We start from the raw sequence: 576,716 nt of genomic DNA on the forward strand, positions 1-576,716 counted from the left end.
CCAGAAATAAAACCAGGGGCAAAATTAAATTTTTCTAAAATCTCAAAGAGATAAGAACACTCCACCCTGTCAAATGCCTTCTCAGCATCCAACGAGATAACACATTCTGGAATCTTAGCTGAGGGAGAATACATTATATTCATTAATCTGGAAATATTTGAATAGGAATAACAATTTTTAATAAACCCGGTCTGATCATTAGAAATAATGCAAGGAAGAATATTTTCCAACATGCAGGCAAAGATTTTGGAAAAAAGTTTTGAATCCCTTGTAGCTCATGCTCTCTAATCTAGGCTGCATCCTGGTAAATCTTTAGGTTAGGGTTAGGGAGAGATATTCTTTGCAAAGCCTTCTCTAATGGGGGTGACAAATACTCCAATTGTGAATAATCCAAAGTTTTATATGGCTACAAATTTCTGAGCATCTTGTAGGTGGGGCATGATTGGTTCATGTGAGCATTCCCAACAGCTGATTCCCTCTCCATCTCTTCTGCCACTATGACCAACCTTGCATTGGAGCAGATGTGTTCCTGCTTCTATTCCCACTCCAGATCCACAACTTCCTGAGCATTTGGCAACTACCCCTTTGAAGAGCTGCAGCCACAATGGGACACTACATAGACTAATTTGTGGTTCACTGAACTCAACCATGCTCCGCAATCAACATGTACACATGTACAAAAAAGGAGTAATCACTCTACGCACGCACGCACACACACCGATATATTGGATGAGGTATTAAACTAAAGCTTGTCCTATATGCTTAGCTTTTAAAGTTGGTGCCCTGACCAACATGTAATCCTCAAGCAAGATTATAACATTTATAGATGTAATGGATAGTCCATTAAAGTTAAGGAAGTATGCTGCCTTGTCTGAGATGCAAGATGAAATGTTAAACTATATGATGAATTATTAAACGATCATTCTTTTTATTAATTTTTTTGTTGTTAATGCCGTAGACTTTCAGTGTATACATCTTAATATTTTAATATTTAATGTGTTAACTGCTTTCGTAACTTATATCTATGTAAATATACTGTGATGCTGGAGAAAGATGATCTCATCTTACCGTGCTAGCATGAAATGAACAATAAATAAAGGTGAATTGACTTGCAATTTCCACAGAGCTTTTCCTGAAATTACAGTCTCAATGAAATTGAGAGGATACCACTGAAAGTTATATCAAAACTGGCGTGAGATTTAATTAATATTTTTAGCATCGGCACTACTCCAGTTAATTACATTTTAGGGATGGATACAAAATAGAAATAAGATTAATCCTAAACTAGTCAGTATAATGTGCTTGCTGAACAGTTCAAACATCCCAATAAAACTTTATAAAAAAGTTATTGTTTCTTTGTGAAGGGAAGGTCATGCCTCATGAGTCTATTAATTTTTTGAGGAGCTAACAAAGAAATTGATGAGGGTAGGATGTTAGATGTGGTCTTCATGGATTTTACCAAGGCATTTGACAAGGTCCCCTACAAGAGACTCATCCTGAAAGTCACGAGGCCAGGGATCAGTGGAACATTTGCTGTGTGGATAAAAAAAATAGTCTTGTAGGAAGAAGGCAGAGAGTAGTAGTGGGAAGGGAAAAAAATCCTGGAGGTCAGTGTGGTGGTACACCACCAGCCTACTTCAGGGGCCAACCTCTGTACCTGCACAAGTGTACCACCGGCCTACAGCAGGGGGCAACCTCTGTACCTGCAGGAGTGTAAGGGGACAGGACAACACCTGGCCGGCTGTCAATCAGTCGGCCTGAATGGATCAAGCCCCACCCGGACAAGTGTCAATAACCCTCCAGGATATAAACCTGCTCTGAGCTCCCGTGGCCTCACTCAGAGTTGCTGCAGCTACTGCCAGCCTGGCTCTGTGGAAGACATTGTGGATTAAAGCCTGTTGTACAGTCTGATTCTGGCTAACAGCGCACCACAATTTAATCCACAAAATTTTTCCACGGCTGCCACAGAAAAACTCCTGAGCGCAGGGAGCCTCAAAGTCGATACACGCCACCCAGAAGCCCAGACACGCTTCGAGATCTGGCAGCACGTGGTCGAGGCAATCATCGAGGTGCACTCAGGCGGCATCCTGGACTCAGATTGGAAGAGGCTGGTCCTACTCCGGTCAAAGCTGGGTCCCCACGCCTTCCAGGCAACCAAAGGTTTCTCCAAAGGACACTCTTGAGAACTTGTACAAGCCCCCCATGAATGCGGTCTGTGCAAGGTACCTCCTCAACACCTGAACCCAGCAACCTGGGGTGACGGCTGAGTCTTACCTGGGACACCTGCGAGAGTTGGCCCGACCGTGTCTGGCTGAACCCGGGGTAGGCGCAGAGGAGGTCGAGAGGCTGATCCGAGATGCCTTCGTCTGAGGGCTATGCTCGAGGGCCAACCAGCAGAAGCTGCTGGAAGATAGTATCTATGCCTTGACCAAGACAGTGGAAGTGGTCCGAACCCTGGAAGCTGCAGTCCTGCACATCAAAGCCTTTGATTCCAGGTTCCCCCAGGCTCCCTCATGGCCCTCTCACACTGCAGCTGCAGCCCCAGACCGAGATGGGGAGGAGAACGATGCTGCGGCAGGTGCCTGGTGCCCCTGTAAGTACTGTGGGTCCTGGTGTGGGTCAGACCGATGATCTCGCCGAAACTGCCCGGCTAGGAACCAGTACTGTTCCCGATGCCAAAGTGTGTCTCTCAAATCCAGCCAGCAGCACAGCGGCCCTCTATGACCTCCCCACCTCCCCCGTGGACCCTCCACGTGCGCGTGCCATGCGGCGCCATTGTTCCCGCTACAACTTCCACCTTCCCCGACTCTGACGGTGCAGCATCCAGCTCTGTCAGCGACGATCGCAGCGTGTGCTCCAAGCACTCGGAGCAGCACCCGTCCTCGCCGTTCGCCGAGAACTACAGCGATGCTACTTCGGGCTCACAGTGTGATGTCACTTCCGGCAGACGTATTGACGTCACTGCCACGGCCGTGATGACATCACTTCCCCCGGCACAACGAACATGACTGGGGAAGGAGGCCAGCCACGCAGCGGGCCCCCACATGCCGCCTTCATCTTGGACCAGGCAGCGGCCGACATAGAGGGGCCCCAACGATGAGGAGAACAACATGGTCAACACGGGCGATGACCAGGCTGCCCTGCCGATGCTCCCAACACCTCCGGACACCATCGGCTGCCGCACGCCACACCCCACAACCGACGTCAACGTGGTCAACATGGGCAATGACCAGGCCGCACTACCGACGATCCCCAAGCCTCCAGACGCCATAAGTCGCCGCACACAGCTGGAGAATAACGACTCCGACCCCGAGATGGTCCTGGCTGCCACCACGCTGACTAGGGACATCCCTCATGACCTCGGGTGCTCTATGATGGACGTGCAAGTCAACGGGCAGGTAACAAAATGCCTGTTTGACAATGGCAGCACCAAGAACTTCATTCACCCGATCGTGGCCCACTCCCTGAGATTAAAAGTCCACCCCACCACCTGCTCGATCGCCATCACCACCAAGGATAAGATTGTTGGTACCCTCGGGCGCTGCTTGGCCAATATAACTGTGGGAGGGGAAACTTACATGGGGTTCAGTCTCCTGGTCATGCCCAAACTCTGCACCCTAGTCCTCCAGGGCCTAGAGTGTCACCCTTGCCTTCGGAAGGCCCCAACCTCCACTCATGTTACACAGCACGCCAACCTACAAGCCCCGGCCAACTTGTGGCCTCTCTACACTACGCATCGGTGCTCTTCCCACATCTTACACTAGGCTGCAAGCTGATCACCGCCAGAAGTAGGCACTATTAGGCGCAGACAGAGACTTTATCAAGGCGGAGGTGCGGCCATTCCCAGCAGAAGATGTCATAGAGCCCAGTAACAGCCCTTGGAGAGCCCAAGTCCTGGTGGTCAAAGGGGGAAGTTAGCCAAGGATGATTGTGGATTATAGCCAGACTATTAACCGGTACACCCAGCTGGATTCCTAACCCCTGCCGAGGATCGCCGACATGGTCAATGAGATAACCTGCTACTGGGTTTTCTCCATGATTGACCTGAAGTCGGCGTATCACCAAACCACCATCCACCCGAAGGACAAGGTCTACACTGCCTTCGAGGCAGACGGGCACCTGTACCAGTTCCGCTGAGTTCCCTTTGGGGTCACAAACAACGTCTCCATCTTCCAGTGGGAGATGGATCACATGGTAGACTAGCACAAGCTGAAGGCGACGTTCCCGTATCTGGATAATGTCACTATCTGCGGCCATGACCAGCAGGACCACGATGCTAACCTAGAAAAATTCCTCCAGACGGCTGGGGAGCTGAACCTCACTTACAACAAGGAGAAGTGTGTGTTTAGCACCACCCGTCTCGCCAGCCACCCTGTGGTACATCATGGCCCATGGGGTTGTCAGCCCGGATCCAGAAAGGATGTGCCCATTAATGGAGCTACCTCTCCCCCCCACACTAAAGGTCCTCCACAGGTGCCTTGGCCTATTCTATTACTCGCAGTAGGTCCCTCGCTTCTTGGACAAGGTCTGCCCACTGGCCCAAGCTACAACTTTTCCCCTCCCACCCGAGGCGCAGGCAGCCTTCATCTGCATCAGGCAGGACATCACGGACGCCATGATGTAGGCCGTGGATGAGAACTGCTTCTTCCAGGTGGAGAGCGATGCCTCCGAGGTAGCCCTCGCTGCTACACTCAACCAAGGGGGTTGCCCCATCACTTTCTTCTCTAGGACCCTCCACTTCTCCGAGCTAGGGCATTCCGCCATTGAAAAGGAGACCCAGGCGATTGTGGAAGTGGTCCGTCACTGGCGCCACTTCCTGGCCAGCAGGAGATTCACCCTCCTCATGGACCAGCGGGCCATGGCTTTCATGTTTAACACTACCCATAAGAACAAGATCAGGAACGACAAGATCCTGTGCTGGAGAGTCGAGCTGGCAACCTACAGCTAGGACAGCCAGTACTTCCCCAGGAAGTTTAATGACTCCCCCGATGCCCTCTCTCGGACCTGCGTGTCTATGCACGATGACAAGCTGCAGGCATTGCATGAGTCCCTCTGCCATCCGGGCGTCACCAGGTTGTACCACTTCATTAAGTCCCGGAACCTGCCCTATACCATCAGGGACGTCAGGGTGATAACCGAGGCCTGCTGGGTCTGCGTGGAGTGTAAACTCCATTTCTTCCGCTTGCCTCAGGCCCATTGTTGTAAAGGCCACTCGGCCCTTTGAGCATCTCAGCATGAACTTCAAAGGGCCCCTGCCTTCCATGAACTGAAACGTCTACTTCCTCACACTTCCCTTTCGCTATCCACTGCCCGGACACCTCCATGACCACCGTCATCAGGGCCCTGGGGCAGATCTCACCATGTTTGGCTACCCCTCTTTCATGCACAGCAACTGGGGGTGTAGTTTCATGAGTGACGAGCTGCGCCAGTACCTGACGGCGAGGGGCATCACGATTAGCCACATGACGAGTTATAACCCGAGAGACAATGGGAAAGTGGAATGCGAAAATGAGGTGGTCTGGAAGGCAGTCCTCCTGGCTCTCAAGTCGAAAGGGTGGGCCGTTGAGTACTAGCAGGACGCCCTGCCCGAGGCACTCCATGCCATTTGGTCACTGCTATGTACAGCTACTAATGAGACCCCTCATGAACTTATGTTCACATTCCCCAGGAAGTCGGCGACTGGAATGTTCCTCCCAGCATGGCTCACGTCCCTGGGACCGGTGCTCCTGCATAAACACGAACAGACACACAAGGTCGAAGCCCTGGTCGAGCAGGTCTTCCTCCTACACGCGAACCACAACTACACCTATGTTAGGTTCGGCAGTGGCAGGGAGGACACAGTCTCAACCAGGGACCTGGTACCAGCAGGCACACCCACCACTCCACGGCATCCTTCAGCCCAGTATGACCTCCTTGACCACCATGGGCCCGCTTCAGACCTGGGGGATGAACTTGCCCCCCAACCCATCCAATATGACTCGACCCTGGCCCCCTTGGCCACTCCTCTGTGTGGCACCACACCAGTCACACAGACCCCTGCTGCCAGCCCCCCCCTTCCCCTCCATCAGTGACCAGGAGCCAGTCCTACGACGGTCACAGAGACCCCGGCGGCCACCGGATCGTCTCAATCGGTAAATATTGTATTTTGTATAGTGGGTACGATTCCTTGTTACTGCACCCTCCCCGGGACAATCTTAAAGAAATGGGTGAATGTGGTGGTACACCACCGGCTTACTGCAGGGTGCAACCTCTGTACCTGCAGGAGTGTACTGCCGGCCTACAGCAGGGGGCAACCTCTTTACCTGCATGAGTGTAAGGGGACAGGACAACACCTGGCCGTCTGTCAATCAGTCGGCCTGAAGGGATCAAGCCCCACCCGGTCGCATGTCAATCATCCTCTGAGATTAGGCCTCCCGAAGCTCACTCAGAGTTACTGCAGCTACAGCCAGCCTGGCTCTGTGGAAGTCTTTGTGGATTAAAGCCTGTTGTACAGTCTTTACCTTGTGTGTGTCTGATTCTGGCTAATAGCGCACTACAGTCAGTGACCAGTGGAGAGCCACAGAGATCTGTTCTGGGACCCCTGCTCTTTGTGATCTTTATAAATGACCTGGATGAAGAGGCAGAAAGATGGGTCAGTAAGTTTGCGGATGACTCGAAGGTTGGAAGAGTTGTGGATGAAGCTGAAGGTTGTCGAAGGTTACAAGAGGATATAGATAGGATGCAGAGATGGGCAGAAAAACTGCAGATGGATTTCAAGTATGAGGTGATGCATTTTGGAAGGACAAACCAGAAGGCTGAATATAAAGTTAATGGTCAGTTATTTAAGGGTGTGGATTAACAGAGGGACCTTGGGGTGCAAATCCATACTTCCATCAAGGTTGTCACACAAGTTGATAGGATAATTAAGAAGGCCTATGGGATGCTGGGATTCATTAATAGGGGCATTGAATTCAGGAGTAGAGAGGTCATGTAACAACTCTACAAATTTTACAAATCTTTGGTAAGGCCACACTTAGATTATTGTGTTCAGTTCTGGCCACTGGCCCAAGCTACAACTAACCTAGAAAAATAGGAAGGATGTGGAAGCTATGGAGATTTACCAGGATTGGGAAATAACTCTTATGAGGCAAGGTTAGCAGTGCTGGTACTTTTCTATTTGGAGCATAGAAGAATGAGAAAAGACTTGATAGAGGTCTACAAGATTATTATAGACATAGATTGGGTGGACAGCCAGCACCTCTTTCACAGGGCAGGATCAACAAATACCAGAGGACATATGTTCAAATTTAAGGGAAGAAAGTTTATGGAAGACATCAAGGGTACGTTCTTTACACAGGGAGTTGTGGGTGCCTGGAAAGCCTTGCCGGGAACGGTGGTGGAGGCTGAAACATTGAGGGCATTTAACAGACTCTTAGACAAACACATGGATGAAAGTAAAATAGAGGTTTATGGGTTAGCGAAGCTTTAGTTCTTTTATTTAGGAAGCAATAATGGGTCAGCACAACATTGAGGATCGAAGGGCCTGTACTGTGTGGTACTATTCTATGTGCTATGTTCAGTCATGAGTCAATTTGTAGATCTTCCCCTCTCTAGAACTAAGCTTACCAAAATGGATTAGTCAGAAGAGAGGGTGAAGAAGAGAAGATGATATATTTTGTTTTCTGTGGCATTTTGCTGCTTTCAGATTGGCTACTGCTTCACCTATGACATCAGTGAATACATTTCAAAAGTAATTCACTGGCCGCTGTTCATTTTCAGGGTCCCCTGAAGGAATGTGGGACTAACGGAGACCACCACCAAGTTAAAATGGTTAGAGAGATTTGTGTACAAATGACTCCACATTTGCAGTAATTCCTTTTCAAACAGGACTACAGTAAAATCCCAATTATCTGGAATTCAAGCAACCAGAAGCTTCAAGCAACCGGCAAAAATAATCGTGGAATTGAATTAGGCTAAAAATACAAAAGTTTAAAATTGGTGCCCCCCTAGTGGTCAGTTTGCCGATTCACACAATAAGCAATCTCAACCAACCGGCAAATTTACTTATCCGGCATCTACCAATTCCCATTCAGATACCAGCGGTTTTACTGTATGTACATTTTAATAAGAAGGAATGAAATAGCTAAAATGTAATTTTCCTGACAAGTTTACTTTGTAACTAATGCATAAAGATTGTAGCTGAGTGCTGTTCAGTGAATTCCATTGGTGAAATGGTCAACAGATGTCAATTTCACAGAGCAACCTGGTGAGCAGCTTTTGAACATTTGAATTTGACCAGATGTCTGCTCATGGTCCTACACTGCAGGGTCATTAGCTCTGAAGCAGTGGTAATTCCTTTTGAACAATAGTAGATGGAGGTAAAAAAAATATTTTTCAGGCCTTCAGACATATCTGTCTGAACTTTTCACAATCTTCCAAGATGGTATTGGTCTGACCATTTTTAAACACCATCTGTTAAATAATTATAGTATCATGAGAAACAATCAGGCACCAAAAAAGGTCCATGTGGTGCTGCAGTTCCAGGGATGAATGAGCTCAGTCAGCCACATGCTTTGTTAATTACCTAATCAGTCTGAACCAGTTCTATAGATAGTTCATAAACCATGCTTTGTCAGGCTTTATTTGGAGATAAAGGTTAATCATGCAGAAAAGTGCCTATCCGTGGACTTACTTCCCAATATCAAGGGTGGTAAACAAAGAAATGCTTCCTCGTCTCAAGACAATGCAAAATACTAAACAGCCAATTACATTTTTTTTTTAAATATAGTTACTGTTGGAACATAGGACATCTGTCACAACAAGGTCCCACTAAGGCAATGTAATAATGACCAGTAGAGGTGTGGTGATATTAGCTCTGAGAACTTCTGTGATAAAAGTGGCAAGTTACTTTCAAGGTTATGTAATCACATTTATGGTTCAGCAATTTAAACAAATTTATTTTATATTTTAGTTAAGTTCAAAAATAAGTTGGCCCAGCAAAGATTGTCCAGTGGGAGAAATGAAAGCACCATGGCCTAGAAATTCTGGTGATCTATGAAACTGATAGTATCTATTTTTCAGACAACTGATACTCCTAATGTAATTGGGCACCTTGCGTTCTTCCCAAAATTTAGATTAGTTACACCAGAGCATGGCAGGCCCTCACCATTGGCGTAACACATAATCAAACATCGATGGAACATAATTGTACCATGCAACAAAACTCAAAACAGTTTTGAGACAGCCATTGAAGCAGCTCGTGTTTAGTTTAATGTAGTTTTTTAAACCTTCCTCTTCCAGTGTCACTGCAATGGATTCTGTGGTATCCAAAGTTCAAAGTTGAGATTTATTGACAGATCATCATCATTTATTGACATGACATCACATACAACCCTGAGATCATTTTTTTTTTTGTTTTGTTTTGTTCTTTTTTTCTTTTGTTCAGGCAAATCCCTACATTGTGTTCATACCTTGATGAAGGGCTCAAGCCAAATATTGGTTATGTATCTTTATCTTTGCTATATAAATTACACTGTTTGATCTGCTGAGTTTCTCCAGCTTTGTGTTTTTACTTCAGTCATGGTGTCTGCAGACTTTTGTGATTTACTAGATTATTTTTCCTGTGGGTCAGCAAAATTTCTACTTATTGGTAGTGAGAAAAACTGCACTCAAGAAAAAGTACATATACAAAAGAGAGACATGTTAACAAAGACAGAATTGTTAACAAATTGAGTGCAATACAGAAAATAAATATTCAGTAATAAATACCGTGCAAAGTAAGAGACCTTAAATGAGCCCCTGATTGAGTTTGTTGTTGAGGAGTCTGATGGTTGAGGGGTAGCAGCTGTTCCTGAAACTGGCGGTGTGGCAACTACACCTCTTTCCTGATGACAGCCGTGAGAACAGAGCGTGTCCTGGGTTATGTGAATCCTTGATAATTCTGATGCTCTCTGACAGAGTTTTGCCTATGACATACTGGTCTGTGACCACTGCCTTTTGGAGGGCTTTCTGCTCAGAGGTTTTGATGCCCCCCCCCCCCCCCACCGTGAGGCCGTGATGCAACCGGTCCACTACGCATCTCTATAAGTTTTCAATGTAATACCAAACCTACGCAAACTCCCAAGAAAGTAAAGAGGCACTGACATGCTTTCTTAACAATGACATTCGTCTGGTGGGGCCCGGGAAAGGTTGTCCAAGATAGTGACCTCCAGGAACATAAATTTGCTCATTGTCTCCATCCCTGATTCCCCAATGATCACTGGATCATGCACCTCTGGTTTTCCCCTCCTAAAGTCCACTATGAGCTCTTCAGTTTTGGTGACATTGAGTGAGAAGTTGTTATTAGTACGCCATTGCGCCAGGCTTTCAATCTCCCTCCCGTATGCTGACTCATCGCCTCTTTTTATACAACCCACTATTGTGGTATCGTCAGCAAATTTGTCGATGGTGTTATTGTCGTACCAAGTCACACAGTTATAGGTGTGAAGCAAAAAGAGCAGGGGCCTAAGAATGCACCCCTGTGGTGCTGCAGAACTGATGGAGATTGTGGAGGAGATGTTCTTACCAATCCTATTTGTGGTCTGGAGGTGAGGAAACCCAGGATCATCAGGTCCAGCTCCTGGAGTTTACTGATCAATTTTGAGGGGATGATGGTGTTAAATGGTGAACTGTAGTTGATAAAGAGCATCCTGCTCTATGAGTCTTTGCTGTGAATGTGCTTCAGGGCTTTGTGTCAAACTACCTACAATAGACCTGTTGCTGCGGTAAGTAAATTGGAACAGATCCATGTCAATGCTCAGACAGGAGCTGATATGCTTCAACATAGGCCTTTCAATATACTTCATCACTGTGGGTGTGAGTGCCATTGGTCGCTAGTCATTTAGACATTTTACCACCCTCTTCTTGGGCACAGGTATAATTGAGGCCTTTTTGAACAGGGTCGGTACCATGTCCTGTCAGAGTGAGATGTTGAAGACATCCATGAATACATTGGCCATTTGGTCAGCACATGTTTTCAGTACTCGGATGGATACTCCATCTGGACCAGATGCCTTCCTTGGATCACTCTCCTAAAGGTAGCCTGCATGTCATCTTTGGATACTGACGGTAGAGAATTATCAAAGGTGTTAGGGTGAGTGGTGGTTCTTCTTTGTTCTGGTGATCAAATCGGGCATAGAATGCATTGAATTCATCTAGGAGTGAAGTTTTGCTGAGTCCTATCATATCGGGTTTGGTTTTGTTGCAGGTTACGTAACTTAGGCCCTGCCACAGCTGTCAGGTATTCCTTGTGGATTTCATTCTCATCCGCCATCTCCACTTTGCCTGGGATATGGCTTTTTGTAGGTCGTACCTGCTTCTTGCATAGTGTTATGGATCTCCGAACCTGTGATCTGGCTCTCAGCAGGTTCCAGAGTTCATTGTACATCCAGAGCTTCTGGTTGGGGAAAACCATGAATGATTTGGTGGGGACACACTGTTTTGATAAAGTCACTTCAAAAATGGTGCCTTCTTTAAATTGTCTTCCCCACATCTTTCAGCATTGTTGCTGTCCCTGCGTCTCCTTCTCCCTGCTCCCAGAAACTTCTCTTAAAACCCATTTTACCAACCTCCTCAAACTCTCCTTTGTAAGCATCTCCCTGACTGTCTCTGCAATCATCTCCACAGAGGGACATAACACCATCCCCTACTGCCATCCCCTCCAGTTTTTCCTCAGCTCAACCCTCCTCCCTTACCATTAGCTCCACAGAAGGATAAACCCGACTGCCCCTCACCATCCCCCCTCATATTGACTCTCTCCCCACTCTGTGATCTTGTTTCTGATTCACCACTCCCTACATCCCCGTAATCACCTTCTCCTCCTCAGCTCCTTCCTTCTCTGACCTCCATGGAGGTTGTTTTATGTGCTGACCAGTAGACATTTCAGGCACAGTATAAACGTTCAAAGTGCTGAGTTATCGAGTAAAGGCAACTTCATTCTACCAATATCAGGGTTCGATCAGGCAGGAAAAAAAATGTCTTTGAATCTGGTGGTGAGTGATCACCCACTCATGGATCTTCTTCCTGATGGGAAGAGAGTGCAATGAAGTGGACCAAGTATTTTAATATGTTGGCTGCTTTTCTAAGGCAGTGGGTATTCAAAATGGAGTCAATGGAGGAGAGGGGTGTATGTGTGATGGCCTGAGCCAAGTTCATGACTTTCTGCAGGGTGGAGGATTTCCCCAAACTAAACCGTGATGTACCTTGATAGGATGTTTTCAATGATGCATCTGTAAAAGTTATTAAGGGATGCAGGTGACGTGCCAAATTTCTGAGGAAGTAGAGGCACTGCTGTGCTTTCGTGGCCTTCTATTTCCACACAGCTTTAAATATACACAAAAATTGTTCTCTGATTCAACTTGGGTTTGGATATAATTTCAGGAATGTCCAAACCCATTTTCTGTGGACCCATTATATTTGATTGATCAGATAAGTGCACTGTGTGAAATTACCTTGAGAGGAATTTCTAATGTGCTCCAGGAGCGCCATCCAGTGGATGTTTGCGGTATGCGAAAGTCTGCAGGCACTGTGAATGTAGTTCAGCATTGTCTGAATTCTGAGACTTTCTGAGATTTCCTGCTTCTGGCTTATTACTTGAAGAAGGCCTTAGGCCCAAAACGTTGTCAATATATTTTTGTCTCCTATAGACACTGAAAAGACCGGCTGAGTTCTTCCAGTATTTTGGTGTGTTTTTACATATTTGTGGTATTTCTACCTCCTTCTTCGACACCCTCAAAATAATGCCCCCTTCTTTCGCAGAAGAATGTTTGGAGAGGCATCTTTTCGAGAGAGGAATGTAGTAGAGAGTACTAGAAAGAGTGGCGGTGAACTAAATGTGTGGATAATGAGAATTCTAAGAAACTATAGACAGAGATGACAAAAGGGAGGTAGGTTTGAAAGTTCATGAGGAAAAGAAGTATTATGGAATGGTGACCTGTCCTGAAGGGTGATTCCATATGGTGTGTTGATTGACAGGATTTTCTAGTAACTCATCCCATGTAATGGAAGTTGAGTGGAGGTGGCTATTCAGAAGGTGGGACTTCTTATCTCAGCAGCCCTCCAATATCTGTAGAGTCAGCAATGATCTCCAGCAATGCTCAATGTTCAAATGTGCTCTTCTAGCACAAGAAGATGAAGTTCAACTGAAGCCCTCCTATAGTATTCGTCTGGAGATCACACTTAAGATCTGAGGTTGGGTGAAACTAGAACTAGAGGATATGAGTTAAGGGTGAAAAGAGAGATATTTTGGGAGGTTTTAATTGTCAGGAACATTTTCACACAGAGAGTGGTGAGAGTGTGGAATGAGCTACCAGCTGAAGTAGTGAATGCAGGCTCGATTTTCACGGTTAAGAAAAATGTGGATAGTACATGGATGGGTGGGGTATGGAGAGCTTTGGTCCAGGTGCAGGTTAATGGGACAAGGCAGAATAATAGATCGACACAGACGAAATGTCCAAAGGGCCTGTTTCTGTGCTGTCGTTCTATGGTTCTAAGATTAGCTGTCCTTCCAGCGAAACGATCAGATTAAATTTGGACATGCAAGGGACTGAAGATGCTGGAATCTGGAGCAAAACACCATCTGCTGGAGGAACTCATCAGGTTGAGCATCTTCAGTGGGAGGAATAAAATTGTCAGCTTTGGTCCAGAATCATTCATCAAGATCCTTGAAGAAGAGTTCCACCATGATACATTGACAATTCTCTTCTGCCATTGTTTTTTTTTATACATTTTATTTTTTATTTTCAAAGACACACACAAATTCAAACAAACAATACAATCTCTCTCAACAATGGTATATAACATTCAGAGTCTTTTTCACACCACCACCACCTCCTGCCCCTCTCTCCCATACCCAAAACCACAGAAAATAAATTATATAAATTAAACAAACACAAAAAAACACAATTAGTGATAAAGTGACAGACCTTTAAAGGAACCTAAGAAAACCCCAAAGTAACCTAAAATAAAAAAGATAAGGAACAAAATACATGACCACAGTGCAGAGTTAAGGATGCGAATGTTGGGGAGGGCCTTGATAAAATAGTTGTTACAAAGTAAGTAGGAATGGAGAAACTAATGGGACTAAAGCCAGACAAATCACCTGGTCCTGATGATATGCATCCAAGGGTTCTGAAGGAAATGGCAGAAGTTATAGTTGATGCATTGGTGGTCATATACCAAAATTCCTTGGATTCTGGGCAGATCCAGGCAGACTGGAAGACAGCAAATGTCACGCCACTTTTTAAGAAGGTATGTAGGCAGAAGACTGGAAATTGTCGGCCAATTAGCTTGACGTCTGTAGTTGGAAAAATGCTTGAAGCCGTCATTAAAGATGAAATAGTGAAACTTTTGGAACGTAAGGGTTCTATCAGGCAGACGCAACATGGTTTTAGAAAGGGAAAATCTCGTTTGACAAACTTGTTAGGATTCTTTGAGGATATAATGGGTGCGGTGGATAGAGGGGAACAGGTTGATGTTGTATATTTGGATTTCCAGAAAGCGTTTGATAAGGTGCCGCACAAGAGACTTATCAGTAAGTTACAGGAAAGTGGGGTCCGGGGAAGTATATTGGCATGGATCGAAAATTGGTTGTCTGACAGGAGGCAGAGAGTCGGAATAAGTGGGAGTTTTTCAGGTTGGCAAAGAGTGGTAAGTGGGGTGCCACAGGGGTCGGTGCTAGGCCCACAACTGTTCATCATTTACATTGATGACTTGGAGAAGGGGACAAAATGTGGTGTAGCCAAGTTTGCGGATGACACCAAATTGAATGGAAGAACAAATTGTAATGAGGATGTGGAGAGTCTGCAGAGGGATATAGTTAAGCTGAATGAGTGGGCAAAGGTCTGGCAGATGGAGTACAATGTTAGTAAGTGTGAGGTTATCCACTTTGGCAAGAAAAATAAAAGAGCTGAATATTATTTAAATGGTGAAAAACGACAGCATGCTGTTGTGCAGAGGGACTTGGGAGTACTTGTGCATGAATCGCAAAAAGTTAGGTTGCAGGTGCAGCAGGTTATTAAGAAGGCAAATGGAATGTTGGCCTTCATCGCTAGAGGAATTGAATTCAGGAGTAGGGAGGTAATGTTGCAACTGTATAAGGTACTGGTGAGACCGCACCTGGAGTACTGTGTCCAGTTCTGGTCTCCATATTTGAGGAAGGATATACTGGCTTTGGAGACGGTCCTGAGGAGGTTTACTAGGTTGATCCCTGGGATGAAGGGGTTGACTTATGATGAAAGATTAAATCATCTAGGATTGTATTCGCTCGAGTTCAGAAGAATGAGAGGAGATCTTATAGAAACATATAGGATTATGAAGGGTATGGATAGGATAGATGTAGGAAGGTTTTTTGAGCTGGCCGGGGAAACTAAAACGAGAGGACACAGTCTCAAGATTCGGGGGAGTAGATTTAGGACAGAGATGAGGAAAAATAGTTTTTCCCAGAAAGTAATGAATGTTTGGAATTCTCTATCCAGGGAAGTGGTTGAGGCTGCTTCATTAAACATATTTAAAATTAGGTTAGATAAATTTTTACATGATAAAGGAATTAGGGGATATGGGGAGAAGGCAGGTAGGTGGAGTTAGGTTATAAATTAGATCAGCCATGATCTTATTGAATGGCGGAGCAGGCTCGATGGGCCATATTTGGCCTACTCCTGTTCCTACTTCCTATGTTCCTATGTTCCTATGTAAATTGCCTTTCTTTTATTCGGAAGAGGATAATTATATCTGTGTACCAATGTGTTGCAGGTAGGGTTTCCACACCCTAACAAATGTCTTCCTCCCATCATTCAGTTTTGATGTATATGATTTTTTGTTTTGACAGTCATAAAAGTGTAAATGCTGCTGAGTGTTTTCCACATTTTTTTTTAGATCTGGTCTGTCGTGGGCAGGACGTAAACTCGATGAATTTGCCAAGTTCTGACAGAGCCTGATGTATTTCTTTGATGCCCACAGTTAATACTGGTGTGACTCATTCACTGCTGGCTCTTTGGAAGTGAGCACCTCAGCTCAAGACGCAAGCCTGTTACCTACAAAGCATGGCCTTTGTGAGACGCAGAATCACAATGGTGGGCCCATCCATAAACTCACAATTTCATCCCTTCTGATTGTTGAGTACTTGAGGATTTGGAAGCAAACTATTTCAGCTAAATTCAGATGAGCTCACAAATGGTTTGAAGCCTACTTACACCCAGATTTGAAAGAGATGAACATACAATTTTGTGAAGTGAACAAAATATTATTGCCAAGTGCATTCTGATGAATGTGCCAAATGTAAGCAGAGTGCCAACAGCCATTTGATCATGAGTACACCACCTAAATACTCTATCTGACCAAGCATTCCCATGGTTCTAAGATTAAGCATGTGTGATGTTATTCTCCATTTCAACAGTGTTTAGCATGGCCCCTGTTTACAAGGTCAGTTGTGCTTCAGTCAAGATGTGGCATAGAAGCACGGGAGTGATAGTTAGTTGGTAAGGGTTGGGTTTGAAATTGCAGCATTTTTGAGTGGTATGGTGTGAGATGGGAATTGATATATCACAAGTGCAATGGAGAGTCAAAATGCAGGCAATTGGGATACCAGCACTTTGGACATTTGGGCAAGGGGAGAATTGAGGAGAGAAGATTGTGGCCTTTGACTCAGAGAACCCTAGAATTGAAGACTGCAATGGTAATGACATTGCACTCCAAGAGGCATTTCTCCAAGAGAAATGTTTGATTGAATTCCAGAGTGATATAAGGTGATCCTAGAATAGTCATTATTGCACTTTACAGAGTGGAGAGAGTGCAGAGAAGGTTTACCAGAATGTTACCTGGGTTTAAGCATCTAGAGTATAGGGAGAGATTGGACAGATTAGGTCTTTATTCTTTGGAGCGTAGAAGGTTGAGAGGGGATTTGATAGAAGTATTTAAGATTATGAAAGGGATAGACAGAGTGGATGTGGGTAGACTATTTCCGTTAAGAGGAGGAAAGATTAAAACAAGAGGACATGAGTAAAGAATTAAGGGGCAGAGGTTTAGAGGTAACATGAGGGGGAACTTCTTTACTTAGAGAGTGGTAGCCGTGTGGAATGATCTTCCGGGAGAAATAGTGGCGGCGGAGTCAATTGTATTATTTAAGAAAAGGTTGGACAGGTCTATGGATGAGAAGAAGATGGAGGGTTATGGGCATTGTGCAGGGAGGTGGGACTAGAAAGGGGTGTTTGGTTCGGTGTGGACTAGAAGGGCCTAATGGCCTGTTTCCGTGCTGTAATTGTTATGTTACGTTATGTGTATTAAGTCAACGCTTGTATTATTGCCCAAACACATCAATAAGCAACTGAGTTTCTGAATGATCCCGAAAAAAGAATGGAGACATCTTGATTTGTTTCAGATGCTTTAAATTAATACATAAAATAACTGGGAACTCTTGCATTCACTCCATGAAGTGGTTCAGTTGATCATTGTTATTATTAAATGACATCATTTTGCCTGCTTTGAATGTCCCCAAAAGCATTCCTTCCAAATTACTTCAGTGAAAGAGACAAGGATTTGTAGTGGGGCAGAAAAACCTAAATCAGTTCAGCAGAAAGCCAGTTTGAGAAAACACATGCCCATAAAAGTGAATGTTCTTCCCTATTAAAAATGTCACTGCAATGTGATACGTAATTTCATTTGTTTCCAAAACTGATGCCAGATCAGAAAGTAGTTCTGGAACCATTTCGACATTGATTTATTCACAGAACAATTAAAAAATAACATTGCTTGTGACTTGCTTTCTTAAAAAAATAAGGCAGTCCCAGAGATCCACTTCCAGGAGTTAAGCTGCATGGAAGTCATAATATTCATTGCAAAACTAAGCATCTGAACGAAGAATCAGTTCTGAGAAATGGAGGCAAATTCCTGAATGTAGGAGAGTTCGGAACTGTTAACTGGCATAAGTAGTTTCACAAGAAAACTGGTTTCCTTGGACGGAGCATGAAGTTGAATGTTTCTTTGGGGTTTACAATCTCATAGTCTTTGTGATTATTCCCCTCTCTTCACATTTCCCCTTGAGCATTGGCTGCTACTAAACAAAAAACAACAGCTCCCAAGCCTCAAAAAGGTTCTTTTGGCAAAACAAAGCATCCTCAATACGATATATTTAATGGATGTTCATAAAGAACAATGAGACTCACTTTTGGGTCCAGGCAGCAAGTTAAAAATGCAAGAGATTGGATTCTTGTTAGTGGAGGTTGCCTAATGCAAAAGGCATGCACAAAACTAATAAATTCTACAGGCATTTTCCACAAATGCACCAACTCCCACAGTTATCTCGAGTGCACATCTTCACACCCTGCCCCCTGGAAGGATTCTATTCCTTTCTCTCATTTTCTCTGTCGCTTTCATACCTGAACCCAGGATGAAGCATTCCATTACGGAACATCCGAGATATCCTCCGTCATTAAAAAAACGCGGCTTCTCCCTTACTACCCTTATCTGCATCTCCTTGATTTCCTGCATGTCTGCTCTGACCTCCTCCACCCCTAAATGCATCAAGGACTGCCTTCCCCTTGCCCTCACTACCACCCCACCAGACTTTGCTTTGTCACGGCGTTGATTTACCAGAGCTTATAAACAAATAAAGAACACACTCACTTGTTTCTTTCGGCACACCATGAAGTCAACTTTCCTTTACTATTCACTAGACACAACATTGCAATCTTCAACTCCTCAAACAAGACCCAGCCAAACTCTTCTGACCTTCTCATTGGCTCACCACCACATGAGTGATTCTGACCCTCTCATGCAACTGAGATCCATCACCCGGCACAATGCACCTGCGCATGTGCGCTATTACCCCCAGCGCATTGCATCGCTTACGTCATTAGCAGCAAACCGGCACCGCTCCCGACAAAGGTGAGTACGTGACCATGACAGGATCCAACATATTATCCTCCACAATTTCCGCCACCTACAACAAAATCCCATCACCAGGCACATCTTCCCAACTCCTCCCTTCTGTGCCTCCTGTAGGGACTGCCCCTCTGTGAATTCCTCGTCCACCCATTGCTTCCTACTAATCACTCCCTGGGTACATTCCTCTGTGACAACAGCAAATGTTATACTTGTGCACTCACCTCCTCTCTCTCCACCATTCGGGGCACCAAACCTTCTTCCAAATGAAACAATACTTCACTTGTGGAATATAAGCTCCTGAATATAAGAGCCTGAATATAAGCTCTACAGGACTCACCGGGCTGTTGCCTCCTTGTTGTAAGTTTGTACCAAGCATAGACCCTGTTCACCGGTCACTCGTAGAGTCCTTTCAGCACCTTCATGGCTGCGGCGTAAGTGGTCGCATCCTGGACGCTCTGGTAGACTCTCGGGGACACCATAGTCATCAATATTAGTAGTCGATGGCTGTCCTCTATCACGGCACGGTCAGAGAGCTGAAGGTATGTTTCGAAGCATCTCACCCAGTGCTTAAAGTAATTCGAGACAGTAGCTGACTCTGGGTTGATGTCGAGGCATTCCAGCCGTAGCATAAGCTCCATCCCTTCAAAACTTTTTAATTAATAAAATTGTAGAGCGCGTCAAAAGAACCAGAAACTTGTTGATCCAAACCAAGGCTTTTATTAACTAAAAGACTGGAGCATATCACATGTAGGTCGACCAGACCAGAATGACCTGGTCTGGCAAGGAGCAATCCTTTAAGACCTGCCAGTAGGTGTGGCTACGCTCTCAGCCAATCACAGCCATCCTACACTACAATCTGTACATATACACATTGGTGATAGAATCTGTACTATCACACCCTCTCCACTGTTCACACACCTGACCCCAGAATGCACACCAATAGCCACAAAGAGCAGGAGGTACAGCCCGAGGGACAGAGCCTTCATTAGGACAGAAGTCCGCAGGCTACTACAGGAGGTCATCATAGAGCAGAGCACCAGCCCCTGGAGAGCCCAGGTGGTTGTAGTAAAGTCAGGAGAAAAACTGCACATGGTAGTGGATCACAGCCAGGCAATCAACAAATTTACACAACTAGATGCCTACCCACTGCCACATATAGCAGACATGGTCAACAACATTGTGCAGTATAAGGTGTTCTCCACCATAGACCTGAAGGCAGCATACCACCAACTGCCCATTAGAAACAGCGACCGCATTTACACAGCATTTGAGGCAGACAGCAGGCTGTATCAATTTCTGCGACTTTCCTTCAGTGTCACCAATGGAGTGTCCCTGTTTCAGAGAGAAATGGACCGAATAGTAGATGAGTTTCAACTGAAAGCGGTGTTCCCCTACTTAGACAATGTGACAATCTGTGGCCACACTCAGGAGGATCATGACACAAATTTAAAACGCTTCTTCCAGGCAGCCAAGGAAAGGAACCTAATGTACAACAGGGACAAATGCATCTTTAGTGCAATGAGGTTGCCAATCCTGGGCTACATAGTGCAGAATGGGGAAATCAGCCTAGACCCAGCCCATATGTGCCCTCTCCTAGACCTCCCAGTGCCACACATGCTGAAAGCACTAAAAATGTTTGGGACTGTTCGCTTACTACATCCAATGGGTCCCCAACTACACCGACAGGGCCCGCCCACTTATAAAAGCCTCAGTTTTCCCACTGTGCATAGTAGCTGCCAGAGCATTCAGGGACATTAGGGACCATATCGCTAAAGCTACCATGCAGTCCATAGATGAGTCGATCCCGTTTCAAGTATAAATGGGTGCATCCGATGTGACTCTGGCAGCCACCCTAAACCAAGACAGACGACCGGTGGCCTTTTTCTCGCGAACCCTAGAGGGGTCAGAGGTAAGACACTTAGCAGTAGAGAAGGAAGCCCTAGCCAATATGGAAGCAGTAAGGCATTGGCGACATTATCTGGCGTGCAAACACTTTTCCCTCGTCACGGACCAACGGTCTGTGGCTTTTATGTTCGATATCCAGAACTGGGGGAGAATTAAGAACAACAAAATCCTGCGCTTGCGGTTAGAATTGTCTACATTTAACTACGATATTCCATACCACCCCAGGAGACTCAACGAGCCCCCAGACACGCTGGCCAGAGGCACTTGTGCTATCCTTAACCACACGTCCCAGTTGCAGAGCTTGCACAATGAGCTGGGCCACCCGGGGGTCGCTAGACTGTTTCACTTCATTAAAACCCAAAACCTCCCATTTTGGGGAGAGGAAGTGAGGTCAGTGAACAAGAGCTGCCCCATTTGTGAGGAATGCAAACTGCAATTTTACCTATCAGACAAAGCCACCCTGATAAAAGCTACCAAACCTTTTGAGCGCCTCTGCCTCGATTTTAAAGGCCCGCTCTCATCCAATAATAGAAAAGTCTATTTCCTAAACATAATAGATGAATATTCCCGTTTCCCCTTCGCAATCCCGTGTTCTGATGTATCAGCTGCCACTGTTGTAAAATGCCTCCAACCCATCTTCAGCATATTTGGGTACCCGAACTAAATACACACAGACAGGGGTGCTGGATTCAAGGACAGAAGTACAGCAGTACATGCACGAGAGAGGGATTGCTACCAGCCATACTACAAGTTACAATCCCGGGGGAATGAACAAGTCAAAAGGGAAAATCCCACTGTCTGGAAAATGGTCCTCTTGACCTTAAAAGCAAAAGACCTGCCTGTTACTAGATGGCAAGAAGTGTTGCCAGAGGCCCTACACTCTATGCGTTCTTTGTTGTGTACTGCCACTAACATGACCCCACATGACCGTATCTTTTCTTTCACAAGAAAAGCCACGACGGGCACAGTGCTGCCTAAATGGATGATGACACCGGGACCTGTTCTCCTCCTGAAGCACTGCAGACCCCACAAAGCGGACCCGCTGGTGGATCAAGTGGAGTTGAGGCACGCAAACCCTCAGTACGCCTTTGTCACATTCCCAGATGCAGGAGAAAACTCGATGGCCGCCAGGGATCTCGCGCCGGCTGGATGTGTGAACAACGCGGAGGAAACACAGATGTCTACGGATCAACAAGGAGCGCAGCAACAGTCACTAGAACATTCATCCATCGAGTCACCCCAGAAGACTATACCACCCACCCCGGAAATCAGGACCCTGGGTACGCCTGTCCCACAAAATATCACCCCCTAGACTTGATGGCATGACCTACTCCCATACAAAAGGATTCCCAGCCCACACGGCCACGTGGCCATCTAGTACTTCCCACTCCCACACTTCCACCAAGAAAGGCCGAAAGGCAGACCGCACTCCCCATCCCTATACCACTACCAAGGAGGTCCAGAAGGCAATGGAAGCCACGAAAAATTTTGGACATGAACTTACAAACAAGGGAAAGAGGACTGAGGGGGGGTGGGGTGGGGGGGAATAACAATTTTTTTTAAGGGGGGTGTATGTGGTGATATGTAATTACACCATTAGGTCACCAGGGGTCAACCCAGTGACCTTGTATCTAAAGCAGTCCAGAGCTGCAGTCTAGCCTTCCAGGTTCATCTTGCAGAGAGACAAGACCTCTTAGTGTACATATTAGTTTATTAAAGCTGTCTTATACTCGCACTGCTGGTGCAATTATTGTCAGTACAACAGCATCTGCAGACTTTCTTGTTTAATCCAAAACAAATTAGTCATGTAAAGAACAACAGCTTGCCGTTGTTGACTTTTATTGTGGCATTAAGGAAACCTAGGCTCAGTGCATTCCTGTTTGACTGCTGCTTTGTACATTCACATTATCTGAAAAGAAAGCCGCTTAACGATTAGTCTTTGGCTTCATTTCAACAAGCTTTTCTTTATCTGTCAACAGAACAATTGGAGAAGTACCAGAATGACTTTGGCAGTCTGAGGTAGAGATTACCTGGCTGAAGGAGATAAAAGATTTGTGGATGTTCTCCCAATCTTCTTGAAAAAATGAAACAACGCCATCAGCCCTTAGGAAGCCCTGGTCCATGACTGCTCAAACTAGAGAAACCCTTTGGAATGACACTGTATTCCTGATGCATAAATTTCGAGTCCATGCATTAGGAGCACACAAATGGCCACCATAAGCATTGGAAAGAATTCACCACCTAACACATAAGATCCTCTTGGCCAGTAGCTCACTTCTAGGTTTTCTACACCTATCCTATGAGACACACAGATCAATGTCAAATAGCTCAGAATATTGAGTCAGAGCCTCTTGCACAGAACTATACCCTGTGCAAGGTTCAGCAGTGGCATTGGCTTCAAACACTGAAGAAATCCTGAAGTATGACACCTGCATGACCTACCAAACACTTCTGTGCATTGTACTACAATCACGATACCTGCAGACTTTCCTGTTTAACACCTAATGTCATTTTAGGGGCTTAACCATGTTTGGTCCATGAGCAAGATGTCCAAGGATCCATATTCGAGTGAGCTCACTTCCTTAATTTCTCATTGCTAATTTTCACCTACAACCCAACTGTCCACCCTCCTCTACCACCACCACAATGCCCTTGGGCTTCCACCAGCTTCTAACAACCCACCCACAACATGAAGTGACCAAGTCCCCAATCACCTCTTTAACTAAACTTTCAATCAACTCCCAGACACTTCCTGGTCAGTTCCTCCAACCTCTTTCCCCATCTCCTCAACACCTCAACCACTCGGATATCTCTAATTGACACTCCACTCCACGACTGACCAATCCCTAGGAACTAATCATTTCAAGACACCCAGTTCCATTGTGATTCTCCTCCTGCGCACGGCTTGCTGCTTGCATTTATCTCTCCAGCATTTATCTCCCGGTATTCTTTCGCCCTCAATCTCCCCCGTAATCTAACACTATCCAATGCAGAGACTGTGGTTCTTCCCCACAAAGCCTTCATTCGCATTGGCTGCACCAAGCTTCTCAGTACATCCTTTAGCCTGGAATGTGCTAATCTGCAGTATTCCCTCACTGACATTTCATTGTGCTGAAAGATCAAAAGTTTCAGGAAGACCAAAGAGCAACTTACACCAAGTTGATGAATTTTCAGGAGCTCTGGATATCCGTCTCCGTGTGCATTCTCGAGAACAGCCTATAAATCAGAGTCCTCTGACACATGGCTGCACAGGATGAATCATGACAAGTACCCTTGCATCCTTCTCCAGTCCCTCTTTGCAAATTCACAGTTTGCAAAGTCCTGGGCAACTGTCTCCACCAGATACTTATGTGGAACATTTGCTAATTCCTCCACATACTCTCTGCAGCTGAGGCACAGAAAATACTGAAAAATAACATTAATATTTCATTAGATTCTTTAAATAACACTGAATAATAAATGTATTAACATCTTCAAGATCTATCAGTTAATAGTGGTGCAATTACTCCTTTTCATACTTTCAGCTAATGTGTTTCCTTAACATATTTGCAAAAAAAAAGCAAAATTGCTGGTAAACAAACCAAAGTAAAACTGCATATTAGGTCACTCTGCACGTTAAAAGAAAATTTTGAATTTTAGATTTCAAAACTAAACTTCGTTCACAATAAAAACAAACTATACATAGGAAAACCATGCAGAGTCTTTTTACATTCTTTGTGTCATATTTGTGTGTACATTTTGTTACTGTACAATGTAGTGTTAACTGCTTGTTTTACTGCAAGGCATTCTTGCCTCTAATGTGGCCCTGTGGGATTACACCCTCAGCAGTCTCCGCCATATAATGTGAGTATATCTTTAATAATATATTCGAGCTGCATACAGGAGTCATTAAAACTGCTGACCTCAAGGTGCAGTTTAAACTTGTATTAAGCCACAACATCAAAAATAGATCATTATTCATTAATTAGTCATTAATCTCATATGCTATTTGTTTAATTTATATAAATTCCTGCTTGCATTTGCATTCATAATGAAAGTAACAAAACTTCTAAGAATCTATTGACATATTTGAAGGAATAGAGAATAAATCAGTAACATTTCTTTCTGCATCATTGAAAATGTATATCATATGATCATAATATCATATTAGTTCATGTTCAGTAACTAATTAGCAACTTGAGAGCATTTACCCAGCCAATGTCTTTAAGAGGACAGTTATAAACCATACATCTTTTTCGTCAAGTGGGTGATTTCTGTGGACTCAGTGCACTGGGTGTGGCTTGATGAGGGCTACTGGGCAATATTGTTAATGTTGACGTCTCTTCCAAAAATAACAATTATGTCAACCAGCCTGGAAAAGACATTGCAAGCTCCCCAAATCGTGCAGATCAAAAGATGCCCCCAAAACCAACTCAACCCACCTCCAGTCATCGACATCAAGGCTGCTGCAGACTGTTTTGTTGTCGATCGTTATGGAAGAAAAATTTCATTCCCAGCTTTGTATGAGGAGAAGAAAGCGATCTTGGTTTTTGTCAGGGTAAGTGAGGCAGAGGAATGTTGATGGCTCAGGCCTGGTCTGGAGAATGTTTTTGGCTGAGAATCAGCTAAGTCATTGCAGGTTTTCAAAATTAACTTCTTCAGTACTGGAGATTAATTTGGATTGAAAAATGTGGAAAAATACAAAAATAAATACAGTAAAAAAAAAACTGTTATCCAGAATTCAAGCAACCGACAAAATTGCAAGGAAAATAAATAAATAAACAGACTGGTAAATAAACAGAATCAAAATTTAAATAAAAGTTTATATTTGTAAAAGTAAATGTTCTCTGAAGTAACAAATAAACCTTGGATGAAGATGGGAGCAAATATTCAGTCAGCTGAGTCCCTTGGTCGTGCTTTGCCCATAGCAGGCTTTTAAATAAAGTTGTGTTTGAATAAAATGGCATCACCCATGATGAAGAACTGGTTGATGCTGCTCGCTGTTGGGGTGACTTTCTGAAAAGGTCTCCTTATCCATGCTTAGTAAGAGTCTTTATATTTATTAGTATATTAGTAAGGCTTTATCTGGAAACTTGAGGGAGCCTAATGTTATTGATCCTCTTTTGGGCAGATCCGTGGAGAGGGAGATAACTGCAGATGTAGTGATGGTTAAATGTTATTGTTCATCTTTTGGAAGGATTTGTGGAGGGGGTGTGGTGCACTGTTAGCCAGAATCAGACACACACAAGGTAAAGACTGTAAAGCAGGCTTTAATCCAAAAAGACTTCCACAGAGCCAGGCTGGCAGTAGCGTAGCAACTCTGAGTGAGGCCACGGGAGGTCAGAGCAGGCTTATATCTCGGAGGGTGATTGACATTTGACCGGGTGGGGCTTGATCCATTCACGGTGACTGATTGACAGCCGGCCAGGTGTTGTCCTGTCCCCTTACACTCCTGCAGGTACAGAAGTTGTCCCCTGCAGTATGCCGGTGGTGTACCACCACACTCACCCACCCATTTCTTTAAGATTGTCTCGGGGAGGGAGGCAGTAACAAGGAATTGTACCCACTATACAAAATACAATATTTACAGATTAAAACGATCCGGCGACCACCGGGGTCTCTGACCGTCGTAGGACTGGCTCCTGGTCACTGGTCAGAGGGGAAGAGGGGGGGCTGGCGGCAGGGGTCTGTGTGATGGTGTGGTCCCGCACAGAGGGGTGGCCAAGGGGGCCAGGGTCGAGTCGTATTGGATGGGTGGGGGGCAAGTTTGTCCCCCAGGGTTGAAGCGGGCCCCGAATGGTCAAGGAGGTCCTGTGCGCCCCATAGCTGCCTGATATGGGGCGGGGATGTATGCCCGGTCAGTGTCGTCCTGGGCTGAAGGATGTCGTGGAGTGGTGGGTGCGCATGCTGGTGCCATGTCCCTGGTTGAGACTGTGTCCTCCCTGCCACTGCCGAACCTAACATAAGGGTAGTTGAGGTTCGTGTGTAGGAGGACACAGGTGTTGTCACTCTCCAGTTGTGCGCAGCGATTTATGGTGTCTGGAGGCGTGGGGAGCATCGGTAGATCGGCCTGGTCATCGCCTGTGTTGAGCATGTCGATGTCGGTCGTGGGGTGCATCGTGCAGCAGCCGATGGTATCCGGAGATGTGGGGCGTGTCGGGCAGCCTGGTCATCGCCCATGTTGACCACTTCGACGTTGGTCCTGGGGTGCATCGTACGGCAACCGATGGCATCCGGAGGCGTGTGGAGCGTCAGTAGGGCGGTCTGGTCATCGACCATGTTGACCACATTGTTCTCATCGTCGTCGGGGGCCCTCCGTGTCGACCGCTGCCTGGCCCAAGATGGCGATGGCGATGGCACGTGCGGGCCCGCTGCATGGCTGGCCTCCTTCCCCCTTCGTGTTCGTTGCACCAAGGCAAGTGATGTCGTTGCGGCCGGCAGTAGTGATGCCATTACGTCTGCCGGAAGTGTCGTCACACCGTGAGCCGAAAGTGATGTCAATGTAGTTCTCGGCAAGCGGCGCTGGCGAGGGCGGGTGCTGGTCTGGGTGTTTGGAGCACACGCTGCGATCAGCACTGGCGAATCCGAATGCTGAACCGTCAGAGTCGGGGAAGGCGGAAGTTGTAGCGGGGACAATGGCGCCTCCCAGCACGTGAACACGGAGGGGTCCACGGGGGAGGTGGGGAGGTCATAGAGGGCCGCTGTGCTGATGGCTGGTTTTGAGAGGCACACTTTAGCAAAGTGGCCTCTCTTGCCGCATCAGGAACAGTACTGGTTCCTAGCCAGGCAGTTTCAGCGAGATCGTCGGTCTGACCCACACCAGGAGCCACAGTACTTACAGGGGCACCAGGCACCTGCCGCAGCATTGTTTTTCTCCCCAGCTCACTCTAGGGCTGCAGCTGCAGTGTGAGAGGGCAATGAGGGAGCCTGGGGGAACCTGGAATTGAAGGTTTTGATGTACATGGCTGCAGCTTCCAGGGTTCAGACCACTTCCACTGTCTTGGCCAGGACGTAGATACTATCTTCCAGCAGCTTCTGCCAGGTGGCCCTCAAGCGTAGCCCTCGGACCAAGGCATCCCGGATTAGCCTCTCGACCTCCTCTGCGCCTACCCCGGGTTCAGCCAGACATGGTCGGGCCAACTCTCGCAGGTGTCCCAGATAAGACTCAGCCGTCTCCCGGGTTGCTGGGCTCGGGTGTTGAGGAGGTACCTTGCACAGACTGCATTCATGGGGGTCTTGTACAAGTTCTCGAGAGTGTCCATTGTGCTCTTGTGCATGAAGCAGCTTTTGATTGCCTGGAAGGTGTGGGGACCCAGCTTTGACCGGAGTAGGACCAGCCTCTTCTGATCTGAGTCCAGGATGCCGCTGCGTGCGCCTCAATGATTGCCTCAACCACGTACAGCCAGATCTCGAAGCGTGTCTGGGCTTCCAGGTGGCGTGGGTCATCTTTGAGGCTCCCTGTGCTCAGGAGTTTTTCCATGGCAGCTGTGGGAAAATTTTGAGGATTAAATTGTGGTGCGCTGTTAGCCAGAATCAGACACACACTAGGTAAAGACTGTACAACAGGCTTTAATCCACAAAGACTTCCACAGAGCCAGGCTGGTTGTAGCTGCAGCAACTCTGAGTGAAGCCTCGAGAGGCCGGCGCAGGCTTATATCACGGAGAGTGATTGACACGCGACCCGGTGGGGCTTGATCCATTCAGGCCGACTGATTGACAGCCGGCCAGGTGTTGTCCTGTCCCCTTACACTCCTGCAGATACAGAGGTTGCCCCCTGCTGTAGGCCGGCGGTACACTTCTGCAGGTACAGAGGAGTTCATGAGGAGTTGCATTGGTCGCTGTACAGAGGAGCGACCTTATGGAGTTGAGCACCATGGATAGGACTTCTTGCCAGCATGAGCCTGGAAGGCCTTTGGATCGGAGATCCAATTTCATGGCCTTCCATACAGTCGCGTTCTCTTTTTCAACTTCTCTGTTCCCCTGGGGATTGTAGCTAGTTGTCCTGCTTGAAGCAATGCCTCTTATGAGCAGATACTGGTGAAGCTCTTCGCTCATAAATGATGAGCCCCGGTCAACATGGATATAGCTGGAATACCCGATCAGGGTGAAAATAGAGTGAAAGGCCCTGATGACAGTGCTGGTGGTCATGTCTAGGCAGGGGATGACAAATGGAAAACGTGAATACTCATCGATGACATTGAGAAAGTTGGTGGAAGGGAGGGGACCCTTGAAATCGACACTGAGTCGTTCGAAGGGGCAGGATGTCTTTATCAGGTGCGCTTTGTCAGGGTTGTAGAAGTGCACCTTGCATTCAGTGCAGACCTGGCAGGACCTGGTCATTTCCCTGATATCCTCAATGGTGTAGGGCAGGTTGCACCCTTGACGAAATGAGCCCGGGTGGCCAAGCTCATCATGCAGTGACTTCAACTGGCTGGTGTGTGCAGAGGCACAGCTCCCTCTTGACAGGGTGTCTGGAGGTTCATTGAGAGTACCTGGCCTGTATACTATGTCATAATTATAGGTGGAGAGTTCGATGCTCCACCTAGCGATCTTATCATTCTTTATTTTTCCCCTTTTTGCATTTTTTTTAAAAAACTTTATTTATTTGAAAAATTATTAGTAATCATACAAAATACAATCCACAACAAGATTTTTATATATATAAAAAGAAACCCCACCCCTTCAGCCATCTCTCTTAAGGAGAGCCAAAGAAATATATAAATGAATAAAACTGTTCATTGATTTCCTGAGGTTTATAAGTAACTGTTGTGATAGTACAGATTCTATCACCAATGTGTATATGTACAGATGGTCGTGTAGGATGACTGTGATTGGCTGAGAGTGTAGCCACACCTACTGGCAGGTCTTAAAGGATTGCTCCTACCCAGACCAGGTCATTCTGGACTGGTTGACCTACTTGTGATATGCTCCAGTCTTTTAGTTAACAAAAGCCTCGGTTTGGATCAACAAGTCTTTGGTTCTTTCGACGCGCATTACAACTGTTGAATTCTTTTTAACAGCATTAATAACCCTTGAAGTCTGCTCCTTCTTTAACTGCCATACAAGTACTTTATGTGCCTTCTCACCCCACTCATAATACCATTGTTTAGTTTGATTAAGTAAACATTCAAATTAATAGGTCTGTAATGTATTATATTGCAGTTTCAATCTAGTCAAAGCTATTTTCTGATCTTCTGTCACTCCCTTCTGAAATTCCTTCTCCAGTTCATCATTCTGCTTTTCTAATTTAAGACTTTCAGCCATATACCCTTTCTTAACTTTAGTAGCATAGCTAATTATTTGTCCTCTTAAATAAGCCTTTAACGCATCCCATAATACAAAACAACTTTTAACTGAATTAGTATTTTCAGTTAAGAAAAAATCAATCTGTTTCTTAACAAAAGCAACAAACTCAGATTTTTTTCAACAACATTGTATTAAACCTCCATTTATAGGATGAACGTACCACCTCCAAACTTTCATAAGAAAAAAAAAAGAATGATCTGATATAACTCTACTCTTATAGTCTGCGAGCAATACCTTTCCTTGTAAATGTGGCGATATTAAAAAAAAGTTATTCTAAAAAAGGTATCCTGTCGGGAAGAATGAAAAGAAAAATCTTTCTCTGTAGGGTTAATCCTTCTCCAAATATCTACCAAATTTAAGTCTTTCATTAAAGCCCCAATTTGTATTGCCATCTTTGATTTTCTGATACATTTTGGGGATTTATCCATTAATGGATCCAAAACACAGTTAAAATCTCCCCCAACTAGAATATTTTCATTAGCTTGACTTAGTAACAAAAATGCGTCTGAAATAAAACCTTCATCATCTACATTAGGTGCATAGGTATTAAGTGAGGTCCAAAGTTCATTAAAGATTTTACAGTCCACTTTTAAAACCCTCCCACCATTCCCCTCTACAGTCTGTAACTCAAAAGATAAATTCTTATGAACTAAAATCGCTACACCTTTTGCCTTAGAATTAACTGAAGAAAAAAAAATGACCAACCCAATCTCTTTTCAATTTCAAATGCTCTTTTTCAGTTAAATGTGTTTCTTGTAAAAAAGCAATATCAATTTTCATTTTCTTAATATAAGCTAAAACTTGCTTTCGCTTAATTGGATTATTTAATCCTTGAACATTAAAAGTTGCAAATTTCAAACTAGACATTTTAATAAATTAACAATATAGGGACTTAATACAAAACGTCGCTCTCCTACTAATAAACAAAACCTACTCACCCTCCCCTAATATTATAAAAAAAGTTGATATAAAAAGGAATACATTTAATTCCCTCCCCCAAAAAAACAAAAGAAAAAAAAACACCCAAAGGTAGTAATTCCCTAAAAAACTGTGTGTGATACACCCCACCGGTGGCAGATGACTATCAAAGATATCAGTGTCATCCACCTCCCCCCAGCCAGAGATAGAATATATATTATAATGTAATTCAACATCATTGAGATATTCAGCCCTGGGACTCCAGTCCCAAAGATTGGTTTGAATCTTCTACATTGCTAAAACTGTGTGTCAAAGCCTCCTTCTTCCCATCTTTCCCATTCTTCCCATTTTTTTCCATTCTGTCCATTTCCATGTCCATTGGCCCTTATTTTAGGTGACAACGGCGAGATTCTTCCCTGATCACGTAGATCCGGTAATGAATTAGCAAAAACCAATGCATCATGATCATTCTCAAAAAATTGAGACTGATAATTGCCATAAAAGACTTTCAACACAACAGGGTATTGAAAAGCAAATTTATATCCTTTCCGCCACAGCACATCCTTGGCAGAATTAAATTCTCGTCGACATCTAATAATTTTTTGACTCAAATCAGCATAGAAGAAAACTCTATTATTCTATTATTCCGTATCGCCAACTGCAAAATCATTTCTCAATCCTGATAATTCAGGCACCAAATTAAAACTGCTCGTGATGGTTGACCCGGTAACGGTTTCCTCCTTAACGCTCTATGTGCCCTTTCCAATACCAAACCACCCAGAAAGAACTCTTTACCCAACATCTCAGGGATCCAATCCTTAAAAAGTTTTATTGGATCCGCGCCTTCCATATCTTCCAGAAGGCCCACAATTTTTATATTATTTCTCCAGCTTTGATTTTCCAATGAATCAATCTTCTTCAATAGTTCTCTCTTCTGAATTCCCCAATCCACGAACGAATCTTCTACTTTCTCTATTTTTTTCTTTATTAGATATAACTTGCTCTTTACATTCAGAGAAAGCCGTCTCAAACTTTAAAATTTTTTTCCTGTACTACATCTACTGAAGTAAGGCATTTATTAACATCTCTCTTAAGCGTAGATAGATCTTCAGACATTGTAGATTGCATTTGGGTCATTTGATGAGACATATTATCCATATAGTAAGCAATCCCTTCCAGCGCAGTAAAAATAGAGTTCAATTTGGATTCTAGTACCACATCTTGAGACCCACCTTCTACAAGCTCCTCCTCCAGTTGTTCCTGTGAACTAGCTATGAAAGGTAAGTCCTCTTCTTGTTCGATCGGTGTCAGGACTTTTCCCGTGCGGTTGCGGGTCTGGACACCCAATGACGGCACCCTGACCACGTCGGGGCATCGCCTCTCGGGTCCCCCTGCAGCCCACACCCGTTCCAATAAATCTCAGACCCTGGGAGCACCGCACATGCCCGGCAGAGCCAGGGGCAATCTCCAGCGTCTTCCTGTGCGTCCCCAACTCCCCTGATGGCAGCGCAGACCCAAGGGTTCTTTGTTCCATCGGATCACCTGCGTCCCTGACATCGCGAATGCACGGGTCAACGTCAGTCAATTTCTTCAACAAGCCGGCGCCATCTTGCAGGGACAAGACCGGTACCGGCGTAATGTTTAACCTGGCTGGAGTTCTTTGTGGCTTGGAGGTTCCAATCAGCAGATCTGTGGTTCCAGCTGGACAGGTAGGCCTCAGTTCTTCAGCACTTTTAAAAAATAGATTTTTCTGTAGTTGAGTCTTAGGTTTTTTAATATTAGCCGCCATTATAGACAACTAATATACTTAGAAACAGAAATAAAATGTTTATATACTTAGATTAAAGTTTAAAAATGGGTGTTTAAAAAAAACTGACTGGGGAGGATTAGGACCGCACGTCTGCCCTCTACGCCATCTTGCCACGCCCCCCTTTTTGAATTATTAAACATGAATGTTACCGATCGCTGCTCAGTGCGCAGTATAAATTTTCTACCGGCAGGTAATGCCTCCAGTACCTGATGGCCTCTACAATGGCTTGGGCCTCTTTCTTCACTGATGAGTTCCGCAGCTCGTGGCCTTGTAGAGTGTGGGAGAAAAAGGCCTTCCTGCCTGGTTAAGGGTAGTGGCCATAGCTACATCAGAGGCATCGCTTTCCACCTGGAAATGTGCGTTCTTGTCCACCACATGCATGGTGGCCTTTGTGATGTAGCTCTGAATGTATGTGAAAGCTACCTGGGCTTTAGTTGATAATGGGAAGGAGGTGGATTTTAAGAGGGGCCAGACCTTATTCGCATAGTGAGGGACCAACTGGGCGCAGTAGGAGAAGAAGTCCAGGCATCTCCTTAAGGCTTTCATGGTCCTCGAGATCAGGAGGTCAGGCCCAATGACGCCATTCTCCACCACATAGCCCAGGATCACCAGACATTTAGTCTGGAGCATGCACTTACTGGAGTTGTATATGAGGTTCAGGGCCCTGGCCCTATGAAGAAACCTTTGGAGGTTGGCATCATAGTCTTCCAGAGAGTGTCCACAAATCGTAACATTGTCAAGATAAGGGAAGGTGGCCTTCAACCCCTATTCATTGACCATTTTGTCCACCTGTTTCTGGAAGAAAAAGACCCTATCAATGATGCCAAAAGGGACCCTCCAGAACTGATTGAGCCATCTGTCTGCCTCAAATGCTGTGTAGGGGCTGTCCTCGGAACAGATTGGTAATTGATGGTATGCAGCTTTCAGGTCGATAATTAAATAGTCATGATACTGCGCAATTTCGTTTACCATGTCTGAAATTCGAGGGAGGGGGTATGCGTCCAGGAGTGTGAAATGATTATAGTCAATCACTAGCCTGGACTTTTCTTCTCCTTTCACAACTACCACCTGGGCTCTCCATGGGCTGTTGCTAGGCTCAATGATATTTTCTTTGAGCAGCCACTGTGTCTTGACTCTAATAAATTCCCAGTCCCCTGCACTGTATTGCCTGCTCTTTGTGGCTATTGGTTTGTTATTGAGAGTCAAGTTTGGAAACAGTGGGAGGGCATCAATATTTAGGGTGGAGAGTCCGCATGTGGTGCCCGGCTTTTGAGACCTTCCATTCCGCACCGTGATTGGAGGAAGTGGGCCAGAGTACTCTATGGTAACACTTTTAAGGTGATACAGAAAGTCCAGGTCCAGCAACACAGAAGCACACAAATCTTTCAGTACATACAATCGGAACTTACAAAATCCCCCCCCCCTTCCCTTTTACAGTTAGATGTACTATACAATACCCCTGGATTGTTGCAGAGTGCGAATGCGAAGCTGAGAAAATACGATAGTCCATCGGATACACTTTTAAGTTGTACCGCAGAGCCATCATAGAGTTTATAAACCTCTCCGTGGAGCCAGTGTTTACCAAAATTATTCAAATGTCCATTTACCCTCATCTCCATCATTGAATTATTTAATTGGTGAGGTATTTTTCTGATCCAGGACGACTGATGCCAGAACTCCAGAAATCCCATTCCTCCCCATGCCAATGTTGACTCTCTCCTCTTGGCCCGCGGCAGACAAGATGGTGTCGACTAAGAGGCCCCCCTCCATTCTGATCCGAAGGAGGACTAGATGGCATTGACCTCAAGCCACAGCAGGATGGCCACTGTTGTTTCCTGCAATGTTTTACTTCTGGTGGCTGGTCTCCTCATGAGGCGCAGCAAGATGCTGGTGGTGAGCAGGTCAGAGAGGCTAAGGCTAAGGCTGGCACTTTAGGACTCGGACATGGCCCTGCAGACCTTCACCCAGTGCCCTCGCTTACTGCATCATGAGCACATAGAGTCAGTCATGGGTCATCAGGTGCAGGGCTGCTGTGCCCATCCACAAAAGTAGTAACCCTGGTCATACATGGCCACAGCAGTGGGCAGTGGCACTACGGGGGCCACCTGCACCCCAATAACCTGGTCCTCTGAAAAGGCACTGCTTTCGTCTGTGAGGTTGTCAGCTCCCAGATGAGTCTGTTTGAGCACTTTTGCCAGCTCCAAGGTGATGGCCAAGTCTTTCTTCCCCAACACCAGCAGTCGCTGCCTCACGTACCTCGACCTCACTCCAGCACGAGGTGTCCCTGATTTGTTCCTCCTCTCTCATCCAGGCCGTGATTTCTTCATAGTGACATTTTCTGGTCAGGGCCTACAGTTCAAGGACATAATTGTCCAGCGACTCACCCAGACACTGCTGACATTGAGAGTGTCGTGCCTCACCAACACGTCATTCTGGGGCCTCGTGTAGTGAACCTTCAACGTTCCATGTCAGACTCGTAAGTTGTACAGTCTCTGATGACAGCAAACCCCTTAGGGCCGACTCGAGAGAGAAGTGCCGATCTTGTGTGGCCGTCAGGTTGGACTGGAAGCACTCCAGCCAGTAGGCGAATTCCTCTGGGGCCTCAGGGGACAGAGGGTGGACTTGGATCATGCCTGGCTTCAACAGGGCTTCCATCCTGCTTCAAAGTTAAGCTATTAAAATTGTAATGCGATTGATTGCACTCAGAGACAAGTGTGGAGTACAAACCATCTTTTAATAGCTTACAATCAATGGCCGGTAGATACAATAGTCCTCAGGTGAATCTGAGGTAAGGCAGGAAAACCAGGGTTTATATTGGGATAGGTGAGGGTGGAGCCAGCCATCAGAACAATACATTGACAGTGAATTCCAGTTCACTGCAAACAGTTTACATGCAGGATGTGTGGAGTCTTTCACAATGTTTATTGCTTTCCGTCTGCATTGAGTGTTGTAGATTGTCCTTCATGCTAGGAAGAGGTTCCCCAATTGTCTTTTCCACTGACTTCACTATCCTCTGCAGGGTCTTGCTGTCCGAGAGGATGGAGGGTGGGAAATGGACTTTCTTCAGCCTTCGTCGGAAGTAAAGGCTGGGCTTTCTTTGCATGGAGCTGGTATTAAGGGACCAGGAGAGATTCTCTGCCAGGTGCACACCGAGGAACTTAACACTCTTGACGACCTCAATGGTAGAGCCGTCAGTGGTCAGGGGAACATGATCTCCCCAGTCCCTCCTGAAGTTGACAACCATCTCTTGTTTTTTAATCTTCAGATACAGGTTGTTTGCTCTGCACCAGTTCATTAGTGCCTGCACTTCGTCTATGTACGCTGCCTCCTCATTCTTACTGATAAGGCCCACCACTGTTGTGACGTCAACAAACTTGATGATGTGGTTTGATCTGTGTTTGGCTGCACAATTGTGGGACAGCAGAGTGAACAGCAGTGGACTAAGCACACAGCCCTGGGGGGCCCCATGCTCAGTGTGATGGATTTGGAGGTGCTGTTCCAATCCAGACTGCTTGAGGTCTCTCCATCAGGAAGGAGAGAATCCAATTACAGAGGGAGGTGTTTAGTCCCAGCAGGCCCAACGTCCTTATCAGGTACTGGGGTATGATCGCGTTGAATGCCGAAGTGAAGTCAATAAACAGCATTTGAACACACGTCTTTATTTTCCAGATGGGTGAGGGGTAGATGTAGGGCGGTGGTGATAGCATCATCCATGGAGAGGTTAGATCTATGTGCGAACTTCAGGGGTTCCAGTGAGTGGAGCAGCAGGTGCTTGATGTGCCCCATGACAAGGCTCTCGAAGCACTTTATGTTGATGGACATGATTGCGACAGGGTGGTAATCATTGAGGCAGGGCACAAACGACTTCTTTGGCCCAGGGACAAGGGTGGTGACTTTGAAGCACATAGGGCCCTCAGGGAGATGTTAGAGATGTCAATGAGAACATCTGCTAGCTGAGCTGCTCAACCCCTGAGCACTCTGCCAGGAATGTTATCCGGTCCAGCAGCTTTTCTTGGGTTGACTTTGCCTAGTTCTCTCTTAACATCAGCCTCTGTAAGACAGCACCTGATCGTTTGGGGGAAAGGTGGTGTTCTCTGCTGCCACATCGTTCTTCACACTGAACCACATGTAGAAGTTGTTCTGTTCATCTGGGAGCATCACCAGCACATGGTGTAGTCTTGTGGTTAGTGATATCTGCAGATGTAGTGATGGTTAAATGTTAGTGATAACTGCAGATGTAGTAATGGTTAAATGTTAATCATAACTGCAGATGTAGCAATGGTTAAATGTTTTCAAAGAATGTGACTTAAAATAAAGTGAAATTCTTTAAGTTTTAAAAATTCATGGAAGTGAAGTTTATTCAGTATGTGGAGTGTAGTATTTTTGTCTTAAACTGTTCATTCTTATATAACCATATAATAATTACAGTACAGAAACAGGCCATCTCAGCCCCTCTAGTCCACATCAATTTAAGTGATCTCCTCTAGTCCCACCTACCTGTTCCCTGTCCATAATCCTCCAACCCCTCACATCCATGCACCAATCCAACCTTCTCTTAAAATGACAAAATTGACCCTGCTGCAACCACCTCTTCCGGAAGGTCATTCCACTCAGCCACCACCCTCTGAGTGAAGAAGTTCCCAATCATGTTACTTCTAAACTTTTGCCCCCTATCCCTTAACTTATGATCCCTTGTTCCAATCTCACCTACCCTCAAGAGGAAGAGCCTATTCACATCTACTCTATCCACTCCCTCATGATTTTAATTACCTCTATCAAATCCCCCCCTCAACTTTCTACACTCCAATGAATAAAGACCCAGTCTACTCAATCTTTTTTTGTATTCTAGATACTGCAATCCAGACAACATTTTAGTAAATCTTCTCTGCACCCTCTCTACCTTATTGATATCCTTCCTATAATTTGGAGACCAGAACTGCACACACTATTCCAAATTTGGCCTCAGCAATGCCTTGAACAGTCTCATCATCACCTCCCAGCTTCTATATTCTATGCTTTGATTTATAAAGGCCAGCATACCAAAAGCCTTCTTTACTACTCTATCCACATGAGAAACCACTTTCAAAGAATGATGAATCGTTATTCCAAGATCCCTCTGTTCCTCTATATTCTTCAATGCCATCCCGTTACTGCAGATATATTAGGCATTGTCAGAGTGAGTCTCAAGCAATCAGAAAACTTGCTTATATGGCATCTACCAATCCTGTAGATGTCCGATGCCAGGGGTTTTTCTGTACAGCGGTATTCATCATTCACTACAGGGATTTTCCAACAATTTCAGGATTCTGAGGAAAAACTTTACATAAACATATGTAAGTGACCTTGTAGTTTTGCTACTGGCAGTCTTGTTTTCATTTTGCATATGTGATATGAAAACATAGTGATTGAAAGAGTAATTTTTAACTTTTTTAATGATTCAGTACGAAAGACCATAAAATCTGTGCTGCTCAACTACACTCAATTAACCTACCAACCCTGTACGATTTTGGAGGGTGGGACCCAGGGAAAACCAAAGCAGGTCACAGGGAGGACATACAAACCCCTTATAGACAGCACCACATTTGAGTCTGGGTCACTGGCACTGCAATAACGTTATACCATCTACTATGATAAGGAGTAATCACACCATTATTAACTGACTGATCTTGAAGATGTAAATACATTTATTATTCAGTGCTATTAAAGGAACCTAATGAAATCTTGACATTATTTTCCAGCATTTTTTGTGCTATACCTGCAGAGAGTATGTGGAGGATTTAGCAAAAATTCCACAGAAGTATCTGAAGGTGAGATCATTTACTAATTCCTTTTTCTCTCCAAGATGATTGATGATGGGAGTGCTTTATCCTAATACTTCATTTCCACATAGTCCAAAGAAAATATACTTCCAGAAATGAAAGAGGGTGTTTGTCAGTCAGCAGGCTGCCCTTCTCCAACTACTTTTACATCAAAGGATGCAAGAGTCCCTGTTTTTTTTTCTTATTCAGTGGATTTGTGCATTATTTGAAAGGCTGGCATTTATTACCCATCCCCTAATTGACTCTAAACCAATAGTTCTCAACCTTTTCCTTTCCACTCACATACCACTTTAAGTAATCCCTATGTCATCAGTGCTCTGTGATTAGTAAGGGATTGCTTAAGGTGGCATGTGAGTGGGAAGAGAAGGTTGAGAATCACTGCTCTAGACCCAAATGTTACTGAAATATTTTGCTTGAGAAAAATTGTCATTGGCCCATTTCCTTTGGAGTTATGAAACCGTGCACATAATAAGTCAATGAGATATGATTAAGACAGTGGCTTTCAAACTTTTTTGAATTGAGTTGATAATTAAGAACCTATAGCATCTTTGCATATGGAGACAGGTACAGGGCAGAGCTGGTGAGGATGGCAGATTTTATTCATGGAACAGTAGACATTAGGAAAATATGGAATTTTTATTGTTACCATACTGGGACTAGCTTTTTATTCCAAATGAACTTACACTTAAATTTGTCAAATCAGTTTCACACTCATTGACCTTAGCTGATCAATTCATACTAATCCATTAATTTAACTACAAAGAAACCCAATAAGTACTAGGCTGTTCTTGAGTGTAAAAGAGGAAGCATTTTATCAGCTATAAAACTTAAATGAACAATCGCTACATTTGACAATTAGTTCAAGGATGAGGATAATTTAATTTTACACTCATCAATTTCACTTGGAAAAAGTGAAAATGAGTAAGATTTCTTGTTGATTAATATGTGACAGATTTTGAAGGTAATGTGCTTGTTTGGAGCTCAGTGAGGAAATCCAATGTAATCATCCAGCATCTTGACTGTGTTGATTTACTGAGTGAAAGACAAAGTTTCACGTGATAAAATGATGACAGTACATGTCTGATTATCCGAAATCGGATTATCTGAAATACTCAGTTATCAAAACTCTTTTTGGACCTGGAAGTGACATCTGTTCGGCTCTAAAAATTTTTCGGTTCATTGAGGATCTCAGAAAAATCAGAAATCCTCATTTGTCTGAAATATTTCAAAGCCGAAATGAGATCATTTCACCTCCGAAATTTTTTGGATAAATGAGGATATCCGAAACAATCAGAAATCCTCAGTTATCCAAAATGTTTTCAGAGCTGACCTGACGTCATAAGGTTGAAAAAATTTTGGAATTTTGGAAAAACCTCTGAGTAGAATTTTGCATTTGGATTTATCTGATTTTGTTCTGGTTGTTTTTGGTGAGAATTAAACATTATTTCATGCTTTAAAGGCCTTCCCTTGCTGTTTGTTGTTGTTTAAACACTGTTACAAGTGATTTGCTGTGGCTACTGGTCTGTTTTTAAAAAATGACCAGTTATCCAGAAATATTGTTTATCCGAAATAGGCCTGGTTCCAACCATTTTGGATAATCGGAGTTGGACTGCAGTTGAATTTTACCCATCTTGGGTTAGTCAGAATTTAAGAAGTGTACCTCTATTGGTGGCTAATTAAGGCCAGTCAGTAACGTACTGTAATTTAGAACTGGAAAATCTGAACATTGATTTCCAGTCAATAAATGTATCCCAAGCACAGAAGCACTGACTGGGCCAGCAGTTCTGCACTTGTAGTTGGTTTTATGATCCCAGAGTTTTGGAGGAGAATATAAGGAGAGGTTTCTTCTTCTGAATGGAAGAGTAACGGATGCTGGAAATCTAAAATAAAATCTGGAATGCTGAGCAGTTCCAGCGGCTTTGAAAGTTCATCCAGAAAGGAAGTGTGTACATCTAAAGAAAAGTGTGTTACAGCTCTTGCTGACCTAGGCTGTAACAGAACTGATACGATCAGGGTAACCATCAGGTGAAGGGAAAATGTTTGGGTAAAATGAAGGTAGAATCCATGTCTTAATTTATTACCTGGCAAGAAATTCACACATGAGGAAGGAAGACATGGAAATGATCTTAACATGACTCATCGTTATAATGAAAGAGGAGTCTAAAAAAAATCAGGTTTAGAACCTCTAAGTCTCTAGAAAGCAATTAAATTCTGCTTTTTATTCACTTCTTGCAAATAGATTCTCTGACATCTCTGTCAAGTATAAACTGAAATTAATTTTGCTTTTTATTATATTTAGTGTCAATTGTTACGGTGGCTATTAGCATTTTGTTCTGGTAGCTTTCAGATCTGGCAGCATTTGTGATATGTTACATAACAAAAAAAACCCAGAATAAATTGGGGTTTCAAGATGCGTAGCACCTCACATGAAGATTACCCAATTACTTATTTTGTTTTTCAAAGGATGCTGGAGTCAGACTAATAGTTATTGGACAATGCGGCCATGACCACATACAGGTAGGTATAACTCCTGTTGTTATTCAATTCATAATTATTAAAAAGGAAATATTTGCAAAGGATACTATTTGTACATCTGAAGGTATCACATCTACAGGCAGAATTCAAACCTTTGTTGTTAAATACTTTATGGTGAAGAATCACATATTTTATTTGTATGTAAAAGGAAGCCAGATAAATATGCAAAGGGGAGAAATAAGATATGGTGAATGAGCTAAGAAGAAGTAGATGGAAAGAAATTGATTTTCGTCATAAACCCTGCCAGAGAACTATTGGGCTAATTGATCAAAGTTCCTACTAATAAATGGTTGTTGCTCAAAGATTTCCTGTGAGAGAAAAAAAATTAGATGTAATCAATTTTAGCAAAGCTTTCCTTTGATTAATGAAGTCCAATTAAAATTTAATTGGTTTTTATGTTATTTATTCACATTAATCCTTGCAATATAAATTGAGTTTCTACGAGCATAAATAAAATATTAATTGTACTTTATAAAAATTGTATTCTAATTCAGCTGCGAGTTGTGGCAAAACCATAGGTATTGTAGACAATAAACAGCATCCAGGAATGTCATTTTGTAACTGTAGCCTCAAACATGACAGGCACTTTTATTCAGGCTTCAAGGATAAAGAAACAAGTTATTTCCTCATTCTAAAGAAATATTATTTTGCCTGTAGGGTTTTTGCGCACTAACTGGATATACTCATGAAATTTACAGTGATCCAGAGAGAAAAATTTATAAAAGCTTTCAAATGAAACAAGAAGAAACATTCTATCAAGCAGGTAGTGTATTGGTTTAATGAAGTTCTATGACAGGATGTACATCATCAATTCTTCATTAGTATTTGTTCCTGTGTAGGGTCTGATTGGACACACATCACCTGTGAATGAGAGTATTGTTAAGGTTTAACAAGGGTGCCATGGTTAGCATAATGGTTAGCACAACACCATATCAGCACCAACGACCCAGGTTCAAATCCAGCACTGTCTGTAAGGAGTTTGTACTTTCTCCCCATGTCTGCATGGATTTCCTTCCGGCACCCTGGATTCCACCCACCATTGAAACCTGTGGAAGGGTGGGGGTGCAGGTCAATTGTGTGTAATTTGGCAACACAGGCTTGTGTGCTGAAAGGGCCTGTTACTGTAATGTGTGTCTAAATTTAAATAATATTCCAAATGAGGTGGACAACTACAAATGCTAGATATCTGAAATAAGAATGTGAAATGGTGGAAACACTCAGCAGGTTGTCAAGGGGAAAGGAACTTCCTGCTTCATGTTGAAGACTATAGCCCACCTCATGAAATATGTTTTCACTTTTCCTCTGGATACAATGTGAAAGGTGGACCTTAGCTGAATACTTTTCCCACTCAATCCTAAGTCCTAGAGACACACATCAAGGAACAGGTCCTTCAGTCCAACTCACGCATGCTGACCAAGTTGGTATTCTGGACTAGTCCCATTTGCATGCATTTAGTCCATATTCTTTTCCCTTCTTATCCTTATTTCAGGCCAAATGTCATGTGAACATCAGAATCGTACTCCTTGTTATAGTTTCCTCTGGCAGCTCATTCCAGATACAAACTGAGAGCAGATCAACACATCCACCATTCATTGGGCTCTGAATTTTCAAGTTTCCACTCTGTATGATTTAAAAACAGAAAGGACACTCAGGCACTGGACTATTGTAGAAAGCAGCTGATTTCTTTTTAAGCACAAAGAAAATTAAGAAGTGCAAATACATCCAGTTGCCCTAATTATTAACTATTTTTGTTAATATTATATGTTTTGCCAGTAAATGGATCTTTTATCCTCATTTTCTGGTCAAAGTAATCATGAGTTTCTTTCATCAGTCAGAAGTCCCCATGTAAAATCAAGTACATTGACTGGAATCTTTAAGAGTATGTGGAGTGCCATGAAAAACCCAGCATTTGACTTCCAGGGTGACCCAAGACAGCAAGGTGGAGCTTTGATCATAGGACCTGGTGAGCTCAGCTTTATGTGTGAAGGATGCCTTGACTAAAGATTTTTATTAAGTCATAAATTTTTAGTATATTATTTAAGGAGGGAAAAAAAACAGTTTCTATAACAAAAAATTGTCAATTTCTTGCATTTAACAATCTGGTTGTCAATGAAACAGAAAATTCTTATAATATTAGATTCTATATGTAAAAGGCACCCATGCATTGGATATTAAAGTACACTGCAGCTTTGAATTAATGTTCATGTTCAAAATATAAATTCCGTCCCTTCTCTCAAGCAATTATTTTAGCAAAACATGCATTCCAGTTTAATTGTGTTTTGGTGGTTCTAAAATTAATTGGCTATCGCATCCTAGTAACCATGTGAGCTAATACAGAAAAACCCCTGATATCCAGCACCTGTGAGGATTGGTAGATGCTGGTTAAGTGAATTTTCCATTTGCTTGAGACTGCACGCTGCGTGATTGGTGAACTTATGGTGAAGCGGGCCAATTTTAAATTTCCATATTTTTTACCTATTTATTTTCATGATTATTTTTGCTGGTTGCTTGAATTCTGGTGACAAGGGTTTTACTGTATAAATACAGCAGATTCTCACAAAAAGATCATATCGGTTTAGAGATGATGAATGAGGGACAACTACATTGTAGAATTGTTAAACACCTCCTCTGGTACTATGGAATCTATTGTGCCCTTCATAAAAAATGATAAGGCCTCAATTTAATGTCTTGTCCATGTGGTGACATCTTCAACAGTATTTCACTATCGCAGTACTGCTGAAGAAGCCATAAGAATTAGGCCATTCGGTCCATCAAGCCTTCTCCGCCATTCAAGTCATGGCTGATGTATTTTTCCTCTCAGTCACATTCTCTTGCCTTCTCCCACAACCTCTGACAAGAGACACTGCTGCTTCTGGCAAGACTCGAGGAAGGGGACTGTGCATTTACATCAATGAAAACTGGTGCACCAATATCTCTGTTGTGAAGACCTTCTGCTCAGCAGAGATAGAGTATCTCCTGGTGAATTGCAGTCTCTTCTACCTGCTCAAGGAATGCTCAGTCATGCAAATTGCCACAGTCTAGGTTCTGCCTTTGGCTAATGAGGGTGAAGCCATGAAGGACCTTTATGGTGCTATCTGTGAAGCCCAGACGTCCCATCCAACAGTGCCATGATTGTTGGTTCAATCATGCGAACCTGAAAACAGTCTTACCACAGTTTCAACAGTAGGTGAACTTTGCCACCAGAGGAGAGAATACCCTGGATCAGGTGCATACCAATGTCCCTCGTGCGTTCAAGGCTGCACCTCGTCCCCACCTTGGTTACTGGGATCACATATCTGTCCTGCTAACCCTAGTGTACAGACCGCTAGGTCAGTTCACAGGGATATCAGGATGTAGCCATGGTGGGGGACATAGCAGCACTGCAAGACTGCTTTGAGATCACGGACTGGAGCTGATTCAGGGAGGCAGCCACGAGGAGTACACAAGCTCAGTGACTGGCTACATCAGCTACACTGAGATCAAATTCTTAACAACCAGGACTAACCAGAAACCATGGTTGGATGAAGAGATCTGGCCCCTTCTCAGAGCTCGTGATGCTGCCTTCAAGACAGGAGATAGGATGGCACTAAGATCAGCCAAGGCTGAAATGTCCCGTGCAATCTGGAAGGCAAAGTGAGGGGATACGGAGAAGATCCACAGTCAGCTGTGCATCACCAGCGACATGAGGCATATGTTGGAAGGGATCAAGATCATTACAGATCACAAGTCAATCTTGTGAATTAAGGACAATGACACCTCCCTTCCAGACAGACTGAATACCTTTTATGTATGGTTTGATGCGAAGAACAGGATTATGCTAAAGAAAGCTCCATGTCTCCCTAATGACCCCTGCATAGCCACTGCCAAGTTGGGGAGAATCCTTTTCAAGGTGAACCTACACAAGGCGGTTGGACCAGACAACATACCTGGTCAGGTATTGAAGAACTGCACAAACCAATTGACGGAGGTCTTCACAGACATCTTTAACACTTCACTGCAGCAGTCCGTTGTTCTCACAGGATTCAAGACAGGCACCATTATCCCATTTCCCAGAAGGCGACAATAACAGACCTTAATGACTACCGTCCTGTGGAATTGACCTCTACCTTTATGAAATGCTTCAAGTGTCTGGAGATGGAACACAACAAAGCACTCCCAGAGATGCTGAACCAATTTCATTTTGCCTATAGAAGAAACCATTCCACAGATGATGCTATAGCCTTGTCTCTTCACTCCGTCCTGGCCCACTTGGAGAGTGACACCTCATATGCCAGCTGCTGTTAATTTGCTTCAGCTTGGCATTTAATATGAGGATGGTGGAGAAGCTCTCCCCACTGGGACTCAACACCCCTCTCTATAACTGGATCCTGGACATCCTAACATAAAGACCACAATCTGTCCAAGTCAGTAGCAGAATATTGAGCACCATCATGGTGAGCTCTGGCACACCTCAGGGCTGTGTGTTTAGCTCACTTACGCTATTGACCCACGACTGCATCATCAGCTCCAGCTCCAACAGTGTCATCAAGTTTGCAGATGAAACAACAGTAGTTGGTCTCATCAGCAACAACGATGAGTTACACTACAGAGAAGAGATGGAAAATCTCGTGAAATGGTGCAAGAGTAACAATCTGAGTCTCTACATGGACAAGATGAAGGAAATAATCGTGGACTTCAGGAGGACCAGGAATGACGACCTTCCACTACATATCAACAACTGTAGTAGAGAGGATGGAGAGCGCCAAATTCCTTGGAGTTCACTTAACTAGTGACCTATCATGGCACTCAACATCTCCTCACTTGTCAAGGAGGTGCAACAGCAACTGCATTTCCTGAGAAAACTGAAGCAGGCAAGGCTACCGGCCACCATTATGTCAACTTTCTATCGGAGCTCTATCAAGAACATCCTGGCCGGCTGCATCACAGTGTGGTACGGTTGCTGGAGGTCAATTTACAGGACCATAAGAGTGGCAGAGAGGATCACTGGAGTCTCCCTCCCCCCCATTTAAGTGATCCACCAGGATTGTTGTCTAAAGTGTGCGCGCAAAATTATTGAGGACCCCTTCCATCCTGCATGCGACATCTTTCAGGTCATACTGTCGGGGAAGAGTTACAGGAGAATCAGAACCAATGCCACCAGGCTGAGGAACAGCTTCTTCCCTCAGGCAGTGAGAATGCTGAATGACCAAAGGCACTGCTCACACTAAACAACTGAGACTCTAATTTGAATAAAGCAATATTCATTTATTTATTTTTATAGATATAATACTTGTCCTGCATATGTATTATTTGTCTGTATGTGTGTTATGTCTGGTTGTGTGTCTGCATGTTTTTGCACCGAGGACTGGAGAAAGCTGTTTTGTCGGGTTGTACTTGTACAATCAGATGACAATAAACTTGACTTGATCCTTAATAATCAAGAACTGATCAATCTCTGCTTTATATTGGCAACAGCTGACTGTGGCAATGAATTCAACAGATTCACCATCTGGCCGAAGCAAGTTCTCCTCATCTCTGTTCTCCTTTTCTTCTGAGGCTGTCCTCTCTGATCCTAGACTCTCCTACTACTAGAAACATCTTTTCCATGTCCACTCTACCTAACCCTTTCATGGTGCTATCAACTCTGCTATGGGTGACCATGATAAGATGTACTTAGCTGATCGTCAAAACAGACTGATTTACTGACTCTCCATAGCCCAGAGAACTGACCAGATTATACAACCCCTTTGCCCTTCCAAATTGAGATAACTTGATTAGCACAGAACAGAAATCAGTGCTTTTATTTCTTTCTGCTTTTGAATTGTTTTTCAGTTCATTTTTCAGTAATTGAAGATTTACAGCAAAATAGTTCAATTGCAGGGGAGCCTTACTAAATATATCCATGATTTATTCTTATTTCTACAGGAGATAAACTTCACTTTGGACATCTTGATTTAAATAGATTGGATCATGCTCCCATCAACTTGTTGCTGCAGCTGGCTGGAGTTAAAACAGTGGACTTCAACCATGAGGCAGGGATCATTAACATCTGAAAAAATATTGACAGAAAATGAAAACAGAAAACAATTCTTTTCATTACATACTTACAGCCTTTCAATTAACCATATCTCCAGTATTTTTAACTAATAGAAATGGAGTGTATCATCAAAATGTATCATATTCCAAGAGACCTTCTGTTTTTAGAAGTATATCAATTAAATAACTGAACTTATTAGCATTATTTATGTAGATTTTTGAGATTTCTGTTTCAGGCACAAATCACAAATTCAGAATTGAGGCTTAAAATTGTAGAGTCATTACCAAGTAATTAGACTAATCAAACATTTCCTCCCCATTGTCACATTAATTTTCTCTGGATTCTAAACACTTATCTAGACACTAATACAATTTACAGTAGCCAATTAATTTACCAGCATGCACCAAGCCTAGGTCACTGGAGAGGCAGCACATCTACTAGTTGCACCCACTGTGCCACTGCTATACCTTGCATGTATACAAGCCATACCTATTGTAAATAGACATTCTATGCCTCAACTGAAAAGGCTGCCAGGCCAATTAATTAATTACCATAGCTGAAATTATAACGTGCATTGCCCAGGATTTGTAAAACCCCTCTTCATTTGAATCCATTTGGCATATCCCAGAAGCATTCTAACGCTGTCTGCAATAAGGAAAGAAAAACCTGATGTTATCTGGGTTCTTCCAAAGTAGATTGAAGATGTAGGTGTTGAATACGAAATAGGGAATAACTATGACAGATCAGTATTGCAGCAGCAGGAAGCCATTTGGAAAGACAAAAGATAGGAAGCATCTTGCTTCAATAATTGCCCAGTGATACTAAATCTAAGTTAGTTTGTAGATTGTGTACCCTTCAAAACATTTTTCCCTTTCCAAACTTTGGTGGTCTCCAATTGTTACAGAAGATTCACTTTCTGACAGATTTGTCCCTTTGTAGGTCAGGAAACACATGTGATAATAATCCCATACAAGCTTGGCTTTAACAATGCCTGCATACATTAATTATAGAAGTTAAGTACAAATAATTTTCAAAAATGAATTTAATTTCTTTTTTGTTTTTCATATTTGCAATAATGTAAGTCTGATTTTTAAAAAATCCCCATACTGGACCTTTTGAGACATACTGCATGGTAACAGGCCCTTCTAGCCCATAATCCCATACCCCCAATTAATTCACAATTCTGGAAGTGAATCCATGGACACTCAGCAACTCTGAAGGGATTCTCTTTTGTTTGTCTTTCTCTTTTACAAGGGGCATTGGGCAACAATAATGGGTTCTCTCTGACTGCCTTTCATAGGCAGAAGAAAATTTTGTAATATTACATGTTCTTTACTATTATATGCCAATAAAGGAATCTGAATCCCTGTACACTTCTGAACTTGCTATCCATCTAGATATTCCCATGCCTTCTCATAGCCTAAATAGATAATGATAATATCTTGTATTACTACTTGTAATGGCATGCTTTAATCTAACAAGCCATTTCACAGGAACATTGTTGTAAAAGTTGATGAGATATTGGGTCAAGTGATGAAAGTTTGGTTAAAAAGACATTTTTAAATGAGTACCTGAAGGGGAAAAGAGAGCCAGAGACAGGCAGCTTTAAAGAAGATTTCCAGACATGGTAGCTGAAGAAATGTCTATGATTCAGTCATTCACTGGGAATCTCTGGAGTCAGAATTTGTTCATTTTGGTGAGTCAGATGGTTAAAGGGATAGGGAGAGATTAGGCTAACAAGGAATGCAAAAACAAGGATGAGATTTTTAAAATGAAGACATTACTTAACCAGCAGACACATTGAGGACTGGAACTGGGGTACAAAAACACATCAAATCACCTTTCCCACATGTGTTTGATGTACTACTCTGCAGCCACTTGAAAACTAATTGCCCAACGTCAGCTTGTTAAATATCAAGGTCTTTCTCCAGCAGATTTTGGGCATTTCAGTGTTATTTTGTTCTCAGGTCATGTATAGGATGGAATGTCCTGTTCAGAACACTAGATGGTAAAGCCCCTTCATTCAATAATAACCTGCACACATTGCCTGGGTGAATTTTGGACATTTATGTTTCTGGCACAAGCACAATTCCAGAATACTGTCAGAGCAGTTAGAAAATAAACCCGTATTTCCCATAGGCAAAGCTTTATCTTTGTCAGCCAAACTACTTGAGCTCTGCTCTTTTTTTAAATTTTAATTTCACAGAAAACATTAGTCACTAATATCTCCAACTTCAGGCTCCTGGTGGAAGTGACAGGTTAGAAGTATGGGAGGGCTTCACTCGCCGGCCAGGCGCTTTAGCCCAGCTGCGGCAGCACTACAGGTGGGCGATACAGAAAAGTGCTGGAGAAACTCAGCAGGTCACGCAGCATCTATGTCAGTCAAGGGTAGCCATCGTTTCGACCCTGATTTGTTGCTCGTATCGTGGCGAAGGGCTCAGGCGACCCTTGACTTCTCAGAGATGCAGGGTGAGTTTCTCCTGCACACTTGTGGATTGTAATGGACCCCAGCGCCTGCAGACTTTCTTGTTTCGTTCCAGGTGGGCACTTGCGTAAGTGACCCATTCCAGTTTCTGACTCCAGCTCTCTGTTAACACGCTCGACACCACTATAAGAGGTTGCCAACCCTTTAGCAGTTGTTTTCCGGGTGGCCCGTCCATTTCAATGAGCCTCATTGTGTTGGCAGAGTTTGGCCTGTTTTGATTGAGCTCCGAGGAAGGGGAAGGATATTGGCCAAGTTGCACGATTTTTCTAATGCCCAGCCCTTGCGCCGGCCTCCTGGGCCGCACGTCAATCAGCCAGCGCAGCAGGCTGAGGGGGAGGGAGGAGGCGGCGAGCCCGAGCGCTGCAGCAGGGAAAACAGCGGCCGGAGTTGGGGGGCGGGGGGGGGGGGGGGGGAGGGGAGGGAGGGGGGTGGGTGGGAGTTGGGGTGTGGGGGTTGCCTGTCCGGCCACGGCTCTGCATGGGGATCCGCCACCGGTGGCCGGCTGATGTGAAGTGGGAGAGCTGCCCCCGGGCGTCATGAAGAGGAAGAACGAGAAGCGCAGAGGTTGCGTGTCGAAGCGGCGCTCGGTGAGGAACAAGTCGGAGGAGGAGCAGCAGGCGGCGGCGACAGCAGCGGGGAGCGATGTTTACATCAGACTGCAAGGTGAGGCAGCGAGAGAGAGAGAAGCGGCGTCGCGTATTGTTACCGATGCAACTGCAAACCTAAACAAGTTCTCTGGAGAGGCAACTGCTTCATCCATTTTTTTTATTGTCGTTTCTCCTATTCTCAATGATCATTGAAATATCAAGCAACAGTTACTGAGTGGAATGCAAAAGAAATCACGTGATTTCAAAGCTATGCTCCCGTGGCTCTGTGTTGCAGGGATCGAGATGGATCACAAGGCAGTTGAAAATTGTGTCTGCGAGTCATTTGTTTTGTTTATGTTGCCAAGGAAGCGATGATCTTTCTTCCTGAATAAATCTAATGAGACTTAACTCCGGAAGAGTTCCTCCTCTGGGCACCCGGTGCAGTGGATTTTAAACTCAGAGCCACAGTGGGGATTGACATGAAGTGTCTGTCAGTGGTTGCGTGAGCTCGAAGAAGAACTGTGCGCCATTCTGAGCATTCGGCATCTCCGGACTACACAGCATCGTGATGTTTGCTGTGACAATCATCAGTTGTCATCGATGTCATTTTAACCAAGTTTCCTGCCGTCTTGTTCATCCCCCCCTCCCATGAATAGTGATTAGAGGCGTGAGAGAAATGTCGCATTTCTTGTTGGAGCCGAACGATGTTTCAACTGTCGAATCCGCTCCTCAATCCCCAATGTGCCCTCCAGAACGATCAGGGAGGGAAGCGGACTGACTGTGTCCGATAGAGTCGTCCATTCAAAGAATTGCCAAGTTTGAATGTTATTATATTTGCTCTCAGCCCCGCAAGATCGATGATCAACCCGGGTGTTTAAGTTCAACAGCATCTGGGGGGGGTTAAAAATGATTGTGAGGAGGAATCTTAGCCCAATGGTGGATCGCCCCCCTCTGCTAGCCAGAGGAAAACTTCATCTCTCCATCTATCTCGTCAAGTCCTGTTAGAATTTTGTACCTTTCAATGACCTCTCCGTCTTCTCAACTCTTGACTCTAACGGTCAGAAGTATAGGCCCCGTCTGCTGAATTTACTGTTGAAATGTCAGGCCCCTCCAGTGCTTCGTCCCAGGAACAAAGCTTTGCATTTACTTCACTCTATTGGACCCCCTTAGCTTGGGAGACAAAACCAATAGACGATTTCACTAGGGCCCTTGTAGGACAATGTGTTTTAGTCACATCTTTTTTTCAATAATGACTAAGGTAGGATTTACCTTCCTAATTGCTTGCTCTATCTGCACGTTCACTTTTAGTGACTACGCTACCTTTCGATGGCTCTCCATTTTAAAATATCCTGCTTTTCTATAATCCTATTGCAGAAGGGGTGATGTTGAATCTAATCATTGGGGGGAAATCGTTGGATAAGTGTGTCAGTGGGAGAAGATCGTGAGAGGAGAGGTGACAGATGACTTAGAGCAGCAGGGATAATTACAAGGGGTTGACTGCAACATTGAGTCGAGAAAGTATTGGAAAATTCTTAAGGATAGAATTAATCTGCTCCTGGAGAGATCAGGATTGATCAGGGAAAATCAGCATAGTTTGGCCAAGGGCAGATCCTGCCTGACCAATGTAATGGAATTGATGGAGGGAATGATAGAAGTGTGTTGATGAGCAGAGTGCTTTTGTTGTTGCCTACTTGGTCTTTAATGAGGTTCCACATGGGATCAGTGTCCATTGGATCCAGGACAATTTTGCAAATTGGATCTAAAATTGGCTTGGAAGCAGAGGGTTGAGGGTTGTATATTTTTTAATTGGAGGCCTGTGACCATTGGTGCAGCATGAATGTCCACATTGTTTCTAAAATACATTAATGATTTGGATGAGAATGAAGGCCGTTTGAATAATAAGTCTTCAGATGACAACATAAATTGGTGGTGTATAAGGGAACAGAGTTCTCTTCAGGTACAGAAGGATGAATTGATAAGCATGGCCGAGAAATAGCTGATGGAATTTAATAGTTAAAAATTGACAATTGATACATTTGGTATCAATAAGGTTAGGACTTTCACAAAGATCCAAGAGAGTACTAAGGAACAGTGGGAAAGCACATTATTGGTAGGATGGGATTAGACAGGATGTAATGCAGAGGCAGCTCACCATAATGTTTTTTTTAAAAAAAGCAAAACACAAAATGATGATGCTGTGGTTGTAGTCAAAACTCAAAAATACTGGAGGAATTCAATAGTTCATGTAGGTTTATAGGAGGTATATAAGATAACCAATGTTTCAGGCCTGAGTTCTACTTTTGCCTGGGATGGAGCAATTCAGCTAGAGGAGAGACTGAATTTGTTTTCCTTAGAGCAGATTAAGCTGAGGTGAGCCCTGTTTGAGCTATACAAAATTTAGAGGACCATTTATAAGATCAAAGGTAGGAAACTTTTCTCATTTCAGATGTGCCCAAGATCATAGATTTAAGATAAGGGATAAGAGATTTGAATAATTATTTCCACTGGGAAAGTGATTGAAATCTATAGTGTTTTACCTAAGGGAGTGATGAAATAGGTACTCTCACAATATTTAAAATGATTTTTAGATGAGCTTTTGAAATACCTTTGAAGGCTGTGAGCTGAATACTGTAAAATGGGAACGTAGGTTGGTATTTGATAACTGGCGTAAACACAGTGGGCTGAAGGACACATTTCCATAATGTATGACTCTGATTCTTTGACTCTCTTTATCTATATTGTACTATATTGACATCTGCCATGTCTTCAGCATTCATTTAACCTTCTCTGCATTCCCCAAAGCCTCACTGCATCCTCCTCAGCCAGTTTTGTATCATCCGAAAACTCAGATATATTAATTGGAAGGCTGTGAGTAGTGTCACCACTATTAGACACAGCCCCCCAACCTCGAAGTGATCCCTATCTCCATTTTTTGTCCATTATTCAGTTCCCTGGTCTTGGCAGTTTATCACCCTCAATGCCAGTAGCCTTAATTTAATTGTGGAAAAACAAGTTGTTGATGGAAACATTGAACTGCTGGAGAAATTCTTCAAGATCAGGCGGCACCAATGGACAGTCAACATTTCTGCTCAAGAGACTGACTAGTCATGATAAAGTCCTGACCCAAAATATTGATTGACCTTTTCTATCGATGGATGCTGCCTGACCTGCTGAGTTCCTCCAGCGGTTCATTGCTTGCTCAAGGTTTCAGCATCTGCTGTTTTGGTGTTATCAGAGTTGCTAGAGGAACTCAGCAGGTTGAGTGGCATCCGTGTACGGAAATGAAGAGTCATTATTTTGGGTTGAGACCCTTTATCAAGCGTGTTTCCTGAATCCATACCTTCTGGCCATTTCTTGTTTTCTACCAGCACTCTAGGCCTTGCTCTCCCAAACATGACGTCCACGTGGACGTGGACTGCAATTCTGGAATGTTGTTTTGAATCAGCAAAAAGCAATACACCATTAGAGGGTGCTGTATGCATCGTAAATTATGAACCTAGTGTCTATCTTAAATTATTTTATTGAGTCCAGATATCTTGTGCTTAACTCTGAAAGAGTATAATTCTTCCTCATCCTCTTTTCTGCCTGAACATGATACTTTTAATTTCACCATTTGGATATTTCTTTTTTAATCTATTTAATTTGCATCCATTTAATTTAGCATGTTCCCTTACAGATATTTGATTACAAGACAAATACAAATGAAAATGTTCCTGTTAATTTTTCAACTCCAAAAAAAAACACAGCATATGGTGTCATGTGAGGCTCATTCTTATTCTGGCAATAATGTTTTTGAACTCATTATAAACTCTAATCTCAAAGTTCAAAATTCAGATTTATTGTCAGAGTACGTACAAGCCTGAGATTCTTTTTTTTCTGTGGGCCAAGCAGAATTTCTACTTCTCAGTGGTGCCAAAAAACTGTACTCAAGAAAAGATAGGTATACAAAAGAGAGAAATGTAAACAAACTGACTGTGCAGTTCAGAAAAATAATCAATAATAATGGACTAAGTAAATGAGTCTCTGATTGAGTCTGTTGTTTAGGAGTCTGATGAAGAGGTAACAACTGTTCTGGTATAGTGTTGTATGAGTCTTGTGGCACCTCTTTTTCTGATGGCTGTAGTGTGAAAAGAGCATGTTCTGGGTGGTGTGGATCCTTGATGATTGTTGCTGCTCTCTGATGGCAATGTTCCAAGTAGATTTTCTTGATGGTGGGGAGAGTTGTGACTCTGATGTACTGAGTCAACCCTTTTGCAGGGCTTTCCTCTTTGAGAATGCATTTGCAAGGTATATGTTGTGGTTGGTCAGATCATTTCAAATTATAGGTTAAATATAAAATAAACATAGTAATCATTGATCTTCTTTGATTTTAAACTTCTTTTTGATATTAATATGAACTACAGTTTAAAGGTATCCATAATATCTCAAGATGCTGCTTCTTAGGTGTCCACTCTGTGAGAACTGCAGATGCCGTCACAGGTGGGCTAGGGGTGGGAGGGGAGCACTTGATAAGGCAGTTAAATGTTTGACTGAATGGTTGTTTACTCCTTCCGCTGTTTCTGCGTTTCTGCTTGGCCTCCAAATGCTAACATCGGAGAGACTTTGTTATTTTGAGTGACAATTGGGCCAAAGATTCCCACGAGTTAATGAGAATGTTACATTTTTTTTCAAGGATGCTTTGAGGATATACCCGAAATGTCTTCTTTTTTTTTTGTTCTCCTCAAACTCTTCTCGCTGACTAAAGACTGTGCTGGATTATTTTGGTGAATTTTGTCATTAATGTTTACCCTTGCTGAAAGGTAGCTCCTGTGGTATGGGTCTTGATTGCCATGTGTTAATAATGTATGTGGTACAGTTCACCAACTTAACCTTCCTGAAGGATGTTTATATAAGGGCCATCCAAGATCATTACAAAGTAATCAAGATATTAAGCTTTGATGAAAGAATCAACAATGGTTTGAAGCTTGGCATCAATATGTGCATACACACAAGTGTCATGTGCATATTGTAACAAGAGATAAAATTGGAGTGGAGATGCAAACATCAACAGTTCCCCCAATCAATGTTTGGATTAACTCCACTCTTAAATGAGATAAGAGGGATTTCGGGATGAAGTTCCAGAGTTGAAGCAGTACAGCCAGCAGTGGAGCATTTAGATTCAAAAATGTGCAAAAGACCACAACCAGAGGAACAGAAAAGCACGAGAAGCTGTGAGGCTGGATGAGTTTAGAGTGACGGCGAAAGGATTTTAAAATGGAGAATATTGAACATTGGGTGCTTCTGCTCAGAAACTGGAGTAGACAGGGATGTGTGCCATAGAAGTTTGGATGTTTTCATTGGGAGTTGGGTGTTGGTTCGGCATTCAGACTCAAGAGTGGTTGTCTAATTCAAATGAGCTGAAGCAGAGGTGAAGGTGTACATTTTTAAGAAAAGTAGTTGGTAAAAGCAAAGGAATGTGTGCATGGTGGAAAGTTCTCAGTGAAATAGGACTCCAAGTTTGGAAGCAGCCAACTTTATTCTCAGCCAATATCACTGCAGAAATAACCATTGATTACTTCACATTTCAAATGAGGACATTTAAATATTTCCAATGTATTTATACAGTCATCTGCTAATTTCTTTGAACAAGCACCCTTAATATCATGTGGAAGTTGTATTTTAATAATATATTCAGCATGAAGATTTTAGCACCTTCTGCCCATAGCATATGACATTGCAATTTGAGAATCTAAATCAGGTAGTGGAGTATTTATTTATATCACATTTTTTCAAAATTTAAATGAATTACATCTGAAGACATTAACCATTCGACTTGGAGTAATACATCTGATTGTTCTACAGTTACATTGATACACCAGAACACTATTTGTTTTAAACTCCCAGTCCTTGTTCATTTTGACGATTTCATCAATGAGAGATATCCAGACAACACATTTTCAAGCTGCGGAGGAAAGGTATTACTTGTCATGAAGTCACTGCTGAGAATAATTCTGAAACGAGATTACATTTTAACATTTGCTGTTGATGACGTTGATCTGAAAATCAATAGTTTTCTGGAGTTTAAAGTTGATTCCTTTCATCAGACAGAATGCAGTACAAGGTTTATTTGAGGACAAGAAAACAAAATTGCCAAAAATATGATGAGATTCTAAAATAAACCCAAAAGTGAAAGTAGGTAGTCCATGAAATCTGCAGTTGAAGGGTTAAGACTCTGTTTTAGATGTAGCACATCCTCACTGCTCAACATTTCCAATCAGGAGTTACACATTTTGTGGGAAAATTAATGTTAGTAAAATATGTTTTGGAGACGGTGTGCAGGATGCCCATGCTTCTGGACAATTCATTTGCGACCATGACCTAATTCTGCACTAATTGACTGTATGACTCAATTTGTAGCTTTGGTTTCTGTCAATAAGGAAACCACATTGAATTTCACATTCTTAGGTAAAGCTCTTAATGTAAGAGCTTCCCCAATAAAAATAAATGTTGTGCCATGATTGTCCTGGAGCATGTTCATTGGCGAAAATCACTTTAAAGGTAATTTTTATGGCAGTATCTGTGAAAAGAGAAACAGATAGTGTTTCAGGCCCAGGGCCTTTCATCAGGACGGGGGAAACAGAAAGCAATTTTAGGCAGCAAGAATACCTGTGATAGTGTGAGACCAAATGAGTTAAGTCAAGTTACCTTTATTTATTGTTCATACCATGCTCGCACGGTAAATACAAGATAGCGTTTCCTCAGGACCAAAGGTAAAGGTTCCATTATTATGTAACATTAGAATGTAATATACATGAAATTCTTTAACTTTGTCTACCATAAGGTTGCCACTTTCTCCAATGCCCCTCACAGAAATGAGGCCCCAGTGAGAAATGAAGTCGTGACCCTTGGTTTACAAGATCACTGCTCTAACCACTGAGCTATTGGAGCCTCAAGCATATTTGCATAAATATGTTAGAATGGAAGTTAAACATTAAAATATTAAGATGTATACAGTAAAAGTCTATGGTACATTATCCACATATTTTCTGGGAATTCAGGAGTCTGATGGCATGGGAGAAAAAAAAAACTGTTGACCAATCAGGACGTAAGGGCCCGAGTGCTACGGTACCTCCTACCAGATGGCAGAAGGGAGAACAGTTTACATGAGGGGTGTGTGGAGTCCTTCACAATGTTTATTGCCTTTCATCTGCATCAAGTGTTGTAGAAGTCCTTCATGGTAGGAAGAGAGGCCCCAATGATTTTTTCCGCTAACTTCACTATCCTCTGCAAGATCTTGGAGTCCGAGGTGGTACAGCTTCCAAAGCAGGGAGTGATGTTCTCAATACATCCTCTGTAGAATGTAGTGAGGGTGGAGGGTGGGAGATGAACTTTCCTCAGCCTTTACAGGAATAGAGGCACTGCTGGGCTTTCTTGGCTATGGAGCTGATGGTAAGGGGCCAGGTGAGATTCTGCGCCAAGTGCACTGCAAGGAACTTGATACTGTTGATGACCTCAATGGTCGAGCCATCAAATGATCATCAGAGTGTGGTCCCCACAGGCCCTCCTGAAGTTGACAACTATCTCTTTTGTTTCAACGTTCAGATACAGATTGTTGGCTCTGCACCAGTCTGTTAGCGACTGCACCTCATCTCTGTTCGCTGACTCCTCATTCTTACTAATAAAACCCACCACAGTAATGTCATCGAGCTGTGTTTTACTGCACAGTCAGTAGAGTGAACAGCGGTGGACTAAGCACGCAGCCCTGGGGGGCCCATGTGCTCAGTGTGATGACCTTGGAAGTGCTGTTTCCGATCCAGACTGCTTGAGGTCTCTCCGTCAGGAAATCAAGAATCCAATTGCAGAGGGAGGTGTTTAGACCCAGCAAGCCCAACTTCCTTATCAGGTACTGAGGTTGAATGCCAAACTGAAGTCAATAAACAGCATTCGAACATATGAGTCCTTATTTTCCAGGTGGGTGAGATGGAGGGCAGTGGCGATGGCATTGTCCATAGAGCGGTTGGTTCTGTATGCAAATGTCAGAGGGTCCAGTGACAGGGACAACAGGAGCTGTAACAGCTGGAATAGAAGTTAGGATCAGCTTGTTATGCCAATATCCAGGATAATGGAACATACCCAGTAGGCTAGACTAAGCAGACAGAAATGACCATTTCTGATACAAAAACAAAGAAAAAAATGTTACCTAAAGTTGAAAAATTTAAGATAGAGTCCAAAAAATCTGCAATATGAAGATGTGTTGTTCATTAAGTTAGCAGTGGCCCTCACTGTAACAACACAGGACACAGACAGATAGGTCAGGGTGAGAGTGGAAATGGAATTGTGAATTAGGCAGGCAATCAGAAGTTTATGGTCACTGGCATAGTCTAAGAGTGGGTGTTTGCAGAACAATTATCGATCTATGATTGGTTTCTCCAATGTAGTGGAGGCTACTTTGGAGAAAGCAACAAGTCCTCTGAAGTGGAAGAGAACTTTTGCTTCTCATGAAAAGACTGGGTCCCTTGATGGTGAGAACGGAAGAGGCTACATGGGAAAGTGCCATTGGGCATGGATTGGTCGATGCGGACAGAAGCACTGATCAGGGAGACACGAAATACTGAAAAGGGAGTGGAATATGGTGTTTGTTAGCAGAATCTTGTGGGAACTGACAGAAATTGTGAAGCATGATCCATTGAATGTAGAGCCCAGTTGAGTGGAAGATAAGAACCAGAGAATTTTTTTTTGTAATTGAGTCATACAGCACGGTAACAGGCCTTTCCACTCCACAATCTCGTGCCACCCAATTAACCTACAACACCTGTGCGCTTTTGAAAGGAGGGAGGAGAATGTACAAACTCCTTGCAGACAGTGCCAGATTTGAACCTGAGTCACTAACACTGTAGTAACGTTGCCCTAACCACTATGTTAACTGTACCACCCATGTTTACCGAAGTTCTTGCTCAACAAAGAGGCGTAACAGCAGATGTGGGAAAGTAGATGAGATGCAGTCCAGTGCACTGTCCATTACAGTAGAAAGAATTCCATTCAAGAAAATGGAAGACATTTCAGAGACACATGTATAGAATGTCTCATCATTAGTGTAATTGCAAAGGAGATGGAGGAACAAGGAGAATGGAACATTACAGTCGACAGGGAGGGAGGAAGTACGGTCAAGATAACCCAGGAATATATGGTCTTGTAATGGATGTTTGTAGCTTGTCTATTCCCATGAAGTGGAGATGGAAAAATCCAGAAAGGGAACTGTCAGACATGGATCATGTAAAGGTGAGAGCAATGTGTAAATTGACAGAAAGTGTAATTATTTTTTTCAAATCTTCTATAAATGCAGAAAGTAGAACTAATGAAGTCATTGATGCACTGGAGAAGGAGATGAGGGAGTGGACCGAAGGAGGACTGTAAAAAAGACTATTTCACATATCTCATGATAAGACAGATGTAGCTTGGGTCACTGCAAGAGCTCATTACAGGCAGTTCCTGGATTAAAAATGAGTTCCGTTATCTAGGTCTGTCTTTAACTTGAATTTGTATTTAAGTCAGAACAAGTACATACGGTCCTTACTTAGCGTCAGTTAGTCAAATGTGGAAGGGGTGAATGTGTCTTGGATGCAAGTGAGAAAGGACTGGCCCATAGGCGAAAGAATGGAATCAAATTTGGAAGAAATATATTTGTGGGGCAGGAGGAGGTTGAAATAATGAGTGATGTGCATATTTGAAATAAGCATGATTTTTTTTTCACTTGAATGGATTCTAATTATAACAATGTTATAACATGTAGCTATTACTCCTTGTGAATAATAACGTGGCAGCTCTGTTGATGTATTTTTTTAGAAAAAGCATTGCTTTTCATTGAAAATTATTTGTCAGCTTCAGAGGAATCTACTATCGTATTTGGGCATTTTCCCAACAATTTTGCACAGAGTGTTCTTGGTATTTTCATAAACATTTCATGCTTGAAGGAAATGTTATTGATCACCAGGGATCACGTGGGATGTCCTTTCATCAAGCCAATGTTTGTAATGCTTGTTAGAGTTATTTACAGGCTGAGTAATACAGTCTGCGGGCCCTACTCTCATATCTTTTCTTTCTTACCTCTTCCTCCCTAACCCTCTCCCAACCTCCACTTCAAACATCTTCACCGTCACACAATGGCCTTCCTAATCTTATTTCATGCCTACATCATAAGGGAACCCCATCCCCCTGATCACAACCTTTTCTCATTGCTGTCCTGAAAGAGAAGGCACTGAAGCCTGAAGACCAGCAACTCTGGGTTCAAGAATAGCTTCTTTCCAACAGATATAACATAACAATTACAGCACGGAAACAGGCCATTAGGCCCTTCTAGACCGCACTGAACCAAACACTCCTCTCTAGTCCCACCTACCTGCACAATGACCATAATCCTCCACCTTCTTCTCATCCATATACCTGTCCAGCTTTTTCTTAAATAATAAAATTGACTCTGCCGCCACTATTTCTCCCGGAAGCGCATTCCACACCGCTACCACTCTCTGAGTAAAGAAGTTACCTCTAAACCTCTGCCCCTTAACTCTTAACTCATGTCCTCTTGTTTCAATCGCTCCTACTCTTAACGGAAATAGTCTATCCACATCCACTCTGTCTATCCCTTTCATAATCTTAAATACCTCTATCAAATCCCCTCTCAACCTTCTACGCTCCAAAGAATAAAGACCTAATCTGCCCAATCTCTCCCTGTACTCTAGATGCTTAAACCCAGGTATCTTGTTGAGACTCTTGAACCTCCCTCCCCTTGTTACACTGATCGTGGACTGCTCTAAAACCACAAAAAGGATTGTTTGTACTATTGTAACGACTATTTTTAAATTCTTGTCTATGGTAGCTGTGAATTAACCATCTAACTTCTATATTTATTACCCTTTTAATTTAAGGTATACCGTTGTAGTTTTGTTTTCCTTATGAAGAACTTGTTTGGCCGCAGTAAGAATTTCAGTGCACATGTACATAGTTACTAAGCCCACCCCACTGCCAATGATCTTACTCCCCCCACCCGACTCTGATCAACTATGTATCTCTAAACTCCAAGGCCCCAACTTGGCTGTTGTCCATCTTTTCTTCCTTGCTTCTTCCTTCAGCCTTGGTCCACAACTTTCTTGATAATTTTGTTCCTGCACTCTACAGTGGCAGAGCAGTGAAAGGGAGTGGTGGAAGCCATTGAGTAACCACGATGTATTAGGTTTCAGATGCTGCAGAATTCGTTGCAATGGTTTTGAAATCAAAAGGACCCGATTATACTCCTGCTACTGTGCCAGTGAAATGTAGCATGAATATGGGCTAGGCTAATACACAGAATTGAGATGCTTCTTCAATGACAAGTATAAACTGTGCCCTCCTCAAAGAAAAATCGATTAGGCTTGTGAGGCACCACCTTCCCTTCACAAAACCATGCCAACTATCCCTGAGATGATTGTACTTCTCTAACTGCTCATAAATCCTGTTCCTAAGAATCCTCTCCAATAACTTGACTCCCACTGGTGTAAGACTCACTTGTCTATACTTCCCGCCATTCTTCCTTTTACTTTTTTTTAAACAAAGGAACCACATGTGCCATTCTCCAAACCTCCCCTGTGGGCAGGAAGGATGCAAAAATCATTGCCAATGCCCAGAAATCTCTTCCCTTGCCTCCTGTCGTATCCTGGGGTAGACCACATCTGGTCCTGGGGCCTTACCAATCCTAATGATTTTAAGATCCAGCACCTCATCTTTCTTAATCTCAACATGCTCCAGTCTGACCTCACCTTGACAAAGGTCCTTCTCTCTAGTGAACAATGAAGCAAGATATTCATTAAGTTCTCCCCTACCCCCCTCCACCTCCAGACACATGTTGCCTCCTTTATCTTTAAGTGACTCTACCTTTCGTCTCATCATCCTTTCATTTTTCACGTATGCATAGAATGGCTTGGGGTTTTCCTTAATCCTACTTGCCAAGGCCTTTCATGCCCCCTTTTAGGTCTCCTAAATCCTTTTTTAAGTTCCTTCCTGGCTACCTTATGGTTCTCATGAGCCCTTCCTGTTTTTTGCTTCCTAAATCTAATGTATGCTTCCTTCTTCCTCTTAACTAGCCGCCTCACCTATTTTGTCAAACGCGGTTCCTTCTTCCGACCATCTTTTCCCTGTATCAGTGGGACAAACCTATCTAGAACCTCACCCAAGTGGTCCCTAAACATCCTCTACATTACTTCTGTGCTTTTCCCTGGAAACATCTCTTTCCAAATTACTGTTCCTAGTTTCTGACTAATCCCATCATAATTACCTCTTCCCCAATTATACACTTTACTATTTTGTGTGCTCTTATCCTTGTCCATGGCTGTGCTAAAGGTCAGGGAGTTGTGGTCACTTTCACCGAAATGCTCCCCCAGGATCATGAGACAATTGTGCTATTCCAGAACGATATTAATTGATTTGATAGAACATTGTAGATCATTGAAAAGGAAATTGTCATTTTTTTTAAATGGAGGATCTAGTAGAAAACAATCTGGTTAAGTCAATTTTATGTAGGAAAAAAATCTATTTTATTGAAAAGACAAATAGTCCAACACTGTTGTTACAATTTAATAGAGTCATTGATAAATATAGCATGGAGATAAAATTTTTGGCTTCTATGTGTAAATCATGGCACTCATTTTAATACTAATCCTATCTTAACCCACTTACACATAAAAACTAGCCAGATTCTGCCATTCATTCAACCACTAGGGACAATTTACAGTGGCCGATTAACCTACCAACCTGTACATTTTTGGAGTTTGGGAGTAAATCAATGTGCAAAAAAAAATTCATGCTGGAGTTTGTCCAAACTCCATACGCATAACACTGGAGGTGAGGAATGAACCTAGGCCATTGGAGCTGTGAGTCAGCTCTCAATTTGGTGTGCTACTGTGCCACCCAGTAATATTTTACTCAGATTTATTCTATTTGTGCATAAAATGCACCAAAGATAAATTCAAATAACATTAATATCAACCCTGTGCCATAATACTGTATTGGAAATTCTTGCTTTAACGCAAAATGCTTAACATTCTCGGCAAATGCCAATGGAAAAAATATTAACAGTAAATAACTGGCAATGGTATGGTTTTTTTTTCCTTCCAGACTTTATAATAATTAATCTGAAATCCATCAATGCATCCTGCTCCTAGATAATGCAAATATAATTTAAAATGCTTAATATGCATTTCTTAAAAACACTAAAGCAATTTAAAAAATTCCACTGATTACATTATTATCGTCCATTATGTAACTGAGTAATCTGTCTTTATTGAACATGTTAAATGTCCTCCAAGTTCCAGTATAAAATGAAAATAAAGGAAGACCCAATGCAGCAGAAAGATCTGTGGACTGTATTCGCCTCACATCAGTCTTTGAATTCATGCTGAATGCTTCAAGCTTCAGAATACCAGTCACTATTTCATATCTTGAAACACTGTGCCCTTTGATACAAACAACTATAAAATAATAAGGAAAAATTGCTGCTTATATTCTGTCGCTAAGCATGAAAATTGTTTCTATTGGAGACAATTGGACATGTTCCTGAATTTTCTGTTTCAATGTGGGAAAGACTGAAACAACAATTATTTGGATTTCTATATTTGCATTTAATGCACCCCAGAATCTATTATAATGGCACAAGGGAAGGGCAGTTAAAAGCCAAGTCCTCAGGACATGCAGGAGATTGGTGGGGTAATCAAATTTTTAAGAATCTCAATTTATAGTGAACATTTTCATTTTCACTTAGCCAACGTGATTTAGGAAGGGTATGGAACCCAATGTTTCAAGAATTGGGTCTATAGTTTAGATGTGCCAATGTAGAATTTTCCTTGGTTTCTCAGATTGGTAACAAAAACAGCCAGATGAAGCAGGCACGTGTTCGATCTGGCTGATTTTGCCAGCAACATCCCATCACCTCCCACATTCCCTTCACCTCCAACCTATGCTAAACTGGTCCAACAAACCTCTTCTGCAAACAGCGAAATCCAGCATATAAGCTATCATGAGAATCCCTCTATTCTTAGCCCCTGCTTTACATCTATGACTGTATGGCTCAGTAAGACAACAACACCATCTACAAAATTCACTGATGATACCACAGTGGAGGGGCGACAAGTCACTTTATAGGATGGAGATTGAAAACTTGGCTGAATGGTGCACCAACAACAACCTTGCACTCCATGTCACCAAAACTAAGAAGCTGATTGCTGACTTCAAGAAGGGAAAACCAGAGGTGTATGATCCGATGATCTTTGGAGGATCACAGGTGGAGAGGGTGAGCAAATTTAAGTTCTTGGATCTTGCCTGGACCCAACACACTAATGGCATTGTGAAGGAAGCATGTCAGTGTCTCTGCCTCCACAGGAGTTTACTGAGGATTGGTATGACATTAGAAACCCTGGCAAATGTTAACATACGTGCGATGGAAAGTGTGCTGACCAGCTGTATTACTATCTGGTAGAGGGACACCAATACCAAGCGTAAAACCCTGCAAAACGTAGTGGATACAGCCCGGACCTCCCCATCATCAAGAGCATCTACAGGGAACACTACCGGCAGAGAGCAGCAGCAATCATCAAGGATCCACTCCGCCCAGACACACTCTGTTCTCAGGGCTACCATCAGGAAGGAGGAATAGGTGCCACAAGACTGGTTCAGGAAGTTACTACCCCTCCACCATCATACATCTCAACAATAAACTCAATGACAAACTCCTTTAAGGACATACTTTGTTTTTGTTTTCCTCTCCGTATTGCACAGGTAGTTTGTTTGCATTTGTTTACATGTACTTGTTGTATAATTTTTTTGGACTACCAGTAAGTGGTAATTCTGCCTGGCCCACAGGATAAAGAACCTCAGGGTTGTAAGTAATATCATGTATGTACTCTGACAATAAATTTGAAATGGTTTAGCAAACATCTTCTGCAATCAGCAAAAAAGCCATTATGAGACTTCCCTCCCCCTCCATTCAAAGTCACCATTCAATCTTGCAATCTCTTCTGCCACCCCCACCCCATAACCATGGCCATCCCATGAACATCATTACAACCAGCAGTAGTGAAGAGCTTAATTAATATTTCATGAAAGAAATTTCAGTCAAGGGATTCTGGGTGGGAGAGAGTAACAAAAAAAGGAACAAGCATGTTTTGGGCATGAAAAGACTTTGCAGAGCTAAAACCAACTGCTAAAAATCCCTGAAAGGATTTAAATAGGGTGACAAGTAATGTGTTAACAATATAAATAATGCATTTTAATGAACTCATCACACATCATTGCATTATTACTATAGAAATGTTCAGAACTTATTTAGCTGCTTGGCTTTTAATTTTTTTTCTGTGGGAAGTGTCAATTAAAAGTCCTTAGTTGCACAGTGTGTTTTTAATTATTTAATTCAATTGGCATTTAATGCTCTCAGAATAATATTATTTTTCAGGGCTGACACCGAATAGACCCCCTCCTATCTTATCATTTTAATTATCATAAATTTGATATATTATACTTCTAAAATGAAAAAGCTCTAAATGTGCAGGTAAAATTATTTTGAGTAATTGTACTATTTTGTTTTTATTTCAGAATGTAGTTATATAAAGTTTCCGCCAAAATGCCCTATTCGATGTGTCATTATTAATGCAGCCTCATATATTCTCCTCTTCCTCCCACAAGTGGAAGTATCTCTTTATCTACCTGATCCAGACCTACATAAACTATCAGGTCATCAAGTGCTAAAGGAAAAGGAGCCAGTTAAACGATAAATTCTGATAAAATTTTAAATATTTTCTGCATTCCCCTCCTCCCCCAGTGATATCGTATCCTTAAACAATATAGTGACAATGATTGTTCACAGTACTCTGAGGTTCCACACTTGGTTAGCCTGTTAGTGATATTACATCCATCTTATTTGTTGCTCTTCTATTGATTCAGATATATAATTTTAAGAGGTAATGTGGCTTCCTTATTCTTAATGCCAATGTGTAACACAGTATTTAAATTGAGGATTTCTTCCCATTAGTACTCACCATGCCTTTCATTTGCTGCAATCTTCCTTAGTATTAATTATGCCCCATTTCCCACAAATTCTGAACTTCTGATTCACAAGAACAAATTGTTTAGACTAGCTGTTCCAACAAAATCTTGAGGGAATTTCACATCCTCAGTTTTTGTCTGACTTGATATCTTTAACTCTTGGATTTTATTTGGAATTTTGCACCGACTGGCTTTCCTTTTGATACCTGTATGCATGTTCTGACTTTGTCTCGAGACTTCTACATGGTGCATCATCGAAGGTTTTATTTTATAATGACAAGTGTTATTTCTATCACCTTCAATACTTTGTTTGAGCTCCAAAGGATAAAAAAAAATCTTAGCTAAAATCCTTTTAAAATCTGTGCTATCTAAAATTTCAGTTTCAGTGTTTTTCTCTGTTAATATCGGAGTATGATTCCATTATCATTCCTATTGCTGATGTAAAGCTAATTGGTTTGTAGTTTCCTAAACTACTATCATTCATTTTAGAATCTAGAAATTTAGTAAATCATCTGTCTCTTTTAAATCCATTCTTACCTAATAGTCTGTCACAAATTTCTTTGAATTATTACTTTTAACTATTTTCTGTTCACTTTCTATCTAAAATGTATTATGTTCAAAAATAAATAATTTGGTGATCTTCTGATATAGTGTCATGGTATTTTAGTTAAGTTCAGCATGTTGTTGTCTTTGCAATTATTTAATACTTTTTTGCCCTTTGGCTTTCCTAACCTATGAGTTTATTCCTTGTTGTCCTTATCCCTAAGTTTTATAAGTTTTGTGATCCAAGAACACTAACTTTTTTTTAAAAATCTTACATTTGCAGTAGTGCCCAGGTATACAGAGTGATGAATCTGAATACAGGAAAATGATTGAAAGGCTTGATGCTTGGTGCCAAATAACAACCTCTATCTCATTATCAATAAGACGAAGGAGATGATCACTGACTTTAGGAAAAGGGGCCCCTGCTTAGAGCAGATAACTTCAAGTTCTTAAGAATAAATACGACTTGTTGTGAGACAAGCACGTCAATATAATGGGCAATAAAGCACACCAATGCCTCTAATTTCTTAGAAGATTAAGGACATTTTGTATGTGCCATGTCCCTCAACACAGGTGGACATCGAAAGCAATAATTACTGGATGTTCGACAGCATTCTATGGGATCTGCTCTGCTCAAGAATGGAAGAAACTACAAAAGATGCATCTTTGAGCATCATAAAAACTTTCATCTCCTCCATCTATATCTCCAGCTGCCTTGGAAAGTCAGTCAATATATTGAAAGAACCATCAAACCCCAGGCACCCTCTCTTCCCCCATCAGGAAGAAGGGTTAAGAGTGAAAGTATGAAAGGCTCCTGAATGAACCCCATAACAGTGTTATAATGCTCTTTGCCTTTGGTGCTCATTGATCTTCTTTCCCAGTGTAATCCCATACTCTGCAAACTACTCCATGTACAGCTGTACATTATGCTAGAAATAAACTGCTGGTCTGTGCTGAAGAACCTTCTCACTTTGCTGCCTGTTACAAACAAAAGATCTTACAAACACAGTGACCCAAAAAGTTCAGGTGTAAGCTAGAACTCCCATTTGCCAGCTATTTTAACCCATCCCTTTTCCCATAGGGAACTTTCTCTCCTTGGCTTCGCCCATCGTCCGAGCAAGGTCAAACATAAACTTGAGGAATATGTCATTTTCTGTCTTGGTAGCCTACAACCCAATAGAATGAACATTGAATTTTCCAGTATCAGTTAACCCCAACCCAGTCTGCTGTTTTCACTTGCTCGCATCCCTGATGTTCTCTCAACCCATCTTTGCCCAACCTATGCTTTCAGCTCTCCCATCTTCATTGGTGCAGTGTCTAATGACCTCTTCGCCCTCTCCTTCATCTCACTTTTATGCTTGATATCTCCCCTTTCCACCCGTCTTGAAAAAGGGTTCCAGATCGGGAAACAAAAACATGGTCTGTCCATTTCTCTCGGTGGTGGCTGCCTGACCAGCTGGGACCCTCCAGCTTCTCTTTAGTTGCAGGTGTCCTATTGACCTTCGCAGACCCATGAGTGGATCATTCATGGCTCATTCCTCTCGAGTGGTTTTGTCGCCAGCTTCCAACGCTTTGAACTTCAGATTATTTCCCATTGGGAAACATTTTACATTGGTCTGTCGCCATTGACATTTAGTAGGCCGAGGGATGATCGAGAGCAAAACACAACGTGCAGGAGGCACTCAGCTCGGCAAGGCTCTGGACGAGGACTTACTGCTGCCTTCCGCGGAGGCTTCCTGAGTTCCTCAAGCCCGAGTTCCCAGCATGTGCGGTCATTTTTTGGGGTGCTTTGATAGACGAGGCCTGAAAAATAACAGCACGAGATTTGCTTATTAGGGCTGACCACAGGCGTAGAAGCTCGTGTCACCTCTGTCTCAAAAGAAAGCCTTACTCCAGGCTGGACAATAGATTTCTGGACACAAATTGGAGGAGCCGGAAAAAGTGGAGGCTCAGCCTTCATTTTATGAAATATTAAAAGGTGACTTTTTAAAAATCCCTTGCAGACTTTGAACTTGAATGCATCTGGAAAAATGCTGAACCAGAGGGAGGCACTTTATACACCCCCCTCAAATGGGGAAAAAAAGACCAATCTTCCTCTCCAGCCACCTGTCAAACGCCGACAGGCTGCAGCCACCATAAACCCCAAGGACTCTTCGCTCGGCAGCCAAGAGACTTGCTTGGAGTTGGGGCGCAGCCCTGAAGTTCCGCAGTGGCCCGAAGGCAGATCAGATGGGTGACGAAACACGGTTTGCCAAAGGGCTCCGTTCCAATAGGCGCGTTCGTCTCGGGCTGCTCCTCGCGAGTCGCCCAGGCTTGCAATCAAGCGTCAATCAGTTGCCACCTCCCCCACCCGCGCAAAGGGGGGCGGGCGCCCCTCTGATTGACAGGCAGTCCGACTTTTGGACTGGAGTGGCGAGGGGAGGATCTGGCACGCCCGCCGTCCTCCTTGTCCCACGATGTTGGAGTGGTGGTATCAGGGCTGACCTTGGACCAGCCCCCCCGCAGATTGAGTTTGGCTGGCGGGGCGACTCCGCAGCCAGAGCGAGCAGGGACATCGACTCCGATTATACTTTCGTTTCTTCTCCAAGGGAGGGAATGGCGGACGGAGAGGAGCTTCTGAGTGCGGCAGAGTTTCTAAGAGGTGGTGAATGATGGTGCAAGTTTGATGTATTTTCAAATGCTTTGCAAACTCGATGAAACTTTTAAGGGGCGGCGGTTTTAAATTTTAAATGGCTGGACGTTTGGCAACAGCCTATCGCAATGCGCTGTAAGGCGCCTGGACTTGGGGAAAGGGCTTGCTGAGGCCACTCGTGTCTAGTCTTATTTATAGTCTTTCTATTGTGTGTGTGTGTTTCAGACCGGCTGTATTTTGCTGTTCTTCGGCATAAACCCAAAAACACGGCGAATACGCACTATTTCAGCGTTGATGATGAGCTTGTGTATGAAAAGTGAGTTGGACATTTCCCATTTTAATCGATGGAAAACTTTTGAAAATGTTTTCAGGGCACTTTTGCTTCTCTCTCAGGCTGTCAGAGCAACTCTTGATCACTTTTTTTAGAGTGTAAATATGAATGGAAATGTTTGTAAATAACGTGGTGATCATTTCCGTCTGGCTGATAAAAATGAACTCCTGAACGCAAGCTGAACATGTATCGATGCATCTGATTAACATCTTCAAAGTGGTGGGGCACAAGTGCTTAGCGACGATGCCATCAGTATGATCAGGGTTTGCTCCGTTCAATATTTATTCTGCACCTGCCCTAATTTGTTTGTTTTGTAGTTTCTATGCGGATTTTGGACCTCTGAACATGGCCATGCTCTACAGATACTGCTGTAAGATCAACAAAAAAATGAAGGTAGGTAAATATTCTGAAGTCAACAAGTGTTTTTAATACTTGTACCATTTAAGCACAAACTTCAACATTATGATAACAGAAATTCACTCTGATGCGATTCACAAATCACTACATAAAGCTTTGATACCTAAAAGTTCTCTGTTATGCAGCATGTGGATAAGATCAACACGAAATGTATACAGGGCTAGTTTACCATGGACAACTATTGCCTGCTTCAAGGTGGATTGTCGGATTTGTTTTGGAAACTGACATGACCATCTCTACTACAACAATATTATCAAACGATGTAACATCCATTTTTAGTTAATTAAAGCAACACTTCCTCTTCTTGTAACACAATGAGAGTTCACTCTCTAGCCAACGCATGTACAGTGCTTACTGTTGAAAGAAAACTTCCCATAGGAATGGATTTCCTAGATAAGATTAAAAAGTTATGGGGAAAAAGATCTTCAGCTTTCATTTTTGGATATTACATGGGATTTTATTTTAAAATGAGTGATTTTTTTTTGCCCTTCACTCGCTTCTACAATTTAAAGTAGTACATCAAACCAACTTTTATAATGTTCAATTGGTTAAATTTTACTCCAGCATTTCTTTGCAATGTGACTGAAGTAGGTACTGCAGCGTTGGCACCAGGACGAATGTAAGAGGGGACATTAGTGTGTTGCGGGGTGGGGGTGGGTGGGGGCCACAGTGTAAAGCTCATAAACTCGCTCAGCGTGGGGGAGAGGAGCTGTTACGATTATCCACCCCCTCTGATGTAGGTGCCGAGAGTGCTGCTTTTGTGCCATTAGCCGCTAGTGATGCAGTCCGGGGCGGGTGGATGGATTTCTAGGAACGCGACCTCTCCATAATGTGACAGTGTGCACTGAAATGTGTATTGATATGTTTGTATAGTAAAAAAAATTAAAACACATGTCCAAGAGGTTTCCTGTAGACATTTTCGTCTTGTTATTCATCGATCAGTGTGTGCAGTGTTCCAAAAACAAACAAACAAAAAATATTGTCTAAAATATTTGATTTTTTTTTCCTCTGTACAATCTGCAATTTTTCAATGTTGGGATGTTGATTTGAAAGCTCAGGAATGGTAATTAGATATTTTTAAGTTCTGGACTGGTTTTTTATGAATGGTGGGAGGGAAGTGACAATGGCATTGATCTCTTGTCACATTTTATATGGAGTGCAAACACTTGAGGTGACATGAGATAAAGGATAATAACATCTAGTCATGGGTGAATGAAGTATACATGTCAATTTTCCATCTGAAAGCATCCATTGTCTATGGTCTTGTTTCCATAAGCAATTTGGCTATAAATATTAGGAAAACTACAAATACAAATTTGTTCTTGCTGCATTTGTATCCTTGGCAAATATTGATAGGCAGCTTCCATAATTTGGAGTGTTTTTGTGGTACCAGAAATTTTGGATGAGAATTTTATTGTTTCACATAGATCTTTTTGAACAATTTGAAAACTGATTTGTCCATTTCATGGAAATGTATTCTTTAGAGTTGAGAAGAATGGCAAGCTAGATGAAGGAAGGATGTTTCCTTTTGGCAGAGAACTTTAGGATCAGGCAGTATAGTTTCCGAATAAGAAATATATAAGTTTGGGACTGAGATGAGGAATATATGCTTAGAGTGGAGAACCTATCGGAATTCTCTTCTCTTGAAAGTTGTGAAAACGTGTTTGTTGTGTTCATTTAAAAACTGGAAATAAAAGAGATTTAAAACTATGGATGGAAAATTGTGCTTTGATAAAAGTTCAGCCGTGATCTTGATAAATGACAGAGCAATTTCAAAGGGCTGTACAATTTATTTCTGCTCCTATTTCCTAGTGCAACAAGTATAGGGTCTGCAAGCTCTGTTTTACATAATTCAGTTCTAGACTATTCAGTTTTCAAATATTAGGGACCATTTTTAAAATAGGATGGAGAAAAAAAACTCAATTAATATTAGGTGTTGGAGGAGAATCTGGAAAAATAATGCAGTCGGCTGCTTGGTCCACAATTAAAATGATCTAAGAAGTAATAAGAGGCATCCCTTAGAAAGTTGCGAAAACTATAATGATCTATGCAACTTTTTTTTCAAAAAAACGAAACTTTTAACCTTGAATGTCAGAGTGTGTATCGTGACAGTTTCCATATGTTTAGCACTTGTATACAAATAAGTGGATGTTAAAAGTGCTGAATGCAAAATAAAAGGACATGTCAATATGATTTTTATTTTGGAATAAATCATTACAGGGTAGGAAGAAGAGGAAGGGTAAGTGTTAATTTGGGGATGAGTTTGCAAATTGAATTTGATGCAGAAAAAATATTGCATGTAAATGAGTCTACAGGAGGTGGTGAGAGGACTGGAGAAGATGCTGTTGTTTTAACCAGTGTGCCAGTTTGAGTGTATTCAGGAGATCATTAGTATCTCTAGAGAAACGGTGAACATTTGAATCAGGTAGTCTTTCATTGTCATTTCTGCAAAATCCTTTAACCCAAAACATTAACTCCATTTTCCCTCCACAAACTTTGCCTGTGATTTTTGACCATAGCTTGGCATTTTTTTTTGGTTTCAGATTTATAGCATTGGCACGGTTTTGTTTCTGAAATAATATAAGCATTTCTGTTCAGTTAAATCATGCTTATCCTTCTAGTTTTCTTGCACTCCTCATAACAACATCAATTATCTCTCAAATTTCTGCATCAAATTCCAGTTTTTATCCCCCAAATTGTTGCGATTAAGGCTTTCACCCACCCTGTAAACGATGTGTCCCAAAATACAAATTATATCGATGAACACCAAATGGGAATACAAGACCAAATGCAAAAATGGGCAACATTATAAATGTATTGATATTGCATTTAATCAGTTGCAAATCCTGACATCAGCCCTGGGTTTTTCATTGTTGAGATCTGGAGCTGAAGCGAATTCAAACTGATGCTCCAAAATGCTTCTTTCCTGCTCCCTGTATCTTTCCTCAGTGGCTTATGAGCAGTGATGGTCCTTTTCTAAATAGTTATGAATCTCTGAGATTGTTCAGAATCCATTCAAAAATGGGCATTTTTTTGGGAAAGTATAACAAATATGTAGGGGTATGTCTCAGGATATGCATAAGAAATGAGATCAGGAGAAATTCCTTCCCTCAGTTTGTGGAGAATCTGGAATTCTAGAAAGACTAGTTGATAAATATATTCAAGAAGGATGTTGATCTGGAGGGGTGGGGTGTGGAAATGGGGGAGGGAGAAACATCATATATATAGGTAGATTCTTGGAAGAATTCCAAGATATGCTAACAGTCAGTGATGTGTTCTCCTGGTTAATATTGGAAAATAAAATATTTTTTTTAAAACAAGACACTAATGCAAAAAGGATTAAGGACTATAGGATGTTGAAGGGAATAACTGGCCACGATTGCAATGGAGTTGTACAACACAGAAACAGGCCCTTTGCCCTACCATGCTCCAAGCAGACTTTCTGTACTAGTCATCGTTACCAACACTAGGTCTATAGCCCTCTATACATAGATGTTTGAAGTGCTTGTTCAGATCCACCAACCCCTCAGTCAGTGCATTCCAGATTACAACTACCCTCTGGGTGGGGGGAAAAAAAATTCTCTTAAGGATCCACTCTAATCCTCTGCTCCTTAGCTTAAATATATAAAACCTATGCTCCCTATCTTTAGACCTCTCTGCTCGTATCGATGATCCTCGCAGTTTTATATTCTGTGACTACTATGAAAGGTGGAGCAGGTCACAAGAGCCAAACAACTTCATCCTGCTTCTATTTCACAAGTTTACTGTGATGTTCAGGTTGATTTATGTAGCACGAAATATAAAGAGAATTTACCCTGAATTTTAATATGAAGAATTAATTACTGAACCTGCAATAATGCTTCAGAAGGAACATTTTAATTTCCCTTCCCGGAAGTTGCACTTTGATTTTTAGCTCATTTTTCTGTTCAGTTCAGACACCCTGCCCAAAAAAATATTTTAATGATAATATCCTCCGCAGGCTGATTCCTGTATTTTTCATGAAGAATTGTCGTGTGTGGGGGGATCTTCTTTTTTGCAGCCATTTGAGTTCCTGCCAAGCAATGATTCTAAATTTTGTCATTGTTTTGAATTAGTATGGATTTGTAAATCTTCATGTACAGATCTTTGTAATGAGTTAAAATAAAACCACCCTGCTCCATCTTTCTCAATCAGAAGCTAATTGTCTTGCAATAATTCATCTTTGTCAAGAAGGAGAATTTAAAAAATTAAGTATATTGTTAAATGATAACTTGTGAAAAAATCTAAAGGATAAACATCTGGCAGCAATACTAGAATGTATGGGGAAAAATCACTGCATAGAACAGACTTTGATAGGATAGTCATGTATGTGAAAGTGAAGTATGATTTCCACGGATTTTTTTTTTTTAGTACTTCATTTTCAAAGAAAATGCCCAGGATGCTTCTTGTTATTTGAAGAGAAAATAATTTTTTGCAATAAACTGTATTGTAAAATGCCTTTTAGTGAGGAAAGTTAAATATGATTGTCAAGTGGCCTGATTATTTTGAGAGGCCTGTGCATGACAAGTGATTCAACTAACATTTGCCTCTGCCCATATAATGTGAAAAAAAAATTAGAAATTAACCTTTTTAATAAATTCAAGGATGAAAACCTCCAAAGATTGTTTTTGTTCATTTGGAGCTGAAGAATCTTGATTCATATATCAAAAAAGATTTTGGATTAGTGTTGAAATATTAATTTGTCCTGTAATTATTCAGTATGTGTTGACTAAGTCATTGGCCTCACACTCGGCATTAATACCATAGAGCCAGAGAACAATTATAGCACAGAAGCAGGCCACCTCAGCACCCCTAGTCTGTGCTGAACCATTTTTCTTTCCCTAGTCTCACTGACCTGCACCCATCCCATAGCCCTCCATACCTCTCTCAACCATGTACATGTCCAAATTTTTCTTAAATGTTACAATTGAGCCTGCATTTACCACTTCAGCGAGAGGCTCGTTCCACACTCCCACCACTCTCTATGTAAAGAGGTTCCCCTCCTGTTTCCCCTAAACTTTTCCCCTTTCACCCTTAGCTCAATTCCTCTGGTTTGTATCTCATCTACCCTCAGTGGAAAAAGTCTATCTGCATTTACTCTGTCTATCTCCCTCATAATTTTAAATACCTCTATCAAATCTCCCCTCATTCTTCTACTCTCCAGGGAATAAGTCCTAACCTGTTTAACCTTTCCCTGTAACTCAATTCCTGAAGTCCGGGCAACATCCTAGTAAATCTTCTCTGCACTCTTTCCGTCTTATTGATATCTTTCTTGTAGTTAGATGACCAAAACTGCACACATTACTCCAAATTTGACCTCACCAATGCCTTATACAACTTTAACATCTCAACTCCTGTACTCAATACTTTGATTTATGAAGGCCAATATGCCAAAAGCTCTCTTTATAACCCTATCCACTTGTGACACCACTTTCAGTCTTGTGCATCTGTATTTCCATATCCCTGTTCTACCTCACTCCTTGGTTCCCTACCATTTACTGCATTATGTCCTTTCTTAGTTTGTCCTTCTAAAATGCAACACTTCATACTTGTCTGCATTAAACTCCATCTGCCATTTTTCAGTCCTCTGTAAGCTTTGAAAACCTTCTTTGCTGTCCACAACACCTTAGTGTCCTCTGCAAACCTGCCAATCCAATTTACCATATTATTATCAGATCATTGATATAGATGACAAATAACAATGGTCCCAGTACTGATCCCTGAGGCACACCACTAATCACAGGCCTCCAATCTAAGAAGTAGTCTTCCATCACCAGCCATTGTTGAATCTAGTTCACTACTTCACCATGAATACCTAGCGTCTGAACCTTCCTGACTAACCTCCCATGTGGGTTCTTGTCAAAGGCCTTACTAAAGTCCATGTAGACAACATTCACAACCTTTCCTTCATCAAATTTCAAGGTAACCTCCTTTTAAAAACTCTGTAAGATTGGTTAAACATGACCTACCACATGAAAGCCATGTTGATTATCCCTAATCAGTCCCTGGCTATCCAAATAATTGTATATTTGATCTCTTAAAACGCCTTCCAATAATTTGCCTACCACTGACATCAGGCTCGCAGGCCTATAATTTCCAGGATTACTTTTGGAGCCTTTTAAACAGCAGAACAAAAAATGTGAGCTACCCTCCAATCCTCTGGCACCTCACCTGTGGCTAAGCACATTTTAAATATTTCTGTCAGAGCCCCTGCAATTTCTACACTAGCCTCCCTAAAAGTCTGAGGGAATATCTTGTCAGGCCCTGGGGATTTATCCACCCTTATTTGCTTTAAGACAGCAGCACTTCCTCCTCTTTAATCTTTCTAGGTTCCATGACCTCATTGCTTGTTTTCCTTACTTCCCACAACTCTGTGCCCATATCTGAGTGAATACTCATGAGGTGAAAAAAAAAAATCTCCATTAACGTAACTGCTTGTTCCTAAAAGTTTGCATCAATTTTTTTTTGGGGGGGGGAAATGTCTTCAAGCTTTCTGTAACCTTCTGTTGAAGACTTTGATTCCCTTTTAAAATGTGTCTCACAGATTTAAGTTATTGCATATCCAGGTGGCCATTTGTTTAATTCTTTGAGTGTCAATAGCTATATTTTTACAAGACCTCTGAAAAGTTGGATATGTACCTACCTATAGAGGCATGTGTCTTCATATCATTGACCACATCATAGACCAGTAGCTATACTTTCAAAGTGTGGAATATTTTCTTGCTTTGCAGTTACCTGGTCATCATTATTAAAAGATAAGTCTCTTCCTATTTGAGACAAGCCTCAATTGTTATGTCAGTATGTACCAGCATGTTTGAACTAGGAAATGGCCATTCAGCACATTATACTTGTTCCATTGTTCTTAAATGATCTGTTGATCATCTTCATTTAACTCTCTGATTTCCATTCCAGTATTTATTCTTCACTTTGAAATGCATAAGCACTGCACTAAAAGCTGTTCTGGACAATTTTTTCCCCCCCTGCATTCTAACAACTAATCAACAATTTTTTTTTGAAAATGGTAATGAACCAAGGTTTGTTGTAGATTGCAGATTGTCATTACCCTCTGTGTATTTGAGAAAATAGTTTCATTTTATTTATGAATGGCCAAGTTCTAATTCTAAGATTTTGCTACTTTGTTCTAGATTCCTTCACCCAAGGGAATCTAATGAATCTTTTATGCTTGAAGCCCCATGTATGGTAATTCCTCAGCGAGCTAAACATAAGGGAATACAAACCATATTTATGCAACCTGCCCTCCTATTTTTAACTCTTCATGACCGGCATCTGCACTGCACTTACTAAGAAGCTAATTTATTCCTCTTGAAACACTGTGCTTGGAAATGATTAAAAGCCATGGCATTCTGGGTTACATTTATCTTACTGCAAAAATGAGGTCTTAAAGCATAATGAATTTTTAAAATTCAGACCCTTCCAGCCCACTATTCCCCCGCCAATACACCAATACCTGTTTTTGAAGGGTGGGAAGAAACTGGAGCAACCAGAAGGAACCCACGCAGACATGGGGAGAATGGAAGGAGTTTGCACAGACATCGCTGGATTCCAATCTGGATCGCTGGCGCTGTACTTAGCTTGTGTAAGTGCCATGCTAACCGTGCCACCAGGTTCTCCCAAGATCTACCTTGAAACCAGCTGGTGAAGTGACCTTCATCCCAGAAACCTAACTACTGGTTGGAGGAAGGAGAGAGAAAGGGTGAAAGCCGAGCACTAACAATGACAGCTCCTTTTAATGATTTGACTCTTTCTTTACCAAGAAGCTGGGGCTCATCAGTCACCTGCCTCAAAGATCACTTCTACTTGGAACATGTTCACTGGTTTGGTCTTTCTCTATGAAGTTGGATCCTGGCTGAATGATGAAGCTCAATAGGTAGCAGGGATTTTAAAAGCCAATTCAAATATTATAATTTTTTAAAAAAAGTAACTAGAAAATATCTAAACAATTCAAATGCATGTAACTGGGGTCAGTTAAATAAATTTTAAAATTTGCAGTAAACAGAAAAGCTGCAGATACTGTACATAAAAAGTGCTGTAGAAACTCAGCATGTCACACAACATCCATAGTAGGTAGTCAATGGTTTGGACCTGAGCCCTTCAGGTACGCCGAAAATTGCTCTGTACCTGAACTTGTGCCTGCTGGCTTTTTTTTCCCACTAAAATCAAAAGACCTGGGATAATGTCAGGTTAAACAGGTACAAGTTTAGTGCACAGATTTTCCAGTCAAAGTGCGGGAAAAGCATTAGACCTTTCTGTTCAGACACCTGATTCATTGAGGAGACTAACAGCAGAGTGCAATTGTCCCCAGATGTTGATTGTGTGAATAGAGGTTTTGGATTTCTGAACTTCTGCCCAGTTGAATCGTAGTTATACGGGGAACTATTGATTTTTGATCAGAGTATCTGGATCATTTTCAAAATCCTACTTGAAAAGGAGAGAAGGATAAGCGTGTGGCTGAGGTAAAGCCTACCCTGATCACTGTTCTTTCTTATTCCTTTAGTTTTTTTGTAACATCTCTACTGCTATCTTTTTCAAGGATGTGTATTCAAGAGTTTGCTTAATTTATTTCCACATTTAATGCTCCATGCTCAAGGCTGCATGGTTACTGTCAGTCCTTAGTATTTGGCTTGAGTTCATTTAACCAATAAAGATGTACAGGTACACGATCCTTTATCTGGCATCTAAAATCTGGAAAGCTCCAAAATCCGGCAAGTAGGGACTGGCGGCCGGGGGACCGGCAAGTAGGGACTGGCGGCCGGGGGACCGGCAAGTAGGGACTGGCGGCCGGGGGACCGGCAAGTAGGGACTGGCGGCCGGGGGACCGGCAAGTAGGGGCCGGCAAGTAGGGGCCGGCAAGTGGGGGCCGGCAAGTAGGGGCCGGCAAGTGGGGGCCGGCAAGTGGGGGCCGGCAAGTGGGGGCCGGCAAGTGGGGGCCGGCAAGTGGGGGCCGGCAAGTGGGGGCCGGCAAGTGGGGGCCGGCAAGTGGGGGCCGGCAAGTGGGGGCCGGCAAGTGGGGGCCGGCAAGTGGGGGCCGGCAAGTGGGGGCCGGCAAGTGGGGGCCGGCAAGTGGGGGCCGGCAAGTGGGGGCCGGCAAGTGGGGGCCGGCAAGTGGGGGCCGGCAAGTGGGGGCCGGCAAGTGGGGGCCGGCAAGTGGGGGCCGGCAAGTGGGGGCCGGCAAGTGGGGGCCGGCAAGTGGGGGCCGGCAAGTGGGGGCCGGCAAGTGGGGGCCGGCAAGTGGGGGCCGGCAAGTGGGGGCCGGCAAGTGGGGGCCGGCAAGTGGGGGCCGGCAAGTGGGGGCCGGCAAGTGGGGGCCGGCAAGTGGGGGCCGGCAAGTGGGGGCCGGCAAGTGGGGGCCGGCAAGTGGGGGCCGGCAAGTGGGGGCCGGCAAGTGGGGGCCGGCAAGTGGGGGCCGGCAAGTGGGGGCCGGCAAGTGGGGGCCGGCAAGTGGGGGCCGGCAAGTGGGGGCCGGCAAGTGGGGGCCGGCAAGTGGGGGCCGGCAAGTGGGGGCCGGCAAGTGGGGGCCGGCAAGTGGGGGCCGGCAAGTGGGGGCCGGCAAGTGGGGGCCGGCAAGTGGGGGCCGGCAAGTGGGGGCCGGCAAGTGGGGGCCGGCAAGTGGGGGCCGGCAAGTGGGGGCCGGCAAGTGGGGGCCGGCAAGTGGGGGCCGGCAAGTGGGGGCCGGCAAGTGGGGGCCGGCAAGTGGGGGCCGGCAAGTGGGGGCCGGCAAGTGGGGGCCGGCAAGTGGGGGCCGGCAAGTGGGGGCCGGCAAGTGGGGGCCGGCAAGTGGGGGCCGGCAAGTGGGGGCCGGCAAGTGGGGGCCGGCAAGTGGGGGCCGGCAAGTGGGGGCCGGCAAGTGGGGGCCGGCAAGTGGGGGCCGGCAAGTGGGGGCCGGCAAGTGGGGGCCGGCAAGTGGGGGCCGGCAAGTGGGGGCCGGCAAGTGGGGGCCGGCAAGTGGGGGCCGGCAAGTGGGGGCCGGCAAGTGGGGGCCGGCAAGTGGGGGCCGGCAAGTGGGGGCCGGCAAGTGGGGGCCGGCAAGTGGGGGCCGGCAAGTGGGGGCCGGCAAGTGGGGGCCGGCAAGTGGGGGCCGGCAAGTGGGGGCCGGCAAGTGGGGGCCGGCAAGTGGGGGCCGGCAAGTGGGGGCCGGCAAGTGGGGGCCGGCAAGTGGGGGCCGGCAAGTGGGGGCCGGCAAGTGGGGGCCGGCAAGTGGGGGCCGGCAAGTGGGGGCCGGCAAGTGGGGGCCGGCAAGTGGGGGCCGGCAAGTGGGGGCCGGCAAGTGGGGGCCGGCAAGTGGGGGCCGGCAAGTGGGGGCCGGCAAGTGGGGGCCGGCAAGTGGGGGCCGGCAAGTGGGGGCCGGCAAGTGGGGGCCGGCAAGTGGGGGCCGGCAAGTGGGGGCCGGCAAGTGGGGGCCGGCAAGTGGGGGCCGGCAAGTGGGGGCCGGCGGCCGCACAATTCGGGTGGGCTTTCCAAAATTCGGAACACTTTCACCCAAGGGTTCCGGATAAAGGATTGTGTTTTACGTTGTTTTAAACCGTAAGGCTGAAACTCCCTTATTTACCATTGTGATTCCTCAGTCACACTTTAATGTTAATGCTAGAATATGTAGTTAAAGCTGAGTGTATTTGGCTTGAGTTCATTTAACCAATAAAGATGTACAGGTACACGATGCTTTATCTGGCATTTAAAATCACATTCAGAGTACACTGGGAGAGAGGTCTTTTTTTTTTCAAAACTCAAAATTGCGTGGTTTCTAAAGTAAATCCAGGAAATGCTCATGCAGGCCCATATACAATGGTTGTTACAGAATAATTTCCTGTTTATCTCTGTGGTTGGAATATCATTGCTTTATGTGCAAATTATTAAGAAGTTTGTGACATTGATGCGTAGTGCAAGGAGGCAAGTTTAGGTAATGCTTCTAAAACCGGTTTTCAATAATTTGCCTTGTCAAAGAATTGGTTGCATGAAATTAAGGTTTTAAAAACAAGTACAGATTGGGTGCAGAGGAGGTCAGGCTTCATTTCCTTTCAGGATTGTTGTCAACAACTGATACTAAATTTCAAATATTGATATAATTCAGTTATGGATGCTTTCATAACAAGTTATGTATGGGCAGAATATAGAATGCAAAATAAATTAATGGATTTGTGCTCAGTTTTTGGTTTCTGTTGTACTTAATTTGAAGAATGGTTGCTTGAGAAAGTACATAATGTACAAGTTAATGGTTTGCATTTGAAAAGGAATGACAGAAAGGTTGCTGTCTCTAGTTCAAGGTAGTTTAGTCAAACAATCGTCTAAGTTGCCATGATAAAAAGAAATTAAATTACTTTAAGACTCATGCTACATTCGCATAATCTAAGATTTGTCTGAAATATTTATATTTGGCAATTTTTAAAAAAGTCCCATGTAACCCAACCAATGCTCTTGGCCATGTTGATTGTACGATGGGGGAGGGGCATTGTTCCCTTTTCTACTTGTAAATGGCGTATAACTGATAATAATTTGGCAATGCATGGAACAAATTGGTCATCTGATTTTTAATTAATTGGTAGCTTCATTGAAAGGTGAAAGGATATCTAGTGTTTGTATCAGTTATGCCAACTATTTGCAGGGCTTGTTTTGGTACCAGACAATAATGGTCCTCAGTTTTCAAAAAATAAATGCTTGTTACATTAAAGTCTGCCTATTCCCCAGCTCTGTAGTTCACCTTTTAGAAGCCCTTTAATCCTGTCCAAAGTTATTTGTAAAGTGAATTATTTTATTTCTAAAGCTGCTTAATTTTTAAGTTGGTATGGAAATAGATATTTGGAATGAATGCATAATAAAAATTGATTGCTAAATGCCTTCTTTTTAAAAATGGCACAGTCAGCTTTATACAAATTGTAGGTACAATAAACAATATGTTGGTCTTGTAAATTGCCTCTAGCATGCAGATGAATGGTAGAATATAGGGGGAATCTGTAGGCAGTGTAAAACTGGGTCAGGTTTGTAAATGGGTATTTGATTGCTGGCATGGTCTCAGTGGGCTAAAGGGCATGTGCACATGATTCCTAGGTTGAGAAAATGGTTGGCTGGCACTCGTTAGAATTAATGAGAGGAGGTGAGCTTCAAGTATAAATATCTAAGGGGCATTGTCACGGAAGATGAGGAGAGGCTGTTTCCCCTGAAAGAAGAGTCTAGATTTGGCTACCTGATCATAGGGGAAAGAGCCATTTATTTAAAACTAAGATGAGAAAGTTTTCTTTATGCAGAAATTTGTAAATTGTTGGAACTCTCTTCTACCTAGACCTGTAAATGCTCAATCTGTGAAGATGCTAAGGGCTGACATCAATCAATGGATGTTTTGATACAAAAGAAAATGGGGAACAAGGGGCTGGAGCTCAGAATCGGCCATGAACATGTTAAATAAGAAAATAGGGCCAAAGGACTGCATGGCCAACTGGTTCTATTTCTCTAGTTCTGCAATTAGTTGAAGGAATTTATGATTATAAATGATTTCATATTATTTAACTTCTCTCCCAAAACTTGCCTTGGTAACTAAAATTTGTGTGCAAAATAAGTTTTCAATAATGATTTTTTAAAAAGTGTATATTGCACAATAGCATTAAATGCAATAATCATATAACCATATAACCATTTACTCATTGTTTTTTCCTTTTTCTGGATGTATGCTGATGACATTAATATATTTAAAAACATAACGAAAGTGCACAGAATGCAGTGATGGACAGAAGCATTGCAAGGATGGCATGGATGAGAAACTGCATTGTGCAAGCAATCTGTTTGATTTCTAGTTTGCAGCAATTAAATGTCAGCTTGCCTTGCTTCACCACCCACAGTGGAGAGTCTAGATCTAGCTGGAAATGGTGTGAAGTATTGGGAGAGAAGAGCAAAAAGAGGCCGGAAGGAGTAAAGTACATGGATGTTGGCAAGTTTGTAAGTGTGCAGTGCAAGAGAGTCATGTTTCCAATGTTGCAAGACAAATCAACTCTTGATGTATATTAAAAATACATATCTGTTTGAAAATTAGTCAGTTACCATCTTAATGGAAACCCGTGTCTATTATCTTGTTAGACTGCAGTGGCGGTGTCAGATTCAGCATTTGGACACTTGTGAGGGTGCAGGGCATTGAGTTTGCATGAGTTTTCTATTCTAAATCCAGAGTATTAAATTTTGTAAAATTACGGAAAGAATGCCTGACTTTAATCCAAGAATTGAATGCCATGCCCTGATCTGGTTATTCTTAGTGTATGGATAGCACAGTTTTGTTATCTGTCCTTCTACCACAAGCATTTCATCCATCAAGCATCGATCTTCATTACTGCCATTTTTCTCTCACATTCTCTTCATCTCTCTCCCCTGCCATTTCTCCTGGCGAACATTGATGTGAGGCCCATATTTAAACTAGCCATCCAACCCACCAGCCAACATGTGCTGTGTTTGTGGAAACCAGAGCTCATAAAGAAGGATGTGCAAATACAAGCTGCTTTCAAATGACCACAATACCCGACTATAAAGCCGCACATTATACTCCCGTGAGCCTGTTGGGTGGCCATTTGAAATGGGAAAATCCAGCTAGGACGTCTAGTCACCCTACCCTTCTCCAGTAGGTATAATATCCTGCTCGGATTATTCCCTATTACAGCTGAAAGCAGCTCAGGCAAAGCTGCTAGCAGCTTTCAGGTGCCTAGCAGCGGGCAGGCTGCCGACAGCTACCCTCCCCGCTGCCGACAGCTACCCTCCCCGCTGCCGACAGCTACCCTCCCCGCTGCCGACAGCTACCCTCCCCGCTGCCGACAGCTACCCTCCCCGCTGCCGACAGCTACCCTCCCCGCTGCCGACAGCTACCCTCCCCGCTGCCGACAGCTACCCTCCCCGCTGCCGACAGCTACCCTCCCCGCTGCCGACAGCTACCCTCCCCGCTGCCGACAGCTACCCTCCCCGCTGCCGACAGCTACCCTCCCCGCTGCCGACAGCTACCCTCCCCGCTGCCGACAGCTACCCTCCCCGCTGCCGACAGCTACCCTCCCCGCTGCCGACAGCTACCCTCCCCGCTGCCGACAGCTACCCTCCCCGCTGCCGACAGCTACCCTCCCCGCTGCCGACAGCTACCCTCCCCGCTGCCGACAGCTACCCTCCCCGCTGCCGACAGCTACCCTCCCCGCTGCCGACAGCTACCCTCCCCGCTGCCGACAGCTACCCTCCCCGCTGCCGACAGCTACCCTCCCCGCTGCCGACAGCTACCCTCCCCGCTGCCGACAGCTACCCTCCCCGCTGCCGACAGCTACCCTCCCCGCTGCCGACAGCTACCCTCCCCGCTGCCGACAGCTACCCTCCCCGCTGCCGACAGCTACCCTCCCCGCTGCCGACAGCTACCCTCCCCGCTGCCGACAGCTACCCTCCCCGCTGCCGACAGCTACCCTCCCCGCTGCCGACAGCTACCCTCCCCGCTGCCGACAGCTACCCTCCCCGCTGCCGACAGCTACCCTCCCCGCTGCCGACAGCTACCCTCCCCGCTGCCGACAGCTACCCTCCCCGCTGCCGACAGCTACCCTCCCCGCTGCCGACAGCTACCCTCCCCGCTGCCGACAGCTACCCTCCCCGCTGCCGACAGCTACCCTCCCCGCTGCCGACAGCTACCCTCCCCGCTGCCGACAGCTACCCTCCCCGCTGCCGACAGCTACCCTCCCCGCTGCCGACAGCTACCCTCCCCGCTGCCGACAGCTACCCTCCCCGCTGCCGACAGCTACCCTCCCCGCTGCCGACAGCTACCCTCCCCGCTGCCTGACAGTCCCCTGGCATGGGAGTATTGGCAAGCGCGGGACTACGAGGCTTATGAACACACACAAAATTCTGCTAAATTTAAAAGGTGAGAGCTTTCGATAAGTCAGGATTCTCTGGGATGGCCGCCCCAGCCCCGTACTCCCCCGCTGGCCGCTGTCAGGCATCGGGGAGGGGAGCTGTCAGACTGCTATTCCGAGTAGCCGGCTTTCGCTGGTAGATGGCTAGCAGTCAGCTAGCACGTTTAGGCGCCAGAAAGACGTCCATTCTGTGGCCATCTAAACGTGCCAGCTGAGCTCCGCTAGCCATGCCTGCAGGCAGGTAATCTTCATCGGGACACCTAAAAGAGGCTACAGTTAGCACCTGGCATCAGGATCAAACCTGGGTCCTTGGAATTGTGAGACAGCAGTATGAACCACTGGGGCACTATGCTTGCAGGAGATTGATATTGATTATTGACATTGATTGGTTTGAGTCTTTTCTTTTTCTTCTTTGGCTTGGCTTCGCGGACGAAGATTTATGGAGGGGGTAAAAAGTCCACGTCAGCTGCAGGCTCGTTTGTGGCTGACCAGTCCGATGTGGGACAGGCAGACACGATTGCAGCGGTTGCAAGGGAAAATTGGTTGGTTGGGGTTGGGTGTTGGGTTTTTCCTCCTTTGCCTTTTGTCAGTGAGGTGGGCTCTGCGGTCTTCTTCAAAGGAGGCTGCTGCCCGCCAAACTGTGAGGCGCCAAGATGCACGGTTTGAGGCGTTATCAGCCCACTGGCGGTGGTCAATGTGGCAGGCACCAAGAGATTTCTTTAGGCAGTCCTTGTACCTTTTCTTTGGTGCACCTCTGTCACGGTGGCCAGTGGAGAGCTCGCCATATAATACGATCTTGGGAAGGCGATGGTCCTCCATTCTGGAGACGTGACCCATCCAGCGCAGCTGGATCTTCAGCAGCGTGGACTCGATGCTGTCGACCTCTGCCATCTCGAGTACCTCGACGTTAGGGGTGTGAGCGCTCCAATGGATGTTGAGGATGGAGCGGAGACAACGCTGGTGGAAGCGTTCTAGGAGCCGTAGGTGGTGCCTGTAGAGGACCCATGATTCGGAGCCGAACAGGAGTGTAGGTATGACAACGGCTCTGTATACGCTTATCTTTGTGAGGTTTTTCAGTTGGTTGTTTTTCCAGACTCTTTTGTGTAGTCTTCCAAAGGCGCTATTTGCCTTGGCGAGTCTGTTGTCTATCTCATTGTCGATCCTTGCATCTGATGAAATGGTGCAGCCGAGATAGGTAAACTGGTTGACCGTTTTGAGTTTTGTGTGCCCGATGGAGATGTGGGGGGGCTGGTAGTCATGGTGGGGAGCTGGCTGATGGAGGACCTCAGTTTTCTTCAGGCTGACTTCCAGGCCAAACATTTTGGCAGTTTCCGCAAAGCAGGACGTCAAGCGCTGAAGAGCTGGCTCTGAATGGGCAACTAAAGCGGCATCATCTGCAAAGAGTAGTTCACGTACAAGTTTCTCTTGTGTCTTGGTGTGAGCTTGCAGGCGCCTCAGATTGAAGAGACTGCCATCCGTGCGGTACCGGATGTAAACAGCGTCTTCATTGTTGGGGTCTTTCATGGCTTGGTTCAGCATCATGCTGAAGAAGATTGAAAAGAGGGTTGGTGCGAGAACACAGCCTTGCTTCACGCCATTGTTAATGGAGAAGGGTTCAGAGAGCTCATTGCTGTATCTGACCCGACCTTGTTGGTTTTCGTGCAGTTGGATAATCTGCTTTAAAACAGTTAAAATTTTAATAAAGTCACTGAGTTCATTGTTATGAGGAAGCAAAATTAGGTTGTATCTCTCTTATCTGGTTCTGTGTGGTCTGACAACTCCCATGGTCCGGCATGTTTGAATCTGCCGCCGTTAGTACAAACTCCTTACAGAGAGTGCGGGAATTGAACCCCACTCCTGATCACGAGCGCTGTAAAGGTTGAATCTGTTGCTGTTTGTACAAGGTCCTTACAAACAGCGCGGGACTCAAACACTAACTGCTACATTAACCGTGCCGCCCCCACAGTATTTCTTGCTTTAAGATTTGTTCTACTTTTGATATGTTTTCCGGCATTTTCTGTGGTCCGACAATGGCCAGGTCCTAACGTCGCCAAATTAAAGAGATACAACCTGTATTTTTTTTTACCTTAGAAATGGCTTTTATGTCCATGCAATATTTTTTATTTTGTGTTGTAGTCATTTACCTTGGGAAGGAAGAAAATTGTTCACTACACAGGAAGTGATCAGAAGAAACAGGCAAATGCAGCTGTCCTTATTGGGTCCTTTTCAGTAAGTGTTTTGATTCATTTAAAACGTTTATTCATCTCAGAAAAGTTGTGGAATGCATGTTAGGTTTTCTGTGCCTTGCAAATTTAGTTCTAATGTAATAGTTGTATTAACTCAGGCAGTTAAAAGTGTGTTATGAAGGGAATTGTTAATATATCTTAAAAATTAAGTAGTTGTTCTAATGAGGCAAAACATTAATAAATGTGGGATTGTGTCTTTTCCACAAGAAAAGAACAATTATTCAACAAAAAAAGGCCTGTTTGTGAATTAGTTACTATTATTTTTATTAGTTACCATGGGGTGGGGGGAACATTTTTGCTAGCATTCAATAGAATCTTGTACATTTTTAAGATAACAAATTAATTCTTTGTTTTCTGCAGTTTTGGGGTGCTGAACTGTAGTAGGCTCTTCAATGAACACTAGCAACATACCTGAATAAGCATGTTATTTTTGAGGAACTAAAATTATTACTTGATCACATTTACATTCTAGCAAATTCTGTGTGTTGTATCTACATTGACATATATATATATATTTCAAAATGCATTTTAAGATATTTTCGTTTACCAGAAAACAAGATTACATGAAAGGGCAGTACAGTTGAGTTTTAGCCATGATACATTGGCAAATCTTTCTGCTCTGTCTTTTCCTTCTTATAATTTCTTTTAAGGTTTTGAGCTCCAAATGCTAGCAGAACTTTTGTCTGAATTAGAACACCTTTTCATAACTTGAGTGAAATGTAATATTGTCAGAATTCCAATCAATTTGTTTTCATCAAAGACAACCATTGCTTAGGATATGAAAGAATAATTGAAAGAGAAGGGTGAAAATCAGCAATTGTTTTTGTCATCCCTTGATCACACCCCTTCAGCCACTAATCTAGTATGCAGACAGATCTTTGGTGTTGATGAGTGTCAAGCTAAGGGTAATGCAGGGTGGTTCCAGAGCCTGATGGCTGTTGGGGTAAAAAAACTATCCCTGAACCTAGAGGTGTTGGATCTCTGGCTTTTTTCTGTATCTTCTGCCTGAAGATGGTATGACCAGGGAAATGGGTGTCTTTTGTGTTGTTAACTGCCTCCTTGGGCCAACGCCTCACTTGAATGCCTTCAATGGCTGTGATGGATTTGATTATGTCTTCTGCTTCCTGAAGCCTTCTGTGGTCTTGTGCATTCAGATTTCCAAACCAGGCCATGATGTGACCAACATGGGAATGCTGCAAACAATTATTTATATTTTTTCTGAAGATAGAAATTGAAAAATTGAGGAAAGATACATATGGCATGGAAAGAAATATTTAAAATGTATCAAATTTAATTTTAGAAACAAAAATAGAAGATGTCCTTGTAGACTAGAGCAAGATGTCCAGGCTAGACTTCAGCAAGTCATTTTGTAATTTCTCCAGTTTGGGTGGTTATCATTATTTCAGTATTTTTATTGCTCAGTTTATCAATTTACACGTTGATAGAACTACCTGGATTGTCAAACACACAAAAAAAAAGCTTGTATGATGACAAAGTTACTGCCTTATGCAGTTATTTGTCATTTGCTTTTACTCACTTAGATTTTGAATAGATCTTCCAAATACTGTTGGATTTCCATAAAAAACATGGTGATAACTTTGTTTAACTTTTTTTATGCAATGGAATTTCAGAAAGTGAATTAATTTGGTGGTAAAGTTTTATATGGATTTTTATAATAAGTCACACCATAAAGTTTTTCAACTGGGTATATCTTTTCATAAGCTTGACCAGTCCATCTTTTCTTCTGGTAAAGATAGAATCAATGATGCACACAGTAGAACATAATTCATCTCATTGTACTAATATTAACTGAGAAGTGCTGTTAAGACCAATCATTCTTAATAACTTGGACCATCGTTATATACATTCTTCCAGATACATTTTAAATGCGATAAAGGTTTGTGTGTCATCTATTCTTTCAGGCCACCTTAATTCAAGTGTTCTTTAATCTTCTACCAAATAAACAATTCCTGGTTATTAACAGTATTCCACTTCACTCTGACCTCGATTTAAAGCTTTTCCTCATTCTTGTATTCTGTGAATCTGCAAACCTAGATAAATTAACATTGTTTTCTTAATTACGTTGTATGCAGACATTGTCTGACATCATAAATATTTCCAGCATTCTCTATTTTGTCTTGCTGTTCCCTACCAACTCTACTATCTTCGGGGATAAACACTCCTAAGTCCTTCTCTTCTATATTTCCTCATTTTTATGAGGTCATCGTTGGTATTTAACATAACAGACTTGTTCATTTTTCAGTGCAATTACTCCTCCCCTGCCCAAAGCACGTTAAGTGTACTTATCTTAGGTTTTTGTTTTAGTTTTGAGCTCCATTATGAATAATCTCTCTAATCCAATGTCATGGGTGAAAATGTACCTTCCTGAAGGTAGAAACTCACGTGAATAGGGTGGTGAAGAAGGCTTTTAGTATGCTGGCCTTTATCAATTATTGCATGGAATATAGGAGTTGGGAGGTGATGTTGAGATTGTATAAGACGTTGGTGCGGCCTAATTTGGAGTTCTGTGTGCAGTTCTGGTCGCCTAATTATAGGAAGGATATAAACAGAGTGGAGAGAGTGCAGAGAAGGTTTACCAGAATGTTACCTGGGTTTAAGCATCTAGAGTATAGAGAGAGATTGGACAGATTAGGTCTTTATTCTTTGGAGCGTAGAAGGTTGAGAGGGGATTTGATAGAAGTATTTAAGATTATGAAAGGGATAGACAGAGTGGATGTGGATAGACTATTTCTGTTAAGAGGAGGAAAGATTAAAACAAGAGGACATGAGTTAAGAATTAAGGGGCAGAGGTTTAGAGGTAACATGAGGGGGAACTTCTTTACTCAGAGAGTGGTAGCCGTGTGGAATGATCTTCCGGGAGAAATAGTGGCGGCGGAGTCAATTGTATTATTTAAGAAAAGGTTGGACAGGTATATGGATGAGAAGAAGATGGAGGGTTATGGGCATTGTGCAGGGAGGTGGGGCTAGAAAGGGGTGTTTGGATCGGTGTGGACTAGAAGGGCCTAATGGCCTGTTTCCGTGCTGTAATTGTTATATGTTATATATATGTTATTTCTTGTGCTGCGTGCAAAGTTTTAACAGTTTTTTCCATTGAGTACTTAATTGGCATCTTGACTGATCTTAAATAACCTATCTGGAGTCCTGCCTAACTTGATCTTCAGAGGTCGAGTTGAATCCCGTCTTTGTATGCGTGTGAGACAAAAAAATTCCAGAACCTTTTTTGTTCTCTATTGTGCACAACTAACCTATTGTACATAATTACAATGCATAAAATGTATGAATTTATAACCAATATTCTTCCAGATTCTCAGCACTTGTTGCCTTGGACAGCAGGAGCATAATAGTTAATAAAGTACCCAAAAGCTCAGAATAGCCATTGTTAGAAAATATTTATTTAAAATTTAAATCAATTTATTGCAAACCATTTTGATCAATAAAATAATTGCCAAGATATTGCATTGTTGCTGTGCCATCTCTAAGGAAAAGTATCTGTTGGAAACGGAATGTGAATGATTCTTGTGGTGAGGACGGAATCAGGCTTTGTTATGATGACTCTAGGTGTCATCTTGCACGTTAAAACGCAAACATAAATATAGATGCCAAAACCTATTGAAAATAACATTTTTAAATGAAAGAGAGAAATGCAAAATTATCTTTGAACTAGATGAAAAAGTGGCCACAACAATTTTCTATGTGTCATCTTGTTAGAGGATTTGATAATGATACAACCTCTATTGGAGGCTTAAGCTAGTGATCAAGACCAAGATAATTTAAATGAATTTGCTGACAGCTTGAAAAATCAGCAGTAAATTTAAAATTTATAAAGTAATATTGTTGGAATTCATTGTTGGAATCTAAATTTGAAAAAATAGTATTTAAATATGTATGAAAAAGATTAAACATGTCAAAATTAAGCAAAATAGTTTGAAGGAAGGCAAGAAAGAACAATGGTAGCTGACAGGCAGATGGATGGAATGGTGGGCCAGCATTACCTGTTGAAAGTGTAGATTATTATTTAGTGACCTTTACAGTAACTATGGCACAAAAAATAAGAGGATAATTAAAGTATGCAAGAATTACATTAATATTTAATGAAAACATCAGTTTTTTAAAAAAGATTTCCTTGAAAAACTATCTATTTTAGTCTTGAATATATGTAACAACCCAGCATCCACAGAATTCCTATATTCCAGAAAGTACAGAAGAAATTCCTCTGTCTTTATGTCCAGACACTCACCCTGGGAATTAACTTCACAGCATCTCCTCTGCTCAGCTCATCAAAATCTGTTGTTTCAATGAGATCCCATATTACATTTCTAAATGCCAGGTAGGTATATCCGTTCTGTCCAATATTTCCTTGTTGTTCTGTCTCCTTATTCCAAAAAATAAATTGATGAGCCTTTACTGCACTGTGTCTGAGATAAATACGACATACATTCATCCTTTGCAAAAATTAAGATGCTGGAGGAATTCTGGTAGCATCTGTGGAAGCAAATGAATGATCGATGATTCAGGCCGAGACCATGCATTGAGACTGAGATATCCAGTAAAGAAGGGAGGGATGAGGCGAGGGATGATGGGTGGATCCAGGTCACAAGGGACATCTTTCCTGAAAATAAGAATCAAACTGTATGGAGTAATCTAGATATAGTTCCATAAGGCCTGTACAATTTGTTCCCCCAACCCAGTCCAGTCCCTCCCCACCTACATCTGCAATACTTTGCATGCCCTCCATCATAAGGACTGTACAAGTCCTGTAGCAAGAGTTCTTCACTCCTTTATTTCATCTATTTTTTTTTGGGGGGGGGGAAAGGAGGTGGGAGGTGATGGCCTGTATCCTATTTACCCTGATCATACAGCGTAAACTTGTATGAGGGCAGTTGTATCTCATTTAAAAACAATTTAAAAAAATTTCTCACAAGATAATACTCTGGTTTCTTATTCCATTTAGTATTTTGTAAATTGTTTTATTGTTATATGCACTGAATACACTAAAACGATTTATTTTGTTTGCTACCCAGACATGTCAACTGATGCAACAAGTATTGCAATAATAACAAATAAATAAGTCAACAGTGTAAGGGGGAATGTTGCAATAAGTCAAATAGTATAGTTTATAAAAAACCTCTCATTTCTTATTGATGTGAGGTACATTTAAGGATCTGATAAGAGCAGATAAGAAACTGTCCTTGAATGTGGAGATTTGTGTCTTCAAGCACATGCATCTTCTGTCTGAGTGAATGGGAGAGAAGAGATGTGGCCTGGTGTGATAGTTCTCTAATACATGAGCATCCTTTTGGAGATATTGGGAGGTATGGGCATAATGGATGAAGGGGAGGTGGATATGCATAATGCCCTGAGCTGCATCTCACTGTAGTTTCTTACAGGCATGGGATGCATCCAGACAGAATGCTTTCCATGATGTGTCTAAAGGTTGATAAGAGACCTTGGGGACATACCAAATTTCCTCAGCTTTTGGTGTGCTTTTAGTTGTCACATCAATGTGGTTGGACCAGGACAGGTTGCTGGTGATGTGCACTTCAAAGAACTTGAAGTTCTCCACTGTATACTAGGATGTTTGCTCCTCTCCATTTCCGATTTATTGCCAGAGTACATACATGACATCACATACAACCCTGAGATTCTTTATCCTGCAGGCCAGACAGAATCACCATTTATAGGTAGTATATTTTAAAAAAAAACCTGTACTCAACATACAAATGCAAACAAATAAAGAAATGTAATCAAACTGTACAATACAGAAAGAAAGAAAAAGTGCATAAGTAAGAGTCCTTAAATGAGTCCCTGATTGAATATGTCATTGAGGAGTCTGATGGTGGAGGGGTAGCAGCTGTTCCTGAACCTGTTGGTGCAAGTCTTGTGGCCCCTGATGGTAGCAGGGAGAGCAGAGTGTGCGCTGGGATGTGGATCCTTGATGATTGCTGCTGCTCTCCAACTCCATCGTTCCCTATAGATGTTCTTGATGGTGGGGAGGGTTTTACCTGTGATGTCCTGGGCCATGTCCACTACCTTTTGCAGGGTTTTGTGCTCAGGAGTATTGGTGTCCACATACCAGACTGTGATGCAGGCGGTCAGCACACTTTCCGTCACATGTCTGCAGAAATTTTCCAGGGTTTCTGATGTCATACCAAACCTCTGCAAGGTCCTGAGGAAGTAGAGGCACTAACTTGCTTTCCTCATGATGCCATTAGTGTGTTGGGTCAAGGAAAAATCCTTTGAGATGGCAACTCCCAAGAACTTAAATTTGCTCATCCTCCTCACTTCTGAGCCCTCAATAATCACTGGATTGTATACCTCTGGCTTTCCTTTCCTGAAGTTAACAATCAGCACCTTGGTTTTGGTGACATTGAGTGCAAGGTTGTTGTTGGTGCACCATTCAGCCAAGTTTTCAATCTCCCTCCTGTATGCTGACTCATCACTCCCTTTTATACAACCCACTGCTGTGATATTGTCAGCAAATTTATAGATGGTGTTGTCATATCAAGCCATACAGTCATAGGTTTATATTGTGCAAAGCAAGTGGCTAAGAGCGCAGACCTGTGGAGCTCCAGTGCTGATGGAGATTATGGAGATGTTCTTACCAATCCTCACTGATTGTGGTCTGGAGGTGAGGAAATCCAGGATCCAATTACACAGTGAGGTGTTGTGTTCCATGTCGTGGAGTTTGCTGATCAATTTTGAGGGATTGATGGTGTTAAATGCCAAACTGTAGTCCAGAAAGAGTATCCTGATGCATGTATCTTTGCAGTCTAGATGTTAGTGAGATGGAATCCACAGTAGACCTGTTGTTACGATAGACAAATGCTGCTTCTCAGACAGGAGCTGATATGCTTTTACACCAGCCTTTCAAAATACTTCATCACTGTTAATGTGAGTGCCACTGTTTGATAGTCATTTAGGCAGGTTACCACACTCTTCTTGGGCACCTGGATGATTGACACCTGTTTAAAACAGGTGAGTACCACATCTTACTGGAGTGATATGTTGAAGACATCCATGAATAAGTTGGTCAGCACAGATTTTTAATACTTGATCAGGTACTCCATCTGGGCCAGATGCCTTCCTCGGATTCATTCTTCTGAAGGCAAGTTGCATGTCATCTTCTGCTATGAACAGGAGAGGATCATCAGGGGATATGGGAGTAGATGTCATTTAGATGCTGCCACAGCTGTTGGGTATCCTTCATTGTTTCCATTTTTTTGTCCAGAAACTCCATTTTGCCTAGGAGATGGCTTTCTAAAGGACATACCTGGTCCTTCTGTATTGATCTGAATCACTGGTCTGTGATCTGGCTCTCAGCAGGTCCAGATTTCATTGTTCATCCAGGGCCTCTGGTTGGGGAAAACCCTGAACTACTTGGTAGGGATCCACTTGTCGATAGCTGTTTTGATAAAATCTGTCACAGCCTTGGTGTAATCATTCAGATCCTCAGCCAAGTCCTTGACACCATCTAATCCGCTGACTCGAGGAAGTCCTGTAACTGTTCTTCAACATCCTGTGACCCCCTACTAGCTGTCCTGATCTCCCGAGTTCCTGAAGTCATTGATCATCTCCTTCATTCTGTGACGTTAAGAGAAAGATTGTTATTCTGACATCATGTCACTTGACTCTCCTTTTCCTATATATTTTCCTTCACTATACTCCGTTGCTGTATTTCTATCCACTCGCTGACTTGCAGACATTGTGTCCTCCTCAAACTTGATTTACCAATCTAATTTTTAATTATCTTTGTACATTAATCTTTTGCATATTTTTGTTGAATGCTTTTGGAAATTCAAGCACTCTATATTCATTGGCTCTGTGTGTTCAATTCAAGTTGCATCCTCTGATAACTTGTTAAATATAAGCTCCTAGTGATAAAGTCACATAGAAAAGCATTACATGACTATGCTTTGTCAGAGTGCCCTATTGCAACTGGTATAAAAATAGATTCCTGCACTGATGCAGCAATGATGCGTCCAATTGGCCTGTCTTTCCCTTTTTTTTAATGCAGAGGTATTAACTTTGCAGTTCTGCCATCTGGAACCTTTTCAGAATCTGGAGAATTTAGGAAGGTATCAGCTGATTTATCCAAGATCTTTGCGTTTTATTTTGGAACCATAGCATACAGACCCTAGGGATTTGTCAGCCATTCATCACATTTCACTATGTCTCAATCTTTTTCTCTATGCAGAAGTTTTCTTTCTGTTTGAGCTAGATTATGCTTATTTCCTAATAACTTTTTAGGTAAGTTTTTGCTGGTAAGATTTTCCCAGCTTGTGGAGAAGCTATTTTTTATTTTTTAATTCAATAATATTTTCACCATCATTTATCATCCCCTTTCGCCCACACCTCAATGAGTTGTGCACATCATGATGCCCACTCTTCTTCCATTGGCTTTGCCTCCCTGCCCTCCTACAACTAGGATTCTTCACTTGCCACGACAGACCACTTCTGCTCTAAATCTTTCTTCTGGGCACCTTGTTCTGGCCTCCTGCCTTCTCTGGACCATTGTTTCCAACTGCTGTTGAGCTTATCAATTTTCCTTCATGCCAATCTCATCCCCTCGGAACTCCTTGCCCTCCACTCTCCCTGTACAAATCCCAATCCCACCATCAAACCTGCAGACAAGATGGGGCTGTTGTGGTTTGGTGCACTGACTTCTATCTGGCCAAAACCAGATGACAACTCTCAGACACCCCCCTCTTACTTAGTCCTCCAACAGGACCCCAACAAAAGACATCAAACCACTCTCTCACACTATCTCTGAACTCATCATTTCCAATCATCTCCCTTATATGGCCTCCATCCTTACGGTTTCCCAATCTCACACTGCCTGGTTCTACCTCCTACCCAAGATACACAAACCCAATTGTGCTAGCAGACCCATCGTGTCTGCCTGTTCCTTCCCCTGCAAATTGGTATCCACTTGCCATGACTCTGCTTTGTTTTCCCCCTCCCCCCCAACCCAGTCCAGTCCCTCCCCACCTACATTGGCAATACTTTGCATGCCCTCCATCACTTTGAACAACTTCTAGTTCCCTGAACTCGACCACCTTGTCTTTATCATGGGCATCCAATCACTATTCACGTTATACCAAAGCCCTTTGTTTCTTTCTCGTCTGCAGTCCTAACCAGTTCCTTTACAGCACCACCCTCTTGCGGCTGGCAGAACTTTTCCTCGCCCTCAATAACTTCTCCTTTGACTCAGCCCATTTTCTCAAAGTCAAAGGTTAGCCATGAGTACCTGCATGAGCCCAGCTATGTCTGCCTTTTTGTTGGCTATGTGGAGGCATGGTACTTCCTCCAGTAATCGACGACTACTTTGGTGTTGCCTCATGCATGCATGCTGAGCTTGTCGTCTTTATCCATTTTGTTGCCAACTTCCACCCCAACCCCAAATTCACTAGCAACACTCCCTTTTCTCAATTTCTCTATCTCTGGAGAGAATCTCTTGACTGACATTTTCTACAAACCTAACTCCAACAACTACCTTGACTACTCCTCATTACACCCATCCCGTTAGGATTCCAGTCCTTTTTCTTAATTTCTCCATCTCCATTGTACCTATTCCCAGATCAAGGTCTTCCATGCCAGATCATCTGAGATGTTCTCCTTCTTCAAAAAGGTGGCTTCCCTTCAACTACCATTAACTTGGCCCCCACTTGCATATCCTTCATTACCCATACATCCGCCCTGACCACTTCCGCCCTCACACCACAATAAGGACAGGATTCCCCTCATCCTTGCGTATCACACCACCAGCCTATGCATCTAGCAAATAATCCTCTGCTATTTCCGGCACCTCCTATGTGATCCCACCATCAGATACATATTCCCCTCTCCTCCCTGCCTTCCATAGGGACTGGTCCCTTTGTGACTCCCTCATTCATTCCTCCCTTCCCACCAATTGCTGCACTGGCACCTATTCCTGTGACTGCAGGAGGTGCTCCACTTGCATCCACACCTCCTCCCTCACCACCATTCAGGCCCCAAACAGTCCTTCCAAATGAAGTAACATTTCACTTGTGAATCTACAAGAGTCATCAACTGCATCCAGTGCTCTCATTGGGGTGTCCTCTACATCAGAGAGACTGGATGCAGATTGGGAGTTTGTTTCGTTCAGCACCTCGGCTCTGGCGTAATAGTGGTCAACCATTTCATTACCCCACTCTGTTCCCTTACCATCATGTCTGTCCATGGTCTCATGTATTGCCAGACTGAGACCACCTGTAAATTGGAGGAACTCCTCCTATTCAGTCTGGGCACTGTCTGGCAGATGGCATTAATATCAACCCCTGGTTTTCATTAGCCAACCTTCCCTCCCCCAAATCTTTCCCTACGTCTCTCCTTTCCTTTAGCTTGATCTCTCTTTCCCTCTGTCACCTTTTCCACCAGCTGTGGTTTCATAAAGTCAAAAACACTCCCCCCCTCCCCCAATCAACCTCACCTTTCCTCTCTCCTGCCTTTCTCTCCAATTTCTACCTTTGTCTTTTGATCTGTACTCCTCCCCATGCCCATTCTTCCCTCCTCCCAGCCTTTTAATTCGGGTGCCTACGTGATCTTTACCCACACCTTGAAGAAGGACTCAGGACAGAAACGTCAGCTAGAGATCTTTATCTCCTATTGATGATATGAGACCTGCTGGGTTCCTCCGGCACTTCTATGTTCTAAACTAATTTTCTCCCAAACTCTTCACTCTCTTCTGATGTGGAAAATATTCAGCCTGGTAAAGATAAAGGATAGTACCACAGTAATTTTTAATTGGAATACAGTAACAAATAATATGCTACAAGATGAATTATAGGAAATTGGAATCCAGGGACTCTAAAATGGGATTTGATTAGGTACAAATTATTTTTAGTTGAAATTGTAATGTCACTGGAGGAGTCTCAATCATGACTGCTTGAACATGATTAGATGTTGACCTTGCAGACGAACTACTCTCTGGTGGGTCATTACTGCCAGCAGTAATTTGATACATGTGACTTTAGGCAGGTTAAATTCCAGATTTAAAATACTTAATTCAAAGGAGCCATGATGTGACAGAGATTTGCACACCATAGCCAATTGTGTGAAGTTGGATTTCTGGGTCATGCTGGCAGTAGAGGCAACAGTACGTTTGGTGTTGATAATTCATGGCTTGTGTTAGAAAAGCTTTAAAATAACTTCCCTTCAGGAATTTTAGACTTTAATTAACACCTAGATCAGAAAAATAAAAACACTCTAAAGTGTTCATGTATTTTTAACTTTTATTTAATCCTTTATTTGGTGAGTGCATTTTACTCTGCACTCAATCTACCTTTTCATTGCGATAGATGAGTGAGTATATTTGATAGTTGTAACTGCGTGAAAAAAGGAAATTGAGTCATTCTATAAGAATGTTAAACCTCACTTAATTCCTAGATTACATTAGTGTGAAGCTTGACACAATTACAGAGCTTTTGTTTTATTCATTAATATTAAAATAAAGTGGACTGGGAAAAGAATACTTCTGCAGTCTTCTAAACAAACTGATGTTAAGCCAGTTTGCAAATATACATTGTTATATATTCTGAAAGATATGGATGAGGTTTTGATTTGCATGCGAGTTCTGAACAAAAAGGCAATTAAAATTTCCTCTGAAGGATCATGTCTCTGTTATACATGCTGAGGATAAGGATTTGTATTGTATGAATTCAAGACTTCTTTTCATGAGTACTTCATAATTGAAACCGTACCAAAATTGCTTTAATAATATTCTTGAAATGTGCTTAATCTTGTTTCCTTCAGGTAATTTATTTGCAAAAGTCTCCAGAGGAAACGTACAGATTGTTGGTAGGCAGGAATAATGTTTACCATCCCTTCAGGTAACTTACTTTAACTTCCTTTCTTGAGATTGGCATTAAATAGTTGGTTAAACTGATCAGGAATAATCTCATAAATGTTCAAAATGCAAATATAATGGAATGAATTGCCGAACTTCAACATATCGGGAATGATTGTTACTTTGGCTCACTCTTGCCAAGGGAAAAAAAAGTGAATTGTTGGTGCAGTTTCCTTTGGCTCACTGACATTGGATGCTTTTGTTACTAACCTTTTAATTTGCAGTTAGAAAGTTTGGACTTATCTGTATAAACGAAAGGTACTGAAAACAGTTTATACTGTTCATTTTTTTTTGCAGCCAAACAAAATCTAGTTGCTTGTTTTAATCTTTCAAATAATATCCTATCCTATCCAAAGGAAATCGATGCTTACTTTTTTTCTTATTTTAGACTTAAAGACTTTGTTTAAATAGTTCAAAATCAAGTATTGTTTACCTTTTACAGATTGCTGTTAGCCGTGCAAAATTAAGTTTAAAGAGAATCAGCAACTTGATTAATGACAGTGTTCCAGTGTGCCTTTACATTGGGAAACCAATTTGGGTGAAAGAAAGCAGTAACAGCGCAGAGAGGTGTTGATGCCTTATAAATAACCACATTGTGGTGTCCAAAATTCCTAGAACACTACAGCACAGTACAGGCCTCAATGTTGTGCCGACCCATATACTCCTTAAAAAAATAAAATAAACCCTCCTACCCTATAACCCTCTATCTTTCTTCCATGTGCCTGTTCAAGAGTCTTTGAAATTCCCCTAATGTTTCAACCTCCACCACCATCCCTGGCATGGCATTTCAGGCACCCACAACTCTGTGTATTTAAAAAATAAATTACCCCCGATGTCTCCCCTAAACCTCTCTCCCTTCACTTTCTACATATGCCCTCTGGTGTTTGCTATTCCTGCCCTGGGAAAAAGGTGCTGGCTCTCCACCCTATCTATGCCTCTTATAATCTTGTAGACCTCTATTAAGTCTCTCATCCTTCTTCACTCCAAAGAGAAAAATCCCAGCTCTGCTAACCTTGCCTCATAAGACTTATTTTCCAATCTAGGCTACATCCTGGTAAATCTCCTCTGCACTCTTTCCATAGCTTCCACGTCCTTCCTATAATGTGGTGACCAGAACTGAACACAATACTCTGTGTGGTGTCACCAGAGATTTGTAGAGTTGCAACGTGACCTCTCGACTCTCGAACTAATTTCCCCTATTAATGAAGCTCAACATCCCATCAGCCTTCTTAATTACCCTATCAACCTAAGAATAACCTTTGAGGAATGCATGGATTTGGACCCCAAGTACCTTCTGTTCATACACACTTCTAAGTAACTGACCATTAACTTAGCCTTCTGGTTTGTCCTTCCAAAATGCATGCCTCACACTAATCCAGATTGAACTCCATCTGCCACTTTTCTGGCCAACTCTGCATCCTATGTATATCCTTTTGTAACCTAAGGCAACCTTCAGCACCATCCACAACTCCTCCAACCTTTGTATCATCTGCAAACTTACTGAATATCCTTCCGCCTCTTCATCCAGGTCATTTATAAAGATCACAAAGGGAAGGGGTCTCAGAAAAGATCCTTGTGGAACATCACTAGTCACTGACCCCCAGGTCAGTCCACTGATACTTTCTGCTTTCTACAGGCAAGCAAATTCTGAATCCATACACTCAAGGTTCCATGGATCCTATGCATCATGACTTTTTGAACAAGTTTTTCTTGGGAAACCTTGTCAAATGCCTTGCTAAAATCCATATAGATCACATCTATTGCCCTACTCTCATCAATTTCCTTTGTTACCTCCTCAAAAAAACTCAGACTCATGAGGCGTGACCTTCACAAAGCCATGCTGACTATCCTTGAGTTGACTTCTCTTACTTCTACAAATGCTCATATACCCTATCCTTAAGAATTCTCTTGAATAGTTTGCCCACCACTAACGCAAGACTCACTAGTCTATAATTCTCAGAATTCTCCCTACTTATTAAACAAAGGGGCCACATTTGCCATTCTCCAATCCTCTGGCACCTCTCCTGTGGCCGAAGAGGACTCAAAGGTCATAACCACAGCCCCAGCTATCTCTTCCTTCGCTTTTCACAGCAACCTGGGGTAAATTCCATCTGGCCCGGTGAATTTATTAATCAATGTTTTTAAGATCCAACACTTTCTCTTCCTTAATCTCAACATTGCCTAGCACACAAGTTCTATTCCAACCTCACCCTGATCCAGGTCCTTTTCTCTTTTGAATTATGAAGCAAAGTATTAATTTAGGACCTCCCCATTCTTCTCCACATCCAGGCATGTTGCCTCCTTTATTCTTCAGCGGTCCCACCTTCATGATCCTTCTGTTCTTCTCATATGCTTAGAATGCCTTGGGGTTCTCTTTAATCCTACGTGCCAAAGCCTTCTCGTGCCCCCTTTGAGCTCTCCCAAGTCTTTTCTTAAGCTCCTTCCTGGCTAACATATACTTCTCACAAGCCCTTCCTGTTTCCTGCTTCCTATGTCTAATATTTGCTTCCTTCATCCTCTTGACAAGCTGCTTCACCTGTTTCATTAACCATGGTTCCCTTTTCCTACCTTGCTGGGGCCTCATTTCTGTGAGGGGCACTTGATAAAGTGGCGACTCTGTCTTCTTTATGGTAGACAAAAGTTAAAGAATTTCATGTATGTTACATTCTAAATGTAGTATTACATGACAATAATGGAACCTTTACCTTTAGCTTTTCCCTTCCCCTTTTTGATGATTCCAGTCCTAACTTTCAAAAGAAATGAAATTTTAAACATGGTATGTAACTAATAGTGCAACATTTGTCCCTTTTTCCTGAATCTTGATGGGCACCTCCCTCCAATAGCTTCCTGTCAGTGGTTGTCAAGTGAACTGGGTTCCAGTGGTAACTCCTAAATACAGTATATATTGGCGAAAGATGAATCTGAATGTATTTTAAGCTCAAATGCACATATATCACAAGACCAGGCAAAATGAAGAGCAGATCACATTGCCACTGTAATGTATAAAGTTATACAATCATCCTGTCGACAAATTATGACTTGCAACAAATTGGATGGGAAGGTCAGCATACTACACCCAAAATTTGTATTAATTCACATAGCATGAATTTGTGCCAGATTGCAAATTCCTAGCTGAAAAGTAGAGGTAAGAGAAATGTGCTCAGAAGTATTCAAGTGATGAACATTGAACTTTTTTGTTTCAGTGACCATCTGAAATTAGTCATACGTGTTCAGATGTTCTATATGGTGAATTTTGATTTGCATTAGGTTATAAGCAGAAAAAAAATCCAGTAACCTTCCTTAAATATTGAAATCCCAGGCAGTACTCGATTTCTGCTGAAATAGAAGATGCAAATTTTTAAGGCTTCAACTGATCACACAAAATGTGTAAAATTGAAAGAATTATCTCTGCAATGTTTTATCAGATCATATCACAACTGTGATTTGATCAACATTTAATAGATGTGCTAAGACTAGTCAATTAAATGCTAAAGTTCTTGTAAACTAAATGCAAATGTCAGAAGAGAACAGCAGATCTAAGAAAACGTGAGCTGTGTTTAATGATATTTATTGTCTACGTGATCAGCTGGGTGTAAATATTCTAAGATAATGCACAAAAATTGATTTTGTATATTTATTTTACTTTTGAGTTATATAAAATATTTCTTATTGCAGAGATGCTTCATTTGGCACATGCACATATAAGCTAACTGTTCTGGACTGTTTACATGCAGTTAGTAAGGTAAGATGCTGTGGCAATAATTAAGTTTTTCTAGCACACTCTGCTATTCTGTGATTGTCATGTGTAGTTTGTTAGTGCACCTTGATATGAAGATTCTTTTGTTAACCTTGCCTCTGCATATCAGTAAAAATGCAAAATAGAATTGATAGACTACTTGCCTTATTTTTGTACATAAAGTTGTAATGTCCTTATCTGTTCCAAAGTCAGCATGTTGCACCCTTGATTGTTCCAAAGATTTGCCTCGTGTGTCCTCCCAAGAGATTTACTTCAAGTGTTAGCTACGCTCTGCAGGAACTGCTTCTAAATTGACACTGTAGTGTTTGTGCAGACTGACACATTTCAAATTCAATAGATTTCAGGAAGTAGTTAATTAAATTGCTACAGTTCTCGTCATTACTATTGTCTTGATCATGTTAGTTACAGCACATTTTTTAAAACTTTTTTAGGCTGTGCAGTATGATTTCTTCAATTTTAATACTTTTGATGTGGATGAATATGAACATTATGAGGTTAGTGCTTTTTAGTTTGATTAGGAGATATCTTTTTCTGATATTTTGCCTCCTGTTAAATGTGTTTAAATAACTCAACATATTTCAATTTTTTTGCAGAGGGCAGAAAATGGAGATTTTAACTGGATTATCCCCAGCAAGTTCTTGGCTTTTAGTGGACCACATCCAAGGAGCAAAGTAGAAAATGGTAGGTGTTGTATTGCTTAGCTCTGTGGATGGGATGGTTAACTATTAAATGTTTACTTGATATTTGCATGTAATGTTTATCCAGTGATTTTTTTTTTCAAACTTCAAGATGCCATAATATATTTTTTTCTTGTAAGTGCTTAGTGGTTAGTTGAGGTGAATTGCATGGATATTATTAATAACATGTTTAATAAGGAACAGAATAAATTGTTGATGGTTTTGGAGAAAAAGATGGTTCATGGAGCATTATCATTGTCTTGGATCTCTTGGCTGATAAGTGTCAATATTGCAAATACCCTGAAATGTTGATTTAACTAGGTCTAATGCTCTCCAGAGTGACCTTGAATCCATCACGTTTGGCAAACATTCAGCTCATCCGAAACTCCTCTGCTTAATGAATTTACCAATCACCTCATCTTCTTTGACTGATAACATCACGGGACCCCAATTCTTTAATCCCTCAAATTTAAAATCCTTACTTTTTGCCTGCATCTATTCCTTAGTTTTGTTATCTTTGAAACACATTCCCTATTCAGTGTCAAGCTCTTGTTTTAAACTCCAGCTTTTGTACTTTCCCCTCCCCATTCTGGAATATAGTTCCTAAACTTATTTTGCTACAAATTTGTCTTTTACACTCTTTAAAAGCTTCTCTCTTAACTTTGATTCAACATCAACAGGCAAGAAATAAGCCAAATATGTGGCCATTCTACCTGTAGTTGAGATTATATTCTTTTTAAATTAGTTGAATAGTTTTGATCATCTAATCAAGGGGAGTGTGGGTAATCTCTTTCCATTCCAAAACCAGCAAGGTAATTACACTGGTGAATGCTGTTCGGAATTTTGAATGCAACCTATTTCCAACCACCATATCAAAATCTCTTTCAGGTGTGCTTTGTTCCTCTCTTCCTGCATTGGAAAAATAAATCTGTCACTTGAAAGCTCTGTACATCTAGTTGCAAGTCTCCCACTATTTTACTGAATTATGTACTGAAGGCAAATATACTCTTGATTTTTTTCCCCCACTCCCTCTGAGATCATTTAAAAATTAATGTCAACTTAAAATGTCCAATTTAAAAAGTGATTGTCTAACTATACATGATCTTGTGCAGAAAGAAAGCATTGTATCTTTTAAATCAGCTGACCAGGCATTGGTCCTACACATTAACACACTGTGGACTCCCACAACTCCAGCTTCCCCTTTTCGACCAATCAAAGGAAGAACCAGAATACATTCACAAGCTTTCATTTTGTTAGCTTGAAAGCTCTTAAGAATCAGAACAAACTAGTTTCCTTCTCCCTGATAACCACCCAATGGATCACATAGGACTGCCCGTGTGGACAATTGGTCTCCAATGTGGTGTCACCCATTAATGTGAGAAGTAGTAAAAGCTACCATTGACGGTCGCCTGGAGTTTAGAATTTTGTTTTCAATGGGTATGATCTTTTAGAGTTGAACATCCTGCATTTCTCTTCAACCTCATCCCCAATTCTGCAAAAAAAAAACCTCATCTACCTTTCCAAGCTCAGCTATGTCAATGTTCCTCTAGCTGGTCTCTGCTGTTCTACCTTCTCCAAACTCAAATTCAGCAAAAACTTGTTGCTTTACATAGAACACAGAAGCATAGTACAGGCCTTGGACCTTCAATGTTGTGCCGACCTATATATTTCTACAAAAATAAAAAAAAAACCTAAACCCTTCCTACCTCGTAACCCTCTATTTTTCTTTCATCCATGTGCCTAAGAGCCTTTTAAATGCCCATATTGTTTCCGCTTTCATCATCACCCCTGGCAAGGCATTCCAACACCCATAACTCTGTGTATTTTTTTTTAATTGCCCCTGATGTCTCCCATAAACTTTACTCCCTTCACAGATGTCCTCTAGTATTTACAAATGTAGTAATTTGATTGGAAAACTTTATGGAAGGCATTTTAATGAAGGGTTAGTATGTTAGTTGTACAAAATAGTTGGTTTATTTTCAGAAACTATGCATTTATTGGAAGCAAATTTTCCATCATATTCAGTAAAAAAACCAAAAAAATAGGAATAGGCCTACCAGGCCTTCTGCTCCACTTAGTAGAGTCATGGCTAGTCATTCATCCCAGTGCCAAGTTCGTGCTTTCTTCCTGTAGCCCTTGATGCCTTGAGTCTCAAAATCTTTTTAAATATATTCAATTAGCTTTTAAAACATTTTCATGGCAGTGAATTCCACACTTCTCGCGTGTTGAAATTGAGACTCCCTGAATCTAGATTGCTGAGCCAGGGGAACATTCTTCCTGCATTCAACCTATTAAAACCTAGTTTTCACTTTTCTTCAAAGCCCAAGTGAATACAGGACTCGTTGACCATATCTCTCATATGAGGGTCAGTCTGGCGAATCATCTTTGCACAGCCTCTTGCAAGTATAGCTGGTCTAAGGAGGTCAAAGCTGCACATAGTACTCCAGGTGTGGTCTCATTGGGTGCAGTGCATTAGTTGTGGAGGCCATTGACTGAGGCTCCATTACTTGCTGAACAGATCCAGTGGTGGAGGTGCACAAACTTGAGAGGAGTGGCTACCTGCATTGCCAATTCCGGATCCTAATGTTAGGGCTGAAAAAAAAATCTGCTCAGACGCTGACCTTTCTGGAGATGCAGCATTCCAGCAGACTCGTGCAAAATTAACAGGAGGTTGATCAAAAGATAAGCAAACAGGCATCTAATCTCATTTGCCAATCCTCTAAGAAGCAAAGTCTGTAAGTGCTAGCGACTAACGATTAACCATAAGAAAACAAACCTCAACATAGCTCTGAATTTCTTCATCAATGTTTGTCCCAGCCAGGCACTGCTTTTTTATAAATAGACTATTCTTGATTCTGCATGTTTAAAGAACAAAGCAGTGTACTTAAATATTAGTGGGTATCTTCAAGTTAGTTAGCACTTAACATGCAGTGTTCATAGTTTACAAATATAACTTGCATACATTGGCGGGACTACTGAATAATTATAATTATGAGCAGTTCTAGTTGCTGGGTTGTCAGGGCTCACTCTCTGAGATCCATTGCAAATAATATTGTTTCTTTTACCACCCCCCTCCCCCCCCCCCCCCCCCCCACCAAGACGACCAGTCACAATTGTGTTCAAATTTAACAAAAAATATTTTCAACTATTTTACACTGCCTGTCAGTTTTTTTTTGCGGAGGATTAATAAATGCAATGCAAACAATCTAATTCTATTGCATGAAATTCCTGGTTTGTAAAATGAAAGCAATTGGTTGTTATTTTAGAAGTGTACGTTGTAAGATTAAAGACCATAATTCAGGGACCAATCCTCCAGATGCTTTGTATTGTCAGCAATTTTTAGGTGAACATCTCTTGTTATATCTGAAACCACTTTAAAAGTTGGAAATGCTAACCAGTATATCATTTCTTTCTCTTTGTGAATTAGGCTATCCATTGCACGCTCCAGAGGCTTATTTCCAGTATTTCCGAAAACACAATGTCACAACAATTATTCGTTTAAACAAGAAAATGTACGATGCCAAGCGATTCACAGATGCTCGTTTTGAGCACCATGATCTCTTCTTTGTAGATGGGAGTACACCTAGTGATACTATAGTGAAAAGGTTCTTGAATATCTGTGAAAATGCAGAAGGTGTCGTTGCTGTGCACTGTAAAGGTATAGTTCCTCATTATCATTTGCAGTATTGATAATGGTACCTGTATTATCACAGCACACTTAATAAGTACAGGCTGCTGAAGATCTGAAATTAAACCTAAACCAATGGAAGGTCACAGACAGGTCTCTTCATCTTTCAGAGATCTAACTGATTGAATTGTATTTTCTATTCCTTGGTAATTCTAGATAATGTAGATATTGTACTGTAGCCTGGAAATGCAACTTCAGAAATGTTAAATCGTTAGTTAGAAGCAGTTGGTATTGCCTTCAACTCTTTACAGTCTGTAGCCTTTCCACCATCCATCAGGCATGCTAAGGGTGTAAGGTTCTTCTTTCTACTTGCCTGCTTGAGTGTGGCTGCCAAAGCTCAAAATAATCCTGAGCACTACAGGCAATCATTCCTTCATGGCCAATATACACTGTGGTTCTGGGCACACCATCTGTATGCACTCAAACAACACCTTGATTTTTTTTTTGGACAGCATCTCCCCAAAAATATGGTCTCTATGAATTGGAAAGACGAGTTCGCCAATTGCCTAGAAGAACACCTCTAGCTTCCCTCCACCATCTTCTCTGAGAAATGTATTTCTGATTATTACTGGACAACTTTTTTTAAAAAAAAGCTTTGCTTCCAGCAAAGAAAAAAAATGGGGATTATGATGAACAACTTCAAGCTGAACACAAAGATAATTTTAGATTTGCTGCATCACGTAGGAAGTTGGAGAACTCTTTATTAAATTTAGCATATTTAATTACATAATGATTCTGACACATTGTGTTAGTTAAAGTGACATAAACATGTTTTGCTGCTGATTTTCGTTTGTACTCAGCATCTCATGCCTCTCTTTGTTTGTACTCAGCATCTCATGCCTCTCTTCGTTTGTACTCAGCATCTCATGCCTCTCTTCGTTTGTACTCAGCATCTCATGCCTCTCTTCGTTTGTACTCAGCATCTCATGCCTCTCTTCGTTTGTACTCAGCATCTCATGCCTCTCTTCGTTTGTACTCAGCATCTCATGCCTCTCTTCGTTTGTACTCAGCATCTCATGCCTCTCTTCGTTTGTACTCAGCATCTCATGCCTCTCTTCGTTTGTACTCAGCAACTCATGCCTCTCTTCGTTTGTACTCAGCATCTCATGCCTCTCTTCGTTTGTACTTAGCATCTCATGCCTCTCTTCGTTTGTACTCAGCATCTCATGCCTCTCTTCGTTTGTACTCAGCATCTCATGCCTCTCTTCGTTTGTACTCAGCATCTCATGCCTCTCTTCGTTTGTACTCAGCATCTCATGCCTCTCTTCGTTTGTACTCAGCATCTCATGCCTCTCTTCGTTTGTACTCAGCATCTCATGCCTCTCTTCGTTTGTACTCAGCATCTCATGCCTCTCTTCGTTTGTACTCAGCATCTCATGCCTCTCTTCGTTTGTACTCAGCATCTCATGCCTCTCTTCGTTTGTACTCAGCATCTCATGCCTCTCTTCGTTTGTACTCAGCAACTCATGCCTCTCTTCGTTTGTACTCAGCATCTCATGCCTCTCTTCGTTTGTACTCAGCATCTCATGCCTCTCTTCGTTTGTACTCAGCATCTCATGCCTCTCTTCGTTTGTACTCAGCATCTCATGCCTCTCTTCGTTTGTACTCAGCATCTCATGCCTCTCTTCGTTTGTACTCAGCATCTCATGCCTCTCTTCGTTTGTACTCAGCATCTCATGCCTCTCTTCGTTTGTACTCAGCATCTCATGCCTCTCTTCGTTTGTACTCAGCATCTCATGCCTCTCTTCGTTTGTACTCAGCATCTCATGCCTCTCTTCGTTTGTACTCAGCATCTCATGCCTCTCTTCGTTTGTACTCAGCATCTCATGCCTCTCTTCGTTTGTACTCAGCATCTCATGCCTCTCTTCGTTTGTACTCAGCATCTCATGCCTCTCTTCGTTTGTACTCAGCATCTCATGCCTCTCTTCGTTTGTACTCAGCATCTCATGCCTCTCTTCGTTTGTACTCAGCATCTCATGCCTCTCTTCGTTTGTACTCAGCATCTCATGCCTCTCTTCGTTTGTACTCAGCAACTCATGCCTCTCTTCGTTTGTACTCAGCATCTCATGCCTCTCTTCGTTTGTACTTAGCATCTCATGCCTCTCTTCGTTTGTACTCAGCATCTCATGCCTCTCTTCGTTTGTACTCAGCATCTCATGCCTCTCTTCGTTTGTACTCAGCATCTCATGCCTCTCTTCGTTTGTACTCAGCATCTCATGCCTCTCTTCGTTTGTACTCAGCATCTCATGCCTCTCTTCGTTTGTACTCAGCATCTCATGCCTCTCTTCGTTTGTACTCAGCATCTCATGCCTCTCTTCGTTTGTACTCAGCATCTCATGCCTCTCTTCGTTTGTACTCAGCATCTTATGCCTCTCTTCGTTTGTACTCAGCATCTCATGCCTCTCTTCGTTTGTACTCAGCATCTCATGCCTCTCTTCGTTTGTACTCAGCAACTCATGCCTCTCTTCGTTTGTACTCAGCATCTCATGCCTCTCTTCGTTTGTACTCAGCATCTCATGCCTCTCTTCGTTTGTACTCAGCATCTCATGCCTCTCTTCGTTTGTACTCAGCATCTCATGCCTCTCTTCGTTTGTACTCAGCATCTCATGCCTCTCTTCGTTTGTACTCAGCATCTCATGCCTCTCTTCGTTTGTACTCAGCAACTCATGCCTCTCTTCGTTTGTACTCAGCATCTCATGCCTCTCTTCGTTTGTACTTAGCATCTCATGCCTCTCTTCGTTTGTACTCAGCATCTCATGCCTCTCTTCGTTTGTACTCAGCATCTCATGCCTCTCTTCGTTTGTACTCAGCATCTCATGCCTCTCTTCGTTTGTACTCAGCATCTCATGCCTCTCTTCGTTTGTACTCAGCATCTCATGCCTCTCTTCGTTTGTACTCAGCATCTCATGCCTCTCTTTGTTTGTACTCAGCATCTCATGCCTCTCTTCGTTTGTACTCAGCATCTCATGCCTCTCTTCGTTTGTACTCAGCATCTCATGCCTCTCTTCGTTTGTACTCAGCATCTCATGCCTCTCTTCGTTTGTACTCAGCAACTCATGCCTCTCTTCGTTTGTACTCAGCATCTCATGCCTCTCTTCGTTTGTACTCAGCAACTCATGCCTCTCTTCGTTTGTACTCAGCAACTCATGCCTCTCTTCGTTTGTACTCAGCATCTCATGCCTCTCTTCGTTTGTACTTAGCATCTCATGCCTCTCTTCGTTTGTACTCAGCATCTCATGCCTCTCTTCGTTTGTACTCAGCATCTCATGCCTCTCTTCGTTTGTACTCAGCATCTCATGCCTCTCTTCGTTTGTACTCAGCATCTCATGCCTCTCTTCGTTTGTACTCAGCATCTCATGCCTCTCTTCGTTTGTACTCAGCATCTCATGCCTCTCTTCGTTTGTACTCAGCATCTCATGCCTCTCTTCGTTTGTACTCAGCATCTCATGCCTCTCTTCGTTTGTACTCAGCATCTCATGCCTCTCTTCGTTTGTACTCAGCATCTCATGCCTCTCTTCGTTTGTACTCAGCATCTAATGCCTCTCTTCGTTTGTACTCAGCATCTCATGCCTCTCTTCGTTTGTACTCAGCAACTCATGCCTCTCTTCGTTTGTACTCAGCATCTCATGCCTCTCTTCGTTTGTACTCAGCATCTCATGCCTCTCTTCGTTTGTACTCAGCATCTCATGCCTCTCTTCGTTTGTACTCAGCATCTCATGCCTCTCTTCGTTTGTACTCAGCATCTCATGCCTCTCTTCGTTTGTACTCAGCATCTCATGCCTCTCTTCGTTTGTACTCAGCATCTCATGCCTCTCTTCGTTTGTACTCAGCATCTCATGCCTCTCTTCGTTTGTACTCAGCATCTCATGCCTCTCTTCGTTTGTACTCAGCATCTCATGCCTCTCTTCGTTTGTACTCAGCATCTCATGCCTCTCTTCGTTTGTACTCAGCATCTCATGCCTCTCTTCGTTTGTACTCAGCATCTCATGCCTCTCTTCGTTTGTACTCAGCATCTCATGCCTCTCTTCGTTTGTACTCAGCATCTCATGCTTCTCTTCGTTTGTACTCAGCATCTCATGCCTCTCTTCGTTTGTACTCAGCATCTCATGCCTCTCTTCGTTTGTACTCAGCATCTCATGCCTCTCTTCGTTTGTACTCAGCAACTCATGCCTCTCTTCGTTTGTACTCTGCATCTCATGCCTCTCTTCGTTTGTACTCTGCATCTCATGCCTCTCTTCGTTTGTACTCAGCATCTCATGCCTCTCTTCGTTTGTACTCAGCATCTCATGCCTCTCTTCGTTTGTACTCAGCATCTCATGCCTCTCTTCGTTTGTACTCAGCATCTCATGCCTCTCTTCGTTTGTACTCAGCATCTCATGCCTCTCTTCGTTTGTACTCAGCATCTCATGCCTCTCTTCGTTTGTACTCAGCATCTCATGCCTCTCTTCGTTTGTACTCAGCATCTCATGCCTCTCTTCGTTTGTACTCAGCATCTCATGCCTCTCTTCGTTTGTACTCAGCAACTCATGCCTCTCTTCGTTTGTACTCAGCATCTCATGCCTCTCTTCGTTTGTACTCAGCATCTCATGCCTCTCTTCGTTTGTACTCAGCATCTCATGCCTCTCTTCGTTTGTACTCAGCATCTCATGCCTCTCTTCGTTTGTACTCAGCATCTCATGCCTCTCTTCGTTTGTACTCAGCATCTCATGCCTCTCTTCGTTTGTACTCAGCATCTCATGCCTCTCTTCGTTTGTACTCAGCATCTCATGCCTCTCTTCGTTTGTACTCAGCATCTCATGCCTCTCTTCGTTTGTACTCAGCATCTCATGCCTCTCTTCGTTTGTACTCAGCATCTCATGCCTCTCTTCGTTTGTACTCAGCATCTCATGCCTCTCTTCGTTTGTACTCAGCATCTCATGCCTCTCTTCGTTTGTACTCAGCATCTCATGCCTCTCTTCGTTTGTACTCAGCATCTCATGCCTCTCTTCGTTTGTACTCAGCATCTCATGCCTCTCTTCGTTTGTACTCAGCATCTCATGCCTCTCTTCGTTTGTACTCAGCATCTCATGCCTCTCTTCGTTTGTACTCAGCATCTCATGCCTCTCTTCGTTTGTACTCAGCATCTCATGCCTCTCGTGTCAGTGTCCAACAATAGTCGACCAGCATTGATAAATTCCAGTTACCTTGATACCGCTTTTCCATGGTCGCAATGTCTTGGTGAAACCTTTCACTATGTTCGTCACTGACTGCACCGAGGTCAGCAGGGAAGACGTCCAAGTGTGAATACAGAAAATGAATTTTCAATGACACTTTGCACTTCATGGTTTTGTATTCTTGAAGTTGACTTAAAATATGACAGGAAATTACAAAAATTGGTCTTTTTTTAAAAAAGATACATATAGGAATATTTCTAAGGTGATTTTTGTGGTCAGCAGCCCAAAATCAATAAAATGCACCCAAAAGTGATCAGGAAGAAAAATCTTTATTGTCCATTGTTATTGTTTCTCCCTGGAGGAAAATCCTACCTTTAACAACTCTGCAGCTTGGTGAGAGAAGTGTGGCTGTTTCCAACAACAAACTTATTGTTCAGTACTGTAATTTTTTTAGAGTTACAGGAAATAGTCACTTTTCATTAATGACCTGTTAATGTAGTATGTTTTCCAGTAAACAATTTTAGCAAGTTCTGTATATTTAAGGTTTTTAGATATGAGAAATAACTTGATACTTTTTTAAAATATTATAGCTGGATTAGGCCGAACTGGTACTCTTATAGCATGTTATATCATGAAGCACTACAGACTAACAGCAGCAGAAGCCATTGCCTGGATCAGAATATGTAGACCAGGATCAGTTATAGGACCTCAGCAGCACTTTTTAGAAGAGTGAGTAAATGCCATACTTAATAGCAAGCAATGTTAAAGATGTTTCCCCCCCCCCCCCACCCCCCCACCCAAGTCCAGTAGCACTAGTGGACAATATTGCTACCTTAACTGTTGATTATTTTGTGTGTTGTATTTCAGAGTTCTGTGTTATTTTGCTCTTAATTTCCTGAAATCTGGTTGATTTATGTCTACAATTGTTACCTTTTAAATAATTTTTTTTTAAAACTTTTCCAGAATATTGAAGTTAAGGAGATTGTGCATTCAGAATTTGGATGCAAGCTTCAGACTGCAGATATCCAGGAGAGTTTCTGAGTCATGTAATTTGTTGGAGGAAAAGTTAATGCATTTCTAAAATTAGAAAGGAGTTTGAAGTCTCTAATTTGTTTCTTCAAAATTGCTTATGCAAGGGGCTGGCACCATATCACATTAGGATATTCCCAAGAATGGCATTCTTCATTTGGATTGGACTCTCACAGATTTAGAAGATTTCTGCATGATGCATGTTCTTTGGGCAGTGATAGTCAACTTCCTTTGCTTCACCATCTCAATGGTTTTGATCCCTGATACAAGATATTTCCCCAAATCAATCCCTCCTTGTATTGCTTGCCAGCGTTAATTTTATAAGTCCATGTGTAATATTAAAAAAAAACCTCTTGCATAGGTTCTAATACTGAAATCCATAATGTAAATAGCTTTCACCTGTGTTTATCCATCTTAATTTAATGAAGTTTAATGGCCATAGTGTCACGGCAGTATGGAAACTGGCTCACTGAGTCTGCACCGACCATCAAAATGCCCATTTATGCTAATCTCATTTTATTCTCCCTCTGTTCAACATCCATTTTCCCCAGATTCAGACACCCACTATGCTCACCTATGGGAAATTTACAATAGGCAACCAACCTACCATTCTGAACACATTTGGAATGTGGAAGGAAATGGAAGCAAATTCATGGTAGACACAGGAAGAATCTGCAAGCTCCACACAAACTGCATCAGAGGTTGGGATTCAATGCAGAATACTGGAGCTGCAGCAGCTCCTTTTGAGAGTTGTGTCACTGTACTAGTCTGAAGCTCAGGATCTCTATCTGCTTTCATGAATGATAAATAAAGACTCTGAAATGTAATAACATTTCAAATAAAACTGAAAATATGGAAGATATAAAAGTTCTTTAGACTTTAAACATTGTAGCATTCAGCTTTTGGATTATTGTTTAAAGTCCAAGTATTGATATATCACCCAAAACCATTCATGATCACTTGTTTATGGCACACATGGTCTCTTTTTTTCTAACAAGAGGAACATGTACCAATAACATTGTTAAATGATGTGATACTGCTAAAAGTCACTTATAACATGCTAAATTCCCAATCCATCTTGGCAAGACAGGAAACTAAAGAAACGTGACTTGTATCTTAATATGTTTGACAAGGCGAATAAAGAACATGTATTGAGACCCTACAGAAATAACGGTTGAAGAGATAGAATCTGCATAATATAGTGATCTGTGCAGCTGCTTATTGTAAAGTTAGATTTTTATTTTTGTTTGATAAACTTTGACACATTAATACTCATTTAATGTCTCTGTTAGCTGAACTCTTTCTTGTAAAAGAAAACTGCTGGTGTCAAGCTACTTGATGTGAGCAATGCTTTACCAACTGTTTGAATGTTAACAGTGATATTCAGCAAATTGAATATTTTAAATTCTATTAATCAGTGTTTGGCATGTAAAATATTTGCAAATGAATGTAATTTAATGAGGAGCAGAGGAAATTGGAGTTAACACTGTCAAGTGCAAGATGAATGTTCTGGATAGTTTCTAAAATAAAAAGTGCAGAAAGAAATAATTATTTTTTGTCGATCTTGTATTTTCTACCCTTACATTATCTTGTTTGTTTTGCTTGGCAGGAAACAAGCTAACTTGTGGGTCCAGGGTGACCTTTTCCGTGCCAAATTAAAAGAACAGATGAATGGAAAAGAGAAGGTTGGCGTAACAAGGATCCTTTCTGGAGTTGATGATATTACCATTAATGATGATCAGAATAGGATGTGTGATGAACTAGAAAGTCACATGGTATGTAAAATACTGGAACAAGATTTTTCTTATGAACATGTTGATTTAAACTTTCTACATTGTTTTTCTAAAAGTATATTTTGAATAAGACAGTCATATTATTCCCTTCACAATAGCGTGTTGACAATTATCATTCATTTACAATCCAAAAGTAAATACATTTTTTTAAAAAGTAGAGGTTTTAATATAGATTTCCACTCATTGGAGTGTAGTGCCAGCAGAAAATTAAACTGTGGCCCTTCCACATAGTTCCCTTGTGATGGCTGCGCTCATCTTCAATACGTCTCTCAGTGCATAGTGTTGACCTTCAAACGTGCCAGTTTGCAGCTCTGGGACACTAAGCTTCCAGCATACAAGAGGACATCTTTCACTGTGTTAATAGTATCTCAGGAGCAATTAATATTTCCCTCCATATGTTATTCTGGGAACAGGCCTGACTATGCACAGTCCTGTATTGGGATGAATCTCAATAAATATCTCTGCATCTCACCCCACTCCTTAATGCAAAGATGCATTCTCTAAGGGGTTGGAAACCAGTCACTTCCTATGTAGTGGTCCTGAAGGCAGCATACCGTGTGACCACATTCTGATCAAATGTGGAAAAACCTGATGGACAGGAATTTTCTCATGGCCTTATTGCTTGATTGAAAGTTTGGTGATGAGGCATTCTGCAAAATCATGAGAATCTCTCCCAAAATGTGCATAATTTTCTCTAATATATATATATAGCAAAACAGTCAGGATATGTGATTATCATTGTCCACTGTACCAAGCAATTCAACACAATCGCGATATGTCAACATTGTTCATGTTACACACAATAAAAAAATAAATGAAGCTATTAGTCAGGAATCCTCCTTGCTCTTTAGATTATTTGGTTTTAAAATGTTAAATCAAAGGTATTCATGGAAAACATAAACACGAAATACAGTTTGAAGGCTTTTGTCCTAGAGGTACTTTGATTTTCTGGTGTTAGTGACACTACATTATCAATTGTTCTGATATTATTTAATTTCTCTTTGCTCCATAGTACAATGATAATCATTACCCTAATAAAAATGAAATGACTCAAGGTGATAAACTCAGGGTGTTGAAAAGTAGAAGACCAGCCAGAGCTGTAAACACTGGATCATTAAAGTGAGTATCTTTTCAGCATTATTCAGTCAAAACCAATTGTTTACCTCCAGTGACTTGGAGCAAAAGATACTGAGTTTAATTTTGGATGAATTCCCTTCTATCCAGATGAGGGGATGCTGTTCCTGGAGAATGGGACACATCTTAATTTTGGGGACAGTTGATGTACACGTCATGTACTCCTGAAACAAAACAGTACAGAGGGCTGCAGAGAAAACAGATCTTTACTGTTGTAAATCATGCCCAAATGCCAATGTCAAGAGAGTCACAGTTTTGCAGTGTCCCATGCCACTAACTGGTGCAGTCTCCAGATGAATGACAGTTTGGCTGAGCATTTCTTACTGTGAAATCACACTGATGAAAACTGCATTGGGACTTGACCAAAAAAAAACAAACAAACATGGGGCAGAATTTTCTCCCATCAATCAGAGTTGAAAGAAAATAATCTCCACTGGGAAAACTATGAACCTACGACTATAACCGAGATAAGGTTATTGCAGTGGAGTTCTAAAATTTGAAAAAGAAAAGCATGTGCACTATAAATGGTCACTTCTTTGTCTTAAGGTTATGCCCTTTATTTTTAGACTCCTCTGGAAAGAACCACTGACTGTACAGTCCAGAGCATTGTTTTTTTTATAATTTTATTTAATACAAAACTACTTAACAAACTTATCATAACATTTCAAACTTAATCCAAATACATGTGGTATTTTATATATAAGAAAAAAAAGAAAGAAAAACCCCCTCTAAATCTCCCCCAACAAACTTTTTCTTTAAAAAAAAAGAGAAAAAGCAGTTTGCCATCTGTCCATTCTCAAATCAATATCCGACTTCCATGTTATAGCAATACATTTTCTAGCTATAGCCAAGGAAATATGAACAAATTTTACTTGATACATATTCACTTTTAATGTAGGTTTAATTCCTCTAACATTTCCCAGTAAAAATAATTGGATCCTGTAGGAATCTTACTCCAGTTATTTGTTCTAATAAATTACCCAAATCAAGCCAAAAAGGTTTAATAGTGGAACACTGGCAAGTCGAGTGCAAAAAAGGTACCAACTTCTGTCCACATAGTCCAGAGCATTGTTGCTCCCAAAGAGAATTTTGTATTGTTCAACAAAATTACTCCTTCATTCTCCTAATTAGAAATAAATGTATACAACTCAACCTTAGGGTAACTTTGTGGAGATTAAAACTGTCATACTTCACTCGTGACCTTGTTATTTACTTGTACTCCAACCCCTTTAGAATAAAGACCATCGCACTATTTGCCTTCATGAGCACTTCCTGTGCCAGAACGCCAGGATTTAGTGCATGAGTAGATCTAAATCTGATCAACCCACAAAATTTAATGGTCCTTCTCTGTTGATTTTTTTTTAAAAAAAAAGTCTGTTCTTTTGACTGAAATGAGAAACTTCACGGTCCCATTATTTCAACCATCTTGTTCACTCACAATCTTTTGTGTCCTTTGCAACCCTTTTAATCTTTCTCAGAACTTTATTTCCTTCCTTGCGTTACACTGTTAGTAAACTTGTAGACTACATAACTTTATGCTGCCCCTGACTCCCGATTCCTTCCCCCACCCCCCCCCACCCCCCCCACCCCCCCCCACCCCCATGTCTCCTATCAAAGGCTGAGAATTTTCAAACAATTTCTCGTTTGATAGAACTAAGCCTGGTCATATTATGATTTTGTAAGTGCACTATTATCTTAGCCACAAGAGTGGATTCTCGTACTTTCTAAGCAACTGATGTGAGGCTGACGTCCAGTAGGTATCTAATTTTTGATTTATGGTAAACTGCTGCATGTCTACATGTTTGGAACAAAAAGCAGCAGGTGCAAGCAATTGAAAACTGAGTTAAAGCTTTTCCTAACTTGCTGAGCGCTTCCAGCGATTTCTGTTTGAGATGTTTGAGATTTGGTGGCTTAATAGAGAAATGGAACAATGTACAAAACTATGCTGGAGGAACTTAGCAGGTCATGAAACATCCATGGAAACCATTGGACACTCGCTGTTATGGGTCTGAGCCCTTCTGGTTAACCCCCTTTAACTTCAGGTTTGCTGGTCCAAGGGCCCAATGACTAAAAGTACGGGTTTCTTTTAAATGATACAAAATATCATTTGGAATTGCTTATTTATCTGACTTTTGTTGCCATTATTGTTCCTTTTCTGTGAAACATTTAATTGCAGGCAGGTCAGTTGACTTCCAAGACCTTGCAGCTTTTTCCAAATTCTAGCTTCAAAATTTCCTGTTCCAGTCTCTGCTGGAGTTTCTGACATGGTGCAGGAATGAATGAGTTTGGCAGAATCCACCAGATTGACCTTATTAAACCCTCTTTATCTCATGTCACTTCTATTTGAATTCTTTTGCTACTTTCAGATGTTAGTCTTTTTGAATTGGTCCACTTCGAGTGAGGATTGTGGGAAGGATGCACAGTGCAGCATAACAACAAATGCTAATTGTGTAGTAGTGATTTTTTTTCTGTATCTTTTCCACCTCTCAAGTCCTGTTGCCACACAGTCTATTCCATCTATGCAAGCAACAGACTTGAAATGATTTCTATGTTGTCTACATTAACTTTAGTAAGGCCTTTGACAGGGTCCCACATGGGAGGTTAGTCAGCAAGGTTCAGACACTTGGTATTTATGGAGAAGTAGTGAACTGGGTTTCAACATTGACTAGATGTGGAAAGCCAGAGAGTATCGGTGGATGATGCTTCTCAGACTGGAGGCATGTGACTATTGGTGTGCCTCGGGGATTGGTGCTGGGACTATTGTTTATCATTGATCGCAATGATCTGGAGGATGATGTGGTAAATTGGATCAGCAAATCAGCAGATGACACGAAGATTGGAGGTGTTATGGATAGTAAGGAAGGTTTTCAAAGCTTGCAGAGGGATCTGGACCAGCTGGAAAAAATGAGCTGAAAAATAGCAGATGGAATTTAATGCAAACAAGTGTGAGGTGTTGGATTTTGGAAGAAGAAACCAATAAAGTACATACACGTTAAATGTTTGAGCACTGAGAAGTGTGGTAGAACAGAAGGATCTGGAAATACACAGACAGTACATAGTTACCTGAAAGTGGCATCACAGGTAGATAGGTTTGTAAAGCGAGCTTTTGACATATTGGCCTTCATAAATCAAAATATTGAATACTTGGGATGTCATGGTAAAGTTGTACAAGACCTTGGTGAGGCCAAATTTGGAGTATTGTGTGCAGTTTTGGTCATATAACTACAGGGAAGATATCAATAAGATAGAAAAGGTGCAGAGAAGATTTACAAGGATGTTGTCAGGACTTTAAGAACTCGGGTACAGGAAAAGGTTAAACAGATTTGGACTTTATTCCCGGGAGCTTGAAAGAATGAGAGGGGAGATTTGATAGAGGTCTTTAAAATTAATGTAAGTAGGCTTTTTGCACTGAGGTTAAGTGAGATACAAATCAGAGGACATGGGCTAGGGGTGAAAACAGAAGTTTAAGGAAAATTTTTTCAGAGTGGTGAGGGTGTGGAACGAGCAGCCAGCAGACGTGGTGATTGTAGGTTTAATTTTGACATTTAAGAAGAATTTGGACAGGTTCATGGATGAGAGAGGTATGCAGGGCTATGGACTGGGTGCAGGTCAGCGGGGCAAGGCAAAAAATGGTGTGGCATAGATTAGAAGGACCAAAAGGCCTAGTTTTTTTTTTGTTTTTTTTTTTTTTAAATTTTTTTATTTTTCACACCATAAATCACATTAGCCATGATATACACTATTTCTTTTCACACATATACAGTGACTTTTTCTCCCCCCCCCCCTTTCCTCCCAAACCACCCCCCCACCCCCCCCTCTCATCCATTTTAGGTATACAATCTAGGTTGCATTAATCCAGTCAGACAATGTTGTCATTCAACAAAATTACACCAGAAATTCTACTGAGTCCATTCTTTTCTTTCCTTCTCCTTCCATCAACTTAGGTAATGTTTGTCCCCGGTAGGTTTTCGCTATTGTATTTAATGTAAGGCTCCTATACTTGTTCGAATATTTCAATATTATTTCTTAACCAATATGTTATTTTTTTCTAATGGAATACATTTATTCATTTAAATTTGGTAGTTTCTTCCTTTTAATTTGGTTATGTATTCCATTAATATTTAAAGACATATAGTTCAGCGTAGCCCTTTTATATTTTGTTTATCTTCTCTTTCCGTTTTTCCATCATTACCTTTCCTCCTTTTCCATTTCTGTTTTCTTATTTTCAACTCTTCATAAGACAACATTCCTACAACATCTAACATTTTCCTTATTCTCCTATTTCTATCTTATTTATCCCCAATCTCCCCTTCACCTCCTGAGTTGTCCTTTATCCCTTGTCGGACAACCACATCTCCCCTCTCCATTTGGATTTGCGAATCCACTCGCAATCGTCAACTGATTGTGCAGTGACCGCTATTTCCCCCCACCCCGCCTCCCCCAGAAAAGATTTCACTTTTCATATGTCACAAAGGTCCCTCTTTTAATTCCCTCCTTATTCTCTCTATTCCATTACCTTCCCTTATTAATTCTTGTCTATACTATCTATATTTTCCTCTAAGTACAGATACATTCATGTATGCTCATTGTCTCTATTCACTCTTATACCTCTTTACCTGCATACATATCAATCGTGATCATTTTTACTCTCATTACCCGTCTTCATCCCTCAGTCTATTTTTGTCTTTACCCACATACATATCAGTCGTGATCATTTTAACTCTCATTACCCGTCTTCCTCCCTCAGTCTATTTTTGTAATTGTTCTGCAAATTTTCGTGCTTCTTCTGGATCCGAGAATAGTCTGTTTTGCTGTCCTGGAATAAATATTTTCAATACCGCTGGATGCTTTAGTATAAATTTATACCCTTTCTTCCATAAAATCGCCTTTGCTGTATTGAACTCTTTTCTCTTCTTTAGGAGTTCAAAACTTATATCTGGATAAATGAAGATTTTTTGCCCTTTATACTCCAGTGGTTTGTTGCCCTCTTTTACTTTTTCCATTGTCTTCTCCAGTACCTTTTCTCTTGTAGTATATCTTAGGAATTTTACTACAATAGATCTTGGTTTTTGTTGTGGTTGTGGTTTAGAGGCCAATACTCTATGTGCCCTTTCTATTTCCATTTCATGCTGTAGTTCTGGACATCCTAGGGTCTTAGGGATCCACTCTTTTATAAACTCCCTCATATTCTTGCCTTCTTCATCTTCCTTAAGGCCCACTATCTTTATGTTATTTCTTCTGTTATGGTTTTCCATTGTATCTATTTTTTGAGCTAGTAGTTCTTGTGTCTCTTTAGTTTTTTTATTAGATTTCTCCAATTTCTTTTTTAAGTCTTCTACCTCCATTTCTGCTGCTACTGCCCGCTCTTCCATCTTGTCCATTTTTTTTCCCATTTCTGTTAAGGTCATCTCCATTTTAATTATTTTCTCCTCTGTGTTGTTTATTCTTTTTCTTAAATCCTTAAATTCCTGTGTTTGCCATTCTTTAAATGATTCCATGTATCCTCTAATAAGAGCAAGTATATCCTTTACCTTGCCTCTCTTTTCTTCTTCTATTTCACCATACTCTTCCTCTTCTTCTTCCTCTGGGTTGACCATCTGTTGTTTCTTTGTTGCCCTTTCCTCCTCTTCTATCTTGTTTCTATTGTCTTCTGTGGTCTCTTCTTGCTGCAGGTGTTCTGCAGCTGTCGTTGCCGGCTGTGGAGATCGACTCCCCAGCTGGTCCCCCCTCCCGTCGGTGTGTTTTTTTTCATTCGCATCGCGCATGCGCGGTTGCGCACTTTTGTTCGGCTCTGCGAGCCATTTTTGTAGTCCATTATTTACCGACCTGAGGGAGCGGGTTTCTCTCTCCGCAGCGGGCCTCTTCGGACAGGTAAGGCCTTCACCTTTTTCCTCCTTTGTCTTCTCTTCCTCTCTTCTTACCGTTGCTTTCGACTTTTCTTTTTTTGTCGCCATCTTCTTTCCACCTTTATACTCACTTTTCTGTAACTTTTATTTCTGTGCCTTTGTGTTTTCTCTTGTTTTTCCCGACTTTTCTGGAGAGGGCTGGAGTTCACCGTCCGGCCACTACTCCATCACGTGACTCCTCCCCAAAAGGCCTAGTTTTATGCCGTAATACTCTTTAGTTCTATGAATTGGTGTTGCTTAACATAAACATTGGAGACGAAGTTTAAAGGACAGTAAAGCCAAGCTGATGTACCAACCATCTGGAAGACTCAGTTGTGAGTTTGGTTTCTTCAGATAGATTTTGTCTTGCCAAATGAAAAAAGAAATTTCAATTCTAGTAGGAAATTTTATTTGATTGTTTCCCCCCCTCCCCAGCAAATGTCCCTCAGATTAATTCATAAATAATGAACTAATATTGTGGGCTTGTGAATACAGAAAGTAATGGTGTCAGTCAGATACATCTATCACTTGTAATGCAAGGTACTTGCATGAAAGCTTATTCTGACTTCTGCAGAGTGAGCATTGACAATATATTTGTTGCATTTATTTTGAGGAAGACAATAATTTGCAGCTTTTGCTCCACACTAAACTCTTTAAAAATCCAGGTCTTATTCCCATGATGTGAAATTTGTTTTGTCATCTTAGTCTAATTGTCTGGTAAAATATTAATTTGTCTTGAAATTCCAGATGACTTTAGTGTTGGAGCGGCCACTTTGGAGTACTTTCGATTGTTAGTGATTTGAGTCCTGTAACTTGTAATAAAATTACAGCTTTGATATTTTCCAAGTTTAGTAAGATTTGAATTTAAGCCAATGTTTATAATTATGTAATAAAATAAATATTTGTGTAACTGTAGCATGGATTATAAATATTTCAAAATACTTCCTGGACAATTAATTTAAAATGGAGTTGTGGTGCAAGATTTGAAAGTTACATATTTATTTGGTCAAAAGACAAGTATTTTCATTTATTTTAGGAAAAATAGTTCTTGCAAATACTTGATATGAACAATCCAACATTACCTTCCCTTCAGGCCAAATCCTCTAAAATCACACATCATTTTGCAAAATCTTCTTTCCACAAAGTCTGCAATCTCGTCTCGTCTGATTTGACTTGATTTGAGCTCAATTAATTGAAGTACATAATACAACAGAAGGGAGCTTTAGCTTCTGATTGATGCCAGGTTCAGATTTCAAGGTGTTGCATTGTTAAGATCAAGAAACGTGTGTGACCTGTGATTAAATATCAGGCTAAGCTATTTAAACTTGGAGCAGAAGTGTTGAAGGAATTGGTACTTGTGTCTTGTTAAAGATTGATTCCACCAAACAAAGAAATAACTCTCAGATGTTGAAAATAAAACCTTCTCGGCTGAGATCTCACTTACATTGCAGCAGTGGTGAGGAGCTGCAGGTATCCTATTTCTGGGTCATTTGTACATCTATCAATAACATCACACTTGCATCTGAGAGGCTACTGTATAATAGTGCAACTTTAAACCTTGAAGCATATTTTTGACATGTTTGTGATGCACGTTTGTTTTGGATTGTCAGACTACTAAATAGTAAGCTATTGGCAATTTAACCACTTTGAAGGGTAAAACAATTATTCAGAAAAATTGAATAAATTAACAGGCTAACTCTTAGTGCATTATTATTGGGGATGGTTCAATCTCAGACCATGCATTCGTTAGGTTATTGGGTTGCTGTATTAGCTAAACATGAGATTTCATAACACTGGTTTATTTAGCACTCAATACTAGAAGGTCCATTTGAAATTAAGAAAACCCCAGAGTAATTTGGATTTGCAGCAATTCTGAGCTAAAAACATGTCTAACCATTAAATTTGACATTGCTCCTCTGTCATTATTCACCCTTGCAACTGAATGCGATTCATGTATGGAATGATGTACTGCTCTCTGCAGCATTATTTTTAGAAGTTGGCAGGGAAATGTGTCCCAAACCAGGACCTTGTTTACACAGGGACCGGAGTCATGGGCTATCCCATGACATAGTGCACAGAATGGCAAGGCTTGTGGATTAGGTGAAAAACAAGCCTTGCAATTTATAACCCAAATCCTCCCCCCTCCTCCTCCCTCTCCTCCCCCCCGAAAAAGAGAATGACTTTTGAAACAAAAATATAGTACGTTTCACTGTCAACATTGAGGATTTTGTTAGACATAACCATTTCCGAGAAGAGGAAGCTGGAATTGCAAAGTCTTTATTGTGATAATACAGGAAGGTGTGATCTGCATACTAAAATAATTTCTTGCTCATCATTCACAGCAATAATCAGGAATTAATAAGACTGGCTACACACTCTGCTTGTCCTTATGTTTGTGTGCTTATTATCTCAATCACATTGAGAATTTGTGGCATAGATGTATAATGACTTTTACAGAATACACTTGGCTATCTAGTAATCATTTACCACCTTTCCTCCTTTGGCACCTTCAGAGATTTCAGCTGGCTAGGGTGGGCACAGTTTCACCAGCAGGATCCTTAGCTGACAGGCCACTTGTACCTAACTGAAAAATATTTTAATTCTCTTTACTGCCTATGCTGGTAATGTCTAACGGGACAGAATAGATCAAATCAGTCACTATCAGTGTTATATTAGTGTATCCTTTATTGCACATTGGTCAGGATGAATCGTTTGTCTGGCAGCAGCAACTGCATTTAAGCTATTTCTGGACTAAATGTGGGGTAACTTAATTTCTCAATTAAATAGATTTAAATTAAAACAAATCCATTCTAAACATTTTAAAAAAAGTTATACTGCTCTCTTTTTTAAAAACATGTACTACGGACAATCCATCAATGCAAAACATTCCCACTACATGCATACAAACTGTCCCTGTATGTCTGAAAAATTATATTGACTTGTCTCAAAGAAACCCATGTTTTAATTGGCCTTGATCATTTAAAATTCATTTTCTCTATGGAATAAATTTCAGTGCCTTGATTTTGAAACTCTTTCACGATTTCTCCCTCTCTCCCCCCTCTTCTCTCTCCCCTCTTCTCTTTCTACCCCACACCCCCAGCCCTAATCCACAGATCCAAAACTATCTTCCATGTGAAGCAGTGATTTACTTTGACATCTTCTGGTGCAGTACATGATATTTGTGTACATATCTGAAGGAGTCGAAAGTGGGTTGGGTGATCACTTTGTAATTCACTTGATATCAGTCTGCAAGCTCTATCTGGAGCTTTCTGCTGCATGCCACTTTTGAATTCAGCATCCAATTTTCACTTTGTTCAGCACAGCCCCAGTGCAAATTTGAGGTACAACACCTTATTTGAATGTGTTGTAGTTTTCTAAACTAAACAGGGCCATATCTGCTATAAAGTAAAAACACAAAAGCTGAAAACTTAGCAGGTCAAACAAAAGTTCAGTGGGAATCTCTCACTGTTTCCCATCTGTGATCCTTGCTGCTGTTTTACTCATACCCTCTAAGTCATGTACCTGCGATTATAGGCTCAGTGCTCTCTCTTGGCTCAGCCCACTCTGCTCGTCAGCCCTGCATTTTATTTGTATTCTTACTATTCCCCTATGGATGACTGCATTCATTTATCTCCCAGAATCCCTATCCTTTGCTTATCCACCCCTCCTGCCACTCTCCAAACAATGTACAGTAACGTTTTTCTCTTTCTCGGTCTGACAGAGAAAATTTGACATGAATCACTAACTCTGTTTCTCTTTTCACAGAGGCTTCCTGTCTGCTGAGCATTTTTAGCCCTTTGTTTTCATTTCAGATTTCTAGCATCTGCATTGTCTTTTAATTTAGTTAACCTTTCACAGCTTCTAAATAGAACAAATAAATATAATTCTACCCAAGTAATTTAATGCTATTTGAAAAACAAATTTGGAAACATTTCATTTACTAGATAATTTCTTCATTTGTGATTAAAAATGATTGATTGAAGTTACTACTTCCAACTTGCTCAGGACCCTTCGTGAACACAATATTCATTTCATCATCCCTTTAAAATGTTAAGTTACTGACATGATTATTTAACTCTCAGAATATATTGTGCTTCTGTCTGTTTATCAATTTTCTAAACAAAATCATGGAATTGAAGTGAGGTTTTATAAAAGTTCGGTTTTAGTTCCCTGATTAAAACATTTACTTGTTGAATTGCAGGAAAATGCCAGAAAATAGCTTTTTTTTTCTTTAGTTGCAATGAAAGTGCGATAATTCTCTTAAGACCTCCAATAAATTTTTCATTGCGTATTTATTGATTGTGACTCAGTTTAAGATTCTATAGGTTTAATTTCTCATTGTAAGAAAAACAAACTTCGTAAAATTTAACAAAAGAGCTGTTTATGAAAATGGCCGCCTCCCTTATAGGCGAAAAGCTGCTGATGGAGATTCAACCCAAGCAGTGTGATGAAAGCAAATTCTTCAAAGTGTGCCACTTCACTCACAGCTCCAGCGGCTGGGTTCAATCCTGACCTCCAGTGCTAACTGTGTGGAGTTTGGACATTCTCTTTGTGACTGCACGGATTTTCCTCGTGTGCACCAGTTTCCTACCACATCCCAAAGACTTATGGGATGGTAGCTTTATTGCAAGTGAACACCTTTGTGACAAAAGGATAATGTGCTTCAGTTTTGAACAGTTCTGTTGTTGAACACAGACAGCAGATGCTTTTAAAATTGCATACTATAATAACACAAGGACTGGCCAAGCAAACGTTGTTGCATTTCAACACCACCTGAATCGAGATTCCTTTATTACCGCAATCATTTCAGTAACAGTAGACATTATTTGTGTCACCCAGTCTGATTGGGTCATGGGTTAGATGACCCCACATTTTCACTGTGCACAGATCAAGTCATTTTATTGCTGCTGCTTCTACAGTCAATTATTTTGTAATGTTACTTCTGGCACTCAAGCAATATCAGCCATGTGCCCTGACATACCACAGTTGAAATAATTGGCCTTTACACTGTCTTCTGCAGCCATTTTAGTAGCTGGTGGGTGTCTTTCCTTGCTCATCATACCAGCAGTTAATTCCTGTCTAGATGCTTGATAGGTTCTGTTCAGACCCTCTTTTAACATCATCAAGAATACTCTATCATCCCTGCTGTGAATACAGTTGAGGCTTGAAAATCCTTGTATGCCCCATTCTGTTGTACTATGTTTCACGTTTTCTCTTCATTTACCATGCTCCATTGGGCTGGCTGAACAAGAGAATTCTGGATGATCAGAGATATTGAAGCTCTGGTCAAGAAGAAAGAAACGTAGGTCAAAGAAAGAAACGTAGGTCAGGGATTGGGCAGATGGGGGTCGTGAATCCCTTGACTGTGGGGACGTAGTTCACTTCAAAAGGAAATCTGGAGGGCAAAAAGGGATCGTGAGATAGATTTGGCAGAAAAGATGAAAGAGAATCCAGTGAATCTACAAGCATGTTCATATTATAAGATTAACCAGGGAGAGATTAGGGTGTGAAGTCACTGAAAATGGATGAGGTGCTAAGGAAGTATTCCTCATCTGTATTTACTTTGAAAGATGAAGGGAGTAAAGGAAGCTTTTGTCTCTTGAGAGCATGAGATGTGTCTTAAAGAGAAGATACATTACAGAAGAGGAAGTGCTGGAGGACTTAAAAGGCACAAATGTAGACCAATGGTTGGGGCCTGATCTAGGACATTGTGGGAGGCTCGGAAAGAAATTGCAGGCGTTCTTGCAAAGTTATCTGTAGATTGCATGGATGAGGTGTCAGAAGACTGGAGGGTGAAAAATGTGCCTTTATTTAAGAAGAGCTCGAAGGAAAAGCCTGGAAACTACAGACAGGCAAGTCTAACAGCAATACTAGGTAAGTTTTGGAGGGGATTCTGACAGACAGGTCTATCAGCATTTAGAAAGTCTGATTTGGGATGGTGAGCATGGCTTTGCATGGAAAATTGTGCCCCATCTTTTTCTATTTAAATTTTTTTTGTTTATATTATGCAAAATTGAACAGAACAGTTATATGTTGTAATGTACAATACAAAAGAGAAGGAAAAAAGGAGAACCTTATAATTCAAAGCTGACATGTAGGAATCAAGTGACCACAACCTGGAGATGAACAATACAGCATCAAAGCTTCAGAACAACCCTAATTCTTTAGGTTATGATAATAGTCCATGAAACACTGAATTTCATGACTTGTTTATGACCATAAATTCTGATTCTGAAATTGGCCCCCATGTCTTTTGAAGGTTAATATTTGACTCTTTAATGGCATATCATTTTTTTCTAAACCTACACAATGGTTATGTGATATTATGTCTTGTGTATGTGTAGGTGGAGAATTGTTTTTCCATTTAATCAAAATTGCATGACTGGCTAACAATGAAGTAAAAGATAACATTAGGTTTTGAGTAAAACATCATCATCTTGAAATGATCTGAATAAAGCAATTATTCAGAACTTGAGAATCGCCAATAAATGTCTGAAAGATATCTTTCCAAGATTTTTTAAACTAGTCCAAAACATGAACCAAAGAAGCATCAAAAATTTTACATTTGTCACATAGAGGATTTGTATCTGAATAAAAATGAGACATTTAACTTTAGATGTGTTCTCTATGGAGCATTTTAAATGTGCCCCCTTAATGTGATATAGTTTTCTGAAGAGGTGACCAAGAGAGTTGAGGACAGTAGATGTTGTCTGCATGGATTTAACCAGGGTTTTGTCAAAGTACGATAAGATGGGTTGGTCCAAAAGGTTAGATTGCATGGGATCCAGGGCGAGCTTTATCAGTTGGTTTGGCAGTAGAAATCAGAGGTGGTAGTGGAGAGAAATTTTTTGGACTGGAAGCCTGAGAACAATTGTTTGACTGAAAGGTTGCTGCTAGGCCCAGTATTGTTTGACATTTATATTAATAACCTGGATGAGAAGAAAAACGTGGCATGGTTAGTAAGTTTGTGGATACAATTAGTGAAATAGTGATGATTACAACAGGATCTTGATCAATTGGGTCAAGGAATAACAGGAGTAAAACATGAAAGTTTATAGACACCATGATTGAAGTAAAAGCATAATCCTGGAAAAACTCAGCAGGTCAAACAGATACCTTATAATAGCAAAGATAAAGGTACATGATCAACATTTCGGGCTTGAGCCTTCATTAAGGAATAGCAGATGAAGTTTAATTCAGATGTGTTGTATTTTGGTGTCAAACTAGCATAGGGCCCTCAGCACTGGGTAGAACAGAGAGACCTAGTGGTATAGGAACATGATTTCCTCAAAGTGGTGACACAGATAGGATAGTAAAAAAGTCATTTGGTACACTTGCCTTTATTGGTTGGGGCATTGAGTAAAAGACATAACTGTACAGATGTAGTAAAGCCAGGTTTTTAATACTGTATGCAGTTTTGGTCACCTCACTATCGCAAACGTCATTAAACTGGAATGGCTCAAAAAAGGAATTAAAAGGATGTTACTGGGATTGAAGTTCTTGAATTACAAGGAGAGGCTGGATAGTCAAGGACCATTCCCACCCACCCCAAAGGATAGGAGGCTGAGAGATGACATTCTAGCAGTACTCAAAATTATGAGGGGCATAAAAATGGCAAATCGTCATTGTTCTCCCAGGATGGGGAAGCCTAAAACTAAAGGGCATAGGTTTAAGGTTTATTGGGGGTGGGGGGGGGGTATGATTTAATAGGGAACATAGAACTTTACAGCACACTGTTGCGCCAACTATACAAACCTACTCTGATGAGGGACTTTTCACACTGATGTAGGTGTTTATATGGACTAAATACCAGAGGAAGTGGTAGAGATGGGTAAAGTTATGACATTTTAATGATACGTGGATATGAAAGGATTAGAGGGGTATGGGCCAAGCATGGACAAATGAGACTAGCTCAGATGGGCAATTTAGTGATGCCCAACTTAGTAATGCAAAGACGAGGTGGGCTGAAGAGCCTATATAACTGACTCTTTCTTCCCTGGCTCAAAACAGCTGCCTCAAGGAATTGATCATTAGTTTGTCCATGTCTTGTGCCTAATGATGCATTTCAGTCATTTGATGGTCAATTTGTCCATAGTTTACTTTTTGGGTGCATTTTATTGTTATTACTTCTTGGGGCCAGTGCATGAAGGGTTTTTTTTTTGGGCAACCTAAGAACCAGGGGAACAATCCAAACTAGCTTTTTAGTACGAGCAGATTGGGAGTCTGGTATGCCACAAATGTATTTTTTTTCCTGAAACTTAACTCGATGGAGAGAGAATACTAGAGCCCTGGAATTCTGGTTCCTAATAACAAGTTCAGGTTGTCAAATAGAAGGATGTCTGATTATTGAATGTTCCGTACACTCTTCTATCGGAATTACTTCTCACATTTTGCATGCTCCTGCTTGCATTTTTGTTTCAGACTTGTAGCTTTACTGGAGTTATTTTGCCAATGGCATTTTAGTTTGAATCTCCTGCTCTTCCATTTGCATTTTTATTCATCTTTTTTCCCCTTCTAGATGGCTCCTAGCTATGCTGGTATCTACAATGTGTAGCATTGTCATCTGGTGGATGGTTTGTGCCTACCCTTCTCCCATCCTGCTAATCTGTCTAGATGGGTTAGGAAACTAGTAACCTTCAGGAACCAGACAGGTAGCACTGTAAGTGTGCCACTTCCATTTCTTTTAAATGAAAAAAAAAATCACTGGACAATGCCTTTTTGAAGTTTCTTCCATTGCATGCTGAAAATTATCGCCTGTTTCCCAAATTCTGTGAAAGTGTAATTTACATTATGTTTTGTAGCTACTAAAACCTACATTCTCTTTAATTCAAACTATCTTCAGTGGTTAATTTAGTTAAGTCTCTGCCTTGTGGCTTTGTAAGTAAGGTGTCTATGCATGTAATATGTATTTAGTACCCTTTACTATCATTAATTCCATCAGTTACTGTGTATTTTTTTTCTAAACAAATGTTCCATTGTAATGGTTGACTTGCTGCACTAATTCATCCTTTAATTGCATGGTGAAACTGGAGTGCTGTACTGTAATTGCATAAATCGCACAAGTTTTAAATGCAGCAATGGTCATTTATGGCCTCTGAAGGCAATTGCATTAATTAGCTGATGTACTGGAGGTTTTCGGGTAGGCAAGTCTAACCCAGATAATAAAAAGTGTATTTGAAATTAATCACTAACTGCATGCCAATCTGCTGCTTGTTGAGTCATGGTGGGAAGATTTAGTTGACAAAGCTTTTATTTTCCTTATTAGATTGCTTTATTATTGTTCTCTTTTAGGTTTTATAATTGGAATGTGGCACCTTACCAAGGAAAGAAATGGGTACCTAAAACAAAAGGTTGATGGTTTTTTTTTGGAAAGAAAATATTGTTTCTAAGAACTAAAAAGGAGTTTGAAAAAAAACCCAGAAATGTTGGAACAAATTATTATAAATACAGGAGTCTGGGATATTATGTAGGTAATTTAACCAGAGAATGTGTAGCGGTACACTTGGAGGGAGTGGGCAGTTGTTATCTTAAATTATAACTGTGTCACTCATTGCAGGAGTATAATTTTTATTTTGCAAAATAAGTTTATAATGTAAAATTTCTGAACACTTCCAAGAAAAGTCGTTAAGAAACTTTGTATTGATCAACATTTTACCCTGTCACAGATAAACTTTAGTGCTTTAGGGAGAGAATCGCCCAATGAAACTTCATCTCCTTCATTCTGGATAAAAGAGCTCTACACTCCTGCCACACATTACAATATACACCTATGTGCAGACAGAGGGTAGGTACATGGATAATATCAATGCTCATGCAGTGATCATTTTGTTCCCACTGATAAAATTACAGGAGGTCCCCTACTTGCGATAGTCCGAATCTGTACTTTCAGTCTCTGTAGCATTCACCCAAACAAGTGAAATTGATGACCCTGTTGCTTTAGCAACCCCACCAACCTGCAATTAATTTTAGTTCAATGTTTCAAACATTCTTCATGCTCAGTGTACTTTCAGCTGTGTATGTTGATGTTTTTTTTGTGTGTGGAATAAAGATATTCAAAATTTAATTATTAAAAAAAAATGGTAGGTGCAGTATTCTTTCTCGACTTGTAATGGGTTTGGCGGAACGCAGCCCCCATTGTAAGATGAGGAGCATCTGTACATATTTAGTATAATCAATAAGAGCTGGAGATGTTCGGCAGATCAGTTAGTCTGTGCCAGTAGAAACTGAGTTGATATTTGAGCTGCCTTTTCGTCAGAATGGTTGCTCTTAAGAAATTCCGTTTTTATACGCTGCTTAATATCTTCAGCAGTTTTATTTCAGATTTCCAACATCTGCAGCATTATCCTTTTTAATTTTGTGCTCATCTGTCTAAACAATGCTATGGATTACTTGGAAAGAAGCAATTATTTATAGCAGTTACACTATTTAAAGAGGTAATTAGACTTTTTATTCAGGACAGAGATGGTTGTTCCTGAGTTTGAAAGCTGCCAGGCCCCACATGAATGGAATGCCAGCTGTAAGACCCACTTTTGCTAAGCTCACCCATTTATCCACTTGTAATCCCTCTGGGCACTTAAATGAAGTGAATGAGATAAAAGATCAGTTATTCTTTTTCACATTTCACTTTGGATGATTCCACTGCACGAGCTGGAGTGAGGCCATGGGCAGGATAGTTCTGCCAAAGACCCAAGGAAGAGCAAGGCCCACAGATTCTAGCAACTAAGGATATGCAGGGAACCACAGTTCTTGTTATTTCTCCACGACATTGAGGTCAACATTTTCAAAGGCCACAGTGACAGGCTAATCTTTTGTCAAAAATACAGCTGCTTACCCATGCCTAGCTTCGTCTGCCTTTGGGTGGTGGACCACTGCCTTTCAGAGCTTCTTAACTTCCCAATCTAATTAGACATAGGCTATAACTGCTGATAACTAAATTTGCAACTTGCTGTTGCATTAGATACAACCCTAATTCTTTTTCATCAAGAAGGGATTTTCAATTGAAAACATGATAAATAATTTAGCTGTCATTATCTTTGACTGGTGAGGTTTCTTTCAATAGTTTAACAGATAGAATGGAAAATTATTTACAGAACTCGGACCTGCAAGGATTGTGGGGTGACCCTAATATGTAGAAAACAATGTGCTCCAAGTTTGAGTGTGCTTGGGTAAAGAAACAGGAGCATAAAGAAAAAGCTACAGCTTCCTTGTGTAGTACAGCTGTTTGGATAAATTTTTACAGGCAAAATTTCTAGTCAACCATCTTTAAAACAAAACTAAGTTGTGAGAAATAGCTTGGTATAGTTTTCCCATCCAACAATTGTGATTACATAGGAGAATATTATCCAAATGTATGAGCTGAAAAATCATTTCTTTGAAAGTACAATCACGTTTCATCAAGACTAATAGATTGCTTACTTCGGTGTTCATTCTCTTCTTTGTTTAATGAACAGATCATCTCCTTCAGTGATTTCCCCATTTAATTAATAGTCCTCTCTCTGTTTAATAGATCATTGTCCTCTCCCTCTTAACCCTTGAAATAGAAATATTAGGAATCCCAGAATTCTTATAATTAGAATATATAATATTGTTCTTTTTTGTGTGAACAACTTAAAAAATTTATAAAGAGTGTTTTTGGCACATTAACCATCATAAATCAAAGTATTGAGTATAGGAGTTGGAATATTGTGGTAAAGTTGTACAAGATATTGGCAAGGCCAAATTTTGGAGTATTGTGTGGAGTTTTGGTTGCCAAACTACAGGACGATATCAATAACATTGAAATAGTGCAGAATTACTCCAATGTTGCCGGAACTTGAGGAACTGAGTTCCAGGGAAAGGTTAAACAGGTTAGGACTTTATTCCCTGAAGGATTGAAGAATGAGGGGAGATTTGATGGAGGTATACAAAATTATGATGGGTATAGATAGAGTAAATGCATGTAGGCTTTTTCCATGGAGGTTTCCATTGAGATACAAACCAGAGGAAATGGGTTACGGGTGAAAGCGAATTTAGAGGGAACATTAGCGGGAACTTCTTCACACAGAGTGGTGGAGTATGGAATGACTGCCAACTGAAGTGGTGAATGGGGACTCCATTTTAACATTTAAGAAAAATTTGAACAAGTACATGGATGGGGCAGTATGGAGGGATATGAATAGGGTGCAGGCAAGTGGGGACTAGGCAGAACAAATGAGAAGGGCCTGTTTTCTGTGCTGCAATGGTTCTTTTTAAAATTTTAACAAGTGAAATACTGAATAACAAAAAGCTTTTTTTGGTAATGTCTGTAAATTCAATGCTGTTTGAAGTATTACCATTATGCTTGACTTTTTAAATATTTTTTTCCTGAGGAAGAAAAGTTGACCTACCATTGATCAGATTTAAGATGCCTCCAAGATTGTATGATGATGATTTGTGGAAAGTTAAATTTATGTTTATGGGGATGTGGACAAAGAATGCAAAGGTAGTAATAAAGTTCTCTGTGAAAGAAGCCTGGAATGAGATAAAGAGATGTGCATTTGTTTATAAGGGTTTGCTTCAGTTTTAATTAAATCTAATGAAAGGAGTAGTGACATTTTGTTGAGATTGAAGCAAGATCTGCAGGAAGTTAGCCAGAAAAAGAATGAAGGTCAGGCTGTAACGTTGAATTGCTGAAGGTCACTACTGATGCAAGTAGAAGACTGAACATTTTAAATGTCAGGTGAAATGGTTTCAATAGCTTCTGTGTATTACTGAATTTGGGAGGTATGTTAAGTAGATGGGAGCTAGGATTTCAATTATTTTGGTTGCATTTGAGAGTTGTTAAAACTGCACAAGAACAGATGAGCTTGAAACACAAAAGTCTGCATGTGCTGTGATTGTTGTGAAAACCCAAAATTGCAACATCCATAGGAGGTAAAAATATTTAACTGACATTTGCATATCCTGAGCCCTTCAAGGTATAAATAAAAGCAGACAGACACCTAAATTAAAAGACTGGAGAGAAGGAAAGAAATGGCATGGGGAAGAGCATAGACCAACAGATAATAAATGGACACTGATAAGACGGGAGATAATTGATAGGGATGGGGTGAATGAAGAGCTGGAGGAAAGGAGGAGGGGAGTGGGGCTGAGCTGACTGAAACTGGAGATTGATGTTACTGCCATCTGGATGGAGGGTGCCCAGATGGAATAAGAGGTGTTGTTCCTCCAATGTGCGAAAGGTCTAAGTCTGATAGGGCAGGGAACTGAAAACAGGTTGCCACTGGGAGAGCTAGATCCCTGCTGAGACAGACAGAGCCAAAGTGCTCAACAAAGCAATCTTCCTGCCTGTGTCCAGTTTCTTCAATGTAAAGGGACAGCAAATGGGAGCATTGGATGTAGATGACATCTGTAGATTCACAAGTTTTGCTTCATTTGGAAGGACTGTTTGGGCTCTGAATGGTGGTGAAGAAGGTGTGGGTGCAAGTGTAGCACTTCCTTCAGTCATAGGAGTGGATGGGAGGTCATGGAGGGAACAGTCCCTGTGGAAGGCGGTGGGGAACGTATCTGGTGGTGGAAGATAATTATATTGGATGCAGAGGTGGATATGGTGTGGTAGCTGAGGACAAGGGGAATCCTGTCCAGGTTGTGCATGGGGACAGAGGGGTCTAGGGCAGATGTGTGGGTCATCGAGGATGTGTGAGTGAAGGGGAATCCGTTTTTTTTTGGAAGGACTTATTGGCAAAGAGTTTTATGTGCAACATAGTGCCATGCTGGCAGATGGATGTCAAGGAAAATGTGGTGTCAGGCTTCTAAAGATATTAGAGGTTTCAATTTGGAAATTTGAGGTAAAACTGTTGGCATTTGCCTGTAAAATAGAACCTCTTGTTCCAAATGCCATACATTTAAACATCGAATAATTTTCCTAAGCTTTCTGCAGACGCACTTAGCTCGGGAGGTAATGTTGAGATTAGTACTGGTGAACTCTTTCAAATCTATAAATCATTGTCCCACTTCTATACCTTATTTCATTCTTGTCACATTGTACTTTATCTGCTTCTGATTCACTTCAGAATATGCTGTTGGATTTAATTTGTGCAAATCTGTCAAGAACAAAGAAAAGGAGGGGAGAAGGATTACAGAAATAATGTAGTACCGTACGCATTAGTGTACAAGATGACCTCTGAATTTCCATCTAAATTGTAGGTTTTGAATTGGGCTTACTGGATAAGACTACCCCAAGTCTTACTGCCCCATAGTCCTTTACCAACCATCCTGCTGTTACAATATCTTAAAAGCAAATTCCCCAGTGAAGATTTAAATTTTATTTGCAGATTTTAAAATAAATCAGTCAGCTCTTTTGACAGGCCATTTAAAGCCTGTACAGAGCCAATGGCAGTCGGACCCAAAACTTTGCTGTTAAGGTTCAGTTTTAAACAGTGCGAGGGAGCACTGAGACTTTGCTGTTAAATGTTCAGATTTTCTACTTGGCATCGAAGATGATCCCTGTTTTGGGATGACATTTTTAAAGTTCAAACAGTCTTGTATGCAAGCATATACAGTATTCCCTTTTGGAACACTATTGTAACTGCAGAGAACCAAAACATTTGAGTGCAATATCTAGCAGGTCATGACAGCATGGAAATTCCATCTGGAAATATTTGCATTGTGTATCAATTGAGTATACAGCCTCCATAGAAGCTATTATAGAAATGCAAACTGGGTATATGGCCCGTGAAGCTGCATTTTGTAACATGTAGTAGTAAGCATCTATATTTAAATAAATCCCTTAATTCACAAAACTTGCATATCTTACAAATTCCTGTTTGCTCCCCCCTCAGAAGTCTACCTATCCCTCGAACTTCTGATCTACTTAGTTCTTACAACTATAGTATTACATCTGAAATGTTCTTTATGTCTATGGAATTTCTAACTTCTATTGCCAGTTTTGCTCTGTCCATCCAGTTTTTGAACATCTTGAGGCATTTTACTGTCCCAATAATATAAATTTCTTTCTGAACATTTCAACTGCTTCATTTTATCACATTTTCCACGTGCCTAGATATGTCCTTATAACTCCTTCCAAAATTTCTCAAACATTACATCCATTTCAACAATAATATCAGTAATCACTGTTGTAGATCAGTTGTTCCAGTTGGGAGAGAAAAAACCTTTCCAGAACACTTGGAAAGTAGAGTTGTACGGTTTGAGGTGCTGCATAAAATATGGCACAGATATTAGACAAACTGAGACGTTCATGTGAAAAAAATTCATTTGACAAAAATTGGTTTTATAAATATAACTAAATTAACTGACAAGTTGGTTGTCCTTGAGCTCTTCCATTCATATGAGTAAGGGTATAGGTTATTTACTTCTAAATATATAACCAAGAAAGAAGTGGTTTCTGCACTAGTTTATAATTGCAGCCCAGTGAAAATGAAGCTGTTCTGGTCTCTATTGTCGTCTGTTATGACAAGAACAACCTAAATACAGCATTTTTGTTGGGTCTTTACAGCGGAAATTACTTGTTCGTTTCTTTCTACTCTCCGTAAATGCATTTTCATAACACAGTTTACGTAATTTATTGAAAATGGCAGTTTTTGTAGAAAAAAAATGAACTTAATATTTAAATCAGATTTCAAACTATTTTAGTTTACTTTTGTATTGCCTCAACCAATTCCCTGGTAAGTTGAGATGTTTAAGAATTTAGAGTGCTGATATCCTTGCAAATCGAGATGCATGTTTTAAAAAAATGTATGCCGTATGAAGATTTTTGATTCATTCTTGGGACACTTTCAGAAGCTGATTTTGTGTTAAGGGCTGCAAACATTTGTACTTTTTATGAAATGCCTGAACTTTTAATAGAATTGAGTCTAGATAGAGTAGCTATAAATGTACAAATGATGGCTTGCTTCCTTTATCCTCAAATACATCCATCATTTTCACTGCTTTTTAAATCTCCAACATACATCACCATTTTTAACTGCTTGTCAAGTACCATTTGCAGAGATCCAAATCAGTGATTATAAAATTAGAGAGTTTATCATGTTGTCAAACTACATTTGAATCAGTTTCTTTGAAATGATGTTGCATTTTCTACTTCAGATTGGAGGAAAACAAGATGCACACAAGATCATCATCACAGGCATTCAGGTCAATTATCATTTTCTTTGGAGTGCTTTTCATGTCACAATTGACAGCTTTTACATATGAACTGCATTAGTTCATTGAGTTTAAAAAAAAATTACAAAAGAGTTCTGGATTGAAATTCATAACCAAGGTACTATTTTACAGATTTTATGTATAATCCTTAATTGTGTTTTGTCTACTTACTTCTGTTCAGTATGTATGAAGGGATAGGAATGGGTTTTCACTTTTACAAAAAGCCTTCAATAGTAGCGAATGGGTCTTTGCCATATGCCATTTCAGCTACGAAGGGTTTCATAGGAACGCTCTAGTTTCGTAAAGCAGGGTAAACCTGTATTATTTGATAGATGAGCCACTAACATATCAAGTCCATGCAGGACCTCTTTAAACTTGCTTCAGAAGATATGATTTAAGAATTTAAGACATTGAGAATGAATATAAGAAACAGAAGCACGAGTGGGCCAGCTGGCCCCTCAAGCCTGAGCTACTATTCAATAAGATCAGGCTCATCTGATCGTGGACTCTGCTCCACCTGCCTACCTTTCCCCGAGCTCAATTCCTCTACTATGCAACAATCTAATTCTGTCATAAATATATTAAATGAGGCAGCCTTTGTGAGCAGAGAATTCCAGAAATTTATTACCCTCCTCCATCCTAAATTTTACTTCTTGAGGCTGTCCCCCTAGATATAGTCTTGCCTACTAGTGAAATCATCTTTCCTCCCTCTGTCTATCCCTTTAATTTTGTTTCTACAAGATCCCCTCTTATTCTTCTGAATAATGGCAGAATAAATGGTGCAGCCTATTAAGGTTTAGCAGCGCTGGAAAGGCAACATGTATCCTTTACATACAAGATTATAATGCAAAAAATTTCAGAAGGTTGAGCATGTCCATAGGTAAATATTATAATTTGGTCACAGATTTAGAGAGGTGAAACAATAGGCTTCACCTCAACTAGGGTTCTGGAAAAAAATCTTATCAGCATTGCACACATCTGCACATTTCTCAACTCAGTCCAGGATTCGAGCTCAGGCAAGCTGACCGGAGACTGGATGCATTTTGTCTGAGGCGCCTTACGCATATCTAATATGGCAAATGACCTGGATAGAAAAAAAATGGTTTCTTTCTCTTTTATTAGCATCTCAATGAAATGAGGTTTTGAATAAATGTTAATTATTTCAATCAATTTAAACTTAAAAAATACATAAAGGTATTTTTTGGCACTTTCAAGATAATTTAGAGGCTTGGGGTCCACTGGTTGGACCCCAAGCCATTCACAGACACAACTCTCTCCCCACTTCATGAATGGGAGTGGAAATGAGCTTCAATCTCATTTAGGGCCTCAAAAGGTTGGCATGGCAGCGGGTAGTGTATGATTGTGCAACATGCCAAGCAATGATCTAGGATGATGGCTTGCTGCCACTTAAACTTTCACAGGCATAGCATAAGAAGAGTAGCCAACTCGTGTTGAAGGTACAGAAGAGGTAGAAGTGTCAAGTGAATGATGAACAGTTGATAAACGTTGCTCTGTCAGTTGCATTGCATTTTCTTCCATTCTATCGTCATGGGGTGGGGGGGGGGGAAAGAGAGATGCACTTCTGTTCAATGCTAATTTTTGAATTCAAGCACAAACCTGGCTTGTCTTTTGGTGTGGCAGTAATAAGTCAAAAGGCAAAGGAGGAAAAACCCAACACCCAACCCCAACCAACCAATTTTCCCCTGCAACCGCTGCAATCGTGTCTGCCTGTCCCGCATCGGACTTGTCAGCCACAAACGAGCCTGCAGCTGACGTGGACTTTTTACCCCCTCCATAAATCTTCGTCCGCGAAGCCAAGCCAAAGAAAAAAATAAGTCAGTTAGACATTTCAGCTGAGATTTTTTTTAAAAAGTCCAATCAATGATCCTTTTGTCACTTCATTTGAAAATTGGTCTTCCTCCCTGTATCATTTGTGCATAATTTTTGTTTTGTGATTTTAAAAATGTAAGGTGCAAATTTGCTGCTGTTTTTCTCTTGCATTGACTGAAGTTATTTTAAATGCACAATGGTTGTGGGATGGAAAAAAAATCACGGCTTGGCACATTTTCAATAAATTTTAGTTCTGTGAATAGCAACATGATATTGATGCAAAACAGGCTGAAAGTGAAGAGAAACTTTGCACCAGTTACACAATTTAAGCTGCCATTCTTCTCTGCACTTCAAACCTTGCAAAACACCCATAAAACCTTGAGCAGAAAGAACAATTGCAATGTATTATTGCAAAATATCCTAAAACTTGAAATATTTAGGGATCATCTTATTTGAAATGAAGCAGGTTGAAACTGTTAATTAAAATTAACCAAATTAGAAATGGTAATACCTGTATTATGTTTCAAAGCAAAAGATAAATTCTAAAAAAAGATTTTTGCTGTTGTGCACTAAAGATGTATGAATTGAATCCACCCCACACACCCTCCCCCAAACCACACCAAGAGTGAAATCTGCAGATGCTGAAAATGTAACAAAAACAAAACCTGCTAGAAATACTTGGGGAACAACTGTATGGAGAGAAAAATAAAGTTGGTTTCAAATTACAGAGGCTAAGGGAGGATTTGATAAGACAGGAATTACCTTGAAATAAGGCTAGGGTTGCCAGTGATAACAACTAAATTGGGCCAACTGTTTTATTAGGTGACATTTGTAAAATGTATTTATTCATTTTATTTTAATTGCTAATGTCTACAGGATAATACTACAGACTAGCAAACAAAGTTGCAAGCCACCATCTAAATCATGTGCCATTCCTGGAATAGGCCTTGCAAACAAACGGACAACCAGATCCATGGCTACAAACAGTAATTTAAGGAGGTAAGGCAAAATTGTGACTAATATAAACTTAAAAACAGTATTAAATAGTTTCTGGACTACAAATTGTGCAAAGCCATTAAGTGTACAAGTGAGAAGGCTCGTATGGCTGTTAGCTCATGATTGTGCGGTGGTTAAAGATCAAGGCTAGGTTGAGTTGGTGTGTCATGGCTGAGAGGTCTGAACTATTTGAAGATCAGTAGAGCATAGGGACTTCAGCCTTGGGTCCATTTCAATCTTTTTGCCCATTTACACTAATCCAGTGTGCCTGCTTTAAGTGCCTTATCAACTGTCTCAGGGATTGTATATAATGCCACCATTGCGTTCACTAAAAAACAAATCAACTTTAAAACTCCTTCCTCTGATCTTAATCTGTGTGTTGTTTTTGATTACCTATTAGAAAAAGACTGGTGTAAAACTGCAGCAGGTCCTAATGTGTAAGGAGGTAGACAAATCTTCAAGGACACTGGGAAGATGGAGATGAAATTGCAAGTGCTGTGGCTGAGATTTTTGAGTCATTCGTGTGAAGTAGCAGAAGACTGGAGGGTGTCAAATGAAGGGCAACAAGGAAAAGCCTGGGAACTCAAGGCCAGTGAGCCTGACATCTGGGGTTTCAGTTACTAGAATGTATTTGGAGGGAGATGTACATGCACCTGGATGGACAAAGGCCGATTAGGGGATAGTCAACAGTTTTGTAAGTTGGAAGTCTCCTGTCTGATTGGAGTTTTTTTTTTGAAGATGTGACCATGAAGTTTGAGGGCAGAGCTGTGGGTGTTGTGTATATATGGATTTCAGCAAGGCATTTAATAAGGTTCAGCACAGTAAGTTAGCAGTCTGGATAGAAAATTGGCTTCATGGAAGAAAGCAAAGGGTGATGGTAGAAGGTGTTTCTCAGACTGAAGGCCTGTGATGTGACACAGAGTTCAGATCTAGGCCGATTGTTATCTGTATCAATAATTAGATGAAACTAGGAATAATTAGTAAATCTGAGGATGACACTAAAGCATCCGGTATTGTAGATAAGACTGTTGCCAAAAATTTTAGCAGGATCTTGATTGGTTGGACAGATGGGACTTAATGCAGAGAAATGTGAGGTGTTGCATTTTGGAAGGTTTAACATGTGTACAAAGTGAATGGTGGGGATCTTGGAGAATGTTTTGGAGAGATCAAAAAGTGCAGGCACCTTGAAAGTGATGTCACAGGAAAATAGGGTGGTCAAAAGGCTTTTTGACACATTGGCCTTTATCAGTCAGAGTTATGCATGAAGAGGTTGGTGAGGCCCTTTTTGGAATATTGTGTTCAGTTTTGATCACCATGCTGAAGGAAAGAGGTTCTCAAACTGGAGAGGGTGCAGAGAAGATTTAAGAGGATATTTCCAGGATTCAGCTATCAGGGAAGTGCAGAAGGATGAGGGGTGATCTCAGAGGTAAAAATCATGAGGAATAGATGGGGTGAATTAAGACTTGCAGGGAGAAGGGGAAATCAGTAACCAGAGGACAAAGGTGAGGAGGAAACTGAGGGGAAACTTTTATAAAAAAAAAACCACACACTACCTTCTGTGCATTTATGGAACAGGCTGCTGGAGAAGGGTGGTTGGGGCTGGTACTATGACAACATTTTAGAAAAAATTGGATGAATATATGGGCCAAACACAGGCAGTTTGGTTATGCTGGAAATCCAAAATAAAAACAAGAAAGCTGCTCATACTGAACAGGACAGGCTACATCTCTGAGATGAGAATGCTCAAGGATAAAGACACTTGTCAGAACTGGGAAGACAAGATTGTTGAACTACCTCTCAACTTTTATATTCCATGCCTCAACCTATGAAGACAAGTTCTATGTTTTCTTAACCATCCTCTGTGCATGCTGCCAATTTCAGGAAACTATGGATTTTAACATCAAGGCCTGTCTTCAACATTCCATGGTGTCCATAACAGTTTATGGCATGGACATTCAAGTCCACGCTGATTCACTCAAACAACTCCGCAAGATCCCCCCGCCTATTCTCCGCCCATAACCCTCCCAACTCTCTCCCATCCACGTATATATCCAGCCTCCTCTTAAATGAAAGAATTGACTCTGCCTCAACTATTTCCTCTGGAAGATTATTCCATTCAGCCACCACTCTCTGAGTGAAGAAGCATCCTCTAATGTTTCTCCTAAAATTTTGCCTCCTTACCCTCAACTTGTTTCAACTTCCCCCTGCTCTCAGGGGCAAGAGTCTACTCGCATATAGTCTATCTATTCCCTTCTCAACTGTCTACGTTCCAAAGAATAAAGTCCTAACCCATTTTTCTCTGTACTCTAGGTATTTTAAGCCAGGCAACATCCTTGTAAATCTTCTCTGCACCCTCTCCAACTTATCTATATCCTTTTTTTAATTTGGAGACCAGAACTAAACACAATACTCCAAACCTGGCCTCACCAATGCCTAAACAGTCCCAGCATCACTTCCCAGCTCCTATACTCTATGCTACGATTTATGAAGGCGAACATATCAAATGCCTTCTTAACCACCCTGTCAACATGGGAATCCACCTTCAAGGAACGCTGCACCCTAACTCCAAGATCTCTTTGTTCTTGTGCATTCCCAAATGTCCTCCCCTTGACTACATATGTCCTATTTTGATTATTTTTTCCAAAATGAAGCCCCTCACACTTCTCTACATTAAATTTCATCTGCCATTTATGACCTAGCCCCATTGGAATTACATTTGATGTTCTTTTCGTCTATTCTAAATCCTGCTGCATCTTTAGACAACCTTTTACACTATCCTCAAACACCAATTTTCACATTATGCAAAATCTTAATTTCTCCTACATTCACTTCAAGTCACTGATATCACAAACACCACTGACTGGTCAAACTTCCAATCAGAAAAACATCCTTCTACCACCCTCTATCTGCTCTCATCAAGCCAATTTTGATCCATTTATCCAGCTTGACTTGATCCCAAATACCTTTATCACCTAGATTATCCTATCATGTGGGACACAAGCCCATGTAGATTTCATCTATCATCCTGCCCCCAATCATCTTGTTAGCTTCCAATCAGCTCCTGCCTTTCCAAATACAGTATATGAAAATCCTATCCTTTAGGATTTTCTACCACCAACGCAAAGCTCACTACAGGTACACAATCCTCTATCCGGACATCTAAAATCCGGCAAGTGGGCAGGAGAGACCGGCAGTGCGAGTCGGACAGCCGAGAGGTAAGGGGGAGATGGCAGCACGAATTGGGTGGGCTTAAATCTGGCTTTCCGAAATCTGGAACACACTGTCCCCCAAGGGTTCCGGATAAAGGATTGTGTACCTGTTTTTCCCCCCCCCCCCCCCCCCCCGCAGTGTCAGATCTTTAGTGGTGCACACTCTTCTGCAGCCATTGTGTTGAATTAAGTTTTCATAGTGCATCTCTGAGAGTACCAATGAATAGAGAGCACAGCACTGGAGACAGCAGGCTCTGAGGCAATGTCAGAAAATAGGGAGCCTGCTGTTTCCAGTGTTGTACTATTTATTGCAGTAAGTTTTAATTACTCCAGCTTTAATGACCTTACCTTTAAGAGGCTAAGTTGAAATAGTATGTCATTTGTGTTGCTGGTAGCCACTCACACAACTCTGGTTAAAATAAAGTTTATGATCTGAAATGAGCATCACGATCTCACCACTCACCTCCCTTTTCCCCTTCTGCACTATTCTTTTAATAGTCTCTACTCACAGTGCACTTTCATTGTAGCCCAGAGCAAAATAACCTGATCAACTTGAACAGAAATTTAAAGTGGTTTTCAGATAAACTTTGTTTTGAACCATAGCTGAAATACAGATTTTGAGGCTTGTTTGAACAAATTCAAAAATAATTAGATTTTACCAGCCTTGCAAGTGCAAGTAATTGTTATTCAGACATTCAATCCAGCATTGATTGTCTATAAATCCTGATGGTTCAAATTGGAGTGCAGTGGAAAATGCAGCCAAAACCAGATTCCGGATTGCTTCTATATTTCCCCACACCTTTGAATGACAATTTCATTAGAATGAACAGTTGTGACAAGGAGATGATGATTCAAACTGGTTTTGTAAAGCTGAAGAACGTAGATCCTGGAGCAGTGCATCTGGAAAGGGGTCTGGCCATTTTGGACATAGAATTGAAAAAAATTGATTTAAGGCAATTGATGAGTCATTAAATTGGCTCACCGCCAGTGGGCTGATAACCGTGCATCTTGGCGCCTCACAGTTTGGCGGGCAGCAACCTCCTTTGAAGAAGACCGCAGAGCCCACCTCACTGACAAAAGGCAAAGGAGGAAAAACCCAACACCCAACCCCAACCAACCAATTTTCCCCTGCAACCGTGTCTGCCTGTCCCGCATCGGACTTGTCAGCCACAAACGAGCCTGCAGCTGACGTGGACTTTTTACCCCCTCCATAAATCTTCGTCCGCGAAGCCAAGCCAAAGAAATTGGCTGGAAAATTATTACAGCATTTTGCAATGTTTAAAGCAACACATGAATGCATTTTTATATTAAAATATGTAGGGTACAGGATTAAAGATCTTTCAAGACAGATAACATTTTGTACTGAGATTAACACATTTGTTAACAGGATATGGTCACAGGGTTTGGGTGATACCGTTATGACCAGAGTAAATGGTAGAACAGATTGTTGGAGCTAAATGGGCTACTTCTGTAACTATCAGCTAGTTCTTTTGTCGGGCTACAATAATTTTAACTTTTAGCCTGAATGGCTTAAACCATTACAACATCATGGTATATAGGAAGATCACGCTGTTAAGAAAGTCATACGAATTGGAAGTATTTCCATATTTGTCCTTCAAATGAAGTCTTTTTCTTGAATTTGTTTTGATGTATTAAGTTTCACAATCTACTAACTTTTTAATTTTTTTTCCCCCAAGCTCCTCCAGTATTAGTACTAAAATACCACTGCTTCGTTAATATTCATTCTGAAATAATGCCTTGGACATTTCAGAGGATGGAAAATACTAATTCCCCTGTACTGAACTAGGAATTTGTTGGAGATCAACATCACTTCATGCAGAAGGGTTCTGCAAAATGAATAGACTTGAACTCTTACCACCTTGAGAATTCCCCATACAGAATGAAGCAATTGATAGTGATGGCCTGTAATAAGTTATCTGCAAATTACTGTAAAAGAAACATTTTTGATGGCAAATAAGTCCATCAGCACAAAAATTGTACTAGAACTTGGATAGAAGTCAGGCCTTTGCAGTACACAAGTGGCATTCTGCAATTTTGTTTTCAATTTAAATTTGTTTTCCAGATTATGGTAAATGAAGGAAATTTGAAACAAATTTAAAAATCACAGCTACAAAAGTTGCTAATTTGATCCTTTATTGTATCCTCCTTCCAGCAATAAACACATTCCAAATGACCAGATCAGTTCCAAACCAAGAAGTGCATCAAGGCACTAAAGACCAGTTGGAACATTTTTCTTGATTAATTCAAATGTTTAATGTAGAAGGGTCTTTTTACACAATGGTTATTTTAAAAAGAGAAACTGCTTTATCCATGAACATCCAAATTCCTCCTTTTAGAGATCACTGGTTGCTGCAGCTTGGGTCTGGTGAGTTAACTTTGTCAAGTTCTAAAGTTGGACTTTTCAACTCCTATCATTAACCTAAATTTGAATCAACTGTTTTTCAATCTAAAGGGTAAAACTGAAATATTAAATTTTAAATAGGAATTAAAGCTATTAAGTACAAAATCTGGAAAGTCAACTGGCATTGTAATCATCTTACAGCTGGGACAGAATTGATTTGGAACAATAGGAATGCTGTTATCAGTGAGGGAGAGATAATAAGAATTTGACCCAAATTGGGAGACGCGAATAGTATTTTTGTATGCATGAATAAAACTATTTTCAGTCTGGTTTGAATTTTGCAGAGACCTTCTAGAATGGATCGTGGTCAGCTAAAATAGTTTGTGGATTAAAAGAATGTTTATTGTGCTATAACAGCCTGATCAAGTATCAGTTGTGGCAGTTTTTAAAAAAAATCAGCATATTATTACAGCAAAAGCAATACAGTACTAGACATTAGCAGTTGGATGTGTATTTCTTCCATGTTAAATAACTTAACTCTGACTAGTTGACAGTTATTTGTCTGCTTGTGATGGTCTTAACGAATCTTTAGTCCAGTATTTTTAATTTTGCAGCTTTTGGGCAGAGGGTATTTTTAAACTGGAAACTGTCTTTTTTTTCTGGATCAGGTAACATTGAGCTGTTGCAATGTAAAACTAGAACTAAAACCATACCACTTTTGTACAGAATTGTATGTATGTGATATACAAATAAACCTTATCACAGGTAATAGTTTTGATTCATTTAAAGAATGAGTGGGACAATCTTGTCATGAAACTCCTCCTTGAACTCAAGTGGAAGATGTGGTTATTGAATCAAAGCATACTCTCAAAGCTGAGGATTTTCATTCATTAACTTGAGTTGATCAGAATATCTTCACTTTTGAAATGTATTCACTGGAATAATTAAAATCCATTATTACATACCAACTGAATCTTCAAGCACTCAACTTCAAATACTTTTTTCCCCAAATCAGTGAAGCAGTGCAATCAGCTTTGAATTTGCTTCCAATCAAAAACAGGCATTCACTCAAGATCATTATTAGAAATACATTACAGTTTCTCATAGATTACTCTCAAATTGATGAATAAATATCCTGACAGAATGTTGCCTGTTCACTAGTAGTCCAGTAAAGCAAGAACCATAGTTTTACTCTCATAATCTCTATCAGGCACTTAGATCAAATCAGTGGTTCAAATGCACATTGCAGAGTGAATTTAGTGTTTCAACTTTATACATGAAAATAATTATGAAAGTGCCCAAAATATAGGTATCAACTTAAAACTATCCATCCAATCAAATGGTTGTTCCAAGTACTGGAGCCAAAATTTTCACCACCTATTTACCAAATAGTGAAGTAGTCTGAATTATAAAGTTCAACATAGTCATAGAGGTATATCAGCTACAAAGACATCAGATTAAACTATTTTGTAACAGCATTTATGCACACAAAAAAATACCATTAATAATCAGCAGATATGCCTTTTAAAGTCAAACCTCAAAAATTAATTCTCTCATCACATATACTGACTGACCAGACCATTCTAGCATCCATAGTACTTTGCTTAAGTCCTGTTAAATTCTAAACAATAGTATAGGGCAAGGACTGCCTTCCATATTACTCAAGTTGAAAATATTTCTCTGAATACGTTAAATGGCTTTAATTTAGTGCAACTAGACTGAAGCACTTCATCTCACTTGAGGCATAAAACATTGCCGATTAGCAATCAAATGAAACACAGGGTCCCTGAAGAATATACTCGCTTCATGCAAATTCACTTTAAAAACTCGCCGTCTTCCTGATTCTGATAAGTGAAACTACACTGTACGTACATTATTTCTACTTTATATAGGCTGTGCATTTATCCTGCTTTTACTATACTTCTCCTTTGAAGAAGACCGCAGAGCCCACCTTACTGACAAAAGACAAAGGAGGAAAAACCCAACCAACCAATTTTCCCTTGCAACCGCTGCAACCGTGTCTGCCTGTCCCCACAAATGAGCCTGCAGCTGACGTGGACATTACCCCTCCATAAATCTTCGTCCGCGAAGCCAAGCCAAAGAAAAACTATACTTTAGTGTTATTTTAGGTTTTGTATGTTATTTGGTGGGGTTTTTTTGGGGTCGGAATGTTTAAAAAAATTTCCCTATAGAAATCAATGGTAATTGCTTTCTGCCATTTTGGCATACAAAAGGTTCCATAGCAACATTCTAGTTTCATAAAGTGGAGAATACCTGTAAATGTATTTGTACAGACATTGTTTACACAGAACAACAGCAGCAGCTCATGCAAACCCACATTTTGTCACTATTGCAGCTTGTGGATCAGTGACTAAATGTTATCAAATGGCTACCGATAATCAGCATTCATTTAAACATTAAAATTGGAACCATTAATTCTAAATATTTCATTTAAAAAAGATGGAACATTTTGCAGCCTTGTTAAGTTTTAAATTGTCTTGTTACAATCCAATAATGACCTTTAGTTATAGTTTTCTTCTCCTTAACTAACCTGGTTTAAATGTCTCACATTGCCTAGTTAGCCTACACAAAATGTACAAGTTCCATAAAACTGGAATAACCATCTGTAAAAGTCAAAAAACAGAATTTTTATAAAGTGACCAGTGCCAAGTATAAATAAACTTTGCATTTTCCATTCTGGTACAGATTTTTTTTTAAAATTACAGTTTAGAGCATATGTTTATAAATTAAATCCTTAATTGAATGTATAATCTTAAAAAGTTTATCACTACACGATAAAATATTCAAGGAAAAATGGCTTTTCAACAAATCTGCATTTAATCCATCAAACTTTCACAATCATTTACCAAAAAGGCAAACTATGCCATCTTTCCCTTTACACAAATTAGTCAAAACTGCACAAATTTAAACACTTAGCTTCCAAGACCTGACACTTGGGATAAATAAAAATTAAAGCTTTTTTTTGGTTTTGTTTTAAATGTGATCTAATAAGCAACTTTTCAAGTTCAAGGAAATGTGCACAGTGTTCAAAATGGCTTCAAGGATGCAAATGCAGCTATTTCTACTGGGTAGGCACCAAAGTAGGCCATTTCTGTCACATGCCTGCAATAGTTCAAAGTTTACAATTAACCAAATAGTAGCATCATCTTGTCAGAATAAAGGCTGCATTCTCTTACCCGTGTGCTTTTTCAGGAAACCATTACAATTCAAGCAAACCATTCAAAATTTTAATATATAGCATTTTTAAACATCAAATATACCTCTTCAGCAGTTTAAGACATTTGCCAATATTACACAATTGAAGCACAAAGGGAGGTGCTGAAAACTCAGTAGTAATGTCATTCCATCCATCTTTCATCACATACACACTTAACAATATCTATTCACACCCAGTGGTGAACAGAAAAGTCCAACTCCGTAATCATGAACTAAAGTACCATTTCTTGTCGTCAGTGTTACAACTGAAACAAAAACGCCTCATCTTGATGTGCCAAAACTATTTACTTCAATACTGATTCAAGCAAGAGCTGGAAAATCCTCTGGATCATCGGGATTGGGAGCGCTGATCTGTATCTGGAGAAAAAAGGGTTTATTTTAAAAGTTGTCAATGAATTATTAAAACCCCCATACTAGATCAACACATCAAAATGAAAAATGACTGAAAATAAAATTTACACACGCCAATTTAAAGCTAAATAGATGCAGGAGAGTGAGACTGAATGTTTGTGCAGTACTTGATCTCTCTTATTTGGGTCACAGCTACCTAAACTAAGATTTCTCCACAGATGATTAAAAATATTGCATTTGGAGAACTTTTTTCCATGCAATCAGAAATTGCAGCTTGGCAGTGATTTTCATGATATACAATCTCTACCATTTAAAACTGGTAGATTCTCATTTTGAACAAAGAGGAAAACTTAACCTCTCCACCATTTGATGTATTAAAAACAAACCTGTGCTTACTTCACATACACTATTGCATGAAAGAATACTCTTATATACATAAAGTCAAGCAATGAGTGTCTGCTACGCAAATTTTTATCCTTCAAAAGATAATTAAATGTAACCAATGTTTTTGAAATCTGTGCAAGTTGTGTACCTTCCCCCCGCAAAAAAAAAATACTTGCCAAGGGGAACCCTGACCTGTGGCATCAGGGGGAGGGCAGAGTAGATATGTGAAAAATAGAGGCAATGTGGATAAGAGCTGAATTATTGGCAGTAGCGGGGAAGCCACATGTTCTACAGAACATCTCGGAATTGGGGGTGGGGGGAAGGAGAGCTGGGGAAAAAAACTAAAAACACATAGACCAAGTATGAACATACAGAACAGGCTCTTCAGCCGATGATGTTGTGCCAATTTATATAATCCTACCCCACATCAATATAATCGTCCCCTATCGCACATCCATACTCTTTATTTTTCCGACATCCATGTGCCTATCGAAGAGTCTTTTAAATGTCCCTGTTGTACCAGCCTCCGCCACCACCCCTAGCAATACATTCAAGACACCTACCATTCTGTGTTTAAAAAAAATTTACCTCTGACATCTCCCTTAAACAGATGTCCTCTGATACTAGCTGTTGGTCACCCTATACACGTCTCCTCTCATCCTTCATCACACCATAGAGAAAAGCCCTAGCTTCGTCAACCTTGCTTCATAAGACATGTTCTCCATTACAGTCAACATCCAGGTAAATCTCTGCACCTTCTCTAAAGCTTCTAGATCTTTCCTGTAATGAGGTGACAAGAACTACACACAATACTCCTAGTGTGGTTTAACTGGAGTTTTAACGAGCTGCAATATTACCTCATGGCTCTTGACCTCAATCCTTCAACTAATGAAGGCCAGCACTCCATCCTATCAACTTGTGTGGCAACCCTGAGAGATTGCTGGACTTGAACTCCAAGATCCCTTTGATCCTCTACACTTAAAAATCCTTCCATTGACCACATACATCACCATCAAGCTTAATCCGACAAAATACATCACATTCAACTAGATTGAACACCATCTGCCATTTCCCCACCCAACTTTGCATCTCGTCTCCACCCTGTTGTAAGTTACAACAATCTACACTATCCACAACACCTCCCACATTTGTCAACTGCAAACTTATTGACCCACTCCTCTGCTTCTTCATCCAAGTCTATAATTTTTTTAAAAATCACAAAGAGCTGGGATGCCAGAGCAGATCCCTGTGGAATGCCACTAGTCACCAAGTCAGAATACATTCTATCTCCTACCCCATCGGAGAGCAAACCCAATTTAGAATCCAAACAACCAACGTTCCATGGATCCCATGTCTTGTGAATTTTTATAGAAGCCTATGATGGAGGACCTCGTCAAACGACTTACTAACACCTATACACACCACATCCACCAGCCAACCTTCAATTTCTTTTGTCACCTCCTTGATAAACTCATTTAGGCTAGTGAGGCATTACCTGCCCCTTACAAAGCCATGCTATCCAAGACGTGCTTCTCTAAGTGTTCATAAATCCTGTCCCAAGGACTCCTCTCCCAATAGTGTGCCCACCACTAATGCAAGACTCACTGGTGTATATAGTTCCCAGAATTCTCCTTATTACCTTTCTTCAACAAACAGACTACATTTAATATTCTTCAATCCTCCAATACCTCTTCATTGGCCAGGGAGAACACAAAGATAAATCATCAATGCTATAGCAATCTCTTCCACTGCTTCCTGCGCTAACCTGGGGTGTATCTCGTCTGGGCCTAAGGACTTACCTATCCAAATATCTAAGATCCAGCACTGATCACTCAACATTCACATGCTCCAGCACATCAGCTTGTTCCATAAAGACTTTACATTCACCAAGGTCTGTCTCCTTGGAGAACACCAAAGTGTTAATTTAGGACCTCCCTGCACTCCAGGCATGTTCCTCTTTTCATCCCCAAGCAGTCCCACCCTCACTCTAGTCATCCTTCTGTTCTTCCCTTCTAGCTCTCCCAAGTCCTTTCTTGGCTCCCATACAATTCTCATGAGCCCTTTCTCATTTTTTTGTTCCTAATCTATATGTATGCTTTCTTCTTCGTGAACAATTCCTTTAAATCTCTCACCACTCACCAAGTCCTGGCTTCTGCACTCTGTTCAATTTAAACCAAATGAAATCAAATCCCCTGCATCTCACCTCAAAATGTGAAAGTTGGCAGCAAAGTTGAAGAACTCATCATGGGTGCAAGAGGCAGCACCAATATAGTGGAGGAAATGTTTAGAAGCCTTGCCTGTGTAGCTTGCAGCATGGATTGCTCCACATATCTCCCCCTATCACTTTTCAGCTTTTTCTTCTACACTACCATCAGTGTCCACCTTACCTGTTGGCTTGTGTTTCCTTCCTCCCCCCCACCTTTATTCAAGCATCTGATTTTCAACACTCCTGATGAAAGGCTAAGGCCCAAAACATTGACTGCCTTTTGTATGTATATGCGACATTATCTACTGAGTTACTGTAGCACTTTAGATCCCAGCAAAAGCAGATTTTCTTGAGTTCTTCCACTCTTTCTTGTGCCTGGTCAATAAGCTGTTGTTACCAGGGGTGGAATTAACTGCTGAAAAATGTCAACAATTTGTCCTCTTCAACCATTTACAAGTGTTTACTTATTTCCCCCTTGTTACCTTTTCATACCACCCTATATTCTCCATACTATTACATTTCTCCTCATTTCATCATGCCCCACAACACCTCCAACACAAAGATTTCTTACCATTTCAGCAGCTGGAACCTCTGGCCTGGTTTCAGTTATTCGTTTGCCTCTTCCACGACCTCTTGCACCACCCCTTCCTCGTCCAGGGCGTGTAAGACTGCCAAAGTTAATGTCCAGTTTTGAGGTGATATCATTCACTGATCTTCTAAAATAATGGTGATCCTCTTCATCAGATTCCTCCTTCTGTTCCTAATTAATGAAGCAAAAATATTTTAGTCTAGCTACAAGTTTAGTTGCAACAAGATTCTTGAAGATAAAACTCCTTTTAAGTTATCCCCAGCCCTTGTGGCAATGCACTGCTGCCTCTTCAACAGATTAATCAGCGAGCTGATTTTAATTTGCTCCCTTCCTTCCCCATTTAAGAAATATTTTGGAGTCAATCGCACCAAATGGTTTAAAAAAAATCCATTAGGAAATGAATGGAGGTTTTATCTGTTAGATGCTGTCAGGGAGATCACCACAGCTGCATCTAGATTTTCTGAAATTTAATATCCAATCCATGGGAACAGTTTAAAATTGAATATACTTACATCACCTTCATATTTAGACTTATGGATCACAACTGCCTTTGACAAAACACTGGAATCTGGTTTACGAATGTTGAATTCCTTCTTGGAGCGTGTCTGTTCTTGAAGTGCTTTCCATTCATCCAGAGTCATTTCATGAGGACCATCGTCTACTGTTCCTTCATGTTCCACTTCATTCAATCTACATGACAAAAATTACAGTCAAGTAATGACCGGCTTCTAAATTTATCTGAAGATGGCGAATAGTGGTGGTTCAAGGAAATGTTTCATGACCAATAAGACTCATCACACCCACTCAAACCTCTCACTTCACTGGTACATCTAACAGTCTTCACGGGTCAACCGCCAGAAATGTCAAAAATCTCTCTACAAGTGCCACCTCTTCTATTGTGTCTTCCAGCTGTTTTCCTCTAGATCTTCAAGAGCAGTTATTTTGCCTCCCCACATTAAAAAAATAATTCTGTGACAGTTCTACTTCAACAAAGGATTTCTAAATTAAGCAGATGCATAGTTTTGGGGAAAAAAAATTCTTAGCATCACACAAAGGCAAAATAAAATGACTAATGCTTGGCAAAAGTAATTTCAACCAAGTCCCAGTTTTAAACTTAACCATCTTACATCAATAGGTGGGTATGAACACTGAATTCAACTTTAGGCAAGTTACATAGAAATAACAGATAGATACCAAAGACCAAAATAAACCACATCTAGTATTAAAGCTGTAGATCAGTGGAACTAAAGGCTATTGCAGCAGCTGAACTTCAAAGCACTATGAATGTATATATTTATGGAGTATTCAGAATAAAGAACTATACAGAAAAAGATGTTACAGACATAGACAGCTATACTATCTAGAAAGCAACAACTTGATCCTGGCATACATAATGCTAAACAATCAACTAATCCATATTGACCCAAAATAATAAAACTATCTGGGCCATGCTTGAGACTCCACATCAGCCAAAGAGGAAGTCAATTTGCACCATGAGTTTGAAAAGTGTACAAGGAATGATGTGCAAAAAACAAAAAACTTAATAGACAACTCAATCGACCATATACAAATTGACTATAACTAAAGAATTTATGGCTCAAGATCACAATTGTGGCTGATTAATGACCCAGTATCAGTGTTACATGTACTCTAAATGGTGTCAAAATAGCCTAGGATGAAGTTTAAAAAGACCTACCAGTCTTAGCAGACTTGACACTATGTCCAACCAATGCAGAGCCACAATCAACAAAGTAAATAAGAGTTCTGACCTATATAACCAAAATAGCAGAGCACAAGTCAGATGAAGTCGTGCAATCTATGTAGTGCTGAACCAGACCATACCTTGAGCACTCTGTCAGTTCTGGTCACCAACACATTAAATTAAAGAAATAGCAAGTCCAAAGACAGATCCAGCGTTAAAATTCTGAGTTACAAAGACTGAAGAAACTCAGGCATTTTTGGTTTTTAAGAGGCATCTTGTGAAATGAAAATTGAAATATTAACCACACATTCATTACTTCTGCATAGAGCAGCAAAAGAAAAAAAAACATGAATTTGAGTAATTTAATTAAAACAAAAGATAGCTTTCTAGAAGGATGAACCAAGGTGGTTTCAAATTCTTTCCCAATGGTTGCAAAGATGGAAAAAACACAAATACTGTAAGTGTGGAAAACTCACTTGTTTTCCACATCACCTTCATGGACTTCTTGGAGCTCCTCCATTTCAGTCATTTCTTCAGCTGGATTAACTTCAGTCTCTCTGCAAAGAGTGGAAAATAATAATTGTGGTCAGTCTGACCCAAATGTAACCACAACATTTAAAACATTCATTTCTTCCAACACAACCACTCTTCATTAATAGAACAGTACAGACTCTATGGCCCATCATGATATGTCGACCTACATAAATCTATTCCAACATCAATCTAACCCTTCCCAACCTCACAGCCCCATTTTTCTTACATCAAAGCTAAAAATAATTCTTACATTCGGGAAGCCTTCAGCACAAGAGGCCCTTCGGGAGCCCTTCTTGTCCTCAGCACCCTTTTATATCCTGGTTCTGGAACCTGGTTCTCAAACACTAGCAGCCTGCAAACTGTGTGAGTCCTTCAATCGAAAGACACCTGCAGCCTACATTGGTCCTTCAGCTACTGAGCACCTCGCTGGTCCGCTGCCTTGAACACCTTCCCTGTAGGGTCATCTCCCAGGCTTCTCCTCAACAAGGGGATGCTCTCCCCGTTTCCGGTGCCCTGCACCAATCCACTGCTTCCCAGAATCTGCAATCCTTCGTGGACGCTGTCCAGCACAGGTTCCGCCATCTTAGACTCAGACTTCTGAAATTGTAGGATGTTTTTAAAAACTCAGCTCCTCCAACAGGCCGTTTAAAGCCTGTACAGAGACTTCAGAGCAGGACCAGTCAGTAGGGACCTGCAGAGCAGCACTGTGTCTCTGCTCCCCACTCTCTCGGGTCTGCACCAGTGGCAGCGCGGCTGTTACAGCAGCTCTGGCAGCATTGCTTGCACATTACAGGTTCAAAAGAACAATCATTTCCCATGTACACAACCCTTTTAATGCATCAGTGTCCCTTGGCACAAAATAAGAATAAGTATTATAAATAGGAAATCTTTCCATGAAACATGAAAAAAATTGCAGATGAAAAAAAGAGCAAGGTGTTTGGGAGCAGATGAAGTAATTGCTACTAGAACTAATCAGAGCACAGGAAATAAAGCTGATGACTCTACTGTGCAGGATGGTTAATTTGAGTAGTCACTGATACAAATTATTTTTTTTCCTCTTGTTGAACCTAATAACATCTAGAGCAATAAGCTTGCTCTCTTGCCCAGCCTTCTGATGAGAATATTAATAATTTGGGTTAGCAATTAATATTATCCTTTTTTTTTGCACAAAGGGGGTTTTCCACTGAAGAAGCTGGTTTTTAAATAATCAAAAAAAATGCCAGGTCAACATGCATTAAAAAAATCATGACAGCATCAGGGGTTAGAACACTAACAGTTGTGTTGTTCTGATATTACTTTCAAATTGATAACCACACGAGGAACCATGCCAGCTTCCTAAAGTATTCCTGGGCATTTGTAGCTGGTTTCAGGCAAGCACAGCAGAAATCACAGGTCATCTTCACTTTCTTCCAGTAGGCTTCATTCTGTAATCACTTTTTAAATGCATTTTACTTATTAATTTTGAAAAGAACACTTAATGGCCAACTTGCAATTTCTACTCTTGACTGTTACCATTGATATCAGGGCACCGTTAATGAATCTGTTCGTGATCATCAACAACATGGAAAGTTCTGTTGTCAATGTGATCAAGAAACATCCACTAATATCTTGCTAACCATGTCCAGTTCAAGTTTTCCTATGACCATTCAGGGCTCTGGGCTGCTCATGAACCAAAGCACTGAATTCCAGCTGAGATTTCAATGACAGTCCTCGACATCAAGGGAGAGTTCAATCCAGTGTGGCATTAAAGAGACCTGATAAAAATGAAGTCACTGGGCATCAAGAGAAAAAAACACCCCAATCAATAGGCTCTTTCAGGTGGCCAGAATACCCTGATATTCTACCACCTGAAAGAGCATGAGGCGCCTCCAAGGCGCACTTTCTAACCCTCCTCCGAGAGGAATAATCGCCGGAGCACTGAAGTCCACCTAGTCACCTGAATGCAGCCACCTAATAGCGGATACTACGGGGCAGGCTGATGACAATCAGCTGGCGACCCAACTCCCCGCGCCTGACAGCCGCCCCCCCCCCCCAGGCACAGAACTAGAGGGCAGGGGCAGCCGGCACTGGACATCACAAAGGGACAGGAGCCGGAGTGCGCTCCGAGGCACCTCTCCTGCAGCTGTCCCTTTCAGGTGGACAGCGCAGCGTTTTCATGGCTGCATCCTAAACGACCATTCCACAGGTCTGCATCCGCTTCAGCAGGCACATTCTTGGCGGAGAATGCACCTGAAAGTGGTTAATGGTATCATAACTCAAAAGAAAATGGCTGTAGTTAACAAGTGACATTCGTCCTAACCACAGGGCTTAACAACAGAGATTGATTGTTGATCCACCAATCTTTAGCTGCTTCTTCAGAAATGGGGTATTTGCTGATTATTGCAAAATGGTCAATGAAGCCCATATAAACCTTTTTTTTAAAAGCTTTATTTAAAAGTAAAATCTAAATATTCAAACAAAGAAATTTTACAAAGATTTATATAAAAAAACCACAACAAACATAAAAAAAGAACAATAAAAAACCCTCCCCCCCCCCCACCCACTCCTTCAGCTAGCCCCCTTAAGGGGAGCCAAAAATATAAATCACATATATATTAAAAAATATATAAATGTTAATAACAGTTCAAAATACATCTAATTGCAAATATTTCAAATTCGGAGACCACTTATCACCAAAGATTATCATGTAAATTAGAAGTAATTTTTTCCATAACGATACAAGCTTTCAATTCATTATGCCAGCATATTATATTAATTTCTACATCATCTTTCCAAGTAATAGCAACACATTTATGCACTACCGATAACACCAAACGTACCAAAGCAATTTGAACTTTATCCAAACCCTTTAATGAATACAAATCTCTTAACAAAATAATCGTTGGATCCAAAGATAATTTAAAATTATACAATTTTTCCAAAACTATTTTAATTTCTTGCCAAAATGGTTGGACTTTCACACAGGTCCAAACAGCATGTAAAAAAAATACCAATACATAAAACACATCTAAAACAAGAATCTGAATTACTAAACCCATTTTTAAAAAAACTTTTCCAGAGTCAAATACAATTGATGCAAAAAATTATAACTGACCATACCATATCTTACATTAGTCAATTTAATTACAATATCCTGACACATGTTCGCCCAATCATTCAGGAAAAGTAAACACTAAATCAATCTCCCATTTAAGTTTAGATTTTTCCCAATCTGACTTATCCATATTGTCTTGTAATAAATTATACATAACTGAAACATAACCCTTCTTTGGTATAGTAGAAGTCAAAGATTCAAATTTTGACAAAGTAGGTGAATACACCTCTCTACCATAATTATCTTCTATCAAAGCCCAAAGCTGATAATACACAAATAAAGAATTTAAAGGTATTTCAAATCATTCTCTCAAATGAATAAAAGAAAGAAATTGTCCCTCTACAAAAGAGTCCTGTATTGTCTTTATACCTTTAGAATTCCAAATCTTTAAATAACTATTAAACATTGAAAAAGGAATAAGCCGATTATTGTATAATGGAGTTAAAATTAATAATTTATCTTTCAACCCTAAAATTTTATTTTTTAAAATCCAAATCTTTAATAAATGTTTCAGTATTGGCATATCATATTCCTGTATTAAAATCAAATTTCAACAGAATATAAATTCATCCATCTCCGTTCTAGGAAGACATGATATCTCCACCTTGGTCCAATTAGGAGGTTGATCCAAATCCTTCAATCTACTAATAAACTTCAACTGAGCTGCCTCATAATAATTTTGAAAATGTGGCAATTGTAAGCCACCCAATGCATATTTCCAAGTAAGTTTGTACCACTCTACTCGACCTAATTTACCTTTCCACAAAAACTCTCGTACTAGTTTATTCAAATCCTGAAAAAAACTCTTTGAAAGCAAACAAGGTATTGACTGAAATAAATATTGAATCCGAAGGAAGATATTCATCTTAATACAATTAACACGTCCAATTAAAGTTAATGGAAGATCTTTCCATTTAATTGAATTTGCTTTAATCCGCCTCAATATAGGTACATAATTTAATTGATATAATGAATGATAATCATTGTCCACAAACACACCTAAGTATTTTATTTTATTCGTCCATCTTAATTTTGTAATATTTTTAAATTCAGAATAATCTTCTACTCCAATGGTAAAATTTCATTTTTATCCCAATTAACTTTATATTCCGACAAACACTCCTGTAACTGTTTCAACAATCTCTTAGGCTCTGTCAAATATATCAACACATCGTCTGCAAATAGAATAATTTTATATTCTTCATCCTTAATCCTCATCCCTCTAATATCCTCATTTTGTCTAATAGCCTGTGCTAACGGTTCTATAGCCAATGCAAATAGGGCTGGTGACAATGGGCAGCCCTGACGAGTTGATCAAGTCAATTTAAAAGGTAAAGATGTCTGTCCATTTGTCACCACCCTAGCAATCAGATTCATATATAAAGCCTAACCCAGCCAATAATGAAAGGGCCAAATTTAAATTTCTCTAATACCTTAAATAAAAGTCCCATTCAACCCTATCAAAAGCTTTTTCAGCATCTAATGCAACTACCATAGGATGATTAGGTTGCCGCTGATAAACATTGATCAAAGTAACCAATCGAAGTATATTATCTGTGCCATTACTATTCTTAATAAAATCTGTTTGATCAATATGTACTAATTTAGGTAAATATTTAGCAAGTCTGTTAGCTAATACTTTTGCCATAATTTTATAGTCTACATTCAATAAAGAAATAGGTCTATATGAAGATAACTGTAAAGGATCTCTGTCTTTCTTTGGAATAACAGTTATTAAAGCACTTGAACACGTTTCCGGTAACTTCTGATCTTCAGTAATTTGATTTAACACTTCCCCAACTATATTAGAAAATTCATCTTAAAAATTTTTATAAAATTCCACAGGAAACCCATCATCTCCCAGGGACTTACCATTAGGCATTAGCTGAATAGCTTCCTTGATTTCAAAATCCGTAAATGGAGATTCCAACTCCTGAATGTCTTTCTCATCTAGTACTGGTAACGTTAATTTAGATAAATAAGAATCAATAGAACCATTATCCTATTTCCCCTCAGAAGTATATAATTTTTGATAAAATTAATAAAATTGGTTATTCATTTCCTGAACCTTATGTTATTATTGAATTCTTCTTAACAGCATTAATAGTCCGAGGCACCTGTTCAGCTTTCAATTGCCAGGCAGGTACCTTGTGCCCTTTCCCCCCAACTCATAATGTTGTTTAGATCATTAATTAAGCGTTCAAACTGTTAAGTTTGTAAAGTATTATAGCATAATTTTAGCTTCATTAATAGGGCTTTTTTAAATATTCTGTAATATCCTTCTGAAAGTCTTTCTCTAGTTCAGCAATCTGATTTTCCAACTGTAAACTTTCTGCCATATATTGTTTCTTAACTTTCGTAAATTAGCTAATGATCTGTCCCCTCAAATAAACTTTTAAAGCATCCCATACTATAAAATGACTCTTTACAGAATTAACATTTTCAGTCAAAAATAAAGAAATATGCTCTTTTACAAAAGTAACAAACTCTGTTTTTTTTCCATAACATTGCATTAAACGTCAAACGTACTATCTCCGAACTTTCACAGAAGAAGATTAATAATGAATGATCTGATATAACTCTACTTTTATATTCAGTTTGCAGTACCCTACTCTGAAGACGCGCTGATACCAAAAATAAATCAATTCTGGAAAACGAATCATGCCTTGAAGAATAAAAAGAAAAATCTTTCTCCGTAAGGATTAACTTTTCTCTAAATATCTACCAAATTTAAATCTTTCATTAACACATTAAGTTGTATTCTCATCTTTGACTTCCTTATACTCTTCAGATTTCTATCTAATAAAGGATCCAAAACACAATTAAAATCACCACCCACTAAAATATTCTCATTAGCCTGATTTAACAAGAAAAAAGCTTCTGAAATAAACCGCTCATCATCTGTATTGGGTGCATATAAATTAAGCAGTGACCAAAATACCGCAAAAATTTTACAACTAACTTTTAAAACTCTACCAGCATTCCAATTCAAATGGTAAGTTCTTATGAATTAAAATCATTACTCCTTTTGCTTTAGAATTAAAAGAAAAAGAAAAAAACATGACCAACCCAATCACTTTTCAATTTCAAATGTTCCTTCTCAGTCAAACGTGTTTCTTGTAAAAAGATTTTCATCTTTTTCATATACGCCAATACTCTCTTTCTCTTTATTAGGTTATTTAACCCCTGAACATTAAAAGTTGCAAAATTCAATCTAGACATAATTTTAACTATTAGTAAATACGCACACTAAAAAAATTAAACTCTATAAAATAATGCTCCCCTTTATAATCCTTCAAAGATAAAAAGAGGGAAAAAAACCCTCTTTAAAAAAAATCAAAACAAAAATTAAAAAACACACATAGAAAAAAAACAGTATTACCCTAAAAATCTGGGTGTGGGAAAGCCACTGGTGGCAGATGACTAACAAAGTTTTCAACGTCATCCATTCCCCCCCCACAAGCCAGATACATATTTTTTATATAGATAAACACATTCAAATATAGTCCATATCTTCAACCCAGTAACTCCACACCCAACGATTGCTCCGAATCTTCGATATCAAGAGAAATCTATATTTTTCTTTCTTTCCATTTTTTCCATTCTTCCCATTTCCACTGCCATTTCCATTTCATCTCCTTTTAGGAGACAAAGGCGGAGAACGATCATTTCTTCTCAATTTTCAAAAAATTGAGACTGAAAGTTTCCATAGAAAACCTTCAAAATTGTAGGGTAATGAAAAGCAAATTTATAACCTTTTCGCCACAGAACATCTTTAGCCGAATTGAATTCTTGCCATCTACAAATAACTTTCTGACTCAAATCAGCATAAAAGAACACTGTTGTTTCGAACCATTAATGGAGATTGATTTTGTCGTGTTTTTTGTACTCCCATACGTAAAATCGTTTCTCTATCCTGGTATTTTAAACAACGAATCAAAACTGCTCTTGGCAGTTGTCCTGGAAGCAGTTTTCTTCTCAGAGCTCTCTTCTTTTGGCTTGGCTTCGCAGACGAAGATTTATGGAGGGGTAATGTCCACTTCAGCTGCAGGCTCGTTTGTGGCTGACAAGTCCGATGCGGGACAGGCAGACACGGTTGCAGCGGTTGCAAAGGAAAATTGGTTGGTTGGGGTTGGGTGTTGGGTTTTTCCTCCTTTGTCTTTTGTCAGTGAGGTGGGCTCTGCGGTCTTCTTCAAAGGAGGTTGCTGCCCGCCGAACTGTGAGGCGCCAAGATGCACGGTTTGAGGTGATATCAGCCCACTGGCGGTGGTCAATGTGGCAGGCACCAAGAGATTTCTTTAGGCAGTCCTTGTACCTCTTCTTTGGTGCACCTCTGTCACGGTGGCCAGTGGAGAGCTCGCCATATAACACGATCTTGGGAAGGCGATGGTCCTCCATTCTGGAGACGTGACCCACCCAGCGCAGTTGGATCTTCAGCAGCGTGGATTCGATGCTGTCGGCCTCTGCCATCTCGAGTACTTTGATGTTAGGGATGAAGTCGCTCCAATGAATGTTGAGGATGGAGCGGAGACAACGCTGGTGGAAGCGTTCTAGGAGCCGTAGGTGATGCTGGTAGAGGACCCATGATTCGGAGCCGAACAGGAGTGTGGGTATGACAACGGCTCTGTATACGCTAATTTTTGTGAGGTTTTTCAGTTGGTTGTTTTTCCAGACTCTTTTGTGTAGTCTTCCAAAGGCGCTATTTGCCTTGGCGAGTCTGTTGTCTATCTTGTTGTCGATCCTTGCATCCGATGAAATGGTGCAGCCGAAATAGGTAAACTGGTTGACCGTTTTGAGTTTTGTGTGCCCGATGGAGATGTGGGAGGGCTGGTAGTCATGGTGGGGTGCTGGCTGACGGAGGACCTCAGTTTTCTTCAGGCTGACTTCCAGGCCAAACATTTTGGCAGTTTCCGCAAAACAGGACGTCAAGCGCTGAAGAGCTGGCTCTGAATAGGCAACTAAAGCGGCATCGTCTGCAAAGAGTAGTTCACGGACAAGTTGCTCTTGTGTCTTGGTGTGAGCTTGCAGGCGCCTCAGATTGAAGAGACTGCCATCCGTACAGTACCAGATGTAAACAGAATCTTCATTGTTGTGGTCTTTCATGGCTTGTTTTAGCATCATGCTGAAGAAGATTGAAAAGAGGGTTGGTGCGAGAACACAGCCTTACTTCATGGCATTGTTAATGGAGAAGGGTTCAGAGAGCTCCTTGCTGTATCTGACCCGACCTTGTTGGTTTTCGTGCAGTTGGATAACCATGTTGAGGAACTCTGGGGGGCATCTGAGGCGCTCTAGTATTTGCCAAAGCCCTTTCCTGCTCACGGTGTCGAAGGCTTTGGTGAGGTTAACAAAGGTGATGTAGAGTCCTTTGTTTTGTTCTCTGCACTTTTCTTGGAGCTGTCTGAGGGCAAAGACCATGTCAGTAGTTCCTCTGTTTGCGCGAAAGCCGCACTGTGATTCTGGGAGAACATTCTCGGCGACACTAGGTATTATTCTGTTTAGGAGAATCCTAGCAAAGATTTGATAAGCCCTATCTAACTCCAAACCTTGAGGAAAAAACTCTTTACCCAAAACTTCTGGGATCCAGCATTTAAAGAATTTTATAGGATAAGAGCCTTTAACATCTTCTGGAAGACCAACCATCTTCACATTATTTCTCAGACACTGATTTTCCAAAGAATCAATCTTCTTCAATGAGTCTCTTTTTTGAATTCCTCAATCTACGAAAGATCCTTCCACTTTTTCTTTTTTTTTCCTCTATTACGCTCCACTTGACTTTGACACTTAGAAAAAGCTGTATCAATTTTCTTAAAATTTTCTTGTACAGTATCAACAGATTTTATACATTAATGTCACTTTTGACTACATTCATACCTTGCTTCACATTTGACATTTCTTCAAATAAAGTATGCATCTTCATTTTCACCTCCATAAATTGTTGATTCATTTGATCTGATATTTGTTTTGACATATTACCCATCTGATATTGTTTTGACATATTACCCATCTGATAGGCAATCCCTTCCAGAACTGTAAATACTGGATCCATTCCAGATTCTGGTTCCACTTTTTGAAATTTACCTTCATAGGTTGCTGGCTCCCCCTGCTGGACGTATTCTGTGAACGTGTAATTCCTCTTCTGTCAATGTAGATGCCTTGACAGTGCGGCTGCGGGTCTGGACACCCGACGCCGGCACCTCGACCTCTTTGGGGTGCCGATGCTCGAGCTCCCCCACAGCCCACACCTTGTCAAGGAGCTCCACATAGGCCAGGCAAAGCCACGGGGCGTATCGGAGCTTCTTCCGACGCTACTCCGCACGTCCCCAGGCCGCCCGGCAAGATCGCGGGGCCACGGGTCCCTCCGTCAACTGCGTCATCCATGTGCATGGCTTCACGTGCGCATGGGTTGTCAGCGGCCGAACTAACCAGGGTGCCGGCGTCGTCTTGCGGGAACAAGGTCGGCACCAGTGTCAAGATCGGCCGAGCTTGGGTCCTCTGGGCCTTGGGAATTGCCGAAATCGACTTCAAGGTTCCACTGTACAGGTAGCCTCAATTCTTCCATACTTTTAAATAGCAATTTCTTTTGGAGTTGAGCCTTAGATTTTTTTTAATATTAGTTGCCATAGTAATTTACTATTGTTTAAAAAATTAAAAATATTTTAAACTAATTTTAAACAACTTAAAGTCGGGCGTTTAATGTTCCAGCTGGGAGAAGGTGGAATACACGTTTTGCCTTTACGCCATCTTGCCACGCCCCAAGCCATATAAACCTTCATGCAATAAGACCTGAATAATATTCAGACACAAACTGAAACAGCAAGAATCATTTGCACCACAAGAATCACCTTCCCCCAATCACCAATCTTTGTCTTTCAATGCATTACCATCAAGCTCCTGGTGGGGGGAAATAAATATTCAACTGAGGCGGTTCACCACATGGGAGGTGAACCGACCCCGCTTGTAAGCCACACGGTGGGGCAGTAGGCCAAAATGGCGCCTTCCTTCCAACTCAGGGCTCAGAAACCCGCGCTTGGGGACCACAAGATGCCCGGATGACGTCAGCGCCCTCCAGCGCGGTTCTCAGCCAGGACCAGGCTGGGAGTATAGTGTAGCCCAGCAGCCTGCAATAAACTAGTCTGCTCACTGAGCTCAACCCGTCTGGTTGCGTGTGTTATTGCAGGAGCAGTGTAGCTGCCACTACAATTGGTGACCCCGACTGGTTCAAAAGTCTTTGAACCCATCATGAGTGAGTCTGGGTTCAGCGCTATAGCCATGAAAATGCCTGAATTCTGGGTTCAGGAGCCGGAGACCTGGTTTGTCCATGCGGAGGACCAATTTCACCTTCGCCAGATTTCGTCTGACGTGACCAAATTCTACTATGTGGTCACTGCCCTGGACCAGGCCACCGCCAGATGCGTGCTGCACCTTGTTCAGCACCCACCCGCTGAGGACAAGTACGAGACCATCAAGCGAGTGCTTACTGGGTCCCTCGGACTATCCAGACACCAGCATGCCGCTTGGGTGCTGCACCTTGACACCCTTAGGGACAGGTCCCCAATGGAACTGATGGACGAGATGCTCGCACTTATGGGTGAGCACGCCAACTGCCCACTCTTCGAGTACATCTTCCTCGACCATATGTCCGGGGATATCTGCCCGCCGTTGGTCAAGAGAGCTTCACTGACCCAAGGAAGGTCATCCAGAAGGCCCAAGAGCTATGCTCGCACGATTCTCGGAAGGCTCAGTGGTCCAGCAGGTCACGAGGCATGGGCACGACCACACCAAGCCCGCCCCTAGCGCTGCGGTAGGGCATCCGGCCCCTGCAGGGGCCCCCAAGAGCAAACCAAGGCCACAGCATCCGCTTCAGGCCTCTGCTTCTACCACCAGCGCTGGGGAGTCAAGGCTCAGAAGTGTTGTCAGCCTTGCTCGTTCCAGGGAAACGACCAGGATGGCCGCTGTTAATGGCTGCGGCAGCTGGTCAAGATCACAGCCTTCTCTACCTGTGGGACTCAGTCAGCTGCCAGTGGTTCCTCATTGACACTGGAGCCCAGATCAGCGTCATACCGGCCACGGCCATAGAATTCAGGAACCAACCTTGTGGACTTCCCCTCCATGCGGCCAACGCAACAGCAATCCTGACGTATGGAGACAAGACAGTCCACTTCCAGATCGGCCAACAGAATTTCACGTGGAGCTTCACCGTCTCGTCCCTCCCGACTGCCATCCTGGGTGCCGACTTCCTCTTCGCACAAGGGCTTCTGGTGGATATTCGAGGTAGACGCCTGGTGGACGCCCGAACCTTCCAGGCCATTCGCCTCGACGCCTCCCGCTGGGAGCAATCGCAGATGGCCATGATCAGCAAGCCCAGAGAAGAGTTCCAGCAGATCCTGGACGAGTTCCTGACATTCCTCAAGCCACAGTTCTCCGCTGCCTTGCCGCACCATGGGGTGCTCCACCACATTCCCCACCCAGGGCCCATCAGTTCACGCCAAGGCATCCCAGCTCCCACCTGACAAGCTCCAGGTAGCGAAGGAGGAGTTTTCGCACCTTTTGGAGCTAGGGATGATTCGGCAGTCCGACAGCCCGTGGACCTCACTGCTCCACCTCGTCCTGAAAGCCTCCGGCAGCTGACGTCCCTGCGGAGACCATCGACAGCTCAACGAGGCAACCGTTCCTGACCGTTACCCCATCCCTCACATCCAGGACTTTACAGCCAACCTGCACGGTGCGAGGGTCTTCTCCAAGGTTGACCTCATGTGTAGATATCACCAGATCCCGGTGCACCCTGAGGACATACCCAAGACAGCCATCATCACCCCCTTTGGCCTGTTCAAATTCCTGCACAAGCCGTTAGGGCTCAAGAACGCCACTCAGACCTTCTAGCGCCTCATGGACTCTGTGGGCAGGGACTTGGATTTCATCTTTATTTATTTGGATGACATCCTTGTCACCAGCAAGGACTGGGCACAACACAAGGCCCACCTATGTGCCCTTTTCTCCCGGCTGGCCGACTTCGGCCTTACCATCAATCCGGCCAAGTGCCAGTTTGGGAAAGAGACCCGATGCCAGATGCCTCCACCGACTCCTGCTCCCGAGCTCTGTTGCATGGTTGGGTCACCCAGTTCGGCGTCCCTGCTCACCTCACCACGATTGAGGCGCCCAGTTCACACCTGGGCACAGCTCACCAACAGGTTGGGTATACAGCTATACTGCACCACAGCTTACCACCCGCAGGCCAATGGACTGGTCGAACATCTGCACCACCACCTTAAGTTGGCGCTCATGGCCCGCCTCACCGGTCCCGACTGGACGGACAAACTGCCTTGGGTGCTCATGGGCATCCGCTCCACTCCCAAGGAAGATCTGCAGGTGTCATCAGCTGAGCTAGTCTATGGTGCGCCGCTGGCACTACCTGGTGAGTTTGTCAATGCATCTCATAATCCCCAGCAGTCGCTGAATGAACTACTTCCTCACCTTAGGGCACGCTTGGACTCCTTCGAACTCCCACCACCGTCCAGGCATGGCACCCGCCAAACTCACATTCCTGGCAAGCTGCTTTCCGCGGAGTTAGTTTTCGTTTGGTGGGGCCCGACCGTGGCACCTCTGCAGTGACTGTACGAGGGGCCATACAGGGTTATACTGCGTTTTGGCTTGACGTTCACACTGGACTTGGGCGGCAGGCATGAGCTGTTTACCATGTAAAGGCTGAAGCCAGCGCACCTCGATCCCACTGAGCCCATGGTCGTTGCCCAGCCCAAGAAGCGAGACCGCCCAGCAAAAAAGGACATTGGTGCCAGTTCGGGGGGGGTTGGGGGGGGGGCGGTTGTGTGGCGACTCACCAGAAGGCAGGCGAACCAGCCCCGTTTGTAAGCCACACGGCAGGACAGCCAGCCAAAATGGCACCGTAGGGGGTTTCCTTTCCTTCCAGTTTGGGGCTCAGAAATCCGCACTTGGGGACCACGTGATGACGTCAGCACCCTCCAGTACAGTTCTCAGCCAGGTCCGGGCTAGGAGTACAAGTGCAGCCCAGCAGCCTGCAATAAACTAGTCTGCTCACTGAGCTCAACCCATCTGATTGCGTCTGTTATTGCAGGAGCAGTGTAGCCACCGCTACACAACCAGATAAATAATGAGGCCACAAAGTTAGAGGCCAAGTATTCTGTGGTGCATAACTCACCTTTTAACAAAGTACATCCACACAAGTCCATCACCCTTACTCACCCTACTCACATATTTACTTCTTTCACCAATGGTGAACAATGACTGCAGGGTATATGGATCTACAAGATTCACTGCAGTTATTCACTCAAGCTACTATAACACCTGACAAATCCATGATCTCTCTCTTTTCTCTCTTTGGCTTGGCTTCGCGGACGAAGATTTATGGAGGGGGTAAAAGTCCACGTCAGCTGCAGGCTCGTTTGTGGCTGACAAGTCCGATGCGGGACAGGCAGACACGGTTGCAGCGGCTGCAGGGGAAAAATGGTTGGTTGGGGTTGGGTGTTGGGTTTTTCCTCCTTTGCCTTTTGTCAGTGAGGTGGGCTCTGCGGTCTTCTTCAAAGGAGGTTGCTGCCCGCCGAACTGTGAGACGCCAAGATGCACGGATTGAGGCGATATCAGCCCACTGGTGGTGGTCAATGTGGCAGGCACCAAGAGATTTCTTTAGGCAGTCCTTGTACCTTTTCTTTGGTGCACCTCTGTCACGGTGGCCAGTGGAGAGCTCGCCATATAACACGATCTTGGGAAGGCGATGGTCCTCCATTCTGGAGACGTGACCCACCCAGCACAGCTGGATCTTCAGCAGCGTGGACTCGATGCTGTCGACCTCTGCCATCTCGAGTACTTCGACGTTAGGGATGAAAGCGCTCCAATGGATGTTGAGGATGGAGCGGAGACAACGCTGGTGGAAGTGTTCTAGGAGCCGTAGGTGATGCCGGTAGAGGACCCATGATTCGGAGCCGAACAGGAGTGTGGGTATGACAACGGCTCTGTATACGCTCATCTTTGTGAGGTTTTTCAGTTGGTTGTTTTTCCAGACTCTTTTGTGTAGTCTTCCAAAGGCGCTATTTGCCTTGGCGATTCTGTTGTCCAAGAAAAGCTCCAAGAAAAGTGCAGAGAACAAAACAAAGGACTCTACATCACCTTTGTTGACCTCACCAAAGCCTTCGACACCGTGAGCAGGAAAGGGCTTTGGCAAATACTAGAGCGCATCGGATGTCCCCCAAAGTTCCTCAACATGATTATCCAACTGCACGAAAACCAACAAGGTCGGGTCAGATACAGCAATGAGCTCTCTGAACCCTTCTCCATTAACAATGGCGTGAAGCAAGGCTGTGTTCTCGCACCAACCCTCTTTTCAATCTTCTTCAGCATGATGCTGAACCAAGCCATGAAAGACCCCAACAATGAAGACGCTGTTTACATCCGGTACCGCACGGATGGCAGTCTCTTCAATCTGAGGCGCCTGCAAGCTCACACCAAGACACAAGAGCAACTTGTCCGTGAACTACTCTTTGCAGACGATGCCGCTTTAGTTGCCCATTCAGAGCCAGCTCTTCAGCGCTTGACGTCCTGCTTTGCGGAAACTGCCAAAATGTTTGGCCTGGAAGTCAGCCTGAAGAAAACTGAGGTCCTCCATCAGCCAGCTCCCCACCATGACTACCAGCCCCCCCACATCTCCATCGGGCACACAAAACTCAAAACGGTCAACCAGTTTACCTATCTCAGCTGCACCATTTCATCAGATGCAAGGATCGACAATGAGATAGACATGATCTCTATCACCAAGTAAAAAGGCCAAAACACAAAGGAACACCACCATCTTCAAATAACATTCCATCTTTATTTATAAATAATTTGCTATTTGTTCAAATCCTAACAGCATTGTGGAAGCACCCTCACCATCTACAGGACTACAACAGTTCAAGGCAGAAATTCACCACTACTGTTTCAAGAGGAATTAGGAAAAGTCTTACCAGGGAGATCCAGACCCCAAAAGTTTTAATGAATAAAATATCATTAATTTACTAAGAAACAAGTTTGTACTTTCTGCAAGCTCTAGTGTAATTTTTTTTTAAACCATGAGTGACAAACAGATTAGAGGATAGATAGAGACCACAGTGCAATTCTGAGGTACTAACTGCAACTAAAGATAGAATCTCATCCTCCAAAATGCTACAAATAGTCTTGCCCTGGTGAAGGTACCATTTTCAGGTGTAACTGCAGAAATTTTGAACTATTTTAATCTGGACACACCTGCTAAAACCAAAAAATACCTTGATAAAGGACTCAGGCTCAAAATGTTGGTTATACATCTTTGCTTCATAGAGACGCTGTGGAACCTGTTGTTGATCCAGCACCTTTGTGTATTAACTACAATCACGGCATCTGCAGACTTCCTTGTTTCAAAGCAAAAGTGGGTTTGTTACCACACAACACTGGAGAGGCCTAGTACTTATCCAAATTTAGATACATTAAAAAAATATATTTTGGACAGAGGGCAGCAACAGGCCATTCGAACCCACAAGCCAATTAATGTAGAAAGTCCTGACAGATAGCACCAGATTCAAACTCAGGTCACTGGCACTGTAAGTGTTATGCTAACCATATCCATGCAAAAGGCATCAAGGGGTAGGGAGAGAGAGCAGGAAACACACTATCAAGTTTGATGCTCAACCATGTATAAAGAATGGTGGCAAAGACATAAAGGAGTAGGTAATTTGACTATCTCCTTTGTATTTTTGAATGTGTTCGTTGTTGCTTGACTGGGCAAGATCTTCCAACGTTTTCGATGAGTGTCAGCAACTCTTATGTACAATGTGGTGATGACACTAGGATCAAGTTTTTCTGCTTTTACAAGTTGTAATTTTGTACCAGGCAAAAGTAAATAAAAGTCTTACTCTAACTTTTTACCCTTATCTATCCCTGAGCTAACAGAATTCTGTAAACATGAAGTGTTTTCATACCAGTCTATTGCATCTCAATTAAATGTAACTGCACCTCTGGAATGAGAAATTGACTTGACATTAACAAAATTTTTAAAATGAGCATAGCTGGGGAGCCTTTAGTTCTGAACACTTGAAATTGCATTTCTCCTGCAACCACCACCAGACAGCAAGAAACCAAAGAGCATGCCATGAGAATAAAATGTTAGGAAGCTATGAACAAGAAAAACCATTTCTGCAAATTACCCAAAAACTAGTTAAAAAAAATTATCATATTGTATACAAATGTGGAGTTTAACATTTACTCCAAATAAGAAATTTTACTAGTACAGGTCACGTATCCCTTATCCAAAATGCATGGGACCAGAAGTGTTTCCAGTTTTGGATTTTTTTTTCAGATTTTGGAATAATGCATTTAATAATGTGAATAATCTTTTGTACTTAGCAAAAAAAACTTGTTCTCTGGTTACAAAGAAGATAAATGCAGCACCAAATACTAGAAATTCTGCTGGATGGCAAAAAAACAATGAGTAATTCATGTAGGTCCGGCAGCGATGATGGTTGGACACCAGCTGGCGCCCACTTGTAGCATCATGTTAGCACTCAAAAAGTTTCTGCTTTTGGAGCATTTTGGAACTTTGGATAAGAGGTACTGGACCTGTAATAGGATATCGGCTGTTACATTCTTCCACTGCAGTTACTCAAAATTCTTACCTTGGATCATCCCGGATTGCTCCCCAGTTTCGAGATCCACTGCCACCTCTTTTTTCCTCTGGCTTCATTCCCCTAAAAGAAAAAAGTATCATGGTACATTTCAATTCTTTGGCATCTTCTATAGTTTTAATTAAAACCAAATGACCTAAAATATTTGAAAAGGAAGACAGACAAAACAAAAATCAGTTGAAAATTTTCTTTTCGCCCAGAAAACTTCCTTAAGGCAAGATACCTGCCCAGCCAAGAACAACATGCAGGAAACCTGACTTCAAATTCTGTTTATGCCATACATCATATTATTTTTGGCTTAAAGTGTAGGTGATAATTGGTAATTCCACCAATGCTAATTGATTTAATCCTAATTTGTTTAACCTATGCCCAAACGTGGTTTTACTGCCTCTCGAGATCGAGAAAGAAAAAAAATTAAACTTCAGTGTTAATAAGACACAAAGGTTCAGTAGCACTTTTCATGTAATTGCTTAATTGAAGTGCCAGGATGTTGAAAACCAAATCCAAGCTTAGATAAAGGGTTTGTGACTTTGGCAATCTCACTTTACAAAGCCAGCAGCATAAAAGGAAGCAAGCTTCATTCCAAAAATGTCAGCAAATATAGCTGCCAATCGGATGAGGTGCAGTCAAAACATGTCTGGCAAGTCTCGACCAAGAAATAGGACAACAAATGTCCTGACTTGGAAAATGAATAGAAGATATTTATTTGAAGTCTTGTATCCCTCTACTCCAATTAAACAACATTAAAATAAAAGGAACTTCAGCTCCAGCAGGATAATCAGGCAATATTCCAGGCACAGATACATGTATAGCTTCTTGAAAATAAAATTACCAGCAACTAGTCCGTGAAGCAAGACCCAGGCAACATTTAACAACAAAGTGTTCAATACCATTGTGCTGATCTTCACTCTTAACATTATATTTGGACTCTCCTCCCATACACATTTGTTGTGTTTGCATCTAAAAATGCATTCATCTTCAGCAAGTGAAGAAATTTCACCTCATCTCACTATTAAATATCGTGATGGGTAACCAGATTATGACCTTTTGTTCTAGACACTACCAGACAGGGAAATAACCACCACTCTTACATTTTATTTAGGTCTAACATAATTTCTATGATTCTTATAATTTCTTCCACATTAATGAATATAAAACCAACTGGTCTACTCGTGCAACAATTATGCCATTCCAAGAATCATTCTTTTAAGCCTTGGTTGCACTCCCTCTATTGTAAAAGGGAATGTAATTTAGACAAGAAAATAAGAAATTGCGCACAATACTCCTGGAGTGTTCCCAGTTCTACTGTATTCAGACATCATTTCTCCAGTATTCAAACTCCCTTACTATAAAGCCCAACATTTACCTTCTCAAGTGCTTGCTTTCAGTGACAGTCACTAATTTCTAATCTGCCACTTGTTAAAGCCTCTGTGTTCTCTTCACAATTCAGAAACATTCCCTGTTTAGTGTCAACAACAAAATTATTGTTGAAGTTCAAATTTATTTATCATCCAATTGTACAGTACAGCCTGACAAAACAGTGTGTTCTGGTTCACAGTGCAGAAACACATACAAACATAACACACAGAGACAAACTATACATATACCCAGAACCTTTTACACATCTTGTATGTATGTTAGAGTCACAGGGATTGTTTTAGTGGTTAAGGAGTCAGTCTGCAGTCCAACTGCCCGTGAGAAGAAGCTGTTCCTCAGATACCTCTAGCTCTTTCCCAACAGGACTAGCTGGAAGGTGCTGCGTTCAAGATGGTATGGGTCCTCAGAGATTTTGCAAGTTCTCTTGAAACAACTTTCCCAGTAAATCACATCAATGGGTGGAGAGTTGGTGGGGCGGGGGGGGGGGGGGGAAAAGAGAAAGAAATAAAAAAGAGGGAACAGAGACCCCAGCAATCCTCTTGTTTGCTGCTTTTATGGACCTGTGGAATCATCTCCGATTCTCTCACATCAAGAAAAATGTGTTTGCAGGAACTCAAATAGTTCCAAAACATATACTTAAAGAAATATACAAAAGATTTTTTTTTTTTTTTTTTAAATCTTCAGATCACCTCCCTCATTTCTTTCTGGTGTATTGTCAGCTGAAACAGCATCATTTTAGAACATTTTATCATACTTTCAACTTCATATAGCCCAACCTTAGCTTTCAATCCCCATTTCTGAGAAATAACTATTTATCTGTATTTTTTCCCCAAAAATCAAGATTCACAGAGTTGTCTACTCCACTTAGGGAGACTAAATGCAGATTGATCTCCTTGCAGAGTCTCTCTGTTCAGGCTTCTTGTGACTTTAATTCTTGAATACATCACTGAACAATTTCAACCATATTTTTGTTAGAGATTTGAAGTTATATGTCTAATTATTTTGCATTCATACCCCTGCTACATTGCTACACCCCTAACGCCAACACCATCTTGCACCCTTTGTCACTTCTATTCATCTCTACTCAAGTACTATCAACACCCAACTCCCTTTTTGTTCTTTTCCTCCACCCACTTTCTTTTGGCATTTTAAACTTGGTTTCTAACAATTCTACTTGTGTTCATAAAGGACACATCTAGAAGTAGGCTCTTTCCAAGATGTGGCCTAACTTGCTGAGTATTTCAAGGATTTTCTGTTTTTGCCACAGATGTCCATCATCTATAGTATTTTGCTTTTGAGACTTACACTTCTATGCTTTTTTATTTAAAAAAAAAACAGAAATCTCGCGATATTGCCTCAAGGAAGACCCAACATTAAGTCTGCTTTGGTCGTTTACATAAAAATGAACAAACCCAGCATAATGCTGGGTCAGTGTGTCTTTTTACATAGCAAGCTAGCATTCTGGGAGCAAAAGAGGCAGGATGTGCAACTGAACAGTGTCAGCATCTGGCATGATGTATTACAAACGCATCCAACATAACTTTCTACACAAAAATGGTGATAAATCTTGATGTACTTATGCTACTAGCCATGAACATGTATACCACTCTTCAAACACAAGTTAATTTCCTGCGCATCATACACAACTTTATGATGCACAGATTCGTACAAGAAATGTATTTGTGTGATCAGAAATACACTGGAGGAGAAATTGAAGAGAAGCAGAGAGATGTTTGAAGCAGAAAGACAAGCAGACCTTAGGCGTCATAGATAGAAGTTTAATTCTTGAGTCAATTCACGCTGATCTCAGATAGAACGACGTGGAGGAGAGAGGCTACATGGGCCCATGTTCTGGTCTAATGTCCTCAACAATTTTGATGAAGAGGAGTGGCAGAGTCATGTTCGTATTTCTTGGGCCATTTCTGACTTTGTATTGTAACTTGTTGAGCCTCACCTGAGGCGCAAGACAATAAAATGGCGACAGCCTCTGGTACCTCAGCTTAAGAGTGTGCATGTGTGCATCCTATTTCAACAGAATGAATGGATTTGCAGACCGTGGGTATCCAATGTGCAGTTGTGCCATGGATGGCACATATTTCCATCATCATTTTGCGCGCTCCCCGCCCCCCCCCCCCCCCCCCATTACGATACACAAGCCTAATCAGAAAGGGTAGCCCTCCATTGTTCAAGTTGCTGTACACCACACCACAACACTAAAAAGGATCACAGCTAGAGTTACAATTATTTGTCTTTATCAATTAAGGTGTTTCATATGTCCATTTAAACAGACTTTTTGTTCAGGTTCACAGATTTCAGCCAACTCTCCCATCTACAGAAAGGCCAAAGATTGAGGCACCCACCTTGATCTAACTTATATATACCCTACGGTACAGTAATGTGTGGATCAATTATGTTTTTTGTCACATGTAACCATATAGGATACAATAACAGTGAAATATATATGTTTAAAATCAAGAAATGGATGACTATTTCAAATGAAACTGACGACAAGTCCAAGGGTCAGGTTCAATCCTGTTACTGTAAAACAGCCACTAGAAAACATTAATGAACTGATTGTTTGCAATCTCAGAGGTTGCATAAAGTATTTATAAATCTACACTGCTCTACCCACAGAAGTCCAAAACTGTTAACAGAGTGGAAATCCCCATGCATCTAATCGAAGATCCAGCTTACTCCCTCAGGAAGTGGCTAATGAAGGGTTCACTAACCACTACACACTCAATCAACATCAACTACCATTTAAGCTCAGCAAGAATGGTGGTAGAAAGTGCTTTCCGACATATCAAAGGTCGCTGGAGGTGCCCAGCCAAGCAATTTAATACTTCAACCTCTTTTGTATCAGACATTATTGTTGCCCGTTGTGTTCTACACAATACAGGTGTTTATCCAGGACCATCAGGACCGAACACCTGCCATTGTTCGGAATCATTTTGATTTCCGCCCCTTTAAACCCGTCCGAGTCATGCTGCCACATCTACCCCCACCCACCTCCTGAGTTGCGCTGCCGTCTCTCTCCCCCCTTTGTCCAGTTGCCTCTCTCTCTCTCTCTCTCGTCTGAGTTATGCTGCTCTCTCTCTCTCTCTCCTTGCCCACCCAAGTTGTGCTGCCATCTCTCCTCTGCCCAAGTCACACTGCCTTCTTTTTTCTCCCCCACCCCCCCCACCAACCACTTTGGCTCACCCGAGTCGTGCTGCCATCTCTCCTTCTCCTCCCCACCCCTCCACTGTACCAGCACCAGGAGAATAACCCCCTTCTCTATTCACCTGCACTGGCACAGTGGCTTCAGCTGCATTGGGGATTAAGGTAGCAACGATGGCCATTGAGCTACCACTGGACTGACTGAGAGCGCCACGATGCTGGACGGGAGTCAGTGTAGGTAATTGGGAGGCACTTGTAAAGTAGCAGAATGTGACAGGATACACAGGAGTTGAGCTCGGGTCACGTCAGGTCATGTTTGATGCCAAACTCCTTCTTTGATGAGCAGATGTTGTTAACCAAAAAAGTGCCAGTTTTTGGAGGTTGCTGGTTTTCCAAATTCAGGAAAAAAGGTTAGGCACATGTCTATGTGAAATCAACAAGGAACACTTCTTGCCAGAGTGGAACACTGAGCTACCTGATCTCTCTGAGGAGCCTGAGCAAGTTGCTTATCAGGGTGCACAAGCACACAGTCACCAGGCTATCCATGAGGCCATTATGTCCTTTCTGTAAGCAATTTAAGCAAATAACAATTTTTAGTAAATGTATATTGCACGTGTCAAAGAATTGTAGTGAACAGGAAACATGTAAACAACAATAAAAAAGGTTCAATTCAACAGCATATAACTATTTACAACTGTGCAAATAAACAAAACACCAATAACCATGTGCAAAAGTAGTAACTGTCACATCACTCCAACAGCTGGAGGGAAGAATGTGGCTGAAATGACTTGTATGCCTCGTTGGTGTAGTGGATGCTGTCATTCTGCTGTGGATGCAGAGAATGATACTGGCTATGGAATGCAGGAGCATGGTACTGTCATGCAGGAGTTTGTTGCAGTAGAGAGGGACCATGGTGTTGTCGGGCAGAAGATGCCATGAGTGCAATTGTTTCCCACACAAGTGAGGCCTGGTTCTGCATCTCACGTCGAAAGACCTTAAACATGTTGCCAAACCCATTCATTTCTTCTGCACGCTCACGTCGATCGGCCTCCCGTGCTGCCATCTCCATCTCCTGCACCCTTCTCCTCAGCTGCTCGTGGGTCCTCTGCACTTCAAACAAAGACGCTCCCCCTCCATATCATTGCGGTCCATAGCCAGAAACATGTCCTTCATCTCTTTTGTCACCACCTGAACTTTGATTGGTCTCTGCTTTTACTGCGGCATCTGGTATCCTAGAGAACAACAGAACACAAACAACATTAGCAAGATTGTTCATCATGGGCAAACACACTTACAGAAACATGACAAAAATGTTAATCACGAAAATAAATTTTTTACCTGGTCGATTGTAAGGCGCAGATTCTTTATTGCTGACTTCTGCCTGTTATGACCATTTTCCTTTATAATCATTTGAGAACATGTAGGCAGTTGTTTTTAAACTTGCCAATGAAAGTCCTTTCCAAAGTAGCAATGAGTTTTTCACTACTTATCCAAACTCTTGAAACAGTGAACTAGACTTAAAACAATTAATAAATCAACAACTATTAATTTGTTAATATTTTCAAAATTATACAGTCAAAGAATTTCTGGACCAGCTCCATGATCTTGGTTCTCACAGCACAAAAGCAAATTCAAAACTAAAACTGTTTCTCTAAGACGGTCCAAAACAGCTTTCAACCTTGACTGCAAGACTAACTGTAGAGACACTCAAAAGAATGTCAACAATCTTTTGCAGACTGCTAGAAACTAGCAAAAACATGTTTATAATTCATTTTAACCCTTACAGTGCCATGCCACTAGGGACTCCAGCATCAGGACTACTGCTGGAGGAGGGAGACACAGCTGGAACAGTCTCAGAAGATGGATCCTCTATGCTGGAATAGCACAGATCAAAATATGGCTGGTCCAAATGCTCTCTACCACTCCTATCATTGTGGTTCTCTCCCTCCCCCCTCAGCAGGCTTTTCACTTGCTTGCCACCTATGACTTGTCTCGAGCAAAGCCATGGTCCCTTAAGTTTTTGTGCAAGTCTCTCGAATATCGGGCCATCCTTTACCTTCCCGTAATGGACCTAATTTTGTCCTCAGCTCAGAGGGCAAAGAACTCAGAGCTCTCGTTATCCCCCCAATTCGCAGACATTGTAACTATTAGGATGCTGATTCCCGCCTGTCGCTTTAAAATTAGCAAATTTCCCGCTGATAGGACACACACATTTACGCATCATCATCCTTACCCGAGTTGGTCCCGAAATGCTGGATTGCCCTTTTACACAGATGGCATTCTGGCACTGTTACTACCTCTGCTGCTGGAAAAAAGCCAGGACTAGAAATGACAAGAGCCGATATGCTTCACCATTGGCCTTTCAAAACAATTCATCAATATTGATGCAAGTGCCAGTGGTCAATGGTCAGTAAGCCAGGTTGCTACACTCTTCTTGGGCACTGGTATGATTGATACCAGTTTGAAACAGGTGGGTACCATGCCCTGATAGAGTGAGATATTGAAAATATCCGTGAATGTCATGGTAAGTTGGTCAACACAGCTCTTTAATACTCGACCAGGTACTCCACCTGGGCCTGGGCCTGATGCTTTCCTCGGATTCACTCTCCTGAAGCCAGCATGCACATCATCCTCAGATATGGACAGTATGGGATCATCAGGTGATGTGGGGGGTCCTTCACTGTTACTGTCATCAAATCAGGCATAGAAGGCACTGAGTACATATAACCATTAACGGAGCGGAAACAGACCATGTTGGCCTTTCGAGTCCGCACCGGTTCACTGATTTTGTGCGCCCTCTTCAGGCATTGGTCCCGGTAGATCTTCATTCAATAACGATGGGCAAATTCAATGCATTTCGTTTGGCAAGTCTTGCGAAAACACGTCAGTGAATGGGCACGGACGGATACGCACTGCCAAATGGCCAAGGTCCACAAGTACACTAAGGCACTTTTTTGAAGAGTGGGAGGAAACCGAAGCCCCCGGATGAAACCCACGCAGACATGAGGAGAACGCACCAACTCCCCACAGACAGCTGCTAAAAGATATGAGATTTGTCTTATGAAAAATAAGTTTAAGTTGCTACTTTACCGGATTTGGTTTGGTAACAGATTATGGCATTCAGTCCCTGCCACAGCTGTTGGCTGCTCCTTGTTGCCTCCACTTCGCCCGGGAGATAGCTTTCTGCAGGTCATACCTGCTGTTGGTGTGCTGATCTGGATCTCCGGACTTAAATGCCTGTGATCTGGCTCTCAGCAGATTCTGGATTTCATTGTTGATCCAGGGCTTCTGGTTGGGGAAAACCTTGAATGTTTTGGTAGGGACACACTCATCCATAGCTGTTTTGATAAAGTGTGTGAAAGCCACTGTGTACTTGTTCAGATTCTCACCAGAGTTCTTGAACTTGAGCCCAATCCACTGACTTAAAGAAGTTCTTCAGACTCCTGCAACCACTTTTTAAGCTGTCCTGACTACCAGAGCCTCTCTTTTTAGACACTGTCTATATAAAGGCAGAAGGAGCACAACCAGGTGATCAGACTTGCCAAAATGTGGTCTCGGGAAAGAACGGTAGGTCTTCCTCATCTTAGTGTAGTAGTGATCAAGTGTGCTGGGACCTTTGGTACAGCAGGTTACATGCCGGTGGTAGTTGGGCAGTGTTTTCTTGACACAGGACTGGTTAAAACCGCCAACTAAGATTTGTGTGTTGGACTGGGCCATTCGTTTAACGACCACATCATGCAGATCCGCAAGTGCCTGCTTGCAATCGACATCGGGAGGGATGCAACTCCAGTGAGAATCACTAATGAGAACTCTCAGTAGATGGAAGGGTCTGAATTGCATTAATGTTTCTAGTCATGTTACACTGAAACATGGCATTTTAGGTGAAGATGAATTTCAGAAATCACATGAAAATAATGTTTTGTACTTACCAAAAAAACTTGATCTCTGCTTACAAAAGATAAATACAGCACCAAACAAGTCTGGCAGTGACAATGGCAACTGGCACCAACAGAGGCCCACACGGGCAAGTGAGGTCAGGTTTGGAATTTTCCACTTGTGGCGTCATGTCAGTGCTCAAAGTTTTGTATTTTGGAGCATTTCGGATAAGGGGTACTCGACCTGCACTATTTTTTCCTATACATACCTATAATAAAGTTTAATTTATAAATTAAACTCAATAAAAACAACAATAAACTAATAAAATAGATTATAACAATACTTAAAAAAGGGTTATTTGAACACTATGATACCACGACAGTTGATCTGATAACCAAGACAGCGAGCAAGCGGGTAACATAGATTTGTTGGATAAAGGGATGATTCATGTCTGGGCAGAACAGCAGGAGATTTCATCATGCTACTCAGAATGGTGCAGAATTTAAAACTTATTAATTGCTATTTCTGGAATTTTCCACAATATTTTTGGACTGCAGGTAACTGAAACCACAGAAAACAAAACTGCAGATTGGGGCGGGGGTCGTGGGAAACCACTGTATAGCACAAAATCCACCAAATTTTTAAAGAAGCTTTATACTGCATGGGGTGGGATGGGGATTTTTTTTTCACCTTTAATTGATTCATCTGATTTTTTTTAAAAGAAACCTCAAGTATAAACAAAACCTAACAGATGCATTACTGAAATCTTTTCAGGTCATTTTTGCACAGGTTAAACGGGGTCACACAAAGCAGAAGGTCAAAACAGTGTTTCTGCCAAATTTAAAATACACAAGATTCACAAAATTTCAACTTCTGCATCAAAGTCAGGACCCAATTGTAACATTCTTTGTAAAAGATACATCCCTTCATCATGTTTGATTTCTAAAGCATTACAATCCTGATTTACTATGCTCACTGTACCATCCAAGTAACTCACACTTTGTCATTTCCACTATGTCTTTCATACTCTCGTCTTCCCCTTGGATCAAATCCATTGATGCTTCTGGGGAATCCAACTCTTCCACGGCCACGCCCTCTTCCACCCCGACCTCTCAATGAAGCTCTATCGATCCTGTCAATTGGTCTGAAAAAATAAAAGTATTAAATTGTAATATTGTTTATGGTTTTCTTACATTATTTGCAAGAGCTCCAAATGTTATTCATTGTAACTCTTTAATGTCCACCATAAAACAATTATAAGCTTGCTTATCTGTTCATTTTGTTTTTACAGCAACAAAACAACAGAATTGCATTAATGTGTTTTTGCTTGACACTAACAGATCATATTGGCACTACAATAACCTTATGCTTTTCTCTACTGAATACTATAATAATTTGTTGCAATACTGTACACTATTAGTGCATTAAAAATAATGTAGCATGCAGAGATGCCAAGCAAAAATTACATTTTTTATATGGAATACATCGGGCCAATAAGACCCAAACCAAATAATTTCTTGCAAAACCTCTGACCAAAGGTAGATTTCATATCACCAGTAAAAGTGGTTAATATTTATCACATGGAGCTGCTCACAGTATATTTGAAAATACTCATTCTACTTTAAGAAGATTCAGAAGAAATCTTTAGAGAATGTTCTCCTTACACATTGTAGCTGGCATTGCACTGAACAATTTTAAAACCAGTTTATAAAGATGAATCTAACTGATGCATTTATTAAGAACGCTTCTGCAAGAATTTAATAACAAAAACCTCAGTCCAAACAAGCAACATAAATAATTTTATTTACATCTTTCTAATTTAAGATTGGGTGGGAAATTTAACCCCAAAATACTTTAGGCAGTTTTATTCAACCTAATGAACAGTTTAGCCCATTTTTAAATGTTGTACTTTTAGGGTCCCAGTAATTTGGCAATGCTAAGCTGATGGCTACAGTCAGACAGAATAGGTACAGTACAACTCCAATTATCTGAAATCCGATTCTCATAGCCAAACTGACCGGGGACCTCTGGGGGCCCCCCAGCAAGAGCAGGACCTCAGTGGGGAAGTGTCAGTGATCAGTGGTGGCCAGCAATTTGTGAGAATTAAAGTTTATTTTAATGCTTAAAAAGCCTCATCTTGTTGTTTGTTGTTGTATAAACACTGTTACAAGTGTTTGCTGTCACTACTGGGTGGTTTTTTACAAAGTTTATCCGAAATGGGCCCAGTCCAGACCATTTCGGATAATCAAGAGTTATCATATTTTTGTACTACTTTAAAAGATATAGACTTGTACCATTTTGATAGAGGAATTTAAATTTGTTCCTCTACCCATCTTAAATTTTGTTTGTAAAATTTTGATAACTGGCTCGAGAGCAGCAGAGACAACCCAGGATATGGTTCCTCCCCTCACCACTGAGGTACAATCAATGGTATTGAGAGTTCACCAATTTTTTTGTAAATAAAGTTGTAAATAAAGTTGTAAATAAAGTTGTAAATAAAGTTATACCTCAGAAAATGAAATTAATTAAATATTAAAAATACACCCATCACTTTCTCCTTTCAAATAGACATCTTTAAAGTTCTTTAATGGGGCCAAAATTTTGGCTCAAACTCGCCAAATCTATTGTGAAGCTTCCTTGTCAGATGAGATCATTTTGATAGGCAAAGAAATAATTTTACACCATCTGCTAGAACAGACTTCAGAGGATAATTAAATCCATGTCAAACATACAATGTGTCAAGTCTGTTATGCATCATTATGAGAAAAGGAAATAATCCACCAGAACTCGACTTAAGATTTTTCTTGCTTGTTTTTAAATTTGATACATTCATCAAGTTTGCCACTAACCGTCATAAATTGGAGAATATTTATAAGAGTAACACAACTGATGTTCTGCATTTAGAGTTTTAAAAGGATTGTGACAAAATTACATGAACTGGCTGACATGCAAAATGAAGCTCATGTAATAAGAGCAGCAGTGGTGGCATAAAGGTGAAGTTGGCTTTTGTACAGAAAACAGAACCATAGCAAAATGTGTATTTTTTTAAGCTTCAAGATAACCATGCTTTAAGATGTTCAGTAAACAAAAGGAAAGCAATAAACTAAGAATAAACAAACAAGCCAATGCAATGACAAGACAAGCAGAAATATGGATATTTCTACATTATCAAATAATGGTTTATCAACAACTGGAAATAGCATCCCATCAGATGCTTTCAAATTGCAGCACCCAGATAGCCTCCCTGGGGCCCAGGTGTGATTATTGGGTCGTGGATGCACCATGCACCTTTCAAATCACAACCAGACATACCTGATAAATCGTCAACCCGGCAATCTAAGGGGGATTCCCCCCAACAATGACATAGAACTCATCAGAAGTATGTGCTTTCAATTGCTACCCCCACATCAGTCACATCCCTCTCTTCACCACCCCTTCCCCCCCACCCCCACGATGAGCCGCTGCCACAAACTTTTGAGGGGGGGGAGGAGTGAGGGAGAGAAGTTGCTGCTGTGACGTGCTGCTCCAGTTCGCAGCAATAGCTCAATGTGGGGTGCAGTAACAATGGCCATTACCCTTACCAATAATCCCCCACACCGCTGGAACCGCTCTGCCAGAGCGGTCGGTCCCAGCAGTGTGGGGGGATTATAGGTAAGGAAGACAGCCATTTCTCCCACACCCCCCACATTGAGCTGATGCCACAAACCAGAGCAGTGTTCGCAGCAGAACATCACTGCTGCCCCCCCCACCCCCCCCCCCCCCAATCGTGGCAGCAGCCAACTCTCCCTCCAATCGCCACAGTAGCACTTCAGCCAGGGGTTTCCCAGAGACACACGGATGAACTGACATTACCAGGGAAACCGGGTCAGCCATTTCCCTTTTCAAACCACCGGAGCAGGACACCTGGGTAAGTTTTACTGGGTTCACCACTGAGGTAGGTCAGGGACCCAGTTGGACCCTTTCAAATCACCATGTAAAACCCCATTTTACATGGCAGTTTGAAAGGGTCTATTTGAGTACTGCTTTACAAGGCATAGACTATAAAGATATTTATTCAAATCATAGAGAAAATTTATAGAATTTTTAAAAATTAATTTAGAGCCACAGCATAGTACAGGTCCCTTCCAGCCCACAAGCCTGCACAGCCCAATTAATCCCACATGACCAATCAACCTACTAACTCGTGCAACTTTGGAATGTGGGAGGAAACTGGAGAACATTCACACAGTCACAGGAAGAGCATACAAACTCCTCAGTGGTCAATTTGTCCATGCCATATCCACAGTGCTTTTAAAATTGTACACCCATCCCTTTTCATAAGCAAGCTAACTAACATTTGAACACTGTAGGGAATAAAGGGACCTGGAGATAGGGAACTCCAGCACACATATACCTCCAGGAGCTGCTAGATACAGAAATCAGTTCCCTTATGAATCCAAAGTACAAAAGAACAGTTACAACATAAGCAGTCAGGACTTGATCAAGGACCAAGTATTAAAAACCGGTATAATTACACCTGGCAGCAAGTCGGTTATTACTGTGACCATGTTCAAAATGTTTTACAAGAAAAATGTCAAATTGGATCCCCCAAATCTCAATAACATTATAAATAATTTAAAAATTGAACTGACTTTCATAAATTAACGGCCAGTTATGAATAGAAATTGTAGAGTTGGAATAAAAAGCTCCAGAACAAGGATTATAGCTTATTTAAATATTCTAAATCGGTGTCCCTGAACAGTCATTTCCCGAGGGGGGTTGGGGGGGGAAGGAGGAGAGAGAGAGGGGAGAGAGAGAGAGAGAGAGAGAGAAAAAAAGAGAGAGAGGGAGAGAGAGAGAGAGAGAGAGAAAAAGAGAAAGATAGAGAGAGAGAGAAAGAGAGAGAGAGAGAGGAGAAGGAAAGAGACAAGTATAAAAACAAATTTAAGAACCCACCATTGACAATCTTCCAAGTGATCATGGTAGAGGAGTCAAGGACAAGAGGGAATAACTTCAAAATTGAAGTGCACCCACTTAAAACAGATGCAGAGGTATTTCTTTAGCCAAAGAGTGGTGAACCTCTGGAATTCGCTTCCTCTGGAATTGGATAGCTTTGGAAGCCAGGTCATTGAATACATTTAAGGCAGAGATTGACAGGCATCTAAATAGTCAGGGTATCAAAGGTTACTGGGAGAAGGCAGATGAGTGTGGCTGAGTGAGAGAATGGATCAGCTCATCATGGAATTGCAGAGCCAACTTGATATGCTGAATGGTTTACTTCTATTCCTCTATCTTATGGTCACACAAATACCTGAACAGGAAACTTGAACTCGAGAAAACACTACAAATATTATAAAGAAACTATTCTGCTGTGCACTTTCAGCCTAGACAATGGCACTTTTCACTGATCCTGCCCCCGCCCCCCCCCCCCCCCCCAATCCTTCATCAATTTTAAATATTCAACGAACAGAGATGTAGCCTTACACTTCAAATGAAAATTCAGTTGTTCCTTCCGGCTCATTAGGACGACGTTCTCGGAACACAACTCGCCGTTCTGATCTTTCTGTTTTCTTCTCAATATCCTGGTTTTCATTTTGGCCTCTTGTTTCTGCCCTCTTTGGGCCTCTTTTTGGTCCTGATCAAACACAGGTTCACACAGTTGAAGCAGTCTGAGCAGTTCCAATGATAAAATCTACAAAAGCCAAGCACCTACTTGAAAATAAAATTATGCATTTAAAAACAAAAATCAGAAATTGCCAGAAATGCAGGTAAGGCAGTATCAGTGGAAAGACTTTAAAAATGATCATTGTTTCTCTTCCCAGAGTATTTTGTTTTCTTATTTCAGATCTCAGTTTGATTTTCACCCATTCTAAACATTCTGTCCATTAAACATATTTGCAATCCTGCTTCATAAAATCCTGTTGGATCCTTCATGATGAATCAATTTACTTTGGTCAAGGAGGACCAACTTTAATGCAACTCAATGGTAAACTTCAGTTTTATTTTTTATTTTAAAGTTTTTTTTATTAAGTTTTGTCAGAAAAGAAAACAAATATATAATAAATCCATTGCATTGAGACGATTACACATTTAAGATAATAGCATATATTATAGTGACAATAGTATTTGGACTTAAATCTCAATCTAATATGTATTTATACAAAGAGTTGTACAAGGAGTAAAGAAAGAGGGAAAAAAGGAAAAGAAAAAAATCTAACCCAGTGTCAACCAAGGTTATAATTCATATTGTAAATAGAGATAAGCATGGCCTTGGGAGATCAGAACAAAGCATGCCTAGTTACAACCATCACCGCACCTAATTAGTCCAATTGTGAAAGCAAGCCATAACTGGACTCCAAGTCATATCCAAGGAAATCCTGATTTTTGTGACATTATGCCTAATTTTCTCCAAATTTTAAAAGGTCAAAGTCTAATAGCCTTTTTCTGTGAGTGGATAGAAACTCCTCTTTCCATTTTAACAACGTTGCTCTTCTTGCTAGTAAAGTGGAGAATGTCAAAACCTCTGATTAGTGGATAGTTTTCTGTTTATATCTCTGGAAAAGCCAAACATTTCAATTTCTGGGCATGGATCCAAATTAATCCCAAAAATGGTCAAAAAATTTCTAAAAATACCAATCCAATATTTTTGAAATTTAGGGCATAACCAAAACATGTGTATCAAAAATTTTACAATTATCACAGAGTGAGTTGATATATGGATAAATTCAAGCAAGATCAACTTTTGAAAAATGTATTCAATAAACCACTTTGAACTGAATCAGTCTGTGCCCTAGCTCACAATGACGAGTCGGAAATCAAGCCAAAAATTGACGTCCAATCTTAGTCTGCAAGAGATTAAGATCATTCTCCCATTCTGTTTTAATCCCAATTTAAAAAATTGTTTTCATATTCAATAATTTATAATACAGGGCAAATATTATACCATTATGAGCAAACTTTTAATTTTTGTTTTAATTGGAAGAATTGGAAATGTTGAAAACTTGAAACAAATAAAATGTCAAATATGATAATACCTGAAAAAGTATCTATTTGATCAATTTGATCAATTGTTGTGGAGCTATGAAATTTTGTTGTATAAAAAGACCCTTAAAACCTTTAGTTCCTGAAAGATACCATTCTTGAAAACCTGCATCTAAAATAGGTTGAAATAAATGATTAGATAGCATAGGACTTGTGCTTATAGCTCCATAATTTTTTTCTAACTTATCTCCAAATCTTCAGTCTGTGTATCATTATTAAATTCTTTGTCAGTTTTCAAATAGAGAGAGGTAGAGGTGAACCCAATACTGCCCATAAAGAAGGGTTTTTAATGAATTTCAATTCCATCTCAATCCAGTTAGGGTAGTCATCTGTTTTTTCATATTGCAACGATAACAACATATTCCTTATGTTCATAGTCCAGCAGTAAAATCTAAAATTGGGTAGCACCAGCTCACCATTATTTCTTTTATTCTGGAGATATCTTTTATTCAGTCTAGGTTTTTTTTTGCCACATATGACATAATGATTGAGTCCAATGTCTCAAAAAACATAAATAAATATCAGAAGCAATTGGAATAAATATAAACATTTTGGTAAAATATTAATTTTAACCAAATTAATACGACCTATTATAGTCAAAGAAAGTGGTGGCTATCCTGTAAGAATTAATTTAGTTTGATTAACTAAAACTGTCAAATTTTCTTTGTTTTTTTTTAAGTTCTTAGTTGTCAAAATACCCAATACATTTAAATATCTCATTCACTATTTTGAATGAATAGTTAGAATACAAAACCAGTGGGCCCTTCAATGGTAGTAGTGTTCCATCTTATAAGATGTGGGAATTATGGGAGACTTGCCATTTCCCTGATAGCTACAAATGCATGAGGTGCATCGAGTTGCAGCTCCTTACAGGCAATGTTGGGGAAATGAAGTTGCAGCCCAATGACCTTCATCTATGAACTTCTCATTCTTCTGTACCAACGAAGAGCTACAGGGAGTGAATCACACCAAAGCTGCAGGAGGCAGGTAACTGCCGACTGTCAGGAGAGGGAAAGCAAATGCAAGCAGGCCAAACTGGATCTAGTACTGGGTGATGAACTGGGTGCCACAGGATTCAGGCCCCCTGTTTAAAGAATAGCTGCTACCCCTCAACCATCATTCACCTGAACAACAAACTCATCCAGACTCTTTAAGGACTCTTAGTTTTCTCATTATTTATTACTGACTATTCTGTATTAGCAGGTTAAATTTCTTTCTTTGAGTAGTTTAGTTACCAGCAATTAGAAATTCTGCAAGGCCCACAGAAAAAAAATTCTGGGTTGTATACATCATGCATGTACACTGACAAATTTGAATTTTGAACCTGGTCAGATGTTGGACCTCTCATTGGGTTAACATTTTGGCAACAGTGACCACACTCCCTAAATAGACAAAATGGATAATTATGATGGAATTAGGCATGAACTGGGAAGAGTAAATCAGGAACAGATGTTCTCAGGAAAAAGCAGAAGAAATGGGGAAGATGTATGGGGACCACTTGGGCAGGGTGTTTAGGGCATAGATTTCTCCCACTGAAACAGAAAACAAGACGTTAGGATAAGGGAACCATGGTTGACAAAAGAGGTGAGTACACAAGAGGAAGAAAGAGGCATACACAAGGTTTAAGAAGCAAAAGTCAGAAAAGGGCCAGAATGATATAGCATCAGAAAGGAGCACAATAAAGGACTTGGGAGAGCAAGGGCACAAAAAGACTGGTGAGTAAGATTAAAGAAAACCTACAAGGAATTCTCTGCCTTTGTGTAGAACATATGAATGACTAGAGTGAAGGTAGGGTCACTTAAGGATAAAGGAAGCAACATGTGTTTGGAGACAGAGAGATCCTAAATGAATACTTTGCTTCAATGTTCACCAGAGAACATCCTTAGTCAATGTGAGGTCAGTATAGAACAGGCATATGTATTGGAGTATGTTGAGGTTAAGACAAAAGATGCTTCGTAAAAGCATTTGGATTGTTAAGACCCTGGGACCAAACAAGATGTACACCAGGTGACTACAGGAAGGGAACTGTTGGCAATGATCTTTGCATCCTCCCTGGCCACAGGGGAGGTATTGAACAACTGGAGAATGGAATTTTTTAAAAATTTAATTATAGCACAATAGAAGCTGAATCTGGCTATTTAAGTCCATTTTTATTTATTTTAATTATAATAAAACAATTAATGAATTAAACGTAGTCCCCTTGTTAGTGATGGGCACCTATTGGAGAGGATTCTTAGGGACAGAATTTATAAGCATTTAGAGATGCATAGACTTCTCATGGGTAGGCAGCATAGCTTTGTGAGGGGCAGGTCATGCCTCAGCAGCTTAAGAGTCTTTTTGAGGGATAAAAAAATTAATGTAGGTAGATGAGGTGTATATGGATTTTGACAAGGTTTTCTCCATCCTCCTCCTTTCCCTCCCCCTCCCAATAGTGGATCCATTCAAAAAGTCATGAGGCATAGAATCTTGGATCCATGGATTCAAAATTGGCCTGGATGCAGAAAGCAGTGGGTAGTAGTAGATGGAAAGTATTCTGCCTAGAAGTCAGTGATTAATGGAGTTGTCAGGATCTGTTCTGGGACACCTGCTCTTTTATTATTTTTATAAGTGACCTAGACAAAGAGGCAACAGGATAAATCAACAAATTTGCAGGTGACACAAAAGAAATAGTGTGGACAGTTTCGAAGGGCTGGCCATAGGTTACATCAGGATATAGTCAGGATCCAGAGTGAGGCAGACGGAGTTCAATCTGGACAAGTGTGAAGTGATGTATGGATTTTGGAAGGCCAACCTCGAAGGTGGAGTACATGGTTAAAGGCAGGATTTTTAAACAGTGTGAAAGAACAGAGGGATCTTGGAATCCATGTCCTTAGAGCTCTTAAATTTACTGCGGATGTTGATAGGGTAGTTAAGGCGGCTTATGATATGCTGGCCTTCATTAGTCAGGGATTGAGTTCAAGAGCCACAAGGTCATGTTGCAGCTCTACAAAACTCTGGTTAGACCAAACTTGGAATATTGTATTCAGTTCTGGTCACCTCATTACAGGAAAGATGTGGAGGATTGTGGAGGATGAAGAGGAGAGTTACCAGAATGTTGCTTGGATTGAAGAACGCATCCTATAAGGCACTAGCTAGTGTTATGAGCCCAGAAGACCCCAAAACCTAACAGCAATAGATATTCACCAAGACGAATGGTTACTTCAACAAAAGTTACGTTTAATTATCTTTAAACATGAAAACAGCATCACACTTTAACTTATCACGATTACTTAACTAACCTAACTTAACCCCATTCTAATTCTAAGCGCACAAGTATGTAATGTGTGTGTAAGTTCAGAAAAGTTCTTTGGTTCACAGTCCAATCTCAGTTTTCATTCCTCCAAGCTCACTGGTTGCAGGCAATTTTTATACTGTGCACAGAACTTTATATTTATAAAGTTCACCAGGCTTTGGTGCTTGAAAGATAAATGGTTACCGCTCAGGAAGGTTCTTGTCAATTGTCAGAGAGAGATTTGTTGTACGATGGACACCCAGCCACTTGCTGAAGAAACTTTCCCCCTCAGGGTTCTCCAGATGATAACCTCTTTCTTTCAGGTCACCACCGAGTTCTTTGTTTCTCTTATTCCAAGTGAAACATTAGACAGCCAGTCCTCTCCTCTTGCATGAATCACAAGGGCTTTGACCAGACTGAACTAAGAACTCAAAACCCATCTTCCAAATGGGGCTTTCCACAAGCTTGCCAGCTTGTCCTGTTCCAGACCCAGCTGCTGTTACTGTCTGTAACACTGTAGAACTGATCTGTATGTGTCTCTCTCTCACTGAGAGAAAAATCTGTTTGAATCTCTCTGCTTGCAAAACCAAATGACCCTCTTAGAACAGCAAATTCCCTTCCAGACAATATGTGGCTCCTACAAGCTCTTTCATCTGTTGCCTTTTGTAAACAACAACCATTAGTGAAGTCTCTTGGGCCCTCTCCAAAGCTTCTACAAAGACTGTGGGGCCGATATATCTAGCATTAGCAGATCTCCAGTATTTCAAATAAGATCTGTTCTAAAAAGTGTTTGTATGTGACCTATACTAACAAACCTTTCCCAATTTTTCTCCCAAAAACATCTATGTACTCTGTCACACTAGAGCTTTTCCCCATCTATGCCACTCAATCTTGTGACTTAACTGAGGTCACAAGATCATGAGAGGCTCAGATAGGGTGGACAGCCAGCATCTTTTTTTTCCTGGGGTGACTAGGAAATACCAGAAGACATCTATACAAGATGAGGGGAGGAAAGTTTATGGGAGGCATCAGTGGCAAGTGTTTTCTTTAAAAAACACAAGACGTAGTAGGTGTCTGGAATGTATTGGTGGGAGTGGTGGAGGAGACTGGTATAATAGGGACATTTAAGGCTCTCATTCAGCCACATGGATGCAAGAAAAATGAGGGTTATGGTTGTGAAGTAGGGAAGGCTTACTTAGATTGTTGACTAGATTGACACATCATGGGCTAAAAGGCCTGTACTGTGCTGTAATGTTCCACATAGTAACAAAGATAGCAATGCACTTTTACAATTCATTTTGAGAACACCAGAAAATAAAAGGCAAAGATACAATGCTGAGGCTTTACAAGCATTGGTTAGACCACGTTTGGAGTATTGAGGATAGTTTTGGGATAAAATTTGCTGGAAATGGAGAGGGACCAAAGGAGGTTTACAAGAATAGTCCCAGGATGAAGGTTATATTCGGGTATTGGGCTGGAGGATTTGCATGTTGCACATGTATTTCCTTTGTTTAAAAAAGGTTCGAGGGGCAAGCCTAGCAATTATTGGCCTGTAAATTTGACATCTGTGGTAGGTAAATTAATGGAAAGTGTTCTTAGAGATAGTATATATAAATATTTGGAGAGACAGGGTCTGATCAAGAACACACAACACTAATTTGTGCATGGAAGGACATTTTTGACCAATCTAGTTGAATTTTTTTGAAGAGGTGACTAGGAATGTTGATGAGGGTAGAGCAGTGGATGTTGTCTTCAGTAAGGCCTTCGATAAGGCTTCACATGGAAGGTTAGCTGGAAGGTTCAATCATTAGGTATTCATTTTGAGATCGTCAAATGGATTCAGCAGTGGCTGGAAGGGAGATGTCAGAGAGTCGTAGTGGATAACTTTATCAGGCTGAAGGCCAGTGACAAGCAGTGTGCCTCAGGAATCTGTATTGGGTCCTTTGCTGTTTGTCATATACATTAATGATCTGGATGATGGGGTGGTAAATTGGATTAGTAAATACGCAGGTGATACTAAAATAGGTGGAATTGTGGATAATGAAGAAGGTTTTCAAAGATTGCAGAGGGATTTAAACTGCTTAGAAGAATGGGCTGAAAGATGGCAGATGGAGTTTAATAGTGCAAAGTGCTTAATTTTGGTAGGAATAATCAAAACAGGACATACATTGTAAATGGGAGGGCATTGAGGAATGCAGTGGAGCAGAAAGATCTAGGAATAACAGTGCATCATTCCCTAAAGGTAGAATCTCATGTGGATAGGGTAGTGAAGAAGGCTTTTGGTATGCTGGCCATTATAAATCAAAGCATACAATACAGGAGTTGGGAAGTGATGTTGAGACTGTTTAAGGCATTGGTGAGGCCAAATTTAGAGTACTGTGTGCAGTTCTGGTCACTGAATTATAGGAAGGATATCAACAAGCTAGAGAGAGTGCAGAGAAGGTTTATAAAAATGTTACCTGGGTTACAGAACCTAGATACAAAGAAAGAATGAGCAAATTAGGTCTTTATTCTTTGGAGCGTAGAAGGTTGAGAGGGGATTTGATAGAGGTATTTCAGATTATAAGAGGGATAGCTAGAGTAGATGTGAATAGGCTCTTCCCCTTGAGGGTAGGTGAGATTGAAACAAGAGGTCATGAGTTAAGGGGCAACAGTTTAGAAGTAGCATGAGGGGGAACAACTTTACTTAGAGCGGTGGCTGTGTGGTATGAGCTTCTGGGAGAAGTAGTGGCGGCAGGGTCAATTTTGTCATTTAAGGAAAAATTGGATAGGTATATGGATGGGAGGGGAATGGAAGGTAATGGGCAGGGTGCAGGTAGGTGGGACTAGAGGAGAGTACTTGGTTCACTGCAGATTAGAAGGGCCAAAATGGCTCGTTTCCATGCTGTAACTGTTATATGGTTATCCCAAGGGGAACATTTGATAGCTCTAGGCCTATTCTCAATGAAGTTTGTGTGGGAGGGGGAGGGGGGGAAGGAATCGGAATACAGTCATGCACTGCATAATATTCATTTGGGCAAAGTCCAACCACATATCCGTCCATGGTCCAACAAGGTAACAGAGTTCAGAAATCCCAATTGAAGAACAGTACATAGCGAACACAACAGCTTCCCACGTGCAACACATGTATCTCATGTATACAAAGATTGCCAACACCTCCCCAAGTAGAGCCTCAGCAAGGTCCTTCAGGCATTACAAGAAATAATATTATCATTGTTGGTGACAGTTCATCAATGTAGCTTATTTGACTTGAAACTCTTACAGTGGAAAGCTATGAGGATCTGGAAAAGAATGGTGTGGATTATCCTGATCCTCTTTGTTAAATTGTGTGCAATACAAGTCAAGAAAACGGTTCACATAAAAGTGAAAAAAATTTTAAAGTTTAGTGCAAATTCAGCATCTTGAACAATACAAAACTGTACCAGCAACAGCCTCCCTACACTAACACTGCAAGCTCCAAATGTGGCAAGTACAGATTACATATTAGCCTATGCATACAGTAGTGTATATTTACAATGTATTATATTATGTATACAGTTGTACAGTATTAACCTATTTAACCCATGGCTGAAATAAAGTATAGCATGTGTTCAGTATCTTGAATATTTAGTCAATACAGGTACACTACAGTATCCTATATAGCTTTGCTAAGTATATAGTGTTCGCACAACATCCAAATCGCATAATATCCTGCTTCACAGAATGTACAACAGATCTACGGTAACCTTTAATTTAAGGTTAAACTACATTTCTTTTATAAAAATGTCTCTGTAAAGCAAATTATAGTTGAAATATTGTATCTGTATTCTTATAAAGTTAGCTGTACAGGGTCATACACAGGTCATAGCACATTTATAGAGAACCATCGTTTTCTGAGAAGAGTGTTCATTCTCAGAGTCAATGTGTCTTGGACAGACAGAGCTAATGGATTTCAACTGGGTCTTAATTATTCAAGAACTGCTAAGGAACCCTCTTGAACAGAGATGAAGTTAGAGGTTGTTATGGATAAAAAATGGTTTTGAACAGGAACAGAATTTTGGTAGAAATAAAACTGAAAATCATGTGGCTTCCAAGAATTGGGACTCACTTCGGTGATGATGTAACGGATACATGATTTGGAGAAATATATTACCGAACGCAGACATTTTGTTTTCAGTTCTGGAAAAGTTCAGCTTGGAGTTCACAGAAGTCAAAACCCCGCGATATACAGGGGCTGAAACCTTGTGAATGACAGGGGTGAGTTACAGTAACCAGAATTGGTGCTGTTTGTCATGTGTTACTCCTGGAAGAAGGGGAAACACAGAATCAGCAGTTATTGAATTAATGAAGACCACTTTGCTGTCTCTTTGGAAAAGAGGGCAGATTCTACTGGGTCTATTTTTGTGTTTGGCAACTTAATTTAACCCTTGTCTGGTTTGTGACTTCATCATGGAAGATAACCACATTTGTTTAACCCTTGCCTGGATTCGTGAATTCATTGTGGAAGAAAATAGCCACATTCACGGTCTTTGAGAAGAGGGCAGATTCTTCACATGGAAAATATAATTGTGAGTAAGAGGCCTGAAGATGTGTTTAAAAGTGTTTTATAACTATTTCTGAACTGAGAATTTAAGACCTTCAAGCAAGTCTAAAATGATGCTACACTTTTAAAGATCAACTTTTCAGAATGGGACCTTGACACGCATGCACACAAGTTGAGATAAGTAAGAAATATATTATTAATAGTTTAAATAGATACTATTTTGAATTTACCACTGTCTAGTGAATTTTCCATTGCGGTCTTGTGTTAGTGCAAACAAAAACCCTTTAGTCTCAAACATAATTAAAAAGGTTGTTATTTCATAACATAATTCTGGATGTTAAGTGATGCATGACTACTGAAATGGCTAAATAGACAAGAAGAGGTTTCCAGTAGTGGGGAAGTCTAGAACCAGAGGGCACAGCCTCAAAATAAATTTCTCCAGAAGGATTTGCACATTCCTCTAAATCAGACACGAAGATAAATTTCCTCACAAGGTTGTGAATCTTTAGAATTTATGGCCTCTTACAGCTGTGGAGACCAAGTCATTGGGTACATTTAAAGAAGAGGTTAGTAGGGGCATCCCCATTTATGGGGAGAATAGGTTGATAGGAAAAATACATCAGAAAAAGCAGACTTAATGGGCTGAATGGCCTAAATCTACTCCTCAGTCTTAGCGATTATCACTTGCCCACAAGTGTTGATGCCATCAAACCTTTCCAAAATGATAAAGGTTCCATTATTATCATGTAAAAATATATTTAGAATGCAACATACATGAAGTTCTTCAACTTTGTCTATTGTAAGGAAGACAGAGTCGCCACTTTGTCCAGCACCCCTCACAGAATGAAACCAGCAAGGAACGAACTCGTGACTCGATAAGGTGACACATCAAAGTTGAAGCTCATGGCACAAAAAGATAAATTTACTAAGCAACAGCCCCATGTCATGATAGTGTTCAATTCCAGTCAAGAATGTTGGAGAGTTACAAGAATGGTACCTGGGATAAGGGACCTCCAAAGAACAAATTTCTTCTTGAAGAGAAAACTGACAGATATGATAGAAATATGTAAAATGGTGAAGGGTTTGGGCAGAATGGATATTGGGAACCTGTTTCCTTTGGTGGAGGAGTTGAACACTAGATGCCACTGTAATAAAGAACATCAGGATTCTTTATCCTGCAGGTCAGGCAGAATTACTTACTGATGATTATAAACTGTACTCAAGAAAAAAAAACACACAAGAGAGAAATGTAAAACTGTACAAATACAGAACAAATATTTACTTATAAATAACGTGCAAAGTAAGAGTCCTTAAATGAATCTATTGTTTAGGAATCTGATGGTGGAGGAGAAGCAACTGTTACTGAACCTGGTGTAACGTGTCATGTGGCACCTATACCTCTTTCCTGAGGTCAGCCGGGAGAAGAGAGCATGTTCTGGAAGATGTGAATCTGATTATTGCTGCCGCTTTCCAATGGCAGCATTCCATGTAGATTTTCTCAATGGCAGGGAGAGTTTTGCCTGTGATGTTCAGGCTATGTCCATACACCTGGGATTGTCTGATCTCAGAAGCTAAGCAGGCACAGGACTGGTCAGCACTTGGAGGGGAGACCGCTTTGGAACACCAGGTGCTGTAAGTTTCTGTGAGGGGTGACTCTCTGTCTGCCTTATGGTAGACAAAAGTTAAAGAATTTCATGTGTGTTACACTCTAATTGTAGGATTACATGACAATAATGGAATCTTTACCACTCAAAAGGTATTGATGCTTCCATACCAGGCAGTGATGCAGCTGGTCAGCAAACATCTGTTGAAGTTTACCAAGATTTCTGATGTCATACTGAACCTCCACAAACTCATGAAGAGGCACTTATTTGCTTTCTTCACAATGACATTAGCACGTGGGGTCCAGGAAAGATCCTCCAAGATGGTGACTCCCAGGAATTTAAATTTGCTCACCCGCTCCACTTTTGATTCCCCAATGATCATTGAGTCTTATACCACTGGTTTTCCCTTCCTAAAGTCTACAACCCGTTCCTTGGCTTTGGTGACATTGAATGAGAGATTTCTTTTAAATGTCTGTTATGGAAAACAAATTGGATAAACATGGTGAAGAAAAAAGTTCACGGCTGTGGAGAAATAGCCATCAGGTGGAAATGGAAAGCTGCTCTCATAGACAGCCTGCTTTGCACAATGGATTGAATAGATCCTGTAATTCTATAATAATTCCATGATTAAACACTTTATTAGACCACCCCATTGCCTGATAGCTATCTAACTACAAGTCATTTTGTGCAAGCTGGAATACGCAGTCCTCAAAGTGTGGTTGAATGAAGATAGATTGATCCTTCTTATCATAGAGTGCCAAGTTTAAAAACTATTAAGCTATTTTTATGATGTTTGCTTAGTAAAATGTGGCATTTGCAAATACAGCTTGGGATTTCTACAACCCAATACAGACTTTAAACAACCGGTTATAACAGTTGCAGGCTTCATGGGTTCATTGAACCAGCGCGGGACACTTGAGTGGAAGTACACTCCCAGCTGAGAAGAAGCCTGAGAAACAACCCTGCAGGAAAGGTGACCACAGCAGTGCACCAGCAAGGGGCTTAGTGGCTGAAGGATCCACATACAGATTGCACACTGCTGGACACTGGCTCATGAGAACTCAGTATAGGGACCAGGATTTGAGAAGGTGCCAAGGGCAAGAGTGTTCCTAAAAGGGCCTTGAGCATTGAAAACTCCTTGATTTTATGAGTTCAGATCTGGATGCTCAGGTTTGCCAATGGATCAAACAAGAGGGTGCAGGGGTATTGGAGGTGAATCCACAGACAACTGTCTCATTTGCTTCTTTTTCTCTTATTGTTGGGGGTGCTGGGCAATGTTTGTGACCTCCATGTGTGCTTTTACAGCAGGTAAAAGATGTTATAATAGAGACATCTATTACTGATAAATCTGGACTCTGCTGCCGATACATTAAAATAGGTTGCATCTGACTGAGCAACTTTAGGAACATACTGAAAGAAATAGAAATTGTAATTTTTTTTTTAAATACCATTCTATAACTTAAAAACAAAGGCATATTACTGTATTTGGACATCAAATAAATCATTCAATGCTTCACTGGAATTTTGTATTTATGGTAAAATTACTCAAGTAAATGAAAATGGGACAAGGTAGCCCAATCTGGAGGGAATTTGCCCTGTGAGCTCCAATTCCTATTCATCACTGCTGAAGTTCAGTTCATGTCAACAAAAACAGTTTACAAAAGTTAATCAGAATATGATCTTTCCTTAACTACTGTAAGTTATCTTAAATGTAATGTCTGCCAACAATCAGATTCACCTCAAATTTGAGGCCATGAAACAAGTCCAAAGGGCACAAGAATCCACTTGCACAAGGTACAAAAATGGAAAATCTGAGATGCTGAAAATCTGAAATAAAAACAGAATATTGCCACCAAGGTTAGCATTCAAGGTCACATAATAAAAATAGAAAATTTGGGATGCACTGTGGAAAGGTAGACTTTAAAATTTCCAGCCAAATTCCTTCACCTACAAAGGAGAGAAAATAAACTCATTAAGCTGGAGGGTAAAAATGGGATGTCTCGAATAGGGGGACTATGGGGATAAACATTATCCAGTCAACGAGCAAGCTAAACCAGCTGGACAGTGAAAACATACACAAAAGAATGTAGAAGTTGTGAAGTGTGGAGCAGGAAGACAAGCCAGGCAGGTCAGCCTGAGCATATCCTATTTTCATAGGAATAAAAAAAGCAAAGCCAAATATCACAAATAGACAAATGAATGTGTTGGATTCAAAACAGAGTATAGAAGGCTGCAATATGGTCTGACTGAAGAGGTGCTATAGCTCAAGCTGCATTGGGCCTCACTGCAACAGTGTAGAAGTCAACAGACTGATATTATTAGAGTAGGTTGGAGAATTCTAGTGGCAGGTAATGGGGGTTCAGGGTCACCTCTGCCCCAAATTACATGGGAAGTAAATTGCTTCTTCACCTGAAAGTAGTGTTTGGATTCCTAGACAAAAGTGAGGGGTGAGGGGGGGAATGAAGGTGGAAACAGCAGCTTTTGAAATGGAACAGGAAAATAGCCTTCAAAGCAAGCTGCATATTATGGTCATTATGGCAGAGTCAGGCAGAAAGATTCTACTTTCTCCAGAATTATTTTTTAAAAACATGACAGTTTGGGATTGGGTGACACGGTTAGCGCAACACTGGCAGCGATCCCAGGTCAAACCCCACACCGACTGTAAAGAGTTTCTACGTTCTCCCCATATCTGCATTGGTTTCCTCTGGGTCCTCTGGTTTCTTCCCACTCTTCAAGAACAACATTGGTGTATTTTGGGGTATGGGCTCATGGGCCAGAAGGGCTTGTTATACTGTGCTGTATGTCTACATTTAAAAATATAAATTTAAAAAGTTTAAAACCTGAGCAGTGCAAAGAATCTTTTTAGAATACTGAAAGAGCAGGGAAGGAGACACAAGATAGCATTAACAGATGTCAGAAATTACAAAGGATGATCATTAAACATGGAGGTAGGCAAGGGGGTACTTTCTTTATTCTGATGACAGACCAGGAGGTAGGAGAAATACAGGAAATGAAACCAGCATTAACAATTGTGGCAGGGAAACCAGAGTTGACAAAAGAGGGAGACAAGTAGTGTGGAAGATGATATTATCAAAAAGATACAATGAAAAGAACTGGAAAATGGCAGAAAAGAATCCTTGTCAAGATACGCATCAATGAAACTGTAGTACTGCTCACTGATACAACCTCTGAAATGGAGATAGTCTGACCTTTTCTTGACTTGTCTAACTTAAAGAAGAAAAAGCTGGGCAGAATTCAGAACCTAAAGAAGAATTTTTAAATTGGAGGAGTCACGTGATAGAGTAGTGGCCGGTAGGGTAAAACCAGCCCTCTCTAGAAAAGAAGAAAAAAAGTTAAAAGACAAAGTTCAATAAATACAAAATATAAGAAATAAAAGATAAAGCTGCAGAGAAGAGAAAGAAAATGGCACCCAAGAAGGAAAAAGTAAAAACTGGAAAAAAAGAAAAGACACCGGAAAAGAAAGAAGGCCTTACCTGCACGGAGGAACAGGGAGCCATGGTGGAGAAGAACGCCCGATCTCAGAGGTTGGTGACGGCCCCGCAGAGTCGCCACCCCCCGACCGGTGGACTGCAAAAATGGATCTCTGAGCCAAACAAAAGTGCGCAACTGCGCAATCTAAGGTAAAGGAAAACACCGACAGGAGGGGGGCTTAGCCGAGGAGCGGGCAACTATGGCGCGACCAGCTGAGGGATGCCCGACACCAGGACTCTCAGCTGGAAGATGAGGGAGTGAAGTACCAGGTGAGAAAGAAAGTCGACGGGGTGAAAAGAAAGAGGAGCAGCAGCAGGAGGCTCGACAGAAGAGCAGCTCAGAAGAAGAGGACCAACAGCAAGAGGCCAAGCAAGAAGAGACCCGACAAAGTGAGACAAGCTACTCATCAGAAAAATAAGATACACAGATACAAAGAAAAGAAGCCACAAACACAGGTACAGACACAGAAGAAGAGGAAGATGACCTAGATTTTCACAGAGATAGAAGGTAAGATGGACAGAATATGAATAAAGCTTATTTTCCAAGAACAAATGAGTGCATTAAAAGAATGGTTGACATTAGAATTTAGTGCAATGAAAAGAAAAATGAAAAGAACAGAAGATAAAATGCAAAGATTAGAGCTAGTCATGACAGAAATAGGGAAAAGAGTAGAAAATGTGGAAGAACAAGAAACGGCTATAGAAATGGAAGTAAACGACTTAAGAGGAATATTGGAAGAAAGTGATAAAAAAAATCAAAGAGCCACAAGAGTTGTTAGCTCAGAAAATTGATATGTTGGAAAATTATAGTAGGTGAAACAACATAAAAATAGTGGACCTAAAGGAAGATGGAGAAGGCACAGATATGAAAGAATTTATAAAAGAATGGATCCCAAAGGTCCTGGGATCGACAGAAATACAGGAAGGAATGGAAATAGAAAGGGCACACAGAACACTAGCTCCAAAACCACAGACACATCAAAAACCAAGATCCATTTTAGTAAAATTTTTGAGATATATGACAAGAGAAAATATACTGGAGTGGGCAAGGAATAAAATTAGAGAAGACAATAAACCACTGGAATACAAGGGTCAAAAAATATTTTTTTTACCTAAACACAAGTTTTGAACTCTTAAAGAAGAGGAAGGAGTTTAATGCAGCAAAATCGATCCTATGGAAAAAAGGTTATAAATTCATGTTAAGATATCCAGCTGTGCTTAAAAAATTTATCCCTGGGGAGCAAAACAGACTGTTCTTGGATCCGGAGGAAGCATAAGAATTTGCAGAATGCTTGCAGGACAGAAGGAGAGATGAAGAGATGTAATAAGAATGAAGAACAACGATAAAATATATATAAAGATGTAAAAACAATATATATGTAACGAACTAAAGAAGGGAAAGAGAAGGGAAGGAAGTAAGGGGAAATAAAGGGGAGAACTTTGTTAATATGTGTAAAAAAAAAGCATTTTCTGGGGGGGGGGTGGGAGAGAATAACCATCACTGCGAAATCAGTTGACGCTTGCGAGCAGGTTCGCAATCCAAATGAAAAGGGGAGTTGTGGTTGTCCGACAAGGGATAAGGGGCAACTCAGAGAAGGGAGGGGGGGATATTTGGGGTTAAGGGAATATTGGATGTGGGACTTGGAGTATTTTATGTTTTAAATATGTTGTCATTGAGTTTAAAACGGGAAAACTGAGAGATGAAAATGCGGAAAAGGGGGATGGTGGTGGTGAGGAAGTGGAAATGAGGTGTAAACAGGATACGAGATGGCCACGTTGAACTATATGACTATAAATATTAATGGAATACATAACCAAATCAAAAGGAAGAGGCTATTAAATTTACTGAAAAAAGAAAAAATAGATATAGCATTTGTGCAGGAAACGCATCTAACTGAAGTGGAACATAAATTAAAGAGAGACTGGGTAGGACACATAGCAGCAGCATCATATAATTCAAAAGCTAGAGGTGTAGCCATATTAATTAATAAAAATGTACCAATCAAAATAGAGGAAGAAATAATAGATCCAGCAGGGAGGCATGTAATGATAAAGTGTCAGATATATTCAGAATTTTGGAATTTCTCTATATGCACCTAATGAGGAGGATCAAAAGTTTGTGCAAGATTTTTTTTTGAAGACTGTAGATACACAAGGAAATATATTGATAGGAGGGGATTTTAACCTTAATTTGGATCCAAATTGGACAAAAGACTAGTAAAAAGAATAAAGTGGCCAAATTTATGATTAAATCAATGCAGGAAATGAAACATATGGATATATGGAGGAGGCAGCACCCAAGAGAGAAGGAATACTCATATTATTCAAGTAGGCATAAAACATACTCAAGGATTGATATGTTTTTGTTGTCGGCCCATATTCATGGGAGAGTTCGGAAAACTGAACATAAAATTAGATTACTATCTGATCATTCACCCCTGTTATTAGCAATAGAACTGGAAGACATCCCACCAAGAACATATAGATGGAGGTTAAACTCCATGCTACTTAAAAGGCAGGAATTTAGAGAGTTTATTGAACGCCAAATGAACGCATATTTTGAAATAAATACGGAATCAGTGAAAGACAAATTTATATTATGGGACGCAATGAAAGCCTTCATTAGAGGGCAGATAATAAGTTGTGTAACTAAGATGAAAAAGGACTATATTGGGAAATAGAGCAGTTGGAAAGAGAGATAGTAAGTACAGGAAAGGAACTAGTAAAAAGGGATGATATAACAAAAAGGAGAGAATTGGCGAACAAAAAAATAAAATACGAAACATTACAAATGTACAAGGTGGAGAAGAACATAATGAAAATAAAGCAAAAGTATTACAAACAGGGAGAAAAAAAGCTCATAAAATATTAGCCTGGCGACTTAAAACAGAACAAGCTAAAAGAACTGTATTGGCATCAAGGATAAAGGACAAACAAATTACATATAACCCAATAGAGATTAATGAGAACTTTAAGGAATTTTATGAACAATTACACCAAAGAGTTTTAGCTAAAATTGAACTGCCGAAATTTCAAGAAGAGGAATAAAACAAACTGATAAAACCATTTGAAATAGAGGAAGTACAGGATATATTAAAAAAGTTGCCAAACGATAAAATGCCTGGAGAGGATGGATTCCGAATAGAATTCTATAAAACATTTAAAGAGTTATTAATTCCTCCTCTCCTGGAAGTAATGAACCAGATAGAAGAAACAAAAACTTGCCACATTCATGTAAGACAGCAATAATTACAGTAATACCAAAGACGGGGAAGGATCCACTAACACCAGCATCATATAGACCAATATCTCTACTTAATTCAGATTATAAGATAATAGCGAAATTATTAGCATAAGATTGGCCGATTATGTACCAAAAATGGTAAAACAAGATCAAACTGGATTTATTAACAAAAGACGAACAGCGGATAATGTCTGTAAACTTATTAATCTAATTCATGCAGTTCAAGGAAATAAGAAGCCAACAGTGGCTATTGCTTTAGACGCAGAAAAAGCCTTTGACAGAGTAGAATGGAATTATTTATTTAAAGTATTACAGAGGTTCAATCTACCAGAAAAATATACGAATTGGATTAAAGCATTATATAATGGGGACCATTGATGAAGGTAACAGTAAAGGGATATGTATCGAACCAATTTAAATTAAGTAGGTCAACTAGACAGGGATGTCCATTATCCCCCTCATTGTTTGCTTTAGCAATTGAACCATTGGCAGATAAGAACAGAAAATAAAATAAAAGGGATAAAAATAAAGGAGGAGTATAAAGTCAGTTTATTTGCAGATGACATCATACTATACTTAACAGAACCAGAAATATCAATAAAAGAATTATATAAGAAATTGAAGGAATATGGAGAAATATCGGGGTACAAGATCAACGCAGATAAAAGTGAAGTGATGCCAATGAGTAACGCGGATTATACAGAATTTAAAAAAGAATCACCATTTAAATGGCAAACACAAGCAATCCGATACCTAGGTATTAGGTTAGATAATTTAGTTTGTACAGGTGGCTTAAGTTATTATCTGCCACTAATAAAGAAATTGCAGGAAGACTTAGAACATTGGAAAGAATTACCGCTAACATTGATAAGGAGGGTAAATTGCATTAAAATGAATGTCTTCCCAAAGATACAATACTTATTTCAATCATTGTCAATTCCCCTAACAGAAAAATTCTTTAATGAACTAAAGAGAATAATAAGGAAATTCTTGTGGAAAGGAGGGAAACCGAGGATAGCATTAGATAAATTAACAGAGAGGTACAACCAAGGTGGTTTGTAGTTACCAAACTTCAAAAATTATTATAGAGCAGCACAATTAAGGTATTTATCAGATTTTTACCCCAGACTGGACTAAGATAGAACTAGATAAAATAGAGAAGAAGGTACCGGAACATACACTTTATAAGTGGGATGAAAAGCTGGTGCAATATAAAAGCTCACCAGTATTGCATCATTTACTTAATATATGGAAGAAGATCCACTTAGAAAGGAAAAAAACGAATTACCAAATACCAAAATTGTTATTGACACAAAACCCACTAATCCCTTTTACAATAGATAACCTTTCCTTTAGAGAATGGGAGAGAAAAGGAATCAAAAGAATAGAAAATTGTTTTTTGGGAAATAATTTATTAACATTTGAACAGTTGAAGTACAAATAAGGTACAATGTTTGTATATCATCAACTCAAAGCTTATTTAAAGGATAAATTGGGAAACAGACTGAGATTACCAGAAGGAAGCAGCTTTGAATATGTGATTACAGACACAATAATAATTAAAAGATTTATAACAAACATGTACTTTAAGATGCAAGATAAGGAAAATGATGAAATAAGCTATAAACCCAAACAAAAGTGGGAAAAGGATTTAAACAAAGATAAAAAATGAAACATGGGAAAAGTTATGTTCTGGAACTATGTAGAATATAATAAACACGAGGTAATGCATGATATAGTACAATTGGTTACGCAGGTTATATATCACGCCCCAAAAGTTAAAAAAAATGGGATCCAACATTATCAGATAGATGTTTTCGCTGTAAGAAGGAAATAGGAACAACAGTACATGCAATTTGGGCATGTGAGAAAGTGAAAACGTTTTGGAAAGATCCAAATCAGGTATTAAATAAAATCACAAAAAACAACATACCAAAAAATCCAGAGATCTTTCTTCCAAGTAATATAAGTAAGGAATTGGGCCTCAAATTGGATAAAGTGCAAAAAAAAATTATGATAGCCTTAGCAGTAGTAAAAAAATGTATAATGTCAACTTGGAAAATGGAAGAGAGCCTGAGAATACAGCAATGGTACATGAAAATGAATAAATGTATTCCTTTTTAATTTAAAAAATAAAGTCACATAATTTAAACAAATTTGGGAACCATACATGGAACATAACAGAGAAGGCTTGCCTCGGACCTCCACCCCCTAAAATAAGAAGACAAAACGACTTGATCCAGTGTATAAAAGTAGATGACACAATATTCTTGTTTATTTTCATTTGTGTGATGACATTGTTTAATGATTTTATTGTATTGTACACGTTGAATATTTATTGGTTTTGGAGGGGGTGGGAAGGCAGGGGGGGAAAAAAAAGAGAAAATGCCACTGTGTATATTTAATGAGAAACGTTTGTATATATTTTGGTTGATATGGTTCACAGTGTGAAAAGTAAAAATTAAAAAAAAGAATTTTTAAATTGAAAACTTCAATACTGTGCAGGCAGCAGCTGATAACAAGTTAAAAAGTTTCCCCACTGTCCTCAATAAACACCATAACTTCACAGAAACCTCCTTTAACTTTTTCCAGTCCTGATGTCATTATTCAGCATTCATTATTCATAGATGAAGCTCAACCAGCTGAGAATATCCAATATTTGTAGTTTCTGAATAGGTCTATTAGTAATTAGATAAAGGAATTTCAGGATGAAATTTCTTACTCTCTTATGAGGATGTATTTAAGGAACATGGATCCAATGGCACCATTCCACATGCTATCGGAAAACTGTCAGATTTTGACAAACCCTCATGGAGAAAGCAGAGGCTTTCTGCCCAACTCGACCAGTAGCCCTCATGACTTGCTCCCACATTTTGTCAATGTAATAAGAGTGCACCCCACTCAGCCAAAAAGGTTGCATTAACTTTGCAAACATTAAAAAGTTTGCCCAGATCGGTTTTCATCAATCCACGTCAAGGAAGGCAACTCTCTTCCTTAAAACTGATATGATTGGAATAGAAATATTTTATGTTCCTTCCACACAGCTGGAGAACCAGGTGGATCAGTGCCACCCAGGGACTCGTATCTGAAATGTTAACTTCACTTTCCACAGAGCATTTCCAACGTATTCCGCTTTTAATCTAAATTTCCGGCATCTCCCTGTTTTGAGGTTTTACATGAGGGGGAGAGGCGGAGATTTGGGGGGACATCCCATGTGAATCTCCCTGCACCTTTCCTGGTGCATTGAACACTCATCAATCTCACTGGGCCGCCGTGGAGCTCGCCATCCTCCAGCCGGGTCCCACACTGCGCGCAGCCTTACTAGGGGCTCGGTTGGCAAGACACGACGCGGACCACCCGCCCAACACACAGGACGCCCACCCAACAGACCTTCTCTCCGTTGTCCGCCTCCCAGCGACGTGCTCTCGCCGCCGCCAGGCCGGATGCCGCCGCCGACGGGGCTGGAAGCGGCGGACCCAAACCCGGCTTCGCTGCCGGCGGGAATTTTGCGAGCCTTCTGCGACTCCCTCCTGCCCGATTTGGACGCGTTGGCGGAGGCCCCGGAGCCGAGAGCCGAGGCCGGGCCGCCGAACGAAGGCGACGAGACGGCGGCGGCGGCTCCTCCTCCTCCTCCTCCTCCTCCTCCAGCAGCAGCCCCCCCGGCTCCAGCTCGGTTCCTCCGGCCGCCGCTGCCCTCTTCCTTCTTCTTCCGCTGCTTCCTCTCCTCGGCCTCCCGCAGGATATCGAACGGGTCCGACTCATCGTCCAGCAGGTGGTTGAAGCGATTGGTGACGGCGCAGCCAAAAGTCTCCTGCATGGCGGCGGCGGCGGCGGCGGCGCAGGCGAGGGGCGCTCCTTTCATCGCCAAAGGGCCGAGCACAACTCCGACCCGCCGCCCTTTCGGATCAGCCGCTGATGTTCGGCAGCCCCCGACCGAGTGCAGCAGCAACTCCTCCCTCCTTTCCACGTCCCGCCCGTCAATATGGCGCCTCATTCACACCCCTCCCCACCAGGCAGGCAGCTCGCACCACGGCTCAGTGACCCTCCGGGTGCACCCACCGTCCGCTCTCCCTTCCACCGTCAGCGTCCATTGCACGCCCTGCATTCATTACACGCTCCTCCTCATACCTCCACACTGGGCACGATCCGAAATTGGGAGTACTCAACGATGCAAATTCACTGAACAGCATGTATTCTTCATTTTACTGCCAGACAGTCCCACCAATACCTGAGGAATTAGAAAGGGGGATCGTCTTTCCACCGGATGCCAGTCAATGTGCGCTTGGGAAACGAGAGGCATCGGCCATCAGCGGTGAAACGAGTGATTTATCTAGCTTTTAACTTGGTCAAGTCTTTCAAGCGGTTTCTGACGTGCTGCAAGAAGGGTGAACTTTCTATATTGGCAAATAAAATGATTAGCCTGGACCTGGATCAATGTCAAAGCCACCCTCCCGTACCAGACCGTGTCGAATCCTTGGTCATGGGGTTTGTACTGAGGCTACAACCCTCTGGGATCAGTTGAAGACTACCATACTGCAATCCACTGAAGAGGTACTGGGCTTCTCCTCCAGGAAAAACAAGGACTGGTTTGACGAAAACAGCCAGGAAATCCAGGAGCTGCTGGCAAAGAAGCGAGCTGCCCACCAGGCTCACCTTACAAAGCCGTCCTGTCCAGAGAAGAAACAAGCCTTCCGTCGCGCATGCAGCCATCTTCAGCGCAAACTCCGGGAGATCCAAAATGAGTGGTGGACTAGCCTCGCCAAACGAACACAGCTCAGCGCGGACATTGGCGACTTCAGGGGTTTCTACGAGGCTCTAAAGGCTGTGTACGGCCCCTCACCCCAAGTCCAAAGCCCGCTGCGCAGCTCAGACGGCAAAGTCCTCCTCAGCGACAAGATCTCCATCCTCAACCGATGGTCAGAACACTTCCAATCTCTTTTCAGTACCAACCGCTCAGTCCAAGATTCCACCCTGCTCCAGCTCCCTCAACAGCCCCTAAGGCTAGAGCTGGATGAGGTTCCCACCCTGGATGAGACATATAAGGCAATCGAACAACTGAAAAGTGGCAAAGCAGCAGGTATGGATGGAATCCCCCCAGAAGTCTGGAAGGCTGGCGGCACAACTCTGCATGCCAAACTGCATGAGTTTTTCAAGCTTTGTTGGGACCAAGGTAAACTGCCTCAGGATCTTCGTGATGCCACCATCATCACCCTGTACAAAAACAAAGGCGAGAAATCAGACTGCTCAAACTACAGGGGAATCACGTTGCTCTCCATTGCAGGCAAAATCTTCGCTAGGATTCTACTAAATAGAATAATACCTAGTGTCGCTGAGAATATTCTCCCAGAATCACAGTGCGGCTTTCGCGCTAACAGAGGAACCACTGACATGGTCTTTGCCCTCAGACAGCTCCAAGAAAAGTGTAGAGAACAAAACAAAGGACTCTACATCACCTTTGTTGACCTCACCAAAGCCTTCGACACCGTGAGCAGGAAAGGGCTTTGGCAAATACTAGAGCGCATCGGATGTCCCCCAAAGTTCCTCAACATGATTATCCAACTGCACGAAAACCAACAAGGTCGGGTCAGATACAGCAATGAGCTCTCTGAACCCTTCTCCATTAACAATGGCGTGAAGCAAGGCTGTGTTCTCGCACCAACCCTCTTTTCAATCTTCTTCAGCATGATGCTGAACCAAGCCATGAAAGACCCCAACAATGAAGACGCTGTTTACATCCGGTACCGCACGGATGGCAGTCTCTTCAATCTGAGGCGCCTGCAAGCTCACACCAAGACACAAGAGAAACTTGTCCGTGAACTACTCTTTGCAGATGATGCCGCTTTAGTTGCCCATTCAGAGCCAGCTCTTCAGCGCTTGACGTCCTGCTTTGCGGAAACTGCCAAAATGTTTGGCCTGGAAGTCAGCCTGAAGAAAACTGAGGTCCTCCATCAGCCAGCTCCCCACCATGACTACCAGCCCCCCCACATCTCCATCGGGCACACAAAACTCAAAACGGTCAACCAGTTTACCTATCTCGGCTGCACCATTTCATCAGATGCAAGGATCGACAATGAGATAGACAACAGACTCGCCAAGGCAAATAGCGCCTTTGGAAGACTACACAAAAGAGTCTGGAAAAACAACCAACTGAAAAACCTCACAAAGATAAGCGTATACAGAGCCGTTGTCATACCCACACTCCTGTTCGGCTCCGAATCATGGGTCCTCTACCGGCACCACCTACGGCTCCTAGAACGCTTCCACCAGCGTTGTCTCCGCTCCATCCTCAACATCCATTGGAGCGCTCACACCCCTAACGTCGAGGTACTCGAGATGGCAGAGGTCGACAGCATCGAGTCCACGCTGCTGAAGATCCAGCTGCGCTGGATGGGTCACGTCTCCAGAATGGAGGACCATCGCCTTCCCAAGATCGTATTATATGGCGAGCTCTCCACTGGCCACCGTGACAGAGGTGCACCAAAGAAAAGGTACAAGGACTGCCTAAAGAAATCTCTTGGTGCCTGCCACATTGACCACCGCCAGTGGGCTGATAACGCCTCAAACCGTGCATCTTGGCGCCTCACAGTTTGGCGGGCAGCAGCCTCCTTTGAAGAAGACCGCAGAGCCCACCTCACTGACAAAAGGCAAAGGAGGAAAAACCCAACACCCAACCCCAACCAACCAATTTTCCCTTGCAACCGCTGCAATCGTGTCTGCCTGTCCCGCATCGGACTGGTCAGCCACAAACGAGCCTGCAGCTGACGTGGACTTTTTACCCCCTCCATAAATCTTCGTCCGCGAAGCCAAGCCAAAGAAAAAGACTCGTAAATCCTAATTCCCGGAGATCACTGATTGTAATGGAGTGAGATAAACAACTAGCAAAATTTAAATTACACCTTTACATTACAATATCATAACCACAGACTAAATCACCACAATATTGTAGCTAAAACACCTGAAATTTTGACAAAAGCAGCGACTATAAATCACCAGCAGCAACGAAAACAACAGCGTGTGCTTGTAGCACATGCAGACGAAGCCATGTGATTCAAAGCCTCAGTGTAATTGGGTCATAATGACAGCTCTGCATTAGAAGGTTCATAAAGTCAATTAGCATAGAGTTTTCGCCTTGTCGGTATATTGCTCCATGCAAGCTGAAACACTGCACAAAAAATTTATTGACAGTCACTTTGCATCAGCCCCTCTGAGGGTGTCACCTGGTGCGTTCTGCACTCTCCACATCCCCCACCCCCACCCCGAGTGACACCAGTTGCCTGGACACAGCTGAATTTCATCAAGGCAAATCAGATGAATTACCAAACAAAAGTGCCACCAATTAAATATCACTCATTATATTAGGATATTGCAAAGGCAAATTTTCACTGATGAAATAACTCATGACATTTGTAATCAAGATTTGGAAATTGCCTTCATTTTTATTGTTAGTGAAAATTGATAATGAGATCTCAGGAGATTACAAGATTGGACCTATATTAAGGATTCAAGTTATCCGAAATGAAAATCCCAAGTGCTTTATAATGACCTTTGTCTGAATTCTCTGAAGAAAATACCTTTAGAATTCAGTCTATTATATTTATCATTATTTTCTAATTATACATAATAATATCCAAAATCCAATTGTGTCATCCATGGGAAGTTAAAATCAAGTGCAGCAAGATAGATCGTAATTTGATCAGGAAATTTCAATATATTAAAGTTTTTTTGAAAACATATGTTTCATCAATGCTGAAAGGAAGGAGTGATCTGATCTATTTTAAGAAACTAATCCTTCAGAATGTAGGTAAAGAGAAACTATTTTCTTTGGTGGAAAAATCAAGAGGAGTGGCACGAGCTGTTAGAATGATCACACAACTTCAAGCCAAGTCAAGATTATTGTCATCTGATTGTACATGTAAAACCCGACAAATCAGCGTTCTCTGGTTCTTAGTACAAACCACACAGACACACAACCTCAAAAACAGATAAACAATACATATGCAGGACAAATAAATAAGAAATTGTTTCATGACTATGAGAGTTTTAGGTGGTTAGTGTGAGTAGCCCTTTGGTCATTCAGCATTCTCACTGCATGTGGGAAAAAGCTGGTGTTGCTGGCTCTAATGCTTCAGTACCTCTTTCCCGAGGGGAGCAGCTGAAAGATGTTGTGTGCAGGGTGGAAGGAGTCCTCAATGATTTGGTGCACCCTCTTCAGACAATGATCCCAGTAGATCACTTTTATGGAGTAGGGAAAATACATTAATCCTCTCTGCCTCCCTTATGTCCTGTGGATTGACCTCTAATCCATTTTTCTGTAGCAACTGTACTACACATGTAATGCAGTCTGCCAGGATGCTTTTGATAAAGCTCCTGAAGAAGGCTGACATAATAGTGGCTGGTAGCCTTGCCCGCTTCAGTCTTCTCAGGAAGTGCAGTCACTGTTGAGCCTTCCTAGCAAGTGAGGAGATGTTGAGTGTCCATGCTAGGTCACTAGTTAAGTGAACTCCAAAGAACTTGGTGCTCTCCACTCTCTCCACTATAGTTGTTGATATGTAGTGGAGGGTGGTCATTCCTAGTCCTGAAGTCCAAAATCATCTCCTTCATGTTATCCATGTTGAGATTCAGGTTGTTACTCTCACATCATTGCATGAGATTTTCCACATCTTCTCTGTAGGGCGACTCATTGTTGTGTTATGAGCCCAGAGGACCCATAAAACAAGCAGCAATAGATATTCACCAAGACAAATGGTTACTTAAACAAAAGTTGCTTATAATTATCTTTAAACATGAAACGGAATCACACTTAAACTTATCACTATTGACTTAACTAACCTAACTTAACCCCCTTCTAATTCTAAGTGCACATGTATGTAATGTGTGTGTAAGTTCAGAAAAGTTCTTTGGTTCACAGTCCAATCTCACTTCTCATTCCTCCAAGTTCACTGGTTGCAGGCAATTCCTATACTGTGCACAGAATTTAACATTTATAAAGTTCACCAGGCTTTGGTGCTTGAAAGGTAAATGGTTGCCACTCAGAAAGATTCTTGTCAGTTTTCAGAGAGAGATTTATTGTTCCAGGACATCCACAACTGATTTACTTCCATCAGCCACTTCAGGGTCTTGCTGACAAAACTTGCCCCTTCAGGTGAATCTCCAGATGATAACCTCTTTCTTTCAGGTCACCACAAAGTTCCTTTTTGTTTCTTTTATTCCAAGTGAAACATTCGACAGCCAGTCTTCTCCTTTTGCGTGAACCACAAGGGCTTTGACCAGCCTGAACAAAGTACTTACATCCCGTCTTCCAAATGGGGTTTTGCACAAGCTTGCCAGCTTGTCCTGTTCCAGTCCCAGTTGCTGTTGCTGGGTGTAACATTGTAGAAGTGATCTCTCTCTCTCTCTCTCTCTCTCTCTGAGAGGAAAAGCCTATTTGTCTCTCTCTGCTTGCCAAACCACATGCCCTCTTAGAACAGCTCCAGACAATCTGCGGCTCTGACAAGCTCTTTCATCTGTTGGCTTTTTGTAAACAACAATCCATTAGTAAAGTCTCTTGGGCACTCTCCAAAGCTCTTGCAAAGGCTGTGGAGCCGATATGTCTTGCATTAGCAGAGCTCCAGTATTTCAAATAAGATCTAAACAAACTTTTCCCAATTTATTTCCCAAAATCTTATCTATATACTCTGTCACAGTTGTTGCTGATGAGATCAACTACTGTTGTGTCATCTGCAAACTTGATAACACTGGAGCTGGATCTGGCAATGCATTAATGGGTCAGTAGCATGAACAGGAGCGGGCTAAGCACACAGCCCTGAAGTGCACCAGTGTTCAGCGTGCTTGCAGTATAATGTAGGAACTCTCTCCTCCCCATCCTGTATATCTAGGGCATCAAATAAGATCAATAGATTTTTGTTAAGGCAGTGTACTGAATGATATTGAACTAAGGCAGTTAGATTGAGCTAAATTGTAAATCAACCAATGATGGAACAAGCTGAAGGGGTTGAATGAGTTCTAGCAGCTTTGTTTTTATATCTAATGTTATATTCTTATTTTCATGTCATTCTTTAAATTATGTTATTAGGAAAGAAAGTTGCTTCAACAGATAACACTTTTCTCTCTGAATCATTTGTGGATTTGCACTTCCCTGATCTTGGGATTAATATCAGTCACCTTTAATCTTAAGATTTGAAAGTTGCATCTCTAAAAGCATCCACTTCCTCAGTTCTGCCTTGAATGTCCTCAGTCCTTAGAGCAGGAGTCCCGCTAAACTAGATGTGACAATAAATTTTTAAAAAGATGGTAGGAATGAGCCTAGAATATAGTCTTCTTTGAGAAAAGTATTAATCAATTGAAGAAGAACTACTGGGAGTGGAATGAATGGCTAAACTGTATAAGGAGGAACTTGAATGAGCAAGATTATTAGGATGCATGGAACTGGAATGAAAATAATGTGAAGATTTGCTTAGCGAAGAAAAAATGTGTGGTGCGCTGTTAGACAGAAGCAAACACACAAAACCGAAGAGATTGTACAACAGGCTGTAAACTTTGAGTGAGTCTTCAGATGGCCGGTTCAGGCTTATATCCCGGAGGGTGATTGACACCCAATCGGGTGGGGCTTGATCCATTCAGGTTGGCTGATTGACAGCCGGCCAGGGTTTGTCCTGTCCCCCATACTCTCTTGCAGGTACAGAGGTTGTCCCCTGCAGTAGGCCGATGGTGTACCACCACAAAATGGAAAAAAAGGGAGACAGAAACAAGCAACGACAAGGCTGAGAAAGAAACTACAATGCTAATCACTATATTTAATTTGAAATTACTACTATTGTTCCTTCTGAATTGTAAAACAGGCTTTTGATTGAAATGGGGAAATTCTGAGTCAATCATAAAGTACTAAGAACTTTAGCAACTATAGACACATTGCCTAAAACTCAAATATGAATATGATTATCTATACTATACTATTAATCACGGAAATCATCAAGCAATATGATGTAATAAATATAAAAGTGCATGAACATGCCTTTATTTTTGTGGTGAAACCACTATTGTATTTGTAAATGATATGACGTTTTATGTCTGACCCTGCCTCACTGGTTGACTCGTGACTCCTCCCTTTTATCCCCCATAAAGGCTGTAATGTCCCCAGTTCGAGCCCAGGTCAACACAAGTGATGCTGTCCATCTCTTGCTAATAAAAGCCTTCAGTTCCAGTAACTTCAGTCAATTCATCAATTTTATTAGCAAGACTTTGTTTCTTCGGAACATGAACAAATACTTGAAGCTGGACCACCTACAGATTGACCCGAGAGAACCCAAACCAGCCGTCAAATTCGCGCTCTGGCGCCGCTGTTTTGGAAGATTCCTTGCAGCTTCTGAAGCTGTGATTCAGGATGACGAAGACAAACTCCATCTGCTATTTTCGAACTTCGGCACTAAGTCTACCAAATGGTCCGGGATTGCCAGACATACAGAGAAGCCATGGACACCCTAAAAGACCAGTACAAGGTACGGGTGAATGAAGTCTCTGCATAGTACATACTCCACTCGCGCAGGCAGTGACCTGGGGAAACATTCAATGACTTTGTCAGGGGCCCTGCAGGAGCTTGCAAGGGAATGCAACTGCCAGGCTGTGACTACTGAACAGCACACTCCGCTGGTGATCAGAGACGTCTGCTCCAATCACGTGAGGCAGAGGCTACTTAAGTAGAAAAGACTGAGTCTACCTCAAACAATCAAACTGGCAAACACCCTGGAAGTAGCCATCCGCAGAGCAGAATCATTCTCCACCAAACACGCGGCCGCCTCGTGGGGCGCACAGGCACCACCATCTTGCGAGACAGGATTGCAAACCCCCTCCCGATCCGAGCTGACCCCCACAGCTATTAGCGACCACCCGAAGTGCTACTTCTGCAGGCAGAGCAAGCGTCCAAGGAAACGCTGCCCTGCCAAGGACGCTGTCTGCTCCAACTACAGGAAGAAGGGACACTTCGCGAAAGTCCATAAGTCTAAGCAACCCCCAAGCCCAGCAGCACCGCATGCAAATGGGGGCCACCATCTTTAATGCAGTCACTTCTGCCGCCACTTCCAGGGATGAACGTGGTGAAACCACTATTGTGTATGTAAATAATATGACCTTTTATGTTTGATCCTGCTCTCACTGGTCAGCTCATGACTCCTTCCTTTTATCCCCCAATAAAGGCTGTCATGCCACAACCTGTCCCCAATTCGAGCCCAGATAAGTGTGAACCAGCAACACAAGGGATGCTGTCTACCTCTTGCTAATAAAAGCCTTCCGTTCCAGCAACTTCAGTCTTTGTGTAATTGATCGTGCATCAACTTTAACTCAAATATAGACTCCTTGTATATTGTTTTGGCATCCAAGAGTAAATAGCAGACCCCTTGTTTTTAAATCAAAGTCCAGCTCCCAAGTTTGGAACATAATGCAGTTCTGTACTTTCAGATCAGTTATTAAACACAGATTTCATCTCTACCATTTCAACTAGTTGCAAAAGATCCCACACCAGTATTTGAAGAAGTGCAGGGGATCTCTCCCCAGTGTCTGGCCAATCCTTCAGCCAACATTAAAGTGGATAATGATAACCTTCTCATTCTCACATTGCTATCTGTGGGTCTTTGATGATCTTAAATTGGTCATGGTTTTCATCCAATGCAATCTAGATAAGTGCTTGACCATGATTATATTCCAAGGTAAACTATTTGCTATCAAGTGTTTTGGACAATCCTGGTGTCATGAAAGGCACTAAAGACATGCAAATTATTTCTTTCCAATTTCCTGGCAGCCTCAAATGATAAATCACTTTTTTTGATATCCCTACTTGCCAAAATGCCTACTCTATAATCATTATGATGGGAGGTGATTACTTATAATATCCATAGGAGAAAGCAAAATGTACAGGCTCAAGTCTATTCCTTGTGTGAACATCTGCAAGTGCTTCACATCTTCACATTCATTGGAAGCTAAATTACTGGCTTAGGCAAGTAAATGAAATGGACACCAGACTTTAGATTTATATTTTCAAAGTGATTGGCCAGAATTTTATGGAAACTGCTCTGATTCTTTTGAAATGTTGGCCTCATAAAAGATAGAACAAGCTTTGGTTTAAAAAAAATTATCCAAGGAAACAATCTGCAGAAGTATTGCAAAGCTCAACACTATTAACAAGTCCATAGTAGGAAAAGACAGAGATATTGAGTTGAAACGAGAGCCTGTCAGGGAAAACATACTATATAAACATCAGGTTAGCACATGACAAAGAAGTGAACAAGAAGAGGTGGACAGAAACGGGGCAGAAATTGTCATTTTGAACGAAGATCATCTTTTCAATATTGGCAAAACCTCAGTTCAAAACTGACTCAAATGCTGAGACTACGAAGGTTTTTGCACAGCCTGAGTCATTCATGGGAGAGATTAATACATGTTGAGTTTGACCTATGTTTGGTTTATCCAAAAGCAAATATTAGTGAAGCAATCTGATATCACAATGGTAGTGAAGTACAGAGTTAATAAATGGAAACCCTTCTGCTAAGAATGCAAATGAAAAATCTAACCTTATGTGTTACCAGAGGAGAGCAAGTATAAGGAAAGGAGAGGGATTCAATTGGGATCTGTCAATTGTCTCATTTGATATCTGAATACAACTTTACTGTCCATCACAAACTTTTTTTTTCTGCATAACAGAATATAAAGTATAACAAAACTGAAATTACCTTCTTAAGTAATTTTTGAAAGTTTTCATTTCAGGGCAACATGTGATTAAGATTATTCATATTCATATGTTGATAAAAAAGATGCAAGTGATTCCATTGCTGATGGTGGATTAGCTTATAGAACTGCTGCTTTACAGCTCTAGTGACCAATCCTAACCTCCAGTGTGAACTGAGTGGAGTTTGTGTACTCTCTACATGTCTTTCCCCCAGTGTCCCAGTTTCCTACCCTATCCCAAAGAGTGAGTTGGTAGGTTATTTGGCCAATGTAAATTGTCCCTGTATGTCTGTGAGTGTTAGAATCTAATGAGAGTTGATGAGAATGTGGGGAAATAATATGGGATTAATGTAAATGTTTTGCGGAAACTGCCAAAATGTTTGGCCTGGAAGTCAGCCTGAAGAAAACTGAGGCCCTCCATCAGCCAGCTCCCCACCATGACTACCAGCACCCCCATATCTCCATCGGGCACACAAAACTCAAAACGGTCAACCAGTTTACCTATCTCGGCTGCACCATTTCATCAGATGCAAGGATCGACAACGAGATAGACAACAGACTCGCCAAGGCAAATAGCGCCTTTGGAAGACTACACAAAAGAGTCTGGAAAAACAACCAACTGAAAAACCTCACAAAGATAAGCGTATACAGAGCTGTTGTCATACCCACACTCCTGTTCGGCTCCGAATCATGGGTCCTCTACCGGCATCACCTACGGCTCCTAGAACGCTTCCACCAGCGTTGTCTCTATTCCATCCTCAACATCAGTGGAGCGACTTCATCCCTAACATCGAAGTACTCGAGATGGCAGAGGCCGACAGCATCGAATCTACGCTGCTGAAGATCCAACTGCGCTGGGTAGATCATGTCTCCAGAATGGAGGACCATCGCCTTCCCAAGATCATGTTATATGGCGAGCTCTCCACTGGCCACCGTGACAGAGGTGCACCAAAGAAGAGGTACAAAGACTACCTAAAGAAATCTCTTGGTGCCTGCCACATTGACCACCGCAGTGGGCTGATATCGCCTCAAACCGTGCATCTTGGTGCCTCACAGTTCGGCAGGCAGCAACCTCCTTTCAAGAAGACCGCAGAGACCACCTCACTGGCAAAAGACAAAGGAGGAAAAACCCAACACCCAACCCCAACCAACCAATTTTCCCTTGCAACCGCTGCAACCATGTCTGCCTGTCCCGCATCGGACTTGTCAGCCACAAACGAGCCTGCAGCTGACGTGGACATTACTTCTCCATAAATCTTCGTCCGCGAATCCAAGCCAAAGAAAGAAGAATGTAAATGGATGCTTTATAGTCAGTACAGACTCAGTAGGCTGAATAACCTATTTCTATGTGGTATTATTCTATTCAACATAGGTATAAAATGAAGTTACACTAAAAAATAATTATTCTCATGTAAATGAAGGCTAAAATGTATAGTTTTTGCACTATTTTGATGCAATTAGGGGTAATGGTTTAGCACTTTGTATGATAAATACCTATGCTCACATTAAAGTTAAATGGTAAGATGGTAAAAACTGGACACCTGAAAATCTGCAGATGCTGAAGTCAAGTGCAATATACCGTAAAACCCCTGATATCCGGCACCTATGGGGGATTGGTAGATAGTGGATAAGCATTTTTGTTTGCTTGAGACTCCCTTCTACAATGCCTACCTGTGGTGTGCTGTGGTGCAACAAGCAGACACAAAACACAGAAAGGTCTATACTGCAGGCTTTAATCCATTTAAACTCTGTTGTACACCAGTAGTAGTCTCGATAGCTCCATGTGTGACTGGCCCGATAGGGGCCAGCTCAAGTTTATATACAGGTCAGTGATTGACAGCCAGCCAGGTGGAGTCAGCCTCCCAGGTGGTCTTCCTGCAGGTACAGAGGTTGCCTTCTGCAGTCGGCTAGTGGGCACGAGGCCCAGTGCTGTGGTTGCATCACCACACTACCTAAAGCTAATATTAAAAATAAACAGTTTAAAAGACAAAAATATTATACAGAACAATTTTCACTTGCTTGAATATGTAAACCTTAAAACATTTTACTTTATTTTCAATCACATCTTTTGAAAACACTTAACCATCACTGCATCTATAGGTTGCTCCCCTTCCATTAAGCTGCCTAAAATAGAGGAAGTCACGTGATGGAGTAGTGGCCGGACGGTGAACTCCAGCCCTCTCCAGAAAAGTCGAAAAAAATAAAGAAAAACACAAGGGCACAAAAATAAAAATTAAAGTAAAGTGAATATAAAGGTGGAAAGAAGATGGCGACGAAAAAAGAAAAATCGAAACCAACGGTAAGAAGAGAGGAAGAGAAGACAACGGAAGAAGAAGGAGAAGGCCTTACCTGTTCGAAGAGGCCCGCGGTGGAGAGAGAAACCCGCTCCCTCAGGTCGGTAGAAAGTGGACTACAAAAATGGCTCGCTGAGCCGAGTAAAAGTGTGCAACCACGCATGCGCGATGCGTATGCAAAAAAACACACCGACGGGAGGGGCGACCAGCTGGGGAGTCGATCTCCACAGCCGGCAACGACAGCTGCAGAACAGCAGCAGCAAGAGGAGAACATAGAAGACAACGAAAACAAGAAAGAAGAGAAGAAAAGGACAACAAAGAAACAACAGATGGCCAACCCAGAGGAAGAAGAAGAGGAAGAGGAAGAGTACAGTGAAATAGAAGAAGAAGGGAAAGGCAAGACAAAGGATATACTTTCTCTTATTAAAGAATACATGGAGTCATTTAAAGAATGGCAAGCACAAGAATTTAGTGATTTAAGAAGAAGAATAAACAGTACAGAAGAGAAAGTGAATAAAATAGATATGACCTTATCAGAAATAGGAAAAAGAATGGACAAGGTGGAAGAACGAGAAGCAGCAGTAGAAATGGAGGTAGAGGACTTAAAAAAGAAGTTAGAGGAATCTAATAAAAAAGTTAAAGAGACACAAGAGCTGTTAGCTCAGAAAATAGATATAATAGAAAATTATAACAGAAGAAATAACATAAAGATAGTGGGCCTTAAGGAAGATGAAGAAGGCAAGAATATGAGAGAGTTTATAAAAGATTGGATCCCCAGGATCTTAGGATGTCCAGAACTACAGCAAGAAATGGAAATAGAAAGGGCACATAGAGCATTAGCCTTTAAACCACAACCACAACAAAAGCCAAGATCTATTTTAGTAAAATTCCTAAGATATACTACAAGAGAAAAGGTACTGGAGAAAACAATGGAGAAAGTAAGAGAGGACAACAAGCCACTGGAGTACAAAGGGCGAAAAATCTTTATTTATCCAGATATAAGTTTTGAACTCCTGAAGAAGAGAAAGGAGTTCAATACAGCAAAGGCGATTTTATGGAAGAAAGGGTATAAATTTATACTAAAGCATCCAGCGGTATTGAAAATATTTATTCCAGGACAGCAAAACAGACTATTCTCGGATCCAGAGGAAGCATGAAAATTTGCAGAACAATTACAAAATAGACTGAGAGATGAAGACGTGTAACGAGAGTACAAAAGACTGTGAACTAAAAAGACATATAAGTTTTGAACTCCTGAAGAAGAGGAAGGAGTTCAATACAGCGAAAACGATCTTATGGAAAAAGACTATTCTTGGATCCAGAGGAAGCAAGGAAATTTGCAGAACAACTACAAAACAAGCAGAGAGATGAAGACATGTAATAAGAGTAAAAATGACCACGATCTATATGTATGTGTGTAAAGAGGTATATGTGTGTATATATATATATAGTGTGTGTATATATATATATATATATATATATATATAGTGTGCATCGAGTCCACGCTGCTGAAGATCCAGCTGCGCTGGATGGGTCACGTCTCCAGAATGGAGGACCATCGCCTTCCCAAGATCGTGTTATATGGTGAGCTCTCCACTGGCCACCGTGACAGAGGTGCACCAAAGAAAAGGTACAAGAACTGCCTAAAGAAATCTCTTGGTGCCTGCCACATTGACCACCGCCAGTGGGCTGATAACGCCTCAAACCGTGCATCTTGGCGCCTCACAGTTTGGCGGGCAGCAACCTCCTTTGAAGAAGACCGCAGAGCCCACCTCACTGACAAAAGGCAAAGGAGGAAAAACCCAACACCCAACCCCAACCAACCAATTTTCCCCTGCAACCGCTGCAACCGTGGCTGCCTGTCCCGCATCGGACTTGTCAGCCACAAACGAGCCTGCAGCTGATGTGGACTTTTTACCCCCTCCATAAATCTTCGTCGGCGAAGCCAAGCCAAAGATATATATATATATATATATATATATATAGTGTGCATACATGAATGTATCCGTATTAAGAATTAATAAGGGAGGGAAATGGAATAGAGTGAATAAGGAGGGAATTAAAAGAGTGACCTTTGTTACATATGAAAATTGAAATCTTTTCTGGGGGGGGCTGGGTGGGGAGGAGTTACGGTCACTGCAAAATCAGCTGAAGTTTGCGAGTGAATTCGCAAATCCAAATGGAGAGGGGAGATGTGGTTGTCCGACAAGGGATAAAGGACAACTCAGGAGGGGAAGGGGAGATTGGGGTTAAAGAAGTTTTAAATAGGAGAATAAGGAAAATGTTTGATGTTTTAGAAATGTTGTCTTACAAAGTGTTCAAAACAAGAAAGCAGAAATGGATAAGAAGGAAAAGTAATGATGGAGAAACGGAAAGGGAAGATAAACAAAGTATAAAATGGCTACGCTGAACTATATGACTTTAAATATTAACGGAATACATAACCAAATTAAAAGGAAGAAACTGCTAAATTTACTGAAAAAAGAAAAAATTGATATAGCATTTGTGCAAGAAACACATTTAACTGAATTGGAGCACAAGAAATTAAAGAGACATTGGGTAGGACATGTAACAGCAGCATCGTATAATTCAAAAGCAAGAGGAGTAGCTATATTAATTAGTAAAAATGTGCCATTTAAAATAGAAGAGGAAATAATAGATCCAGCAGGGAGATATGTAATGATAAAATGTCAGATATATTCGGAGTTTTGGAATCTACTCAATGTATATTCACCTAACGAAGAAGATCAAAAGTTTATGCAAGATATTTTTTTGAAGATAGCAGATACGCAAGGGAACATATTAATAGGAGGGGATTTCAACCTGAATTTGGATTCAAATATGGACAAAACTGGGAAAAAAATTAACAGAAAGAACAAGGTAACCAAATTTATAATTAAATCGATGGAAGAAATGCAACTTTTGGATATATGGAGGAAACAACACCCAAAGGAAAAGGAATATTCATATTACTCGGCTAGACATAAAACATACTCAAGAATAGACCTATTTTTGTTATCAGCTCGTATGCAAGATAGAGTAAGAAAAACAGAATATAAAGCTAGAACATTATCGGACCATTCACCCTTAATATTGACAATAAAGTTAGAGGACATCCCTCCAAGAATGTATAGATGGAGATTAAACCCCATGTTACTTAAAAGGCAGGATTTTAGAGAATTTATTGAAAGACAAATTAAAATGTATTTTGAAATAAATACGAAATCAGTGAAAGATAAGTTTATACTATGGGATGCAATGAAAGCATTCATTAGAGGGCAAATAATAAGTTATGTAACCAAGATGAAAAAGGACTATTATCAGGAAACAGAGGAGTTGGAAAGGGAAATGGTAAATATAGAAAAAGAATTAGCAATGAAGGAAGATACAACTAAAAGAAGAGAATTGGCAGATAAAAAAATAAAATATGAAACACTACAAACATATAAGGTGGAGAAGAATATAATGAAGACAAAACAGTAATATTATGAACTAGGTGAAAAAACGCACAAAATTCTAGCATGGCAGCTTAAGACAGAACAAGCTAAGAAAATGGTATTGGCATCAAGGAAAAAAGACAAACAAATTACATATAATCCAAAAGAGATCAAGGAAAACTTTAGAGAATTCTATGAACAATTATACCAAACTGAAAACGAAGGTAAAGAAGGGAAAATAGATGAATTTCTAACTAAAATTGAACTACCAAAACTACAAATAGAGGAACAAAATAAATTAACAGAGCCATTTGGAATAGTAGAAATACAAGAGATAATAAAAAAAATTACCAAATAATAAGACACCAGGAGAGGATGGATTCCCAATAGATTTCTGTAAAACATTTAAAGATTTATTAATTCCGCCCCTCCTGGAAGTAATCAACCAGATTGATAAAACACAAAGCTTACCAGATTCATGTAAAACAGCAATAATTACAGTAATACTAAAGCAAGGGAAAGATCCACTCACACCAGCGTCATATAGACCAATATCTTTACTTAACACAGATTATAAGGTAATAGCTAAACTATTAGCAAACAGATTAGCAGAGTATGTACTGAAAATGGTAAATCTAGACCAAACTGGATTTATTAAAAAAAGACGCACAACAGACAATATTTGTAAATTTATTAACTTAATTCATGCAGTAGAAGGGAGTAAAGCACCAACAGTAGCAGTTGCTTTAGACGCAGAGAAGGCCTTTGACAGAGTAGAATGGAATTATTTATTCAAAGTATTGCAAAAATTCAGTTTACCGGAGAAGTATATTAATTGGATTAAAGCATTATATAAGGGACCATTGGCGAAAGTGACAGTAAATGGATATGTCTCAAAGCAATTTAACTTAAGCAGGTCAACACGGCAGGGATGCCCACTATCACCTTTATTGTTCGCATTAGCTATAGAACCACTAGCAGAATTGATAAGAACAGAAAATAATATAAAAGGGATAAAAATAAAAGACAAGGAATATAAAATCAGTTTATTTGCGGATGATGTTATAGTATACTTAACAGAACCAGAACTATCAATAAAAGAATTATATAAGAAATTGAAGGAATATGGAGAAGTGTCGGGTTACAAGATCAACGTAAACAAAAGTGAAGCAATGCCTATGAATAATGCGGATTTCTCAAAATTTAAGAAGGAATCACTTAGATGGCAAATGCAAGCAATAAGATACCTAGGTGTACAAATAAATAAAAATCTCGGCCAACTATATAAACTCAATTATTATCCACTAATGAAAAAATTACAGGACGATTTAGAGCATTGGAAAGATTTATCACTAACACTAATAGGAAGGATAAACTGTATTAAAATGAACATTTTTCCAAGGATATTATACCTATTTCAGGCATTGCCAATACACCTGACAGAGAAATTCTTCAAGGAGTTAAAGAAAATAATAAGGAAATTTTTATGGAAAGGGGGGAAACCAAGGATAGCACTAGATAAATTAACAGAATGGTATAAACAAGGAGGCTTACAACTGCCAAACTTTAAAAATTATTATAGAGCCGCACAATTAAGATACCTATCAGATTTTTATCAAACAAGGGAAAAGCCAGATTGGACCAGATTAGAATTAGATAAAATAGGGGAAAAGATACCTGAACACATATTATATAAATGGGATGAAAAATTGGTACAACATAGAAGTTCTCCAGTATTACATCATCTACTCAATATTTGGAAGAAGATTCATGTAGAAAGAAATAAAACAAATTATCAATTACCAAAACTAATATTGACGCAAAACAAGTTACTCCCTTTTACAATAGATAACCTTTCCTTTAGAGAATGGGAGAAAAAAGAAATTAAAAGAATAGAAAATTGTTTTTCAGGAAATAGATTATTATCCTTTGAACAAATGAAAGATAAATACAATATAACTCAGGATACAGCGCTGGCATATTACCAATTGAGCTCCTACTTGAAGGACAAATTAGGAAGCAGTCTGAGTTTACCAGAGGGAAGAAACCTTGAATATGTGATTACAGATACAATGATAATCAAAAGATTTATAACAAATATGTATATTAAACTGCAAGAAAAGGAGAATGAGGAAACAAATGGTAAAACTAAACAAAAATGGGAACAAGATTTAAATATAAAGATAAAAAAGGAAACATGGGAGAAGTTATGTTCTGGAACGATGAGAAATACAATAAATACGAGGTTACGTATGATACAATATAACTGGATACACAGGCTATACATTACACCTCAAAAGTTAAATAAATGGGACCCAACAGTATCTGATAGATGTTTTCGATGTTAAAAAAGAAATGGGAACAACAATTCATGCAATCTGGACATGTGAGAAAGTAGAAAAATTTTGGGAAGATCTAAATCAGATATTAAATAAAATAACAGAAAACAATTTACCAAAGAATCCAGAGATCTTCCTCCTAAGTAACATAAAAAACAAAGAATTTGGAATTGATTTGGAGGATGCACAAAAAAGATTTGTTAAGATAGCTCTAGCCGTAGTAAAAAAATGTATTATGTCAACCTGGAAATTGGAAGATAATTTGAAAATACAACAATGGTATATAGAAATGAATAAATGTATTCCATTAGAAAAAATAACATATAGTTTAAGAAATAATATTGAAATATTTGAACAAATATGGGAGCCTTACATGAAACACAATAGCGAAAACCTACCGGGGACATTCACTACCTAAATTAACGGAAGGAGAAGGAAATGAAAAGAATTGACTCAGTGGAATTTCTTGTTTATTTTTATTGAATGACAACATTGTTTGACTGGTTTAATGTATCCTAAATTTTGTACTTTAAATGGACGGGAGGGGGGAGGTAGGGAGGGTGGGATGGGAGGAGGGAGGGGGGGGGGAAGAAAATGGCACTATATATGTTTGAAAAGGAAAAAGTGTGTATCATGGTTAATGTGGTTTATGGTGTGAAAAATAAAAAAATTTTTACAATTAACACCCCTCTCCTCACCAAGTTTCTTCTTTGGCTTGGCTTCGCGGACGAAGATTTATGGAGGGGGTAAAAAGTCCACGTCAGCTGCAGGCTCGTTTGTGGCTGACCAGTCCGATGCGGGACAGGCAGACACGATTGCAGCGGTTGCAAGGGAAAATTGGTTGGTTGGGGTTGGGTGTTGGGTTTTTCCTCCTTTGCCTTTTGTCAGTGAGGTGGGCTCTGCGGTCTTCTTCAAAGGAGGCTGCTGCCCGCCAAACTGTGAGGCGCCAAGATGCACGGTTTGAGGCGTTATCAGCCCACTGGCGGTGGTCAATGTGGCAGGCACCAAGAGATTTCTTTAGGCAGTCCTTGTACCTTTTCTTTGGTGCACCTCTGTCACGGTGGCCAGTGGAGAGCTCGCCATATAATACGATCTTGGGAAGGCGATGGTCCTCCATTCTGGAGACGTGACCCATCCAGCGCAGCTGGATCTTCAGCAGCGTGGACTCGATGCTGTCGACCTCTGCCATCTCGAGTACCTCGACGTTAGGGGTGTGAGCGCTCCAATGGATGTTGAGGATGGAGCGGAGACAACGCTGGTGGAAGCGTTCTAGGAGCCGTAGGTGGTGCCGGTAGAGGACCCATGATTCGGAGCCGAACAGGAGTGTGGGTATGACAACGGCTCTGTATACGCTTATCTTTGTGAGGTTTTTCAGTTGGTTGTTTTTCCAGACTCTTTTGTGTAGTCTTCCAAAGGCGCTATTTGCCTTGGCGAGTCTGTTGTCTATCTCATTGTCGATCCTTGCATCTGATGAAATGGTGCAGCCGAGATAGGTAAACTGGTTGACCGTTTTGAGTTTTGTGTGCCCGATGGAGATGTGGGGGGGCTGGTAGTCATGGTGGGTAGCTGGCTGATGGAGGACCTCAGTTTTCTTCAGGCTGACTTCCAGGCCAAACATTTTGGCAGTTTCCGCAAAGCAGGACGTCAAGCGCTGAAGAGCTGGCTCTGAATGGGTTTAAAGTTTAAAGCTTTACTAATATACTTAATAATATACCAATAAAGAGAAAGACTCTTATAAAATACTAAGCAGGGATAAAGAGACACTTTAAGACAATCGCCCTAACAGTGAATGATATCAACCAGGCCTTCACCCTGGGCGTTACCATTGCTGTTTCACACAACTTTATTCAAACAGCTGCTATGAACAAAGCATGACCAAGGCATTCTGTTGGCTGAATATTTGGTCCCATCTTCACCAAAGGTTTATGTGTTACTTCAGAGAATATTCAGACCTCGCAGTGGAGCAGCTGAATGGAGTTAAACAAAAAAATCTGCCAACACTGGGGTCGTATGCAATGCACAAAAGTGCAGGAGAAACTCTGCAGGTCATGCAGCATCAATAGGAAGTAAAGGGTAATCATTGCTTTGGGCCTTGATTCCATCATTAAGGTGTGAGCAAAAATACAGAGATACAAAAGCCTCTTGTTTTGATAAGAATCTGTGGGCTCCCAGATACAAGCACTGGAAAGATAATGTTCCATATTCTTACCTCTGACTTAATTTAGGAGCAATAATAAAGAGACAAAGCATAATAAACCATAAGAAACTTACTGATAAACTTTTGATAGATGCCAGGGAATTAAGCAAATATGTGGCACGTTACCTAAACACAAACACAAAAGCACAAAACTTTTTTTTATATTTTATTTTTGATCTTTTTCAAAAATATACATAATAAAATGTTCAATATCACAAGTTATTAAATTTATACTTACCGACAACAACAAACAACAAAAACAAAACAATCCCTCTCTCCTTTCCCTTTCCATACATACAGATCCACACACCATTAAAGCTTCAAATCTTTTAAATATATAGAATACAATTGGGGCAATCACTTTTGGGTATATATAATATCAGCATTTATATTCCTTTCTGTTACTGTATTTGGGCCCCTATGTAATCCAGGTATGGCTGCCAAATCTTTACAAAAGCGTCATATTTATTCTTTAAACTATGTAATTTTTTTCCATAGATATACAACTATTTATTTCCATAGTCCATCGTGCTATAAGTAGAGGGAAGTCAGATTTCCAAGTGATCACAATACATTTTTTTTTATATCGCCAGTGCTATTTTTATGTGAGATTTGATATTTGGTCAATTTGTTGTTTATTTCCATAAAATTACCTAGTAATTACCTAGTGGCCCGTGAAGGCCACTCCTGTTATCCTGGTTAATTTTTCTTGTGATGTCTTGCCAAAATGACGTCACCTTCACGCACAACCACGTAGCATGTAGAAAAGTTCCTGTCTCAGTCCCACATCTGAAACACATCTCTGATATCTCTGCTTTTGATCTATGTAATATCTGTGGGGTAAGATATAACAGGTGTAAAAAATTATACTGAACCAATCTATATTTTGCATTTATAATTGATGTCATGCTGTCCTGACACCAATCTGACCAGCTTCTTTCTGAAATCACCACACCCAGGACTGACTCCCATCTTTCCCTTGACCTCTGTAACCCTGGTTTTGCACATTCTCTCTGGAGAGTATAGTACATTTTTGTTATAAATATGGGTTATTCCCCATCCAGACCATTCATTCCATTTCACTAATTTCAAGTGGGGTCAATGTTGGTCCCCAGCTTTCTCTTAAGAATGATCTAAGATGGAGAAAACAAATGAAGGTCCCATTGGTCGCTCTGTGTTTGTGTTTTAGTTGTTCGAAGGGCATGAATTCCTTCCATATAGCAATAATAATATATTTTATGCTTTGGCCATATCATAATTTAATATTCTATTTCCTAAGTTCATAGGCAATAACACATTTTTACACAGTAGTGCCTTTATTAATATCCCTATTTTTTTCCATACATTCATTATTTCGTGCCAGGTTCTGATCATATGTATTTGTATGGGATTATCTGTCTTTTTTTTCTAGAGATTTGACACTTCATATATAGATAAAATCCTTTCCTTCCCTCTTCCCCATTGAGTGCATTTCCATCTGAATCGGGGAGGGGGTGGGGGGGGGGGTGGGGACACTGTCTTTTACAAAGAAGGCTGAGCGAAATCCAGCCTGTGCAGCTAGGTAGTAGTTTTAAAAATCTGGAAGTCCTCCAAGCCCAAAGTCCCATGTCAGTTTTGCCAGTGCGATTCTTGGTACCTTATTATTTCATAAGAACTGTCTAATATGATTGTTTAGTCGTTTAAAGTTCTTAGGTTACAGAATAGGCAGTGATTGAAAAAGATACGCAGTCTTGACATTCCCTTCTTTTTGATGCAAGTAACCCTCCCCACTAGAGTAATCTGTAGGTCTCTTCATTTCTGTAGATCTTCTTCTATCTTCCCCAAAAGAAGTACATAATTTAATTTATACAGATTTTGTAAATTGTTATCAGTTGCTATTCCAAGATATTTTATTCCATCCGTCTTCCATTTAAATTTACTTCCTTTTTAGTATATATCCTATTCAAAATTGTTAATGGCATTATCTCACTTTTGTCCATATTTATTTTCTAACCAGATATTCTTCTATATTTTTCAAATGTTCCTTGAAATTTTTCCAAAGATTTGGCTGGATTTTATAGGTATAGTAGCACATCATCAGCCTGTGAAGGCCAATTTTGATGTTCTTGTCCAACTTTGAAGCCCTTTATATCTGGATCCCTCCTTATCTCCACCAGTGGTTCAATCGCTAAAATTAAAAGTGCTGAGGACAGGGAGAATCCTTGTCTACTCGATCTACTCAAGGGGAACACTGCTGACATCTGATTATTGGTTATCATTTTGGATTGTGGTTTATGATATAACTCTTTTATCCAGTTTATGAATGTTCTGCCTATGCTAAATGTTTCCAGTGTTTTGGCCATTCCAAACAGTCAAATGTTTTTTTTTGCTTCCAGGGAGACTGTAATACTTGCATTCCATTCAAATTTTGTCATGTGTATTATATTAAATAATCTTCCTGGACTTTTCGAGGAATGTTTTCCTTTAACGAATCCTACCTAGTTTGTGTGTATCAATCTTGGTAGGTATTGTCCTATAAGCCAACACTTTTGCTATATCTTATAATTGGCATTTAACAAAGAGATTGGTCTATATAAATAAGAACATAAGAAATAGGAGCAGGAGTAGGCCATCCAGCACATCAAGCCTGCTCCACCATTCAAAAAGATCATGGCTGATCTGATCATTGACTCAACTCCACCTGCCTGCCTTTTCCTCATATCCCTTAATTCCATTTTTATGTAAAAATCTATCTGAGTTTTTAATTGCAGTGCATCGAATGAACCAAAGACTTGTTAACTCAAACCCAGGCTTTAATCAACAAAAGACTGGAATGCACAGTCTACCAGTCCAGACTGACCTGGGTCTTGTAAGGAGCAGTCCTTTATGACCTGCCAGTAGGCATGGCTACAACTCTCAGCCAATCACAACAACTATAAGCAAATATGTACAAATATACATTGGTGATAGTATCCTGTACTATCACATTAATGGGTCCCTTTTTGGTAATACTGTAATAATCGTGGTTGAGAATAATTCCAGGAGGGCCTGTGTTTCTACTGCCTGACCCTAAACATCCATTAACAGAGACATAACTAATTCTTTGAATTGTTTGTAAAACTCAGGTGGGAATCCATCTTTCCATGGTGATTTATTATCCTTTAGGGTACCCAGGGCTTTTTCAATTTCTTCTCTTACATGTAAAGGGAGTGTCTAGTTCTATCTTTTCTCTCTCTTCTAATTTTGGAAGTTCAACATTCGACAAAAATTCTTCCATTTCATTCTTGTCTCCTAATAATTCTGATTTGTATAGTTTTGTGTGATATTGTATAAAGATGTCATTGATTTCCTTTAGTTTATAAATTAGAGTGTCTATCTTTTTATAGCATTTATTATTCTTGATAACTCCTCTGTTTTAATTTGTCAAGATAGGCCTTTGTGTGCCCATTCGCCTAACTCATAATATTTTTGTTTAGATTTTAATATAGCTTTCTCTGTTCTGTGTTTGTATTGTATTACATCTTAGCTTTTTATTCCCCAGTAGTCTATATTCTTCTTGTCATCCTGTTCTTTGATTTATTTTTTCTAATTCTATAATATCTTTCTCCAAACTATTTACTTCTGCTGTATATTCTCTCTTAATATTATTTACATAGGACATCATTTGTCCCCTCAAATATGTTTTGAGCATGCCCCATAAAAAAAAAACAATTATTAATAAATGATTGGGTTTGTTTTACAAAATATTTTTATCTGTCTCTTTATATACTTGCAGAAGTCCGTTCTTTTAAGTAGCATGGTATTAAGACACCATCTGTATACATTTTCTTGCTTTTCCATTGTTGCATAGTTAATGTTAGTGGTGAGTGGACGCCTCACTAGATATTCTGTACGTTTTAACTGGACAGACATTAAAAAATAAATCAATCCTTGAATATGATCATGCACCCTTGAGTAAATGAAGCAGTCTCTTTCTGTGGGATTTAATTGCTTTCATATATCAGTAAGGTTTAAATCTTTCATATATGAAATTGTAGTTTTTGCTGTTTTCGCTCGCATTACTATTCTTGCAGATTTATCTTGAATTGGCTCCAAACAAAAATTAAAATCTCCTCCAACCAATATATTTTGTCTTCCCTCTGCCATTTTTAATAAAATATCCTTCATAAAGGCTTCATCATTGTAATTTGTGGCTTAAAATTCATAAATGTCCATGATTCTCCATAAATCTTACAATGTGCCATTACATACCTTCTGGCTTCTATTAATACTGATGTATTTTTATTAATTATAATTTCCACCCCTCTTGCGTTTGAACCAAAGGAAGATGATATTATTTGTCCAACCCATCCTCTTATTAATTCATCATGTTCCAATTTGGTAAGATTCAATTCCTGCAGAAAGATTATATCCGTTTTTAATTTCTTTAGGTATGCCAAGACCCTTTTCCTCTTCACCATCCCATTTAACCCATTACTATTAAGATTAATAAACTTTAGAGTTTTATCCATACCATTTTTCAAATATTGTATAACAATAATATTTTTCCAATTAAAAAAATACTGTAACCTTTCCCTTTTAAGAAGCATACATATTTCCCCTTTAAGAAACACACACACACATCCCTAGCTCTGATGGTGACAAACAATAGAGCCCAGAAGCCCGTGAGAAAAATCTGCAGAATCCTTCCCTTTAGCACCATCTTTTAAAACTGCTTCTCTCTCAATGCCATTTTCCCCCTTTAAATCGGAGTCTCCACCCTGCCACTTGCCTCACCACCTTCCTTTCTTTCCAGAGCTCTCCATGTATATTATTAAATGGTTTTTCTTTTAACAGCAAAAACAAGATGGCTCAGTACTACAAATAGAAAGAAAAGATACATTTTTCAGTTAGTCCTGTTCCAAAGATTTTTTTTGATCTTCTTATCTAGCAACTCAAATCTCTTCACAACTCTGGTAAAAACTCTTCCACTTCTTTATTCTTGAAAATGTTCCTATTACCTTCTGGGACATCGATGCTTAACATTGCTGGGTAAATCATTGAATATTTTAAGTTTTTGGATCGTAGTTGTCTCTTTACTTCATCAAATTCTTTTCTTTGTTTGACCAAGGTGGGGCTAAAGTCCTGAAAAAAAATTACTTTTTCATTGTCCACAACTAATGGGCCAGTTATTTTTTTAATATTTGTATGCTGCTCCCAGGATTGTGTCTTACTCCCAGTAACTTAAAAGTTTTACCAAGACTGGCTGTGGTCGTTAATCACCATTTCTTCTGGGTCTGAGGATCCGGTGAGCTCTTTCAATTTGCATCTTTACATTTAACTTGTTTTGTCCCACCATTTGTGGGATCCATGTTTCAAAGAAGCTCATCGGGTCTTTCCCCTCGATTCCTTCTCTCAGTCCGATGATTCTTACATTGTTGCATCTGCTGAAATTTTCCATATGATCGATCTTGTCCATCAATCCTTTTCTGTCTGTGTCCCACATTTTTGCTTTCTCTTCCAGGGCCTTTAGCCTGTCTTTTATCTTGTCCAGCTCAGCCTCCACTTGAGACATTTGTTCTGTTAAATCTTCCATGAGTTCTTTAATTTCCGATATCATTTCCAATATGTCTCTTATTGCTGATTCAATACTCATAAAACAAGTGCACAAAGTTTCCATCTTATTCAGGATGTTGGCTATTATCTTGGGCTGACCCTCCCAGCTCTGCTGGGTTCAGCCAGTCCCAAGACACCTCCTGAGCCACTCCTCATCGGGCTTTCAATCAATGTTCCTGGCTGAGCTGTTGCTTCTTCAGTTTTTGTTTTTTTGTTGCCTTGGTTGCTTAGAACTAGTTTTATCCATTTTTGATGATGGCATTCTGATTATTGAGCTTTCAAACCATATTTTTAATACTTTTTATGGAGAGCTCTTTCAAAGCACATCTGCTCAGATCCACTGCATGGCCAAATCCCCCTAAGCACAAAACTTGAGAAATCATAAACTACTAACAGCGAAAAATTTCAAAAGAGTTATGGAAATCCTTCAGGGGATTGGTAACACAGTTCCTTGGGTGATTGTATGAAAGAACTGGAATTTCTAGTCAACATTGGCTGGAGCAAACAAGCAGAGAAGCAAAGAAAAGCTAATTTCCTTCTGGAAATATTTAATTTACAATAACTGTCAGCCATGTTAAATTAAAAAGGTAAAAGATCCAAGATAGTTTTAATTTTATAAACAATGGGGAATTCAGAGAGATGATGGCTCATGATTCCTGTAAAATAGAACAACACAATTTGAAGTAATTGGAAGAAAATGAAAGGATCATCAATGATACATTCCACCCCGTGTCTGATCTGGTGGAATAATGATAACTTGTTACAATAAGAATTGTGTTGTTCCCATGATTGCTAAATAAGGCATTCCAAGGAGATTCTCTCATAAATATGGTTTGCAGTTGAATCTTTATTAAGTCCCAGCATAAAATAAATAATTTTTTGTTTCTCTAAAATGATATATAGTACCTATAGATGTTTGGTAGTTAAATTTATAATAATCTTCTATCTCTTTAACAGATTTCCCATTAAATCCATTTGAGATTACATTGATATTGTCGAGTACTTTATCATTCTGTACACGAGGAATTTGAACATTTTCAATATTCATTTACATTTTAAAGAAATACCAGTAGATGTAATTTTTATACCCTGGTGGAATTTACTGCATTTAAATTCAATACAATAATTATATAAGCTACACCAATAAGAAAGTACCTTAATACACTATTGCATTCTCTATATACCCATGATTGTGTGGCCCAACACTGTTCCAACTCCATCTATAAATGAGTGGATTGACATGAATGTGGTAGGTAGGATCTTAAACAATTATAAGTCAGAATACAGTCAGGAGATCAAGAGACTAGTGTCTTGGTGCCAGGACAACAACCTCACCCTCAATGTCAGCAAGAACAAAGAGATGATTATAGAAGGGCAGAGCTCACTCCCCAGGTCACATCAGTGGTGATGAGACAGACATGGCAGACAGCTTTATGTCTCTAGAGGTAAAGATCTCCAGTGATTTGCCCTGGTCCATGTCAATTCAATGGTCAAGAAGACACGTCACATCTCTTTATTTTCTCAGAAGACAGAGGAAATTTGGCATGTCACCAGCATCTTTAACAACTTCTATAGGTGCACAATTGAAAATGTCCTATTAGGGTGCATCATTCTGTGTGCAGAAACTGCTCCAGCCAAGACTGCAAAAAACTTCAGAGAGTTCTGAATGCAGCTCAGAATTTCAAATACAACCACCTCTCCTCCATCAACTTCATCTATAACTCCTGCTGTCTTGGAAAACAGCCAGCATATTAAAAAATCTCATCCCATCCCAGCCACACTCTAATCACCCTCCTCCCATCAGAAACAAGATTCATGAGAACAAGATCATGCACCTAAGAACAGATCTTAAGAACATTTTCATTTCCACCATTATCAGACTCCTGAATGAACTTCAAAACAGTAACATTATGCTGTCTTTGCTTTGTACCATCTGATCTCCCTCTGTGGCTCTGCATTTCTGAACAGTGTCCAGAGTGTCCGTAAGACATTAAGACATAGGAGCAGAATTAGGCCATTTGGTCCATCAAGTCTGCTCTGACATTCAAATCATGGCTGATGTATTTTTCCTCTCAATCTTATTCTCCTACTTTCTCCCAATAACTTTTGACACCCTTTCTAACCTATCAACCTCCAATTTTTTAATATACCTGATGACTTGGCCTTCACAGCCATCTGAGCCAACAAATTCCACAGATTCACCACCCACTGGTTGAAGAAATTTCTCTTCATCTCTGAGGCTGTGTTCTCTGGTCGTAGACTCTCCCACTATTGGAATCATATTCTCCATGTCCATTCTATCCAGTCCTTTCAATATTTGGTATATATCCCCCTCATCCTTCAAAACTCCAGCAAGTACAGGCCCAGAACTATCAAATGCTCCTCACGTTAATGCTGGGATTATTTTTGTAAATCTCGATTGATAATAAACAAACTTAAATGTAATATCTGGTGGGAAACATCCTGTGATTACAATTATGATCAAAACTAACAGATATCTAGAAGACTACAGGCACATGAATAAAAGTCATACTGACCTTGTTAAAGGCAAATGTTTTTTTTTCTAATGATTTCATTTGTAAATCTGGGGTTAGGTATGATGAGGGTAATGGCCAAAATAAATTTTGAAAAGATGTTTAACAAATTATGCAACTATAGAACAGTTAACTAAATTAAAACCAAACAAAATAAAGGGATGTTGGTAGTGTGAATACAAAGGGAGGAGAACAATGAATTTTAGACAGAGAAGTTGAAATTGCTGGTCCCAGTGGATTGTTTTAAATCTAGAACACCATATAGATATAGCAGCCAGGGAAGACACAAATATTGTACAAATAGGTGCTTGATGCACAATCATGTGTGAATGGATGTCTGATTGTCACTATGGACTGGTGGGCCAAATGGCCTGTTTCAGTGCCATATCTCTTTCATTCTATAGTCTTTCTAAACATAGCAAACCAGAGCCAGATCAAGCCAATCAGCCCCTCGAGCCTACTCTGCCAGTTAAAAATGCTGATCCAATCTTAGGTCTCAACACCACTTACATGGGCTCTGCCCTATCCTTGAATTCATCATGGTTCAATAATCTATCATACATTCAACAAAATCACAGAAGACAATATTCCACATCATTTTAAAGGGGCAAATTAAAAAAAAACTGTTCCTTCTAGTTCTCGATACTCCAACAAGGAGAAACATCACTCTCAGTCAAACGTTCAGCAAGTCAAGCCGCATCTGTGAAGGAAAGGGTATCCTATCAACCTGTGTGGCGACCGTGAGGGATGTATGGATTTGCACCCAAGGTCCCTCTGTTCATCCACACTCTTAAGTAACCAACCATTAACCCTGTACTCAGCCTTCTGGTTAGTCCTTTCAAAATACATCACCTCAATCTTAACTGGATTGGACTCCATCTACCACTTTTCTGCCCAACTTTGCAACCTGTCTTTATCCTCTTCAAAAACTTTCAGCTCCATCTAAAACTCCTCCAATTTTCGGGTCATCTAAAAATGTACTGACCTATCTTTCCGACTCTTCATCCAGAACATTTATAAAAATCACAAAGACCGGGAGTCCCTGAACATATCCTGTAGCACTCCACTATCACCAACCTCCAGGACGAATAATTTTCTTTCACTACTACTCTCTGCTTTCTTCCTAAAAGCCAATTATTTATCCATACAGTCAATTTTCCACTGATTCTGTGACTCATGACTTTCTGAGTACTATCCAGCAAGTCTTTCCATACACAAGTACAACAGAATAAAACATAATAGAGAGATTGGCTTAAGAACAGCAAGAGCAACATTACTTTGCTAGTGTGAGGTCTGATTAGTAGTCTGATAGTAGACCATAAAACGTAGGAGCTGAATTAGGCCATTTGGCCCATCATGTCTGCTGTGTCATTCAATCTTAGTGGACTTACTTTTTCTCCATTCACCTACTTTCTCTCCGCAACCCTTGATACCCCCACTAATCAAGAACCCATAAGCCTCCCCATTAAACCTACCTTATGGTGGCCTTCACAGCTGTCTGCGGCAATGAATTCCACAGATTCACCACCCTCTGGCTAAAGGAATTCCTCTTCATCTCTGTTCTAAAAGGGAGTCTTTTATTCTGAGACATGTCCACTCTATCCAGGCCATTTGGATTTCGGTGTTTCAGAGTTCCCCCTTTATTCTTCAGAACTCAGTGAGTATAGTGCAGTGCCATCAAATACTACTCATATGTTAACCCTCTCATCTCCAGGATCATTCTTGTTAATCTCCTGACCTTCCCCAATGCAAGCAATCCTTCCTTTAGATATGGGGCTCAAAACTGCTCATGATACTCCAAATGTGGTCTGAACAATGCTTTATAAAGCCTCGAAATTACATCCTTATTTTTATATTCTAGTCTCTCAAATGAATGCTAACCTTGCTTCCTCACTACCAACTCAATCTGCAAAAGAGAGGAAAGAAACTGTCCTTGAATCTAGTGGTGTGTGATTTCATTCTCATGAATCTTCTTTCCAAAGGGAGAGAGAAGAGTTGGCTGTGGTAAGATGAATCCTTTAGTATGTTGGCTGCTTTTTTGAACTATTGGGAGGTATGGATGGAGATGATGGAGGGAAGGGAGGTTTGTGAATCTACATTCATAATTCTCTGCAGTTTCTTGTGGCTGAGCAGTTCCTTTAACATGATGAATCCTGACAGGATACTCACAATGTTGCATCTGTAGAAATTAGAATGCTGGGGGAATGCCAGATCTCCTCAGGCTCCTGAGTTAGTGGAAGTCTTGATGCACCTTCTTCTCTGATGAACTTTGCCCAGGACAGATCGTTGGAGATATTTATTCCTCGGAACTTAAAGCTTTCTACTATCTCCACTTTAGCATCACTGATGCACACAGGGGGTGAGCTCTACTCCCCTTCCTTAGCTAGAACCATTGACCTTCTATTAACTCTCTGTATACTATCTCATTGTTGTTTGAGAAGCAGCCAACAACAGTGTTGTCATCTATGAATTTCTAGATGGAATTGGAGCATTGTTTGTCTTTGAAGTCATGGGTGCAGGGGGTACAATAGGGGACTGAACGATGTTGAGGTTGATCAGGGAGGAGGTACTGTCTCCAATTCCAACTAGTTACACTTTGTCAGACTGGAAGTTAAGAATCTATTTGCAGAAGGGGTGCTGGGACCAAAGTGCTAGAGTTTGGAGATAAATTTGTTAGGGACTATGGCATTGAATGTGGAGCTGTATATACTGTATAGCTGATGTTCATATCATGTACTGTTTTTTAGATATAATCTATTTTTGTGATTTTCCTGTCATATATTAGTCTACCATAAAGCAAGCTGTTTTGGTCAGTTCAAGCATGCCCGGGAATGTACTCAGTGCAGGTGCTACGCAAATGTTGTTTTAAGGCTGGACATGCTTAGTCAGGATAAATGCAGACAGGCTATAAAAGCAGCTCACATACACAGATACTGAACATTACATTGATATAGATTGAACGCATGTTGATGCACTTGTTCTTCAGGCAATAGCATAGTGAGTGTACTTAACAATAGCATTTATTTTCTGCATTTCCTGCTGATCTTGGTGCAGTCAGTGACGAATCTGGTGAAAGGTTTCATCAGGACATTGAATCCATGGAAAAGCAGCATCAGGGCAACAGGAATCCATCAATGCTAGCCAATTATTTTTGGACACTGACACGAGAGGCATCAGATGCTGAGTATAAATGAAAATCAGTGGCAAAACATTTTTAGGTCAGTTGAACGGTTAAAATGTGTCAGCATCATTATGTGATTAAACAGGCTAAATTCAATAAAAGTCAATTTAATGTTTCTCCAACTTCCTATGTGATACATCAAATCTGAAATTATTTATATGTACAGCTTGAAGTTGTCTATCATAATCCTCTTTTTTTTCAGGTAGCAAACATTTTGAAAAAAATTGTTGTCCAGTCTAATCAGCCTCTTAAAACATTTCATGTTGGTGGATGTCAGTACTACCAGTGATAGTTATGTTTTTATTTGGCCCCAGAATGATAATGACCTTCTTAAAACAAGTAAGAACTTCAGCCTGTTGCAGGAAAAGGTTAAAGATGTCCGTGAATACTGGTCTGTGGAGATTCTCAGGACATGTCCAGGATCACCATCCAGGCCAATTGCATTCTGCAACTTCACTCTCAGGAAGGCCAATTTGACATCTGAAGCAGTGACTGTGGGTACAATGTTGTTGTGGTAGGAGCTGTTAGTTCACTGGCCTCCTTTTCAAAGCAAGTATAGAATTAAGCTTGTCAGAAAGGGATGCACTATTGTTTGCTATTCTTCCTGGCTTCGAATTATTAATGTTTTGGGTGGGAACCATTTATCAAACTCCTTTTCTCCCACAGATGCTGCTTAACCCATTGAGTTCTTCAGCAGATTGTATGTGATGTCATGTATGTAATTTGACAATAAATCTAAATCCAAACTTTGAGATTTGTTTTTGCTCCAGATTCCATCCTCTGCAGTTTCTTGTGTGTCTTTGCATCAATGAGTTAGATCCACTCTCCCAGCAATTTGTTATGTATATATTGTACATAGTTCCTGTACTCTCACCATCTCAAAATCACACCCAACTTCAGCTGCTGGTAAATTAAAATTATGGTGGATTTTTTCAATCTAACTGTACTGAAGATCAATTCAAATATAAATTCTCTGTGTTGGGCATAACAGGAAGCACAGACATTTCTGAATTGTAATTGGAACCTAACATTCTATTTGACAACTGGACCTGTGCACAATGCTATCAGCAGTGCATTTCCGTAACCAAGAAATTTAGGAGGGGCAAAGAAAAAGGTGGGAAAAGAAGGAAAATTGGAATTGATGCAACTATTAAAAAGAATAAAGCGAGACAAATAAAAACAAGAGCTTTCAAAATGGAAACATACAAGTGTTAGGGTAACATTCTCAACGTAATTTGAAGTAGTTTATTTTTCCTCCTTTTTGATCTGGAGACAGATATACATTGTATTAAAAACTACAACATTGCTGAAAGGGAACACCAAGTTACTATATAAAAGTATTTGCAAATTCAGAAACTTCTATATCAGTGAAGCTGCAATGGAGATACGACTTGTAAGGAATAGATGGAGAAAAGCACCAGAAAATGGTGATTTGCAACTCTATGCAGCATTTTTATTGCTGTGTGATCATTTTGTTTTCAGTCAAATTATCAGTATCTACATCAGTGGTTCCCAACTTTCCATAAGTGTTCTGTGATTAGTAAGGCATTGCTTAAGGTGGTGTGTGAGTAAGAAGGGAAGGTTGAGAATCACTGCTCTAGACCCAATTATTACTGAAATATTTTGCTTGCGAAAAATTGTCAATGGCCCATTTCCTTTGGAGTTAGGAAACTGTGCACATAACAAATCAATTTGGAATGATTAAAACAATGGTTTTCAAACTTTTTATTTCCACCCACATACCACCTTAAGCAATCCCTTATTAATAACAGAACACTTATGGCATAGGGAATACTTAAAGTGGTATGTGAGTGGAAAGTAAAAGGTTGGGAGCCACTGATCTACATGAATTTTGAGAACAGGAGAATATAAAAGCAAAAATATAATGCTGAGGCTCTACAAGTCATTGGTCAGACCACATTTGGAGTAATATGAGCAGTTTTGCATTCCATATCTAAGGAAGGACATACTTGTGTTATTATATGTATAATAAAGAACTACATTTCCCAATAGGCAATGCATGCAGTTGGCACAGGCAAAAGTTGTTGGTTCAAGCAGCTCAAAAAAATAAAGTTGTTTAAGTGTTAAACCCATATAAAGTTGTTCTTCTTCAAGGAACAAACATAACACGGTGTCAGAAATGTGAGTAAATAAGAAAAGACAACATTTCCCATCATGGATAAGCTAAGTCCTCCCATACCGATGCAGTTCATCAACAATCTGATAGTTGGAAACACTTCAAATAGTGATTCAATATTTATTTAGAAGTTGGTGGAATGGGGGAGACTGATGAAAAATGGAAACCATTTATATTTCTATGTGATGGGTGAAGATGACTTGGGCATCTATAACAATTTTCAAATTGATGAGACAGCTTTCACATTGGACACTCTGATGACAAAATTTGAGGAGTATTTTGTTTCAAGTTTTTCTTTTGTGACCAGAAACAAGGTATGAGCCTTGACCAATACTTAGCTGCGTTTCACACACTGAGTAAGTCCTGTGAATTTGGAAATTTGAAAAACTCACTCATTAAAGAGAGAATAGTTCGCGGAATCCCAGGTAATGGGCTCTGGGAAAGACTGTTGTGTGAAAAAGATTTGGCACTGGAAAAAGCTGTGAATATGTGTAAGGCAGCAGAGATCACATGAGCACAAGTTAAGGAAATGCACAGGAAAGTCACAATAGTGCCTGCAGTGAAAACAGAGAAGCAGAGCCCCAGGAGTTTCTCAAAGTTACAGCAAAGAGGTAGGCTCAAACTGCAAATGCAGCAGGTGCAGAGGCAGACATATTCCAAAGATGTGTCCTGCCTATGGAAAGTCCTGCAATAAATGTGGGAAGAAGAATTATTTTGCAAAGTGCTGTAAAGCAGGGGTTACCAAGAGAAAGGAGCACATAGTGGACAAAGAAATAGAGGAATTCTTCATGGATTCACTACAAACTGCTGCTGCTGGTAAAACAGAATGGATCGTTCCAGTGATTGTGAATGAGTCAGTAATTCCATTTAAGCTCAACACCAGAGCCCAGGTGAATCTGTTATCTATGGATAATTACAAGACCCTGACCATAAAGAGCAAGATTTATCAAATGAAATTAAAAGTTACAGATTACACTGCAGAGAACATTCCATAAAAGGGGGCTCTATGGTGATTTTCAAACACAAAGGGTGGCATCTAAAGTCACAGCTATTGATTGTAGAAAAGAGAGTACAGCCAACATTAGGTCTAAGTGCATGTGAAAAGCTCAACCTGGTGAAAAGAGTTTTCGTAGTGGCTTCACAGACTGAAGATGAGCCCAAAACACTCATGGAAAAGAATGCAGATCTCTTTGAGGGGCTTGGATGTTTACCAGATGTGCAGAAGATCCATGTAAATGAGACAATGGCTTCAGTTGTCTATGCATGCAGGAAAGTTCCATTTCCACTTAGAGACAAACTTAAAGAAGAACTAGCATGCATGGAATGGATGAAAGTCATCCAGAAAAATGAAGAACCCACACATTGGGTCAGCTCACTGGTCATCGTGCAAAATAAAAATGGAGCATTGCCTATATATCTGGACCCAAGAGATCTCAAGTCAAGTCAAGTTCCATTGCAGTGTACAGTGAAAACGAGATACCATTTCTCCAGACCATGGAGCTGGTTATTTACATGGCTAAATTTGCATCAGAAACTTTTTTATAAATAACTTATCACTTGTATATGTTACATATGCTAGACCTATGTCCCTGGAGTTCAGAAGCCTCACGGCTTGGGGGAAAAAACTGTTTCACTATCTGGTCGTGAGGGCCTAAACACTTCGATACCTCTTCCCAGATGGCACGAGGAAGAATAGATTGTGGGAGGGGTACGTGGAGTCCTTCACACTGTTTATGACTTTCCGCAAACAACGGCCATTATAAATATCTATCACAGCAGGGAGAGAGACCCCAATAATCCCCTCAGCAGGGACCTGCATTCTGGGGTGGTGCAGTTCCCAAACCAGGCGGTGATGCAGTTATATAGGGTACTCTCAATACATCCCCTGTAGAATGTAGTGAGGGTGGAAGGTGGAAGCTGGACTTTCCTCAACCTCCACATGAAGTAAAGGCATTGTTGAGCCTTCTTGGCAATGTATCTAGTGTTGGGGGACCAGGAAAGATTCTTCACCAGATGCACAGCGAGGAATTTGGTGCTCTCGACGACCTTGACAGTGGAGCCATCAATGGTCAGCAGCATGTGATCCCCCAGAGCTCTCCTAAAGCCAACCACTATCTCCTTTGTTTTGTTGATGTTCAGGTGTATGTTGTTGTCTCTGCAATAGTCCGTTAGTGTTTGCACCTCCTCTCTGTAACCTGACTCATCATTCTTTCTTATGAGCCCCTCCACGATCGTGTCATCAGTGAACTTGATGATATGATTAGAACTGTATCTTGCTGCAGTCATGGGTTAGCAGAGTAAACAGCAGTCCTGGGGGGCCCCCTTGCTCAGTGTGATGGTGTTAGACATGCTGTTTCCGATCCGGACTTACTGAGGTCTTCCAGTCAGGAAGTTGTGGATCCAGTTACAGAGGAAGTTACAGAGTCTTGGTATGCTCCATGACTAGCCTCTCGAACCACTTCATGATGGTGGGCATGAGTGCGACTGGACAGTAGTCATTGAGAGGGCTTCTTTGGCACAGGGATGATAGTGATAATGTTGAAGCACCTTGGTACAATGGTGTTGATCAGGGAGATGTTGAAGATGTCTGTGAGAATGTCAGGTAGTTGTTCCATACATCCTCTGAGCACCCTGCCAGTGATATTATCTGGTCCCACAGCATCCTTCTCACTTCAGCCCCCATGAGAGACATCATTTTTCACATTAAAGCACATACAAAGTCATTCAAAGTGTTCAAGAGGGAGGAATCCCTGACACAGGCAACTGATGTGGCTTTGTGATTGGTGATGGCACGGATGCCCTCCCACATGTGCTGCATGTCACTGCTGTCCCAGAAATGACTCTGAACCCTCCAGGCATGAGCCTTCTTTGCCTCTCTGATGGTCTTGGACAGCTTGGCTCTTGCATTGGCCAAGACTGCCTTGTTGCCCACTCTGAAGGCAGAGTCAGGGTTCTTCAACACCTCTGAAATCATCCAAGGCTTCTGGTTGGAGTGAGTAGTGATGGTCTTGGTCATGGTGACAACATTGATGCATTTGCTAATATAGCTGATCACAGATGTACTCCTCTAACTTGATGCGATCCCCATCCATTGCTGCTTCTTTAAACATGTGCCAGTCAGTGCTCTCAAAGCAGCCCTGAAGGGCAGAGATGGCTCCTGCTCGCCAGGTCTTTACCTGCTTCATGGCTGGTCTGGAGCATCTGAAGAGTAGTCAGTATGGTAGGATTAGCATTACAGAGATGTGGTGTGAGTAGTTGAGGTGGCGATAGGGCTCTGCCTGATATGCATCAGGGATGTTCGTATACACAAGGTCCAGCCGACTCGCCCCTCTCGTCACAAAGTCCACATACTGATGGAATTCTGGCAGCATGGTTTTGAGGTTTGCATAGTTGAAATTCCCAGTTGTGAAAAGCAAGGTGTGCATTCTGTAGTTCATTAATGGCCCCATACAGTTCAATGAGCTCTTCCTTGGCATTTGCACTGGGTGAGTGGGGGATATACATGCCGACTATATGGAGCAGGGTGAATTTCCGCGGTAGATGGAATGGTCTTTATCTGACAGCCACAAGTTCCACAAGCGGTGAAGAGTGGCTGGTGATGGTAATGGCATCCTTACACCATCCCGTATTGATGTAAATGCACAATCCCCCACAGCGCAGTGTCACTGTCCGCCTGAAACAAAGCAAGCCCATTGTAATGGAGAGGCTACAACCACCACAGGGCGGCGCTGCCGTGCCCCTATTCGGAGGACACATCACATTTCAATCAAGGACAAGACTCACCCTAAGCCATCAAAGTGACCCTTGTGATTGACCCACCTAAATTACCAGGTGCTGCTGTCCAGACAGCCTGTCTGACTCAGCTCTGACCTTCACCCAATTGGACCAGGTGAATCACCTAGGCTGACCCCTGCACTTGGCTTCAAGCTATTGGCCACAGCAGTCAATGGGGCCCAGTCTGCCCTGAGCAATTGGCTGCCCCAATACTGGCCACAGAACAATAAAGGACCATGTGCCCCTTTGTTCTGCCTCTTCTGACCCCTTGTGGCACGTAAGTATCACCTTTCACACTGGGTTGGGGTGAGTCCTGAGGTTTAGGTAGCAAGAGCCATGTCCGTACTGTTCAAGGGATTGGGGCACGTAGTATCACCTTAATTCTGACATATGGTTGTATGTATTTAAGTAATTTCCCCAGTTCCTGTTGGTTTCTCCCTCATTATCCAAAGTATATGTTTACCCCTTGTGTATTGTGTATGTGTGTGTTTAGGTTTATTTAGCATTTCGACCCAGTTGCCCCATTTGCATCCCCAAAATAAATGTGTGCTTTGTACCTCAACTTTGGTCTGATTCTTAACCTGTGGGATCCACATGATCCCTTACAAATGGCATTGCGAGCAGGATCTCAGGTGTCTTGGCTAGACATAGGTGTGGGGAAATATTCTGGAACAGGGGCAAAAAAGTCAGTGCAGGCACCAAGGATATGATTTCTGGGTGGACCAATGACAGAGAGGGATTCATGAGTCTGGCCAGCATGTTAGCAGCAGACTTCGGTAAGCCCGTGGACTGGTCTGAGCGAGGAAATGGGGCACCACGTGGTACCCATCCTTAAGAGGTCAGGGTACCCCAAGGCAAAAGGGAGTCAGAGGGGTGCTTACTGGCTGCTGGCGTCACTGCTAAGACGCCACGTAGGATCATAATCAGCTAGTGGGAAAGCTGCAAACCATCTCTGACCAAAGAGACAAGGAAACAGAAGCCCTGGGATGACGCTGCAGCTTGCTGCAGGAGTCACTTCTTGCTGCCCAAAGCAGAGCAAATGACCTGGAGACCCGAGGCACCGAGGTCGCTTGCCGACTGGTGCAGCTCCAGCAGGCGCAGGCAGCACATTGGTCTGGTTGGTGACAGACCCAATTAAAATTCGAGTCTTGGTCTAGCAGGGAAAGCAGCCGGATGTTTGGTGACATCTGGATAAGTCAGTGATGGAGAAGGGACACCTAGGGAGCCGGGGTTCCATCACGGCTAGCCTGTTTCCCCCCCCCCACCACCGAGCCTTGACAAGCCTGACCCATCACCATGCACTTACCAGAGTTCACTCTCCGCAAAGGAGAGGGAAACAAAGAGGAGGTAGACGGGGGCCATGTCCGGGGCCACTTGGAGACAACTGAAACTCGGGATTTCTCCCTGAGGGAGCTTGCTCAGCTGGAGAACTGACACGGCCAACAGCCAGCTGAGCATCTCGTCGTTTGGCTGCTCAGACAGTGAGATGGGGGGGGGGGGGGGGGGTTCCAACACTGCCCTCTCCCACCAGGAGGCTAGCACCCTGAGGAACCTCTCTGACTCCCAGATGGTCAACGATGCCCTACAAGTGCCACCGGAGGGGATCAGGAATGGGTCATCCCTCTGGAAACGCGTGGTATCCCACCTACTTGGAGTGGAACCTCCATGGCAGGCAACACTGGACCACAGTAGGGGAAGGTACCCAAGTCATCAGGGAATGGGCATGATCAATGGGATTTATGAGGGGGCCATCGACCAAAATCTTATTGAAAATAAAAAATAACATATAGTTTAAGAAATAATATTGAAATATTCGAACAAGTATGGGAGCCTTACATTAAATACAATAGCGAAAACCTACCGGGGACAAACATTACCTAAGTTGATGGAAGGAGAAGGAAAGAAAAGAATGGACTCAGTAGAATTTCTGGTGTATTTTTGTTGAATGACAACATTGTCTGACTGATTTAATGCAACCTAGATTGTATACCTAAAATGGATGAGAGGGGGGGTGGGGGAGAAAAAGTCACTGTATATGTGTGAAAAAGAAAAAGTGTATATCATGGCTAATGTGATTTATGGTGTGAAAAATAAAAAATTAAAAAAAAAAGAAAATACGAGGGTGACCAGTGCACTCGTGGGCACCTCGTAACCACCACAGCCATCACCTCAAGTCAGTGGTCCTGCCCCTCATGGCATCAGCTAATGGGAAGATTGTGCTGGATGCCATACCCATTGTGTGAAGGGCTAGAATACATGTGGGGAGGGCACCCACCCAGGTCTATAGGGCAGCAGTGAGGACTGGAAATACATTCCCTCCCCACTTTATGCACATGCAGCTGTTCTTGGATCTGCTGCACACAGGGATTGATCATGCCAGAATAGACAGGATACCGATCCCTGCCATTTATGCCCTGTGGAAAGAGCTTTGTGGGGGTAAAAAGGCCAGGGGAGAACCTACAACCACCCTGGATAAAGCCTAGGACTGCCCCTGCTGTCACTGACACTGGTGTTTTAAGCAGCAGTACCTGGGTAGCCCTCCTGGGACCCAGGTGCGATTAGTGGGGCAAAGGTGCTTTCAGCACCTTTTAAGCTGCAGGGGGTATCGACCCATTAAATTGTCAAACTGGCAATTTAAGGGCGATCCCGCCCCCATAATGATGCGTTGAAATGACACACCATGCACTTACCAGAGGTACTACAGGAAGTAAAGAATTGAAGTCGAAATGGTGAACGGGAACGATCTCCAGATGCTGGATAACCAACTCTGCTGTGCTGCACTACAGCAGGCAACTGTTGTGACCACTGCTGTCAAGCGAACGTTGCAGTCATTGGAGCAGCAGCAGGAAGTAAACGCAGTGCATTTCAGTAGATGGCTGGATGAGGATGCGGAGGATAGGCTGACTGCCATAGGCAGACAGAGATGCAGGCTGCTGGCTTATGAAAGCTTCCTTCATCTCCTGTTGCAAACCAGAGTGAGGAGGAAAATAGATAGAGTACCAGGATCAGTACTGTGGGGAACCTTGAGTCCAAATTTGATGATGTGGAGTGGTGAGCTCATTTCCAACTATCAAAGACTACCTTCAATATCCTATGTGACCTCAAGTCAGATTTGAGGCATCAGGTTACGAACTTCAGAAGATCTCTGGAAACTCCTGTTTGACTTGCCTTTGCCATGTGAATATCACACCATCAGTGTTCTTTTTGGAGTTGGTTTATCCATTGTGTGAATGGTCATGGTAGAGGTGGCTCGAGCCCTGAAATGGACCCTTATGAAGCATTACATTCAGCTACTGAATGGGACACGCCTGCAGACTATTAAAGGGTTTGCCGAGAAAGGATACCCAATGTGTGCTGGGGCTATCGACGGCACACATATTCCCATCATGGCTCCCAAAAGATTACGAACCATTGTACTTCAACCATAAGAGGTGGCTCTCTATAATTCTTCAAGCTGTTATGGAACATAAGGGATGGTAAGGAAGTTATGCACTCTCTAATATTGTCTGCCTGTGGAAGCAAAAGATTACGAACCATTGTACTTCAACCATAAGAGGTGGTACTCTATAATTCTTCAAGCTGTCATGGAACATAAGGGATAGTAAGGAAGTTATGTACTCTAATATTATCTGCCTGTGGAAGCAGGAACCCATGGGTTGTCTCATTGCATTGTGCTGTTTCCTTTCAGGTTCACGGTCCTGTTTGTGGGATGGCCTGACTGCACTAATGATGCTTGGGTGTTAGCCAACTCACCCCTTTACAGGAAGGCAGAGGATGCGGGTGAATATCTGTTCCCACAGTAGGTACGTATTTGCACCAAAGGGCAGATTGTGTGCAGGGCTGAGTGAGATCATTTGGTTCACTAAGACACACGTGCACAGATAGCAGAATGGATGTTAAATGTGTGCATGCATTCAACAGTGGGTGAGTGAGATGCGATACTCACACATCTGTATTGGACTGCTTACAGATATCCAGCACATCTGGTCGGGGACCCTGCTTACCCCCTCAGGAATTGACTTATGAAGGGGCTCATGCAGCATTGTGTCCTCAACCCCCAGAAACGGGTGTACAACCTTTGACTGAGTTCGGCACAGATAGTGGTCGAGAATGCCTTGGGTCGGCTCAAGGGGCTACGGAGGTTTTTGAGCAAATGGTTGGACATTGTACGCCGTTCATGTTGGACATTGTCATTGCCTGCTGTGTCCTGCATAACTTTTGTGAGATTAACAAGCATAACTACCTGCCTGAGTGGGACATCACTCCACAGCAGGAGCTCCCTCAGCCAAAGAGAAATCCTTTGCGTGGTTCGACAGCGCGACTTGTCCATGCCATCCATGATGCCATTCTGTCAACTATGTAAACATTCGCCATTGCAGTCTGTGAGACGATGTCAAAGTTCAGCTTTCTTTGATGACACAGTAAGGCTTGTAGAGCAGTTATCATGCAGCAAATTTCAACATGGCTCAATAAAAAGTTGTGCAGGCACGTGGTACAAAGTCTTAAAACTAACAGTGCAAATGTACAATCATGTGGCCATTCACCATGCATTACTGCCATGTGCATTTAACATCTAATGTAAACATATGCTGATTTTAATTCCTTAAAATCTGTACTTGCTCCTCAATAATGTTTCAAACCTAATAAAAAAGTTGCGTCTGATTTAAAAAGATCGACGTGAACCATTCCCTACACTCATGCTGCATGCAGAACATCGGTAAAAAGCAATACACAGTAAAAGTGAAACACAATACAAAACACAGCGTTTGCTCCATCAGCTGACTCATGAATTTTCTCAGTCCCCACGGAGCAATAGCTTATAAACCTAAATACACTAATGTAGTTGCAGTAATGGGAACACATTTGTTTTGCCCACGCCCCTGTGTGTCTGTGTCCCCACGTAAACATATTACACTCTAATAAAGTGCAACACTGTGTGATGTTCAGTATTTTGAGACGTAAAAATCTCATTTGTTCACCGCAAAGGCACCACTGAGAGGATGGGGGGAGAGAGAAAGGATGTAGACAATCTCCCCTTGGGTCTGGTGGGGCAACCACACCAGTGGAAATGACCTGCTGTTAGGTGGCCTTCAGGGAATGGGTGAATTGCAGTTGAGACTGCAGGGGGAGGTGGGAGGCTGCAGGGAGGGTGATGTAGGGGGAAGGGGCCATAGAGGAGATCTGGACCTATATGCACTGGAGGATTTCATTAGGCACAACATCTCACATATAATTGAGGATTGCTCCAGCAGGATCCCCTTGAAGCTGTCCAGGCTGCGCCTCATCATATCCTGTTGTTCAGCATGACCTATTCTCCCGCAGTCTCATCTCCTGCCGCACACGGTCACGCTCCTCTTCCTCCTCCACCATCTCCCTCACAAAGCTCCTCATCTCCTCAGCAATGCACTGTTCCTGGGTTGCTCTCATCATCTCCCCCCTCCTGAAGAATCCTGCAGTGAAAATGAAAAGAATTTACAGAGCACGTGAGTCAGGCGCAATTAGCAAGTTGACATGCACAACCAAATGAAATACTTTGAAGGTCACCAGCATGGAATGCTGCTCCTGCATGCTGTTCAGACATACCATTCACATGTCCCTCCTCCATTGCTGACGTGCTGCGACAGCACAAGGTCTCCATGGGCATTCGTGCCAGCAATGGTCGCAGCTCCAGGCTCGTCACACTGTCGTGTGCCTGGCCACTGGGGTCCTCCTCCGTGGTGTCCTCCAACTCACTTCCATCTGGTTAAGGACATGGCTCATAGGGGGCCAGGGTCACACTGGGAGTGGATGCCTCAATGGGACCTTCCAGCTGGGCACATGCTTCACTGGCATGGGGGCAATCAGCAGTTGGTGGGTTATCCACGTTTGCTATCAGGGAAATAGGGGATGCAGACGGGCTGATGCCCCATTAACAGAAAAACACCTCATGAGGTGGGAGCTGTGGAAGCCTTTATTTAAAAACACTAAATTGGCTAATTTTCTGTCCTGACTCCTCCTGGCTATCGTTACAGGGATCCAACACAGGCACTTAGAAACATAGAAACATAGTAGGATCAGGAGTGGGTCATTAGACCCTTCGAGCCTGCTCCGCCATTCAACGAGATCATGGCTGATCTTAAAGTTCAGTACCCCGTCCCCACCTTCTCTCCGCTGAAGAAATATATCTAATTCCCTCTTAAATATATTTAATGAACCTGCCTCTACTGCCCTCTGTGGCAATGAATGCCACAGATTCACCACCCTCTGGGTAAAGAAATTCCTCCTCATCTCAGTCCTAAATGGTTTGCCTATTATCCTCAAACCATGGCCCCAGGATCTGGATTTTCCCATCATTGGAAACATCCCATCTGCATCCATTCTGTTCAGTCCTGCCAGAATTTTATATGTCTCTATGAGATCCCCTCTCAATCTTCTAAACTCCAGCGAGTACAATCCCAATTTGTGCAATCTTTCCTCATAAGTCATTCCTGCCATTCCAGGTATCAGCCTGGTGAATCGCCTCTGCACTCCCTCCATTGCAAGAACATCCTTCCTTAAATAAGGTGACCAAAACTGCACACAATACTCCAGGTGTGGTCTCACCAAGGCCCTGTACAACTGCAGTAAGGTATCCTTGTTCCTATACTCAAACCCTCTTGATATGAAGGCCAACATACCATTTACCATACCCGTTGAAAGAGAACATGAGCGGGATCAGCATCCTGGTGTTAAACGTCAGCCCAGAAAAACAGGCACCCCAGGAAGTATACCTGCCAGCCTGCCCACTGCCTCACCACTGGATAGAAGGTGACGGGCATCTGGGCTCTGTGCATAGGGAGCACCCAAGTATGAGGCCAAGGCGCAGGATGCGCATGCCAAGAGAGGACTCCAGCACCTGATGTATGACCTTGCACTGCCTGCTCACAGACGTTGGTGGTAAGGGTGCTTACATTTGCCACATAAACCAGAGAAAACAGGCATATGAGTTGGTGACCAAACAAATTCTTTTCTACTCTCCCCTCTGACACTGGAGAGCAGCTCCCACAGCACCCTGCCCCATCAGTAACATAACAACCCTGTTTGGTCAGGAGTCTGGGGGGGCGGGGGGGTGCTGGTGAGTTGTTGTCATTGAATTTGACTATGTGCCTTATCCAGCATTCAGAAGGCACTAGTGTATATATCAGGGGTGGCCAAATCATGGCTCGCGAGCTACATGCGGCTCTTTGACCTTTAATAAGCAGCTCACTGCCAGTCTCCCTTGCCTGCCTGACTCGCACTGCCGGTCTTTCCCCCTCATCCACCCTTCTCGCGCTGCCAGTCTCTCCTCCTCACCCACACAACACACGCTGCCAGTCTCCCGTGCCCATCCAACTCGTGCTGCCAGTCTCTCCCCCTCGCCCTCCCTTCACGCGCTGCCGGTGTCTCCTCCTCGTCCGCACGACTCGCGCTGCCAGTCTCTCTCGCCCACCTAACTTGCGCTGCCGGTCTCTCCCCTCACTTGCCTGACTCACTCTGCCAGTCTCCCTCACCCGCCCGACTCGCGCTGCCAGTCTCTCCCCCTCGCCCACCCGATTCGCAATGCCAGTCTCTCCCCCTCGCCCGCCCGTTTTGGGCTCCCGGTCTCCCCCTGCCTTGCCCGCCCGACTCGCACTGCAGGTCTCTACCCAATTCGCCCGCCCGACTCGTGCTGCCGGTCTCTCCCCCTTGTCCGCCCGACTCATACTGCCGGTCTCTCGCCCTCGCCCACCCGACTCGCGTCTTTAATAGCCTGATATTTGTAGAATTGTATTTTAGTCATAAAAAATATGATTATAAGACTAATTTTTAAAGGTGGAAATTTGATTAAAATATCTCTCATTTTTTTGGTTTACCTTTTTTCCATATTTGTGATTATTGAAACTAATACAAATTAACAGTTTAAAAACTGCAGGCAGGAATAAATATTATTTCATTTAATATGCATTTCTTAAAATTTATATAAAATTTTTGTTACAAAATGTGTATATAACAATAAAAACGTGTGTGTGAATTTTGTTCTTATCCTGCGGCTCTCAAGCCTCTGAGCTTTATCGTTTGTGGCTCTTACATAAAGCAAGTTTGGCCACTCCTGGTATATATATATTGATCCACTTGATTAGTATCGTTTTTTAAAAAACATGTCTTTTTGCTTTTACATATAACACATACATAGAGATATGATTGTCTCATGATTGGTGAGTAGTGTGACCTCTGAGGGATGGATTATATTGGGAAGGGTTGTGGCTGTCATGTGACACCACTGCCCCTTACCTAGTCAGAGGACACACCAGCTGCCAATCAATATTTGGATCCACTCCACCTATTAGTGCACACCTTGCTGTTGGTCCCATGTAAAATACCCGGACTGGAATTTCCAGTCTGCCTATACTTGGCCTTGGGCCATTGGCTGTTGTAATTGGATTCAACCTCCATGGGTTCCCAGAAATTATCTGGTCTGGACTCTTCAGCACTATAAAGGTATCATGTGCTCTTTGTTCTCTCTCTTTGCCAGCTTGGGACCACCCTGCTTTCACTCCAGGCCTAGAGATGAGGAAGGGTGCTGGAGAAACTGTTGGTAAGATATGCACTGTTAAAATGTTGGGAGCATTTAATTAGCATCCCTTGTGACATAGAGCTGTGTCTGCACTGAGTCAAGGGGTGGTGGGGCATTGTAATGATTTTTCCTTGATCATTGTATGTTCCAGTTCATTGTGTGCGTGTGTACGCGCGTGTATTTTGTTCCCACGCTATTTTTCCCATGTTCGTATTAATTGTCCGCTATTTCTTTCCCACAGCTGCTGTAAACTCTGTGTGTGTGTGCGCGTGATCAGTTACCATTTCCCACACTTGCCTTCTGTAAATAAAATCCTTCACTACAAAAAAACTGTGTTCAGAGTCCTTGTCTTTGAGACCTACCAAACCTGTTTCATCACTCACAACACCCTTCCAGCTGAATGGGACCCTGTCACTGAACCACGTTTCAGTGAAGATGAGAACGCAGCAGTCCCTGCTCTCATTCTGTGCAGATCACTGGAGATGGATGTAGTCCATCCTGTTGTCCAGAGTGCACATTGGTATGTAGGATGGATGGGACAGCTTTTCGATGAGGTTTTCTCTCAGCCTGGCACATACCCCTGCTCGCTTGCCACACTACCTCCTCCTCTTTTCGCATTGCCTCCTCTTCCACGTGTTCCCCTCACCTTGTCTCCAACAGCCACCATCATCTCCTTGCTGGTTGCTCCCTTCAGCTCCCTGAAGACAGCTTTCAATGGCTCCCCTATGGCTCCTTGGTCTCGAGGCTCCCCGTCAGCTCTGCCACCTACTCGAGTCCTGTTACTTCCCATGGCTCCCTGACCTCAGCAACTCCTGTTGGGAGCTCCCGTTGTCTCCCCGACATCGACTCCCATTGATAGCTCCCGTTGGTTCCCTATTGTGGCTCCCATCCCACCTCTATGCTCCCGAGGTTTTGTGTCGGCTCCACGAGCCACGTGAGCCTGAGGCTTTTCGGCCCAGTCCATGGAGCAGGCCTGGGACCCTACCTTTGGCTCCTCGCCAGCGGCTCCTTTCCCGTTGGCTCCACACTTCCCTGTTGGCTTTGCAACCTACTCAAGCCCATGGTCTTGAGGCTTAGTCTGTGGAGTAGACCTAGGATGAGCAGCTCCTTCTCATTAAAACCATAAGAAGAGAGCATGTTAAATTGCTGACATGGGAGGAAATCATGTTTCAGTTTGCAGGTGTCAAGTGGTTTAGCAAGCTTGACATGTTATCAGGGTTTTGGCGGATGAAGCACAATGAGGCAAGTTCGAGACTATGCATTTTCAATGCTCCACAAGGAAGATACTGCACTCTTCGACTACCATATGGGATCTTGTCTGCACCAGAAGTCTACCATAAAACCATCCATGTGATCTTTGAAAGTATACCTGAAGTTGAGACCATGATGGATGACATCATTGTATGGGGGTCCACCAAGAATGAACAAGATACGTGACTAAGACAAGTGCTTTACATGACACAAAATGTCAATTTGAAATTAAATAAAGAGTTTAGCATAAATTCACTGACCTTCAAAGGAGATGTAATATCTGAACAGGGAGTGAAGCCTGATCCAAGAAAGACATCAGCCATTGAGAATTTTGTGAGGCCCCAAAACAAAGAGGAGATGAGACGTTTCTTGCGGATGGTGACTTACCTGGCAAAGTTCATCCCTTGTCTGTTGACTGTGTCAGCACCACTGAGCAATCCTTGAGCAGAAAAATTAGTGGGTCTGGTCGCAAGAACAAGAAGCGTGCTTCCAAGCACTCAAAAAGTCTTAAAAGAAGAGCCTGTACTAAACTTTTATGATCCGGAAAGGCTGATGCAACCCGACATGGCCTTGGAGCAGTATGAGGATCACATGGTAACCTGTGACCTATACATCAAGGGCTTTAACAAGTGCAGAAGCTAACTATGCACAGATAGAGAAAGAAATTCTTGCCAGCACTTATGCATGCGAAAGGTACCATCAATACATTTAAGGACAAGCTCTTGAAAAGTTGAGTCAGGCCATAAACTATTGGTCTCAATTATATCCTAGCCATTGAATGGCTGTCCCATGAGAGTACAGTGCAGTTGATAAGGCTGCAGAAATACGGTGTGAAAATGATCTACATTCCCCCAGGAAAATACATGTCTGCAGCTGATGCTGATGCACTGTCTCGAGCAGTTGACAAGAGTGATCAATATGTTAATGTGGTGATACAGGCCTATGTTGACATGATTATCACCTCATTTCCAGTATCCTGGGATCAGGAGACAATTGAAACAATGAAAGAGCTCAAAGATACAATGCAGAAACGATGGCCAGCAGCTAAGAATGACTGTCCAATAAGTATTTGGGATTATTGGGCATGCAGATATGAATTGTCAGTTATGAAAGATATGGTCTTCAAAGAGAACAGGTTTGCGCCTGAAGAAGCAGAAGCGGCCCTTTAAATTGCCGTTCAGTTGGCAGTGTTTAAAGCGCAATGTTGGCCACCTGAAGGACACAGCTGCACAGGATGCGGCTCTGAGCACACCCCGGCTCCTGCCCAGTGTCAGCTGTGATCAGCAGCCTGACCCTTTAACATCCGCTTTTAGCCAGCTGCATTCAGGTGGCTGGGGGAGCCACTGAGCTGAGCTTGATTATCCCTCTCGGAGGAGGGTTATGTAGCTCGCCTCTAGAGCGCCTCCTGAACATTCAGGTGGCCTTAAAGCAGCCGCATATTGCCTAAAATGTGGCTTTACATGTGGGGCAATTGGCCACTTGAAAGTGTTTACAGTCAAACAGGCTAAAGTGGAAGAGAAAGTAAAACAGAAACAGTATCATGCAAAAAGCCTACCGGTCCTGAAGCCTGGAGTTCAAGTGTGAATCCGAGCTCACATTTCTGGCACATGGTCCATGCAAGGATATGTGGAAGAGGAAATAGATCCAAATTCCTACCAGATCCAGATAGAAGGAGGGACACCTCTGAGAAGGAACTGCGTGGATCTACAAACTCAAGCTGAAACCCATGGTTGTGACCCGTCATCTGTAGGTGCATAAAAGGGGCCAGCACATGTAGAAAAGGAATATGTTGTTCATAGTTCACAGAAAGATATAAACACTAACACAGCAAATACAAGCAATATACTGGTTAAAACACAAACCAGACCAAACCACCTCAGAGAGTGATTGAAAGCTACTGAGTGGAAAGAGACTGGCCATGGAATGTAGTCACACTTGTTATGTAGACATAGTATTGTGTTTGTGTTTTTTCTCTTTTTTAAAAGAAACAGGGGATGCCACGAGGCAGGCGAACCAGCCCCGCTTGTAATCCACGCGGCGGGGCAGCCGGCCAAAATGGCGCCGTTGGGGGTTTCCCCTTCTTCTTAGCACCGGGCTCAGAAGCCTGCGCTGGGGGACCATGTGACACTCAAGTGACGTTGGCACCCCCCCCCCCACCCCAGCGCGGTTCTCAGCCAGGCAGCCACCAAAAAACCAGTTTTCTGCTCACTGAGCTCAACCCGTCTGGTTGTGTGTTCTTTCAATAGCAGTGTGGCTGCCGCTACAATTGGTGACCCTGACTGGTTCAAACGTCTTTGAACCCAATATGAACGAATCTGGGATCAGTGCTATAGCCGTCAAGCTGCCTGACTTCTGAGTTCAGGAGCCGGAGACCTGGTTCGGCCACGCAGAGGCTCAGTTTCAGCTCCACCAGATTTCGTCCGACACGACCAAATTCTACCATGTGGTCGCTGCCCTAGACCAGGCCACCACCAAACGTGTGCTGCACCTCGTTCAGCACCCACCCACTGAACACAAATATGGGACCATCAAGCGAGTGCTTACCGGATCCCTCGGACTATCTAGGCATCAGCATGCCGCTCGGATGCTGCACCTCGATGCCTTGGGGGGACAGGTCCCTGTTGGAGCTGATGGACGAGATGCTCACGCTCATGGGTGATCACACCAACTGCCCACTCTTTGAGCGAATTTTCCTCGACCATCTGCCCGATGACATCCAGCCATTACTGGCCCAAGAGAGCTTTACCGACCCAAGGAAGGTTGCTTAGAAGGCTCAAGTGCTATGGCTCGAGCAATTCCTGGAGGGCTTGGTGGTCCAGTAGGTCACGAGGCATGGGCATGACCATGCCAAGCCTGCCCCTAGCGCTGCAGTAGAACACCCAGCCCCTGCAGGGGCCACCAAGAGCATAACCAGGGGCACGGCATCCACTCTGGGCCTCTGCTTCTACCACCAGAGCTGGGGTGCCAAGGCTAAGAGGTGTCGTCAGCCCTGCTTGTTCCAGCCTCCTCTATCTGTGGGACTTAGTCATCAGCCGGCGCTTCCTCGACGACACTGGGGCCCAGATCAGTGTCATCCTGGCCACGGCTATTGAGTCCAGGAACCGACCTCCAGGACCTCCCCTCTTTGTGTCCAACGCAACAGAGATTCGGACGTATGGGAACAAGACAGTCCACTTCCAGATCGGCCGGCGAAAGTTCTCATGGAGGTTCACCGTCTCGTCCCTTCCAACCGCTATCCTGGGTGCCGACTTCCTCCTCACCCACGGCCTCCTGGTGGACATTCGAGATAGGCGCCTGGTAGACGCCCAGACTTTCCAGGCCATTCGCTTCGATGCCTCCCGCACAGAGCAGTCGCAGATGGCCACGATCAGCATGCCCAGAGACGAGTTCCCGGCCCTCCTCAGGCCACATTTCTCCGCGCCACGGTCCACCGGTTCATGCCAAGGCATGCTGGCTCCCCCCTGACAAGCTCCAGGTGGCGAAGGAAGAGTTTTCGCATCTGCTGGAGCTGGGGATCATTCGGCGCTCCGACAACCCGTGGGCCTCACCACTCCACCTGGTCCCGAAAGCCTCCAGTGGCTGGCGCCCCTGCAGAGACTATCGACAGCTCAACGAGGCGAGAGTTCCTGACCGTTACCCCATCCCTCACATCCAGGACTTTACGGCAAACTTGAATGGTGCAAGGGTTTTCCCCAAGGTTGACCTGGTGTGCGGGTATCACCAAATCCTGGTGGACGCTGAGGACATACCCAAGACGGCCATCATCACCCCACTTCGGCTTGTTTGAATTCCTTCGTATGCCATTCGGGCTAAAGAACGCTGCTCAGACTTTCCAGTGCCTCATGGACTCAGTGTGCAGAGTCCTGGATTTCGTCTTCATTTACTTGGATGACATCTTTGTTGCCAGCAGGGATCGGGCGCAACACAAGGCCCACCTGCGTGCCCTCTTCTCCCAGCTGGCCAACTTCGGCCTCACCATCAACCCTGCCAAGTGCCAGTTCGGGAAAGAGTCCATGTAGTTCCTGGGCCATACCATCCTGACCGAAGGAGCCACACCCGCCGCTATGAAGGTCGCCGCTATGAAGGAGTTCCCATGCCTGGACAACCTCAAGGGGCTGTAGGAGTTTGTGGGTATGGTCAACTACTATAACCGATTCATCGCAGGAGCCGCGCGCATCATGCTCCTGCTATTCGCCATCATCACAGCCAAGCACATAACGCTCAACTGAATCCCAGAGGCCTGCAGTGCATTCGAGGCCACTCGCGAAACCTACCATGCTTGCCCACCCACACATCGACCTGCATATGGCGCTCTCCGTAAATGCCTCTGCCACAGCCGTTAGCGTCTTCCTGAAGCAACAGGCGAATGGACAATGGAAGCCGCTGGGATTCTTCAACCGGCTTCTCCGCCCACCAGAGTGCAAGTATAGCGCCTTCGACCATGAATTACTGGGCATGTACCTGGCGATGCGGCATTTCCGTTATTTCTTGGAGGGGAGGACTTTTAGCATCTTCACTGACCATAAAATCCCTCACTCAGGCACTTGCGATGGCAAAGGATCCCTGGTCGGCCCGCCAGCAGCTTCACCTCTCCTTCGTGTCGGAGTTTACAACCGACATTCAGTCGATGCACTCTCACAACCAGCCATCTGCGTGCTGACACCCAGCTTCGATCAGCTTGCCCAGGACCAGAAGCGCAACAAGGAGACGTGAGCCTTCAGGACTGCCATCACGGGCTTGTGGTTCCGAGACCTCCTGAGTCCTAGCGGCAAAGGCACTGTCTTGTGTGATGTCTCCATGGGCACCCCGCGGCCAGTGGTTCCCCAGCAGTGGTGCAGGTAACCCCCAGCGGTCGCCGTATGAGCTACTTCACCATTTCTGGGCCCATTTGGACACCTTAGCACCCCCACCACCGCCCAGACACGGCACAAGGCCATCTTACGTCCCCAGCGAGTTGCACTCCACAGAGTATGTTTTTATTTGGCGGGGCCTGCCCGCGGCACCTCTGCAGAGACCTTACAAGGGGCCGTACAGGGTTGTCCAGCGTTCAGGGTCTACTTTCACGCTGGACATCGGTGGCAGGCGGGAGCTGTTTACTGCGGACAGGCTGAAGCCAGCTCACCTCGACCCCACCGAACCAGTGATTGTGGCCCAGCCCAAGAAGCGAAGGCCGCCCAGCTAAAAAGGGCTGACCCCAGTTCTGGGGGGGGGGGCGGGCGAGGGCTGAGTGGCAGCATGCCACTAGGCAGGCGAACCGGCCCCGCTTGTGATCCACGTGGCGAGGCAGCCGGCCAAAATGGCGCCGTCGGTGGGGTTTCCCCTACTTCTCAGCACTGGTCTCAGAAGCCCAGTGCTGAGGGACCACGTGGCACCGGAGTGACGTCGGCACCCCCCAGTGTGGTTCTCACCCAGGTCTGGGCTGGGCGTACAAGTCCAGCCCGGCAGCCAGCAATAAACCAGTTTTCTGCTCACTGAACTCAACCAGTCTGGTTGTGTGTTCTTTCAGTAGCAGTGTATAATAAACCCCATTTCCCAGGAGGCAATGGGTGGTTGGCATGGGAACAAAAGAAAACGAGTATGTTGTTGGTTCAAGCACTTGAAAAATAAAGTTGCTTAAGCGTTAAAATCCATCAAGATTGTTCTCCTTCAAGGAACAACCGAAACAGTGCTGGAATTGGAGAGGGTCCAGAGGTTTACAATGTCTGGAATGAGAAGCTTAATTATGAGGAGTGTTCTGAGCCTGTACCCATTATAGTTCAGAATGGAGTGGGGGGGGGGGGGGGGTCCATATCATTGGAACATGCTGAATATTGAAGTGCTGGATAGAGTGGGTGAGGGAAATATGTTTCCAGAAATGAGAGGCAAGGGTCAGAATAAGTGTCTCGCTACAGCTGGGACAAGGAGGGATTTCTCTAGCCAGTGGATGGCGAATCTGTGGAATTCATTGCCAGAGGGCTGAGAATATTTAATGTGGTTGATTAGTGGGGGATCGAAGCTTATGGAGGAGGCAGGAGGGTGGGATGGAGGGACAAATAAATCCGTCATGGTTTCAATGGCATGCAGACTCGATGGGCAGAAGGGCCTTAATTCAGCTCCCACCTGCAGATCAGAGGACGGCAGGTATCTGGGGGAATGTAATTGGTAAAGTCATTCCGGACGATTCGGCATCTTCAAGCACAAGCGCCCGCAGACTTTGGTCTTGTTTCCCAACATCCCGCGCGGCCATGTTGGTGGAGGTGATGCCAACGTTCACCTTGTTTGCCAACAGCTGTCTCTTTAACACCCACATTATAACAACGCTGCAAACTCTCGACCCTTCGCCGGCCGTTAAAATATGAACCCCGCCAGTGAGCGAAGCGCGCTTCCTCCTGATTGGCTGAGCCTGGGAGGTCCGCCCCGTGAATGGAGCTGTCAGTCATTTATGATGACGTCGCGGTTCCGGCGCGGCGTTCGGTTGGTTTGTGCAGAAAGGGCGGGAAATGCTTAAACGCGGGAGTTTGTGGTCGAGTCGCTGCTCCCACACTGCCATTTTATATATTTATTTTTCCGTTGGCCTTTGCGCACCTTCGGGGCGATGGCGGAACGTCAGAGCGCCTGCGGTTCTCCGAAGCGCGTTTCGGTCATCAAGACGACCCCGATTAAACCCAAACGCTCGGCCGTGACCCCCACCAGCCCGGGGTTCAGCGATTTCATGGTGTATCCGTGGAAATGGGGCGAGAACGCGCACAATGTCACCCTCAGCCCCGGCGCCTCCTTCACCGGGAACGGCGGCAGGGACCCCCAGCGCGGCCCAGTTGGAACGGCGGCGGCGCTCGACCGGGAGCTTGAACATCTCTCGCAGGTCAGTAAGTTAGAAGGCGGTGCAAGTTTACTCTCTGCTTGTCGCTTTCGGCATTTGGGGGGGGGGGGGGATTTGCTTCCGTGTGTTTTTAAAAATCTAATCTCGTCAAGGTCTTATTTCACGGCTGCCGATGTCGGCGCGCATTAGTCCACCGCAGCGGCCGGGACCGCAGCGTGCAGGTGGTGCAGCCGCTCTCTCTCTCCGAGGGGCTTTGCCGCCACCGAGTCCAGCTGAGCGGGTGGTCAACATCCTGTGGTCGTGCATTTATTTTTTTGGAGGGGCGGTTCATAAATGAAACGAATGGAATCACTTCCTGGAGAGCTTGTCAACGCTCCAGCGCGCCAAAAGGACGCACCTGGTTCCCGCCGGCTGATTTAAAGAGACGAGCCTTCCTCCTCGCTCCAGGTCCGTCTGAGAGCCGTGCTACTGGCTGACTTGATCGATGCGTTGGGTTTCTTGGGCGATGCGCGTGCATTTCAGAACCACGGTTCTCTGCAAGGCTATGAATGAATTTGATTGAACCAATAGGGAGGGGTCGGGGCAATGGGCGCCAACCTGACCCTTGTCATGAACGGAGGAAAGTTGAGGGGAAGGACGCGGGTTGGACCTTCTGAACGCTACTCCCGTCCCATTGCTGGAATCCATTCACAACCGGTTAAAGCCTGGAGGGAGTCGGTGGGTGAGGGAGAAATGATCAGTCAACGTTTTCAGGTCCATTTAAAATGGAATCACAGCTGACAGACTTGTATCTCCTGCTTTGACTTGAAAGGATTCAGCCGTTGATTTGAGGGTGGCCTTGGCCTCTGGGAGTTGATTTGGTTTTCAAGATAATTGTCCATGACTGAAAAGTTCGAACAGAAAGACTGTACTTTGGCATCCAAGCCAAAAGGATTGTATTATTTGGGGGGAGGGCATTGCTGATTGGTCAAGCGAGTCAATCTCAATGGTTCCAGCTAGTTATGAATGTATTGTGCAATTATATAGCACCTTTTTGGTTTATCTTCTCAGCAATCCTTGAGGGAGGGGACATAACTGGACCTTAATCTTGGGTAATATCATTTGTAAAGTGAAGGAAATGGAGATGGGTGTCCATCTCTGAACATTTAAAATTGGCTAAAGAATAGAATAGGGATCAGTAATTTAAAAAATGGTTAAATTGGTGACAGGATAATCTTCTTGTTAAGATTAAAAACTGGATCTGGAAAAGGTAGTTTAGGAGCATCAACTTGCACGTATCTCTGCTGCCGAGGGGACAAGGGTCTAAAGGAAATACAGTGAGAGGTCAAAGCCAACCTGTTCCCCTCAAGTTAAAAGCTAGAATCATAAGTACGGTGAACTGGATGTTGAGGAATTTAGAGGGTTCGACAGAGGAAAAAAGGAAGCATGTGACTGATATGGTGAACTAATGCCTATAAAGAGAGTGGAAGGTGCCTTTTTTAAAAAAGTTAGGAAGACAGGATCATAAATCACTAGCAGGCAGGATTACATAAATTTGAAGGTGTCTTCTAATCAAGGACACAAGAATAACAAAGAAAAAGGTGTGGCCCATTAGAGACAACAGGGGCAATCTGTGGTAGTTACAAAAGAAAGTTACAAGTGAAGGAGGTAGATAAGAGATACAGATTTCCATAAAGAAAGAGGTGGTGTTTGATGCCCCACAGGCCTTAAAGTGTGGAATTCCACAGGACTGGAGGAAGAAGACAACAGTAGAGATTGCTTGTGCTCTGGTTGATATTTTTAAGGGTTTTGCTAGATGCAAGTCAGATACCAGATGATGGAAGGACTGAAAATGTGGTCCCTCTCTTCAGGAAAGACAGTAGAGAAAATCTGGTACCTATAAACCTGTGATTGCTGTGTAAAATTCTGATGAGAGGATGAATGATCACTTGGAAAGACAGTGACTTTTGTGGCTTTATGAGATACTTTCTAATCAAATTGATTAAATTCTTTGAAGGGGTAACAAAGTGTATTGATGGGGGCAGGGCAGCAGATGTAATTTATGTTGACCTCAGTAAAACTTTTAACAAGGTCCCACATGGCTGACTGGTTCAAAAGGTTTTGGCTAAAGGGATTCAGGCAAATGGGATTCTAGTTCCTAAATTGGCTTGGCAACAGGAGACAGAGGGTGACAATAGAGGGCCATTTTAGCAATCTGGTGCCCTTGTTATTGTAATGTACACAAATGATTTGAATGTCAGAAGCAAGATAAATGAGATTGACTTGTTGATAGTGTGTAAAATAGTCTAGCACTGCTGAGAGACATGTTTTTGTGAAATGGATGAAAAAATGGCAAATGGAGTTTAATGTGAGGTGATCCATTTTGGGAGCATGAATGGAGCTAGGACATACACTGAATGGTAGAGCCTTGACTTCTGATTAGAAATCCATAGAATCTTGATGGTTAGGAAGGTGCTGGCTGAGAGGGTGGTTGTCGCTGACGGTATTCAAACGAAACACTAGAAATGCAGATACTGGAATTTGAGCAAGTAATGAGAACTCGAAAGGACTCAGAAAGTCAGGCAGAATCTATTGTGATAAATAGTCAATTGGGCTATCCATTTTCTCTCAATTAACTGATCATTGCTTTATGGATGCAGCCTAACCTGCTGATTCCCTTCAATTTATTGTTTGGGCATACAAGTAGTATAGAGATGAACACTTAAATTGTTTATGCTTGTTTGGGGAGGGGATATGGATTGTGCTCAGGGATGGGGTGCCCATTGGTTGGTGTACTTGAGTTGGTGCAATTGGTTTGTTTCCATGCTGTACAATTCTATGGTTCTGTTGTTAAAACTACACTAGAGCATTTTCACAAAAAGAAAAAAATAGAAGTTTAAAAAAAGAGTAACTGCTATAAGGAGCATCTTCAATGAAACTGGAAAGATTTTGGTTCAGAGAACAAGTTGGACAAACCAGGTCTAGGCACTTCTGTTAGAGGATCTGCTAATTGGGACTTATTTTTTTCCTCCCATTTGATACTAGAGACACAGTTTGCATTTGCTGGATAAGTAAGCAGTAAATGTTGCACATTTTTCCATCATGTTGACCTCCATGGTTAAACCCATTAATAGCCTTTTATATACTTGTTCAATAATCATTCTTTCCATCTGTAGAACTGTATGAATTTGGTTATTGGCTTGGATCCTATTGAAGGGGGAAACCTTACCTGCGTACACTTTCCAATTGGTTTCGAGACTCTAGAAAGCTTTTCTTCACTGGTTTTCAAAGGTGGACCATCACAATTTCATCACCGGTTTCTTGCAATATGCTCTCAAAATTAATGAGAAGATTGTTAATTGAGATTTTGGTGCCTTGTTGCAGGATGGAACAAGACGTGGTCGCCCAAGAGCAGAGCTAATCCGTGATCTGATAAATGAGGGTGAGCACTCCTCAAGTAAAATCCGCTGCCAGACTTGTAACAGAGTGTTTCCTCGAGAAAAATCCTTACAAGCTCACAAGAGAACACACACTGGTAAGATGTACTAAAATTGGGTGGGTTTATTAATCAAGCAGCAGGTCTACGCTGTAGGCAACAAATAGTTAAGATTGAAGGCATTGTGGACATTGAGGAAGGCTTGCAGAGGAATCTGGACCAGATGGAATAAGGCAGTTGGAAATTAATGCAGATAAGTGTGAGGTGTTGCATTTTTGAAGGACATACAAAGAAAGGACAAACAGTAAATGGTAGCGCACTGAGGAGTACAGTAGAACAGAGGGATTTGGGAATGCAAATACATAATTCCCTGAAAGTAACGTCACAGGTGAATAGGGTTGTAAAGAGAGCTTCTGGCATATTGCCATTCATAAATCAAAGTATTGAGTCCAGGAGTTGGGATGTTATGATAAAGTTATACAAGACATTGGCGAGTCCAAATTTGGAGTATTTGGTCTCCTAATTGCAGGAAATATATCAAAATGATTGAAAGAGAGCAGAGAAGATTTACTAGTATGTTGCTAGTAGTTCAGGATCTGAGTTGCAGTGAAAGATTAAACAAGTTAGGACTTAGTCCCTGGACTGTAGAAGAAGGTTGGGAAATTTGTTAGAGGTATACAAAATTAATGGGTATCGACAGTAAATGCAACTAGACTTTTTCCACTGAGGTTGGGTGAGATACAAATGAGAGGACATGGGTTAAGGGTGAAAGGGAAAAGATGAGGGGGGGAAACTTCTTTACACAATAGTGGGTATGTGTAATGAGCAACCAGCTGAAGTGGTGAATGTGGGCTCATTTTTAATATTTAAGAAAAAATTGGACAAGAACATGGATCAGTGGGGTATGGAAGGCTATGGACTGGGTGCAGGTCAGTGGGACTAGGCAGAATAATAGTTCGGCAGAGACTAGTTCAGCAGAGTTGAAGGGACTGTTTTCTGTGCTGAAATGTTCTGTGGTTCTAGTCATGGAATATGTCATGTAACATTAAAATTGAGACAGGGTGATGAGCAAGAAAAAAAGGGTAATTGGAATGGCTGAAATGGGTGAAAGTCATCTTCAGATGAGGAAAAGCTGTGATGGGAACACCAGCTGTACATCTTAATATTGAAATGTGAGAAGGATTTGGGTAGCATTAATCTGTTGGCTCTTCAATATCATTTAGTTATTTCAAGGTTACTGTGAACCAAATGGCAGATCTGCAATACATGTGGTTCCGAAGTACGACCTATACGACTTATGACCATTCATACATCGGACTAAAAAAATTTATAAATTAAAAAAAAAGGAAAATGTATGTAAATATAAACATGCATCAGGCCCTGGGGATCCAGGGGCTGTTTATTTAGATGGACCAACCTGGTGGCACCCATGGAGTGGGAGGGTGCTGAGAATTTGAAGGCGGTGGCGGACCTGGTGTTTGAGGTGGGGGGAGGTGAGCGCAGGCTCTGAGTAACATGCATCTGACTGGTTTTGAGATCCGACTGGTCATAATGGAACTTGGACTTGTGTCAGGGACCATCTGTAGTTAATGCCTAACTGGCATCAAAATTAAGGTGGAATCAATGTTGGTTGGTATCTAACCTTTCTCTTGGCTAGAATGCAATTGGGTACTTTGTTACTGATATACATCATTAGCATATGTGCTCTTAAATATTGGAATTGGTAGGATGACCAATTGGTACAGTTACACTCAAGCATTCTAGATGCCGTTAAATTTAGTCAAATAAAACTTGGTCCTCTTAACTGTATTAGTGTCAGGCTAAATTATTTACACCAGAAAATCTTGACTTCACCCAAAATAATTTATTGTATTTCAAATTAATAGAGAGCATGTGTAACATTTGCCTTTTGTGCATTTATCATTAAGTTTATAAATATCTTGATTTCCATTATAAGAAAAAATAATTATTGCAACTAATCATGTCATCAGTTCAGAACTTAAGTTGCAAATTATAGAAATAAATACTGTACAGTCCTAAAATCTGGACTGCTTGGGGATTGGGTTGGTCTGGATTCTTAGAAGTACTTTTAAAATTCAAATATAAAGAAAATAAACAGGTATATTTTGATAGTTTATTAACAAAACCTTTTTTCATATATAATACGAAGTTTATAAAACAAATATTTTTTTCTTGCATTTCCACGACTTTTGCATTGCTGCTGTGCATCTGGGGCATAAACACATGCAAAAGCCAAGTCTGAGAAGTCAGGATTCTCAGGTGGTCTGGATTTCTGGCATCTGTATTTTCTGACTTACTGTTAATTGAGTAGAAGACCTGTCCCGCATCGGACTTGTCAGCCACAAATGAGCCTGCAGCAGACGTGGACATTACCCCTCCATAAATCTTCGTCCGCGAAGCCAAGCCAAAGAAAAACCCTATATGGCTGTTTTCTATTTGAAGTTATAATACTTTGTTCTGACCTTGGAGATATTAAACATTTAACCTGGATTTCAAGAAAGCCACTAGATGGCAATGTTTGACAAATTGTTGATTTGTGTTTACCATAAGTGTGCAAGGAATGAGTTTGAATAAACATGCTAAATTATATGTAAATTAATTTATAAGAAAAATCTGTGTTTTTCTTTTCCTGTTAAAGAGCAGTTGCAGATTGAATAGGAACTATTCTTGGGCAGATCTCTAGATTAGGCTTAGACCTTGAGGCTACTATTTATCAGTTGTACATACAAGTTAACTTCCTCTTAAGAATAAATCTAATTAATGTTTTTAATAAAAACTGCAATTACAAAATTGTATAGAAGTTTCTTGTAGTCTGTTTTATTCCAACTTTGACTATATTTAATGTGGAACAGATCAAAATGATTGATTTAGCTAAGTGAAAATATGACATTGGAGCATGTGTAGAAATACAGTCTTCCATATACTTGAAAGTATTTTTGCTTTGGGGAAAATCAGAAACTGCATTTTATCAATTAAAATAAAACAAAGTAATCTCGTACCATTTTTAAATCAAAGATGAGTTTCCAACAACATATCGGTAATATTTTAAAATCAAACTATGAAAACTGTTTTAATACTTGTAAACTTGGTATCAAATTTGGTTAGTGTTACTATTAATTACTTTGCAATGTATTTCTCTTGAGCTATATAAATGCAAGTTGTTTGTTTTAGATAATGAACAAAATCTTAAGTTTTGAAAGCGTCTTTTGAATGGCAGCTGTAGGAGATAGAACCTTGAAATTAATATTCTCATCTTTCTGCTGAAGTCCAACAAACTGTTTTTCCTTTGTGAGCAACTGAGAAAAGTTTGTAATTCTAAATCCTTTTTCTTACTGTTTTTCTTTTAGGTGAAAGGCCTTATTTATGTGACTATCCAAACTGTGGGAAAGCATTTGTTCAGAGTGGTCAACTAAAAACCCACCAGCGCCTTCATACTGGGGAAAAGCCGTTTGTTTGCTCTGAAGCTGGTAAACTCAAAGTCTTTTTATGCATTTATTATATAGCCATCTTAACTGGTTATAACTTTGAATCATACATGATGACTAACTTGACTCTAATTTGGGCAAATCAGTTAGTTTGATAAGTGGATTATGCAGGAGATTAATATGAGCATTGAGGCACCAATAGACCACATAAAGGTTGCCTTGGATGGAGTGGCTCTGGGAATGCAGTTATTGGTATTCTGGCGTGCCTGGGAAGTTGTTTCTGATTAGTTGCATAATATAGGCATAATATTGTGCATTGCATCCTGCATTGAGGTTGTGTACTTTGTGCAAAGATACATTTGGTGTAGTGATCCTAGGACCATTTCTCTTTCATGGAGCTTCCTATGCTGTAGTTCATTCTGTCTATTAGCTTTCTTAATGTTTAAAATAGGAAGGATTCTTCCTTGGGGTTGGGTGTAATTAGGAGAAGTATGATTTTTTTTGTTTTTACTTTGAGAATTGTTTCTCTATAATCTTGATTTGTGTGCAGGCTGTGGAAGCAGATTCACACATGCCAATCGCCATTGTACCAAACATCCTTACGCACGTTTACAGAGAGATAAAGTGCCTAATGGAGCAGCGAAAACACAGACTGCAGACAATGACGCTGTTGCAGAGTGGTTGACAAAGTGAGCATGCTCATAAGTACTTTGTTCTGGAATATCTTACTTTTTCTATTAATAATGAATATTCTGCATCTATACTTAGTTGAAGTTTGACTTGCTGCAGACCTTTTTAAAAAAAAAAGTGTGAAGGAATCCATGGATCTTTATTTGGTTGCTATTTTGGGAGAAACTCAGTGGTGGAAAGGGAATAAAGAACCCATTCAACAACTGTCACTTTCTGAATTGGCTGTCATTCACATCAGTCACTAAATGTATCATTGTTGATCATTTTTGTTCTTTTGGCCCCTCCCCCAACCCCCTCCATATTGCTCCTGTTACATCAAAGTTGATCTTTGATTCATTGACTACCTCTGGTCTGGACTTGGTGGGTTGACATTAATTTGCAGCTATATGTTACTGATAGGCATGGCAAGTGGCGATTTGGTTTATTTGTGTTTTGTCTGATGTAACAAGTGTGTTGCTTGTGAATATCTTGAAGGGAAAGGGGAGATAAAGGAGCAACTATCTAGTGCATTTTGACTTCCAAAAATTTGATAAGGTGCACATTGAGGATTGAGTGACAGATGAACGAGTTGAGGTAAATGAATATTTGCCAGGTTATTATGCTGGAAGGAATGTGGGGTGACCAGGGAGTGGGGAATCGGTGCTGTGATTACACTTAAAAAAAAAATTGTAATGTATTCCAGTCTGCTGACAATAGTAGGAGGGAGGATAAATGGGCTACAAAGAGAGAGGTTACAAAATCGTAGAGATTAGGTTGGTGGATGAAAGTTAACAAATTAAATTTAATGATGGGAAGTGCACTTTTGACTTTCAATGCAATAATAAAGAATTCTATATGGATGGTGCTTGGAGAAAATTGGGCTTTCACATATTGGAAACAGGAGATTTGCAGCAAATCATTTGGAAATCAAATAGTGTGTTGGCCTATTATTGCAGGTGGAATAGAGTACTAAATTCATGAGCTTTTGTGCAGAATTTTGGTCAGAGCAGACATGGAGTTTTAGGTACAGTTTCCTTTTCTTTAAGGAAAGACCTACCTGGAGGTAATGCAATTCAATCATTGGATTGACCTCTGCAATCAGTGATTTCTTTTGAGAAATGTTCAACTATCTGGAGTTCTGAAGAGTTAATTTAAATTGGAGTTGGGATTCTTACGGAGACTTTGAAAAGTGGATGCTATTGGAATGGTTTCCCTAATGTGGAAGATTTTGCAATCTCAGGACGAAGGATTAACTGTTTAAGAATGTAATGAGGATTGTTTTGAGTTTTAATTCTTTGGAATCCCCTACTTGTAGTTGTCTGTGAAGACAGAAGGATTTGTGGACGACAGCAGAAACCAGTGTTGTGGGGATCAGTTGGAAGATGTTGGCATCTTGAATAATGGAGCAGCCTTGGTAGTTTGAATCCTCTTAAATTAGAAATGGTGAATTCTTAATTCTCTTCATCCACAGATACTGGGAGACCCGAGAACAACGCATGCCCCCTGTAAAGAACACTGGGCAGAAGGCTGACCAGGAGCAGCAAGATCCCATGGAGTTTATTCAGTCTGACGAAGATGAAGACGAAGAGAAAAACGGGCTACATGCTGCAGCACGCCGCCGTATGCAAGAGCAACGAGAGCGACTACATGGTGCTCTGGCTCTCATCGAGCTGGCAAACTTAACTGAAGCATAGTTGCGCCAATAGATACAGTGCAATGCATGTATCTCATGAAGGAGAACTGTCTGGATGAGTGTCATGTAAATCCACTAGACAGAAGAAATGCACCTTATATTTTGCTTTTCAATAGGCTGCTATTACGTAGAGTTTAAGATGATGATGAATGTTGTTGCCCTTTGCTTAAAGGAGCACAAGTGTTAAGCACTTTTTGTCTGGAAGTGGTTTTTATAAAGTTTTAGTTTGGTAAATATTGTAAAGCTTTGAAGTTTTAAATGTAGGACAGGGAAGGGTAGAGAACCTGCAAGTGCAACATTCTAGGTATTGCAGGATTGTATAACTTGCATTTATAATACAAAATTCACACTGTTTTATCGCATGGAAGATGTGCAATGTCTTTTGAGATTTTATTGCAAATCTTGCTTCCAATAAGCTTCAGTCTTGACGTCACCAGCAACATGTAATTATAGAACAAAGTTAATTAACATTTAAAAGTGAAAAAAAAAATGGCCTATTTTTCAAATAGAACACTACTCTCAGTGTGGCAAAACTATTCTCAGAGGATAACTGACTTTTCCCTGTTGCCATTGGCTGAACTTTGTTTCCAACACATTAGTAACTCCTGCTTCCCCCAAGCATTCCTTTAAATGCACTGATGAAGATCATCAGTTTGAGAACCACTACTACATTTTGAAAGGTAGTATAAGTGATTTTTTTTTTTTAACCATTAGACTGCCTTGACTTAATGGGAATAAATCATTCACAAGATGCAAGAATGAGGAAAAAAATGACCAAATAGGGACTGCTTTGAGATTTATTTTCATACAAACCACAAGTACAAGAACATTAATAAGTTTTGGATACTTTGCATAAATCTACTGTATATTGGTAGGTTTAAAAAACATGATATAAATCAAGTTTCATCATATTGTAGGATGAAGCATTGTGGTACTACTGAGCTGTTATAATCTTGTGTGGAAACACAGATTACTTGGAATTTGATAAGAGGGATTATTGGACTTGCAACAAACATTTTGAGTTTTTACACTCTGGTGTTGGAAAAGTTGATCTAATCAAAATATTTTGTATATAATTTTGTGTGTTTGCTGAAGGTGAGTGTTGCTGAAGTGGAAGTGAGAGCATTGCACTGGAGTTCTTTTTAGAGCACTAAAAGTACGGGAGGCTAATAAATAAGACTAATTACATTTTTAGTGTTATAAATGCAACTTGTTTTCAGTCAATTGGACTTGAGCAATCCTGTGAGACCTTGATTAGGGAAATATTTAAGGCAATTACATGATAAAAATTTGCAGAATTTATGTTTAACTGGAGGCATTGAGACAGACTTGTATGAAATTGTACATAACAATTTAACAAGTACTTGAAACAGTGAGGATATTGCTTTCTAAACAATGACTAATTGCCTACCCTAATTTGATGGTAAAAATGCAAGCTTGGGGCTCTACAAGAGAAATGTGGCAGTCATTTAAAATTTAAGCTGTTATTGAAGTTTGTACCAGGTGATTTTGGTGATGGAAGAAGTTTTGTTGACTTTCCGGATGGCAACACTAAATTGTAGCACAGTATGTTGGTAGTTTTATTATAGTCTTTGCAGTTTCATGGCTTGCTGTTATTAAAATGTAAAAGTCCTCTTTGTTGGATAGCTTCAATTTGTTTTTCCATAGTCCATAATTTTCTGCCTTATGCTTTCATTTACCGGTTTTAATATTTGTTTTTGCATTACTTGGCTGCATGGAATATCAAGTGCTTAACATGCAGTTATAGTCAAAAACTCATAGTTCCAGATATTTTGCACCAATTTGGTTGCAGCATTGGCTAAAGCAACTGAGACTAAATAAAACTATAATGTTCAAAGAAAAGCACAGTCTAGCCTTGGTGTCTGGACATTAAGGATTTTTTTCTTCTAACCAGTTGTGCCAATCAGATTCTGATCAAGACTTCCTTCATCAGCTAATTTCTTTTGTGTTACTGAAAATTTATTTATTTTAGATTAGCTTTCGGATGTAGCTGATGTCATTTCAAAGTGTACTTTATGTCTAAGTTGGACTACACTTGGAGAGGTATAAACCTACTTTGTTGGAAACTAAATTTCATGCTACAGATGCTGTGGCTTGTTGGGTGACAACTAAACTCTTCAAGCAAATATTACAGCTATGACCATAAATTGCTCCTTGCCATGCCAACTATTTAATAAAGTTGGGAGCAAAGTACTTAAAATGTTGAAGGAAGCTAATATTCTTTTGTGTAGTTCCTGATGGCATTGTGGGTTCATACAACTCCAATCATTGAAAGGAACTGGAAGTAGATGAGATTTCCAACATGAATGCCTTCCTTAGGAAGAACCTGTGATTTATTTTTAAAAAAAGGTTTGTGGAATATAATTGCCCTGGAACCAATACTAAGTTAAAAGGTTGTGTACGTGACTAGAACTTGTAGTCAAGTTGCATTAGAGTCATTAAATAGTCAGGTCTTTGTCATCTGATTTTGCAAATCTAAAGATTGCTTTGCATTGTTACATTGGTGCAAATTATTACTAAAATTGATTAACATTTTCTACACCTATCTTCCCTGAAAAAATGATAGCTTTTACAGTACAGATTATCCTCTATTTAAGGAGGTGGAAGGATGACTTGGCTCCAGTCCTCTTCCAAAGTCTTGCGAGGAAGTGTAGATTGGAACCTTTCCATCTCCCCTTTATGTATTTTGACCTATGCTATCTTCTTGGGTAAGATCAGGATCGCAGTAAATCTGGAGAATTTCCTACATGACTTTGAAAATAATTCATTTTTCTTTGTACTCATTGCAGAACCTAACACCTTGTATTGCATAGCACCACCCAATGTTTCTAGCTCTGTACAAAAGATGTCACATGACCATAGCTTTAATGTTACAGAATTTGGAAGGTTGAAAGGATTTGGAGGCCTAATTAATGTTGATTGTGAGGCCAATACTGATTTACAGTCAGCTTTTTTTAAACTGCACTTTTATTAATTCCACATTTGTAAATCCAAGTTGATTTTTGAAGTTTTTTCATTGCGAAAAGGAATGTTGAAAGACTGTCAGTTGGTCGGGGAGAGGACAGAAAGAAGAGATTAATTCTGTTTAAAATAACATGGGATTTAATTTTGGAATATTTAAAGCATGTACTTATTGCACTTGTTCCCACAGGTACTATTTTGTTTTTACATTGTTTCTGGTTGTACTGTTTTCCTGTTTGCTCTTAGGTTTTTGCTTTTTTTTGGGCTCAATTTATAAGACTGCTTTGTGCATTCCTTCTTCAGTTTAAGTGTGTAAAATCCATTTTTTCCTCTTCCAGTTGTTGGATTTTTATTTTCTGTTCCCTTATCCCCCCCACTCCCACCAATTGTGTCTGATCAACAAACATTTAAGCTATTTCAGAATGAGATTTGTCACCAACTTGAATTGATTGGGTTTTGTTCATTAAGTAGACCTGATAAACCAGAAGTGTTAATCCATACTCTAAATAAATATCAGTAGTGCAAAAAAAGTTGTATTTTTCTTCAATTCAACAGCTCAATGTACCATTCCTTGTCACCTAATTTGTCACAACTTAAGCCAATTAAGCTAAATTTAAGATTCCTTTTTCTTGCATTGCTTGAATTTAACTCTGAAAATAGTGCATGAATTGATTTCCTAAATTCTACAGGCCATGTTATAGTTCCTGCAGATTGGAGCATGGAGCCTGTAATGCTACTATTTTAGATTTTAAAACAACTATATTCTAGTTTGCCTAACTCCATCAGTGGTGGAAAAGTGCTGGAAGATATAAAGGAGCTGTAGAAAATAAGTGGGTTAGACAACATGGATCTCTGAAAAGGAAATGATAACTGGTAGAAAAGGTAAGGGAGTACCAGTAGATGTGGTGTATTTGGATTTTCAGAGCATGGCCTTCCATTGGGTTAATGCACAAAATTAAAGCACCCAGTTATTTAAGATAATTATTACCTTGAATTGAAAACTGATAGGAACCAACAGGGTAAAATGAGTTGTTCCAACCAACTACCAAGGCATGACCAGGATCAGTGTATAAGTATCAATAATTTGCATGAGAATCAAATGTAATGTTTCTAAACTTTGACCTCAACACTGCACTCGAAGGCATTACAAATTGTGAAGAAAGTGCAAAGAAACCTTGAGGCAATTTGGATTGTGAGTTGGCAAGAAAATAGCACACTAATGTACCTGGAATAAATGTAATTTTTGGAGGGAAAACAAAAGTCATGTAATGATTAAATGGAATTAGGTTGGGTTTTATTTCTTTAAATCCATCCTTTTAAATGAAACAAGTGAGGTGCAATATTAGGAAATCAAATAGTATTTTGCTCGTTTCAAAAAGATTGGAGGTCAGGAGTAAGAAGGTTTTCCTATAATTAATTGTATAGGACTGTGGTGATGACACATCTGAAGCACAGTGTGTAGTTTTGATCTCCTTAATGATGAAGGAATGTACTTGCCATAGAGGTAAAGTGCAAAGGCGTGCCAGACATTCTTCAGATTGCATGACTGCTGTGTGAGGATGGGTCAAATTGACCAGATCTTTACTTGTTGGACCTTAGAATGAGTGGATTAAATTGAAGCTTTAAAGATGTCTGATTGGCTGAGAATGGATGATGGGCTGGGGTCGCTATAATGAGGGAGTCACTGCCCAAGTCTCCATTAAGCAAACAAGAGATGAGGAATGTGTTTGCTTAGTGCAGTAAAATTTGAGTAATTTGTTGCAGAATTTAAAAAAGATTTGTAGACTCAAATAACATTGAAGGATATGGGGAGTGGAAATATAATTTGATGATGCCATCCGACAGGCTGATGGCCATATGCCTTGCAACTATTTTGTATGTTTGACTCCATTAATCCTTCTAAGAAATGTATTTTTAGCTGTAAAGTTGAAGCAGTCTCTTAAATTAACAACCCAGGTAATAAGATTTGTCTTGACAGTTAAAGAAATAGATTCTACCTTCTCTAATGAATTATTTTTAAAAAAAAAAACCTTTTAGCTCTGATTTGAGTTAAAAGTCATCTGCAACCTATGGTCCTAAATTGCTCCAGGATGGTCGCATTTAATATTTGAAAACCAGATTTGGATACTGTTGCTTAAATTCTTGCTTCCATTTCCAATGAAAATCAGCCATGTATGGACTGTGAATGGTGTGAAGTGGGAGATGTAGGTGTAAGTGCACCCTCTGGTCATCTGGGGTAAGTACAGAGGAAGGGCTGGGGGTATTAGTGGGAGGGATGACTTACAGAGAGCGATTCCCTCCAGAAAGTAGGAAGGGGAAAATGTGTTTGGTGGGATAATAGATGGAGCTGGATGACCAGAACTGCACACAATATGATAAATGCAGACTCACTTATGTTTGTACATTTGTAGCCTGATGTCTCAGCTCTATGCCCTGATGGATGAAATGTAAAAAATGCTGCCTTCACCATCTGATATCCTTGATCTCCCTGTTGTACAACACTCAACAGGGCCCCACCATTTAATCCTGTCCTGTTTTGACTTGACAAAATGCAACACCTCACACTTTGTCAGAGTTAAACTCCATTTCCATTATTGTGCCACTTTTCCCAGTTAACCTGGATCCTGTGGTAATCACAGATAGCCATCACTGTCTGCCACTAATTTCGATGTCATCTGCAAACTTGCTGTTGTGTTGTCATCAAGTTAAGGTGGATGACAAACAACTGGACACTGCATCAAACCCTCAATAACATCTCTCCACTATCACCCACTGACTTGAAAAGACAATTCTGTATCCAATTGGCCAACTTACTCTTCCATGCTGGATCTTGTCAAAAGCCTTGTTAAATTCCATGGCTTTGCCCTCAACAATTCTTTTTGTAAAAAAAATTAGTGACATCATTTCCCACTCAAAGATATGCTAACTCCATAATCAGACGATGTAGCGGGCCAAGTGGGCGCACAGCGCGGCAATGAACTTGCCGGCACGGTGATGTGGGCATGCAGAACCCTAATCTGGATGTCTGCCTACTCACCTAATGGACCGCATACGAGGGATACTGAGTGCCAAGGAATGGTACATTGAGCTGTTGAGTCTCCTGTGAGAAGGTGTGGGACACAAGGCTAAACTTAAACCTGCCGGTCCTGTGGATCGGCAGCAATCTCATAGTGATGTCCACCTTGTCCTGTGGAGCCCGGGACACCAAGCCTGTGATCCCTGAGTAGTTGACTACTCTGGTGTGTGTTTGTATTTAGTAGTTCTACTGTAGTAGCTGCTACAATTGGTGACCCCAACGTGGTTCAAACACATCTGGAGTCATTCTTTCAAATGCTAATTTCTATCCATTCCAGTGACTTTCCCACTAATGATGGTAGCCTCAGGCCTGTAGTTCTCTGCTTATCCTTGCAGCCTTTCTTAAATACAGGCACAACAATATTGACCTTCCAGTCTTCTGGCTCCTCACGTGTGGCTAAAGATGATGCAAATATCTCTGCCAGAGCCCCTGCAGTTTCTTTCCCAGATTCACAATGTCCTGGGATGCATTTGATTATGTCTTGAGGATTTTATCTTTTTGCTCTAAGACCTCCAATACTTCATCTTTTTTGTAATATGAATACTGTATTTGATGGCATAGGACCCACTTTTTTCTCCAAAAAATAGCTCAAAAATATCTACCAGGTCTTGTGCGCGAAGTTGAAATTAGGGTGAGTAATGTCGACACTGATCATTGTTGCATCATGGCTCACTAGCATCACTGCCATCTATTGTTGGGGCTGGTGGTGGACTGTCGGAAAGCGGGGCAATGGGATCAGTATAGGGGTTGGTGGGCTGTCGGTCCCTCCATAGGTCCTGCTGCCCCACTCCTGGCAGCATGCTGTTGGTCCCCACACTGATCCCACTGCCCCATCCTCCCTCCCTCCACAGCCTGCCACCAGCTCCACACCAATCTCACTGTCCTGCTCCCTCCTGACAGCCTGCTATCAGCCCCCACAAAAAACTCACTGCCCCGTTCTTCCCGCCACCAGTCCCCACACAGCCCACCGCCCAGCTTCCCAACCCCACCACCCCTGCAAGAGTGGGACTAGTGCAGGGACTGACGGCAGTTTATTTTATAAAATGTTTTCTGCTATAGCTAAGCTGGTTTTGTTTTCTCTTGTAAATTACAGCAGTATTATTAAAACAATTTTTCCTGTTCTAGTTGCGTGTTTTGTCCAAGTTTTTTTCTGCTATACTGTAGCTACATATTTCAATAACATTAAATGGTTACCTTGAAATACACTAAAAATGCAGGTGGGATCTTGTATGCCATCAAATATGGCATGTTGCAAGACATCATTTTCCTGATAGCCTTGGATGAATAACAATAAATGAGCAAAATGTTCTTTTCTAATCTTTCCCATTTCCTGTGACTCCATGCACAAATACCACATTTATCTTTTTATTACCCTTTTGCTCCTAATATGTATGTAGAATCTTTAAGGATTCTGCTGTAGTCCCACACCCCTCCAATCGAACACATGAAATGAGCTGCCAGACAAAGTGGTGGAGCTAGATGTTGAGTTTGCTTTAAGAAACATGCATATGTGTGTAGAGCTCGTCGAAAGAACCAAAGACTTGTTGATCCAAACCAAGGCTTTTATTAGCAAAAGACAGGAACTCTTCACAGGTGGCCGACCAGTCGGGAATGATCCGACCTGGCTAGGGACACAACCCTTTAAGGCCCAGACAGTAGGCGTGGCTAAGCTCTCAGCCAATCGCTGTAAGCACAGTCATTACACTCTAGATACTGTTAACTATATACATTGGTGATAGGTCTGTACTATCACAATGTGTTTGATTGGAGGGGACTGGGACTACAGCAGGATCTTAAAGGTGAAGGTTCCATTGTCACATAATACTACATTTAGAATGTAACATACATGAAATTCTTTGACTTTTGCCTCTCTAAGGCAGACAGTCACCATTTTGTCCAGTGCTCCTCACAGAAACCTACAACACATGTAATCCTAGACTATCTCCCCTCCAAGAACTGATCAGGCCTGTGCCTGCTTAGATTCCAAGATCAGATAATCTCATACAAATGTAGGCTTCAGGTTATCTCATGCTCTTTGTCTTCCTACTTACCCACTTAAGTGAACTCCCACAACCCTTGTATTCCTCAAGGTCATTGAGCTGTTAGTCCTGCCACTTCCTTGATCATGGTTCTGTTATGGCTAAGTGTACCACCAACCCATGCCTTTCTCTGCATTACCTGTCGTGATTCTTGCACTTAACTGCATTTATTTTAATCAGGTCTCCCTTGCTCCCTGTTTTCCTCTGCCTATCCTACGTAACTTGCTTTAAATTTATATTTGCCTCAACCTTTCCATCTGTCACCCTCCTTTGGGGCCCATCACCCTGCTGGAAGAGTTGACTATCCCTATCTCCAAGTCACTAAAAAGGGAGGCAATCCAGTGGGATTTATGCTGGAAAGAATCTTTTGAACAGTTTGATATTTTTTTTGAATCTACATTTGTAGAAGCAATCCTGACTCAAAAGCATAAATATAAGGTGAGGGGGGTGGGATTTAGAAGGGATGTGAGTGGGCAATTCTTCACTTAGGGTGGTGGGCACATGAAATGAGCTGCCACACAAAGTGGTGGAGCTGCATGTTGGGTTTGTTTTAAAAAAACATGCATATGTATTCGATTGGAGGGGTGTGGGAACAGCAGGATGGCCTGGTTGGTGTGGACCAATTGGGGTTCAGAAACCTGTTTCCATGCTGTAAGACTGATTCTATGACCTGGGTCATGTTTTGCAGTTATTGTAGCTTAGAATGATTGACATTAATTACTAGGCTTTTTCAGGCCAGAATACCTCAATGTAAAGTTGCATATTAACAATTTACAGTATGGAAGCAGGCCATAATTGGCCCTTCTAGTCCGCACCGATCTACATGAAACTCCACTAGTTCCACCTACCCACTCCCTTGCCCACAGCCCTCCTATGCAGCCATGAGGTACCCACCTGAATGTGCCAAACGCGTCTCTGAGGCACAGACACTAACCCTCCTCTGGGAGGGATAATTGGCGGAGTGCCGGTCTCCGCCAAGGCGGCTGCCTGGGGGTGGGCTGATGATTCTATCAGCTGGCAACTCAACTCCCCGCTGCCTGACAGCCCCCCTCTGCCCGGCTGCCTGACGGCCGCCCCTCCTCAGTAGGGCAGTGTCTGTCAGGCAGCTGGGATGCAGGTGGCAGGGCCGGCCGGCCGGCGGGGGATGTCACAGCCCGGCTGGCCAATCCTGCACCGGGGCCGCTCTCTACTGCTCAAAATGCAGCATAGTAATGGTGGTCTTTCCTATCTATAAACCCCCATGCAGCTGGAAATGTGTGGGAAACACAGAGCGGTTCCACCTGCGTGGGGGATTATGGGTAGGGAAGATGGACCATTGCTATGCCGCATATTTATGATGGGTGGTGCTGTGGCATCAGTTGCCCAGCCTCCATCAGATGCAGAGGTGCTATGAGGTGCCTCTGGATATCAATAGGCCCTTTAAGGTGGAGCAGGCAATGCTGTAGCAGCCTTTTAGGGCTGCCACCTGAAAGGTGAGTCTTCAGGTTGGGATCCACTCCTGCAGCCGCCCTCACGGTGGAGGATGCACCTGAAAGCAGCTACTGTGACCTTTGGTTCTGTAGGCAGTGGTTCAGGTAATCTTGCTTTCACTGTAACCCTTTCAGGTGGCACTATTATCCCATACCACATTTGTTTTGAAAATCCTAGCCACTGACAATGTTGGTCCTCAGGAATGTGAATAAGCTTTGCTGATTCTGTTCCCTTGAAGCACTGGCATTTCTTCCCTTCTAGCAAAAAAATGCTCATCCCCATCCTGCTCCCAATGAACAGAATCAGAATAAAAGCTTTCAGTTAAAAAGGGATGACCTGAACCTTGTTATTAGAAAAGGAGGGATTTTTTGTAATCTTAGCAGGTACTAAATGCTATCCTTTTTTTTTTGAAAAGTTTATTTAAGAATTTTACAATACCAAAACAAAATACAAAGTATAGTCTAAAACTACCCTCTACTATCCCCTCCTTCGCCTTCCCATCTATCCAACCCCTTGTGCCATCTTTGTATATTCAATTCAACATAATTTTTCCAAGTAATCGCTATACACTTTCTAGCCACTGCCAATCCTAAATGAATAAATGGAATTTGAGGTTTCTCCAAAGGTAAATTTGCCATAATTGTATTTATGTATCCCAATAAGCATACCCATGGATCCACATATAAATCTATTTGGAATAAATCTCGCAAATATTTGATGACTTTTTCCCAAAAGGGCTTAACCTTTCTACATTCCCAGACCAAGTGTAAAAAAAAAAGTACCTGTCTGATCGCCACATCGAAAACACAAATCTGACCCACTAAATCCATACTTTTTCAGTTTTTCAGGAGTTAAGTATAACTGATGAAGAAAGTTATAATTAACTAAACTATATCGTATATTAATTAATTTTGTAACATTATTCAAACACATGTCAGACCACTCCTCCACAGAAAAAGGAATAGATAAATCCTTCTCCCATCTATCCTTTATTTTAAATATATCTAACTTTTTCATCTTTTCCTGTAATAACAAATACATTTCTGAAACAAATTCCTTTTTTCCCTTATCCACAATTAGTCTCTCAAATTTTATTTGCCCAGGTAATATTATCTCTCTACCAAAGCATTCTAATAATAAATCTCATACTTGATAATAAGCAAATAAAGAATTTGGTAATATACCAAATTTCTCTCTAAGTTTATTAAATGAAAGAAATGAACCTACTTCAAAACAATCTTCTACTAACATCACTCCTTTTGATTCCCAATCCTTCAGATAAGGATTATTCATAGAAAATGAAATTGTCTGATTCTGATATATCGGTGTTTTGGCTGAAATCTTACCCTTTGATCCTATAAGCTCATTCCACTTATACCATGCCCCCATCAAATTTTTCAATACTGGCAGTTTATGCCATTGTAGAAGCAAAGGGTTTCATTTATATATAAAATGGTGTATTGATCTTTCCTGAATTTGATCCATCTCCACCTTCATCTACATCGGAGGTTGGTCAATATCAAACAGTCTATTAATAAACTTTAATTGTGCTGCTTGATAATAATTTTGAAAATGTAGTAATTGAAGACCTCCCAAATCATACCTCCATGTCAACTTCTGCATAGAGACTCTAGATAACTTACCTTTCCATAAAAACAAACTAACTACTTTATTTAATTCTTTAAAAAAACTCTTGGTATAGCACTTGGAATAGATTGAAACAAATATTGAATGCAAGGATATATATTCATTTTGATACAATTTACCCATCCAATCAGTGTTAACGGTAACTCCTTTCATCTATTTATATCAAACTTAATCTTATTTAATAACTGTATATAATTTAAACTATATAAATTATGATACTCTTTATCCACTATTACACCCAAATACTTAATTTTATTTGACCATTTAAATTTTGCGACTTGTTTACAATCTGAGTCATCTCCATCTGATACTGGTAATATCTCATTTTTATCCCAATTTACTTTATAACCTGACATTATCCCATATTGTTTCAAAAAATTTTGTAGTGGTTCTAAAGAATTCTTAGGTTGAGACAAATATATCAACACATCATCTGCAAACAGATTGATTTTATATTCTTGTCAACCAATTGTAATTCACTTAATATTCATTTCTTGCCTAATCGCTTGGGCCAAAGGTTCTATAACTAATGCAAATAAGGCTGGCGACAATGGACAGTCTGGTCTAGTTGATCTAAACAAATTAAATACCTGTGAAATCTGTCCATTCGTCACCACCCGAGCACAAGGATTAGTATATAATGCCTTAACCCAACCAGTAAATAGAGGTCCAAATTTATATCTTTCTAACACCTTAAATAAAAAAAATCCACTCTACACGGTCGAAGGCCTTTTCCGTGTCTAGCGTTAATATCATTGGTTGGTTGAGTTGTTGTCTTGAAGCATTAATTATTGTAATTAATTTAGTAATATTATCAGCCGAATACCTATTCTTAATAAATCCTTTTTGATCCATATGTACTAATTTTGGTAAACAGTTAGCCAGTCTGTTCGCTAAAACTTTTGCTACAATTTTGTAATCTACATTCAATAAAGATATTGGTCTATATGACGCTACTTTTAATGGGTCTCTGTCTTTCTTTGGTATAACCATTATTAATGCCCTTGAAAACGACTCTGGAAATATACCTGTATCAATGGCTTGTTTAAGTATGTACTGGAAATAACAAATCCTAAAATTCTTTATAAAATTCCGTGTAAATCCATCTTCTCCAGGTGATTTTCCACCTGGCATTGATTGTAATGCCTCCTTAAGTCCCAAATCAGTAAATGAACCATTTCCTCTTCCTCTAATAAAGGTAAATCTAAATTTGATAAAAAAGGATCATTCTGCTTCACATCAGAAGTCCCTTCAGATGTATATAAATCCCGGTAAAATGTACGGAATTCAACATTAATATCCTGTGGTTTATAAGTTATCCCCAAATTTCTCCTAACTGCATTAATCGTTAGAGAAACTTGTTCAGTTTTCAACTGCCAAGCTAAACCCTTATGTGCTCTCTTGCCCAACTCATAATAACGCTTTTCGATTGCTGAATCATTTTTTCATAATTGTAAGTTTGCTTTGTATTATAACAAAGCTTCAGTTTTGACAACTGTATCTTATTATCATCTGTTGTATTTTTCAGAAACATCTTCTCTAATGCTGCAATCTTTTTCTAAATCCTGAATTTCTGCTTTAAATTGCTTTTTCACTTTTACTGTATAACTAATAATTTAATCCTGTAAATATGCTTTTAAAGCATCCCATAACGTAAACTTACTTTGAACTGATCCCTCATTCGTTTCTAAAAAAACTAATCTGATCTTTTACAAACATAGTAAATTCAGGTCTTTTTAACAGCATCTCATTAAATCTCCAATGATAACTACTTCCCACCATCTCAGCAACATTATAAGAAATTAACAACAATGAGTGGTTTGACAAAATCCTACTCTTACACTCAGCCTGTCCAATTCTACCCTGCAAATGTGCTAATACAAAAAAAAATTATTGAAAATGAATCATGACATGCTGAATAAAATGAAAAATCCTTTTCAGTCGGGTTCATCCATCGCCATATTTCCACTAAATTTAAATCCCCCATGAACTCAGTTATTCTTTTCGCCATTTTAGTTTTCTTCACAATTTTTGGAGATTTAACCAACAAAAGATTCAAACAACAATTAAAATCCCCTCCCACCATAATGTTCTAATTTGATTGATTCAAATGCAAAAATGCATCAGTAACATGTACATCATCTTCATTTGGTGCATACAAATTCATCAAAGTCCAAGCTTCTGAAAATAATTTACAGTTAACCTTCAAAATTCTACCTGCATTATCAGAAAAAGATTCTAAAACAAAAGGCACCTTTTTATGTATCAAAATTGCTACTTCTTGAGCCTTGGAATTAAAAGAAGATGCTATCACGTGTCCTACCCAGTCTCATTTCAATTTTTCAATTTTGAATGTTCTTTCTCTGTCAAATAAGTCTCTTGTAAAAATGCAATGTCCTCCTTCATCTTTTTGATATAATCCAACACACGTTTCCTTTTTATCGGATGGTTCATCCCTTTGACATTAAATGTCACAAAATTCAATTTACTCATTCTTACCTTGCAAGTGGCACCCGACACAACAAACCTTTACACAAAATATAAGATCCAAAAAAAACTCTCTAAATCTACCAGTATAAAACTTAAAATAAAGAAAAAAACCCCACCCTAAATATAAACCCCCCCTCAAATAACAACAAAAAAATACCCCACCAAGTGGTAACCCTCACTACCAACCGGGTGTGGCGTAGAGCACAAGTGGTAGATGACCGGAAGAAACAGAGCCATCCACCTTCCCCAGTTGATATTCAAATATCAGGAAAAAAAAACACTTGTTCATAATTAAGAATTCAGTCCACAACTCCCATAGCACCAGCTACTTGATCCGCAACACCAACAGCACCAGCTACTTGACAATCGTCTCCCGCCTCGATCAATTGCTGCTTCTCTGCTTTCTTCCTGCCATTGCCATTGCTATCCCTCTTTGGAGATCCCTGCGGTTTCAGTTGTTTCTGCAACTCAAAACTATGTGGATTATTTGGCAAAGAGTTTGCAAAAGTCAAAGCTTCAGTTTCATCTTCAAAAAAACTGAGCTTGAAAATTACCCTAAAACACTTTCAACACAGCTGGATATCTAAAAGCAAATCTGTAACCCTTCTTCCATAGCACTGCCTTAGGTGGATTAAATTCTTTACGTCTCCTTTTCACATCTTGACTTTAGTCAGCATAAAAAAAACTCTATTATCCTGAAGCACCAAAGGTCCCTGATTCTGATGAGCCTTCTGCACTGCCAAAAGTAGTATCATCTCACGGTCTTGATACCGTAGACAATGAATAAAAACCACACGTGGTGGTTGATCAGGAAAAGGCTTTCGCCGTCTCGCCCTGCTTGCTCTATCCAATTTTAATCCTTCTGGAAATGCATCTTTTCCCAACATCTCTGGTATCCATTTTCAAAAAAACTTCACTGTGTCCATTCCTTCGATATCCTCCGGCAGTCCTACATTGTTACACCGACTTTGATTCTCCAATGAATCAATTTTCTTCAAAGATTCTCATTTTTGTATATCCCATCCTGTAATACAAGGTTCCACATAATCCATTCTCTCAGTATATCTCTCCACTTTATCGTTACAATCACAAAACGCCTGCTTAATTTCTTTAAATTCATCCTGCACCATATCCACTGCCCATAAACATTTAGTCACGTCTTTTTAAATTACAGACACTTCTTCTCTCAGTTCGGTCAGTTGAATCTTATTTTCCTTAAATCCCTGCGTGACCTGTATTGCCATATTGTCCATCTGACTCATAAAATCTTCCGACACAGATGATGTGATGTCCCCTTCCACAGTTACAGTTTGGGATGTCTGCAAAGAAGGAGATTTAAGTCTTTGAGGCCTACCTTGTATAATTCTTGCAGCCTGTAGTATTGCTGCTTCTTCCTCAGGTGTCCCAAGAAACTCTTCTTCTTCTTCACCCGAATCCAATGCCATGAACTCGGCCCGAATCACTCGACTATGGGTCCGAACTCCCTCCCAAACCGGGCCGACATTGTCAGCCTGTCAGGAAAGAGTCATCCCCACAGCCTGGGCCCGGTCGGGGATAGTGTGCATGCACGAATCTCCGTGCATGCCTAGTTCGGTTGGGGCCCGGAAGTGCAGGTCCTCCGACTTTGCGCCTGGGAGCGACACGTTGCCGGCTGCTCCGATGCGCTTGCGGTCGCGTTTGTGAATGGAACCCTCACCTCTGTGAGGCCCCACATCCTGGGGCGTGTAGCCTGAGTTGCGCTCATGTCCCCCTTTCCCCGAGTCATGACTTACCGCGCCGGCGCCATCTTGCGTGGTGAGACGCAAGGAGGGCGCTGGTGTAACTGAAATCTTAGTCTGGATGGTCCTTTGTATCTTCGGAGCCTCCAGAATCGACCCCCATAGATCCTTCGGATAGGTAGGCCTCAATTCTTCCGCACTTCCAGCTCTTTTAAATTGTGTTCTTTTTCCAGTCTGAGCCTTCGTTCTCTTCATTATTACTGCAGATAGCTCTTAAGCTTAATCATAACAGGTTTTAAATATTTTAACTGCCCTTAATTTTCAGGGATTGATTATTCAGTTGGGGAGAGGTGGTTTTATATGTCTTCTTCCTACTCCATCTTGCCACGCCCCCCCCGCCCCCCACTAAATGCTATCCCATAGATTACAAACAGATGTTAAAGTAAATCTCCAACAAATAATTGAATAATGTAATTGTTTCTCATGGGAGGCTCACATTAAATATTTTGGCCACAATAGACATTAAATGAGACAGACTTTGCCAATGAAGATCATGGATGCTTCAGACACACTTGCATGTGGGACCATATGATTTTTGCACTAAGTTTGTGCCTACACTCTAATGTTACCGCCAGGTGATTTTGTTCTTACTGTTGCTGCAGCTTTACAAATTGCTTTAAGCTTAAAAAAAACCTATGGAGAATGTCAAGGTGGGTGCACACATATTTTGCTAACTGAGGCATCTGGATGAATTTGTGGTTCCCAGGCACATGCTCTTTCGAATGTTTGACTGGAAGAATAAGGCCATGCACACAAGATAAACTGCTGAATGAGGGAGGAGGACAGGGAAAGATGCTCTTGGCTTATGAAAAATGTTCGAAAAATTCTACCAGTTGATAAAGAGTTTAAAGAGAATTGTGTAAAAAGTATAACATTTCCCTGAAATCTGCTAGCTATTGTAACCTAAGCAGAACAAAGACTTCATTGACAATGACAGTGAAAGTATTGGAAAGTTTTTGGCTCTTCTGGGCAGTGTTTGGAGGTGGGGGGAAAGAAAAGAAGAATATTGCACACACATCATTTTGTGAACTCTGCATGTCAAGTCTGACATAATGGAATCCTGTCTCAGTTTCATTCACAACCAGAAAACTACAGGAAGGTTGTTCTACATAAAGGCTATCCCTTGAGAATAGACTGCACAAGCCCAAAATGCCACCCAAGCACATGTGCATAACGTTTGCATAATCAAAGACTCACACAAAGTATGATGGAAGAGATGATTGAAATATAAATTCTTCAGGCCAGAACCTTCTGGAGAGGCTCAGCATGATTCAGAAGGATTTGTGGTGACCTATTAACAGTTACACAATGTCGACCTATTAACAGTTACACAATGTCATCATCAAGAAAGTGCAGGTTTTAACACTTGTTGAGGAGAAAGAGTTTGAAGATCTGGAGGAGAAAGGGATAAGGTATCCTAAATAGTGCTTTCTTCTTGGGCTATTGATGAAGAGCCAATACAAAAGTTATTAATTCTCTTTCACCCCAGTTTCCCTTTCACCACTTGTTACACATCTTAAGTTATATTTTCCATAACATTCAAAAATAATAAAAACACTAAATAATATGGAGCAATTTATAAATCAAGTTATTTCACAGCCAGCTATTTACGTTTGTCCATCCCAATGATAATGTGCAGTGGCTGAAACATGGACATTTAGGACTGAAGTGGGGAGAAATTTCATGGCTATCAGTAGGTGGTGAATCTTTAGAACTGTCTCCACAGAAGGTCTGGTAACCGTCATTGATTTCATTTCGAAACCAAAGTCAGCAGATTTCTGGTTATGAAGAGAATCAAGGAGATAGTGCAGGAAATGACTCTGAGGTAGATGCACTGCACAGGAGCCTTGAAAGACCTTCAGCTTTTCCCGATACTTGTGCTCTTATGACGTAGGACCTCTGCCTCTCAATGACCTCTTGGTCAAATGAAACACCTTATTTCTTGGGATCTTTTACAAGAACAGAATCAACTATTAAGAGATGGAGTATGTTCCTGAAGACCCAATAGAAATATGCAGTAAATATCTGGGATCAAGAGGAATCAGAATATGAATTTATTGTCATGAACAAGTTACAAAATTTCTTGCTTTGCAGCAGCGTCAAAGTGGAAATATTGCTTTAAATTCCATTGAAAAATAAATAAATTAGTACAAAAGAAGAAACAGTGAGACTGTATCTATCTGTGGTTGATTGTCCATTCAGAAATCTGAGGACAGAGGGTATTTGTCTTCAGGCTCCTGTACCTCCTTCCTGATGGTAGCAGTGTGAAGAGGGCATAGCCTGGGCACAGAAGGTCCTGGAGGATTGAGGCTACTTTCTTAAGACTCCACCTCTTGTAAATGTACCTGAGAGTGAAGGCTGATGCCCCTGATGGCGATGGTCACGTTCGCAACTCTATTTTTTTTCCAGTCCTGTGCATTGGCACCTCCATACCAAATCTAGTTTAAACCCTCCCCAACAGTTCAGTTGCATTGGTCGCAGTGCAGAGGAGTGACCTCATGGAGTAGTGTGCCATGGGTAGGACCTTGCCAGCATGAATCTGGAAGGCCTTTAGACTAGAGAGCCAATTTCACAGCCTTCCACACAGTTGCATTCTCTTTTTCAACTTGTCTGTTCCTCTGGGATTGTAGCTAGTCGTCCTGCTTGAGGCAAAGCCTCTTATGAGCAGATACTGGTGTAGCTCTTCGCTCATAAATGATGAGCCCTGGTCGCCATGGATATAGCTGGGATACCCAAACAGGGTGAAAATGGAGTGCAAGGCCCTGATGACCGTGGTGGTGGTCATGTCTGGGGAGGGGATGGTGAATGTTGGGAGTGACATGAAGCTGTGAAGCTGAAAAGACATGCCCAGAGACCTCCTGTTTAAAAGCCTCTAAAACAAGGAAAATATCACCTACAAAAGGAAACCAACTTACCCACACTGAAGCAATATGGAAAGGAAGAGCAGGAGGCCAGCGACTGAGGATCGAGACCAGCCAGAAAAGATGGAAACATCGAGTGAAAATTCACTTGACACTGGTGACCTGCAGGCTCCTGCGCTACCAGCGGGACCAAGTGCAGAAGGTGCAAAGGTGCAGCCTGCGACATTGGGCTAGCCCGACCAAGATATCCTGGCAGCGGTATGGTGGCTGGTGACCCAGATTGGAGGTATGCTGCCTGGAGGGAGAGGAAGCATTTCAAGAAACCGCAGGAAGCTATGCAATGTGCCTAGGAGCTACCGAAAAATATGTAAGCCTGCAAAATTCAGAATTGAGCGTTCTGAAGAAACTATGGTCGGAATACCTAAGTAACAATGAGATAAAGGGGGCTCATTACAGCCACTACAGTTCTAAAACTATTAACTCATAAAAAAAACAACAATTAAAACAATTGTGGACATTGCTGGACAGAGTAACTGGGGTTTGGTAAAGTTCTTAATGATTGGAGTAACTGGAGAATTATATATTTTTAATTTTCCTTGTCTTTTTAAAAAAAAATCTGTAAATGGGAAAAATAATGGGATCTTGAGGTGGAAGAGACTACGCAGGGCTACCATACAGATTGAGCAAGAAAGAAGATGGTACAGGAGAAGATTGGGAGTAGGAAGGGAAATAGTTCAGGAGTAAAGAGGAGAAGCGCCAAAACAGAAGACGGGAGTATTTTGAATGTTTTGTTTGTTAACGTTGATATACAGGGTTTTTTTTAAGGTTAAAATTATTTTATTTAGGCTAGTTTATGGGGGGAAGGATGAGGGGATTATGTTTTTCTCAAGTCTATCTTCGTTTTTCTTTCTTTTTTTCCAGTTGATGTGGATGTCAGTATGGAGAGACTGTGAATGATGGAAAGGCATGACAAGGGTGCCATTCAAGACAATCAAACAAGGGTGCTGTGAAGGTGAAAAGATAAGATATACAAACACAAATGAAGAAGACAATCAAATTTATTAGTATTAAATGTGAATGGCTTAAACAGCCCCATAAAAAGTAAGAGGGTCCTGGCACACCTTAAAGAATTGAAAACAGACATAATATTTTTACAGGAAACACATTTTATGCAAAGGGAACATGACAAACTTAAAAAGGGACTGGGTGGGGAAGGGATTCTCCTCTTCCTTCGATTCCAGAGCTGGGGGGTGGGGGGTGGGTAGCTATTTTAATACATAAAAGGGTTCTGGGTAGTGGTGAGGCTACAGACCCAGCCGGGAGATTTGTAATGGTTCAATGCCAACTATATTCAAAACCATGGACACTACAAAACTTTGATGATGAGCAGTTCATGCAAAATACTTTCCCAAGGGTGGCAAAGGGTAAACAGAATACATTAATGGGTGGAGATCTAAATTTTTGCCTGGACCCCATTCTCGATAAGACAACAAAGACATTGGTGAGGTCCAAAGTGGCAAACACAGGCCAGGGACTATTCCTTTACCTGAAACCCCATGATTCTCACACCAGAATTGACTACTTTTTGATGTCTGCCCAGTTGGAGAGTAGAGTCCTTGAGTTGCAATACTTAGCAAGGCTATTATCAGATCACTCACCACTAACTCTTCAGTTAACAATGCCTGAAAAGCAGGCAAATGCATATAGATGGTGCTTTAATGCTACATTGTTGAGAAATCCAGACTTCTGCTCCTTTATAAGAGGACAAATTGCCCTGTTCTGTGAAACAAACTGCCCTCAACAGATAACAATTTTTTTACTAAGGGATACACTAAAGGCCTACCCTAAGGGGGCAAATAATTTCATACAGTAATAATATAAAAAAAACAACCAAGGGAGCTGGAGACACTGGAACAGGAGAATACAAAATTGGAAAAAAAAAACCAAAATTTGAGATCAAATGAGAAATATCGGGAAATGCAAAAATAAGAAACTTAAATACAACACTCTGAAAATATACAGGGTGGAAAAAATGCTCTTGCAATCCAAGCAAAGAATTGAATTAAGTGAAAAAAAACCCACGTAAAATGGAGCATTAAACGAGAACTTACAGGTTTGAAGTCTGATGATTATTATTTGAGTAATGGGAGTGGTGAGATAATATAGATCCCATCTGTGCATGTGCAGCCAATCTTTGAATCTTGAAAAAGACGACCACTGGTATAATTCTGTCAAAAGAGGATTTTATTGTGAGGCATACATGCAACACTGGAAACTACCTTAACAACATTTAAAGTAGTTGCGGGAGGGTGAGGAGGGCATATTATTTCACCACTCCCATTACTCAAATAATAATCATCAAACTTTGAACCAGTAAGTTCTCGTTTAATGCTCCATTATTTTTTGTAATGCTCGTTGGTTCGTTAATGTGGGATTTCAAAGTTCAGTGGTCCCTTTTTCGCATGGTCCCAAAGACCATAGGGTAGATCAATAGACCTCCAGTAAGAGGTACAATTCAATTGGCAGCCTGTAAAACTGCTGCAGTGAAACTTTGCCCCTCCGTTCTCAGGGGTTTATTGTAAAACCTGTTGAAAGTTTTTTTCATTTGACCATCCTGCCTGACGGATGATATCCCAAATGGGGACCTCCGCTCTACTAGCCATAGATGTAGCTGCCGCTCCGGTTGAGTGAGCCCCAAACTGAGTGGTATCCACTCTGGCCAACCTCATGGTCCTCTTTAGCCATCTGGCCAAGGTCTGAGAGGATGCCCGCTAATGCAGTTTCCTGTAACATATAAACAAGAATCTCTCTTCCCCTCTGATATTGCAAGTACATTCAATATATTGTCTCAGATATGGCAACAAACATAACTTTCATCCTCTTGATAAGTGTACAATTTAAACTTTGTCCTCACACTGTCAGGTTTATTATGTTTCAACAAGTCATGAACATGAAATTCAACACAATCATTTTCCCAAATGATATAGTCCAAGTGTAGACAAGTTAAAGTCTGTAGTCTTTGTGTCAAGCTCAAGGCCACAAGCATGAGCAATTTCTGAGATATGTTACGCAAGTCCAAAGTGTGTGCTGGTGATAAATGTTGCAACAAATCCAACATGACTTTAACATCCCAGATATAGCGTCATAACATGACGTAGGTGGACGTTAGTGAAATAGTCCTCTCATGAATCTAGAAATCAGGGGATGATTCCCAACAGAGTGTTCGGTGTCTCGTAGAGTCAGGAAAGCCTCCAAAGCACTCTTGGCCAGATTGATAGCACTATAACTGGCTACCTGATCATAAAACAAATCAGTGAGGAAATGCAAAACAACTGAAATGGAAACGTAATTAACATGTAAAATCTCATTAAAACATAACAGTTGCCATTTGATAACATAAGTGGCATATTGCTTCTGAGTTAACTTTCTCCGCGAAGCACAAATAATGTTCACTGTTTACGGCAGCAATCCTTTTACACCAAACTTTTCACACCAATCCTGCAACATAAGAGATGGAGATTAGTGAGAGGATGGGGAAGGAGAGATACTGGTAGAACTAGCAGTTTCTTGCTCCTTCTCAACAGTAAAGGCTGTTCTAGCAGCATCCAATTCAGCATTGGGAACCAAAACTGGGAAGGCCAATTTGGCACCACCAGGAGTCCAGTGGCCCTGTCCTCCTGAACTTTGTACAGGCATTTAGCTACTACTGAGAAGGGGGGAAAAGCATAGAAATTCAGTTCTGCCCAATCAATCGTAAAGGTGTCTATGGCTTCTGCCAGGGGGTCTGGCAACCATGATGCATATATCAGTACTTGGGCATTTAAACGAGATGCAAAGAGATCAATCTCTGGCAACCCAAAATTCTGTACTATCAGATTAAAACTCTTTCCCCCCAACATCCATTCCATTATATCATTGAACTTTCTAGACATCAAATCTGCCCTGGCAAATTGTAATCCAGATATTCCTTTTGATGCACCAACTCCACATCTGTATTGTGAGCCAATTAGATGATGGGGACTTCAAACCTCCCATTTTATTTAGGTACATTACTGCTGAGGTGTTGTCTAACTTCATCATCACATGTATATCCATTTTCTCTCCACAACAATTTTAGAGCCAAATGAGCTGTCAACATTTCTAGGAAGTTAATGCCAGATGCTGATGCCAGTCTTATCTCTTGAATAGTCTGTCACTGGCAGAGGTAGTTATGTCTGTGGGACCCCATCTTTTACCACTAGTACCTGATCAGATTTCCTTAACTTTCTAATCTCTATTATAGCATAAGCCTGAGATACATTTGTCATCCACCATGCAAGTTCTGCTCTAGCCTCTTGAGATAAGCTCATATGTCTATCAAAATGACCCCTGGTGGCCTTTAAGGCTTGTACTTTATCACTTTCCAGGAATCTATATTTTAGCAGACTTTACTGAATGGCTGGGTAAGTAGCCACCAATTTCCCAATTACTTTTGCTACTTTCCGTATAAAGGACGTGATTCTGCAATCAAAGCACTACAAGCCTGTAGAATTTTCACCTTTTATAAAATCTTCTGGCAAGGTTATTCTCATAGATTCCGTATTTAAGAGGAATCCAAGGAATTTAATTTCTCATGTTGGGCTGAGGACTGATTTTTCTGGGTGTATAATAAATCCCAGGTCCTCCAGAAGCGCCGTAGTGGCGTTCACTGCTCTCTGTGTTTCGCCCATGGACATGCCAATCATGATGGTGTCATCCAAGTAACCGACCACTATATGTCTCTCCTTTCTGAGCTGGGAGAAAACCAATTATAGCAATTTGGTAAATATTCTGGGCATAACTAAGTACATTAAGTAGTGCCTTATATTGCCACAATTCGCCCTTACAAATAAACTTCAGGTACTTTCTAGAGAGTGGGTGAACAGATACTGAATAATAAGCATCTTGTAAATCGGCAGATGCCATAAAATGACCCTGACGTAATAATGGCATAACAGAGTGAATCATGTCCATTTTAAAATGTTGGTATTAGACATTCTCATTTAGATCAGATAAATCTAAGATCACTTTCATTCCCCACTTCTCTTAGATCTTGTGAATATGTTTGAGATGAACTCATTCTCTTCCTGGCAGCCGCATTCTATTACGTTTTTGCATTCTAAAGCCATAATCTCTTTATGTGTAGCTTCCATGAGCTGGGGGCTGTGTATATAATTGTATAAGCTCTTTCTCCTAACTGCAGGGAATTTCTGTGGGTCAAACTCAATTTGATACTCAGACACTGTATGCCATACATTAGCATCAGTAGTAAGATTACACCATTGACTAAAGAACATTGTTAATCGTCCACCCACAAACTTATCATCATAATTAGAAAATACACCCAGCTGTCTATAGGTGGTGTTCATTTTTTCAGCATACTTGGCCAGTGTTGCTGTGCAATCTGCCTCAACCTCTGCGAAGAGCTTTGGGTGAGAAAATTCTGCTGCCGCTGTCTCCACAGAGGGCATTGCCCTAAAAAATGCATGTGGTGGTGCCGCCTGAGAGGGATATCCTCTCTTAAAGCCCTCCGCGTACCTGCGATAGGGATGAAACAGCAGTTGCTCTTGCCTGTACTCTCGAGCCTCTGACCATTCCAGCCACTGCCTTCTGCTACTTATACAGGTCCTTCACCTGTTTACTCAGATCATCACCAAAGAGAAATTTAGTGACAGGATTAGTCCGTTTACATAAACAAACACTTAGATCAGGCTTTATCAGTTCCTTCCGGAAGACCTTCAGTTTGTAAATGGCACGGGAGAGCAACCCCTGCACATCTTGTTATGTCTCTGTTATATCTGATGACAGTGTCTGGGCAAATGCAGTGATACCTTTTACCAGCGAGCCCTGTAATCTTTGCAGCTTCATGTCCTTGGCTCTTGTGGGGACGTTCAAATTGTCCCAAATTGCAGGGTTTACTTTTGGTACATCCAGCAGTGGGCTATTTGCTGGGCAGAGGTATTTTTTAATTGAGTCCTCTAGCACCGTCTCTTTGAAGATATTAGGTACCAGATATGATATTGGCCCTGCAATTTCTTAATCGAGGGATTGCCCAATGCCCCTCAGTACTGCAAATTTTGCTGCAACTTTTCTATCATCCCGACCAATGGGAGAAGTGTATTGGGGGTTAGGGGACTCAATTTCCAAATCCGGCCCCTTGGGCTCTCCCTTGTCCCATTTATATTGGAAATAATGTTCCTCCCCTTCTTCAGAAGGTGCTTGTAGTTTACTCGCGATTGCTGATATCATGCCTTCCAACTTGTCCATTGGTCGTGGGCTCTGCACTCTGGCAGGCTTTTGTGATAGACCCTAATCGAGTGGGTGCCCATGGATCAGAGACACTTATGTTGCCTTTTCTCAGGCTTTTTGTGCGGCTGTTGGTCATCCTCGCCTGTCGAGCAGGTGGATTAACTACGCCCGACGAGTGGGTCATAGAGTGGCCAGACCTTATCTTACTAAGTGAAGGGACCTCCTCTTCACTGCCACTAGAATTGAGGAGACATACCCTCAATAAGCTCGCCTCCTGTGGTGGCATTTCTGTATCACTGCCAGACACGTTGGACCCCAACTTCAGCGAAGCTAGGTCAGTGCAGCCAAACTTGGGCCCCACCCTCCACAAGGGAAGGCCACTGTAGCTTGATCCCACTCCCAATGGAGGTAAATTGGTGTGCCCTGACCCAACCCCCCAATGCAGTTAGGTCAACACTGCAGCTTCTCAGCAGGTTGACTCCTCCCCGGCAGGCCCGCTGTTTCTTAGGCGCTTCGATTGCGCTGTAGGAGCTTTGTGAGCTTGAGGCTTTTTTGCTGTGGTCCTCCCCCACCTCAGGGCCTGGGAACATCCCACCAGCTGCCCTGGATCCCCTTTTGCTCACCTTCTTCAGGGGGAGCCTCCCTGGGGTTCTTGGTGAGGATTGAACCTTGCAAGCAAATAAGTCTTTGGGAGAGGACAGCTTCTCCCCTGAGTTCTATAAGGAATTTAAAGATTAATTGATACCATTGTTAATGGGGGTAGTGAGCCAGGTGGCGGAGATGCCGAATCTGTGGTGATACCTAAAAAAAACAAGGACCCATATCACTATTAAATACGGACTACAAAATAATAGCCAAGGCACTGGCCAACAGGTTGGTTCGATATCTCCCTAAACTGATAGATCCAGACCAAGTGGGTTTCAATAGGAAAAGGCATTCTACCAATAACTTAAATAGACTACTCAACATTATACATTTGGCAAGACCCAAGCATCTCACTGGATGCAGAAAAGGCCTTTGATCAGCTAGAATGGCCTTTCTTCTTTAAAGTTCTGAAAAAATTTGGAATTGGACAAATATATGTTAACTGGATAAAAAAACACTACAATAAAACATGGGCAAAAGTCAGTACAAATAGACGAACATCACATTTCCCTTTAGTAGATCCAGTAGGCAGGGAAGTCCTCTGTCTCCAGGGCTGTTTATCCTAGCAATTGAAGCATTGGCTGAGGCTATTAGGAAAGACCCATTGATAAAGGAATTCAAAGTGGGTCAATGTGAGCAGAAAATAAATTTAATGGCAGATGATGTGTTGGTGTACCTAACAGACCCAGCCGGTCCTTGCCAAAGTTGCTCACCACACTGGAGAACTATGGTACAATATGGGGCGACAAAGCCAATATAGAAAAAAGTAATATTATGCCACTGAATAAAGTTGACCATGAAGAACACCAAAAAACCGGCAACTTCAGTTGGCAGACAGGAGATGGAATCAAGATTGATAATAATCTGGAAAACCTAGACAAACTTAACTATCCCCCTATGCTTGAGAAGATTGAGGCAGACTTGATGTGGTGGAGGGACCTGCCCATCAATTTAATGGGAAGGGTCAACTGCATAAAGATGAAGGTGATGCCAGGACTTCAATACTTCTTCTAATCTTTATTAAAACACTGAATGGTGGTAAAAGGAAATTTATTTAGAATGGGAAAGTACCCAGAAGAACTCTAAAAAAACTGACATGGGACTACAGCCTGGGAGGGCTAAGATTACCTGATTTTAAGAAATACTATCTAGCAGTTCAGTTGAGGTTCCTCAAATCCTTCTTTGAGGGGGGGGGGGGGGTGGGGGAAACCACCTACCTGGGTACAAATGGGATTGCTCACAATGGGGGAAGAGGACAGTGAAGGATTTCATATATAAATGGGAACCCAAACTAATAGCAAAAAAAAAATCAGACAACCCCATACTGAAACACCAGATTAAAATTTGGCACACGATTTATGAATGCACTGGGGAAAAAAAGTGGAAATATTGCCCAACGCACCACTGATTCAAAATGAATTGCTGCCCATGGACAAGGGCAATAACATCTTGAAGCTTTGGCACTGACAAGGGACTTGCTATATCAAGGACTGCTATGAAGGGAGGCAACTAATGTCCTTCGAGCAGCTAAGGGGCAAATATGATTGGTCTTATGGAACCTTTCACTGTTTCCTCTAACTAAGATAATTCCTGAGGGACAGGTGGAACCCCTCAATGACCCCAAGTGCACCTAGTGAGGCTGAAAGGTTGCTTCGAGAGGGAAATGTGCCTAAATTTATATCAAGAATGTACTCGGTACTCTAAGCTGAAAGTCCAAAACAAGAGCTATACAAATCAAAGGAAAGATGAAAGTTGGACCTGGGCATTACAATTGACGAAAGATGTTGGTCAGGACAGTGTCACAACTGTTTTCAACTCAGAATAATTTTTTGCACCAACTCGATCTCCGCAAAGCAAAACCAGAGGTTCCAAAAACATTCTTCAGATGCGGAGTGGAGCAAGGAACATTTCTTCATGCAACCTGGTCTTGCATAAAGGTAGCCCCATTCTGGCAGGATTTGGTCAGAATATACTAACCAAAATAATGAAGGTAGCCTTCCTGCCGGACCCAACATTATATCTATTAGGGAACCTTATGGATTTAAGCTAAAAATTAAACAAATTCCAAATTCAATGCATATTTATATCTCTGGCTATAGCAAAAAAAATTCATAGTGATGTCCTGGAAGTTCCACTCCCCTCTTCTCATCAGCAAATGGACTACCGAGATACATAGCTGTATTCCCCTGGAAAAAAAATCACGTCTAACCTTAGGAACCGACACAGCACCTTTGTTGGAATATGGCAGCCATATCTGGAATATATGGCATGTCTGTAGCCACTCCCCAACAAAAAGGTTTATAGAGAGTCATTAACAGATGGATTAAGAAAAGTGGCTACACAAGGGCTGGGCCCAACAGTCTCCATGGACACACACTGGGAAGCCCCAATGCCACACTCAGCCTCTCGTTTCTTCTTTTCTTGTTCTCCTAACTTTCTTTCTTCATGTCATTGATACCTTTCTCTACCTCTCAGGGTGGGGGGGTGGGGGGATAGGGATGGGGGGGGGAGGGAGGGGGTGGGAGGGGGGAGAGGGGTGGGATGGGGATAACAGGGGAGGGAGAGGCATCATATATAAGTAAACTACTGGATGACATTGACAATGATCTGTAACAAATAATTATGTGCTCTCCTATTTAATAATGAAAAATTAAAATAAAATATTTAAAAAAAGAGAAAGCACACATTTCCATTGGTGGAAGAGAGGGGACCCTTGAAATTGACACTGAGTCATTCGAGGGGGCGGGATGCCTTTATAAGGTGCGCATTGTTGGGGTGGTAGAAGTGCAGTTTGCACTCAGCGCAGACCTGGCAGAACCTGGTCATTTCTCTGATGTTCTCAACAGAGTAGGGAAGGTTGCGTGCCTTGATGAACTGAACCATGTGAGTGATGCCTGGGTGGCAAAGCTCATTATGCAGTGACCGCAACTGGCCGGTGTGTGCAGAAGTACTTCCTCTTAACAAGGCATCTGGAGGTTCATTGAGAGTAACTGGCCTGTATACTATGTCATAATTATAGTTGGAGAGTTCAATTCTCCACCTAGCGATCTTATCATTCTTTATTTTATCACTTTTTTCATTATTAAACATGAATGCCACCAATTGCTGGTCGGTGAGCAGTGTAAATTTTCTTCTGGCCAGGTAATACCTCCAGTGCTTGATGGTCTCTACAATGGCTTGGGCCTCTTTCTTCACTGATGGATTCCAAAGCTCGTGGCCTTGTAGGGTGCAAGAGAAAAAGGCAACCATGGTGGCCTTTGTGATGTAGCTCCAAAAGCTGCCTGGGCTTCGGCTTATAATGGGAAGGAGGTGGATTTTAAGAGGGGGTGGACTTTATCAGCGTAGTGAGGGACCCACTGGGCTTAGTAAGAAAAGAAGCCCAGGCACCTCCTTAAAGCCTTCAAGGTCTTCGGAATTGAGAAGTCTAACAGGGGGCACATTCAATCAGGATCAGAGCTAATGACATCATTCTCCACCACATAGCCCAGGATCGCCAGATGTTTAGTCTGAAACACACACTTACTGGAGTTGTACATGCGATTCAGGGCTTTGGTCGTGTGGAGAAACTTTTGGAGGTTGGCATCGTGGTCTTCCAGAGAGTGTCCACAAATGATGATGTTGTCGAGATAAGGGCAGGTGGCCTTCAACTTGTATTCATCGACCATTTTGTCCATCTCTCTTTGGAAGACCGAGACCCCATTAGTAATACCGAAAGGGCCCCTCTGGAACTGATAAAACTGTCCGTCTGCCTCAAATGCTCTATAGGGGTGGTCCTCGGAATGGATCGGTAACTGATGGTATGCAGCTTTCAGGTCAAAGGATGAATAGACCCGATACTGCACAATTTCATTGACCATGTCCGAGCATACACATGGGGAATGGCAGGAGTAGTTGGGGGGGGGGGGGAACTCTATAATTTCCTTTAGTTGATTGTATGGATGGGTCAGGGGAACACATCAGGTCTAATTACTCTCTCAGGGAGTAATTCCTCAATCGCTTCCGCAATCTCTCCAGACTACCTTGGAGGGAAAAGGGAATGGTGACTGGAGTCTATTTGGCTGCTACCACCATGGTTGCTCAGGCAACCCCCAAGATGAATTTCCCTTTATTGGTACACAGCAACTTCCCCTTAGAACGATAGAATGCTACAACACAGAAAAACAGGCCATTTGGCCCCTCTAATCTGTGCCAATTATATTTTCCTAGTCCCACTAACCTGTTCCCATTTCATAACCCAACAGACCTACCATCCATGTATCTATCCAATTTTTTTTTAGAATATTTTATTTTAATTTTATGGTCAAACAAGTATTGATAATTACCCATCACAAATATATACATAAATGAAAAGGACTCACTGATACAAGTTGTTCAAATTTCCAAAAAAAGAACAGAAAAATAATAATGAAGAAAGAGAATGAAAAAATGAAGAAAGTAAAGATAAAGGAAAGAAAGAAAAAAAAAGAAATAGAAAATAACTTTTGGGATACAGATTCCAGTTCAGAAAGTCCAGTTGTTTTTTTAACTAGATCACAAACATGCGAAAAAAAAGGATAAAAAATTTTAAAAATCGTGATTGCCTAATGTACTGTATTCAACCCTGTATTTGTAAATATGGCTGCCATTACCTGCAAAAATATATTGTATTTTTTTCCTTAAACTGTAGGTAATTTTCACCAGGGGAACACAACTATGCATTTCTGTATTCCTTCAGTCTATGTCTAGAAGGGAATCAGACTTCCAGGTAACCACAATACATTTCTTAGCCACAGCCAATCCAATCTTAAGAAATTCTAATTGGTACCTGGACAGCATCATTTTAGATCTTACGTCCATAATATTTGCTGAACAGTAATTCTCTACCTTTTTCTTTTCATTCACATACCACTTTAAGTATTCCTTATAACATAGGTGTTCTGTGATTAGTAAGGAATTGCTTAAGATGGTATGTGGATGGAAAGAAGTTTGAGAACCATTGTTTTAATCGTACCCAATTGACTTGTTATGTTTACGGTTTCATAACTCCAAAGGAAATGGGCTCAATGACAATATTTCTCAAGCAATTTTGTCATTTTAAATTTTTCCTCGTTTTTGTGTTATTGAACATGAAAGGCACTGATCACTGGTCTGTGAGGAGGGTGAATTTCCTACCCACCAGGTAGTGCCTCCAGTGCCTGATGGCTTCTACAATGGCTTGTGCCTCTTTTTCCATAGATAGATTCTCGTGGCCTTGTAAGGTCCTTGAAAAGAGTGCAACTGACCTACCCACCTGATTAAGGTTGCAGCCGGGGCTACATCTGAAGCATCATTTTTCATCTGGAAAGGTACATTCATGCCCACCACATGCATTATGGCCTTTATAATGTGACTTCTTATGTAGATGAAAGCTGTATGAGCTTCGACTGTCGGTGGAAAAGAAGTAGTCTTTAGGAGTGGACGGACCTTGTCAGCATATTGAGGGACCCATTTAGAGTAATATGAGAAGAAGCCCAGGCACCTCCTCAAAGCCTTCATGGTCCTCAGGATTGGGAGTTCCAACAGGGGGTGCATCATGTCAGGATTGGGGCCAATGATGCCATTCTCCACCACGTAGCCTAAGATGGCTGGGTGTCTAGCCCTGAACAAACCCTTACTGGTGCTGTAAGTGAGGTTCCGGTCTTTAGCTGTGTGGAGAAAGTTCTGGAGGTTGGTGTCATGGTCCTCCAGCGTGTGGCCACAAATGGTAACATTGTTGAGGTATGGGAAGGTGGCCTTCAACTTAAATTCGTCTATCATTCAGTCTATCTGTCTCTGGAAGATTGAGACCCTATTCGTGATACCAAATGGGACCTTCCAGAACTGATAAGAGTCTCCTGTTAGCCTCAAAAGCGGTGTAGGGATGGGCCTCATAACAGATTGACAACTGGTGGCAAGCAGCTTTAAGATCAATGGTTAAATAGAGCTCGTACTGTGCAATTTCATTCACCATGTCCGAAATGTGAGGGAAGGGGCATGCGTCTAGGAGTGTAAAATGATTAATAGTTTGACTATAGTCAATTACTAGCCTCAACTTTTCTTCCCCCTTTGCAACAACCACCCGCGCTCTCCATGGGCTGGTACTCTGCTTGATAATGTTCTCATCGAGTAGTCGCTGTGTCTCAGCCTTGACAAATGCTGGTCCTATGCGCTGTAATGCCTACTTTTTGTAGCAATTGGTCTGCAATCAGTGCTCAGATTTGGGAATAGAAGAGGTGGATCTATATTCAGTGTGGAGAGACAGCAAATGGCATCAGAGTTTTGGGATCTTCTGTTCTGAACTGTAATGTGATGGAGAGGACCAGAATAATCCAGGGTTATGTTTTTAATGTGACAAGACCCAACAGAACTGGCGCACACAAATTCTTAAGTACATACAGTTTGAACTTAGAGAATTCTCTCTCCTGTAAAGATAAATGAACCATATGTCTTGGGTAAACTTATACCTCTCATTTTGTTCATTTTAGATTGGTCACAGTGTTTGAGCTACCGAAATAAAATAGACACACACACCGAGAGCAGTTCAGATTATACAAATGTTTATTACAAATTCAAAAGCTGATTTCACACTACAATATGCAAGCCCTTCCCAACTATACTTATCAACGCTTGGACTGGTCCCAACTGCCGAAGCGAGGCAACGACTGCACACTTGTAGTAGGTTGTCAGGGCGCCAGTAGCAGCTTCTCCACCTCCCCTGACCGGGACGTTGGCTGGACTCCAGAAGTTCTTCTTCTTGCTGAGAGATGTTGCCACCTCTCGGAGAGTCTCAAACTTCAGCAGCGGGACCATGTCTTATATTACCCAAAAACTGCTTAACCAAGCTCCTATTCCCAGCACAGCAAGAAAGAAAAGCAAGCAAGCTAGCATGCTAGGCGTTTAACGAATAACATAATTTTCAGCTTATCACTTTGAATACAATGGTTTATTTTGCATCAAGGCTAGGCCTCTGACGTCTGTGACCAAAATAAGGAGGAAGATTAAATGTTCTTGGTACACAGATATCCTTTCGTCAGATAACAGCATCTCTGGCCCCTCGGTGGAATTTAGCTTATGTCTGCTGATTCTAAAACACAAGCAGGTTCTCAGCCTTGCAGAACCCAAAGCTGTAAGTTTTTAAAAAAACAGGTTAGAATCTTCCATTACATTCCACCCCTTGGTCACAGGCTGTCAGACACGAGACTTAACAAGCATAAGAGTACAAAAGAGCGTAAAAGAGAAATTAAAACTACAATATTCACAAAAACAAGCAATAACGCGAGCAACCAACGAAGAATAGTGTGGCCCAACCCCCCAAATGTACCAGCTAACCATGAAAAAGGATTCCAACCAAGGCTCACATTATCCTTGTTGGCCACAATACCCAGACACTGGAGCTCACAAACAGATTTTGAAACATGCTGAACAATAACATATCTATTTAAGCTGCACTTGAGGCGGGTGGCCGAGGACTTCCTTGGTGTAATGCATCGGACCATGTCTCCCACGGGCAACTCCCTCGGAACGTCCTCGTCATTATAAATCCAATTGTTGGCACCAAAGCAGCTGTTAAGCCAGATCACCAGGAGCGTAAAACGGAGTACCTAGAACAAAGAAGCCTGACACATGTCACTCACGATACCATAAGCGGTCAGTGTTTAAACAGACTAAATCGTCCTGTCCCTCAATAGCTACCCACCGAGTGTTACCCTGGGCATGTGTCACTATTTCTCCTCTTACAGGAGGGCCACTACCTGGTGGTGCCACCTATACCTTTTGTCCGGCATTCTCTAGTTCAGGAGTGGGGGGCAATGATGTTTTTTTCCTCTGGAGTAGGCTGTAGTTCACAAGCGTGAAGAAGTCGGTGGAAAGGTGTACCTCCTTTTAAAGGGCGATGATTCAAATTGTCGACTGCCTGCTGCAGCACATGACACCACCCCTTCAGGGTCCCCAGTGGTGTTAACAAACGAATTTGTTCCTTCAGTAAGCCATTCATTCGTTCAACTAACCCAGGAGCCTGCGGGTAATAAGGAATATGGTGAGCCCATAAGATACTGTTGTCATTTGCCCAATCACAGATTGCCTTCCCGGAGAAGTGCAAGCCATTATCAGACTGAATCTGCTCTGGAACATCATAACGAGAAATTAAATGATTTAGTCCTTGGATAGTACTAGCTTGGTCAGCCGTCTTGGTGGGAAAGGCAAAAACCAGGCCTGAAAAGGTGTCAACCATTACTAGGACATAACGTTTACCCATACCGTCTGGCATGGGGCCTATGTAATCAATTTGCCAAACCGCAGCTGGGCGAGCACCCCCTTTAATTCGGCCATGAGGACCAGGAGGAACGTCACGGGACTTCACAAGTTGATATTCTGGGCATGTACGCACGACCATGTGGACATCATCCTGATGGACGGGTAAAGCATGTGTACGGGCCCACATAGCTGATCCCTTCTCCCCCAAATGGCCACTCTGTTCATGTGCCCATCGAGCCAGGGGGACGGTATCAGTGTGGCTGATAGTGGCAAGCTGATCTGCAACTGCATTATGTTGTGCCATGTTAGTCGCCACATTAGTATGGACATCAACGTGATACACAGTTATCTCACAGTGGTGGGAAGCATCCCACAACAGCTGCCACAGCTCTTTGCCCCACACTGGGCGGTCATGTATCATCCAGTCATTCTTTTGCCAATCAGGCATCCATACCACAAGTCCATTAGCCACAGCCCAGGAATCAGTAAACAGGCGAAGAGGGTGATCATGGGGATCTAGTGGTAAAGTGACTGCCTTCAACTCAGCATACTGACTGAAGCCACCATCCCCCTCCTCTGAAAAGTGAGTTCCTGACTTGGGAAGGTAAGCCACTGCCTTCCACTTTTGCTTTCCTTGCACCCACCGGCTGCTACCATCAGTAAACCAGGCATCCTCTTGTTCTGCTGGAGTGAGCAAATCATATGGTTTATCCCACTGAACTGGTGAAGGGGGTAAAGGAGGGGGTAAGGCAGATTCAACGTCCTCATGATGAGACGGAAGATCAGCCACCTGTTCGTGTATGCGGCCCACCCCTTCAGGCCCTCTGGTTGCACAACTCTGAATATACCACTTTCTTTTAACAATAGAAGACTGCTGCGCCCGCCCGATCTTTAGATTAGCATCATTAGCCAGCATCCAATTCATTATTGGAAGTGCAGGTCTCAATTGAACATCTGCATCACCTGTCATTCTTTCAGTCTCCAGCAGGGCCCAGTAACAGGCTAGTAACTGTTGTTCAAAAGCAGAATAACGAGTGGCAGCCTCAGACATGGTACATGACCAGAATCCCAGCGGGACTCGGCGACCCTCTTGTTTCTGCCAGAGGCTCCAGCAGGCCACATCATCAGTAACGGAGACCTGTAGTTCGTAGGGGGTATTTGGTATGCGGGGAGCAATGGGCAGGGCCTGAAGAATAGCCTACTTGGCGGACTGGAACGCCCTTTCCTGATCGTCACCCCATACAAAGTCTGTTTTCTTTCGGGTAACCTTATACAGAGGATGTAAAAGCAATGCCAAGTGTGGAATATGGCATCGCCAGTATCCCAATAACTCCAGGAAACGCTGGGTCTCTTTTTTGTTAGTAGGAGTGGCCAAGTCTGCGATTTTATTGTGAACTTTATCGGGAACCACTTGTTCTCCAGCATGCCACTGAATTCCAAGGAAAATAACTGTCTGGGACGGGCCCTGTATCTTGGCGGGATTAATGGCCCACTCTCTTTGCATCAGGGTATCTTGGACACTCTCCAAACCTTCCTGTACCATCTCTTCTGTGGCCCCTTGGATCATCACATCATCAATATAATGGTGAATTGAGAGGGAAGGTGATACGGGTACCGTCTCCAGGTCACGGGCAATTAGGCTGTGGCAAATAGTGGGAGAGTGTACATAACCCTGAGGGAGGTGGGTGAAGGTATACTGGCGCCCCTTCCAGATAAAGGCGAACTGATCCTGTGAGTCTTCAGCTATAAGAATACTGAAGAAGGCGTTAGTGAGATCAATGACAGCATACCGTGTTCCTGAGTTCCCAGTAGCAATGTTTTCAATAAGGGTAACAATGTCCGGAGCTGCTGAAGCAAGTGGTGGGGCATGTTTGTTCAAAAAGCGATAATCAACTGTCATTCTCCAGGAGCCGTCCGGCTTCTGGACCAGCCAAATAGAGCTATTAAAGGGTGACGTTGCGGGCCTCACTACCCCTTCTTCTTGCAAAGCATCAATGGTGGCACTAATCTCTTCTTGCCCTCCAGGGAGGCAATATTGTGGAATGCACACTGGTTTCATGCGGGGTGGCATCATCACAGGATCCCACTTAGCCTGACCCACTACTAGTTTTTTTGTAATAGTCTGAATTCCAAATGCAAATCCCCCTTGGCTAGTATTAAGGGCCGTACCGTCCAACATATTAATACCTAGGATACACTCGTCAGTAGCAGCCACCAGGGCATGTAACCAGATAGGGGAAGGGCTATCACCCACTGTGGCACGGACTTTTATTTCCTTTGCCAGGGTGACTGCTCCTCCCAACCCCTCTATTCGAAAGGTTGGTCCAGTCCAGAGGTCGGGGTTACCCGGAATCACCGAGTGCTCCGCTCTCGTATCGACCAAGGCCAAATATTGGTGGTCATTACCCCCACTCCAATGGATTGTTAACGGTATGTAGGGCCGTGGGTCCCCGTGTATCCGCCGTATCTCAGTGGAGTAGACACAGGAGCCCTGCCCACACCTTCATGCTTTAGTAGGGTTCGGGGGCTTCCAGGCCCACATGCCACTACTATCCATAAGAGCCTTGTTAACCATTTGTTGTACCTCATCATGGGTAACTGGAGCAGGATAAGTCTGCTCGATAGAAGCAGCAGGGGGAGCAGAGGGCACAGCTGGGCCAGGAGGACTCAGCAGCTGAGGATGATGTTCCCCTGCCTTCCTCTTATAAAGGGCATAAAGGACGGCGGTAGGTTTCCCATCAATATCACTTTTAGGTACGCCTAACTTTAACAAGGTTAGAAAAAGGTCCTTTCTTGTCAGTCCGTTATTAGCAGCAGACCCTCTCCTTTCATCCTGCTTGTCTGATGTAACCTGGGCTGTATGTGAGTGGATTTTACCTCCCAACTTTAATTCTCGAAGCCCAGATAAGGCGTGCACCGCCTCAGACACAGGGTGCCCAATTACGGACAGAACCAGTCCCCGCACAGTGGGTTGGGCGGAATGAACCAATCTGGTATGCATTCCGGCTGTGAATATCTCTTCATCAGGGCTCCCCCTGTGTACCCACAGCCTCAAATGCCCTGCATACAAGGCAGAGGCCAGGGCCTGTTGACGAATTACTGCTATACCCTCCTCTGGGGTTCCCTAATTGTTCTGCGAATGTAAATCCCAATCTACTGGTGATGGGTATACTCGTAGCAGGGCATCCCCTAGAGTAGTAAGTAAGTAGTCTACCTCTTTCCCTCTACCCCACAGCTCAGCAGTGACCCTGATATCAGTAGACAATGTTCCTAATCCCAACAATTCCTCAGGGGTTAAAAATACATTACCCCCTCCTTGTTCCCAGACACGCAGGAGCCAGGCTGCCAGAGTTTCTCCCGCATTTTGCCTAAATCGATCTCCAATGGCAGCCAGCTCTTTTATAGAGAAGTCACGGATCATTGACTGCTCTTGACCTCTGCTCCCACCTTGGCCCACAGGGTCCTTTGTCCAGTGGACGGGACGAGGCCTCGGCCTTCCCGTAGAAGGGTTGGGCCATAGAGTATAAGCAGGGGTTTGGGTATTTTCCCCTGGGTCCACTTGGGAGACTGGGGTATCTATCCCTTCCATCTCTACCCTTACATCATCCCCCCTTTTGTCTGTTTGGGAAGTCTGCTGCCTTATGGGGTGGGTGTGAACAGCAGGTGGAGAGGGCAGTATGTTAGACACATGCTGAGGAGTATCTGCATTATTACCATGGTCATCATTCCAGATATTCCCATCCCAATCCTCAATTACATCAGGATCGTCACCATTCCTTATCATGGCACGAATACGATATGGATCGGGTTCTACTCCTTGCCTTTCCTTATCTGCATAGAGCTGCTGCCGGAGTTTAATATTACGGCAGATCGTTTGGACATGCTTATCTTTCCATTCTTTGGCTCTGTCCTGACTGGTGCAAACAATTTCGCTCATCATGGAACAGCATTGTCGCATGGCTTCTAGCTCCTCCTCTAATTGCTTTCTCTTGCGCTGAGATTCTACTTCTCTTTGAACTGACTCTGCTTCACGCTGAATGGAGTGGAGTAAGGCTGTAGCCAGCAACCAAAAACCATCTGTCAGCGTCCCCTTTTTATCAGGAAATTTACTTTCTCGAAGGAGAGTGGCAACCCGCTCTCCCAGAGGTGCACTTGATGGATCTAACTTCTCATCCCAACTAATGGGTGGTCCCAACAAAGGCAGGGTATTGGCCAACATGCCAAACCCAAAGTCTTTGGGAGTCCATCCAGGAATCAAGAACTGCTCAGGGCTCACCTCTTTCTTTCGGCGAAACATCTTGAGACCAACCCTGCTCGCTGCGCCAATTGTCTTGGGTAAACTTATACCTCTCATTTTGTTCATTTTAGATTGGTCACAGTGTTTGAGCTACCGAAAGAAAATAGACACACACACCGAGAGCAGTTCAGATTATACAAATGTTTATTACAAATTCAAAAGCTGATTTCACACTACAATATGCAAGCCCTTCCCAACTATACTTATCAATGCTTGGACTGGTCCCAACTGCCGAAGCGAGGCAACGACTGCACACTTGTAGTAGGTTGTCAGGGCGCCGGTAGCAGCTTCTCCACCTACCCTGACCGAGACGTTGGCTGGACTCCAGAAGTTCTTCTTCTTGGTGAGAGATGTTGCCACCTCTCGGAGAGTCTCAAACTTCAGCAGCGGGACCATGTCTTATATTACCCAAAAACTGCTTAACCAAGCACCTATTCCCAGCACAGCAAGAAAGAAAAGCAAGCAAGCTAGCATGCTAGGCGTTTAACGAATAACATAATTTTCAGCTTATCACTTTGAATACAATGGTTTATTTTGCATCAAGGCTAGGCCTCTGATGGTCTGTGACCAAAACAAGGAGGAAGATTAAATGTTCTTGGTACACAGATATCCTTTCGTCAGATAACAGCATCTCTGGCCCCTCGGTGGAATTTAGCTTATGTCTGCTGATTCTAAAACACAAGCAGGTTCTCAGCCTTGCAGAACCCAAAGCTGCAAGTTTTAAAAAAACAGGTTAAAATCTTCCATTACACCATACAATGTTTTTGAATATTTACAGACTGCGTATGGGATGCTAAATAAATAAGATAATTAGCGGGATACACTTTGAGATTTTGGACTGTCTCTGCATCTATGAAGCTTTCATTCAAGCAGTTGGTGTGGTATCTCCTGTCCAACACTATCACTGCCAAGACTCCAAAATCACTCCCTCCATTTGGATTCTCGTGCAGGCAAGATGGAGGCGGCCACGAGGTGTGAAAAGATGACTGCTCTCTTCCTTATTCTGTTGTAGATGGTGCAGAATTTGAACGCTGGCAAGATGGTGGAGACCACGTGGTGCAGCAAGATCGACATACTCCCTCCTTGTCTGATGAAGATGGCGTCAGTTTTGAAACATGGTAGGATGACCGCTGGGTTTTCCTGCATCACTGGTCTCGCCACACGGCCTTGCAGGAAGGCCATGGCGTACAACACTGGCACTGGCAGGCCGGGGGTTTGGATTTTGGGTTCGCCTCAGTTGGCCCGTCATGGGTCGCACATGCATTGGACCTTTCAGCACTCCCCCTCACCCTGCAGTCCTTCACCCAGTGCCCCTTCTTACCACAAATGGAGCAGATATAGTCTTTAGCTGGACATTGAGTTCTTGGGTGCTGTTGCCAAACACAGAAGAAGCATCCCTTAGCGCCTGAGGCCACTGCAGTCAGAGACAATGCACCATGCCCAATGCACCTGTGGATGTAACAGGGGTACCTGAAGATGGCGAAGATGTTGTGCAAGGCCTCTATAACTGAGGAGGCAGTCATGTTCGAGCAGGGTATAGTGAACGGGAAGCGGGAGTACTCGTCGATGGTGTCAGACTCTGGCTTTACCTTACTCTTAATTTAGTCTATGTGTGGTCTGAGTCCAGCGTGTTCTTTGAATGAAGTGATAGGAGAAGGAATTCAGCTCAACAGTCAATTTATTACACAGCACAAGAATAAAACTTAACAGAGCTCTGGGTCAGTCGTTAGTTCATAGGTCACCTGCACAGTGAGCTATTCCCCAAGACTGACCCCTATTGTCCAGTTGGCTCAGTTTATATAGATCAACCTTATCATACAGAACAAAAGTTGTCTTCCTTTGCGAGATCTTTTTGCATAAGGGTTATCACAAGTCATCTCCGGTTTTGCAGATATCTGGGGTGTAGTGCTCCCATCTTAATCCTCCAGGCCAGACTATCCTGTTGTTTTGATCAGAAATTAATTCATCCCCAGATATTTCTAATCACGATTCTGTCCCTGACTGGCCAATTTCTGCTGTTCTCTTTAACACCTCCTCATGCCTTAATCTTCCTCCAAGACTGGTTTTCCATTCCCTTTGTTTCTTGCGGGCCATTCTTTGTTCTGGTCTGGCCTGTGTCTCCTGTGCTACTCACCACCTCCTTCAGTTTGAGCATTCCTCCTAAATTGTTTTATGCATTTCCTCTCCCTGTATTTGGGAGCAGACCATTTTGCTCAGCCAACTTTGCTCCATGCTGTGATTGCCACTTAATCACATTCCTCTTTTTCCCTGACTCATGCAGTAAATATAAAATTATTAATTAATCATTTCTTTCATAATGTTTTAACCCCTAGATTCCAACAGTCCCCCTTTTGGTCTCATGAAAATGAGACCAACCACCAGTTAACTTATGGGACCAAGACCTCAGGAGTTTTTGCAAGGACCGGCATCTCCGACCCCTTGTTAAACTTAACCTCACAAACTTGGCCATTATGAACACACTTCAGTCCAGTGGGGGCCCCAACACAGTGTTCAGGAACGTCAGTCCAATCCGCAAAGTACTGTTTCGGTTCGTTATGGGCCTCCCAGGCTGATCACAAACATTTTGTACAGTTGTTTCCTTCTCCAGATGCTTCAAGGGCTAGGAACAACATCACCCATAGTCCCCACATAGTGTCCATCACAGCCCCCTAAATTCTGTTGACTTCAATATAGAAATATCACTTCAAATACTGAAATACAGTCACCGTAATCCAATAGTCTCTTTAAAGGGACCCATTCAAAAAGTTCTTAGTCCATAGTTGCTTCACAGATTCTCAGTCACCTCCGTTCGAATCTGTTCCAGTGTCCGTGTAGGTGGGTCCGTTGCTGTACACTGACTCCAATGAAACCACGTCTCTCCTTTTCCCTGTAGTCGAACCGCATGGGACGTCCTCTCCACCACTCTCTAGGGTCCTGTCCACCTGGGCTCCGACCACTTTCTCTTGATGACCTTTAGCAGAACCCACTCCGCGACAGATGGTATCGGTGTTTCCCCTTTTCTGTTGGGACTTGTGACCTGTTGTGAAAAATCTGACACCAGAGCCATTAGTTTATCATAATAAAGCTTGCATCTCATTGAACTTACCTCATTCTTCGTAGTCTGAATTCCGGCTCCCGGTCCCGGAAACTGGTGCCCCGTTTGTAGTTCATATGGAGTAAATCCTGTCACAGAACTTACCGAACTCCTTATTGACATTAATGCCAGGGGCAACGCATCCACCCAATTTAGTTTGGTCCGTGCCTGTACTTTCCCGATCTTACCTTTTATTGTTTGGTTCATCCTCTCCACTTTCCCTTGGGATTGTGGATGGTACACCGTTCTAAAGGCATGTTTCAACCCCAACATTGCTTCTACCTCCTGTAGATCGTTATTCTTAAAATGACTTCCATTATCGGACCTAATTTTTCTAGGAAATCCGTGTCTCGGAATATACTGGTTGATCAGGAATTTACTTACCGTTCTTGCATCTTCTCTTTTGGCAGGGATTGCCTCCGGCTATCCTGTGAACACATCTACTGCTACTAAGAGGTATCGATAGCCACTTACCCTCTCAATCATGTCCGTATAATCAAGTACAATTTCCTGCCCTGGTAACTTAGGTAACGGGAACTGTCCTTCATGTGGCTTTACAGTCGCCTTGACATTGAAAGTTATACATACCTCACACTCTCTAATATGGTTCTCCACCATTGCCGGCAGGAAGGGGCGCCACCAATGTATCAAATACCTTATCATCTGCTTCTTTCCACAGTGTGTTAGCCCATGCGCCTCCTCGAGGAGGGGTTTCATGAGTCCAGATGGTAAAACTGGCCTCCCGTCTATCGATCTCCATAGTCCTTGATCCTCGGTTGCCCCCCTTTCCTCCCATACCATCCTTTCCTGAGGTGATGCCTTTGCTTGTTCCTGTATTATTACTTCTACCCTACATGGTGGTAATAAGTCATGTGCTGTTCTGTCTGCCTGTATCATAATAAACTGAGGGCCGTATCCTGCTGCCCTTTTAGCAGCCATGTCCGCTTCCTGATTTCCCCGAGCCACCATCGTATCTGTTCTATCATGTCCTTTACATTTAAGAACTGCTAATGTCCTTGGTTTCAGGAGGGCCTCAGCCAGTTTCCTAACGTCCTTCTCGTGTTTAATTGGGGTCATTGCTGCTGTTAAAAACCCACTTCTAATCCATTGACTAAGCTCAACCTGTATTGTCCCTACCACATATGCCGAGTCTGTATATATATTGACCTCCTTCCCTTCTGCCCATTCTAATGCTGCTATCATTCCCTGTAGTTCTGCGAGTTGTGCTGACTCCTTTCCTCTCACCGTCCCTGCAATGATTTCTTCAAATCCTCCTGTAGTTTTTCGTACCACTGCATAGGCAGCTTTCAATCCATCTGTGGGGTGTCTGTAACAACACCCATCTGTAAACAAGGTTTCATCTGGTTCTCTTAAGGGTGTAGCCTGTAAGTCAGGTCTTATTTTAATATCCTTTACTACCCTCTTCTCTCAACAGTGTGGTTCTCTCTCTCCCATATTGTCTGCCATGTTAATGCCTTCATGGGTAAACGTAACATTTGGAGCATTCAGGATCTTTTCTAGTCTCGTCTGCCTTAGCGAAGTCATTGTAAATGCTGTCGATTTCACAAATGCTACAATACTATGTGTTGTTAATACCGTCAGGCCATGTCCCATTACTATGTGTGCCACCTTTTGTAGAATCTTTGCTACTCCCGCTGCATGTCTCGTACATGGTGGGTGTCTGTCTTCCGTCGGGTCTAGTGTGATACTCACATACATGAGCACACATCTTCCACCCCCTTTTTTCTCAAAAAGAACACCATCAATTGTATGTGCTTTTTCAGAAACATCCAAAAAGAAAGGTAGTTTATAATTTGGAATCGCCAAATCTATAGCTGTTGTAAGAGCTTGCTTCAATAGAATAAAACTCATCTCAGCCTGTGCAGTCCAATCAAGTGTAGCTCCCAGATTCCTCATCCCCTGCTCATTCACCAAAGTTCGCAGTGGATGTGTCAACTCACCATACGATGGGATAAACTGCCTACTATAACCTGACAAACCCAAAAACGAAAGCATTTCCTTAACTGTCTTTGGTTTTGGATGATGTAGTATCGCTGTTCGATGTGCAGGGGAAATCCCTGTGCCTTTCGCTGAGACCATTCTACCTAAAAAGGTGACCACCTGTCTGCAGCATTGCAGCTTTGAGCGAGAGACTTTAAAGCCTGCCTTGAACAGCTGAACTAGCAGGAGACAGGTGGCCTCCAAACAGGAAGTATGATCAGGTGCTGCTAATAGGATGTCATCTACATACTGGATCAGAACTACCCCACCTGGCAGTGCTAGCCCCCCCAACTGTTTTTTCAACACCTGATTGAAAATCCCTGGAGATAAGATAAAGCCCTGCGGAAGCCTAGTATACCGCAACTTTCTACCTCTATACGTGAACGAAAACACATCTCTTAATGGTTCTGCCAGCGGCAAGCAAAAGAAAGCATTCGCTAAATCTATGCAAGAGAACCACTTGTGGTTAGGGGTTAAAGCAGTCATGGCAGTATATGGGTTTGGTACTGAAACTGTGGGTGTTCGCACAATACCATTGATGCACCTTAAGTCATGGGCCATCCGATATTTGCCCGTGTCCTGTTTCGGAACAGGTAAGATGGGTGTATTCCAACTAGAACACGAATGTTCCAACACCCCTGAATACATAAGGCCATCAATGGTATCTGCCAAACCTTCCTCAGCTTCAGGTTTGTGGGGATACTGCATCTGCCAAATGGGAGTATAATCTGAAAGTTCAAATGTTATGGGATCAACCTGCTGGCAAAAACCCACGTCTGCTGGTCCCACTGATCAAAGGTCCTCAGGGATAGAATCTAACATAGGGGCAGAGTCGGGATGATCCATCCTTTCTCTACCATGAAAGCGTTCAATCTGTCTATGCTCAAGGAGAACTCGATCATATGTCGGGGCCAAAATTCTGTATGCCTGACACGATGAGGAGAACTGCACTGTCGGTATTTGGGTATCGGACATCAAGTTCCGACACATCGGTCCCAAATCTTTTGCCTGGTGAGTAGTGCCAATTGCAAGGGTGACATGAGGAATGGCCTCACCTGCCATCTCATACCATCCCAGCTGTTCAGATGTCAGTGCCACCTTAGTGGCCACTCCCTCCTTTCCTACCACTATGTAGTCCGAATTAATCTCCCATTGCCTGCCCTCTACCTCTTCATAAGAGGCATGCTGATACATTTCATCCCCATCTCTATTGTAAAAGAGGGTAACATGGAGGGGGTCCGAGGGAGGGGTATATGGGTGTAACTTCTGGATCCACGGCTTCCATTGATAATAAAGCTTTAGCAGCCCTCCCTTCTGTGGGTCCTCTGGTTCCAGCAGCCCCCAGTAAATGTCGGCCCATGGATCCTCCAGCGGCTGACACCAACATCTGAGAACTGGAACAAAGCGTAGTTAATGAACAGTTCATTGAATATCCATTTGGAAAGGTGACCTCTAATCTGCTAGGTCCGCAAAGGATCGATGCTCCACACCTGACCAGCAGATCTCTGCCTAAAAGATTAGTAGGGCACATTGCCAACAGAATATATTGATGTGCAAAAGTCTGTCCTGCCACAGAAGTGACTAGTGGTGTAGAAAACGGCAGATTTTCTGGTGTACCTGAGAACCCTATCAGCTGGACGCTAGAGGATGATGTTTTAGCTTGAAACTCAGCACCAATGAGTGTTGAAAATCTGGTTCCCGTATCCACTAAAAAGGATACTTCCATGTCCATTACTTTAATCTGCAGATAGGGGTCTGCCAACCTAACCTGCTCTTGGGTGCTCGGGCCCCGTCACTGCTGGTAATATGGCTCCTCCTCCGTCAGTGATGGGAATTGTCCCTTTGGAGCGAGAGCCGCATGGGGTGCCTGATGTCTCGGGGATGGCACTGACGATCTCTGGCTCATATTGTGGTGGTCCATATCCCCTTCCCCCAGTGTCCTGAGGACCCCATACTAGGGGGAAACCTCTCTTCCAGTGTCCTGGTTAACCACATCTGAAACATACGGCTGGCGGCATTCGTGGAACACTCGACCTCTCCCTCTTTCTCGGAATCCCCCCATTGGACCTCCAGGTCTGCCCCCAAAGGTGGGACCCGGTGCCCAATTTGGGGCCGGGGGCCAATTAGTATTATTCCCTTGTGGTGGCTGCGGTGGCTGCTGAATCATCTGGTTCGCACCCTTTGAGGGATTCTTTTTTGCCTCATTTGCCTTTTTCCTAGCCTCTTCCAATTGAAGCTTAAGGAGTTGCACTTGTGCCGACTCCGTAGTTTGTTGGTCCTCCTTTTGCTTAGCCCTGTAACGTTTCATGTGATGGGTCAAATCTTTTCCCATTGCTCATTCGAGCAGCCAGGAATATCAGGGTTATTCTCTAACGCCTCCCTTACAGCTGGCAGTCCGCTTGTTACTGCAGCCCTAAAGAGTGTAGTCTGCAAGGGATCTGTGGCTGGGTGTACTCCTGCTTTATCCGTCCAACTCTCCTTACACTGACTCAAAAAAAGTCGAGATCTCCTCATCCTCCTTTATGGAAAAGATCAGGGACTGCAAGACACCGGGGAGAACAGGAAACTTATCCCACATTGCCCCTCCTACTGCCGTAGCATGTTTGGCAAATGGCTCGGCATCGAGGCACCTAGTGATTCCTGCGATCATTTCTACCTACCTGCTGTATCTCCCACAGCCCAAGCTGTTTCCCCAATAATGCTCTCCAATCCCCTATGGCTATCTTATGTCCCATCGTATATTGGCAGAACTTTCCCATCCACGCTTCACCTCCCTCAGTCGGAGGTGGCATTTTGTCCAAAATACAATTCATGTCGGTGAATGAGAAGGGTTGATACCTTTCCCCAATTTGCGGACCCTCATAAATTAGCGGCATCTGTCTATACCTTTCTGGAAGCCGTACTTCCTCCCTGTCCCGCAACGCATATCCCAAAGGGGAGCGAGGGTTCTCCTGACCCTGTCTTCTGTGTGTGATCATGCTTCCCCTGATCGTGACTGGCTGTTCCTCCTCTTCACTCTCAACACTCACACTAGCTATTTCATTTTCCTCGTTCTGCTCTCTCTCCCGCTCCCATCTGACACTCGCTGGGTCATTTCCCTTCCTATTCTCCTCTTCTTGTCCCAGCTCTCTCTCATCTGTTTTTCCCAAGCACCTACCATTTTCCCTTACTGCACATATATCGTTCTGTATTTCGTTAATCAATTCCTTTGTTTCCTCCACTCTCTCCTGCGCAACTCTCTTAAGTCTCTCCTTCGCCTCATGTAGTTCTGGACCTGTTAACTCAGTGACATTCACTATTCCCTCACTTATCTGCATCGTTGGAATCTGGGGAATAGGATAAGGTGGTGGCAATGTCTCTGGTAACTTTGGATATAGCGGGGCTGACGGCTTAACCTCCCCCATTTTCTCCTTTATGATAGGGGGTCCCTTTTTAATATCATGTTGAAGGTTCGCTTCCACAGCCATGCAAGCCAATGTCATATTGTGTAAATCTGTCCTTCTCTGTTCCTTCACTTCTTTCTGCTGTTTAAGCCTTCTTCTATTCCATATAGATCCTTGTCCCTTTGCCTCATGTTCCTGTACCTCCTTTGCCGCTTCCCTCTCGGCTTCTCCTAAGTACATTACCAGCCGGATTTTTTCAAACCCTCGCGGTACCTTCCCCTGACTCTGCAGTTCTTTCCATATCTGTTCGTACCGTGCCATAGCCTGTACCTCCTCTCCCTTTGGTAATCCTCCCAGTAATTGATTCCTTGTTTTTTCCCCACTGTCGGTTTACAGATGGGGGAACCCATCTGTCTTCCCCGAACTCTTGCCCTACTTCCCTAATTACTCCTTCCATCTTGTGTTCCGATTTTTAACCCTTTAGACTTCGTAATTCACTGGGTCTCTCCCCTGGTAGGATTTTGCCAACCTGCAATCTACTTCGACCCTTCCCACGTTATTATAAATACCAGCGGCACACTGTACACAATCCTTAAACAAATACTTATTATAAACTATTATGATACACTACACGATTCTTAACCAAATACTTATTATACACTATAGAAACAAATAACTATAACACAATACACCTTATTCTATTTGGCCAAGTGTCTAAACCTATATCTCGAGATCGCTACGAGGGGACTCTAACCCCGTTCTACTAGGGGGACTCTAACCCCCTTTTTCTACAGGGGACTCTAACCCCGTTCTACTAGGGGGACTCTAACCCCCTTTTCTTGCAGGGGACTCTAACCCCAGTTCCTTACGGGGGACTCTAACCTCTGTTTCTTGCAGGGGACTCTAACCCCCGCTTCTTACTGGGGCCTCTAACCCCTGAAGCTTTATTCTTTGGCTTTAACTAGGACTTTTGCAGAGTGGTGACAACACACAATTTTATCGTTGCCAATAGCAGAACTTCGTTTAAACAGACATCTGCTTACCTCCTTTTATTGAATGGCCACTTGTTGTTATCACCACACCACAATCGACTGGTGTTTCGTATCTTTTTCTTCCGTCACTTCTCCATCTTCGTCACGTCGGGGTCACCAAATTGTCGGACTCTGGCTTTACCTTACTCTTAATTTAGTCTATGTGTGGTCTGAGTCCAGCGTGTTCTTTGAATGAAGTGATAGGAGAAGGTATTCGGTTCAACAGTCAATTTATTACACAGCACAAGAATAAAACTTAACAAAGCTCTGGGTCAGTCGTTAGTTCATAGGTCACCTGCACAGTGAGCTATTCCCCAAGACTGACCTCTATTGTCCAGTTGGCTCAGTTTATATAGATCAACCTTATCATACAGAACAAAAGTTGTCTTCCTTTGCTAGATCTTTTTGCATTAGTGTTATCACAAGTCATCTCCGGTTTTGCAGATATCTGGGGTGTAGCGCTCCCATCTTAATCCTCCAGGCCAGACTATCCTGTTGTTTTGATCAGAAATTAATTCATCCCCAGATATTTCTAATCACCATTCTGTTCCTGTTTGGCCAATTTCTGCTGTTCTCTTTAACACCTCCTCATGCCTTAATCTTCCTCCTAGACTGGTTTTCCATTCCCTTTGTTTCTTGCGGGCCATTCTTTGTTCTGGTCTGGCCTGTGTCTCCTGTGCTACTCACCACCTCCTTCAGTTTGAGCATTCCTCCTAAATCGTTTTATGCATTTCCTCTCCCTGTATTTGGGAGCAGGCAATTTTGCTCAGCCAACTTTGCTCCATGCTGTGATTGGCACTTAATCACATTCCTCTTTTTCCCTGACCCATGCAGTAAATATAAAATTATTAATTAATCATTTCTTTCATAATGTTACAGTTGGTCGATGGTAGGGGCCCCTTGAGTTCCACGCTGAGACGCTCAAAGAGGCGGGTGGCTTTGATGATGTGGGCGTTCTCCGGACGGAAGAAGTGGGGCTTGCACTCAGCGACCGTGTAGGGCAGGATGCGAGCTTTGACAAAGTGCGCAAACGTAGTGACCCCTGGATGACCGAGCTCCTCGTGGAGTTTCTGCAGCCTGTCCAGTTGTATGTTGGCGGAAGTCCTCCTGGAGAGCGCATCTGGCGGGTTGTTGAGTTTATTTGGCCAATACAGTATGTCATAATTAAAGGTGGAGAGCTTGATTCTCCACCTGGCAATCTTGTCATTCTTGAAGGAATGTTTGATGGTGAAGTAGGCCACCAACCCTCCACAGAACTGGAATCCTCCCACCACTTAGCAACAGGTGGTGCAGTGTTATTACAAGATACAAAGCGGGCACAAAAACGACCATCTCAGAAATAGGGGGTGATCCCTTCAGTTGGTCCATCTACAAGGAAAATATAGGAACCAAGACTGGCAATAACATATCTATATAATCGGACGTCAGCCACAAACGAGCCTGCAGCTGACGTGGACTTTTTAACCCCCTCCATAAATCTTCGTCCGTGAAGCCAAGCCAAAGAAAGATAAGCTGCACTTGAGGCGGGTGACCGAGGACTTCCTTGGTGTAATGCATCGGGATGTGTCCCCCACGGGCAACTCCCTTGGAACGTCCTCGACATTACAAATCCAATTGTTGGCACCAAAGCAGCTATTAAGCCACATCAGCAGGAGCGTAAGACGGAGGACCTGGAACAAAGAAGCCTGACATATGTCACTCATGATGCCATAAGCATTCAGTGTTTAAACAAACTAAATCATCCTGTCCCTCAATAGCTACCCACCGAGTGTTACCCTGGGCAGGTGTCACTATTTCTCCTTTTACAGGAGGGCCACCCATATTTCCGGCATTCTCTAGTTCGATAATGGGGGGCAATGACTGTTTTTCCTCTGGAATAGGCTGTAGTTCAGAAGCGTGAAGAAGTCGGTGGAAAGGTGTACCTCCTTTTAAAGGGCGATGATTCAAATTGTCGACTGCCTGCTGCAGCACATAGCACCACCCCTTCAAGGTCCCCAGTGGTGTTAACAAACGAATTTGTTCCTTCAGTAAGCTGTTCATTCGTTCAACTAACCCGGCAGCCTGCGGGTAATAAGGAATGTGGTTGACCCATAAGATACTGTTGTCAGTTGCCCAATCACAGATTTCCTTCCCGGAGAAGTGCGAGCCATTATCAGACTGAATTTCCTCTGGTACATCATAACGAGAAATTAAATGGTTTAGTCCTTGGATAGTGCTAGCTTGGTCAGCTGTCTTGGTTGGAAGAGCAAAAACCATGCCCGAAAAGGTGTCAATTATTACTAGGACATAACGTTTACCCATACAGTCTGGCATGGGGCCTATGTAATCAATTTGCCAGACTGCAGCTGAGCGAGCACCCCGAATTATTCGGCCATGCGGACCTAGAGGAACGTCACGGGACTTCACAAGTTGACATTCTGGGCATGTACGCATGACCATGCGGACATCATCCTGATGGACGGGCAAAGCATGTGTACGGGCCCACATAGCTGATCCCTTCTCCCCCAAATGGCCACTCTGTTCATGTGCCCATCGAGCCAGGGGGATGGTATCGACGAGGCTGATCTGCCTGTGATGTCCTGGGCTGCGTCCACTACCTTTTGGAGGGCTTTATGCTCAGGGATATTAGTGTTCTGTACCAGACTGTGATGCAGCAGGTCAGCACACTTTCCTCCACACATCTACAGAAATTTGCGAGGGTTTCTGGTGTCATATCAAACCTCCACAAAATTTTGAGGAAGTAGAGGCACTAATGTGCTTTCTTCATGATGCCATTAGTGTGTTGGGTCCAGGAGAGATCCTCCAAAATAGTGATTCCCAAAAACTAAAATTTGCTCACACTCTCCACCTCTGATTCCACATTGATCAATGGATAGTATATTTCTGGTTTTCCCTTCCTGAAATCAACAATTAGCTCCTTAGTTTTGGTGACATGGAGTTCTGTATTGATCTGGATCTCTGGACTTAAATGCCTGCCATCTGGCTCTCAGCAGATTCTGGATTTCATTGTCCATCCAGGGCTTCTGGTTGGGGTAAACCCTAAATGATTTGTTGGAGACACACTTATCCACAACTGTTTTTATAAAGTCTGCGACAGCCCTGATGTAATTATTCAGATCCTCAGTGGAGTCTTTGAACACCGCTCAATCCACTGACTCGAGGAAGTCCTGTCACCATTCTTCAGCCTCCTGTGACCACCTTCTAGCTGACCTGATCTCCGGAGCCTTGACTTTTCCATCCCCAACCTACTTTGCATTCTGAATGATCTTACTTTCTGTCTTTCCGAGTTCTGATGAAAGGTTTTCAAAATGAAATTTTGGAAAAATTATACAAATAGATAAGATTAGCACACTAAGTCGTAAATTGAACTAAGGATTATTTGATGGCATTAGCCTGAAACTTGCAAAGAATTATTGGGAGAGGATGCTTGTATATTTGGCAAGTAGAAGACTTTGAACTTTGAGACTCAGAGAATTCAAGGATAACAAGTGTTTGTTTTCTTAAATTAAAAAAAAAATTCACACTATGAACCATATTAATCAAAATACACCACACATATTTCCCTCTTGAATATACACAGTGTCATTTTCTCCCCTTTTTCCCCCCTCTCTTCCCTCCCATCCCACTAAACATTCAACATATACATTAAACCCATTAAACAATGTCATCACACAATGAAAATAAACAAGAAAATTGTGTCATTTACTTTTACACACTGGGTCAGCTCATTTCGTCTTCTTCTCATTCTGTCATATTAGGGGGTGGAAGTCCGTGATAGGTCCTCTCTGTTGTGTTCCATGTACGGTTCCCAAATTTGTTTAAATACTGTGACGTTATTTCTTAAATTATAGTTATTTTTTCCAATGGAATACATTTATTCATTTCTATGTACCATTGCTGTACTCTCAGGCTCTCTTCTGATTTCCAGGTTGACATTATACATTTTTTTGCTACAGCTAAGGCTATCATAATAAATCTTTTTTGTGCTTCATCCAAATTGAGGCCTAGTTCTTTACTTCTTATATTACTTAGAAGAAAGATCTCTGGATTTTTTGGTATGTTGCTTTTCGTAATTTTACTTAATACTTGATTTAGATCTTCCCAAAACTTTTCCACTTTCTCACATGCCCAAATTGCATGTGCTGTTGTTCCCGTTTCCTTCTCACAGCGAAAACATCTATCTGATACTGTTGGGTCCCATTGATTTAACTTTTGGGGCGTGGTGTATAGCCTATGTAACCAATTATATTGCATCATGCATAACCTCGTGTTTATTGTATTTCTCATAGTTCCGGAGCATAGCTGTTCCCATTTTTCATTCTTTATCTTTATGTTTATATCTTGTTCCCACTTTTGTTTGGGATAACAGCTTATTTCATCGTTCTCTTTCTCTTGCAGTTTGATGTACAGATTTGTTATAAATCTTTTAATTATCGTTGTTTCTGTCATCACATATTCAAAGCTGCTTCCTTCTGGTAACCTCAGCCTGCTTCCCAATTTGTCCTTTAAGTAAGTTTTCAGTTGGTGGTGTGCAAACATTGTATTGTGAGTTATACCATATTTGTACTTCATTTGTTCAAAGATAACAAATTATTTCCCAAAAAACAATTTTATATTCTTTTGATCCCTTTTCTCTCCCATTCTCTAAAGGAAAGGTTATCTATTTTGAAAGGGATTAGTTGATTTTGTGTCAATAATAATTTTGGTGGTTGGTAATTTGTTTTTTGCCTTTCTATGTGAATATTTTTCCAAATGTTGAGCAGATGGTGCAGTACTGGTGAACTTCTATGTTGCACCAGCTTTTCAGACAAGAAGTGCTTGTTGAAGTGAAGGACAGAGCTGGCAGGAATAAGAACTCTGGCTGAGCAGAAATATCAAAGGCATGACTTTGATATTGATTGGACTGGCAAGTGCCAAGAAATTAGATGGGGTAGTATTTATTAAGTATGTCCAAGAGAGTTTTCTGAAATAAAATGTACGTGGCCCTACTGGAGAAGCACTGGTCTGCAAATTAGTCCTAAAATGGGGAATGATTTTAAAGGGGGTACTGAGGAGCAATTTTTTCCACTTTGAGGGTGGTAGGTATATGGAATTACCTTCCAGAGAATGTGATAGATGGAGGTATAATTGCAACATTTAAGAAACATTAAGATAGATATAGGTGAGGAAATTCATTTTGAAATATGTGGGTTAATACAGGCACATGGGCTTAGTTTAAACTGGCATTTGATTGTTATGGAAGACTTTGGCCAAATGGCTGGTTTGTGAGCTGCATAACTCCAATTCAATAATTCTTGACTCTATAACTGGAATCAATTTTTTCCTATCTTTTCTTTCTAGCCTTCATGATTTAAAATCCGATATCCTTGAAAACCCCTATGTTCCAAGGAGAAAAGCATTTCTCCAGTCTATCCACCCCACTAAAATGTCTCAAATAATTTTAGTAACTATCTCTTGCTCCCATTCTAAATTATTTACAACTTTCCTATTCTATGGTGCCAGAAATGGACATGATTGTCGTCATTGTGGCTGTCCCTGGAGATCGAGGATGATCGTCTTTCTTCCTATGGGCTCTCAAGCGCCTTATGGGTCCAATCTTGGAAAGTGGCCCACCGAGCGAAGACGCCTATGTGTGTATTTCTTTAGTGTGTACTTAATGTTGCACTCCAAGAAGCACACAATACTTCACAAATCAATCAACTAGTTCCAATGGCATCAATGATGAGATGAACTGATGGATTTGTTGTAGCCTTCATCCACCTTCACAGCCGTTGAATTTGACACAACTTCATATGCTTGTTCCACTGTTGAGGTCTTGGTTGGATTGTTCTTTGTCAGGGTCCTCGACCTTACTGCCATGGGTGGCCCTACCAAGAGCATAGCTCCAGGCATCTTCACTCTCGGAATCACAGGACCACACCAGCTTCTCCACCACGACAAGATGACAATCCACAGAGAAGGAACATAATACAGTAAAACAATTAATCTTGTGTATTGGAACTCTAGAGGTGTCAAACTGGCAGATTTTCTATTAATACTCCATGATTCATCAAAATTCACTAAAGGCATTTTTTTAAGACATGGTTTATTATAGTTTAAACTTCTAAAGGTTGTCATAGCTGAAGGGTAGTAATGGGGATGAGCACCCACTGCTAAACAAAAGCTCTTCAAGGCATGTGACTCAAACAGCCTCTGACAACCAGGTCCAACTCCTGGCCTTCACGTGTGGCATAGTTCTTATGTTCTCATTGACAGGAGAAGGGGCAAAAGCAACTGGTTTCAAGGCACCGTGGCTCCGGGCAGACTCGTTAACCACAGATGGCAACTCATCTAGGAGAGGGAAAAACTCCGATTTCAAACTCCTGCTGACTTGTGGCAAGACTTGCTCATGGGAAAAGCTTTGGGAGTAAACCCAGAGGAAAAACCCGGAGTCGGAGTCCTGAAGACAGCTAACTGCTGTACTCGGCAACTCCTGCAATGCTGCTGGCACCAAACTGTTTCGACCTTTGCCGTTCCTTTGGACCTGTCATTAGCATGGAGGGGCTTCCTACTGCATGGGCAACATATGAATCTCCATATCAACTCTGCCTTGGCTTGCACCACCCTGGAGAGGCCACTCCACAGTGACTACCAGAGGTGCAGTACCCATGGTCGACCATGAACGACAGAGGCCAAAGAAAGAATAAAGAAAGACAGTGGTAGAAGCCTGGCAATGTCTTATTTATCCTAACAAATACTACTTGTGATTTTCAATGCCACTAGATGACCCCTTAAATTTCTCTGCAGTAAGGAGAACAACTTGCTTTCTTCATTCTCTCCAGATATTTATTGAGACTGTATAAAAGGGAAGAACTATCATTCGTTAAACCAGGCAGCTGTTAGGAAATAAGCATGATAAAATACAGATGGAACGTTCAACAAAAATAAAGAGTGAATGGAAAAACCTTGAGAAGAGATTAAACTGAGTTAATATCACAATTCGCGTTTCATACACATACACTGTGTGCAGTTCATTATTAATAATAGTTTTTAATTTTTCAAAGATTTGTTATTTTTCACTTAGGGGAAAGGTCATTTAGAATATGAAGCAACAAGTCCTTAGAGAAGGCACACTCTCTACCTGCTTCCTTAAAGAAAGCATAGCAGGCACAATGTTAATAAAAGAATTGGACCTATGGTTACTTGTGCTGTAGGCCAAGCTGCAGATACTACATTCATTAATTTCACTCAAAACCTTCTTCCCTGGGGGGCGTGGCAAGATGGCGTAGGGAAGAGACGTGCCTTCCAGACCTTTCCTGATTCTATATTTATTGTTTTGTCTTTAAGTGCCCGTTAAAGTTCTTTTAAAAGTTTATAAATAATAAGAGGTGTTGGATTAGTGCCTAATGGTTTATATGCAAAAAAAGAGGTAAAAGAAAATATCAACAGACTGTTAAAAAACTACATTTTCCGAAATTGTCTGAGCCTACTTGTTTGCAAGAAGCCAGGTCTCAACGTAGAATGGATCCAGAGGAGGACGTGCAGAGTTCGGCATTGAAGCTTCGTTTTAAGCCGGTGAGGCTCTCTGAAGGTCGCATTCAACAGCTTTCAGAACAAGGGGCTGGACGGGTGCCAGTGTTTCACACAGTGGCCACTGCAGGTGTTGTTGCTGAGGCTTTGACAGTTGGATCAGCTGGGGTGCCACCAGCTGGAGAGTTAAAGAGTTGTCATTCAACTGCTATAGTGGTGGCGCTGCAAAATGCATCTTCAATTACAACGGTTTTTCCAGACATCGATTCAGTGAAGATGATTAAAAAGATTTGGCTTAAAGATAACCCTGATCTTCAGTCTCTTGGCATTGCTGGGGGGACTTTGAGAGGGATTTTTATATGAAGTCAAACTGCTAGAAAAGATACTAAATTAAGGGAAGGGACAGAAGATCCCGTGGTCTCTAAGGAACAGCAAGACCCCATTATGCCTGAATCTACTTCTGTTGAAATGTCTGTTAAGGATCTTGAAGATAAGATATATTCTGTATCGAGTCACTTAGCTAATTTTGTGAACCTGTTTATTTCCAAGATTAATGTGATGGCGGAAGTCATTAATGGAGCTTTTAAGCTTGAAACCATTGAAAGATTTGAAATGTGTGATCAAGGTTTAGTCGATGCACAGGATCAACTGCAAGATGAAAATAGAATAATTGAAACATTGCAGATCCAAAATAAAAATTTAGCAAAAAAGGTTGATTATTTGGAGAATCAATCTAGACGGAACAACGTGAAAATTGTTGGTTTGCCAGAAGGCATAGAAGGACCAGATCCAAGAAAATTTTTTACTGAATGGATTCCACGAGTGTTAGGACAGGATAAATTCCCTGAAGGTTTAATACTGGAACGTGCTTATAGAGTTTTAAGAAGAAATTCTTTTTCAGGACAGAATCCAAGATCTGTTTTGATCCGTTGTTTAAACTATTGTGACAGAGAGACAATTTTACTTATGGCTATTAGAAATGCCCAGCAAAATAGATCTCCTTTGATGGTTCAGAATAATCCTGTTTTCTTCTATCAAGATTTGAGTCAAGAAATTATGTTTCAACGACGCGAATTTAATTCTGTGAAAGAACGGTTGTGGAAAAAAAGACATAAGGGAACATTCAGGTATTCTGCGGTACTGAAGATTTTTTAGGATGGAAATTAGCCAAAGTTCTTTGACAATCCTAAAGAGGTTATGGACTTTGCTCAGTCTCTACCAATCATGCAGTTTTAGGAATGATGTAGTCCTTCAAGGTCTCCAAAGAGAGTAGAGATGTAAGGTGGGATCCAGTTTTTTAAAAGAAATGGAAGCAATGGTGACCGAAGTGGTAATGTTGATTTTAAAAAATAAATCTTTTATCTTTTTTTTAGAAGAGTTTAAATAGTTAAATAATGATGATAGTTTAATGAAATGGGAGTTGGGAGAGGGAACTGGGTGGGCACTAGTTTCCAGAAGTCATCAGCTACCTGTGAGTTATCTCACACCCAATATTTTGGGGGAGTTACCGCTTTGGGCGGTTTAAACAGGAGGAGGTACTTGTGACCTCCGACCTGTTTTTTTTTTCTTTTTAATTTTTGGGTTAGGAAGTGAAGGTTTTTTTTTTATTATTTTTTTAAAATAAATAATTTTTTTTAACTCTTTTTGTTTTCTGATTGTAATTGAGAGGGAATTAGGAGGTTTTTTTTTCTCTCTTTTTTTCTCTTTTTTTGGGTTTTTTTTTCTATTTTTTTCTTTCTTTTTTAAGAGGATGAAGTCACAGAAGATAATAAGTCAAAAATTGAGGATGTTGAATTAGATGAAGAGGAAGATGAGGGGAAAGGTGATAAGAAGAAAAAGAAGAAAATTAAGTACAAATACATTGAGGGAGAAGAGTTTAATAAAATTAAGTTAATTTCGATAGAGAATTTTGAAGATGTTATAAATGAAGAATATGGAGAATTTTATAAGAGTTTGAACTTTTTTCTTTTTTTTTCTCTTTTTTTTATATAAGGGGAGGGGAAGGGAATAAAAAGTTTATCTGATTGTTTTTCTAAGGGATGTTTTTGTTCTCTCGATGAATTATAAAGGAAACTTGGTATTAATGGAAATTCTGTATTTATGTATTATTAATTATGATTTTTTGTATAACAGATATGTGGTTGATATATGATTTTAATATTTGAACTTAGTTTTAAAGTGGATTTCATTTGTTAAATACATGTATTATGTTTGATTTAAATATATGTTTAAGGGTATTATTTTAGTATTGATATTTTTTTGTTGTTAGTAATTTTTTTTGTTGTTAAGTTTTATCCTATTTTTGTAAGTGGGGGTTCTTTCTATTTTATTTACCATATTGTTAATTAATTCTTCACTCTTTATTTTTGGGGGAGGGTTGGACTAATTTTAAATTAGATGATTAATGTTGTGTTATAATTATTGGGGGGTTAATTTGTGTATTTTAATGATGTAGTATTCTAATTTTTATTATCTTATATTTTATTATTTCTTTAAATGTAATTTTTATTTTATTCATGTCATAAAATTTTAAATAAAGTTTAAAAAAAAACCTTCTTCCCTGAATCATAAGTTAACTCTGGTCTAACTCTTTAATTTCAATGACTGAGTTATTACTGAAATGATATCCAAAATTTTCAAAGTATTACTGGATTTCCTCATCTCCAGACCCAGTGTGGACTGGTAAGAACATGCCCTCCAAAATCTCTATCAGTACTGGAGAACCACAGGGCTGTGTACTTAGCTTGACTCATTTCACACCAATAACTGTGTGGCTCAGTACGAGGATAACAGCATCTACAAATTTGCCGACGAAAGCACGATAGTGGGTTGTATAAAGAGGGGTGAGTGGGGACATCACGTGATGCTGTAGGGTTAGGACATAGGAGCCTGACCCTCCTGGTAAATTAGTAAAAAATGTGCCGAATAAGAAATGTTTTAAACTATTAAAAACTTATAAAGCACATTTAAATACGGATACAATTTAAAAAAAAATGCCTCCTAAGAAAGACAAAGTAGCGCTGCCTTACCTGGAGCCCGACTTGAAGAGAAGACCAAAAGAAATCTGAGGCCTACTGCAAGTCAGAAGCAGAGAGTTAGCGTCCAAGTTATTCCTTGGGTGAGTGATCCTGGCGAGGAACTTTTGCTGACATCGTTCTCCTACAGCGACAGAGAAATGGCATCAGAGAGGAACCCGGAAGCACATCTTGCATGCGTGAAAAGCCGCTTCAGAAATGCTGTCAGAGGAAGAATAACAGTCAGGCTCGCAACGGAGCAGCAGTGAAGAGGAAGATCAATAACTAGAAGAGGAGGTACCGAAAGAAGCTAAAACTTTTAGAAGTAAATGTAGAGGATATAACAGCATTGATTTATTAACACAAGAATTTCATGAAATGAGAAGAGAAGTGAAAGGAGAAATAAATAAAATTCTGGATGTTGTTAATAAAATGAAGAGAAAAATCGATAAATTAGATGGGAAAATGAAGAAAATGCAGGGAGAAATGCAGCATATGTATGATAGAGTTACTAGAATGGAAGAGCCCATCACTGCTCTAACAATGGAAAATTAGAAGCTTCAGCAAGATCCAATTGGCTTTTTTATGAAATGGATTCCTGAAGTACTGGTCCAAATCAATTTTGATCTCCATACAGAGAGTGAAAGAGCACACAGAGCTCTCAGACCAAAACCGCTTCCACATCAATTCCAAGCTCTGTGCTAATTAAGTTTCTTCAAAACCAAGATACAGAGAAGATTTTGATCCTAGTGGCTGAAGAAACAAGAGCAAGGAAAGGCCCACTTGAGTATAAAGGGAGTAAAGTTTTATTTTACCCTTATATGTGTTGATTTATTAAAAAGAAGAGAATTTAATCCAGTTACAAAGATTATTTGGGAAAAAGGATATCGATTTGTATTGTGTCACCATGCAACTTCGATGATTTTCTTGCCTGGAGGTGAAAATAAGTTCTTTTTGAGCTTTGTGCAAGCAGAAGAATTTGTGCAAAATCTTCCAAGAGCTCAGGTGGAATGAAGAATCAGAAGAACAGTTGTTATCAATATGTTTTGATGGACTAACATTACCTGGGAGTTTGCGCAGGATTGAATAATCTAGAATACTGTTTACTTTTTTTTTCTTGTTGAATTTTGAAATTTTTGTCTTTTTCTACATTGTATTAAGGGGCTAAAATTAATATATCGGGGGGTTGGGGAAGAGTTGGGTTTCTGCCTCCTTCTGTATCATGTGGATAATTGTGACTTTGGTCGCAACCCATAAAATAGAAGAGTTGGTGTTGGGTATGTATTGGAGGATTTAAACCATGCTTTTTGCTTCAGCTTTAAACCATGTTTTTTGCTCCTGCAAGGCTGAGAATCAGCAACCTGCTTGAGACTCAGCAGACATAAGCTAAACTCCACCATGGGGCCCAGAGATGCTGTTATCTGACAAAAAGACATTTGTGTACCAAGAACATTTAATCTTCCTGCTTGTTTTGATCTTTCAGGCAGAGACCTAACCTTGACGCAAAATAAACCATTGTATTCAAAGTGATAAGCTGAAAGTTGTGTTATTCAATAGAAGCCTAGGCATGCTAGCTTGCTCGCTTATCTTTCTTGTTGTGCTGGGAATAGGGCTTGAGTAAGCAGTTTTTAGGTAATATAAGCCATGGTCCTGTTGCTGAAGTTTGAGACTCTCCGAGAGGTGGCAACATCTCTCAGCAAGAAGAAGAACTTCTAGAGTCCAGCCAATGTCCCGGTCGGGGGAGGTGGAGAAACTGCTACCGGTGCCCCGATAACCTACTACAAGTGTGCGGTCGTTGCCTCGCTTCGGCAGTTGGGACCAGTCCAGGCGTTGATAAGTATAATTGGGAAGGGCTTGCATATTGTAGTTTGATATCAGCTTTAGAATTTGTAATAAAGATTTGTATAAACTGAAGTGCTCTCGGTGTGTGTTTTCTTTCGGTAGCTCAAACACTGTGACCAATCTAAAACGAACAAAGTGAAAGGTACAAGTTTACCCAGGACAGGGTATTATTATTTACCAGCACCTACTGGTTAAATGTGGTAACCAGTCAACCCATTTTCTTTTTTCTATCTGGAATGCTGGAGGAAGTGTGTGCCAGTACTTTGGACATTGAATAAGAGAGTTGAGAGAGGAAGACTCACAGGCAGAGGCAGAAGAAGGAGTGGATTATTAAGATGAGTAACATAGTGAAATTTAATTTTTTTTATGTAATGGACTAAACAGATGGTGAAAAGAAAGGGAGTATTAGCACATATTAAGAAAATAGGAGTAGACCTAGCTCTTTTTTTTGTTGCAAGAAACATATTTAATTAAGAAAGAACATTTGAAATTAAAGAGAGATTGGGTTGGATATGTAGCAGCCTCTTTATTCCATTCCAAGGCAAGAGGAGTGGCAATTTTGGTGAGAATAAAATACAAAATGTAATTGATCCTGCAGGGAGATATGTGATGGTACATTGTCAAATTTATTCAGAACTATGGACTCTTTTAAACCTCTATGCACCAACTGTGGATGATGAATAATTTATACAGGAAAAATTTTTGAATTTAGCAGAGGCATATGAAAATATTTTAATAGGAGGAGTTTTTAATTTTTGTTTGGATCCAATTTTAGATAGAACTGCTAGAGGAAAGTCAAGAGGTAAAGCAGCCAAAGCTACATTAGTATTAATGAAGGACTTGAATTTAATAGATGCGTGGAGAAGAATTCACCCAGAAGAAGGGATTACTCTTTTTATTCAAATAGACACAATTCTTATTCCAGAATGGATTTATTTTTTAATTTCAGTACAATTTCAAAGTAGGATATTAGATGCAGAATATAATGCAAGAATTTTGTCTGACCATTCACCTCTATTAATGTTGATTGTAATGCCTGACAAAGAGAAATTAGTTTATAGATGGAGATGTAATTCATTATTATTAAAAAGAACAGATTTTCAGGATTTTATAAGAGAACAAATACAGTTATTCCATGATGTAAACTTGAACTCTGTGAATGATAAATTTGTAATATGGGGTGCTTTGAAAGCATATTTGAGGTGCAAAATTATAAGATTTACTTCTAAAATCAAGAAGAAGTATATGAAAGAGGTAAATCGATTAGAACAAAAAATAACAGTTTTGGAAAAAATTCTTCAAAAGAGAAGCTCTGAGAATGAATGTAGGCAACTAATTAATAAAAAAACTTCAAGAAAATACATTACAAACTTTTAGAACTGAAACAGCGATTACGAGAACTAACAGAGATATTATGAGTTAGGTGAACAATCACATAAAAGTAATTGCATGGCAATTGAAAGCGGAACAGGTATCAAGAACAATTAATGTAATTAAAATGGATTTTAAAGCTACAAACCTCAAGAAATAAACAAATCCTCTTTAAGAAATTTTATTCTAAATTAGATAGGTCAGAGTCTTTAAAAGATGAGAATAAAATAGATATTTGTCTCATATGCATTTATCTAGATTGAGTATGGTAGAACAAACAGAATTAAGTGCTAATTTTACACAACTAGAAGTGAAGGAGGAAATTAGTTCATTACAAAGTTATGAAGCCTCTTAAGACCTGAGTCAATCTTCTTCCTTAAATTGATTATATAAACCTGGTTGGAGCCCAGTGTGCTGGAAAGCGATATTCTAAGCAATCCATGATGCTATCTTTCTTATTTTATATTACTATATAAAACCATCATGAAATGAATGAAATCCTCTTCAATTTAAACATTTATTGTTTTGTATAATGGTTTATTAATTACATGTATGGAAAATTTTGAAATAAAATATTAAAAAAATGAAGAAATCAAGTCAGCGCCCCTACTTCCTCAGGAGTTTGTGGAGGTTTGGTATGACATCAGAAACCCTGGCAAATTTCTACAGATTTGTGGTGGAAAGTGTGCTGTCCAGCTGCATCATGGTCTGGTATGGGGACACCAATATCTCTGAGCATAAAACCCTCCAAAAGGTAGTGGACACAGCTCAGTTCATCACAAGCAAAACCATCCCCACTATTGATAACATCCACAGGTAATGCTGCCTTTGGAGAACAGCAGGAATCATCAAGGGTGCACACAGGCCAGGACATGTTCTGCTCTTGCTGCTACCATCAGGAAAGAGGTATAGATACCACAAGGCTCTCTCCACCAGGTTCCTGAATGGTTGTTACCCCATCCACCATCAGACTCCTAAACAACAAACTCAGACTTAATTAAGGACTCTTGCTCTTATTTATTACTCAATATTTTATTTTTCTGCATTGCAGTTAGTTTGTGTACATTTCTTTGTTTGTTGACATTTGTCCCCTTCATGTCTTTTCTTGAGTGCAGGTTTTGCACTAAAGTAGAAATTTTGCCTGGGCCACAGAAAAAAAAATCTCAGAGTTGTATGTAGTGTCACGTATGCACTCCGACAATAAATATGAATGTTGAATTATAATTGCGGGGGTCGTGGTGTGATGGCGTAGGGAGAAGACGTGGAAAAACACCTCCCCTGGCAGAACTATTAAAATCCTAATTTTAAAGTTTTTAAATTTTTTCAGAAAATATTGAATATATTGCTGATATATCCTGAAAGCAATTATGAGGAAAACAAAAGTACAAGCAGTTTAAAAAAAAAGACTTCTATACAGCTATCTTGGGCCTACCTTTGAAGAGGAGTCTCCAGAGTCGATTCCTCCTCATTCAAGACTGCAAAGGCAGTCCCTGGGTAAGATCTATTCGACTCTAGCACCGACTTCACGCAGCGTTGCAGAAGATGGCGCCAGTGCCCGATGATGTCCTCCTCCAGATCATGAGGAACAACTGCACATATGTGAAACTTTGTGCATGTGCGTTACATCGAGTGTGGCCTGGGCTGCGGGGGGATCTGAACTCGCAGGCGGGCTGAAATGCCATCTGCATTGATGGAGGAGGAAGAAGGCAAAACTGGAGGGGGACTAGAAGAAGAAATTTATCCAGGTACGGAGGAAGAAGACACTGTTATATACAAGGGTAGGCCCATATCGAAACAGGTTTCAACAAAGTTTAAATCTGACCCTCATTATTCAGACCCACCATCACAAGTTGATATATTTAAACAGATAGAAAATTTGGCAACTCAGATGGGTCAAGGTTTTTCATCTATGAAGGAACAAATTGCAGATATGAAGGGGGAGATATCATCTATTAAGATGGATGTGGCAAAGTGTGTGAAAATGGTGGACAAGGTGCAAGATATATTTAAGAAGATTGAGGAAGATTTTTATGACTGTAAGGATGATGTGGAACAACATAAAGAAATGATGAGTCAGATGGAGGATTTATTCACTGGTTGGGAAATTCAGAGAAATTATTTATTGAACAAAATTGATGCAGTGGAGAATCAAAGTCAAAAGAATAACGTTAAAATTGTTGGTCTTCCAGAAGCTTTTGAAGGCCGAGATCTGGTTCCATTTTTTTCAGAAGTGGATTCCTGAAGTTTTGGGGAAATAATATTTTCTGAATGGTTTGGAATTGGATAGAACTCATAGAACGATAAGAAGGTCAAGCTCCATGTTCTATCTTGATTAGATGTTTACAAGATCATGATAAAGAATTGATCTAAAGAGTTGCTGTTTAAAATATGAGAAGTAATCAAGGCCCCTTGGTGGTTAAGAATAATAGTTTTCTTTTATGTTGACTTGAGTCAAATGGTTATTAAATGTCATAGGAACTTAGGAAATAGGAACAGGAGTAGGCCAAAAATGGCCCATCAAGCCTGCTCCACCATTCAATATGATCATGGCTGATCTAATTTATGACCTAACTCCACCTACCTGCCTTCTTCCCATATCCCCTAATTCCTCTATCATGTAAAAATTTATCTAACTGAATTTTAAATATGTTTAATGAGGAAGCCTCAACCACTTCCCTGGTTAGAGAATTCCAAACATTCACTACTCTCTGGGAAAAACTATTTTTCCTCATCTCTGTCCTAAATCTACTCCCCCGAATCTTGAGACTGTGTACTCTCGTTTTAGTTTCCCCGGCCAGCTCAAAAAACCTTCCTACATCTATCCTATCCATACCCTTCATAATCCTATATGTTTCTATAAGATCTCCTCTCATTCTTCTGAACTCGAGCAAATACAATCCTAGACGATTTAATCTTTCATCATAAGTTAACCCCTTCATCCCAGGGATCAACCTAGTAAACCTCCTCTGGACCGTCTCCAAAGCCAGTATATCCTTCCTCAAATATGGAGACCAGAACTGGACACAGTACTCCAGTTGCAACATTACCTCCCTACTCCTGAATTAAATTCCTCTAGCGATGAAGGCCAACATTCCATTTGCCTTCTTAATAACCTGCTGCACCTGCAACCTAACTTTTTGCGATGTCATAAAGAATTTAATTCTGCTAAAGCTGCTTTGTGGAAGAAACAATACAAATTTGCTTTCTGATATCCTGCTGTACATAAAGTTTTTATGGAGACTTTCAGTGTCAGTTCTTTAGTGATGATGCTGAGGCTCTTACATTTGCTAATTCTCTAATGGATAATAAATAGGTGAAAAGTCAAGAAAGTTTTTTCCAACAGTCTGTTCCAGTTCAGAAGGGGAAGGAATGTCAGCAGTTGATTGATATTGTCATAATAGGAAAACAGACCCAGGTACCTCTTCAGTGCCTTTAGGGTGTTTGGGACTGGGAGCTCCATAAGGGGTCGCATGCAGTCGGGGTCCGGGGCAATGACACCATGAGCCGTGACACAACCGAGAAGTGCCAGACAGTCTGTGTTAAACACACACTTGTCCTTATTGTACGTCAAGTTGAGAGACTTGGCCGTACGCGAGAACTTTGCGAGGATTGCGTCGTGGGCCCATTGGTCATGGCTGCAGATGGTGACATTGTGAAGATATGGGAACATCACCGTCAGCTTGTGCTCCTCCGATCCATGACCCTCTGAAAAGCAGAGACACCGTTAGTAACACCAAAAGGCACCCACAGGAAGTGAAAGAGTCTGCCATCGGGCTTGAAACCCATGTGGAGCCGGTTGCTCGGTTTGTTAAATATTTACCAGATTTAATTCATTTAGACCAGGCAGGTTTTATTAAAAATCATTATTCGGCAGATAATATTGTGGTTGATTTCTTTAATTAATGTTTCTCGGGAGGGATCCAATGGTTATTTCATTCAATGCTGAAAAGGCCTTTGATAGAGTAGAGTGGAGTTTTTTATTTAAAGTTTTGGAGAAATTTAAATTTGGCCCCTTTTTTATTGGTTGGATTAAGGCTTTATATAGAAGTCCTGCTGCTAGAGTTGTGACAAATGGACCGTTATCTTTACCTTTTATATTGACCAGATCAACTAGACAAGGCTGCCCTTTGTCACCAGCTCTATTTGTATTAGTTATTGAACCTTTGGCTCAGGTGATTAAACAAGATAGTCATATTAAAGGTATTAAGGTGAAATCTTATGAATTTAAAATCAACTTGTTTGCAGGTGATTTGATATATTTAACAGAACCTCAGAATTCTTTGAGGAGTTTACATGATAGATTGGAACATTATGGCGAGATATCAGGTTATAAAATTAACTGGGAAAAGAGTGAGATTATGCTCTTATCTGAAGTGGATTATTCTTCATGTAGGCATATTGTGAAATTTAAATGGTCAGATCAGATTAAGTATTTAGGTGTTAAGGTAGATTGTAATTATAGTCATTTATATGAATTAAATTATTTGCCGTTATTGTCCAAAATTAAATATGATTTGAATTGATGGAAAGATTTACCAATTACATTAATAGGATGTTAATTGTATTAAAATGAATATTTTTCCTCAAAGTCAGTATTTTTTGTAGTCTATTCCTTGTAAGATTTCTCAAAAAATCTTTAAAAGATTTAAATGCCTCAGCGAGGAAATGGTAAGGGTATCATTACAGAAATTAACTTAGAAATATGAATTAGGAGGTTTGAAACTTCCTAATTTTCAAAATTATTATGATGCAGCGCAATTTATTAATAGGATGTTTGAAATAGATAAACCTTTGATATGGACTAATATTGAACTATCTTTAATTGGTGAGAAGAGGATGGATCAGTTTATTTATAGATGGAACCCTAAGTTATTGAGTAATTATAATTTACCTGTTTTGAAACATTTAATGGATATATGGTATATAAAAAAAAATGAAGCCATAGCTACTCAAGGCAAGATTTCAGGTAAAACTCCATTGTATCAAAATAAGCTTTACATTTAATGATCAACTTTTGAAGTTATGGGATCAAAAGGGTATTAAATTGGTGAAAGATTGTTATGAAGCAGGATATTTTATTTCTTTTCAAAGAATGAAAGAGAAATAAGATACATCTTCAAATGCTCTTTTTTTCTTATTATCAACTTGAAGCTTCATTGTTGGACATATTTTACGGTTACCTAGACAATCTAAGTTTCAAATTTTTCTTACTGAGACTGGTAAGAAGGGATTTATATCTGAGATGTATATTTTATTATAGAATAAAATGCTTAAGCTGGATTGAAATGGGAGAAAGATTTAGGTATACTTATTCCTCAGGATGATTGGATAAATTTATGTTGGATAGTATGACTAAAATTGTAAATGTAAGGTATCGATTAGTTCATTGTAATTTTAATTCTAAAAATTAAGGAAATATTATTTTATTTCTTTGGATTTATGTTTTAGATGCCATAAAATGTGTTTTTTTTTTACATTCTACTTGGTTATGTGAAACAGTGAAACCTTTTTGGAACAGACTTAAGGAATTTTTAGAAGTTATTTTGAAAGTGAAATTTTCATTAGATCCTGTAGTAGTTTTGTTGGGTAATATTAAAAGGATGAGTTTAGAATTAAAATTAAATAGATTTCAAATTGCTTTTTGAGGTAGGTATTAGCTGTGGCTAGAAAATGTTTGGCAATTACTTGAAAAAATTAGACTGGTTTGAGTATTCAGAGATGTCATATGGAGTTGAGGTCTTGTGTTCCGTTAGAAAAGATAACATATAATTTATGAGATAATGATCTTTTTTATCTTAAAACTTGAAGCTTGTATTTGGGTTAGATGGGATTGAATTATTAAATCCCCTCGCCACACAGTAGTGATGTTACACCAAACCATGGTAATTAACTGATGAATTTTGTTGTTAAGGGTGATCTCCTTTTTCTTTCTTCTTTTGTGGTAGGTTAGAGGGGTGTGGGTTGGGTGGGGGGCTGCAGGGGATTTGTTTTTAAATATTATGAATGTATTTTGTGTATTGTTTTTTAACTTTTATTCATTAATAGTATGTTTCAACTTAGGCTTCATGATTCAATAATTACTGTAATAGATAAATATTGGGAGAATTTACACACATTTTAAAGCAGATCTTAGACTGAAGAATTGATATTCAGTAACATTGCAGGATCTATGGAGACTTTTATGCACATTTCACAAGTATGTGTTAATTGAAATGATGTCATGAAATGAAAGACCATTGTTTGTAGGACATAAACTGGCTGTTAAAAAGTACTTACAGTGTGCTCACAGAAATGTCACCCCTGGGTTTTGTTTATCTAAGACAACAGCTTGACCAAGGAGAAGAACTCCAGTTGTTTGCTGAAGAAGGTGAGAGAGTCACATGGGCTTTCTGGCAGTCTCAGTTTGAGAGAGAGAGAGAGAGAGAGAGAGAGAGAGAGAGAGAGGGAGGGAGAGAAGACAAGCCCTCTCAGCTAGTGTGGGTGACACTGAAAAGAGACTGAACAGTCACGACTGAAACAAGCCAGGAAGAGCCAGTTGGAAACAGAAAGTTCCAGACCAGTGGATAGCTGGAAGTGCTATCTGTCTGATGTTTCTCTTGGAATAAGAGGAACAGAAGGCGCTCTGTTGTAACCTGAAAGAAAGAGGTTACCATCTGTAAAACCCTGATGGGGCAAGTTTCATCAGTGAGACAATATAACCATATAACCATATAACCACTTACAGCACAGAACAGGTCAGTTCGGCCCTACTAGTCCATGCCATAGCAAATCCCCACCCTCTAAGTCCCACTGACCAGCACCTGGTCCATACCCCTCTAGTCCCCTCCTATCCATGTAACGATCCAGTCTTTCCTTAAATGTAACCAATGATCCCGCCTCGACCACGTCTGCCGGAAGCTCATTCCACATCCCCACCACCCTCTGCGTAAAGAAATTTCCCCCCATGTTCCCCTTATAATTTTCCCCCTTCAATCTTAAACCATCTCCTCTAGTTTGAATCTCCCCCTTTCTTAATTGAAAAAGCCTATCCACATTTACTCTGTCTGTCCCTTTTAAAATCTTAAACACCTCTATTAAATCCCCTCTCAATCTTCTACGCTCCAGTGAAAAAAGCCCCAGTCTGCACAACCTTTCCCTGTAACTCAGACCCTGAGTTGGTGCCTCAGTTGTGGAAATCCTGGAACAACAAATATCTCTCTGCAAACCCTACAAGAACCTTCCTGAGCAGTAAACATTTTCCTTTTGAGCACCAAAGCCTGGTGAACTTTATACATGTTCTATTCTGTGCACAGTATAAAAATTGCCTGCATCCAGAGAACTTGGAAGAAGGAGAAATGAGATTGAACTATAAACCAAAGAACTTTTCTGAAATTTACACACACAATATATACACGTGCTCTTAGAATTAGAAGGGGATTAATTTGGGTTAGTTAAGTATAGAGATAAGTAAAATTTGATTCTGTTTTCATGCTTAAAGTTTTTTAAAAAAACTTTATTTATTCATTCAAAAAACAAATAATATGACATATGCAACAATTAACCATAAACATGAATGTTATTTTTTATATATATTAAAAAAAGAGAAAAGAAAAGAACCCCCCCTTCAGCCAACTCTCCTAAGGAGAGCCATAAAGAAAGAAAAAAGAAAAAAATATTAAAGAAAAATTAAATATACATATTAAGATCTAATCAATGTAAATTGAAATGTAAATATTCTGAATATAACAACCACTTATTAATAAAAAATATAATTATCATGTGAAACATACATAATTTTTTCCATTATTAAATATTTCATCTCATTATGCCATCTATTAATATCAATCATATTTATATCTTTCCACGTACTAGCAATACATTTTTTCGCTAAATATACAAAAGCAAGCTGAAACTTATCTAATCCCAAGCTTTTCAAAGGTTGCAAACTACCCAATAAAAATACTGTTGGATCTAAAACTATATTAATCTTATAAAGATATTCTAAAAACGATTGAATTTTCTTCCAAAAAAGATTGTATAACCAAACAACATGAAAAAAAGTTCCAACCGTATCACCACATCTAAAACACAAATCTGATTCATTAAAACCATACTTTTTTAATTTTTCAGGAGTTAAATATAATTGATGTAAAAAATTATAGTTAATCATTGCATAATGGGCATTTATCAATCGAGTTACACTATCATAACAAACATCTAACCAATCATCTTCAGAAAAAATAAAACCAGCATCCACTTCCCATTTACTTTTAGATCTATTTCATGTTTAAAGTTGATTAAAACAACTTTTGTTTTAAAAACCACTTGTCTTGGTGAATGTCTGTTGTTGCTGCTGGGTTTTGGGGTCCTTTGGGCTCATAACATTTTATGGGGGCTCATCCAGTTGATTGAACATAAGTTTTGTGGTTATTAGTCAATTGTTTTTTTTTATTTTTCAAGCTAATTTAAAGCTTGAGTGTGAAAAACAGCAGCAATGGATGTTGATAAGTTTTTGTCAGAACCATCACTTGCAGAGCTGAAGAGCAAGAGAAAAGAGGAACTGATGGTTATTTCTAAGGCATTAAGTTAAACATTGGATGAGGAAAGTACAAATTCAGAGGATTATAGTGAAATATTATATAGATGAGGGTAAATTTGTTCAGAAGGACTTAGAAGATTTTCCGGAGGATAGATCTGGTGAGTTCCAATTGGAATTGGAGAAATTGAGGATAGAAGAGGCTGAGAAACAGAGACAGTATGAGGTAGACCAAGCTAAAAGACAAATGGAAGAAGCTGAAAAACAGAGGAGACATGAGTTAGAATTAGCTGAAAAACAGTTTCAATTAGAGAGAATGAAAATTGATAGAGGGAGGAAAGAAAGAGAGCTGAGAATGCAACTCCTGGGGAAAGGTTTTTGCCTAGTTAAGAGGTAAATCTAGTGCCTCCTTTTGATGAGGGAGATATAGATACCCATTTTCAGCTTTTTGAAAAGGTTGCTGAGAGCTCAAAATGGCCAAAAGAGAAGTGGACTTTGATGCTCCAAAGTGTATTAAAAGGAAAAGCACAAATTGCATACTCTAGCTTGACTGCACAACAAGTGGCTAATTACGACATAGTTAAAGAAGCTGTTTTGAAAGCTTATGAGTTGGTTCCTGAAGCATACAGAAAAAAGTGAAATATTACCAGTAAGTGAAGGAGATTATTCAGTTTATAAGAATATTATTAATTTGAAGTGGACTGATCAAATTAATTATCTGGGTATAATTTTGAATGTTAATTATCAATCTTTATATAAATTAAATTATGCTCTGTTAATGAAAAACATTAAAACTGATTTGATTAAATGGAAAGATTTACCTATTAATTTAATGGGAAGGATAAATACAATTAAGATTAATATCTTTCCGCGTATACAATATTTGTTTCAATCTTTCCGTATTCACTTGATAAATTTTTTTTTTGAAATTTGAATAAAATGGTTAGGGAGTTTTTATGGAGGGGTAAACTTTCGAGAGGAGCTTTGAATAAATTAACTTGGAAATATGAGTTATGAGGACTATGTTTATTATATTTTCAAAATTATTACGAAGCAGCCCAACTTAAATTTATTAGTTCATTGATGGATTTGGTACGGCCCCCTAGTTGGGCTAAAATTGAGATGGCAAGTATTTCTGAATTTGAAATACATCAATTTTTGTTTAGGTGGAATATAAATTTGTTATAACAATATAATGTGCCTATACTAAAACATTTAATGAAGTTATGGATAAAGAAAAATAAAATGCTAGACTCTAGGGGTAAATTATTGGCTTTGACTCCGTTGTATAATAATCAACTTATTTCTTTTTCAATACATAATCAAAATTTATTTGCATTGGAGATTTAAAGGTGGGAAAAATTTGGGAGATTGTTTTAAAGATGGTAAGTTTTTATCTTTTAATCTGATGAGGGAAGATTTTGGTATTGATAAGAACTCTTTATTTCTTTATTATCAAATTCGATCTTTGGTAAAATGTATGTTTGGTAGAGATATGATTTTACCTAAAATGACTAAATTTGAGACTTTTCTTATGAAGGTACCAGAGAAGGGTTATATTTCATCTATGTATCAAATATTACAGGATGGTATGGATAAAAAGGGTTGGGATAGATCTAAAATTAAATGGGAAGCAGATATTGGTTTTATTTTTTCTGAAGATGATTGGTTAGATATCTGTTATGATAGTGTAACTAGATTGATAAATGCACATTATGCAATGATTAATTACAATTTTTTTTACATCAGTTATATTTCACACCTGAAAAATTAAAAAAATATGGTTTTCATGAATCAGATTTGTGTTTTAGATGTGGTGATACGGTTGGAACTTTTTTTCATGTTGTTTGATTATACAATCTTTTTTGGAAGAAAATTCAATTTTTTTTAGAATACCTGTATAAGATTAAAATAGTTTTAGATCCAACAGTATTTTTATTGGATAGTTTGCAACCTTTGAAAGGTTTGGGATTAGATAAGTTCCAGCTTGCTTTTGTATATTTAGCTTTATCCGACGCAAAAAATTGTATTGCTAGTACGTGGAAAGATACAAATATGATTGATATTAATAGATGGCATAATGAGATGAAATATTGTTTAATAATGGAAAAAATTATGTATGTTTTGTGTAATAATTATAATTTTTAATTAATAAAATATGTTATACTTAGAATATTTACATTTCAATTTATATTGATCAGATTTTAATATATATATTTAACTTTTTCTTTAATATTCTTTCTTTTTTCTTTTTTTATGGCTCTCCTTAGGAGAGTTGGCTGAAGGGGGGGGGGTTCTTTTATAAAAAAAAAATCATGTTCTTGTTTAATTGCTGCATATGTCATATATTATTTGTTTTTTGAACAAATAAATAAAATTTAAAAAAAAGAACAGAAGATTGTTAAACTGGAGTTTGATAGTACAAGAATATATTGTGCAAATTATTCATATCAGATGTTCGAATAATATTATAGTGGATTGTCTGTAAAGATGTTAAAATTGATCATGTATAAAATGCTGTCAACATTGTTACTTTATTATAACATGTATATATTGTGAATTGTTATATTTTTAGTGGTTTTAAAACAGTTTAGTTGAATTTTAACTCAGTTAAAATTTCTTTAAAGAAAGGGATGTGCAATTTGATAACATTGCACATCCATGGAGACTTTTATGCACATTTCACAAGTAGGTGCTAATTGAAATAACATCATGAAATGAAAGAACATTGTTTGTAGGAGACAAACTGGCTGTTAAAAGTACTTACAGTGTGCTCACAGAAAGGTCACCCCTGGGTTTTGTTTATCTAAGACAACAGCAGCTTGACCAAGGAGAAGAACTTCAGTTGTGTGCTGAAGAGGGTGAGAGAATCACATGGGCTTTCTGGGCAGTTTCAGTTGGAGAGAGAGAGAGAGAGAGAGAGAGAGAGAGAGAGAGAGAGAGAGAGAGAGAGAGAAGCCCTCTCAGCTAGTGTGTGTGACATTGAAAAGAGATTAAACAGTCACGGCTGAAACAAACCAGGAAGAGCCAGTTGGAAACAGAAAGTTCCAGAGCAGTGGATAGCTGGAAGTGCTATCTGTCTGATGGTTCTCTTAGAATAAGAGGAACAGAAGGAACTCTGTCGTAACCTGAAAGAAAGAGGTTAACATCTGCAAAACACTGATGGGGCAAGTTTCATCAGCGAGACTTTGAGGTGACTAATGGTGGTACCTCAGTTGTGGAAATCCTGGAACAACAAATCTCTCTCTGCAAACCCTTCAAGAACCTTCCTGAGCAGTAAACATTTACCTTTCGAGCACCAAAGCCTGGTGAACTTTATACATGTTCTATTCTGTGCACAGTATAAGAATTACCTGTATCCAGAGAACTAGGAAGAAGGAGAAGTGAGATTGAACTGTGAACCAAAGAACTTTTTTTAAATTTACACACACATTACATACACGTGTGCTTAGAAGCTTGATGTCCTGCTTTGCGGAAACTGCCAAAATGTTTGGCCTGGAAGTCAGCCTGAAGAAAACTGAGGTCCTCCATCAGCCAGCTCCCCACCATGACTACCAGCCCCCCCACATCTCCATCGGGCACACAAAACTCAAAACGGTCAACCGGTTTACCTATCTCGGCTGCACCATTTCATCGGATGCAAGCATCGACAACGAGATAGACAACAGACTCGCCAAGGCAAATAGCGCCTTTGGAAGACTACACAAAAGTGTCTGGAAAAACAACCAACTGAAAAACCTCACAAAGATTAGCGTATACAGAGCCGTTGTCATACCCACACTTCTGTTCGGCTCCGAATCATGGGTCCTCTACCGGCATCACCTACGGCTCCTAGAACGCTTCCACCAGTGTTGTCTCTGCTCCATCCTCAACATTCATTGGAGCGACTTCATCACCAACATCGAAGTACTCGAGATGGCAGATACCGACAGCATCGAATCCACGCTGCTGAAGATCCAACTGAGCTGGGTAGGTCACGTCTCCAGAATGGAGGACCATCGCCTTCCAAAGATCGTGTTATATGGCGAGCTCTCCACTGGCCATTGAGACAGAGGTGCACCAAAGAAGAGGTATAAGGACTGCCTAAAGAAATCTCTTGGTGCCTGCCACATTGACCACTGCCAGTGGGCTAATATCGCTTCAAACCGTGCATCTTGGCGCCTCACAGTTCGGCGGGCAGCAACCTCCTTTGAAGAAGACTGCAGAGCCCACCTCACTGACAAAAGACAAAGGAGGAAAAACCCAACACCTAACCCCAAACAACCAATTTTCCCTTGCAACCGCTGCAACCGTGTCTGCCTGTCCCGCATCGGACTTGTCAGCCACAAACGAGCCTGCAGCTGACGTGGACATTACCCCTCCATTAATCTTCATCCGCGAAGCCAAGCCAAAGAAAGAAATGTGGGTGGAAAGAAAAAGTTTGAAAATCACTGTTTTAATCATACCTAATTGACTTGTTATGTGCATGGTTCAGAACTCCAAAGGAAATGGGCCAATGACAATTTTTCTCAAACAAAATATTTCAGTAACAAATGGGTCTAGAGCAGTGATTCTCAACCTTCCCTTTCCACTTTTTGTCCGAGATATCGCAGATCAAGTTCATGGCATTCTCAGAGAGAGGGTGAGCAGTCAGATGTCATGGTCCACATACAGACCCATGTCATGGGTATGAAGGGTAATAAGATCCCGCAAAGAGAGTTTAGGGGGTTAGATATTAGTTTGAAGGACAGGACCTCCAGGGTTGTGAGGTTAGAAATAGGAAGATAATGCAGCTTAACATGTGGCTAAATTCATGGTGTAGGAGGGAGATTTCTGGATCATTGGGTTCTCTTCCAGGGAAGGTGGGACCTGTTCTGATAGAATGGTTTCCATATGAATTGGAGGGGGTCAAATATCCTTGCAGAAAGGTTTGCTAGGGCTGCTCTGTTGGGTTTAATCAAGATTGGTAGGGGAATAGGAACTAGAGTGCCAGAGTGGATAGAGGAGTGGAGGAGGGAAAAGATGAAGTGAAGTAAGTCAGAAATTATAGGGTTGTAGGTGGTGGAAACGTTCTCAGGTCCATCTATTTCAATGTAAGGAGTATTGTAGGAAAGGCAGGTGAGTTTAGAGTGTGGATTGGCATATGGAATTATGGCATTGTGACCATTAGTGAAACTTGGTGGCATGACAGGTAGTTCAATGTTCCAGGCTTCCATTATTTCACACACAATAGAATTGGGGAGTGGAGGGGGGGGGGGGGGGAATGAAAGGGGGAGGAGTGGTATTGCTTGTTAGGGAAAATATCACAGCTGTACGCAGGCAGGACAGATCAGAGGGCTCATCTACTGAGGCTACATAGGTGGAGCTGAAGAATGGGAAAGGTATGACCACACTCAAGCAGTTGTATTTTCGACCATCCAATAGTCAGCAAGAATTGGAGGAGCAGTTCTGTAGAGAGTTAACAGCTGCAGGAAACACAAGATTCGTGTTGGTAAAAGCTTTTAACTTTCTGTGTATTGACTGGGACTCCCATTCTGTAAAAGGGCTAGATGGCTTGAAGTGTTCAGGAAAGTTTTCTAAATCATTATATAGAGGTACCAACAAGAGAGAGTGCAATACTGGATCTCCTATTAGGAAACAATACAGGACAGGTGACAGAGGTATGTGTAGGGGAACATTTTGGGTTCAGTATCATAATTCCATTAATTTTGTTAATTATGGATAAGGATAAGTCTGGTCCTCTGGTTGAGATTCTAAATTCTAATGGTGTGTGCTTTTTCATGAGTACTGGGTGGTGCATGGACGTTAGGGTTATGTCGACCTACTCTACTGCCTTAGAGCAAATCTTGATTAAATGCAGAGCCTTTTATCTACCCTGAGAGCTCTCATCAGTGATTCAGACTGGAGTTTATATCCCTCCCAATGCCTATTACAGTCATGATGTGGTCAGTGAACAAGGGGCACTCAACATTTCCTCACTTGTTAGGAATGTGCCACAGTGACATCACTTCCTGAGAAGACTGATGCAGTGAAGGCTACCGGCCACCCATATGTCAACCTTCCCTTTAAAATATTTGTATTGATATTTTACAATTTAAACAATGCGCTACAAGATTCGAGAAAAAAATTAAAACATTATACAATATCATAATAAGGAAATCCAGAGGACGATCATAACAATAAAATAATACTTAACAACAAAAAAAGGTTGACAATTCTCTTTCTTTCTCCTGGTCTAGTTGGTTAGAGATTTTTAGGTATACAAGGCTGGTATACATGGTAAATGGCTGTGCATTTTCAATTGTATTTTCTTTAGTTTCACTATAAACTAGCTTTGCTTTCAAATCTTTTACACTGTTAGTATTTCAGTACATTTCTCGTGCATCTGTTTCACAAGTTTACTCTATTTTTCTCCTGATGTTTCTTTTGCTGTGTTTCATCTTCTGCTTTAGTTTTGATCTTCCTTTTGCTCTCTTTCATCCCTTTTGTACTCATTCTTTTTCTGTTTACTTTTTTTTTAAAAACATCACCCTTTTCTTCCAGCCAAAGCTTTAAAGTTTGTCTTCCCCTAACTCATTCCTCTTTCCCATCCCTGCCCAAGCCCACTCTTTCTCTCTCTCTCTCTCTCACACACACATACTGAAAGTAACTGCCACCTTGTATCAAGGTCAATGCTCAATGTAACTATGTAGCAGAATGTTTTGGATTACAATGCATGAATGAAGTTCAGCTGGAACAAGGTAACAAGGAAAGGCTTGTTGGGGGCTGATGTGAAGGGTTTGGTGCTGCTTTAGTACTTTCTTTTTGGACAACAGACCGTCAAAGTTTGAACGCTGTTGACCAAATCTTTTCATAAGAATCAGACAGAAGATGCACGAAGATACTGTGGTTCAACCACTGTATTGTATGAGCTGGCCCACCTCTATACTCCTAGTAATTCAACACCGCATGAAAGGCTCTTTTCCTTCCCAGCATCGGGAACCACATTGCCCTGCTGGCTGACATCCCCTGGGCCTGTACTGATGCCACAAGACTGACCATCTGGCTGAGAAGGTTCACTTCCTCCATAGAAACCCCCAATACGCTTATCTAGAGTACTAGGATGGGCAGCAGGACACAGTTTCCATCGGAGACTGACCAACCAATCAACATTCCCTCATGGTAACCCTGGGCAACCGACCCCAGTAATTGCCCCCGACTCAGTGCCCCAACTCCAAATCAAGCAACCCCCCTCAGCCATCAAAGGCACAGGCCTGTCGCACAAGACACCACCAGTGAACCAGCAGCTGAACCACAGCAAACCTTACGACAGTCGCAGTGATAGACGAGATCACCGGTCAGGCTGAACCTGTAACCGACATTGAATCACTTGAGCCTGCCGGACTTTGTTTTAAAGGGGGGGTGGGGTGGTGCAACCACTGTATGTATGTATGTATTGTATGAGCGGCCTGCTCCTTGAACCTGTGACTCCTCCCTCCTGGAAATCCCCATAAAGGTTGTTACACCCAAATCCATCCCTCACTACCTGCCTTGGAACCAATGAGAAACTTGTGAGATATGTTGATGTCTTAAGGTGATTAATGCCTATTAATCATAACTCTCTATCTAATGTGGTTGATCGATACACTGTGTAGTGAATTCTGGGGAAGGATAGGGTGTCAATGAGGAAAATTCCAAGCATCAGATGAAATATTTAAATGGCCACAGTACAAGAAAGGTGGCACTGCTAGCTTAGCAGTTAGCACAATGCTGTTACAGCGGCAGCAAATTGGACCGAGGTTTGAATCTTGCATTCTCTTTAAGGAGTTTGTACATTTTCCCTGGGTCTACGTGGATTTTCCCCAGGGACACTGGCTTCATCCTTATCATTTAAAACATACTGGGGGTTGTAGGTCAATTAGATGTAATTGGCCGGCACAGGGGTGTGGGACGCAAAGGTCTGTAACTGACCTGTAAGTCTAAATTATTAAAAAAATAAAATTTATAAGGTTAGTAGCACAGGTGGAGTTGGCAGATATAACACTGTGGCCATCACTGAATTGTGGCTGAAAAAAAAGACCACAGCTGGGAACTAAATATCCATGGATACACAATGCTTTGGAAGGGCAGGAAGGTAAGCAGAGGGGGGTGGGGTGGATCTGGTGGTTAAAAATGGAATTAAATCTTTGGAGAGAGGAGACATTGGATCAAAAGATATAAAATCCCTGTGAGTAGAATTAAGAAAGTGCAAGGTCGTACACAGGCCTCCAAACAGTAGCCAGGATGTGCTGTGCAAACTTCAGAGGGATTTAGAAAAGATATGCAAAAAGGGCAATATTACAATAGTTATGAAGATTTGAATATGCACATTGATTGGGAAAACCAGATTGGTGCTGGATCCCAAAGGTATTTTATCGAATCGCTTCAGAATGGCTGAAGTGATCAGGTAAATGGCAATTCTGGATTGGGAATTGTGTAATGAACCAGAGGAAGATGAAAGTAAGGGAACTGTTAGGAGGCAATGATCATAATGAGATTGAATTCACTTTTCAGCTGGAGAGGGAGAATCTGAAATCATATGCATCAGTACATCAGTGGAATAAAGAGGACCACAGAGGTACAAGAAAGGAATTGGCCAAAGTTCATTATAAAGGAATATTAGCAAGGAGGACAGCAGAGCAGCAATGGCTGGAGTTTCAGAGAGAAATAAGGAAGGTGCAGGACAGGTATATTCCAAAAAAAATAAATATTTGAAAAGAAAATGACACAACTGTGGCTGATGTGAGGTCAAAGACAAGTAAAAGCAAAAGAAAGGGCAGACAAGGATGCAAAAATTAGTGCGAAGGGACAGGATTGAGAAGTTTTATAAAGCTCACAGCAGTCAACTAAAAAGGTCTGATGCATCATCAATGAATCCAAAAGATTGAAGTTGAGCAAACGGAGTCTTTTATTTGCTGTAGAATGGAGTCACTTCTGTGCTGCTCGACTGTCCTGCACTGAGGAGGGGGCTGTGCAAAAGTCACCTTTATTCTGGAGCCTGTGGGAGGGGCCTCAGGTACAGTCAGCCAATGGGTGTGCCTGAACAGATAAAAATACACATACAGTGGTTTACCACATTCACCCATTGTTTTTATTCAAATAGAAGAGTCCAGCGGGAATGAAATGGTGATGATACATTTACAAATCAAGTCTGGTTTTTCACGGTGACTGTCATAATACCAGCTGTGATTGTAGTCTGGGCCACCTGTGTGCAATTGTTGGCATTGGGCTGGTGAGTATGTGGCGATGAGTCTGGTGTGTTCTCTGTTGGGGGTGAGGTAATGTGCCATGGCCCTAGTGTATCGTGGGTAGCTCGGGGTGAGGGGAGTGTGGAGTGATCAGCAGAGGTCTCCAGAGACCCTGAGGGTGCCAGATTCCTCAAGGAGCCAGTGTCCTCATGCCTATCAGGATGCGTCACGTAGGCATATTGGGGATTGGCATGGAGGAGATGGACCCCTTTGACCAGGGGTCAGACTTATGGCACCTCGCATGCTTCTGGAGTAGTACCAGCCCTAAGGACATCAGTCACGTCGGTAGCATTGTAGAAGTATAGTTTATATCTCAATGCTTAAAGCTTTTGCTGTTAGAATTAGAAGGCAGCTTATAATTATAAAATGACTGAACCATATTATTTGCCATTAAATGGCTGAACTCATTTTACAAACTCTAAGAAAACAAGTTTAGACCTTGTTAACACCGAGATAAGACTTGCGTAAACATCATTAAAATCATATCCTTCAAGGTAATGTTAATTATTTACCAGACAAAAACACATTCCATTCTTCTATGTATGATAAACACCAGAAAACACAGCTGAGAACATGGTTTTTTTTAAAATGGTAAATTGATGTAAAGGTGGGGGTCACTTCCACCCCTTATCCATTTGAAATTATGTAAATATAGAATGAAATCTCTGTATCTTTGGAGTGAGAGCTTCAGACAGGATTTAGAAATTGACCTCTCCGGATTAGTCTTACTCACTTCCCGTCTATGAATTGATTATTTATAATAAAGATGTGTATGCTTTAAAGAGATATTTTGCTACGTGTTCTATTCTGCTCTCTGGTTTCATTTCAGAGGTGCGGGCTGACTTCCACAGTGTGGTCTCTGTCGCAGATTTCCTGGAAAAGGAAAATATACATTCTTGTGATGTGGCATTCGTGGTGGAATGCCTGATGGAGCGGAGCATCTCTGGGAGGACATTTTGCCAGCGGGAGACTAGAAGGGCCCGAGACCGCAGGTCTAGGAGGACGGTCTTCCAGACCATTTCCACCTGCCCACTCCCCCAGGGGTTGTAGCTGGCCAGCAAGTATTGGCGCAGCTTGTTACTCATGAAAGAGGATCCCCGGTCACTATGAATGTAGCTGGGGAAGGCGAATAGAGTGAAGAGACTGTGCAGGGCTTGATGACTGAGGCAGCAGTCAGGTCAGAGCAGGGCATGGCAATCGGAAAATGGGAGTTCTCATCAATAACACTGAAGAAGTTCACGTTGCGGTCCATGGGAGACAGGGTTTCTTTGAAGTCGACACTCAGATATTCAAAGGGGCGGGTGGCCTTTATAAACTGCACTCTGTCTGGCCTGTAGAAGTATGGTTTGCACTCCACACAGACCAGGCAGTTTCAATGGAGTACGGCAGGTTGTGAAGTGGAAAAACATGGTAACTCCGGGGAAGCAGAGATCATTGTGAAGGGCTTGTAAGCGGTAAATCTGTGTGCTGGCACAGATCCCACGGAATAGGGCATCAGGTTGCACATTGAATTTCCCGGGCCAATACAGGATATCGTAATTGTAGGTGGACAGTTCAATTCTCCACCTCAATATCTTGTCGTTCTTAATTATTGCTGATTATTGAACATGAACGCAACTGCACGTTGGTCAGTTAGTAGGGTGAATCGTTCACTGGCCAGCAAGTGTCTCCAGTGTCGCACTGTGACACTGGCTTGGGCCTCGTTCATGACAGAGGAGTGTCGAATTTTGGAGCCCTGGAGGATACGGGAAAAGAAAGCAACTGGTCTAACCCTAACCCTGCCCCTCTGGTTAAGGATGGCAGGCAAAGCAAAGTCTGATGCATTGCTTTTGACCTGGAATAAGGAGGTAACATCCACCTCGTGCATTGTGGCCTTGGCCATATCTGCCTTGATGCAGCTGAAGGCTGCACGACCCTCTGGCGTCACAGAGAGAAAGAGGTGGATTTGACGAGAGGGCAGGCCTTGTCCGTGTAGTTGGCGTTCTATTGGGCATAGTAAGAGAAAAACCCCAGGCACCTATTCAGGGCCTTAAGGGTGTGGGGGAGGGGAAGTTCCAGAAGTGGGCGCATGTGGTCGGGGTCTGGACTAGTGACTCTATTCTTAACGACACAGCCAAGGATGGCAAGGTAGATTGTGCGAAATACAGATTTAGCCTTATTAACATGATGCCAGTCTTAAAAAATTCTTCCAATATGCCAAGCTCCTCAATCTCATGAGGAGCTTGGCATATTGGAAGAATTTTTAAGACTGGCATCATGTTCTTGTAGGTTGTGGTCGCAGATGGTGACATTGTTGAGATACAGGAATGTGGCCTGCAGCTCGTACTGATCCACCATGCCATCCATCTCTTGCTGGAAGACTGAGACTGTTGGTAATGCCAAAGGGGACCCACAGGAAGTGGTAGAGGTGGCCATCCGCCTTGAACCCAGTATATTGGAGGTCCTCTGGGATGATAGGAAACTGATGATATGCAGATTTCATGTCGACGGTAGAGAAGACCCGATGCTGTGCAATTTGATTCACCATATCAGATATATGGGGGGGCGGGTGCATCTAGTTGTGTGTACCTATTAATTGTCTGACTATAGTTGATGACCATTCTGTTCTTCTCCCTATTCCTCACTACCACCACATGCTCTCCAAGGGCTGGTGCTGGCCTCAATGATTCCCTCATTAAATAGCAGCTGCACTTGCATCGAATAAAGGCCCTGTCCCCAGCTCTGTACCAGCTACTTTTGGTGGCGATGGGTTTTCAGTTGGGGGTGAGATTGGCAAACAATGGTGGGGGGGTGATTTTGACTGAGGAGAATCCACAGATCATGCACATTGAGCAACTGGTTTGTTGGCTGTGTGCAATGGGGGGTGGGGTTGGGGAGGAGGGCTGAAGGGTAGGTTTAGTGCAATTACAGACAGTGAGGGATAGATGGGGCCCTTCGATCTCCATTGTCATGCTTTGAAGGTGACATTTAAAATCAAATCCCAGTAGCACGGCAGCGCAAAGCTGCAGCATCACTAAAAGTCTTTATAATCTGTATCCTGTTTCATTTTCTATTCATGTGTGTGAGTTCTTACACAACACATGGATGAAGGAAAGGTTCTTTACTTTAAAGTTGATATAAACAGCATCATGAGGTATGCCATGAGGCTGCAAGCCTCTATTACAGATCTTGCATACAGCAGTCTCCCCTGCTGGCAGCCAAGTATAATCAAACAGGATCTATATCCATAAGACCTTGCTAGAAGCAAATGCAACCATGATCACTATCATTACATACCCCCACACAGTCAGTCACTACACATAAGCCATGGACATCGCTGTATGTGACTGAGTATAAAGCCTTTATAGTCTGTATCCCACATGGTCAGAGTCACTACGCAGTAGTCACAGACATCCACCGTATGTGACATTGACGCCTTTTACCACAAGGGAGGAGCTGCACGGTTTTGGGGTTAATGAAGCTCTCCATGCTCCCACTATTGACTAGGCAATTTGTCACATGGCCATTTACCTGAATATCCATCACTGGTCTGGCAATCTGAGGTGGGCTGTCATGGTTGAGTGTGCAGGCCAGCGTTGGAGCATTGCTTGTTGCTGTGGTGAAGAGATCAGGGTGTCCGAGATGGTGGCCCCCATGACTTGCATATGACACTGCTAATTCCTGACAAAACAGCAATAGCTAGAGTTCAAAGTTGGTAGATGCCTCAGGTGATTGAGAGTCGAATTTCAGCTTCTCTGGCTTCAGGATCTGCCGCATGTAGCACTATGGATCAACCACATTAGACTGAGAGTTGTGATTAATAGGCTTTAATCACCTTAAGACATGAACACATCTCACATATTGCTGGCCTGGTTCCAAGGCAGTTATTGAGGGAGAAGCTTGGGTGTAACAGCCTTTATGGAGATTTCAGAGGGGAAGAGGGGGCAGGCCAACTCAATCGGTACATGCATACAGACAGTGCTAATAGCTATGCAGAGATTCCGCCACACTCCATTATAAAACTAAAGCAAATAAAATTGATGCACCATCAATGACTCCAAAAGACTGAAGTTGAACAAACTGATAGGCTTTCATTTGCTGTAGAATGGAGTCACATTCATGCTGCTCAACTGTCCTGGACTGGGGAGAGGGCTGTGGAACAGACACCATTATTCAGGAGCCTGTGGATGGTGTGCCCAAACAGATAAATATATTCATTAGAGTGGTTTACCACAAGGCCATCAGGAAGGAAAAGGTGAACTTTGAAAGGATGCTTGTAAATAATGTCAAAAAGGACATCTAAGGCTTTTTACTTTTAATATAAAGTAAAAAGGAGGCAAGTAGATAGAGGACTGATAGCAAATGATGCTATAAAAATTATAATGGAAGACAAGAAGATGGCAGAATGATTCATGGAATGAAGGGATTAGAATATGAGGAACATTTGATGGCCCGTGGACTGTACTCTTTTGAGTTTAGAAGAATGAGGGTGACCTCATAGAAGCATTTTGAATGAAAGGCCTGAACAGGGAAGATGTGAAAAACTTGTTTCCCATGGTTAGCATGTCTAAGACAAGAGAGAACAATTTCAGGACTGAAGGGGAGGAATTTCTTGAGCCAGAGAGTGGTGAACCTCTGGAATTTGCTACCTTGGGCAGCTATGGAGGCCAAATCATTGGGGCCACTTAAGGCAGAGACTGATGGGTATCTGAGTGGGGAGAAGGTACGGAAGCAAGGCTGAATGGAAGATTGGATGATCTTATGAGAGAATTGATGAGATCATGATGGGCTGATGACCTACTTCTGCGCCTGATAAAAAATTCAGCAACTAGAATAGAAATTGGTTCTCAGCATTGTATAGACACATTTTGAAATACTGAACCTAGTTTTTAAATACAGGAATGATGAGAGACATTTCTAGCTCACGAGCCCATGCCCCTCCCCCAAATACACCACTTCAACTCCAATCCTCGTGTTTTTTTTTTGCAAGGTGGGAGGAAACCAGATCACTCAGACCCTTGCATGCACAGGGAGAATGTATAAAGACCTTACAGACCACTGGATTTCAAACCCAGGTGCCATAATAGCTCTGAGATCACCCCGAAGCTAACTGTACCATTCTAATATGGCGCCTTTATGGGGACATAAAGCTAGAAGAGGGAAGGAAGGAGCCCTTCATATGTCTGAAATTCATGAAGGGATTTATCTTTCAAATAATCTGAGACAGCAAGGTCAAAGCATGGAAAATATGTAATAACCATCCTGGATTGTTATCGAGGCATTTTGACCTAGCTTGAATAATCTCACTGCCACAGCATATCACAAAAATTAGAACATCAGTATGAGAGCTAAAACCCAAAACATTTTGAAATTCCATTTTGTCTAGTTTTTCACAATTTACTCTTTTATTGCATTTAAATCCAAAATACCAATCTGATAACGGTCTACTCCAACACATAGTTTGGACTGTTCATTTAATTTAATACAACTAAAGAAGACTCGTAATGCATTGTCTTTTTCAAAGGATTTCATTGCTCCATACTGATGATTTTCTTGCAGATGAGTAAGTGCAGGATTGTTCAGTTAGGCTTTACAGCGTTTAAGGGGGAAAAACTTATGAAGAGTTGGAGAGGTTTAGAGAGAGAATTCCAGAGCAAGAGTTTAAGCCTTGGACTCCAGTGAACATCATTCATCCTGCAAAATAAAGTATCACATCTAATAATATGATATATAACTACTCTCTAGACCTTGCTTGTCAGCCAATTTCTTAACTAACAATGACTTGCTATCATCCTGGGCTTCAACATTAGCACAGTCATTTCGAAAGCTCTATCAATCACCCTCTGAAAGTCTATATTAAAAGCAACCATTGATATTTTCCTGCAAACTATTTTAGTCACTTCAAAAAATTCACGCCAGTGCAATCTTTCACAATTGTACCAAGCAAATTAAGCCCCGCCTTTTGTGAACTTGGTTGGATCTGTTAGAAATTAAAGTACCTTTAAAGAAATTGCTCGAGACAAAAATTGAGAACAAAGAACATTTATTACTACAACAATGCAAAGTTGGGTGCTTCCCCTTACCCTGGGAATACACACACATACTGGGGCTCACCCAACTTTTATACAGTCAATTTCAGTATCAGAATGCCCTCCCCCTTACATTCTTCTGCCCCCTGGATGGGTTTGGCATAGGTAATCCTTCCTGCCTACGTGCAGTTTCAGTACACTTGGAGGACCAGGGGGTATCCTGTGGGTGCCCCATCATGTCATTGTCCTTATTCACACCTTCCTGATTCTCTGGGCTACAGTCTCTTGATATGCAGAGTTGACTCATTCTATCTAGGGTTGGCTAATTTCATATGTATAAATCTGTGTATGGTTAGCTAATTAGAAATGTATGACTTGGTACTTCTGTCCAGGGCTAGGAGACCCTTATCTGATCCAGACTACCTCAACTTCCTACATTCTATTGTACCTTACCATTCCTTATCTTAGTCCTATGGTCTTGTCACAAAGACTAGAAGATTCTTATGTTAATCGTGCTGACTCTGCTTTCCTGCATCCTAAGCCCCAAGCTTATCCTGTTTGAACTGGTTACAGCCATTTTACTGATGAACTTTAGTTTCTTCCATGTTCATAAGTTTAGGTCAATTTTCCCATCTCTCACAATCCTCACTTTTCTTTTAGATCAGTAATACTGATCTTTCACCATGATCAGTGTTACTGATCTTTGGTTACTAGTGTCAGTGTGACTGATCTCCCCCCCCCCCGCCTCACTTTTCTTTTAGATCAGTAATACTGATCTTTCAAGTGTAAGGTGTAGTTTTACCCAGCTGGTCAATAACCGAATTGTAATGTCTGTGTAAAGTCTTTAGGTAGGGGAGCACCATGAAGGTCAGAGTAGCGAGTCCAGCTGCTTATTAGGGTTGCGAGTATCAGGCTCCAGCTCTCAGTAAAGAGTCTAGTCCATCCCACACGTTGAAACATTGAAGCAGTGTCTTTGAACCACCCGACTTTTGTAAGCGTTGTCCTGACGAAGTCTGTGAGAGACGCTGCCTTCAGCAGCGAACGAGTAGCAGTCTGTGAGAAGCGCTGCCTTCAGCAGCGAACGAGTAGCAGTAGTCAGGCGGTTCCGTTTAATTGTGGCTAGTATCTGATGTCCTCTTCAGCCCCGAACTCTAGGGCCACCGATCTCCGAAGGCTGTTTGGAGCCTGATAAAAGTGTCAAGCAGCTCACGTTGTTGGAAACTGGTGCTCCCCTTCACGGGGTGATGAAAAGTGACCAAGCTGGGGGGGATTGTTTCTTGTGATTTAACTGTGTGTTGCAGCTTGTCTGCTAACATTAGCATATGTATCATTGAACTTGTGAGTTGCAGCCTGTCTGTGTACATTAGCATATGTATTAACTCTCTCTCTCTCTGCTACATGTAGAATCCTGACTACCATTCTGTCTGTCTTTGTCCCACCATGTCCTTTGTGCTATCGCCTCAAAACTCTTGTCTCTAATACCTGTGTAGGCTAAGATACAGATTAGATGTACTCCACTAAAGCTGTTCAGTTCCCCTGGTCCGTATTGGAATCCCTTGTATCCCACTATGACTATACATTAAATCTATGCCCTGTCTACATTCTAAAGGAGCACAATTGTAACCTCTGCTGCCCCTATTCCAGGGGGACTTAAAACATTAACGAACAATATTCCAAAAAATGAGTAAACAACAATGAAAGTAAAACCCATTGTAATGCAGCAAAAAAACAACAATAACTGAATAAACCACAATAAATGTAAAGCTCATTGAAAACAGCAATAAAATACAACAAAAACTGAATAAACCACCATAACTGTAAAGCTCATTGAAAACAGCAATAAAATACAACAAAAACTGAATAAACCACCATAACTGTAAAGCTCATTGAAAACAGCAATAAAATACAACAAAAACTGAATAAACCACCATAACTGTAAAGCTCATTGAAAACAGCAATAAAAAACAACAATAACTGAATAAACCATTAAAAAAAAACGAGTAACATTACGGCACTTTGTCACGGCGCAGTGTAAGTTTCAGGTCTGATGGATGAGGAACTGCACGCCAGGTTGGGGTTTGAATCTGTGTGTCGTGATGTTGTGGTTCAGAAGCTGGTTTAATTCTTTGAATGTGGGTCCAGCCTTTCTCTCTTGTTCTTACTGCGGTGTCTGTAATTAAAAGTACACAGAAGGGACCATCCCAGGCAGGTTTTAGTTGATCCTCTTGCCATGCTTTTACATATAACCAATCACTAGATTTTAATAAAATGAATAACAATCTGACTTTCCTTTGTGTTAGTGTAAAAATTGTAAAATGAAACACAAACCATATTTGCATGGGTTTTGAATATGTTAGACCTTATTAAAATGCAGTTGGAGCTGCTTGTCTGTATGGGGCACAACCCTCCAATTTGTTAGAGTGAGTACATAACAGACATTGCAGCACAAGAGCCCCTGCAAGAGAACTTGAAACATATTCAACCTTTAGTTCTGCCTTAAGTAAAATGCCTTGTGCCACAGCTCACAGGAGCTGGCCTTATTTAAAACAGTCTGTAAAACAGGCACCAAAAAAAAAGTTAAAAGATGTTCTTATGAAGATTGCACACACAATAATTTAAGTACAGGCTAGTTTCTATTATATTCCACTTAAAAGTTCTGCTGCATGAATCCTGGAGCTTGTGGAGTCATTATTGAATCAAGAAATATTGGTACCATGCCAATCTCATTCTAACATGCCAATTTCTCCAGTCCTTAAGTCAAGATGTACTGAATAGCATCTGGTACAAGATTTGTGAGTTATTAATGATATTATTATTCTTATGCACCCAATTGTTCTGAACTATGCCACCAATTTAAATCATATTCCACCTATTGCAGTACTCACACAGCACCATAGACCAGTTCGCAGGTTTATTTCTCCATTAAGCTGAATCCAGTTGCGCAGGGTTTACCTCCGTGATTATTTACAATGTAACTTCCGCACTACCGGATTTAAATATAAACCTGATGAATGGGGGAAAGTTATCATGAATTAAATAACAGCGGCAATACAGAGAAATTGTGCTGAGGCATTAATTTCACTCCAGAGGAAAATGCACCAGAGAAATGAATGATTAAACTTATAGGAATCCCCATAGGAATCCCCAGAGGTATCTTTATTCTCCAGAGGTGGGTGATCTTTAAACTCACGGACCTTGACTGCTGAATGTGTAGAAGAAATGTATTAAATGTATTGATAGGACTCCATACCTCTAACTGCAAGACAAGAGCCTGAAGCCTCAATTTCAAGTGCCACAGTGCACTTAAAGGGACATGCACACTCCCCCTTCAACTGGCTGATCCAGCCACTTTACACATCAGATCCTTTCTTTATCTTACATACACTTAAAATAAGATGTGTCGAACTCACCCTATTTGCGCAAACATTTCTCCCTGCAAATGTTATAACATCACTCAACTCTCAGGTATTCCCTGTGCAAAATCACATTTGAATACAATTTATTTCATAAATTGGAATTAACTGGTAGTTAAATTCACTAATTCTACAGTATTGAAAAACGATCATTTATGACATTTAATTTTTAGCATGAATTTTAATCAATATTGGTCAGTGACTGAAATGGGAAGTCATGATTTATGAAATTATCTCTGGTCTCTACTCTCCCACTCCCTGCACTTCTCCCAACATTCAGGAGCTGGCACACAGTCCCTGCCTTTTTCCATGTTACTCATCTACTATTACTTTAACTGCTTGCATCAAAATGTTAGCCTTTGCTTTCTGCTTATCCTCAGATGTCTGGACAAATGCTTTTTGTGTGATCTGTAGAAGCTGGGTTATTCCCTGCTCATGCCAATTTTCTGTCTTTTGTAATTTTCTCCTAATGTCTGGGGCTGAGTTGGTAACAAAACCTGTTAGTACCAATTGCTCCCCTGCTGGGGATTCTATGTCGAGACCCCCATATTGTATATATATTTGGTCCCAAAAATTGGTCTAACTGTTCGGCACATCCCTGGGGATCTTCTATCAGGGAGGTCAGTTCTTTCTTAAAGTTACACACTTCAGTACTGGTCAGGGGCACATTTACGAAACCGAGACCCTCTCCCATGGGAACTTCCCGCAGTGGTCTCATCCAATTGGTTTCTGGCTTATTAGGTCTGGGTTCCTGCTCCCTGGGAAATGAATCAAAGGGTTCTGCCCTTTCTTCCTGAAGAGTCTCACGCTGTTCTGAATTAAAGTTACCTCTCTCTCCTGTCAACAGAGGTGGTAATCGAGTGCTTTGTGAGCAAGTTATCATACCACTCCTGCTCTCTTCTCTCTTCTCTAGTGGTGGGGGAGGTGGGGAAGGTGTAGAAGGGTAGGTCATAGGAGGGGAAGGAAAGATAGGAGCCGGCATAGGAGGAACATAAGGTGGAGGGAGGGAATGTAACACATCCCAACCCTGTGATTCAGGGACAAAAGGTTCCTCCTCTCTCTTATCCCTGAATTCTTTCTCATTCAAAACCAGCTGTTCAATGGATCCCTTGAGCCAGCAGGCTGCATATTCCCTGCTCTCAACATTGTCTTTCTGGTTTTGATAGAGCCATAGGTTCAAAGCTTTACACATCCATTCATCCTCGGATCCGAATTTTGGCCAGTACACGGAGCTCCCTTTAACCGGGTATTTAACCCATTCAATACAACAATACCTGACCATTGTCAGTTTGTCTTTACCACGGGTCTTTCCTGTGCCCCACTCAGATAACATCAACCCAAGCGGGCTGTACGTAGCTATCTGGTGGTCACGTCCTGTGTCAGGACTCTCTTCTTTACTGCCCGTTATTCCCATGCTTAGAAACAAGTAAAATACCTGACCGTCGTCAGTTTCTCTTTACCACGGGTCTTTCCTGTGCCCCACTCAGATAACATCAATCCAAGCGGGCTGTACGTAGCTATCTGGTGGTCACGTCCTGTGTCAGGACTCTCATCTCTACTGCCCGCTATTCCCATGCTTAGGAACAAGTAAAATACTCTTACCGAGTTCTGGCAGTACTGCTCTAGCGCGCGTCCTTCCGCCGTTTGTTCTCAATGCCTCTTCTCGGATATCACTCGCTTCTTCCACTGACCAGCCACCCGTCGCCCGTGAGTCCAGCTGAATCAGCCGGGGTGCACCTACTCTCGTCGTCGGGGTACTCTGTCAGTGGAGGGAGTGTGATCCCGGACGAGCCCCCATTTGTTAGAAATTAAAGTACCTTTAAAGAAATTGCTCGAGACAAAAATTGAGAACAAAGAACATTTATTACTACAACAATGCAAAGTTGGGTGCTTCCCCTTACCCTGGGAATACACACACATACTGGGGCTCACCCAACTTTTATACAGTCAATTTCAGTATCAGAATGCCCTCCCCCTTACATTCTTCTGCCCCCTGGATGGGTTTGGCATAGGTAATCCTTCCTGCCTACGTGCAGTTTCAGTACACTTGGAGGACCAGGGGGTATCCTGTGGGTGCCCCATCATGTCATTGTCCTTATTCACACCTTCCTGATTCTCTGGGCTACAGTCTCTTGATATGCAGAGTTGACTCATTCTATCTAGGGTTGGCTAATTTCATATGTATAAATCTGTGTATGGTTAGCTAATTAGAAATGTATGACTTGGTACTTCTGTCCAGGGCTAGGAGACCCTTATCTGATCCAGACTACCTCAACTTCCTACATTCTATTGTACCTTACCATTCCTTATCTTAGTCCTATGGTCTTGTCACAAAGACTAGAAGATTCTTATATTAATCGTGCTGACTCTGCTTTCCTGCATCCTAAGCCCCAAGCTTATCCTGTTTGAACTGGTTACAGCCATTTTACTGATGAACTTTAGTTTCTTCCATGTTCATAAGTTTAGGTCAATTTTCCCATCTCTCACAGATCCATCATTTTCTATCGCACAAACCACCATCAATGAAGATTGGTAACAACTGCTTGTACATGATTATCCTCTTTTTTAATATTTTATTTATTTGAAAACAAAGTAAGAACCACAATTACAGAATTAGAATGAACAAATTATCAAAAGTAAATTTGCATGGTTACATAGAAAGGAAACGACACGATCTATAAAAAATCCTACAAACCTAACCCCCTCTCTACCGATCTACCCCTCCCCTTAACCTAAATCTACTCCCCATAAAAAAGGAGAATAACTTCAATCATTCATTCACTATAAAGTGGAGACCCAGCTGCACCCGACCAGTTTCAGATTTTCAACTTAAAATAATCCAAATATGGGCTCCAAATCTTTTTAAATCTATAATATTGATCTTTTAAATTATGCTTTCTTCTCCATTGGTATACATGTCTTCATTTCTGAATGCCATCTTTGCAAACTAAGCTCCATCAGATTTTTCCATGAAACATCCATACATTTCCTTGCAACAGCTAAAGCCAATCTAAAAAATGCCATTTGAAATTTATCTAATTTATGTAACAAAGCCATTTCAGTAAGCTCCCCATTTAAAAAGATCTTTGTCTAAAGAAAATTGTATTTTCAAGGTTTCTTGCAAACAGTCTCTTAATTTAGCCCAAAAACCTTTAATCTTATCATATGCCGAAACTGAATGCAAAAATGTACCCTTCTGCTCATTGCATCGAAAACACAAATCTGAAGCCCTCCGTTTAGATTGTTTCAAATGTTAAGGAGTTAAATATAATTGATGTATTGATAAGTTACCAACCTATACCTAACATGAACTAATTTTGTCATAGTATCTTTATTAATCTTCCTCCAACTATCTATATCAAATTGAATCCCCAAATCTTTCTCCCATTTAAGTCGTGATTTATGCAAATCCATCTTAGGCAATTCCCGTTGTAGTAGGTTATACCTTTCTGAAATAAATCCTTTCCTTCCCCATCTCGAATTAATACTTCAAGTAATGAATCTTTAGGTAATTCCAAATGTCTCAGTGGCTGATCTAGGTCAAGTGGCGCCCTGTCAAAAACACCCCGCCACACACCAACCGTGCCGCTGCCGCCCGACAGAGCCGAGTAAATCCACAATGCCTGTGCTTCTCACCTGCCAATTCCGTTCCCGGCTGGAAGGTGCAGGAGGCGCCTGTGACAGCGCATCGGGCGCCAGCCGCTCAAGGCAGGATCAATGGGGAAAATGGCCGTCTTCCCTACCCAGAATCCGCCACGCCCGTTGGAACGGCTTCGCGTTTCCCTGGGGAGGAAAGGGGCATGTGACCCGATGAGCTGCTGGTCTGGAGCGGCGTTCTAGTGAGTCCCGGCACCTCTGGGAGGATGGAGATTAATTATTGGGCCAGGGACTGGGATATTGGACGGGAGAGGCGAGGACAGTGGCACCTCCCTGCAAGTTGGGTCCTTGATTCCTTGCCCCACTCTAGCTATGCCTATGCACTGCCTCCATATGTGGTGTGGGCAGGTTCCATTGTGGCCAGCACATGAGAAGGAAACATTGGTGAGTCCATGGAGAAGGAACCTCAGTGGGAACAAGAGGTGTTCTCTACATGGCACCAAGATCCAGAAAAGTAAACAGTTCGATGTTCACCTTCAATCACAGTGTCTTCAAAGTAGAGCACCCTTTGGGATTTAATTTTTCACTAGGCGGGGCGTGATCTTGATTGGGTCGCCAGAAGGAATTGTCATTCCGATAATGCCCAGCTCAGATGTCTTAAGATAGTTAAAATAGTTCAAAACTCTCAGTTCTGCTTCAGTTACGACAATGGAAGAGATGTTGATTCTCTTTGGCATTTTAGTTTTTTTACTGTTTTGTCTGAAAGTCATGAAATGCCTTAAGCACGTTCTACTCACCAAGTGGTTTGGAGTTCCGAAACCTTCCTTCATTTCCCTGGGAGAGTGGGCAGGTAATGTGGACATTTTCATTCAGATCGGTGGAATTCTCGAGCAAAAGTCTGCACTCTTCTTGTCTTGACACCACGCATTGCCGGTTCCTTCGTGTTTCTGCCTTTGTCACCTTTCTGATGGAAGGAAGTTCTCAGGACTCGATGTTCTGGATAGGGGGGAGAGATGGTGTTTTTAGTGGCACGGTCTGAATTCGAGACCCACGAAGTCCTAAAATTGTGTATCCTTGTTTAAGGACAAAGGGAAGGAAGTGGAGGAATTGGAATTGTTGGCGTTCTCGTACTCGAGTAGAAGGCTGCATGCCACGAAACGAGAGATGAATAGTAAAGAGCAAACAATCCAGAAGTTGTTCAATTGATCATTATCACGTGTGTTTTCTTTCGTCCAGGGGGATCCCAATCTTTTTGTTCCTCTGTACCCCATGGGCATTTTTATAGGTTCCCGTGTACCCCCAAACATTAAAAAACAACACTGTGCAATCTGACTGCAGATGACAACACCATGTATTGTACAGTAGTGGTTATTCTCTCAGACCCAATGGACCCTCTGAAAAAGTACCACTGGGGGTACATGGACCCCAGTTTGGGAGCCCCTGTCCTAGACTTTTCAGTGTTGAAATGCCCCACTCGGGGGCGTGGCAAGATGGCGTAGAGCAGGGGTGTCAAACTCAAATTCACAGAGGGCCAAAATTAAAAACTTGGACTAAGTCGTGGGCCAAACTAAATATTTAGTGAAAATTTTCAACAACATCTGCATGTTTTCTCTTCTTTCAACATATGTAATGTTAAACTTTTTCTTATTAAAATAAATGTTTAATAATAGTTTTGGTTAAACTCTTTCCAGAAGAAGCATGAACAAATGAGAAATAAAATATTCAATAAATAATATTTCTCTATAGCCTTTAAGCTCCTTTTAAATGTACTTTTTTTCACACGCCAACAAGTAAAAAAAAACAACTTGCTTCAATGACAAACAGGTTTGTCTTTTAAAATGATGAACATAGAGTCTGCCTCCCACCTGTCTTTCGTTTGGCCATTTTTCGTAAGGGGTTTATTACGTGTGAGTTGGGCGACAGGTGGCAGATGCTAATGAAAGTAAGGAGAGGAGGTGGGGGCGATTAGCGGGCTGACGGGCCGGCGCCAATGCATTTGCAAAGCATTCTGGGATTTGTAGTATTAGCTGTGCATGCGCTATACTGGCGCGGCGGCCAGCGGGCCAGCTCTAATACATATTTGATATGATCTTGCGGGCCAAATATAATTATATCACGGCCAAATTTGGCCCACGGGCCTGAGTTTGACATGTGTGGCGTAGAGTCTAGACGTGTAATCTCGACCTCTCTGGCCAGATTTTTAAGTACCTGTTTTTTAACTCTTTGTATTCAAGTTTAAATTTTTTAAATTTTAGTTAAGGAATTATTATGGCCACTAATGGTAAAAAGGTTAAACCTCAAGTGCAGAAGAAGTTACATTTCCGAAGTGCTGAAGATTTGGGGCCTAGACGACTTGATACAGCCCCAGGCTCAATCTCTTCATTGTCTAAACCTCAAAGACTGCCTGTGGGAGCTGAAAAAAAAATGTCTATTACTCACCAAGTGAAGGATGGCACTGGAATTACCCATTCTCTGGAAGAAGGTGCGTGTACTCAAGAAGTGGACCCCGATTTGGAAAGCCTTTCGATTTTTAACGCAGGGAGCACGTAGGAAGACGATTCCATTGTTGGAAATGCATCAGGTAGCACTTCAATCTGAAGAAATTGCTTATCTTCGTGATTTGATTGAAATCAACGAGATGCGGGGGGAGACCAGCAGCGACCCCCTGAGGAAGTCGGGGTGCCGTCGCTGGGAGTCCAGACCAGCAGTAAAACTTTTAAAATGCCTTCTGTTGAGTTGCAGCAGGAGCTGCAGTTACCTTGTTCTGCCACTATGTCAGAGAGAGCAGAGCTGAGATTTATGGATTCGCAATGTATGCAATTAAATACAGTTATTCAACCTATGTTGACAACTCTAATGAATGAGATGGTTCAAATTAATGCTGGTATAAGTTCAGAATTAAATATGGTTAAAGCACGTGTGGATGCATCTTATGAAGAATTTTAAAAATTTCAGGCTGCTTTTTTGGACTGTAAAAAACAAGTGACTTCAAACACAGAAAAAGTGTTGAAGGTTAAAAAATCAGTCATAGAACTAGGAGAACGTGAAAAGGAGCTAGAAAGAAAAAGAGACTACTTGGAGAATCAAAGCAGAAGGAATAATATGAAAATTGTTGGTTTGCCAGAAGGTATAGAAGGACAAGATCCTCATCGTTTCTTTGAAGACTGGATCCCGCAAATATTAGGGCAAGAATTTTTCTCTGGGGGATTGGTACTGGAAAGAGCCCATAGAGCTTTAAGAAGAACACCCTCAGCTGGTCAACCACCGAGACCGGTAATAATTTGATGTTTGAGTTATTTGGACAGAGAAGCAATACTTCGACTAGCAGTGCAAAATTCGAGACAACGACAAACTCCGTTATTGATTCAGAATAGCAGAGTTTTTTTAAATCCTGATTTGAGTCAAGAGGTCATTCAACGTCAACGTTGATTCAATCTAGTTAAAGAAGTTTTGTGGCGTAAAGGTTATAAGTCTACTTTTCGCTACCCTGCAGTGTCGAAGGTGTTTTATGGAGATGATCAATTTCGGTTTTTTGAAAATGATTGTGAAGCAATGATTTTTGCTGATTCATTGCCAGATATAAGAGGACAAAGACGTAGTCCACCATTATCTCCTAAAGAAAAATTTGGTTGTTCTGGAAACGGAAGAAATGGCAGAAATGGGAAAAACAGGAATGGAAAGAGTCTACCTCCTTCTGAAATGGGATCTCCAAGATTGGAATCTTTTGGATGAAAAGAAGAATTTTCTTATTCTATTTTTTTTTGTTATTATGATATTTTTATGTTATTGATTGTTTGGCTGGGGAGGGAGAAATTTGCACTAGGTTCTTTACTAGTCATCAGCCACTGGTGGGTGACCCACATCCAATTTTTGTTTAGGGATTATTACTTTTTGGTAGCTTTTTTTTCAGGGGGGGGGAGAAATTTTTCTTTTTTTTCTTTATTTTTTTTAATTTTCATTTTAGTTAATTTTTAATTTGTGATTTTTTTCCTATTGGAGGGCCTATATACATTGATTTCAGTTTTCATATAAAGATATTATTGGTATTTAGTAATAATAGTAGATATGTCAAAGTTGAGGTTTGCTACTTTTAATGTTCAAGGTTAAACAGTCCGATTAAGGGTCTTGGCATATATTAAGAAAATAAATTGATATTGCTTTTTTACAAGAAACACATTTGAATGTGAAGGAAAGCATGAAATTAAAAAGGAACTGGGTTGGGCATGTATATTCTTCTTCATTTAATTCTAGAGCTAAAGGTGTAGCAATTTTGATACATAAAAATTTATCTTTTGAATTACAATCAATGGAGGAAAAGGCAGGATGTATTCTTAAATTGAATTGTAATATTTTTAGTGAATTTTGGACTTTACTTAATATTTATGCCCCGAATGCAGATGATGAAATATTTATTTCAGATGCATTTTTATGTTTGGGTCAGGCTAACGATAATATTTTAGTTGGTGGTGATTTTAATTGCGTTTTGGATCCTTTATTAGATAAATCTCCGAAGAAAGTTAAGAAATCCAAGATGGCAATTCAGGTCCAAGCGTTGATGAAAGATCTTAATTTAGTAGATATTTGGAGATGTCTTAATCTGACAGAGAAAGATTTCTCCTTTTATTCATCTAGACATGAATCGTTTTCAAGGATTGACTTCTTTTTAGTATCGGCACATTTACAAGGGAAAATACAACAAGCGGAATATAAAAGTAGGGTGATCTCAGATCACTCTTTGTTATATTTTACATATGCAACTTCTGAGAAAATTCAAATGGCTTATCGTTGGAGGTTTAATACAATGTTGTTAAAAAATATGGAATTTATTGATTTTTTTGAAAAAACAAATTAATTTTTTTTAAAGAAAATTCTAATTCTGTTCAAAGTAAGTTTGTATTATGGGATGCTATGAAAGCCTATTTGAGAGGACAAATAATTAGTTATACTTCTAAAATAAAAAATAATCAATTAAATCAGAGTCTTGAATTAGAGAAACAGATTGATGAGTTAGAAAAGGAATTTCAGAAAGATGCTACAGAAGATCAGAAAATAGAATTATCTAGGTTGAAATTGAAATATACTTTGCAGTCTTATCAATTTGAATGTGTGATTAATAGGACTAAACAATGGTATTACGAATGGGGAGAGAAAACACATAAGGTATTGGTGTGGCAATTAAAGAAAGAACAGATTTCGAGGACTATTAATGCTGTTAGACGGAATTCTCTTATTATAAACCTCGTGAGATTAATGATGAATTTTATAAAAAGTTATATACATCTGAAGGAAAACAAGAAACTGGATCAATTGATTAAAAAAAAATCACAGTTGAATTTACCGATATTAGAGGATGCAGATATGCAGGAGTTAGAAGAACTATTTACTGATTCGGAAATTAAAATGGCTATGATGGAAATGCCAAACGGTAAATCGCCTGGTGATAATAGATTTTCGGTTGAATTAAAAAAATTTTTAATGATGATTTATCTACAGTGTTTGGGGATGTATTACGTCAAGTTGGAGAACATTATGAATTACCTGAGTCTTGTTTTAGTGCTTTAATTACAGTAATTCCTAAAAAAGATAGAGTTCCTTTGAAAGTATCTTCATATAGACCAATTTTGTTGTTAAATGTAGATTATAAAATAATAGCTAAAATATTAGCGAATAGATTGGCTAAATTTTTAACCAAGTTGATTCATATTGATCAAACAGGTTTTATAAAGAATAGATATGCTTCAGATAACATTTTGCGCGTGATTAGTTTGATTAATAGATTTCGACAATCTTCAGATCACCTGATGGTGATATCCTTAGATGCAGAAAAAGCATTTGATAGAGTTGAATGGAATTTTTTGTTTAAAGTTTTGGAGAAATTTAAGTTTGGTTCTTTTTTTTATTAGTTGGATTAGGGCTCTATATAGTAAAGAGTATTGACGAATGGTTTGATTTTGGAATCCTTTAAGTTAACTCGATCAACTTGTCAAGGTTGTCCTTTATCACCAGCTTTGTTTGCATTAGTGATTGAACCTTTAGCACAGCTGATAAGACAAAATACACAGATACAAGGTATGAAAGTTTTAGATGAGGAGTATAAAATTAATTTATTTGCTGACGATGTATTGGTGTATTTAATAAACCCAGCTCAGTCACTTTTGCACTTGAAGGAGTGTTTAATACAATATGGATGTCTTTCTGGATATAAAGTTAATTGGGAAAAAAGTGAAATATTACCGGTAAGTGAAGGAGATTATTCAGTTTATAAGAATATTATTAATTTGAAGTGGACTGATCGAATTAAATATCTGGGTATAATTTTGAATGTTAATTATCAATCTTTATATAAATTAAATTATGCTCCATTAATGAAAAAAATTAAAACTGATTTAATTAAATGGAAAGATTTACCTATTAATTTAATGGGTAGGATAAATACAATTAAGATTAATATTTTTCTGCATATACAATATTTGTTTCAATCTATTCCACATTTTACTTGATAATTTTTTTTGAGATTTGAATAAAATGGTTAGGGAGTTTTTATGGAGGGGTAAATTTTCGAGAGTAGCTTTGAATAAATGAACTTGGAAATATGAGTTATGAGGACTATGTTTACCACATTTTCAAAATTATTATGAAGCAGCCCAACTTAAATTTATTAGTTCATTGATGGATTTGGTACGGCCTCCTAGTTGGGCTAAAATTGAGATGGCAAGTATTTCTGAATTTGAAATACATCAATTTTTGTTGAGATGGAATATAAATTTGTTACAACAATATAATGTGCCTATACTAAAACATTTAATGAAGTTATGGATAAAGAAAAATAAAATGACAGACTCTAGGGGTAAATTATCGGCTTTGACTCTGTTGTATAATAATCAACTTATTTATTTTTCAATACATAATCAAAGTTTATTGCATTGGAGATTTAAAGATATGAAAAATTTGGGAGATTGTTTTAAAGAGGGTAAGTTTTTATCTTTTAATCAGATGAGGAAAGGTTTTGGTATTGATAAGAACTCTTTATTTCTTTATTATCAAATTCAATCTTTGGTAAAATGTATGTTTGGTAGAGATATGATTTTACCAAAAATGACAAAATTTGAGACTTTTCTTATGAAGGTACCAGAGAAGGGTTATATTTCATCTATGTATCAAATACTACCGGATGGTATGGATAAAAAGGGTTGGGATAGATCTAAAATTAAATGGGAAGCGGATATTGGTTTTATTTTTTCTGAAGATGATTGGTTAGATATCTGTTATGATAGTGTATCTAGATTGATAAATGCACATTATGCAATGATTAATTACAATTTTTTACATCAATTATATTTCACACCTGAAAAATTAAAAAAATATTGTTTTAATGAATCAGATATGTGTTTTAGATGTGGTGATATATGGTTGGAACTTTTTTTCATGCTGTTTGGTTATGTATACATATACAATCTTTTTGGAAGAAAATTCAATCATTTTTAGAATATCTGTATAAGGTTAAAATAGTTTTAGATCCAACAGTATTTTTATTGTATAGTTTGCAACCTCTGAAAGGTTTGGGATTAGATAAGTTTCAGTTTGCTTTTGTATATTTAGCTTTATCTGTAGCAAAAAATGTATTGCTAGTATGTGGAAAGATACAAATATGATTGATATTAATAGATGGCATAATGAGATGAAATATTGTTTAATAATGGAAAAAATTATGTATGTTTTGTGTAATAATTATAATTTTTAATTAATAAAATATGTTATACTTAGAATATTTACATTTCAATTTATATTGATCAGATTTTAATATGTATATTTAAATTTTTCTTTAATATTCTTTCTTTTTTCTTTCTTCATGGCTCTCCTTAGGAGAATTGGGTGAAGGGTGGGGGGGGGGGGTTCTTTTTTTTCTATATATAAAAAAAGTTCATGTTTATGTTTAATTGCTGCATATGTCATATATTATTTGTTTTTTGAACGAATAAATAAAGTTTAACAAAAAAAGAAATGCCCCACTTGCATTTTGGGATCCAGATGCGGAGGTAGGATGTCTTGAAGTTTCTTTGACCATTGTTCGGCAAGGGGATTGGTCGAGTTACCGGCATACCCTCCTTTCAGAGAAGGCAGGGCGTGTATTGTTGGGGAGTTCTTTGCACATGACACTCTCATTTCAGTTGGAGGTAATGCACTGAAGTCCCCTTCTGTAGTATTGCACCGACAATCCAGGCAGTGCAGCTCAGGACAAGTGCAAAGACGCCAAGGGGTTGCTTATCTGGTTACTTTAAAAAGACCTTGTAACTTGTTAAAAAGCCGTATATTCTGGCCAGAATTGATCCCTTAGTAGCGCTTTGAACCGACCATAATTTTGTCATTATTAATGGTGCATTAATGGAGAACTTATCAATTCGAAGTTTGATGATTATTATTTGAGTAATGGGAGTGGTGAGATAATATGAGATCCTATCTGTGCTTGTGCAACCAATCTGAATCTTGAGAAAGACGACCACTGGTATAATTCTGGCAAAAGAGCATTTTATTGTGAGGCATACGTGCAACACTAGAAACTACCTTAACAACTTTCGAAGTAATTACGGGAGGGCAAGGAGGGCATGTTATCTCATCACTCCCATTACTCAAATAATAATCATCAAACTTTGAACAAGTAAGTTCTCATTCAATGTTCCATTTTTTTTTGTAATACTAGTTGGTTCGTTATTATGAGATTTCAAAGCTCAGTGGTCTTTTTTTTTGCAAAGTCTGGAAGATCATAGGGTAGATCAATAGACCTCCAGTAAGAGGCACAATTCAATCAGCAGCCTGTAAAACTGCTGCAGTGAAAATTTGCCCCTCCGTCCTCAGGGGTTTATTATAAAACCTGTTAAAAGTTCTTTCATTTGACCATCCTACCTGACAGAAGCTCAACTAGCAATAGACGTAGCTGCTGCTCTGGTTGAGTGAACCCCAAATTGAGTGGTATCCACTCCATCCAACCCCATTGTCCTCTTTAGCCCTCTGGCCAAGGTCTGAGGATGTCTGCTGATGTGGTTTCCTGTATCATATAAACAAGAATCTCTCTTCCCCTCTGATATCGTGAGTACATTCAATATATTGTCTCAGATACGGCACCACACATGATCATTCATCCACTTGATAAGTGTACAATTTAAACTTTGTCCACACACTACCAGGTTTATTGTTTCAACAAGTCATGAACTTGAAATTCAACAAAATAATTTTCCCAGATGATATAGTCCAAGTGTAAACAAGTTAAAGTTTGTATTCTTTGGGCTGAAGTCAAGGCCACAAGCTTGAGCAATTTCCGTGATAAATCTTTCTTTGGCTTGGCTTCGCGGACGAAGATTTATGGAGGGGGTAAAAAGTCCACGTCAGCTGCAGGCTCGTTTGTGGCTGACCAGTCCGATGCGGGACAGGCAGACACGATTGCAGCGGTTGCAAGGGAAAATTGGTTGGTTGGGGTTGGGTGTTGGGTTTTTCCTCCTTTGCCTTTTGTCAGTGAGGTGGGCTCTGCGGTCTTCTTCAAAGGAGGCTGCTGCCCGCCAAACTGTGAGGCGCCAAGATGCACGGTTTGAGGCGTTATCAGCCCACTGGCGGTGGTCAATGTGGCAGGCACCAAGAGATTTCTTTAGGCAGTCCTTGTACCTTTTCTTTGGTGCACCTCTGTCACGGTGGCCAGTGGAGAGCTCGCCATATAATACGATCTTGGGAAGGCGATGGTCCTCCATTCTGGAGACGTGACCCATCCAGCGCAGCTGGATCTTCAGCAGCGTGGACTCGATGCTGTCGACCTCTGCCATCTCGAGTACCTCGACGTTAGGGGTGTGAGCGCTCCAATGGATGTTGAGGATGGAGCGGAGACAACGCTGGTGGAAGCGTTCTAGGAGCCGTAGGTGGTGCCGGTAGAGGACCCATGATTCGGAGCCGAACAGGAGTGTGGGTATGACAACGGCTCTGTATACGCTTATCTTTGTGAGGTTTTTCAGTTGGTTGTTTTTCCAGACTCTTTTGTGTAGTCTTCCAAAGGCGCTATTTGCCTTGGCGAGTCTGTTGTCTATCTCATTGTCGATCCTTGCATCTGATGAAATGGTGCAGCCGAGATAGGTAAACTGGTTGACCGTTTTGAGTTTTGTGTGCCCGATGGAGATGTGGGGGGGCTGGTAGTCATGGTGGGGAGCTGGCTGATGGAGGACCTCAGTTTTCTTCAGGCTGACTTCCAGGCCAAACATTTTGGCAGTTTCCGCAAAGCAGGACGTCAAGCGCTGAAGAGCTGGCTCTGAATGGGCAACTAAAGCGGCATCATCTGCAAAGAGTAGTTCACGGACAAGTTTCTCTTGTGTCTTGGTGTGAGCTTGCAGGCGCCTCAGATTGAAGAGACTGCCATCCGTGCGGTACCGGATGTAAACAGCGTCTTCATTGTTGGGGTCTTTCATGGCCTGGTTCAGCATCATGCTGAAGAAGATTGAAAAGAGAGTTGGTGCGAGAACACAGCCTTGCTTCACGCCATGGTTAATGGAGAAGGGTTCAGAGAGCTCATTGCTGTATCTGACCCGACCTTGTTGGTTTTCGTGCAGTTGGATAATCATGTTGAGGAACTTTGGGGGACATCCGATGCGCTCTAGTATTTGCCAAAGCCCTTTCCTGCTCACGGTGTCGAAGGCTTTGGTGAGGTCAACAAAGGTGATGTAGAGTCCTTTGTTTTGTTCTCTACACTTTTCTTGGAGCTGTCTGAGGGCAAAGACCATGTCAGTGGTTCCTCTGTTAGCGCGAAAGCCGCACTGTGATTCTGGGAGAATATTCTCAGCGACACTAGGTATTATTCTATTTAGTAGAATCCTAGCGAAGATTTTGCCTGCAATGGAGAGCAACGTGATTCCCCTGTAGTTTGAGCAGTCTGATTTCTCGCCTTATGATGGCGACAAATGTTGCAACAAATCCAACAGATATAGCGTGGTAACATGGTGTAGGCAGACGTAAGTGAAGTAGTCTTCATGAATCTTGAAATCAGCGGATGATTCCCAAATGAGGGTTCGGTGTCTCATAGAGTCAGGAAAGCCTCTTTTGGGCACTACCAGTTGCCCCAATAATCACAAGGACAAAGACTGGATTAGTTTATTCTGATACAATGGTGATTTAATCGAAATTTTCCCTTTTTACCTATAAGTTGATCCTGCTTATACCAAATATCCAATATAATTCTTAATACTGGTAATTTATATTTTTGTAACAATAAATAAATGGACCCCTTTCTTTTTCAGAAATTTGATTCAATTCAACTTTAGCCCAGACCGGTGGTTGTTGAGCATCAAACAACCTATTAATGAATTTCAACTGTGCCGCTTCATAATAGTTTTGAAAATGTGGTAATTGAAGTCCTCCCCATTTGTATCACCACGTTAATTTATGCATAGAAACCTTAGACAATTTACCCTTCCATAAAAAAATAACCAAATTACTTTCTTTAATTCTTTAAAAGATTTCTTCGGTATCACACATGGAATAGATTGAAAAGATATTGTATACAAGGATAAATATTCATTTTTATACAATTTACTCTCCTAATTAAAGTTAATGTCAAATCTTTCCATTTCTGTAAATTAATTTTAATTTTATTCAACAAAGATATATAATTCAATATGTATAAGTCTTGATATTCTTTATCAACTATAACTCCTAAATATTTAATCTTATTGGACCATTTAAATTTAGTAATCTGTCTACAATCACCTGATATCGGAAATATTTCACTCTTCTCACAGTTAACCTTATAAATTGACAATATACCATACTGATTTAATAAATTCTGCAGTATTCTCAAAGATTCTTTAGGATATGTTAAATATATTAAAACATCATCAGCAAACAAATTAATCTTATACTCTTGTTCACCTACTTTGATACCTTTAATATCAAAATTTTGCCTAATACCTTGAGCTAATGGTTCTATTACCAAAGCAAACAATGCTGGTGAAAGAGGACAACCTTGTCTAGTTGATTGAGATGATGTAAAAGCCGATGAAATCAGACCATTCATCATTATTTGTGCTGTGCGATTAGTATATAAAGCTTTAACCCAAATAGTAAAGAGCAGTCCAAATTGAATTTTTTCTAAAATCTTAAATAAAAATTTCCACTCAACCCTATCAAAAGCCTTTTCTGCATCCAATGCCACTATTGTTGGTTGATTAGCTTGTTTTCTAGCAGAATTAATTATAGAAATCAATTTAGTAACATTATCAACTGAATATTTACCTTCTATAAATCCAGCTTGGTCAACATGTACTAATTTTGGCAAATAATTAGCCAATCTATTAGCTAATACTTTCACAACAATTTTATAATCTACATTTAATAATGATATTGGTCAATAAGAATACACTTTTAATGGATCTCTATCTTTCTTTGGAATAACAGTAATCAATGCCCTCGAAAACAATTCTGGAAATGAACCCATTTCAAAACTTCCATATAAACTGGAAACAACAAATCATTAAATTCTTTATAAAATTCTACTGTAAACCCATCTTCACCCGGGGATTTCCCTCCCGACATTGATTGCAGTGCTTCCTTTAATTCCATTACTGTAAAAGGACAATCTAAGTCATTAATATCCTTCCCAAAAATTTAAATTTAAATTAGCCAAAAAGAAATCAATTTGCTCAGTATTTTATCTATTTTCGGATGTGTAAAGTTCATTATAAAATCTAAAAAAATCCTCATTAATTTCCTAAGGTTTATAAGTAATCTTCAGATCTTTCCTAATTGCATTAATCATTCTTGATGCTTGTTCCATTATTAATTGCCAAGCCAAATCCTTATCTGCTCTTTCACCTAACTCATAATAACGCTGTTTCGATCTTCGAATCAATTTTTCATATTTATATGATTGCAAAGTATTATATAATTTTAACTTGGATAAATTATCTTCAGTAGAATTCTTTTTCTAACCTTTCAATTTCTTTTTCCAAATTCTGACTTTCAGTCAAATATTGTTTTTTTAATTCTAGCTGTATAACTAATGATCTGACCTCTCAAATATGCTTTTAAAGCATCCCATAAAACAAATTTACTCTGAATTGAATCTTGATTGATTTGTAAATAAAAAGTAATTTGTTCTCTAATATATTTAATAAACTCAGCTCTTTTTAATAACATCTAATCAAATCTCCAACGATAAATATTTCCTACCGTCTCAGCGCCCAAACAAGAAGCCAACAACCAGTGATCAGACAATGTTCTACCTTTATACTCTGCTTGTATAAATCTACCTTGCAATTAAGCTGAAACTAAAAATAAATCAATTCTAGAAAATGAATTATGTCGTGCAGAATAAAAAGAATAATATTTTTCGGTAAGATTCAATTTTCTCCATATTTCTACCAAATTTAAATCCTTCATTACCTCAATAATTCTCTTTGCCATTTTAGTTCTCTTTAAAGTCTTTGGAGATTTATCCAACAAAGGATCGAAACAACAATTAAAGTCCCCTCCCACTAACATTTTCCATTTGATTGGTTCAAATTTAAAAAAGTATCTGTAATAAATACTTCATCATCCTCATTTGAAGCATAAAATTCATCAAGCTCCAGGCTTCTGAAAAAATGTTGCAATTCACTAGCAAAATCCTACCAGCATTAACAAAAAAAATCCAAAATAAACAGTACTTTCTTATTTACCAAAATGGCTACTCCTCTGGCCTTAGAATTAAAAGATGAAGCTATCACGTGTCCTACTCAATCTCTTTTTAATTTCAAATGTTCCTTTTCAGTTAAGTGAGTTTCTTGCAAAAATGCTATATCCACCCTCAACTTTTTAATCCAATACTCGTTTCCATTTTATCAGATGATTTAACCCCTTAACATTAAATGTTGCAAAATTCAAATTGTTTATTATCACCTATAGAGTGGCACTTAACAAAATCTACTCTTACAATTAAATCCGGTTCCCTCTCTAAAAATAATAAAAATCCCCAAAAGAAAAGAAATAAAAACAACGAAAACTCCCTCCCCCTTACTAACCCAACAACCAAAAATACAAACACAAAAGTTCCTCTCCTCACCCCCCCCAAACTGCTAAGCAGTACCCTCCTTGTCGACCGGGTGTGGTTGATACCACTATGGCAGATGACTTCGAATTCAGCAGGTCATCTACCCCTCCCCGGCTAGACTTCTAAAAGAAAATAGAAAAAAAATAATAAAATTATTGTCCAGACTGCTTTATAATATCTTCCGCCACATCAATCAGCTGTAACAACTCCGTTGTCTGCAATTCACTCCCATTTCCATTCTTGACTTTAGGAATGTTGATGCTGGCTTCTTGGAAAGATCAAAACTCAACTTGTTATCTGGTAAAGAATTAGCAAAGGTTAAGGCATCTTGAGCTTTCTCAAAAAATTGAAATTGAGATGGCCCATAGAAGACTTTCAGAACAGCTGGATAAATAAATGTCAGCCTGTAACCCTTCTTCCTCAACACCATCGTAGCTTGATTAAACTCCTTACGCCGACTGTATAATCTCCTGACTTAAATCCGCATTAAAAAAAACTCTACTACTTTGAACCATTATTGGATTCTGATCAATTTGAGCTTTCTGCACTGCAAGATGAAAAATTGTCTCCTGATCTTGATATCTTAAACATCTAATTAAAACTGCTCTTGGAGGTTTTCTTCTTAATGTTTGATGAGCCCTATCCAATTCCAATCCATCAGGAAATGCTTCCACCCCTAATATTTCTGGAATCCATTTACAAAAATAATTCATAGGATCTTGACCTTCAAAGTCCTCTGGAAGTCCACTATCTTTACATTATTCCTTCGACTTTGATTTTCCAAATAATCAATTTTTTGGATAAACAAATTCTTTTGTATATCCCATCCAGATACTGATTCTTCCACTTGATCCATTCTATCTTCCACGATCTTGAATCTTTCCTGTACTTCGTCCACCACAATCAAACATTTATTAAGATCTTCTTTCATAGCTGCAATTTCTCCATGTACATCTGATATTTTAATTTTCACATCCACAACTTGTTCATCAACATTATGAAAGCCAGTAGTTATATAGTTCCAATTTCTTTAAATAATCCTTATTTGAAAAATTGGGAACTGAAAGGAATTAGTATTATACAAGATTGTTTTTAGGTGGGTATATTTTCTACATTTAATAGATTACAAGAGAAATTTGGTATTTCTGCAAATTCTATTTTTGCTTATTATCAAGTTCAAGACTTTTGCGAACACAATTTGGTAAGGATTTAATTTTACCAAGTGAATCTAAGTTTGAGATTTTAATGGTTGATAAGGAAACAAAAGGATTTATATCGTATATATATAGGTTGTTGCAAGAAAAGATGGATAAAGTTGGGTTATATAGTACAAAAGAGAAATGGGAGAAAGATTTAGATATTGAATTGTCTTGGGAGGAATGGTCAAATATGTATACTGATAGTGTTACAAAATTAATTAACGTGAAATGTAAATGGTTAATTATCATTTTATTCATCAATTATATTTGACCTCTGAGAAGTTGAAGAAATATGGATTTAGTTGAACGGATTTGTGTTTTAGATGTGGAGAAAAGACAGGTACTTTAATGTATTGTGTATGGACATGTAAGAAAGTTAAATCCTTTTGGAAAAAAGTTATTATATTTTTGAGAGATTTATTTACAATCGATTTGCAAATGGATCCAATGATGTGTTTATTGGGTTACATGAATGCTGTTACTTAGGGATTAGCTGATAAGCCACAATTGGCATTTTTGCTGTTAGGGTTAGCGGTTGCAAGAAAATGTATAGTGATAACTTTGAAAAATCATGTGGAATTGAATAGACAACAATGGCATAATGAACTGCAATCATGTTTATATTTGGAAAAAATAACCTATAATTTGTAAAATAATTATTCTTTTTTTTAAATTGTGGAGTTTATATTTGGATTGTATGGCTATTGATCTTAAGTAAAAGTTATGTAAAGAGTTGGCATGTTGATTAATTAATTTTAAATATATAATTTTTTGTAAGGCTCCATGGGGTGGGGGAGAGTTAAGCTAGTGTAGCTAGTAGAAGGGGGGTGGGGGGGGATATTACCATTATTTTTCATATTTTGTATTTTTTTTATTTATATATCTTACCAAGTCAACAACCTTAGATTGACTTGGACTTACCGGGGTTTGGGCTTCGAAAGGTCGGACTTGGGGTCGGAGGAGGCAGTGAGTCAGCGCCTGGTGTCGTGTGAGAGGAGGAGGAGCCAGGAGTTAATTGGGGTTAATTGGTAAAGGGTAATAAAAGGAGTAGAAAGGGAGGGAGCGGCCAGCGAGGAGTGGCGCAGTGAGTGAGTGGCCTAGTGAAGGAGTGGGGACTTTGGCGAGCAGGGGCTGAGAAGGAGCTCCTTGTGTGGAAAGGTATCTTTGAAACAACATATTTATAGTAAGAAAAGAGGAAATGGAGTCAGTTGGGGTAATTAAGTGCTCCAATTGTAGGATGTGGGAAGTCAGATACAGCACAGCTGTTTCTGATGACTACACCTGCAAAAGGTGTATCCAATTGCATATAATGAGTGACTGTGTTAGGGAGCTTGAACTGCAGTTGGATGAACTGAGGATCATAAGGGAAGCAGAGGCAGTGATAGAGAAGAGTTACAGATAAACAGTCACCCCTAGAAGGCAGGAGTCAGGGAATTGGGTGACTGTGAGGAAAGGAGGGAGAGTGCCTGTGCAGAGTACCCCTGTGGGAGTGCCACTCAGCAACATGTATTCTGCATTGGATACTGCTGGGGGGAATAGCCTATTGGGGATGAGTCGAGGGGGTCAGGTCTCTGGCACAGGAGGTTTAGAAGGGAAGGAGGAATAAGAACAAGATACTTGTAGTTGGGGACTCATTAGTCAGAGGGACAGATAGAAGGTTTGTGGGACGAGATCGGGGATCCAGGTTGGTCTGTTGCCTCCCTGGTGCCATGGTCAGGGACATCTCTGATCGAGTTCATAGTATTCTGCAAGGGGAAGGAGAACAGCCAGAAGTCGTGGTCCATGTGGGGACCAATGACTTAGTTAGATGTGGGGATGAGGTCCTGAAACAGGATTATGTGGAATTAGGTAGGAAGTTAAAAAACAAGACCTCCAAGGTAGTAATCTCTGGATTGCTGTCGGTGCCACACGCTACAAATAGGAGGATGTGGAGGATGAATGCGTGGCTAAAGAGATGGTGCAGGGGGCAAGGGATAAGATTTCTGGATCATTGGGATCTCTTCTGGGGAAGGTCGAACCTGTACAAAAGGGACGGACTCCACTTGAACTGGAGGGGGACCAATGTGCTGGCAAGTAGATTTGCTAGAGCTGTGGTGGAAGGTTTAAACTAGTTCGGCAGGGGGGTGGGGAACATAGTGTGAGAGCAGTGTCAAGGGAGCATGGCCACCTAGATAAGAATAAAAACGATAACAAAGGTAGGATGGAGATTAGGGTATAAGGTAGAAAAGAGAATATATGTGAGGGTCATTCTCTGAAATGCATATATTTTAATGCAAGAAGCATAGTGAACAAGGTAGATGAGCTTAGAGCATGGACAGGTACTTGGGGTCATGATATTGTGGCAATTAGTGAGACCTGACTACAGAAGGGGCAGGACTGGCAACTTAATATTCCAGGATACAATTTTTTTAGATGTGATAGATCAGGGGGTAAAAAAAAGGGGGAGGAATTGCTCTGCTTGTTAAGGAGGACATTACTGCCGTGAGGTGGCAGGATGATCTGGAGGGATCATCCAGTGAGGCTGTTTGTGTGGAATTGAGGGGTGAAGGAGGCATGAGGGTGCTAATAGGGGTGTATTATAGACCACCAAATGGGCCAAGAAAATTAGAGGAACAAATTTGTAGGGAGATAACATATATGTGTGAGAATCATAAGGTAGTGATCATGGGAGATTTTAACTTCCCTCACATTGATTGGGATACCCATACAGTTAGAGGGCTGGATGGGCTAGAGTTCGTTAAATGTGTTCAAGATTGTTTTCTAAATCAATTAATAGAAGAACCGACTCGGGACGGTGTAATACTAGATCTCCTGTTAGGGAACAAGCTACGTCAGGAATCGGACGTTAATGTTGGAGAACAAATTGGGTCTAATGATCATAACTCTGTTAGTTTTAGGGTAGTTTTAGGGAAGAGCAAGGAGGGGCCTAAAGTTGAGGTTCTGGATTGGAGAAGAGCAAATTTCGAAGTGTAAATCTTTTACCAGTCAGGTAGTGCCTTCAGTGCCTTACGGTTTCTACAATGGCCTGAGCCTCCTTTTCCACAGTCTGGTTCCAGAGCTCGTGGCCTTGAAACATCCATGAGGAAAAAGGCAACTGGCCTGCCCATCTGATTCAGAGTAGCAGTCAGGGCTACATCTGAAGCATCACTTTCCACTTGGAAAGGTACATTCTCATCCTCTGCTTGCATGGCGGCTTTTGCAATGTAACTTCAGAGGTAATGAAAAGCCATCTGGGCTTTGGCTGAAAGGGGGAAAATGGTGGCCTTTAAGAGGGGACGAACCTTGTCGGTGTATTGAGGGATCCACTGGATTTAGGTGGGAAACCAGGGTTATGTAAGGGCCCCAAGGGGAGGAACTGGGAGGCGGGACCAGTTGTCAGTACAGCACACTTCACTTCATGAAGTGAATCGTGTCCATTTTAAAACTTTGGTATAAGACGCACTCATTTAGGTCAGATAAATCTAAGATCATTCTCGTTCCCCACTTCTCTTTGGTCTCGTCAGTATGTTTGAGACTAATTCATTCTCTTCCCAGCAGCAGCATTCTATTACACTTTTGCATTCTAAAGCCATAATCGCTTTATGTACAGCTTCCATGAGCTGGGGGCTGCGTATATTATTGTATACAGCCTTTCTCCTAACTGGAGGGAATTTCTGTTGTCAAACTTAATTTGATACCCAGACACTAGCATTACTTTTTACATTAGCATCAGTAGTAAGATTACACAATTGACGAAAGAACATTGTTAATTGACCACCCACAATCTTATCATTATAATTAGAAAATGCACCCAGCTGTCTAGAGGTGGCACTCATTTTTTCTGTGTGCTTGGCCGGTGTTGCTGTGCAATCTGGCTCGACCTCTGCGAAGAGCTTTGGGCGGGAACATTCTGCTGCCGCTGTCTCCACAGAGGGCGTTGCCCTAAAAAATGCCTGTGTGGTGGTGCCGCCTGAGAGGGATATCCTCTCTTAAAGCCCCCCATGTACCTGCAATAGGGATGAAACAGCAGTTGCTCTTGCCTGTACTCTCGAGCCTCTGACCATTCCAGCCGCTGCCTTCTGCTACTTATACAGGTCCTTCACCTGTTTACTCAGATCATCACCAAAGAGAAATTTAGTGACAGGATTAGTGCATTTACATAAATTAGTATACCGAACATTTAGATCAGGCTTTATCAGTTCCTTCTGGAAGACATTCAGTTTGTAAATGGCATGGGAGAGCAACCCCAGCGCATCTTGTTGTGTCTCTGTTATATCTGAAAACTGTCTGGCCAAATGCAGTGATACCTTTAACCAGAGAGCCCTGTAATCTTTACAGCTTCATGTCCTTCGCTCTCATGGGGACATTCAAATTGTAAGGTTTACTTTTGTTGCATCCAGCAGAGGTATTTTTTAATCAAGTCCTCTAGCACCATCTCTTCAAAGAGATAAGATACCAGATAAGATATTGACCCCGCATTTCTTCATCGAGGGATTGTCCAATGCCCCTCGGTACTGCAAATTTTGCTGCAATAGATGGAACTTTTCTACCATCATGACCAATGGGAGAAGTGTATTGGGGGTTAGAGGACTTGATTTCCATGTCCGGCCCCTTGGGCCCTCCCTTGTCCCATTCATATTGGAAATAAGATTCCTCCCCTTCCTCTGAAGGCACTTCTGTTTACTCATGATTGCTGATATCATGCCTTCCAACTTGTCCAGTCTTAGCAAGATCTCCTCATTGGTCGTGGGTTCTGCACTCTGTCAGGCTTTTGTGATGGACCCCACTCGAGCAGGTGCCCGTGGATCAGAGACCCTTGTGTTGCCTTTTCTCAGGCTTTTTGTACGGCTGTTGGTCATCCTTGCCCGTAAAGCGGGCAGATTAACTACGCCTGATGAGTAGGTCATAGAGTGTCCAGGCCTTGTTTTTCTAAGTGATGGCACTTCCTCTTCACTGCTACTAGAACTGAGGAGACATACCCTCACTGAGCTCGCCTCCTGCGGTGGCATTTCTGTATCACGGCCAGATATGTCGGACCCAAACTTCAGCGAAGCTAGGTCAATGTAGCCAGATTTGGGCCCCACCCTCAATGAGGGTAGGCCACTGTCACTTGATACCACCCCCAATGGCCCACTGCTTCTTCAGTGCTTTGATCATGCTGGAGGAGCTCTTTGAGCTTGAGGCCCTTTTGCTGCACTCAATCCCCACCTCAGGGCCCAGGAACATCCCACCGGCTGCCCTGGATCACTTTCTGGTCACCTCCTTCAAGGGAGAGCCTTCCTGGGGTTTGTGCTCAGCCTCCATACATTGGTCATATCGACTTAAACATGATTTACTGACTTTTTTTGACCTTTGGTCGGCGCTCAAAATGGCGCCCGTGCTGCAAGTCAAACACATGAATTGGCTGCACATACGCAGATGGGATCTCATATTAGTGAACCAGAGAGCATTAGGAAAAATAATAGAAACCTTCTGTATACAAATTAGTGCTGCTCTGCACCAAAATAGAACTTTGTTGGGTTTCAATTACATTTGGATATTCTGAGATTATTCAGTAATATCAATCTACAGTTATTTCCACCTTTCTACAACGATCTATGGCAAATTGATCACCAAATACTCCAACTTTAATATCATTTTCTTGATTGACAGCACAACAGGTACAAGGAGTACTGTATATATTTTGGAATCCAACATTATCACTCTATTAAAATCTTGGAAGTCCCTATCAGAAATCAATGCCGAAATGCATGAACTACACCACTTCTTATGGGCTGTTAGCAGACGGGAATAAATGCTCAGCATTCCACTAAAACCCCGTGAAGATCATTTTACTCATTTATCAAATGCTGTTATTAACAAGATTTTTGAAATTCTAAGACTTTTCCCAGCCAATTACAGAAGTAATATGTTAATTCTGACACTTAATCAGTGAAGTCCAGCTTTAGGGAGATCAGGGTCAATCCTCAAAACTAGCAGACTCCAGGAAAAACACATCTCGCTGTAAAACTCATTGCAAATCTCTCATCTTTGAGCTCAGCCATTTTCAACGGGGACTACAAGTCCCACAGGGGCCACACCTTATTTAAGGTGGGCCACGAATTGAAATCCTTAATGGTGGGGGAGGGGGCAGTGGAGGGAGGAGTAGAGAAAGCCATGGAAACTGAACACACTAAACATTTTTTTGGGAAAGAAAGGTCTTTGCTGTATAGTAACCATTGCCAAGCAGACTTGATATCACAATTATCGCCATCCAATTTGGAGCCTGACATCAACAAACTTGTACAGGAGCATCAAGCTCAAGGATCTGTAATGGACCCAGAGGACCCCAAAACCCAGCAGCAATAGAAATTCACCAAGACAAATGGTTACTTAAAACAAAAGTTACTTTTAATTATCTTTAAACATGAAAACAGGATCAAACTCTAAATTATTACTATTAACTTAACCCCCTTCTAATTCTAAGTACCTGTGTATGTAATGTGTGTATAAGTTCAGAAAAATTCTTTGATTCACAGTCCAATCTCACTTCTCACTCCTCCAAGTTCACTGGTAACAGGCAATTCTTGTACTGTGTGCAGAATTTAACATTTGTGAAGTTCACCAGGCTTTGGTGCTTGAGAGGTAAATGGTTACTGCTCAGGAAAGTTCTAGATGGTTTTCAGAGAGAGATTTGTTGCTTGTTGGACACAAACTTGTTCCTTCCAATCAAAATCACTTCAGTGTCTTGGCAAAGAAACTTGCCCCATCAGGGTTTTCCAGATGATAACCTCTTTCTTTTGGTTAACACAGAGTTCCTTTTCTGTTTCCCTTATCTCAGGTGAAACATTATGCAGCCCCCACCGTGCATCCTCGCTCTGCCCACCTGTCCATCTGAGCTACTGATGCCCTGACTGCGATCTTTGCTCTGCCATCCAAGCTCAATGCCCTGACTGTGAACCCTTGCTTTGGCCGTCTGCCCAGCTGAACTCCCGATTTTCCCCGATCATTGATCCTCTTCTCGGACACTTGCCCATCTGAGTTCCTGACTCCCTGACGACGGACACTCTCCTCAGCTGCCTACCCATCCAAGCTTCTATGAATCCTGAAAAATTGTTCCCCAAAACTCAACTATTACATGAGTATATATGGTAACAAATATTTTTTATGTATTGAATGGAGAGAAATATGGAAGAAACCATCTAAACTTGACGCTTCACAGGGAAGGGGCCCATCAACTTTGAGCAGAGTCCTAAGATTCCAAATTCAATTTATTATTATCATAGTAATAAAACAGTGTCATATTACATGAAATATCTTTTTGCCTGTTGTAAGGCAGACAGATTCGCCACCAGTGCTTCCATGGTACCCACAGCCACACAGTCCAGTCCAAACATATGGCAACCTGAGCTCCAGATCCAAACCTCTGACACGATCAGGAACCCTTCGGCACTCCCTCATATCCTATTCTGATACCTAGTATCCCCCCCAGCCAGTTTGAGCAAGTCTCCAGCAGTGCACAGCCCAGCATGAGTCTCCTGACAGCAGTCTCCAGCAGCCCACATCTTCCGTGGGTTCCTTGCCTCAAGTCGCCAGCAGCCTGCCACATGCACTGGCCCTTCAGCCGCAGACCCCCCTCACTGATCTGCTGCCGTGGTCACCGTCCCTGTGGGTCATCTCCTCTGTTTCATCTTCTCAGATGGTTGGGGAAGGAAGGGTGGGAGGGTGATTTTCCTGCACTCTGGTGCCCTTCTCCAGTCTTCTACTTCTCTGGAGTCTTCAACCCCTTGTGGCTGCTGCCGATTAATACGTGCCACCATCTTGGGCACCGACCTGCAGTCACGGGATTTCAAATAAAACTACCTTTGGCTCCCTCAATGAGTGGAGCTGAAGGCAGTCGACTGGGTAGCTGGACCCCATGGGAGAGCTGCATCTCTGCTCCATCTAGGTCCACAACGCTGCCACTACAGCAGCTTTGACCATAGCCAAAATAATGTTGAGATTGGCTGTTCTAGCTATTTCCGATTCCTCAGCAAGTGGAATCTGTGCTGTAGTGCAGATTTTTATTATATTTATTAAATTTTATGATATAATTATATCTCCAGTCTACCTGTCCTGAATGATGTCCATGTTAATGCAATATGTGCATGCGCATGTGAACACGCAGGTACCACATTCCAGAGTGGGTGTACTGTATAAATCAAGTAGGAAATTTCACATAAATCCCCAACTTGAGCAGAGCCAGAAACTAAGGGAATCATAAAGAAAGGAAAATCTCCATGTTAACACAAATTTCTGATAGGAGAGTCATTTATGGAATAAATATATATTTTACAAATCTCTCGGCTTCTCACTATTCAAAGCACTAAAAAAGATGAGATAAATAGAAAATAAGCTCAGTCAAGTTGTATTTTTAAAATCTTACAACATTTTATCATTAATACTTTTGATCACATGAAAATCTCAGGTGGGTGCTTCATTCAGAAAATCGCATGAGAATCTCAGGTGGCTGCAGTTCAGTTGTTTCCAAAGTTTTAGTAATCAGTCAGTTTGGAACAAGAGCATTTTTAAAAAGAAGTAATTTCTAATAAAGGATATCAAAGGTTATGAGGAGAAGGCATGGGGAGTGAGGTTGACTGGGAGAATGGATCAGCTCATGATGGAATGGCGGAGCAGACTCGGCGGGCCAAATGGCCGCCTTCTGCTCCTATATCTTATGGTCTTGTAGTCTAATTTAACATGCTATTTAATTATATTTGTTTTCAGTTATCACTGGTTCAACTGATGGCATCGGAAAAGCATATGCACATGAGGTAAGATGTTGCCAGGATCTCTTCATGTTGCCTAAATTACAGGAATACTTCTTTGGATTATATTTGCATTGCAAAGCTTTGATTTTATTCTTATGAGTTTTGATTCCTCTCTAATTATATTTATTCAGAGATGCATAATTTTTTTAAAAAAGGAAAGTAAATGCTTGACCTCAGAGGTCAGGTAGGTCCTTTATAGATTTAACAAGGTTCAGTAGATTCTACTTTTACATAAGCAATCCCTTAGATTGAAGAACTTCCAGAATCCACACTGAGTGATAGTACAGTCTACTCTGGATAAACCATGTGGTCTTTTAAGGTGGATCAGGACCAAAGTAAAATAATAAAATCATAAACAACAGATGATGGAAATCTGAAATTAAAAACAGTGCAGGCAATGTAATTAAGTTGATACTGATTATATTAGACATTGATTAAAGGTTTATGTAATCATTACCAACTTGATTGCATCACCCATTACATTTTTAGCATCTTGTTTTGGAGTGCTATTTGTAGAAGGTTCCAATTTTCTTAATTTTAGCCTAGTTCAATTTTTAAATCTAGACATACAGCATGGTTACAGGCCATTTCAGAGAAAACCCACACACACGGGGAAAATGTACAAACTCCTTACAGGACAGCGCAGGATTCGAACCCCGGTCGCTATCGCTGGCGTTGTAAGGGTGTTGCACTAACCATTACCACCAACTGTGCTGGTGGTTCTGCCTTGGTTGATGATTCAACAAAAAAAAAATCAAAGATGCAGTTGAATAGATGTTTCTGAATTGTTGTTCTATTATTATTATAATGCACCATTAAAAAATTAGTTTGAATTATATAGAATTCTATCAAATTTGCCTCCAACACAATGTTCAACACTCATTACCAAGATGCTGGCAGGTCTATTAATGTCCTACTAAATGATTTAGTGGATTAACCACTGAATCCCAGCACTTTCAGATAGAATTATCTAGAAATGACCTCAATCCTGTTGACGGAACTTTATTTATCTCTTTCATTACCTCCAACATTCTCTGCAACAGTTGGCCAAGCGTGGTTTAAACATTGTACTCATCAGCAGGTCTAAGCAAAAGCTACAAACGGTTGCAAATGAAATAGGTAAGATTTCTTTTTTTTTGTTTTCTCAACTCTGTATCTGGGTTTGGAAATTCTTAGACTTCTCTGTAACTTTGATGAATGAGTGATAGAAACTCTAAATGAACCATATGAAATGTTATGGCTGATCAGGGCAATAAAAGAGTAATTGAAAATTAAAAACCAGATGCTGGAAATCACAATTAAAAATAAAAGTTACAGGAAACACTCAGCAGGCCAGCCAGCATCTATAGAAATAGAAATAGAGAAATAGATCAGAAATCTTGTGGTCCTGTTTTACTTTTATTTTCAATAGATGATAATTTAAAAGTACTTTAAAACTGTACTGTCCAAATTTCAGGCAAGATCCTGGTTATCTGCTTTTCTGCTTTTCTATCTATCTGACATATTTACCTTCTCTAAATTTCACCTACAAACTTCAGATATGCTTTTTTTGATTTTCAGAGAACTAAATCTCTCGATGCTCTCATATCGATGTCCTACCTTTTGCATACAGTCTAAGCTCCCTTCCTACCACTGACTTGCCTTTAAATTATTTTCAGCCTCATTCCAGACCCATCTTTGTTATTTCAAGCCCCTTTCACACTTGCAAGTGATCCCAGGAATCAAATGCCAATCGACCTATAAAGAAGTAAGTACGAAAGTAAAAATCAGCTTAACGTCGGCTTCAGATGGCGTCATCTCACTCCAGGGATTGACGGCCTTGATCCCTAGTATAATCTCCAACATCTGCACACCAGTGTTTCAATCAGGCAAGTGTGAAAGGGGTAATTGGATTGTGGGGTTGAAATGATCCAAGTTTTAGCATGAATGCAGGAGAAAAGATTAAAGTGAAGGTATAAACTTTGCCATTGGAAAGTCGCTGCGGGAGAGAGGGAGATAGGAAATAAATAGCAATAAACAGCAATAAATAGCAAGAGCAGACAATTTTTAAATAGTGTGGGAAAATTGGTAGCACTATAGCACACAATTTATAAACCCCTCTATGAATGCTTTATGTATGCAGCCGAACATACATCCCTTTTTCTATTGAATGGAATTCTGGAAAGGCAGTTCTCCCAGTGATTTTTCCCCTACTGAATTGTTAAATTGTACCCGTTAGCACGACCAACTTTCCCACGCTGTTTAAATTGTACGCGATAGTGCTACCAACTTTCCCCTGCTATATAAATCGAGCGCGATAGCGGTACAACTTTCCCACGCTGTTTAAAAATTGTCCGCTATTACTATTTATTGGTTACACTTTCCCACAGTCCCTTATAAAGGTTTATATAGGTCGGCACAACAGCAAGGGCTGAAGGGCTCATACTGTGCTGTACATAAAGCTTAATTGTGTTATAATTGTGCATAATTAATTTTGTTCAAATACAAGATAATAATGTATTGATCAGGATTTAGGGTAGATCCACCAATACTCGATGCGTCATGACGTCATCAGTAGAAGGTAGAACAGTCCTAACCCCGGGGATGGCTCCTTGCAAGTGTAAAAGTGTTCATTGTCCCAGTTAGGAGTGGTCAGGTGAGAAAAGTCAAACCCACATTCCTATCCCAGGACATCAAATGACCAATTTAGAGGGATGGAAGTATGAAATGGGCTCCAGTGAGGTCATGCCTGCAATACCACATTCCACTACATTCATCCCTTCTTTTCTTTTCACCGGTGAGGTGACGCGAGGCAATGTCCATCAGCACTGGTCCTGTAGCCAATAGAAGTTCATAGGTTTGGCGGATCCAGTGATTTTATCTGGTGCTGCATTCACCAGAGAACTAGTTGTTTCATCGGTTCGTATGGAACAGTTGTTTGTTTGGCAGGCTGGGTGTTGCAAGGCTGAATGTGTTTGTGGGGGCTGTGGTGATGGGTTCACCTTTGTTGCTCGTCAGGGTGGTCCTTAGGGCAAACTGGTCACTGACGGGAGCTACTGGGTACACCTCCCATGCCGAAGCCCCAGCTTAAGCCAGTTCCTGGATGGACACTGTGTCATCCTATCCATCCGGGTACTGTACCAGGGCATACTGTAAGTTAGAATGCAGGAGGTGCACTTCCTCAACCAGCAGGTCTACCTTGTGTGTCCTAACATGCTTAAGGAGAAGCACCAGCCCTGGGGTCATCAGCCACACTGGCAATGTGGTTCCTGACGCCGACCTCCTGGGAAAGGAAAAGTTTTTTCATGTGGAGTGGCATTAACCGCAGTGCAAAGTAGGGGCCTGGTGGTGTGCAATGCTTCTGGAAGGACCTCTTGCCACTGGGAGACGGATATTCCTTTCGACTTAAAGATCGTACCATTGTCCCTCTCCACCTCCCCATTCCAGCGGGGTTGTAGCTGATGGGTCTACTCTTGGCTATGCCATTGGAAAGGAAATATTGCCACAACTTCTCACTCATGAATGAGGACCCTGATCACTGTAAATGTAACTGGGGTATCCAGGGTGAATATGTTACAGAGAGCTTTAATGACCATGAATATGGTTATGTCGGGGCAGGGGATGGCGAATGGGAAATGTGAGTACTCGTCCATGATATTCAGGAAGTACACGTTCCAATTCATAGACAGTAGGGACCCCTTGAAGTCCGAAGGGATGAATGGCCTTGATGAGCTGGGCTCTCTCTGGTCAGTAAAAATGCGGCTTGCATTCTGCACATACCGAGCAATTGCAAGTCAGCTCCCTGACCTCCTCCACTGAATAGGGGAGGTTGTGGGCCTTCACAAAATAGTAGAATCTTGTGACCCTGGGGTGGTAGAGGCTATCTTGGAGGTGATTTTTTTGTGCCATGGTGCAGGATCCCCTAGACAGGGCATCGGGTGGCTCATTGAGCTTGCCTGGTTGATACAGGATCTCAAATTATAGGTGGACAGCTCAATTCTCCACCTCATGATCTTGTCATTTTTGATTTTTCCCACTGCTTATTATTAAACATAAAAGTGATGGCTCTCTGGTCCATCAGCAGAATGAATGGTCTGCTGGCCCAATAGTGCTTCCAGTGATGCACAGCTCCACTATAGCCTGTCCGCCTTCTTGATGGCAGAGTGCCTGTGTTCGGGGCCTTGGAGGGTGTGGGAAAAAAATGCCACTGACCTGCCTGCTTGGTTCAGCATGGCAGGCAGGGTGAAGTCAGAGGTGTCTCTCTCCACTTGGAACGGGATGGATTCATCAAGGGCGTGCATTGCTGCCTTGGCAATCTCTCCCTTCATGCCCTTGAAAGCCTTACGGGCGTCTGCCACTGGGGGAAATGTGGTGGTTTTCTCCAGGGGTTGAGCTTTGCATAGTATGAGAAGAACCCTGTGCACCTTTTAAAATCTTGGGGTTCTGGGGCAGTGGAAGTTCCATAAGGGGAGCATACACTCAGGATCAGGGGAAATGACATCATACCCCAGGATTGCCAACCACTTGGTGCTAAGTGCGCATTTTTTCTTATTGTACGTGAGGTTGAGAGATTTGGCGGTGGCCATGCACCTCTGCTGGTTTTCGTCATGTTCCTCTTGGTTATGGTCGCGGACGGTGACATTATCCAAATAGGGATAAGCAGCTTTTAGTTTATTGTCATCCACTTTGGGATCTCTCTCCCTATGGAACACTGACACCCCATTCATGAGGCCGAATGGGACCCACGGGAAGTGGTAGAGGTGGCCGTTTGCCTCAAATGCTGCGTACAGCCAGTCTTCTGGGTGAATTGGAATTTGGTGATACACTGACTTGAGGTCAATGGTGGAGAAGACTCTGAACTTGGCAATTTCATTCAGCATGTTGGCTATGCAGGGAAGAGAGTAGGGATCTAATAAGGTGAACCTGTTGATGGTCCGACTGTAATCGATTACCATCTGGTGCTTCTCCCCACTCTTCACCACCACCACACGCCATCCAGGGGCTGTTACTGGGTTCTAATATTCCCTCCCCCAGCAGTCGTCCACTTTCATTTTTAAGAATTCCTTGTCCCCAGGGCTGTATCCCCTGCTTTTAATGGTGACTGGTTTGCAGTCTGAGGTGAGGTTCTGGAACAGGGACAAAGGGACAAATGGCCATATCACAGATTGGGTGCCTTGCATGGCGTTTAAGTGTGTGATTAGGCACATTTGAGAGGACAGGCAGGCTCTCCAGGAACTGGTTATGACTGTCTGTGGTGGTGGTGGGGGGGTTTTGGTGTGGTCTGTCAAATTGCATCAGTACACACTTAAGCTAGCACTGGAAATCCTGCCTCAGTATAATGGGTGCACAGAGGTGGGGCATCACCAGCAGTTTGAAGTTTTTGTATTTCATGCCCCTCATTGTTAGGGTGATGGGACCTGTACAACACCAGCGGATTTCCATGGAGAGGGATTTGGAAGCTAGTGCTACCTTGCACTTTGCTGGGGACACTGTCAGGGAACAATATTGGGCAGTGCCCTGGTGTATGAATCTCTGTGCTCCCTGTGTCAAACAGGCAGCCCGTGGTGTGGCCATTTACCTCAATGTCCATCATCGATTTCCCCAGCTGGTGTGGCCTGCTCTGGTCCAGCATGATGGAGGCCAACATCAGCTCACTGTCTGAGTTACTGCTGCTGTATCGTTGGGATGGCTGCCACCAAGATAGCCACCCCCATGAATCACATGCGGTGGAGTCCAGAAGAGAAGCTGGATGTGACATCATCCCGTGTCATCGCGCTTCTGTTCTGGATGTTCTGTTCTCAGCTCCCGAAAATGATTCCAGAAGTAGGTCGGCCCGAGGTGGCGACGTGGGTCGTGGTCCACATACGTCACTGTTAGAGGAGTGTTAAGAGCAGCATACCTTTGCGTATTCCCCCTTCCTCTGGCAGGTTGAGCAGGGCCTGGCAGTACTTCTGTGGGCCTTTGCCCTGGCCGCAGTAGTTGCACCTCGTGTGCTCGGCAGCTGCAGCGGCAATCAGTGATCCTGAGATGGTGTAGCCCATTCTCTCCACCTGGTGGCCATGTGGCCTGCTGAGTAGGCCTCTGTGTTCTTTTGGTCTGTCTCCAGCAATTGGCCTATCTGCACGACTTCCTGAAGGGTCTGGTCACCCTTCCCTAAGAGTTGCTCCCGTATGTTGTTGGTGCGGAAGCCAATGACTAGCCTGTTGCAGATGAGCTCCTCCTAGTATGTTGCTGCAGTTACATCCTGGCACTTACAAGCTTGCCTTAGCTCCCACATGGCCCTTACAAAATCATCGACGGACTCACCAGGCCCTGGCGTCAGGTGACCAGTTGGTAGCAGGCATTCATGACGTTCATTGGGACTTGAATTGCTGTTGCGGTAGGGCCATTGCCTTGTTGTACCCTTCACAGACACGGATTATCTGGTATGCTCGATGGCCCACCGCTGCAAAGAGCAGATCACATCTATTGCTGTCCACTGTGATCTCGCGGTACCTCATTTAGGCCTTCAAACAATGTAGCCACATACTGAACTTGATGGAGGCTTCTGATTCCTTAGGATCAGTTTCCAGCTTCTCCAGTCTAATTGCCTTGTCCATGGCAAAGAAAAGTTTGGTGAAAAACTGTGGCACGATCAATGACCACTTACAGACATGAAGCAAGTAGTCAAAGGCTTTATTAACCAGAAAACCTTGGCAGGCTGCAGGCTCACATCCAAGGCAGGTATGGAGGGAGGAGACTAGGGCTATCAGCCTTTATTAGGGATCTTTCGGGGAGAAGCTACAAGTATGGAAGGCAGGCCAGCCTATCCAGTCCAGCAAGGGTATGCCTGCAGTACTGTGTTCCACCACACCTCATAGAAAAGAGGCCCGAGTAAGGAATGAATCCACGACCCTTGGTTTACAAGACCAGTGCCCTGTTAATAAAATTTGATCAAGCGTAGAATGGTTTTTATTTCATTTTAAAAAAAAATCTTATTTTCAGAGCAAAACTCAGAAAGAAATGTTAAAATAATTCAAGCAGACTTCAGCAGTACAGACATTTATCAGCATATTGAGGAAAATTTGAGAGGCCTTGAAATTGGAATCCTAGGTAAGTTAAATCTTTTTGTTCTTTGACCGTATAATTCATGATATAACTCCATTACTGAGGAATGAGCATATGTTGATTTTGGTGCACAGAATTATAGCATTGGCTTTGTATTGTGCATTCATAGATGTTATCAGAATTGTTTAGTAGAGAGACTTGAGAGGTTTATGCTGTTTGTAATGGGAGAGGGGTTGAAGGAGTGACCTCATGCTCATGAAGAAATGAGAGGGTAAATTGTGTCAATTTGTCTTGTGGTCATAGGAGTCCTAAAATGACCAACAAGGATTAAATGGGCTTTGAAGTAAAATTTTTAGTAGTTGGCAAGTTTGAGTCACATTCTGACACATCTAGTTATGAGGTTTTAAATTTGTGAAGAGCTTGGTCAGGATGAACATTATATTGACCATAGGAGCTTTCATTTTCAGTAAAATAAACACAACGCAATGCTTGCTGACATTGCAACTGATGGTCTGAAATCCCAAAAGGTGATGTTAACTAGCCCAGTATCACTCTAATTGATTGCCAATAACTGATTTGAATTCTGTATCAACATTACTCCTTTTGGTCAAAGCTGGAGGACAATATTAATGGTAAATTCCCAAATCCTCATGATGCCTGCAGTACGTGGATCAAGTTTTGGAATCATTTAGGAGGGTAGGGGATATACTGCTGCCAGTTAGGTCATGAATTTGGTGCCAGAGTTGTGAACATTTGGAATGAACTGCCAGAAGATGTAGTTGAGGCAGATACTATCACGATGTTTAGTGGGCATTTGGTCAGGAGTTTGGATAGGAAAGGAATAATACAGGCAAATGGGATTAGCATAGATAGTCATCTGGGTCTACATGGACAAGGTAACCTTAAAGAGCCTGAATGATTCTATGATTAATTTAGGGAGGGTTTTGATCATTATTTTGGTGCTTATACCACAAAAATGCTGGAGGATCTTAGCAAATCTTGTAGTGTCCATAGGAGGTAAAGATGTATAACTAACGTTTTGGGCCTGGACCCTCTTCAAGATATGAGCGAAAAGCCGGTCTTGTATGATTTTGGTGCTGAATGGCTCCATAAATGTACATACTAAATTATATAATCTGCATTTTATTTATTTAAAAAGCAAATATAACTATCTGTTTCTTGCAGTAAACAATGTTGGAATAATATCAAAGCCATTTGCATCTAGATTTCTTGAAACTAATGACCTAGATAAGGTACGTTATTTTTTTAATTTTCTTTAGTACACAGAGCCTGTGAAAAAGCTATTTTAGAGAAGACCATCTCCATTTCATACATTCATAGTTGCTGAATGTATCAATTATGGCTCAAATAGCAAAAGTAACTTGTGAACATTAAGTCAAACTGTTCCCATCAAAAGGCCCCAGTAAAAATCCTGAAGCTTGAGAAGTTTTCTTTTGGATATAATTGATTAAACTGTGCCCAACGATAGCCAACAGTTTTGAAGGGCCACTTGGTTTTGAGTTGTTATCGCTCAGCATGTCTTGGTCTTCTGAGGGCAACAGTATGGATTCATAAGGAGTATTCTGAGTTTCACCTTGACCTCCAGTGCTGTCATGTAGAATTTGCATCCTCTTCATAGTGATTCTATGGGTTTCTGCCAGATGCTTCAGTTTCCTTACACATCCTAATATGTGCTTGGTTAATATACTGCTAAAAATTTACCTAGTACAGCTGGATGGCAGGAAACAAAATGGGGAATTTGATGGACATGTGAAGGAAAATGAGTTAAGGGAAATACTGCAAGCGGTGAATGGGATTGATGGGCTTGTTCTGAGGGCCAGCATAGATTTGATGGCCTTCTTCATATCACTAGGAAATGTGATATACTGTACAAGTTGCAAGTGTGGATATTGAAATTCTCACGACTGACTTGACTGTTCTCTCTGCTGTTGGACTCAAAGCTGAGACCAAAAATAGTGCATGCTAGGCTGAAGAGAGAGTCTGAGACCTTTTTTTATCTGGTCTCTTGTTTTATGCCATTGACCCCTTTCATTTGATCTTGTGAAGATGCATTCAGGTATTTACATGACATTTTATTTTTTTTATAGCATCGTAAAGATGTCTACAGCATAGTACAGGCCCTTCAGCTCACAGTGTTGTTCTGACCTAATAATTTATTGTAACAACTGCCTAGAATTTTCTAAATGCATAACACTCCAGTTTTCTCAGATCCCTGAACCAATTTAATAGTCTTTTAAAAGATCCTCTTGTAACTGCCTCCACCATCTTGCCGCCAGTGAATTCCATGCACTCATCACTCTCTGGATGAAAGACTTGCACCTTACATCCCCCTATACTTGCATCTTAAAACTATGTCCCTTTATGTTAGCCAGTTCAGCCCTGGGGAAAAAAATCCTCTGGCCATCCACATGATCAATGCCTCTCACACCCCTATCAGTTCACCCCTCATCCTCCGATGCTCCAAGGAGAAACAAAACCAAGTTAATTCCTCCTATCCTCATAAGGCATGGTCTCCAATCCTGGCAGCATCCTTGTAAATCTCCTTAGCATCCTCTCCACAGCATACACATCTTCCTGTAAATGAAGTGACCAGAAATGAACGAAATATTCTGTGGTGTCCAACAACGCTGCAACATTGCCTCATGGGTCTTGAACTCAATCCTATGAGCTTTATTTTCATGTTATAATAGTCATCCAGCATAAAGGCAGGCCTTGGGCCCATTGAATCCACACTGGCCATCACCCACTCAGTTCCACTAATCCTATACTAATCCCATTTTATTCTCCCTCTGGTCCTCTCATTTCATCCCATTTTCCACCTCTCACCCACAAAATAGATGCAATTTACATTGGGCAATTCACCTATTAGCCAGTGTATCTTTAGCATCTGGGAAGAAATGGGAGATGTTCAGAGAAACACATGGGCCACTCATGAATGTGTAAAGTTTACATAGACAGCACCCTGGGTTAAGGTTAAATGGGGACTCTGGAACAGTGAAAAATTTGCTCTACTAGTTGCGTGCTATTTGTTGGTGGTTAGAATAATAATAATTTTGTTTTAATGTTTAAACTTCTTGAATCATTATTTGTTAAATAGTTAAAAGTTCTCTCAGGATACAAGACCTATTCAGCATCTGGAACTTGCCCCATCTTATTGGATGCTGGTGGGAATGGTTACCTCTTTCACCCTCTAGGCCTGGAGATACTAATACAGATTGACCAGATTTGTGGGCAGTGGGCATGATCCAGGATGACTGCCCATTGTTTAACAAAAATTAGTTTAGATTATTTGAAAATGAAATGCAATTTTATTTGTGTCAAGGTTATAAATTATTTGTCAGACTTCGTCCTGACCACATCATAGAAATAATAAAGTGAATACTTTAAGGGTATAAATACTACAATCTACAGCTGAGGGGGTCTGCAGTTCTATCTCTGATAGATGGGGACGTGAAGAACTTGGACGTGTTTTGGTTGAGCTCTTTGTGAAGAGTACTAAATAGATGGTAAAACTTGAAAATCAAGATTTTCTTCATTAAAAATGGGTAAAACTAGCATGAAGAAGCCAAGGCAGCTGAGAATAAAGATTGAAGGAGCTTCTATTCAACTGGGAATATCGGGTGAAAGTTCGAAAAGGAGCTGGGCAAAAATGGCGACGGGACCAGCAGAACCAGGTAAAAGAGGGGAGTTAGGTCAAGAATTGAGCATCATCCTGGAAAAAATGGAGAATTGGGTAACCGATTCATAAGTATTGAAATGGTGATGAGAGATATGACAGAGAAAATGACCAAAATTAAAGATATTGTTGAAGACCTGATGGAGAGAATGGGTTTTATAAAAAAAAATTATTTTTCACACTATGAACCATATTAATCAAAATACACACAAACATTTCCCTTTTGAATATACACAGTGTAATTTTCTCCCCTTTTTTCCCCCCTCCCCTCCCTCCTTCCCACCCCCCTCCAAACCCATTAAACGTTCAACATATAAAATACAATAAACCCATTAAACAATGTAATCACACAATGAAAATAAACAAGAAAATTGTTTCATCTACTTTTATACACTGGGTCAGTTCATTTAATCTTCTATGGAGAGAATGGGTTGAGCAGAGATTGAATTGATGAAAACTCATGAAAAACCTATGGCCTGGGGGGGGGGAAATGCTAAAGAATGGGAGTTGGATAAACAAGGACTGCTGGACAAAATTGACCATATGGAGAACTTCAATTCAGACATTATTCCATTGACTATTGGACTGAAGGAAGGTATTGAGGGAAGAGACCTGGTGAACTTTTTTTTCCAAACATTGATCCCACAAGTGTTGGGAGAGGACAAATTTGGAGAAAAGCTATATATCGAGAGAGCTTATTGAACACTTGGACTCAGAAGAGCCGGCAATCAGAGACCAAGACCAGTTCTGGTGAGACTTTTAAACCTCCAAGAATGGGAGATCATTCTGGGAGCAGCATATGATTTCTCTAAGCCTGACTGTGATTAAACAAAGAAAAGAATTGGAAGATATTAAAAGACAACTACTGTTGGCCCGTGCACTACCACAAAGAGTCGAATGAATAACACACACACACACACACACACACACACACACACACACACACACAAGGAGTCAAAGCCGAAAACAGACATTGCACTGGAGCTCTGCTTATATTCTCTCCCCGCTGCTGACGACAGGAGTGATGTCATAGCAGCACCAATCTCCGACTGGGTGGCATTCACGTTGTTGCTTGTTTCCTGCAATGTAGGTGGTCACTGGGACGAAGGTCATTGGCTCCTGCATTGTCTGCGTGGTCGCCGCATTCACCGGTCATTTTGTTTACTGGGTCACATCCTGGATGGCGGGCTGCTGCATGAACCACCCCCCCCCACCAAAATCCAGTGAATCGAGCGCTCTTTGCCACTTTTGGTGGCCTACCTCTGCATTGCGGGGGGCTGCATGGTGTGCTGGTTGATAGTGAAAGTCTCTTCCTTACTGCTGATATCCAGCACATGTTAACTTGTTGTATCTGATTACTTTATATGGCCCCTCATATGGCTATTGCAGAGATGATTAGTGTATTTCCCCACTCTGAACTAAAACTTACTTGCAGGTCCCCGAGTCTTTTGGGATGTAGGCTTTGGCCTGGCTGTGTGGCAGAGGCAGCGAAAGTGCTAAAGTGCCCAGTTTTTCCCTCAGCTTAGTCAGTTAGTCCATTGGGTCCTCTGTGTCCTTGGCGGCAGTCAAAAACTCCCCCAGTGTCGCCAACAGTGTGCAGTAGCACCATCTCGGCTGCTGAGATGTTGAAATCCTATTTCAGCACAGTGCAGATCCCCAAGAGAACCCAGGGTAACTCGTCTGCTTGAGTTGGTCCCCTTGAGCCAAGCCATCAAGGCCACCTTTAGGTGCCTGTGGAGCCACTCCACCAACCCGTTGGCCTGAGTATGGTTAGCCATGGTATGGTGGAACTGGGTTCCTAGTAACTTGGCCAGCACCACCCAGAGTCCAGAAGTGAACTGTGTATCTCTATCAAGGCCATATGCTCTGAACCTTGACACCCTGGTGTTAATTAGTACCCTGGCACAGGTCTTGGTGGTTTTATCGGCTGGCAGGACCACCTTCAGCAACCTCGTGGAGTGGTTAATCATGGTGAGGATGTATTTCCCCTCATGAGAGACCAGCAGTGGCTCTTCAATGTCAACATGGCTGAACCAACGTTACACTGGCTCAAGTCATGGGGGGGGGGTAGTTCCTTGATATGTGTCTGTACCTTGGACGTCTGGCAGAACATTAAGATCTTGGCCCACTGACTGATTTGTTTCCAAAAGCTGTACCACACACAGGCCACCTACAAGCCACCATTTTAACAGAAGTCCTGATGGGTGGGTACGCCAGGTTGTACACCGTGTCAAAGACCTGCTGACTTCACACTGCCGGCACAATGGGGTTGGGTTCGCTGGTGGAGACATCACAGAGGAGCATCTGGTTACTGATCTCAGGTTCCTTGTGCTGTGCCTTGGCTAAGGCATGTAAGGTAAAACATCATGAGATGGGAATGTGTAAGGAGTTACCCTGTGCGGGGCTGTAACAAGATGTGAATGCATCCTTGTACTTACAAGATAAGAGAGACATTGATGGATTGAGAGGCAGGAAGCTAGCAGGGAAAGGATAGCAACAGTTTTAGTCATTGGACAAGTAATGATATGATGATGTTCTAAGCATGTATCCAAGGGTATAAAAAATCACCATTTTGCTGATAACGGCAGAATGCATTCTCCGACTAACATGGTTAGTTGCAAGTGTTACAATCCGGTAATAAAGAACAAAGAACCCTGATTTCGACTCAGTCTGGTGTTTGTCTCACTCATTCATGAACAAAGCAGACCTAACAGGCAGAATAGTCTTTTCCCTGGGACAGTGCCTGGATGGACTCGATTGTGGGGCGGGACAGCGTGTCGGCCACCATATTGATCTTACCCATGATGTGTTGGATGTCTGTGGTGAACTCAGTCACATATGAGAGGTGTCGCTGCTGCCTGGCCAACCATGGGTCAGTCACTTTGTAGAGGTTAACGGTTTATCATCTGTGAAGACCCTGAATTGCCTGCCTTCCAGAAAATACCTGGAGTGCCTGACTGCAAGGTACAACACCAATTGCTCCTGATCAAAGACTTGGTATTTGAGTTTGGGTGGCTGGTGATGCCTGCTAAAGAAGGCCAGGGCTGCCATTGCCCTTTGATGAAATGCTCCAGTACGCACCTGACTGCTGTGCTGGAAGAACCTACTGTGGGAGTGGTTCATGCCTCTGGCCTGGAGTGTACCAGAAGGGTAGTGTTGGCCAGTGCTTCCTTGGCCTTCTGGGATGCCTCTGAGGCCTCATTGTCCCAGGTAATGACTTTGCCCTTCCCCGCCATGAGCGTGAAAGGGGGCTCATGAGGCGAGCCGCTGCCGGTATGAATTGGTGATAATCATACCAGCAAATTCTTGCAACACCTTCACTGTGCGGGGCTTAGCAAAATTCTGAATGGCCTCTACCTTTTTTGGCTGGGGTTTCGCCCTGTGCCTGTTGACCCGATGCCCCAGAAAATCCATCATTTGCAACCAAAACTGGCACTTAGCGGGGTTTATAGTTAGTCTGAATTTCTGCAACCAGGTGAATAGTTGCCTCAGGTGGGCCACAACTCTGTTGTTACAGCTGGTGATGAGAATATCATCCAAATAGATGAGTGCGAATGGGAGATCCCAACCCACTGCATCCATCAGCCTCTGGAAGGTCTGGGCCATGTTCTTGAGTCCAAAGGGCATTCTTAGGAATTCAAAGAGTCCAAAAAAAGTAATGATGGCAATTTTAGGGATGTCATCGGGATGGACTGGGATCTGGGTGATAGCCCCTGATGCGGTTGACTTTTGAAAATACCCGTGCCCCTTGTAAGTTAGCAGTAAAGTCTTGGATATGGGATACGGGGTACCTGTCAGGGTTGGTGGCCTCGTTGAGGTGGTGATAGTCACCACATGGCCTCCACCCTCCTTCTACTCTCAGTACCACATGTAGGGGGGAGGCCCAGACGCCGTTGGAATGCCGCACTCTCCCCAGATATTTCATTTTTTAAACTCCTCCCTTGGCAAGGGTGAGATTCTCGGGGGGTGGGGGGAGGGGGGTAGGCAGCGAGCCTTGGAGTGGGGGCCCTCGGAGAGGATGTGGTACCTTAGCCTGTGCTTTAGCTCAGAGGTGAAAAACTGTGGTGCCACGATCGAAGGGAACTTTGCTAGGATCAGCGAGAATGCATTGCCGGATAGAGTAATGGAGTTGAGGTGGGGGGCAGGTAACTTGGCTTCCTCCAGGGATGTTGTTTGAAAAGTCCTAACACTCGCCGCCTTTTAAGGTTCATCAGACTCTGGGCTCACAGGGCATCTGCTCCCAGGAGCAATTGCGCCACAGCTGCAATTGTGAATGTTCACATGAAATGGTTGCTGCCAAAGTGGAACGGGACAGTGCAGGTGCTGAAAGTTCATATGGTGGTGCTGTTCACTGCCCTCCCCTCTGTGCCGGGCCTGGTTTGCCGTTCTGGGTGTTGTAGGATGGGGGTGGGGGGGGAGAAGGACACATTTTGGTGCTGGTGTCAATGAGGAAGCACCTTTCTGACAGAGGCTCCCACATATGGAGGAGGCTGTCACATTAGCCAACCGCCACAATCATTAACTATGGTTGGCCATGGCATTCTCTGAAATGTTCAGTGTGGGCGGCATCAATGGGTCCCCGCACCCCATTGTTGGTGATAGTAGCAATACTGTTGGGTCAGAGGGTCTACTTGCCTCTCTGTTTGCTGTGGCCTTGTTGCCAGCTGCTTTTGGGGCCTAGCGATCTGCTCCACTGAGGTGCCATTTTCTTTCTTCGCTCTCCAGGTCACGTTTGCCTGGGCTGTAACTTTCCTGGAATCGCTGAAGTCCTCATCAGCGAGCAAGAGTTTGATATCTTCAGGCAGCTGCTCCAGGAAAATCTGCCTGAAGAGCAGACGAGGTCTGTGTCCCTCAGCAAGTGCGAGCATTTCGCTCATAAAGTCTTTATGAAGGACAACTTTTTAAAAACTGCAGGGGGGAAGGAAAAATATATTAACTGGAGGAGATTTGGATTTTTGTTTAGATCCAATATTGGTCCAAATTAGTAAGAACAATAACAAGGGTGAAAGCTACAAAAACAATTATTATTTATGAAGGATTTAAATTTAATTGATATATGAAGGCAGCTCAACCCCTTAGAAAGAGTCTATTCATTCTACTCAAGGGTACATGATTCATATACAAGGATTGACTTATTTTTAATGTCTGCCCAGATACAAAGTAGAGTGGAAAAAATGGAGTATTTAGCAAGACTTTTATCAGACCACTTACCATTAACATTAACTCTCACGATAATGGAAAAGTAAGAAAATATGTAGAGTATCTACATTATTAAAAAATAGATTTTTGTGAATTTATTAAGAGACAGAAATATTTGTGAAAACAATCTTCCTTCTACTGACAACAATTTTCTAATATGGGTACGCTTAAAGCTTTTTTGAGGAGCCAAATTATTTCTTACACTAAAAATCTTAAGAGAGAACATGTGAGAGACTTGGAAGGTCTAGAGAAGGATATATCAAAATTGGAAAAAGAATATCAGATATCAGCCGCACAAGAAAAATATAGAATATTAGAGAACAAAACATTACAAATAACACACTACAAACATACAAAATAGAAAATTATATTTTAAAAACTAAACAAAAATATTATGGACTAGGAGAATGGGCACATAAAGTGTTATCTTGGAAGGTTAAAGGAGAGGAGTAATCCAGAATGATAAATGCAATAGAAACAAATACTATAAAATATAATCAAAAAGAAGTAAATAATAATTCCATATGAAACTAAATAAATCAGAATTAACAGGAGATAAAAATAAGATGGAAGAATTTTTAACAAATGTTGAATTTCCTAAATTAGAAGAGAGAGAGAGTAAGATGATTAAATGCTCCTTTTGTAAGGGAAGAAATAGAGGAAGCTCTGGGTACTTTGCAAACTAATAAGTCCCTGGGGGAAGATGGGTTTCCTCCTGAGTTCTAGAGACAGTTTAAAGATTTGTTGATGCCTCTTTTGATGGATGTGTTAAACTGGGCAGTGGAGATGCAAACTCTCCTGGAAACCTTTTCAACTGCTATAATTACAGTACTACTGAAGAAAGATAGAGACCCATTTTAAAAACCTCATCATACAGACCAATATCATTCCTGAATGCAGGCTGTAAAATCTAGCAAAGGCACTAGTCGACAGGATCGGGTGGGATTTGAAGACATTCTTCAAACAGCCGAGGTAGATTATTCAAGGGTGAATCCAAACAATTTCTTTTGATGCAGAAAAGGCATTTGATCAAGTAGAATGGTCTTTCTCAATTAAAACTAAACTTTTATAAATTGGATGAAAACTCTTTATCATAACCCACAAGCTAAAATTATAACTAATAACCAGATATCATCTATCTTTCCCTTGAGTAAATCGAGTAGACAGGGGTGTCCTCTATAACCAGCACTATATATATTAGCTACAGAACCTCTGGCGGAGATTATAAGGAGATCCGGATATTAAGGGCTTTTAAGTTGGGCAAGAAGAACATAAAATTGGTTTATTTGCTGATGATGTTCTGTCTGACCCAGCTGGATCATTGATAAGATTACAATATTAGAAAAATATCAGGATATAAAGAAATATGGATAAAAGTGAGATAATGCCATTGCAGAATTTTGATTATGAAAGATACCAAAAAAAGTCATAGATTTAAATGGAAGAAAGATGGAATTAAATACCTAGGAAAGATGACAGATAATAATTTACATAATTTCTATAAGCTTAATTATATCCCTCTACTAGAAAAAAGAGAAAAAATCTACAGAAATGGAAAGATCTGCCAATTAAATTAATAGAAAGGATAAAGTGTATAAAAATAAAAAAAATGCCAAGACTAAGACATGCTTTCATAATATCCCAGACTATCAAATTAGTAACTGCTGGAGAAGAATTTGTAGTGAAGAACTGAATTTGCTTCTCCATAAAATTCAAAAGTAAGGTAGAATTAAATTGCCAGTGCTTTTCTGTGAGGGGAGTATAAGGGAAATTCAAAGATAGAGTAACGGGAACATAATCAGATGTCACTATTCCTTGGTAGTCACATGATTTGGTCAATGAAATCAAGTGATTATCTATGAGAAAGTAATCTATCTGAGAATAGGAACTGTGCACATTTGAAAAAAGAGTATTCTCTACTATTAGGATTTTTAAAAATGCAAAACATTTCTTCTCTTTTTTCTTCTTTGGCTTGGCTTCGCGGACGAAGATTTATGGAGGGGGTAAAAAGTCCACGTCAGCTGCAGGCTCGTTTGTGGCTGACAAGTCCGATGCGGGACAGGCAGACACGATTGCAGCGGTTGCAAGGGAAAATTGGTTGGTTGGGGTTGGGTGTTGGGTTTTTCCTCCTTTGCCTTTTGTCAGTGAGGTGGGCTCTGCGGTCTTCTTCAAAGGAGGTTGCTGCCCGCCAAACTGTGAGGCGCCAAGATGCACGGTTTGAGGCGTTATCAGCCCACTGGCGGTGGTCAATGTGGCAGGCACCAAGAGATTTCTTTAGGCAGTCCTTGTACCTTTTCTTTGGTGCACCTCTGTCACGGTGGCCAGTGGAGAGCTCGCCATATAATACGATCTTGGGAAGGCGATGGTCCTCCATTCTGGAGACGTGACCCATCCAGCGCAGCTGGATCTTCAGCAGCGTGGACTCGATGCTGTCGACCTCTGCCATCTCGAGTACCTCGACGTTAGGGGTGTGAGCGCTCCAATGGATGTTGAGGATGGAGCGGAGACAACGCTGGTGGAAGCGTTCTAGGAGCCGTAGGTGGTGCCGGTAGAGGACCCATGATTCGGAGCCGAACAGGAGTGTGGGTATGACAACGGCTCTGTATACGCTTATCTTTGTGAGGTTTTTCAGTTGGTTGTTTTTCCAGACTCTTTTGTGTAGTCTTCCAAAGGCGCTATTTGCCTTGGCGAGTCTGTTGTCTATCTCATTGTCGATCCTTGCATCTGATGAAATGGTGCAGCCGAGATAGGTAAACTGGTTGACCGTTTTGAGTTTTGTGTGCCCGATGGAGATGTGGGGGGGCTGGTAGTCATGGTGGGGAGCTGGCTGATGGAGGACCTCAGTTTTCTTCAGGCTGACTTCCAGGCCAAACACTTTGGCAGTTTCCGCAAGCAAAACATTTACTGTAGCGGTAACTACAAGGGGTTGGTGCGAGAACACAGCCTTGCTTCACGCCATTGTTAATGGAGAAGGGTTCAGAGAGCTCATTGCTGTATCTGATGAACCAAGCCATGAAAGACCCCAGCAATGAAGACGCTGTTTACATCCGGTACCGCATGGATGGCAGTCTCTTCAATCTGAGGCGCCTGCAAGCTCACACCAAGACACAAGAGAAACTTGTCCGTGAACTACTCTTTGCAGATGATGCCGCTTTAGTTGCCCATTCAGAGCCAGCTCTTCAGCGCTTGACGTCCTGCTTTGCGGAAACTGCCAAAGTGTTTGGCCTGGAAGTCAGCCTGAAGAAAACTGAGGTCCTCCATCAGCCAGCTCCCCACCATGACTACCAGACCCCCCACATCTCCATCGGGCACACAAAACTCAAAACGGTCAACCAGTTTACCTATCTCGGCTGCACCATTTCATCAGATGCAAGGATCGACAATGAGATAGACAACAGACTCGCCAAGGCAAATAGTGCCTTTGGAAGACTACACAAAAGAGTCTGGAAAAACAACCAACTGAAAATCCTCACAAAGATAAGCGTATACAGAGCCGTTGTCATACCCACACTCCTGTTCGGCTCCGAATCATGGGTCCTCTACCGGCATCACCTACGGCTCCTAGAACGCTTCCACCAGCGTTGTCTCCGCTCCATCCTCAACATCCATTGGAGCACTTTCATCCCTAATGTTGAAGTACTCGAGATGGCAGAGGTCGACAGCATTGAGTCCACGCTGCTGAAGATCCAGCTGTGCTGGGTGGGTCACGTCTCCAGAATGGAGGACCATCGCCTTCCCAAGATCGTGTTATATGGCGAGCTCTCCACTGGCCACCGTGACAGAGGTGCACCAAAGAAAAGGTACAAGGACTGCCTAAAGAAATCTCTTGGTGCCTGTCACATTGACCACCGCCAGTGGGCTGATATCGCCTCAAACCGTGCATCTTGGCGCCTCACAGTTCGGCGGGGAGCAACCTCCTTTGAAGAAGACCGCAGAGCCCACCTCACTGACAAAAGGCAAAGGAGGAAAAACCCAACACCCAACCCCAACCAACCATTTTTCCCCTGCAGCCGCTGCAACCGTGTCTGCCTGTCCCGCATCGGACTTGTCAGCCACAAACGAGCCTGCAGCTGACGTGGACTTTTACCCCCTCCATAAATCTTCGTCCGCGAAGCCAAGCCAAAGAAGAACTACAAGGGGGAAATGAGAACAGAACTACATGTTAGAGTTAGTTTAGTTTCTAACGGATTAATTGAGAAAGCCCGCGCTATGCCTTATAAGGTGACTGTTAAGTCCCGCCTCTGTGTTAGCGATGATGTAACAACGCAGCTGAGTGTACGTGCACAGCTCCTCTACCCATGAGGGAAGCAAAACCCGGCAGCGGCATCTTGACGCTGCTGCTGCGCTGCCATTGCCTTGACAAACACAGAGCTAGTTTGCCTGCATCACAATGTGCACCACCACAATACCATAATTTGTTAAAAAGGAATGAATCGCTGCTGCAGATTTATTTGAAACAGTAGGTTTAGAAGAAGAATGAGCTTGAACAGTATTTAGCCAACAATTAAAGCCCTCCCCATCCCCCCTCCCAAATACCAATGAGTAATTACTTAATTCTGGTAGGGCTGAAAAAAATCTTTCAAATAATTCTGGCTCACCAGTGTTTGGGGTATTAACATTAGCAATAACAATCCACTTATTGTATAACTTATCAGTAAGAAAAATGTAGCACCCTTGTATGACAGATAAATTGTTACGAAGAACAAATGGAATATTCTGATTAGTTAAAATAGGCAATCCCCTAATCTTGTCATCAGAACAGGAATAAAAACGTTGTCCTTTTAATTTTGTCATGAGACTATCTTTATCAGAATTTCTGACTTGAGTTTCTTGAAGTAAAACAATGCCAGCCTTCATATGTCTAACATGGGCAAATATCCTAGAACATTTAACTAGGATCCCTTAAATCAATGGTTCTCAACCTTTTCCTTTCCACTCACATACAACTTTAACTATTCCCCATGCCATCGGTGCTCTGTGATTAGTAAGGGATTGCTTAAGGTGGTATGTGAGTGGGAAGGGAAGGTTGAGAATCACTGCTCCAGACCCAATTGTTGCTGAAATATTTAGCCTGAGAAAAATTGTCATTGGCCATTTCCTTTACTGTGCACATAACAAACCAATATGTACGATTAAAACAGTAGTTTTCAAACTTTTTCTTTCCACTCACGTACCACCTTAAGCAATCCTTTACTAATCATCGAGCACCTATGGCATAGGGAATACTTGAAGTGGTATGTGAGTGGAAAGAAAAAGGTTGAGAACCACTGCCTTAACTATTCCATGAAATAAGTCTAACTGGGCTAATCACAAATCTTAATTAATATTAATTAATGTTATAAAAATCCACCTGTATCTGTCATCCTCCCAAGAACCACTATCCTGACACCAAACATTAAGAGAAAATGTGCAGGCCGTGAAATCAAAACAACTTTGCAAACCTAATAAAAACCCAAAGAAAAGCCCTCCTCTGCAAACCTCCCAACTCTGAAGATTGCCTAGGCAATAAGAAATCTGTTTAAAATTTTTTAAAAGGCTCTTCTACTGTAAATAGTAATATAGCTCCTAATATTTAAAAAATTATTAATAAATTCCCCCCAAACATATCAAGATTCTATGAAAAGCAAAGAAAATTTATCCTAATGAAAAAATACAATATTGCAATAAAGATAATATAAACACATGTGCAGTAACTTCATGATCCCAAGTGCATATACATTATTTCAATGCTAACCACGTTTTCCCACTATCGTATATTAAAAAAACACCCCAACTGTGCAAGCCAACTTTCCCACAGTCAGTTAATAAAATACATGCATTATATCACTAGCAGTATTAATAAATGAATAATCAAAAGAGACAAATACAATCTATTTAACTCTAATATAATATAAAAAAAAGTCCAAAATGAACTTAGAAAACTAAATTAAAATAAAACCACTTAATTAAATCAATTAACCTTTGCAACAGCAATAGAACAACCAAACTTCCTCCATCAGGGGAAAAAAAAAACACCCTTCAGAATTTATTAAAAAAAACCTTTTCCAACTCAGAAACAGTAATTCAGGTCAAACTTGAAGTTGAAGAAGAATCCTTCAAGACTTTACGGGCTTCATCAACCAAATTCAATATTGTCTTTTGACTACTTTCCAAGGTGATCCACAGATGAGCAGGATACCACAAAGTAGGTTTCAGACCCTTCTTGTAAAGTTCAGTCATCACTCCTCTATATATTCTTCGCATGGCCCTGAGTTCAGGGAACAATTTTTCAATGGATCTTATTTTTTTTGGTCCTGATAGATCCATTTTTTTTCCCCAATGAGCTTCAAGAATAACCTGATCCTTTCCTTGGTAATGATGAAAACGAAGAATTACTGAAAGAGAGTGATGCTCCAAAATTGATTTAACAGCTAAAGACTGATAACCTCTGTCAAGCTCAGGTTTAGTAGTAAAGAAGTTCTAAAGCTTGCTTATGGAAGTTCCAAACATTTCCCTAAGCAAGCTTGAGAAGAAATCAGTTAAATTACCATGTTCCTTATTTTCTTTTAAACCCAGGATCTGTAAATTCTGATGTCTGCTCCTGCTCTCCAAGTCAAGCAGCTTGGAAGCCAACTTGGAGTTGTTGGCAGCCATTATAACAAAATTATTTTCTAACTTATCAATATGATCATTCTTTCTTTGGCTTGGCTTCGCGGACGAAGATTTATGGAGGGGGTAAAAAGTCCACGTCAGCTGCAGGCTCGTTTGTGGCTGACCAGTCCGATGCGGGACAGGCAGACACGATTGCAGCGGTTGCAAGGGAAAATTGGTTGGTTGGGGTTGGGTGTTGGGTTTTTCCTCCTTTGCCTTTTGTCAGTGAGGTGGGCTCTGCGGTCTTCTTCAAAGGAGGCTGCTGCCCGCCAAACTGTGAGGCGCCAAGATGCACGGTTTGAGGCGTTATCAGCCCACTGGCGGTGGTCAATGTGGCAGGCACCAAGAGATTTCTTTAGGCAGTCCTTGTACCTTTTCTTTGGTGCACCTCTGTCACGGTGGCCAGTGGAGAGCTCGCCATATAATACGATCTTGGGAAGGCGATGGTCCTCCATTCTGGAGACGTGACCCATCCAGCGCAGCTGGATCTTCAGCAGCGTGGACTCGATGCTGTCGACCTCTGCCATCTCGAGTACCTCGACGTTAGGGGTGTGAGCGCTCCAATGGATGTTGAGGATGGAGCGGAGACAACGCTGGTGGAAGCGTTCTAGGAGCCGTAGGTGGTGCCGGTAGAGGACCCATGATTCGGAGCCGAACAGGAGTGTGGGTATGACAACGGCTCTGTATACGCTTATCTTTGTGAGGTTTTTCAGTTGGTTGTTTTTCCAGACTCTTTTGTGTAGTCTTCCAAAGGCGCTATTTGCCTTGGCGAGTCTGTTGTCTGTCTCATTGTCGATCCTTGCATCTGATGAAATGGTGCAGCAAACTTCCTTCAGCAACATCCAAATGGTCTTCAATAGCTGTAATCGATTGTAGAACTTTTTCCAACTTTATGTTAAGTTCTCACTTACACTCCTTCACTGCAGCAGTGATTTCACCGGTTAATTCTCATGGCTGTTTTTTTCAGCATTTCTGCCACGTTTTCTGCAAAGGAACACTTTCTTCTTTTCCATTTTTCCTTTTTTGTGCAGCTCCAGTCCCCATTGTTTCAAAACACACTAATATTAAATGTTGAGGAGGCAAAAGTAAGACCGTTTTGGTTAAAATTTAAAAATGATCAAATGAGGGATTTAAAAAAAAAAATTATCAGGGGCACCCAACTCTGCCACCTATCTCATGACAGTCACTAGCCAGAAGTCCACTAGTTGCCTTTATGAAGGAAGATAGAGGCTTTGATAACATGTCAGAGTTGGGGAGTAGACTTTTCCTCTCCTTACTGGACTATATGTTTAAAAAAGACCCTGAATTGGTTGAGGCAGTGAAAATAATCCCTTGCAGCACCAAGTACACCTGTCACGATGTGCACAATTAACTCACAAGTACACTCAGTAGTGTGGTGACAGAGGCTATAGTAGAGGAAGTAGACAACTCCTATTGCACTTTGAAAGTAGATGGACCCGTAAGCCCACTGGGTGTGAAAATATACTGATTGTCATTCAGTTTTTGTAATTGAGTCATATGAGGTCATGGAGCACCTGCTAACCATGGTAACAGCTGGCAAAGGTGATACAGACATTAGCAGACACCGTTTTGGCAGAGCGAAATGAAGTTGGACTGGACACTTCAACGATTCTAAGCTAGGTATTTGATGGCACTGCTCTAATGCTTGGGAAGCATGGTGGCATCTAGAAGCTACTATTAGAGAAATTGTAGCGATATGTATATATCTATATACTGTTGCTGCTCTGCGTATAAGTGGCTGGCCCACCCACTGATGACTCTACCCCATGTAACCCCCCCCCCGTGACCTGGCCATTAAGGTCGACCTCCCTGCCTCTTTCCATTCATTGAGCACATAGAGTTGGGCCCGCTGAAATCTAATGTGTATTAAAGCCTATCGTTCCTCACTCAGTCTTTGGAATCACTGATAGTGCAGATCAATTTAATACACATTAATTTTCCACACGGAATGGACAGGCTGCTGAGACCTGACTATCTTAAAATTGATCCACAATCATCTGGAGCTGCCAAACGGTACGAGCAGTGGATCATCTGCTTTACAAACTTCCTCCAAGTCACAGTGGGCCTGTTGGACTCAGATGAAAAGAAACTCAAGGTCCTGTAAGCTAGAATTGGCCACTGAGCGTACCTGGTGATCCAGAACTGCACAGCCTACCCAGAGGCCATGGCTGAGCTCCACAACCTCCATCAACCCCGGGTGAACGAAATGTACTCACGGTATCAATGAATCCATGGCTGAGTTCCTTTGAATGCTATACAACTGAGGGAGAGACTGCTGGGGCACTGCTACAGCCCCTGTGCCTGTAGCTCAGTGTGTGGAGGAGCTGGTCCAAGATGCCTGCATGGCTGGAGTGAGATCTGACTACATTCGTCAGCGACTGCTCGAGGAGGACAAGCTACCCCTGAAGAGTACTTTCCAGCTTACCAGGACCCTTGATAGCCCAGTGCAACGCTGACAAGATCGCTGGTAAGAATGGGGTTTCCACTTGCGGACCGCGGGTGCCACCATGTTGGGACCCGGCTTCAAAGATTGCCTCTGACATAGCGAGAAACGACCTCACTCCCACCACTGCCACAGTCAGACACCCAAAGTGCCACATCTTTGGCCAGCAAAAGCACCCCTGATGACTCTATCTGGCTAAGGAGGCAATCTGTTCAGAATGCGGAAAGAAGGAACATTACCAGCATGTGTGTAAGTCCAAACCCTGCCGAGTAAGCAGTGTGGTACTGACGTCACCTCCGGCCCCCTTGACTGCATGCACAACTCGGGAGTCACCATCTTACCTAGCGTCTCTTCCGCCCTCCTGGATGACGTCACTTCCTCCTTTTTCCTCCGAAGTGACAGCATGGTCAACATGGAGGCCACCATCTCCCCTCTGACAGCAATGACAATGACTCAATCCTGACCTCCATGACTCTGAACCAGGGCAGCCCTCATCCGATGGCCCACTCAATGATGGAGATTGAAGTAAATGGGAAAAGAACAAACTGCATATTCAACAGTGTTCATCTGGACGCTGCCCAGAAACTCTCTCTCTCTCTCTGTCAGACCCACAACGGCACCATCTCTATGGCCACAAAGGACCAATCTGTGGAGATCTGGGGGGTACTGTGTAGCGTGGTTAATGGTGGGGTGGTGAATGATTTGATAACTTTCATTGGCCCCGATACTCCTGGGCCTTGACTTCCAGAGCCAGTTTAGGAGTGTGACGATGGCGTTTGGAGGACCGCAACGACTCATAACGGTACACAACCCCCGACTCACAACCCCCTCCCCCCCAGGAGCCGCCCCTCTCCTGTGGCCTCTCCACCCTCCGTCACTATTCGAGAACATGACCCTGGACTGCCAACCCATTGTGATGAAAAGCAGACGATATAGTGCTGAGGACCAGGCATTTATAAAGTCCGAGGTGCAGCGACTCCTGGCGGAGGGGATCATAGCTCCCAGTTCGAGCCTGTGGCGAGCCCAAGTCATGGTGGTCAGGGGCAGAAGCAAATCCTGCATGGCGATAGATTATAGCCAGACAGACAACCACTTCAGTCTGCTAGATGCTTACCCCCTCCCTCGGATAGCCGATGTAGCCAATAAAATAGTTTAGTACAAAATGTACTCCACAATTGACCTGAAGTCAGTGCACTATCAACTCCCCCTTCACCCAGGGGACTGCAAATACACTGCCTTCGAAGCAGATGACAGACTTTATCACTTCCTCAGGGTCCCCTTTGGAGTCACCATTCGAGTCTCAGTATTCTAAAGGGAGATGGATCAGATGGTAGATAGGCATAAACTGACAGCGATGTTCCCCTACCTTGACAATGTCACCATCTGCGGCCATGACCATCAGGACCACGACACAAACCTGGCGAAATTTCTCAGCACAGCCAAGTCCCTTATTCTGACTTATAACAAGAAGCATGTGATTAGTACAACTCGCCTGGCCCTCCTTGGATGCGTCGTGGCACATGGTGTCATTGTACCTGACCCCGACTGCATGCGTCCCCTTATGGAGTTCCTGATACCATATAAACTCAAGGCGCTGAAACGGTGCCTGGGCTTCTTTTCTTGCTATGCCCAGTAGGTGCCCAATTATGCTAATAAAGCCTACCCATTAGCTTCCTCTTATCGACAGAAGCCCAGTCAGCATTCAATCAAATCAAAAGAGACATTGCTTAACCCACGATGCAGGCCATGGACAAATCCACCCCGTTCCAGGTGGAGATCGATGCCTCCAACTTCGTGCTGGTCGCCACTCTCAACCAGGTGGGCCGGCAGGCCAGTAGCATTTTTTTCCCCACACCCTCCATGGCCCTGAGACATGACACTCTTCAGTCAAGAAGGAGGCACTGGCAATCGTTGAGGCCGTGCATCACTGGTGTCACTAACTGGCTGGGAAAAGATTTACCCTGCTGACAGACAAATGGGCCATCGCTTTCATGTTTAACACAAAACTGTGGGGTAAAATCAAGAATGATAAAATCCTGAGGTGGAGAATCGAACTCTCCACCTATAACTATGATATCCTGTACCAGCCTGGCAAACTCAAAGATGCCCTATCACGGGGGAAGTGCACCAGCGTGCATCTTGACTGCCTCCACGATGACCTCTGCCATCCCAGAGTCAATGCGGTTGTTCCACTTCATAAAAGCCAGGAACCTCCTGTATTCCATTGAGGATGTCAGGTCCCTGACCAGACACTGTCGGGTTTGCACTGAATGTAAACCGCAGTTCTTCAGGCCTGACAAGGCACACCTTATCAAGGCCATGTGCCCCTTCGAGCGACTGAGTGTCGATTTCAAGGGACCCCACCGCGATCAATAGGAACGTCTATTTCCTCAATGTCATAGATGAGTTCTCCAGATTCCTGTTTGTCATCTCCTGTCCTGACGTGACCTGTACCACAGTTATCAGGGCACTCTGCAGCATTTCACCCTCTTCGGGTACCCGGACTATATCCATTCTGATCAGGGGTCCTCGTTCATGAGCGACAAGCTGCGGGAGTACCTGTTGGCTAGAGGCATTGCCACTAGTAGGACCAGGGGAAATAGCCAGGTGGAGCAAGAAAATGCCACCCTTTGGAAGGCAATTCTCCTGGCCCTAAAATTTCAAAAGGCCTGGATGTCTCTCACTGGCAGGAAGTCCTGTCAGAGGCACTCCATGCCATCCAATACCTCCTATGCACTGCTACAAATATGACCCCTCATGAATGCATGTTTTCCTTCCCCAGGAGGTCAGCAACCGGAACCACTCTACTGCCCTGGCTCTCATCTCCAGGATCCGTCCTGCTGAGGAAACACACGAGGTGCCATAAGACTGACCCGCTAGTGCAGCTCGTGCCTGCAAATCCACAATATGCTTATGTCCAGTACCCCGAAGGCCATAAGGATACAGCCCCTGTCTTGGACCTGGCATGTACTGGAGACACCCACCTACCCCTGGCCCCAGCCCTCAGCTCCACATACACACACATCAACCCCTACAAGGACTTGGAGCAGGCTAGTGAAGCCCCCCCAGACACCCACACCACATGCCCGTGACCCTCACCCTGCTGAGTGGACCACCACGACTGCCCCACAGACAACCAAACCTCACCCTCTACAGTGACAGCCTTGCCCCCACTGCCTCAAGACAACTGACCACCAGCGGAGCTGTGCAGGACACAGAGGCAGAGGAAGCCACTTGACCGGCTGATCCTTTAGGACTGGGTTTTGTTTTTTTAAAGAGGAGGTGAATATGGTGATATGTATATACTGTTGCTGCTCTGTGTATAAGTGGCTGGCCTGCTCACTAATGACTCGATCCTCTGTAACCCTTCCCCCTGTGACCTTGCCATAAAGGTCGACCTCCCTGCCCCCTTCCATTCATTCAAGCACATGGAGTTGGGCCAGCTGAAATCTAACGTGTATTAATGACTATCGTTCCTCACTCACTCTTTGGAGTCATTGATAGAGCGTATCAGAAATTAGGTTGAAAGATACCTTATGTACACTGTCATAACCACCAGCTACACTTAGTGGTAGTACACGCTATGTCAGCAGAGACAGCGGTGGTGGACTTCTTTCATGTGTATGATGCCCTCTACAAAGAAAAATCTCTTCCATGAATGGCCCGGCGAAGTCTAGGTAAATTTGATGCCAGGGTCTGGAAGGCATTTTTGGTTGTATTGATTGGCATATTTTGCATTCTCTCACTGTTGTTTCAATGTTTTTGTCTATTGATGGCCATCAAATTTCCATCCGGGCCAGCACTTTCATTCATTCCATTCTTGGATGGTTATGGTGCAGCTCTGATATTATGGTGTTTTGCCATTTGGCTGGGATAATTGTATGGGTACCCCAAAGTAAACATCCTTCTTCAACTGATAGTTCATGGCGGTATGTGAAATAAGATTTCAGGCCTTTTGGCGGGGAGTTGCGGAGGTCGTTAGATAGTCACCTTTTACCTTTATACTTTTGCTTCCTCCCGTCTCCCCCCCCCCACCCACCCAAGCTGGTGCATGGAGCATGTGTGGGGTTTATTTTGTTCCTCGTTGCCACTGTTGTGTATGCACTTACACAATTAGGACTTGGAGACGTGGTGCTTTTCTCATTCTTTAATACCATCAGACTAACGTTACTACTGTCATACAGATATCTATATATATATATGGAGGGGTGACATCATGACGTTGGTGTCATGATGAACAGCAGAGCAGGCTTCAACAGCAACACCAACAATGGACAAGAAATAGAAAATATAATTTCTATTTGAGGGCTAATTTTTAATGAAATACTGTCATCAGTTTGATCCATTTTATAAGTGACGAGCACAGCTGAAGTGATAGAGGCAGGCGAGATGGGATATTGGAGGCTCTGCTGCCAGGACCTTACTGTGCGGCCCCGACCTGATGGTGACATTACTCTCCGTGTAAGTTTTGCGATATTTAGTGGGATCCTTGGTGTCCTTGCTCATGTATTTTGGAGTACAGGGGCAGTAGAGAGTATCCGCCACTCATTCTCTCAACTTGCAGTCTGGGTTCGACACCATTTCTGATTCACTAATACCTGTGCGCCAAATGAAAAGTTAGGGAGCAGACAGTATTACAACTTAAATTCTAAAACCTGATGGGAAAGGAATATTCTCTCAAATCTACAAGGAGAAGTTGATCCCTTTTTTAACAGAGGTGCTGGAGTGGCATTCTGGCAGCACTGCACCCTTGGGTGTGGATGCAAGGGGAGTAGAGTGATCCACTATAGTGGACATAGTGCTTTCCCTTCCCACCACTCACTCCCTTGTCATATCTATCTCTGTAACCAAAGGAGTTCTCCCTCTGTGGTCTCCTTCACATTGGAGAGAATGGATGCAGACTGGGAGATCGTGTCGTTGAGCACCTCAGCTCTGTCTGCCGCAATAGTGGGATCTCCCAGTGGTGACCCATTTCAATTCCCCACCCAATTTCTTTGATGACATTTCTGTCAATGGTCTCTTGCACTGCCAGATCTTTACCTCTTCCAGTCGCTGTGAGATGTGCTGATTTCCTCGAGCATTTGTGTTTTTTTTTAACTACAATTACAGCATCTGCAGACTTTTGTGTTTCACTTAGGTAAGTAAAATTCACCACCAACATAAAATTACCGCAATATTTTTAAGACAGAAAATGGGACAATAAATATAAAAGTATAGATTGATGGATAAATATTCACAGTTGCAATTAGTACAAGAAATGAAAAGGGATTTTTTTTATCATGCAAACATTCCCTTTGGTGGCCATAGACTAAGATATGGGGAGGTTTAAAAGTCAGATAAAAACTCTTCTTGAATCTAGAAGAGCTGGAATTAAGACTTCTGTACATTCTGCCTGAAGGTATCAGCAGGAAAAGATTGTGACCAGGGTGATGGGGGTCCTCCTTGGCTGCAATCTTGAGACAATGTCTTGCATGGATGCCTTCAATGGACAAGAGGTCAGAGCTTTTGATTGACGTAGCTAGGTTTACCACTTTCTGCAGTCTGCAGCCTTTAATGTTCCTGAGGATTCAAGCTACCTTGAGGCATCCAGTCAGTGTACTTTCCACAGTACACCTGTATATGTTTTACTGAGTATTCGGCAACGTGCCACATCTCTTCAGACTTCTTGTGCCTCTTTCACGGTTACTTCAATGTGCTGGCTCCAAGAGAAATCGTCCCAGGATCTTGAAGAAAATAAGCCACTCCTTTTTAATGGCTCTATTTTCTTTAAATAAATATTTTGCTTAAAAGTCTGAATGCTTTTACAGCCATTTGGTAGCTACCAAAATTTAGTTGTGTCTACCACCAGCAGGACAGTTGATTTACTTCGTGACTGCAACATTAATATTCCACAGATTTGCAAATTTCCCATCTTGATGACACTGATCACAACCCATTATATTAAATTGAGTGAAATTTTTCGACAGAAGACTGCTCTCAAACCAAGCTTTTATTATTCCTAATTTTATGTGTAGTGTTCCTAATTTTATGCAGTATTAATTTTCTGAGAATCCAGGATTATTTTTGCTGTGGGGAATAATCAAAATCGATCGAGGAATTATATTACCCTATTAAAACACAATAATTTTATTTTTTCTTTGCAAATTAGGTCATCGACAATATCATCGCTGTTAACATGCTATCTGTTGTCAAGGTATGTGGTCTGCTATCAACAATTTTAGATATTAATAACCAACATATGTGGTACAATGAAAAATAAAGGAGGGAGTCAAAGCAAAAATGCAGGCTCATTATACAATCAAGTAAATCAGAGTACAAAAGTTGGAACCTCATGGTACAGCTGTAAAGGAGTATATGTATAGTGTGTAGTTCTGATTACTCAGCTATGGCAAGGATATCAATAATCTGCAAGGGGTGCAAAGGAGATTCACTAGTATGTTGCCAGGACTGGAGGGACTGAGTTATGGGGAGAGGTTGGATAGCTGTGTCTTTATTGCATAGTGTCAAAAGCTGAGGGGCATGGATAAAAATGAATAGTCTTTTTTTTCCACAGGGTAGATAATTCTAGAACTAGTAGACACTGGTTTAAGGTGAGGGTGGGTGGAGGTGGGCGGGGGGTGAGATATTTAAGAAGTAGCTGAGGGCCTGTTCAACCAAAGTGCGGTCTGTGGCTGGAAGAAGCTGAAGGAGCAGGTATAATTTTGACATTCCAAAGGCATTTAGACAGGAAGGGGTTAGAAGTTTATGGATCAAATGGGTCAGCCCTGAATGCCAACTTGATCAATGTAGACAAGTTGGGCTGAAGGGCCTGTTCCATGCTATATGACATAGAGTCTGAGAACAGTTAAAGAAGTATTGGAGTGATAACATCGTACAATATGGAAACGGGTCCTTTGGTAGCTACCAAAACCTATCTATTCGATTCCCATTTCTTTGCCCTTGGTTTGTGGCCTCCTACATTACAGTATTTGCAATGACTCATTTAAACATTTCTTATATTTGTTTAAGAGTGTAAGGCATTACATTCCAGATTTCAACTACTCTCTGTATATTTAAAAAAAAACCCTCCTCAAATCCCCTCTCAATTTCCTACCCCTTTAAAACTGGGCACTGGTTATAGGCGACTCCACTCAGGGGAAATGTTTCCATCTGTCCGCACTCTCCATAATTTTGGACACCTCAATCAGTTTCCCCTCATCCTTCTCCCCTTCAAAGGGTGGCACAGTCAGTGTAGCAGTTGACACACTGCTGATGCAACACCAGCAATCGGGACCGGAGTTTGAATCCCATCCTGTCTGTATTCTCTCCCCATGTCTGTGAGGGTTTCCCCCAGGGTCTCTGGTTTCTTCCCACCCTTCAAAACCTACTGAGGGTGTAGGTCAATTGGGTGTAATTGGGCAGCATGGGCTTGAGAGGCAAAGGACAATTTAAACAAATCCAGCCTAACCAATGTTTCCTCAAAGTTGATTTTCTCTGCTCCAGGTAATATCCCAGTAAACCTCTTCTGTAGCCTCTCAGGGAGAAATACATTCGTCCTATATTAAAGTGAATGAAAGTACTTCAGCTTGATCTAACAAGTAGTTTATACAGTTATACTGTAATTTCCATACTCTTATATCCTATGCACTGGTGCTGCTCCTTCAGGGATTCTTGAAATCTGCTTTTATCCCATCTGAGGATCTGGACCATGAGAATGGGAATGATGGGGGAGGGTGGGGGGTATGTCACGTGATGCAGTAGAGTCAGGATAAGGGAGCCTGACCTTCCCAGGAAATTAGTTTAAAAAGTACTCTTTAAACAAGGTATAATTAACCAACTGGGGGAAAAAAAACCAATATTAGAACTGCATAAGAACATTTTAAATATATCACCGAAAGAAACAAACCTCTCACTGAAGCATCTGAGTCCATCGACTGGAGCAAGAAAATCATGATCAAAGGCCTCGTGCCCAAATGAAGCTGGAGTGCGAGCTGCTGCCAGAGCAGGGAGATGATGTCGAAGAAGAAGTTGTACCATGCTTGCACTGATTCAGACAGGCCCTAGAGGGTTGTACAATAATACATTTATTGTATGGGATGCTCTGAAAGCATATTTAAGAGGACAAATTATGTCATACTTCTAAGATTAGGAAGGATTATATAAGAGAGAGTAGCTAGTGTTTTTGCTCGTGGCAGCAGATACAGGCCTCTACAGCAGGAAAATGGAGAGGACAGTGAAGAGGATGAAGATGAAAAGGAACAAGAAAAAGTTAAAGCTTCTACTAAAGGTTAAAATAAAAACTTAAGAAACAAGAATAAGTTGAATATTCTAATGCAGACTTATTGAGAGAACTGAAAGGAGAATTAACGAATACAAATAAACAACTGTGAATAAGATGCAAGTTACTTCGGACAATATAGATGAAAGAGTTAAAAAATGTGGAAGATTTACACAAAAGAGAGGGAAGAGTGGAAAATGGAAACACTTGCATGGACTATGGAAAGGATAAAACTTTGAGAAAAGGTGGATACATTAGAAAATTTTAAGAAAATAAATAGTATTAAGATTGTTGGTTTCAAGGAGGATACTGAAGGTTAAGATCCAATTCAATTTTTTCAAGAATAGATACCTGAAGTTTTAGGAGTGGAAAAGTTTGAACAACCTATTGAAATTGAAAGAACACACAGAGCTCTCAGACCACAATCATCACCAGATCAAAAGCCACACTCTATCCTGATAAAATGTTTGAGATATCAAGACAGAGAAAATATTGTCTGCATAGGCAGAAGGAGCAAAAGCAAGAAGTGGTCCACTCGATTATCAAGGATATAGAGTCTTGTTCTATTCAGACATAAATATAGCATTATTGGAATGAAGGAGAGAATTTAACCCAGTTAAAAATTCTCTTTGGCAAAAAGGATATAGTTTTATACTGCATCATCCAGCCACTTTTAAGCTTTTCCTGCCGGATGGTGGAAGAAAATTAATTTTGGATAGTGACTGGGCAGAGGAGTTCATGGAGTCATTGCCAAATGTTCAATAGGTGCAGAGAATAAATTAATACATTGTTGCTTCTTTTAGTTAATTAAAATATTATTTGTATATGAAAGAATGATTTACAAATAGATGGTGAATATCCAGGGGGTTGGGGGTAAGAGGTAATTGAGTACTACTGAGTCATGCGTGTTTTTGTGTCTTTTGCCACCATCCATATAATGGAGGGGGTAGTGTTGTGCATTATTTAAACAATGCTAATAGGGGAGGGGGTGTTATAGTTTGTTTACTTTTGACTGTTATGTGTGTTATACTATTTGTATTTTAATTATAATTTATTTGTCTTTTTCTTACTGGGGAAGGTATGCACTAACACGAAAAATAATTACTGGAGGACGCATGAGAGGTGAAGAGGAAGCATAAAAATATAATGATCAATTTTTATAGGGATGAATAATGCAATGAAATTTATAAGTTTATAAATTTATTGGCACACATTAAAAAAATGGGGGATGACTTAGCCTTTTTGCAAGAAACTCACTCAATTGAAAAAGGAAATAAAAAATTACAAAGAGATTGGGTGGTATATGTTATAGCTTCTTCACATAATTTGATGGCGAGGGGAGTGGCAATTTTGATGAGGAAGAATCTTCCAGTTAAAATACAGAATGTAGTAACAGATCCAGTAGGGAGATAGACAGATTTATTTAGAACTATGGTCTCTTATGAATTTATATGCACCAAATGTTGATGATGAGAAATTTATTCAAGAAACATTTCTCAATTTAGCAGATGTTCATGAAAATATTTTAGTAGTTGGAGACTTTAACTTTTGTTTGGACCCAGCATTAGGTAGGTCAACTAAAGTAGTGATAGGGGTAAAAGCCACTTTGATATTAATGAGAGAACTGAATTTAGTAGATGCATGGACAAGAGAGAGGGTCTATTCTTTTTACTCAAACAGACATGATTTCCATTCTAATGTCAGCACACTTACAAGGTAGGATTATTTAAGATGAATATAAAGTGATAATTTTATCAAATCATTTACCTTTATTAATGATGGTTACAGTTGCCTGATAAAGAAAAATTGGTTTATAGATGGAGCCTCACTCTTTGTTGTTCTAAATATAAGATTTTTGTCATTTTATTAGAAGGCAAATTCATATATTTTGTGAGACTAATTTTAATTCAGTTAATAATACATTTATTGTATGGGATACTCTGAAAGCGTATTTAAGAGGACAAATTATGTTATACTTCTAAGATTAGGAAGGATTATATAAGAGAGAGGTGGAACAATTGGAAAAAGTGATACCCTACCTGAAAAAAACCTTCAAAGGAGAAGATCTGAGGATAAACATATATAACTTATTAATAAAAAACTTCAGTATAATACATTGAAAACATATAGATCAGAAAAAGCAATAATAAGAACTAAACAGAAGTATTATGAGTTAGGCAAAAGAGCTCATAAGATGCTTCTTGGCAGTTAAAAGCAGAACAGGTCTCAAGAATGATTACTGCAATAAAAAAAGACGTGAATGCAATTAGTTATAAACCTCAAAAAATTAATGAGACTTTTAAACAATTTTATTTTAAGATATATCAATCTGAATCACAAAGTTATGATAATAAATTAGAAGATTTTTTTTGTCACAAGTAAGACTTCCAAGGTTAAATTTTGAAGAACAGGTAGAATTGAACACTCCCTTCACTCAAACTGAGATGAGGAAAGCAGTGAAGTAAAAAATCTCTGGGAGAAGATGGTTTCCCACGTGAATTTAACAAAGAATTTAAATATTTATTGATTCCTCTTTTTATGAAGGGATTAGATCAGGCATCAGAAATGCACACAGTCCCAGAATCTTTTTCAAAAGCAATAATTACAGTGATATCAAAAAAAGATAGGGATCCATTAAAACTGTCATCCTATAGGGCTATTTCATTGTTAAATTCAGATTATAAGATTATTGCAAAAAAAATAGCAAATACCACAAAAATTTTACCAAAATTAATAAATATGGCTCAAACAGGCATTGTTAAAAAGAGACAATCTGCTGACAAGTAACTAGGCACAAAAAAGAGGGGATTTGAGTGTTGCAGTGGGTCTAGATGCAGAAAACGTTTGATAGACTTGAATGGGACTTCTTTTTTAAAGTGCTGGAAAAATTTGGATTAGGACAGATTTTTTCGAATTGGATTAGAGCATTACATAATGAGCCTAAAGCCAAAGTTATAACAAATGGGCAAGTTTCTTCACCATTCTAATTAACTAGGTCCAGTAGACAAGGATGTCCATCATCTCCAGATTTATTTATTTTAGCGGAAGCAATTCGCTGTGACCCTGATATTAAGGGATTTAGGTTAAATTAAGAGGGATATAAAATTAATTTATTTTCTGATGATGTTTTGATATATCTGACAGAACCAGCAACTTCTTTACAAAAGCTTCACTTAAAATTTGAAGAATATGGGAAAGTTTCGGGCTATAAAATAAATTGGGTCAAAATGGAAATTATGCCTCTTACAGGAGGAGATTATACTCAATCTCAAAGAGATGCTCAATTTAAATGGGTGATGAATGGGATAAAATACTTATGGATATGCATAGATAACAATTTAAACAATTTATATAAGATGAATTATTCACTTTTACTTAAAAATGATGAAGATTTGAATAGGTAGGTGGCATTGCCAATAACATTAGTGGGTAGAGTTAATTGTGTTAAGATAAATATTTTCCCACCAATACAATATAATTTTCAAACATTGCCAATATCGATACCTCAGAAGTTCTTTCAGGAATTAAATAAATATGTAAGAAAATGTCCTTTGAAGGGTAAGATGTGAAAGGTCTCCATAGAAAAATTAATATGGAAATATGAATTAGGAGGATTACAACTTCCAAATTTAAAAAAAAAATATTATCAAGTGGCATAAATGAGATTTCTTGTTTCCTTTTTTTGAGGGAGGAGAGAAACCTGTCTGAGTGAAAATAGAATTGGAGAAAACAGGAGAGAAAATAGCAGAGGATTTTATATACAAATAGGAAGTGAAATTAATATCTGGTGAGAAAGAAGCCCCTTTGTTAAAACATATGATTAATATTTGAATGGGATAAATAGTTAAATGAGAACAAGAGGAGGCATATCACCTAAAATGCCTTTAATTAAAAATAGACATTCTTTTTTACAATGGGTATTCAATTTTGAATAGAGATATTGAAGTTTGTTATGAAGGAGGACATTTGATGTCATTTGATCAATTAAAAAATAAGTATGTAATACTTAACAACACACCTTTTTGCTATTTCCAATTAAGAGCATATTTAAGGGATAATTTAGGCCCAACAATGTTATTACTGAAGGGTAGTTATGTAGAAACTGATTAAAAGCAAAATATAAAGAAATGTACTTCTGCCATGTATCTTCTACTTCAGTGGGAACTCCTAAACAGGGGGTTCATAAATCCAGATGGGAATCAGATTTAAGTATTAGAATTGATGAACAAAACTGATCTGATCTTTGTAAGGATAGAATTATAAATACAATAAATGTAAGGTATGGGTTGGTTCTATATAATTTTTTATATCAATTGTATCTCACATCACAGAAATTGAATAGGTTTAAGTCAGATTCATCAGAACAATGTTTTAGATGTGGCAAAGAGGTAGGTTCTTTTTTACATTCAACTTGGTCATGTTCCAAGATAAGAACATTTTTGGACAAATTTAGGATTTTTTTTTAGAACAGGTTACAAGAATTAAGTTTCCACAAAATCCAGAACTATTTTTATTGGGGAATATCACAGGGACAAGGCCATCATTGAAATGATCTAAATACCAAATGGAAGAGAATGTATAGCAGTTACTTGGAAATCTGATTCACATTTAGGTATGGCATGATGGAATGTTGAGATGCATTCCCCTTGAGAAGATTACTTATAATTTAAGAAATAAATATGATATATTTCTGATAAGTTGGTGCCCATATTTACAAATTTCAGGTATTAATTTGTTTACAATTTTTGAATCTTCTCCAAAGAATTAAAGAGAATATATATTGGCAATACGAATGGTGAATGGCACTTTCCTTTCTGTTTTCCTTTCTTTTTCTCTTTTCCATTCTTGTCTTTTCTTCCCTTTTTTTCCTTTTGGGGTTTCTAGGGTGGGTGGGGGTTGGGGGGAGTGGGGAATTGAACCATCATGTACAATAGATTTATAATTTTTCTATTTGTACTTTTCCAATTTTGTAACTGACTCCGTGTATCCACAAACATTTTAAATAAAATATTTTAAATAAAATAAAATATCAGCCTCTGATATTGGTTCAATCACTAGAGACCACAGCCAGCAATATGGTGCATCAGTCAGAGGAATACGCTGGTGTATGTACAGCAACCCATCATGACAAAAACAGAAATTCTTCACTACAAAATGCCCAAACAATTTCCTATTTCTAATCTCCTAGCTGTCACACATAGTTTGGTTTGCCCAACACACAGACAGAGGTTATTCAGTTGGGTGAGACTATGCCACCTCTGAGAACAGACCAAACAGTCTCATTTTACCAGTAACTTATTCTCTCATTCTTACCCATTAAACACCGTCCTGATCCTCCCACCAGCTACCTACTCAGGGAGTAAGTCACAGCAGATCTTTGTGATGCAGAAGGAAGTCTGAGCCCTCCCAGGGAAAACAGTCCATGGGAGAACATACAAATTTAATATAGATGGCACAAGAAGTCAGAATTAAACCCAGCTCACTGGAGCTGCAAGGGAGCAGAATTACCTGCGGCAACTCTGTGCTGTCCATTTTAACGACATTATATCACCAAGGCAAAGTTTTCCAACTGTAGAAAGTTGTACTTTTTAAATTGGAACCATGAAGTGTAACAATATAGTAATATTTTGCTGTAACTTGCAGATGACTCAGATTGTTCTTCCGAAGATGAAAGAACGGTAAAATCAGGAATTTTAATTGTATTCTAATTTATCAATAACATAACTACTTTAAATAAAGTCTTAAGTGATAATTAACAGGAATGTTTTCTTGCTTAAATTTTACCAAATATTGTGAGAATTCAAGGGCTCCTGAGCTAAAGTTGAGGACATTTGGGCCTATTCTTCCCAGATGCATGTCATTGAGTTATTTCTGGATCTATATTCCATGAACTAGAAGTACTTCAAAACTCTCCCCATTCTTCCAGTTCCATTCACACATTATGTGATTATTTATCTGGCTTTGGCCCAGTTAAAAATGCTTCCATTTTTAAAATTTACTCCATTGCTTTTAAGTCATTTCTTGGCCCCAATCTTCCTGATGCCTGTAACCTTACTCATCTCTGGTGTGTAGTTTGTTGTTCATTTTGGGTTTAAATGTTCACAGAAGACCCACATGGTATAAACAAAGTAACAAGATTAATGACGACAATGTATTCATAACAATCTAATCCTTCCCAACCTCACACCTTAATTTTCTTACAAGCAAAAGGCCTATCTAAGACCCTTTTGAATGTCCCTATTGTACCAGCCTTCACCAGCACCCCTGGCAATGCATTCCAGGCACTCACCACTCTCTTTAAAAAAAAATAATCTCTGATATCTCCCCTAAACTTTCCTCCACTCACATTAACCTGATATCCTCTGGTATTTGCTGTTGTTGCATCAGTAAAATCGTGCTGGATTTCCACCTTATTTGTGCTCTTTATAATCTGCTATGCAGTCTCTACATCAGAGAGACTGGACGCAGACTGGGAGATCAGTTTATTGAACATCTTGGCCCTGTCCGTCGCAATAGCATGGATCTCCCAGTGGGCACCCAGTTCAATTCCCTATCCTATTCCCATTGCCAACATGTCTGTCCATGGTCTCGTGCACTGCCAGACTGAGACCACCCGCAAATTGGAGGAACAACACCTCATATTCTGACTGGGCACCCTCCAACTGGATGGCATTAATATTGACTTCTCTGGCTATTGTTTAAACCCCCTGTCTTGGGTAAACTTATACCTCTCATTTTGTTCATTTTAGATTGGTCACAGTGTTTGAGCTACCGAAAGAAAATAGACACACACACCGAGAGCAGTTCAGTTTATACAAATGTTTATTACAAATTCAAAAGCTGATTTCACACTACAATATGCAAGCCCTTCCCAACTATAATTATCAACGCTTGGACTGGTCCCAACTGCCGAAGCGAGGCAACGACTGCACACTTGTAGTAGGTTGTCAGGGCGCCGGTAGCAGCTTCTCCACCTCCCCTGACCGGGACGTTGGCTGGACTCCAGAAGTTCTTCTTCTTGCTGAGAAATGTTGCCACCTCTCGGAGAGTCTCAAACTTCAGCAGCGGGACCATGACTTATATTACCCAAAAACTGCTTACCCAAGCACCTATTCCCAGCACAGCAAGAAAGATAAGCAAGCAAGCTCTCATGCTAGGCTTCTAACGAATAACATAATTTTCAGCTTATCACTTTGAATACAATGGTTTATTTTGCATCAAGGCTAGGCCTCTGACAGTCTGTGACCAAAGCAAGAAGGAAGATTAAATGTTCTTGGTACACAGATGTCCTTTCGTCAGATAACAGCATCTCTGGCCCTTTGGTAGAATTTAGCTTGTGTCTGCTGATTCTAAAACACAAGCAGGTTCTCAGCCTTGCAGAACCCAAAGCTGCAAGTTTTTAAAAAAGCAGGTTAGAATCTTCCATTACATTCCACCCCTTGGTCACAGGCTGTCAGACACGAGACTTAACAAGCATAAGAGTACAAAAAGAGCTTAAAAGAGAAATTAAAACTACAATAATCACAAAAACAAGCAATAATGCGAGCAACCAACGGAGAATATGGTGGCCCAACCCCCCAAATGTACCAGCTAACCATGAAAAAGGATTCCAACCAAGGCTCACATTATCCGTGTTGGCCACAATTCCCAGACACTGGAGCTCACGAACAGATTTTGAAACATGTTGAACAATAACATATTTATATAAGCTGCACTTGAGGCGGGTGACCGAGGACTTCCTTGATGTAATGCATCGGACCATGTCTCCCATGGGCAACTCCCTCGGAACGTCCTCGTTATTACAAATCCAATTATTGGCACCAAAGCAGCTGTTAAGCCAGATCACCAGGAGCGTAAAACGGAGAACTTTGAACAAAGAAGCCTGACACATGTCACTCACGATACCGTAAGCATTCAGTGTTTAAATAGACTAAATCATCCTGTCCCTCAATAGCTACCCACCGAATGTTACCCTGGGCAGATGTCACTATTTCTCCTTTTACAGGAGGGCCACTACCTGGTGGTGCAACCCATACCTTTTGTCCGGCATTCTCTAGTTCAGGAGTGGGGGGCAATAACTGTTTTTCCTCTGGAATAGGCTGTAGTTCAGAAGCGTGAAGAAGTCGGTGGAAGGTGTACCTCCTTTAATTGCTTTCTCTTGCGCTGAGATTCTACTTCTCTTTGAACTGATTCTGCTTCACGCTGAACGGAGTGGCGTAAGGCTGTGACCAGCAACCAAAAACCATCAGTTAGCATCCCCTTTTTATCAGGAAATTTTCTTTCTCGAAGGAGAGTGGCAACCCGCTCTCCCAGAGGTGCACTTGATGAATCTAACTTCTCATCCCAACAAATGGGTGGTCCCAACAAAGACAGGGTATTGGCCAACATGCCAAACACGTCGTCTTTGGAAGTCCATCCTGGAATCAAGAACTGCTCAGGGCTCACCTCTTTCTTTCGGCGAAACATCTTGAGACCAACCCTGCTTGCTGCGCCAATTGTCTTGGGTAAACTTATACCTCTCATTTTTTTTGTTTTAGATTGGTCACAGTGTTTGAGCTACCGAAAGAAAATAGACACACACACCGAGAGCAGTTCAGTTTATACAAATGTTTATTACAAATTCAAAAGCTGATTTCACACTACAATATGCAAACCCTTCCCAACTATACTTATCAACGCTTGGACTGGTCCCAACTGCCGAAGCGAGGCAATGACTGCACACTTGTAGTAGGTTGTCAGGGCGCCGGTAGCAGCTTCTCCACCTCCCCTGACCGGGACGTTGGCTGGACTCCAGAAGTTCTTCTTCTTGCTGAGAGATGTTGCCACCTCTCGGAGAGTCTCAAACTTCAGCAGCGGGACCATGACTTATATTACCCAAAAACTACTTACCCAAGCACCTATTCCCAGCACAGCAAGAAAGATAAGTAAGCAAGCTAGCATGCTAGGCTTCTAACGAATAACATAATTTTCAGCTTATCACTTTAAATACAATGGTTTATTTTGCATCAAGGCTAGGCCTCTGACAGTCTGTGACCAAAACAAGAAGGAAAATTAAATGTTCTTGGTATCAGATAACAGCATCTCTGGCCCCTTGGTAGAATTTAGCTTATGTCTGCTGATTCTAAAACACAAGCAGGTTCTCAGCCTTGCAGAACCCAGAGCTGCAAGTTTAAAAAAACAGGTTAGAATCTTCCATTACACCCCCCCCCCCCAATTTCATCCCTGTCACTTTCCCCCAACTCTGTCTCTCCCTGTCTCCTTTTGCATTGACTTGATAAATTCTCATCTCTCCCCTTATCATATCCAGTTAACATCTTCCCCAGCCAGCATTGACTGAATTCTGAGATCTTCTGAGATTTCCTGCTCCTGGTTTATTCTGCTTATTCCTTGAAGAAGGGCTCAGGCCCGAAACATCAGCAATGTATCTTTGCTTTTTATGGAATGCTGTAAGACCACCTGAGTTCCTTCAGCATTTCAGTGAGTTTTTAACTACAGTCACAGTGTCTTCAGATTTTTGTGTTTCACCTTTCATCCTTAGTTATTCCAAAGAGAAGCCAATGGCTTCCTGTCATTCTAGGAGTCGCTTGGTCATCCGTGGTGAACAGGATTCCAACACAGTCACTCCATGTCATCAGTCATCGTCAAAGCAGAGCAATCGCCATAGCCACAGTAAATGTCCTGGCATCTTATTTTCCCTGGTCATAGTAGTCTCTGCTGCCATAACCACTCCACTTTTCCTCCCAATAACTGCCGCCTCTCTTGCCTCCATATGTTGTCAGTTTGAATTCCTTCCCATGTGGTTCCATCATGTGGTTTCTCTGTGAATTTTTAAATACACTCATATACAGTATGTGCTGATGGTGGTGTGTGATCAGATGAAGGATGGGACCCTGGAAAATAGGAGGTAGGTTATGGAGAGATATTTTAAAAAAAGACAATAGATATTGGCCTGCTGGGGAATGGTTACAATTTTGCTTCCAAAGGGAGGCTGCATGAAGGATTTTAATAGTGCAAAGAGATTGATTAACACTGGAGTGAAGAGAAGCAATGTCCTTGCAGCTCATAACTAGATATTCTATATCTAATCTAATCTTTTATATCTTTGAAAAGATGATGAAAAAGTACATCACCATTTTATAAATAGAAATGTTATTATTTCAGACAAAAGGGTTTGATCCTGAACATCTCATCTGGAGTGGCTTTTTGCCCATGTCCTCTCCTAGCTTTGTACTCATCTACTAAGGTATGTTTATCACCTTAACAATTCTATCTCCATATATTCAATTTTTTTCAGGTATGTGGTGTGTTTTGTATTAGACCTGTGGTGACAATTCACTAGAAAAATGCTGGTAATGTAATAAATGCTGAGCTTTTTGTGAAACTGCTTCTGCTCCACCCTAGTGACTTCATCACAGATGCAGTACGTAAACTGGTGTTTGATTACACTTTCCGTCAAGTTAAGGCACTGGAGCAGGAGCAGCTCCAAACAACTTCATGGTCTAAACCCTGATTCATAACTTTTGGTTTCAAAACAAATTCTCCAATTTGCTTTCTGTTATTTCACTTACTTTTCACAAGGAATTAGAATAAATTGAGAGCTAGTGCTAAGCACATTACCTGCCATCCCAGCCACATGGTTTCCTGAAAGAGATGGAAAAAATTCCAATGTCAATTTGGCGACATTACTCTGTAGGGCTGTTTGAATCTGCTGAGTGATTAAAAATAACCCAGGAAATTCGTTGGAATAGCACAGACCAATGTTAACTTAGTCAATCTCTGTATCAACTAGTTCAGGCCCCAATGGAAGATTTACTGATACTGACTCCTGGATTTCAAAAACTGGGATCAGTGCCTAATTAGCAGCAGTTTTGATATGATACATAAAATGACACCAAGCTTAAATAAAACCCTGATAATTAAGTACACTCAGGAATTTAATAATGCTTAATTAACAGAATTTTTGGATTATTGAATTGTGGTGGTACACCACCGGCCCTACTGCAGGGGGAAACCTCCGTACCTGCAGAAGAGCATGGGGACAAGGCAACACCTGGCCGGCTGTCAATAAGCTGACCTAAATAGACCAAGCCCCACCTGATCGACTGTCAGTCACTCTCCGGGATATAAACCAGATCTGGCCCTTCGAAGAAAGTCTCAGAGCCTGCAACAGCACTCCTCACAGCCAGCTCTGTTGAAGTTTATGTCGAATAAAGCCTGTAGATCAGACTTTATGTTTTGTGTGTTTGGTTCCGTTCGACAGCACACCACAATTTTTAAAATTTAAAAGCTGCTATGGAAAAGCTCCTGAGTGCCAGGAGCTTAGAAATTGACCCACACCATCTGGAAGCACAAACACGCTTTGAGATCTGGAAGCACATGGTCGAAGCAATCATTGAGGCACTCGCCGATGACATACTGGACTCTGACTGAAAAAGGATCATTCTACTCTGATCGAAGCTGGGTGCCTGAGACTTCCAGGCGCTCAAAGACTGCATCGGGTACTCGGAAGTGATGAACACCCTTGACCCATGTATAAACCTCCCACGATCGTGGACTTCACAAGCTACCTACTAAGTATCTGGGCTCAGCTTCCTGGGGAGAGGGCCGATTCCTACCTGGGAGCGCTGCGTAAGTTGGCCGAAACTTGTCTGGCTGAACCTGGGGTAAATGAAAGGGAGGTTGAGAAACTGATCAGGGAGGCCTATGTTTGAGGGCTACACATGAAAGGCAGAAGCTGCTCGAGGACAATATCTACTCCCTGGCCAAAACAGTGGAGGTAGTACAAACCCTGGAGGCAGCAGCCCTGCACACCAAAGCCTTCAACTCCAGGCTTCCCCAGGCCACTGCATGGTCAGCACAGATGGCTGCTGTGGCCCTAGACCAGACTGGGGACGAGAACATCACTGCTGCGGGCATTCAGCGGCCCTATAAGTACTGTGGGTCCTGGTGTGGGTCTGACTGTCGATCGTGCCAAAACTGCCCGGCCAGAAACCAGTATTGTTCGAGATGTGGCAAGAAAGGCCACTTCGCCAAAGTGTGCCTCTCAAAGTCCGCTGGCAGCTCAGTGGTTCTCTACGACCTGCCTCCCCGATCCCCACCAGGTACAATTGCCGGGTGACGCCATTGCTCCCATAGCCACTTCCCGCCTCCCCGACCCCGGCGGCCCAACTTCCGGCCTTGCCAGCACCCGGACCAGCCCTCACCCTCGCCACCTCCCAAAGACAATAACGATGTCACTTCTGGTCTACGGAATGATGTCATTTCCACTGCCCATGATGACGTTGCCCTCACTGATGGCTGACAGTGTGATGTCACTTCCCCTGGCACCTCTAGCACAGCCAGGGAAGAAGGCCAGCCATGCCTCGCACTACCACGCAGCACCACCATCTTGGGCAAGCGCCACCACCATCCGGGCCCGCCCAGGCTTCCAACAAAGATGATGCTGACAGCAATGACAATGTGGTCAACACGGGCGCTGACTAGGCTGCCCTACAGACACACCCCACGCCTCCGGACACTGCCAACTGCCGCACACCGCAACCCACACTTACGGAGAGCACCACAGGTCAACATTCACCTCTTCTGATGCCTGCAGAGGATGCCGACAGCCACGTCTCACCCCCACCATTGGAGAACGACGACTTAGGCTCTGAGATTGTCCTAGCAGCCACCATCCGGACCAGGGTCATCCTCCATGACCTCGGGTGCTCCATGATGAACATCAAAATCAATGGGCAGGTAACAAAGTGCCTAATCGACAGTGGCAGCACTGAGAGCTTCATTCACCCGAGCGTGGCCCACTCCCTAAAGCTCAAAATTCACCCCACCACCTTTTCTATCGCCTTTGCTGCCAAGGACCTGACTATCAATACCCTCAGGCGCTGCTCGGCTGATTCGACTGTGGGGGGAGGGGGGGAGAGACATACGTCGGGTTCAGGCTCCTGGTCATGCCCAAACTCTGCACCCCAGTCCTCCTGGACTTAGACTTCTCATGCCACCTACAGAGCATCACCCTCACCTTCGGGGGGCCCCTACCCCCCACTCATGCTCCACAGTGCAACATCCAACCAGCCCTGGCCAACCTGCGGTCTCTCCACTCTGTGCATCACCCCTCCTGCTCTCTTCTCACACCTCACACCAGACGGCAAGCCAATAGCCACCAGAAGTAGGCACTATTGCGCCGTGGACAGAGATTTCATCAGGGCAGAGGTGCAGAGGCTTCTGGCGGAAGGTGTCATAGAGCCCAGCAACAGCCCACGGAGAGCCCAATTCCTGGTGGTCAAAGGGGGCAGCAAGTGGAGGATGGTCATGGATTACAGCCAGACCATCAACTGATAAACCCATCTGGACACCTACCCCTTACCGAGGATAGCTGGCATGGTCAACGAGATAGCCCGCTACCAGTCTTCTCCATGATTGGCCTGAAGTTGACCTATCACCAACTCCCCATCCATCCATCGGACAAGCCTTATACTGCATTTGAGGCAGACAGGCATCTGTACCAGTTCTGCCGAGTTCCATTTGGGGTCACGAATGGGGTCTCTGTCTTCCAGCGGGAGATGGATCATATGGTAGATGGGCACAAGCTCAAGGTGACTTTCTTGTACCTGGATAATGTCACCATCTGCGGCCATGACCAGCAGGACCACGATGCCAACCTGGAAAAATATCTCCAGATGGCCGAGGAGCTGAACCTCACTTACAACAAAGAGAAGTGCGTGTTCAGCACCACCTGCCTCACCATCCTGGGATACATCGTGGCACATGGTGTCATCGGCCCAGATCCAGAATGGATGCACCCATTAATGCCCCTTCCCCCATGCTCAAAGCCCTCTGCAGTTGCCTTGGCTTATTTTCCTACTACTCACAGTGGGTTCCCCACTTCTCAGACAAAGTCTGCCCACTGGCCCAGGCCACAACTTTTCCTCTCTCACCCGAGACGCAAGCAGCTTTCACGTGCAACAGGCAGGATATCACAGATGCCACAATGCATTCCGTGGATGAGGACCCCCCCTTTCAGGTGGAGAGCGATGCCTCTGATGTAGCCCTCGCCACTACCCTCAACCAAGGGGGGCTCCTTGTCGCCTTCTTCTCCAGGACCCTCCACAGTTCCAAGCTAGGGCACTCTGCCATTGAAAAGGAGGCCCAGGCGATCATTGAAGCAATCCGCCACTGGCACCACTACCCACAGGGGTAAGATCATATAACCATTTACGGAGCGGAAACAGGCCATGTTGGCCTTTTGAGTCCGCACCGGTTCACTGATTTTGTGCGCGATAAGATCTTGCACTGGAGAGTTGAGCCAGCAACGTACAGCTACGACATCCAGTGCCATCTGGGGAAGTTTAACGACTCCCCCGACGCCCTCTCCTGGACCTGCGCGTCGCTCCATGATGACCAGCTGCAAGCACTTGCACAAGTCCCTCTGCCACCTGGGCATCATCCACTTATACCATTTCATCAAGTCCCGGAACCTCCGTTACACCATCAGGGACGTCAGGACCATGACCGAGGTGTACCAGGTCTGACTCGTTTCTTCCGCCTGCCCCAGGCTCATGTCGTAAAGGCCACTCAGCCCTTCGAGCGCCTCAGCATGGACTTCAAAGGGCCCCTGCCTTCCACAAATCAGAACATCTATTTTCTCACGGTCATAGATGATTATTCCCGCTTCACCTTTGCCATCCTTTGCCCAGACACTTCCACGGCTACCATCATCAGGGCACTAATCTTCACCATGTTCAGCTACCCCGCATTTATCCACAGTGAGCGGGAGTCTAGCTTCATGAGTGAAGAACTGCGCCAGTACCTGACAGCAAGGGGCATCACTACTAGTCGTACAACTAGTTACAACTTGAGAGGTAACGGACAAGTGGAACGCGAGAACAGGGTGATCTGGAAGGCAGTTCTCCTGGCCCTCAAGTCAAAGGGGTGGTGCATAGAATATTGGCAGGATGCCTTCCCCGAGGTGCTCCATGCCATTAGGTCACTCCTGTGCACATCTACCAATGAGACCCTTCACGAACGCCTGTTTTAGTTCCCCAGGAAATCAACAACAGGATCATCTCTCCCAAAATGGCTTGCTTCCCTGGGACCAGTGCTCCTGCATAGACACGTGTGGGCACACAAGTCCAAACCCTTGGTCGAGCAGGTGTTCCTCCTACACGCGAACCACAACTACACCTATGTTAGGTTCAGCAGCGGCTGGGAGGACACTGTCTCAACCTGGGACCTGGCGCCAGCAGTAGCCCCCACCATACCGCAGCATCCTCCAGCCTAGGACCATGCCGGCCTGACACATCCCCCCTGACCCCGGACAGCTATGGGACACTCAAGACCTCCTTGGGCACCGAGGACTCACTACAACTATGGGGGTTGAACCTGTCCCCTCACCCATCCAATGAGTCACACACACCTCAACCCCAGCTCCCACGACCACCCCTCTGCACTGCACCATGCCAGCCACTCCGGCCCCCACCCCCAGGCCCCACATACCTGCACCGACCAGTGACCAGGAGCCAGCCCTGCGATGGCCACAGAGAATACACCGGCTGCCGGACTGTCTAACCCTGTAAATAATGTGTACATGTTCTTAGGGCTCTGGGTATTCTGTGGACTGCAACCTCTCCCCATTCCCCCCCCCCCCGGGACAATTTTAAAGAAGGGGGTGAATGTGGTGGTACACAACTGGCGTACTGCAGGGGGCAACCTCTGTACCTGCAGAAGAGCATGGGGACAAGGTAACACCTGGCCGGATGTCAATCAGCTGACCTGAATGGACCAAGTCCCACCCGGTCAGCTGTTAATCACCCTCCAGGCTATAAGCCAGATCCAGCCCTTTGAAGACAGTCTCAGAGCTTGCAACAGCACAATCTCACAGCCAGCTCTGTGCAAGTTTATGTTGAATAAAGCCTGTCGAACAGACTTTGTTTTGTGTGTTTGCTTCTGTTCGATAGCGCATCACATGAATGTTATTACAACACATTTTAATTCATTTTCTTTTGGATGTTACACTGCAGTATAATAAATTTCCCATTTGATCTAATTATTTAACAACACTAAAACATATTTTTGTGGGCTACAAGACCATCCTCATTCAAGGCCGATGCACCTGGCATCATAACCAGGTGCTATAGTGTCTTGCAGCAGTACTGGAAAATCAGTGGATGAGTGTTAACACTCTACCTCCCCTTTCATCCCACTGGTTGTTAACAGCATTTGTTTGGTAGATGCAGGCCAAGATGGAATCGCAACATCAAGATCAGATTCTGGGCTGCTAGGCGGGTCACGCAATTGGAAGACGGTGGCAGATGCTCTGCTTCCCAAATGAAATCACGGGAACCAACCCCAGACCAGACCTCGTGCTGTGGTCGGCCTCACTCCATCTCGTTTACACCATTGAACTTATAGTGCCCTGGGAGGATGCAGTGGAGGAGGGCTATGAGCACAAGAAATGGAGGTTGGCTGAGCTTGCATTTGATGTGCAGCAGCATGGCTGGAAGGCAAGGGTCAAACTGGTTGAAGTAGGCTGCAGAGGATTTATAGCCACGTCGACATCATGACTACTCCGGGAGTTGAGAGTGACACCGTCAAGCAGTCAAAGATCTCTCCGGAGCCGTTGAAAAGGGTAGTCAGTGGCTCTGGATGAGGAGAAAGGATTTCACCTGGGCACCCAAATGAGTGACTGGCATCTAGGGGGGTGAGCCCAGGATGCCAGGATTCACTGCTGAACCCCCGAAGGTGTCATGAGTCTATCAGCGAAACACTGAGGACTTGATAACCCAGAAGATGCCATCCTGAAGAGTCTAGGCAGCAAGTCTCAGGAATGCAATAAGTGATACTAACATCTAGTTCTACATAACATACCTAGAGGGAGTACATGAAATATGGCTCTATTGAGTTGGGTGGGAACTGGGGACTCAATGATGGAAATAAAGCATTGGAAGTTCAGCCCCAGTGAGTAGGAAGAAGTTTAGGAACTGGGGAACTGGAGCCCCGGTGATTGACAAGGAGCACAGGAACTAGGGCTGCAATGAAGTAGAATGAAACTTGGGGCTGGAAATGATGAATTGGTAGGGAGCACAGCAAATGTAACATGGTGAACCAGATCTGAATTGTAGCTCTATTTGCAGTTCACATATCAAAGCTGGCCAGGAGGTTCTCACTTGGAATCTCTATAAAATACCAGAATCATGACTGAAAATCAGATGTAGAACTTACTTATCATAGCCTTGCTATCATGATGTATGTAGATATAATCCACAAAAGCCCATCCATTGTCTCAATTGCATTTAATAATGGGAAAAGTCTCTGTTAATGCAAACTGGCTCCAGAAAAAAAATGACATCAAGCAATTTTATGAGGATTATAGTCTTAAACAAATTATTTTCTCATTTTACTGATTATTTTCAGCTCAGTGTCTAGTGGTTTGAAGGTACTATGAATAAGGTGAAAACACCTTGCATGCACGCTTTAGAAAACCATCTTATTCTTTGCAGTGATGCACTGTGATTTCAAAACACTACTATATTTATCAGGTTTGTGTTTCCTTTTATCCCTGCCTGAATCATTGAATCACTCCAGTAATTTGTTTTCTTTTTGGCTTCTGGTGGCAAATAATCTTTTGTTTTTCTTAATTTTTTCTGGGAATTCTGGGAATTCTACAGCTCTGTTCATATTGCATATAGTTTGATTTAAAAATAAAAAATTATTATACAATAAAACCTGTGGTATCCGGCACCTATGGGGTATTGATAGATGCCAGATAAGCGAATTTTCCAGTTGTTTTAAGATTGCATGTTGTGTGATTGACAAACTAACAGTGAGGTGCACCAATTTTAAACTTCTGGTTTTTTTTTTTAACTTATTTATTATCCGCAATTTTTTTTGCTGTTGTGGCTGCCAGTTGCTTGAATTCTGGATAACACGGGTTTTATTGTCATAAGGTGAGATTTTTTTGTTTAAAGTATTTTAGACAATGTAAGCATGTATAAAGTTTTTAAAAATTATTTGCCAGGTCTTTGTTGAGAGGTTTTCCAGATGTTGTCAAGCAGAATATGGATCAGAGGATATTATCATACAGGTAAGGATAGATAATCCCTTTGGGAATGTTTTGAAGAAATGGAAAAAAACATCAAATTTGTTCTGAATTTTCATTTAATGATTTCTTAGTTTTTGCAGGATGATATTTCAGATAAATTTCATGGTGAACTTTCTTTTGAAGCAGATTGTTTGAATGAATGATAAAGATAAAGATAGTATGATAAAGATAGTATCATACTATGATAAATAGTATGATAAAGATAGTATGGGTCAGTGAAAATGCACTAATGTATCAACCATATACCCTAGACAGTTTTATGCAATTTCTCATAAGTAAGTAGAATTGAAAGGCCTGGAAATTCAATGAAGCAGTTGAACATTTAGGCATATAATGACTTATAATTTAATTAGAAAACCAAACATGGTGGGTAAGTGAATGCTATTATTGCACTAAAAGTCAACAGATTACTCCTGGCTGTTTCCTTGACATAGCATGCATGCTTACAAGAGCACCTGGATGTGCACAGTGGCATCCATTGTATTTGGATGTCACGCTCTCTGCCTTCAGTCACCTCTGTTAAGAAACAGAGCTTCACCATGAATGTGAGACTTCTTCAGTAGAACTCAAAGGGAATCTTCCTGACCAGGTCCAAGTCCATAGAGTCCAGCAGATGGAATAATTGTCATGTGGGGTCTCTTTATGTAATGCACTTACACCTTGTTGGGGTGTTCCTTAGGGCCCTGATCACTACAGCTCAGTCTCAACATGACTCTGACCTCACTTCCATTACCCACAAAGATTGAAACCCTAATTTCTCATCCCCTTCCCCATCAGGCAATCTCAAATCACCCTCCTTGATCCTTGATCCATCCTTCAATTTCTCCATCCTCACATTTTATCCTCCTTGCTGACACTTGATTTATCTTGTTTGGCCTTACCTTGTACTTTTCACCATTCCATTCCACGCTTCACTGCAACCAATGACATGCCACCTCTCAACCACCCAAATTTCCTTCACCTGCTCTGGTTTTGCAGAGTAAGAAAAGGAAAGATCCTGGTCCATTTTCCTGTGCAGGAACTGTTCCATTGCACACAATGACCATTCTCATTGTCAGTTTCACAGGAATGTTCAACCCAGAAAAATTTAAGAAAAACAAAAGACTATTTGGCACTAGAAGTCAAAAAGAAAACAAATTACTGGAGTGATTCAATGATTCAGGCAGCTTCTGTGGAGGGAACAGGAGAGTTGACATTTTGGATTGAGACTCTTCATCTGGAATGAGAGAGGGGAGGGGTGATAGCCAATACAAAAAAAATTGAGAGGGAAGGATGGTAAATGATAGGTTGATTCAAGTGAGGAGAGGTTGATTGGCCTATGAGGAAGGAAGGTTGGAGATGGTTACAGAGGCTGGGAAGTAATAAGTGGAGGGTTGCAAATTGTGGAATGTGATAATGAATGAAGAGGGGGGTCTTCATAATGGAATGATGGTGGCAGATGGGAACAATGGGAGGAGGAGATTGGTGACCTAGTAGAAGGAGTGGGTGATTAATGGAAAAGATAAGCTGGGGGAGGAGAAAGAAACTGAGTAACAGGGAGATTGCGGGTTGCAGGAGTGGGGGGGGGGGGGGGGGTGGGTGGTGTTGGGAAAAGGATGTGTATGAGACAACCTGGATGGATCAGAAGAAAAGAGAGGAACAGGGGGAGTGGCTTTCCTGAAATTGGAGAATTCGATGTTCATTGTTGGGTTGTAGACTACCAACACTGAATATGAGGAACTGTTTGTGTTTAGCAACACACTGCCTGTGGAGGAATGGAAAAGGGAATTAAAATGGCTTAAACTGGAGCCACAGATGACCACCATGGAGAGAGCTCAAGTGTTCGGCAAAATAGTCACCTAGTCTACACCTGGTTTTGCCAATGTAGAGGTGGCTACCTCAGAAGGACGAGGTTGAGGGAGCTTCAAGAATATCTCTGTCTCATATGGAAGGGCTGTTTAGGCCTTTGGATGGAGGTGAGTGAGGAGGTTTAGGGACAGGTTTTGCATCTTCTCTGGTTGCAGGGCAATGTGTCTGCGGAGAGGGATGATGGTTTGGGTGGATGAGTCACGAAGAGACTGATCCCTATCTTTTCTTATTCTTTCATTCGGCATAGTAATATCTTTCTTCCAGAGGCAAATCATCCTTTTTTTATTGATAACTTTTCACCATAAGCCACATTTTATTGATTGAATTTAGTTTTTCATCATTGTTTTAAGCTCTGGCTTCCAGTCAAATTGTGTTAAAAGCAAAACATCTGATGAGTGGGTACATAATTACTCTAATTTCTCCATGAATTCGTACACATAGTGTTTTGAAGCCAAGAAATTGATTGAAGTATATTCATCTTAAAGAGGCCAGAATGTTGGATGAAAAATACCGCACTGAAAGTGTAAAGTAAACCTCCATCCCTGAAACATCTGAGCTAGATTGCCTTGCCTTGTTTGGATATGAAGGTATGCATGCATGCCTCCTAACCAATGCTTCCCAAACAGACTGCAGAAAACAGCTGGCTAAAGAATTTGTTGAAAATATTTACTTTTGCAGACAGGTTTCCAAAAGACATGCGCACCATCCTGTAATAAATTAAGCCCCTTTCACACTTGCAAGTGATCCCAGAAATCAAACGACAATCAGCCTTTAAAGTGCCAAGTGTGAAAGCAAAATCATGCTGGGGGTTGATGGCCTCGAACCCTCGTCCAATCCCCAGTATCTGCAGACGCCAGCGTTGCAATCAGGCAAGTGTGAAACAGGTAATGGCATTGGAGGATTGAAATGACCCAAGTTTTTGCATGAGTACAGGAAGATTAAAATGATGGTATAAACTTGCCATGGGAAAGTTGCAGTGGGGGAGAGATAGAGAGAGAGAGAGAGAGAGAGGAAATAAATAGCAATAAATAGCGATAAAGGACAATTTTTAAATAGTGTGGGGAAAAATAGTAGTGCTATAGTGCACAATTTCTAAAGACCATGGGGAAAAAAGCAATGGCAGACCTGACTTCCCAGAATGCTGTGTGGCAAAGAAACCCCTCTATGAATGTTCCATGTAGGCAGCTGGGCATACAGCCCTTTTTCTGCCGCATGAAATTCTGGGAGGGCAGGTCCGCCGTTGCTTTTTCCCATGGTATTTATAAATTGTATGTGATAGTGCTATCAACTTTCCCCATGCTGCTTAAATCGTACACTATAACGCTACAAACATTCCCACACTATATTAATTAAGTGCTATTGCGCTACCAACTTTATCACCCTGTTTAAAAATTGTCCACTATTGCTATTCTTTGCTCGCACTTTCCCACGGTCCCTTATAAAGGTTTATATAGGTCAGCACAACAACAACAGAAGCTGAAGGGCTCATACTGTGCAGTACATAAAGCTTAATTTAGTTATAATTATGCATGATTAATTTTGATCAAATATAACATCAAAATACATTGATCGGGATTTAGGCAGGTTCCTCATCGCTCAATGTGTCATGACATCACCAGTGGAAGGTACAACAGACCCAGGATGGCTCCTTGCAAGTGTGAAAGTGTTCAGTGTCCCAGTTAGGCATGGTCAAGTGTGGAAAGCCAAACCCTCATTCCTATCCCGGGACACTCAACAGCCAATTCAATGGAATGCAAGTGCGAAAGGGACTTTAGTTTCACAGGCAATCAAAAACAGAGTATGAGTGCAATTCATTTTAGTTACAGCCTACAGATTGTGCACCAGACATTGAATTCAGGCAAGACCTTTTTAGTATTTTGAAAATAATATGTTCTTTGAAATACTGAAAGATCTATTTAACATAAATTCCAGTTCCTAGTGTGGTCTTTTCTACTCAAAATGGGGACACCACTCTTAACTTTTAACTCAATTTCTTTCAGAAGCTTTATAGTGGTCATTGGTAATGTGGAGTCTCAACTCAAATTATCATCTCTTTGGCTCCACAGCTGCTGCCTGAGCCCCTGAGTTTGAGCAGCAGTTTGTTTTTTCTACATAATGATGTTTTCTTTTTGTGCCATGTACTTTGCTGGGAGGATGCAGAATTAATTTGAATTAGTTGACCTTGTATTATATTATCTGTCAACTTTCCAGCAGTCATTAAGTTCAGACCTAGCGCACCATAAATAGTAAAATATTCACTTAAGAGTGAATGAACAATGATGTCGAGGTACAGATCTAGACAGAACAATGATCTAGAGGTATTTGTAATGAAAATATATCAGAGATGAAAGGTACTAGTCCCATCATAGTCTTGGGGAATCTTTATAGGAATGAATTGATAGGGCAGACCTTTCTAAATCTTCCTGCTGCCGGGAATCACCACCTGCAATGCCCATCTACTTGCATTAGCTGAGTTGGATGTGGAGGACCAATCTTCTTGGCTTTCTGCACCTTGTTGATGAGTGGCAAGGTTTCAAGGGTGTCTCAGCCATGTGTGGCATTGACCTGAAACCTCACCAATGAATGGACCTTACAGACTGTGACTGAATCATGTCAGGGCAATTGGACAGGAGCTTTGGCTTCAATCAAGTTTCTGTGACTTTATAACTGTAACACTTAAATGTTCTGATATTCAAAATGATTTATAAATGATTTACAGTTGATGTAAATATAAAAACTTAAAATAGAAGTATGACTATTGGTTCAAAAGTCTTTTTTCAGAGAATTATTAGAACATGGATGCTTTCAATGGATGTAGCATTAGAGGTTTTATGGTCATTTTGGTAAAACTGCTCTCCCAACACAGACTATTGTTGTGGAAAATCAAGCTGACAGCCCATGCGTCAGATGTAAAACTTTCCGATGTCCAACTTGATGAACATCCCAATTTGAATTTCAATTCCAAAAGCAAATGTAACTTTAAAAAAAATATATTTTATTTATAGATTTAAAGCCACAATAAATGTGTTCATTTTACAAGTATATAATTCAAATCCCAATACATGTGGTATATAAAGAAGAGAAAAAAGAGATAATCTGCCCGGATCTTGTATCCCATACTAACCCCCTACTGAAAGAAAGAAAGAGACCAGAGCTCTTCAACAGGAGTTTTATTACAATAATATTTCATAAATATATAGAGACCTTAGAAGAAATAAAATATCAAAAATTCACTTAAATATTTAAAGCCACCTTTTCTAAATATGGGCTCCATATTTTCAAAAATATATATTATTTATCTTGTAAATCATACATTATTTTCTCAAGTGGTATACAGCTCCAAACCCCAGCATGCAATATTTCCATTCCTAAATTTATACTTGATTTCCAAGATTTGGCTATGCACTTTATAGCTATAGCTAATGCAAATTGCACAAATTTAACTTGATAAATATTCAGTTTTAATTTAAATTTAATTCCTTTAACATCTCCTAATAGAAATAACAATGGGTCCAGAGGGAATTTAATCCTGGTTATTTGTTCTAAAATTGTACCTATTTTCAACCAAAAAGGTCTAACTTTAGGACAATGCCAAGTAGAATGCAGAAAAGTACCAACTTCTTTTTCACATCTAAAACATAAATCTGATTAAATCTCATTCAATTTATTTATCTTTTGAGGTGTCAGATATAACTGGTGAATAAAATTGTATTGAACAAGCCTGTATCTCACATATATTGTACTTTTCATAACTGCATAAATCAGTCCATTTTCTCTCATCTATTTGTCTATTCAAATCTATTTTCCTTGCCTTGATTTATCATCAAAAATCCCATAAATTAATCTTCATAATTTTTTCAAAAGATAATCCATTTTTTAAATATTTGGTATAAAATAGGAGATTGTTATGAGATTGATGTCATTTGATCAGTTAAGAATTAAATATAATATCCCACATAATACTTTTTTTGTTATTTTCAATTGAGAGATTATTTAAGAGAGAAATTAGGACCAGATGTGGTATTAAAAGATTCTACATATTTAGAACAGTTAATTGTTGATGGAATTGTTAAAAGGTTTATCTCATTCTCATTTTGAACTGATTTTGATTCATATAATTCCATAGAAAATTCTTAAAAGAATAATTTTTCTCCTGAGGCTTGTAATTATTCCAGATTTCTTTTTAACCACATTTTCTAGATGTTCTAGACATCTGTTCTGCTTTTAACTGCCATGCTAACACCTTATGTGCTTTTTCTCCTAATTCATAATATTTCTGTTTAGTTCTTAGAATTAGTTTTTCTGTTCTGACTGTTTGAATAGTATTATATTGATTTCTTATTAATTAAAGATTTATTCTTTTCTTCAGTAGCTTGTTCCAATTGGTTAGTCTCTTTCATATAGTCTTTTAAAAATTTTTAGCAGAATAACTTATTATTTTCCCTCTTCAATATGCTTTAAGTGTATCCCATATAATAAATTTATTTTCCATAGAATTAGTTTATTTCCAAGTACAAATGGATTTGTTCTCTTATAAAATCACAAAAATCCACTTTTTAACAACATAGAGTTAAATCTCCATCTATATTGAAAATTTCCTTTTTCAGAAATTGAACATGTCCTTAATAGAGAATGATCAGATAAAATTCTTGCCTTGTATTTTATACATTTAATTATTTCTTATAAATGTGCTGATATCAGAAAAAATCAATTCTTGAACAAGAATCATGCCTATAAGAATAATATGAATAATTCTTTTCTGCAGGATTCAACCTTCGCCAAATGTCAATTAAATTTAATTCTTTCATCAGCTTTAGAGTCCTCTTAGCTGCGATCATTCTTATTAATGACTTTGTTGATTTATCTAATATTGGATCTAAACAAAAATTAAAACCCTCTCCTATTAATATCTTTTCATGAGATTCTGCTAAATGTAAAAAAGTTTCCTGTATAAAATCCTCATCATCAACATTAGGTGCATAAATACTTATGTGCATCCACATTTCAGAATAAGTTTGATAATGAGCTATAACATATCTTCCCACAGTATCCATTCACCTGTAATGCTTTCTTAATTAAAATTATTACTCCTTTAGCTTTTGAGTTAAAAGATGAAGCTGCCACTTGACATACCCAACCCCTCTTTAATTTTAAATGTTCTTTTTCTATAAAATGTATTTCTTGTATAAAAGCAATATTCACTTTCACTTTTTTAATATAAGCTAACATTCTATTTCTTTTGATCACACTGTTAAGCCCATTAACATTAAAACTAAAAAAAAATAAATTGTTATCCTTATCCATTATCTTAAAATCCCATCTCTCCCCATCTAAATCTTCCAAGTCTCCTCTTTTTAAAACAATAAACTCCTGCTAAACACCTTCTCAAAAGAAGAAAAAAAAGTATGTTAATGAATAGCGCATTTACCCCTATTTACAACAGAAAACTAACCTATAAACCTGCATAATTTTTGGATGTGGGATGAAACTGGAGCATCTGGAGAAAACCCATGTAGTTACAAGGAGAAAGTAAAACTCACACCCAAAATTAGTATTGAATTTAGATCTCTTGGACAAATCAAATTGGCAAGGATAGTCTTGGGGTCAAGTTCAATATATCTTAGAGCAAGAGAGGAGAGGGAGGACAGGCAATATTAAAGAGGAGGGGTTGATAGATGAACTGAGGAGTAGTGAAAGCTAGTGGTCAGATGGAAACATGTAGAGAAGCAGGATGAGTGGGGTTGAGAGACTGAGGTGATAGGTGGAACCAGGCACTGGGAAAATAAAGATAGGTGGACCAAGATGGTCTTTAGGCTAGGGATCATGTCAGAGAGCAGGCTATTACACATTATTGTTATGTAAGGACACAGGTTAATTTAACAGTCACCTGATACAGATTCACCTGGGAAAGAGTGATCATAATAAGGTAAAATTTTCAATTAGAATTTCAAGGAGACAAACCTGGGCCCTAAATTACTGTCCTAAACTTCAATAAAGAAGATAACAATGGGTTAAGCCAAAGTGAACTAACTAAATAAATGATTGTGTAAGAGGATAGATCTGCAATGGTAGGCATTTAAGGAAATATTTCACAATATCTACAGGTGGGGTATACCTGGATGGCTAATTAAGGAATAAATTGATCTATTAAACTGAAAGAAAGGACAAGCAATGTTTCACTCATAGACAATGAAGGATTTAGAAACCAGCAAATGATGATGAAAACATTAAAAGAGGAAGAAGATTGTGAGAGGAAGTGAGCAACTAATATTTAAAAAGTAACAATTTTACATGTATGTAGAAAAAGAAGAGAATGGTTAAAATAAACTTTGGTCCCTTAGAATACAAGACTGGAGGAGAACTAATAATGATATAAATTTGATTGGTGTGAGGTGAACTGGAATTCACAGTTTGTGTATTGTTCAGATGGCTGGCTCCTCCCTTGGCTCCACCCTCAACTACCCCAATATAAACCCTGGTTTTTCCCACCTTATCTCAGATTCACCTGTGAACTATTGTATCTACCGGCCATTGATTGTAAGCTATTAAAAGTGCTCCTCTCAAGTCTCTGAGTTGTGTTACATGGTGTTCATAGTAAAAGACACTAAAAATGTCCCAATCATATAGGGATGAAAAAAAATTCTTCATTACTTGAGAAAAAAATACCAGGCATACTAATGGGGATAAAGGCCAATAAATTGCCTCAATCTGATGCCTTTCATCTTGGGGTTTTAAAGGAAGTGGTTAGACCATAAGATATTGAAGCAGAATTAGGCCATCCAACCCATTGAGTCTGCTCTGCCATTCAAATTGTGGATGATGTATTTTACCTCTTACCACCACTCTCCTGCCTTTGACACCCTCACTGGTTTAATCTACACTGGAGAAATGAATGAGAATACAAGTTGTTATTTATAGGAGTGAATGACAAGATGCTGCAGAAAGGGATTGGTGGGGTCTGAGTGCATGAAGCCCAAAGCATTAGCTTGTACATTGATGCTCTATCAATAACACCAAAGATTAGAAGTTAACCGACTGATGGATTTTTATTACCATAAACTGATGGCACATCTCACGTTGTTGACCCGAGACCCAAGTTTGTTCTGGGGGAGAGGCTTTGGCGGTGCTGACTTTATTAGGGGGATCAAGGGGGAGGAACCACAGGTTCAATCAGCAAAGGGCGGGCCAGCCATATATATTCAAACAGTAATACAGTGGTTCCACCACATTCATCCAGCTAGTGCTCAGGAAGAAGCAGAGAATGATAGACTTTGCTGTAAGACAATGGTTTTCAAACTCCCCCACCCACCCCCCCAATTCACATTCCACCTTAAGTAATCCCTGTGCCATAGGACCTCTGTGATTAGTCAGGGATTGCTTAAGATGGTATGTGAGTGGAAAGAAAAAGTTTAAAAACCACTGTTTTAATCGTACTTAATCAACTCGTTATGTGCACGGTTTCATGACTCCAAAGGAAATAGAACGAAGACAACTTTTCTCAAGCAAAATATTTCAGTAACAATTGGGTCTAGAGCAGTGATTCTCAACCTTTTTACCCCGCTCACATACCACCTTAAGCAATCCCTGACTAATCACAGAACACTTATGGCATAGGGATTGCTTAAGGTGGAATGTGAGTTTGGGGAGGCAGTTAGAAAACCACTGCTGTAAGCAGAGTAAATTTTAAAAAAAGGACATTTTGATATATTTATCTGGTGGTGGTATGACCACAGCTATAATATTGAGTACAGTTTTGATCTTCATATTTAAGGAAGGATTTACCTGTGCTAGAGATATTGCAGGGGAGGTTAACTGGGATGAAACCCAGTTGTGAATCTTTGCGTTAGGGAAGTAAGGAGGCAAAATTATTGAATATGTTCAAGACAGAGAATGGGAGACATTTGAAATACAAGGAAATAAAAGAATATAGGATGAGAGCAGTGGAATGGTGTTGAAGCCAAGACTGAATTAGTCATGATTTGATTGACCTACCCTTCCCTTTAGTTTTTATGTATGTGTGTGTCGATTCAATGAAGTTTACTGCACTGGAATGTCTTAGTAGTTATGTGTATTATTCTTGTTAAAGAAGAGGCCAAAGGAAGAGCCTCATTGGCAAATCATTATTAGGACAAATAAAACTTTATATATTGGAAATACTCAATTACTGGATTGGAGAACATGTAAATAAGGCAAGGTTAATAGACTTTTCTTTTTGGTGTGTTGAAGAAAGAGAAACTGTTAACCTAATTGTATGGTTACCTTTCATCAGTGAGAAGAAAAATTAGACATAAAAAAATTGAAGTGTAGAAAAATGGGAAAGAGGAAAAGAGAAGTTTCACCAGCTCCAATGAAAGGTCAAAATTTTAAAAACAATGTAACATTCACAATGCTTCTTTGGCAATGGCTTACTTTCTGTGTCTTTCCAGGATATTCTATTTTATTTCAGATTTGCAGTATATGAAATAGTTAATGTTTTTTTTGTGTAGAGCAGTTAATATGACTTGAGGAAGGTTGCAATGCAGCCAACTGTATTAAATAACACCTAAACTATGTGAAATATAAAAATCCTTTACAGGTCCCTACCAGAAAATAAGAAAACAAAAATATTCAGCTGCATGTAAAGGAAGAGCAGGAATATTTCCTGCTGCAAAATAATGGCCCGCATGAAACAGTGAGCTGAAACTGGATAGCACTCATTTCTGCTCCCACCCTCGACTCCTCCCCACCTCTTCCCCCACTTATTACAGTTATTACATTCTACACACCTTAAATCTTGGTTTTCTTTAGGCAATTATATTTTGATAAGTTCTCAATCTTCAGGCCTCTTGTCAAGTAGATTGTCATTTAGATACCAGAATCTCAATACTCAGTTGCAGGAATTATTTCTTGTACACTTATTCTTTTGATGTGAATTTGAATTTAATCAAAATTAATTTGACCTTTATCCTTAATTTTGAGACCCAAATCTTAACCATAGAGAAGGATACAGTGAAGATTCAGATCCTTTGGCTTATCAAGTCCACACTGGCCATCGAACAGCTTTTTTTACTTTTCCTACTATAAACCATTTTCTCCTCTCCACACCCCCATCAACTGCTCCTCTCATGAGCAGTTTCCAGTGGCCTATTGTGGTGCTATCACTATGTATGAATGTACTGTATGGGCTGGCCCACCCCCTGAACCTGTGACTCCTTCCTTCTAGATATTCCCAAAAAGGCTATCACACCCAAACCCCTCCTTTCAGTACCTTCCTTGGAACCGGGCCAGCAATATGCAAGCTGTGCTGGCACTTCAAGGTGATTAAAACCTATTAATAACAACTCTCTATCTGATTGTGGTTGATCGATAGTACAGATACAATTTAATGACCTTAATTTCAAACCATGGACAACATAGTATGGGGAGATAGATTAGACACTGACCCCAAGGACCTCGACTAAATTCGACCAGTGGGTGTAATGCCTCAACCCTTTCATGAGGTGCAACAATGTGCGGAACAAGGAAGACAAGAGGGAAGTACTCTTTCCTCAAGTCAGCCACTGGGTGCTCCAAGCAATAAGGGACTTTGCTACTTCCTCCGAAGTGATGGAGTTCCTGCAGAAGCAGGACAGGGTCCCGATACGTGATTCCTCCTGGGCAGCTGAAAATGAGTGCCGGGTTAGTTGATCGATGAATACACATGGGCACTGTGGCAGCTGGTGTGAGCCTGCGACTGGCGGGAAGTCTCTACAGCTAATATGGGATTCATGCATGGCCAGATTCAGCTCTAACTACATCAGACAGAGGTTACTAGAAAAGGGTGACCAGAACCTGCAGGAGGTAGTGGACCTAGCCAAGTCACTGGAGACTGCGTAGTGAAGCACCAAAGCATTCTCCTCAGGTAATGCAAATCACTGCGTGGGGGACACAGGTGCCGTCATCTAGAACGTGGGTTCCCACATCACTAGCACCGCTATTGAGCACCAGAAGTGCTACATGCTCACCTGTAAGAGCTGCCCAGCCTGAAGTGCCACATCCTCTGCTTGCTGGAAGAAAGGGCACTATGCAAAAATGTGTTGGTCCCAACCTTCTCCCAGCAGCGCTACATGCAGCCGACAGGCATCGTCATCTTGGACCGCCCCACTTCCGTCTCCACCAAAGACATTACTCCCGGTGGCCATGGATGGGGTCCTGGGAATGACAAGCTGGGAAGGCACCAATTCCAGCTCCGCTTTCAGTGACACAGGATAGCACTGCGTGTGTGACATGGGGTGGCCATGTTGACGAGCACCCCCAAACCAACTCAGCAGTGACTCGGACAGAGGCCACATGCTCGCCTCCATCATTCTCGAACAAGACAGCCCACACCAAATGGTCATGGGCACGATGAACATTGAGGAAAGAGGTCACCCTACAAACTGTTTATTCAACCTTGGAAGCACCGAGAGCTTCATCCACCCAGGTACTATACACCAATACTCCCTCATAGTGACCTCCCCATTGTCAGCTACAGAGCATCTGCATGCAGTTCAAAAGCCCACACCCAGCCCTCATGGTCTGCAACACCAACCAGCTGATCCCCCCCTGAACATGACCTGTGGCGTCTCTACTCTCAGGGACCCTCCACCACCCCTGTTCGAGAACCCCACCCCTGACTGAAAGCCAGAAGCCTTTAGGAGCAGATGGTACAGCCCTGGGGACAGAACCTTCATTAAAGCGGCGGTCAAATGACTCTTAGCTGAAGGAGTCATAGAACCTAGCATCAGCCCATGGAGAACCCAAGAAATAATGGTAAAGAATGGAAGGAACCAACACTTGGTCATTGACTACAGTCAGACCATAAACAGTTTCACCCTTCTGGACACTTACCCACTTCCCCGCATCGCCAACATGGTCAATGAGGTCGCCCATTTCCGGGTTTTCTCAACCATTTTCCTCAAGTTAGCTTACCACCAGCTACCAATGTGGCCAGAGGACAGCCCTCACACTGCCTTCGAGGGAGACGGCAGCCTCTACCACTTCCTCCATGTCCCTTTCAGAGTCACCAACGAGGTCTCAGTCTTCCGGAGGAAGATGGACTGCATAGTCGATGACTATGGACTCAAGGCCACATTCCCCTTCCTGGACAATGTGAGTATCTGTAGCCCTGACCATTAGGTCCATGATACCAACCTCCACAAGTTTCTCCAGGTGGCTAAAAGCTTCATTCTGACTTATAACCAAAAGAAGTGTTTGTGATAGTACAGATTCCATCACCAATGTGTATATGTATAGATTGTAGTGTAGGATGATTGTGATTGGCTGAGAGCAGAGCCACGCCTATTGGCACATCTTAAAGGGTTGCTCCTAGCCAGACCAAGTCATTCTGGACTGGTCGACCTACATGTGATACGCTCGTCTTCTAGTTAATAAAAGCCTTGGTTTGGATCAACAAGCCTTTGATTTTTTCGATGAGCTCTACAACTTTATTAACTAGAAAGTTTTAAAGGGATTGTGCGTATGCTATGGCTGGATTGCCTCGACATCGACCCACAGTCAGCTACAGCCTCGAATTACTTTAAGCACTGGGTGAGGTGCTTCGAAACATACTTACAACTCTCTGACTCTGCCATGATAGAGGACAGCCGTCGACTACTAATATTGATGTCTATGGTGTCCCCAAGAGTCTACCAGAGCATCCATGACATGGGCACTTATGCCACAGCCATGAAGGTGCTGAAAGGGCTCTACGAGTGACCAGTGAACAGGGTCTACATTCGGTACAAACTAGCGACAAGGAGGCAACTGCCCGGTGAGTCCTGTAGAGCTTATATTCATGCACTAAGGGCAATGGGTAGGGACTGTGCCTCCACAGACAGAACTGCTGCGGAGACCACAGATGATCTCGTTAGGGAATGCCTACGTGGCCAGGATCCGATCGAATGAGGTGAGGCAGCGCCTGCTAGAGCACGGGGATAAAGCCTAGAGGATGTGATCTGGATCGCAGAGACAATGGAGGATGCGGTCTTAAATATGGACGTGTACTCTCCGGGCTGGACCCCACACTCTGATGTGAGTAGGATGCCCTCCCTCAACCCTACTACCCCCTGGCACACTGACGGCTTATCGGCTGCTGCTATGCTGCCCAATGTGACCCCAAAGTTTTATTTCTGTGGGAGGGACAAGCACAGCAGGTCCGAGTGCCCGGCGAGAAAAGCCAGGTGCCAGAAGTGCCTTAAAAGTGGCCACTTTGCTGTAGTTTGTCACTCCAAAATGGCCACCGTCAAACACAGTGCCTCATGTGAAGCCCAAAAACCATCCTTCCATTCAAAGATTTCTTCCTCAGAGATCTCGTCCAATGAGAGCGAGGGCTCCACTGCACGGCAGCGCCTGACATCATGGGGCAGACAACGAGTGCAGAAGGTACAACCCACCATCGCTGCAATGATTTTGGCCTGCTTCACCCTCCTCACGAAGCAACGTCCGACCAGGCCCCAGCCCCGACCTCAATGGCTGCCGCCACTGCTTACTAGGGACTTGTCACTGCTGAGCCTGCTGCTGCCGCTACCGCCGCTGCCGACTAGGGATCCGCCACCGCTGCCGACCAAGGACATGCCACCATGCCGCCGCTACTGCCGCTGCCGACTGAGGACCCACCACCACCGAGGCAGCCAACCTGGTACCCGCCGCCGCGATCGATGCTACCGATCCAGTACCCATCGCTGCTACTGACGCTGCCAACCAGGGACAAGGCACCGCGACTGCCGCAACTGACCCAGTACCCACCGCCACGACAGCCCCACCGCAGACAGCAAGCAACGACCCCCTGTGCTTACCGTTAGCTGGCCGACACCCCCAGCAGGCTGCAGACAGCAGTACCAATTCCTCGACTCTGACTGCTCCGGCCCGACTGTTTCTGTGACGGCACCACGCACACGTTGCGTGACATCATCACATAGGACTTCACTGTCCCCATTAAAAGTCACTGCATCAGTAACCCAAGACCAGGATTGCCCCCATCTCCCCACAAAAGCAATGGAACTGATTAAAGTGCATGGACACTATACCAATTGCTTTTTTCACTCGGGGTCAACTGACAGTTTTATCCACCCAGACTTGGCCCACCGTTGCGGACTGGCTATTCTCCCCACTGCCCAGGGGATTTCATTGGTGACCAGATCGCACTTGACCAGGGTAAAGGGGTATTGCGTGGTGACCCTGAAAGTCCACGGCATCACGTTCACAGACTTCAAACTATTAGTCCTTCCCCAACTGTGCGCCTTTGTACTGCTGGGACTGGATTCTCATTGCCAGTTCTGAACTGTTTCCCTGGACTTTGGGGGGCCTCACGCTCCACTCTCTGTTTGTAACCACTCCACCCCGGAAGCCTCCTGCCAGTGGCAGCCCAAGCCTCCCGCCCCCGTGACCTGCGGCATCATCTGTAGCCTCTCTACCCTCCGAGTTGATCCGCCAGCGCTCTTCGCAAATCTCACCCCTGGCTGGAAGCCTGTGGCCACCAAAAGCTGGCAATATATAATTATGATGACAGGAAATTCATCACAAGCGAGGTGCGCAGACTGCTGGATGAGGGCATTATCGAACCTAGGTCGAGTCCCTGGAGGGCTCAGGAGGTGGTTGTTAAAAACGGGGAGAAGCCTCGGATGGTGGTTGACTACAGCCAGACAATCAACTGCCACATGCTTTTGGATGCGTACCCCCTTCCACGGATCATGGATGTGGTGAATCAGATCGCCCAATACCGCGTGTTCTCCACTATTGACTTGTGCTCAGCCTATCACCAGCTCCCGATCCACTGAGAAGACCGACCTTTTACGGCCTTCAAAGCGAATGGGCAGCTGTATTAATTCCTCAGGGTACCCTTTGGGGTCACAAACGGTGTCGCGGTCTTCCAGCGGGAAATGGACTGGATGGTGGACCAGAACAGGCTAACAGCTATTTTCCCGTACCTGGACAATGTCACCATCTGCAGCCATGACACGGAGGATCATGATGCCAACCTCGAGAAATTTTTTCAGACTGCAATTTGGCTAAATGTAACCTAAAATTTCGACAAGTGTGTCTTCCGGACCACTTAGCTCGCAATTCTAGGTTGTGTGGTGGAGAACAGGGTGGTAATGCCGGACCGTGACCGCATGCCTCCCCTCATGGACTTGACCCCCCCCCCCCCACACCCAGAAGGCACTCAGATGCTGCCTGGGCTTCTTCTCCTACTATGGCCAATGGGTTCCACACTATGCCGACAAGGCACGGCCACTCACAAGACCACCTCCTTCCCCGTCAACTGAAGCCAGAGCGGAGGACATGCGCCAAAGCGCAGCTGGATTTCCTCCAAGTCCTCCACAACAACTTCTGCCACCCCAGATCACCAGGCTCTACCACTTTGTTAGAGCCCTCAACCTCCTCTACTTGGTCGAAGACATCAGGGAGTTAACATGCAACTGACCAGTTTGTGCAGAGTGCAAGCTCCAGTTCTATCAGCCAGAGAAAATCCACCTTATCAAGGCCACCAGTCCCTTCGAGCGGCTGAGCATGGACTTTAAGGGACATCTCCTGTCCACCAACAGGAATGTGTACTTCCTGAACATCGTGGATGAATACTCCCGCTTCCCCTTTGCCATCACCTGTCTGGATATGACCACGGCCACCATCATAAAGGCTCTGCCTGGTATCTTCGCTCTGTTCGGATACCCCTGATACATCAATAGCGACCAGGAGTTCTCCTTTATGAGTGAGGAGCTGTGTCAGTATCTGTTGGTCAAGAGCATAGCCACGAGCTGGACCATGGGGAATGGACAGGTTGAGAGGGAAAACACCACTGTTAGGAGGGCTGTTCTCCTAGCTCTTAAATCAAGAGGACTACCCACCTCCTGGTGGTGACACCCTCCTTGACTTGCTCTATGCCACCAGGTCCCTTCTCTGTATGACATGAATGCAACATGTCATGAAAAGCTCTTTTCCTTTCCAGTGGGGGAAGTCAGCACCTGGAACTACACTATCATCCTAGCTGATGAACCCTGGGCTGGTACTGCTCCAAAGGCACATCAGACACCACAAAACTGACCCGCTGGTCCAGAAGGTCCACCTCCTCCATGCCAACACCAAATATGTCAATGTGGAGTATCAGGATGGTCGACAGGACACCGCCTCCACCTGGGACATGGCGCACGCAGGAGACCCCTCGACCAACCAGCCAATCCCCTTCTCTGGTAATCCTGACCAACCAGCCCCACCTGATTTTTGCACCCCAAATTTCAACCGACCCAAACAGCACCACTGTACCTACACCCCCTCAACCACCGGAGGCACCGCCTGTTGCACTAGACACACTCTGGGAAACGACAGCTGTGCCACAGCAGACCCTGCAATGGTCCCAATGACAGATGAGACCACTCGACAGGCTGAACCTGTAAGGGACTTTGAAATCGCAATGAACACTAAACAACACCACCCTGCCGGATTTTGTTTAAAAAGGAGGGGTGAATGTGGTGCTACCACTATGTGTGTGTATATATTAATGTGCTGTATGGACTGGCCCGCCCTTGAACCTGTGACTCCTCCCTCCCAGATATCCCCATAAAGGCTGTCATACCCAAACCCCTCCCTCAGTTCCTGCCTTGGAACTGGGCCAGCAACATGCAAGCTGTGCTGATACTTTAAGGTGATTAAAGCCTATTGTTGATTGGTAGCACACCTATTAACCTACCAAGGAGCAAACCAATACAGTCACAGGGAGAACAAACACATTCCATGACCACACCACTTGAGGTTAGGATTGAACCTGGGTTGCTGGAGCTGGGAGGGAGCAGCTCTGCTCATTGTGTCACTATTCTCACTCAATCTTGTCCATTTTCTGCCAATGCTCTCAATATTGATGATTCCTTCTTTTCTTCATTTGTTTCAGTGTTTCTTGCCCTTTGGTGTGGCTACCAAAATATCCAAACAAGAGATTTCTCTGAGTATAATGTCTGCTGAAAATTTTGTTACAAATTCATTGGATTGTGTCTTGGTTGGAGACTCATGCTGCGGTAGTCTCGTGCATGAAATACAGGTAATCATTACCAGTGAAAATTAATCTTGTCATATTAGTTGATGAAACATTAAGTTCAAGAATGTGCAGCAGTAATTTACACTCTATTATGTTTTCTAGGGGTTTGTTTACAGAGCAATCCCTCAGTGGATTACTTCTAGCAAGACATTGCATGATAAAATTCAATATCTTAGCAGTCTGAAGATGGACCAATAAAAAAGCCCCTGGAGAGCATTCTTCATCCATTCCATTATGATTTATAAATGACATTAGGCTCTATCAGGTGGCCAGAATACCCCAATGTAAAGCCGCATATTCTACCCCTATGTGGCTGATGACCTGCGACCCAACTCCCTGCTGCCTGAGAGCCCCCTCCCCGCTGCCTGACAGTCCCCCCTCTCTGCTGCCTGACAGCCCCCCTCCCCGCTGCCTGACAGCCTCCACCTCACTGCCTGACAGCCCCCCTTCCCTCTGCCCGACATCCCCTGCCAGCGTGCCCCTGTCCCGATGTCCCCCGCCGGCTGCTCCTGCCCCGACATACCTCCAACCTCCCCTCCCCAGTAGGGCAGGGTCTGACAGGCAGTGGTGAGGGCGGCTGTCAGGCAGTGGGGAGGGGTCTTCAGGCAACAGGGAGGGGGGGCTTTAGGCAGCTGGGCAGGGGCGGCTGGCAGGGAAACGGCGGGGCGGGGTGGCGGCTGTCGGGCAGTGGGGCAGGGGTGGCCAGTGGGGGACGTCGGGGTGGGGCGTCTGGCGAGGGACATCGGGGGGGGCAGCCGGTGCAGGCTGTCACAGTCTGGCTGGCCGCTCCTGCACCGGGGCCACTCCCTGCTGCTGAAAATGCGGCTTAGTAATGGAGATTTTCCCTACCCATAAACCCCCATGCAGCTGGAACTGTGTGGGAAACACTATGCTGCATATTTATGATGGATGGCGCTGTGGCACCAGTCGCCCCGCTTCCATCAGATGCGGAGATGCTACGAGGCGGCTCTGGATAGCAATAGGCCCTCTCAGGTAGGCTGTACCAGCTTTTTAGGGATGCCACTTGAAAGGTGAGTCTTCAGGCTGGGATCCGCTCCTCAAGGTGGAGGATGCACCTGAAAGCAACTATTGACATTACTACTGCTCAGATTATAGCTTTGCTGAAAATATTGATGGATTTTATAAGATTAAAAAATATGGACACAATCTTTTCTTTAATCATTATGGGAAGTTACCATCATTAGAATTATTATCTCCTTTCTTAAATTTGCCTGTGAACTGAATTACTTGCCTGGACATTTCAGAAAGACAGAAGTAGTCAAATGTCACTGATATCCACTTAGAGGCCTGACTGGGTTTTCTCGAGGAAGGCGAGTAAACATTTGGATTTTTATAATCCAGTTGTTTAATTCACCCATCACTGATCTTAGCTTTGTATTCCAGTCATAAATACAAGAGACGGAAGATGCTAGAACCCAGAACAAGAAAACTAACTGCTGGATGAACTCAATGGGTCAGGGAGTTGACACTTCATTTCTGAGACCCTGAACATCAACCATCTCCTTTCCTCCAGAGATGCTGTTTGACCTATTGAATTTCTCCAGAAGTTTTTTTTTACTTCGTGTTCCAGATTGATTCCCTGATTCTTGTGATAAAATTTGAATTTTCATCAGAAATGTGAAACTGTAGTGGCTCATTGGAGGCTTAATCAAACCGGCTCAGGAGGCTCTGAGTTTTAATTTAAAAAAAAATTTTGAACACTATGAACCATATTAACCAAAATACACACAAACATTTCTCTCTTGAATGTACAGTGTCATTTTCTCCCCTTTTTCCCCCCTCCCTTCCCTCCCTCCTTCCCACCCCCCTCCCAACCCATTAAACATTCAACATATACAATACAATAAACCCATTAAACAATGAAAATAAACAAGAAAATTGTGTCATCTACTTTTATACACCGGTCAGTTAATTTCATCTTCTTCTCATTCTATCATTTTAGGGGGTGGATGTCCGCGGTAAGCCCTCTCTGTTGTGTTCCAAGTACGGTTCCCAAACTTGTTCAAATAATGTGACTTTATTTTTTAAATTGTTATTTTTTCCAATGGAATACATTTATTCATTTCTGTGTTCCATTGCTGTACTCTCAGGTTCTCTTTTGATTTCCAGGTTGACATTATACATTTTTTTGCTACAGCTAAGGCTATCATAATAAATCTTTTTTGTGCTTCATGTAGTTTCAGGCCTAATTCTTTAGTTCTTATATTACTTAGAAGAGAAGATCTCTGGATTTTTTGGTATATTGCTTTTTGTGATTTTATTTAATACTTGATTTAGTCCTTCCCAAAAATTTTCCACTTTCTCACATGTCCAAATTGCATGTACTGTTGTTCCCATTTCCTTCTTACAGCGAAAACATCTATCTGATATTGTTGGGTCCCATTTATTTAACTTTTGGGGCATGATATATAGCCTGTGTAACCAATTATATTGTATCATGAGTAACCTTGTGTTTATTGTATTTCTCATAGTTCCGGAGCATAGCTTTTTCCATATTTCATTTTTTATCTTTATGTTTAGGTCTTGTTCCCACTTTTGTTTGGGTTTATAGCTTATTTCATCATTCTCTTTCTCTTGCAGCTTGATGTACATGTTTGTTATAAATCTTTTAATTATCATTGTGTCTGTAATCACATATTCAAAGCTCCTTCCTTCTGGTAACCTCAGACTGCTTCCCAATTTGTCCTTTAAGTAGGTTTTCAGTTGGTGGTATGCAAACATTGTACCGTGAGTTATTCCATATTTGTACTTCATTTGTTCAAAAGATAATAAATTGTTTACCAAAAAAGAATTTTCTACTCTTTTAATCCCTTTTCTCTCCCATTCTCTAAAGGAAAAGTTATCTATTGTGAAAGGGATTAGTTGAATTTGCGTCAATAAAAATTTTGGTAGTTGATAATTTGTTTTTTTCCTTTCTACGTGAATCTGCTTCCAAATATTGAGCAGATGGTGCAGTACTGGTGAACTTCTATATTGCACCAGTTTTTCATCCCACTTATAAAGTATATGTTCTGGTACCTTCTCCCCTATTTTATCTAGCTCTATCCTGGTCCAATCTGGTTTTTCCCTTGTTTGATAAAAATCTGATAGATATCTTAATTGTGCTGCTCTATAATAATTCTTAAAGTTTGGTAGCTGCAAACCCCCTTGTTTGTACCATTCTGTTAATTTATCTAGCGCTATCCTCAGTTTCCCCCTTTCCATAAGAACTTCCTTATTATTTTCTTTAGCTCATTGAAGAATTTCTCTGTTAAGGGAATTGGTAATGATTGAAATAGGTATTGTATCCTTGGGAAGATATTAATTTTAATGCAATTTACCCTTCCTATCAGTGTTAGTGGTAAATCTTTCCAATGTTCTAAGTCATCTTGTAATTTTTTCATTAATGGCTGATAATTTAATTTGTATAGATGGCCTAGATTATTATCTAGTCTAATTCCTAGGTGTTGGATTGCTTGTGTTTGCCATTTAAATCGTGATTCTTTTTTTAAACTTTGTGAAATCCGCATTATTCATTGGTATTGCTTCACTTTTATTTGCGTTGATCTTGTACATATTCCTTCAATTTCTTATGTATTTCTTTTATTGATAATTCTGGTTCTGTTAAATATACTATGATGTCATCAACAAATAGACTGATTTTATATTCCTTCTCTTTTATTTTTATCCCTTTTATTTTATTTTCTGTTCTTATCAGTTCTGCCAATGGTTCTATTGCTAAAGCGAACAGTGAGGGAGATAGTGGACATCCCTGCCGAGTTGACCTGCTTAATTTAATTTGGTTCGATATATATCCATTTACTGTCACCTCCGCCATTGGACCCTTATATAATGCTTTAATCCAATTAATATATTTTTCTGGTAGGTTGAACCTCTGTAATACTTTGAATAAATAATTCCATTCTACCCTGTCAAATGCTTTCTCTGCATCTAAAGCAACAGCCACTGTTGCCGTCTTATTTCCTTGTAGTGCATGGATTAAGTTAATGAACTTACAGACATTATCCGTTGTTCGTCTTTTCTTAATAAATCCAGTTTTATCTAGTTTTACTATTTTTGGTACACAGTCAGCCAATCTGTTTGCTAATAGTTTTGCTATTATCTTATAATCTGAGTTAAATAAAGATATTGGTCTATACGGTGCTGGTGTTAGTGGATCTTTCCCCGTCTTTGATATTACTGTAATTGTTGCTCTTTTACATCAATCTGGCATGTTTTGTGTTTCTTCAATCTGGTTCATTACTTCCAGGAGAGGAGGAATTAATAAGTCTTTAAATGTTTTATAGAATTCTATTGGGAATCCGTCCTTCCCAGGCGTTTTATTGTTCAGTAGCTTTTTTAATATATATTGTATTTCCTCTATTTCAAATGGTTTTATCAATTTGTTTTGCTCCTCTTCTTACAATTTCAGTAGTTCAATTTTAGCTAGAAAATCATCTATTTTGTCTTCTTTCCCTTCATTCTCAGTTCGGTATAATTGCTCGTAGAATTCCTTAAAGTTTTCATTAATCTCTGTTGGGTTTTATGTAATTTGTTTGTCCTTTTTCTTGATGCCAATACCATTCTTTTAGCTTGTTCTGTTTTAAGCTACCAAGCCAGTATTATGTGCGTTTTTTTCTCCTAGCTCGTAGTACTTATGCTTTATTTTCATTATGTTCTTCTCCACCTTATACGTTTATAGTGTTTTGTATTTTATTTTTTTTGTCTGCCAATTCTCTTCTTTTTGTTGTATCTTCCCTTGTTGCTAGTTCTTTTTCTGTACTTACTATTTCCCTTTCCAGCTGTTCTATTTCCCGACTGTAGTCCTTCTTCATCTTAGTTACATAACTTATTATCTGCCTTCTGATGAAGGCTTTCATTACATCCCATAATATAAATTTGTCTTTCACTGATTCCATAGTTATTTCAAAGTACATTTTAATTTGGCGTTCAATAAATTCTCTAAATTCCTGTCTTTTAAGTAGCATGGAGTTTAATCTCCATCTATATGTTCTTGGTGGGATGTCCTCCAGTTCTATTGCTAATAACAGGGGTGAGTGATCAGATAGCAATCTAGCTTTATATTCCGTTTTCCTAACGCTCCCTTGGATATGGGCTGACAACAGGAACAAGTCAATCCTTGAGTATGTTTTATGTCTACTCTATTCTCCTTTGGGTGTTGTCTCCTCCATATATCTAAAAGTTGCATTTCCTGCATTGATTTAACCATAAATTTGGCTACTTTGTTCTTTCTTCTAGTCTTTTGTCCAGTTTTATCCATCTTTGAATCCAAATTAAGGTTAAACTCCCCTCCTATCAATATATTCTCCTGCGTATCTACAATTTTCAAAAATCTATCTTTCATAAACTTTTGATCCTCTTCATTAGGTGCATATATATTGACCAAATTCCAGAGTTCTGAATATATCTGACATTTTAACATTATGTATCTCCCTGCTGGATCTATTATTTCCTCCTCTATTTTGATTGGTACATTTTTATTGATTAATATAGCTACACCTCTGGCTTTTGAATTATATGATGCTGCCGTTATGTGCCCTACCCAGTCTCTCCTTAATTTATTGTGATCCACTTCAGTTAGATGTGTTTCCTGCACGAATGCTATATCAATTTTTTTCTTTTTTTCAGTAAATTTAATAGCCTCTTCCTTTTGATTTTGTTATGTATTCCATTAATATTTATAGTCATATAGTTCAACATGGCCATTTCATACTCTGTTTACTCCTCATTTCCACTTCCTACCATCACCTTTCCCCTTTTCCCCATTTCCATTTCTCAGTTTTCTTTTTATGAACGCACTGTATGTCAACACTTCTAAAACATAAAATATTTCAACCATTCCCACATCTAAAATTCCCTTAACCCCAAGTGCCCCCCCCTCTCTAAGTCACCCCTTGTCCCTTGCCGGGCAACCACAACTCCCCTCTCCATCGGACTGCGAACCCGTTTGCAAGTGTCAACTGATTTTGCAGTGACTGTTATTTTCTCTCACCCAACCCCCTCCAGAAAAGACTTTTATCTTCACATATAACAAAGCTCACCCTCTTTTCCTCTCTTTTTGTTTCTATCTATCTATTTATTTATTTATTATTATTATTTTTTTTTAACCCCTCCTCTTTTTTCCCCTTCTCCCTTACTTCCCTTTTCTTCCCTCCTTTAGTTCTTACTTATACATTATTTTTACTTCTTTCTTTGTAGTTCGTCATCTTTCTTTGTTCTTGTTACATCTCTTCATCTCTCTTTCTGTCTTGCAGGTGTTCTGCAAATTCTCGTGCTTTCTCCGGATCCAAGAACAGTCTGTTTTGATGCTCTGGGATAACTATTTTAAGCACCGCTGGATATCTTAACAAAAATTTATAACCTTTCTTCCATTGGATTGATTTTGCTGCGTTAGACTCCTTCCTTTTCTTTAGGAGCTCAAAACTTATGTCTGGGTAGAAAAAAATTTTTGACCTTTGTATTCCAGTGGTTTTTTTTGTCTTCTCTCATTTTATTAATTGCCTTCTCCAATATATTTTCTCTTGTCGTGTATCTCAGGAATTTTACTAAAACGGATCTTGGTTTTTGTTGTGACTGTGTTTTCGGGGCTAGTGTTCTGTGTGCCCTTTCTATTTCCATTCCTTCCTGCATTTCTGGCATTCCCAGGACTTTTGGGATCCATTCTTTTATAAATTCTTTCATTTTTGTGCCTTCTTCATCTTCCTTTAGGCCCACTATCTTTATGTTGTTTCGCCTACTATAGTTTTTCCATTATATCCATCTTCTGAGCTAACAACTCCTGTGTTTCTTTAACTTTTTTTGTCACTTTTTTCCAATTTTTTTTTGTTCACTTCCATTTCTACCGCATTACACATTCTTTCACATTTTCTAATCCTTTCCCTACATCTGTTATAACCAACTCTATTCTACTCACTTTTTATTCTGTACTTTTCTTTTTTCTTTTCATTTCACTAAATTCTAGTGTCAGCCATTCTTTTAATGCTTTCATTTGTTCTTGAAATTTTTTTAAATCTATGTCCTGTCCATTCATTTTACCTCCCATTCCTCTGAGCAGAGCTTGGTGTTCTCCTTCTTCTTCTTCTTCTGTGATTGCTCTTGGGTTTGTGTCTTATATTTCTTTTCCTTGTATCTGTGTCTCTTCTGACTTTCTTGTTGAGCTGCTTGTCTCAGTTTGTTGGGTATTTGTTTTTCTATGGTTTCTTGATGTTGGTCCTCTTCTTCTGGGCTGGTTATCTGTTGTGTCTCTAGTTTCATTTTTTCTTTCTCATCCCTCCCATTCACATTGCTTTCTTTATCTTCCAGCTGGGGGCCCTGCTGTCGGGCCTCTCTCAGCTCTTCGTGTTGTGGAGTTGCACTCCACAGCTGGTCCCCCCTCCCATCGGTGTTCTCCTTGTCGTGTGCAGTTGCGCACCCCTGTTTGGCTCCGTGAGCCATTTTTGCAATCCTGTGGTCAGTGGGTCGTTACCCTGCGGGGTCTCCACTAACCTCGGGGAGTGGGCTCCTCTTTCCATGGCGGGTCCCTGCTTTTTCATGCAGATAAGGCCTTCACCTTTCTCTTCTGGCATCTTTCCTTCTTCTTTTCTTTCTGTTGTTTTTAGCTTTTCTTTCTTTGGTGCCATTTCCTCCACACCTTTATTTCATATTTGTTGTGATTTGTGTGTCTGGGGCTTTGCTTTTTCTTCACTTTTTTCCTTCTTTTCTGGAGAGGGCTGGTATTCTTCTACTGGCCACTACTCCATCACGTGACTCCTCCAGGAAGCTCTGAGTGACGTAATTTGGACGTGCAGGGTTTTAAAAAGCTGCTGGTGACTGATTAAATGACTTTTACAAGACTTCGACTGACTACATCTGATCATTTTCCTGTTCTTCATTTCGCACTGTGACACAATTGCTACATTGGTGACCCCGACAGGCCCAAACCGATTTTGGACCCAACTTGGACAATGCAGCGATTTTGCCCAAAATGCCAATCTTTTAGACCACTCAAACTGAAGTTTGGTTCAGGCAGGCTGAGGTGTAGTTCAACATTCACGAGTTAGAAGTGGATGCCACTAAATACTATCTTGTGGTAAGCCCATTTACCAGGACATGGTTGGTTGAGTAGTGGATTTCCTTTGGGACCCACCAGCTCTTGGCAAGAACAAAGCCCTAAAAGCCCTCCTTCAGATTTATGGACTCTCACAACATGAGCGAGCTGCACAGCCCCTTCATATCAGTGGCCTGGGGGTCCACGCCCCTTCGGAGTTAATGAACGATATGTTGGCACTGGCAGAAGGACATAGGCCTTGCTTGCTCTTCGAGCAGTTGTTTTTAGAGCATATGCTGGCTGACGAGGACTTTGATCACCATTGAACAGTGCCTGCCTGTACAGACCTTCTGTGGCATGTGAAACAGCAAGGCGCAAGGCCCACGGAAATTAGTGCAGCATCACACCCAAAGGCCCAGGCTCCAAGAGTACCGGTGACAGGGGTGCACGTTCCCTCGGACAAGCACGACTCCGTGACAATGCCTTCGGCGGCTGGCCATCTTAACAGTCTACTCTATGTCTGGGATGAACTCCCTTTGTGCAAATTTCTAGTCGACCCAGGTGCGGACGTGAGAGTCCTTCCTTCTTCGGGCTTTGACACCCATACCAGGAGCATGGGTCTGGTGCTCATGATGGTGAATAATAGTTTGATTTGTACGTATGGCACATGGTCTATACCCCTGAAATTCAGCGATAATAAGTTCACATGGAAGTTGATTCTTGCTGCTGTGTCCCAGCCGTTGTTGGGTGCCAACGTCTTCAGAGCCACACTCACTGATGGTGGACTAAAAGGGCGCTGGTTGGTGAACACCACAGCTTTCCAGACTTTCTGCCTTGGAAAAGTCAAACTAACTTCCCTGTACCTAGACGCTGTGGAGTACTTGAACAATGAATTCGCCAAACTTCTTGCATAGTGTCAGGACGTTGTCATTCCCCAGTTCTCCACTGCCACACCCAAACATAGCATCGCACACCACAACCTCATGCAAGGGCCTCCTCTACACACCCAAGTCCGACGCCTACCTCTTGACGTGTTGCAACTTGCAAAACAAGAGTTCCACAAAAGGAAGGAACTTGGAATCATACGCAGGTCTAATAGCCCATGGACTTGCCCACTACATATGGTGCCCAAAGCCATGGGAGGCCTTATGGGGATTACAGGTGTCTCAACAATGCTACCACTGCAAACCGCTACCCTGTGCCCCATATACAGGACTTTACAGCAAATCTTCATGGGGCCAGAATATTTTCTAAAATTGAGTTGGTATGTGGGTACCTGAAAACCCAGAGGATGTGCCCAAGAGCACCATGATAACACCATTTGGCCTCTATAATTTTTGAGAAGGCCTTTTGGGCTCAAAAAAGCTGCTCAAACATTCCAGCGATTGATGGACGCAGTGAGGCCTGGCATGGACTTCTTTTTCGTATTCTTGGATGACATGCTCGTCGCCACAAAGAGCACCAGCAGCATCTGAGTTTACTCTGCCGCCACCTACAGGAGTTCAGGCTAACTGTGAACTGTGAAATTCAGGCATTTCTCTATCAAGTTCTTGGGACATCAGATGAGTAGCTGGGGTGTTATTCCATTGCCGAGCAAGGTGGAAGCCATCCAGAAATTTGTGAGGCCCGATACCATCAAAGGAGCCCAGGAATTTGTGGGGATGGTCAATTTCTATCATCACTTTCTACTCTCTGCAGCTCATATTATGAAACCCCTCTTCAACCTCATGTCCAGCGATGCAAAAGAATTCGAGTGGACAAAGGAGATGACGGTAGCATTCCAGCAGACCTAAGACACCCTAGTGAAGGCAACATTGCTGGTCCTTCCACAAATGGATGCCCCAACTGCTTTGATGGAACAATGGAGAATGGAAGCCTCTAGCATTTTTTAGTAGGCACCTCTGCCCTCCAGAAATGAAATACTGTACATTCGATAGGGAACTGCTGGCGCTGTACCTAGTGGTCAGACACTTCCACTATTTTTTTAAAAGGCATAGTTATCACAGTTTTTACTGACCACAAACCACTAATGTTTGCCTTCACGAAGGCATCAGATCCCTGGTCAGCCTGCCAGATCGGCTGAGTTGGTTTATGGAGCCCACTCATTGTACCTGGGGAGTTTGTGCCCGCAGCACACAGACAGGAGATGCCACCAACTTACAGTATCCGAGTTTTCAACCAGGATTAAACATATCTCTGGTAAGAGTAATGTGGTTGCTGATGCACTGTCCTGCTCCTCCATTCAAGCAGGATATGCCCTCTCTCCAGGTGTAGACTACGCTTGCCAAAGCTCAGCGCCAGGACGATGAACTCCCAACTTATAGAACTGTTGTCACAAGCCTGCAACTTGAGCATGTAACCTTTTGGCTGCAAGGTACTACTCTCCTGTGCGACTTTTACACAGGTCAACCTCGCCCTATCGTCCCTGCTGTGTGGAGACGTTGCATTTTTTGATGCCATTCACAGACTCTCCCACCCCTCCATTCCAGCGATGATCTGCCTGATAGCCGACAAATTTGTATGGCATGGACTGGGCAAAGATGAGCATGGACTGCTAATCAGTTAATCTAAGGCATCGCTTCAGCCTTTCCAGTCACTGCAGCGCAGATTCGACCATGTGCATGTTGACATTGTCGACCTGCTTCCAGTCTCACAAGGGTCTAGGTACTTGTTAATGGTCATCGATAGGCTCATTAGGTGGCCGGAGGCAGTTTCTATGATGGACTCATTGACCGATTCATGCACCAGAGTTTTTATTTCTGCCGGGGATCTCAGTTCAGCCTACCCACACACGTCGCCTCAACAGAGGACCACATTTTACCTCCGTGCTCTGGGATGTTTTGTAGCGACTGCTGGGAATACAGCTCCACCACCTGCAGTCAAATGGCCTGGTGGAGCAGTTCCATAGGCTCATGAAGGCTGCACTAATGGCCCACCTCCAGGGACTTGATTGGACAGATGAGCTCCCCTGGATCCTCCTAGGAATAAGAATGGAGGATCTCAACTCCTCTTCGGCTGAGTTGGTTTATGAATCCCGCTCATTGTACCTGGGGAGTTCATGCCCACAGCACGCAGACAGAAGGTGCCACCAACTGAAGTCTTAGGCAAACTGCAGGAGCGGCTTGGAAAACTGGCTGCAGTTCCCACATTAAGGCATGGAATAATGACACCCTTCATTCCCAAAGAAACTCCAGGACTGTGAATTTGTGTTTGGTGCATGGTGCACATGGGCCATCCTTACACAGGCCATATGAGGTCCCCTTCAAGGTGCTAGGAAACAATCATACAACTTGTATACTGGACATTGGGGGGCATCCAGAGACATTTATGATTGACCAACTAAAGCCTGCTCATCTCAACCTTGATTGGCTCTTGCTACGACCCCTGATGTGAAGGTATGGACGACTGCCCAAGAGTGGTGGACAGTAATGGGACCAGAGGTTAAAGCTCCTATTGCCAGTTATTGGGGGTGGGGGGGGGAGGCATGTAGCAGTTCACCGGAAGCTTAATTGAACTTCCTCTGGTAGTTCTGAGTGACATCACAATGCAATGACATCATTTGGAACATGCAGTGTTTTAAAAAGCCCTGAATTGTTCAAAGAAATTTCAAAATGCCAAATCTTAGATGTACTTTTGAAAGTATTTTTTTTCTCTGAATTTATTTTCTCCACTATAATTCCTTTCTTCTTTCCATTTTTCTTTTTGAATTTATTTTGACATTGAATTCATCCACTCCATTCATGAAAACTCACCCTGTTTTTCTCATTACGCTGTTTGTTATCAGCTCATACCTTTACCCTCAATGTGCCAGCTGCTTGATTTGATGGGGGCAAGAACTTTGACTAACCATTGGAAACCTCCTTTAATGTCTTGCTGGTCTCAAGGCTTGTTTTGTTTAGCAGCAAACTTTCAGTTACCGCATACAGTCATGTAATCATCAAATTTTTTGGACCAAATTTTCGGGTCCAATTTAAGGGGGTCGACTTTTATGCAAGTTGTACATTTGACCACGGTAAATACCTGCATCGTTCAAGGTGTCGGGAGTCCGTGTTTGGTATGTTGGGAGCTCAGATGTGCAACTGGGACCTAGGAAAGAGTCTGTGGCCATGGTGTCGAGAGCTCTGGTGGGTGGACGGCTGAGGTGAGGATCTGCACCAGGGTGCCAGGAGCTCTGGTGGGTGGGCAGCTGGGGTAAATATCTACAGTTAGTGGATGGGCGGGTGGGCAGGGCCAAAAAAAGGGGGAGGGGGGCGTCGATTTTTATACAAGTCATGTGAAAATACAATTTTTGGGCCAAAAATGGGCGGGTCAACTATTTAACGGTTGGTTACACGAGTATTTATGATAATTGTTGCTGAGCTTTCTGCTATTTCAGACTAATCAAATGGAGTGACTAATATTGACCAGAGAATATGATGTTAGCTGGAGGTTCAAATCAACTTGAGTAGATTTCATTATTTTACAGATAAATATGTGAACATTTGAATGAATAATTACGGGCTTGAATTTCCTTTTGCTCAAAAAATTTTCAGCTGTTTCATTTATAAACAATAACATTTAAATCCATACTCAATGTAAATGATGTACTATACACCTTTTTTTTTAAAGCTACAATCTGCTGGAGGAACTCAGCAGGAATGAGCAGCATCAAAGGGATAAAAGAATTGTCAACATGTTGGGCCTGAACCATTATCGGGCCCTGATTTCAGGTTCCGACCCAAAACATTGACAATTCTTCTTCTCCTATTGATGCTGCTTCAGTAGATTGTGTGTAGTTCCAGACATCAGTATCTGCATGTCTCTTCTTTGTATGTCTCTTCTTTCATTAATTTTCTGTGGTATAGATTGTGAGTCCTATTATGGAAAACAATAACATTGTGTGATTTTTTTGTTGCTCTCATTGCATTTTCTCTAATCTTTGGTGTTAGAAAATAAATAACTTGTTTATGTGAATTCTCAGAAGACATTTCAATTCTCAAAGTGTGAGATATTTTAAGTTTTTCTTGTGGAAGCATCTGGCTAACAAAATCTACTAATCAAAATCAATACCAAATACACGTAGCAATCGTGTAATACAAAAATGTCAATGTTACTCTGTTAATGTTCCAATACAATGCCAAATAAGTTTGAAAAAATTCTCACTTCATGCTTAAATTTTTCTTTGACTTTGCTAAATGTACAGTTGGCTAAGAGCACAATGTGTTTAAGACAAAATGGTTGGGGGGCATGGCAAGATGGCATAGAGGGCAGATGTGCAATCCTACTCCTCCTCAGCCAGTTTTTTAAGCATCCATCTTTAAACTTTATCTAAGTAAATAAAAGTTGTGTTTTTATTTTTGGGAACATTATTGGCTCACAATGGCAACTAATGTTTAAAAAAAAACCAAAAGCTCAATTACAGAAGAAACTACCTTTTAAAAATGCTGAAGAATTGAGGCCTACCTGTCCAGTTGAAGCCACGGCATTGTCGTTTGGAACCTCCAAGGCACAGAGAACCCCTCCCAGGCTGAGTATTACATCGGTGCCGACCTTGTCTCCACAAGATGGCGCCGGCATATTGACTAGCTCGGCTGGTGTTGATTTGCATGTTTGCGATGTCAGATGAGCGGGCGACCCGGCTGAGAGAAGGGCCCTTGAGCCCACACTGTCGTCGGCTTATCATATGGACAATATATCTAAACAAATGCCTCAAGGGTTTTTGGAAGCGACAACTAAAATATCTAATATGTCTGAAGATATGTCTACACTTAAGAGGGATGTCAATAAATGTATTAAATCGGTGGATACAGTGCAAGAAATTTTTTAAAAAATTGAAACAGCTTTTTCTGAATGTAAAGTTCAAGTTGTATGTAATAAGGAAAAAATAGAGAAAGTGGAAGATTCGTTTGTGGTTGGGGAATCTAGAAGAAAGATTTAATGAAACAAATTGAGTCAATGGAAAATTAAAGTCAGAGAAATAATGTGAAAATTGTGGGTCTTCCAGAAGACATTGAAGGGTCTGATCCAATAAAATTTTTAAAGAGTTGGATCCCCGAGGTGTTGGGTAAAGAGTTTTTCTCGGGAGATCTAGTATTGAAGAGGGCACATTCTTCTTTCTACTTTCTTCTTTGATTTGGCTTCGCGGACGAAGATTTATGGAGGGGTATGTCCACATTTGCTGCAGGCTCGTTGGTGACTGACAAGTCCGATGCGGGACAGGCAGGCACGGTTGCAGCGGTTGCAAGGGAAAATTGGTTGGTTGGGGTTGGGTGTTGGGTTTTTCCTCCTTTGTCTTTTGTCAGTGAGGTGGGCTCTGCAGTCTTCTTCAAAGGAGGTTGCTGCCCGCCGAACTGTGAGGCGCCAAGATGCACGGTTTGAGGCGATATCAGCCCACTGGCGGTGGTCAATGTGGCAGGCACCAAGAAATTTCTTTAGGCAGTCCTTGTACCTCTTCTTTGGTGCACCTCTGTCTCTGTGGCCAGTGGAGAGCTCACCATATAACATGATCTTGGGAAGGCGATGGTCCTCCATTCTGGAGATGTGACCCACCCAGTGCAGTTGGGTCTTCATCAGCATGGATTCGATGCTTGCGGACTGTGCCAGCTCGAGTACTTCGATGTTGGTGATGAAGTCATTCCAATGAATGTTGAGGATGGAGCGGAGACAGCGCTGATGGAAGCGTTCTAGGAGCCGTAGGTGATGCCGGTAGAGGACCCATGATTCGGAGCCAAACAGGAGCGTGGTTATGACAACGGCTCTGTACACGCTGATCTTTGTGTGTTTCTTCAGGTGGGTTGTTTTTCCAGACTTTTTTGTGTAGTCTTCCAAAGGCGCTATTTGCTGGATTTATTATTTCCAAAGGCGCTATTTGCTGGATTTATTATTTCCTCCTCTATTTAGTTTGGTATATTTTTATTGATTAATATAGCTACACCTCTGGCTTTTGAATTATATGATGCTGCCGTTATATGCCCTACCCAGTCTCTCCTTAATTTCTTGTGATCCACTTCAGTTAGATGCATTTCCTGCACGAATGTTATATCTATTTTTTCTTTTTTCATTAAATTTAATAGCCTCTTCCTTTTAATTTGGTTATGTATTCTATTAATATTTATAGTCATATAGTTCAACATGGAGCTGCTTTTCTTTCTTATCACTCCCTTTCCCATTGCTTTCCTCTTCTTCCAGCTGAGAGCCCTGTTGTCAGGCATCTCTCAGCTGGTCGCGCTGTGTGAGTTCGCTCCTCAGCTGGGCCCCCCTCCCGTTGGTGTTTTCCTTTTCCTTGGTGTGCGCATTGCGTACTTCTGTTTGGCTCAGAGAGCGATTTTTGCAGTCCTGCGGTGGGGAGGTCGCGTCCCTGTGGGGTCGCCACTAACCTCAGGTGTGGGCTCCTCTCTCCATGACGGCTCCCTGCCTCTTCATGCAGGTATGGCTTTCTCCTTTCTCTTCTGGCGCCTTTCCTTCTTTTTTTCCTGTTGTTTTTGCTTTTTCCTTCTTGGGTGCCTTTTCCTTTCTTTTCTCCACACCTTTATCTTTTATTTGTTGTGTTTTGTGTTTCTTGAGCTTTACGTTTTATTCACTTTATTTTTTATTTTTTGGAGAGGGCTGGTATTTTCCTATCGGCCACTACTCCATCACGTGACTCCTCCATCATTTCTCTGTCTTGATAGTTCAGGCATCAAACTAAGACTGCTCGTGGTGGTTGTCCCGCTAACGGTTTATTTTGTAATGCTCTATGTGCCCTCTCAGTTTTCTTGAGGCTGACTTCCAGGCCAAACATTTTGGCAGTTGCTGCAAAACAGGACGTCATGCGCTGGAGAGCTGGCTCTGAATGGGCAACTAAAGCGGCATCATCTGCAAAGAGTAGTTCACGGACAAGTTGCTCTTGTGTCTTGGTGTGAGCTTGCAGGCGCCTCAGATTGAAGAGACTGCCATCCGTGGGGTACCGGATGTAAACAGCGTCTTCATTGTTGAGGTCTTTCATGGCTTGGTTCAGCATCATGCTGAAGAAGATTGAAAAGAGGGTTGGTGCAAGAACACAGCCTTGCTTCACGCCATTGTTAATGGAGAAGGGTTCAGAGAGCTCATTGCTCTATCTGACCCGACCTTGTTGGCAGTTGCATAATCATGTTGAGGAACTTTGGGGGGCATCCGATGCGCTCTAGTATTTGCCAAAGCCCTTTCCTGCTCACGGTGTCGAAGGCTTTGGTGTGGTCAACAAAGGTGATGTAGAGTCCTTTGTTTTGTTCTCTGCACTTTTCTTGGAGCTGTCTGAGGGCAAAGACCATGTCAGTAGTTCCTCTGTTTGCGTGAAAGCCGCACTGTGATTCTGGGAGAATATTCTCGGTGACACTAGATATTATTCTATTTAAGAGAATCCTCGCGAAGATTTTGCCTGCAATGGAGAGCAGCGTGATTCCCCTTATCTTGCTACTTAATGTACATGTTGGTTATAAATCTTTTAATTATCATTGTGTCTGTAATCACGTATTCAAAGCTACTTCCTTCAGGTAATCTCAAGCTGCTTCCCAATTTATCCTTTCAATTGATGATATCCAAACATTGTACCATGAGTTATTCCATATTTGTACTTCAACTGTTCAAATGTTAATAAATTATTTCCCAAAAAACAGTTTTCTATTCTTTTGATTCATTTTCTCTCCCATTCTCTAAAGGAAAGGTTGTCTATTGTAAAAGGGATTAGCGGATTTTGCGTCAATAGTAATTTTGGTATTTGATAATTTGTTTTTTTTTCCTTTCTAAGTGGATCTTCTTCCATGTATTAAGTAAATGATGCAGTACTGGTGAGTTTTTATATTGCACCAGCTTTTCATCCCACTTATAAATTATATGTTCCGGTACACTTTCCCCTATTTTATCTAGTTCTATCTTAGTCCAGTCTGGTTTTTCCCTTGTCTGGTAAAAATCTGATAAATACCTCAATTGTGCGGCTCCATAATAATTTCTAAAATTTGGTCACTGTAAACCACCTTGATTATACCTCTCTGTTAATTTATCTAACGCTACTCTTGGATTCCTCCCTTTCCACAAGAATTTCCTTATTATTCTCTTTAGTTCCTTAAAGAATTTTTCTGTTAACGAAATTGGTAATGTTTGAAATAAGTACTGTATCCTTGGGAACATGTTCATTTTAATGCAGTTTATCCTCCCTATCAACATTAGCGGTAATTCTTTCCAATGTTCAAAGTCTTCCTGCAATTTCTTTATTAGTGGCTGATAATTTAGTTTGAACAACTGGCTTAAGTTATTATCTAACCTGATCTCGAGGTATCGGATTGCTTGTGCTTGCCATTTAAATGGTGATTCTTTTTCAAATTCTGTATAGTCTGTGTTACTCATTGGCATCACTTCTCTTTTATTTGCATTGATCTTGTACCCTGATATTTCTCCATATTCCTTCAATTTCTTATGTAATTCTTTTACTGATACCTCTGGTTCTGTTAGGTATACTATGGTGTCATCTGCAAATAAGCAGATTTTATACTCCTTCTCCTTTATTTTTATCCCTTTTATTTTATTTTCTATTCTTATCAGTTCTACCAAAGGTTCTATTACTAAGGTGAACAATGAAGGGGATAGTGGACATCCCTGTCTAGTTGACCTACTTAATTTAAAGTGACTTGATACATATCCATTTACTGTTACCTTCAGCAACGGTCCATTATACAATGCTTTAATCCAATTTATATATTTTTCTGGTAGATTGAATTTCTGTAATACTTTAAATAAGTAATTCCACTCTACTCTGTCAAACACTTTTTCTGCATGAAGAGCAACAGCCACTGTTAACTTCTTATTTCCTTGAACTGCGTGAATTAGATTAATAGGTTTGCAGACATTGTCCACTGTTCGTCTTTTCTTGACAAATCCAGTTTAATCTTGTTTTACTATTTTAGGTACACAATCAGCCAATCTGTTTGCTAATAATTTCACTATTATCTTATAGTCTGAGTTAAGTAGAGATATTGGTCTATATGATGCTGGTGTTAGTGGATCCTTCCCGGTCTTTGGTATTACTGTAATTATTGCTGTCTTACATGAATCTGGCAAGTTTTGTGTTTCTTCTATTTGGTTCATTACTTCCAGGAGAGGAGGAATTAATAACTCTTTAAATGTTTTATAAAATTCTATTGGAAATCTATCCACTCCTGGTGTTTTATTGTTCGGTAGCTTTTTTAATATATCCTGTACTTCCTCCATTTCAAATGGTTTTATTAGTTTGTTTTGTTCCTCTTCTTTTATTTCGGCAGTTCAATTTTAGCAAAAAATTCCTCTATTTTATTATCTTTCCCCTCATTCTCAGTTTAATACAATTGTTCATAAAATTCCTTTAAATTTTCATTAATCTCTATTGGGTTATATGTAATTTGTTTGTCCTTTTTCCTTGATGCCAATGCAGTTCTTTTAGCTTGTTCTGTTTTAAGTTGCCAGGCTAATATTTTATGTGTTTTTTTTCTCCTAGTTCGTAATACCTTTGTTCATAATACTTTTGCTTTATTTTCATTATGTTTTTCTCCACCTTGTATGTTTGTAACGTTTCATGTTTTATTTTTTTGTCCGCCAATTCTCTCCTTATCATTAGATCATCCCTTTTTTACTAATTCCTTTTCTGTACTTACTATTTCCCTTTCCAACTGCTCTATTTCCTGATTGTAATCCTTTTTCATCTTAGTCACATAACTTATTATCTGCCCTCTAATGAAGGCTTTCATTGCATCCCATAATATAAATTTGTCTTTCACTGATTCTGTGTTTATTTCAAACTATGTTTTAATTTGGCGTTCAATAAACTCCCTAAATTCCTGTCTTTTAAATAGCATGGAGTTTAACCTCCATCTATATGTTCTTAGTGGGATATCCTCTAGTTCTATTGCTAATAACAGGGATGAATGATCTGATATTAGTCTAGCTTTGTATTCAGTTTTCGTAACTCTCCCTCGAATATGGGGTGGCAACAAAAACATATAAATTCTTGAGTAAGTTTTGTGCCTACTCGAATAATATGAAAATGCCTTCTCTCTTGGGTGTTCCCTCCTCCATATATCCATAAGTTTCATTTCCTGCATTGATTTAATCATAAATTTGGCTACTTTATTCTTTTGTCCAGTTTCATCTAACATTGGGTCCAAATTAAGGTTAAAATCCCCTCCTATCAATATATTTCCTTGTGTGTCTGCAATCTTTAATAAAAATCCTGCATAAACTTTTGATCCTCCTCATTAGGTGCGTATATATTGAGCAAATTCCAAAATTCTGAGCGTATCTGACACTTTATCATTACATATCTCCCTGCCGGATCTATTATTTTCTCCTCTATTTTGATTGGTACATTTTCGTTTACTAGTATGGCTACACCTCTAACTTTTGAATTATAGGTTGCTGCCGTTATGTGTCCTACCCAGACTCTCTTTAGTTTGTTATGTTCTGCTTCAGTTAGATGTGTTTCCTGCACAAATGCTATATCTATTTTTTCGTTCTTCAATAAATTTAGTAGCCTCTTCCTTTTAATTTGGTTATGTATTCCATTAATGTTTATAGTCATATAGTTCAACATGGCATCTTATATCTTGCATTCATCTCTTTTCCTCTTCTTTGCCACCCCCATCCCCCTTTTCCCCATTTTCATCTCTTAGTTTTCTCTTATTAAACTTAATATATGACAACACATTTAAGACATAAAGTACCCCCAAAATTCCCACATCCACTAATACCTTAACCCCAAAAGTTCCCCCCCTCTCTGAGTTGCCCCATACCCCTTGCCGGGCAACCACAACTCCCTTTTTCATTTAGGTCGTGATCTTGTTCGCAGCATCAACTGATTTTGCAATGATGGTTATTTCCCCTCCACCCAGCCCTCTCCAGAAAAGTTTTTTTAAAATACATATAACAAAGCACTCTCTCTTTTTTTCCCCCTTACTGCCTTCCTTCCCTTCTCTTTTCTCTCTTTAGTTCTCTACATATACATTGTTTTTACATTTTTATATATACTTTATCGCCATTCTTCATTCTTGTTACATCTCTTCATCTCTTCTTCTGACCCACAAACATTCTGTGAATTCTTGCGCTTTCTCTGGATCCGAGAACAGTCTGTTTTGCTCCCCGGGTATAAATATTTTAAGCACGGCTGGATGTCTTAATATGAATTTGTAACCTTTTTTTCATAAAGTTGATTTTGCTGTATTAAATTCCTTCCTTCTCTTTAAGAGTTCAAAACTTATGTCTGGGTAAAAAAATGTTTTTTGAACCTTGTATTCCAATCGTTTATTATCTTCTCTAATTTTATTCCTTGCTCGTTCCAGTATATTTTCTCTTGTCGTGTATCTCAAAAATTTTACTAAGATGGATCTCGGTTTTTGATGTGTCTGTGTTTTCGGAGCTCATGCTCTGTGTGCCCTTTCTACTTCCATTTCTTCCTGCATTTCTGTCATTCTGAAAACCTTTGGGATCCATCCTTTTATAAATTCCTTTATGTCTGTGCCTTCTTCACCCTCCTTCAGGCCCACTATTTTTATGTTGTTTCGCCTACTATAATTTTCCAAAATATCAATTTTCTGAGATAACAACTCTTGTGTCTCTTTAATTTTTTTGTCACTTTCTTCCAATTTTTCTCTTAAGTCATTCACTTCCATTTCTACAGCCATTACCTGCTCGTCCACCCTCTCTACTCTTTTCCCTATTTCTGTCATGACCAGTTCTAACCTTTGCACTTTATCTTCTGCTCTTTTCATTTTCCTTTTAATTGGATTAAACTCTAATGAAAACCATTCGTTTAATGATCTCATTTGTTCTTCAAAAAAGACTTTATCTATATTCTGTTCTTTGTCCATCAGTTTTACCTTCTATTTCTCTGTGAAGATCTTGGTCTTCTTCCTCTTCTCCTGTGTCTGTATCTGTGTTTGTGTCTTCTTTTCTTCTTTATGTCTGTGTCTCTTCTGTTTTTCCTGATGAGCTGATGAGCTGCTTGTATCTCTTTGTCGGGCCTCTTCTTGCTGGGCCTCTTGTTGCTGTTCCTCCCTGTAGAGCGCGTTGAAAGAACCAAAGACTTGTTGATCCAAACCAAGGCTTTTAATAACTAAAAGACTGGAGCATATCACATGTAGGTCAACCAGTCCAGAATGACCTGGTCTGGCTAGGAGCAATCCTTTAAGACCTGCTAGTAGGTGTCGCTACTCTCTCAGTCAATCACAGTCATCCTACACTACAATCTGTACATATACACATTGGTGATAGAATCTGTACTATCACATTCACCCCTTCTTTGAGAACTGACCCAAGGGTGGATGGAGGGCTGTAAAAATAAAAGAAGAAAAGAAAAAAAAGAAGAAAAGGAAAAAAAGAAGAAAAGGAAAAGAAGAAGAAAAGGAAAGAAAAAAAAGGGCCTGGTGGAGGTTAGGGGGCCTGACCATCTGGCGTGACCACCGTGGTGCGGGATTGGGGTCGCTGGAGTCATGCCGCCGGCATGACGTAGGGTGTGGCCACTGCTTCACTCAATTCCCCAACCGCGTTGTCGACAGTCTGGCTAGAGCTGGTAGGGTGGTGCTGGTCCCTCTGTTTAAGCACATGACCTGGGGGAGAAGGAATTAGAGGAGGTTGGGTTGAAGGCACTGCTGCGCCTGATCCGGCTTAGGTTAGGTCCCTTACCAAGACTGTGTCCTCCTGCCTGTCCGGGTACTCAACGTAGGCATAATGCAGGTTCGCTTGGAACAGAGTCACTTGGTCAACGAAGGGGTTGTTCTTTGAGTACAGCACATGGCATCGTAGGAGGACCGGCCCGGGAACCATGAGCCATGCCGGTATGGTTGTTCCCGATTTGGATTTCCTTAGGAAAGAGAACATCTTTTTATGGGGGGTGGCATTGGTCACGATGCATAGGAGGGAGAGGATGGAGTGTAGGGCACTAGTGAGCATGTCCTGCCAGCGAGAGGTGGGGAGACCTTTGGACCGGAGGACAAGCATAACCGCTTTCCAGACGGTGACATTCTCTCTTTTGACTTGCCCATTACTGCGTGGGTTATAGCTGGTGGTCTTGCTTGAAGCAATACCACGCTCCAGAAGGTACTGCCACAGCTCTGCGCTCATAAACGAGGACCCCCTGTCACTGTGGTGTACCCGAAGATGGCGAAGAGGCTGTGCAGGGCCTCTATGTCTGAGGAGCAGGGCACAGTGAACAGGAAGTGGGAGTACTCATCGATGGCTGTAAAAATGTAGGTATTACAGTTGGTCAATGGTAGGGGCCGCTTGAAGTCCACGCTGAGACGCTCAAAGGGACGGATGGCTTTGATGATGTGGGAGTTCTCCGGACAGAAGAAGTGGGGCTTGCATTCAGCACACATTGGGCAGGCTCGGGTCATGGAGCGAATCTCCTTGACCGTGTAGGGCAGGTTGCGAGCTTTGACAAAGAGCGCGAACCTAATGACCCCTGGATGACAGAGCTCCTCGTGGAGTCTCTGAAGCCTGTCCAGTTGCATGTTGGCACAAGTCCACCTGGATAGCGCATCTGGCGGGTCGTTGAGTTTACCTGGCCGATACAGTATGTCATAATTAAAGGTGGAGACCTCGATTCTCCACCTTGCGATTTTGTCATTTTTGATTTTACCTCTCTGGGTATTGCTAAACATGAAGGAGACTGCACGTTGGTCAGTCAGCAGTGTAAAGCGTCTGCCAGTGAGGTAGTGTCTCCAACGACTGACTATGGCCTGGGCCTCATTCTCGACAGGGGTGTGTCGGCTCTCAGGACCCTGGAGGGTTCTGGAGAAGAAGGCTACCGATGGCCGGCCTGGTTCAAAGTGGCTGCCAGTGCAAAGTCGGACGCATCGCTCTCGACTTGGAACCGAATGAACTAGTCGATGGCGTGCAGCGTTGCAGCAGCAATGTCCGATTGCATGCGGTCAAAGGCCGCTCTGGCTTAGGTTGACAGGGGGAAGGAGATGGTCTTGATGAGTAGCTGTGCCTTGTCGGCATAGTGTGGAACCCATTGGCCATAGTAGGAGAAAAAGCCCAGGCAGCGTCTGAGTGCCTTCTGGGTGTGGGGGCAGGGGGGAAAGTCCATGAGGGGATGCATGTGGTCAGGGTCTGGAATGACCATCCTGTTCTCCACCACACAACCTAGAATTGTGAGTAAGTGTGTCCGGAAGACACACTTGTCGAAATTGTAGGTCAAGTTCAGCCGAGTTGCCATCTGAAAAAATTTCTCAAGGGTGGCATCATGATCCTCCGTGTCATGGCGGCAAATAGTGACATTGTCCAGATACGGGAAAGTAGGAGTCAGCCCATTCTGGTCCACCATCCGGTCCATTTCCCGCTGGAAGACCGCGATGCCATTTGTGACCCCAAAGGGTACCCTGACGAATTGATACAGCTGCCCATTCGCTTTGAAGGCCATGAAAGTTTGGTCTTCTTAGCTGATCGGGAGCTGATGATAGGCCGAACGTAAGTCAATGGTGGAAAATACACGGTATTGGGCAATCTGATTCACCACATCCGTGATCCGTGGAAGGGGGTACGCACCCAGAAGCGTGAAGCAGTTGATTGTCTGGCTGTAGTCAACCACCATCTGCAGCTTCTCCCCGTTTTTAACAACCACCACCTGGGCCCTCCAGGGACTCAAGCTAGGTTCGATAATGCCTTCGTCCAGCAGTCTGCGCACCTCGGTTGTGATGAATTTCCTGTGTTGATAACTATATTGCTGGCTTTTGGTGGCCACAGGCCAGGTGAGATTTGCGAAGAGCGCTGGCTGATCAACTCTGAGGGTGGAGAGGCTACAGGTGAGGTCCCGGGGCACGGGGGCAGGAGGCTCGGGCTGCCGTTGGCAGGAGGCTTCCAGGGTGGAGTGGTTACAGAGTGGAGCGTGAGGCCCCCCAAAGTGCAGGGAAACGGTTTGAAACTGGCACTGAAAATCCAGTCCCAGCAGTGCAGGGGCACACAATTGGGGAAGGACTAATAGTTTGAAGTCTGTGAATGTGATGCCCTGGACTTTCAGGGTCACCACGCAATACCCCTTTACCCTAGTCGAGTGCGACCTGGTCACCAATTAAATCCTCTGGGCAGTGGGAAGAATAGCCAGTCCGCAACGGTGGGCCAAGTCTGGCCGGATAAAACTGTCAGTTGACCCCGAGTCAAATAAGCAATTGGTATAGTGTCCATGCACTTTAATCAGTTCCATTGCTTTTGTGAGGGGATGGGAGAAGTCCTGGTCTTGGGTTACTGATGCAGAGACTTGTAATGGGGACAGTGGAGACCTGCGTGATGACATCACGCGAATAGTTGGATCTGAAGAGACAGCATCAAGGAGTTGGTGTTGCTGCCTGCAGCCTGCTGGGGGTGTCGGCTAGTCAACGGTAAGTGTTGGGGGTCGCTGCTTGCTGTCGGCAGTGGGGTGGTCAGTTGGGTGATCGTAAGCAGTGGGTACTGGGTCGGTAGTGTCGGTCGCAACGGTGTGTCCCTGGTTGGCAGCATTGGTGGGTACTGGGTCGGCAGTGTTGGTCGCGGCGGCGTGTCCCCGGTCAGCAGTGTCAGTGGGTACCGGGTCGCTAGCATTGGTCACAGCGGCAGGTACCTGGTCAGCTGCCTCGGTGGTGGTGGGTCCCCAGTCGGTAGCAGCGGCGGGTGTGGCGGGTCCCTGGTGAGCAGTGGCGGCAGGTCCCTGGTCGGGCAGCTGCGGTGGTGGGTTCAGCAGTGATGGCGGTGGCAGGCTCAGCGGTGATGGCAGTGGTGGGTCCCAGGTCAGCAGCGGCAGCAGCCATTGAGGTCGGGGCTGGGGCCTGGTCGGATGTTGTTTCATGAGGGAGGGTGAAAGTCATTGCGGCGAGGGTTGGTTGTACCTTCCCCGTTCGGCGACTGCCCCGTGACATCAGGCGCTGCTGCGCAGTGGACCCCTCCGTCTCATTGGACGAGAGCTCTGAGGAAGAAGTGTTTGAATGGGAGGGTGGCAATTAGGCTTCACACGAGGCACTGTGTTTGACTGTGGCCGTTTTGGAGCGACAAACTACAGCAAAGTCGCCGTTTTTAAGGCACTCTGGCACATGCCTTTTCTCGCCGGCCATTGGGACCTGCTATGCTTGTTCCTCCCGCAGAAATAACACTTTGGGGTTGCCTCAGGCAGTGTAGCGGCAGCCGACAGGCTGTCGGTGTGCCGGGGGTAGAATGGTAGAGGGAGGGCATCCTACTCACATCAGAGAGTGGAGTCCAGCCCCAAGAATATACGTCCATACTTAAGACCGCAGCCTCCATTGTCTCTGCGATCAGGATCACATCCTCTAGGTTTTCTCCCCCGTGCTCTAGCAGGCGCTGCCTCATCTCATTCAATCGAACCCCAGCCACATAGTCATCCCAAATGAGATTGTCTGTGGTCTCTGCAGCAGTTCTGTCTGTGCAGGCACAGTCCCTGCCCAATGCCCTTAGTGCCTGAATATAAGATCTACAGGACTCACCGGGCTGTTGCCTCCTTGTAGCAAGTTTGTACCGAGCATAGATCCTGTTCACCGGTCACTCGTAGAGCCCTTTCAGCACCTTCATGGCTCCAGCGTAAGTGGTCGCATCCTGGACGCTCTGGTAGACTCTCGGGGACACCATAGTCATCAATATTAGTAGTCGATGGGTCAGAGAGCTGTAAATATGTTTCGAAGCATCTCACCCAGTGCTTAAAGTCATTCAAGGCTGTAGCTGAATGTGGGTCGATGTCGAGGAGTTCCAGCTGTAGCATATGCTCCATCTCTTCAAAACCTTTTAGTTAATAAAGTTGTAGAGCACGTTGAAAGAACCAAAGATCCAAACCAAGGCTTTTATTAACTAAACGACTGGAGCATATCAATTGTAGGTCAACCAGTCCAGAATGACCTGGTCTGGCTAGGAGCAATCCTTTAAGACCTGCCAGTAGGTGTTGCTACACTCTCAGCCAATCACAGTCATCATACACTACAATCTGTACATATACACATTGGTGATAGAATCTGTACTATCACACTCCTCTCTTGTGCAGCTCGTCTGTTGTGCTTCTTGACGTTGGTCTTCTTGTCGATCTTCCCTCCGTCTGTCTTCCACGTCTGTTTTGTCGCACCCTCTTCTGCTGTCTTCCTTATCCTCCAGCTGAGAGCCCTGGTGTTGGGCGTCTCTCAGCTGCTCGGTCTGTGATGGCCCACTCCTCTGTTGAGCCCCTCTCCCGCCGGTGTCCTCTTTCTCCTCTGCGCACTGCACACTTTTGTTTGGCTCTGAGAGTCATTTTTGTAGTGTACCGGCTGGTGTGTCGCGACTTTGTAGGGCATGTACTGACCTCAAGGGTCGGGCGCTCTTCGACACCACAGCGTCCTGTTCCTGATTAATCATTTCATTGATGCATGGCAGGAGGTAGGCATCCAGGTTAGTGTAACAGTTGATTGTCTAGCTGTAGTCAATAGCCAGTCATTTCTTAGTGCGATTTTTCACAACTACCACCTGGGCTCGCCACGAACTCTTACTGGGTTCAATCACCCCCTCTTTAAGAACTCTCTGAGTCTCAGCCTTAATAAACTCACGGTCCTCTTTGCTGTAAGAACGGCTTTCAGTGGCAATCGGTCAACACTTGAGAGACAGATTACTGAACAAGGAAGGAGCTTTGATCTTTCGTGTGGACAGAAAGGGGATGGTAAGTGTGGGTAGTGGCCCATCGAAATTTAACACTACACTTTTCATCTGAGATTGAATATCCAACCCCAGTGACACAGGAGCACAGAGATCAGGCATTACAAAAAGCCAAACAAAAAGCAAGGCAATGTTCCTGCAAGTTCAAAGTAACTTTACACTTGTCCCATACAGTTTTTGTAAATTCACTACAAGTTATTGTTTTCTTTCGGTTTGCTGGATATCTCTGCAAATTTAAGGCCTTGTGGATGCAGCTATCAGTACTCCGGGATCTATTAAGCAAACAAGAGTCTCACCATTCACCTCCCCCTTCATAGTCGACCGTTCCAGTCCATAACAAACCCCAAGCTTTACAGTCAGTTGAGCTATCACAGGGGAATTTTGTGTTGATCTCACCTCATCGTCACTTGAAGGTCGATTCAGCTGGCTCATCTGAAGATTCCTCCTTTTCACAGTTGTCTTCCATTCCTGCAGCTCCAGGATGAATTTTCTTGGTGCTTCTCTTCTTATTAGTGGGAGTGTTTTTCACCTTACACGCTTTAGCGAAGTGGCCGAGTTTCCCATAATAGCTGCAGGTAGCAAATCGAACTGGGCACTTCTGCCTGGGATGCCAGCTCTTACCACAGAAGTCGCATTTGCCAGGCGTTTGCCCTTTTCTTTCCTTCGGGGTTCCAGCACTCCTGGATGTTTCCTTTTCGGTTTCTAGCATTTCACTGGACCACATTGGCACTTCTCAGAGTTTTGGCTAGAGTGACTGCCCGGTTGTAAGTTAAGAGCTCCGTCTCCAGCAGTCCCTGACGGATGTAACTGGAGTCGATACCATTAACAAAAGCATCCAGCTTCAAGGCATTGCGGTGTTGTTGCACATTGACTACCCTGACATCACATTCGTTTGTCAGTGAGTCAAGGGCCACTGCATAGGCAGCATCACTTTCCCTGGGTTTCTGGTGTCCAGTCAGCAACTGGTGTCGAGCAAGCACCACACTCCTTGGCGCCACACAGTAAGCAGTCAGACGTTCCTGGGCTATAGCCAGAGTGGTAGCTCCTTGCGTTACGGCATAAGGGACCTTACCCAGCAGGGAATTCAGGTGGCCCCACTGTATCACCTTATCGACCACGTTGTTTTGAGCCATGTAGTAATCGAAACAAGCAACCCAGTGGTTGAAAATTTCTCTGGCCCTCGGGGCAGACTCGTCGATTATCAGCCGTTCTGGCTTGAGTGCTGCATCCATTTCTGCTAATAAAATTGAAGTGCCAGTTGATGAAGTAGACAAAGACAATGTGGTCAAACAATAATCATGGCTTTTATTAGCAGAAACTAATAGTACAGTAATGAAAGACAATGGGTGCATACACAGTTAGACCCAAGGAGAGTGTTTTTAATGGTAGAGATAATACACGGCCAATGTCAGTTAAGCAAGGGTAGGTAAGAGGAAGACTGACAGCTCAGCAGAGATTCACCACACGAGATGATGTACCTTGATCTCCATGTCTTTCATTTCGATTTTTTTGTTTGGGGAAAGACGTGACAAAGCATTGGCGAGCACCATTTCCTTCCCTGGCCTATACTTCAAGGTGAAGTCATAACATTGGAGCTGGAGGATTACCACAAACTGTCTACCATAGAGGAATTTATAAAATTTTTCACATCCATATACGACTGCCAATAGCTCCCTTTCGATATTGGCCTATCAGGTCTCTGCTGTTGTCAGGGCTTTTGAGGCAAAGGATATTGGTTTTCCTTCCTGCACCAATGCTGGCCCAAGGCCTCTGATGGATGCGACTATTTGTAATGTAACAGCTTTTTTTCTGTTGTAGTAGCTGTTCTATTTCTCTGCAGACCACTTCCTTAAGCTTATTGAAATTTTGTTGATGCAATGGTGATCACTGAAACTCCACATCCTCTTTCAGAAACTCTCTGAGGTTGGCTGTGTGGTCTGACATGTGTGGGGTGAAGGAACTCGTATATTGGCCAAGGCCGAGGAAGCTTCTTAGTTCCTTTTTGTCCTTTGGGTGTTCCATTTTAACAATGGCTGTTACCTTCTCTGGGCTTGGCCCGACCCCTTCAGGTGTGTACACCATTCTGAAGAACTGGTACTCCTCCTTAATGATGTATTTGTCTGCATTGAGTTTGGTGCTGGCCCCTCTTGCTCTCTCTATGGGTTTGTGTAGGTGAAGGTCGTGGGTTTTCCCATCTCTATCAAAGAACTGGATGTCGTCTGCGATGCCAACACTGCCCTTGCATCCCCGTAGGTCTCATCTATCTTTTGCTGGAGGACGTCTTGGCTCACTTTTAGACCAAAAGCTAGTCGCAGGAACTTGTACCGGCTGAATGGAGTGTTGAACTTTGTGAGCAGTGTTGATTTTTCATCAAGCTTCGTGTTCCAATATCTATTCTTTGCATCTAGTTTGCTAAAGATTTTGGATCCCGCTAGTTCAGAAGTGATGTCTTTCAGAATTAGGGTTGGATAGTGACCTCTTTTGATTGCTTGGTTTAAGTTTTTGGGGTCCAGACATATCCTCAGGCGGCCATTTGTTTTTTCCTTTATTATAATGGAGTTCACCCTGTTGGTTGGCTCTTCTACTTTTGCTATCACTAATTTTTCTTCCATTTCAAGCTCCTGCAAGTGTTCATTGATTGCACCACAACCTTGGATATATTTGTGCTGATATAACCACCAGCATACTGCAGGGGGTGATCTCTATATCTGCAGGCTGACTCCACCTGGTTGGCTGTCAATCAGCCAACCTGATTATAAACCTGAGCCAGCCCCTCCTGAGCCAGTCACACAGGGGCCACCGAGGCTTGAACTGGTATTTAGACCTTCACTGGAATAAAGCCTGTTGTACAGTCTTTTGAGTTTTGTTCTTGCTTGCTGTTACCTCAGTGCACCACAATTTATTCCAATTGTTACGACTGCAAAGGACCCCAAAACCCAGCAGCAATAGAAATTCACCAAGACAAGTGGCTTTCAAAACAAAAGTTATTTTTAATCAACTTCAAACATGAAAATAGAATCAAACTTTAACTTAACTAACCCAAATAACCCCTTCTAATTCTAAGCGCACGTATATGTAATGTGTGTGTAAATTCAAGAAAAGTTCTTTGTTTCACAGATCAATCTCACTCGTCCTTCTAAGTTCTCTGGTTGCAGGCAATCACCATATTGTGCACAGAATTTAACATGTATAAAGTTCACCAGGCTTTGGTGCTTGAAAGGTAAATGTTTACCACTCAGGAAGGTTCTTGTAGGGTTTGCAGAGAGATATTTGTTACTCCAGGATTTCCACAACTGAGGTACCACCATTAGTCACCTCAATGCCACGCTGATGAAACTTGCCCCATCAGGGCTTTTTAGATGGTAACCTCTTTCTTTCAGGTTATGACAGAGCTCCTTCTGTTCCACTTATTCCAAGAGAAACATCAGACAGATAGCACTTCCAGCCATCCATTGCTTTTGGAACTTTTCATCAGTTCTTCTTGGATTGCACTGTGTCACACACATACCAGCTGAGAGGGCTTCTCTTCTCTCCCTCTCACTCTCTCCAACTGAAACTCCAAAAAGAGCATGTGACTCATGTCTTGCAAAACCCCCACCTTCTCCAGCAAACAACAGGAATTCTTTCTTCTGCTCCTGTCTGTTGTTATCTTACGTAAACAAAATCCAGAATTGACCTTTCTATGAGCACTTTGCAGAAAGAGTATTGATAGACAGCATGACTCCAGCAAGACAATGGTCAAGCATTTTATGACATCATTTCAATTAACACCTACCTGTGAAAGCTGCTTACATTCTCCAGAGATCTTCAGTACTTCTTCAGTCTTTCAAATAAGATCAGTTTTAAATTGTGTATATGTATGTGACCTACTCTAAATCTTATAAATTCTCCCCAAATATTAATATTGTTACACAGTAAAATTTTAAAGAGAGACCATGGAGAAGTTTCTGATCATCGGGAGCTTTGAGATCGATCCCCAACACCCAGATGCCCAAGCACACTTTGAGATCTGGAAGCACGCGATTAAGGCAATCATCCTAATACAGGCTGAGGTGATCAACACCAAGCAGAAATGGTCATGGTGTTCCGCACCAAGCTCGGCCCATGAGCTTTCCAGGATATCAAGGACTGCCTGGACTAAGAACCTGCAGTGGCCGTCCTGGAGAGTATGTACAAGACCCCAACAAACGTGATCTACACCTGATACTTGCTCAGCATCAGGTTCCAGCAACCAGGTGAGATGATGTGGTTTTGGTTGACAATGTAATGAAATGAATGTGCTGAACAATTATTATAACCATATTACGAAAGGTAGAGTAGACTTTTAATTGATTGCTGTGACTTAAGCCGCTTTCAGGTGTTCCCATGAAGATCATGCGCTGGCAGTCACGGCTGGCACGTTTAGGTGGCCACGGAGTGGATGCCTTTCTGGCACTTGAACGTGCCAGCTGACTGAAGCCATCTACCAGCAAATGCCGGATCCTCGGGCAGTGGCCTAGTCCCGTCCACGCTGCCTTGATGTCATGGCAGCGCATTGGGCTGAAGCAGAACACAGAATCGGGAGCATGGAGGACAGAAGGGAAATGCTTATGGGGATGTTGTCAGCCTGTGTCTGTGTCCAGGATGAGATACGCAAAATCCTTGGTGAGATCATGAAATATGTTGAGGTTCTTATCAGCTTCATGTGATTTGAACAGCGCATAAGTGAGATCAGAGGATGATTCCTGCAAAGGTTGTTGGCCAGCAGGGAGGGGATGGAGGTGGAAAGGCTTACAGAGTGTAGGCGCCGCAAACAGATGCGGATGCGAATGCTGCTTTTCAGTCAACTGGCCATGATCACAAATTGGTCTCTATGGAGGTTGAACAGATCCCAGGGGGCTGTATCCTGGAGTAAAGTCCTCACCAAATTTGATGATGACGAGTGGAGAAGACATTTCTATATGACATGGGTCACCTTCAACTTCATGCTGGAACTCATTGAACCTCACCTACAGCCTCATAGATCAGATGAGCAGCATCCATTGGTGCTGGGAATTTGACTGGCTGTGGCCCTGTGGTGGTATGCAACCCCTTGTGAGTGTCAGTGCCATCTTCGGGATAGGTATCAGCATTGTGTGTATGGTGGTGCGGCAGGTGACAGGAGCCTTGAAGGGTTTCATCTCCCTGCAAAGTGGAACACGCCTCCAGGAGACAATTGACAGCTTTGCGGAAAGGGGCTACTGAATGTGTGCTGGCGCCACCGATGGGTGGGATATTCCCATTATTACCCCCAGCGTGAACCCCGCTGCCTACTACAATCATAAAGGATGGCACTCCGTGGTTCTGCAAGCGGTTGTTGACCACAATTTCTGGTGAGTTGCAGCCTGACTTTTTGTTTTTTGTTGCATCTCGCTTGCCCATGTTCACTGGTACAGGCTACTTTATTTGTTATGTTGCAGCTTCTCAGTCATATTTGTGGGTTGACCTGGCCGCATGCATGATGCATGCGTGCTTGCCAACTCCCCTCTGTACAGAAAGGCAGAGGAGCAGGCTGGATATCTCTTTGCACATGACGTGAGTGATAACTCTTACATGCTCCTCATGGTGATGTTGTTCATGCCTCGTGGGCAGGTCGGTGAACTAATGGCATCTCTGCACTTTTGTTCCCACAGGTGTCCAAAAATGTTGATAGAGTGGAAGTCCCAGCTCATATTGTGGGCGATATGGCGTACCCCCTTAGATCCTGGCTGATGAAGGGCTTCACACAGCATCGAGTACTGGATGCAGACTAGCGAAAATTTAGCAAGGTATTGAATTCCGCTAGGATAGTGGTGGAGCATGCCTTTGGCCGTCTAAAAGGCCGCTGGCGATGCTTGTCCAAGCATCTTGATGTTGCAACTGCCTTTGTCCCAGATGTTGTGTTTGCCTGCTGTGTGCTGCACAATATATGTGAGCTCAACAAGGAGAACTTTTTGCCTGAGCGGGCATTGGTTTGAGCAGATCCCCCTGCACCCAGTACCCAGGACTGTAATGATCCCTAACCCCCTGGAGGACAGGTCATACGCTCCGCGATTATGTTCATCTTGTAGGGGGGTGGATCTCAGGGGTTGCCCGAGCGACACAGATATGTCCCTCACATCCACCAACCCAACTCCCACCTCCGCCTTCCCTCCCCCTCCACTACATTCAACCCTGGCCCAAAGGCTGTGACAGGAGCCAGCTGCCTGGCCCCAGATTACAGACTCGGATTATTGCTTGATCAGGAACAGTGACAAAGTAGATGAGACGTATGCTTTTTGAAACTTTAATAAAAAAATTGTTCAATAACACTTGTACCATTTCATATATACCTGAGGTAGATAACGTACTGTAAATATTAAACTTATTGCAACAGACTTGCTTTGTTGAATGGAATGGAGAAAAGAGAGTGCAAATCCACCCCATACAGCAGGTCAACAAATATGACACAAAAAGAACACAAAACATTTAAAGAACTACAACCTCCACCATCCGGCACCCACTAATCCTTCACATTATTCATAGACTGTTGCACAATTCATGGGTTTCATTACCATCAAAAATGGCTAGTGACTAGGGGCAGCATTAACATGATTACATTCAAAAAATGAGATGAATGAGGAGGGGGGGGGTGAGGAGGAGGAGGGGGTTGGGGAAACACTGCTGGTCCCCAGCATCTCCAACCTCTCCAAGTGGCCACCACCGTTATGCGATGGCGTTGAACAATATTGTGGGGCAGCATGAGGGGGAGGTATATGGACATTGATCCATAGGGGTGTGGGGACTGGGATGGACACATGGCCATTTGGGCAAAGAATTGTTGGAATGTGGAGGACTGCCTGTCCAATGCAGCACTGAGGTGCTCAAGTGTGAATGACAAGCATGTCCCCACCTGGAGTTGCCTGTCACCCTCGGACTGATGACCAGCATTCCCGTGGCTCCTTAAATTGCAATCAGCTCTCTCTGCTGCTCCAGAGCCAACTCTCCACGCTGGTGGTCCCTCTCCACTTCCTCCTAGTCCGTTGTGGACATCATGTCTGAAGCTCCTTGGCAATAACCTGCACCTTTGTTGGCCACTTCCGCTTGCATCTTGGACCGGGCACTGATGGTCAAATCATGAAAAGTGCATCAGTATTTAAATAATGTGCTTCTCAATAAACAAAACCTCTTTAATGCTACTATACCTGTGTCCCCAGTTCGAGTGCTGCCTCGCTACTTCCACGTGGTGAATTGTTATCTTGGGGGGCATCCAGGGCTGTGCCAGTTGAGTCATCCACAGTGCTCTGCACTTCCTGGGTCTGCATTTCCAGTCCTTCTGCAATGCTATTTGCAGCCTGAGATGCCTCTGGGATGAGATCCTGTGAATAAGGGCTCTCCATTGCACTGGCAATGCTTAACAGTTCTGCTGAGCAGCTGGACCCCCAGATAGTTTGGCAGTGCTGGAAGTACTGCCACTCCATTCTACCACTGCCACTCGTGCCTGGCTGAGACCGGGGTGACCGAAGGGAAAGTGGAGCGACTGATCCGGAACGCCTGCGTGTGAGGGTTGCACTCAAGAAGTGCCCGACAGAAGCTGCTGGAGGAAAACATTGCCTCATTTACCAGGACAATGGAAGTAGTCCACTCCCTAGAAGCTGCAGCCCAGCATGCATATGTCTTCAATGCCTGACTCCTCCAGCCTGGCAGATGCAAACGACCACCATCGCTGAAGGGCCCTACGTGGAGACCATCGCAGCTGCCGGGTCAGCTCGCCCTGTAAGTACTGCAGGTCCCGGCGTGAGTCAAACAGGTGATCCCACAAAGGCTGCCCAGTGAGGAACTTGCATTGATTCCGATGCGGGAAGAAAGGTCACTTCACTAAGGTGTGACTTTCCAAGTCCGTTGGGAGTCCTTCGGCCCTCCGCAACCACTGGGAGCCCTCCTGAATCTTGCCACCTGCAAGGTCTGGGCAATGCCATTACTCGCTCTGCCACTTACACTCTCACTGCTGACATCATTTACGGCCCAGCCACCGAACCGCACTGCTGCAGTATGCACACCCTGGGCACCGCCATCTTCCTCTGGATGACTTCTGCTTGCACCGAAGACGTCACTTCTGCTCCCTTGGATGACATCACCTCCAGCTTCACTGCCGGTTGGGTTGCTCGACCACACTGACGCCACGAGGGTCCACTGGGCACTGCCATCTTGGGCCAACTGGGCCCTGTTTGCCACCACGCACACACCACATAGATGGAATGACATGGTCAACAAGGATGCAAACCCGATCACCCACTCGATGCATCCCACGGCCTGGAAGGAAGCCGTTGGCCCCTGTTCACCTTATCCATCGGGGAACAGCGACTTGGACCCCAAGATGGTCTTAACATCCACCATCTTAAAAAGGGACATTCCCCATGGGCACTCAATGATGGACATTGCTGTCAATGGGAAGGTAACAAAATGCCTGTTCGATAGCGGTAGTACTGAGAACTTCATGCACTCGAACGTGGTCTGGACTCTAAAGCTTAAAATCTAGCTCACAAACTTTTCCTTCGCTTTTGATGCCCAGGACTGCTCAATCATGGATCTTGGATGCTGCTCAGTGGAATTGGGAGGGGGGGGGGAGTATACCAAGGGTTCAGGCCCTAACTCTGTGCCCCAGTCCTCTTAGGACTGGACTTCTAATGCCAACTACAAAGCCTTACCCTCACCTTCAGTGGGCTCTTACCCGAGCTCACACTCCACAGCACACAGCACAGCAAATGCCCCCAATCCAACTGTGGGCACTCCATGCTATGGGTAACCTGTCCCGCTCTCTTCAACTACCTTACATCAGATTGAAAGCCTTTAGTTGCCAAAAGCAGGCTCTATTTCGTGGCTGACAGGGCCTTTATTAAGGCAGAAGTGAGACGGCTTCTGGCGGAAGGTATCATAGAGCCCAGCACCAGTCCCTGGAGAGCCCAAGTCCTAGTGGTAAAAGGGGGTTAACAAACTGAGGATGGTCATCGATTATAGCCAGACCATAAACCGATACACCCAACCGGTTGCCTATCCCCACCGAATAGCCGACATGGTCAATGAGATAGCTCACTATAAGTTCTTCTCGACAATTGACCTAAAGTCCACCTACTACCAGGTCCCTATCCACACCTGGGATAAACCATATACCACCTTTGAGGCAGATGGGCGCCTCTACCAGTTCTGTCGGGTCCCATTTGGGGTCACTAACGGGGTCTCTGTTTTTCAGCGGGAGATGGACCGCATGGTATACTGGCACAACCTAAGAGCAACCTTCCTGTACTTGGACAATGTCACCATTTGCAGCCATGACCAGCAGGACCACGATGACAACCTGGGGCTGACTCCACCTGGTCAGCTGTCAATCAGCCGACCTGAATATAAACCTGAGCTGGCCCCTCCTGAGCCAGTCACATGGGGAACCACCAAGGCTTGAACTGGTGTTCAGACTTTTAGTGGAATAAACCCTGTTGTACAGTCTTTTGAGTTTGTGCTTGCTGCTACCTCAGCTCACCACAATGATCAAGAAGCCTTCAGCGCTGAGGGCGTGGCGAGATGGCGTAGAGACTAGACGTGTAGTCCCTGCCCTCTCTGGTCAGACTTTTAAGTACCTGTTTTTTAACCCTTTATTTTTAATTTTAAAATTTTAATTTTTCATTTGATATTTTGGTGAGTCATTATGGCTACTAATGTAAAAAAAAACTAAGTCTCAGTTACAAAAGAAAATACAGTTTCGGAGTGCAGAAGATTTGGGGCCTAAACGACCTGAAACAGCCGTGGACTCGATTTCAGTGATCCCCAAGCTTCAGTGATCGCCGGTGGGGACAAAAGTTAAAGTAACAGCCACTCACCAGTCTCAAGATGGCGCTAGTTTGACCCGATTTGTGGAAGAAGGACCACGCTCCCAAGAAGTTGGCCACGAGCCTGGAGGCTTGCCACAAAAAATAACCTTGTTGGAAGTGATGGGAGCGCGGAGGAAGAGAGCTGTGACGTTAGACACACAGTCTATACCGACTGGGGGTTTGAGTAGTGCTGCTAATTACGGAGGATTCCATAATTTTATAAAAAAATGGTCTGCGGGGGGAGGACAACGACGACCCCCTGAGGAAGTCAGGGGGGTCGTTGTTGGGTGTCCAAACTTGCAGCAAAACAATTAGAATGCTGCCTTTTGAAGTGCAACCAGAAGAGGACTTACCTTACTCTACCACTATACAGGAAATGGATGAAGAGCTGGAAGAAAGTGAGTTACAAATTGTGGAACCGGATCCTGCATTCCAAATTGCAACTCAACCTCTTTACACGATGTTTGAAGGTATTGCTTCTTATTTGGATATCATTACTAGTCAATTGAATCAGCTGGTTCAAATGAATACTGATATGAGTTTAGACTTAACTGTGGTTAAGGCAGAAGCTAAAGAAAATTGGGAAAATTAAAAAAAATTTGAAGCTTCCTTTTCTGAACGTAAACAACAGGTACAATCCAATACAGAAACAATAGTAAAGGTGGAAAAATCAGTTAAAGATTTAAGAGCCCGGGAAAGAGAATTAACAAAAAAAATAGACTATTTGGAAAATCAAAGCAGAAGAAATAACGTGAAAATTGTGGGTTTACCAGAAGGTATAGAAGGTCAAGATCCTGTCAAATTTTTTAAAAATTGGATTCCCCAGATGTTAGGGAGAGTCTTTTCCTGATGGATTGGTATTGGAAAGAGCACATAGAGCTTTAAGAACACCTTTACCTGGTCAACCTCCAAGAGCTGTGATAGTTTGTTGTTTGAACTGTTTGGATAGAGAGACAATTCTTCGACTTGCAGTTCAAACTGCAAGACAAAGGCAAGCTCCAATGATGGTTCAGAATAGTAGAGTTTTCTTCTACCCTGATTTGAATCAAGATGTTATCAGACGTTGACGTGAATTTGATCCTTTATGGCGTAAAGGTTACAAATTTGCTTTTCGTTACCCTGCTGTGTTTTATGGAAACTATCAGTCTCAATTCTTTGAGAATGAACATGAGGCAATGGTTTTTGCTAATTCGCAACCAGATGTCAGAGGACAAGAAGAAGTCCACCATTATCTCCTAAAAGAAAATCTGATGGTCTTGGAAATGGGAAAAATGGCAGAAATGGAAAGAATGGGAATGGAAAGAGTTCATCTACTCTTGAAATGAGTTCACCATCTGGACTGGTATCTCAAGGCTGAAAAAAACATTTTTTTTGTAATATGTTAATATTTTTGATTGGCTGGCTGGGGAGGAAGGGATTGCACTAATTTCTTTGCTAGTCATCAGTCACTAGTGGGTAATCCACACCCAGTTTTTTTAGGGAGTTACTACCTTTTGGTAGTTTTCTTTGTTTTTTTTTCTTATTATTAACGAATATTATTTTTATTTGGAGAGCTATATATTTTAATTTGGGGGTTCTATATATATATATATATATATATATTTTCTTTGTTATTATTAATTTTGTGATTATTTTTGATATTTAGTAATTGTATTAGATATGTCAAATTTGAAGTTTGCTACTTTTAATGTTCAGGGATTAAACAACCCGATCAAGCGTAAAAGAGTTTTGGCATATATTAAAAATATGAAAATTGATATTGCTTTTTTACAAGAGACACATTTGAATGAAAAAGAAAGTATGAAATTGAAGAGGGACTGGGTTGGACATATTTTTTTCTTCTTCATTTAACTCTAAAACTAAGGGAGTAACAATTTTCATTTAATGAAGTTATGGATGAGTAAAAATAGAACGATAGGTTCTAAGGGTAAATTATTGACTTTAACACTGTTATATAATAATCAACTTATTCCTTTTTCAATGCATAATCAATGTTTATTACATTGGAAATCTAAAAGTATAAAAAATGTGGGGGATTGTTTTAAAGAAGCTCAATTTTTATCTTTTAATCAAATGAGGGAAGATTTTGGTATTAATGAGAATTCTTTATTCGTTTATTATCAACTTCGATCTTTAGTAAAACAAATATTTGGTAGAGATATGATTTTACCTAAATTGACTAAATTTGAATCTTTTCTTGTGATTGTACCAAAGAAGGGATATATTTCATTGATGTATCAAATATTACAGGAGAGTGTGGAAAAAAAGGGATGGGATAGATCTAAGATTAACTGGGAAAAGGATATTAATTCTATTTTTTCCGAGGAGGACTGGTTAGTTATCTGTCATGATCGTGTTACTAGATTGATGAATGTTCGTTATGCAATGGTTAATTACAATTTTTTACATCAATTGTATTTAACACCTGAAAAGTTTAAAAAAATATGGTTTTAGTGAATCAGATGTGGTAATTTGGTTGGAACTTTTTTTCATGCGGTTTGGTTATGTGTACATATACAATCTTTTGGGAAAACAATTCAATTGTTTTTGGAACATTTGTATAAGATTAAAATACTTTTAGACCTAGCAATATTTTTGTTGGGTAAGTGGAAGCCTTTGAAAGATTTGGGATTAGATAAATTTCAGATTGCTTTTATATATTTAACTTTATTTGTAGCAAAAAAATTGCATAACAAGTACATGGAAAAATGCTAATGTGATTGATATTAATAGATGGCATAATGTGTTGAAAACTTGTTTGGTAATGGAAAAAATCATGTATGTTTTACATGATAATTATTTTTTTCTTAATAAGTGGTCTTTATATTCAGAATATTTACATTTAAATTTACTTTGTGTATATTTTATTTTTTTTCTTTTTGGCTCTCCTAAAGAGGGTTGGCTGAGAGGGGGAGGGGGGTTCTTCTTTTTTTCTCTTTTCTTTTTTATATAATTTTTTTTATTGTTCACAATATGTACTTTTTTTTTATTGTATGTAATAACCTTGTTGAACGAATAAATAAAGTTGTGAAGAAAAAGAAGCCTTCAGTGCCCCAGCCCTTCTTGACCTCAGCATCCTCTCAATACCAGGTTCCCATAAGCCCATCTCCAGCAGGCCACAGCCTGTGGGTGTCTTTCCACAGCAAATCACCAGCAAACTGCAGTCTGCACTTAGCAGCCAATTCTATATAAACTAAATGGAAATGTTCCAAGAGCCAAGATTGTTTTCTGAGCAAATTATAAAATTTATGCTGATCTTCTTGATGATAAAAAACCACAGATAATGAAACCAACTCCCCAAGTAAGGAGCAACGCCAAACCTCTCTGTAACATCACTTGGAACATGATCTTTGAAATTCTTGGCTGAGTACTGAAGAGGAACTTTTAAACTAATCTTCCCAATTCTTCAGAGACCCCCCCAGGAGGCTGCAATGGAATCTCGATGCTGCTGTTTGTAGTTGAGATAGATTGAATAACCTTATGTCGTATTGACCTTTTACTTTCAATAAATAGTCTCCCAAATAGAATACAGCTGTGAGCAGAGACAAGATTTCATAGAATGAATTCTCAAAGCTGGAAAACAACTTTCAAGGCTTTAAGTGTGTCCTTCAAGAAATATTTGATTATTTTGAAAAACAAAAAAAAACCTTGCAAATGTTGGAAATTTGAAATAGAAAGAAAATGCCGGGGATATTCAGCAGGTCAGTAAGCATTTGTGGAAAGAGTTAGTCATCTTTTCAGGTCATTGATTTTTCATTAGTTCCGACGGATCATTGATCTGAGACGTTAACTCTTTATCCACAGATGCTGCCTGATCACCTCAGTATCTTCAGTATTTCCTGCTTTCATTACTTATTTAGTTTGTTCAATTTAATTTAGTACCTCAAAACCAGAATTGTATTTGGCATTCTGCTATCCTTTTCAAAATCCTAGACAATCACAGCCCCATTGCTGTGTCGTCACCCATACGATCCTGTATGTCCTTTTGCTAATGAGAAGATAATGAGTAAAATAAGAAAATTAGCTACCAGATTATGAGAGGGTTGTATTCGCACATTGATCTTCGCACCCACACAATTTCTTCAAATGTCCATTCTCTGACAGGTCTGTACTCCAAGGGCCTCGCCCATCTGAACTAATTGCTGCAGGCATTTTTGTTTTGGATTTTGAAGATGAACCCTGAAGCATATTGTGTTGTCAGGTACTGAAATTGCTGGACAATAGAAGATCACACTCCATCTTTCTTGACTTCTACCATCCTGATAGTTGATTGATGATTAATTTTAGCAGTCAATGTGCAACAGATACTGGAATGACACCAGAGGGAACAAGAGTGAGGAAACCTTCAGAGAGCTCATTTATCATCTTCCTACCATACAAGCTCATACTTCACTTGAATTTTTAGCCAGGCTAAGCAAGGTGGAGAGTGAACACGTGTATGTGTGTTTTTTATGAATTCTCTGTATATAGTTTTCTGGAAACTTGGTTAACCACTAGCCAATTAAGTGTTCCCTTAAAGAGCCATGACAATGTTATGGAAGATTGTTGTTAGTTGCTGATGAGGTGGTTTGTTGTTCAAAAGTTGATGTGTGACACACATTGTGCAATCTCTAGAAATTCCTACGAAGCACAGATACTCCATATCACTGTTATTAAATGGAATGCAGTTATCTCTCACCATCAAGACTGTGGTGATATGTAATTATACCACTAGGTCACCAGGGGTCATCCCAGTGACCTTGTATATAAAGCAGTCCAGAGCTACAGTCTAGACTTCCAGGTTCGTCTTGCAGAGAGACAAGACCTCTTAGTGTACATATTAGTTTATTAAAGCTGTCTTATACTCGCACTGTTGGTGTGGTTATTGTCAGTACAATTTAATAAACTAATATCATAGCTACTAGGATGAAAGCTGATTCTGCTCCGAAGCGCATTTCCAACCACCTGGAGACTCTTCCTGAGGAATGGAATCCGACGACAACCAGCACGCACGTGCATCTAAGGACAGAGACGGCGAGGGACCGCTGTACTGGAATTGTGGTGGAATGTGGGGAAGGCCACAGAAGTATGATAGGACAGGTAAGAAATGGCCAAGAGCCCTGCCTGCCATGGGTTCGCTGGTACAGATGCCACTGACCCTAAACCCCGGTCTGATCAGAAAGGGGCCACTACAAGCATGGATGGAAGAATCTCCACAAGTCAAGCCCCCGATTGCCATGTATGTGCAGAATTCTCAACCACTCCAGAGTCAGGGAAAGCAGACACCGCTATCTTCTCTCCCCCAGCAGCAGTTTCCCCAGTACCATGGAGACCTGACGCTACCACTGGGACCCTCCCCCCCACCCAAGCCTGCTGCAAAGGTCCTAAAGCCAGAGACTCAGTCAACAGCCCCAAGCACCCAGGTTACTCCTCCAACAGACAAGCCCCACAAAGGCTCTACCAGCAGCTTCCAGTACCCCAGAGTCCGCCCTTGCTACACCTAGACCCAGAGACCACATGAAGACCGGGAATGACCCCCCGGGGTTCCCCCTCATTACCTAAGGGACCAGAGACTGTGGCTTAGCCATGTGCTGCAACCAGACAGGCTGGAGCTCGACCCCAGAAATCCCAGAGCTGGCAAGCACTTCAGCCGCTGGCAGAGATGCTTTCTGAATTACGTGTTGGGTGCTGAGGCATCGTATAAAGAGATATTAATGCTGCTGTTAGCGGAGCTGGGAGACCACCCTTACTCCCTTATACAGGATGCCAGGTCCTACCAAGAGCCAATGTGCACTTTACAGTAAGGGGCATAGCAAACTCCACTCCCGGTACAGACTCATGACCAGGTCACAACAAGTAGGGGAGTCTACCAGAGACTTTATACTCTCTCTGAAAGACCTGGTGAGAGGCTGCAACTTTAAAGCAGTATAAGCCTAAGAGTATGCAGAGGACCTTATTAGGGACAGAATTGTAGCGCATACGATCCACTGAGACGAGATATTGATTGCTAGAGAAAGGAATGGTGGGGCTAGATGAGGCAGAGACTACTGCAGAAGCTTTAGAAAGCACAAGGAAAGAATTGGAGGAGTACTCACAGGACCCTGGGGCTGGGACAAACGTCACAGTGCTGTCCTCTCTAGCCCCACGAAAAGAAAAGTATGCTGCCTCACAGGAATTCATAGCAGCAGCAGCACCTTGAGGGTCCCAAGTGCTTTTTCTGTGGACAAAGAAAGCACCCCAGAGCCCTCTGCCCTACTAGATAAAATGTCTGTTCCAACTGTGGAAAACGTGGGCATTATGCAAAAGTCTGCAGAAGCCCCAAGGCCACAGCCAAGGCCCATTCTCATGCTAATGAGAGGCGGGAAAGCTCTTCTTTCTCCACAGGCAAACAGAAGAAGAAGTTTGCCTTGTGCTTCCGGCCATCTTGGACAAATGCTACAAAGCAAAGGACACAGTCTTCAGGAGATTAATATGACGCTGAGTACTATCGGATGGAAGGATACGAAGAACACGCCAGACTCGCTTCCCTACACATGAATCAGGCGAGTCCACACAATTTATTTGATGCCACTGTGTGAATCAAAATTAATGATGCGAGGGTAATTTGCTTAATAGATAGTGGAAGCACTGAAAGTTTTATTGACTAGGGATTAGTCAACCGCCTTGCCCTCCCCACACCCTCCGAGTGAGCACTGGATCCTATTAGCAGCCAGCAGCCTTGCGGCTGAGGTAAAACAATTTTGCAGGGTACTCTAGAAATCCAGGGCACAAAATGCGAAGGGTTCAAATTACTAGTACTCCCTCACCTCTGTGCCCTGGTACTATTGGGGTTAGATTTTCAGTGCCAGTTAGAAAGCATTACAATAGTGCACAACAGGCCTCACCCCCCACTACACTTTACGAACAAACAACACTGCAGCCTGTCTGTCCTGAACATAGAACCCCTTTCGCTGTTCACGCATCTGACCCCAGAGTGTACACAAAGAGCAGGAGGTACAGCCTGAGGGACAGAGCCTTCATTAGGACAGAGGTCCGCAGGCTACTACAGGAGGGCATCAGAGAGCAGAGCACCAGCCCCTGGAGAGCCCAGGTGGTTGTAGAAAAGTTAGGAGAAAAACTGCGCATGGTAGTGGATCACAGCCAGACAATCAACAAATTTACACAACTAGATGCCTACCCCTTGCCACGCATAGCAGACATGGTCAACAACATTGTGCAGTATAAGGTGTTCTCCACCATAGACCTGAAGGCAGCATACCACCAACTGCCCATCAGAAACAGTGAATGCATTTACACAGCATTTGAGGCAGACAGCAGGCTGTATCAATTTCTGCGACTCTCCTTCGGTGTCACCAATGGAGTGTCCCTGTTCCAGAGAGAAATGGACCAAATAGTAGATGAGTTCCAACTGAAAGTGGTGTTCCCCTACTTAGACAACATGACTATCTGTAGCCACACTCAGGAGGATCATGACACGAATTTAAAATCCTTCTTTCAGGCAGCCGAGGAAAGGAACCTAACATACAATAGGGACAAATGCGTTTTTAGCGCCAGGAAGTTGTCAATCCTGTGCTACATAGTGCAGAACAGGGAAATCAGCCCATACCCTGCCCATATGCGCCCTCTCCTAGACCTCCTAGTGCCACACACGGTGAAAGCACTAAAAAGGTGTTTGGGACTGTTCGCTTACTATGCCAAATGGGTCTTCAACTACGCCGACAGGGCTCATCCACTTATTCTATACTGCCCCGGGAGACTCAACGAGACCCCGGACGTGCTGTCCAGAGGCACTTGTACCATCCTTAACCACTCGTCCCAGTTGCAGAGCTTGCTGAATGAGTTGGGCCACCCGGGGGTTGCTAGACTGTTTCACTTCATTAAAACCCAAAACCTCCCATTTTTGGTAGAGGAAGTGAGGTCAATGAACAAGAGTTGCTCCATCTGTATGGAATGCAAACTGCAGTTTTACCGGCCAGTCAAAGCCACCCTGATAAAAGCTACCAAACCTTTTGAGTGCCTCAGCCTCGATTTTAAATGCATGCTCCCGTCCAATAATAGAAATGTCTATTTCCTAAACATGATAGATGAATATTCCCGTTTCCCCTTCGCAATCCCATGTTCTGATGTATCGGCAGCCACTGTTATAAAATGCCTCCAACCCATCTTCAGTATATTTGGGTACCTGAACAACATACACACAGTCAGGGGTGCTGCATTCATGAGCACGGAAATACAGCAGTACCTGCATGGGAGAAGGATCGCTATCAGCCGCAATACAAGTTATAATCCCAGGAGGAATGGACAAGTTGAAAGGGAAAATGCCACTATCTGGAAAACGGTCCTCTTGACCTTAAAAGCAAAAGACCTGCCTGTTACTAGATGGCAAGAAGTGTTGCCAGAAGCCCTACACTCTATACGTTCTTTGTTGTGTTCTCTACGGATCAACAAGGAGCGCAGCAGCAGTCACTAGAATAGTCGTTCATTGAGTCACCCCAGAGGACCATTCCACTCACCCCAGAAATCTGGGTATGCCCACCCCACAAAATATCACCACCCTAGACTCAGTGGCAGGACCAAATCTCATACTAGAGGATCCCCAGCCCACATGGCCACATCACCAGCCAGTACTTCCCACTCCTACACCTCCACCAAGAAAGGCCGAAAGGCAGACTGCACAACCCACCCCTATACCACTACCGAGGAAGCAGTCCAGAGCTACAGTTTAGCCTTCCAGGTTCGTTTTGCAGAGAGACAAGACCTCTTAGTGTGCATATTAGTTTATTAAAGCTGTCTTATACTTGCACTGCTGGTGTGGTTATTGTTAGTACAAGGACTTTGATTTGAGGTGAATTTGCCCTGGAGCAAAATGTCTTTTGCTTACTTCAAACGTTTAACTCCACATCTCTTGGCTGAAACATTTCCTTGGTTCCAAAAAAAATACATGCTACATATGTTACAAGCCCAGAAGATCCCAAAACCCAGCAGCAATAGATATTCAACAAGACAAATAGTTACTTAAACAAAGTTGCTTTTAATTATATTTAAACATGAAAATAGAATCAAATTTTAACTTACTTAACCTAACTTAACCCCCTTCTAATTCTAAGCACACGTGTATGTAATGTATGTGCAAGTTCAGAAAGCTTCTTTGGATCACAGTCCAATCTCATTTCTCATTCCTCCAAGTTCACTTGTTGCAGGAAATTCTTATACTGTGCACAGAATTTAACATTTATGAATTTCACCAGGCTTTGGTGCTTGAAAGGTAAATGGTTACTGCTCAGGAATGTTTTTGTTGGTTTTCAGAGAGAGGTTTGTTATTCCAGGACATCCTTAACTGATCTACTTCCATCTGCCACTCCAGTGTCTTGCTGTTGAAACTTGCCTCTTCAAGGTTCTCCAGATAATAACTTCTTTCTTTCAGGTCACCACAGAGTTCTGCTTTGTTTCTCTTATTCCAGTGAAACATTAGACAGCCAGTCCTCTCCTCTTGCATAAACCACAAGGGCTTTGACCAGGCCATCTTCCAAATGGGTTTTCCATAAGCTTGCCAGCTTGTCCTGTTCCAGTCCCAGCTACTTCTGCTGGGTATAACACAGTACAAGTGATCTCTGTCCCTCTCTCTCTCTCTCTCTCTCTCTCTCTGCTTGCAAAACCACATGACCCTCTTACAACAGCAAGCTCTCCTCCAGACAATATGCAGCTCCTACAAGCTCTTTCATCTGTTGCCTTTTGTAAACAACAATCCATTAGTGAAGTCACTTGAGCACACGTTAAACCTCTTGCAAAAGTTGTGAGGTCTAGCATTGGGCAGAGCTCCAGTATTTCAAATAAGATCTCTTTTAAAGTGTTTGCATGTAACCTTCTGTAACAAACATTTCCCCATTTATCTCCCAAAAACATATCTATATACTCTGTCACACATACTATAAAGTTCGACAAAATCCTGAGAAAGGAGACGTAATTTTAAAATATCTGGTTATGTGAACTAGAAAGATGGCTTAGTGTATCCATTAAAAGTGAAGTATCTCTTAGGCACTACCTCGTGATTTCACATTCATATTAGTCCTGCATAATTGTTGAGTCTGGGTTGTACCATCTGAAGTCTTACTGGGTTGCATATTGATACAATGTTTCTCATCACTCTCAAGTGTGATGTGGCTTTTACAGTGTTAGTGTTCATGCTCTAGCATAAAATAGTCCCAGGTTTCCTCAGTATATAACATCCTTCTTTCTTAAAAAAAATTATTAACATTTAACCATATAACCATATAACCACTTCCAGCACAGAACAGGCCAGTTCGGCCCTACTAGTCCATGCCGTAGCAAATCCCCACCCTCTTAGTCCCACTGAGCAGCACCCGGTCCATACCCCTCTAGTCTCCTCCTATCCATTTAAAAAATTTAATACAATTTAAGGCTTAAAAATAAATCGTTACTGCTTCATTATCTGCAATTCCAATTAAGAATGAACTATTCTATTTTCAGTGGAATCGCACTGGTGGTAGGATGATGCTTCTCCACCTTATAGACCTTGTAGCGACTGTTTGGTTCCGCGGTTCTCCCGGTGCTTGCTGTGCAGTCGTTGTGGTGTTGTTGGTCGGGGAGGTCACTTTGCCCACAAGTTGTCAGAATGACAGAAGCTGCTGATGCTTCTGGTGCTTTTTGTGTCAGATCTGGAGTTGGGTGGGGGAGGTCACATGATGGCATAGGGACCCCAGAACTCCCTTATGACTCCTGGGGACTTTAATTAAAAGAGAGTTAATTAAGTTAGGCTTTAACTATTAAAGTTAATTTAAAGGCCTTTTAAACTAATAACTTTAAATACAATGTCGCCAAAACAGAAAAAAACACCAAAAACTACACTGAAGGAAAAATGAGAACCGAAGAGAGAAAAATAACCAGGCCTACCCCTTCAATGAAGTCAGCCATCAGAGTTCTTCCTTGACCCGCTGGAGACCGCCCTGGAGAGGGATCATCTCATGGAGGCATCCCTGCAGCACTCTGCAAAGATGACGCTCTCCTGAAAACTACTTTCGCACTGCGCATGCACGAGGAATGCGCACTGCGGATGACAAAAAATTAAAGGGAAAAAAATCTTCACCCCCTTTTAAAGGGCTAGTCCAGTGCTTCAGGTCTGCAAGAAGAAGAAGGAGATTTACCTGGTATGGAAGAGGATTCTAGTGATTTTGTAAGTGAAGATGAAGATACAACTAGAGAAGAAGAAGAATTGAAAGGCAAGGCCAAGTTTTTAAAGAAAAAAAAATAGATAAAATTGAAGCTAAAATTGATAATCTTGCAAATGAAATGAGAATAATTTAAATTTTTTAACTGGAGAAATACAATAAGTTAAAATTGATTTAACTAAATCAATAAATAGCGTTTCACACAGGGTTGATAAATTGGAAGAAAGAACTCAGGATGATCATGAAGAAGTTCAACGTATTGCGGAAAGAACAAACATTAATGAGGTCTCTGTTACTGCCTTGGTTTCTGTGAATGAAAAACTGCTGGAGAAGGGTGATATCTTGGAAAATTATAGTAGAAGGAACAAGCTTAAAATTGTTGGAATGTCAGAGGATAAAGAAGGTCAAGATGTCATTCACTTTTTTCAAGATTGGATACCGCAAATCTTTGGGCGAGAAAATTCTGATTGAGAGAGCCCATTAGAGTTCTCCGATCAAAACCAGGACCAAATTAAAGACCTTGGTCTATACTGATCAGATTTTTAAATGATCAAGATAGAGAAAAGAACTTGGATTGACAATGGGAAGAGCTAAAGAACATGAACCTTTGAATTACAAAGGTGATAAAACTTTTAAAATCTAGATCTGAGTCAAACTCTTTTGAAGGAGTTTAATCCAGTTAAGAAGGCCTTATCTGATAAAGGCTATAGATTTGTGTTGCGATATCCAGCAACTCTCAAAGTTTTCATTCCACATCAGCAGAACATCTTCTTTAACAATTATTTTCAGGCTGAAGATTTTGTTAATGATCTGCCATGGCTCGCCTACCATAGGAGGACTTATTGAAATGATTTATTAAAATGGGCAAGGTGTTTTTATTTTTTTATAGTTTTTTTCTTTTTCTTTTTCCCCGGGAGCCAGGGGTTGTGTTTGTCAGTTTCTGACAACTATGTGTTTTTGTGGTTTGACCGCGACCCATAAAATGGAGGGTGGTAATGTTGGTTTTTCTGGCATTTTGGGGAGGGAGGTTTTTTTATTTATTTTGTTTTACAATTTATCAATTTTAAATAATACTTTTATTTTGAATAAGTTTAGTCTTTTTGGATTGCAGATGATGACACCTCAGACCAATCTCATTTATGGGAATCCTTCCTGGATAGGACTGTACGTTAATAACTTGGGAAATAATGGTTACAACATGTTAAGATATTAAGTTTTAATATTAATGGGATTAACAGACCCATAAAAAAGAAGGTATTAGCGTATATTAAGAAATTGCCTTTTTACAAGAGACTCATTTAACTGAAAGTGAACATTTACATTGGGTAGGTCAAATAGCTTTCTTAACATTTAATTCTAAAGCTAGGGGAGTGGCAATTTCATTTAAGAAAAATTTACCAGTTAAAATCCAAGATGTAATTACAGATCCGGCAGGAAGGTATCATAGTAAATTGTCCAATCTTTTCCGAAGAATGGACCTTATTAAATTTGGATGATCAGAATATTATTTTAAATTTACTGAATGTACATGATTATAAACCTAGATTATTATGTGGCCATTTTCCTCTCAATTGAGTTGGAATTTGTAGAAAAACAACATGCAGTTTATAGATGGAGATTGAATTCTTTATTATTGCAAAGACCGGATTTTTGTTTATTTATAAGACAACATATTCAATTGTTTTCTGAAACTAATATAAATTCTGTAGATAATAGGTTTGTTATTTGGGATACATTGAAAGTCTCTTTACAAGGTCAAATTATAAGTTATTCCTCAAAACTTAAAAAAGAATATGAAAGATATAGACAAATTGGAAAAGGAGATAACTTTATTGGAAAAAGAAATTCAAAAATCATCTTTTGAGGATAAATATAGAATTTTAGTAAATAAAAAATTACAATATAATACAATGTTAACATATAGAATAGAGAAAATGATATTAAGCAAAAATATTGAGTTAGGGGAAAGATCACATAAAGTGTTCCACTTTTAATTGCCAAGCCAAAAATTTCTAGAACAGTTAATGCCATACAACAGGATAACGATTAAGTGATGTGGAAGCCACAGAAAATTAATGAGGTATTTAAGGAATTTTATGAGGTTATATACATCTGATTCACTACAAGATAATTATTTGACACAATTAACATTACCATCTTTGACTCAAAAAAGATTAGATTCCTTTTACTGAGCAAAAGATTTATGATGCACTTAATAGTTTAAATAATAATAAATCTCTGGGTGAAGACGGGTTTTCAGTTGAATTTTATAAAGAGTTTAAAGATTTATTGATTCCATTATTTATGAAAGTAGTAGAAAAGGCTTCTAAACAACATAGTTTTCCAAAAACTTTTTCTATGGTGATAATTATGGTTATTCCTAAAAAAGATAGGGATCCATTAAAACCGACTTCTTATAGACCTATATCCTTGTTAAATGTAGATTATAAAATTGTAGCAAAAGTATTGGCGAATAGAATTAATGAATATCTTCCTGATTTAATAAATATGGATCAGACGGAGTTTGTTAAAAATAGGCAAACTTTGGAGAATTCCCTTAAGTCCTGAATTGTTTTGTTAGGAAATTTTGAAAGTGTTACTCCTAAATTATTGTTGTCAGATTCCCAATTAAAGTTTGTTAAGTTGATCTTAGTAATAGCAAGGATAAATGTCACTGTAACATGGAAATCTGATGATTCATTAACATTAGATAGATGGCATGATGAAATTTAAAGTTGTATTCCAGTAGAAAAAATTACATATAATTTAAGGGATAAATATTTTTTTAATTTTTACAAATTTGGGGTCTGTGTGCAAAAATAATGAAATTAAAATTATGAATTTATTAATTTTTTTAAAATCAGTGACATAATATAATTACTTTAAGATGTTTTTGAGGTCTTTGAGTGTCAGCTGATGCAATCTGATTTAGTTATTTGTAACCGTTTGATAATGAAATATCTTGTACTCTTGTATATTAGTTTTGGGTTCAGAGTGTGAACTTGTGGGGAAAGTGGGTTATTAGAGTTTTTTGTAGTTTGTACTTTTTTATTGTTTTTAGATTTTAGTATTTTGGTTTTTATAAATAGATTTTTAATATAATTTGTTAATATTCTATGATGTTATAATAGTTTTAATTTTTGACATTATATATGTTGAATAAACAAAATATTTAAAAAATCTGGTGTTGGGCGAACGTGGGTCCTGTTTCGTCTCAGATTCCTGCCAGATTCTGTCTCAATGATGTATGACAATGGCATCTCAGCTTTTCTAACAATCTTTGCTGGACTCCAGGTTTTTATCACTAGCTCTTGAACATGCACATGGTGCCCTGTGAAGAGTTCTGGTAGTGTTTGTGCATGTTTGTTGTAATGTTGACGACTTCTCTCTTGTATGTTAGTAAACTTTCTTCTTATTTCCCCTTGGTCGTCTGTGGATAGACTTTGCTTGGCAGGGTTATCTTGTACTTTCTGCCATTCAGAAGCTCTGCCGGGGACTTCATGTCGGCCCTCAAGGGCGTTGCTTGCAGTGACAAGAAGAGCAAGGTAAGGGTCTTCCTTTGTCTCTCGACACTTAGTGAGAGTGCGCTTGATTGTCTGCCTCTCAATGAATCCATGGGCCTTGGGGTAATGTGGTGATGATGTAGTGATGGTGAACCCATATTCTGCAGCTATTTTTCTGAATTCGCGTGAGGTGAATTGGGTCCCATATCACTTGCTCGGATATCCCCTGTTCCGTGAAGAATGTTCATTCTGCCGCTGTGACGTTTGGTGCTCTCAGGTCCTTCACTTTCCTAATGAAGGGGAATTTGGAGTAGTAGCAGGACCCAATCAGATACCATTCTTGGTTTTCTGTGAACAGGTCTGCTCCCACTGTGTGCCATGGCCTGGCAGGTATTTCTGTGGGAATCATCTTTTCCTTTTGTTGTGTATTTCTGGAATACCGGACATGTAGCCACCATTTTTTCGCTATCCTTATACATGCCTATCCAGTAAACTGCTGACTTTGCTCTAAGTTTGCATTTCTCCATTCCCATGTGGCCTTGGTGTATTTTCTAGAGAATTTCTTTTTCATTGTCTCTGGTATTATCAGCCGAGACCCTGCCAGCAGTACACCGTTCTCCAGGGATGTGTCGTCCCTGACAGACCAATACTGGCGTATTGTAGGCTGCACCTGTTTTATCCTTTCTGGCCATCCCTGTATCGCCTGTTGGGAGAGCCGCGGTAGCACCTTGTCCTTAGTGGTTTTTTCTTTAATCAGGTTTAGTTTGTTACTGGTCACACTGACGAGGTGATGTACCTGTGGTGAATCTCTGCTGAGCTGTCAGTCTTCCTTTTGGCTAGCCTTGCTTTACTGACATTGGCCGTGTATTATCTCTACCATTAAAAACACCCCCCTTGGGTATAACTGTGTATGCACCCATTGTCTTTCATTATTGTACCATTATTTTCTGCTAATAAAAGCCATGATTATTATTTGACTACATCGTCTTTGTCTACTTCATTAACTGGCACGTCAATTTTATTAGCAGAAATGGATGCAGCACTCAAGCCAGAGCAGCTGATAATCGACCAGTCTGCCCCGAGGCCCGAGGGCCAAAGAAATTTTCAACCACTGGATTGCTTGTTTCGATTACTATATGGCTCGAAACAACGTGGTCAATGGGCCACCTGAATTCTCTGTTGGGTGAGGTCTTTGCCGTAATGCAAGGCGCTACCACTCTGGCTATAGCCCAGGAACGTCTGACTGCTTACTGTGTGGCACCACGGAGTGTGGTGCTTGCTCGACACCAGTTGCTGACTAGACACCAGAAACCCGGGGAAAGTGATGCTGCCTATGCACTGGCCCTCGACTCACTGGCAAACAAATGTGATGTCAGGGCAGTCAATGTGCAACAACACTGCAATGCCTTGAAGCTGGATGCTTTTGTTAATGGTATCGACTCCAGTTACATCTGTAAAGACTGCTAGAGATGGAGCCCCTAACCTACAACCGGGCAGTCACTCTAGCCAAAACTCTGAGAAGTGCCATGTTTATTAAAGCTGAGACACGGAGATTGCTTAAAGAGGGAGTCATTGAACCCAGTAAGAATCCGTGGCGAGCCAAGATAGTAGCTGTGAAAAATCACACTAAGAAATTATTGGTTATTGACTACAGCCAGACAATCAACCGTTACACTAACCTGGATGCCTACCCCCTGCCACGCATCAATGAAATGATTAATCAGATAGTGCAATACTATCGACCTCAAGGCAGCTTACCAACAAATCCCCATTAAAAAAAGGGAACGACCCTATACAGCCTTTGAGGCTGATGAGGGGTTATACCAGTTTATAAGAGTACCTTTTGGAGTCACTAATGTTGTGTCAGTGTTTCAAAGGGAAATGGATAAGATCATTAGAATGTATGAGTTACAGGGTATGTTTCCCTATCTGTGGGAAAACCCAGACAGAACACGACAGCAACTTAAAGAATTTCCTAGCAACAGCTAAAGAACTCAACCTTACATTTAATGAGGGCAAATGTGTTTTCAATGCAACAGAGCCACCCATTCTGGGCTACATCGTTTGCAAGGGTGAAATCTGCCCCGATCTGGAATGAATGGCTCCCCTTAAGAAGTTACCAACCCCAGACTCAGCTAAAGTGCTTAAAAGGTGTATGGGATTCTTTTCCTACTACTGCAAATGGGTACGTGACTACGCTACGAAAGCATGCTCTCTATTTGACACAAAATCTTTCCCTCTCTCTCCAATAGCTTTGAAAGCTTTTGAGAGAATTAAAGCTGATATTGCCAAAGCTGCACTCTCGTCCATTGACGCGGATGTCCCGTTCCAAGTGGAAGCTAATGCCTCAGATTGTGCTTTGGCAGGAACCCTTAATCAAAAGGGCAGACCAGTGGCATTCTTCTCCTGCATGTTATGCGGACCTGAACTTTAACATCCTACCATAGAAAAAGAAGCCCTGGCTATAATTGAATCTGATTGCTACTGGGGCCACTTTCTAGCCGGCAGAAAATTTACCCCGATCACTGATCAGAAATCTGTTAGTACTAAACACAAAAGTAAAATAAAAAATGATAAGATGGCACGCTAGCGAATAGAACTCTCAACTTATAATTATGAGATCCAGTACAGACCTGGCAGGTTAAATGATCCCTCTGACGCATTGTCACGATCTGCTGCTGGTGCTCAGCTGGAGGGGCTAAAAGAGATCCATAGCAGACTGTGCCACCCAGGAGTCATGAGATTCTTCCACTACATAAGGGCTAACAACCTTCCTTACTCCCTGGAAAAAGTCAGAAAACTGACTAAAAGCTGCCCTGTTTGCACAGAATGCAAACCACAATACTTTAAAGCTCCAGAGACCACTCCCATCAAGGCAACCTGACCTTTTGAGAGGATTAGCTTAGATTTTAAAGAGCCGCTATCTTCCAACAACAAAAATGTATATTTCCTTACTGTAATTGACGAATATTCAAGGTTTCCCTTCGTGATACCCTGCTCTGACGTCTGACAGAGTCTGTCATTAACACATTTAACAGAATTTTCAGTATTTTTGGTTTTCCCAGTTATATTCATACAGACAGAGTCTCAGCATTCATGAGCGCTGAACTGCGCCAAGCCCTACTACGAAAGGGGATTGCCACCAGCCGTACCACGAGCTACAACCCACAAGGCAACGCTACAGTCTGGAAGACTGTAAACCTTGCGTTAAAGACACATGGTTACCCTGTTACCCAGTGGCAGGAGGTGCTGCCTGAGGCGCTACATTCTATTCGGTCTTTTTTGTGTACTGCGACAAATCAAACACCTCATGTTTGCTTCTCCTAGGAAATCAGGAACTGTGATGGATTGGCCAGCCTGTCTATCTGAGCCTGGAACTGTACTGCTGAAGAGACACACTCGGACCCTCTCGTCCAGCCAGTTCAGCTACTGCACACTAACACCAATTATGCCCATGTTAAATTCCCAGATGGGAGCACGGACACTGTACCCCTAAGAGATCTGGCCCCTCCTAGTTCGCCCCTTCCTCACACCCCTACTTGGAGTGATCCTGAGAGGCTGGAGTGGGTCCAGATGTCCGACCTTCCCACACTACTGATCTAGGAATTGTATCAACATCGCCAGCTCCCAAGATTGCAATGCCAGCACCTGTCCCAATTAGAAAATCCACTTGTATCCGTAAACAATCTAAGAGGCTCCAGTATTCATAAACATCTTATTATATTCCGATTGCTCTGCTAGGTACTGGCGTTTTTTGGCTGTTAGTGAGTTCTCAATGCCATTTATGGCATCAGTGTATTGTTTGCTTTAAATTGCTTACTTAAATTTTACCGAGCAGCTGTTCCTTTGATTTTAACCCTTCTTCTGCCAGGGGGAGGCTGTGGTGAATCTCTGCTGAGCTGTCGTTCTTCCTTTCGGCTAGCCATGACTTACTGTAATTGGCCGTGTATTATCTCTATCATTAAAGGCACTCCCCTTGGGTATAACTGTGTATGCACCCATTGTCTTTCATTATTGTACCATTATTTTCTGCTAATAAAAGCCATGATTATTATTTGACTACATCGTCTTTGTCTACTTCATTAACTGGCACTTCAGTACCTTGATCTCCATGTCTTTCATTTCATATTTTTTGTTTGGGGAAAGATGTGACAAGGTATCGGCGCCTGTACTTCAAGATGAAGTCATAACATTGGAGCCGGAGGAGTAGCCTCTGTAGTCTGGCTGGTGCCTTGCTGAGGCTCTTTATCTGGATGTGTTCCAGAGGGCGATGGTCACTCTTGACCACAAACTGTCTCCCTTAGAGGAATTTGTGGATTTTTTTTGCAGCCATATACAACTGCCAATAGCTCCCTTTCGATATTGGCATATCGGGTCTCTGCAATTCTCAGGGCCTTTGAGGCAAAGGCTATCGGTTTTCCTTCCTGCACCAATGCTGCCCCGAGGCCTCTGATGGAAGCATCTACTTGTAATGTGACAGATTTTTTTCTGTTGTAATAGCTCAGTTCTTTTTCTCTGAGACCACTTCCTTAAGCTTTTTGAAATTTTGTCGATGTGATGGTGACCACTGAAAATCCACATCCTCTTTCAGAAACTCTCTGAGGTTGGCTGTGTGGTCTGACATGTGTGGGGTGAAGGAACTCATATATTGGCCCAGGCCGAGGAAGCTTCTTAGTTCCTTTATGTCCTTTGGGTGTCCCATTTCAGCAACGACCATTACCCTCTCTGGGCTTGGCCCGACCCCATCAGGTGTGTACCCCATTTCGAAGAATTGACATTCCTTCTCCTTAATGGTGAATTTGTCTGCATCGAATTTGATGCCAGCCCCTCTTGTTCTCTCTATGGCTTTGTGTAGGTGAAGTTCATGGGTTTTCCCATCTCTACCAAAGACCTGGATGTTGTCTGCAATGCTGACACTGCCCTTGCATCTCCTGTAGGTCTCATCTATCTTTTGCTGGAAGACATCTTGGCTCACCTTTAGGCTAAAAGGTAGTTGCAGGAACTTGTACCAGCTGAATGGAGTGTTGAACGTTGTGAGCAGTGTTGATTTTTCATCCAGCTTCATGTTCCAATATCTATTCTTTGCATCTAGTTTGCTAAAGATTTTGGATCCCACTAGTTCAGAAGTGATATCTTCCAGAATTGGTGTTGGATAGTGTCCTCTCTTGATTGCTTGGTTTAAGTCTTTTGGGACCAGACATATCCTCGGGTGGCCATTCAGTTTTTTCTTTATTACAATGGAATTCACCCAGTCGGTTGGCTCCACCACTTTCACTATCACTTGTGAAATTCTATTTCTTCGAGCTCCTGCTCTACCCTTTGTTTCAGCTCTATTGGCACCTTGCATGGAGCATGGATTACTGGTTTGTATTCTGGATCTATGGTTATGTTGTATTCGAAATTTCTGAAGCACCCAACTGTGTCATTCAAAGCTCGTCCTTATTTGTGATCAGTGGATGTTGCTCAAGCAGGTATTCGCTATTGATCCTCTTGGACATTTTCTCCTCCTTGATCTCATTGTTTATAGAGATTAGCTGTAATTCCTGACAACTATTCAGGCCTAGTTGTCCGTCAGTGTCAACCATAAAGAATTTGCATATGATGCTCTTTCCTTTATGTCTGCCTTTTATTTTGACCTTTCCTAGTTGTTTAATCATGGGGCCAACATAGGCTGTGAGCGTGATATTTACAGATTCTAGTGTGCCTTCGTTTGGGTACTCGTTTACCATGTTCTCGGAGATTATCTGAAGGTACAGTCTGAGCAGAAGGACGTTGGTTTGTGATCAGTATCCAACTTTATTTTCTTTTTTTTTAAACTTTATTTATTTGTTCAAAAAACAAATAATATATGACATATACAACAATTAAACGTGAACATTTTTTTTATATATATAAAAAAAGAGAAAAAAAAGAAAAAATCCTTTCCCCCTTCAGCCAACTCTCCTAAGGAGAGCCATAAAGAAAGAAAAAAGAAAGAATATTAAAAAAAGTTAAATATACATGTTAAAATCTAATCAATATAAATTGAAATGTAAATATTCTGAGTATAACAGACACTTATTAATTAAAAAAATTATAATTATCATGCGAAACATATGTAATTTTTTCCATTATTAAACAATATTTCATCTCATTATGTCATCTATTAATATCAGTCATATTTGTATCTTTCCACGTACTAACAATAAATTTTTTCATTACGGATAAAACTAAATATCTAATCCCAAGCCTTTCAGAGGTTGCAAACTACCCAATAAAAATACTGTTGGATCTAAAACTATTTTAATCTTATACAGATATTTTAAAAACGATTGAATTTTCTTACAAAAAGATTGTATATGTATACATTACCAAACAGCATGAAAAAAGTTCCAACCGTATCACATCTAAAACACAAATCTGATTCATTAAAACCATATTTTAAAAATTTTTTCAGGTGTCAAATATAATTGATGTAAAAAATTGTAATTAATCATTGCATTTCATGCATTTATCAATCTAGTTACACTATCATAACAAATATCTAACCAGAAAAAGTAAAACCAATATCCGCTTCCCATTTAATTTTAGATCTATCCCAACCCCTTTTATCTATACCATCCTGTAATATTTGATACATAAATGAAATATAACCCTTCTCTGGTACCTTCATAAGAGAAGTCTCAAATTTAGGCATTTTAGGTAAAACCATATCTCTACCAAACATACATTTTACCAAAGATCGAATTTGATAATAAAGAAACAAAGAGTTCTTATCAATACCAAAATCTTCCCTCATCTAATTAAAAGATAAAAACTTACCCTCTTTAAAACAATCTCCCAAAAACTTTTCACACCTTTAAATCTCCAATGCAATAAACTTTGATTATGTATTGAAAAAGAAATAAGTTGATTTTTATACAATGGAATCAAAGCCAATAATTTACCCCTAGAACCTATCATTTTATTTTTCTTTATCTATAACTTTATTAAATGTTTTAGTATAGGCACATTATATTGTTGTAACAAATTTATATTCCACCTAAACAAAAATTGATGTATTTCAAATTCAGAAATACTTGCCATCTCAATTTTAGCCCAACTAGGAGGCCGTACCAAATCCATCAATGAACTAATAAATTTAAGTTGGGCTGCCTCATAATAATTTTGAAAATGTGGTAAACGTAATCCCCCAACTTTATTTTCAAGTTGAATGTGGTTGGTTTGTTTCTGATGTTTCTCTACTTTTGGATCATGCTGTGCAATTCATTTTTTTCTCCTTTCCTTGGATGGCTCATGGAGGAGTATTGTTTCAATGTACAGATTCAGTGTGTCAGAGTCACTGTTGTTGTTTCCCTTGATGTGGTGTTCATTCCTTCTGTATTCTTGTTTTCTTTCTCTTTTCATGCCAGATCTACACATCATTTCCCAGTGATTGACCTTCTCATAAGTCCTGCACTTCGAACCATACACAGGGCATTTCTTGCGACTCTTACAGTTCTCAGATGTCTGCGGCTTTCTCTAGGTGCTCTTTATGGCATCGACCCTTCTACCTCTGTGCTACTTGTTGGCCTGCACAGAGAGGGATTGCATTTGCCTCAGTGGCCTCAAAGGCCCTAGCTGTGTCTACGGCATCTGCTGGTTTCAAGCTATCTTTTCCTATGAGAACTTTCTGCACTTTAGGATGAGCCCTTCCCCAAATTAGTTGGTCTAATTTGGTCTAATTGCTCTCCTCTATTTCTTTGCACTTGCATTTCATAGCAATATTCTTTAGCCGTGTGAGGAAATTATCTACCGAGTCGTCAGGCTCTTGCTTTAATCCCTGGAACTTGTATGGCTTTATTCTATGGTTGAATCGTGGTTCCAGATGAGAGGAAAAATTTTCAAATATCCTTTCTGGGTTATTTTCTTCCTCTTCAGCCAGGTCCCAGCTATTAAACAGGTCTAGTCTTAGCTCCCCATCTAAAGGATGTAACTTACCTTTTCCTCTGGTGTAGTTCCCTTCAGGAAACTTTTGAATGCCAGGTTGACCTTCTTCTTGAACTTTTTGAAAGTTTCTATGACATTGTCGGCTTCTCCGTCCCTTACTGGGTGCAATGCTGCTGCTGCGGCCATTTTCTTCTCCAGCACTGGTAATCAGATAATGGTGCTTTTTCTTTGATTCAATTTATTTCAATTTTTTTTCTATATGGTGTGGGTTTGATCCCACTGCTACCACCTTGTTGTGTCCAGGTTGTACCATCTGAAATCTTAATAAACAGTAGAAAGGCTTGTAAGTTTACAGCACATTTCTTTACTCACATCAGGCTACTGGGTCGCGTATTGATACAATGTCTCTCACCGTGCATGCACCACTATCAAGTGTAATGTGGCTCTTACAGCATTAGTGTTCATGTTCTGGCATAAAATAGTCTCAGGCTTCCTCAGTATATAACAATAATTTTACATCTTGCTTTGGAAAATGAGATTACAATAAAAGAGCAAAGCGATAAGCATTACAAAAGAACATACAGAGGTATTGTGAGAGGATTAGAACAGTGTTGAAGCTTTATGCAAATATATTAAGAAAATCCAAATGACTGACATAAATGAATGAAAATAGTAGAAAACACAATGCTGGAAAAAAATCTCAGCAAGTTAAACAGTGTATTTTAAAGAGCAAAGAGAAAAATACATAACCAACATTTCAGGCTTGAGCCTTTCATTAAGGTATGAGCAAAATGTAAGCAGGTGCCCTAAAAAAACCCAGCATTACAGCAGTTTGTTCAGCGCCTGTCTATATTTTGCTCATAACTTGACGTTGGTTCTGCATCTTTATCTTTGCTACATAAAGTAGTGTTTGACCTGCTGAGTTTCTCCAGCATTGTGTTTTTACTTCAACTACGGTGTTTGCAGACTTTAGTGTTTTTCTTTATAAGTAAAGGATGCAGGTGGTGCTACAGCAGATAAGAAAAACAAAGCATCAAAAAGGGACTTAAATTTATTTCAGGGGAAGGAACTTATCCAATTCAATATGATCTTAAAAATGAAGAAATTAATTATTTTGAAGATAGAAGTATTTTTGGGACCTACTCTTTTCCATTCAAATGTATTAACAAGTTGATATAAAGCAATTTTATTCTGTTATTACCCAGTATGTAAAATCTGAGGGATACTGGATCAAATTTTTGTAATATTCTCATCCATCTTTGATTCCAACATTTAATTCGGATTTCTCTTCTGACTATTCTGTCCCTCGTTGCTCTCCAAACTCACTTGCCCACAAGACCTTGCTTTGTTCCCTCACCCTCCTAAATTGCTGACCTTCAATTTCCCTCTCAGGCTTCTTATCAGTCGATATTGGATGTCACTCATTCACCTCAGGTTTTATCTGTAAACATATGTAATCCCCTCAGAAAGTCACAGCACTCCCCTCTCAGTAAACTTCCCTTTCATCGCCAACCATTATTTTCTCTCTAAAGAAAAATCTATCAATGTTTTGAACTATTTACTTTTCATTATAATTTGGGACAAGGATATTTTGACAAAAATGATCTAATTCAGAAGAGTCAATTATTTTTTTTTAAAGAAGGTAATATATTTTGGATTATTGACTGATGTAATTTTATGGACTTCAACAAAGCAGAAGAGAAGCCATTATAAAATAAGCGGAAATCTATCAGGATGGATATAGGACTAGGTCCTCAAAATTTGAGAATAAGTTTAGTGAACATGAGAGATAGTCAAGCTATTCAAGTTCTGGTGATATTTTTGAAAGAAATGAATGAAGAGATAGAGAGTCAAATATCAAAGTCTGATCATTACACATAAGGTAGCAAGTATGTGAATGGAAATTTGTTATGGCTCTTTAATTGAATAGATGACTCGCTAAGGTTGTGATGCATGGTGTTTAATGTGGGAATATTTGAGGGTATCCATATTGGACCTAAGAAAGATACATTGAAGTATTTTCTAAGTGGTGAGAGCTCAGCAACAGTAAAGAGTAAAAACAGTGAGATTTAACAGATTCAAGCACAAAAAATTGCTTGCACAGGAAAATGAGAAGCACTAATGCAATGCAGTTCTTTGTATCAATGATACTATAATGTAGATCAGAAACTGATTATGTTACTCTTATCAAAATGTCTGATTAACCTCTATGTGAAATGCTTAATTTTCTACATCACTGGAAAATTAATTGTTAATAATTTTTGACGATTCATTTGGAAGAATATATCTGGAGGAGGCCCAGAACAGAAAGAGTTTAAAATGCCTAAAATTTCCCTGATTTCCCTTGGCAATAGAAGACAAGAATGGGAATTGGTAAATGCATAGGGAAAAGCTACTTTCTCTGCAGTAAATCCATTAAAAAGACCTATAATATTAGAGCAGTCCAGTTAGGACTGATGTATGGAAGCACTAATTCAGAGCAAACGTAGTGAACATCTGGAACTCTTGTCTGAACTCTTGTTGAGGCATGTTCAATTGAAAATGTCAGAACAGTGATTCTTCAGCTTATGTAGGGCAAGTATACCAAGGATTACCAAGTTCTGGGCCTACTATGTGTATGCGTGCACACACACGCAAATGCACAGTTGGGAATAGATTTAGAAATCGGTGTTGGGTGGGGGACAGCATGGTGTGATAGTGTAGGTTGGAGACATGAAAATATGCCTTTCCCGGCAGAATTCATTAAAACCCAACTTTTAAAAAAAATGAATGAAAAAAAATGATGGAGCCTCTGGATCAAGTTCCTCTCCCTCCAAGGATGACTTGTGGCATGATGGCAGGGATTCACGTAACTCCAGCGCCACTTCTCTGGGAAGCTGGGGAAGATGATGCTGGAGTTCAAAAGAAGACCATTGAACTCCAAAAGTTGGTGGAACAACCACACATCCACAGAAGTCCGCACATGCGCACAACCGAACAATCGGCACCTCTATGGCGATTGACAGAGTTGATTAAACCTGCGACTGCTAGCTTTGCTAGTCAGACCAGTGTACACCAGTGGGCTTATTTATAGCCTGAAGCAGTTTTATCCTCAGGGGAAGAGGATAAAGATATAGAAAAAGAAATAAGAATGTAGGAAAAGTTGGAGGGAGTGGAAGTTGAGGAAGAAGAAGCCCAACTTGTTCAAGGTATGGAGGAGGTAAAGACTGAACACCCTGAAGTTAAGTTTCAAAGTGAGAGTTTAAAGCTTTATCCTCTCTAATCATCAATGAAGCAGGAAAATTGACTAAGCGTGTGGATTCACAATTTCTATCTACTAAAGGTGAAGCTAACATTCATTTTCAATATTTGAAAGGTGAAATGAAAGTTATTAAGCAAGAAATGATAAAATATGCTGAAATTGTGGAGAAAGTTAAAACTAAAGTCCAGGAAATTGAAGATGATATTCAAGATTATTGTGATGAAGTAGAGAAATGTAAAGATACAGTTAATAAAATGGAATGTTCTTTTATGCCTTGGGAAGTACAGAGAAAAGAAGTTTTACAAAAAAATTTATGTACTGGAGAATCATAGCTGCAGGAGTAATGTTAAGATTATTGGGCTGCCTGAAGATTTTGAAGGCTCTAATTCAGTGCAATTTCTTCAAAGATGGATTCTGGAAATTATGGTCCTGAAATATTGCTAATGAATTAGAATTAGATAGAGCACATAGAGCTAATAGAAATAAACCTTTTCCAGGACAAGTGCCACACTCGATTTTGATCAGGTGTCTATATAACTGAGATAAAGAAATAATATTAAGGTTGGCAGTTCAAAATGCTCAAAAAAAACAAGGCCCCTTAATTGTGAGAAATAACTGTTTTTCAATGTAGATTTAAGTATGTTCATTGTTAAAAGAAGAAAGGAATTTAATCCTGTGAAATCAGTTCTTTAGAAGAAAGATATATATTTTCTTTCCGTTACCTGACCATATTTAAAGTTTTCTAGAGAAAATCAATCAAGGTTTTTTGTTGATGAAGAAGAGGCTTTGAAAGTTGTTAATTCTTTGCTGAATCTTAAACAAGATCAAACTCAAAGCCCGAGTCATATTCAACAGGTATCCGAGTGTCGAGATGAGCATGTACAAGATATGCAACAGAAGTTAAAACATCAAGAATTGGTTAAGATTGATGATAACCAAGTGAACAAGGATCTCGAAAAAGCTGCTTATACCTGAATGAACTATAATTGAAGTTATGTGTATTCTGCCTGGAGAGGATGGACTTTTTGTCTTCTCCTTCTGTAGTCATGTGCTACTTTGTGGCAAAGGCCACTGCCTGCACAGTAGAGAGAAATAGTACTGTTTTATTTACCAGTATTTTTTTTGGGGGTGGGGGGGATTTGGGTTTTTTCCCTCTTCCTTTTTGTTTTTTGGAGATGCTGAATTTATTTGGAAATATGTATGGGGTGGGGTTCCAGTGGAGAGAGTGGTAAGAGTTCTTGGCTTATTAGATTTGAATATGACTGGTAATAATGTATTAAATTTAGTATCTTTTAATATAAATGGGCTAAATAACCCAATTAAAAGGAAGAAAGTTTTCCTTATATTAAAAAATTGAAGGTTGATACTGATTTTTTTTAATGAGAAACATATTTAACTGAAAAGGAACTTCAAAAATTAAAGAAGGAATGGGTAGGTCAAGTGATAGCCCATTTGTTTAATTCTAAAGCAAAAGGAATTGCTATTTTCATTAGTAAGAAGAAATGCCTGTTAATCTGTACTTAGATTCTGTTGGGAGAGTTGTCTTAGTACATTGTCAAATTTATTCAGAAATGTGGACAGTTATGTGTATATATGCACCCAATATAGATGATGAAAAATTTATTAGTGATTTTTTTTATGTATCTCACTGAAGCACGTTAAAATATTTTAATTGGAGGAGATTTCAATTATTTCTTAGATCCAATTTTGGATAAGTCACAAAAATCAGTTACTTGAACTAAAAGTGCAAAAAGAATTTTGACTTTGATGAAAAATTTGGATTTAGTTGATATTTGGTGAAGGTTAAAGCTGAAAGAAAAAGATTACTCTTTTTATTCTTTTAGACATTACTCTTATTCAAGAATAGATATGCTTTTAATGTCGGTACATTTACAAGGAAGAGTTATGCAAGCAGAATATAAATCTGTGGCAGCGCACATCCAGATGCAGGCTTGCATGTCATGGCAGTGATAGCGGAACTGCCGCGTTAAGATGGCGCCATCGGGTTTTGGGAGTGCCTCGTGGCCTCGACCACAGCGTGTGCTTTTTAACAGTGTGATGACATCAATGCCAACATGGGGTGGGGCTTGCGCCTGCCCTTAAAGGCATGCGCAGACATTCAAATAAAGTCAGTTCAAACTGAAACTCACAACGACCTATGGTTTCTTTCAATCGCTTTAGCTATCACTACATTGGTGACCCTGATAAGTCCAGACATTTCTGGCCTCTCAATCATGACATGGCTGCAGTGAACACATTTGCTGTAAAACTGCCCCCCTTCTGGAAGCTTTGCCTGCGCTTATGGTTTGGGCAAGCGGAAGCACAGTTTCACCTCAGGCAGATAACCTCAGACTTAATGATATTTTACCACGTCATCAGCGCCCTCGACCAGGAAACTTCCGCCAGAGTGGATGACCTGATCCATGACCCACCCGAGGAGGGTAAATACCCCGCGCTCAAACAACTCTTCCTCAGCACATTTGACCTGTCCAGATGCCAACACGCCACTAGGCTCATGCACCCGTCCACTCTCATGGATGAGATGCATGCCCTAGCAGAAGGACACAAACCGTGCCTTATGTTTCAGCAGGCATTCCTAGAGCAGATGCCAGATGACATCCAGCTTCTGTTGGCCGACAAATACTTCTCCGACCCACTCAAGGTTGCAGCCCGAGCAGACGTCCTAAGGCACATGAAGCGGGAAAACGAGGCTGCCATGATTCAGGTGATGCGCTCTGGACCCAGCCGACCATAGATGTGCCCCAAAAGTAAGATGGAAAGTCCAACCGATACCTGGTGTTTCTACCACCGGTGCTGGGGAGCCCAGGCACACAAGTTCAGACAACACTGCTCTTTCTAGAGTAACAACCAGGTCAGCCGCCATTAATGGCTGCAATGGCTGGCCACACCAACAGCCTCTTCCACTTGACTGACAAGGAAAGTGGCCGGTGATTTCTGGTCGATACCGGTGCTGAGTTGAGCATCATCCCACCGACTACCCTGCAAACCTGCATCTGAACATGAGGCCTCAAACAACGGGCAGCGAACGGCACCAACATCAGAACTTTCCACATGCGTAGCATGCAGATCCAATTCGGTAGAGAAAAGTTCCATTGGAGGTTCACCCTGGCCTCAGTGGGCACAGCAATCCTCAGAGGGGACTTCCTCCAAGTGTACAGCCTACTGGTCAACCTCAAAGGCAAACATCTAGTACACACCCGCACCTTGAGATCACTAGCGCTGCGACCCGGGCATAGCCACAGTCAGCGGCCCCAAGGATGAATACGCCCGCATCCTCAACGAGTTCCCAGGGATGTTATAGCCACAGTTCACCTCCGCCATGCTCCAGCACAGTGTGCTGCACCAGATCCCAACCCAGGGCCCCCCACTCCATGCCAAAGCCAGAAGGAACTTCTGGGAACCGCCAAAAAAACTGCAGCTGGCCAAAGAGGAGTTCTCCCGGATGCAGGAGTTGGGGATTGTCTGCAGATCAGACAGCCCATGGGCATCCCTGTTCCACATGGTCCCCAAAGCCTCAGGTGGCTGGCACTCATCCGGAGACTACCGCTGCCTGAAGGATGCAACTACACCAGTTCATTACCCCATTCCTCACATTCAGGACTTAACTGCCAACCTGCATGGTGCGAGGGTCTTTTCAAAGGTTGACCTCATACGGGGCTACCACCAGATCCTAGTACACCCTGATGGCATCGGCAAGACAGCCATCATCACCCCGTTCAGCCTGTTTGAATTCTTGCGAATGCCCTTCGGCCTCAAGAATGCGGCGCAAACATTCCAGCACTTGATGGACGCAATGGGCAAGGATATGGACTTTGTGTTCATATATCTTGACGACATCCTCATTGCCAGCCGAGATCATGACGAGCACAGGGCTCACCTCTGCACAATGTTTTATTCGGCCTTACAATCAACGTGACCAAATGCCAGTTTGGCAAGTAGTCCATGCAATTCTTGAGCCATTCCATCATGGCAGATGAAGCCACCCCATTGTCAGAGAAGGTCGTAGCCATCCACCAGTTTGCATGACCTGAAACCCTGCAGGAATTCACTGGGATGGTTAACTTTTATAATCGATTCAGCCCAGGGGCAGCCCCCATAATGCGACCGTTGTTCGTGACAATCACCACCAAAAACAAGATTTTGGTGTGGATGGAGGATGCTGAAGCAGCTTTTGTCATTACAAATGACGTCCCGGTGACCGCCATCCTACTGGCCCACCTGCAGTTCGACACCCACACCGCCCTCTCCATAGACACATCAGCCATCAGAGGCATCCTGGAGTAATCAGTGGAAGGTCAGTGGAGACCCCTGGTGTTCTTCAGCCAGTCCCTGTGCCCCCCCAAACTCAAATATAGCATCTTTGACAGTGAGCTCCTAGCCCTTTACCTGGCGGTCAGACACTTCTGTTACTTCCTAGGGGGCAGACCATTCACGGTCTTCACAGATCACAAGCCCCTAACCCAAGCTCTCGCTATGGCTAAGGACCCCTGGTTAGTGCATCAGCAAAGACATCTTTTCTACATCTCCGAGTTCACTACGGACATCCGGTACTTAGCGGGCAAGGACATTGTCATGGCGGATGCTCTCTCACGACTCACAATCCACACGTTAGCTCCCGGCCTTGACTGCTCAACTATCACAGGCGCAAAAGGGGGATAGCGAGATGCAAGCATTCTGCACTGCTATCACTGGCCTCTGCCTTAAGGACCTTAAGCTGCCAGACAGCTCCAACATGCTGCTATGCAACATCTCCACCGGCACACTGCGTCCTGTAGTGCCACAACAGTGGAGGCAACAAGCCTTCAAAATGGTCCATGACCTGGTGCACCCACCTATCAAAACCTCGGTGTGCATAGTGGCAGAATGATTCATGTGGCATGGCCTCAAAAAGCAGGTCACTCAGATGGCATGCAACTACACCCAATGCCAGATCTCCGGGTCCTCTGCCACGTAAATACCCTGGTGCAGCATTTTGACCCCCTGGCAAAGCGTTTCAAGCACATCTACAAAGACATTGTGTGCCCCCTGCTGGTGTCCAGGGACACTCGTTACCTGCTTATGGTGGTTGACCACATGACAAGGTGGCCGGAAGCCATCCCCCTCAAAGACACTTCCACCAAGTCCTGTGCCAGGGCGCTACTTGCCCATTGGATCGCGAGGTTTGGAGTTCCAGCACACATGACCAGTTTACATCTGCCCTCCGGACACAACTCGCGACTGTCCTGGCAATAAAGCTGCATCATACAGCCTACCACCCCTAGGCCAATGAGCTCATGGAGCACTTCCACCGTCACCTCAAATTGGCTCTCGTGGCGTGGCTGGACGGTCTAAACTGGACAGACAAGCTCCTCTGGGTCATGCTGGGTATCAGGATGGCCCCCAAGGAAGATCTGCAAGCATTCTCCGCGGAACTGGTCTATGGCACACCCCTTTCCCTACCCGCCGAATTCATCTGCCTGGGTGCAGACTCCGGCACCGGTAAACGGACACTACTAATGGACTTGCGGGACAAGTTGGCCATGTTGGCACCCCCCTCCACCCTCCCACCACCTCAGCAGCCAGCCAGCTTGTTTTTCGAAGGACTAAGCCACCATGGACTTTGTTCGGCGAGGCCCACACCCAGCCCTGCTCCAACAGCCCTACAAAGGACCCTACAAAGTCCTGAAATTATTAGGCAAGACATTCACCCTAGACATTGGGGGCAGGAAAGAATTGTTTATGGCAGAGAGGCTGAAAGCGGCACACTTAGACACTAGCCAACTAGTTGCTATGGCTCAGCCCAAAAGACGGGGATGGCCGTCCATAGTGGCGGGACACTAAAGCCGGTTCTGGGGTGGGAGGGGGGTTGTGTGGCAGCACACATCGAGATGCAGGCAAACCAGCTCCGCTTGTCATGGCTGCGATAGCGAAGCAGCCGCATTATTTGGGAGTGCCTTGTGGCCTCGGCCTCAGCATGCAGTTTTCTGCAGCGTGATGATGTCAATGTCGACACGGAGTGGGGTTTCCGCCTGCCCTTAAAGGCGCGCGCGGACATTCGAATTATGTCAGTTGAAACTGAAACTCACACCGACCTGTGGTTTCTTTCAATCACTGTAGCTACCGCTACAAAGCTAGGATTTATTGATAAATCCCAAGGGCCTGATAATCTACATCCTAGGGTACTTAAGGAAGTGGCCATTCAGATAGCAGATGCTTTAAGAATTATTTTCCAGAACTCGATAGACTCAGGATCAGTACCCATGGATTGGAGGGTAGCTAATGTTACCCTATTTAGAAAGGGGGGTAGAGAAAAAGCGGGGAATTATCGGCCTGTGAGCCTTACAACAGTAGTGGGCAAAATGATGGAATCCATTATTAAGGATGTAATAGCGGAGCATATGACTAGCAGAGAAGGGATCGAACGGAGTCAACATGGATTTACAAAAGGTAAATCGTGCTTGAGATTCTTTGAGATGGTGACAGGTAAAATAGATGGGGGAGAGCCAGTGGATGTGGTGTACCTGGACTTCCAAAAGGCCTTCAATAAGGTCCCGCATAAACGACTGGCTTACAAAATCAAGGCTCATGGGATTGAGGGCAAAGTATTGATGTGGATTGAGAACTGGCTGGCAGGTAAAAGACAGAGAGTTGGGATAAATGGCTCATTTTCTGAGTGGAAGGCGATGACCAGTGGGGTGCCACAGGGATCTGTACTGGGACCCCAGCTGTTCACAATTTAGATTAATGATCTGGATGAGGGGATTGGATGTAATATCTCCAAATTTTCAGATGACACTAAGCTAGGAGGGGTTGTGTGCACGGAAGAGGGGGTTCAGGAAGCTCCAGTGTGATTTGGATAAATTGGGGGACTGGGCAGATACATGGCAAATGCACTTTGGCTTGGCTTCGCGGACGAAGATTTATGGAGGGGGTAAAAAGTCCACGTCAGCTGCAGGCTCGTTTGTGGCTGACAAGTCCGATGCGGGACAGGCAGACACGATTGCAGCGGTTGCAAGGGAAAATTGGTTGGTTGGGGTTGGGTGTTGGGTTTTTCCTCCTTTGCCTTTTGTCAGTGAGGTGGGCTCTGCGGTCTTCTTCAAAGGAGGTTGCTGCCTGCCAAACTGTGAGGCGCCAAGATGCACGGTTTGAGACGTTATCAGCCCACTGGTGGTGGTCAATGTGGCAGGCACCAAGAGATTTCTTTAGGCAGTCCTTGTACCTTTTCTTTGGTGCACCTCTGTCACGGTGGCCAGTGGAGAGCTCGCCATATAACACGATCTTGGGAAGGCGATGGTCCTCCATTCTGGAGACGTGACCCATCCAGCGCAGCTGGATCTTCAGCAGCGTGGACTCGATGCTGTCGACCTCTGCCATCTCGAGTACTTCGACGTTAGGGGTGTAAGCGCTCCAATGGATGTTGAGGATGGAGCGGAGACAACGCTGGTGGAAGCGTTCTAGGAGCCGTAGGTGGTGCCGGTAGAGGACCCATGATTCGGAGCCGAACAGGAGTGTGGGTATGACAACGGCTCTGTATACGCTTATCTTTGTGGGGTTTTTCAGTTGGTTGTTTTTCCAGACTCTTTTGTGTAGTCTTCCAAAGGCGCTATTTGCCTTGGCGAGTCTGTTGTCTATCTCATTGTCGATCCTTGCATCTGATGAAATGGTGCAGCCGAGATAGGTAAACTGGTTGACCGTTTTGAGTTTTGTGTGCCCGATGGAGATGTGGGGGGGCTGGTAGTCATGGTGGGGAGCTGGCTGATGGAGGACCTCAGTTTTCTTCAGGCTGACTTCCAGGCCAAACATTTTGGCAGTTTCCGCAAAGCAGGACGTCAAGCGCTGAAGAGCTGGCTCTGAATGGGCAACTAAAGCGGCATCGCCTGCAAAGAGTAGTTCACGGACAAGTTTCTCTTGTGTCTTGGTGTGAGCTTGCAGGCGCCTCAGATTGAAGAGACTGCCATCCGTGCAGTACCGGATGTAAACAGCGTCTTCATTGTTGGGGTCTTTCATGGCTTCGTTCCGCATCATGCTGAAGAAGATTGAAAAGAGGGTTGTTGCGAGAACACAGCCTTGCTTCACGCCATTGTTAATGGAGAAGGGTTCAGAGAGCTCATTGCTGTATCTGACCCGACCTTGTTGGTTTTCGTGCAGTTGGATAATCATGTTGAGGAACTTTGGGGGACATCCGATGCGCTCTAGTATTTGCCAAAGCCCTTTCCTGCTCACGGTGTCGAAGGCTTTGGTGAGGTCAACAAAGGTGATGTAGAGTCCTTTGTTTTGTTCTCTGCACTTTTCTTGGAGCTGTCTGAGGGCAAAGACCATGTCAGTGGTTCCTCTGTTTGCGCGAAAGCCGCACTGTGATTCTGGGAGAATATTCTCGGCGACACTAGGTATTATTCTATTTAGTAGAATCCTAGCGAAGATTTTGCCTGCAATGGAGAGCAACGTGATTCCGCTGTAGTTTGAGCAGTCTGATTTCTCGCCTTTGTTTTTGTACAGGGTGATGATGGTGGCATCACGAAGATCCTGAGGCAGTTTACCTTGGTCCCAACAAAGCTTGAAAAACTCATGCAGTTTGGCATGCAGAGTTTTGCCGCCAGCCTTCCAGACTTCTGGGGGGATTCCATCCATACCTGCTGCTTTGCCACTACAATGTGGATAAATGTGAGGTTATCCACTTTGGTAATACAAACCGGAGGGCAGATTACTATTTGAATGGCAATAGATTAAGAGATGGGGAAGTGCAGAGAGACCTAGGGGTACTTGTACACCAGTCTCTGAAGGTGAGCATGCAGGTACAGCAGGCAGTTAAAAAGGCAAATGGTATGTTGGCCTTCATATCAAGAGGGTTTGAGTATAGGAACAAGGATACCTTACTGCAGCTGTTCAGGGCCTTGGTGAGACCACACCTGGAGTACTGTTTGCAGTTTTGGTCACCTTATCTAAGGAAGGATGTTCTTGCAATGGAGGGAGTGCAGAGGCGATTCACCAGGCTGATACCTGGAATGGCAGGAATGACTTATGAGGAAAGATTGCGCAAATTGGGATTGTACTCGCTGGAGTTTAGAAGATTGAGAGGGGATCTCATAGAGACATATAAAATTCTGGCAGGACTGGACAGAATGGATGCAGATGGGATGTTTCCAATGATGGGAAAATCCAGAACCCGGGGCCATGGTTTGAGGATAATAGGCAAACCATTTAGGACCGAGATGAGGAGGAATTTCTTTACCCAGAGGGTGGCGAATCTGTGGAATTCATTGCCACAGAGGGCAGTAGAGGCAGGTTCATTAAATATATTTAAGAGGGAATTAGATCTATTTCTTCAGTATAAGGGTATTAAAGGTTACGGAGAGAAGGCGGGGACGGGGTACTGAACTTTAAGATCAGCCATGATCTTGTTGAATGGCGGAGCAGGCTCGAAGGGTCGAATGACCTACTCCTGCTCCTACCTTCTATGTTTCTATGTATAATTTCTGAAAAGAAAAAACCTTCGTATCGATGGAGATTTAATTCCTCGATGATGAAAAGGGTTGATTTTTTTGTAATTTTATAAAACAACAAATTCAGCAATATTTGGATATTAATTCTAACTCAGTGAACAATACATATATTTTTATGGGATGCTTTGAAGGCTTATTTAAGAGGTCAAATAATAAGTTATTCAGTTAAAATTAAAAAGATTATAGAGTAAAACCTCATTAGAACACGGTAGTTGGGGTCCAAGATTTCATATCATGTTACAGTCGAGTCGTGGAACAGATGCAGGGGTGGCCGGTGTGGGATGTCGGGGCAGAGGCAGTCACTGTGGGACTTCGAGGCCGCCGAGGGACATCAGGGCAGGTGCAGCCGCTGCGGGACATCGGGGCAGGGACAGCCGCCGCAGGACTTTGGGGCCACCAAGGGACGTCAGGGCAGGGGCGGCTGCTGCGGGACGTCGGGCAGGGACAGCCACCACAGGACATCAAGGCAGGGGCTCATAAAGTTTTGGTTTGGCAATGGAAAGCTTGTGGCGGCGCACTCTCTCATGGCAAACCGGCCTCGCGTGTAACACCACGTGGCGGGGCATCCATGGGAAGCTGGTGCTGTCATGGTTTCTCCCTGCCTCAAGTCTCCTGCCCAGTATGCGCCTGGTGCAGCGATTATGATGTCACAATGCAAGAAATGACTGAGCTCATGCTGCCCTTAAAGGGGCGCACGCTGAATTTGAATAAAAACAGTCATTAATGACTTTCAATGTGATGGCTCAGTCTTTCTTGGCTGTGTCCAGCACAACATTGGTGACCCCGTTGAGCCCAGATGCCTCTCTGGTTTCAAGAACATGGATCCGGCAAAGATCAACGCCGTGCCATCAAATTGCCCCCCTTCTGGACCCATCGCCCGCATATGTGGTTTGGGCAGGCGGAGGCACAGTTTCAACTGAGGAACATTTCAGCAGATGCCACGACGTTCTACCACATCGTGAGCATACTGTACGAAGAAACGACAGCCAGGATGGACAATCTAATATACAACCCACCGGCCGAGGGAAAATATCCTGGCCTCAAGAACCTGCTCCTTGGCACTTTCGGGCTCTCCCCTCAGCAGCATGCCTCCAGACTCCTGTACCTCAACGGGCTTGGGGACCGTACACCATCGGCCCAAATGGATGAGATGCTGGCACTGGCGGAGGATCACAAACCTTTTTTCCTATTCCGTCAGATCTTCCTCGAGCAGATGCCCGGGGACATCCAATTACTCCTGGCGGATGAGGACTTCACAGATCCACGCCGAGTTTCAGCCTGAGTGGACACCCTCTGGCTCACCAAGAGGGAGAATGAAGCAGCTCTCAGTCAGGTTGCGCGGCCAAGAGCCAGCCAGCCGCAACACTCCCCCAAGCACAAGCCGGAGGAGCACCATTCCACTTGGTGCTTTTACTATCAGGGCTGGGGAGCGCAAGCTCGTAAGTGCTGACAACAGCGTGATTACCAGGGGAAACGACCCGGCCAGCCACTGTTGATAACTGCAACGGCTGGCCACATTGACAGCCTCCTTCACGTTACCTACAAGTCCACTGGCCGATGTTTCCTGGTGGACACAGGAGCGGAGCTGAGCATCCTGCCCCCCTCCACCACCCTCGAGACACGCACCTGATCTCGTGGTCCCACCCTGCGGGCAGCCAACGGTTCCGCCATCAAGACCTTCGGTACCCGCAGGGCGCAGATCCAGATCGGGAAAGAGAAATTCTGCTGGAAGTTTGTGTTAGCCTCAGTGGGTACCGCGTTGTTAGGGGACAACTTCCTGAGGGCACACGGACTGTTGGTTGACATGAAGGGCAAGAGGCTGGTCAATGCCTTGCACCTTCCATTCGGAGCACCTGGACGCCACGAGCGCCTGCAGGCCCAAGATCGCAGCCATTACCACTTCCAGGGATGAGTATTCGAACAGCACTACCTTACCCCAGCACAGGGTATGCCACCATATCTCCACGCAGGGCCCCCGCTGCACGCCAAGTCCAGATGACTTCCACTTGAGAAGCTGCAGCTGGCAAAGGAGGAGTTTTCCCGGTTGCAGGAGTAGGGGATCGTTCATCGCTCGGACAACGCCTGGGCATCCCCTCTTCACATGGCCCCCAAATCCTCTGGGGGCTGGAGACCCTGCGGTGATTACTGGTGTTTGAATGACACGACCACACTGGACAGGTACCCAGTTCCACACATTCAAGACTTCTCGGCCAATCTCCATGGTACACAAGTCTTCTCCAAGGTCGATCTGGTGCAGGGGTATCATCAGATCCCAGTCCACCCCGAGGACATCGGCAAGATGGCGATCATCATGCCCTTTGGCCTCTTTGAATTCCTGCGTATGCCTTTCGGCCTCAAGAATGCGGCCCAGATTTTTCAGCACCTCATGGACGCAGTGGGTAGGGACTTGGACTTTGTGCTTATCTACCTGGACGATATCCTTATCGCCAGCCACAACCACGAAGAGCACAAGGCTCACCTCCGTACCCTGTTTGTTCAACTGGCGGAGTTTGGCCTCATGGTCAACTTGGCCAAGTGCCAGTTTGGCAAGCAGACGCTGCAGTTCCTGGGTCACACCATCTCGCCAGCAGGTGTTGCCCTGGAACCAAAGAAGATCGCGGCCATCCAGCAGTTCCCCAAGCCAACCACCCTCAAGGGTCTATAGGAGTTCACGGGGATGGTGAATTTTTATCATCGGTTCATCCCCGGCGCCACCTGCACCATGTGACTGCTGTTTGCGTTGATCGCCGCTAAGGAGTAAATCCTAACCTGGTCGGAGGAGGCAGAGACCGCTTTTGCTGCAACAAAGGATGCCCTCGTCAATGCAACTCTATTGGTGCACCCACACCCGGAGGCACACACGGCGCTCTCAGTTGATGCCTCAGCCACGGCAGTAAGGGGCGTACTTGAGCAGTAGCTCAACGGGCAGTGGCACCCACTGGCCTTCTTTAGCAAACAACTGCACCCATTGGAGCTCAAGTACAGCGATTTCGACCGGGAGCTCCTGGCGCTGTACCTGGCCATCCTGCACTTTCGATACTTTCTGGAGGGTAAGCCCTTCATGGTGTTCACGGACCACAAGCCCCTCATACAGGCACTTGCAATGGCCAAAGATCCGTGGCAGCTTGCCAGCAACACCACCTCTCCGACATCCGGCACAGGGCAGGCAAAGACGTCGTGGCGGATGCGGTCTCTTGTCTGGCTATCAACACTCTCGCCCCCCAGCCTTGACTACACACAGTTGGCACAGGCCCAGAAGCTGGACACAGACGCAGGCTCTCTTGACCGCCATCTCTTGCCTCGAGCTCCAGGACATTCAGTTGCTCAACAGCCCAAACACGCTGCTCTGCGATGTCTCCACTGGCTTGCCGTGCCCGGTAGTCCCACCACAGTGGAGGTCGAGGGTTTTCAGCTTAGTCCATAACCTAGCCCATCCCTCGGTAAAGACTTCGGTGCAAATGGTGGCAGAGGAGTTTGTGTGGCACGGGCTCAAAAAGGAGGTGGCCGAGATCATGAGGAACTGCACCAGGTGCCAGGCCTCCAAGGTCCACAGGCATACGCAGACCCCAATCCAGCAATTCGACCCGGCGGTGTGGAGATTTCAGTGTCCAGAGAAGCGCGCTACCTGCTCACAATAGTCGATCAGACCACGAGATGCCGGAGGCCATTCCCATCAAAGAGGCTTCTGCAGAGACGTGCGTCAGGAACCTAGTCAGTCATTGGATTGCTAGGTTTGGAGTCCCAGCACACATCACCAGTCATGGGGTGCCCAGTTCACCTCCACGTTCTTGGCTCAGCTGGTGAACCTCCTGGGGGTTAAACTCCACCACACCACAGACTACCACTTGCAAGCAATGGTTTGGAGGAGAGGTTTCATCATCATATGAAATCCGTTCTCTTGGCTCGCCTCAGTGGCCCAGGCTGGGTAGACGAACTGCCCTGGGTCCTCCTCGGCATCAGAACAGCACCCAAGGTGCATCTTCTGTGGAACTGGTCTACGGCGTGCCGCTCTCACTGCCCAGTAAGTTCTTTGGCTCGGAGCCCAACGTCACGTCCAAGCATGCGAACCTTTTGGCAGATCTCCATAAGAAACTATCCTCGATAGCCCCCCCCCCCCCCCACCTCCCTCGCATCATGGCATCCGGCTGACACATCATCTCAAAGAGCTGGACTCGGCAGAATTCATATTTGTTCGGTGTGGCCCACACACGGCACTTTTACAATGTCCATATGAAGGTCCATACAAGGTCCTCCAGCGGTCCGGCAGGACTTTCACTTTGAACATACGGGATAAGTACAAACTTTTCACCGTGGACAGTTTGAAGGCAGCACACTTAGACCTATCACGATCGGTGCAGACGGCCATGCCCAAATGCCGGGGCCGACCAACCAAGCAGCGGGACACATAGCCAGTTTTTAGGGGGGTGGGTGGGTGTTATGTGGCGGTGCACTCTCTCATGGCGAACCGGCTCGCATGTAACGCCACGTGGCATGGAAGCCATGGGAAGATGGTGCTGTCAGGGTTTCTCCCTGCCTCAAGTCCCTTGCCCAGTGTGTGCCTGGGGCAGTGATTATGATGTCACAATGCATGAGGTGACTGAGCTCATGCTGCCCTTAAAGGGGCGCACGCTGAATTTGAATAAAAACAGTCATTAATGACTTTCAATGTGGTGGCTGAGTCTTTCTTGGCTGTGTGCAGCACTACAAACTGAATAAACTTCAAGGAGTATTAATACTATTAAAAGGAATTCTAAAAAATTTGCTTATCAACCTAAGGAAATAAATGATGCTTTTAAATATTTTTATTTTATACATCTCAGTCTGATAATGAAGTTAAGATTCATAATTTTCTATCTAAAATTAATTTATCTACTTTAAATTGCCAAGATCAAAAAGATTTAGATGCCCCATTTACAGTGAGGGAAATTATTAATGTCATTAACTCTTTACAAAGTGGTAAGTCTCCCAGAGAAGATGGTTTTCTGCCAGAATTCGACAAGAAATTTACCGAAATATTAATACCTCCTTTTATGGAGGTGCTTACACAGGCAAGAGAAATCAATTCTCTACCAGAATCTCTTTCAAATGGGATTATAATGGTTAAGATTCAAATGGGATTATAATGGACACTACATCACCTTTGTTGACCTCACCAAAGCCTTCGACACCGTGAGCAGGAAAGGGCTTTGGCAAATACTAGAGCGCATCGGATGTCCCCCAAAGTTCCTCAACATGATTATCCAACTGCACGAAAACCAACAAGGTCGGGTCAGATACAGCAATGAGCTCTCTGAACCCTTCTCCATTAACAATGGCGTGAAGCAAGGCTGTGTTCTGGCACCAACCCTCTTTTCAATCTTCTTCAGCATGATGCGGAACCAAGCCATGAAAGACCCCAACAATGAAGACGCTGTTTACATCCGGTACCGCACGGATGGCAGTCTCTTCAATCTGAGGCGCCTGCAAGCTCACACCAAGACACAAGAGAAACTTGTCCGTGAACTACTCTTTGCAGACGATGCCGCTTTAGTTGCCCATTCAGAGCCAGCTCTTCAGCGCTTGACGTCCTGCTTTGCGGAAACTGCCAAAATGTTTGGCCTGGAAGTCAGCCTGAAGAAAACTGAGGTCCTCCATCAGCCAGCTCCCCACCATGATTACCAGCCCCCCCACATCTCCATCGGGCACACAAAACTCAAAACGGTCAACCAGTTTACCTATCTCGGCTGCACCATTTCATCAGATGCAAGGATCGACAATGAGATAGACAACAGACTCGCCAAGGCAAATAGCGCCTTTGGAAGACTACACAAAAGAGTCTGGAAAAACAACCAACTGAAAAACCTCACAAAGATAAGCGTATACAGAGCCGTTGTCATACCCACACTCCTGTTCGGCTCCGAATCATGGGTCCTCTACCGGCACCACCTACGGCTCCTAGAACGCTTCCACCAGCGTTGTCTCCGCTCCATCCTCAACATCCATTGGAGCGCTTACATCCCTAACGTCGAAGTACTCGAGATGGCAGAGGTCGACAGCATCGAGTCCACGCTGCTGAAGATCCAGCTGCGCTGGATGGGTCACGTCTCCAGAATGGAGGACCATCGCCTTCCCAAGATCGTGTTATATGGCGAGCTCTCCACTGGCCACCGTGACAGAGGTGCACCAAAGAAAAGGTACAAGGACTGCCTAAAGAAATCTCTTGGTGCCTGCCACATTGACCACCGCCAGTGGGCTGATATCGCCTCAAACCGTGCATCTTGGCGCCTCACAGTTTGGCGGGCAGCAACCTCCTTTGAAGAAGACCGCAGAGCCTACCTCACTGACAAAAGGCAAAGGAGGAAAAACCCAACACCCATCCCCAACCAACCAATTTTCCCCTGCAACCGCTGCAATCGTGTCTGCCTGTCCCGCATCGGACTTGTCAGCCACAAACGAGTCTGCAGCTGACGTGGACTTTTTACCCCCTCCATAAATCTTCGTCCGCGAAGCCAAGCCAAAGAAGATAATGGTTATATCTAAGAAAGATAGGCATTTATTTAAAATGGAATCTTAGAGACCAAAATCATTATTAAATGTTGATTATGAAATTATAAATAAAGCCTTAGTAAATAGATTGGCTAAAATATTTACTGAATTTAATTTATATAGATTAGTTTGGATTTGTTAAAGGAAGACATTCTACAGATAATATTGTTAAATTAATTAGTTTAATATATACATCTCAAAAGTGAATTGCCGGTGGCATTCGTTTTTAGATACTGAGAATGCTTTTGATAGGCTAGAATGGAATTATTTATTTAAGGTGTTAGAAAAGTTTGGTTTTGGATATTTATTTATTAATTGGGTAAAAAAAAATTATAAAAATCCTTCTGCCAAGGTTGTAATGAATGGAGAAATTTGTCTTTTCCATTATCTAGATCAAATAGACAAGGGTGTTCTTTATCTCCAGCTTTGTTTGTTTTAGCAATTGAGTCATTAGCAGAATTAAGTGGCGGTACAGTAAGTACAGTAAAACCTTGTTAGAACATGGTAGTTGGGGTCAAAGATTTCATACAGCTGAGTCATGGAACAGATGCATATATGTCATGATTTTTGCCCAGAATGTAGGTCCCATTAATAAAGGAGGCTATCACGGTGGCCAGCCTCCATAGTCATTAGTGACGGCAAGCCCCACCCGGTGTTTCCCATAAAAGGACAGGGTGGGCGGCAATGATGGGCTCCTGAACCCAACTTTTAGTGGTAAAAATACTAATTGTCCGAACTGGGGTCGCTCCCTGCTATGTGCGTCACTGGCTTCATTGGTGGCTTGGGAAAGGCCCAGGCCTTAGGGTGTGACGAGGCAATTTGGTCCATAGAAGCCCCGCCATGCTGCTTGATGTGCCACAGGATATTTGCGTGGGATGCTACTTTGCGTGGGTAACTGAAATCGTCATCAACGACGAGTACGCAGATATCTTCTGGCATCTGGTCAAAAAAGACGTGTTGGAACAGTAAACATGACTTAAGGCCGTCTGCTAGTGGCAGCATCTTATTCATTGAGGCCAATGGCAAGTGGTTGCCTAGGCTAACCATGTGGAGCAACTGCACTGCATGCTCAAGGCGGGAGAGGCCAAAAGTACGGATCAGGAGCACCTTGATTGTTTCATACCTGTCCACAACCAGTGCCTGGTGTAGGAAGTTGATGATGTGACCTGCTGTTTCCTGGTTGAGTGAATCGACCACATAGTAATACTTTGTGGCATCTGAGATGATTTGCTTGACCTGGAATTAGGCTTCAACATGTTCAAACCATACCTGCGGCTGCGAGGTCCAGAAAGTCGGCAGGTTCAGTGAAACTACATTCTGTGCTTGGGTCAGTCATCATTGAGTCCAAATGTCATTTGGACCATGGGGGTCACCAATGTAGTTGCACTAGGCAAGCAGCAAGCGAGAGAACCACACAGAGTCGAACCAACTGACTTTAATAGAACTCTCACATGCATTTAAATCCCTCGGAACCAGAGGATGACATCAGCTGCCAAGCTGTGGACTTGTTCCACACCCGGAGCTCTCATAGTCAGATCTGCTGCTTGACTCAATGAGCTGGTTTGCCTGTTGCATGGGCGAGTTACCACATGATACACAATTATAATGAAAAGGAAGTTAAATTAGCATTAGCAAGGGGAACATGTTAACATTATTAGAGGGTTCATTCAGGAGCCTGATGGCTGTACTATGGGGAAGAAAGACTTTAAGCATTTTGGTGGATTCCTTCATGTTCTTAAACCTTCTCCCCAATGAAGGGAGGGTGAAGAGAGTGTACTGTGTGGTGTATCTGGAGTGTGGTGGGTTTTTCAGTATGTTGGCTGCCTTTCTCAGACAGCAGGAGATGTAAGTAGAGTCCATGGAGGGAAGTGAAGTGTTTGTTGTCTTCTGAGCTGCATTCACTACTTAACCATGCAGTGATGCATCCAGCAAGTATGCTTTCAATGGTGCACCTGGCGAAGTTGTGGAGGGACAACATGGACATGCTAAACTTCCTTAGTATTCTGAGATTGTAGAGGTGGTAGTAAATTTTATAGAACATAAAACATTACAGCACAGTACAGGCCCTTCAACCCATGATATTGTGTTGACCGATAGAAAACCACTCAACAAACAACCTTGACTTCCTTGCCTGTTGTGTCCTAGGTTAAGTCACAGGAGATACTTATTCCTAAAAAACAAAAGCTATCTCCTTGAACACCATTAATGTGACAGGGTTGTGGTCTCTTCCCCCTCTCCTGAAATGATCATCTCCCTCATCTTATTGACATTGAGAAAGAGGTTGTCATCTTGGCACCATTCCACGAGATTTTTAATCTGTGTCCCATCTCGTCATTATTGGATACCTGCCCCACAACTGTAGTGTGCTCAGGAATTTTGAAGATAGAGTGGGAACAGCAGTTAGCTGTACAGTAATGGGTGTGGAGGGATTATACATCAGGAGTATGATCCTGTAAAACTTATCTTGTTTTTCAATGCCCTGACAGCACAATGTTTTCCTCTCTGATGGCACAACCAAAAGGATGTTATTTGCATCATTTTTCAATTTGTAGAAGAATAATTGCTGTTTGATCATCTGGCTCATCACTTCTCCTTGAGAATTGCTTGTCTGCTTGTCACATTTCCTAACATTTTGAAATTTCTAGTGCTTTTGCACTTCTCAATGTTTTATCCACTTCTACTAACTTTGGTCAATGCCAGGTCATCCTCAGTAATGACTTTATTCCCAAAATAATGCTTTGAGCTCTTGAATTAATTGTGGCTCTGCTGCGTCCACAGGAAAAAAATAAATCTCAGGGTTGTATGTGATGTCATAAATCTGACAATAAATCTGAAATCTGGAAGCTGCTGAGGATATATTATAGCATTTTATTCCCTTTTCTTAATTACATTCTGTCCCTCCATGTTCCAAACTTCACCTTTCACTTCATCCTTTCAAACTCATAGTGTTATCAAATTGCAGTTCTGTAAACAAACCTAGATCAGTCCCTTCCTGATGGACAGTCTGAAATGTCCTTTGGAATTTCACAAGGCATTCTAGTGCCTGGAAATGTTGGCACAGTACTTATGATCTCCAGAAGATGGCAATGTTCTTTCATTTACAGGAGTAGAAAGTGAATCTGACCTCTTGTTCAATAGTAATTGCAGCACTATTGGGAACAATTTCTTTTTTTATTTTGAATAAACAATTGCTTTGTGCCTGAATAAAAACAATATGGCTCGATTTAAACACACCAACATCTCTACTTTCTTAGAATAATAAGGAAGTTCGGAATGTCCCCATTGTCCCTCAATAACATCTGCAGGTGCACCATTGAAACATACTTGCTGGATGCATCACAGCGTGGTATGGGGCTTCTCTGCTTAAGGAAGGAAGACTCTACAGAATCCAGCTCAGAGTGTAACATAAACTTTCCTCTCCTCCATGAACTTCTTGCTGCCCAGGAAAGAGAGCCAACATTGTGAAGGATTCATTACTCCAGGGACACATTATTTTCTCCCTCCTCCCATCAGAATGAGGCTTAAGAGAGTGAAGTCAAGCAGCAATAGGCTAAAAGACAGATTTTTCCCTGCAGCCACTGGGCTCGTGAATGAATGTGCTACATGTTGCCTTTGGTTGGTGCTACCTGATTTTCTTTTCCTTCCAATCCTGTACTCTGTAATTGTGCTCTTTTAAATAGCTGCATAAATGTTAGCGATAAACTGGTGGTTTGTTTGCAGAAGACCCTTCTCACAGGGTACAATCTGACAAATAAAGTTAAAAGTAACTCTTGTTTGTCTTTAAAGACATGCTTAAAATAATCTCTAACTCTAACTCATGATGAACCAAACACATTACATCCCACAATAAACCACAAATCTGACAAAGCTTTAGTTTAACATTGTGCTTTAATGGGGGTTCGAAAATGGCAGTGAGGTGGTAGTGTGATTCCAGAGATCCTTGCATAGAAAGATATAAAGAACAGGAAAAAATAGGCAGATCACTGGAAAGTTATTAAGGAAGGGAAAAAAAAGTGTAAGAAGTAAAGAGAAGTAAAAATAATGGGAAAGAAAGTAAAAAATATTGATGGTAGAGAGAGTGGAAAGGACTCAACACACGGATAAGATGTTAGGCCCGTGCAGCCGTTGGCCGAGATGGCAGTGGGAGAGGACATTGGGCCGCCACAAAAACTCACCCTGAAGAAAGTGAGGAGGCACAGAGAAAGCCAGAACAAGTCGTCAGGCAATCGTCAGGAACCCTGCAGGTGGCTGCAGCGACCCGGGCCTGGAGCCACGGCGAGGATGGTGACGGCGACCCCCTCACAAGAGCAGAAGACCCCATAAGCGTCAGGAGTGGATGGCACGAAGGTGGTAGGAGTGCAGGAGTGCCATGATGGGACAGCGAGGGAGGAGTCAGAAGCACTGGTGGAGATGGGAAAAACCGAAAGTGGAGGAGGGGGCATGAGGATTTAAGAGCAATGACAAAGATGGTGGTGGTGGCCCCGAGGTTGAGCAGGAGTCTACCTAGTAGGAGGGTGGAGAGCGTTGGCGAGGTGGTGTCATCGGAGAGAGGCATTGGGCCCGGAAGGCTTCACGGTCGACAGAGAGTGGAGAGGCTAGAGGTTGTGGGTAGCTCCAGCCAGAGAGAGGGTCAGAAGAAGAGGAGGAAAATGCAAAGGAAGAAAGAGAGAAGGAGAAGAAATAGAAAAGACAGACTATAGGGTTAGTGTAGTGATATGTACATACTGCTGCTGGCCCACCCACTGATGACGACCCCATGTAACCCCTCCTTCTGTGACCTGGCCATAAAGGTCGACCTCCCTACACCCCTCCATTCGAGCACTTGGAGTTGGGCCAGCAGAGTAATTGATAGTGCGTATCAGTTAGAAAGATGTAGAGGGAGGGATATAGAGGGGTTGGGGCCAACCAACCAAGAATTATTGGTTGGCATTCTGCAGATGAAAAACACATTTCTGGGATGGCTGAATAAAATTAAAAACAGAATGGATAGGCTAACCACATGAGTTTCCATGGTGGAGGACAGAATGGAAAGAGTGGAGGAGAATATAGAGAGGAGAGATAGTGAATGGGAAACATTGGAGAAGGAGAAGAATAGAATCTGAGAAAAGATGGACACTTTGAAAAATTATAATAGAAGAAATAATATAAAGGTGGTGGGCATGAGGGTGGATGTAGAGAGGGGAGGCCTGGTGGGTTTCTTAAAAAAGTGGATTCCAGAGGTGCTGGGAGTGAACAAAATTTGGAAATTGGGAGGACCCACCAGTCTCCAGCTCCCCTACCTGGCTCCGAGTCAAAAGTTCCAATTAGTCCTGGTCAACCTCCTTCACTACCAGGACAGGGAACAAATTTTATGAGTGGCAGCGGTGGAGGGAGTGTAGGAGAGGGAACATCTGGTAGTGTGGAAGGGGTTAGTGTGTTCTTTCACCCTGATATTAGTCCAACACTTATTAGTCGCAGGAAAGAATTTCATGCAGTCAAAAGGGTTTTGAATCAAAAGAGGATAGAGTACTCCCTTCTTCATCCTGCCACCTTGAAATAATAAGGCTGTGAGGGGATAAAAAAAATTTCAAAGATGCCAAAGAGGCAATGGATTATGTGAAGGAGGGAATATTCTCACAGAAACTATGAGTAGGGATGATTATAATGGATTGAGGCTGTATATATGTTATATTGTTACATGATACATGGTTATACTATTTATGTGTTATACTGTTATATTCATTGTTAAAGTTGATTTGAAAAGGAGAGAAGGGACAGAACAGGAGGTGGATGAGGGCGTCAAGCACACTTGATAAGAAGTGGATTCCATCGTGGATCCCGATGGTGCTAGGCTGTTTATCTTATGTGATTGTGTGTTTGTATAAGCTGAAGGGAGTTTGGGGGGGTGAGGGGAAGAAGAGAACAAGGGGAGGGAGAGAAAACATACTGGACTCTGCAAATTATATTACGTGGCAAGAAAATATTTGGTATTGTTTGTTTGCGTTTGCATGAGCCCTTGAAAATAAAATATTCAAAAAAATATTGTGGTTTAATGGTCAACACAGTCCCTCTGTCATAAAATATGTCCATACTGAAGAGTTTTGAGGCAAAAACTACAGAGAAATGGGCAAAGTAGAAGGAAAATTAGCTTGATCTGAGTTACACGTTAGAACTGAGCTCAGAGAGCTTAACCATAGGGCCAAGCAAATTAGAAATATGGCATTATGCTGCTTACAGTTTTCAGCCAGACCATTGGCCAGAAAAAATTGACCACTGTGTTTTCATAATGAATATGGCAGGGTTTATGCTGACAGCCCACTCACTGTCTTCCTGCATGATCCGAAGGTGTCACAAGATGAAGTGGCTTCTTTATGTATAGACCTTCCCGTGTAATCACTTCTACATCACCAAATGAGTTTTCTAAATCCCATCATTGTTGAAGATATCCAAGAAGCCTGCTATTCTGTTGCAACTATCAATAGGGACTAGAGTATGACCAGAAATTATGTTCGCCTGAGAGTGAATGATAATGACTTGCCTGGAATGGACAGAGAAATTAGATAAGTGGGTTTATTCTTAGTGGAATGTAGGAACTTGATGGGTATCCTTATAGAGCAGGGGTGGCCAAACAGTGACTCATGAGCCACATGTGGCTCTTTGACATATAATGAACGGCTTGTGGAAAGATGTTGGCTGAGACAGGAATTGTACGAGCTGGTGCTCACAATGGTAGTTTTAGTGGGAATAGTTTGCCATCGAAAATATTTGATATGTATACCATTTATACATGTGTAATAATTGATCCCCTTATTTTTGGTCCCAGCTTCCTGCCCATCTGAGCTCCCGACACCCTAAATGACACAGGTACTTATTGTGGTCAAAAGTAGTATGTGTGTAATAGTTGACTCCCTAAATTTTACGCTCAGAATTGGTCCACAAAATTCAATTATTACACAAGTATATACAGAATGTGTATTTTTTGATTATTGAAACGAATACAAATGAGCAGTTTAAAAACTAGATCCCTGAATACATGTTATTATGGACCTGTATTTCTTAATATTTATAGAAAGTTTTGTAACATTCAATAGAATCATTATCCCACTTCCCCTCAGAAGTATATAATTGTTGATAAAATGAATAAAACTGGTTATTAATTTCTTGAGGCTTATAGGTAATTATTGAATTCTTTTTAATGGCATTAATAGTCCAAGATGCCTGTTCAGCTTTCAATTGCCAAACAAGTACCTTATGAGCTCTTTCTCCTAATTCATAATAACATTGTTTAGTTTGATTAATTAAACGCTCAAACTGATAAGTTTATACCGTATTATACCGTATATTATACCGTAATTTCAATTTCGCTAATGCAACTTTTTGTCTTCAGTCACATCCTTCTGAAAATCTTTCTTCTAACTCAGCAATCTGATTTTCCAACATTAAACTTTCTCCCATAAATTGTTTCTTAACTTTCGTAGAATAACTAATAATCTGTTCCCTCAAATAAGCGCATCCCATACTACAAAATGACTATCCACAGAATGAATATTCTCAGTCAAAAATAAAGAGCTATGCTCTTTCACAAAAGTAACAAACTCTTTTTTTTTTCAATAACATTGCATTAAACCTCCATCTATACGACGAACATACCACTTCTGAACTTTCACAAGAAAAAAATAATAATGAATGGTCAGATAGAACTCTACTGATCAAACAGGTTTTACTAAGAATAGAAATGCATCTGATAATATTCTTCGATTGATTACTTTGGTCAATGCATACCAAAAGCAGCCTAGCAATCCTATGGTGGTTGACTAGATGCAGAAAAGGCTTTTGATAGGGTTGAGTGGAAATTTTTATTTAAGCTGTGAGAAAAGTTTAAATTCAGCCCTTTTTTATTGGTTGGGTTAAAGCTTTATATACAAACCCAATTGCTAGGGTGGTGACAAATGGTCAGATTTCTTTACCATTTAGGTTGACTCGTTCAACTCGGCAGGGCTGCTCATTGTTACTTGCCTTATTTGCATTGGCTATTGAACCATTAGCTCAGACTATTAGGCAAAATGATGAAATTAGAAGGATGAAGGCTATGAAGAATATAAGATTAATTTATTTGCAGATGATGTTTTGATATATTTGACGGAACCAGAACGGTCGTTGAAGCAGTTACAAGAGTGTTTGTCAAAATTTTCAGGATTGTCAGGAAATAAAGTTAATTGAGATAAAAGCAAAATCTTACCAGTTGGAATAGGAAATTATTCAGAATTTAAAATTATTACAAAATTAAAGTGGACAAATAAAATTAAATATTTAGGTGTGTTTGTAGACCAATTATCAGTCATTATATCAGTTAAATTATGTGCCTATATTAAAACAGATCAAAGCATATTTGATTAAGTGGAAAGATCTTCCATTAACATTGATCGGAAGGGTCAATTGTATTAAAATGAATATTTTTCCTCGAATTCAATATTTATTTCAGTCAATACCTTGTTTACTTTCAAAAGGTTTTTTTCAGGATTTAAATAAGGTAGTGCAGGAGTTTTTATGGAAAAGTAAATTTACTCGAGTGGCATTGTATAAACTTACATGATAATATGCGTTAGGTATTTTCAAAATTATAATGAAGCGGCCCAGTTGAAGTTTATTAGCAGGTTGATGGATTTAGATTATCCTCCTAGCTGGGCTAAGGTGGAAATGGCTTGTAATTCTGAGGTTAAGGTAAATGAATTTATATTTAGTTGGAATTTGAATTTGCTACAGGAATATAATATGCCGGTATTGAAACATTTGTTAAAGATCTGGATTTTAAAAAAATCAATGTTTAATAATTATTTAAAGAGTTGGGATTTTAAGGGTATAAAGACAATGCAGGATTGTTTTGAAGAGGGACAATTTCTTTCTTTTAATCAATTGAGAGAAAGATTTGATATATTTATAAATTATTTGTTTGTGTATTACCAATGTAGAGCTTTGGTAAAGGATAATTATGGTAGAGAGATGAATTTACCCACTTTGTTGAGATTTGAGTCTTTGATTTCCTCTGTACCAAAGAAGGGTTATATTTTGGTTATTTATAATTTGTTACAAATGGGAGAGTGATTGAATGTTTATTTTTCCTGAAGATGATTGGGCAGATATGTGCCAGGACAATGTAATCAAATTGACGAATGGAAGATATGGAATGGTTAATTATAATTTATAACATCAATTATATTTGACTCCAGAGAAACTGAAAAAATATGGGTTTAGTAATTCAGATTTATGTTGTAGATGTGATTCATGTATTGGAACTTTTCTACATGCTGTTTGGACTTGTGTTAAAGTTCAACCATTTTGGCAAGGAATTAAAATAGTTTTGGAAAAATCATATAACCTTATATTACCATTATTACCAATTATTTTTTTTGTTGGATAATTTGATTTCGCTGAGAGGATTAGGTTTGGATAAAATTCAAATTGCTTTTGTACGTTTGATGTTATCAGTAGCGCGTAAATGTGTTACGAGTACTTGTAAAGATAATACAGAGATTAATAGACTACATTGGCATAATGAATTGAAAGCTTGTATTGTTATGGAAAAAATTACTTATAATTTACATGATAATTATTCTCTTTTTGTTAGCAAATGGTCTCCATATTTGAAATATATGCAGTTAGATATACTTTGAATTGTTTTCAACATTTATAATTTTTAAAATATATATCATTTATATTTTTGGCTCCCCTTAAGGGAGCTGGCTGAAGGGGTGGGAGGGTGGGTTTGGGATTTATCTTGAAAAATCAATTTTTGATTATTGGATTGTATGTTATTTTTTTAAAATCTTTTCATAACGTTTGAAATAAAAGAAAGTTTTGTAACAAAATGTGCATGTAAGAGTAAAAAGGTCTATGTAATATTTTCTCATGTCTTGTGGCTCTCAAACATCTGAAGTTTATCATATGTGGCTCTTACATTAAGCAAGTTTGACCACCTCTGTTATAGAGGACTATAAAATTATGACGGGCATAGATAGGGTTGATAGTCTTAGTTATTTTTTACAGGGCTTGGGAGTCTAGGACAAGAGGCCACAGATTTAAGGTGAGAAGGAAGAAACATAAAGGAGAATTGAGGGATAAGTTTATTACCCAGAATGCATACAGCACAGGGACAGGTCCTTTTGGCCCACAATGTCTCTGCTGACCATGATGGAATTAATCCAATCTGCCTGCAAATGTTCTATGCCCTCCATTCTCTGCCTATTTCATGTGCCTAACTGCCCTTGTTGCTGTCATATCTGCTTTCCACCACTTCCCCTTGAACCAAAATCCAAGTATTTATCACTCCCCAGTTTAAACACTTGCTTTGCAAACCTCCTCTAAACTTTTTCGCTCTCACCTCTGGTATTTCACTCCTCCACCCTGGGAAAAAGACTCTGACTCTGTACCCTGTCTCCTCCCCTTATCATTTAATGTACTTTTAATATTTATACAATGCCATGAACTTTTATCAGGTTTCCCTTTAGCCTTCGATGCTGCCGCAAAAACAAAGCAAATTTATTCATGAGCTTGGTGAATATGTGGAACAAGCTGCCAGAGGAGATACAATTAAAATATATTTGGACAGAGAAGAGGGATATGGGTCTAATGCAGCCAAATGGGATGAGTGTTGATAGGCATCGCAGTCAGAATGGTCGAGGTGGGATGAAAGGGCCTGTTTCTGTGCTGTATGAACCTGACTCTCCCTAGATACTACTTTTAATGTCTTCCAGGCAAATCAATAGCCTATCTATACCCTTCATCATTCAGCCCCACCTTCCCCACACTGCACTAACAGCACCACCTCCACATGCCCAGTTACCAGGTACACTCTCCAACCACACTACTCCAGGCCACAATCTCACTATCTGACAACCCTTCCCTCAAACTCTGCCATGATCACCCCCCCCCCCCACCAAAGATGGCACGGTTAGCGTAGCAGTTAGCACAATGCTATTACAGCGCCAATGACCTGGAATCAAATCCTGTGATATCTGTAAGGGAGACCCATCTCTGCGCGGGTTTTCTCTTGGTGCTCTAGTTTCCTCCTACCTTTCAAAATGTACCAGGGTTGTATGTCAATTGGGTGTAATTGGGCATCATCGATTCATGGGCAGGAAGGTTCTGTAACCATGCTGTATGTCTAAATTAAATTAAAAAAAGGTTCCTAAAAATCCCCCCCTCCAATGTTCCATCCGCAATGTTCAAACATTGCCTTTCTCCAGGTTTCCCTTCCAACCCTTTCTCCTCTTCCCACCAACAGCTGTGGATTATATTTGGTGGTAAAACCCCATTCATCTCAATTCATTCTTTATAATGTGAGATGGATAACCAAGGGAAATAAGTATGTGTGGTTATGTATTTCTTCTATGAGAGCAGAAAAGGGGTAAAGATTGGAGAAGCCAAAAAAAAATAAAAGAAACACAGCGGCAAGGGGAAAATGGCATTCTTTTAATCTGGCTTCACCAGCAAATATTACTGTAAGGTACTTTGGAAGTGTAAGCAGGAATAATTTCCACCTTCTTTGTGGTCCTGGACTACATCCATGCATTACACTCTGGGAACAGGGGGTTGGAAACTGGAATAACTGTGGTGAGAGCTATTGCCATTTCAAAGCAGAATTGCTCAAAGGTGCCCTATACTTCTGGTGTTGTGCGGTGGGAGAAGAATGTGAAAAGTGCTGCTCTGTGTAGTGAGCTGGCAGGACTGAGGCAATGGTGGTCGACTTGTTAGCTGTTATTCAGATGAATGAATGAGAAAAGGACCACAGCACAAGATGGGCAGGGCACAGAAAGGTACAACAAACATAAATAAACAGGTGGACTCGTGAGGCGTGAAGAAATGTGGGGGAGGTATTTTTTCAGTGGGTATGGCTGTAAATACTCAGTTTATGTCCTTTCCAATTTTGATTGCATTTTTTGTTTGGAAACAAACTCTGTAATGGAAAATTATTGTATTTGCATAGTTTGCTGTATTAGATTGACTTTAACATATCTGCCAGGATATAAAACTTGTTGAGCTAAACAATAGGAAATACTCCAGCCGTCCAAATACAGAATCAGTATACAAATAAAGATCCAATTTGGCTAAATAAAACAAACTCTGGTGGCCCCTGCTCTCTTCTTTCAATTACCCCACAAACCAGCAAATACACATTATAATGTGATTTCCATAAGCAGAAAAATTGGAGCAATTAAATGTTCAGTTTCTCTGATCCCTCTCTACGCCTTCAGTTCTTTCTCACTTCATTTTACAGATCAGATACCTCCTTAGCCTGATCAGGCAACCAGCTTCCACTCAAAGGGTTATACGTTCCAAGAACAAAAACCATGAAGTGTTTTTCGAAGTTTTTTAGGTGACTTGCATAAACTTTTGATCTATTATCTAGTGCTAGATATGAAAACTTATTGTCATATAACATATAACCATATATAACAATTACAGTATGGAAACAGGCCATCTCAGCCCCTCTAGTCCGTACCAATTTAAGTGATCTCTAGTCCATTTGCCAGCACCCTAACCATAACCCTCCAATCCCTTCACATTCATACACCTATCCAACTCTTTCTTAAATTACAAAATTGACTTTACCGCAACCACCTCTTCCAGCAGGTCATTCCACTCAGCCACCACTCTCTGAGTGAAGAAGCTTTTTCTCATATTACTTCTAAACTTTTGTCCCATAACCCTTAACTCATGACCCCTCGTTCCAATCTCACCTACCCACAAGGGGAAGAGCCTATTTGTATCTACTCTATCAATCCCCCTCATAATTTTAAACACCTCTATCAAATCCCCCCTCAACCTTCTACGCTTCAATGAATAAAGTCCCAGTCTACTCAATTTTTCTTTGTATTCTAGATACTGCATTCCAGGCAACATTTTAGGAAATCTTCTCTGCACCCTTTCTACCTTATTGATATCCTTCCTATAATTTGGGGACCAGAACTGCACACAGTATTCCAAATTCGCCATCACCAACGCCTTGAACAGTCTCAACATCACCTCCCAGCTCTTCCATTCTATGCTTTGATTTATAAAGGCCAGCATACCAAAAGTCTTCTTCACCGCTCTATCCACATGAGATTCCACTTTCAAAGAACGATGAACTGTTATTCCAAGATCTCTCTGTTCCTCTGCATTTCTATAGATATGAATACAATGAACAGATATACTGAAATTCTTACTTGCTGCAGCCATACGGATACATAAGACAATGAATTCCCATACTTATAGATATCGATGTTGTTGGAAATAAATGTTAATACATTCTTGTTAGCAGGGGTCTGCTAGAGTGAATAAGGCTCTGTAGGCAAGGTTGTTAAAGAAGGACGTGTGTTGACAGAGTCTGGAGCTTGTCTAGAATAGAATTTCATATAAAACAAATTGTGATTCTGAGACTTGTACCACATTGCAGTTGGACAGCACTCAGTTATTCCACTCTGAGGAAATTTTCACAGTGATCTCAGTAACTGTTTGAAGATAAATATGTGTGCCCACCCAGCTATAAGTTACTAAATCAACTTATGTCGTGCTTCACCTGTCTGCTGTTAACAAAAAAACTGCAGAAAAGCTGGCCTCTCTCACAGCCGTTGCCCTTGCCACCACAAGCATTTCAAGAGGGTTATTCTCGGAAATCACAGTGTTTTTTGTGGAAAGAATCACGGCATAATTCTAGGGGGTTCTAATCTGTCGGACCCAACGAGGGTGAGGCTGTGCTTTCAACATGGGTGGTCTTGGTTTCTCAATCTTTTGAGACAAAAGATGCCCAGAATTTTATCTGAGGTTAACACAAGGTTCAAGTGTGGGCCACCCATGCTCTTGTGTATCTGTTAGTATTTAAGGAACTTGTTAGTCATATCTGAAGCAGTTTCTAGAATGTAAAAAAGGGGACAGATTCTCAACCTTCTCATGACCTCAAATCAGAAATGCACTTTCTCGCCATCCACTGCAGATTTTCTACAAACTGCTCACAACCTCTCCTGTGTGCCCATTCCCCTATTGTGTTTGACATTTGTTGCCTGTCTGTTGAAGTAAGTAAAAAATGTAGAATCATTTCAAAATAATATTGTTTTAATATTTAATGCGGTGCTGGAATTACTTTGTACACCAGAATAGCAGTAAAAAGGCCAAATTTCTGATTAACTACTGAATGTACAATATAAAAAACAGATTTTGGATGGGAAGAGAGGGATCCAGTAAAAGTATTTACAAGGCATCAAGCACTACAAAGTGAAGCTGCAACTAATGGTCATTTGATCCTTTGTCTGATTGCTACTTACAATTTAATGACCAATAGCTGGTAGCCCAATATAAATGAATTATATTTTAATTCCTTTTCTCAAAATACACAAGGTAGGGAGGAGTTTAAAACCAGTTTTTATCATTTTCAACATTTACTCAATGTCACACAAAATATATACAATGAACACATGATGACGCTTAGTTGTATCTACTGAATGTTCTGTTTGAGCAGGCCACTCTTAGCCTAATGCAGGCCACTCACAGCATTGGCATTGTGTCCGATCATGGGCTGTTTCTCACCCAATGTTTTTGCATTTTTTTTGATTTTTACCATCACCTTGTCGTAAACTCATAGAGACATAGAATCAGTTATACATCACTGATAGCAACCCTTCAATCCCTATGTTTTTGCTGACCTTTTCGCTCATCTGCACAAATCCCATTTGCTTACACTATGACTGTACCTTCTATATGCATTGCCTAAAATTCCTGTCTAGATGCTTCTTAAATCCACCACCTTTTCTGGCAGCACATTTGAGATATCAACTGTATAAGAATCTTATCCTTTAGATCCCCTTTAAAACTTCCTTTGACATCTATCCTATCTATTGCCTTTCTTTGTTCTTTGGCTTGGCTTCGCGGACGAAGATTTATGGAGGGGGTAAAAGTCCACGTCAGCTGCAGGCTCGTTTGTGGCTGACAAGTCCGATGCGGGACAGGCAGACACGGTTGCAGCGGCTGCAGGGGAAAATTGGTTGGTTGGGGTTGGGTGTTGGGTTTTTCCTCCTTTGCCTTTTGTCAGTGAGGTGGGCTCTGCGGTCTTCTTCAAAGGAGGTTGCTGCCCGCCAAACTGTGAGGCGCCAAGATGCACGGTTTGAGGCGATATCAGCCCACTGGCGGTGGTCAATGTGGCAGGCACCAAGAGATTTCTTTAGGCAGTCCTTGTACCTTTTCTTTGGTGCACCTCTGTCATGGTGGCCTTTCATAATCTTATATATTTCCATTTGGTCACCCTTTTATTTCATTTGCTCCAAGGGAAACAAGCCCGTAACTAAAGTCTTCTAATTCAGGCAACAACTTGGAGAGTCTCCTCTGTTGCCATTCATATTTCCTGAGTTGACAATTCCTGAATTTCCACTGCTGGCAACTTACATTTCAATGAATTCCAGTTTGTTGCAAAACCTCTACACCAGAACACACCCCCCTCCTGCCCCCCCCCCCCCACCAAAAACCCTGAACTTGATTGATGGCATTAATTGTCAGTCCCTCATGGCTTCATATTGTAATTTCCACGTCAAGGATTATTCAATGGCACTGAAGTTTAAACGGCTTCATATCTGGAATGACCTGGTTTGATCCTGACTTCTGATGTTATCTGTGTAGGTTGCATATTCCCCCTTAAATCTCCCTGTGTGTTTCAGTTTCTTCCCACATTCCAAAGGTGTTCTGTTGTTAGGTTAATTGGCAAATGTAAATTAGCTCTAGTTTAATGGCTGGCGAGAGAATCAGAGCAGGTTAATGGAGATGTAAAAGAAAACAGATAACAGGTAGTCCCCGAATTATGACCGTAATGGGGACCAGAAAATCGATCATATCTTGGAATTGACATACGTCTGAATTGTGCTCACATGTGTGGAGTACTGAAGTCTTAAAGCAAATTTTAATTAAATCTTTTTTTCATCATGCATTGGACGATAACAACTTAAAGCTTTTTGAATTTTTGATCCGCATTCTGGTAATGCTTACCTTGTTAGTTAGCATTCCAGGGTCCCGGGGCTAGCTTGATTCCTGTGCGGATGCGCGAGGCTTCAGTGGGTTTGCGTATTCGAGTTTGGTTGGTGCATGTGCGAGATTTAAGTGCCCTGACTATATTGAAATCGTATCCTTAACTCTTGCGCATATGCCAACCAAACTCCAATACATGAACACACCATGCATGCACCGACCGAAGACTCATGCATTTGCTTAGGAATCAAGATGGCTGTGCCAGGCCCTGGGATCCCGGAATGCCGACTAAAAGATAAATATGAACATTTTGGCTCTTACGTGTCCTGTATCCCTGTTGTGAAATACAACATAAACAGCATAAATTTTATATTGTGTACCCAACACCCAACCCCAACCAACCAATTTTCCCTTGCAACCGCTGCAATCGTGTCTGCCTGTCCCGCATCGGACTGGTCAGCCACAAACGAGCCTGCAGCTGACGTGGACTTTTTACCCCCTCCATAAATCTTCGTCCGCGAAGCCAAGCCAAAGAAAAGAAAGAAGAATATATGCACGCATTTTTAAAAAATTCGGTCATATGTGTGGATGGTCATAAGTTGCATAGGTTGTAATTTGGGAGTACCTGTACAGGGAATTAATTGGGGAATGGGATTGATGGAATTGCTTTAAGAACCAGTTTAGAGCTAGTAGGCCAAATGACTTCCTTCTTTGTCATAAGATAATGAAGCTATGTACCATTCCTGCATTACTCACTTTGCTCAACATATCTAGAAATTCTTCCCTAAAGTTATTTGATTGTTCACCTACATTCTCCACTGAGATCCAAACATTTGTTTTCTCTTCTGCTCCATCCAACACCATTGGAACACACTTTTGTACATTTTCTTCTGTTTTAAGTCCAAGAGTTGATATACTAATCAATAAAAATTTATTGTTGGTTGATTGACAGAAGCAACAGTATCAGATATATTCAGTTATTTTAAGAGGCATATTCTCTTGAAACATTCTGAGATTCATCCAAAGTCCACTTAGCCAACTTAATGACTTGAGTACAAGGTCATTGTTCTGGAATGATAAACTAAAATGAACTAAATTATTTATCATTTCCTTTTTTTTGTAATGGTCATTCTATTCTGTCTCCAATTTACAACTATAGCAATATTCAGATGGCATCTCAATGAAACCAATTCATTGTATGTAGTAACACATTAAATGCTGAAGGTCAGCAGGTCAGGCAACATCCATAAAAAGCAATACATAGTCATTGTTTTGGGCTATAACTGTTCACTAGGAATGAAAGGTTACAAAAACACCATATATAACAAGGCATCATTGCTCTTCCATACCAATCTCCTTGTATTAAAGACCAACATTCTAATGTCTTCCAAATTATCTGCTGTTTTTGCATGCTAACATATATATTTCTTGCACTGAGACATCCAGTACTCTTTGTACATTAGTATTCAACATTTAATTTATATTCTGCCTTTCTATTCTTGCTATCAATTTGGATAATCTTTGGGGAGTTTCAATAGTGAAAAGAACACAATAATACCTAAATAGTTATCAAGCATAGCTTCCTACCTATCTAGAACTGAAGTCAGCCAGTAGAAATCTAACTGACTGATGGAGAACGATATCCTGGAAGGGAGCTGAGACCAAAAGTGCCGCCAGAATTTAGGTCTGATCTGACTCTTCAGCCTTTTCAAACTGCGGCACCCGGGTAGCCCTCCAAGGATCCGGGTGAGGTTACTGGGTAGTCGGCACCTCTAAGCCCTTTCAAACTGCAGGATAACTTACCTGCTAAATTGATAATCTGGTGATTTAATTTGGATCCTGCCCCTGCAATAATGTATGAGTGACATGTCACACACACCAGAAGTCCTGCCGGAAGTGCAGTTCTAATGGTGGACGGAGGAGGACAAGGAGGAGAGGATAGAACTTCCCAACAATGTGCTGCCGTGGTGACATGCGCACACAAGCATTGAGTGGGAAGTTTTGGTCTGGATTCCCAGATTTTGACCAGGCTTGCCCGGTTCGGACTTTTCAAATTGTCTGATCTGTGGGTCGTTAATCAAATTGCCCAGTTAACCTCATTTTACATGGCAATTATACTGCTATGATCTTTATGTTAATGCCTGCACAAAATCACTTTGTGCTGGCAGGATAGCCATATTATAACCATGACCAATATGTGATCAAAGGGAATGGAATATTAAATTAGACTCGGTCTTTCAGAAACAGATAGCACTCCACGTAGATCAGTAACTGAAATGCAGCTTTTAATTTAAATGAGATGCCAGTGCTAATGAGAAAAAATAAATGAATGGAGGTGATAAGTAAACAATTAAATATGAGTGGAAATAAAAAGTTTAAAAACCACTGTTTTAATTGTACCTAATTGACTCATTATATGTATGGTTTCATAACTCCAAAGGAAATGGATCAATGACAATTTTTCTCAAGCAAAATATTTCAGTAATAATTGGGTCTCGAGTAGTGGTTCTCAGCCTTTCCTTTCCACTCACATACCACCTTAAGTAATCCTTTACTAATCACAGAGCACTAATGGTATAGGGATTGCTTAAGGTGGAATGTGAGTTTAGGGGGCAGTTTGAAAACCACTGCAATAGATCTTTCCAACCAACAGACTTTTATTTGAACTTGGAGTTGAAACTGAGATGAAAGGCCATTATATATCCTGATGTGCGTTCCAGTAACAAATATTCAAATTTAGATACCCACTGCAGGATGGGTTAGTTATTGAACTAAAAAGACAGACGACATGCACCCAACACATAACTCTATACTTGTGCAATGTCTGATAACAAGTTCACAGGAATGAGGAAGTAACAAAAATATTTTTATTACATATTGAAGAAAGCCTGGTTTCCAGGCATTGGAAGTTTTAGTGGCTAAAAGGAAGATCCACACAGTGCAACCCTGGAGATGCAGTGGTGGGGGGTTGAGGTTGTAAGATCACTTCAGCTGCAGATCAAGCAGATCACCCCCATACCACCCAGTAGAATGATTTTCAGATGCCTCTGAGATGCTCTCAATATTAATGGCCTAATGCAGCACAGAGTTGGGAGATTGAGTGGGGGTGGGGCTGCTGTCTATTATGTCTGTGCCGACCATGATGCCAATCTAACTCATCCTGTCTGCCTTCATAGGGTCTGCATCGGTCTTTTCCATACCTGTTCATATGACTGTCTAACTGTTACAATCTACAATCTCCCCTGGCAGCATATTCCAGACTAGTACTCTAAGAAATTTTCCACGCATATCTTTAAATTTTGCACTTTCACTTTTAACCTATGCACTATTATTTGACATTTTCACCTGGGAAAAAGACTCTAAGTACTCTACCTGTGCCTCTCTTCATGTTAAATATTTCACCCCACAGACTTTGATGCTCCAGATAAAATATCCAACTATGTCCAACCTCTCCTTATGGCTCATGCACTCTAATCCAGGCAGCACCCTGAGGACCAGCTCTATACCCTTTCCAGAGCCTCCACATCTTCCTATACTGTGGTGTCCAGAACAGAACACAGTCCTCCAAATATGACCTAACGGAAGCTTTATACAGATGCAAACTTTGACAAATTTTGATACGCAACACCTCCACTGATGAAGACATAAATGACACCTTCTTTGCTATCCCATCAACCTGTGTTGTACTTTCAGGGGCCTATGAATGCATCCCAGGATCTCTCTCTACATCGATGTTCCAAAGCTTTTAACCAATGATAGTATACTCTTCTCTTGCATTTGACCACCTGAAGTGCATCACTTCACACTTGTTCACATTATATTCCATCTGTCATTTCTCTGCTCAGATTTACAGCTCATCTATATCCTGCTGTATTCTTACGACAACCTTCTTTACAATCCATAGCTCCATCAATTTTTGATACAGATGCCTAACCTTTTATCCAGAATTCTGAAAACTGGCAACCTCCAAAAACTGGGATTTTTTTTTTCAATAGATGACATCTGCTCATCAAAGATGGAGATTGGCCCCAAACATGACCCAACACGACCTGAACTCAAATCCCGTGTATTCTGTCACGGTCCTCTCCTTTATAAGTGCTTCTGAACCACCTATACTAACGCCTGTCTAGCGTTGCAGCACTTACAGTCAGCCCGGCAGCAGCTCAATGGCTGCCATAATCCCCCATGCAGCTGTAACTGCTGTGCCAGCACAGGGGTACTGAGAAGGGGGCTGTTTTCATGGCGCTGCTACAGCAGGGAGAGAGAGAGGGAGACGGCAGCGTGACTCAGTCGGGAGACGCAGAGAAATGGCAGTGCGAGTCAGAAAGGCAAGGGGGGGGAGGAGACGGCAGTGCGACTCAGGCAGGCGAGGGGGGAGAGAGAGAGAGATGGTAGCGCGACTTAGGTGGGCAATTTGGGGGAGAGAGAGAGAGAGACGGCAGCATGACTCGGGTGGGCGGGGGTAGAGATGGGAGTCCAACTCAGGCAGGTGAGGGGGTAGAGAGAGAGACGCCAGCATGACTCGGGAGGGTGAAGGGGAGAGATATGGCAGCGCGACTCGGGTGGGCTGAAAGGGATGGAAATCAAAATGATTCTGAAACTGAGAAGATTCTGAACAACACCAGGTGTCCAGTCCTAATGATCCTGGATAAAAGGTTTGGGACCTGTAGTCAGATTTAATCAATGTATTCAAAGGCTTTAACATCCCTCTTGATCAACAAATTCAAAGGCTTTAATGAGGTTGAAAGCTATGACTTGTTGTCTGCATTTTCCTTGGAGATGTTATGCATTGAAGGTCATGCCCTCAGTGATAAGATGGAATCCACACTGTGATTCATGTAGCAGCTTTGCAGAGGACGCTGATAATGACCTTTGTGATGTTTCTTTTATTACAATAAGACCTCACATGAAGGCATCCATCTTGAATCTACCCAAGATGCAATAACCTCAGATGCCACACTCTCCGTCTTTGACTCTTCATGGAGGTAGAACTCTATCATTATATCTTCTTTCCTTGATATTTTAAAAAATATTTTATTTATGATTTTCACAGACTCACAAAGATTAACAAATTATTCAATTTTCCTGACATTCCTGCATATGTACATAGTCTATATTTATCCCCTCCCCTTCCCCCCTTCCCACCCCAATTTAAATACTATCAAGTAACTTATGTTAATACAGTAAATACATATATCAATGGGGTCTTCGACCCCTACAAACCCTAAACAGGGAAAAGAAAAGAAAAATCACATATAACCTAAGGTAGAAACATTACATATTTGTTGAAGTATGGCGACTTTATTTGAGACTAGTCCCCCCTTTCTAAAAATAGAGATACTGTAATAATTAGTCCCCAGTAGGAAGAGGGGTGTAACTAATGAAACAGGATATGATGCTGGCAACGTGCAAAATTTGTTTTCCTTGATATGTTTAATCAATAACCAGTAAGTAATTCTTTCCATTCATATGGAACAGATCAGTCTCAACTTTCTGCCATGGTCCTGCTGGTAACTCAGTCATTATCATGGGTTCCTTTGTTTGCTTTGCCTGATGTTTCATCAGGCCTCACAGCTGGAAACCATTCTTTCAATGTCAGCATTTATCCCTGGCCAATAAACAGCAGTTCTGACCCTCCTCTTGCATTCTTCCATTTCAAGGTGCCGGTCTCACCCTTTTCAGCATCTCTTGTCGCAGTGACTGGGGAATAATAATCCTGCTCTGTCTGAGTAGAACACATTGACAACACTCAGCTCAGCTCTGATGTTGCAGTATGGCTGGCCATCCTTCGGTCAGATTCTTGATGATCTTCTGTACAACTGTGCTTTTCCATTTCAGCTGCCATCTGCTTGAATTTCATGTCAGATATGAGAAGAGATTCAGTGATCAGGTTTACATGGAGATTCACATTTGTCTCTCTGGAACTCTCATTGTGTGCTTCTCTCTGTGTGATCCCTGGTGTGTACACCAATTCAAAGTCATAACCTTGTAACTTCAGCATCAGTCTTTGGATTCGTGGTGAGATTTTTCTTGATTATTGCTATTAATGGCTTGTCATCTGTCTCTGCCATGAATATTGGTAGACCAGACACGCAACTGTGGAATTTTCGAGTCAATAGACCAGACTAAGACACTCTTTCTCAATCTGTGCATATCGACATTCAGATGTTGCCATCGTCCTTAAAGCTTATGCTACTGGCCTCTAATCTTCTCCAACAGCCTGAAGAGGTACGGCACTTGTTCCATCATTTGAAGTGTCCGGGTGCATCAAAATTACTGGTTCTCCAGTTAGAATGGTCTTCAGTCATCCCCATTCTTCCTCGTGATTGTCTGTCTACTTAAATTCACATTCGTCCTGTAACAACTTCCTAACTTCTTCCTTGTTTTGGAAGAAAGGTTTGGTATGAATTTATCAATGAAACGGATCACTCCCAACATTCTCAATATGTTTCTTTTGTCACTGAATCTGAGCATTTCTAAAATTTCTTTCACCTTGCTCTTGTCTGGCTCTACACCTGCCTCTGACAGTTTATCTCCCAGAAAGGTGATTTCCTTCACACCAAACTGACATTTTGCTCAGTTTAACTTTAATCCATACTTCTAGATGTGTTGTAGCACTTTGATGAGCCTCTCATTGTGTTGCTCTTTTGTGGATCCCCATGGAATCATGTCATCCATGTACAGACGTACCCCATTTATTCCTTCTATGATGTGCTCCATTGTCCTGTGGAACACTTCCAGAGCTGAGGAAATTCAAAAAGGCAACCTCAGACAGGAGTATCAGCCAAACGGTGTATTAAATGTACAGTATTTTGTGCTATTATCATGCAGTTTTATTTGCCAGAAGCTCTGGGTTGCATCCAATTTCAGTGCCAAATTAAGGTATTGCAGGGCCTGTAGCATTTATTTTAAAGGGGCCCTAAATAGAGCTGGCTGGGCACATGCTCAATTATGAGGAAGAGCGAATGCGGTGGCCAGCTCCCCCCTCCCCTTCCCCCCCCGCCCCCCACTGACAAGAGAGTTTTTGATGATGATCCTGCATGTCTGCTTTGGCAAGTTTGAAAAAGTCTTAATTATTCTAGCTATTCAAAATTATGCTAGCTTTCTCAGATCACTATACATTCAGTGTTCATGGGTCCTCTACCGGCATCACCTATGGCTCCTAGAATGTTTCCATCAGCGCTGTCTCCGCTCCATCCTCAACATTCATTGGAATGACTTCATCACCAACATCAAAGTACTCGAGCTGGCAGAGTCCGCAAGCATTGAATCCATGCTGCTGAAGACCCAACTGCGCTGGGTGGGTCATATCTCCAGAATGGAAGACCATCACCTTCCCAAGATCGTGTTATATGGCGAGCTCTCCACTGGCCACCGAGATAGAGGTGCACCAAAGAAGAGGTACAAGGACTGCCTAAAGAAATCTCTGGGTGCATGCCACATTGACCACCGCCAGTGGGCTGATATCGCCTCAAACCGTGCATCTTGGCGTCTCACAGTTCGGTGGGCAGCAACCTCCTTTGAAGAAGACTGCAGAGCCCACCTCACTGACAAAAGACAAAGGAGGAAAAACCCAACCTCCAACCCCAACCAACCAATTTTCCCTTGCAACCGCTGCAACCGTGCCTGCCTGTCCCGCATCGGACTTGTCAGTCACCAACGAGCCTGCAGCAGACGTGGACATACCCCTCCATAAATCTTCATCCGTGAAGCCAAGCCAAAGAAATAAGAAGAAGAAGAATCTAGGGAACATAGTGCCTATGACAACCACTGAAATTGCCCCCACCCCCAGTTAAAACATACTAACACATTTTGCACTTACACATAAATTACACTGATATTCTGAAATTACACTTACACTTGCAGTGAATTTGCCCCCTCCCCTCCCCTGTTAAAACTTACTTACACATTTTGTTAAAATAAAACTTACTTAGGACAATGGTGGTGGCAGCAGCTGGCTTAATGCGGGATTAATGTTTGTCTTTGTTATCCACAATCCTCCAAGCACCTGGATCGCTCTGTGTTTTCCTTTGCTATCTGCAGCATGTAAACGAATGAAACCAGCCAGCTGACTGAAGGGCTGAGGTGAGGATAGCGATTTTAGCCAATTATCACCTTTAATTGGAGTTATTAACACAGATTATCAGTGAGGTATCTCAAAGCCTCTGCACAAAGATGAAAAAAGTTTCCCATAATTCATAGTGTTTAAACACGGGGGCCCTTGAAAATCAGGGGCCCATAGCAGATGTTTCTTTCGCTATTGCGTTAATCTGGCCCTGTCCAATTTAGTGAAAACTTTGCACTGGCCATCTCACTTATAATTTCATCCTAGGTTGGAATCTGATAATGTTCACTCTTCATATTGGCATTCAGGTCTTTTGGATCCATGAACACATGTTGGTCACTGTTCTTCTTTTTGACCCACACAAGTGAATTCACCCATTCTGTGGGCTCCTCCACTTTTTTTATGCCCCCTAATGCTGACATTCTGTCGAGTTCCTGCTTGAGATTTTATTTTAGTGGTGCTGGACCCATCTTGGGGCATGCATTACTGGCTGTGCGTCTCCCTTTAACTGTATATTATAGGTGAATGGTAGAACTCCAAACCCCTTGAAGATATCAGGAAGTTGATTCAGTATTTCCTCTACACTGTTTTCTGCATGGTCACTGTTAATGTGATACATCCTCTTGACTAGGCTGACGTTTTCACATGGTTTGTCACCAAGCAGTGAATAATGTCCATCTGGGATACTGTGAACTTGAGGTGGTGTTCTTTATCTTTAACTTTCACCTTACATGTACCTTTAATGTCAATGCTCTGTCCATTGTATGTTTTGAGCAGTACAGAATTTGCATGGATGTATGGCTTTATCTTCATTGCACTGATGTCATGCTCACAGATCAAATTGACCTTTACCCCTGTGTCCTGCTTGAAAGGAATATTTGTCCATTTGTATATTCAACACTGTTCACTTAATGCACTACCATGCCCATGAAAAGTGTATCACTGAGAGCAGTTTCTTCTAGAGTGTCTTCTATAGTGTGTACACTTTTACTTCTGTCGTATTTCCCTTTGGAAAAACATGGCTTTGCATACTGATTCTGCCCTGTGCACTTATTACAGACTTTCCCTTAAGCTTGGCATTGTTTGAGTGTATGTTTAGTGCCACATTGTTTGTAATTGAATGTCTCTCCATTTTTTGTTGTTTCCTGTAGCTCATTTTTTGTTTACGAGTGTGTCCAGACACTGTGGCTATAACTATGCCTTCATTTTCGCTGGCTTTACAGTCTCACCAAATGTTTTTGTGTGCTGCAGAGCTAATTCACTGGTGTGGCATATGTTCACAGCTCCAGCTAAGGAAAGCTTTGTCTCTCACAGCAATCTCTCTCTCACTTTGTTATTATTAATTCCAAACACAATTTGATCATGGATCATTGAATCTTGCAGCGATCCAAAATTGCATGTTCTTGCTTTTAATTTTGTCTGTTAAAAATAAATCAAAGCTCTTTCGCTGCAGCTGCGTGTATGAGTGAAACATATACCTCTCGAAGGTGTCATTTTACTTTGGTGAACAGTGTTAATCAAACACCTTGATAACCTTGTCGAATTTGCTCTGGATCTCTGTCTTGTCAAAAATAAATGTGTTGAAGTCCTTTAGAGCTTTAAGTCCCACCACAGTAAATAGCAGAGCAATCTTCCATGTATCCAGTTTGCTATCCATTTCAATGGCTTGCAGGTACAGCATGAATCTTTGTTCAAACAGCCTCCACTCATATTTGACATTTCCAGTCCATTTTACAGTGTCAGGAGTTTTTAAACTCTCCATATTTTCTCTGCTGATATCGAATGTTACTCACTATGCACACTGTATTGTTTCTTTCACTCCTGTGCACACTTCTGGTGTTTCTCCCATTCCTGGTACCATGTGATGTTTATTTTATTACAATAAAGAAATGGGTTCTTTTTAACCAACTAAATTTATTAACTAAGCAAACAGCACTAAGAACAGAACAAATACAGACAAGACCTCAGGTGAAGGCATCCATCTTGAATCTATCCAAGATGCAACAGCCCCAGATGTCACACACACCATCTCTGACTCCTCCTGGTGGTAGCACTCTATCACTACAACCTTCCTTGTGGCAGACAGCAGGGATATTCCTCTGAGTTAGCACAGTTTAAGGGACAATTGGGTATGGACAATAAATGCTGGCTTTGCTGGCAATGCTCACAACCTGTCCACAAATAAATGCAATTCAGATTTCCTATGTAAAGACTTCTAAATATTGCAGCAAACTTTTATAGCTATTGAAAAGGACAGAGCTCACTCTTCACTGGAGTACATGGTACACCAGGCCATAGTGAGTTGTCTCCTGATTACTGGAGAACACTGCACTCACCCCCTGGTGGGTTGTCTCCTGGTTGATGGTGCCTCATTAGATTGTACCTTTTATTTTTTTTGTCAGAAGGAAGATGATTGAACATGGACATGGTAGGAAAATAAAACACATGGTGCTCCACTTACTTTTAACATTGTCAAATGAAATTATGAGTGTACAGTGTGAAAAAGCATCAAAGATATCTTCATATGTGGATGTATTAAAGCACTTTAAGCTACCTGGAATATATCCCAAGAAGGAATTGTAATTCACTCATGACCTGACACAATTATAGGAAATTTGGAAGAAAAGGAATCTATCCAACTCATCCTGAGCTCAGCTCCATATTAGACCCATCAACTGGTCTTTCTAGATCCAACATACACTTGGCAGTTTAACTCAGCACCTGTCCAATGGCTGAAACCTAGACTGCAGATGGTTAGTTTGAATATTTTTGAGAGACTTGCATGTAAGAGGCAACACAACTGAAGAAGTAGTTAGTGCAATGCTATTACAGCACCAGAGACCAGGATTCGTATCTGTCACTGTCTGTAAGGAATTTGCATGTTCTGCATGTGTCTGCCTGGATTTCTCCTGGGTCCTCCCATCCTTCAAAACATACAGGAGTTTAGATTAATTGGGTTAGTTGGGTGGCATGGGTTCACGGGCCAGAAGGGCCTGCTACCGTGCTGTATGTCTAAATTAAATTGAATTTTTTTTCAGAATGTGTCCTCTTCAAGATTTGAGCTTGTTGGGGATGTTTTATATTTCAGGAAATCCAGATGTCATCTCTGTGATAAATAAGGATGCATCAGGGCCAGATGCCCAAGAAAAAAAGAAGACACTAAAACATGGAAAGTGCCCATCCAGGGTGAGAATAGTGGAAGAAAAGGATGAAAGCCCCAGCACTGGCAAAGAAACCAACAACTCGGAGGAAGACAAGACATCGCAGATCATGTATGTTAAATGATTAGAAACTCAACAATTAACCTCTTCAAATGGAACTGGACACAGGAGCAGCAGGTGTCACTAATGCCAATGTATTTAAAACAACAACTGCTACCCCAGCTCCCCATTAATAAAACCAGTACGATTTTAAAGACAGTCACAGGGGATAAGATCATGGTGTTTGGGACATGCAACGTGAATGTACAATACAAAGTATGTCCACCAAGAAGACTACCCCTCTACATTGTGGACATGAAAGGGCCAGTGCTATTTGGAAGAAACTGGCTAGCACACATTCCATTAGATGGGGTCGAAATTGGATCAATAATGAACTTAAGCCAGGAAGAGCAGGTCCAGCCAAAACTGGAACATGTTCTCAAGAAGTATCAAATGGTTTTCAAAATTAAGCCTAAGTAAAATCTAGAAATCCAGATGAAACTACCACTGAAATCAGGTGCGGAACCAAAGTTCTTTAAGTCCAGAACAGTACCCTTTACAATAAAAGGAAAGATTGAACCAGAACTCAATAGATTAGAAAACAAGGGAACACTGGAACGAATTCAATGCAGTGATTGGGCAGCTCCCATCGTGCCAGTGCAAACAGCCAATGAAGAAATCTGAATTTGTGGTGATTACATTGACGACGCCCTACAGATACCTGTACATCCTATGTCCAAAACGTTAGAACTATTCCAGGCCCTGAACAGGGGAAAAAAAATTCACAAATTTGGATTTATCACAGGCATACCAACAAATAGAGTTGGATAAAGACTCAAAGAAATATGTGGCAATCAATACTCACTTATCAGCAGCCCTGGCTATACTTCAAGTGACCATGGACAAATTATTACATGTTTCCTGGATGACATTATAATTAAAGGTTGGGATGAATCCAACTTAGAAAAGGTCCTAACCTGACTTCAACAAGCAAATGTCTGTCAGCAACAGGACAAGTGTGCATTTATGGCACCTTCTGTCATATACAGCATTTTAAAATTAACAGCGAAGGAGTCCGACTGGACCCTGCTGGTACTGAAGCTGCCAACAGAGCACTATACCCAACAAACTGAGCTGAATTGCATTCATTCCTGGGTTTAGTGAACCTTTACTGGAAGCACATTTTAAATATGTCAACGCTCTGCAACCTGCTAAATCAATTGTTGAGAAAAGTCCAAAAATGGTGCAGGAATTAAGAGACTAGTAATGCAGTAGACCACTTGAAAGAACTATTAACATCGTGCAACGATGTTCTCATTCACTATGATCCAGGAAAAGAAGTGACCCTTGTGATGGAGCCAGTGGGATTAGAAGCGGTGCTATCACAGTTAACAGAAAAAGGGGATCAACCGGTAGCTTATGCCTCGTGGACTTTAACAACAAGTGAACGCAATTATGCTCATCTGGAAAAAGAAAGGCTCACCATAATATTTGAATCAAATGGTTCCACCACTACTTATAAAGCAGGAAGTTTACATTAACAATAGACAACAAACCAGTGAGCTTGATTCTAGCCCCTAAAAAGGGAATAGCTGTGCAAGCCGCAACAAGATTTCAGAAGTGGGCCATGCTGCTCGCCGCATATGATTACAATTTGAAACATAAACCAGCGATCCAAAAGAACCATGCAGATGGTCTATCTCTCTTACCACTATCATAAACAGAGCATGAAGATGAAATAATTAAATGGATGGCAGAGGCTATAGCTATTAATCAAGAACAGCTTCATCGTTTACCAATTTTAGCAAAGATGATTAACAAAGACATACGAAAAGAAGCGATATTATCAAAGGTCCGTTACTTCACGTCAAATGGGTGACCCGAGACCGAAATGATATCGGAAGAACTAAAACCCTTTTATCAAAGGTGCCTTGAAATATCAATTGAGGAAGTTTGTTTATTGTGGGGAAGGAAAACGATCATCCCTACAAAATGACAAACAGCCATATTATCAAAACTCCACAACAACCATCCAGGAATGGCTCGGATGAAGGCATTGGCATGTATGCATGTGTGGTGGACCTCAATATACATTGATATTGAACAGATGGTAAGGAAATATGGCGAGCTCTCCACTGGCCACCATGACAGAGGTGCACCAAAGAAGCGGTACAAGGAGTGCCGAAAGAAATCTCTTGGTGCCTGCCACATTGACCACCGCCAGTGGGCTGATATCGCCTCAAACCGTGTATCTTGGCGCCTCACAGTTCGGCGGGCAGCAACCTCCTTTGAAGAAGACCGCAGAGCCCACCTCACTGACAAAAGACAAAGGAGGAAAAACCCAACCCCAACCAACCAATTTTCCCCTGCAACCACTGCAACCGTGTCTGCCTGTCCCACATCGGACTTGTCAGCCACAAACGAGCCTGCAGCTGATGTGGACATTTACCCCTCTATAAATCTTCGTCCGCGAAGCCAAGCCAAAGAAGAAGGAAATACAGGTACACAATCCTTTATCTGGAACCCTTGGGGGACAGTGTGTTCTGAATTTTGGATTTTTCCGGATTTTGGAAAGCCCACCCGAATTGTGCTGCCGTATCCATCCCCACCCCCTTCCAGTCCCTCGGCCGCCTCCCCCAACTGCCGGTCCCCACTTGCCGGATTTTGGATCTTTCTGGATTTTAGATGTCTGGATAAAGGATTGTGTACCTGTATAACATTTGTCAAGATATACAACCCAAAGCTCCTCAAGCCAAGGCTAACCCATAGAAATGGCCATGACGACCATGGAAAAGGATTCACATTGATTTTGCGGGAGAACACCTCCTTATTGTTGTAGATGCACACTTTAAATGGCCAGTGATGTCACGCTTGAGGAAAACAACAGACCAGACAGTTGAAAGACTACAAAGTATATTTGCATCATATGGATTGCCTATTGAATTAGTTTCTGATAATGGTCCACAGTTTGTATCGGAGGCTTTTAAAGAATTCCTTCACAATAGCAATAGATTACATGTCTTGTCAGCACCCTACCACCCAAGCACAAATGGGAAAGCAGAACATTTTGTACAAACCTTCAAAAGGGCAATGAAGACTAAGAAATACTTAAATTGCAGATTTTCTGTTGAGCTACAGCAACATGCCTCATTCTTCTACCAAGAGAACACCAGCTGAATTGATGTTTGGACATCAATTGAATAAGACTTTCTATAGTGCACTCAAACATTGGCCTTCGAATGGAACAATCACTGTCTCCCAGTAAACCTACCAGATCTCTAGATGTGGGAGAACCAGTACTGGTATGAGCCTATGGGATAATAGGGGGTCAAGGGTGAGAGGAGTTATCCTTAAAAAATTGAGTCCTTGTTCTTACTCCACACTGGTGGGAACTAAAATATGGAAATGGCACATCGACCAATTGAGAGCGGTAGATGATCCTATGGCAACGCTCACCACTCATGACCCCAATGAGATTCTAAATGAGATTCCAGAACCTACTGTTGACATTCCAGTATATCTTCGGAAAGCGAGTCTCTTTCAATGTTGACTACTCAACCGAGCAGCCATATGGCTCCTACACTACGTCCTACCCAACAGTGCAGTCCTATGCTAAGTCCCAATGGGGTTCACCCAAGACCCAGAAGGTAAGGAGCCAGAAAAAGTCAGAAAATATCCTGAAGGCTCGCTGTCAGCTTCTACCTCTCTAAGACAACCAGAGAGAGAGAGAGAGAGAGAGAGAGAGAGAGAGAGAGGGGTGGGGGGTGGGGGGGTCCTCCAGAACAACTGAAGGATTATGTGCAGTGACCAGCTGGTCTACACTCTTATTCTTATGTTATCCTGTAATTGTAAACTCACCATTTGTCTAGGGGCACCATGTAGTTATTGTAGTTTAGTTTTAGCATTGCCCATGTTATTTTCACAGAGCATTTATTTTCTTGGGGGGGGGCGGAAGAGTATTATACATATGATGTCATCAGGGTCAGCATAATAACGTTGTCACTCATATATATATATATATATATATATATATACTGTGCACTGGGGGGAGCCACCTTTAACTTATATTAAACCATGAGAGAAGCATCAAGTCTCTGTGTACTTATGTATTACTAAATGACAAATGTATAACGGGGAAAAGAGAAAGAACAGCTTGGCAGGACCAATGGATATCAAAACTGGCTAAAAATATGCTTTTTATTAAGTTAAAACAATTTTAGTCACAGGACAGCCAGTAACAAAAAAGGACACACAATTAAGACGATTGAGAAATAAGAGAGATGATTAGAATTTATTTTAAGCCGCATATTGTTCAGATATAGAGTGTATTTGATGAAGCACATTCAATCAGAACTTGTGAAAGGGAATCAGAGTTTAAAAAAAAGTTCAGATAAACTGAAAGGTGGGTGGAAACCTTGGCACCTAGATTAGAGGAAACTCACACAGACATGGGGAGAACGTACGAAGTCCTGACAGACAGCGCTGAATTTGAACCTGGGTTGCTGGCACTGTAACAGTGTTGTGCTTAACTGCTATGCTGGGTTGCAGCATTTGATAAGCACTTAAAAAGACAACCGATGGGAGAATAGAGTAGGATTAATTGTATAACACTTTCAAAAAGCACTTCAGGCATGATGAGCTGAAAGGTTTCCTGTATTGTTTTTGTAGAATAATATAATAATATTAACCCTTCACTCAATAGGCAGAAGGTCTAATGCAGTGGTTGTCAACCTTTCTTTCCACTTGTATATGACCTTAAGTAATCCCTTACTAACCACAGAGGACCTATGATTAAACAGACCTGAAACATCTACTGGAGGGCGGTAGGACAAACAGATGAGGAGCAGGGTGGTAAGGGTCTTTCAGGATGTTGGCTGCTCTACTAAGCCAGCGGGTGCTGAATAAATCATCTAAAGAGGGTATATTGCGCAGCTGCTAATCTTCTGGGGCGTATTGATGACCCTCTGAAGATCTCTCTTGTCTGCTGATGAGCAGCTGGCAAATCACATAGGAATGCAGTAGGCCAGCACGGTCTTGATGGAGCAGTGATAGAAGGACACCGGTAGTTTCTCTGCAGTTTGATTTTCCTGAGAATCCTCAGGACATGGAATCGTTGTTGTGACTTTTTAACTACTGCAATGTTATTGGTAATCCAGAAGAGATCTTTAGCAAAATGTGTACCCAGAAATCTGAAAGCAGTGACCCTTTCCACACAGACCCCATTGTTTAGATTGGTCAGGCATGACCTGCCATTCACAAAGCCATGTTGACTACCCCTAATCAATCTCTGTCTATCGAAACATATTATATATCTGATCTCTTAAGATACCTTCCAATAAAGTACACACTACTGATGTCAGGCTCACTGGCTTATAATTACCTGATTAGAGCCTTTATTAAACAACAGAACAACATGAGCTATCTGATCACCCAGGATTTCACCATTTTAAATACCTGTGTTACAGCCCTTGTAATTTTTGTACTAGCTTCCATCAAAATCTGAGAGAATATCTTGTCAAGTCCTAGAGATGTATCCACATTTATTTGAGTCAGATAGCAAGCCCCTCCTCCTCTGTTATATAGTGTCCATGATCTCACTGTTGTTTTGTCTCAGTTCTATAGACTCTGTCCCAGGTAAATATAGATGCAAAAAATCTATTTAAGATCTCTCCCATCGCTTTTTGCTCCATGCCTAGGTAACCACTCTGGTCTTCAAGAGAACCAATTTTGGCCCTTGCGGTTGTTTTTCTCTTAATATGCAGTAAAATCCCCATTATTCAGAATTCAAGCAATCGGCAGCTTCAAGCAGCTTGCAAAAAAAAAAAAATTGTGGAAAATAAATAGGTAAAAAATACAAAAATTTAAAATTGGTGCACCCTAGCAGTTAGTTCGCCAATCATGCAGCACACAATCTCAAGCAACCGGCAAATTCACTTATCCGGTATCTACCAATCCCCATAGATGCCAGAAACCCTTGTCTGCCAGAGCCATAACAGACCTTCTTTAGGCCCTCTTGATTTCCTCCTTACATGTTTTACTTCATTTCTTATACTCCTCAAGTACCTCACTTGTTCCTTGCTGCTTATACCGGCCAATCATGTCCTTCTTTATAGATTTCAGATTTATATACAACCCTGAGATTCTTTTTCCTGTGAGCGTAGCAGAATTACCACTAATGCAGAAAAAGCCTGTTACACATGTAAACAAATAAAGAACTGTAATCTGATAACAAATGTAAACAAACTGTGCAATGCAGAGAGAATAAAAAAAATCAATAAAGTGCACAAGAAAGAGTCCTTAAATGAGTCCCTGATTGTGTTTGTCTTGTGGCACCTAGACCTAGCCATGTCCTCAATATCTCTCAAACCACCTGGCTCCCTATATCTCTTAGACTTTCCTTTAATTCTGTCATTAACATGAAAACTTGGAACTCTTAAAATTTCATCTTTGAAGGCTTCCCATTTACCGTGCACAGCTTTGCCAGAAAACCATCTGTCCTAATCCACATTTGCCAGAACCTTTCTGATGCCATCAAAATGAGCCTTTCTCCACTTTAGAATCTCAATCTCATAATACTCCGTAGCAGGTCAATGAAAAGATGCCGCTTATTGACAATTGATCAGTAAGCTGGATGGTAGAATTCAAAAGACAATTAATTAAGCAATTTTGGCCAAAAAAAAATCCTGTTACCTTTTTTTAAGACAGAAATAAGAAGAGTGCTGTTTCATCTAAATTGGCTATTGCCCACTTTAAGAAGAAAATGTCAAGGGCAGAAATGGATTCTGTGGCTGTGACAAGTTGGAATTGTGCACCATGTGTTGGGCTTGAGGAGGGTGAGCCTGTCTGATATTTCAGGGCCTTCTCCTCAGAGGAGAGCAGTGAATTTTGCTTGTCAGGAGATGGCAGTGTCAGCTGTGTGAACCACATCTATTGGCCTGAGATAGCAAGGAGGGCAGCAGGATAAATTACAAATATTACCATTTACCATGGCAAAAAGCCAAATTTAGGAAATTTTTGTCTATAAGTCATTTGCAGAGGCAAATATCTGGAAACTGGAAGCTCTCAAACGTGTTTTACTTTGTCCATGACACATTGTGCATGAATAGACCGGGGACATTTTAATGGAAGCCAATAATTAATTCCATTCTTACCCTTAACGACCCCTACTCAAATTTACCCAAAAACTTAATCTGTACTGACATAACTTTTTATTTTGTTACACTTCTGCAACTTTTCAGAATTTTATTCCTATTTTTTTAAAAACTCTTTTTCAAACCTGTTCTCAAACTGGTTCACAGCACCAACTGAGAGGAAACTGGTTGACCCACAGCTGCACTGCAAAATGCCCTGAATTTGGAAATGGATACTTTGCAAGTAGTGAACCCACTAAAAATGTACACCCTCTAAGTTTTTAACCTGCAAGCTCCCTTTCATAAAAAGTCTACCAAATGTATTTACAAATGGAGAAATGGGAAATCAGCACGAGTTCATGCTCCAGCCTGAATTACTGTTATTAACACACAAGGGCAAAAGCAGAAAAATAGGGAAGAAAATGACGATGATCCTGACGAGTAAGGATCTTTAACTTAAAGTCTGTAAAGGTTTCTGTACTAATCTTCCTTTCAAAGTCCTCTTTTATGAACATTAAAAAATGACATATCATTTAGAAGGTCAGATTTCTCGACTGCAGTTGAACACCAGCTGATAAATCCTGTCTTGCATAATATTGAGTTACATTCCTGGGAGTGAGAGCTTTACCTGTCCTGGGTTCTGGCAGGAAATATATCCGAGAGGAGGTGGGGTATTTCCCCCATAGCTGGAGTTGAGTTCTTGGCGGTTTGGTCAAAATAAAATATTGAAAGTTCTCTTTTATGAAAAGCTCCATGTCTACCTGACAAAGAGGTTAACATGAATGTTGTGTTAACTCATGAGAAAGAGGAAATATTGCAAATTATGAATCAAAAGAGATTAGTTTACCAAAGAACATACACTGATATTTCATTGTGAATTCCTTTGAAGTTAATATTTATCAAAAATTATTAAAACATTGCAGACATTCAGTGAACAGGAACTGACTGTGGTAAAACAGGCACTTGTGACTTCTTTCTAGCTGATGTGTGAACGTATTATTGGCAATTCCTTGCTGCAAGTCACCTATGAAACATGTCTGAGGCTACATGGGTGGGCAGCAGTAAAGATACTGTCTCATCCTATTCAGGATGTGCCCTCTGCTGCTGCACTTGTTTCAGGGCTGGATGTTTGTTATTTAAATAAATAAACTGGTTACTGTCTGAGGCTGGTCATGAATGGCCATACTTTGAAAGCCCAGTGAGAGCCAATGCTGCCCACCCACTAAGTTTAACCTTCAGCTAATCATTGAGCAAATGTTCTCAGAATACTCCGGACTGCCATCTGCACTCACTTTTCTAATTAGAAATCCCTTCCTGACACCAGCATTATAGCTATGAGCTAAGATAGGAAGGATTGTCATTCCTTGTGTTTCCTCTGCTTTTCCCATCTTGCTGATTCCTGAGCAATTAGCAAAGCCAACTACGTTTCCTGGATTCGACAGTGTTATAAAAATGGTTGTAATTTTCTGGAAATTATAGAAATAAACAAGCAACGGAAAAAAATGCTTATCATCTCTTAAAAGCTGCTCATAAACTCACTTCCTCTATTTTCAACTCTATAGAAAATGTTCTTCCCTCTGTTTAGATTGAGGACCTACAATTTTAAAAGATTAAGACATTCATTTTCCTTATTTTGAAAATGCAGACATTTATTTTTACAAAATTTGCAAAAAAATAACTTACAAAGATATGTGGTATTGTGTTTGAAATATTAGTAGTTACTTTACAATGTAATAATTTCTTATAAATTTATACAATGCATTGTTTTTATAAATCCATGATCACAAAATGCAGCATCTGCAACAGATTGAAAACGGTCACATTTGTTTAAAAGATTGACAACTCGTATACCCATAACCAATTTTAAACTGTTTGAAATTAAATAATTAATCAATTAATGAGTCAATAAGAAATGATCATGAATGAAAATTCAAAAATGCCGTGTCAGAATTGCCTTGTATCTTATCTTATCTGGTTGCAGTCTTCAGATCCACAAATGCATAAACATAGCTTCTACTCTGATTGGTTTTTCTTCCAGATGTCAGAATAATCAATTAATTCTCTTAATATTCAGCTACATTAGTTGCTTCAAATTAAATTGCTACTGCATATTTAAACCAGTTTGCAAAAATATTGTTATTGTAAATTAGAGCTCTGTAAAAAGATTTGTTTTTAACATTTTCACAGTCACATTACTAACTCACGAGATATAAAGGTAGGGCTCTTGTCAATTTCAACATTTTAAACTCACAGGTCAGTTACAATGTATCAATCTACAACAGTTTTGGCTTTATGAACATGTGCCGTAAACTTCAATGTCAGCTGTTGTTCTCTCAATTGAGAACTAAATAGATTGACATATTATTTCCAGTTAGTAATTTTTTTTGCCAAGAATAATGGGAAACAAAATGCTTCAATTGCAAAGCCCTTGGTGTTATAGCCTATTTATGCAACAAAGATGCTGTGATACTAGGTCAATTATACCTTTACTCAGCAAGAACTCCTTCTACCCTAACCAGATGAATGCAGATTCTCGCCTTTTCTAAGTGGCTGTGCTCAACAAAGCATTTTGTTTTTTTGAAGAATCATGTAGATTTACTGCAATATATGATGGGGGTTTTCTGCTACTTTAGCTGCTCATTAACAATAGAAACATAGAAACATAGAAGATAGGAGCAGGAGTAGGTCATTCGACCCTTCGAGCCTGCTCCGCCATTCAACGAGATCATGGCTGATCTTAAAGTTCAGTACCCCGTCCCCGCCTTCTCTCCGTAACCTTTAATACCCTTATACTGAAGAAATAGATCTTTTTTCTTCTTTGGCTTGGCTTCGCGGACGAAGATTTATGGAGGGGGTAAAAAGTCCACGTCAGCTGCAGGCTCGTTTGTGGCTGACCAGTCCGATGCGGGACAGGCAGACACGATTGCAGCGGTTGCAAGGGAAAATTGGTTGGTTGGGGTTGGGTGTTGGGTTTTTCCTCCTTTGCCTTTTGTCAGTGAGGTAGGCTCTGCGGTCTTCTTCAAAGGAGGCTGCTGCCCGCCAAACTGTGAGGCGCCAAGATGCACGGTTTGAGGCGTTATCAGCCCACTGGCGGTGGTCAATGTGGCAGGCACCAAGAGATTTCTTTAGGCAGTCCTTGTACCTTTTCTTTGGTGCACCTCTGTCACGGTGGCCAGTGGAGAGCTCGCCATATAATACGATCTTGGGAAGGCGATGGTCCTCCATTCTGGAGACGTGACCCATCCAGCGCAGCTGGATCTTCAGCAGTGTGGACTCGATGCTGTCGACCTCTGCCATCTCGAGTACCTCGACGTTAGGGGTGTGAGCGCTCCAATGGATGTTGAGGATGGAGCGGAGACAACGCTGGTGGAAGCGTTCTAGGAGCCGTAGGTGGTGCCGGTAGAGGACCCATGATTCGGAGCCGAACAGGAGTGTGGGTATGACAACGGCTCTGTATACGCTTATCTTTGTGAGGTTTTTCAGTTGGTTGTTTTTCCAGACTCTTTTGTGTAGTCTTCCAAAGGCGCTATTTGCCTTGGCGAGTCTGTTGTCTATCTCATTGTCGATCCTTGCATCTGATGAAATGGTGCAGCCGAGATAGGTAAACTGGTTGACCGTTTTGAGTTTTGTGTGCCCGATGGAGATGTGGGGGGGCTGGTAGTCATGGTGGGGAGCTGGCTGATGGAGGACCTCAGTTTTCTTCAGGCTGACTTCCAGGCCAAACATTTTGGCAGTTTCCGCAAAGCAGGACGTCAAGCGCTGAAGAGCTGGCTCTGAATGGGCAACTAATTCCCTCTTAAATATATTTAATGAACCTGCTTCTACTGCCCTCTGTGGCAATGAATTCCACAGATTCACCACCCTCTGGGTAATGAATCTACCTCTTTACCCAATACCTCTGGGTATTGCTTCTTATAAATAAATGCTTTTGGTTCTTTCTGCACGTGATCTTGCATTTATTTGAGTCTAGTGATATTTCTGAAGTCTAACCAGCATTTTCTCAATCCACATCATGAGCTCCTTTCACACTTGCAAGTGATCTCAGGAACTAACCACCAATCGGCCTTTAAAGTGTCTAGTGTGAAAGCAAAATCAGCTCCACGCCAGAGTCAGATGATGTCATCTCATTCCGGGGATTGATGGCCTCGACCCCTATAACAATCCCCGGTGTTTGCAGACACCGGTGTTGCAATCAGGCAATTGTGAAACGGGTAATTGCATTGTGGGATTGAAATTATGCAAGTTTTTGCATGAGTGCAGGAACGTGAAGGAAGAAAAAATTAAAATGAAGGTATAAATTTTGCCAAGGGAAAGTCACAATGGGAGACAGATAGAGAGGAAATAAATAGCAATAGCAGACAATTTTTAAACAGCATGGGAAAGTTGGTAGCGCTACAGTGCAAAATTGATAAAGACTGTGGGAAAAAAACAATGGCAGACCTCACTTTCCAGAATGCCATATGGCTGGGAAACCTCTCCATAAATGCTCTGTTGCTGCAGTTGGGCATACAGCCCTTTCTCTGCTGCATGGCATTCTGGGAGGGCAGGTCTGCCATTGCTTTTTCCCACGGTATTTATAAATTGTATGCATTAGTGCTACCAACTTTCCCACACTGTATAAATTGTACACGATAGCACTATCAACTTTCCCATGCGATATAAATTGTGAGCTATTGTTATTTATTGCTTCCACTTTCCCATGGTCCCTTATAAAGGTTTATATAGTTCAGAATGACAACAACAGGGGTTGAAGGGCTCATACTGTGCTGTACATAAAGTTAATTATGTTAGAATTAGGCATGATTAATTATGTTCAAATATAACATCATAATACATTGATCAGGATTTAGGGCAAGTCCACCATCGCTGGATATGTCATGTCATCACTGGTACAAGGTAGAACAGTTCTATCACTGGCGATGGCTCCTTGCAAGTGTGTAAGTGTTCAGTGTTCCAGTTAGGAGTGGTCAAGTGTGAAAAGTCAAACCCCCATTCCTATCCTGGGACACTGAGTGGCCAATTTAGTGGGATGCAAGTGTGAAAGGGGCTGTAGTTCAGACTTTCAGAGGTTGGAGTTGTGCAAGATCCTAACAGTACTTCACTAGCTTGCTGTGGAGGGAAGGGATTCAAGATTCCTTTATTGTCACATAATAATACAGACAACAGAACATGTAATGTTACGTGAAATTGCAATATGCCTGCCGCAAGGGAAAGTATTTCACTATTAGTGTCACCGGGCATGACAGTGCAAGAGAAAGAGAAGCAAAAGAGAGCCCCTTTAAAGTCACTGAGTGGCCACAGATTCGCCTCCAGCGCTCCGCAACCTCTGCAGCCGCACAGACACCTGTTCATCAGCAATCCAAGTTTCAGATTCAAACCTCTGACATCAGGAAGCCTTCAGCACCTGAGCCCCTTTAGGAGCCCTCCTTGCCCTCAGCACCCTCCCATGAGCCAGTCTTCAGCAGCCCGCAGCCATGTGGATCCCCTGACCACAAGTTGCCCATAGCCCGTGAAGGTCCTTCAGCCACTGAACCCCTTGCTGGTCCACTGCCACGGTCATCATTCTGAAGGGTCATCTCCTTTGCATATCCTTCTCAACTGGGGGGTGTTCTCCCTATTTCTGGTGTCTTGCATCAGTGTGATGCACCCTGGAGTCTGCAACCCCTCATGGCTGTTGCCGAGCGCAAGCACTGTCAGCCTGGGCATAGAACTCTATGGTTGCAGGATTTTGCTTACAAATCTCCATCAGTCCTCCAACAGGCCATTTAACACCTGTATGGAGTCATCGGCATTAGGATCAGAGGGTTGAGCCCTTTGAAGCAGTACTGTGTCCCTGTTCCTATTCTCCCCTCCTGTTAGTATATCACCAGATTCAAGAGCAGTTTTCCCCATTGTTATCAGGTTCTTGAACAAACCTTTAAAGTGAAAGATGATCTCTTGATCTCATAAAACCCTACCTCATTGCAGTCCTTATACTGTTTTTAACTGTACTTTTCTCAATGACATATTGTAATTTTGACACGTTTTGCTGTAATTAAGAATCGTTTGCCTGGATAACAAGCAAAACGTTTTTCACCATATCAGTACATGTAACAATAAACAATTCAAATCAATAAAACAAAACACTCCTGCAATGAGTCATTGTATTGGTGGAGAGTGTCTGGTGACCTTCTCTTAGAGGTAGATATCCTCTAATCTTACTCCTTGTGAGTTATTGTGTTTTCTTGGGAGATTAGACAAATGTAAAGTCTGTGATCTAATGTATAAATGTTCTACATTATAGAAATATGGGAGCTAATGGAATTACAAAATAAATCTCATATTATCCTGTGAGATTTTATTTATATTTGACTTATTAACAGTCAATTATAGCAATACCTGTACAACTTTTGTACACACAGTAATGAAATGTAGATCTGGCTTGTCACCTCTCTCACTCACACCTTTCACAAATAAAGAGGAAATTCCCATATGACATGGAGCACCTCCCTTCATTGCAACTGAAAAGATTTTAGGGAGTGAGAGGAAAGGAAATGCAAAATACTGTAAGGAGAAGAATGGTCGAATGAACAAAACAAACTCCTAACATTTGGAACTCCAGACAGTCCTAAGTGAAGCAAAGCTTCACTTGTGAATCTGTGGGGCTCATCTAATGCATCTGCTTCTCCCATTATGGCTGCATCTTCATTGGAGACTAGACACAGACTGGGAGATCACTTCTATGAGTACCTTCACTCTGTCCTCTGCAATAGCGAGGATCTCTCAGTGGCCACTCATTTCAATTTCCTGCTGCATTCCCAACCTGACACGTCTGTCCATGGTCTCATGCACTGCCAAGCTGAGACCACCCACAATTTGGAGGAATAACACCTCATATTCTGACTGGGCACCCTCCAACCAGATGCCATTTACATCATCTTCCCCGATTTCCGTTAGCCCCCCCATCCTTACCCCGGTCTCTCCTTTTCCTTATCCCTATGTATCCCTATGTCTCCTTTCCTCTCTCTCTCTTTTCCTACCCCTCTATCTCCTTTTTTCCATCTCTGCATTCACAGTCACCCCCTCTCCCGATCAATTCTCAGCTTTTCTTTCCTGCTCTCCTACCTAGGTCCACCTATGGCATCTTGGCTGTGTCAGGTGCTCCTCCCCCACCCCTTCTTCCGTCCTCCCCCACCTTTTAACTCAGGTGCCTGCCTGCTTTTTCTCATACCTTGATGAAGGGCTCAGTCCAAAAATGTTAGATGCTGCACTACCTGCTGAGTTTCTCCAGCACTTTTGTATATTAACTCCGAACATAATCATTTCTGTTCAGCTAGATTTGTAAAAATATTTTTCATTGTTCGATTAAACAGATTCTTGCTGTTTCTTTTGATTGATACATTAATAAGCTCAGAACAGAGATGAAAAATAAATCAGAATCTGGGAGTCATGGGTCCACCTGCACATAAAATGAAAATAGATGATGCTGGAGATATTCACCAGGTCAGTCAGCATCTCTGGAGAGACAACAAAGTTAACATTTTAGAGTTGATGCCCAGCTCTTTCCACAGATGCTACCTGATCTGTCTGGCATTGCTGGCAATTTTTGTTTTAATTTTTGATTTCCAGCATCTACAGATATTTGCTATTTGATATAATCTGTGTCCATATTTATTACCAAATTACTATACCACAATAATTATGGCAAATACCTTTTTTTCAGAACACTGGTTGTATAAATATTGG

General features: G+C 41.8%; 5 protein-coding genes and 1 long non-coding RNA gene across 20 annotated transcripts; 4 read left to right on the forward strand and 2 right to left on the reverse strand.

Annotated features, from left to right (window-relative positions):
- Window positions 1-25,138: 25,138 nt before the first annotated feature.
- Window positions 25,139-48,540, forward strand: prxl2c (peroxiredoxin like 2C). The gene is made up of 6 exons (XM_069888426.1): window positions 25,139-25,336; window positions 38,551-38,619; window positions 41,095-41,148; window positions 41,824-41,929; window positions 42,998-43,129; window positions 47,071-48,540. The coding sequence occupies exons 1-6, from the start codon at window positions 25,139-25,141 to the stop codon at window positions 47,196-47,198; spliced, it is 687 nt and encodes a 228-aa protein (XP_069744527.1). The 3' UTR covers window positions 47,199-48,540.
- Window positions 48,541-50,094: 1,554 nt separating this feature from the next.
- Window positions 50,095-249,993, forward strand: LOC138759145 (dual specificity protein phosphatase CDC14C-like). 11 transcript variants are annotated; one of them, XR_011354646.1, is made up of 16 exons: window positions 50,095-50,330; window positions 69,696-69,786; window positions 70,119-70,194; window positions 87,240-87,332; window positions 99,143-99,219; window positions 102,912-102,978; window positions 103,425-103,487; window positions 103,587-103,674; window positions 107,098-107,328; window positions 113,102-113,240; window positions 115,150-115,315; window positions 116,346-116,452; window positions 130,871-131,011; window positions 131,644-131,702; window positions 138,415-138,462; window positions 141,178-141,203. XR_011354646.1 is itself a non-coding variant. In XM_069929138.1 (16 exons), exons 1-15 carry the CDS (start codon window positions 50,204-50,206, stop codon window positions 249,174-249,176), a joined length of 1,611 nt encoding a protein of 536 aa, XP_069785239.1. In that variant the 5' UTR covers window positions 50,095-50,203; the 3' UTR covers window positions 249,344-249,991. The 11 variants fall into 11 exon arrangements, 9 of the variants coding, with proteins under 9 accessions (XP_069785239.1, XP_069785298.1, XP_069785248.1 ...); XM_069929138.1 differs by lacking the exons at window positions 130,871-131,011; window positions 131,644-131,702 and adding exons at window positions 249,062-249,176; window positions 249,344-249,991 and having other exon boundaries at window positions 141,178-141,300; XM_069929186.1 differs by lacking the exons at window positions 50,095-50,330; window positions 130,871-131,011; window positions 131,644-131,702 and adding exons at window positions 69,224-69,479; window positions 249,062-249,176; window positions 249,344-249,990 and having other exon boundaries at window positions 141,178-141,300.
- On the reverse strand, window positions 149,684-208,202 carry LOC138759181 (intracellular hyaluronan-binding protein 4.S-like). Of its 3 annotated transcripts, XM_069929228.1 has the most exons (9): window positions 207,584-208,202; window positions 186,505-186,655; window positions 182,039-182,185; window positions 172,621-172,692; window positions 171,238-171,360; window positions 155,814-155,894; window positions 154,148-154,325; window positions 153,618-153,806; window positions 149,684-150,462 (listed from the first exon to the last, which is right to left on the reverse strand). In XM_069929228.1, exons 1-9 carry the CDS (start codon window positions 208,185-208,187, stop codon window positions 150,406-150,408), a joined length of 1,602 nt encoding a protein of 533 aa, XP_069785329.1. In that variant the 5' UTR covers window positions 208,188-208,202; the 3' UTR covers window positions 149,684-150,405. The 3 variants fall into 3 exon arrangements, with proteins under 3 accessions (XP_069785329.1, XP_069785348.1, XP_069785339.1); XM_069929247.1 differs by lacking the exon at window positions 182,039-182,185; XM_069929238.1 differs by lacking the exon at window positions 171,238-171,360.
- On the reverse strand, window positions 219,638-261,504 carry LOC138759195 (uncharacterized). Of its 3 annotated transcripts, XR_011354655.1 has the most exons (8): window positions 261,275-261,504; window positions 250,601-250,823; window positions 249,617-249,753; window positions 232,404-232,546; window positions 228,838-229,006; window positions 228,248-228,299; window positions 223,989-224,031; window positions 219,638-219,864 (listed from the first exon to the last, which is right to left on the reverse strand). It is a non-coding gene; the product is annotated as an uncharacterized lncRNA (long non-coding RNA). The 3 variants fall into 3 exon arrangements; XR_011354653.1 differs by having other exon boundaries at window positions 249,617-250,823; XR_011354654.1 differs by having other exon boundaries at window positions 228,827-229,006; window positions 249,617-250,823.
- Window positions 261,505-261,662: 158 nt separating this feature from the next.
- Window positions 261,663-278,343, forward strand: znf367 (zinc finger protein 367). Its single transcript, XM_069929268.1, has 5 exons — window positions 261,663-262,016; window positions 265,338-265,488; window positions 268,758-268,877; window positions 269,386-269,524; window positions 270,976-278,343. Exons 1-5 carry the CDS (start codon window positions 261,750-261,752, stop codon window positions 271,196-271,198), a joined length of 900 nt encoding a protein of 299 aa, XP_069785369.1. The 5' UTR covers window positions 261,663-261,749; the 3' UTR covers window positions 271,199-278,343.
- Window positions 278,344-363,790: 85,447 nt separating this feature from the next.
- Window positions 363,791-456,485, forward strand: hsd17b3 (hydroxysteroid (17-beta) dehydrogenase 3). Its single transcript, XM_069889106.1, has 11 exons — window positions 363,791-363,872; window positions 387,002-387,048; window positions 388,089-388,164; window positions 394,009-394,116; window positions 395,257-395,324; window positions 418,210-418,254; window positions 425,962-425,996; window positions 430,480-430,561; window positions 438,332-438,397; window positions 456,144-456,290; window positions 456,390-456,485. Exons 1-11 carry the CDS (start codon window positions 363,791-363,793, stop codon window positions 456,483-456,485), a joined length of 852 nt encoding a protein of 283 aa, XP_069745207.1.
- Window positions 456,486-576,716: the final 120,231 nt, after the last annotated feature.

The sequence above is a fragment of the Narcine bancroftii genome, chromosome 1, assembly GCF_036971445.1.
Source record: "Narcine bancroftii isolate sNarBan1 chromosome 1, sNarBan1.hap1, whole genome shotgun sequence".
Taxonomy (NCBI): domain Eukaryota; kingdom Metazoa; phylum Chordata; class Chondrichthyes; order Torpediniformes; family Narcinidae; genus Narcine; species Narcine bancroftii.

Coding starts and splice junctions, on each gene's coding strand:
- prxl2c (XM_069888426.1), top strand. CDS start 25,139: ATGTCAACCAGCCTGGAAAAGACATTGCAAGCTCCCCAAATCGTGCAG. Junction 25,337..38,550: donor CGATCTTGGTTTTTGTCAGG/GTAAGTGAGGCA, acceptor ATTATTTTCCAG/CATTTTTTGTGCTATACCTG. Junction 43,130..47,070: donor AGCTTTGATCATAGGACCTG/GTGAGCTCAGCT, acceptor TTATTTCTACAG/GAGATAAACTTCACTTTGGA.
- LOC138759145 (XM_069929138.1), top strand. CDS start 50,204: ATGAAGAGGAAGAACGAGAAGCGCAGAGGTTGCGTGTCGAAGCGGCGC. Junction 103,488..103,586: donor ATGAATATGAACATTATGAG/GTTAGTGCTTTT, acceptor ATTTTTTTGCAG/AGGGCAGAAAATGGAGATTT. Junction 103,675..107,097: donor AAGGAGCAAAGTAGAAAATG/GTAGGTGTTGTA, acceptor TTTGTGAATTAG/GCTATCCATTGCACGCTCCA.
- LOC138759181 (XM_069929228.1), bottom strand. CDS start 208,187: ATGAGGCGCCATATTGACGGGCGGGACGTGGAAAGGAGGGAGGAGTTG. Junction 171,361..172,620: donor GCAATCCGGGATGATCCAAG/GTAAGAATTTTG, acceptor CTTTGAAACAAG/GAAGTCTGCAGATGCCGTGA. Junction 153,807..154,147: donor AGTCTAAATATGAAGGTGAT/GTAAGTATATTC, acceptor TTCATTAATTAG/GAACAGAAGGAGGAATCTGA.
- znf367 (XM_069929268.1), top strand. CDS start 261,750: ATGGCGGAACGTCAGAGCGCCTGCGGTTCTCCGAAGCGCGTTTCGGTC. Junction 262,017..265,337: donor AGCTTGAACATCTCTCGCAG/GTCAGTAAGTTA, acceptor GCCTTGTTGCAG/GATGGAACAAGACGTGGTCG. Junction 269,525..270,975: donor GTTGCAGAGTGGTTGACAAA/GTGAGCATGCTC, acceptor CTTCATCCACAG/ATACTGGGAGACCCGAGAAC.
- hsd17b3 (XM_069889106.1), top strand. CDS start 363,791: ATGAAATGCCTTAAGCACGTTCTACTCACCAAGTGGTTTGGAGTTCCG. Junction 387,049..388,088: donor GAAAAGCATATGCACATGAG/GTAAGATGTTGC, acceptor TCTCTGCAACAG/TTGGCCAAGCGTGGTTTAAA. Junction 438,398..456,143: donor CAGAGGATATTATCATACAG/GTAAGGATAGAT, acceptor CATTTGTTTCAG/TGTTTCTTGCCCTTTGGTGT.